At 46.2% G+C, this 487,587-nt stretch overlaps 1 protein-coding gene and 2 long non-coding RNA genes across 6 annotated transcripts; 2 read left to right on the top strand and 1 right to left on the bottom strand.

Moving 5' to 3' along the window:
- Positions 1-2,085: 2,085 nt before the first annotated feature.
- TBXAS1 (thromboxane A synthase 1) lies at positions 2,086-407,930 on the bottom strand. Of its 4 annotated transcripts, XM_085652048.1 has the most exons (14): positions 407,763-407,930; positions 347,732-347,901; positions 186,170-186,263; positions 144,612-144,664; positions 128,877-128,973; positions 111,946-112,062; positions 91,926-92,014; positions 90,411-90,562; positions 86,538-86,668; positions 67,899-68,198; positions 50,622-50,710; positions 46,891-47,028; positions 14,656-14,818; positions 2,086-7,530 (listed from the first exon to the last, which is right to left on the bottom strand). In XM_085652048.1, the coding sequence occupies exons 2-14, from the start codon at positions 347,827-347,829 to the stop codon at positions 7,456-7,458; spliced, it is 1,596 nt and encodes a 531-aa protein (XP_085508174.1). In that variant the 5' UTR covers positions 347,830-347,901; positions 407,763-407,930; the 3' UTR covers positions 2,086-7,455. The 4 variants fall into 4 exon arrangements, with proteins under 4 accessions (XP_085508174.1, XP_085508175.1, XP_085508176.1 ...); XM_085652049.1 differs by lacking the exons at positions 347,732-347,901; positions 407,763-407,930 and adding an exon at positions 286,199-286,261; XM_085652050.1 differs by lacking the exons at positions 186,170-186,263; positions 347,732-347,901; positions 407,763-407,930 and adding an exon at positions 144,769-144,935.
- Positions 137,290-189,117, top strand: LOC146854268 (uncharacterized). Its single transcript, XR_014981187.1, has 3 exons — positions 137,290-137,317; positions 149,286-149,391; positions 188,461-189,117. It is a non-coding gene; the product is annotated as an uncharacterized LOC146854268 (long non-coding RNA).
- A 57,194-nt stretch (positions 407,931-465,124) lies between the features above and the next one.
- On the top strand, positions 465,125-466,427 carry LOC146854266 (uncharacterized). Its single transcript, XR_014981185.1, has 3 exons — positions 465,125-465,392; positions 465,491-465,663; positions 465,756-466,427. It is a non-coding gene; the product is annotated as an uncharacterized LOC146854266 (long non-coding RNA).
- The last annotated feature ends 21,160 nt before the right edge of the window (positions 466,428-487,587 follow it).

The raw sequence follows: 487,587 nt of genomic DNA, 5'->3' as shown, positions 1-487,587 counted from the left end.
TGTAGCCATTGATTATTGGTGGTGTTCTTGCTATGACCTCACCCCACGCTGAGCATACAGGATAAGAATTGTATTAGGGAACATGACTCCTATGGCAAAGGTGAACACTCTTCCTTCAATGGTCACATGGGATTGGAAGCAATAGATCCTCTTCCTCGGTTAATTCATGCGTCTGAATATGGAGGGAATTGACCAGTCTGTGTGTTAAAGAGCGCAGTGGTGACTGTTCTGGGCTTTCATAGACAAAGACTTGGCTTTCCTTGCTAAGTGAACGTAAGAGGTTGTGCAGTGTCAGACTTGATATGTTTACATCTGAATGTATCTTTACCACACGTCATCAACTGAGGGAGGTAGCAGATGTCTGACTATCTACAAACACCTCAGCATTGCTTCTGATGAACAACACTGGTTCAGGAATGATGCTGAGATGAGAGCAGCGGCCTGCCGCTGTTCTATACCTTTGTGTGTTTGTAATTGGCTTACAAAAGCAGACATTTGTATTTGATATAAGGTCCAGATATCTGTAAATGGGCATCCCAAACGTTTCTCCCTTCATTCGTTTCTTGTTGTCTCTGAAGTCCGGAAAGGAAAGGACCCTTCTCTTCTGCATTCATTTCCAGACCTCCTGTCACAGAATATTCTAATGGGTCCTCAGACGCTGCTGTAAGGATGCTGGAGTAGAAGGTAACTTTCTAATGAATAATTGCATAATGGTATATACGTCCTTATTGCACTGACTTGTTGAATTGGAATATTTGTAGTCAGTAGAAAATGCATATACCTTCCACCTAACTCTGAAATGGAAGATGAGGAGGGGATTCACAGGACACTGGGGTGAGGGAAGGATCGAATAGCTATTTTAGAAGAAGGACTCGGGGAGATTTCACATCTTCGTGCTCACGGGAGCCTTCTATAGGAGGGTTGTTAGTTTCGTGGTAAACTGGAGAGCCAAAGAGGTTATGGCTACCAAGGTGCTGAACAGGCTGCTGAAACTCTGATGTGGTCTGTTTAGAGAGAAGGTTCACATTGACCTCATTGTGTTTGTCTCTGTGATTGTGTTTAGCATTGTGCCTCCTTGCATGTAGCGTGTACCACCATTATACAAAACGATGCACTTGTGCACAGGATCCTGACACTCAGAGCCCTGCACGCTTTCCTTCAGTCCCTTCAAAACTCACAAGCCAGAACCCATTATCCAGTCCACCAGTAGCAATTGGAAAGAGTCGTGGCTTCTGTGCTTGTCTTTTGAAAACAATGTAGAATACGGCTCCATCCTGTCCAAGCGTTGCGCTCATTATTGGCCCAATTGCTGTTGTATTTGCTCATCTTTATTTCAACTGACGCTGTCGATGACAGCCCCCCAAATGCTAAAATGTCCCTCTTTCTTTGCATACTTTAGTGAGCACTGAAGGTGACAATCCCCAGCCCCTTCCCCCTCCCCCCCCCCCACACCACCCCTCCTCCCCCCAGGGTAAAACCTACTGCTTTCTTTGCATACTCACAGGCCTCGTATTGTACGATGATTAAATTACAGACGCACTCGGCTGGAGAGCTCTGGGGCAGGTGCTCCACTGTTGCCAGCAATGGTGCATAAGCTGCACAGGGAACCAGGCGAACAGACATCACAGGATCCAGGGAAGTATCTAAAGCTGAAATCAGGACAGATGTAGAACCTGTAGGAGCTCCATTAAAATAAAAGATGTGGGCGCGGATTCTTTCTCTGCGTAGACTCCCTGCATTACACAGTAGAAAGATATCGATACTACTTGGTCGAGAAAGGTTGAGAGTCCTACTCATCCCCAAAAGGAATATCAGCTCAGTAATACATATAAATATTCATTCAGATGCATGGTTACGTTGAATGTTCTTCTTCACAGTACCCCCATATCCCAGAAGCTGGCTTTCAATGTCATAGTCATGTGGCAAAGTTGAGGAACCAGGACATCTGGTGACTGCCTCTCTCTCAGTGCCAACCCAGGAAAAGAGCCACAGGTGTCCAAAGTACTGAAGGGCATTCCAGCCCTTAAAGGAACGCGAGAGGGGCCGTTCGGTTTGACAGCACCGGAAGGGAATGAGTACATCCACTTTGCCAGGTTATTCCAACATTTATTTTTTGATGATATATTGACACTGAAGCTTTCACCTTCAGCCTATGAGCCACTGGCTAGTACTGGGTTTTATTGCTGTAATATGAGTTTAGAGTACTTGACTTTCAGGGTGCAGGAGGTGTAATTATCTTTGTGCAGGTGATTCACTTTTGTCAGAGTTGTTAGATGAATCCGCTGAGGTAAGACACATATATGCAGACAGACCTCACAGGAGAGTGGCCCTGGTTCCGTGGAGGAAATGGCATTGTCTGGTTCTGCGTCATCATATAGGGAGGGGACATGTTTGAGTGTAAGAAGGTTCCTGTGAGCGTCGCCTAGGCCATGTGCAGGCATGCAAGTGCTTGCAGCAGCCCTGAAGCGGTTCCTCTGGCGGAGAGTTGCTCTGCACGTGCTACAGAATGTCGAGATGAGAGTTTGGAAGAAGGCGTACTTTGCTGCACAGGATCAAAGATACGGTTAGATCAAGGGCAGAATTTCAGGACTGTAATCTCTTTCTTGGCCTGCCATACAAGGACGCCGCCATTTTTCTGTGACAGGGCGTGGTTATGGCTATATTAATTCCTAACCAAGATGGTAGTTTTCCCAGTTTGTGCTGCCAGATCTGTCCTGTCCAAGATAGTTTTCAATAATCTTCCAAGTATACAGGTGAGGGTACATGGTTACAGATAGAGGGGTTAGAGGATTAAGGGTACATTATTCATGTGTATACAAGTATGTACCTACATAAACTTGCCTGCTATCCCATGTCTCCTATTGTAATGACACCATACATGTGGTAACTTCAGATAGAGTTCCCTCGATGCATTTATTGATTTAGAAAGTAATTGCGATCAATGTAGTGGCATACCGACGTGGGACATCCTTTCAGAAACAGAGCGAGGGAGGTCCCCGTGCTCCTGTGGCATCTGGATCGTGGGCATTTAATGCCTCAAATATTTTTGCTTGAAAGCCTCGCCCACCTGCCAAAATGTAAGTCCGGTATTCGAGACTACATTTATGTCTCATTCCTGCCAACCCTTTTCCTGCAGCAAGTGCAGTCTTTAAGGACCTGGACATGCTAATGTGTAAGGGTTGCATGCTTGCAATATCAATAGAGGACACATGGTGGCACTAGAATTTCATGCATATGCCGTTTATGACCTTACCGAGCCACATCACTGCTGGCATAACGGCACGTGAATGGCATGTATATTTGTTTTACTGGGCTTTTTTAAAGCACGAACGTGGTGGCATGATGGAAAGTGAATAGCATGGTTTTTGTTTTTTTTTGCATTTTTTTTTAGCACGAAATAGCCCAATGGCTTACAGCGCTTTACAAGGCAATGGACGTTCTTAAGGAATGACGCTCATTAGAAACAGGAAGCATATGATCAGTCAGTACAGTCAGTCGACACAATGGAGATTAGATAATGTAGCTTCAAACGGTCACTAACCAAAATGTCTTTGGAATGGGGATTTCGAGTTCCTTTTGTAAAGGTAACAAGACATGAGTTCAGTCGTAGAGAAGGCGGGTGACACAAGGGCAACGCAATCCTTAAATCTTTTCCAAGCCATTGCGTGCCCCTGCGTTGCTTGGTAAATCTGGAGTAACCCAAGCTAAAGCAAGTCGCTGCCGTGCCTTACTCTGTGCCAGGAGGGTGTTACATGGGTGAAGAGGGGTGTTCCCTCGCATCCACCCATGTGTTTGGCGCATTCCCAGATTTGCCAAGACGGGTAAACTTGGGAACGCGTGATAAAAGCTAAGCCTTCCAGAGAGAGGCATAACAAGGAGAAACATCTTTATCTCTACTTGCTTTTTCCCTTTCTAAGAAAGAGGAAAACCCATCTAAGGATTGTTTTTGTGCAGAAAAGTGTCTCTTCCTGCACAAATACAACCCTGCCTGTAACACAGGCACCCTTGCACCATGGCGCAATAGTGCCTGCGTTGGTGCCAGGCCGCACTGTCTGCGCCAGCGCAGAGGGAGAGCAGGAATGCACCATATGTTAGTAAATATGACGCATTCCCACTCTCTCCATTGGACACAGCTCAGGAAGTTGTCTCGCTGCTTTCCTGTCTGCCAAATAATGTTGAATCTGGCCTGCACTTTTTAATTTTGTTAAAAAGAGATGTTGCCAAGCTGAAAGATGTTGGGAAATCTTTAGGTAAATCTGTGTGTCAGCCGCATATTGGTGATAATATATACCAGAGGTTTTTAAGGCTCTCTCCGCGAGGGGGCAGAGGAGGGGTATGAAGAGTAGAGGGCAGAACGGAGCCCTGAGGAACTGCTTGTGGTAGGCGTACCTTGCTAGAAACTGAGCTTGAGAGTGGTTAGATAGATAACACAACATAACGTGCATTTGACAAGTACACGTTCACCCAATGGTATCTTGCCGCTGAATAACAGATGTTTATTGTTACCCAACTCAATGGTACTCATTTTATCGACCTCAGAAGAATGAAAGGCTGAGTTGACCCACCGGGATTTGGACCTGTGACCATGAGGTTGAACACAGATAGAAAGTGAACCAGAGATTTATGCTTGAGTGTGTCAAACTCTGTCGAAAGGTCTAGAAGAACAAGTAGGTGGGAATTATCCAACTCGTGGAAGTGGGGTGCATCCTTAACTACTTGAAGAAGGGCAGTCCTATATGAATGCTGACTGGACATCTTTGAGAAGGTTCTGCGCCTGGAAATAAAGAGCGAGGGCTGGGATGATGCAACGCTTTCAGTCACCTTGCCTAGAAATGGGAGGGTAGAGACCGGCTGGAAATAATGTAGGTTGCTGGCATCAGCTGGTTATTTTTTCAAGAGGGGGAATCTCTGCCGATATTCAGACAGTCGGGGAAAGTAGCTTGCATACGTGATGAGGTCACCAAAGTGACCTCATAGGGTAGCAGATGTTTGGTAAGCTCCTTGCTGATGATTCAAGATACAGTGCTGTTGAAGTAATTCGATGGTTTAACCATGAATGTAGTTTTAAGGCGTTCTGTTGCCAGAATTACTTCAAAATAAGGCCAGGTCTACCGCGCCTTGCACATTGTCCTGTGGTCATCAGGGTTGATAGACTTTGGGGGGGCGGGGGGAGAAACTCATTGAATTTAACTTTCTGGGCACATTCTGTTCACTTGGCTTCCATAGTATTTATTCTATCAGGTTATCACACTCTTAAATCACTTTGAAAAGTGGTTTTAGGGGATTTTTTGTAGGGATTCAGAGCCATTTCATGCACTTACTTCTGAAGATATGAGCTTTGCAGCTTCTAATGATGGCCCTAAAATGAGTCAGATTAAACAGCAAGTTTGACTGTCTCCAGGGCAGTGCTTAATTTGAGCCGATGGTTTCCGGTGCCCGGCACTGGCACTTTATCGTCAACAGCGGCGCTTATAGCACAAACTCGATCCAAAGGTATTGGCGCACTTTTCATGAGCACCAGTTAAAAACACATTCATTGTTTGTAGGGACGAGGAGATTAAGTGATTTACCCAGAATCCCAGGATGTTGAGCCTACGCTGAGACTCGACCTGGTTCCCCAGCTCCAAAGTCTGCAGCTCTGGCCGTTACGCCACATCCTCTCCCCATTTGTTTGGTTTCACGGTTGGTAGTTCGTTTTGTTATAGGTGGCGTTAATAGGAGCATTGGGCTGGTGCAAGGTGCCTCCTTACGAGCGCCCAGGCACTCATTTTTTCACAAATTAACCACTGCAGCCGAGTCTCTGTTTTTTGGTTGGCCTGAGGTTTTCTGGTGGAGTACGGTAATCCTTAAAGGAATCTGAAGATGATCTGACCCCGCTATCGGAATGAGTTAATCTGCAGGCCGCAGGGTATCCTTTGAGATAATCAGGTCAAGGATGACTTCTTTACAGCGACTGGGGAAGAGACATCGTTTAGGAGATCATTGTTGATTAGGGAAAAAGGAGAACACGTTGACAGCATTGCCAGTGCCATTTCCCTAGTGCAAACTGAAGTCACCAAGGAAGATGCAGGGGTGGGCGTTGACGCCACCTCTGAGAGTAGATGTCCTGTGGGCAGAGATTTCCAGAGGCAGTGGAAGAACTATCATGAACAGTGGGACCATCTACGCCATATGGGACCCTGTATTCTATGGAACGTAGCCTCTGGTAATAGCCAGTGAAGGCAGGCCATAGCCAGATGCTAAAAATAAAACACTTTTCACTGTCACAGATATAAATGTGGCAGTATTGCAGCATCATGAAGGAATTGGCAGAGTGCAAAGAATTGCACAGATGTTTTAGATGTAGAAGCCGCAGCATTGTCATTACTAGATGGGACCTAAGATGGCTCTTGGGAGGGGTGCAGGGGCGTCACGGAGTGAGGCATAGATTTTGGAGTTCCTGTAATATCATACAGGGCAACTGGAAGTTGACATCCTATTGACATTCAGAGGCTAATAACATATTCACCTACTAGCTACACATGTGAATCTATCGAGCAATCAATACAAAAATGCAGCATACCCTTTTAGACCATTCGGAAGGTCAAATGTCCAGTCAGGAATTTAAATTATAATTATTGTGTCCAAATTACAAATGAATTATGAGAAAGCACTATGTGAGTCCTCTTTCAAGCATGAGAAATTCTTATGTCTACAGGAGTAGCTTTAACTAAAATGAAGCAGTTCTTTTGTAATCACCGATCATGTCCAGTCACCCATCAGACCCAGAGCATGGGATCTGCTCAAGGATAGAGAGGCAGTAGCCGGGCTGAAGCATCACGAAGAATGAAAGCGGTTCCCTTTTGGAAAGCAGTCTATGAATGCTCTCTTTAGAAGAACATTTGAAGTGCTCCTAAGAGGAAAGAGACAGCAGTGCACTTTAAAAAGCATTGGTGTGGTCCAGATGGCAGAGTCCTGCGCTCCAGCTCCAAGCAGCTCATGTGTTCACTTGATGGCTGTTGTTGCAGCTCTTAGTCTTTTCTGGCTGGCGACGCAAGTGCGTGGAAGACACTTGCGTGCACTGTAGGCTCTTACCAGGACAGCTCACCTAGGTGCTGATCCAATACTCTACTGAAGAAAACTCAGTTCACCTGCTTCCTGAATGAGGCAGCGGGAGGGATGTCCACAGGGACCGTCCTTAATCCAAGAGACAACCGTCGCCTGTTAGCATTGAAAGTCCTGGAGCAATGATATCATATGGCCACAGGCAATATCCATGGTAGGATGCTGGAGTGTAGCCGGGTTCAATGACCTAAGCAGCAGATTTTACTTGTACCTGGTAAAAGAGAGATTCATAGTGTCTTCAGAGCAATGCAGAGCAAGTGAGACCACCCTGCAATGAGAGGCCGCCAGCGTACATCACGAAGGAAACCCACGACTGGTCCTGGTCAGACATGCAAGCGTGGATGTCCATTACTACCGTGGCACTACTTTCAGGTGGATTCCATCCTTAGGGCCCACAATCGCTGAACTGTTCACCTGGAGAGGAACCTGGTTGGGGAGAAAAATACAATTACTGTGTGCTGAGGTAAAGCAAATGACCTCATTGCATTTGTGTCTGAAATATACAACCAATAAATGAATTCAGGGTAACTGTGGAATTACACGTATTATTTCTGTTGATTAATAAAGGATATTTTATTCCATTCTTTAACTTTTCTACTTGTTCAGCATACATCTACCACATCGCTGCACTCGCGCTGATACTAGCACAGAGTATTTTAATGTTGCCTGGTTTTTGTATTTAGGTTCGTTTTTCTGTTTGATTTTACCCTGCTTTTAGCCTGCTTGCCTGTAGCCTGCGCCCCTCTCTCCCCTTACCTGCATTTAAAAAAACGGCATTTTCTGCCTGCCAAGCACCACCATTTCGGTGGGTCCGGGTCCTGGGGGTCATTTTGGGCGCCATCTTTGTTTGGGACACCTCAGCCAGCGGCGGCCGCCATCTTGGAGCGGACTCGCACGCTCAGGGCTGATTGGAGAGCCTATTTACAGTCGCTCCCTCACGCGCAGCGTGACGCGCAGGTGGGCGCCTTCGCGTAGCCTGAGTCGTGCCGGAGTCCTGCCCGTCAGCGTCCCGGAGGCGACGGGGCGGCGGGGGAAGCTGGTCCGGTGACACACTGGCTGAGATGATCTGTTATACCTCTGTGATGTTGCGGGATTTGCGGGGCCTCTCTAGCTCCTGCCGTTCCGTTTTCCCGGGGCGATTTAAGGGTAAACGCCGTTGTCCGTGTTGTGGCTGGACGCCTTTCTGGACCCATGTTAATGTTCCTCGCCCTGCAACGGCTGGCGCACAGCATCTTTGTTTGCTGCTGAATACAAGGTCGGTAGGCTGCCATGCCCTGCATATCTACGATCTCCTTGTTAGGGAAAATCCCCTTTGCCTGCTACTTACCGAAACCTGGTTGGGAGAGGCTTCCAATCCGGATGTCTTCTCAGCCATTCCTCCGGCGTACAATATCTTCCGGCAGGATAGAGTGAAGGGTAGAGGCGGGGGAGTGGCGGTAGTGGTGAAAAAGAGCGTTTCCTGCTCAGTTCTTCCTCTTAATTCCATCGGGAGCGCTGAGTCGCTCGCCTTCACGCTCAGACTGTCCCCGGGCCAGGCCCTGAAGGGGTTGTTGGTCTACAGGCCACCAGGCCCTTTGGGTTCCTTCCTGGAAGATCTGCAGACAGCTGTCTCTGAGTTGGTGCTGACCTCACAGCACTGCGTCATGACTGGTGATTTCAACCTCCACCTTGACGTAGCGGATGACTCGGATGCGGTCAAACTGTTGGATATTACATCTCCACTGGGATTGTTACCGTTCGTGTCGGGGCCAACCCATGAGAAGGGGCATACCCTGGATCAGGTGTTTTCATCTGTCCCTCTTACGGAGGTTGACACCCTGCCGGTGCTCTGGTCCGATCACAGGCTGATCAGATTTTCGGTGCTGGAGAGTGCGCGGCCGGATAACAGTGCCTCAGTCTTGTCTAGACCGACCTCGAGAGCGCTGCACAGAGTGACACCTGACATGCTGGAACAGGCGCTTCTGGATCACCCATGCCATCTTTCGGGCGATCTGGATAGCGACACTGAGGCTCTGCAGCGGTGGCTCATTGATAGGCTGGACGATCTGGCCCCCAAGGTAGCCCTCCGATCCACGGTGGCACGGCAATCTGCACCATGGTTTACGGAGGCTCTTCGTGTGGCTCGCAGCCAATGTAAGGTGGGCCTGGCGACGTTTGTATGATGGGGAGGCTAAACTCGCCTACAAGGCGGTGGTGAAGGCCTACCATCGGGACATTCTGGGAGCTAAGAGGGACTATTTGGCTAGGAGGATCGAGGCATCCGCGAACTCCTGTAAGGAGATCTTCACCATTGTGAAGGAGTTCACGACCCCTAGTTCCCAATCGCCCCCTCTAGTTTCTTCAGATACGTGGGCAGGTGATCTGGCCGGCTTCTTCACTAATAAGATCAAGGCGATTCAGGCCTCCTTTGTGGAAGGACCGGAGGATGGAAGCGGTGTCTCCGGGGCTGGGTGCGGATTTCCGCACACACCGACGGCGGTGCTGTCTGATTTTCCTGCTGTTTCCAGCGATGTGTCCAGGCAGCTGTTGGCCAATTTGAAATCTGGCTCGCCACTTGACCCCTGCCCCGCCAAATTTTTGGCTGGGATGGCGGAGGTGGTGAATCCGCTGGTTAATCCCATCCTCAACGCCTCGCTGAGGGAGGGGAGGGTCCCCAGCTCTTGGAAGAGAGCGATGGTGATCCCCCTCCTAAAGAAACCGGGTCTCGACGTCGAGGTTCTGGCCAACTATAGGCCAATTTCACTTCTTCCGGCCCTCACGAAGATCACGGAAAAACACGTCCACGGTGTCCTGTCGCGCTTTCTGGAAGCTAACAATCTGCTCCATCCATCTCAATCCGGTTTCCGTCCTAATTTTAGAACGGAAACGGCATTGCTAGAGGTCACTGAGATCATCAGGGAGACTCTTGATGTCGGCGGGAGGGCGATGCTGGTCATGTTAGATCTATCGGCGGCCTTCGACACCGTCCCCCACAGGGCGCTCTTAGAGAGGCTTTATGACATCGGCCTTAGGGGGACGGCGCTCAGGTGGTTTACATCCTTCCTTGAAGGCCGCCGCCAGACGGTCTGGGTTTCCCAGAGCTCTGCCGAGATGCCGCCATTGGGAGTTGGGGTTCCACAGGGATCTGTGTTGAGCCCCACGTTGTTTAACATCTTTATGTCCCCTTTGGCGGCCTTGGTGGAAGCATATGGGGCCCAGATCATCTCTTACGCCGACGACACGCAACTCGTCTTCACATGCGGGAAAGACCAGGAGTTTGATGGAGGGAGAATTCGGGACTGTCTTACATTGGTCTTTGACTGGTTCCAACGGAGCAGTCTAAGGGCCAACTCGAGCAAGTCCGAGGTTCTGTTTTTTGGTTGCGGTGTCGATCCGGAGTGGCAGCATTGGTGGCCGTCCGACATGAGCCCTCCTGCACAGTCTTCCTTGGTGGCTAAAAACCTGGGTGTCAAGCTGGACAACCAGCTATCGCTGCGAACACACATTCTGGGTCTGGCTGGCACCTGTTATGGAATTTTGAAAATGCTCCGTAAATTCCTGCCCCTGCTGTCTGAGGAGCACAGGCGTATTACTGTGCAGGCTCTCGTCGGTTCGAGGCTTGATTATGCTAATGCCCTCTTCCTTGGCCTCCCTGATTACCTAGTTCAGCGCCTACAGGTGGTACAGAACTCTGCCGCCCGGGCTATCTTTGGCCTGCGTAGACGAGCCCGAGCTTCCGGGCTGCTTCAGGCGCTACATTGGCTGCCTGTCCGGAAGCGGATCCAGTTTAAATCCCTGACTCTGATGCACAAAGCCCTGTTTGGATCAGGGGCTGGATACCTGCGGCGGAGACTAGCCTTCTATCGACCAGTCCGCGCCTTGCGCTCGGAATCCCTTTACAAAGCGGTGGTCCCTCGGGTGAGGAAGGCCCGCACGGGAGGGCGCTCTTTCAGCTGCAAAGCCCCACAGCTGTGGAACTCGCTTCCTCTTTCGCTGCGCAGCACTGTCAATTTGTTCCAGTTCAGGAAGAGCCTGAAGACCTGGCTTTTTAATCTTTAGGCTGTTCTTATTGCTTCAGTTTCAGTTCTTTTTCTCATTCTTTTGCTGTGTTGTGTTATTTTTATTCTGAGATGCAGGTGGAAAGCGCCGGGACACTCTTTTCGAGTAGCCGTGCGCTATAAAAGAACGCTGTAACATAACATAACAGTCATCCTGCAATACGACCCCACAGTGGTCTCATCAGCTCACTGACCCTTGAACTGCTAGAGAATAGATGGATGCCCTCTCGTGCCCTGTGCAGTACCTTACACGTGTACCGGCACCTCAGTCCTCCTCATACAAGCCTTCTGAAAAGGTCTAAGCCAAGGACTTCTTTCTACACTGGCCACTGGTGCATTAAGTGACCCTTTCCCCCTTCCACGGGTCTGTCCGGGGGTGGGGGGGGCAAGGTGGAGGGGCGGAGATCTCTGACTACACCACCTCTATACGGTGGAGAGTCGTCAGTGACCTTTTTCATGACCTATTTGCTTGCATCTATATTATGGCACAGAGGCAATGCACATGAGGCCACATGTGATCCGGTACGATCAGTATTGCAGGAAGGGCATGCACGCAACTCCAAACCCCGCTACTAGCTTTAAGCGTGCAGACTCAGGACACCTCCTACGATGATCCTTCTGACAATTTCCATGGTCAAGTCTCACCCAGAGGGACGATCAAACAAGCTCTACTCTTTCAAGCTGCATCTGCCATGATTATGAACTCCGCCCTCTTCACGCTAATCATCCGTATTCAACGATTCCTGCAGGCGTTTCAGTAAGAAAGAGATGGCTGATTAGGATCTGGTGGAAAAGTAGGTGCAAATACAGAGGTCATCCATGTAGTAAATGCTCTGAAGACCATTGGCCACATGTATCAAATAAGCATGCATTTTGTAATTAACAAAAAGCGAGTTTTACCAAATCGCTATTTGGTAATCGCAAAATGCTATGTATGTAAGGAATCGCCAAAGATTTAGCGATTCCTTAATATTACCTAATAGCGATTCGGTAAATCGCTATTAGGTGATATTACTCCATTCGTTCCTGTGGGCTGAAAGGCCCATAGGTGCGAATGATTTTGCGTTAGCTAATTTGCCATTACCTAATTGGTCATTTGCAAATTAGTTCATGCAAAGCCAAGGGTGCCCGGGAGCCTAAGCCCCCCTGAAGCAAACCAAAACACATTCATGTGTACATGTAAAGAGCACACATGCCCTAAAGGCATGTGTGCGTTACATGGCACTTTAAAAAATGCAGTTTTGTGCATTTTTCAAAAGTTTGCTCATTGTTAGCATCGACTTGAAGTAGATGGTAATTGCATTTTCCTAAATGCACAGTTTGCATTTGAAAAATGCTTCATACATGTGCTTACAGAATCGCAAAGTGCGACTCCCTATTTGCATTTGCAATTTTAGGTAATCGCAAAAAATTGCGATTACCTAAATTTGCAACTGCAAATCATTCATACATCATAAAAGGCTATTTTGCATTAGCAAATTGCCGAATTTTGTGATTCGCAACACTTGCATATGCAACATTGTTTCATACATGTGGCCCAATGTCTGCTGTTATCTCCCAGTAGCCTAACAAACGGTGAACAGTAGATGTGTCAGCAAATCAAAATGTATGTGATGGTCAATTAATCTCTTTTACAAATTTTTAGGAAGCAAGTTTAAGATTGAATGTGGGAACACTCCCTTGGAAATCAAGGAGCACAAAAGTTACTTCATTTTCATTGTATTCAGTGCTCTTATGCAAAATGACTTCTTGGGGCTGTAACGTGCATACTACATAAAAATGACTGAAAATCACTAAACCTGTTTATCATCCTACCCATAGTCTTCAGAGACAAGGATTACGTGGGCAATCCCAGATTACAGAGAGAACACTGGATCCAAGGACTACACAGAGTCTGCTAGGACATGTTTGAATGATTTCAATTAGGTGTTTTATAAAACATCTAAATAGGTGCATGATCTGAGATCCAAAAAGTATGGAAGACAGGGTCTGGAACATAGAAAGGTGGGAAATATCAAGCTTGTGGTGTAGAAATGTAGCTGTGCAAGGCTTGAAAACTGAAGGCCAAAGGACACAATGCAAGACATAGAAATTGACCCTCAGACACAATATCCTAAAAAGCTAGCGACAGGTGGCTGGGTACAGGATTTGGTATCTCGGGAGCCAAGATGGCTTCCAGGATATACGTAGGCTATGGAAACGGGACCAAGGTTGTCCTAAGTTAGAATATACAGGTTATAACATAAAAAAATGCAGACAACACTGGGCAACATTTGGCCTCGCACACACAAATGTGGGTGCAAAAATGTGTCAGGAGTGTGCATTAAGAAAGAAGGGCATTTATGATGTTGTTATAGCTAGAAGCAATGTATGCATTCCGTTAGGAAGGAAGGTGGGTACACAGAAATGTAGTAATGCCAGACTCGGGATGGAGAAACCAGAGATGCAGAGCTTGTGATAGATTTATGCTGAGAGGTTATGGCCTGGGGCGCAGAATGGTCAAATGTAGAGTATGATGTATTGAAATGCTTGCAGGGGCTGTGATGGGTAATAAGGTAATGTGTACAGAACATAGAATATAGCAACATGAGGGATGTGTTGTTGGTGCTTAAGAAAAGGAGGCGGGCCTGCAGCATGGAATGTTAGGAGACAGAGAGCTTGGAGCAGTGACAAGAAAGATGCTGTACATGGAAAGACACAGGACAGTGCACTAGAAACAATAGGAAGGGCTTGGGTAAGAGGCAGCCAATGAATACAGAAAAGGGGGAAATGCAAGCCTGTCAATGAAGAGAATACATGAAATGGGATACGGGTAGTGACATATATTCTAGTTGTATTCCACTGCGACAGTACCGCTGGGTCCCCTTAAACGTATGTACAGTCCCAAATTCCGATAAAGACAACCCCCTTGCTGCATCTGGCAGTCATAATGGCCCTGGCAGACTGCAAAACTCATCTGCATGCTGTAGATTTTGGCAACAGAGAGTCTACAGTTTAGCTGAAAAAAATCAGAATGTGTCTTTCAATGATCAGAATCTCCTTCCAGAGAGTCGTAGACGAGAGGCTATGCCCAAGGGGTGCAAAATCCTTTATCCTAGATAAATGCTTCTAGGAAATTGATTATAGTGGAGAAAATGTGATGAAAATCATGGTAGGAATACGATATTTTAGAATGTACAGTAGACTGGAACACTTTGGAGTTTCTTCGAACGTTTCCCTCTACCAAACATTGAAACTAACAGAGAGTGTACATACAGTGCCTTTGGAATGGAAAGGTAGCGAACACAGAACATGGTAATACAGAATCGCCAAATGTACTGTTAAAAAAGTTGCATATCTGAAGGAATGATTCAAATCGTTAGATTAGCTTCTGTCAAGGGTCATTTGTATTAATATCAAGCCTCCCCCGAGACCCTAACTCCTCCGGAGCAGAAACCAATGATGCACTCTGTAAACAAATATCCCTCTAGGAACTCCACGTAGAAGCATGGATAGCAGCCAGCATGGTACTAACCTGGGTCTGAGGGCAGCATTCAAACCTGTACTTCTGCAAGACCCGCACAAGCGTGATCTTTGCTTGTAAAAGTGCCAACCTGACCCCGATGCAGCACCGGGGCCCGGCACCAAATGGAAGATACACAAACGGATGGCGCTCCTTCTTGGCATCTGCAGTAAAGCTGTGGATAGAGAAGAATGGATTATTCATCAGGAAGGCACAGTATGGCATCCACTCTTAAGAGATGCAGCGTTGGTCATGGTTAGGAGCCTGGGGTTTGGTAGGGGAGCACACCCTCTTGGTTAGCGTGTTATGTCAGCATAATGGTGAGAATCCTTGGGGTGGACAAGGAAGCGTAAATGTCACCAGCACAGTGACGTTCATGTTCGAAGCGTAACAGTTGGCGAGGGGAGCAGACCCTTGTGCTTCACTATTTCACTTAGAATTATGAACTTGTGAGGCCGCCACGGGCAAAGACCCTTCATCAGTGCAGTACTGTCCAGTATTGTTCACGGCTGAGGAGCCACATAGATGGCTCACTGAGTAGATCTTTGAGGTGTTCTGCATATTTCAAGATTATGAGTTTAAGCTACTGTAGCAGGTGTTTCCTCTGCCCAACAGATTTGTTGGCCAGAGACCCTTCATCAGTGCAGTACTGTCCAGTATTGTTCACGGCTGAGGAGCCACATAGATGGCTCACTGAGTAGGTCTTTGAGGTGTTCTGCATATTTCAAGATTATGAGTTTAAGATACTGTAGCAGGTGTTTCCTCTGCCCAACAGATTTGTTGGCCAGAGACCCTTCATCAGTGCAGTACTGTCCAGTATTGTTCACGGCTGAGGAGCCACATAGATGACTCACTGAGTAGATCTTTGAGGTGTTCTGCATATTTCAAGATTATGAGTTTAAGCTACTGTAGCGGGTGTTTCCTCTGCCCAACAGATTTGTTGGCCAGAGACCCTTCATCATTGCAGTACTGTCCAGTATTGTTCACGGCTGAGGAGCCACATAGATGACTCACTGAGTAGGTCTTTGAGGTGTTCTGCATATTTCAAGATTATGAGTTTAAGCTACTGTAGCGGGTGTGTCCTCTGCCCAACAGATTTGATGGCCAAAGACCCTTCATCAGTGCAGTACTGTCCAGTATTGTTCACGGCTGAGGAGCCACATAGATGGCTCACAGAGTAGATCTTTGAGGTGTTCTGCATATTTCAAGATTATGAGTTTAAGCTACTGTAGCGGGTGTTTCCTCTGCCCAACAGATTTGTTGGCCAGAGACCCTTCATCAGTGCAGTACTGTCCAGTATTGTTCACGGCTGAGGAGCCACATAGATGGCTCACTGAGTAGATCTTTGAGGTGTTCTGCATATTTCAAGATTATGAGTTTAAGCTACTGTAGCGGGTGTGTCCTCTGCCCAACAGATTTGTTGGCCAGAGACCCTTCATCAGTGCAGTACTGTCCAGTATTGTTCACGGCTGAGGAGCCACATAGATGGCTCACTGAGTAGATCTTTGAGGTGTTCTGCATATTTCAAGATTATGAGTTTAAGCTACTGTAGCGGGTGTTTCCTCTGCCCAACAGATTTGTTGGCCAGAGACCCTTCATCAGTGCAGTACTGTCCAGTATTGTTCACGGCTGAGGAGCCACATAGATGGCTCACTGAGTAGATCTTTGAGGTGTTCTGCATATTTCAAGATTATGAGTTTAAGCTACTGTAGCGGGTGTGTCCTCTGCCCAACAGATTTGTTGGCCAGAGACCCTTCATCAGTGCAGTACTGTCCAGTATTGTTCACGGCTGAGGAGCCACATAGATGGCTCACTGAGTAGATCTTTGAGGTGTTCTGCATATTTCAAGATTATGAGTTTAAGCTACTGTAGCGGGCGTTTCCTCTGCCCAACAGATTTGTTGGCCAGTAACCCGGGGGCTGCCATTTTCATTTGTTTTATAGGATAGTAAAAAGTGGTCCTTTTACATAATTGAACTGTCTGTTTTCATCAATCACAGACTAAATTGTGGGGTAGAAAATTAGTGTTGAAGTACTAGAGTCTTTAGTAAATGAAACATTATATGCAATTCATAATCCATCAAGCTAATACCAAGTGAATATTTCAATGTGTACCTTAGATGCAATGGCTGGAGAATGCTTTAAGAATAACGGATTATGTTAAATACAAGATAAAGGATGGCAAATCCCACCATCTAGGATGACTGATATTGTGCACAATTTGCGGCGTGTATGTCATCTTGAACAAATCTTTGTATTTATTTGTAGGCTAATCAATATGCTAACAAAACAGGCTTTCTTGAGGGCAAGTACAATTGGTTAGTTGTGAAAACACATACGCAGTGGAAGATTCGGTATTTGGTGAGAATGTCCAACTTAAAAATTGACCATGATTGTCTGACTTTATCCATAGATATTGTAAGATTGGGATCACAAAATCTAACCAAATAAGCTCTGGCAAATGGTTGGACATAGTTCCAGATAAAGTGTCAAAATCTGCATTGCAAAGCTGGTTGCATCCGAAATCAGGGTATTGCTTGATCATGCACACATATGTGGCCACCTTTTAAAGTCTTTACTAATATGAGAACAGAGCCCTGGTGATGGATTGTATTCCTTTCTTTATCCTGCTCAGATCTCTGCGAGAGAGGTTATGACCTCTGCCTTTTACAACTCTGATTGCCAGTTGCCTAAGAGGTGGAGGTGTGATTGGGAAGAACAATAGTGACTATAATTAACACTAGGGGGCATATTTACAATAAATGGCGCATCCCTGCATATCAGCAGGGATGCGCCAGTTATTGTGCGCCACAGCTCCGCCACCATGGCTGCGCCGCATTTACAATGCGGCGCACCATGGGGCAAAAACGGCACAGATGCATGACGCATCTGTGCCGTAAAAGTGGTGCATTGCCGGAGTTGCGTCGCAAGTGCGACACAGCTCCAGCAATGCTCTGGGGGGCCCTATCTTGCAAATGCTGCGTCAATCCTTACGCCTGATTCAGGCAGGCGCAGGGTTTTGACGCAGCATTGGCCTAAAAGTGACTGAGTGAAATCTTGTAGATTTCACTCAGCCACTTTTAGGAGGCGTTCCTGCGCCGGAACGCCCCCTCCTGTGCAGGAACGCCTACATGTGGCGCAGGGCTTTACAACGTGCCGCATCTCCCGGATGCGTCACGTTGTAAGTACCCCGCACCATGGCGCAGGATTTGCGCCGCCGCTGCGTCACAACAGTGACGCAACGGCGGCGTAAATAAGGCGCAAGGGGCTTGTAAATCTGCCCCTAGGTTTCTCACATTTGGTACATTGGGTTGTTGGCCTGCTCACCTGCATCAAGGAAGAGTTTTATTCAGAGCCGGTGAGCCACACTTGCTTTAGTTTGAGTGTTTCCTCTCTATAATACTGTGGTTATTGTTGTTATGCAAGTGTCTGGGCTTTCCCCTTCTTATGTGCATAGATCATGTGTGCATTGGATGGGTCCATGTTGTAAATGGTGTGACTAATCTCCAGCTTGTTACCTCGCTGAAAAGGAAAAGGTTAGTACAGAGGACTGGCATGGGCCTGTGAGATGCTGATGGTAATATTGGGTATTACAGGAAACAGTGGTCCCTGAAAACAAAGAGATAAGTACAACAATAAATATAGCCAAAATTGGTTCTATATTTCAGCCAGTGTCCAGCCGGACAGAGGCACCTTTAATAAGTTGAAATGATTAACAATAAATCAGAAAATGTAAGTGTAATCTCAGTGGGATACAAGCCTGTATCCTGAGACTTACATATCGTAAGGACAACATGTGAAAGACGTTCGGGCAATTTCAAGGATGTTTCTATCTGAAAAATATAGAGTAGCAAAACATCTGATACATTTACTGTCACCTTCACATTACGTTATACAAAAAGAATACACTGTGTAAGGTAGACAACTGTGTCGACGGCGTTTCGATCCATATCAGGGGGATTTCGGATCATCATCAGGACTAATCAATTAAATTGCCCATGTTCAAAAGCCTCTGTAAACGAAACTGGATAATTGGGGAGGCGTAACGGACGGGTGATAAGACCAGATAAATCCTAAAGGACGCGAGTCTCATTCCAAGACTAGTAGGGCGATGCCTACGGGTTAGAGGTTCCAGGAGTACAGGTCACGGTACAGATTCTGTGATCGTCTCAAGGTGGTGAGAGGATAGGGTTTCGTGGCCACAGCAATAACGGCTAATGCGTTGCCCGAACGAGCCGTTATTGCTGTGGCCACGGAACCCTATCCTCTCACCACCTTGAGACGAATACGGCACACCCCTGTGCTCTCCCCTGTGCTGGCACACAAACAGCAGTCGTGCGCCAATGCAGGTACCCTTACACCATGGGTAAGGGATGATTGGGTTTATGCAGGGACACCTTCCTGCACAAAAACAATCAATGTAGTTTTGCTCCTTCTGTGTGTGCTGCAACATGCAGCACACGTAGAAAGAGCAACAAACGGGGAGAAATAAAAGTATTTCTCCTCGTTGTGCCACTTTAACGCCTCCCCTGGAAAGGTGTTGTTTTTTGGCGCTGCCTCAGATTTAGAAACCCGTGTGAATCTGGGGCAGTGTCATAAAACCCTAGGGTGTTGCGTGGGAATACACACAGCAACACCTATGGCACGCCCCTTTGCCGCAGAGTACTGCAAACTAGCTTTGCGTGGCCTTGTAAAATAGGGCCAGCACACAGCGCCACCAGAGCGTCAAAGTGACGCTCTGGTGGTGCTATGGGTTTGTAAAGATGCCCCCATATCTTTTGGAATGTGTCAATTTTGTATGCTAGGAAGTGTGTTAGTTTCCCAGTTACTAGTAGAGGCCAGATCCTATGAAGCCAGTTAGTGTCATCTGTGATCCGACCCGTGTCCCAAAGGGAAAGACTTGCCAGGTGTTGCCCACAATGTGCAAGAGCGTTTTGCCGGCCTCTTAACAATTTAAGCAGAAATGTTTGCCTATTAGGCAGTCCTAATACTGCGTAAGCCGGGAAGCGCTGGATGTGTATATCAAAGGTTTTGTCTATACCATCTAAGGCCCTCTCCAAGTACTTTTGTGTGTGAATAGATACATCTTTAGGAGATGCTTGTATATACGTTTTCCCATACGACCTCTATGTTGCTCTCACCTATAGATTAGTGGTTGAGATGGTGCACCAGCATTGTGTCATAGGATACAGGGCGAGTAGGAGGGTGTAACTCCCTTTCTCCACTTACACCAGCTTTGTTCGTAAAAACACCAATGATGAGAAGCCCAAAAGGGGTTCCACAGATGTTCTTGGACCTCTTCTTGTGGTTATTTTTGTGAGATGTTCTACATATGTTTTGCCACTAATTTGGGGATTTCCAGGTTTCTTTTTACAGCATTTCGCAGTTCTAATTGTCACAGAATTGGTAATATAAACGAGAATGTTGCTCTTGACGTCGTTGCACCAAATAATTTAGAAGAGCAAACCCACTTAAAGCCTTCGCTTAGTGCAGATTCTTTTTACAGAATGTGTTTATGGGGTTGAACCTGAGCTCTGCTTCCCTCTGATCTTCTATTTTGTTTCATAAGGGATTCCCAACTATTTACAGATCAAATCTAGCTATTGAAAAATTTTAGGACCATGTACAAAGCCATAACCTGCAAACTGAGGGCCGGTCGGAACAAGAAATCAAAGAAAAGAAAGAGACAAGAAAAAAATAAAGGAAAAGCAACTTCCCCATCCCACCCTCTACCTACCCGCCCTTACTTAGTAGCTTCTGGATACAGTACGTGCCTCGACCAGTACTTCCTTGAGCCATGTCTGGTAATGTCCAGATTTCAACTCAAAGAATATCTTCCCAACTCTCCTGGCAGTTGATTTAGTACAACTATGTCTTCTATACCGGATTGAACACTATGGGCCATATGTAGATAATTTCTATTTACCGATTCATAAATACCGAATTTTACCGATTCGGTATTTATGAATCGGTAAATAGAATGTAGGTAAACATTCGGTAATTATTACCGAATCGGTAATATTCGGTATTACTGATTCGGTATTTACCGAATCGGTAATAATGCATCCCTACCAATTCATTCCTATGGGCCTGGAGGCCCATAGGAATGAATGGGAAGCCATTCACTATTACCGATTCGGTAAATACCGAATCGGTAATAGGGGGAGCATATTCATGGGTGGCAGGGTGTCACATTGACACCCTGTTGCACCCCTGAATCGTGCATGTGTGCACATGTGGCGCACATACATGCCCTAAGGGCATGTATGTCTGCCACATGGCACTTTTCAAAAAGCACAAAATTGCTTTTTAAAAGGTATTCGTTATTTACCATCAACTTGTAGTTGGTGGTAAATAGCGAATCCAGAAACCAAAAATGCACTCACTTGAGTGCCCCCTACATAGGATTACAGGATTCTGTAATTTACCGAATCGGTATTTTACCGATTTCTTAAAATTCCGATTCGGTAAATTACCGAATCCTGAAATACAGCCACCTACATCTCAATTGCCTAAATACTGGCCGGTAACGGGATATTTACCGATGTTCGGCCGTTACCGACCGGTATTTAGGTACCTACATATGGCCCTATATGTAGTAGTTTGTTACATAGGACATGTTAGATCATAAAATTCGGTTGAGAGAAGTGTAATATGCAGAAACCATGGGGCATATTTACAATGAAATGGCGCAATTTTGCTGAGCCGAGCTGCGTCATTTAAAAATCTTGGGGATGTGTTATATTTACATGAATATGGCACACCCCTGTGCTCTCCCCTGTGCTGGCACACAAACAGCAGTCGTGCGCCAATGCAGGCACCCTTACACCATGGGGTAAGGGATGAGTGGGGTTTATGCAGGAAGGGACACCTTCCTGCACAAAAACAATCAATGCAGTTTTGCTCCTTCTGTGTGTGCTGCAAAACGCAGCACACATAGAAAGAGCAAAAAACGGGGAGAAATAAAAGTATTTCTCCTCGTTGTGCCACTTTAACGCCTCCCCTGGAAAGGTGTTGGTTTTTGGCGCTGCCTCAGATTTAGAAACCCTTGTGAATCTGGGGCAGTGTCATAAAACCCTAGGGTGTTGCGTGGGAACACCCATGGCACGCCCGTTTGACGCAGAGTATTGCGTGAAAGAAGTCCATATTTACACGCATCCACGCAAACTGGCTTTGCGTGGCCTTGTAAAATAGGGCCAGCACTCAGCGCCACCAGAGCGTCAAAAAAAGTGACGCTCCGGTGGTGCTATGGGTTTGTAAAGATGCCCCCATATCTTTTGGAATGTGTCAATTTTGTATGCTAGGAAGTGTGTTAGTTTCCCAGTTCCTAGTAGAGGCCAGATCCTATGAAGCCAGTTAGTGTCATCTGTGATCCGACCCGTGCCCCAAAGGGAAAGACTTGCCAGGTATTGCCCACAATGTGCAAGAGCGTTTTGCCGGCCTCTTAACAATTTAAGCAGAAATGTTTGCCTATTAGGCAGTCCTACTACTGCGTAAGCCGGGAAGCGCTGGATGTGTATATCAAAGGTTTTGTCTATACCATCTAAGGCCCTCTCCAAGTATCAGTCAACTTAGGACAATTCCACAAAAGGTAAAGGAGTGTTCCCCGCTGCACTCCTTTTCCACTCTGGGCTCCATTTCGGAGTGTGAGCCAGAGTAAAATACCAATGCTTTGCTATCTTGCTCATGGTTTTTCTGCTAGAGACATACCTTACTGTCTGTCGGATAGGATAAAAAGTATCTTCCTACTCGTTATTTGTAAAAGTGCACCTTAAATACATTTCCCACCGCTTCTGATCCGTAGAATTCTCTTTCGATAGGGATTACGCTAGCAAAGAGTAGAATTCAAATATTAAGCGTTTATCAATTTGCTTCAGGAAAACCCATTACTCAAACGTTTGTGAGGGGTCTGTATACCTGAGGGGTGTGGGGGCCCAGTGCCTCATCTGGATGTATTGCATATGATCTGACTCCAAGAGCCCATATTGATGCCCCGATTTACTATGATTTTGCGGTGGGGTTGCATCACATTTGTGGTGCAGCCCCTGACGCAAAAGTATTTATGCAATTTACTAAGCCACTCTGCATGGTTTAGTAAATACAAAGTAACGAAAGACAGGGCATATGCAAACCAAAATATCCTACTTACCTTACATGTTATTTCATCCTGTTTATTCACTAAACTATTAGATCGATGCCAGTTTAAGAATCATTTTTTTTTTTTAAATAAATCTTTTTATTGAAACACACATCAGCAACACAGTACAGTGCAGAGGGTTGCAAGGCTACACATTACAGTACGTATGGGGGAATGGATACATTTACTTCATCATGGAGAGGAATATCATGGGGATATGGGGTCATCATGATCAACTCTTCGAGGCGGTACACAAATCTCCCCTCTATATACATTCCATGGAGTCCAGATACGGGACCACTTGCCAGGACACCCCCTTGCAAGATATACAGTTTTTTCTCTAAACATACACCAATCAAGGTCCTTCTCCCAGGTGTCTAGAGTGGGCGGGGGTGCTTCCCCCCACAGTTGAGCGATGTTTTGTTTGGCCAACATGAATCCCAGTGTGGCCCATTGCGTCTGGGAAGTGTTCAGGTCTGTGGGCTCCCAAATATTTAGAATACATCGTCATGCCTCCGGACGGAGAGAGACATGTAACACCTCATTAATTGTGTCGTGGATTTGGAGCCAGTAGGAGCTAATATGTGTGCATTCCCAGATGGTGTGCATGAATGCTCCGGTGAGGCCGCAGCCCCTTTTGCATTCGCCTGTGTTCGACCACCCCATGTGCACCAACCGGGGCCCAGTTATATAAATCCTATGAAGGATTTTAAGCTGAACCAGTCTCAAGCGTGCCGGAATAGCCACCTCTTTAGGGGAGGATATTGCAACTTGCCAATCCTCGTCATCCAATTCTAGCCCATCCTGTGTCCACTTATCCCGCAATGTCTGTAGAGGGTCCGCCATGTGGTTGATTAACTTTTTGTTTATTAACAAGATTGTTTTTTCGGGCAGGTGACCATTTAGAATTATTTTTTATTAGAATTTGTTACAGCTTTGAGCATTGGTTCCCGGTTTCTCTTGTAATCCCTTCGCTTGAATAATTTAATTACATTTTTATAAATATTGTTTTGCATTTTGTACAATGCAAACTGTTCATCGCCTCTTTTTAGACAGAATGCCTCAAAAGTTTTCAATTATCGCGTTCAGAGCATAAGAGTGTCAGGTCTTCTTGAGCATTGGACGTAGATCTAATGTCTCAGTGTAATCGATAACACTGGAGGGTGTGGGTTGGAGTGCCAAGAAAGCCCAGAGGCTGACATTTCCTAAGATTACAGCCTATCTTTGTTAGTCACAAACTATGAGAGTAGGGGAATGAGTTCTTAAAACTGCCACCTGCTTTGGCTGGTGGCTAAATCCGTATTTGTATGTGTTTGTTGTATAACCCAGCTTCCGGGGCAGGTCTTAGAATGTTTTGTAGGATGGAATGAATACCACCTGTAAATTCACAAAATAGTGGAAAATGATGCCACCCCCTTTCCTACACTCTCTGCCTCTGCAATCTGGACAACAAATACTGCAGACGCCAGGACCCTGCTGAAGAGGCATTATGATTCAGGCTTCTTAGGTGTGACATTAAACCAGCAGGGTAGCATGACAAGTAGGCCAAGATTGAGATTTTCAAGCAGATTTGTAGGTCTACTGTTTTTATAGCTGAGGATTGATTATGATGCATTGATATTTTGGTTAATGGGCTGGGAGGCGTAATCTTCTCTGGCATTAGAGACAGCCTCCACTGATTATTTGTTTTTTGTTTGGTCAAGATATTTTTGTTTGCTCTTTGTTTTGAGATTTGCGCTTTGAATTTAGGAGTGTTTGGCTTTGAGGCTCGGTGCCTGTGGGTGCTGTTGGGTTATGTTTGTGTGTGGTTTGACTGTTGTTTTTTTAAATTGTATTTCATAGTACCATGTGCACACCATACAATAAGATTCATGTAGATTTTCTCAATGACCAGCATTTCTTCTTACTGCAGACTACTTGCTAGATTCCTAGAACTTTTCTGTTGACCTGAAAACACATTCAGAAAGTCCCTTCCTACTTTAACCTTGTTGCCTAGAAGCCACAGAGGAAGCAGATGAACAAGTTTCTTAACAAGGCCATTGGGCAGAAGTTGTATCCATGCCATGGCAAATAAACACTTAAATATACAAAAGTAAACAGTGCAAGTTTCCTCTTGACTGGTTTGTAGATATCTCCCGCGAAGTAGATCACTGGAGAAAATTTCAATGGTACATAAATAAAGTTCGATATCACGCCTGCATCATTTGACCAAAGCTGAGCTGCTTGTTGGTCATTTCATTCGAAGGATAGGAATGGACTTGTCAGGTGGTAATCTCAGGCACCTGTCAGAGAAGCTAGTCTCAATTTTGTGCTGTTTAATTGGCATCATTGGATCAGTTTATATGTTGCTGGTATAAAGACTTTCTTACCCCTCCCATAGAAATCATTCCAAGTGGAACATGATAGCTCCAGGCCCAGATTCACCCGCTTTCATCTTTTGAGACCATGTATGGTCTACTAAGGGCGTTGCATTCACCTTGCAGTCTAGATTTGTGTGTGTTTGACAACTCTATGCCACACCGCACTGATCAATTTCTAGTAAACATGATCCTGTTAGCGTGTTGTTGAGAATTGCATATAGTTTTAGGTAGATATTGTAAGCGACCTAAGTGATGCTGCATCCTCAAATACAGAGGATAATTAGACCATTGCCAGAGTGTTGCCAGTTAAATATGGACCATGTAACGCCACATATATTACAACATATGAGACCAATGCACCTCCTTCTCTAATAGCAGCAGGAGTATATGGAATGTGACATGCAGGCCAGGCCAAACAAACCTAGTTTTAGGCTTTGCGAAGTGGTTACAAAACAGCACGGTATACAAAATGAAATGTTCTGTAAATATTAGTACCAGTATGCGATATATAAATAATAGCAGTATTTTCCCGCATACACCTAGCTTCTTTTTACATTTGTTAAACTCTGAAAGTTTGCAGTAAACCTCTCTAGCCATGCACCCCTTACCTGGGAGCTTAGATTTCAGAAAACTGTTGTGGACTAGATGAATTAACTACATCCTTGTGCTTCATGGAGGTCAGGATAAACAACAGCAACTTTAAATTATTAGAAGGAGGCCAGATACCATATAGAAATCCTAAAAAGATCAAGGAACAGACTGGGGTGTAGATCAATGGGTCTATGACCTAAAGAAAGATGTCTTATGCGTGTAATGATGGCATGCTCTTCCTCTGTACTATCTTAATTACCATAACTCCGAATTGTTGTTTAATCTTTATAAATAAGGTTTCTATAACTAAAGAGAAAAGTTAAAGGGAGATGGGCATCTCCTGTATGCTACCTTAGTCACCACCAAGGCCTCAAATGTATTCTTATATATTTAGACCCAGGCTGAGAAATTACTATAGAGCATTCACACTCTTCATCTGAAATGCTTACCCTGTTGTGACACTAATTGGACTATGTAAATTCAGAATGGAGGAGCGTCAGGAACAAATGCAAATAGGTTAGTACTCATCAACCGTGCGAGCATATCTAGCCAAAACATTTCAAAGTACTTTCATATCTCTGCCAGCGTGCAAGGGACATGGCAGAGTTGATCTCCTTAAACAACTTCAGCACCCACAGATCCAGCTCCTTGGAAAATGTTGGGTGCCTCAGGATCCTAGTAATAATTTGTTCCCAAATCCGGGTGGTGTGCTGCACTAAGAAGGGCAAGTCTGCACCTACTCTTGACCTCCACATCAACAGTCCCAAAAGACGCGTATCCCCACAGGTACCCCGGAGTAGTCGCTTTTCATTGATGTCTGTACCAGCCACCCATTTTGCCGCATATTGAATGTGTGATGCATAATAATACAGTTCCATATCTGGAAACCATAGCCCTCCCTTCTCTAATTGTAAGGTGTAAAGTGCCACTCGACTTCTCTTCTCTGCCCATACTAAATAAACCAGCAAGCTGTTTAGCCTCTTGAAGGTGGCCGTAACCAGCAGGCACACAGTTCTGTGTAAAGAAGCTTGACACAAGCTGAACATTTTGGACTGAAACCCTTTCTGTTCGAGACTTCAAGTAGCTACTGCCAGTCTAGCATGTTGAAGGCTTTGGCTATATCCACAGATGCCAAAGTCAGCTCCATATCCCAACCCTGCACAGAATACATACCAAAATAGCCTTCATAGATTCATAGTCATGCCTCGGCCAGGTATGAATCCACACTGGTCATCGTGGACCAGGAGACCCACCACCCGGTATCTCGCAAAATTGCCATTAGTTGACTAACTGAACTCTAATTTGAGGGTTTTCAGCCCATTTACTCTACACCTCTTCATGAACTTTCCTTTTGACCACACCACCAAATCGGCATAGGAATCTCTTTTCTACCTAAAACACCTCAGGCCTCCCCTCACTCAATCGGAATTCCGTTACGTGATCCAAGCAATATGTGATCTCAAAAATTGACGACTGAAATGTTCTTCTCACTGCAGTTAAGAAAACAAGCCCTCCTTCTTTCCACTGCATGCCTAAACACAAACACCAGGAAATTTGCACACATTTCCCCCATCTTGAGAGACCTTCCCTGACTCCCACCAGAAGCAAAGATTTAATTCAAACTCATCTTTCTGACCTTCAAAGCCTTGAAACTAGACTACCTGACCTACCTTCACTCCCTGCTCCTGTTCTGTTTGTGAAAGAGAGCTGAGAAACAAAGTGTTTCCTCCATCCTGAATGCAAAAAATGTAAATCCTACCAAGCCTCAAACAAATCCTTCTCAGGAAATGCTACTCCGATGTCCTTAAACTGTACTATTTCTGTTCTCGGCGCTCTCGCTATTACTTTACGTATACCCCCTTCAATCTAGTTACATTCCTCAAATACCTGGATACAAGATGATCCGTTATTGTTTCATAACTCTTATATGTGCACCTGGTCACACTAGGGAAAGTTATTTGTAAAAGGCTCTAGCCCCTTGAAAGTGGAGAAGTACTAAAGAAGAACCTTACATAAATAAATATCTGATATAATCACAGCCATATTTTATAAAGGGAAGATTTTTACTAGCAGTTTTAGATACCTTAGCCATGTGGAGTTGAAGTGTTAGATGGTTTTTTGATGCACGCCTTGCAAATTTCACTTATGAGGAGAAGGTTGGGGAGAGTTTTTCAAGATAAGCAAATATGTCATTCAGGGCCTATGGTTTATTGAAAGCAGGTGTGGTGCAATAGCAGAGCAGCTTGTTTATTTTATCCTGCATCAGAAGACTCAAGACGTAAGGATAGGGACATCAGGCCATGTGCAGTTCCCTTCCACCCTAGCCTGAGGCGAGCCACCCTGGGCATACAAAAAAAGATGGACAGTCATTCAAAGAAATGTGAAAGCCTTGAATTTAACTATCATTTTTCCAGAGGAGCTCAACAATTTGTTCAGGCTGGATCTTGTCTGGTTTGTTCAGTGGTTATGGGTATCTGAGGGAAGATCTTTGTCGAATAAGAAGCACCTTAGTGCTAGACTCCCACTTAGTGCAACAGAGTGCATGAAATTCAGTGTCCTATCGGGTATAGGTTACTTCCACCTCTGGACATTTTCTATTTTGTATTTGGTGGTATTTATAAAGCGCATCAATCATCCCAGGGTACATCACGGCACGAGGACGGATTAGAGTACAGTGCAATTTGATCATTGGTAGGGTCAGTATCTGGGGAACGGGATGGTTTTCAATTTTCTTCTAAACACCAGGTAGTCTGTCAGACGAAGATCTAGGGGTAAGTTGTTCCAAAGGACCGCGGCTGATTTGGAGAAGGACCGGTCCCCCATTCTGACCTTGGATGTGCGCTTCATTGAGACGAGAGCTTGATGGCGTGATCTTAGGTTCCGCAAAGGGACGTGGAATTGTAACTTATCTTGTAGAATGTGTGGTCCTTTTTATGCAAGGTTCTATGCGCGAAACAGAGGAGCTTGAAGTTGGCTCTCTGTAATTCCTTCAAGCAGAGGGATGCTGAACTGTATTTTTTTTTTATTACATATCAGTTTGGCGGCAGCATTCTGGACCACCTGAAGTCTGGAGAAAAGATAATCAGCCATCCCTACATAAAGGGCATTGCCATAATCAGAGCTTGGGTAACCGTTTGTCTGCAATTTTTTGGGATCCAGGGAAAGAGTCGTCTGAACAGTTTCAGTATAGAATAGGCTGTTCCGCACAGCGTGCGTACTTGATCCTGCATATATAGGGTGTCATCAAAGATGATGCCCAGATTTGTTGCCGCTCGCTTGGCTTCTGGGGCGGTGCCTAGTGCCTGGGGCCACCAGCTATTGTCCCAAATGCCCCGGACACCCCGAAAAGCAGGATATCGGATTTCCCGGCGTTTAGCTTTAAACAGTGCTGGGACATCCATCCTGCGAGTTCAGTGAGACAGTTTATTAGGTTGTTTTTAGTCTCAGTATTGGTCAGCCTGTCTATCAAGGAAATCACCAATTGCGTATCATCGGCGTAGGAGCAGATGTCAAATCCCCATTTTCTACTAATATCCGCCAGAGATGAGACGTATGCATTGAAAAGGGTGGAACTTAAGGTAGATCCCTGTGGGACTCCATACTTAATGCTCTTTGCAGTAGAGGTACAGGATCACATTTGAATTTTTTGGGTTCGATCTTTCAGAAAAGAGGTGAACCATGACAGGGCTTTGGAGCAGATCCCTTTTTTGTGCAGGATTTGTAGTAGTTTGGTATGTGAGACACTATCGAAGGCCGCAGTAAGATCTAGTAAGATCAAAGCTACGGCTCTGCCTTGATCTACTAGTGATCTGATATTATCAGACACAGCCAGTAAAGTGGCTTCGGTGCTGTTATTGGCTCTAAAGCCCGTCTGTGAGGGGTCAAGTAGGTTATTAGATTCGAGGAAGTTCGTGAGTTGCTTATTAACTAAACGCTCCAAGACTTTTGGTAAATAAGGTAGTTGAGAAATGGGGAGATAGTTGGTCGGATCATATATTCCACGACCTGCTTTTTTTAGAAGTGGGAATACCACTGTTTTCTGCCAAATGTCTGGGAAGGATGCTTGCTCAAGAGATTGGTTGAATATTTTGGTGACATGTGGGGATAAAATTGACACTAGTATGGCGAAAAGAAAAATGTGGGCAGGAATCAAGTGGGGATCCTGCCTTGACCTCAGTCATGGCTTTGGCGACTTCCTCCTCTGAAAAAGGAGTCAAAGTTTCTAGGTGAACTTGTGCCGAAGGGTGAGGGGCCAAGTTTTCCCAATCAACATCTAGTTCTTCTTCAAGAGGATTTTCGAAGGATGCATACATTTTTGTCACTTTATCGGTGAGAAATTATTTATTAGTTCACAGTTCTCTGCCGTAGGAACCTTAGTTTGGGATAGGCTGGTAGGTTTACAAAGTTTGCGGATGACCTCTTAAAGTTCCTTAGATGAGCTCCCATTATCTTCGTTTTGGCTTTTTTTTATAGCTTGATGGTAAATTTTCAGTTCAGCTAAGTAGTTTTGTCTATCTGTGCTGTCCTTTGACAGTCTCCATTTATGCTCCAGAGTACGACATTTTCGTTTGTTCATTTTTAGTTCAGGAGTGTACCATTTTTCGGATCTAGAATTGGTAGCTGGTTTTCTATTGAGTTTGGGGCCACATTTGTCAAGCGACTTCTCGATTTCTTGTTGTAGATAAGTGGCTGAAGTGCTAGCACAGTGAATTGTGTCCTGATCGTGTAGAATGAAATGCGTGGAGAAGTGTGGCTCACTGGTTAGAGTAGGCAGACCTGGAAGCAGAGGTCAGCCCGGGACCAGGGTTCAATTCCCGGCTCGGCTGGGTCTTGAGACCATAAATTGTCCATGGACTCGATAATTCTCGCTCCAGTTCATACTCGATTCATGGGTTCACACTCTGCGACTCTGGGCAATAGCTTGCTTAATCTCCACAATGGCCCCTCGCGGCGGGATGCCTGGCTTTCACCTTGTGGATGCCCTGCTGGGTTATCACACAGGGGAATACCAGGACGGGTTCCCTAAGCAAGCGCTTAGAGACCGGTTGGTGATTTGCGCTATATAAATATCTGCACATTTACATTTACATTTACATTTACATGCATAGGAAAAGTTTCCTGACTAATTAGGTTCCAGGGTCTTATCCCTGATTGATGTGTAGCTTCAACCTTAGATGGCTTAGTTGGTAGAGTTAGGGAAAAGGAAATTAAGGAATGATCTGTCCATGAGAGTGGTTTAATCTCATGAATGTTAATGGTCATTATGTTCGAGAACATTAGATCCAGTGTGTGCCCAGCCACATGGGTTGGATCCGATATCCTCTGAGTTAATTGCATCATGGCCATATCGTTTTCCAAGTGTTTAACACCTGGATTAGCAGCGTTCTCATAATGAAGGTGAGGAAATATGAATTTTGTGATCAGTTATGTCCCCTATCGTAGACCCCAACGGCTCCATGTACATGCTATACGTACATGTATGTTCCCTCCTGCTCCAGTTTTGAAGACGCAAATATATGTGCGTCCACCGTCAACATGTCCTCTTTCAGATCCACTATGAATGGGTCAGATATTCCTTTTCTAAGTATGAAAGGCCACCGACTTTATGTGGTTCACTTTCCACATTTTTACAGATTCAGGCGAGTAGGCCCGAATTCTGTCATCAAGCCTTTTCCTGTCTTCTGCCTCTGAAAGCTCCAGTCTGAGCCTGCATCTGTGACCATGAACTTTGTCTTACTCCCTGCGCGGCTAACGGTGCCTGATCCAGCCCGTAGCTTGCCAAAAAACTGTATTTCACCTTCAAGATTATCTCCTCCGCCCCTCATCCGATGCATTCCTGTCTAGCAGTTTAGGTAAACATTCCTCCAGCTACCGTGCAAAGGGGCCAGGCCTCGCTGTCCTCATGCAAGTAATTCATAACCCTGTTACCATGGAATATTCCTACCCCCTCGCATCTAGTGTAGACACTTAGACGCTTGTACACGCACTAGTCAGTATAGTCAGTATAGAATAAGATTCTATCCTAAGAGACCTCTCTTTTTGGATAACACAGTTCTTTAAACATAGGATATTAGATATGATTTGGGATTAGGTTGACATAACCCCAGACTTTTGTCTCCACATGTAGAGCTAAATGTCAAGTCCCTTTCTCCCTCTAGTTGCACGTCAATCACACGTCATGCGGCTGCGCACGCATCTCTGCCAAATATTTCTGCTAACATTGCAGGATTCTCTTATGGATCCACCCACTTATGACATCATGTATGATGACGTTGTCTAGTTACGCCTATTCTAGTTACGCATGCATAGTTTATTTTTCTTATCAGTTGATACGCCTACTGCATCTGTTTTACTGTAATGCCTTTTCTATAAAAATGATTACCTGTCAATAATATATGCCCTTCCTTCCTGAACTTTCGTGGTGATGGAATAGAACGCCAACAATTCGAATTGTGTTCCTTTGTATAGGAATAAAGCCTTTTTAAACCTCTAATACCACGGATTCTGCCTCTCATTTTACTGAGTTATTCTTAATAGACTTTACCGCATAAAAAATAGTACCGGTAACGAAATATTTACCACATAAATTGGCGCCCGAACAGGGACACTTTCTCATCTCACGCGCCGGCGGTGCGTTGCAGGCCCGGTCTCCTGCCGCAGCTGAACGGACAAAAACGCGTACCCGCAGGATTTCCTGTATCTCCCTCCGGCCAAGCGGGGACGACTGAGGCTGCGATCAACACCCAGACGAGGCGGTGAGAAGTGCGAAGTATCCCGACCAGAGCCTAGCTGAGAGAGCAAGATCCGAGGTATACAGAGACCCGCCAGGTTCCGAAGTTCCGAGTCCAGTCCGGTCCAGTCCAGTCCAGTTTCAGTTCCGTTCCGAGGCCTTCCGTTTCGAGCTACCCGGTGAGTACCATTACCGGGGAGGCATTTAACGTGCACATAGTCTGTGCCGGTCAAGACGGGTTTGGGTACACAAATCCGGTCTGCACTGTTTTAGCAGTGTATCTGTACTGTTTAGCAGTATATATAGTATGTTTTTCATATAAATAAATATAAATAAGTATTATCTAGTGTCAGTATTATGTCAGTAACTAGTTTTCTATTAGTTATCATTGTTCGTAAAACTGTTAAGTGTTAAATGTTTTAAATACGTTCTATATACTGTGGTGTGAATGACTGTTCATTATTGTGTTTTTATAAAGTGTGTCCCAGTCATAAGGTCTAAAAATGCCGCTCTTCTCGAAACTAAGACAGATCAAAACTAGAAAAGGTGTACTCGAAGAAACTGTTCCCATCCCACCTAGGGACACTCCAGGGTACTTTATGTATCATAAACATGGCCTAGATGCCGTATTATTTCTTGATTTATGGGTGGACTACACCAAAGAATTACCAGAGAGTCAGAGATGGCCCGCAGCGGGGACCTGGGATGCAGATAGCATCATGAGAGTAGAAGAAGAATTATGGAAAAAGAAAGCCAGACAGTCACAGAAAGATGCCATTGAATTATGGCGTAAAGAATCATATAGACGCACGGAAAAAGCACTCAGACAGGAAGAGAAAGGTAGAGAGAATTCAAATAAAACCCGAGAAAATCTATTACTTGAGGAAGGTACCCGAGTAAAATCAGAACAAGTAGACAGACAAAAAAACGCCCTTATGAATGGTATGTATCCACTTCTGGCCGAAGGGTTACCTAAGGCTACTCCGGAAATACCAAAAGACTTGCCACCTCCATTGTTTCCAATAAAAGCACATCCCAAGGGGCATCCTAGAACCGCAGAAGATGTTTTCCTTTCCTCTTATTTAGACGACGCAGCTCCCGAGTATGCTAATACAGCACCACATAGACCGCTTGCCGATGGTGCTCATCGCCAAGATTCTCCGTCTGTACCTCCACAACAACAAGCTTCGACACACATTCCGACAAACACATCTGTTTCTACCGCTTTTCCCGCAACGACGGTTGCTGTCTCGCCTTCAACAAATCCTTTCACGTCCAGCACCCCAGACGGTGCTACAGGAGGTACGACAGACATTTTTTCTACGCCACCCAGAGGAAATAAATTTTCCCTTAGAGAATTAGCACACCAACGTACGCCCAAACTAGCAACCCCCGACATGCTCAAGGAACTTCTAGTAGATTGTAGATATGATCCTGTACCCGGTAAACGGGACGAAATGCTGCTGTCATCATTACGTATTCGACGAGCTGCAATATATTTAACGAAGCTACCAGGAATGGCTACACATTTAGAAAACATATATCACTTTGTCCAGTCAGGACGAGGTCCTGAAAGTATTAGCAGAGCCATGGAGTACCAGAAAGCGGAGGTACAGGGACAACTGTTACGTTTCCTCATAAACTGTGTGATCAGAAATCAAGACCGGCCTGGGGTAAATCCGGAAGAAATGCAAAAACTTGTCACTTGGGGCCAGAATATATCAGACGGAAGACATGATAAACAGTTATGTATAGTAGCTATGTACCGAAAGATCCGCAAAGAAGTAGAAAGAATACACGAAGAAAGATTAGAGGTAGACGCCACTGACCTAAACAGAGAGGAGGGGGAGCAAGAATCAGACCAAGTAGATACAATAGCTTATGTAGGTAGAGGAAGATCCCATAATAATACCAGAGGTTTTAACGACCCAATACGTCCAATACGTCCAGACTGTAATAGACATCTTCCAAACCCTATGCTAAATACAAAATCCCCTGAACACTTATTCCAAGCCGCCGATAAACTACTCCGAGATCGAAGGGGGTACCACGTGCTTGATTCCATGGACGAACAAGAATTAGCCAGGTCAGCAGTACAATGGGCTGACAGTCCCGGCGAATACAATGATGATGTACTTGCACACACGTTTCTGAATCTAGACCCATATGAACAGCGTTTAGCTAGTATATACATGATTCAACACCTCCTTATATTATATAAAGGCCAACACTCCGATCCAGGACCCTTACCTGACATATTGACAGAACTACTCACGAATATATGGAGAGGGTCAGGTACTGATTTGATTAAGGAAATTCTAGAATCCCGAAACCAATATTTAAATTTCGTATGCCCAGAACACGTTCCAGTTCCCATTATGGGAAGAAAGATGTATCACATAGATAGACAGAATCCGTTACGCGAAGTACACCCAATCAGAGGTGCCGGTGATAATTTTACACGCGTGTTTGTATACACGCCTATAACTAAACTGGAATTATTAGAAATGAAGAAAGTAGTACCCAGCCATGACAAGGACCCAGCAGGTTTCCACCGTGAGATAAAAGACATGTTACTCATGGGAGAGTATACCTACCCCGATATTATGAAAATATTAAAGGTCCTATTACCCGCCGGTGTTTATGAGAAACTCAAAGAAAAGGAATGGGAGGTGGGAGACCAAAAGATAGATTGGACAGCATTAGAAAACGAAGAAAAGGCCCGAGCTGCATGAGCAGGGCTTGGGGAAAAGACTACAGCACTAGCAGGATTGCTAATACAGGTACTGCCACGTTTATTAACTACGAAAAAGGAAGACTGGGGTGCAATCTCAGCCTGTAAACAAAAACCAGATGAAGACACTAGTGATTTTTATTCCCGATTTGAAAAATGTTTTAGTATAAATAGTGGTATAAAAGCCAGTAGTGAGTCATATCTACATCTGTTTGTGACAAAATTAGTTGAAAATTCTCTGCTACAAGTCAAGAATAGAGTATTGAAATTCGAAAGTACCTGGCAAGGTAATACCCCATCACAGATGCTACAGATGTTACAATATCACCACAATAGAATTAGAGAAGAACAAGAACACGAACAAAGACGTATGAAAGATACGAAAATGAAAATGCTTGTTGCACAGTCAGTTCCAGCCGATAATCATCAAAAGGGTGATTCCGCAGGTCCTGCGAAAGGGACATGCAACTATTGTAAACAACCAGGTCATTATATACACGATTGTCCAGTCCTGAAACATAATATTGCCACAGGTAGAACACATGAGAGACCACGTCCACCTAGACAGGATCAGAATCAACAACTAATGCCTCAGCAGGCACAACCTAGGTTAGCTCCGCAACAACTAGCTCCGCAACAGGCAGCTCCACAACAGATCGTAGCACCACCACAAGCGCAGCCTGTCGCTGCAACACAAGCAACAACACAACAGATGTATCAGTACGCACAAACAGATTATCCCGATTATCAACGATACTCATGAGATAGCCTAGAGAGGGAAGTTGGCTTACCCCTTATAGAGGTTCCAGTAGACCAAGAGGGACCTTATGTACATAGTGAACTATTAGGGGAAGACAGAAAGTTTTTACTTGATACAGGGGCAAGCAGAACAACTATAAGACGCAGTGAAGTTCCAGGGTCACCCCTCTCAGGCTCACAAAATATTTCCCTTGGATTCTCAGGAAAACCTATAATAAATGACGTAACACAACCTCTTCCACTTACAGTCGGTCCATTAACACGTACTACAGATTTATTGCTTACTAAATCATGTCCAGAAAATTTGTTAGGTATAAAAACATTGAAAGCTCTAGGAGCCATAATATGTTGCTCTCCGGAAGGAGTACGACTATTTTTACGTGACTTTAAAGGTCACTACGTATCCAGAGACATGGATCACCGACTGCAGAATTTACCTACACATTTATGGGCACAAGGCCCCACTGATGTTGGTTGCATGAACATTACACCATATCGAGTCACACTAAAAACAGGAGTGGTACTACCACGAATGCGACAATACAAGTTACCACCAGATGCTGTAACGGCCTTACTGCAAATAATTGACGAGCTCATTGCACAAGGAGTGGTTGTCGAAACGGACTCCAATGTATGTAATTCTCCGATAATTCCGATTCTTAAAAGAACGGATCCAAAAGCTCCGCCAGTATACCGATTAGTTATTGATCTGCGCGAATTAAATAAATGCATTGTACCACAATACCCCGTGGTCCCAGACATCTCTTCATTACTCACAGCTATTGACTCAGAAGCAACGTTTTTTACTGTAATTGATCTCAAGAATGCTTTCTTTAGTGTCCCAATTGATCCAGACAGTCAATATTTATTCGGTTTTAGTTTAAATGGACGAAGTTTTAAATTCACACGCGCACCTCAAGGATTTACAGAAAGCCCCAGCATCTATAGCCAAGCACTAAAGCGAGAACTTGACAGTATCCACATGCCAGTTAACACTGCCTTGCTTCAATATGTCGATGATCTGCTGATCACCGCCCGAAGCGAACATGAATGTGAAAAAGCGTCACTGACGGTTTTAAAATTTCTGGCCGACAAGGGGCACAAGGTGTCCCCTTCCAAGCTGCAATTCTGTGTCCAGCGAGTTGTTTATCTTGGGCACTCGCTGTCCAAGGAGGGAAGGCAGCTTACACCCGATCGCATCCAGTTAATTGCTAACATGCCACCACCCAAGACACAAAAGGAGGTGCGGGCTTTTATAGGCCTCACTTCATACTGTAGGCAGTGGATCCCTCAATATGCATTTCTAGCAAAACCACTCATCCAGTTGACAACACAGGAGGCAGCCACATCGACTGTCCTCCCTTGGACTCCAGAACATACACATGCCTTTGAAAGCTTAAAGAAAGCTTTATGCCAAGCACCTGTCCTAGCAACACCATGTTACAGTAAACAGTTTACACTCTTTGTTACAGAACGCGAAGGTACTGCTTTGTCAGTACTCACTCAGGAACAAGCAGGATCACACAAACCATGTGCTTATTTCTCTAGTACATTAGATCCAGTAGCTCAGGCACTTCCAGCGTGCCTGAAATCAGTGGCAGCAACAGCTTTAGCAATCAGACAAAGCGATGCCATAGTGTTAGGACATCAATTAACAGTACAAGTACCACACGCAGTAGAGGTTCTCTTGAACCGCACACAAACACAACACTTGACTATAGCAAGACTCACCGGTTACGAATTAACATTGTTTCAGCCACACATAGAAATCAGACGTTGTAATACGTTAAATCCTGCCACACTGTTACCAGTAGGCGGAACAGATCCATTGGCACATGATTGTGTCGAAGTCATTACTATCACGACGAAACCCAGACAAGACTTGACAGATATCCCTTTGACAGATCCAGACTTGACATTATATGTAGATGGGTCATGTATGAGAATGAGTACAGGAGAGTTAGTGGCCGCTTACGCAGTCACAACAGACATTGAAGTCATTGAAACAAATTGTATTAACACTTTGTCAGCTCAAGCAGCAGAGCTCATCGCTCTGACACAAGCCTGTATTCAAGCCACAAATAAAAAAGTCAACATATACACAGATTCACGTTATGCATTCGGAGTCGTCCATGACTTCGGCGTACTGTGGCGAGAGAGAGGTTATTTAACTTCTCACGGTGCCCACATCCAACACGGACGCCTCATTCAAGCCCTATTAGACGCGATTCATCTACCTACTGCAATATCGATTATGAAATGCAAAGCCCACACAAAAGTTACCGATATCATTTCCCAGGGTAATGATCTAGCTGACAGAACAGCTAAACAGACTGCTCAGAATCAGACTCACACAACTGACATGACAAAGACAATAGTCCTGACACCAACACATTGCATGACAGTTAAGGATCCCGCCCTTGATGTAATTGACATACAGACACATGCTACACCAGAAGAAATAAAGAAATGGACTGAATTAGGAGGGATCCAAACAGATCAAGGATGGATGATGAAGGAAAAATCTATATGGTTTCTTCCCGACTCAATGGTCCAAGTCATCATTAACACTATACATAGTCCAGCGCACCTAGGAGAAAAAGCTATGCTAGACAGCATTCAACACATTTGGTTCAACAAACACTTGCGAGCCGCAGCGAAACAAAAAGTTCGTACCTGTATGATATGTTGTCAGTTTAATCCAGGTAAAAGCATCCCCGTAGAACAGGGTGGATTCCAAACTCCCGATCATGCTTTTGAAGTCCTCCAGATGGATTATATCCAGATGGAACGATGTCGAGGATTCAAATATGTTCTCGTAGTTGTCTGTGCTCTTTCCCGTTGGACAGAAGCATACCCGGTTTCAGATTACACTGCCCCGACTACTGCCAAACAGTTAGTTCGAGAATTCTTCCCACGGTACGGTTTACCACGTGTTGTCTACTCAGATAACGGCCAGCCGTTCTCATCCGAATTAATGAAACACGTTTCCCTTCTATTAGGATACCAATGGAAATTTCACTGTGTCCGACATCCCGAGGCGGCAGGTCTCGTGGAACGCCATAATCAAACCCTGAAAATTAGATTGTCCAAAATATGTAGAGAGAAAGGAGTCGATTGGATAGTAGCCTTACCAGTTGCGCTCTTTTACATGAGAATGGTAGCACATTCTCGAACAGGGCTATCCCCGTATGAGGTGATCTTCGTTAGACCACCAAATATGTGGGGGACGCCTATACCTCGTAAAATAACTGACGTTGACTGTAATATGCCGACAGATTACCTGGCTTCTTTGATGTCTGCACTACAATCTTGTCGTTCACAGGTATCCGCAGCTTTTCCCGACAATACTGAGGTGAAACCCCATGACGTGGTTCCTGGGAACTTGGTGTTGGTCAGGAATTTTGACCGGAAGACCCAACTGGATCCTAGGTGGAAGTCACCGAAGTTAGTTCTACTTACCACAAGGACAGCTGTGAAAATCGAGGGAAGAAAAGGGTGGTTGCACTCGAGTCATATCAAGAAATTTTATGGACTACCATCCAGAGTAGAGACTCAACCCTGTATTCCCTCACAAACAGACTCAAAGCTCCCTTTGGCTGAATTAACGAAACCAGAACTGTATAAACTAAAATTGAGGTCCAGTAAGTCAGACAATTTGATTGTTTAAGTCCTCTCCAAGGTGAATCGGTTGAATTTGTCTCTGACATGTATCCTCTGGACCGGAATAGAGAAAGAAATAATCAAATGCTGCTCAAGAAGCATGCGTATTGTAAATCATTTCGTAGTCATTGTACAGTAACATTATTAATTTTGTTTTTTCTAAGTCTTTTGATCATCATTGTCAGCATCCTATTGCATATGTATTACCCTATTCCTAAGTATGCTTATAATATAACAGCAGAACATTCTTTTAGTGAATTACCTCCACATGAATTGTCTTATAGATTTGCGCTGCGCAATAACACTTTCGTTAGTATGCTACATCATTCCCATCAAACCAGCAATGCCACAAATTGTTGGATATGTGGCCGACTCCCTCCCTATCAGAACTATAAGGGAGTTTTGCCCCTCTTTCCCTATCCGTTCACACACAATGGCTCCTGTGGAGCATGGTTTAGTTTGATCAATTCCCTAGATTCGAATTCCGCAGTTTATCAAGACAACTGGGTATGGGGAAACCTGAACTTAGTTTTGCTTAAAGTCTGCTACCCTAACAAGGAGGGACTTCCCAAAAGAACAGGAACTGATCTAGAAAATGAAGTATATGGATTAGGTAATTTTACACTTAACCTCATGATCCTGAACGTTGAATCTGAAGCTACACCAATCTTGCCCGCCATGTCCGTATTCCCAGTAAAAGGGGAACTATGTATAAGAAAGAATGGCTCCATACACATGGGCCATAGTAAATGCACCACTGTAATAAAATTCAGTGATCAAGGCAAGTCTACATTTAGAGCTTCTCGTCATTCCTACTTTATATGTGGCCAGACCGCATATATACGCCTACCTTTAGATTGGGATGGTACCTGTTACATAGCATTCCTCCTACCACCTGTTTTCCTAGCTCCTCCTGATTATCATAGAAATACTCATTTAGTACACAATAGACAGCAGAGAGATCTCCCAATTGTCGATTACACTGAAACAGCATGGGAAAAATACACAGATTTCAATAAAGGTTTCTTTCCTTATATAGGTACAGTCACTAATAGTAAGCTGATACGTAGACTAACCAGAACCCTTGAAGCAGTAGTGAACGAAACTATTTCCGCCTTAGGCAATTTAACAGAAGAGCAGTCTGCTATGCGGATTGTTGTGCTTCAAAATCGTCTTGTCCTTGACGTCATCCTAGCTGATAGGGGCGGAGCTTGTAGGGTCATCGGATCAAGTTGTTGCATTTTCATACCAGAAAATTCGCCGTCAGTATATAAAGCCATAACCCGCCTTCATAAGATTGTAAGCCAGATACACCAGAGTCCAGGCACCTGGACTTGGTCCGGTTGGTTCTGGGGCGTGTTGTCAGCCTGGGGATGGAGAATGCTCTCCTTCCTAGGTATTGGCTTTCTCATACTATTCAGTTGCTGCTTATGTCTACAATGTGGGCCAGCGATTTGTGGTCTGTGTCCCCTATCGTAGACCCCAACGGCTCCATGTACATGCTATACGTACATGTATGTTCCCTCCTGCTCCAGTTTTGAAGACGCAAATATATGTGCGTCCACCGTCAACATGTCCTCTTTCAGATCCACTATGAATGGGTCAGATATTCCTTTTCTAAGTATGAAAGGCCACCGACTTTATGTGGTTCACTTTCCACATTTTTACAGATTCAGGCGAGTAGGCCCGAATTCTGTCATCAAGCCTTTTCCTGTCTTCTGCCTCTGAAAGCTCCAGTCTGAGCCTGCATCTGTGACCATGAACTTTGTCTTACTCCCTGCGCGGCTAACGGTGCCTGATCCAGCCCGTAGCTTGCCAAAAAACTGTATTTCACCTTCAAGATTATCTCCTCCGCCCCTCATCCGATGCATTCCTGTCTAGCAGTTTAGGTAAACATTCCTCCAGCTACCGTGCAAAGGGGCCAGGCCTCGCTGTCCTCATGCAAGTAATTCATAACCCTGTTACCATGGAATATTCCTACCCCCTCGCATCTAGTGTAGACACTTAGACGCTTGTACACGCACTAGTCAGTATAGTCAGTATAGAATAAGATTCTATCCTAAGAGACCTCTCTTTTTGGATAACACAGTTCTTTAAACATAGGATATTAGATATGATTTGGGATTAGGTTGACATAACCCCAGACTTTTGTCTCCACATGTAGAGCTAAATGTCAAGTCCCTTTCTCCCTCTAGTTGCACGTCAATCACACGTCATGCGGCTGCGCACGCATCTCTGCCAAATATTTCTGCTGACATTGCAGGATTCTCTTATGGATCCACCCACTTATGACATCATGTATGATGACGTTGTCTAGTTACGCCTATTCTAGTTACGCATGCATAGTTTATTTTTCTTATCAGTTGATACGCCTACTGCATCTGTTTTACTGTAATGCCTTTTCTATAAAAATGATTACCTGTCAATAATATATGCCCTTCCTTCCTGAACTTTCGTGGTGATGGAATAGAACGCCAACAATTCGAATTGTGTTCCTTTGTATAGGAATAAAGCCTTTTTAAACCTCTAATTCCACGGATTCTGCCTCTCATTTTACTGAGTTATTCTTAATAGACTTTACCGCATAAAAAATAGTACCGGTAACGAAATATTTACCACAAAGGTTAAAGTCGCCTATGACTAGGAATTGATTTTGTTTTAAGCAGAGAGGAAAAAGTGGAGCAAGTAAGTTAGTACTTAATCCGGAATGGTGGCCAGTAGGGTTGTATATGACTGCTCCTCCCAGTAATATGTGGGCACCCTTCAAAACTGAGAAGGCTAAGATCTCGTGGGAGCCCACTTGGGTAATTGTGGTGGGAATGCAGGAGAGATGGTCTTTGAAAAGAATGGCTATACCACCGCCTCACTTGCCTTTCCTGTCCTGTTTTAGTATTTTATAACCAGGTGGAAGGGCAGAAACAATGTCAGGGGAATTATTGTCGTCAAGCCAGGTTTCGTTGGCGAAGGCCAGATCTGGGCGTCAGTCATTTAGTGCGTCCCAAATCTCAATGCTATGTTTAGGGAATGATCTGGTGTTGAAATAAACACATTTTAAGGCCAGGTTACTGTGGTAGTGGATTAGGTCTACCGCTATGGGTACGGTGGGGACATCTAGGCTTCCCCATTTGAAATTACTTTTACGGTAAGTTTGGCATGAGGCAAGTGTAAAATGGGTTAAAATGGTGAGTCTGTTTTTTAAAATAACTTGTATACAATTACTGTGAGCCCTTTGCCAGGCGCTCCGTTCACTGACAAACCATTTAGATGCAATGCCTAGTTAACGCTAGTGCGTCTGCTGCTTGTTGAGGCAGGCATCTGTATTTATGCAGATGAACCTCTACGTCATATATACTTGCACTCAGGTGGCATTGGTCATTAACATTGAGACATAGAGTGCAGCGTCTCCTTTCTGTGCCAGCCTTCATAGTCCCATGTGAGCATGCACACACCACTCCCTTCGGATCCCTCTATGAAAACAGAAGTTGAGTGTAGAGTCCAAGTGGGTGAATGAAAGATGGTTTTAACCAAAGATAAGCAAGCTGTGAAAAAGAAAAAAATCCCCAATGGTTTCGGCGCTGATACCTTCAACACAAGTAAATAGCAAAGAAGCCAGGTCTCTCCATTCCAGGTGGTGGACATTGATACTTTTCTAAAGGTGCTTTGTACGCTTAAGCACTGTGAACTCTGTGAGCATGTCTCGAACACAACCCTACCTGAACCTGTAAGTCACCATAAGCCCATCTCCCTCGATAACCCGCAAATACAAAAGCTAAAATGTGAGATCTAGACAGACCAGTAGTTCTGATGAGAACAATGACACACGCAGATGAATTGCACCCAAATATTACATCTTTCTCCGTCCTTTCCAAGTCTCTTTAGTATTCACTGGGACATTGTTCCTGAACCCTAATAACAAACAGATGTTGTTTTTAGGGTAATTAAAGCGTTACCTCCATGTGGAAGTTGAAATGATAATCGAAGGTCAGTATATGTTGCGGTTGCAATGTTTCAGTGACTATTATGACGACTAGAAGTAGGTTCACATAAGGTTGACCATGGCAGGTTTATGATTCCACAGCAGACTATCATTTTTGAATAGCCAAGATTTTTTCCACCTGGACACTCCCATATTTCCGCATTCAGAGAGTCTTCCACCCTCAGTCACCCACTGGGAATTCTTCAAGGATCTGGAAAGCCATTTTTAAAAGGGGCAACAAAGAGCACTTCCTAAAATTCCTTTCTTAAATCTGTACCTACCTATCATTTCCTATTGTTTCTTGTCCCCCTGAACCTGTACGACAAAGATGCTACTATCTTTCTGGACATTTAGGTTTCTTGCTCAATAACTTAGTTCCTTCTTTAGAGTTTTGTGGACGGAATACTCTGTCAGAAACGTGGTGGTTGCCCCTTCCACAGTATTACAAGTGCCAGAATGCACTTGTAATATGGGTCATGTGTCATGTCATACTTCTGATGGAGTATACTATCCGCCAGACTGTAAATAAGGGTCTTACTTCCAATCTGTGCTCAATGACTTGACATGTTAGTTGAAGAACCTACATAAATGAAATCCATTAGCAAACTACACCTCATGGTGTTTAATGTCTTAAGGCACTAGAGCACTGTAATGGGGTCATGCCAAAGAAGCATCCTGGTCAGGGATAGGTCACTGGCAGGTAGTATTCTGCAAACACTGCACAGCATGTTAAAATCAGCATAAAAATGTCATGACAGACAGATGCTCAACCATAGGATCACCCCACAGACCTAAAGGCCCTACTGCACCTTGCGTCCCAGTGGATCGACACACAGACAAAATGGCCAGCATATGACCCCCTATAGGAACAAAAACGGAGCAATTTATTGGCAATCTACACAGGCAATCAGAGTCACATGATGCGGGAAGCAATTCTGAGATTTCTTACCGCCATACACGCCATACTGCCACACCACGCACCCGACCAGTGGTGAAATGTCAACATCAGGATGTCTCCCCTGATGGAGGGACAGTCTCACTGCAGCAGTGGAGGGGCAGTAGGGTGTCTGCGGTGCCCAGTCCCGCTTTTGGTGAGAGTAACCTTCCAAAGGAAGTAAACTGGTGTTCACTTCTGTCAGTAAGACCCTCAGCGCCTACATACCCTCGCTGGTGATTAGCCGCGCTCTATCAATCCTGACTAACTGCGATGCTTGATTGAGGTGAATGATCAAACAGCGACTGGCTCTTTGCTGGGGCACAGGGGGGAAAGTCTCCAAAGCAGTGGCGGTAGTGGAAGGGAGTTTCACGGTGCCTAGAGACCTCTGGCCAGAGTCTGAAATGAAATAAACTGGTGTTCACTTCCGGGAATCTTAATCGATTGAAATAGTCGATAAAGCACCAGGCTTCCTGGCGGGAATCAGACACACAGGGGCATATTTACAAGCCCCTATCGCCACAACAACAGCACTTATAGTGACGGTGTGATGGCGAAAGGGGCCTCGCCTTATTTACAAGGCAGCATTATGCCACTTAACGTGGCTTAACGCGGCTTATCGCTGCCTTGTAAATAAGGCACCCTTTCACGTTGTATTTAGCGTGAAAGTGGAGGACAATGGGTGTTGGAGTAGGTGTTCCACCGCAACACCCATTGATTTTGACGCTGCCTCCTATTCACAAGGGCAGCGTAAATAGGAGGCAGCGCGAAAATTAAGACCAGGATAAAGCTTAACAGGCTAAATGAGGATAAATGCTTTATTTCGCCTTGTTTTTGCTGTTTCCATGTGTGCTGCCTTGTGCAGCACACATAGAAACAGCAAATTGGCTATGATTGTTTATGTGCAGGAAGGTGACCCTTCCTGCACATAAACAATCATAAAAAAAAAATGCTGTTTTGCACCTTCTAAAAGCAGCACACATAGAAGTAAGAAAAACGGCATTTAAAGATTGTTTATGTGCAGGAAGGCCTTCCTGCACATAAACAATCTTTCCCTCAACACAGGCACCCTTGCACTATGGTGCAAGGGTGCCTGCGGTGGCGCTAGGCATCTACAATTAGTGCCAGCGCAGGCGGAAACGCAGCGCTGCACCATATTCTAGTAAATATGGTGCAGCCCTGTTTTTCTAAAGTGACGAAGCATGTCGTTAGCCTTCTTGTCTTAACGACACGCTTCGCCACTTTATTGTAAATATGTCCCACAGTTCCTTCTCCTCATATAAGAAACCTTGAATGCTCGAACTGAAATCCTAATTCTGACGCAATCAGGCGTTTGCGCCTGGATTGGAATGCGCGCTCCAGTGTATGAGGGCTTTACGGATCTGTCTGCAACTTTCACCAAGCAGTGTGTGCGTGTCTCTCTGGCATTCAACCAACTCGTTGAGTCAGCTCTTTTGAGTCTGTTATTTGTCATTTGAGGTGGACACATATCCATTTTAACCAATATGCCCTGAGAATGGTCTCGCACGTCCTGCTGACATTGGCGACCGAAATGTCAACGGCGTTTCCACTTCCTTTGTATAAATCTCTGGATCCTTGTCCTCGAATCACCTGATCTACAGATTGGATTTATTCCAAAAACGAAGAGTGGCCTTAAAAGACACATTGATTTATGGTTTTGAACATCACTTTCACTCTACTTTGTATGCACATGATTAATGTATGAAGGGTATTTCTGTGATGTACCCTATGCTTTTCGTGACTTGCATTATAAAATAATACTTTTCTTCATAAAATGTATATCGCATGCGGCTGCTTTCCTTTCTGTTGTCTCTTTTTGACGATTCACATTTTGGTCTTATTACGGAGTTGTTCTAGATGCTTAACTCAGCTTGTCATCATTTTGGGACATACAATTATGTTTAATTGGATAGTAATAATTTGTGAAAAGGAGTCCCTTGTTGGCCACTTACTTTTGCTCTAATTGATACCCAGGCTGGCAAGGGTTTATCAGGTTGCCCTTTTAGTAATAATCCACATTTGTAAAGCGCGAACAATCACCCGTAAGGGTCTCTAGGCGCTGGGGGCCGTCGGGAAGATTAAGCAAGCTATTGCCCAGAGTCACATGGTGCTGGGTTAATCTGCCGCCGGGGATCGAACCGTGATCCCCAGATTCCGGAGTCAGTCACCCTGGCCGCGGCGCCACACCTCTTCCTTAGTCAGTATACTGTATTTAATGGCCTGCCACTGAACAATCAAGGCAGGCAGATTCCCGTCCAACGACCTAATTGATGCTGAAAAAATGTAAATAAAATGTTTGCCTATTTAACATTAGCTAGATATATTATAAAAACCGCAATGTACCGCTCAGGGTTAAATCTCTCTGGTTCCGGCCAGTACTCTGGGTTGTGGTGGATATATCCTACAGGTATCTCTACTACGGTCCCAGCTGGGATACGCTGCCCCGCCACCGTGCAGTCTTTGGCCGCCTCCCGGGCAAACCTGGAAAAAAGAGAATAATACACATTGGTCAACAGAAATGATTGGTCAACAAAGTTGAATTTGCCAACAAACAAAATAGTAGTTTGTACCTTATGGTAGTTGCACAAAAGAAACAAAATGTAAAATCCACAGGCATTGGTGGAAATGCAGACTTACCACATTCACAAATTTGTTTTGCGGGTAAGCTTGTGGCATTCCAGTTGGAGTGGCTCTCAAAATAAAGTAACACTCACAAACTCAAAGGTTGCTAAATTCATGACCATGTTGGCTTTCCACCCTGGAAATGCATGCACATTTGTTTCTGTCAAATGTAGCAGTAGGTACTTTAATAAAGTGTTAGAGGTAGAGACAACATCCTGGATGCAATGGGCGTGTAGAGGAGAGGGCTTACCACAGGGAAAGCTAATTTCCTCATGGAGGAACAAAATGTTACTTGCGCAAATCTTCATTGGAACTTCATGTAAACATACAGAATTGTCCAGCTGTAAGAAATTCTGCATGGATAAAATGTGAAATTTGAGTTCTCTTGAAATCTGTGATTGTTGCAGATTTCTCAAAGTAACCAACACTTCATGCTTCATGAAATAATGCCTGTTAAATTCCTATTTCACTGTAGCACTGTACATCCAATTGTGTTTCATTATGACTTCACATTTCACTGAGTGATTACTACATTGCAACTCAAGAGAGACCTAGTTTGGCATATTCTTCCAGGCTGAAGAATCTAACAAGGAAAAACAGCTGCAGAAAAGGGGCTAAAATCTGGGGCAAAATTTATATAAGGTGGGCGATGAACATGACAAAAAACAGGCATACAGAATTTATGCAATACCTCTTTCTCAGATTCAAGAAACATGGCTTAACAATCTGAGACAGGGAAGCTCTGCTGCACAAGCTGTGAAGACAACCATCTTGTTTAGGAATGAATATAGCCCTAACAATACCCATTTGAACAGGATAACAGTGTTTTCCTAGTATGGTAGGCACAAGTAAGAAGATCCAATGCCCAACCTATCGCCTTTGATGGAACTGGCACTGCCAACCCTCAATACCATCATCCTTCCTACGAACTCATTTGGACATCATGTACCATGCACAGAGCAGCCCTCCACCAGCTGAACCCTTTCAGGGCTTCTGTGTCTGCGAGCATGCCTATACCGGCCCTTGTTCCTGAGCGAAGCAGACAGGGAATCCTTCCTGCCTGTCAAATCTGCTGCCTCCCCTGTCTTCTGGGGCTGAACCATATGACCACACCGCTGCCTCTATGGAATCAGATCCCACACTCCATTGAGTTCTGTCTGGGGATAAGGCAGTATCTCGTTTTAGGTGATACGCAAAGAGCTAGCTTATCTTTAAATGTGTTGTGTCATCCCAAAGAAAAGCACTGTCCCAATTTGCAGATCAATAAATGGTATTGCTTTTCTTCCTAGTGCAAATATGGGGGTTTAACTATACTTGAAAACTGGATGATTTGTGTCTAAGAATGCTGAAATAGACCCTGGTATCTGGTCAATGGACCTAATCACCCTCTTATCTTTAGCAACCGCCTCGGAATATCAGAACGATGCAGCTTCACTCTTATGTTCTACCTGATTGTACTCCTTAGGTGCATCAAAATAGGCTTCACCATGCCCAGCACATCACAACAATAGTTGCAAATAAAATAACTTCAAGCCCTATCTGAAGCCCAACCAGGCATCCCTGCTGTGTCGATCATGCCCTTGGGCCCTCATCATTTCATTTTCAGACTAATGGAGGTAGGACGGAAGACAGCTCATGGTCACACTTTCACCTAGGGAGCTCTTTCCCAATCAGATTGGAAAAAAGGCCGTCCCTCACCCGTCATTCAATTGAACCTCAACCTTGTTCTCCAAGAAGGACCTGTATTCATGTATCTTCTTGGTTTCAGGCAGCACTAACAGTCACTAACCAAACCAGGTCCCATGCCACCAGATGTATGCATAAACCACTGCAGTTTAATTGCGACTGACATTTCTGCTGCAATTTTACATATTCTCCTGGAAATCTACTACTGGTTCACGGTTTAATTATTGGTAAAGTGCAGAGGCCATATTTCAAAAGGGGACAAGCAGAGCCAATTGGTACCTTTAAGCCCAAACTGGTTTTGTAAATGGTCTTTAGCCATGCTGCTCTGCAGCATGGATACATAAGAAAACAAAAGGGTATGATGTGGCTGGCTGACTTAATTTGCTGGGCCCCATGGGAGGGGCAAACAGAAAATTGACAAGCTGGGACACAAATACGAAGCAGGTACATGAATGATTGGAAATCCAATCAATAGTAAGCAATGGGTGGGCTCCATGCCCCTGTATGTTCTTGGTAAGCCTACAATATGTCTTGCAACAGACAATGTACGCACTGTCTAGTAGGTCTGAACTAAAAATGATATGGTGTATACTCTCTTAATTTTGTTGTCTGAATTTCAGTATATTTCAAATTTGTTGGTAATAGCACAGTCTTGTGAACATTTCGTTGTTATTGAATTACATTTTTTAAAGTTCTAAATACTTGCATAGGGCTAAAGAACTAATGCACCTTTTAGAATTCAGAGAATACGAGTTTCAATCATATTAGTGCTTTTTCAAGGCATGATACAATAATGAAGAGCTTATGAAAACTGTTCTGCTGGATCTTTACATACAAATAATGAGTTGATCTGATATACATTATGCGGTTCTTTCTTTCTTTTGGCACTCACATTGTCTATTTTCCTAGTTTGCGTTATGCACAATGGTTTATTATAGATTATAGCCCTCAATTGTATTGGTGTGTAGAGATTGCAGGAGATACCTGTGTTCACATAGTCAGTACTGTGGTGGTGGTGGCAGGCTTAAGAAATGGGAGAGCAAGTACAGAAACAGCAAAATGGGATCTTTTGGACTCAAATCTGAAATCAGATGGTCACACTCTGATTGTCGACCAATGCATAAAACGACCATTAAGTTTGTAATGTGTGGTTATTACATTTGGTGGCTTGGTCTTTGAGCTCACCTAAGAAACATGCACAGGTAACCTTTGAAACAATTATGGAGGAAAATTGTTATTTGAAACTTTCGAACAAATCAGAATACAGAATCTTGGGAATACACTTTTTAAGTACCAAAAAAGTTTAGTTCAAGCAAAAGAAATGTTGACTACATTTATTCATTAACTCTATACAAAGATTTTTAAAATACAGAATAAAAATAGAACTCCTATACTAAAGTCTTACTGACGAGACAATTGAATTCCACGGTAGTGCGACCAAAAGTATAGAATATTTTCTTCATTGCTTTTAATAAAGACCAGAGTGGGTTTAAATACACCCAAAAATACAACAGCAAAAAAATACCAACAACTACAAATGGCGAGCATGAATAGTCAGCTTGGCCATTCCTAGTAGAGAAATAGCAAGCTTCTGCAGAGCTGGATTTTAGAGATGTTTCTCTTGTTTGCCATCACTCAGGTATAATACAGTGCTTGGCAGCAGTGTTACTGGTGACAGTTCCTACAAAGGGTTGCCCTTTTTCCATTTTATTATACCAGTTGCCCACCGTCTTACACCCTACAAACTACTGAGAAACAGAGAATACCTGAATGCAGGTGGGTACATGCGCAGGGACTCTGAGAGAACCATGTCCAGGTAAGGCAGCCTTTGCACCGTTGTGTAGTCTGGTAGACTCTGTAATTGCAAGAGAGATATTTACCATTCAGCAATGAGCAGCCCAAGGATAAAAATAAAAAACAGTTGTGGGCAGTCTACACCCGTTGATGCAATAAACCTTCCTGACAGAATAGGTGTTCTTTCGTGAATCACAAACTGCACTGTGATGGCTTATTTCATATGGTCTGTAATAATTCTCATTTATGACGGAATCGCAGACATGAAAATGTCTCTTGGTGTGGCGAAAAACATGAATATTGCCGGGAAAAGCCCCCCACTTTTAGCTTCAACCCCTTACTGATTCTAACGAGATTGCTCTACGAAAGGCTTCACCCTCGGGTTCTGGTTAAATTCTAATCAGGCAGCCTTGGTTTTGATGCTGTCAATCTCGCTTGAGTACCTTGGATGGACGCGCAAACTCTATCCTGACTAAGCATTAAGGAGCAATGATTCTCAGCCTGTACCTCTAGAACTCCTTAACACCTTATCGAGGCTTGGCTCAGAGCCTGCCTCCAGTATCCCCAGAGCACTTGGCTTACACGGGCTGTGACAATGGTCCTCTTCCTAGTAGTCTGTCTCCAGTATTCAGTGAACTCAATGTTATTCTATCCAATTCCTTATCTGTATCCAGTGTCTCCATGGACAACAAGTACTCTAGCTAGGCTGTGCATAATGGTACAAGCATTATAGTATGCATTTAATGCCTTCACCTACCCAAAACACTGTATCAAGGCAGTCCACAGCCTATCAGCGTGCCCCCGGCATCTATACTTGACTCTACTTACGCTATCCAAGCTACTTATCATTACCCTGATGCTGACAACCTCCATCTAGTGCCTAAGAAAAGCTTGCATGCTCAGTCCAGGATACACTATGGACCTACCGTTATTACCCCCAGTAACACATCCTATACTTCTAAGTCTTGTAGCCTGCTTTCAGTCTCCTCATTGCTTTTCAAACTGGGGGAATCTATGTCACTACCTCTACTTCTATTACCTTATTTACCACTGGGTTATAATTATTAACTTGCGTATCATAACCTTAATATTATATGTTTAACATAAACATTATTTGTTTGTGTTTTTATGGATTTGGATGTTTTAAACGAAATAATTGAATTCATGATTGATTAGAATGATGTTTGAAAACTCCTTCACCTAATCACATTGTTAACGTATTACTCCAGCACTTAACCGAATCATTACGATTACTCTTTCCCTAACCTACATCTATTCCTTATCCTGACTATTAACCTATACTCTACCCAACACATCAGACTGATAGAGAAAACACACTCTTTTTGCCAACCATGATCTCCATACAAATTAGACATGTTATTTGTCCCATTCATTTGCACTGCCTCACACTATATGCTGAACATTTAGCGAAGACAAATTTTGCCCTAAATTCACTATTACTATTTTTTCACTGGAGAAAACCATAAACGTGCATGCCCAATTGGTGGTTACAACCTGAATTTTGTACAAATGCAGCAATTTGGGTCACAAAACAAAATGCCATACATCATTATATTCAGGCTAACAAAGGCTCTGTTGGAGACACACTCACTGAGTGGGAGGCCTTCAAGGTTTACATAAGAGGGTTCTGTATTACAAAGACATTTGGGATTTGCAATATGCTTCAAGGCATATGGAAAAACCTAAGAGAGAGAGTTGACATTAAGAGGTTGGTGGGTAATTATGATACTGTTACTGATACGATGGAAACTGTAACATTACTAGATAGACTGCACTCACTTAATTACAGCGCTATTGCAGCTGTTATTATAGGGCGCGATGACAGCCAGAAGGCGATAGAGCAGGCCAACTGCAGGCTAGACTTGATCCCTCTGGCACACCCCATGCCACAATAATGGTGTTACAGAGAGCGGACAATCTGCCCAAATAGACATTCATAAATGAATAGGGTCCCTGCTAAAGATTAGTCTTGGTTACACTCTGTTCCCATATGGACAAACATACCATCACTTAGCAGTTATGTAGGAAGAGCTCATTTGTCAAGTCTTATCCATGACCAGCAAGAAACTCTGGATTCCTCCCTCACAACAGATGAAATAAGAGATGCAATAAAATATCTGGCGTCCAGGGAAGAGTTGGCTTACGGGTGAAAATACTACATTCCACGATCTGCTGATACACCGTTTTCATGCTAAGTATGAGATAGTCAGGGAAAATGGTATTTATGGCCAGCTACACAAGAGGCCTTCATTGTTTTGCCCAAACCCTGTTGTGAGTCATTCATCAGTTCATCCCATCGCCCTTTGTTACTGCTGAATTAGAATTCAAGAGGTTTAGGAAGGTTTTGGCACCGAGGCTGTTGCGAGTCCTGCCTGAAATGGCCCACCAGCACAAGTAGGATCGTTCTGGGTTGGAGCATGTCTCTCTGCATGTGAAAACTGTTTTCCCTTCACAAGGGGGATGTCAGAAACTGATCAGAGCTCAGTGGGGTTGTCGATTTATATGGAGAAGGCTTTTGATATGCTTACTTTTGAGGAGTTCTTCTTGTGGGTCAAGCTATTGTATTCAGAACCCACAGCTTGTGTTACGACATGTGGGGTTGTATCTGGTTTGCACGGCTGAGATTAGCACGCAGGGTCTGATCCATACTATTTCTCTATATGAGGATAATTTCTGCTTTAGATCCATGATATTGAGAAATGCCTAAGGCTGATTATTTAAATAACTCTGTACTTTTGTAGATCTGGTCTCTTGGTAAATATGAGTAAGTCCTGCGTATTCTGACTCCTAGGGTTGGTACATTTGAAAATGCATTTTACCAGTGGGCCATTTACAACTGGTAACATGTGTCGTACATCTGGCACTAAACGTTTTGAGGAGCGCAAGGTTCAAGATCCCACAGTGTACTTACAAGCACCAGACGTATTTGATGTCACACGTACATAAAAGGTGCTCAGGGGTTACTCAGACCTGCTCTTGATTCCCAGTTATTACAGATCATTTTTCCCTACAGTTTGGCTTGCTCCAGACTGCACACATTTGGGCAGATGATCTAATTAATAAGCTTTCAGTTAGAAGGAATTCATGCACTCCTGGGATATACCTCTCAGGATTAATGGAGGTTTATTGTAATGACATGGTGTGCACTATATCTTCCAGGGCTGGCAGTTGGAGAGTGGAGTTAACAAAATGGGCAATGGCAGAGAATGATTCACATTATTCATTACAAATTAGGCCTGGGACGGAGCGATTTGTAAAAAAATGTAATACACTGAACTAGGACTAAAGTCTGATGACAGACCTATGTGAATGAATTATTATGCTTGATAATTACCAACGTAATGTACATTTATCCCTGTAAATTTACTCAGTTATAGTAGATCGTGATTGGTGAAAGACACAAGTATTTATCATTCTGCCATCTTTTATGACACTATACGTAATAAGCAATTGTGTTAGCCCAACTATTCATGTGAATACTATAGTGGACAGAATGTTCCCCGCGAGGTATACAGTTTCGGCCCCTGCCATGCGCGCCCAGTTGCATAACCTGGATTTTAAATTGTTGGCCCCCGCCTCATACTAGTGTGTGCGTGAAGGCTTAGGCCTGCCCTTTACTTACGACTAGTCATCAACCTAGAGGAATGCACCTAGCAGGCTATCTGCAAGGACAAGAGGACACTGGCCCGGTCATTGGTTCACGCATGTAGTGCGGTGGTGGCAGCAGTTTTGTAGTGATTATTGTATGAGACAAGGTTTTACCTTTGTCATGAGAATGTGAGCCTACTGGGCATTCACCGAAAGTTCCACTGCTGGCACTAAACCTGGGATCCTAGTGCCGAGATCTTGTGCACCTGGATGTGTGCATGTATACTAGTGGCGTTTGATTTGCATTGCTTGAGTGCCTGAGTGTGTCACAGGCCCGTGAGATCCATTTAGACAGCCCTTGGCATTTGCATCTGTATGAGATGGAGGTCAGGTATATTGCAGACATTCCTTGTCTGATTGGTGGAAGGGAAACCAAACAATAAGGTGGGGAAAAGGAGACCTACTTCCCCGTAGAAATTCAATTAGGTCCTCTTTGATACACAGGGCTGCTGAGTAGTCTTCCTGAGACTGCCATTTGGTGAATGGCAGAGGTAAGGGGTGAGACTGCAGTTCCTGTTGTCAGGGTGTGACGGATTCTTTAGAAGAAGAACAGACCTTTGCTTCTCTTCCTGATCACTATAAAATGTGGCTGTTGATTCTCAGGTGCCTCTGTGTGGATGTTCCCACCTGGAGACGGCCCAGCTGTGAAAGGCATCACTCGAGACAAAGGCCGAGACTGGAGTACAGCCTGTTAAAGACCATGAAAAGGTAACTTAAGAAATTGGATTATTATTTGGGTTAGGTGACTACTCACCTCAAGGAATAATCACAAACCTTGCGAGGGTGAACCCTCATTGTCAGAAAATGAACCTGAGCTCAGACCCCTGGTAGCTGTGGCACAGAGCAGCCAGGCTTAGAGTATAAATAGCATAAAACTGAATCAACAAAATGACACCAAAAATGGCAAAAATCCAATAAAGTGAACCAGACAAGCCTGCCTGAGAAGCTGGGAGCTGCTTAAACACACGTGTTGGTAAAGTTCTCTCTGACCAAGGAAGAGGGGCTCCATAAAGTACCCATAGGACTACTGCGCAACTAAGGCTGGTGTCTGCCTAACCGCCAGGTGATGGGACATCTTTTTGAATTACCATTACCGATATCCATAACATTCGTACTATCCTAAACCAATTTATCTTAATTCAATTCAGTGGAAGAAGTTAGGTCCGGTCAAATCTTTAGTACAGAAACAGGAGATGCAGGTCCTGCCGGTTCACAGCAAAAAGAGCACTAAACCCCAGGACCAACCTCTACTTAAGCCTGCATGTGCAGCTCCCATCTGGAGATGAACTTTTGCATGGGCCAATGGAGCACTTGATTTCATTTGCAACATGGCTCCAAATCCTTCTGACCACGGATACACATGTGGTCTTGTTTCAATTCCACAGATGTCCTACTAAGGAAGTGCCTCACTAATGCCTGTCGGGTTGTGCCCAATAGGAATGTTCTTTCTTGAAACACCCGATGGTACCCAACTTTTAGATCATCCCTTCATCACTTAATGAGTGTAAAGTTATCACTTTATTCCTAATGGCAGCAGACAAGTCAATTACAGCAAGTTTTGAATTTCAGTTAATCGGAAATTGAGATTATGAGATCATGGTAATGGGACTCCCCAAACTTCTTGGCCTACAAAAACTGGACCTTATCAGCCAAGTAGTTCTCATAGTCAGGTTGCAACTGGTAGAAATCTGGTAGTTAATATGGACATCCATCTTTCAATGTCTCTGCAGACAATAAAAGTTATTCAAACAGGCTTTTTCCACATTTTAAATGTAACTAAATACACTGCATAGAGGATATTCCATCAAAAAAATGCCTGCATTATTACAAGTGTCAGAGACTATGATGTACTAGTCATATGGTGGATGGGATATCCACCACGTTTGTGTTGGAGTATCCTGTCCAATAAACTCTAAATAATGCCCCATTCTTTTTAACTACAAATGATCTTAAATGTGGGTTAGATATACCATACCCTGAATAATCAGATCTATCTTTCAGTTCCAAGAAGCATTAAGAAAGGCGAAGGATAGTGGCATAAAATTAACTACGACTTGTTAAGGAAATTATTGAGCCAATTATTTTCAGAATAAGCATCGCTTGTAGCTTTTCTGTAGTTTATGAAATTAGTCAACCATATGAAATGCAAAGCTTTAGAGACAGGTAGAAAAACCAGGACCTGCACAGTTAACTATAGAGGAATCTCTGCATGCTGTTAAGGAGGATGAGCATTTGGTGTGAAAGTTAACAAGCAGCTTCATTTAATCAACAGTAAAGGGTTACACAGGCCGACAATGAAGCAAAACCCTCATCGCTCGAATCAACGCTCTTAAGAACACGTCTATGATAGCACCCTATGTGTTTTGAATGATCTGGAATATTCAAATGAAGATATATAATAGCACTTGTAAAGCACACATATAGCTGAGAAGAAACTGAGCGCTGTACAAAGGATGGAGGCCAACAAATATGATTCAGATCTAGCAAACAACGTGTTTACATTTGATTCATTGTCTTTCAAATATCACCTGCTGAGACGTTGTTTGTTACAACATCACCCGGGTGTCAACTGGGTTAACGGAATTCTGCCTGTTGTATTTTCCTGCCTCAGATCATGTAAAGGCACAGGTATCTTTTAGGCATTACTGTGTGGACGGGTAGTGTTCTTTTTAGATATGCGTCTTCAGTTTTTTCTAATTTGCTGGAAGGTTGAAGCATTTATGATGTTGGTGGGGATGCTGTTTTACATCATGTGTGTGTAGAATGAGAGACTGTTTTCTAGTCTTTTTCTTCAGTATTGCAATAGCCTTGCTCTTGCATTGTCCATCTTGGGTGTTAAGGTTTTTTAGGTTCTTGGCAAAGTATACTGGGTGTTTTTGAGGGCCTTGTTGACCCTCTGAAATGAGCAGCTGGTCTTGAGAAACAACTGGGACTGGAAGTGAAGCCTGTGTAGTTCCTTGAGTGTAGAAATGATGTGGTTGAACAACTTTGTGCTGTAGTGTGATTCTAAGCCTGATTGTTAGTCCAGTACAAGGTTGTTTCTGCCGATTTAGTCATGTAGCTGGGTCAAGACAGAATTTTCAATTATTAGGTGGGGATAGATCAAAAGTTGATGAGGTCAAGGTTGTGCAGGCTTGGCTTCTTCAGTAGAGGAAGGCTCGAGCTAGTCTTGAAGGTGCCTGGAAAGGGTCCTTGGGTAAGGGAGATATTGATGATGTCAAGAAGGGTTGGAAGGGCATCTCATTGAAAACATTTAATGATGCAAGAAGGTAGAAAGTTCTCTTGAGAGGAGATGGTCTTGAGTGAGATAGAATGTTGACAAGTTCCCAATAGAGCAGTGGGGCATGGGAGATGGAGCGGATGTCTGGTTCATGTAGAAATAATGGAATCTGATTCAAAAATAAGTGTCTGTGCTAGCTAAGTGTGTGGGTGTGTTAAAAATAAAATACAACACTTTGGGAAGCCTAAAGTCTAACAAGCATTTAATGTAAAATAGCATTTGGCAAAGCAAAAGATCAAAATACAATTTTCATTTCAACCGACCAGGGCTCTCGTTAGGAAATGGTCAGTTGGAGCTAAGAGGTGAAAAAACATGTTAAATCGACATTGTATATACACAGTGTTTCTCAATGCAAGTCAATTTAACATGACCATGTGACAGAAACTTGTTATTCTCAGCAAAAACGTATCTAATGTGCAAAGGTCAGGATCTCGCCCTCAAGGAAATGTAGGATGTCCTTGAAGGAGAGATATTCATAAAGACAATTATTCTCATAAAATCTAATTTCTCCTGCCAGATATAAAAACGTGAGACGCGACCCAAAAGCCACTGGGCCTGGGTAGATAGTGGCACAATAAGACTGTCCTTTTCCACAATCCTTCCCTTACACCCATCACCCAACTCCTCTGTGCACCTGTTCCTTAAAGTATATATCCATTGAGGATTTGTTTTGTACTTTATTAATGGATGAATTCAGATATTATGATGCAATTAAAGCATATCCATTGTATGGAAAGAATATATGGTGGTGTCTGACTTTGAGTGGATACTATTGGCAAATGCGTTCTATTGATTTATCTGTTTCATTTGATCTCCACTGGGACATAATCTTATTGTACCAGACATGAAAACGTGGGTTTGCTACTGGAAAATGTGTAGTGTGCAACATGGAGCATTATGGCTTCTGGACTGCTCCCTCCATTAAATGTTCGTTATTAACAAAGTGTCTTGGGAAACTTCAAGCAAATAGAAGACAACATTCATATTGATTAATACTAACTATATTTGTGATTACATGTATGATTGTTAGCATTTCTCTTCCTAGGTATACTTGAACATAATACAAACAGATTTAAAGAATGTTTTCACAGGATATTTAACAGTTAAATACAAAAGATTCCTGAAATAGATTTAAAACATCAAGCAGCAGAACAGGGTCCTCTAAATACTGAAGAAAAAAGGTAACCAAATTTCATGTAGCGGTTTGTCCTCCGACAGTCGTGACTGTAATTTGGGTGGTAAAGAGTGTCTAAGGGAGGATATCCAGTGCACATGGGCCAGAAATGGAGGATAATTACTCAATATATGATCCACTTTGATTCAGACCAGTGAGGGGCCCATTACATGAGGGTCGGTAAATGTCCTGGTATCCCCCTTCCTACAAAAGCATAAGTTACTAGAAAAGGACATTTGTGAATACCGAAAGCTAGTAAACCTACTCCAACTTGTAAGTTACCTTTGTGAATCAGGCCTGCAGTGTTCCAAAGGATCTGTTCTACAGCATGTGCCAATGTCTCTAGAAACACTTCTCAAGAGACCTGCTTCAAAAGATGAAAGCTAATTTCTAAACCCAAGACGTTTAATTGGCCATAAGAATTTTCACACTTTTAATTCAGGAGGATATCTGGATTCTCAGCAGCCAGGCACTCTAGGGCTGAAAAGCGTTCTTGTTTAGTTAGTTGACTGTATCAAGTCGCTAGGAGCTATGGGAGCACTGGCAGGGTTTACTTTTATTCTGTTCCGCTGTTGACCGCCGGCTGCACCGTATTAATGGGTCAATTGGTCTCAGTTAAGTAGACTCTGAATGAAGCTTAATTTGGAAGTGATATCTAGGACAACAGCCGTTGCACAAGGGGACCTGCAGATAACATCATAGTCCTGAAGCAACACGCAAAGTGACAATATGATCTCCTCTCTAACACTCAGAAGCCAACCGGTGTGACATGACCATCAACGATTTAGCCCTCAAGACAATGTAAGCTCCAAATTCTCTGCTTGGCACCTCCACCCGTAGTGAAAATGATGGTCAGTCTGTAAGATCCCAGAACTCAAAATGGCAGAAAGTCCCCTGCCTCCAAGTTAATTCATGAGGACCTTGAAAAAATGTGTGTGTCAAGAGAAGAGGATCCACAAAGCAGGTGAATCACAACTGGAACTGACTGCTGAGGAACATAAGCACCTTGAGTCATCCACAACCAGGTGCCTTCAGGACAACATTAGGTAGCAATATGGCTGCAACATACTAATGGCTCCAACACTAGGCTACAGATGGCACTACGCACAATTGGCGGTAACACTTTCCTAGATCACAAGCTGGATTTTATCTGCCCTATACTGTCATAGCGTACTTGCGCAGTAGAAAACTATTCTCTCTTTGCATCCCTTCACAACTGTGCAGGCATTAATACATCTCTTAGTAAACAAGCCAAAAATATGTCTACAGATATACATAATGTTGTATAGTGCATATTCTGTGATGTGGATTCATAGATTGCTCACATACATTTTCTCATCTGCTATCATTTTATCATGGAAGTTATCAATAATCAGTTAAATTTTAGCTAATCTCAGGCACAGTTGTTTGTATGAGGTGGCAGGGAACTGTATGAGGCATAGCATGCAATGGTTTCTGACATTCAGGCCTGCTGTCATCTTTACCTTCTTTACACTTGGCCACCATAAGATATAAAAACCTCCCTTCTCAAAAAAAAAAGTAATATCTGGTTTATGTTGTCTCAGCTGTCGCATGTCATGCTTTGATCGGCTCGTTAGCAACTAAGGCTCTGACAGATGTGCGAAGGGAAGTGGAACAAAGTAATCAACAGGCAGATACACACATACCAGAAAACAGGCAACTAGAAGAGACAAATCCTTCTTTTATTAGTCCCCTGAATGAATCTGACATATGAGCAACACTCACAGACAACAACCAGAATCACAGAGATGTCCAACTCTCCGGTGTGATTCCACAATGTCGACTTTCTCCATATTGACATCCAACAATATTGACTGCAAGACCCAACCTGCACTATATCATGAAGGTAAGTAGTTGTGGTGTTAGAATAGTGAATCCATTCTCCCCGGTGTATCATTATCTTGACAATATTGTGCAGGTTTCTGTCTTGCAGTCAATATCGTTGCAGTTCAATATTTGTCGTGTTGACATACAAACAACCATCCCAACGGTGATGCAATTCATTGTCTCTTGCTTTGCAGTGCCAGACCCCTGGCTAAAAGCCAACATTGCACCTGCTTTAGATCTGCTCAGGTCATGCAGGCTTATAGCCTCTGTTCAAAGGGAAAGGATTTACAGAAAGTCTGCACATTAGTGAAGTCCAGTTGCATCTGCTGGTGCTCTTACAGCGCGACGGCTCTTCTAGTTCGGGGTGGTGTCTCCCATAGAGATCTATACTTCACTGCACCTTGTAGCCTCACGCCATAGTAGCCCAGGGGAGATTTACCCAGGACGGAAGTGAAACCTCCCAGGTGAACTCACATTAAATGTGTTTGTGTGGAGTGAGTGCCCCATGAATGACTGGTCCTAATCCAGGGTCGAATGAGATTGGGTCAATCTGAGAGGGATCCGTAGTCTCCTACAATAGGTGCTGTCTGCATCTGCCTGCTTTGCAATAAACCATTCCTGTGCTCTGAACTCTAAAAGCATTGTGTTAGTTATGTGTTTGTGCATTAGTTTTCCTATACTCATCAAAGACAAGTCAAGGAACCGACTTCATAAATAGCGTCACAGTGTAAATTGAAGGACAGTAGAACAACTGATGCTTCACGGTGCCACCAGTGCAGAGGTGGACCCCAAACCTCTGAAAGAGTTTGAGCCAACAGCCCTAAACAGTATAAATATAAAACAAATACTGGGCACACGTAATAGATAAACAGTTGATACAATAATGAGAAATTATCTGGAAGTCGACACCGGTGGTTCCATTAAAGCAGTTTATGTAAGAGATATCTGTTTGAAAAACAACAATGCCAGCCGACACGTGTTTCGTCAACAGGTCAATGCCTGTGACTCTTCAGGGCTGGAAATAATATAATGCAATACAATCATGATGTGAGAAAATAAATATAAACATCTTGAAAATAGTGTAGTGGCATCACACAACACCCAATTGACAGTGAAAGCCCTTGATAGACCTATTCTACCATAGAAAAAAAAAGGGGGGGGGGGGGGGGGAGGAGTTTCCTAGTAAATTACAGTAAAGTGTACATACAAAACACCGGTGGAGATATAAAAGAAGATACATCTAGAAGAGAGCAGGTCACCAGTGGGTAGATTACACATGTAGCGCCTACAACAATATGTACTAATAACAGAGAGCAAGAAGCGAGTGTGGAAGAATGAAAAGACAAACAAATGATAGTGTGCGCACAATAGAGTGAAGTGGTGTTTAAAGCTACGAATGCAGAGCAAGTGAGTTACTTTTTCCCTTGACTTATTTTGTCCTTGTTCTCTGACCATTATTTTGCCGGCTCCGATCATTTTATTGAGTACGTTTTTCATTCCTCTTCTCCCATTTAGATATACGCATAACGCTTTCCTCAGGTACCTTTTACCCGCGTTTCCTCTCTACACGTCCGTCACTATCGTGCATGCTTTCTCCACCTTGTCCAGCCCCCTGCCTTGCTAGCCCTCCACGCACACCTCTTTTCTTGCCATTGCTTTTTTGTAGCATTTTGCTACACCAGGTTTAAACTTTATTAATATCGCTCACCATTGTAACTGCACGCAGCTTACTTGTGTATGATGTAATACATGGAATTCATTGTACTCCTTTCTATTCCTTTTTGATTCCTTTTCATTTTGATCGCTATTTATGTCGTGCTATTTGTGGAGGTCATTTTCATCAACGGCATAGCTTCTATGACATTTGTGATGGTTGTAACTTCCTTTATGCTGTACACTATAATTGGTTTTGTCTTCTTTCGATACTCATTTGCTCTGCATTCGTAGCTTTAAACGCCACTTCACTCTATTGTGCGCGCACTATCATTTGTTTGTCTTTTCATTCTTCCACACTCGCTTCTTGCTCTCTGTTATTAGTACATATTGTTGTAGGCGCTACATGTGTAATCTACCCACTGGTGACCTTCTCTTCTCTAGATGTATCTTCTTTTAGATCTCCACTGGTGTTTTGTATGTACACTTTACTGTAATTTACTAGGAAACTCTCCCCCCCCCCCTTTTTTGTTCTCTCGTAGAATAGGTCTATCAAGGGCTTTCACCGTCAGTTGGGTGTTGTGTGATGCCACTACACTATTTTCAAGATGTTTATATTATTTCCAGCCCTGAAGAGTCACAGGCATTGACCTGTTGACGAAACACGTGTCGGCTGGCATTGTTGTTTTTCTCACAGATATCTCTTACATAAACTGCTTTAATGAAACCACCGGTGTTGACTTCCAGATAATTTCTCATTATTGTATCAACTGTTTATCTATTACGTGTGCCCAGTATTTGTTTTATAAGCAAATACATTCTTTCACACTATGAGGTCCAGAAACTTCTATCTACAAAGACTTACTCATACCAATGTACCCTCCTATGTTCTCACCTAGAGGCAAGGGAGCAGCACCCTCCTTGATGTTAGCATTGACACCTAGATGAGAGTGGCATGGCATGGGATACAGATAGTTTCTTCGGATGCAGACCCTCTTCTAATAGGGGTTTGCTGGAGATTGGCAGTACAATAAGGATGTGCATGTAATTGGTTAGGGGACACATTATTGGCACGTCTCCCCCATGAGTCAGAAACTCATCAGCACCACCTTGCTTCCGTTGCCCCTTGCTATTTCCCTTCATCTCCCCATTCTACTTTTTTTTTTAAATGCTGCGGAATTGGTGCTGCAGTAACGTATCAGGGACACTTTCGATGAGGCTGAGAGGTGAGGAGAGCACCTTATTTTAAAGACACAAAACTCAACAAGCATTTGCAATGCAATAGGTCTCGCATTTACGAGAGTTTGAGCTATCGACATTGCAAATGACAATGCCTTTTATTTTTGTTTTCGTTTTAAAAACATAAATAAAAGGCATTGTCATTTACAATGCCAATAGCTTACTCACGTAAATGCGAGACCTATTTGCATTGCAAATGCTTGTTTAAAAGGCAAGTAAGGCACCATTTTGTGGATGTGCGTCTGCGAGAGTGCTGCCTGCAGATCCCCTTTCTGGTCTGGTACCGTCATGATACTTGGTGCATTCCTGCTGTCACCGTTTACCAGCCAGGGTACGGCCAGGTTTGTAAACAGACAAGGTCAATCCAACAGGCAGTGACTATGCTTTACATTTATTATTTTCTGTTCTATATAGCGAGAACTCGGTCCAAGGGCTTCTGAGCGCTTTACATGAGCACCAAACTACTCACACGAGGTCAAATGCATATGTGTAGGCTCGGGGAGAATACGCGGTTTGCCCAGAATCACACAATGTGGAGCCGACGCAGGGTCTTGAACCGGTTTACTCCGTTCCAAACTTGAGCGCTTTGCATGAGCACTAGTTACGTTTCACACAGACACATTCATTTTTGGTAGGCACGGGGAGATTCGGTGATTTGCCCAGAATGACAGGATGTTGAGCGTGTCTGCCGAGACCCAAACCCAATTCCCCAGGTTTGAGGTCGACCCGCTCTAGCTGTTAGGCCACATCCTCTCCCCCTCGCAAGCTGTTATGTTTAGCAAAGTTATTGGGAGGTGTTTGCGGGTGTTAAGAGTCCAAACTTTGGATGGTAGAGCGGGCCTCTAAAAATTGATATCTGTGCCTAAGACTGCAGTTTTAACTAGTCACTTCCAACTCAAACCCTGAGAGTTCCATACTTTATTTGCCGCTGTTGCTAGCAGTTGTCAAGATCACACAATGTATGTTTAAATTGCCGATTTCAAACCCTAGCCATGTAATATGTACCAGCACAATAACACAACAAGCTGAAGTATGTTTTCAGAGGTGCTGGAGGGTGCTTGCCGCAGAAGTGCTATGACCCGTGCACTCGTAAAACGGGCACAAAGAGGAAGGCAAGAGAATCAAGGGGCTGTCACCGCGCTGTTTCGCGATAAATTAGGAAAGAATCTCGGTGTTTAACATCTCATAGGCCTGTGGCTTTGAACCGCGCGTTTCCTTCTATCTTCGGCACTGAAATTCAGACGTTAGCAGCACTCGTGGAAAAAGCACAGCGCCTAGACTCCAGACCGGGGTCTTTCGACCAGTTCAGAGACGCACAAATGGAATTATTTCCCGCACCAAGTGCTGCTCTCTGCACCTCGCCAGCTGTGAAAAAATTAGAACGGGGTTTCGTTCCAGTGAAATCATTTACACACACATGCACACTTAATGCTAACACATCAACTAAACACGTTACCACTACACACACACACAATTGCATTTACCTCACACTCCCAAAGACGTAAATACGTACAATATATATACAAACACATCACACACACATGCGCATATATATGAAATGCTATGCTTAGCGCTGCTTTAAGAAAGGCGCCCATCCAGGCACTGCATGCAGAGCCAGGCGTGGCGGGTATTTGTAGGAATCTAGTTTCAGGTAGGTTCAGTCGCACTTATTGCCACGATGGCCGTTTGATACCTGTGCAAACAGGCTGTGTCTGGGCAGAGGCTGGTGGGAGGGAAGGGGTTGGGGCAGCTGGTCGGGAGGGGGATGAAAAGATGGGGGTGGAGGACAGGTGAGTAGAGATATTTGAAATAGTACGCAGTAAGTCAAGGGGAGATGAGAAAGAGCACGGTGTGTAGGGGCATATAGATGCAAGGGGGAGTACAGAAAAAGTCAAACACATGGCAGTGAGGTGGGTGACAGACTTTGGAAAGCCGAGGATGTTCTCTTGTGCAGCGCTACGAAGACACTAGCGGGGTTTAAACGAGGGCAGGAGAGGGGCTGCAGGTCTGAGCCAGACTGCTTGGGTTCTTCCAGACCCATTTTATAAGACTTTGGTAAATCTCTTCAGACTTCCATGCCCTTAACCAAGCACTCATTCGTCAGCATCATGCCTGTATATGGTCATTGAACTACGAGGTGACATGCTTTTTATAATGTGCAATTGGGAACCCATTCTCCTATTATAATAGCATTATATTAACCGCTTGTGTATCTAGCTACACAAACTGCATTTCCGGCCATGCTTAAATAATGGGTAGTACACAACTCAGCATGTTACCAGTTTAGCACCAGCGGAAGTAACACAAGCATCTGAATCCCCAGCGTTAGCATCAAAAACATGAAGCGCAGGAGCTCAGATGGAAATACAACTCGAGAGAGTGTGATTTGAGGGCTGGGAACCGGTCCAAGCTTTCCCGGATTCTGTGCCTCGGACTTGCACACTGGAGAGATGACTTGGCGAATGCTGGAAGGGCTCGAGAGGGGGCAGTAGGTCAAACACTCTGAGCCCCCTCCACAGCCACGGTCTAAACCAGTAGTTCCCCCATGTTCATCGGCAACCCGGAGGACAAGGAGCTGCTGCTTCCGGGTGCCTGGACAGATCCGGAATGAAAAAGGGAGGGGTGAAAGCAGAGCAGCTACACGCAAGCCAGGATTTAAAGGTGCAGGCACTTCTCAGAAGTGCTCAATGTCAATATTAATTAAAAGAACATTGCGTGTGCCACAACAGACTGGCATTCGCGGCAACTGAATAATGGTTTTCCGGACTGGGAGGATGTGAAATCACGGCAGAAGAGAGGCCACAGAGGAGTTGGAATAAACAGAGCGGGTGTGAAAGCACGGCGGGAGAGACGCCAGGGACCTAGGGAGTGGGTGGAACAAACGGAGTGGGAGGTGTATGGGCGAGCGCAGACAGTGCAACACGAGCAGTCTGCACATGCACTCTACAACATAAAAAACAAGAGCGCACTGAAGCTGACGAGGAGGGAGTGGGAGGGGGGAGTGGGGGCGGGCATGCTTTACGACGCGTGGATTCTGCTTTAACAGTGCATTAAAGTAGGAAGGGAAGCGGCCGTACGGCCGCGAATGTGAAAGTGATCGCGATCACGATAAAACATCAAAGCGGCGAAAGTGAAAGACAACGAGTGCTTTCAGGCTGCCAAATGGTGCGCGCGCCCGGCACACATGCACAGTAGTTGGCGGCCTGAAAGCACTCGTTTGCACTTCCAAAAGTGCTTACTATAAGTCTCGCCAGAGCAGCGCTAAAGCGCTGTCTCAGGCGAGACCTAAAAAGTAGAGGAAATTAGATGGTCCATTATATTAATTGAGACTTTATTTTTGAGTGACTCTTCCCCAGAAATGAAGGCAATGACAAGAGGAAGGACAGCGGACTAGAACAGTATATGGGGACAGTAGAGGGGAACAACTCATCGTGAGAAGATTACTAGTCCTCCTTGTATGTTTTTTTACTACTTTTCTGTGGTGAGTTTTCTTAGAATCATGTAATTGTGGTGAGGGAGTTTTCTATGATCACAGCAATGCGGACTACTGCGTAATATACTGATAAATATTTATCATGTTTAGCCATACGTTGAAGCGTTTAACTTTGTACTGCACTCGCTTTCTCTTGCCATCAACCTTGGTATAACGTTAAGTTTCCCGCATTTATGTGTCACCTGGTATTCGGCTGCATCGCACTTGCTCACATAACTAATTCATTATGGTAGAAGGGGCAGAGGTTCTCTACAGAGAGAGAGCACAGGTGACCATGCTGCACAGAGTTATCCCCCTTTTTTAAAAAAAAATTTAACAGCAGAACCTAAGCCTAAGTGTATTGGTCGAAGAATGGCAGAGGGCACAACAGTCCCAACAGTTCTCGTGCCATAAGAGCTCCTGCTAGGAGTTGTAACGCTCTGCACAATGTGATGCCCCGCCCAGTGGGAGGCGACCACATGTCTAGCATCCCTCTTGCTGGTAGTCCTTAAAGTTAAAGTAAGGACTGAATAGTCTAATTTGGAATATCCCCTTCGATAGCAACGTTGAAGCTCCTTATGTGGGCAACATGGGGAAGCTGGGGCTTTCTCAACCCACAGGCTACTTATTCTGTAAAAAAATAAAAAAAAAAAAATGCTCCCTTGATCATGAAATGTACAAAAGTGCCTGAAAGTGGTAGTATCAGCAGGGCATGCCATGCCAGGTCACAGTGTTACTTGAGTTGTTGTTCAATTAGGCATCTTTATGACAGCTGTATACACTTAGCCATTCCCAATTGTTTAGGACATGTGAGAAAATAATTTTTCAACAGCAGAAATAGATGTATAATAATAAAGGCACCTAGTCAGAACTCTGCTCAGCCAAACGTTGTACAGACTAAAAGGATTCCTCACCTGTCTGTCCGCGAAGGCATCCACTTCCTCGATAAGTTTCTCCTGACATTCTGGGTTCGTTGCCAACAAGTAGGTTGTAAAGGAAAGCAAACTGCGAGTATTCTCATAGCCTGCGACTATGAAGACCATAGCTTGGGACAGGATTTCATCGTCGCTCATGGACTTTTGGGATTTGTCTGGTGCAGCCACTGCCACGGGTGCAGAAAATTCTGGTTTGTTAACAATATCGAAATTCTCCACTTGGATATTACTAGAAACTCTGCGCGAGTTGAGCACCAACTGGAGAAAATCATGACGCCTCTGGAAAAAAATTAAATTATTACAATCCATTTAATGTAATGCGAGCTAAGAAACTCCTTCTTTAACTACAGGAAACCCAGTGTCAAGATAACAACAAACAAGGAAGACCATGAAGTTGCCCAATGACAGGATATACGAGACCAAGAATCGGTGAGTTGCTGGAGCAACGACAACAAACACAGCTAGAACTAATTTAAGCATGGTAGATTCAGAGGGCCAGATGTATGATTCTTTCACGCAGCACAATGCAGCAAATACCCTTGCTGCACTGCGTGAAAGGGCAGGAGTGTGCCGCATTTACCATTATACAGCACATTCCTGCCCTTTCCTGGCGCTGGCGCACTTTTGGAAGCCTAGCACCAACGCAGGCACTCTTGCATCATGTTGCAATAATGCAGCACACTTAGAAATAGTTAAAAACGAGGAGAAATATAGATGTTTCTCCTTGTTGTGCCTATGGTGGGGAGGCGTACAATTCTGACACATTCTCAGGTCTGCCAATGTTGGTAAATCTGGGAATGTGTCAGAATCCATGGGTCGATGTGAGGGAACACTCACACTCCTCCCATGGCACACCTCCCTGTTGAAGAGAAATGGAAGGCAGCGATTTGCATGCCGTGCATCACCCTAGATTAATCAAACCACTGCAGGTCACGCATAGTGGGCTTGCGTGTCTTGAAAAACCTCATTTATTCTTTTGCGTCGCCCTTGAGTGGCGCAAGGGAGACGCAAAAGCTTGATAACTATACCCCAGAGTATTTAGACAGCAGCAGAGACCAGAGGTTACAACTACAGCCTGAAGCTCTCCATTGTAACCCCTCTGGCAGTGTTGTAAGTGAACTTTCAGGTGACTCATGCCCAGTGCTTTTAAAAGCCGTAAGAGAAGAAAAACAGGCAATTTTGTCCACCTGTTGTACATATTATATGGGGCTATTGTGGTGATGAACACTTCAGATTACGATCTTGAAATACATAGACTCCTAGGTGAGCGGAAGAACTACCATCCCCTCACCAGAGATCCCACCCCTGAACTAAGGAACATAATTACTACAATGGTGGCGGATGCTAGAAGTAAGAAGTGGATCACGAGTAAGGAGGCAGAATTTCTTGTAAACACTAAACCTAGAACACCGGCGTTTTATGTACTTCCCAAAGTACACAAAGCCCAACGGCCTCCTCCGGGCCGCCCGATAGTTTCGGGCATATCTTCCATCCTTGAGCCCCTTTCCCAGTTTGCAGACTTCTTTTTACGCGAGTCAGTTCTCAAACAGCAATCGTATGTGCAGGACACTACAGATATATTGAATATTCTGATTAGTCTTGAGTTTGATGCCACGCAGCAATTTTTACTTACCATCGACATTGAATCCCTGTACACCAACATTCCCCAGGAAGCCACGCTGGTGGCAGCAGCGAGGGCCCTGGGGAAACAGGATTGGTTCTATGATATGCCCCAAACGTTTGTGCTACAATGCATTGAACTTGCACTCACCCGCAATTACTTCTGCTACAAGGATGAGTTATTTCTTCAGGTGTCCGGTACATCTATGGGCGCTACCTTTGCGCCGAGCCTGGCCTGCATTTATGTGGGCCAGTTCGAGGAGCTTTTTCTGTACCAGGCGTCTAATCCTTTCCATAGACATATATGTCTCTGGAAGAGATATATTGACGATGTTATTTGCATCTGGGAGGGCACTGAAGAGGCCCTCCTACAATTTTTGCATTGGCTTAACAATCTTGACCCCTGTCTTAAATTCACCTGGACAGTGAGTAATGAGCATGCAGTGTATTTAGACCTTGACATTAAGGTACAGGGAAATAAGCTGTCCACGAGGGTCCACCAAAAAGGGTCTGATAGGAACTCTCTGCTTCATTACCATTCATATCATCCCAGAGCTTTACGGGATAACCTTCCGGTGGGCCAATTTTTCCGGTATCGCCGTAACTGCTCTACTGTAGAGAGTTTCTCCAATCAAGCAGAGGAGCTCACGGGCAGGTTAATCCAGAGAGCCTATCCTAAGAAGATCATCAGTAGGGCATGTAAAAGAGCCTTGAATACACCACGGGAGGCTCTTTTAGAAAGGAGTCAAAAGGAGTCAGATGATTGTCTGACGGTGGTTATGACGTATGATCCCTTGGCCACTAAAATACGACAACTGATCAGGAGACACTGGCCATTGCTTTCCACCGCTGATTTCAAAATGCCCCAACCCAGATTTGCATTTAAACGTGCCACCAACTTAAAAGATAAGTTGGTACATTCACGTTCACAAGTGACACAAGGGAGCTCCTCGATTCCGGCCGGACACTATCCGTGTCGTAGTTGTTCGGTCTGTAGTCTGACGGAGAGAACTAAATCTGTAACACTCAAAAGTGGAAAAATTTGGTACTTGAATACATTTTCGAACTGTAACACCACCAACGTCATTTACAGACTCACGTGTCAATGTGGGCTACAGTATGTGGGCCTTACGACAAGGAAAATCAAAATTCGGGTGCAGGAGCATCTAAGTACGATTAAAGCTGGGAAACTTACTACCCGCCTGGTACAACATTTTTTGTGACACTAAACACGATATACAAGCCTTAAAATGGGTAGTCCTGGAAAAGGTAGTGGCCAGTAATGATTGCATTGAACAAGTTCTAGCAATTAAAGAAGCACGCTGGATTTTTTTCAGAGAAAGTTGACCAAATGGGGCTTAATGATCGTATAGAATGGAACAAGATCAGCAGGTAAAAGAAGCTTTCAAATACTTGCGAATAGCGATGTGGGCTGCAGTACAGGAACTCCAGGGTGCACCTATACATTCTTTGTCCTCTACAGTTTAGGTACATACTTTAAGATGGCTGGGTTGGTGGGTCACCTTTGGGCTGTGACCTCATTGAGGTAACTTTTTTGAGGTAGCCTGGGGGACTTATTGCATGTGTGGAATGTCCGCACATGACTCCGGTGAACCGGAGTTATTAGGGTTTTTAGATGCAAAGATCTGCCTTGTGGTGTACTAAAGACTCCCTGCAGATCAGACTGCCTCTAAAATGCTTAGCGTTATGGGCTGTAGTACAGGAACTCCATGGTGCACACACACATTCTGTGTCCTCTAGTGTGTAGGTACATACTTTTAGAGGGTTGGGTTGTTGGGGCACCTTTTGGCTGTGACCTCATTGAGGTAACTTTATTGAGGGAGCCCTTGGGGTTTTTCCCGCACAAGATTCCGGTGAACCGGAGTTACTATGGTTACCAGATGTAAATGTCTGCCTTGCGGTGTACTAAAGGCGCCCCACAGACCGGAACGCCTTTAAAATGTTTCTGCCAGAATGCTGTCAGCTTGCACTTGCTGGTTAATTTTTAATTTTTGAGCTCCCGTGGCACTCTTTTTTCTATTGTTTATGCCGCTTTTGAGTTATTCCAATACCCCTGCATACATTCCAATATGGCCGCCAGTGTAGTATTACAGCGTGTAGGCGTGGGCCGGCAAAGGGGCGTGTCACAGTTTGGTCAATATTAGTTGCCGCTGTACACGAGAAGAGCGAAGCAGGGACGAGACACGGCTCTTCCAGTAGGCGTTTGCGGTGAGAAGTGTGCCAGGGGGCTTAAGCTTATATCAACACTATGTGCCTATACTCTCCTTGCACAAACAGGGTGGCTAGGTTTGAACAGGGCGGTTTGCTGGCAGGCACAGTTTCCCGGGGGTTCCACTTTAAATGCGGAACACCTTGGTCTTTAAAGCCACGCAGTGCGATTGTGCAGAGACACGGTCGCCTTGACTGAATACGATAGACTGCTATGGGGCAGTGCGATCCGTTTTTTAGGAATGAGTCCTTACAAATGAGTGTGGAATGCTCTGTTTTTGAGAGCAAGGACCCTGTAGTGAACGGAGTGTGGCGCAGATACACTATATATAGTGTATCAGTGGGTGATGCGCATCCTGATATACGTCTCTTTTTCCACAGGTGTTTAACAAGCTGACAAGATTGCTGTCTTAAAAACCGGGGGTAAAGTATTCAATTGAACCCCGAGTGGCATAGTGGAGGCAGGTACGAATGCCCTCCGCCTCCTCATGGTAAACACTCCATCTTTTTGAAAGCAATAGTAATCGCTGTGTATTAATCTGCGATTACAATCATAGTTGGTTGATGTGTGCCAATTGATAATGAAACGGGCACTTTTGATTCTGTTTCTGGTTTTTATTTCTCAACAGCCCTCCCGCAACATACAAACACACATCCAGTGAGGTGATCGAAACCCTTGCCCTGACGAATTTGCCAGAACAAAGTTAAGTGGCAATGGAAGATGTTGGCCTCCTTTACAAAGGTTTACAACATTAAGGGGCACATGCATCAACAATGCCATTTGCGATTCCTTATTAGCGAAAAATAAGGAATCGCTAATAAGGAATAGCAAAAGGCTGTGCATGTAGGAATCGCTATTCAAATAGCGATTCCTTAACTTTCCTTAATTGCTACTAGCAAATTGCGAGTAGCAATTAAGGAATGCCATCCCAATCATTCCTATGGGCCTCCAGGCCCATATGAATGAATTGGAGATTGCATGAGCAAATAGCGAGTACCAGTAGGTTCTCGCAAATTGCTCATGCAATTTCAAGGGTGCAAGGGTGTCAAAATGACACCCTATTGCACCCCTGAAATTGATATGTGCACATATGTTGCACACACACATGCTCTAAGGGCATGTGTGTGCGCAACATGAAACTTTGAAAAATGCACAAAAGTGCATTTTTCAAACTTTTAGCAAATTACCATGCAGTTCATCTTCATGGTAATTTGCTCCCCCTATTAGCGAATTCGCTAATTTTTTAACTTTCATGCATTGCATTTAAGGAATCCCAAATTGAGATTCCTTAAATTAAGGAATCTCTATTTGGGATTCCTTAAATGCTATCGCTATTTAAGGAATCGCTATTTAAGGATTCCTTAAATAGCGATTTTTGCTTTTGGGTTGATGCATTGGGATTGGGTATTTTTAACTCAATACCGGGAGCTATTAGGGAATCGGTATTTTACCGACTGGATTTTGGCTTGATGCATGAGGCTGTAAGTGTTTTTAATTTGAGTAGGCTCACCAGTTTGAATAAAGAGGGTGACTATAACGGGAGTCTTTAACTCAATTTTAAATATTGCTTCGAACATCTGTTCCTTGCAATACACGGGTTTCTTCTTTTTTATTTCTTCTTTTTCCTTTGATGGGAACAGTAAAACAGTAGCCTTTTGGGATCTGTTCCCTCTCTCTCCTCACTGGTCTTTAACTCTTGTTTCTCGTGAGTGGGCATCCGATGATGAGAAAACGTGGGCATACTAGCGAGAACCGGCTGGCAGCCTCCCTGGTGGTGCGTACGTGAGGGGCCCACTCACTTCTCACTTTTCACTTTCACTCCTCTGTAAGTACTTGTGACTTATCTTTGTGAAGGTGTCGGTTAACGGAGGGTGCTGTTGTTTTGACATTTGAGGGTAGTAGGACCACAACTTTCTGGATATAATACCAGTAGAAGAAGACATACAAGTAGTCTCTCGAAGCTGTGTGGGTCCGAAGTACTAGTAAAAATCAGTTGCCTCTTTAGTGCCTAACCTTGTTTGATTGATTGACTATTGAGTGGAGGGCGGTTTGGCACATACCCTCTTGAGCTCCTGATTGTATCGGTACATATTACAGTAGCCTTAGCACATGCAATTACACCACTGCCAAATTGACCATCTTCCTGGTCACACCCTTGTCAACACTGTAGAACATTGAGCAGCCCCCTGCCATATTTAGAATCAACCTGGCATATTGAGCATTACGATTACATCCTGCACACTGCATAACACCCAGGCACACAAAGAAATACCCATGGCAAAGTAAGTAGCACATTGACCTATTATTAAACAATCTGGCATACTGAGCATCAACCATACACATTGAAAAGCAGCATGGCATACTGCACTAGCCTGGCACACACTGAACAGCAAAAACAACAATTGATAGACAGAATGCAGAACAATGTCATACATTCACCCCAGTACAGAGATCTGGGCCTAAATCCATCGTTTTTTTGCTCAACATGCCTTTCCAGTTTGAACCCAGCCATATGCAAATCAGTCTTGACCCTGTGCCTCATGGGATCAGTCAAGCCCGAACTGCCAAGCCAGGTCCTCCCTGGACTGGAAACATGCATTCTAGGACGGGTTTCGGGGTTTCGCCCCTCTTCAGCCAGGATAGCTTGGTCCAGGGAAGGCATGGCTTGGCAGTTCGGGCTGGACTGTTCCCATGAGGCACAGGGTCAGACTGATTTGCATATGGCCATGTCTGAACTGGGGTGGCAGAGTGGGCTAAAGAACGGTGATGGATCAAACCCAGATCTGTTGACTGGGTGTGAGTGTTTGATTGGTTCTGATGCTCCGTCCATCACCACCCCCTTTTGTACCGCTTTGTTTGCCATAAGTTGGCAGGGTATGCTCAGACGTGCGTCCCTTGCTCACTTTGCCGCTGGATTCAAGCAAGCCTGGCTGAAGACGGCTGAAATGCCAGAAACTGGTCCTAGGAAGCTTGTTTCCGGTCCAGGGAAGGCATGGCTTGGCAGTTCGGGCTGGACTGTTCCCATGAGGCACAGGGTCAGACTGATTTGCATATGGCCATGTCTGAACTGGGGTGGCAGAGTGGGCTAAAGAACGGTGATGGATCAAACCCAGATCTGTTGACTGGGTGTGAGTGTTTGATTGGTTCTGATGCTCCGTCCATCACCACCCCCTTTTGTAACACACTGAACAGCAGCCTGCTACTTTAATTATGCCCCCCGGCATGCTGAACATCATGCCTGACACATTGAAAACACGGCCTTTTCATGAGCGTGCTGGCATATTGTGATACTATTGTCTACACACTCTAATGCAGGGGAGGTGCCCCGGTTATGTGTTGGCACCCCTATTAAATGTGAATTGACTGATTATGTACCGTGGCCGGCCCGGACCGGTTACAGTATCCCTGAGGGCGGATCCTGACTCCTGGGAAGCTGGTGCGAGCCTGAGGGGGTGGGCTTACAATATCAGGGACATCGTCAGAGTTGGGAAACAAGTGCGCATGTTGGGTTGTAAGGCTGCCACTCTCCGGCCAGCCCAACATGCGCACAAGAGACGGATCTCAGTCTGTCCACCTGTACAAAACTGGAGCCCGGGGTGACTCATAGCTGCAGTCCCTAGGCTCAGTATGAGCGGTGAGGTTGTCTGCCCCAGCCAATCCAGGCTCTGTGTAACAGGAGGAGCTGCATCTGGATTGGTTTAAAGATGCAGTACAGTACGGGGTGGGAGGAGGCTGTCTCTCCTTTTCCTGCGGCTCGAAGAGAGACAGACAGCATCGATCTGAAGAAAAAGAGCTGCTTTGGTGCTTTGTTGTGCTTAGCTAAGTGGTTTAACTTTGGAAATCGGGTGAATTAACAGTGAATCACCTCCCCTCGTGCTTATACAACAAACGCTTAAATATATAATGATGTCACTCACTTGTGTCCTGGCCTGGGCGTATTTCTCTCGAGGTCAGACGTTACACAAAATAGAATAAAATGCAACATTATTTTTTGATCCTAGTTGTTTCAACTTAAAACAACAATGATAAAGAAAACGATGTTGTTTTCAACCCAAGATGAGCGTGTGCTGAGCAAGGCTTTTCATTAAAAGTAATGGGACAGGAGGGTAAGTGCAGAATGATGGGCACCACCCACACCTTGGGGCCTGGTGCCTTTCATTACCGCGGAAGCCCAGGCGAACACCTCAGGTGAGGCGATGGTAACGGGTCAGCCTCTCGCAATCATAGACAATTCTCAGTCTTCTGGCGCAGCTGCACAGAAGAGTTAAGTGTATGTGGAGCCACCTCCAGGGGGGGTGGTACCTCAGGCCACAGCGCTACCCACACAAACAAATGTTCCTCAAATCACTGTTCCTCAAATCACGGGGGTAGCAATACTGTTCCTCAAATCACGGGGGTAGCAATGCCACCCATCTCGCAGGCCACTGCTCCAGTGGGGGCGCAACAAGGCAGCGGAATAGCGCAGGTATGGGTCCAGTCAGGAGGGGTGGCACAATCTCCCATGGTGGTTGTGGCAAATTCGCAGGGGCCAGCCAGTAGCACGACTATGCCAGGGCCAGGGACTCCCCTGGCAGCGCCACCGGTGCCCCTGGGGGTAGCGGTACAGCCCCTTTTGAAACGGTGTCCAGTGTTCTATGGATCCGCGTCACCAGCGGTAGCCCTATCTGCAGGTATCACATGGCATGTGCCAGCAGAAATCAGAGAAAAGATATTCAGGGGTGAGTTTATTGATGTTTTTTACCTCCTCAATGCAGGAGTAGTTCCAGGGAAGAACAGAATAGGCAAAGAGGGTGAATTCAAGCAGAAAAAAGTTTGGGTGGAATGGTCAATTAAGAATTAGGTCACAAGGCTTGCTATATACGCAGCAATCATGGTAGAGAGGTACCCAACACTGGCGGCCCAGCTGATAAGCTACACGTCCATGATTCACGGGGCGGCTGCAGAATTCCTGGGCACACCATGGTTGCAGTATGATAACAAGTTCAAGCAAATGAAGGCAGTGAGGCCAAAGGTGGCATGGGATCAGAGAGAGATCAATATATGGCATGCAGAATTCTATTCAACAGCACCAGTTAATAAGACCATTCAGTCCTTTCGTGGGGAAAGAGGGACAGGGGATAAGAAGCAAGCCTGCTGGCAATTCAACAAGAACTAATGCAATAGGGGTGCAACATGCAAGTTCAAGCATATGTGTTCCTTCTGTGGAATACAAGGTCACCCAGAGAATAAGTGCTACAATAAAGTGGGAAAACACAAAGAGCAGCATGCCCCTACTCACCCTCAGAACAGGGGCCGCAGCGCCCAGGCACCCTAGGAACCTACCTACGCCCATTCGTCTGCACGTCCTGGCTCACCTACTCAGTAAATACGATAAGACTCGAGAGGCACAGTTTCTGTATCAGGGGTTTAAATTTGGCTTCCACATCCCTTCTAGTGTCCCGCCATCCAAGATTCCGCCACGCAACCAGCGCTCAGTCTTGTAAAACCCGGAGGTGGCTAGGGAAAAGATCATGAAAGAAGTAGCCCTGGGGAGAGTGGCGGGGCCTTTTCAACAGTTACCGAGGCAAGACTTGGGTTTGGTACCAAAAAAAGAAAGGGGTAAATATCGCCTGATTCATAACTTGTCAAGTCCACCAGGGATGTCAGTCAATGACAAACTGGATCCAGAACTATGCGCTGTGCGTTACACCACATTTGACACTGCAATACAAAAATTACAGAAGTTAGGCGAGGGATTCCCTGATGGAAAATCCGACATAGAAGCTGCTTTCTGCCTCCTACCGGTGCACCGAGAAGACACCAGGTTGCTGGGCTTTACTTTTGAGGGGAGTTTTTTCATGGACCTTTGTATGCCAATGGGATGTTCTATTGCATGTGCGGTGTTTGAAACATTCAGCCGTTTCTTAGAATGGGCGGTTCAGGAACTCCTGACATCAACAGATGTGGTACATTATTTAGTTGATTTTCTATTTCTAGGTCCACCGGGCTCGCCAGCTTGCGGGAAGGCCCTGCCGGGCTTCCAGCGGTTGGCAGAGGCACTGGGGGTAACTCTGGCAGAAGAGAGAACAGAGGGACCATCAACTCAGCTAACTTTTTGAGGCATCGAAATAGACACCATAACCGGGGTTTGCAGACTACCGCAAGAGAAAGTAAGAGCTTTTGAGGCTGCCATAGATAACTGTTTAGCGGCGCACAAGGTTATCCTGCACCAGCTGCAGGTCCTAGTGGGACAGCTGAATTTCGCGCTCAGGGGGACACCCATGGACAGAGTATTTTCTAGGAGCATAGCCAGGGCAATGTCCGGCTTGCGGGCAAAGCACCACCACACCAGTCTCTCCACAGAGGTTAAAAACGATCTGGGCACATAGAAGAAATTCTTGAGGGGATTCAATGGTTCGGGACTGTGGCAACAACCAACACAAGCGAATGCAGAGTTAGAACTTTACACAGATGCAGCGGGCAGCATAGGTTTTGGGGCAGTGTTGGGCACCAAGTGGTGCATGCAGCACTGGCCGGCGGAGTGAGTCTTGTCTGGGTTGCCCCGCAACATCACCTTCTTGGAGCCATTTCCAATCATTGTGGCATTGCATCTTTGGGGTACCCTCTTGGAAAATAAGCGCATCGTGTTCTGGTCTGACAGCATGTCGGCAGTGATTGCGGTGAACAACCAGAGGGCCAAATGCCCATGGGTACTTCGCTTACTTAAGGAACCAGTGCTAGGATGCCTGCAGCGCAATGTATTCTTTATTGCAAAAAATTTGCTGGGGGTAGACAACGCAGTAGCTGATGCCCTCTCCCGGTTTAAGTTAACAGAATTCAGAGCCCGATGGCCGCAAGCAGACAATCGGATGACGAACTTCCCGGAGGAGTTATGGAAGCTTGGTGCCCCACTGCCTCCGATCTGATAACCGCGTCCCTGGCGCCCAAGGCAAAGATTATGTATGAGAGGGCGTGGCAGTCATACTTAGCTGTCATACAGAGGGCAGGGAGAATAGAGAGATTTACACCACAAAGTGTCCTGCTATTGACCCTTGACCCAGTCACTCCACTCCGCACGGCCCCCGTGTGCCCAGATTCTGCTGCTGCTGCCTTCTTGGCCTCTCTTGCTGCCGCCTCTCTTTAAGGCCCCTGCTCTCCAGGCTTGCCCTCGCTCTCCCGCTCCGTCTTCCTGCTCTTTCCGCCCCCCCTTCCGCTCCCCGCCGCTGCTCTCCTGCGGCCCCGCCCCCTTCTCTTGGCACCCGCTCCCCATTCGCCGCCCCGCTCCCGCCTCCCAGCTGCTCCTCCCTCCCACTTTGCCATATATGGCGGGGACCGCGCGTACGCGCAGCGGTCACGCGCAGCGGGCGCACCGATTGCGCGCCGAAGGCACGCCAAAGGCAAACCCGTCTATGCCCGTCCACACCTGGACCGCGCCCAGCGCCAGAACCCCTGGACCCCGCCAGAGCCAGCCAACCCGACAGAGATACGACGCCGCCACCCTCCACGTACTCAACACCGGCCGACAGCCAGCCTGCTACCAAGCCAACCCGAAACGCACCCACGGAGCATTCACCTGCCACGCCTGCAACTTCACCTGCACCCGATCCTGCACCGCACCCACCAAGCCAGGCTCCAGCAATGACCACCTCAAGTGCATCTTGCTCAACACCCGCTCCATCCACAGGCACGCCGTCGAACTCTGGAACCTTCTAGACACAACATCACAAGACGTCGCCTTCCTCACAGAAACATGGATGAACGCCTCCTCAGCTCCCGACATCGCCATAGCCATCCCGGATGGCTACAAGATCGCCCGGAAGGACCGCGTCAACCAAGCCGGAGGAGGCATTGCCATCGTCCACAGAAACACCATCTGAATCACGACCAACTCCGACACCCTCACCGCCGCCGAACACCTTCACTTCCAGATACACACCCACCCCAAGACCACCCTCAGAGGCACCCTCGTCTACAGACCCCCGGGACCACGCACACAATTCAGCGAAGCCATCGCAGACTTCGTCAGCCCGCACGCCCTTACCTCCTCAGACTACATCCTCCTAGGAGACCTCAACTTCCACCTGGAGAACAACAATGACAGCAACACCACCACCCTGCTGGACAACCTTACCAGCCTCGGACTCAAGCAACTGGTGAACACCCACATCGCCGGCCATACGCTTGACCCCATCTTCTCCTCCAGCAAGCACATCTCCTTCAGCCACTCCACCGGACTGCACTGGACAGACCACAGCTGCGTCCACTTCAACTTCAGGAGAACCACGACCCACAACCACCCTCAACAGGTTCCCCGCAGAAGCTGGAGCAAGATCACCGCCGACCAGCTCACCACCTCCCTCAGCCAGAACCCCCCGCCAACACGACTGACCCCAACGAAGCAGCCCGCAACCTCACACAGTGGCTCACCAACTGCGCCGATGACCTCGCTCCACTGAAGAACCCCCCCAGCAGACACAGCAGCAAGAAAGCCTCCTGGTTCACCAACGACCTCAAAAACTCCAAGAAAGCCTGCCGTACCCTCGAGACAGCCTGGCGCCACGACCAGACTACAGAAAACATGACAGCCCTCAAGAACGCCGCCCGCAAACACCACCAACGGATCCGCACCACCAAAAGGACCACATTCAAAGAACGACTGGACAACATCTCCCACAACAGCAAGGAACTCTTCAGCATCGTCAAAGTGCTCTCCAGCCCCAGCGCCTGCAACAACGACATCACACCCTCGCAGGACCTCTGCGACTCACTCGCCTCGTTCTTTCACCACAAGATTGCCGACATACACAACAGTTTTGGCGCACAGACCGCGCACCCTACCACCGATCCGGTGCCCCCCACCACCACCCTCCGCACCTGAACGATGGTCAGCACCGAAGATACCACCCACACGATGAACACCATCCACTCCGGCTCCCCAACCGACCCCTGCCCACACCACATCTTCAACAAAGCCGACTCCATCATCGCACCCCAACTCCGGAACATCATCAACAGCTCCTTCGCATCCGCCACCTTCCCCGAGAGCTGGAAACACGCCGAGCTCAGCGCCCTCCTGAAGAAACTCACCGCGGACCCCACGGACCTCAAGAACTTCCGCCCCATCTCGCTCCTCCCCTTTCCGGCCAAAGTAATCGAGAAGATCGTCAACAAACAACTCTCCGCCTTCCTCGAGACCAACGGATCCCTCGACCCCTCGCAGTCCGGCTTCCGAGCAAACCACAGCACCGAGACCGCCCTCATCGCAGCCCCCGACGACATCAGGTCCCTGCTCGACAACGGGGAAACAGCTGCCCTCATCCTCCTGGACCTCTCGGCAGCCTTCGACACCGTATGCCACCGCACCCTGATACAGCGCCTCAGCAACATCGGAATCCAAGGAAAGGCCTTGGAATGGATCATCTCGTTCCTCGCTGGCAGAACCCAGAGAGTCCGCCTTCCCCTGTTCCGGTCCGTGGCCACCGAAGTCATCTGCGGCGTCCCGCAAGGATCCTCGCTCAGCCCCACCCTCTTCAACGTCTACATGAGCCCCCTCGCAGCCATCGCACGCCAACACAACCTCAACATCATCTCCTACGCCGACGACACCCAGCTGATCCTCTCCCTCACCAACGACCCCGCCACAGCCAGAGCCAACCTCCAGGAAGGAATGAAAGACGTCGCGGAATGGATGAAGCTCAGCCGGCTGAAACTGAACTCAGATAAGACGGAAGTCCTCATCCTGGGAACATCCCCCTCCACCTGGGATGACTCCTGGTGGCCTCCTGCCCTGGGCTCCGCTCCAAAGCCAACGGACCATGCTCGCAACCTGGGCTTCATCCTGGACTCCTCCCTCACGATGACCAAGCAAGTCAACGCCGTCTCGTCATCCTGCTTCAACACCCTGCGCATGCTCCGAAAGATCTTCCGGTGGATCCCCACCGACACCAGGAAGACTGTCACCCAGGCCCTCGTCACCAGCTGACTGGACTACGGAAACACCCTCTACGCTGGAACCACAGCCAAACTACAGAAAAGACTCCAGCGCATACAGAACGTCCCTGGACACCCCCCGCTTCAGCCACATCTCTCCCCAGCTAAGAGACCTGCACTGGCTCCCCATCAGCAAGAGGATCACGTTCAGACTCCTCACCCACGCACACAAGGCTCTCCACGACATGGGACCCACATACCTCAACAACCGCCTCACATTCTACACACCCACCCGCCACCTCCGCTCCGCCAGCCTAGCCCTCGCCACCGTCCCGCGCATCCGCAAGACCACCGCCGGAGGAAGATCCTTCTCCTACCTGGCGGCCAAGACATGGAACTCCCTCCCCACCCACCTACGACTGACCCAGAACCATCTCTCCTTCAGGAAACAGCTCAAGGCCTGGCTCTTCGAGCATTAGCGGATCCCCCTCCCCCCAGCACCTTGAGACCCTACGGGTGAGTAGCTCGCTTTACAAATTCATTGATTGATTGATTGATTGACTGCTATTCATAGTGCAACAGAAGGAGAATGGCAAATCACTATCCCTGGTTAGAAGACAGCTGTCTGCAATTGCCTTCTTTGCGGGGTTGGGAGGAGTGGCAGACCCTACAAAAGACCCTAGAGTCAGGTGGGCGGTGAAAGGGTGGGAAAGATTGGTCCCAGAGGTAAGAGACAACAGAAGACCCATAGATGCTAGTAGACTATCCAGTATCTTGGAGGTACTACCGCAAGTATGTTATCCCCTTATGAGGCACAGCTGCTGAGATTAGCATATTCCTTGGCATTTTTTGGGGCGTTTAGAATATCTGAGCTCATACCGGCCTCAAAAACAGATAGAAAAGGGGGAATCAACTTGGATGATGTTATAATTGCAGTGGACATGCTACAGATTAGAGTGAGAAGGTCCAAGACAGACCCGTGGGGGATGGGAGCATGGGCCCAGGTAAGAGCAGTGCAGGGCACCATTTATTGTCCTGTGGCTTTGGCTCTGAACTTTTAGCAAATGAGGCCAGGGGGAGGAGACAACAGACTATTAGTACATGCAGACGGAACCCCCCTCACGAGACTCCAGTTCACACGAATATGCAAGAGATCCCTGGCGCTGCTGGGGGTGGAAACGGCCCATTTTACGTCTCACTCTTTCAGCATCGGGTGGCCACGACAGCAGCCACGCTAGGCCTCCCATCTGAAACTATCAAGAAAGTAGGTAGATGGAAGTCATCATGTTTTGAATGTTACGTGAGACCCCAACTGGCCTAGACAGCCTGGGGGAGCCACGAAAGCGAGCATAGTATCCCTCGCCTAACTATTCCCCCTCCCCCTTTTTTCTTTCTATTTTGCAAAATCAATGCAGGGGTCCCGAGGCAGCAGACGCAGGTATGCTTGTGTGGCCACTCCTTTATACTTTATACGCAGAGCAGGGCAATTTTTCAGCAATTCACAGGAAGAAAGATCACAGAGGTTAAAAGGAATCGATCACCATTGGAATTGGGATTGGGATTGGTGGGCAACAGTTGAAAGATATAACGGCCCATTTGCAGAGCGCACTGGCTAAGGGCATGCCCGTCCCGGATGTGCTGGTGATCCACTCCGGGGTCAATGACATGATCCCGGTGGGCCAGGGGGGGGGGGGGGGGGGGGGGGGGGCGAAGGAGGCACTGTTCTCTACACTTTTGTGGGTAAGGAAGACATTTCCATACACTGCTATATTTTGGTCGGAGGGGATTCCACGTCAAGTTTGGGCACACGGTGCGCCAGCAAAGGTGGTAAACAAGTTGGTGAAGAAAATGAACCAGGCAGTGGCAAAACTCTTGGCAAAATCACCCATCATGCATTATCTGCCATTAGATAACATCCCTCTGAGCGCTATGAAGTGTGAATCACATGGGCGAAATTCGATTGCTTGAAAAGTTCAATCAAAAAGGTGAGTCAAACCGTGTGATGAAAGTAGAGATTATTCTTTACAAACGTTTGTTTTACTGTTTAGATTCCCCTGATGAAGGGCACCCAGTGAGCCCGAAATGCACTGGGATCATTCATAAAAGATAACCAATCGCATCAGGATGTTGTTCCTTACCTTTAAATGGAATTGAATTCATCCTTATGAAAGGAATAAAGAATAATCTCTACTTTCATCACACGGTTTGACTCACCTTTTTGATTGAACTTTTCAAGTAATCGAATTTCGCCCAATGCGATTCACACTTTGTAGCACCCAGAGGGACGTTATCTAATGGCAGATAACGCATGAAAGTATTCAGTTGGCAACACTCCTAGGTTCAGAGAGTGATACCTCCGAGGCACACAACAACTTTTCAACCCCATATCAAAAGGCTTGTGCACATTCAAACCTTATTACGAAAATCACCCATCAGGCATAACCTTATACAGGCCACAAGGGCAGATTTGTATTTGACAGATGGAGTTCATCTGTCCAACGCAGGGCTAGAATTGTTTATCCATACTATTCTAGGAGCCATGGCAGTGGAACAAGAGGGTCAAGCCGGGGGAGGTCGAGAGCGCCAGTGAGCTCCTCGTCCTGTGGCGGGGTCCTGGGCAAGAGAAATGGCAGGGACTCCGTTTTGGCGGTGTCTGTTTGGTCCTGGAACAGGGCAGGCAGTCAATTGGGGGCTCCGAGCTGGCGGGAGAGGGGGCGGACCTGCTGGTGGTCCTGGACTCTCTGGCCCTTCCCGAGATGCCGGCACTTGTAGCAAGCAGTTTGGGAATCTACCTGTTGCTCTGGTAGCCGACTGACGGTTACCACATATGAGAGCAGGGTCATTGGTTGTGGCCTGCTGGCACAACACGCGGTAAAGGTGCCTCTGGAGATCCAGGAATGTAAATACAAATATGCAACCCATGGCTCAAAATGTACATTTCATAAGCCTACTGTTTTTACAATGTGTGTTGGTTTGGTTTATAATAAAATGATAAAGTTGGTCAAGAGTTGACAGTGAATCAACAAAATAAAATTGCGATATCTGAAGATTAATAAAGACTACGCAGTGAAGACCAACTACAGGCTTGGTGTGTTTCCTGGGGGTTCGCACCTGGTATGCCCACTATGGAGGTGCGCACCGGCAGGGGGCCCATTTTGTTTAGACTCTTCAATAAATCTGTCATTGGCTGTAGTTTTCCATGATTTGAGCCAGGCCAGCACAAGAAATTGAGTATATTATTATTTTGCAAATTTCACATGAATCCTAATGCTTGATGCATTAGGCCCTGCATTAAGGGCAGGCTGGCTGTACCACGCACTAGTTAGTTCCAGGGGGGCTAGATGGGTTGTGTGGGGGGGGGGGGTCGATTATGTAGCAGTGCGTTTTAAAAGCACAGCTTTCCTTGTATCCAACAATTTTCAGCCCACGTAAAAGCATGTAAACATGAAACTATAAAAGACAAAACAAGGGTCGGCGTGGCTGCCACGGACCCTCTGGGTGGCCCTACTTTCTGCAGACAGTAAGAGAAAGCACACACTTTCCAATGTTTCTGGTGAGGAGTTATTCCGACATCAGCACGTGACATCTGCATTCCTAAAGGTACTCTGCCACTGCGTGTACATAGTTTCTAGGTGCCATGTGATGTACAAGGGTAGCGCCTCTGCAGGTATCAGATGGGGACAGGGTTCAGTCAAACAGTTCCAAACGTGTCTTTTAGATGCTTGTTTGTAACATTGCTTTCCATAATTCGTCATTATTCTTATTATTGAAAGATAATATTTGGACCCCCCCCCCCCCCCCCCCCCCCCCTGCATGTCTTGTCGGCTTCCTTAAAACCTTAGCTTACAGTTTACCGTCAGGTTGTCACCAAAAACAACTAATGCTCTCTGCCACATAAAAAATAATAACTTACGCTACATGGGAGAAAACCATGTAGTACAATAAAAAAAAACACACGACAGGCAACAATAAAGGCGCCAAGATAAATCTGGTGATTAATTTACCTGCTGAAGAGAGATCGGAGTGTTGTCGAGTGGCAGTGTGGACTCATCTAAGGTAGCGCAGAGGGCTAATATGCCAGCTGCAAAGAACGCGCACTGTGCAGTGTTGCTCTCCTGTTGAGCCGCACTCTGACAGTTCATTTTACAGCACAGGAACTTCAATGGGCTTTGACTGGTATTTAATCAATGAAGTTCCATTGTGTAGCATCCCTGGCGTAATATTTAAAACCAGCATTATTTTTCATGGCACAAGTTGATGAAGGACAGCAGCTGCACGCTATGGTACACCTTCGAGGAGTGCAGTATTTCATTCTCTCTCCTTCCAGTTTCTCTCTAAAACCTATGCCATTTTCACTCATACGATTAAGCCTCAAATTTACAATTGTTGCTGGCTGCTACACATTTATTTTATTTTTATTTATGTCATTTGTAAGAGTGCATGAATCACCCCAACCGGGGTATCTCCGCGCTATGACGCCATGAAGAAAATAATTTGTTTATTGGTTTGTAAAACAATTCCCAGGCTTTTCCTTTCGCCCCTTGGGTTGTTGTTGATGCCTCAGAAGGCCTAGTGTGACAAAGGAGATTTTCTGCTGTAGTATACAGAGAGCAATTCTGTGCTGCAGACACACACACAAACACATGCACAGCTTGCAAACAAAATGTCAGTACTGGATACCATGTCATGAGCTTACACCTAACTTATTCTGCTGGTAGAAAGGGAAGATGCCAGATAAACATCCGATTGTTAGGAGTGGTACACAGTTCTGTTCTACACAATTTACAAATGTAAATTAAAGAGAAAAGGCATCACAATTACAGAGGCTGTCAACTTGGACAGTCGAAAGGGGATCTTACCTTTGTCTCCGCTTGTTGTTCTCGCAAGGAGATGAGGTCCCTCATGAGCTTGCTAAAGAACCCGTTGACCTGTTCCTGCTTCTTGCTGGGTAGAAGGTGCAGAAGGAAGCTTATGACTTGTGGAAATGCCACTTTAAAGAGGAAAAGACCAGCAAGGTTAGCACTAGTTGATATCCAGGTGATTATCCTATTGCCCTGAACATCATTCATTTTTGCAGTTAAACATTCGTACTGCTAATCACACTTTCTTTCCAACACTCCTCTCGATACTTTACGATTAGTAGAAGTGGCAGATAGACTTGCATCAAAATCGTGGTCGGCACCGAGATGAAATCCAATCAAACTCTTTGAGACTTTCCTGAGTATCTGCATACTGAAGATGATCCTTATTTGCGGTGGCGTGGAGGGCCAGACTGCTGTGCGTGTGCCCTGGACGCCTCACACATCTGGCAATGAGCGATATACTCAACGCCCGGAGATAAAACAGCTGATGTTCGCAACCAAAATCAGCTTGGTCGGAAGGGAACACATCTAAGTGCCCTGCAAGGGCTCACAGGACATTGTGGGCAGTTGGAATGTATGTGGAAACTCTCTAGGATTGTTAAGGGCTGATTATATGTGTTTAACCCCTTCGCTGCGGCGCGAATTCCGCCGCAGCGCTGGGGAGGGTTTGGGGGCAGCGCGGTGGGGCTGTGCTCATGACGGAGCCACTCCGTCATGAGTCACGGGCGAGCTGTGCTCATGACGGCGTGGTTCCGTCATGACTCCACCCACTGCGCTAATCGCCCGCACAGGCGGGGAATTAGCGCCGCGTGGGAGGAGCGGCCACCAACGGCCGCAGCATGACGGAACCACTCCGTCATGAGCACACGCCGCCCGTGGCTCATGACGGAGTGGTTCCGTCAAGGGCATGCAAGGGGTTAAAGAAGATTTAAAGACCCCCTGTCGAGATTGGAGCTGGCAGAGTAGTGCTCTGGCCAATGATGATTCCCACCACGGAGTCGAACCACCATACATTGGGTCCTACTCTAGTTCTACCTTCCTGAGGATAATTAATCTCCATTCATCACATGCTTCTGGTGAGGATTAGTATTTGACCTCTGCTGTTGCTGCCACAAATGCCCCTGTTCTACATTCTGTCCATCAACAGTTCTTTTTGCCTTTGTCACCCCAAGTGGGACAGGTATGCTCAGACGTGAGTCCCGTGCTCTCCATGCCACTGGAATCAACCTATCCTGGCTGAAGAGGGGTGAAACCCCGAAACCGGTCCTAGGATGCTTGTTTCTAGTCCAGGGAGGACCTGGGCTGGCAGTTCGGGCTGGACTGTTCCCATGGGGCACAGGGTCAAGACTGATTTGCATATGGCTGGGTCCAAACTGGAATGGCATGGTGAGCAAAAAAACGATGGATTTAGGCCCAGATCTCTGTACTGGGGTGAATGTATGACATTGTTCTACATTCTGTCCATCAACAGTTCTTTTTGCATTTGTCACCCCGAGTGGGACGGGTATGCTCAGACGTGAGTCTCATGCTCTCCATGCCACTGGAATCAACCTATCCTGGCTGAAGAGGGGTGAAACCCCGAAACCGGTCCTAGGATGCTTGTTTCTAGTCCAGGGAGGACCTGGCCTGGCAGTTCGGGCTGGACTGTTCCCATGGGGCACAGGGTCAAGACTGATTTGCATATGGCTGGGTCCAAACTGGAATGGCATGGTAAGCAAAAAAACGATGGATTTAGGCCCAGATTTCTGTACTGGGGTGAATGTATGACATTGTTCTACATTCTGTCCATCAACAGTTCTTTTTGCATTTGTCACCTCGAGTGGGACGGGTATGCTCAGACGTGAGTCCCATGCTCTCCATGCCACTGGAATCAAGCTATCCTGGCTGAAGAGGGGTGAAACCCCGAAACCGGTCCTAGGGTGTTTGTTTCTAGTCCAGGGAGGACCTGGCCTGGCAGTTCGGGCTGTAGTGTTCCCATGGGGCACAGGGTCAAGACTGATTTGCATATGGCTGGGTCCAAACTGGAATGGCATGGTGAGCAAAAAAACGATGGATTTAGGCCCAGATCTCTGTACTGGGGTGAATGTATGACATTGTTCTACATTCTGTCCATCAACAGTTCTTTTTACAAATGCCCCTCAGCCAGAGAGGCCGATTAGTTTGGCGGCACTGCCTGCAGCGTGTCGGGCAATGGGATCTAAACCTGCAGGCCATCAACAAAACAAGAGTGATGGGTGGACTGCTTGCATTATTTTCACCCCTGCTATTACTCTGCCAGGATTTCAGTCCTTTGTTTTTCAACACTATTTCCTTCTAGACAGAGATCTGCACTAGGTAGATTTGGCTTGGTCCAGCTTCAATAGGAACATTCCAGCCCTGACTCCCGGGCTACACCCTCTCTAGCCCGGAGCACAAGCAATGGCAGGCTAGTTATGGCCTATATTGGCCATATCAGGGAATTGCGACTTCATTCTGATGGCATGGCGAACATGGAACCCATTTCTCAGCCTGCCTCTCATACACTGAGAAAAACAAACAAGTGATTGGTTGAATGCTTAAAATGATCTCATCTACTGGTAATTACTCAGACCCCTATCCAGTCCATCATTTGTACCCAACATTCAACAGGTATGCCCAGAAGAGAGTCCCATCCTCATTGTGTGATTGGCCTAGATGTTTGGGCTGGACTGGAGCATGTCCAAGTCTGATTTGCATATGGTTGGTTTCTATCCGGGGTAGCACACAGGGCATAATATGATGGACTTGGCTCCAGCACAAGTAATTACTAATGGCTGAGATTCATTCAAACATTCCACGTATAAATGTTTTTCTTAGTGGCACTTCCGTTAATATCTCCAGGTGATATTCCCCAGCAGCCTCAAAGGTAGGTTAAAAAGGAATTAACTTGGTCTCAAACTAGCGGTTTAAGTATATCAAACCTAGGATTTCCATGTTTTGGAATAAAAAAGTGTGGGTTTTATCAGTTAATCTTGTCAACAAGCCTATTCCTTTGAAAGCCAAATGTGTATTATCACACCCAATTCCTTTCCTTGGTAGGGAGATTATGTCTTGGAGTTCATACAGTCCTATTAATTCATGACAAGTGCTATATTAAATGGAGCCTACACGTGTAGGGAACCCACTACCATTAGAGGGCGAAGATCCTTCCTTTCTCCATGAGAATTTATGCTGTAATGTTGCCAAAGAATGTGGGCCACGCTTAAGGAGTTTAGAAAGAAATTCTACCATTAGCCTCCGCAAAGTACTTCCAGGGGAGTGCCCACCAAACTACCAATAGTTATCAGGGGAGTGTGACCCATGCAGCTTCACAATAGGCCTCTACCTTCTTGATCATTGGTAGCAGATATCCTTCAGTGGGAGTGTGTACAATAACCTATGGATGGTAATTTGGTGAGCTCGGCCTGTCTGCTTGGGCATACAGAGGTAATGGCTGTGACAGTAGTTGCGTTTCTAGTAGGCACTGCTGCCACATTTAGAGGATGCCCAGTGATGGGGACTGTGGCAGTGACATTGTTTCCACCACTTATTTCCACATCCTCACTCAGGCAAACAAAGACAACCAGAAAGATTTGTGAATATTACTGGGATCTGTGCAATATTACTATGAAACAGTAATTTCCACTACTGTTGCAATCCATGAACCAGGAAGAATGTCTTGTAACTGAATTACTGCACGGATTTACCGCACCGCCCGGCATTTTCATGAGCCCGTAAAAATTTAGATAATCATTTTTTGGGACATACATAATTCATTATTTGCTGAAATCCTACAGTAATTCAATTATTGCTTCAGTAGTCATCGGATAACACGGTTTAGTGCCGTGGAAATAAAGGATACACAATACTTACTGGCTAGGATCAGGAACAGCTTGGCAGGAGCAAATAGGTCCATGAACATTTTGACATGCTTGATGAGGGAGTGATCCGGGTTCTTTTCAGAGTCGACAACCGTACCAAACACCAAGCTAGCAACGAAGTCCATGGTCAAACCACTATAGTACCTGGAATGACAAAGAGGTTTGCCTAAGTTTCTCCTTCCCAAGTCCTGTGGTCATCCTGTTACATGAATTGTTAAAATTAAATGTGCTCGTGTGCAGCAGAGAAAACAGGTGCAATCATAAAACACAGCAACAGATTTAATATCGGTGATGCATATTATAAAACAGCTGAAACATGAGTGATATTGAAGGCTTCCCTTAATTATTTGGCATTAGGTGCTATTTTAATAACCATTTACTGAGAATTTCTGGAGGACAAAGCCAGCTGTATCACTTGTAACAATCAAAGTTCTAAGAGCAGTAACTGCAGGATAGTGAAATCAAAAGCTTTCCATACCGAATCAACCTATCCCCTGCTGAACATGTTGAAAGAGCAGACGGTGTTCCTGTGATGAAGAGGACAGTGAAGAGGTCAACCAGTTGAGCCATCACAAGGCAGTTGTCCCTGCTTCTTCATCATAGGCTCCAGAATCACAGTCTAGCCCAGCATTGAGAAGAGACCCCCAAATACATGTATGACATTTTGTGTGAGATGGTTCTTGGACAGAAAGACCAACCTCTCCTGGCCTTCCTCTTCACCCAAGGTTTCTCTGCTTGCTCTTCATGGCCCAAGAGCATGAGTGGGATCCCTTTAACTTTGAAACTCTCAACACCATGGAATTCTAAGATTTCACCCGCACAACCAAATGACTAACGTTGAAGCAAAAATTCTTCAAGCCCCTTAAAACACTTACTTTAGAACAAAAATATTTACTGTGACCCCAACGCCACTGTACACTTAAAGAATGCTCTGAGTTTTCTTCCATTTTACACCAACCCTTTCCACACGTGTTTCCAGAGTTGTAATAACTAAAGTAAGTCAAGTCAAACATCGTTTGATAAGTAAAATAATAAGTGTAAAAATAATACAAAGGAAACAGTTTTTGAAAAAATAAAATTTGCTTGCTTCTTACTTCAATATTTTACATTTTGCTGGATTTCTTTTTCTGCTGCCTTACTGTGGCTACATTTGTAATAGTAAATTGCCTTTTTTAGGGTGGGAAACTATGCACAAGAGGTATGTGAACACACCCACAAATCTACATGTTCCTGGGAAATCACCTATTTTTGCAGGTTAGCTAAACTCAAAAATGCCCATAGAACCACCACTAGCTCTAAATATGTTCATATAAAATTTGGCAAATCTCTAAGCCAGTCCGAGTAGGAAATGTTCATGAGATGACGATTTGGCACATCTTTGTTCAACTCAAGTGTTAATGAATGCTTTGTATATCACGCCTTTATAGGAAGGTTGACACCTCTAAACAATTCTTATAAACATTATGGCTCAGCAGTCCTTTTGGTACTCCAAATTTTCTAAACTTACCTGTGGATATCACATGTCTCCCCTGAGTCAGCGTAGGTTTTGAACTTGCTTTCCAAGACATCACAGGCTTGGTTTATTAAAGGACATAGCTAAAAAAACAAAACAGAAAGTGAGCAAATAAGTTATTTTAACTCTTGATGAAACAGATATCTAATTCATTTTGTGTGTTTAATTGTTCATATGGTATGGACCAACGTGTCTCAACCATGTTGTACTTAACTCCAAGTGCACATTCACTGTTTGATTCATTTTGTAGGGAGTTACTCAATTAAGTGAACATCCATTTCACTTCTTTTGCCTCTTTTCAGAAGGATTAGTAAATGAGGAAACCTTATAAAAGGTTTGGGGGCTGGGTGCTAAGCCTTTGTGTGCCCGATGCAACTCCTCCACTGGCCCAGCTCCGACTGGACCGCCATATTTCAAGTTTCCTGCTGTGTTTTGGGGCTTTTTCTGTCAAAAACATCCCAGGTGCATGAGTTTTTCAAATGGTGACAATAGTGCCTGTGCGTGTGCAAGGCGAAAAAAAGTGACTAAGAACAAAGTAAAACAGCAGCTCATATTATGGAATCCCTGGTCATAAAGAGCAGTCAACTGAAGCCTGTTCATGTGCATAAAGGTTTCCGCACGAGAGTCCCACGGGACCAACATTTCAGTAAGATAGCAACTCTGATCATTGGGGAAATAGTGGGTTGGTCTTTGTTATATGTTATACTGCCACGCTAGGGTGTCATGACTTTTCAGTTTAATTTATTTTCAGAGATAAAGTGGGGGACTGTCTTCGGAAAAAGATCTGCCCCTGATGCACTGGAGGTTTTCTCCCACATTAGGGATATTTTTCATTTTATTCTTCTATGGAGGTGCTGAGACAGAATATCGAGGGTAAAAAAATTCAACCTACCATAATATCGTGGATCCATTATTGTGGAATGGAAATATCTAGAGCAAGAATATCGCTTTCAAGAATATTGATTTAAAGGTAAGTAATATCGATTGTAAAAATATAGAAGTGTAACGCCCTGAACGTCTCAGGATCGTTTAACAGACACGACAATGAGGACGCAACCACTTGTGAAGGGTTAGTTCTTTTAATGAAGGCAAATAAAATACAAAGAACAAACAAAAGTTATAGTCACTGGAATCCTCCAGGCTAAGTACGTTACCAGCCCACAGCACGGATGGTCCTAACCGTCCTCTGCATATACGCCGATCCCGGCGTATGCCAACAGAGGGCAGAAATGAAATGGCCGACAATGCCAATCGGTAGGCTGTGAGGGGCACGAAGAGTGTTGGGGAGAATCGAGGAGTCAGGGAAACACCCAGCCGGGGTCTCTACCTGAAGGGAGCAGCCGCTCAACCTCTTCCTCAGACTGCACCGGGATGCGGGGTCACCTCCTGGTGATGCGTCACCGATACCCCAATCACAAGCAAGAAGACTGAACCGAGAGCAGCCGCTCGATCGATCCTGTGGACTTCCGAGTCTGTAACGCGGCAAACACCTCCTGGTGTGCGTTACAGCTGGCAGTCCCTGTGTCTCTGGTCGGGCTGGGAGTTACGACTCCAACCAGCAAAAGCGCCACTGCGCTTGGACTCAGCCGAGTCAAAAAGCGAAGCTCAATGGTTGACCGGTAGAGCTTCCGGGTCCTTCACAGGTGACGATGGGGCAAGACACGGCCCAGGGAGTAACGACTCGACCTACCTCCGTTCTTGCCTTACTGGAGCACCACTCCGGAACACTGCTCTTCACAAAGCAGGTACGTCGGTGTAAACACAATATCCGACAGCCTTGTACCTCCCGGTTCCTCCCTTTATAGGGCGTGTTTTCCTTGAGTTATGTAACAGCTCTCCTGTTTACATAAGGGCGTGTTTCCCTTGAGTTATGTAACAGCTCTCCTGTTTACATAAGGGCGTGTTTCCCTTGAGTTATGTAACAGCTCTCCTGTTTACATAAGGGCGTGTTTCCCTTGAGTTATGTAACAGCTCTCCTGTTTACATAAGGGCGTGTTTCCCTTGTATGACAGGAATTCTTGACAGTACATCCTCCCTCTCAGCGGCTCCCCACGGGTCCAGCGCTGGCAGGAAAACGCCGATGGAACAAGGAGACCAAGCGCGGAGCATGAACCCCTTCAGCCGGTTCCCAGGAATGCTCCTCCGGGCCATAGCCTTTCCACGCAACCAGGTACCACAGCTTCCCCCTGCGCCATTTGGACGCCCGTATGCCCGACACTTCATACTCCACCTCCGACTCCACGCATACCGGCCTAGGTGTCCCAGACGGCTTGGAGGGTGCTGGTTTGAGCAATGATACATGAAAGACAGGGTGTATCCGCAATGACTGGGGCAAGCACACCTTCACGTTCACGGGACCCATACACTTGGTAATTCGATAGGGGCCCATGTACTTGGGATGGAACACACTGTTCTTTCGAAACCTCATGTTTCTTGTGGATATCCAGACGTAGTCTCCAGTGCGGTACAGTGGCCCGGGCCTTCTCTTCCTATCTGCCGCAGCCTTGTATCTTCTCTTGGCCTCTATTAGGACAGCCCTTGAGCGCATCAACGTGTCTTTTATGTGTGCCACCCTGTCCGCTGTGGCGGGAATCCTGTCCTCTCTGAACGGATGTAGAAATGGCAAGAACCTGGGATGTTGGCCATAGTTGCTATAGAACGGAGATGACTGTGTGGAGCTGTGAGTGGCGTTGTTATAGGCTATCTCTGCAACCCATAGCAAGTCGACCCATTCTTCCCTGCCCTGGTCCACAAAACATCGCAGATACTGTTTGAGCGTTTGGTTCAGGCGCTCGGTTTGGCCGTCCGTTTGAGGGTGGTAGCTGGTGGACAGGGCGGTCTTAACATGCAGCGCAGTGCACCAAGTCTTCCAGAATTGCGCAGTAAACTGCGACCCCCGGTCCGACACGATCACCCCAGGTAATCCATGCAGTCGTACCACATTCTTTAGGAGTAGTGACGCCAATTCCCCGGCCGTAGGGACTCTCTTGCAGGGGATGAAGTGCCCCATTTTCATCAAGTAATCCACCACCACCAGTATTGCCGTCATCCCCTGGTCTACCGGTAGGCCCACCACGAAGTCCAGTGATATGCTATCCCATGGTCTATCCGGGGTCGGAAGTGGATGTAAGAGCCCTTGGGTTCGGCCATGGTCGGCCTTCATGGTAGCACACGTAGGACACTCCTGTCCCCACCTCCTGACATCCACTCTCATGGTTGGCCACCAGAAATGCCGTCCCATGCTAGCCACCGTTTTTTCAAAGCCCAAATGACCTGCGCATGGAGAGTCATGGCACCAGATGAATGCTTGTTTCCTTAGCCTAGGCGTGGGTATCAATAGGCACCTGCCCTTCAGGGGTATCCCGTCCTTCAGCTGCCATTCTCTGTGACTGAGGAGCCACCTCCGCCATGCGAATGACCTGATCCCTCTCTTTATTCCCCTCAGGAAAGTATCCGGTTGGATAACCCCCAATACCATCCTCGGGGAAATGATGGAACGCTCGGTTGCAGGCAATGGTTCCTTAACTGCAGATTGACGGGACAGGGCGTCCGCCTTCCGGTTTTCCGTCCCCGGCCGATATGTGATGCGGAAGTTGAACCCCGCAAAGAAGATCATCCACCGCAGCTGCCTGGGAGAAAGGTGTCTAGTGGCCGTCATGAACTGTAGGTTCCGATGGTCCGTGTACACCGATACCACATGTCTTGCCCCCATCAACCAATGCCTCCATTCGGTGAAGGCGTCCTTGATTGCGAGAAGCTCCTTCTCCGCAATATGGTAGTTGCGTTCGGCGTCGTTGAGTTTGCGGGACATGTACGCAACGGGATGAAGCACCCCTGTGTCGTGGTTGCGTTGGGACAAGATAGCCCCCAGCGCCACATCCGACGCGTCCGCTTCCACCACGTAGGGGAGATCCGGATCGGGGTGAGCCAACACCGGCGCCTTACCAAAGGCGCTTTTCAGGGCCTCAAAGGCTTTGTTCGCTTCAGGGGACCAGACAAACTCCTTGGACTTCCTCAGTAGCTGTGTGATTGGGGCCACCACTCCTGAAAATCCATCTATAAACCGCCTGTAAAAGTTGGCGAAGCCAATGAAACTTTGGACGTCCTTCACACTTTGGGGCACCGGCCATTCTTTCACCGCCTTGATCTTTCGTTCTGCCATCTCCTGTCCCTCTGGACTCAGCATCACTCCGAGGAATTCCACGGATGTGACGTGGAAGTCACACTTGCTGAGTTTACAAAACAGCATGTTTTCCCTCAGCTTTTGGAGCACAGCTTTGACGTGGTGTACGTGCTCCTCCACACTGGACGAATAGATGAGGATGTCGTCGATATATACGACCACGTAGATATCCAACTCCTCTCTGAATACCTCATTCAAAAAGTACTGAAAGGCTGCCGGGGCGTTGCACAGACCGAACGGCATGACGAGGTACTCAAAAAGGCCGAACCTGGTCTTAAAGGCGGTCTTCCACTCGTCTCCGTCCCTCATGCGCACCAGATGGTATGCCCCTTTCAAATCCAACTTGGTGTAGATACGAGCTTTCTTGACCTGTTCCAGAAGTACACTGATGAGAGGCAAGGGGTACCGATTTTTTATGGTTATCGCATTCAATGCCCTAAAGTCCACACAGGCTCTCAGCTCCCCATTAGCCTTCGGGATGAAGAAGAGTGGCGAGGCGGCCGGAGACTTGGACGGGCGGATGAATCCTAGCTTGAGGAGTTTATCCAGGTACCCCCGGAGATGCACGTTTTCAGGCTCCGTCAGGGCATACAGCCTGCCGCTGGGAACGCTGGCCCCTGGCACCAGGTCGATCTGGCAGTCAAACTGTCTATGTGGTGGTAGCCCTTCCGCCTTCACCTCATCAAATACATCCTCAAAACTGTGATAAGCCTGGGGGAGAGCCACATCTTTTTCTGCCGCTGTAGCCACCGTCTGACTCCCGCTCTCATCTGCGTCAAGGGATTCCGTTCTTATTCCACAATGCAGGATGCAATACGGTGACGTCATTTCGATGCGATGTGTTGGCCAATCCACAAAGGGGTTGTGTTTCTGTAGCCACGGCAATCCCAATATGACGCCATATTGGGGCGCTCGGATGATGTTAAAATCGATTTGTTCCAAATGGTTCCTCCCATATCTCATCGGAAGGACCCCCGTGTGCTGTCCGATGGGCCCCGTCACCAATCGCCTTCCGTCTACCGCATAGACGTCTTCGGGTACTGCTTTGGGAAGAAGCACTAGCCCTAGCCTGCATGCCTCGTTGTGGTCCATAAACATGCCAGTGGCCCCTGAATCCACCATGGCCACAACGGGTATCCACTGGTCATGCACTCCCACGTGCACCGTGATAAACAGGTGTCGTTGTCCCTTAGTGACCGAGTTGGAAAGTGAAGGGATGGATGAGTGACTCCGAGATGCCCCTTCTCTGGTCTTGGAGTCCTCTAGTTTTCCGCCGGTATGTCCACCCCGGCTGTTACCGACCGGTTGGCCCGATAACGTGACGTCTTCGGTTTGGCAGGGCATTCACGTACGTAGTGGCCTTTTTTGCCACAATATAGGCACAATCCTTGTTTACGGCGTGACTCTTTCTCCGTGGCTGTGAGGCTCGCTCGTATTGCGCTGATGTCCATGGGTTCTCCCTTGGATGCGGTGGAAGTTTCAGGACTTCCCACCGTCACATAGGATGGAAGGGATTTTCCTTTTCTCCCATGATCCCCCTTTCTTTCACTTAGCCTATGTTCCAGCCGTAATACCAGGTTGATAAGGCCCTCACATGTCTTGGGTTGAGGGTCAATATGAGCCACGGCGTCCTTGAGCTCATCGCACAGCCCTTGATGGAAGAGCGCCGTCTGTTTAGCAACAGGCCACTTGGTTTCCGCAACCAGCCTTCGGAACGCGTTGAGATACTGCACCAGGTCGTTGGATCCCTGTCTCAACTCAAGCATTTCACGGTCCGCCGTGTACGAGTCAGCCCTTCTGTCGAATACCTTCAGGAATTCCTCGCGAAAAGCACCCCAATCACATAAGAGGGGGTCGTCCCTGCTCACCAGAGGTACGGCCCATTGTGCCGCGTTTCCAGCCAAATAGGATATAAGGAAAGCCACACGAGCCTGACTCGTGGGGAACGCCTTTGGTTTGCACGATATATGTAGCGCCACTTGTGTGAGGAATACCTGCACTGTGTTAGGATCCCCACTGTACCTCTCTGGTGTTGCCAAGGGGATGGCTACCGGCATTTCCACTACTACCGCAGGGGTCTGGTTCGTGAGGGAGGTGCTGGGCGTGAGCGGGTCCAATTGGATAGCATCCAGTCTGGCTTTTACATCGGCTGTTTCTTGCCTAGAGGCAGCCACTTCAACTTGCATGGCCGCTAAAGCAGCCAGCACATCATCAAGTGTTGCCATGTCTGTTATCGACCGGGAGACAGTTAGTGTTATTAAGGTCGGATATTTTGTAACGCCCTGAACGTCTCAGGATCGTTTAACAGACACGACAATGAGGACGCAACCACTTGTGAAGGGTTAGTTCTTTTAATGAAGGCAAATAAAATACAAAGAACAAACAAAAGTTATAGTCACTGGAATCCTCCAGGCTAAGTACGTTACCAGCCCACAGCACGGATGGTCCTAACCGTCCTCTGCATATACGCCGATCCCGGCGTATGCCAACAGAGGGCAGAAATGAAATGGCCGACAATGCCAATCGGTAGGCTGTGAGGGGCACGAAGAGTGTTGGGGAGAATCGAGGAGTCAGGGAAACACCCAGCCGGGGTCTCTACCTGAAGGGAGCAGCCGCTCAACCTCTTCCTCAGACTGCACCGGGACGCGGGGTCACCTCCTGGTGATGCGTCACCGATACCCCAATCACAAGCAAGAAGACTGAACCGAGAGCAGCCGCTCGATCGATCCTGTGGACTTCCGAGTCTGTAACGCGGCAAACACCTCCTGGTGTGCGTTACAGCTGGCAGTCCCTGTGTCTCTGGTCGGGCTGGGAGTTACGACTCCAACCAGCAAAAGCGCCACTGCGCTTGGACTCAGCCGAGTCAAAAAGCGAAGCTCAATGGTTGACCGGTAGAGCTTCCGGGTCCTTCACAGGTGACGATGGGGCAAGACACGGCCCAGGGAGTAACGACTCGACCTACCTCCGTTCTTGCCTTACTGGAGCACCACTCCGGAACACTGCTCTTCACAAAGCAGGTACGTCGGTGTAAACACAATATCCGACAGCCTTGTACCTCCCGGTTCCTCCCTTTATAGGGCGTGTTTTCCTTGAGTTATGTAACAGCTCTCCTGTTTACATAAGGGCGTGTTTCCCTTGAGTTATGTAACAGCTCTCCTGTTTACATAAGGGCGTGTTTCCCTTGAGTTATGTAACAGCTCTCCTGTTTACATAAGGGCGTGTTTCCCTTGAGTTATGTAACAGCTCTCCTGTTTACATAAGGGCGTGTTTCCCTTGTATGACAGGAATTCTTGACAAGAAGATATTAATATCGTTTGCAAAAATATAGCTTAAAATATCGATTTTTTAATTAGTGTTATGTATTTAGTATATATTTTTAATGTATGTGATGTATTTTTGTATAAGTATTCTATATGTTTTTTAATATATGTGTCACATTTTTAGCAGATATTAATTTTATCTTAATTAAGTTTTGGTTTCTTTAGGTCCGTAGCGGGTTGCAGGTTTATAGGGAAATAGGGTGGAAAGTAATTTAGTTATAATACATTAATGAATATTTGTAATGTATTAATATATATTTAATTGAGATTTTATAATATTAATTGTGTTTTTTTTTTTTTTTTTTTTTAAGTTTTGAAAAACCTTTATTGAGACATTACAATACACAGCAAAGAGCCAACAACCCATCGGGCCGGCCGCGAAAAACACATTTGGATGAATATCTGATCACACAGCCCTATGCCGTCAACCCGGAGGTACGGCGGCGTTACGGAGTGCACAGGTATCGTGAGGTAAGGAAGAACGTTGTTTGTCTCAGACTTAGCAAACAATCACGGCATAAGGCAGATTGCCAGGAGGTATACAGTGCAGGAACTTACCAACCCCCCCCCCCCCCCCCTCCCGAACCGTCGATCAGCACTGCGTTTTCATGTGTGCCCTTGGCTAGCCAGCGCTCTCTATCCCCTCTCCAGCTCCCTAAGTTGCGATGAGACGGGTCTAAACGTCTCCAGGGTCATCCTGCACAATGGAGGGAGGCTCGCAGATTCCTCCCCTAAAATCATTCCACTTGGACCACACCTCGACCCACTTGCGCGGGCACCCCCTAGCCACATACACTGTCTTTTCCTGCAGCATGCACCAGTCCATGTCGCTGGCCCAATCGGAAAGTTTCGGTGGAACAGCACTACCCCAGAGCCTGGCAATGTTCCGTTTTGCTATCATTTGCCCAAGTGTAACCCAGATCCTCCCTTTTGGCGACAGGTCAGTTGGTTCCCATATGTTGAGGAGGCACCTCTTGGCCTCCGGGCGTATCCCCACCTCCCACACCTCTTCCATCTCCCGCACCACCCTCCTCCAGTACCTCTGAATCTTGGGGCAGTCCCACAGCACGTGGAAAAAGGTTCCAACACCCCCGCACCCCCTCCTACATAGCGTTGTGTCAGCCCTGCCCATCATATGTAATCTAGTGCAAGATATATAAACTCTGTGCAGGACCTTCAATTGGATGAGCCGCAATCTGGCCGATATCGCGACCTCACGCGGAGAGGCCAGAGCGTGCGTCCACTCCTCGTCATCTATTTCCAGCCCTTCGGCGATCCACTTGTCTCTGAGGGGGAGGAGCAGGTCTGGGGGGTTGTTAATAAGCTTTTTATAGGTGAGGGATATGGCATGTTCCGCGAGGAGCCCGTCAAGTAATCTATCCTCGAGCGGGGAGGCTGGCGGCAGCTTGACCTCCGGTGGGATATTTGCCTGCAAGGAGTGGCGCACCTGCAAGTATCTATAATGTTCGGCATCTGCCAATTCGTAGGCTTCCTGCATTTGGGCGAATGAGCGGACCCCGGCGGGTCCCCACATATCTTTGATTTGAGAGATGCCGATAAGGTCCCACTCACGGAATCCTTTGGTGCGCCGCAGGTTACCCAACGCTTCCGAGGCCCATAGTGGCGTGGCCATCGTGAGGACTCCGGACCATCCGAGCTTTTTCTGTGCGATGTGCCACAGCTGTACCGAGTGCAGCGTCGGGCCGGTGAGTGTGCGCGCCCCCCGCCTAGAGTAGAGCGCTATTTCGTAATTGCCTCCGGGCAGCAGCCATCTATCCATCCCGTAAGCCGGGTCATTCCCGTCCCCGTAGGTCCCTTGGTTGATTGCGGATAGGTGGGCCGCCCAGTAGTACTTGCGAATATCGGGGAGAGCGATGCCGCCATCGTACCACCCCAGCGTTAGTTTGGCCAATGAGATTCGTGGCTGCCCAGCCCAGAGGAGTTCGCGGAGCGCCGCTTCGATTGCCAGAAAGTAGCTGTTTGGGACCAGGTGCGGGTAATTTTGAAGGGCATATAGAAACCGCGGGAGCGAGAGCAAATAGGGCTGCCCTGCCCAGCAATGACAAGGGCAGATGCTGCCAGGATTTCGCCTCCCGTTGAAGCCGAAGGAGCGGCGGCTTGAGATTGTGTTCATAGAGCAGAGCTTTATCAAGGGTAATATACACTCCGAGATATTTGAACCCGTCCTCTGCCACCCGAATAGGGCAAGAGGCAGGGAGCCTGGGAGGGTCCCCACGGAGGACGTATAAATGCGATTTGGCCCAGTTGACTCGGAAGCCAGAATTGCGGCCGAAACTGTCCAATATATTCAGCGCCGCGATCAATGACCCGCGCGGCTTCGAGAGGTAAAGAAGTATGTCGTCGGCATATAAAGATATCTTATCCTCCCATCCCTCCGTCCATGTTATGCCCTGCACGGTGGCCACCTGTCTTATCCAGGCCGCGAGCGGTTCAAGGGAGAGGGCGAATAGGAGGGGGGACAGGGGACAGCCCTGTCGAGTTCCTCTGGCCAGCTTGAATACTTCAGACACCTTGTTATTTACAAGCACCTGCGCCAGGGGTTCCGCGTAGAGTAGACGCACCCAAGCGATAAACTGAGGTCCAAAGCCCAACTTGCGGAGGACTGCGAACATGTAGGGCCACTCTAGGGTGTCGAAGGCCATGGTGGCATCCAACGAGACCACCACCGCGTCCTCTTGCAGACTGTGGCACTGCCCCAGCACCCCATGCAATCTTCTGATATTGAGGGCCGTGTTGCGGTGGGGCATGAATCCCGATTGGTCAGGGTGTATTAGCGACGAGAGCACCGGCTTGAGCCGGTTGGCCAGCGTTTTGGCAAGTATTTTAGGTTCCGCGTTTAGAAGCGAGATGGGTCTGTATGATGCGCAAGCGTCTTTAGGTTTACCTTCTTTCGGAATCGCGACTATGGTCGCCAACCGCTGGTCCCGGGGCAGCCGCCCTTGTGTTTTACAGCTATCGAACATGAGTTTGAGGTACCTACTGGTGACGTCTGGCTGGAGTTTGTAGAGCTCTATGGGTATGCCGTTCGGTCCGAGCGCTTTACCAGGACGGAGGTCACCGATCGCCTGCTGGAGCTCAGTCTCGGTGAGCGGGCTGTCAAGAGCCTCCCGATCCGTATCCGAGAGAGTAGGCAGTCGTATGTCCGCAAGGAGGTCCATGGAGTCCTCCTCCGGCCTGTCCGACTCTCGCCTGTACACCTGCCGGTAATAGTCGGCGAACTGTTGTACTATTTCCCGGGGTTCCGTGAGCACTCTCCCCGAGTCAGTGCGGAGCTCCGGCACCACCCTGCTGGCCTGCTGTTTCCGCTCAAGCCAGGCAATAAGTTTCCCGGCTTTATCGCCCTGGTCATATATCCTGCCGATCCTATGACGAGCCACCGTCTGGGCCTCCTGAGAGACCAGCTCTCTGTACTCCGCCGCCTTTAGCTGCATCGCGTGCCTGAGTTCCCGGTCGCCGCTGGTCGGTGCCTCCCTTTCAAGTTCCCCGAGTTGCTCCTCTAGCGCTACGGTCTGCTGGCTACGTTCCCGTCGCCGAGCCGCGATAGCCGACAGAGCCTCGCCTCGCACCACAGTCTTAAACGCCTCCCACAGGGTGGCAGGGGAGGCGACCGACCCATCATTCTCCATAAAGTAGCGCGAGATTGAGGTGGATATGTGTTTACTAGTGACCTCGTGTTTTAGGTGCCAGGGATTAATGGGCGCAGTGCAGCCCTCCCGTCTGTTCCCGAATATAAGCTGTGCAAGGAGCGGTGAATGATCGGAGATACCCCGGGGTAGGAGTTCGGCCTCTGATATCGCCATGTCGTGTTGGAGCAGGGCGAGGATGTAGTCCAGCCGCGAGAAGGAGTGGTGTGCGCCGGAGAAGAAACTGAAGCTACTGTCAGTGGGGTGGAGTAGGCGCCAGACGTCCGTCAGCCCGAAGGACTCGAGGAAGTCCGGCAGCCACCGTTGCCCCTGGGGCAGGTCTCTAGGTGGCGATCTGTCTTGTGTTCCCGATGCCACAGCATTCAAGTCCCCTCCCAGAACGAGCCGACCATCGGGTAGCGACAGTAGGAGTGAGCCGAGGTCTTCGAAGGCCCGGGCCTGTAGGCCTGGGGGGATATAGACTGAGAGGAGATTGAGCGCCTGGCCCTCCCATCGCCCCGACACAGCCGCGAAGCGGCCCTGCGGGTCGGTCTTGATGGTGTCTACATGGAGGGGCAGGGAGCGGCGCAGGAGTATACCTACTCCTCTCGATCCAGTGGTGAAACCGGAGTGCACTACTAGAGTGTACCCATATCTATTTAGAGCGTGACAGACATTCCCCAACAGGTGGGTTTCCTGCAGAAGCACCACGTCTGGCTGGTGCCGTTTGAGGAACTGCAATACTATAGTACGCTTGAGTCTGTCCCCTAGACCGTTGACGTTCCAGCTGAGAATCTTGAGGCTTGTTTCCCACCGTCTAGCCATGGCCGTGTCGTAAGAGGGTGTCTTGTCCCACCACCCGGGCTACAGTCGTGTGATAGCAATGTGCGTGACCGTAAAGGATCCCCAACTCCCACCCCTCCCTGAGTTCCACCCCCCCATAATAAATCAGACATATAACAACAACCCCAACAAGTCTGACGTTGAACCCCCTCCCTCCCGGGGCTGGCCTTGACCTCCCAGCCCCCCCACTCGAGAACAACTCCCCCCACCCTGCCCCCTGCTCCGTGGGTCTAGAACTGCCCACCACCCCAATTAGCAGAGCGCCTGTCGCCCCACCCCCCCCCGGTGAACCCACCGAGAAACTCAACTTGGGAAGTTCGTGGGCTAGTCCCCTGTGGTCGCCCTTCCGCAGTGTCCCAGTTCGTGCAGCCCCCTTGTTACGGAGTCACCCATAGAGGGAAGTCGCCCATGCAGGCAGTGAGGCGGCCCGGGCACCCAGAGTTATTAACAAGTCTCAAAATAAAGGCACGTGAGGTATACATACTGTCTGGTATCTTCAGCGCTATTACTCAAGGCCTCAGCGCGGCGTCCCTTCTCTGGACGAGCCCCAGCGGGGACTGTTGGACCTGGAACGCCAGGACCGCTGACTCGGCGCACCACCCTCGGGCCGGCCTGACGCCGACTCCGTGACGGGCTGGCCCGCCTCTTGCCGCTGTAATTCGCCCCTACGGGAGTCCTGCGTCGCCTCTCCCCCATCCAGCCACTCCTGCACTGCTTCCGGCGTGGTGAAAAAGAGGGATCTCCCACCGGTGATGACCTTCAGTTTGGCGGGGAAAAACATCATATATTTGATCCCACGCTCGCGGAGCGCCACCTTAACCCCTTGGAAGGAGCGTCTTTCCCGCTGGACCTGGAGCGTGAAGTCGGGAAAGAATCGGACTGTGGCCCCCTCATATCGCAGGTCACCGTGCTGTCTTGCCGCCTGAAGTATTGCGTCTCGGTCCCGGAAATTCAGGATTTTTGCAATGATCGTCCGTGGCATGGCTCCCGGCTTGGGTCGTGGGATAGGGGCCCTGTGCGCCCGCTCAATGGTGAAGAGTTTCGAGAGACGCTTGGGTTTAAGGTGCCGTAGGATCAGATCCTCCAGGAATAGCTCCACACTGTCTCCTTCAAGGCCTTCCGCAACACCCACGACGCGGATATTACTTCTCCGAGCCCTCCCCTCTTGATCATCGAGCCGCAGGGCCATAAGGCGGTGCTGGTGTATTAGTTCATTCACCCGTCCCTCAAGTCGCTTCTCCGAGTCCTGTAGGGCCTTAATATCGACTTCATTAGCCTTGGAGCGGTCAGTAGTTTTCCCGAGGTCAGCTCGGAGCAGGGCCACCTCAATAGTGATCTTATCCATCTTGGTTTCCAAGTTCGTGCCCAAGGTCTGAATAGCCGCCATGATGGACTTCAGGGAAGGGTCCGCGGGGTCCGCGTCTTCCTTCGGGGCCCTCTCCGCCGGAGGTGGCGCCTTGGCTACTGTGTATTGGTCTAGCTTGTTGGCCTGAGTTGCGGCTCCGCTCTTGGGTCGCATGGCGGTCCGGGCACCCTGCGGGCCGCAGGCGGCACCGCCCTCCGCAGCACCGAGGTGTCCCGCGGTCCGATCAGCGCTCACAGTCACAGCCCCTAGGCCCCGCTTTCGCCCCGGGACCAAGAGAGGAAGGAGACCTCCGCCGCCACCAGAGAGGCCCAGGATCCGCCACAGTACCCCGTCTCGCCCCGGGTCAGCCAGGCGGTGTGCAGTTCCAGTCGCGGCTGCGGCCTTACCGGGTGTGTGGGCCGGGCGCTCCCAGGCAGCAGACAACCTACTGCTCGGCAAATTAGCGTCTCCTCCTCTGCCCGGGGATCACTCCTCCGCAGCCCCAGTCACGGGCGTTCTCCTCCTCCAGGTCATCCAGGGGTACCCTCCACAGCGCCCAGGCGTCCCCGGCTCCGGGTTGAGGTCGACGGACGGAGGCTGGAGCTCAAAGTAGCCTGCCAGGGAGCGACAGGGGGAAGAGGGTCCCCGTCGCCACCAGTCGGGTCCGGGGAAGGGTATAGCGTTCCGTCCCTTCTCCCAGCCAGGTGGTGCGCAATCCAAGGCGCGCTCCGAAGTCTCACCGGAGGGCAGGGCAGGGCGTCCCTCGGCTATAGGCCTTCCTCCGCTCCCTTGCGGTCGATAAATGGCGCCCTCCTCACGGCCCGGGATGTAGTCCGTCGCGGCCCCAGTCGCGATCCACACCTGCTCCGGTGCATCCGATGTTTCCCGGCTCTGATCCGCGACGTCAGCCGCTTGTCCCCAAACCGCGTTGCTTTGTGCGCGTCAGCGCGTAGGCCCTCGCCGGGGCCTCACGTATCTTCAGGAGCCGCAGCAGAGTTCCGGAGCCAGGGCGTCCGGCCGCCGTCGACCTCCGCAGCCACCCTCCTTGGTCGTGTGGGCGTCGCCTGGGGCCACCGAGCCGCCCCTCCGGGCACTTGGTCAGGGGGAGCCGGGGGGGTTCCACTGGCGCTCCCCACGGCGCGGATTAGGTCCGGATTTCAATGGGACATCTACGGTCCCGGCGGAGCTCCGGGATCAGGCGGCCATTCACATCGGCGCCTAGCCACGCCCCATTAATTGTGTTTTTAATTGTTTTTGGTAAATTTGAGATGCGGTTGTGGGGTTTATAGGGGTAAAGGGTGGGAAGTAATTTATTTTTAATTCATTAATAATTAGTTGTTAAATACATTAATTAATTGACGATTATGGTAATTGTGTAATTAATTTTAGATGTGGATTGTGGGGTTGTTAGAGGTATGGGTGGGAATTAATTTAATTTTAATTAATCAATAATTAGTTGTTAATTAACATTAATTGATTAATTGACAATTAATTATGGTAAGTGTGTAATAATTTTTGGTGCGGGCTGTGGGTTTTATAGGGGTAAAGGTTGGGAAGTAATGTATGTTTAAATAATTAATAATTAGTTGGTCATTAATCTTAATTAATTGATATTTAATTAGGGTAATTGTTTTAATTGTGTATTTTTTTTTTACAGTTTAATTTTAGCTGTGGGTTGTGGGGATTGTAGGGGTAATGTGGGAAGTTAATTAATTTTTATGAGTTTTAATTTGATTTTTAATTAATATTATTTCTTTAACTGGTAATTAATTATGTCAATTATGGAAGTAATTTTTTTAATTCAGATGTGGGTTGTTAATTGTGTGGTGTTATGGGGTAGGAAATAAAAAGATGAAAATTATGTAATAATGTTTTAGTTTCTATATTGTTTGAAAATAATGTTTTAGATTATTTAATATAATATTTGTAGGTATTTTTCATATGTATTTAACATAATTTGATTTTATTATTAAAAAGTTTAATATTAAATATATTTGTATTAAATATGTTTAACATATGTATATATTTATTTATTTCATTTTAAATGTTGTTAATATTTTATTTGTTTTTAATTTTGGACTGACTAGAGTGGGAATATTAATTGTTACCCCTTCGCTATCCCAACACTTTCCCTACTGTTGCACTTACTGGAGCGGGAAGAGCAAATTTTATCCCTCTGTTATCCAACACTTTCCCTACTGTTGCACTGACTAGAGTGGGAATAGTAATTTTTTCCCTCAGCTATCCAACACTTTCCCTACTGTTGCACTCACTGGAGTGGGAATAGTAATGTTTACCCCTTCGGTATCCAACACTTTCCCTACCCTTGCACTTATTGGAGTGGGAATACATTTTTACCCCTCCACTATCCAAACCTTTCCCTACTGTTGCACTCATTGGAGTGGGAATAGTCATTTTTACCCCTCCGCTATCCAACACTTTCCCTACTGTTGCAGTGACTGGGGTGGGAATAGTACATTTTCACCCTCCGCTATCCAACACTTTCCCTACTGTTGCACTCGCTGGAGTGGGAATAGTAATTTTTATCCCTCCCCTATCCAACACTTTCCCTATTGTTGCACTCACTGGAGTGGGAATAGTAATTTCTATCACTCCGCTATCCAACACTTTCTCTACTGTTGCACTCAAATCAAATCAATCTTTATTCGGAAGCCAAAGAGGCAACCATAAAAGTACATGAAAATACAATTGACAATGACATCTTCAAAATTTTCAGCATGGAGAAAGCAAAAATACTAAAACAAGAGAATATATATAAAAGGTACCTCGCTAATGCAATGACATACAAATGTTATTATACAATTTAATAAGAGGAAAATAATTAAATTGACATGTCACAGATTCTGCCTATGTCTCACTACCAATTTCAAGTAAGTAACTATCTGTTTAGCAAACAGCTCAGTGTCCAATAGTTGCATAACAAGGAAAGCAGGACGGCATCTACGTAAACCCCAAATTTTCAGAATCGGGATTAGCCACTGTTTTCTCAAGTCGTGGTAAAATTTACAGAACAATACTGTATGCAGTGTAGATTGAGAGGAACTCATATCGCAAGGACAGGATTGAAGATGTCTTTCCCAAGATTTAGATATAGGAAAGGTAACCCAATGATGAAAAACATTCAGTCTAAGCCTTGTTAAAAGAGATCTCTCATAATCAGTAATGTTAAATGTCAAGTAAGGCTGGATTGAAAGAGTCGTTTGGGTCAATAAGGAATGTTGAACTGTGGGTTTGTGGGCTTCGCTAGTTAACCTCAGAGATTCTAGCTGAGCGAGGCACAGCTTTTTGAAGTGTTTCCTTGGGATTTCAGCGATTTTCAAAGGGGAAAGATAGTACTGTATCATGCCCAAGTCGTCTAAGAATCTCTTTACATAAGAAATCCATCTGACCTTATGTGCTCTATCCAAGGCAATACAGTCTTTTATAAACCCTTGGGTAAAGGTGGTATCTTTGGAGGTCCAAATGCGGTGCCATAATAGCAAGGGTTGAATCCTTATTAGATCTGCTACAAAAGGCAATCCTACTTCTAAATGACATACATAGGTTGAAGTAGTCCGCGGGACTGCCAGGAGGAATCGTAGGAATCTGTTTTCTACCCTTTGGACCTCTTCAATCTTAGCGTAACCCCACACACCGGCCCCATAAATTACGCTACCGATGCATTTTGCCTTGTAAATTTCCAGGAGTTCAACAGTAGGTCGTCTTCCTAATTTGCTTGCAAAATTAACCAAAGCGGCTGTTGTTCTAGCAAAGGTGAGTTTTCTAGACTCGATGGCACTTTTCCAGGAGCATGTTTGATTGAAAACAATACCCAAATATGGGTACATATTAATGCTCTCTATTTTTTGATGGTCTACAGAAATAGTCATTTTGTTCTTTTTCAATGACCCGAGAGACATTCCAAATGTTTTTTTAATATTAATCCTCAGGTCCAAGTTCTCCATAAATGAGTGGCATTTCGTGAGGGAACGCTGCAGTTCGAGCGGAGTTCGCGCCAGAACTACAGCGTCATCCGCGTAGAGTAGAGCCGGTATAGAGCGATGGTTTATGGTGGGGAGGTCCTTTGCCCCAAGTAACATGGCTTTCTCCAAGCCATTTGTATATAAATTAAACAAAAATGGGGCCAGGACGCATCCCTGTCTAACACCGCGCTCCACTCTGAACGGTTTTGTCACCTCACCCCCCAAGCCATATCTCACGCGGGCTGTAGCATCTGAGTACAGTCCGCGCAGAAAAAGTATTAGGGGCTCCTCTATTCCCATATTCTTAAGGATGATCCACAGTTTAGTGTGATTGACGCAGTCTAATGCTGCGGAGAGATCCACGTATGCCAAGTAGAGGGCCCCTCCTTTGGCACTAACATATTTGTCTATCATCAAGGAGAGGTTAAGGGCTTGCTCTGTAGTTCCCAAGCCCTCACGGAAACCATACTGAAGATCCGAAAGAACTTTGTTATCCAGTGCCCATTGCTGCAGACGCTCTAGGATAACTCGACCAGCCACTTTCCCAAGTGCTTCTAACAAAGAGATCGGTCGGTAACAAGATGGCAAGTGGCGGTCCCCTTTTTTAAAGATGGGGACAAGAATTGATTTAGTCCAAGAATCAATAGGGCCCAATGCACAGGAAGCTTGTAGAACCCTCGTTAAAATTGGAAGCCATAAGTCCATCATCAATTGGAATCGGGGCCTGGAGCTTTACCATTTTTACTAGCTTTTAAGGCTTGTTCCACCTCCTCATATCGAATGTTAATTGGGAGAGGGAGATTTGGGGTGTATGATCTAGAAAATGTTAAAGGGTCAGCAGTTAAGGGGAGGCTGAATATCCGCTCAAAATATCCAAGCCAAGTTTGTTCGTCTATTGCAACCTCGACAGTTGGCTTTGGCGCAGAATCAGTTAAAAAAGGGGACTTCACAACCTTCCAAAAGGCAGCGGTGTCCCCAAGGATAGATGTTTTATGTAATTGATCCCAAAGCTCTTTTTTTAGGTCATTTTTCCTACGCCTTAGAGCTTGTTTATATTTGATTATGGAGGCTGCAATTTCCTTGCTGTTCCTTACCTTATTTTGAAGGACAGTTTTTAAATTCTTGTACGCTTTGGTACAGGAAGAGTCAAACCATCCCTTAGGTTTTCCATTTTTTAGATTTACTGATAAAGAATCCTTTATTGCAATCAATAATGTTGCAAAGTTATCCATGATTCCCTCGTTAGAAGTGCCTGGATCGAGACATTTATTGATCACTGGGCCCATTTTTTTTACCAATGATATTGTAATAACCATGGGATCAACCTTTTCCCATCTTAGTGAATATCCATTCAGTCTATCTAAAATTAAATTGTTTTGGGCTAAAGTTGCCTCAATATTAAGCCTCTCTCGAATCTTGGGAGTTTTTAGAACGAGACTGATAGGGTTGCACTCATTGGAGTGGGAATAGTAATTTTTTTCCCCTACGCTATCCATCACTTTCCCTATTGTTACACTGCCTATAGTGGGAAATTTAAGTTTAAAGATTTTTAAATAGTTTAATGTTTTAATTTACATTAGGATTTTTTTTAAATTAGATTTTATGTTATTGGTATATATATATTTATTTGTACATTTTTATATAATTTTAAAATTATACAATAAATTAAAATAGTTTAATAATTGTTTTAAAGTATATATATATATATATATATATGCATATATATATATATATATATAAATTATGTGTAACTTTTTTGAATTACGTTTGTTATATTTCTTAAAATGTATATTAAATCGAATTGTTTTAATTAATTTTATTCTTTAATATATTTAATATTTATTATTATATATATATATATATATATATAAATCGATATTTTGTACAACTATAATTTTGACATCAATATTTTTTTTCTTGATATTTTTGTACTTGCCTGTTTAAGTACAGGGAGTCGATATTTTTGCATTTGATATTTATACCTCAATATTTCTTTCATCTATGTTTTTGAGATCTATATTCGGTCAGTGAACCTCTATGGCATAGGACATGAAAGAAATAAAATGGACAATGCATCTGGAGGCCCGCTGCAAGTAGGCTGGGCCGGATTACACCATTTACACCGGCCAGGTGGGTGGGGGGACGGGGGGGTCCCAATGGAGGAGCAGGAGCTAGCTGTGACATCACAACAATGCAATCACCAACATCTAAATGAGCCATGAGAGAAGTTAGCAGACTAGTCAATCACCAATTAGTGGCAGCTGCTGCGTGACCACCAGCCTCGAGATGACCCCCTTGCCTTTCCAGTCTTTGGCCTCAACCATGATGGATAATCTCTGCCAGTCATATTGATAATTTCACTACATTTTGAATAACTAAACAATCCTTTCACACAAAATCTCTTAGAATTTATCTATCAGATTTTTACAGCAATTAATTCCTTAATCACTATTCCATATTTCAAAATAATGTAGGCACTTTGTAGATTCTCTTCTTGGTATGGTGTGATGTATGGAACACCATTTTAATAAGAAGAATTAATAATATAGCTTCCATAGCAGACCGGGATGACTTTGTTCCATTATTATAAGAGTATACATTGAATGGATAGCTTGAGCAAGGCTAGACCGGTCTTGAGCATCAATGCCACCAGTACGTCTATGAGTAACTTCCAGCCCACGCAAACCATGTCTTACCTCGCTCAGCTTGACTGAGTTGAAGGCGGGGATGAGGGAGCTCCGTACTTGCTTCCACCGCTCATCTCGCAGGAAGAGGAGGCTGTTGCACATCATCTTTGGGAGCAAACTGGATTGCTGGTGGAAAGAGGAATGGGACACATCACTCGGGTCTATACCACAAGGTATAGCAGCTGCAATGACCTTACGAGCAACGGTGCTCAAAGTTATTGCATCAAGTAGATCTCAATTATTGGGCGATCCGTGGATCACAGAGTTTTCAGCTTTCTAAAGTTTACGCCCTCATGTGGTTTTTCTCTGCAGACTGGCACTATTCCCTTACAAAGGCTAGCTGGCTCTGACAGCAGTAGTTTGGTTTTCTCACAGGAGAACTTTATAACCATTGATCTTTGAACCTTTAAACTAGTTGTATGCCGATTATCTTTTTTTTTTGTTTTATCAACTTAAAAGGGGAATAACAGTTATAATGTTCACATGATTATATGCATGAACGTTGTGACCTATGGATAGTGGTATTAGTATTTGTGTGAATGACAGTAAGTTTGCAAATGAAAAACTTCACACAGTCCTATTTCCAAGCAATAGTCTATTAGCCACATCAGAGGAATCTGCAAGTCTATACTACAAAGATCCTTTGGCAGGACTGGGCGAGTAAATTAATGGATATTTGGAAACTGCACCTGAAATTTCATGCACCTGAACTATGCAGTAAGCGAGATAGAGTATTAATGCAGTTAATTAGTGAATACTCAAGGCAGAAAATACCTAGGAGTGTAGTCAAGCATACCTGTAGCTATAGTGAAATTATTATCAGTATACACAAGGCTGTGTTGGCACACGGCATATCTTAATTTGGACTACTATGACTGTTATCAATTATTTGTAAGGTACCTATTCATAGCTATCAATCCCCAGGTAGTTGTTCGTCAAATGTTGGCCAAACTAGAAATGTATCCAATATACAGATATGACAAATACAACGTTTTCAAAGTATTTTATGAACAAGCATTCGTCGGAAGGAATAACATCTTCCCTCACCAGGACATTACTTTTGTAAACAACAACTCTGGTTTTACTCTCCTTCAGTAAGGATCCCTCAATCTTTGCCTTTTCTTTGGTCATGTAGAAGGTATAAAATAAACTACTCGATTGCTGACTTTACGCACATTTCAGCCAACTTTATAGATAATTAAATGTATAAACTCCAAAACATTCACCATTTTGCAGGCACAAATTATTCTCAGATGCCTTCAATTGGATGATAAGATATTCGGTATCTTCCTGAATGGTTTGGAGTATAGGTTTCACTTACAGATAAATAGCAAAACTGGAAACCGGGTCAAATTGCTATCCAGGTCTGTCTTCAAGGTGGGTCTGCCAGGGGGTTCCTACTGCTTTTATTAAAAAACTACAGTACTTTCATACAGTTCATTATCTTTTGTGTGTTATCTAGACTATTTCTATAGCACAATCTAGCAACAAGGTTAACAACAGAGCAATCTTTAAGCTGTTTAATGGAATTACATGATCACTGTTTAGGGGAGCTTCGCATTCTGTGGCTGTGGCGATTCAATGCCCATGAGAAGTTTCAATTAGGTTAAACTTTAGATTGAGCAAACTGAAAATACTGCACAGGGCCTACTACCACAGGAGTCGACTTCACAAAATTGGCCTGTCCATCTGGTACTTCTGCCTTAAATGCAGAGCAGCAGATCTTCACCTGTATTGGCATATTAAGGAGAACTGGGAATGCATCACAACTGAGATGACCGGAAGTCCTGGGATGCACTCCAACTAACACGTTAAACTGTAATAGTGTGACCTACTCTCGAGATACAAAACAATGTGGGAGACAGCGTTTACAACGCAGTCATCAAATCGCAGTTGTAAAGGAATTGCGTTCTAAGAACGCGGTCGTTGTAACGACCTCGTTGTAAAGGAACGCGATGTGATAGCATGCGTAGTAACATGCTATATTCAAACAATGTTATATGGAATGGGTTCCATGGTAGAAAACAAGACTGGGAAGCGCGAACAACACCAACTGTGGAGCAATGGTCTGAGGTATGAACATATGCATGGAAGCAGAAAAAGTATTATGCAATGGGATGGGATGCCCGGAGAAGTTCCAAAAATGATGAGGATCATGGAGAGCACGCATGGGATTACAGAATGAAGACTAAAGAATGGGCTAAACAAACTGTTAGGGCCACATGCATCAAAGTAAGGAATTGCAATTCCTAAATTGCGATTTTTAAGGAATCGCAATTTAGGAATCGCAATTCCTTATGCATGTAGGAATCGCAAAATAAATTGTGATTCCTGCACATTCCTTAATTGAGACTCGCAAATTGCGATTCGCAATTAAGGAATGGCTTCCCATTCATTCCTATGGGCCTAGCGGCTCATAGGAATGAATGGGAATTGCATGCACAATTTATGAGTACCAAATCGGTATTTGCAAATTGTGCATGCAATTTCAAGGGTGCCAAAAAGACACCCTGATGCACCCCTGAAATTGGCATGTGACCACATATTGCACACACACATGCCCCAAGGGCATGTGTGTGTGTAACATGGAACTTTGAAAAATGCACTTTAGTGCATTTTTCAAAGTTTTCGCAAATTACCATCAACTTTAAATTGATGGCAATTTGTGATCCTTAATTGCGAAATCGCAATTTAAACTTGCTTCTTGCATTGAAATTAGGGAATCGCAATTTGCAATTCCCTAAATGCATTCGCAATTTAAGTAATTGCAAATTTTACGATTACTTAAATTGCAAATTTGCATTTAAGCTATTGGCATTGTAAATGACAATGCGTTTCATTTATTTTTCGAAAACGAAAATATAAATATAAGGCATTGTCATTTACAATGCCAAGAGCGCAAACTCACGTAAATGCTTGTTTTAAATGCCCACCAAATGAATTTGTTTGTCATAAACTGTATGTTTATTAATTTTATTTTATTCATGTTCCAAAATGAGCTTTTTAATGTGTATAAAGTGATGGAATTACTAGGCGCCGGGAAACCCTTTTTGGGTAGCTGTTGCGCCCTATAAATTGATAAAATAAATAAATGATAAAATAAATAAATATTTGTTGATCTCGTAAGAGATCTAAAACAATTAAATTAAAATTGACTGACAATTGACTAAAACTATTCCAACACTTTTTTCCCCAAACCACTTCAACATTCACATAAATGTTTTCAATGAAAGTATTTCGGCACAGTTGTCATTTTAAATATTTCATAGCAGAGATGCGGAGAGGGATACAAACAGCTGTTTGGTTTATTTTGGAGGCACAGCCAGTATCCCACGACTCAGGTCAGTCCCCTACCAGGTTCGAGTCTCAGCATCCGACTCAACATTCTGTGATTCTGGGCTAATCACTTAATCTCCCTGTGCCTACTTAAAAATAAATGTAACCAGTGCTCATGTTGGCGCTCCAACTTCGGGTCGAGTTCACACTATATAAAATTGCACCAACAAAAAAATAGGATAAAAAGGTTTGCACATGGCTCTCTAAAAACTGAAATGCCAGCGGTAGACGGAATGAATGGAAAATCATATACAATTTTGCCAACATCACTCACCAGATTTATTGTTAGTGGTCCCGTAATGCCGACTAGGCCTCGGTCTGCTGATAGACCCAACAGCAATGAAGGAGTAGGAGCTTTGCCGATGGTACAGCCTGTGCCAGTTGAGAAACAGACGGGCTAGGTCATAAGTTTTAACGCAAATAGTGGCAGCAAGACAGGCCCTAAAAAAATCCATGGCGCAGTGGTCCTTCCTGTAGCCCTGGTAGTCCTCTCTTTGCGCCGAGTGACAAAGAGTGCTCCTGTTTTACCGCAGTTGTCGGGGCTGTGCATAGAGTGGTTCTCTTTTCACGCACCCTTGTTAGTTGTTTGTGCGTAGAAAGGTGATGCGTGTTTGGTGGGAGTTTGGGGGGGAGATATTGCTCATGGCACCGAGAGGTCAGACCTTACCACAGATGTTTCTGAGACGGAGAGGGCAGAGTGAGTGAGTGGGCGAGGAGAGAGGCGCGCGCATGTGTTCGCTAGCCCAGGAGTGGTGCGTGTGTGCATGCGCGCGCAGTCTGCTCTTTTTCAAAGCACATACTCGTGCTTGTTGCGTGCCCCTGCACGCTCCCACATGGTGTATGCCGCCACAAGCACGAGTATGTGCTTCAAAAAAGAGCTGAACGACGGCTAAAGGTCTCCTATGCAGCGCATGCGTGCTGCGTATGCGCTGCATAGGCGAGACCTAAAATACCAGTCGCAAAGGGGCAGATTCTGTGAATCTGCACCTTTGCGACCGGTATTTAGAATGATGCATGTGCCCCTTATTCTGCAAAAGGGGAAATAAGTTGCACATACTGTACACCTGATCTGTAACAATGTCAGGGAATTACTATGGAGTATATAGTGCTGATAATACATGTACCTTGTTGTTAAGAAGGACAATTAGTCTGTTAAACATGAACATTAATTTTTTTTAAAGTTATTCAAAAAGGAATGTATGTAAATTCGGACAAGCAATTTCACAGATCAAGTTTGTTTTTATCTTGCAGATTTAATCCTCATACCACAAATGTATACAACCATTTTTTTTTTTAACTTATTTTTATTGCCATTTTCATATTTCACACATTATCCATCATACATAACCGTCAAATAGTCATAGCAGATCATACATCCAGTAGTGGGACATAGCAACTGTACATATTGCTGGTACGTAAACAGGGAGCATAAACAGTGTATAGAGATAGCGATATGTTTATATCCTGTTGTCTCGGGTTCCAGATATGGCATAGGAACTGGGGCGTAACACGGGCATAAACTAAGGAACGGGTATGGAAGAACAAATCCAGTTACACTAGTGAGGGTACACAGCGTCGTATCGGCAAGGCACCTCTACGACTCATATCTGCCTATCCTAGTTGGTTCGACCGAGGATTGCGTTAGTTTACCATACGCTAGGGCTGGTGAGGAGCTCGTGTGGGCGGGATTCCGAGAAATCAGTTGGGGAGGGCCTGTGACTGTGTGCGCGGGACTGACGATGTAGAGGAGCTGTCATTTGGGTCTGCTCCCGGGGAAAGCTGCCTAAACTGATACAATAACATGGCCCATTCCATCGATATAGGGTGCCTGCGGGTCGCCTTCACCTCCTCCTCCCGCAATGTCTCCTCCTCTGCCGCCGCCCATTTGTGTGTAGCTCCCACCCACGCCGCCAACGGTGGACCGGTGGGGGAACGCCAATGCATGGCGATGCTGCGCTTGGCCAAGAGCACCGCCAGGGAGAGGAAGCGAGTCTGCACCCTATGCTGCTTACCTGCGCGAAAGATGCCTATGGCACTGGCCTCCCAAGTGTTCATACAAGTTAGCCCAGTGAGGGTACCCAGGGCAGTGTGAACGTGGTGCCAGAAAATTTTAATGACGGAGCAACTCCAAAACATATGGTGGAAGTCTGCATTCCGCACATGACATCTGGGGCATAGGAACTGAGTGTCAGGATAGAATCGTTGGAGGCGCGCAGGAGTGAGATAGGCCCTGTGTAGGATGTAATATTGAATGTTTTTAAAGCGTGCGTTTCTAGAGACCTTCTTAGGGTACTTCAGAGCTCTCCCCCATTCCCCGTCATGAAGCACCCGTCCGATTTCAGCTTCCCAGGTGGCTCGCAGGGTCTCCAGTGGCTTGTTAGTCATTTCCCGTATGGCTTTATAAAGCCATGTAGTTAGATGGCGTCCTGCTCCCATGTGTAGAATCGTGTGGATAACCGGATGTGTGTGTGGTTCCCCTTTGCTTAGGTCCTGATATGGCCGGTAGCTATCTAGGAGTTGGCGGTGAAGCAGGAATTGTACCGGGGGAAGATCGTATTCCTCTACCAGGCTATGGAATGGTCTTAGTTGCCCGTCCTCGAAAAGGGACTCCACCTCCGTCAAGCCACACGACGTCCATATGCGAAGCGCGCTATTTGTGTAATAGAGTTCCTGTTTGGGCCACCCCACCAGAGAGAGTAGAGGAGAGTACAACGGAGTCCCCGGGGACATGCGGTGTATCTGCAGCATGCACCTACGTGCCACTGACACCTGTAGAGGGTATGTGCGCTTTGGTTGAGTGCCAGGGAGGAGCAGGCGACGGATCTCCGGAACCGATATCCGTCCTGCGACAGTATGAGTTTCCACATTATACCTGTCTGCCGTCCAGTGAGACAGCCATTGTAGCTGTGCTGCCAAGAAGTAGGCTTCGAATGAGGGGGCTCCTAAGCCACCCTGTGTAGTGGGCAGCTGCAGTTTTGTCAGGGCTATTCTGTGCCTGGCGGACCCCCAAATGAGCGCACTGAGGAGGGAGTCTAGGTCCCGAAAAAAAGCTCTGGGCGGGATTACTGGCAGATTGGTAAAGAAATACAGCAATCAAGGAGGAGCCAAGATGGCGACCGGGACGGCAGCGTAGGCTCCCGGCTCCGTGAACCTCCACATCCCGCACAGATATCCTGCATGTGATCCTCAGCCGGCGCTACATGCCCGTGTTGGTGATCGAGAGCGGCAACCGGTCGTGTGATCCTGAAGCTTCCAGCGGCAGTACCGCCCGAGAAATGCTCATTTGATGTTTGCGGCCTGTGCAGCCCTGGAACCGGGACCTCGGGTGGACAACATGGCCGGGCGGCAGTTTAACAACAGCGGCCATTGGTGACCGGGTGGAGTCGGACTACCGAAGCGGCGCGAATATTGGCCTGAATCTCGCAGTGGTCGCTCCTATCACCGAGAGCAGCGTGACGGGTGCATACCCGGGGTGACGATTCCAGGGGTTTATCGGCGATCGCCTGGACCCTCGCCAGTGAACTGATCGGACGCGGCCTGTGGCTCGTCCCGATTTGCGCGGGCTGCTCCCGGTTTTCGCGGACACTGACCCAGAGGGAGAACGACTGTTACCTGTGGCCGCACACTGTATACACATTTTGCCTGCCTCCGGACCTTTGTTTGCAGGGATATGGAACTTGCAGCGCCCGTGCCTGAGACCCGGTCCTCATCTGGGATGGCCCTGCCCTGCGGCCATCTTGATGGGATGGACTCTGTCATCCTGTACGCTGGGTCACAGCAAGATTGGGAGTGTGTGGCGCAAAGGAGCGTGGTGGAGCGAGCGCGGGGGACCGTGCTGGGGTACGGTGACCTTCTAGATGCTCTCGGAGCCCTTCACTCCACCCTGGTCCACGGCGCCCGGGTATTGGGGAGGAAGCTGGATGGTATTGCGTCAGCATCGGAAAAGTTGCGGTCTGTCTGTCCCCAGGTACATAAGGCTCTGTCTCACCTTCCACAGGAGGAAAGTACCGTGACCGCCTCTGTGAATAAGGGACGGATGGAAACTTTGGACACTGTGGCAGCGTGTGGTCGGCTGGCTGTGGGGTCGGTCTGTTCCGGAGGTTTTGGACTTGAGCAGACGGTGGTGACTTTGTCCCATGCGCGGCCTCCGGCGACCCAGGCAATCTTCACGCAACGATCGCCTGCTCTGGCCGATTTCTCCTTCCTGGACCTTGTGTGCGGCGCGGGCCCTGGGGCAGTACTGGGAAAGGTGATCTTCCATGACGATGACTATGCTGATGTTTCGAAACGTCCTCCCCACATATGTGTGTCCCTTCCTAGTCTTCTCTGGACCCTCCTCTTCCTTGTAACTTCGGACATGATGGTGGGTCGATGGGTATGCACTGGTGGATTCGCGAAGAGTGGCCAAGGATAAGGTTAACCCTTCAGAGGTGGTCAATTAATAGGCGGGCGGGCTGGGGGGTTGTGTGCTTTCACGACGCAACTAATAGTGTAGCCAGTGCATAATGCTCCCCATTTCTCTTAGATATGGCCGAATTTTTGCTGTTTACTGTTTGCGCTGGGGAGGAATATATTGTGCGGGAGGGAGAAGCCGGGGGCATGGTTGAAGGCCCTCCTCCAGTTTATTATTACTCTCTCCCCTTTTCTGTTAGGGGGGGTTTCCTCTCTTTCCCCTTTTTCTCTGTTTCTTCTATATTTCGGGTCTGGTTCTGGGGCGACAGGCACGCTGCGGGGGGGGGGGGGCGTAGTCATCTGCAGAGGTGCAGGGTGGGGGGGTGGGGGAGGGGCTTCTTTAGTCCTTTACTTTGTTTCTATGGCCTCCTTTTTCTTTTCTTATTCTTCTTTGTCTTTTTCTGGGGTCAGTGCGGTAGGTGTCCTTCGTGGCCAATCATTGTTTTTCATTCGTGCCTCATTTCAGTGGGGTTTTCTGGGTCCTAGGGCAGGAGACTGTAGGCGCAAACGGCTCGTGATATTCCTCCACATCCTGAACCTTCTGTTTCTGCGCCATTGACTTGATAGATTGCCATTTATTGTTGACGTTCATTATTCTGGCTGCCTTTTTTCGCTGCTGAGAACTTGATTGGCACCTGATCCTTCTATCCCTTATTGTAAAATGAAAACCTTTTATATCCTGGTTCCCCTCTTGGGCTATTCGGTGGACAAGAGAATACTAGCATAGAAAATCTGCTTCCCGAGGTGCTACATGTGATTAAAATCTGTTTGCTGTTATTTTCACTGCTTAGCGGCCGGCCCCGAGGGTTGTAGGCCCATACTTGTCTTTATTTGCAATGTCAATAAAGGTTTTCCAAAAAAAAAAAAAAAAAAAAAAAAAAGAAATACAGCAATCTTGGAACCATGATCATTTTGGCCAATGCCACTCTCCCAATGGGAGCCAATGGAAGGCTCTTCCAAAATCCGACCGTGGCCCTAATACTCGCCAATGCCCTGCTGTGGTTGCCCTCGAACATATCTGTGGAGGAATGGTAAAGACGGATCCCGAGATAGCGGGGAGCCTCCGCGCTCCAGGGCACCCGCTGAGTCCCCAGGCGAACCTCCTGTGGGGGCAGTTCCGGATGCAGCGGATATATCGTGGATTTATCCCAATTCACCCGTAGTCCCGAGGCCGCGGCACATTCCGTCGAAGTTTCCCAGAGGGGAGTCAGATCGTCCGTAATGTCTCGTACATAGATCGGCAGGTCATCAGCGTATAAGGATACACTATGCACCGTGCCCGCTATCGGGATGCCCCAGCTCTCTCCCTCCCGCCGGAGCACAAATGTATACAACCATTATTGATCTGTCTTAGATGGCAGAGTAATCTGTCAGTCTAATTAGATTTTCCTGTCAATTTGACCCACCTGCCTTGTTTAAATCCCCAAACGTGTTTCTTTCCTGAACACCCGCTTAGGACCTCTACTGAGAACTGAGGCCTGTCTTTTGTTACTCAGCCTCTTTCTTTGTGGGTGTGCCCGTCTGTACATGGAGATACTGGGTTTTTTTTAATTAAAATTACACATTAGACTGTTACCCCAGTGCATGTGGAGAGCAGCCTCGGGATGTGACACCCCCAAATAAATACATCCTTGGCTTGGTAGTTGTGTCTGGGTGCCCTGAGTCGGGTCTGCTATGTCTGTGTCAGTTTTTCCTGCCATCTTGATTTTATTAAGAGGGTTTCACTTTTTCATTTTTGGATCAGGCACTCAAATATATATGTAGGCACAGGCTAACAAAGATTTTGCATGACGGTTGCTTCACTTGTTTGATTCAGCCACAACGTGAAAGCCTTTTTTGGTATTAACAAAGCCACGGAAATATCTGATGTGTGGCTTTGCAAGAAAAATTAACGCAAGGCAGCGAAGGTAGCTTTGTTCAACTGGGCAAACCCATGCCCAATATGACCCCCGCCCCACATAGCTTCCCCTGCCCCCTGATACCCACCTTGAGATCATCAAACCATTTGACAATACCCTATTCACCTGGTCATGGCTCAAAGTTAACCTGACCACACCCTATCCCGTGATCATGGAATTCAGCCGGAGCACCAAAAAGCTAGGGGTCATGGTTTAACACGACTCACTTGGAAACTATGGCAAGTACAGTCCTCTATCGGCTGGATTTTGCCCAGTCATCCCAAGGAAGATCAGGATCTAGTGGCAGCCACGTCACCTGATCCACAGATCTCAGTGTCTATCATGAGCCAATCATTGCCCAGGTTGTCCAGGTCCATGGGTGTACATGTAATGTACAAAGCTTTGTTAACCAATATCCCAAAATACCAAGTACACTAAGTGCACAGATCTGTCCCTCGAGAGAAATTCACACTGTTGTTAAGACTGCAAAGCTGCATCATGCGTGGAGGAGGTTCCTCACAGTAGGACCCCACCCTCACGTTAACATATTTTTATTGATTTTCAGAACCATACTCTCAACACAGTAGACATCGGTACATAGTTTGCTTTTGTAAAACAGTAAATTACAAAATATGAGGTCCACCTCCTTATCCCTGCAAGTAAAGGAAGGCATTTACTTGTTTGTTTAACTGGGCATGACCGCGCTCATGTTGTGCTTATTGGCTTTAAAACCACAGTTGAAAAACCTGCGAGGGGGGAAGAGGGGTGTGTGGGGAAGAGGGAAGGAGAAAGAGGGAAGGAGAAAGAGGTATCGGACGTGCCAGACAAAGATGCCACATCTCTCACCCCTGCAAGGCGGACTCCTGAATTGGGGATACGGGGTTTGCCGTAGTAGTCGATCCGAAGAGTCCTTTGCCTATCCACTTTTGTTATCCTTTCCACCAGTTCAGGTTCTCACCCTCACTTGAAATGCAGTGGTTCGCACTCCGAAATGAATCTCATCTCTAAAATCAAATATCTCCCAACACTTATTGCAATGTTTAACCTGAATCATAACTTATAATATAGAGCTATGTCAGTACAGCAGACAAATACAGTGCTGCCAACCTATGTGTGGTAAGGCGTCGGGGGTAGGGGGTAGAATAAGCTACGACCCGTTACTGTACAGAGTATGTCTTTTATTGGTTATTTGGTACTTCACAGCCATCAGGGATATTCTTGAGTCTTCCTGCTTGGTGAGCCCGGCGAGGGGATCTTCCTTCCGTTGATGTTCTCCTCCACTGCTCCGTAGATAGGGGAAAAGAAGGAACAAACACAGGAACACATGGGTGAGAAGGTTTGTTGGCGGGCGTAGCATAAGTGAGAGGAACGGGAGTGAGGGGTCACCGGGGCTGCCACCGTAGCTTTTGTGCTTCAAACAAAACTGAGTAGGCGCTACGGTCAGAGGCGTGAGTGGAAGGAGGAAGAAAAAAAGTAGACAACCAGAAATCGCCCTCGCACAGCCCCGTGACCTCCCCAACTTAAATCACTCAATCCCTCCCCGTGAGAAAGAAAAACGCAGGACTCGATCCCGTACCTTTCCCAGCCACGCTCCTCCGGGACCGTGGCGGGGCGAGTCGCGTCTCTGTTGGCCTCCTGGCTCCTCCGTCTGCTCGGCTCCGCTTTCTCCGGCCCCTCCGCTCGATCTCTCGCCTTTTTCTCCGTTTCCTTGCTTCTGCTCGACCTCCGTCTGTCCAACCCCGACTCCTCCACCGGCTTTCGCGCCGTCGTCCTCTTCCGGGTTCCCTTTACGAGTCAGCCTCTCTGTTGATTGGCTTGTCGATGCTGACGTCGGATCAGCGGACTCCGCCTCCAGGAAATTTCAGTCCGGGTTAAAGGGGCCGCTCGAGTCCTGTGGCCGGGGTGGAAACGAACAATCGTTACCGTCTCCACCCCGTCCTTCCTCCGTGGTGACCCCGTGACATTTCCCTCCCCCTGGAGTACCACGGTCAGGGGAACAAGGGAATCGGGACAGAAAGTCAGCGTTCCCCTGGTTTACCCCTTTTCGGTGACGAACGTCTATTTGATAGGGCTGTAGGGCCAGAAACTAACGGAGGATGCGTTCATTATGGCCGCGGTTCCTTTGTAGCCAGGTAAGGGGGGCGTGGTCCGTATAGAGAATGAAGGGCCTGCCTTCTAAATAATAACAGAGCTTGTCAACCCCCCACTTCACTGCCAGACATTCCTTTTCCACTGTTGAATATGCCTGTTCCCTTGGAAATAGTTTTCGGCTAAGATAAATAAGAGGGCGCTCGTGTCCATCCTCGTACGGTTGTGAGAGGACCTCCCCTATCCCAATACCTGAGGCATCTGTCTGTAGTAAAAAGGATTTACTGAAGTCCGGGGTCATCAATACAGGGGAGGTGGTTAGTGCGTCCTTCAAGGTTTGAAAGGCATGTGCTTCACTATCGGAAGGGGCTTGTAACCGGGGAGAGGTGTGTGTTTTGTGTAAGAGGTCAGTAAGGGGTCCCGCTATGGTAGCGAACTGGGCTATGAATCTGCGGTAGTAACCCACCAACCCCAAAAAAGCCCGCAAGTCCCTTTTGGTTTTTGGAAAGGGGACTGCTTCTATGGCGGCCACTTTCTCGGTCTGTGGTGCGATGTGTCCCTCCCCCAAGAGATAACCCAAATACCGGACCTTCTGAAAGGCTACCCTCGATTTTTTTGCGTTGATGTGTAGCCCTGACTGGAGCAGGTGTTCCTCTCAGGTCTTACTGAACACCACAATGTCATCAAGATAAGCCGCCGAGTACTGCAGGTGAGGGGTCAGGAGGGTGTCCATGGCTCTTTGAAAAGTGGCCGGTGCCCCATGCAACCCAAAGGGGAGGACCGTGAAGTGGTAGTGGCCGGTAGGGGTGGAAAATGCGTTTTTTTCCCGGTCCACGGGGGCCAACGGGATCTGCCAATAGCCCTTGGTGAGGTCGATGGTGGTTATATATATATGGCCTCACCAAGGCGTTCTATCAGTTCGTCTACCCTAGGAAGGGGATAGGCGTCTTGTTTAGAAACTCGGTTTACGGCCCTGAAGTCAATGCAAAACCGGATGCTGCCATCCGGCTTTGGTACAAGGACGACTGGGGAACACCAATTGCTGTGTGATGGGACTATAACTCCTGACACCAACATCCGGGAGACCTCCTCCTGAAACACGACTCGTCGGGCTTCGGGTATCCGGTATGGTTTTTGTTTTACCACGACCCCATGTGGGGTGGGGATGGAGTGTTCCGCCAGGTGGATCTTCCCCGGCTGATCGGAGAAAACATCGGAGAATTTCAGAAGTAGAGAGCGGATTTCCTCGCTTTGTGGAGGTGAGAGATCCAGACTAGTGGGAGTCTCGTTGACTGTGTGAGGTATGGAGGAGGCCATAGATAAAGTATGGGCCACGGAGGGAGGGGGTCCTAACCACTTTTTCAGCAGATTAATATGGTACATTTGTGTCTTGTTCCCTGCTAGCTGTAGGATGTAGGTGGTTTTTCCTATCTTTTGGATTACCTTAAAAGGGCCTTGCCATTCTTTTTTTAATTTGTGGGTGGACGTGGGTAATAGTACCAGCGTCCAGTCACCTACGTTCAGCTCTCTCCACTTCGTGCCACGGTCGTAAAAAGTTTTTTGTCTGGTCTGTGATACAGCCAACTGGGTATTGGCCAGGGTTCTGAGTTTATGTAACCTGGTTTGTAGCTGTTGGGTATAGTCGAGGAGTGCTTCGTCTTCCTGCAGTCCCTCCCGCTCCCAACTATCCTTCGTGATTTCGAGTAAAGTTCGAGGTTTGCGGCCAAAGAGCAGCTCAAAAGAAGAGGTCCCCAAACTGGATTGTTTTTGGCTACGGAGAACAAACAGGGCTAGAGGGAGTAGTTGGTCGCAGTTTTTTCCATCCCCAGACAGAAGTTTCTTTAAGGTAAGCTTTAGGCTACCATTATACCGCTCCACCAACCCATCTGTCTGGGGGTGATAAACAGATGTGGTTATATGTTTAATCCGCAATTGGTCGCAAACCTGTCTCATTAGTCGCGACACGAAGGGTGTACCTTGATCTGTAACGATCTCTCGGGGGAACCCCATGCGTGAAAACACCTCTACGAGTCTTTGAGCGATGGCGGCGGAGGTCGCTGCTCGGAGGGGGAAGGCCTCTGGATATCTGGTGGCATAATCAATCACTACCAAGGCATACTGGTGACCGCGTGTTGATTTGGGTAATGGCCCTATAAGGTCCATACCCAGTCGATCAAAGGGAGTACCGATGATGGGCAAGGGGTGTAAAGGTACTGGAGGGGGAACATAGGGATTACGTCGTTGACAGATCTGACACTCCTGACAGTATTTCTGGATTTGGGCATATACCCCAGGCCAAAAGAAATGTTGCAAGATGGCCTGTCCCGTCTTTTCTGCTCAGGAATGTCCTGCCAATAGGTGAGCGTGTGCAAAAAAAAGGATTTAGTCCCTGAACCCCAAAGGGACCAATAGTTGGGGGACCGCGTCAGGTTTAGCGAGTCGGTACAGTAGACCCTTCTGTTCTATGAAGGTAGGATATGTCCTATTCAAAAGGTTCTGGTGGTCTCGGGCTTTTTGCCATGCGTGGGTGAGGCTGGCGTCATTCAATTGGGCCATCCGGAAGTGGTTATCCCTAGCCCAGGGCTCAGGAGTAAGAAGAACGTTGTGTTTTGTTGGGCATCATGCAATAGGGGACCAAAGCACGGGTTGTCAATCCCTATGATTAGCGGTTCAGGGAGACTCTCTAACACCCCCACCACCACCTCTGAGTGTATACCAACATCAGTACCTAAGGTAAGCCTAGCTAAAAGTATTCCTTCACATCCCCATGTATACACCTGATATGTACGGTTTTCCCAGGTAAAAGACAAGAAGGGTTTATCAGTTCCCGCTTTACGACCGAATGTCTGCATCCTGAGTCAAGGAGAGCCCTTACCACCCTCCCATTGAGAGACACACTTACGTAAAACACCGGCCCTGTTTCTTGGGCGAAAAAGACAGAGCGGGGTGCATAGCTCACGTCCATTGGTTCTTCCTCTTTGTCTCTTTTCTTGCGGCAGTACCGCGCTATGTGTCCCCATTCTCCACAGTCGTAACATTGGGGACCCGAGTATGTCGGGTTTTCTGGTCGAAACACACGGGGACGTGTGGATTCTGGTAGGGGTCTCGGGGTCCTCTTTTCTGGTTTCCCGGGGCCGGCTATTCGTGTGCTTCTCTCTGGTTCTCTTACAGAGGGTCGGCCTTGTGCCCTGGCGTAAGAAGTCGCCATTTCAATTGCTTGTTCCAAAGTTAATCCTGCGTGTTGTTTCAGCCAACGTTGGGTTGCATACGGGAGTGTGCCTCCAGAAATTGTCCGAGATAGATCTTGTTCATGACCTCCTCCATGTTGGCTTCATGGGGTTTGAGCCAGAGGTCGGCGGCTCCTTTTAGTTTGAAAAGTAGGGTTTTTGGTAAGTCTCCCGCGGTTCCTCGTTCTTGTCGGAACCGTAACCTGTGTGTTTCGTCATCCACACCCAACCGGTCCAAAACGTATTGTTTTACCACAGTGTAGGTGGCGGTCCTGTCTTTGTTCACCATCTGGTATGCCGCATGTGCTTCTCCGGTCAGGAGAGGCGCGAGATAGAAAGGCCAACGTTCTCCAGGCCAGGCACTGGCCCTCGCGGCCCTTTCAAAGTTAAAAGAAAATGCCTAGGGGTCGTCTCCCGGTACGAACTTCTGCAGTGGGACTACTGTTCCAGGCGGGTTGCTTGCCCTGCCTTGTCCCAGCGTGACTAGAAGTTGGGCATGTCCCTCGGCTAGTTTCAACAAACTGTCGGCCTGATTCTGAATCGCCGAAGTAAACACGGCGCGATCCACCTCTGCCTGGCTGGAGGACTTTTCTACAGCCCACTCAAGTTTGGCCTGGCCCTCCTTCATCTGATGTATAAGGGCCTCCATCCTTTATGGGACGGTGGTTCCAACACCTCCTATCTGGCTCGCCAATTGTGGTAAGGCATCAGGGGAAGGGGGTAGAATAAGCTACGACCCGTTACTGTACAGAGTATGTCTTTTATTGGTTATTTGGTACTTCACAGCCATCAGGGATATTCTGGAGTCTTCCTGCTTTGTGGGCCCGGCGAGGGGATCTTCCTTCCGTTGATGTTCTCGTCCACCGCTCCGTAGATAGGGGAAAAGAAGGAACAAACACAGGAACACACGGGTGAGAAGGTTTGTTGGCGGGTGTAGGATAAGTGAGAGGAACGGGAGTGAGGGGTCACCGGGGCTGCCACCGTATCTTTTGTGCTTCAAACAAAACTGAGGAGGCACTACGGTCAGAGGCGTGAGTGGAAGGGGGAAGAAAAAAAGTAGACAACCAGAAATCGCCCTCGCACAGCCCCGTGACCTCCCCAACTTAAATCACTCAATCCCTCCCCGTGAGAAAGAAAAACGCAGGACTCGATCCCGTACCTTTCCCAGCCACGCTCCTCCGGGAACGTGGCGGGGCGAGTCGCGTCTCTGTTGGCCTCCTGGCTCCTTCGCCTGCTCGGCTCCGCTTTCTCTGGCCCCTCCGCTCGATCTCTCGCCTTTTTCTCCGTTTCCTTGCTTCTGCTCGACCTCCGTCTGTCCAATCCCGACCCCTCCACCGGCTTTCGCGCCGTCGTCCTCTTCCGGGTTCCCTTTATGCGTCAGCCTCTCTGTTGATTGGCTTGTCGATGCTGACGTCGGATCAGCGGACTCCGCCTCCAGGAAATTCCAGTCCGGTTTAAAGGGGCCGCTCGAGTCCTGTGGCCGGGGTGGAAACGAACAATCGTTACCGTCTCCACCCCGTCCTTCCTCCGTGGTGACCTCGTGACACTATGTTACACTACTTAGCGCATGAGGGTAGGCCACAGCAGTTCATCTGGACTTTTCTGGTGAGCTGGACTGTACTCTGTTAGACCACTGCCATGCTTTTAGGTTGACCAAGGGACCCATGCCAGGTTGCACACTGTCTCTCATGATGTGCAGTAACCCATGAGAAGCATACAGAAGAGAATTTGTCTCTACAACCGATACCAAAAGGAAGTATCACCATTCTAGTGTGCGTTACCCAGTAGATCTAATTTTGAGCGTGATAACAAATAGAGCAGAGGGGCCCTGACAATAATATTGATGCAGGTATTCCAGGTACACACTCCTTTTAATCAGAGGCACAGGGACCACTCAAACATTAACCACAACACTCTTCCCCCATTAACGTATGCGTACCATTCTATTCTGGAAGTTGTGAAAATCATCCTGTAAGATCTGCTTGATGGCATCGGGTTCTGCGACGACGATCATCATTCGACGGCCCATGTAGTATCTGTGGAAAGAAGACAGAGTGGATTTTCAGCTCAGGCAAGTCACTTTCCAAGATGGTGACCAATAGTGTAAACTGAGCTTTCAGCAAAAGAAAATCATGGTTGATGAACAAGCTCATTATATCCTAAAGGACATTTTTAAAACATCTCCTGGTAATGTGTTCCTGCTGGCCCCTTTTTATGTGGGGTAGACCTTCACCAATCTTACCTCTTTCTCTGGAGTACCCATATTCTCCACATCTCAAAATAACTAGAACATGGGCCTTTTCCAAGTATCATAGATTAATCAGTTGACATGTGTTACCCTTCTGAGGTACTGGATTCCACTTTGGCTCTTAGAACTCCTCCTAGATTACTGAAATTCCCTAAGCTAACACTTGAACCTCTCTGGAGGAGGTGGAGACTCCATCATATCTGAAAATATTACCACTCGCCAGCTGTTAGAGGAATTAAGCTATACTTCATGTGAATACCTACTATAGGGAGGTGGCTTCAGCCCAACCTCCTCCTTCATCAGTATCTGCTTCACCATCCTATAAGAAACACCCGTCTTCCTACTGATCTATGCTCAAAGACTTTGTAGGACACTTAGTGGCCCTCTCGAACAAAGATCTCCACAGAGGCAATTCGAAAATATTGAAATGTGCCTGCACAAGAAATAATGGACACTCATCACACAATTAGTTGGGGAGCTCACTCATACTGGAACCCACACACTTGCCTGGCTGTTCTTTCATACCTCCAGTCATAATCTATGATGTCGATTATTAGCTTTTTCATAGACCTAATATGTCCACATCATGTTTTAACTGCAGAGAGAACAGGGTGAGAGGCCCAGAGTGACTACAGGGGTTCATTATTCAAATTTTACGAGACAATCTCTAACACCCTAAACTGTGTAAAAGAACTGAACTGAAATGTTTGGTAAGCTGGGGCGGTGAACAAATATAGAAAGATGTTGTACAACCCTCTAAGTGAAGTCATCCTCCATTATCGGGGAATTGATTAGTTCCTCCAGTCTACCGGAATTTGGGGTAGGCGATTTTTGTCTGGATAGTCTCTCTGCATTGATGAAGACAGTGCGTTGGGAGTGTACAATGTACCCCAGAAATACTGGAAAACCCTGAGTTTGTTTTGCCCTCTTCGTTGAGATCATGCCCATGCTGCTCAACATTTCTTGTCTATACCAGCATTCCTATTGTTGTCTAATTTGCTTAGCTACATGGAACCGAATGTATTATCCTGCGGATAATAGGCATTCTCAATCTCAGAAGGGTCATCTCTGTTCTGTGTGCATCACAAGCCCGTAATTGTCATCTAATAGCCATCACCATTCGTAACAGACATGGGGCAGGATCTTCTCTGTAGTTTGCCAAGTCTGTCTTGAGTTCTTTTTCTAGTGTGCTCCTACGAAGTTGTTGTACTCATCTTACATTAGCCATGAGTTCGATATAACTAGCCCCAAGTACTGCTTGAAGGCTTCCCACAAGGTTGCACTTGTAACCTTTTCCCTGTCATTGTCTTGGAAATATTGCTTTATGCATGGCTGCAGGTCATCTTTTAGAACTGGGTCTCTCAGATGCATGGGTTGTAGAATCCATCTCCCAGTACTATTCGTCCAGCAGCGCCACTCAAGTGGATCATGACCGGGACGTGGTCAGACCCTCCCATCTGACCTATATTAAAGTTTAGTATTATGGGCACTAGGGCATTATTTGCTAAGATATAATCAATCCTTGAGTAGGTTCTATAGATATGGGAAAAGGATGTGCACTAAAGATCATTTATATGTTGTTCTCGACAAATGTTGTGAAGCCCCAGCTCTTTCACTGTGTTTTTTTCCGAAAAAGCACCTATGTGTGATATGGATGGTCCAATTCTATCTAAGGCTGGGTCTCAGATATTGTTTAGGTACTCCATTACTAGTAGGTCGACTTTGACAAAGTTTGCTACCGACTCCAAGGTGGTACAGAGGAAGGCTTCTTGGCCTGAGGTAGGGGCGCATACGTGACCATGGTCAACATTTTACCCTCAAGCGTCCCTTAATCATTTGCGATGTACCCTCTTTCCCGCTTGACCACTTTTATATGTGATGAAATAGTGACTCCATTGTGCTTTGTCATGCCCCAGGAATAACAGGCATTGGAGCGTCTTTTGTTATGAAACAATGTATTTTCCATTATTTTTAAATGGCTTTTCTGTACTGCCAGGTTGTCTACCTTTTCCTCTTCTACAGTATTCCACGCCCTAGTTCTTTTGTTAGGGAGGTTACTGCTTTAATGTAAGTATTTTAACCATGGGAAATGGTAGGTAGGATCTCTATGGAAGTTAGCTCTCCCATTGAGGTTTTCAGGTAGTGCCGAACTATCAGGAGTATGGTTATAAAATTACAGGGTGTGTGTGGCATATAATGTGTTTAACTGGTATAGTGAGAATCAACTTCCCATTTCAACAAACCCCAAGAGGTGTAGAACATTACCAACATCAACAAAACTCTTTGACAGCCAAACAATAATAGGTAAAATGGTGCATTAGTGGGTCTCCCCCAAAGGATACCATGTGACCTGAAAAAAGTCCTCCCGTCGCATCATTAGAGTGAGAAGATCCAGAAAATGGAATCCCTTCCTGGCCGATCCATGGTTCCCACCCCTATCATGAAATCGGTGCTTCGCTTCCTGTTCATGGATTGTTAGTGCATTGTGGTACATGCTTGGGAAGGATCATTGAACACAATGCGCTGCAACCATCCCTTCCCTCCCCTCCTGAGGCCAGCAGGTTTTAAAGTATCAGGCATTGGGGATGAGTGTCCTCCATTTATTCCCCTCTCACCCGTGGGGTATTACTACTATCCCAAAGCCTGCCCCTTCGTCATCACAAGGTTGATCCTCAAGTTGCAGATCCAAAATCTTTCCTGCTTTTGATACTCTAGACATCCGATGGTGCTTAATCCGGAACTGAAAAGCGGTCCTGAAAGGGTGCTGCCACCTGTATCGTATATTATCTTGGCAGAGTTTGTCCGTAATAGGTCAAAATTGTAGCCGACAAGCCAGTGTTGTGGCTTATGTCGTGAAAAAGTGTGCATTCAAAATCATTATATTTTATCATCTCTTGCTTTCGCGCTGCCATCAGAACCGTCTCTTTCAATTGAAAAAATGACATTTTACTTAAACATCCCTGGGCCGATGAGAATCCCAGGCTCACGTCGACCAACTCTGTGGGCCTGTCCAAGGGTATCTCCCTATGTTTACCTGGCACCGGAGAATCAGAGACCCTTCACAAAATCCCTAGTCTAGTATATTCCCTTGATAGAAGGGTGGGAAGGGAGAGAGACCCTTTTCTGGCGTAAGGTGTATCTCTTCTGGGAACACCCCCTCCTTTATGTTGTCTCCCCCTTCCTGTTGTAAGGGACCATCCTGGTTCCAGGAGGGATACCTAATCGTCAATACAAATTAATTATAGGGAGGATGTATCCCTTCCTACCTCCACAGTGAGGACCTCTCTACCCATTCGAGACCCCACCAGAGGCCTCAAATTTTGTGAAACAGACCCTTCACAAAATGCCACAAGTCTGTGCCCTCTGTGCCTTCTCATAGACTTCAGATTAGAATATTTTCACGTCGCGAGCTTTCTTACAAATCCTCAATTTTGAGTGTTGCAGCATCCCTGAGCATTTGAAGGCCATATACAGCTAGTCACGACCTTGTTTGTGTCTTTCAGTCCGTGGATTTTAGATTCTTACTCCAGAACCCTTGATCCAGTTGAGTCAACATCATTCCAAAATAGTCACAATGTTATCAGTAAGGTCTGGTCAGAGGATTTACAGCTCCCTACTATGTCTAATTTTATCTCCTCATTTATTTCAGTTTTAACCCCTTCCATGCTGCGCAGATTCCGCCGCTGTGCTGACGGAATCTTGCGCGGGCGTGGTCATGACGGAACGGTTCCGTCATGAGCACAGCTCAACCGTGGCTCATGACGGAACCGTTCCGTCATGAGCACCGAAGGGGTTAAACACTTGAAGGGTGTTGACTAGGTCCCTCAATAGGCTCTTCCTTGACTCGGGTTATTGTAGAAGGTGCGGTCCATCATGTATAGGCTTTGAACAAGATTTTAACCAACTTTTGGTGGGTTTTCTTTGGCGGCATTCGTGGGCTGGCTTGTGGAAACCTTTATAGCACAATATCACTATGCAAAATCAGCAGAGCATGGGGGAGCAAGAGGATAATCTCTGTATCAGTTGAAATGTGGTTACATATGGGCCCCCAACCAGAAATCAGGATACTCCCTGCCCCTCAAGGCTTTCCACCAGCTGCAGGCTCCCATCCTTCAATGTGGTGATGCTTGAGGGCGAGCATTAATGTTTTAACTCCATTCCCTCCAGATGTTCCAGATGTCTCAGATGGTGATAATCAGGATCACCTCACCCCCATGTCCACTTTAATCTCAGCACTTTTTAACACATGCCATCCGATGCAGAGCATGCGTGGCCTCCTGCGGAGACGAGCGGCGCGTAACACTCCACTATGTAAGTGGTGCTGACCCCATCAGAGTACTAGTGCAATGTCAGTCGGTTGCTGGCCTGTGAACAGAGTGCCACCAGGTGTATTGCCTCGGATCAAGGGCATCCTTCTATGAGCGCTCAGGGTTTGTGTGTACCTCCAATCTAGGCTGTGGATGTAGCCATTATGATGACCTTCAAACCCCTTCACTCCTCTTGGCATACATCAGGGGAGTCGGGCAGCCCTTTGTGAAGCCCCTACACTCCTGATCTCTTCTTTGTTAGTGTCGGGGGTCCCAGTGCTTGTAGGGTTCCAGACATTGCTGTGCTTGCTATAACAGGCTTCTCAGATTCCCTAAGTTTGTGTGACATTTCCCCCTGCAGCTGGTGATTGGAATTCAAGACCACGGAATCCACTTCATGGACTCAAAAGGACACACCAGTACCTCAAGTAGTGACCCTGGGCATTAGCAATTTCAGTGAACTTTCTATTATCACATTTTGCACACCATGCCACCCAGATTTTGAATGAGGGGTAGGAACTCCATAATAGTTCCCCGCCCTGGCCATGCTCAAATCTAAAACTAAGCACCTTCCACGAATTTCCCCTGTGCATTGCCTAATTGCCAACATAATTCCTGGCAGGTCAACCCAATCACGTTGATCAGCTGGCCTCTTAAAACTCCTGAAGATAAAATTCAGAAAGCACCCCTGGCCCTGACCATCAAACTGCCCATGAGTTATCAATGGCTTCTACTGGATCAAACTGAGATGCCTTGATTAAAAATACAGAAGACGAAACCCACTAACACAAATCTGAATGCTAGGTACACCGACGTCTTAAGACAGCTGAAATGGGGGAGAAGGAAATCACAAAGGGGATGGTTCAAAGGACAAATCCCTAAGGGCTGGACAGCATACATTATAACCTACTGACAATGCAAACAAATCCTGCATCCCCTATTGACCACTACTGAGCGCGAACAGCTGTGTTGATAAAATCCTCAAAGGAATTTTGCTGTGTCTACTTGGAATTGGGAACACCACCCCAATGTATTCCTTCATGGATTCCTTCTGGAAGCAATGCAATAACTTATTGTCCTACCTCACAAACACAATAGTCATCTTATAACCAAACATACTAAACGCGGAGTCTCATCAACTAACATCTTCACTAAAACCATCCTCAGCCCTGAACCTCAGAGCCAAGCATGGAAGAAAGTTTCACATAGTCAATGTTCACTGCCGGAGTTCAGCCCTGATTCAGATAGAAGGCGGAAAGTATCTTATGTGCTCTCAAATTAATTTTACCTCCTACTAACATTTGCAAACCATGCAATCGAGAAATGCAGAGGGTAGGTAGGATATCACTATCAAACACCCACGTAGATCACCCACACAATAAGCACTGATACTAGCATTAGAGCAAGAAGTGGCAGTCGTCCATCTTGGGAACAGGAGCTGTCATAATGTTGTGATGAAATGCTGGGGAGGATATACAAATACGCCTTTACTGAGAAGCACTTACAGCTGTTCTTGCAGTAGCTGTACAAGAAAGAAATCTTTATGCAGTGTGATGTGACACCTTTCATTAGAGCAACAAAGAAAGTACTAAGATGGCACAAGCTTCTGAGAATATATGTCTCTTCTTTGAATATTGCTAAATAGACTGTTCCATCATTGTACAAGACAGTTTTTAGTATTTTTTTTAATGTAGCATTCATAGTTTTAGAAAGCGGCACTGGGAGACTCCCTCGCGAGATGAGGGGATCACCTGATGAGGACTTTAAACTAATCTTGGAGGGAGATATGGGATTGTCCGCAGTTACTCGTGAGACAATTTGAGTATACTAATTTCCCTAGCTAAGCTTTATGACTGTAATCATCAAACCTCATGAGGCAGCTGCATTGCCTAAATCACAATGTGAGATTTGGATGAAGAAGAGAATTCAAGACTGTCTGAATCACTTATTCACCTTCAGCCATTCCAAATGAGGTTCAGAAAGCCCTATTTCTTCTTAGTTCCTTTTTGGCTCGGCATACATGCATCACTTGAAAGAGAGAGGAGAAGGGTTTAGGACAAGGGCAGGCTGCACAGCATTTGTTTTATTGCTTTCCTTTTAGCAGCTAAGTTAATTTATTTATCTGGTCGGTTTTTAGTTTTCTTGGGTTTGGTCCGCTTATTTCCTTTCTTAAGATTTTGCATCCAGTTCTATTTTGTTTTCTGTGCATTTTCTACTTTTCTTTAAAATGGAGCAAGATAAGGGAGTATTGATCTCTTGCAACATCTAGTGTGATATGGTGCATGACACAGGACAAGGAGATGCTGTGAAGTGGGATTCATGCATATTTTAGGAAGCACGAGATCTTGATCCAATGGTCAGCTTCTACTCTTGATCAAATGGACAGAATCAGCTGATCCCTTAATCTCGCTGTGACTCAAGTTCATTTATCTACCAGAAATCAAGAGAAGCTCAAGGTGATTCAGATCCTAGTCTCTGCGAAACAAGAAGGTCCATTCATTCTCCGGATTGGATAATTAGAGGAGAAAAGATCCTGAACACTGTCGTAAAGCAGAGCGTAAGACTCTGCTTACTGCTTGGTATCGGTCGAACATGGGGGAGCGATACTCTACTGTCGGAGGGATGGTTGGAAACAAATGGCCGGACTATGGGCTCAATTGTGACTGTTTGACTATTTATGTACAAAGTAAATTAGAGCAGTTCTTCGTCAATCTACAGTCCTTCTTTCCCTTTTTCCTTATTCTTCCTCCTCCTGTGTTCCTTGCTGATGTTTAGAGCGGTTTTCTGTCCCAGTTTAGAGTCCTGTTGTTGTATACTTTTGCCGTGTCTTGCTGTTCACTGTGCCTCTTCTCCTCTCCTTCTTCTACAGGTTTCGCGACTGATGATGGCCTCGCCCCAGGTCGCGCAGAGGAAAACAGAAGAGAAGGCGGTAAGTATATGGTTTGTTTTTATCCTTTCTTATAGAACAGACTACCACCACACAAAAGTCAGGGGGTTGCAGAGAGGAATGGTTGTAGTGAAGGGAAGAGGGGTGAAAAAGCACGAAAAAACTAGTGCATATTCCTATGTTGAAGTCCTGTTTTTATTGGCTATCTCGCTTGTACATTTGTTTTTGAAGTGGAGAAAACAGGGAAAAAGAAAAAAAATTAAACAATATCCCGCTTACGATTGTGGCTCATGTGCAATCAATGCCGGAGTGTAGGGAAGGAGCACAACATATATAAAAAAAATAAAAATGAAGAATGCCTTGCCCTTCATACGGGTGTCTCTATCATTTAACCCAGTCAAAATCTTATGCTGGGAGAATACGAACCCCCAAGTCAGGAGAGCAAAAGGAGAAGGGAACAAAAAAGAAACAGACATCAGCTGGTGTTTTTCTCTCTCTTCCCCCTCTCTTAATTCCCTTGCACAAACACTCACCGCAGAGGCCTCAACTCTCCAGAGTTGCGGCTATGCGTGATCGGCTCTCATGGGGGGGGTGGGAGGGTCCACCCCTCCTCGGACCAATTCTCCAGGAATTCGTTCTCGTGGTCCTCTCGGTCTCCCAGGGCCTGAAGGTGGAGCGTAGGTCCTCCTTCTCCCATCTCTGGAACCCAGCTTCATGTTGTTCTTCAGCATCTTCTGTCTTCTGTTCCGCTTCCGGCTTGCCCTCGTCGATCTGGCTCTCCTCCTCTTCCAGGCCGCCTCTCTCTCCTGATTGGTTTTCTCGGGAGATGGTCTTCTCGTCGACCTGCATGGGGAGGGTTAAATATTTAACCCTTTGAGTGCCTCCCCTCGACGCTGCAAGCCCTTGTTCCGTGTCGGCTCCCGGGGATACGGCGTCAGGTAAGGATTGGGGCTCCGGGCATGCCTCTCTCTCACATCCCCCTTCCCTAGCTTTCTTGCTTGCAAGACAGGGTTCTATAGGGCATCGAGACAAATAGTCGGCATTAAACTGGTCTTTGCCTTTCCTGTGCTGCGTGGAAAACCTGAAGGTCTGGAGGGCAAGGAACCATCGTAACACTCTGTCATTACGTCGATTTTTGGCTAACCATTCCAGGGGGGCATGGTCTGTATATAAGGTGAACTCCCTACCTTCCAGATAATACCATAATGATTCAACAGCCCATTTTATCACTAAGGCCTCTTTTTCTATGATTTATACTTTCTTTATGTAGGGAATAATTTTCGGCTAATAAACAAAATAGGTCTTTCCTGTCCTTGCGCCTCATGCTGAGACAATACAGCGCCCAGACCGTTATCAGAGGCTTCTGTCTGTAGTATAAAAGGTTTGTCATAGTTAGGACTCAAAAGGAGGGGCTGAGTGGTGAGGGCTCGTTTTAGCTGATGGAATGCTCGTAGGACCTCGGGGGAAGTGTGTCTAAGATCTTTTTCGGTTCTCGCATTTTTCTTAAGGAGATCGGTTTGTGGGGTCGCGACCTCTGAAAAAGAAGGGACGAACCGCCGATAGTACCCAAGGAGACCCAGGAAAGCACGGAGGCCTTTCTTATTCTGGAGAAATGGTATTTTGGCTATGGTGGCCACTTTTTCTTCTTGCGGTTTAATGAGGTCTTCCCCTAGCAAATACCCTAGGTACTTCACGGATCGAACAGCTAAACGGCTTTTCGCTGGGTTTATAGTACCGCCACTTTCCCTTAGGGCATTAACTACGGCTTTCACATGTACTAGGTGTTGTTTCCACGAGTCACTATAGATGACTATGTCATCGATATAGGCAGCTGCATAGGCTCGATGTGGTTTAAGAATGAGGTTCATAAGTCTTTGGAAGGTGGCTTGGACACCATGTAAACTGAATGGGAGGACCTTAAAGTGGTATAGCCCACTAGGGGTAGAAAAATCAGTTTTCTCTCTGTCATACTCGGGGAGAGTTTTAGCCCCTTCTGGCTCTTCTTCCCATTCCTCTCGCATCATGTTGAGTAGGGTACGTGGCTGCCTCCCATATAATAATTCGAATGGGGAGTACCCTGTGCTTTTCTGCTGCTTACATCGGAGAGCAAACAAGGCCAAGGGCAACATGTCCTCCCACTTCCTAGCCTCTAAATCAAGCAGCTTTTTTAATTTTATCTTCAGGGTCGCATTGTAGCGCTCCACAAGTCCATCTGTTTGTGGGTGGTAAGCCACCGTACGTATCTGTTTTATATTTAATTGCTGACATACCTGCTTCAACAACCGAGACACAAAGGGGGTCCCTTGATCTGTTAGGATCTCTTTTGGGAACCCAACTCTGGAAAAGTTGTTGATCATGGCCCTTGCGATCTGTGTGGCGTTAGGCTGTCACAGGGCCACAGCCTCTGGAAATCGTGTTGCATAATCAACTAGGACTAAAACAAAGCAACACCCACTAGGGGAAGGAAGAAAAGGCCCTATAATGTCCATCCCCACTCTGGAAAAGGGTTAGTCTATTAATGGCAAGGGTTTCAAGGGAACCTTAGCAGGTTGTATTTGGCTATATTTCTGGCAAATTGGACATTCCCTACAATACCTCCGGACTTGATGGAAAGCACCAGGCCAATAAAAGTTCTCTAGGATGGCTTTTTCTGTTCCCCCCCCGCCCCCCAAATAAATAACTATGGGCAAGGAATAAAACATGTTCTCTATATGGTTGAGGAACAACGAGTTGTGGGGATTGGCCTCGTCCCCCTATACGGTATAATAGGCCCTTCCTTTCTAGGAACTGGGGTCCTACTTGATTAGGGTCTTCTTGAGTGGTTTACTTCCCCCACGCTTCTCGTAAGCTAGGGTCTTCTCTCTGAGCTACCCTGAATCCACGGTCATGCTTCCAGAGCTCAGAAGCCTCAGAAGTTCTAGTTAAGGCTATTTTTGTCCATTCTCGTTTTTCTCTTTTCTTTTGTTTCTTGCTTTTCTTTGGCTTACAGGGAGGCGGCCCAGTTGGGAGAAGGGGGCGGTTTCTCTCCACTCCTCCTCATTCTTATTCCCTTGGATGAGTTGGCTTAGATGTGGATAATCATTCCCCAATACTAAGGTTTCTGGTACAGTAGGTATGAGCCCTACTTGAAGGGTTACAGGTTCCTCAGATGGTTTGTGCTGCACATAAACTTCAGTTGTTGGATATCGCTTATGGTCCCCATGTACACTATGGATATTCACATGTCCTGTAAAGGGTTGTATGCCTCCGTGTACAACACCGGGTTGCATTACGCTTTGGTGACATCCTGTGTCTAGTAGGGCAGTCCTGTTTTCTCCATTTACCCTCACATCCCGATGGAACAACAGGGGGTCTTCGATTTTTGTAGGGGAACACAAGAAGGATCTGGTAAGACTAATGTCCATCGGCTCCGTTTTGTGAAAGATAAATATTATGAAATAGGATTGGGGCATTTTTATGATAGTCCTAAAAGCATCCCACTGAACGCCAAAGTCATCATCAAAGACGTGTTACTTTCAAGGGGAAATATGCATAATCCTTACCAAGATGAGATCGGTCCCATGCACTTCTCCCCTGCCCCATTGCAATATTATTTAACATTCACCACTAATCTGCAGATTAGATTTTATTTAACTCGATTTTGGTTAGGTACTGTGCATTTTTTGCTAGTGTTTCCACGCCAGAGTGGTTGGGTGAATGATCTCTCACCTTGTCCATGTGATGATCTTACAAGCCAAAGCACTTTGCACTTTATCTTATTCTACACTGTTAGACTTGGCATCTTTTGGCGTGTTTCCCCTGAGTTTTTGCTTTCTGACCTCCCGTTTTTGACTGTTTTTGCTGGCGTAGTGTTTCTGCGTACTTATCTCACTGCTGATCAGTGGTAAAGTGCAAGTGCTCCTGTGGTAAATTGTGTTACGGAATAATGTTTCCATGATTGGATATTTGATTTACTCGTTAGTCCCTAGTAAAGTGCTCTGAGTGTGCCAGGGCCTGTGAATCAAATGCTACTAGTGGGCCTGCAACACTGATTGTGCCACCCACGTGAGTAGCCCTGAAAGGGTAACTCAGACCCGCCATTGCAGAGTCTGCACGCAGTTTGTATCTGCCATGTCGACTTGGCCAGTGCACACACTTGCCAGTCCCTCACCTTCCCTTTTCTTACATGTCAGCCACCCCTAAGGTACCCCTGTGGGCCGGGTGCAGTGTATGTGAAAGGTAGGACATGCCCTGGTGTGTGTGGCATGTCCTGATAGAGAATTACGGGCAATTTCCTTTTTCGCTACCTGTTTCCCATAGGACCGAATGGGGAGTTTGTTTATAACATCTTATTAACATAACTGGCCCGGGGAATTAGGAGGGAAAATAAAGTTTAGTATGCCTGAACTCAGAATCTAAAGATGCATCTTTTAGTGAAGGCGATTTTTACATTCTGTGTTTAAAAATACCACTTTTAGAAAGTAGATATTTTCTTGCTCAGTCATCCCGTGTGCCTCTGATGGAATGTGGATTGCCTGTCTGGGTTTTAGATGACAAAAGGCTGGGGAGCAGGAGTGGCTCCAGATAGTCTAGGCGGGTCAGGAAAGGGCTGAATAGGCCTGGCTGCAGTTCGGGAAAGGGGAGGAGATTTCCTTGCACCTCAAAGGGCCTGGTCTGCCTCTGACCATGCTGTCTCCACCTCCTGCCAGGAAGTCACACCAGAGAAGGCGGAACTGGTTCTGGCTGAGCACAGACACTCTCTGCCTAAGAGATCAAAGGATTTTGGGATATAAATATTGGGGCCCAGACCCCTGAACTTTAGAACTCTTTTGGATCAAGAAGACTGCCAAGAAGAAGAGCTGGAGAAGCTGTGAGGAGGAAATACCACTTTGCTGTGTGCTTTGCTGTGTTGGCCTGCAGTGGCTGCTTCTGTCTTGGGCAGTGAAAGGACTGGACTGAACTTTCTGCAATCTACTTTTGTGAGTTTTTCCAAGGGCTTGAGGTAGAGCTTGCCCCCTGTTCAAGAAGTCTCAGGAACAGCAAAGACTTCAAGCTCTTCTGCCCTCAGCGCTGGGAACTGTGTGTTTTGTGCTGCAACAGAAGAAAAGCAACCCGACGACGTCTACGCCGCCGACTCCGTGTCCTGAAGGCACTGCAGAGGGCAACACCGCACCACGACCCTAGCTACCAAGGGGGTGAGCAGGGGTTATTTTAGGAGTGTAACTCCCTTATCCTGACTAGAGGGGTGGTTTCTGCCTGGCTTTGGCACATGCCCTAGCCTACCAAAAAAAACACATTTTTAACAGGCACTTTATATGAAATGTCAAGGAGTAAATTTGTAATCCCACTGTTAAAGAAAATTCGCTCTTGTACATATGTTGATGGTTTTGAATTCTTGCACTCACTGGCTACCCTTGATATTTGTATTGCAGTAGATAATTATATAAAAATATCTTTGGCCAGAAGGAAACGTTACGAGTAAGAATTCCTTGAATTGTCTCACCGTAACCACTGTATTCAAAGAGTCGCATGTCCCTGGTATTTTATGAATTGTTTTCAACATAGTGTTCAGAACTGTTTATATGCTGTGATAATGTTTTTGTAAATCCTAATGGTGTTATGAATTGATACTAGATTGTTTTGATTGAATTTTAAGTAATATGCACTTTTGAAGGTTATGGATTTTAATCAACTTGGAAATTTTGGAGGTCTATTCACCTGCCATAAAGGCCACTAGAAAAGCACCTTAACTTAGAAATTGACATGGCTCACGGTTTCCCTTCGTGATGTTTTCAAGTGTCTGTTTAATTATTGTATGTTGACATTTGAAGCCATCACGTTTGCCCCAGTGAATGAATTTTAGTGAAGTATGTAACGTTATTGTATGGTAAATTGTCCTAGGCTGGAAATCGATGCTGCTGTTGTTGATGCACTGAATGACCTTTTTTGTACTCTTTTATGGCTGGTTAAGCCGAATAAAGATTTATTGATGATGATACAATATGGCTGTAGTCAGGACTTTGCTCCTGGCCAAGAACTACTTCTTTCTATGGATTTGTGTTAATGGATATTGGGAACACAGAAAATTATTTAGAAAGTGGTGCTATTGATGAAAATAAACTTTGAACTATTTCCTTTTCATTTATATAAACTCTTCTTAGACTGGGAATAGAACATGAAGGATTCTTAGACTGGACTATGTTAGGCATGCTCCATTTTGTGGACCCTTCAAACACAATAAATCCCAAAAAGATTCCTGTCTCCATACAGTCAAGCATAGTCCACGTTCACTCTGTCAAGTGCGTAGAGATAATGTCCCTCATGAATGGAGCGAATTACTGGTTGAGAAAAATGTACAGTCCTTATAAACAAGGTAGGCTAGCACGAACACAACCACAGAATGCAAGTGGTAAAAAGACCCGCTCCTTCAACTATAACCATCAGGTGCCACTTCTGCTAGTTCTCCTCAAACCGACTGACATGACCGTAGCCACACTCATGAAAGGCTTGGTGTGCCACTCAGGACCACAGAACTCATTTCAGGGTCTCAATCTACTTCCTACAGGCCCTCAGAGTACACACCGGATCTCATGTTTGCATAGTTGAAAATCAAAGGCACATAGACTCGCTATTAGCAGGCTGAAGGGGTGGGGCATATTCTCCCGAACTAAACAGGGACATAACTGGCCCAAATCTTTCCTCGCTTCATCTTCTCAACATCTCTGATCTTCCCATGCAATCATCACTTAATACCCATCTGATTGATAATGTGGACCAACTCATCATGTTGTACAGTGAGACAGCACTTCTGGAATCAACACAGCCAAGGAGGATCTCACAGAGAGAAATGTGAGAAGTGCTGGAGTGAGCAGCCCCCCACAGGGCCCTTTAAATCTTCGCTGCAACTTCAATGGATCACTGGAAAGATCCAACCCAAGATGCAATCTGCCTGGTGACCCGCAGGACTGGTTGAGCCACCACAGGAGGGGGCATTCTTTTCCCTACTTCACCCCCACAGTCTAAGGCAAGAGCAAAGATTGTTTTGCCATTTCTTGCAATGAATAAGACTAAATGTTACAGAGTGCGCAGGGAGCTCATGATTAAGTGAGTAGAGATTGTGAGAGTGGACCAGAGGCAGTGGAAATTCACATTCCACTGATTGTTGACAACTGTTACCGGCCACAGACTCCATTGACCCTGAATCAAAGTTTAAACACTGGCTGGACATTGATTTACTAAATATTATTTGGGCACTGATGGGTTCTGAGTTTCCTAACCCTACGTCACCGCCACCATCAAAAGCAAATATGGGGCTGCTCTGCTTCGCTACCCTAAGGGCACAGATGCCACCTGGTGATCAATTGTTGCTCCACTGACAGGTCATGCCCGCCGCAAGTAACTGCAGTTGACACAACGGGAGCGAAGTAGCCCCAGTCTATCCTTTGGTACCCAAAAGAGTGGATGTAAGGTAATATTTAGGGCCGCCATGCCACCACCCTGCTCCTGGACCGCCAAACTCGAATGCCGCCCGCCCACCAGATTACGAGTATTTTTGTTGTCTGGTGGCGGGCCGCGTAGCGGTCCTGCGGCTTTGCAGTGTAAAGGCTCATAGTCAACCTTAAACTGCACCACTGAGGGACCGTTAGAAGGAATGCACCATGTCACGCATTCCTCCCTGTGCAGGTACAAGGGGTGCAAAAATAGAGAGGGTCACAACATGTCCCCCTGCATGCACCCACTTGCCACAGGGCACCACCCAGCATATTGTGGCCCTCAGACCGCCGGTCTGCCAGCGGTCTTCTGTAGGTCCGACCGCCGTAGTTGTAATACATTGGTCGGACCACTGGTGCGGCAGTCACCAACCGCCACTGCACCTCCACCTCCTATGGACCGCCAAACTCGTAATTAGGCAATATAATATCCTTAATATAAATTGCATACATAAAATCCCATATTGCAAACATAAAACCCCAACACCCAAAAAATCAGAATGATGCAAAAATATTTACAATTTCTGGCATGCATCATGAAAGGGGTTCAAATGTTAATGGGTGGCACAGGAGGTATATTTGTTTTAGTTAGTCTTTTGGGGAGCTCTCTCACTCAAAGTCTCTAACACTCAGCAAGGGAAGTGCCTACAATCACAGCACGCGGATACCAAATTACCCTGCTGGCACCATCTGAAGACATGAGACCTGAAGTTACACAGCTGCCCCATTGACAACGCCAGAGCATGAGGGAGGTGCTGCTTACCCGCAGATCGGTCCGTAGGCCTTCATCAACGCGCGGTCGCCCTCCCAAAAGCCCTAAATGTAAGAAAAGGAACATATTTTGAGGTTTCTTTTAGCTTTAATATCTTCTTTTCATTAACAGAGGTCGAAAAATACTACCCAAACCACAGGATACGAACCAAAAGCACACACTGAAAAGCTCAGTAGCAGCCGGTGGCCTCTCTAAACAGACGCAGTGCCATAAATCTATGCAGAAGACCCACAACCACCCGCGACAGGCACGGGAATCAGAACCAGGCCCCCGCCTCTGCCGCTCCTCAGCACAGCTGCGCAGGAGGCTCACGACAAGGGCAGCAGCTTGTGAAAGGCCAACAAAGGCGCCTCTGAAGGTCTTCCCAGTCATAAGGGAAGCCACGTGATGCTCAGGAACTAATCCTCATTTACAAGGGGTAATTAGACACTAGGCTCGCTAATGCGCATGAGATAATGCGTAAAAGGATGCACATCTAATAACTAGAAGAGGAAGTATAGACTCGACTCGAACATGTACGTTCTGAGGAAGGTTGACAGGTTCTCACAACAGGGGGTGGGGGCACAACAAATAATCAAGCACTGACGGTAGGTTTTACTTCTGTGTAGTGCCTGCACACAGAGACAGACAGCATACGGGCACACATACGTAGGCAATCAGGAACTCATGCACACAAAGGCAGCACACTTAGAAGCACCCATGAACACCACAGAAAGAGGGCTGAATGAGAACAGGAGGATACATTGATGGATGGAACGAATGGGTGTAGATGGATGAATGCTTGGGTCAGACTCAGAGAAGATTATTTAATGCATGGGGTGAGGGTGGATGGAGGGGAATAAGTAAATGTATTGAGGGGACTGGATGATTGGAGGGGGTTACATGTTTGATTCTAAATGAACAATACCCCCCCTTAGGTGTTCCAATGAGATGTCTACTAAATTGTATTCATTGGAGTCAGTTGACGACTTCATTTTCTATCGAAGTTTGTCTCGTGGCTACTCACACCCCAGGGAGTTGCGTCATTAGAACTTTGTCGTTGTGTTTGTCATTCCCTATTGCTTCGGTGTAGGCTTTTCTTTATCTCCCTTTCCCCCAGTGTGTTTTGGCATGCAGAGCTGGACCAGTTAACTGAGGGGTGTGAAACTTTCAGATTTGATATAGAATTTGTACATAGCTCAGTATTAATGATACGGACATTATCTTAAGATAAGAAGATCATTCCACCTGGTGAAATCACGAGCAGCCAGGCCTCTTTCCTTGTTTGTTTCTACCGTGGGAGAGCAAACAATGCTCCCCGCTGCCAGAACTCAGCTTCCGCTTCCCTCTGCTACTCCCTCCCCCCACCCCCAACAGCACTTCCAGGGAGCAGGTGGTAAATGTATGTGTTAAACCCCATGGAACTGTGACTACTGTGTGGTCTTACGGACATTAAATCTGATCCCACATGCGTATTCCCCATTTTATGGGGTTCAACTCATAACTTCGCTCTACTAACTTGGTGTTACTGAGTGGTTAGGTTAGTTCGGCAAGCAGACTTTGCAGCCCACCAGTACCGTGCAGCTTGTATTCAGTACAAGAGAGCAGTCTGGCGCTGCAATAACCTGTCAGGGCTGTGCCAGACCCACAAGCAGAGTTCCTTTTTTGTTCTTTACACATACAATTGCTAGCCAATGCACCCACTTCTCATTTCTGAATTTCTGTCAACTTTTGCAATTTTTGACCTCTTCAGAGATCATGGTTTTTCATTCAAATACCATTTAAAAATACGTCCTGGTCTCTCTGTAGTCACTTTACAATAATTCTTACCCTTTTTATAGCGCACCTAACAAACTAGAACGCCTCAAAGCACTACAGGCAAGCATTAATGATGTCCTAATAGAGGAGATACCGATCTGAGCGACCTCAGAAGGATGAGACGGAGCTTTCCACGTCTCTCTCTCTAGCCAAAGAAGGCCTCTGCATGATCTGGAATCCTCTTTATGACTAGTTTATGATTGCAGAACAGGTGATGCTCGGGTCTGACCCAAGAATGATGGAGGCGTCAGTATCCCTGCCAGATGCCAGGCAGCAGTGTGGTCCTTATTTATTTTATTCTTGTATGTGTTTATACAGCGCTGCTCCACGCTGAAGGATATCAGAGGGGTTCTATTATGTAGAACGGGATCCTTATAATTCATGTAGCTGGGAAGAAATCATGGTTATGTTAGCAAGGCGAGATGGTGACCAAAGGAGAAAGGTGTAGGGCTGGGGCTTGGATTGCCCCGCTAGCTCAGCCAGAAGAGCAACACATATTCCTACTACTATATTTGGAGGGCTGGAAATGTCCCTGGTTGGAGATTAAAAGGGGCTAAAGAAGGAAAGGCTATTAAGTTCCTGCAGAGTGGCATCAGAGGTGGATTCATTCACAGCTCAGAAGGGACCGTGTTCCAGAATAAGGGACCTGTCTCCGTGGGAGTTTGCTTCCGTGTGTGCTTGGTTCTAAGGTTCGGTGTTTTCAGCAGCAGGAACTTGTACTTCTGTTTGTCTTCGAAGATGGGTTGAAGGGGGGAGACAAGGGCCGATCTGTATGGATGAAGAGCTTTGAACGTGGAGTAGGTGACTCAATATCACCCGAGGGTGAGAGAGCAGCCATTGCAGTGTCAGCAGTCTCGCCCCTTGACTGCTGCTGTCATTGATTGGGTTCATCTCAATGTCAATTTAACTTCCAGGTCGTGGGCATCCAGCTATGGAATTGTAGTGTGTGGTGTAGGTAAAACCGGTTTCACAGCCTCTCAGATAGGGACATCCTTCCCTCAGAAACACAGGCAGAAACCTAAGTAAAGTGCCAGATAATAAGTTATCAATGAAAGGCCAGGTTACGTCCACCCGAGGCCCGTGTTTCGTTACAATGCGCCTTCTCAGGAGGATGTTTCAGGGGCTTCCGCTGAGCTCTCAAAAAACCTTATCCAAGCAACGATAGTCAGCCACCTTGATCATGGAAGTGCTCTTGTTGTAGCTTCCAACAAGTCCCTTCTATCCAAAATGCAGGTGGTCCAAAACACTGCCGCTGGCCTGGTTAATGAACTGCCACCAGGCACGCCTGCAGGCCCACTGCTCAGAGCCCTCCAATGGCTGTCTATAAGGGAAAGAGCACTGTTCAAACTACTCTAACTCATAAAGCCTGGTCAGGCAACAGACCCAAATATTTACAGGAAAAACTCAGCCTTTATCTCCCCAGAAGAAATCTTAGATCAAAAAATCAATTTCATCTATGCCCCCGGCATATTTTAATGTCCAGGGACGGTGGCCAAGAAGTCCCTTTATCATCCGGCATGCGCTGCCTTCCCTGGTTTTAAAAAACATCTCAAGAGCTGGCTGTTCTAATGGTTGCTTCTCCATCTGTCTGTCGCCACACCACCAAGATACCAAGATGCCCCTCCGGGTGCAAGTCATTACACTATATAAGAGCCCATTATCATAACATAATACAACATGAGTTATTTTAATGCACGAGTCCCAAGGGTACTCAAGCCATCATCATCATCACTTTATGCCCATGGCAGGAACTAAAACACACACCGGTTAACCAGGTGGCTTTCGGGTGAAGGCGCGGCCAGGTGTTTAATAGGGTGCTACCATAAAGGTGAGTGGAGGAAAATGTTTAGGCGGGTGATGGTGATGCAGGTTTGAAACGAGGGTGACCTAATGGAAGTGGATAGAGGCCCTAGCAACCGCCTCAGGGGTCCCAGCGGTGTGGGTGGTGGTGGCACTAGGATGTGTTCATCACAGGACCCCTTCATCTCACCTCTCTCAGGCCTGCGTGGAACCCCCGCCTTATTTATTCATTGGCCGTTTTAGGTACTGCAAACTGGACCTATCAAGGTGACGGAGCGCTTTACAATGGGTAGCAATTGGTTGAGCAGTGTTGCAACATAATATTATGCAACTGAACAAAAATCCGAAACAGGCAAACTTCTCCTTTGCTGTCATTTGGTGTCATTTAGAGAGACGTATAGTCATGGTTACTGGAATTATGTGATTTTGTGGATGTAGAGTTTTCTGTATAATTGTGGGCTTGCTGCATTTGCCACATAATCATCACCTGCTGCATAATCTGCAGATTTTAATAAAAAACAATTGTTTCTAGCTCAAACTGATCAAAAGTTGCTAAAGAAAGTGGCAATATTGTTGCCGCAACACGGAAGACCCTTTACAAAGGCTGACTGGTCACCTTCCTGTTGCTTATTGCTGTATTTGGGAATTAAACTGACACTATTGAGGTGAAACCTTTGCGCAGTGTTTGAAAATGTAAGAAAATAAAGTAATACTATCACTAAACGTGTTGTATTATGCAGTATATTTTGCCTTTGTTTTCATGCCGCATAATTTGTTCATCCCCTGCTGCTTAATTTGGGCGTCCCCTGCCATATAATCCCAGTGGCTCAGTGTATAGTTAGGAGTGCCGCAATAATCAACCAATGTATTCATCCACACTTGACTCAGCGAGCCCCGTGAGTCTCCTCTCTAATGGCTTTACCTTGTGTTATCATAAGTCATTCCGTTCAAACATTATTATCCCTAGTTTCTTCTTGAAGAATGTGTAGGTGGGGAGTGTTCTGCGATCCTACGTGCATTTTCTGACTGAGAAATATTGTTTGTTTTAAAGTGTTTTCTTTCTTGAAGGTCGGGATTTCAGGCAAGAGCCTCTCTGGGAGCGTTTTAGGTCAGGTGTGCTCAATTTGCAGGCCCGGAAGTGATGGATTCCTGCGTGGACAGCTTTGTATGTAAGGTAGGCTAGCGAATTATCCACTTGCCTCAACTCACTGGAGATTAAGCAGAATCCACAGAGAAGATATATAATCACATTGTCTCCACCCTGTCATGAGCCTGCCAACTGCATGCATGCGGTGTTGGATATGTGATCTCACAGTTTCGTCCCTGTTACGAGCCTGGCCACTGCATGCATGCGGTGTTGGATATGTGATCATATTGTCTTGTCCCGGTAATTAAATTGGCCACAGCATGTGGTGTCTCGTCTCTAGGAGCTGCATGCATGCGGTGTTGGATGTGTGATCCTGTTGTCTCGTCTCTAGGAGCTGCATGCATGCGGTGCTGGATGTGTGATCCCGTTGTCTCGTCTCTAGGAGCTGCAGGCATGCGGTGATGGATGTGTGATCCCGTTGTCTCGTCTCTAGGAGCTGCATGCATGTGGTGTTGGATGTGTGATCCTGTTGTCTCGTCTCTAGGAGCTGCATGCATGCGGTGCTGGATGTGTGATCCCGTTGTCTCGTATCTAGGAGCTGCATGCATGCGGTGCTGGATGTGTCATCCCGTTGTCTCATCTCTAGGAGCTGCATGCATGCAGTGCTGTATGTGTCATCCCGTTGTCTCCTCTATAGGAGCTGCATGCATGCGATGCTGGATGTATGATCCCGTTGTCTCGTCTCTAGGAGCTGCATGCATGCAGTGCTGGATGTGTTGTCCCGTTGTCTCGTCTCTAGGAGCTGCATGCATGCGGTGCTGGATGCGTCATCCCGTTGTCTCCTCTCCAGTAGCTGCATGAATGCGGTGCTGGATGTGTCATCCCGTTGTCTCCTCTCTAGGAGCTGCATGCAGGCGGTGCTGGATATGTGATCCCATTGTCTCTTCTCTAGGAGCTGCATGCATGCGGTATTGGATGTGTCATCCTGTTGTCTCGTCTCTAGGAGCTGCATGCATGCGGTGCTGGATGTGTCATACCGTTGTCTCCTCTCTAGGAGCTGCATGCATGCGGTGCTGGATGTGTCATCCCGTTGTCTCCTCTCTAGGAGCTGCATGCATGCGGTGCTGGATGTGTCATCCCGTTGTCTCCTCTCTAGTAGCTACATGAATGCGGTGCTTGATGTGTCATCCCGTTGTCTCCTCTCTAAGAGATGCATACAAGCGGTGCTGGATGTGTGATCCCATTGTCTCATCTCTAGGAGCTGCATGCAAGTGGTGTTGGATGTGTGATCCCGTTGTCTCGTCTCTAGGAGCTGCTTGCATGCGGTGTTGGAAGTGTGATCCCGTTGTCTCGTCTCTAGGAGCTGCATGCAAGTGGTGTTGGATGTGTGATCCTGTTGTCTCGTCTCTAGGAGCTGCTTGCATGTGGTGTTGGAAGTGTGATCCCGTTGTCTCGTCTCTAGGAGCTGCATGCATGCGGTGTTGGATGTGTGATCCCATTGTCTCGTCTCTAGGAGCTGCATGCATGCGGTGTCAGATGTGTGATCACGTTGTCTCATCCCTGTTATGAGCCTGGCCAAGGCATGCATGCAGGGTTGGATATGTGATCACGTTGTCGTGTCCCTGTTATGAGCCTGGTCATGCAGTGCTGAATATGTGATCCCATTGTCTTGTCTCTGTTATGAAAGTGGCCATTGCATGCATGCGGTGTTGGATGTGTGATCCCATTGGCTCGTGTCTGGACGCTGCATGCATGCTGTGTTAGATGTGTGATCACGTTGTCTCGTCTCTGGCCGCTGCATGCATGCGGTGTTTCTTTGAGAGCCAGGTTTCCTTCTGATGTATCCATAACTGACCCAAAGAAGGTGGTGCGTCATTGCTAGCTGGACTCCAGCTGGTGTATTTCCTATCTGAGCCTTCACAATCACTGAGGCAACAGCCCTTGCCCTCACCCACTCCCAGGAGGGGCTCTCAAGTGGGAACACTATGCTTTGTTCTAAAGAACCTCCAATTATCTGTAGTTCCAAAATGGCCGCGCTTCAGCCACACAGACAGACCCAAAACTGCTCTTGTAAATTTCCACAGCATCTTTTGCAACCACTCAACAGACTTCCGATTGCAAGCCAGGACCCCACCTGCAGACCGGGACAAGGCCCTTTAGTCTGACAGAACTTGCTGTCACAGCACCCTGGGTGGGTCAGTCCATGGGGTAGCTGTCAATGATGCAGCTAGTGCAAGGGCCCTGGTGCACCGAGCATTGAGGGACGAACTGCACCAACTTCTGAGCTGTGGTTACGCCTTTTCTGTGTGTCCGATTAATAGACACATTTAGTATTGGGCAAGGTCATTACCTTGATTCACCAAAATGGTGGGCGTAGTGGAAGTTACATTACAAAACATTTGAGACCCCAATGACACCATATTCTAAGCTGATCTACATCCTTCTTCTTACTACTGAGAAGTTTGAGGGGAGGTCAAGGAGTCTAAACAACAGAAAACACATATTGATATCGGCTTCCTTTTCCTGCATCCATATTTCTTATTTAATTTAAATTATATGAAAACAACACAGAAATACAAAGAAAAATACTGCTAACGGAAAAAGGATAAAAAGAGTCAAATCGAGGTATTTAAACAGCAAAAGCTACCCAAAAACATAAAATCCATAAGCAAAGTATTAATTACTACATAGCAGGAAGAAAGAGAGGGACAAAGGAAATTAACATACCACATCTGGGCTCATTAATTAATGCATGGACACTTTCAGTCGTAGTCTTGCTTGAGGAAGGCCGGGAGGCAGCTAAAGATATCTGGACCTCAGATCCCTAACAAGTTATCAGAACATCTCCAAGTCCTCGTCTGACAGGACTATTGATGCTCTGTTCTCCTTGTTGGCCTGGGTTCTGAGTCTACTACCAATATGCCATCCACGTGCCACCTACATATGGCGCAGATAGGACAGTTCATCAGTAAGTCCAACACTCTTTCCATCTGATCTGGGTAACAGACGCACAGTGTGTCCACAGAATGGTCACTTGGGGTACGCGCATTGAATTTAATTGGGAAAATGTTCAAACTTACCAGCGTAAAAAGGCTTCTTTCTTCCATGTTATTTAAGTTGCTGAATATGGTTGGGGCTTACTGCTCACCCCGACTATACCATGCGAGTCTGCTGGCGCAGCGGAATGCGGATTAATGCATCCACCCTAGGGATCTGTGTTTGAGCACCCAGACTCAAAGTGTGGGCTGTACTAACACTAAGAGTGGAAGAGGAGCAATTTTCAGAATCAGTGTGAAAATGACTTGTGAGGGCCCCCTTCACTGCATAACAAGGTGTGCCAATTTTCTGAACAGCTTGTTGCCAGTGGTGCATTTTAAAACACACTTGGCCACTGACATTGGTGCAAGCTCAACATCCTTGGACAGTGGTAAAGATTCACCTCAAGCAGTATCAAGAGAATGAATGGGAAATGTTGCATGGTAACACACATTGGGCCTGTACACCTCTTTGTATTTGACATTTTGGGTTCTAGTTTCAGTGAGAATCAGTAAGAAAGGGTGCATCCCAAAACACACTGTGCATTGGGCTCAACCTAGTAGGACTGTGAGAAAAACCTTTACACGTTATCTGTGAACCCCCGCTCAAATGAGGTTTAGGGAAATTAGTAGCAAATGGCCCAGTATAACCACATTTCTTTAGTTATTGTCTTGTTCAAGCTGCATTCCCCAGCACATATTACCTATAACTTGAAGGAATGATCCTTCATATCTACACTCTAAAGCACACATGAAGCAGTACTGTATGCTAATCATTAGTTCCAGCTCCCTTCAACTATTTGACGTTGATATATTTTGGAAACTCCATATATTCCAAAATTTAGCCTACGCTTGTAAAGATGCTGGCACTAATAATGCATGAATCACATAAAATGTGATTATCTATGGTTCCTTCACAATGAGACTACATTCTAACAAATGAATACAGATTCACTCTAATCAATGTAAATTTCAACCAACAAAATACATTTGAACCAAACAATGTATAATTGTACCAGAAAACATACATTTAGATCAGTGAATATACATTCACATAAATAAAAGGGCATTTATACAGTACCCACACAACATCACAGTTAAAGGAGACAACAACATGTTTATGAAGGTAGAGACCATAAAAAAGGCACATTCAGTCAGAAAACACAATATAAAAACACAGGATTACAGGCAGTGCACTTTACTGGACAAACATTAAAAGGATACAGACTCAGACTGCACTACATAAGTCTACTTAGTCACTGACAAACACATACACCAGTGTTTTCAACAAGTTGGGAACACAATGAAAGGATACTAAAACATCTAAAAATATATTGTAAATGTATTAAACTATGTCTGTTAAAGTGTTTTGAATTAAACTCATAATACTACTACACAAAACCATTATCAAATCCTGCCTGACCACCAGTACTACAGTCATGATTGTGCATTATTTGGGAAATTAAGATATTTGTATAATTCTGGCTTTTTTTCCTTGTTAATAAAAACACTTTACCTACTATGTTTTAAATCTCTTGAGACTGTTTTCAAGTGTTGTAGTCTGTATCTGTTGAAACCTTTCTCCTTTCATTTAACAACTATTTGGCTAAGTGACGAACATAAGTGTAAAATTATGAGCAAAGATTTACTCCTCTGCCTGAATGTTTTAATATGTTTATTTCCTACTCACCAATATTCCAGGCAGTATGCCTGGAAAGCTGTGCCAGTTGCAGGTTTCCAGGAATATTACTGGAAATGTCATGTGTCATCCCGCAGAGTATTACTCCAGCTGTGTGGAGTTCTTCATAATGGACAGGTCTGCTCTGAGGGATTGGATTATCTTGTGCAAATGGAAACCTTTATATCCCACCGGAAAAACATTTCTCCCATGGAGAAAATCCTTCCCCTAGAACCCCACCTAATGTGGAAGTGATCCATCTCCTTTCCATCCTGGAAGGGAATTTACTTCTATCCTTGCCTGGAGTCAATCTCCAACCGCTGCCAAAGTGGAAAGGGGTTAGATCACAGTCTGTGAACGCCCACAAGCATACGACTGTGGGCATACTCAAACTTCAAGGCAAACCGTGGCCTGTAGCTCCCATTTATCACCCTAAGCTGGATTTACTACAGCAGATTTTAGTGCTCTTGTGAAATCTGCAGTACAAGAACCATTTAGATCCGCCAGGATTCCCTTTTTGAATTCCTGGTGTGAAAAGGGTAGGTTTGGTTGTAAATGTACATTTACAACCAAATTTACCTTTGTAAACTGTGCCATATGTACATTTGCAACCATGTGTTGTACATAGCTCTAGTCACACAATTTTCAGCACTGTAGATTGCAAGTGTTCTGGCATCAACTCATTGATATCCATTTTACCAATTTCAGAAGGATGAAAAGCTGTGATAACTCTCCTAAAATCCCAAACCGCTAGGTATATGAAATAATGCACCATCAAGAGTTAAATAGAAGTAAAATGTATTGAGAGAAAGAGCGGAGCATACATCAACTGTCCCCAACCATCCGCTCACATCTTTATATAGCAGTGGCCTCACAAATGTTAACATTCGAATGCGCGAGGCACAACATTCCAGGATTCTGAGTTACATCATTACACTTCCCCATATCTGTAAAATAAGAATAAAACAATGCAACTTAAACTTAGCTTTTACACAGGTAAATAAAATGTGTGTTACAGGGTGCAAAAACTCAATATGACAATTACAAAGAGAATATTGTGTTGCAAGGAGTGCTTAAATACAGAAAAACATAAATAAACTAGGCAATCAGTACAAGACAAATTCAGAAGCCTTCCTGGTACTTCATCACTTTCTTCTCCTTCCTACATGTTAAAACTTACGAGTCCTCACTTGCTCTCTTCACTCATTCACAACATCCATGAAATAACTCCCTGACTCCAACAGGGTTTCCCCGTTACATGGAAACTTATGTGAAATCTTAGAAATCTTGTTAACATTCCATCACTTTCCATCAACCAAGCATACAAAATTCCTCCCAATTTACCATCTTTGAAAGGTTTGGAAAACGTTGAAGAGCCTTTCACCTGGAACTTAGGTATTTTAATTCTGACTAAATTGAATGAATTGATATCAGCTTTAACAATACCTGGTTTGTTTTGTAATATTTGTTTATGTTTTTCCTGACTTAATTTGATTCTGTTTTGGAGATCTGTACTTATATGGCCACTATCCACATGAATATTTTAAAACATTTGCATCCAAGATTAACATAATGACGACTGGGAACGCCTGACTCACATTAGAGAAAGGTTTCTCATTGATTACAGAATGAGGAATGTTCCTGTAAGTTCAAGTTGTCTTACTGTGAGCTCAAGTCATGTATATGAACGCTTTTAAAAATTACAATTAACTCTTTCTGCCATTTGCCTGTGGATGGTATAAAGCAGTTTGTTTGTGTTGAATAACACAATCCATAAGAAGAGAATTCATGGTGGATGAAGTAAATGGAACACCATTAACCTTAATGATAATGGAAGGGCAACCAGTTCTCACAAAAATACCTTGCACGAATTCAATTACGGAAGACATATTAGCATCTTCGACAAACTTCCATTCAAACCATTTTGTGTACTAATGACAGATTGAAATTAAATATCTAGTTACTGGCTTAACTTTGATGAAAGGACCTAACAAAATCAATACCCGAAGTATGCTATGGCTTCATAGGACACAGTAACTCATCTTCCACAGAAAAGTATCCCTGATTTTCCAGAGGGATTGCATAGACAAAAAAAATACTTTTTTTCTTTGGGCCAACCTTGTTCAATCAAACGTGAAACCTCTTTTACTTTCTGATCATTGTGCAAACACTCAATTCACTTATCCTCATTAATACTTCATTCTATGCATTCACCACTTCTGCAGTTGCGATTATATAATTTTTTAGATCATCTTCAATACACTCACCATCATCTTTTATTAGTACATGAGATAAACAATTGGCACACACACACTTTTTTATGACTATGGTGTATATCAAATTGATATTAATTTATAGATGATAAACTTCTTAAATGTGCTGAATAGTCTTTTCACCTGATAAATTTAGACCGAAAGGTTTGTGATCGGTTAAAATAATTAATCTTTTACTCAAAATAAACTGCTTAACCTTTTTCACTGCCCACATACATGCTAAAGGTGCTTTTTCTATTATGGAATATTTATGTTTCGTTAGCTTAAAGGCTTTTGATGAATATACCATGGCATTATCTGTCCCCAGCAAATGCTGACTGAGTGCTGCACCAATACCATAATATCGAACACATAATCTCTGGATAGAAGAGTTTTAACGCTTTATTGCAGCTAAAGTAGCTTTTAATTTCCTCAAATTGTTTTTTTCTTCATTGCATTCATAAGGAGATATTTTTAATAACTGTCCCAGGAGCTTAACACTAGCATCAACAAGATTTTTCTTGGAAATGTTCCCTCACCAGATATTAAATGGTCTAAATATTCAGTTTCCATTTTTGCAATGCACATTTCTACCTTTGCAAAGTTATTATTCTTTCTTTAAGAAAGATAAAGCCTTTTCAGTAACATTGTGTTCAGTTTTATTCTCACCAAACACAGGAATGTCATCCTGGAAAGCAATCATGCCAATGATATCATGAAACAGGTTATGCATCAACCTCTGAAAAATGTGGGTGGCAGATGCCAGAGTAAATGGCATTCTTTTAAATCTGTAGGCACCATCAGGGATAACAAATGTAGGAAGGCCACATGAACTTCTTTTTAACACAATTTGGAGGTATGCACTTTTTAAATCTAAAGTACCACTTGGCACCATGTAGGGAGTAACAAGATCATTAATTTTAGATAATGGGTGACAATCTGCAATAATGTTATGATTTAGTAACCTAAAATCAATGTATAACCTGATTTCACAGCTATTCTTTAAAGCTACTACAACAGGGGAAAGCCATGTAGAGGATTCAATTGATTCTATTATGTCATTTTCACAGGTCTTGTTTAGCATATTAGTTACCGCAAGTTGTACAGATAATGGCATATCACAAACTTTATTTTTTACAGGAAGACTGGTCTTTTTCAGTTAAATGGCATGTTAAAATCCTTCCAATGTGCCTACTTTGTCACTGAAAACTTCTTTATATTTCTGCTCTGCACATTAGACTATGTGGAATTCAATACTCCCACTGCGTATGCTTGTGGGTCAGTACACGGATCATATTTAATTTTTAGATTTCCCAAATGATGCCTACCGATGATGTTCATACATCGTCCAAAAAACAACAAACTTGATGCTCAGACTTAATATCAGATTCCCTCAACATGGTGCATGAGACATGGGTATTGCAAGCAATGTTTTGACTGTATGTGATTATTTCACATACAGTCCTGACATTGAGATTTGTGCATTATAAAAAGCGTGCAGCTGACTTGTCAAAATGACTATAAAGTGTAGGGAAGAAATAAGGCTGGGCAAAGTGGTAAAGTGAGGAAACGATTTGCGAGACAGAAAGAAGAGCAAGAGAGAGAAAAAGAGAGAATGTCTAGTGAAAGAAAAGACTAGACAGTTGGCACTGGAGATGATGGAAGCTGAAGTTAAATCTACTGAATGTAGGGGAGCTCTGATCTAAGAGTTCAGGTTCTTTAGGTTGTGTGGTGGTCTAGGGATCCTCTGCCATAGATGAAAGAGCCATAAACATCATCAGTGCGTATTTTGTAAAAGAATAAGTGGTGGGGTCCAAAGTTTTGCTCAGAAGCCCGTGGATTGTGCTATCAAAGGTCACAGGGTGTAGTCTTGATTCAATCTCATGCCTCTTTAATCCACCACCAGACACTCCCTGGCTCATTAGATCACTCTTGCAAGTTGCTTTTCACCCCTGTTTTCTCCCTTTGTCACAGTTTTTCCATCTTTTGCTTTCTCCTTCTTTCCTCCTTTTGTGTTTTTGACTCTCTTGCGCTGGATCAAAGTTTGATGAGGAAAAATAAATGCTGGTCCCCAAAAATGAACGCTGGTGGGCCCCACCTTCAACCAACAGCTCAAATTAAGCACTGGACATCACACCTCTACATCCGCTGTGACCACCTTACCCCGCCTTCTTCTCCTCTCAGGTAGACTATGATACAAGAATCTCAGAAGTTAAGCTGGGAAGGTTTGGGCCTGTTTAGTCCATAGGTGAGAAGGCAGCTGTAGGACCGTGAGTTGTTGAGAATTGTGGTGTTGTGTCCATGTTGAAGTTGAGAATTGAATTGCCTTATTACGTATATTGCAGTGGTTTGAGTGTAAGAAATTAGATTATTGGTTGGGGGGGGTGGATGCCCCACTCAGGCAACAACCACAGTCCTTCTCAGGGGGGACCACATAAGTCACTAAATTAACCTGTGCGCAAATCTCTAGTAGCTTGGCACAAAAGCAGTCAGGCTTAATTTCGAGACATTGTGTAAAGTATTTATGCAGCACACAAACAGTAATACTATGAAAACACAACGAAAATCACACACCAATTTAGAAGAGCAAAGTACAATTTAATAAATAAAATGTCACCAAAACAACAAAAATCTAATTAAAGAAAAATAGTGCCAAAAGGTGCAAAGCACCAACTGAAGGTACCTGGTCGCATTGGACCAGGACAAAGTCACAAGTTCAGGTCGAGCACAAAGAAGCACAGGCCGGGCACAGGACCAAGTTTGGCCCACTGAGAATTGTTCCTTATGTCCTTGGTACACTGACTGTATTGTGTTGCTTTGCGTCACTTTGAGCCGGATTTGGTGGAATCTTCAGTTAGATTGGTACAGCAGCTTTAACCCCACTTCCAAGGGTCCAAGACTGGAGGGCACCACTTGTAGGGTAAGGAATCACTCACGCTTGATATAGGTACAGGGTCAAGATGTTTGGAGACTTTTCTGTCCATAAGGCTCTGATCAGGAGGCCAGCCCACTAGGCCCTTGGAGTCACTCTGATGGTCCTGGCTGCAAGTAGAATATCAGGTCTCAAGCAGCAGCGCAGCCCTTTGAGGGCACAAGTCAGGCAGGCTTCAGGCAGCAGGGCAGTCCTCTGAAGTACACAGAAGGTCACAGACAGCATGGCAGTTATCTGAGACTCCTTCAGCTGGTCCAGAAGTAAACTGAAGAGTTGTTTTGAGGATCCTATTTTTATACCTGGTGTCCCCTGTGAAGTGGGAGAATCTTCTGGAGGTCCCCCCCCCCCGACAGAAGTGTCTGGAATTTCCTGCCTCCCTGCCATGGTCCCAGGTTATCTGGGGGCACAATGAGCTAGTGTTAAACCCTTTGTGAGAGTGCTGAGACAGCCCCTTTGAGGTGCATGTGTGGTAGGTGACATCTCGCCCCCATCCTGCCTAAATGGCCCATTCGGTCTTTCTATTGCGTGGCTGTCTCGGTGGAATGCACAAAGGCCTTCTGCCACTCACACCTAGTTATGTGAACCAGGAGCAGGCTTCAGGCACCAAAAGGCTAGGACAAGAAAAATGCAACTTTCTAAAAGTTGCATTTTCAGAATTGTGACTTAAAATCTGACTGTACAATTAAAGAAGGTTTCAAATTACAATTCTTTAGAGACCAAACTCAACCTTCCTACCTACTCCTAATCAAAAGTTATCCCTTATTAAATGTAATAAGGTAACCCAATGTTATCCTATGATAGAGTCAGGCCTTGTAGTAGTGAAAAAGTAATGTAAGAGTTTCTCACTACCATGACACTTAAAATTTAAACGTAAGTGTCCAACTTTTTAAATACACTGCACTCTGCCCTAAGAGCTGTTTAAGGCCTACCTTTGGAGAGGGGGTGGGGGGTGTATATGTATTAAAAGGAAAGGTATAGGTATGGCAAAAGGTTTATTTTTACCATGTTGGAATGGCAGTTTAAAACTGACCACAGGGAGCAATGGATGGCCAGAGACAATGTTTTTAAAGGCTGCTTAAGTAGGTGGCACAATCAGCGCTACAGGCCTACTTGTTATATAGACAAGACAATAAGACAATGGTTCCTGTGGAATAATATACTATGAGGTTATGATACATAAGCACAATCACGATATAGAGGGTTTAGATAATGGCAGAGCACGAAGGAACCACTAACACACCGATTACAGGGTAGTATATCTTATGGATTTTGTAAACAATAAAGTTAGGAGTAAACCTTATACATCAAAACAACATTTGTGCATAGTGTCCCAAGTGACAAAGGGAGCCTAAACCTAAGTGACAATGTGAATATTAAATACAAGGTTTCCACAGTTTGTACAAGTCGACCATTATCATAATAATTCAATGTGAACAGCAGCTATATACAGTGATATGTGCCGGGGAAATGGTTCGCTTCTGTATGTCGACGGCGTTTCGACCCTCAAAACAATGTGGAGTTTCTTCCGAACTATTGATGAAGGGACATCTAAATGGGATTGAAATAAAAAGAGAGCATAAGGCCCATATACCGGCACAAATGCGAAAAATAGGAAAAATAAATGGAATAAGGCCGTTGGATAAAAGGCACCTGAATATATGGTTGCGCAGCCTTGTGAAAATGATGTGCCACACGTGAAGAAAAGAGGAAAAAGGTTTACTCACATGAGGACCCGTCCGGGTACTGTGATTTGAGAAAAGAAGTAAAGAAGAATGATGCAATTACTGATAGTTGGACAATGCGCTATGTATAATCAATTACAAGTTTCACCGAGGTTCTTACCTCAATGTGAGGACAGGCTGTCAATCCAATGGGGTATGTAGTTGGGCCAGAGGGGCTTAATTAATTATACGCCACAGCCGTAGCGTTGTATAATCCCTTTGTGGATTAACAGTGACAATGCACTAAGAGTATTTCTGAAAATTAAAAATAATGAAGGGGTCAGATTACTGAATAGGGCTGAGCACAAGGACTAAGCGGCCTGGATGTGCCAATTCTTACCTCGGTAGAAGAATGGAAAAGCGGGACAGCGCTCCCCGTGTAGATTCAGAAAAAGCCGCGTCAGTCAGTACAATGACAGAGATCCTCATCCAGAGAGGATTGTTATATACAGGGTTTCCCGCTCTTTTTGCCAAGGGATCGGTAAAGGGTGAAAAAAGACCTCAGTGGGAGGTGAAGAGATAGAATGTGTGGCACAAAGATGGGGCTGTTGCGCTAATGACAGTGGTGAATTCTCTGCTAAGGCACTAAATAGGGAAGATCAGATAAAATTACATATACATTTTATATATTTACAAAATTCGAATTTTGCTGATGTTTATAATATGCAAACTCGTATGCTGGGCACTTCATGGAGTGTGGACATTGTATAAGGGCAGACATTTCACAATTGTAATTCTTAGTTAGTGAACACATATTGCATAAGAGTGATTCTAATATATACAGTTCAAGTGTTACAGCAAATATGAAGTAAATACAGCTGTTGGAGCAAGCATAGTCGGATGTCAGGTGACATACAGGTGTATTCAGGCCACAATTGTTATATCACATGCAGTTGTTTAGCGAAGGATAGTGACATATCCTCTCCATTCCTCAGCAGAGTTAAGCCCTTAATTTATTGAATTCACCTTATCTATCCAGCGGCATTCATTCCGTTGGAGTATCTGAAGGATGTTACCTTCTCTTTCTGGAAGAGTGGCGATCTCAATTACTTGCCACTTTATTTCATCAGCATTATGACCTTTTACACTTTAATGAGACACAAGTGGTGCGTTTTCAACTGATCTGCGTATACGGCTGCGATGTTGGCCAATGCGAGCCTTGACCGGTTGTTGCGTTTGTCCAATATTGGGGAGGCCACACCGACACCATATGCAATAAACAACATTCTTTGTATTGCAGTTAGAGAATGATTGTAAAACGTGTTTTACACTACCATGTTCAAATGTGTTGGTATTGAATGTGAAATTGCAGGAAACACAATTGCCACATTTGTGGTGTCCTTTCATTTTGGGGAGGCCCCATGCAGTAATCAATGTGTTTGTCCTGTTGGTGATTAAGTCTGTAGATGACCTGACCAGATGACCTTTTATATTTTTAGGTCTCGGGACCATCCGGTCGGCAGACCGGAAGTCCGGAGATTTAATGACTTGGGAGAAAAGGGGCTTGAACCCGCCCCTCTTCTGCCCTGTTCTCCATTGGCTGGCCTCGTAAATGCTGGCCAGCCATTGGAGAAGAGGTCCCGTCACTCCACTCATGCCCCGTCCTTTTCGGATCGGGGGGCGTGTTTTTTGCGAAAAGTCTCAGGGAGGAGACAACAGCAAAACACGCCCCCAAATCCGAAAATGAGGCTCCCTTTCTCCGAGGCATTTTTGCTGTGCCTCGGAGAAAGGCGGTCCATACCCAAGGGTTGGCATCGTATTGCACTGCCCAGCATCACACGGCTTCTTTCCCCCTCTCGCTGAGCTGTGAACCCTCACCACGGAGGGAGAGGGCGAAGGCGAATCCCCTTCCCAGCGACACCAGCTGGCGGTCATGAAGCTCGCGGCGCTGATGGAGAGGGTGCGCCTGGCTCTCGAGTGTGCCCAGGCAGGGGTGGTAGACCCCGAAGAGGTTTTCAGGGTACGCATGCTCCAACTGTTGCTGCTGCTGGGGCGCTACGAGGAGGCCCTTCTCCTAGACACCGCAGACACCGTCTACGACCTCCGCAGGGACGTCCGGAGACGCCGCAAGCCCGCAGACAGACAGCACCTGGCCCACCAGCTCTACCTGGCCATCGAGGCCATTGCCAACGAGGAGGGCAAGCAGTGCTTGCCAGGAAGAGAGGGCGCCAGTCGGCTCCAGTCAGAGAAACCAGGGGCGGGGTCAGATACCCCCGAGGCGATGGAGTGCTGACCAGGGCCCAACGGGCCGCGAGGGACACGGGGGCAGGCGGCTGTGGGGGATCAGGTGAGACCCGGTGGCACTAGAGCACTCCTTCCCACGATACAGGATGAAAGATGAGTGCTATTCTGGACTGAGCGACGGGGTGCGCGTGGAATAGGATGCGAGCTCTTCACTGTGTATCGTAAACTGTTTTATTTTCTTTATCAGCAGCTTTTAACGTGCCCACTGCGAGTTGCACTATAATTAATTTGTATTCCATTGGTGTTTATGTAGCGCCTTCAATAACCTCTGTGAGACCTGAAGCACTTTCTGGGTGGTCAGAGTACGTTATTTATAGAGTGCTTGAGACGCCTGACCAGGTCGTAAAGCGCACTGATTTGTATTGGCTCCCTTCTTGCTGCAATATACACATTTGTAAACCTTTGTGGGCCGGATTCACAAGGATTTTACTACGTGTATGATCTGAATTTTCACACACAATCTATCCTGAATACGTTTTTGTACCATTCCTAGGAATCCTCCCCGTTATGTGCAACACAAGTTAGTTATTTAACTCACACAAGAACAGTCATTTCGTGCGTGCAGTTTGAGTAGTTTGCCTTTTGCTTTCTTCCAAGTAATATTTGTGAAAGTCAGATGTTTGTATTTCCCAGAAAGCGTGTGACTGACTGACAACATCTGCGAATTTTCTAGTTAAAGTCTTGTCTTTACTGACCAGTAGAAGAGGAGTTTTATAATGTATAGTTCTAATCTTTGCTGCGCGTTTCCCTCGTGCCATGGTCATTGTCTGATACCTGCACCACCTTCTCTAGGGAGGACGAGAAGGAGATTACATTTGACTCTGTGGGGCTGAAGAAAGGACAAAGCTTTAGAAGGCCTCCTCAAACTGCTGGGTTAGTCTGTAGCAGGCCTTTGTATGCTTCCTTCCAGCTACGAAGGTGCTTTTCACCTGACCCCAGCCTCACCATCACTCGTCCCTTTTAAATTCAAAGGTCAACATGGTGACTACTGCTTGCGTGTCTAGCAGGAGCTGACTGCAATTGGGAGCGTGCACACATTGAAATAGTAACACCTTCCGCAATCTTGTCTTTTTAGCCGTAAGCACCTTATCATTTTCTAATTGAGATTATGGTTAGGTAGGATGACTCAAAGACAATGCGAAATACACCACTATTCCAATATTCAGTTTTATATAACAAATCATTGCTACAGTAGTGTGGGTTAATTAAAACAAACACTACAAATCCCACAATACACGGATTTGTTAAAGAGAAGTCCGGGGTCGACAGTGGGGTTTCTCCATTGACAAAGAGCCGTCTTTAGGCTCCAGCAAAAAGAAGAGTCTTATGGACTGACATGTCAGGACTGGGCTCAAGGAACTGGGACAGTAATGGCAACGTCAGCTGTTTTTAGGTCTCGGGACCATCCGGTCGGCAGACCGGAAGTCCGGAGATTTAATGTCTTTGAGAAGAGGGGCTTGCACCCGCCCCTCTTCTCTCCTGTTCTCCATTGGCTGGCCTCTTAAATGCTGGCCAGCCACTGGAGAAGAGGTCAGTCACTCCGTTGAAGCCCCGTCTTTTTCGGATCGGGGGCGTGTTTTTTGCGAGAAGTCTCAGGGAGGAGACAACAGCAAAACACGCCCCAAATCCGAAAATGAGGCTCCCTTTCTCCGAGGCATTTTTGCTGTGCCTCGGAGAAAGGCGGTGGTGTCTTCCGGTGCCCTCGGCTTGTTTTAAACCCAGACGTGTGTACAGTAGGGAGAGTGTATTCAGCCGAGAGTGGGGGGAGGGGCAGTCATGGTGACTTCGTGGGCTTGTTTTCTGCTCTAAAAGAGTCCTCTCTCCGATTAGGACCTAGTTTCTTTCTGTTTCTACAATCGCTCCCCTTTGTTTCCTGTCTCGTTTTCTTGTTTCTGAGCCAGTTCCTTCTATTTCTGCCCTTAGCTCCTTCTTTTGTGCGCCTGTCCCTTGCGCTTCTCATTTCTAGGTACCTTGCAGCACCATTCTCTTGTTACAGATGCCACTCTCCTTGTCTTAACCTCACTTGTTTTGTAGCCATCTTTATCCTGACTAACATTGTTATTCAATGTTGAATAGCGCTAGCTAGACCCGAGGGTATCGGAGCGCTTTACATGTTAAGTGAGGAGGTTCACTCGAAGTACGTGCGAGGATTCATGTGGGTCAAAACTGTCAACAAAAGAGTACAGAACAATACAGCAGTGAGGTATTCAAAACAACCACGGAGGGATAGAACAGCCCGCACTAAGGTAACAGCGCTAGAGGCCGCGCGAGCCAGATGACGCGTTGAGGGTGCTGTCCTTGCGGGTTGCATAGTCGGGTTAGGGGGCATGTTGAAGTAGTCGTTGAGCAGTAGGGAGAGTGTATTCAGCCGAGAGTGGGGGGAGGGGCAGTCATGGTGACTTCGTGGGCTTGTTTTCTGCTCTAAAAGAGTCCTTGGTGTTATGAGGCTTGTGTCAGTGGGCGCTTGGGCTGACATAAAGCAGTAAATTAATGTGCGATGCCTGGCAGGGCGCACTTACATTCCAGTGCTCGCTCCTGGTCTGTAAGTTATGTACTGCGCTATTGGTACGTCTCTATATAGATCTATAAAAGCGCGCAGTCTGAAGCAGCCTTAAATCAGACATGTGGGCGCTATATAAGACACAAAGGCATGTGTAATTGTGTACTCTTCGAATTCCGCAGTTTTAGTTTGTGTGCTGTGTCTCCCTGGCGCTCGTGGTTTGTTTTGCATTTTCTACACATGTACAGTGCCTAGAAGCGGCCCGGATGCAGGGCAATTGCCCGAGTTCAAAAACAAAATTCTGACGTTAGCTCAGTCAATAGATCATAGTGGGCCTTCCTTCAAATTACTAAATCTATATATATTGTTTGCATTGTTGCTTCTTTGTAGTGCCTAAAACTCTCCAATACACCGTGTGGGTGCTACACACACATGTAGTGTATACATACATAAATCCGGTGTCCATCGGCTATTAGAATCGGGCTGCAAAAAGTTTCGGGTGACGGAAGAAAGATTTAACGGCCTTGGATTCACAAATTACTTTGGTTTGTTTTTTTGTTACATTACTTTATTGAAGTTTGGGTGACAATCAGTTTGACTGATAAGGATTTTTATGTATTCGGAGGAAACGATATTGAAAATGTACTAGAGGTCTGTTACTTTGCAATTCAACGAAAGCACCCCGGATTAGTACGGCAGCGATTTCATTTCTTTGGAAGGAAATGTCGTGGGAGGGGGCGCTTGCTTGGCCACAGCTATGCCCATTGTTAGAGAGTAGAAAAAGCATTTACAATGCAACGGTCTCGGCATTGTTAAAGTTAGAGCTATTGGCATTGCTCATGACAATGCCGTTTCTTTAAATGTTTTAAAAACAAAAACATAAACAAAAATAATGTCAAGAGCAATGCCAATAGCTCTAACTTTAACAATGCCGAGACCGTTGCATTGTAAATGCTTGTTTCCTCATTTGTAGGCAAACAGAGGTGTGTCTATTGTGGGATCAATACTCTGGATAATATTCCAATTTTTCGTGATCAGGTTGCAGACTTGATTGGTGTGTGTGTCAAAGGTGGTGACACATACAATCTTGTTAAGATTCGGTTTCTCTTTTGTCTTGAGAAGTTCTTCCCTGTGCCAGGCGCGTTTGAGAGACTTTTTTTTACAAGTCTGTTGGGGTACCCTCTCGTCACTAGTTTGGCCCTTAGTATCTCCGCTTCTCGCATGTAGTCTGTTTTAAGGGTGCAATTACGGCGTATCCTAAGGAATTGGCCGAAGGGCAGTCCATCCCTTAGTGCAAGTGGATGTTGGCTTTGGTATAAAAGTCGGGTGTTCTTTTCAGTGGGTTTCCTATGGAGGGAAATGTATAGTCTCCCTTTATCATGATTGATGTTTAAATCAAGGAATGCGATGGTGGTTTTATGTACTGTGGATGTAAATGTGAGATGGGTCTGGATGGTGTTAAGGTACGTAACGAATTTGCCAAAGTCTGTCTCACTTCCTGTCCAAATCAGAAAGATGTCCTCTATGTACCGCTTCCAACATTTAATTTTGGAGCGGCACACATTGTCAATGTTGATAGCAAATGTTTGCTCCACATAGTTCATATAGATATTTGCCAGATTTGGCGCAAAAACTGCTCCCATGCTGGTGCCAGAGCACTGCTGGTAGTAGTTGCCACCTGATAGAAAGTAATTACTCTGTAGGGCAATCCGTAATAGTGTGGTGATGAATGTGGTCGGTACCTGGATGGGTCTGGGTCTGCTTTCTAACAGTTGGTCAATGATTGCTATGCTTTCAGTCTGGGGTATGTTGGTGTATAGTGAGCTGATGTCTAAAGTGGCCAACATGTCAGTTTCCAAATTGTATGGCATCCCATCTACCAGGTTAATCATATACATGGTATCTTTGACAAATGTTTCTTGTTGGGGAACATATTCCTTAATAAAGTAATCTATATAAACCCCAATGGGTTCTAGAATGGATTCACTGTATGATAGTATAGGGTGAGCAGGAGGACTCGTTGTGCTTTTATGAACCTTGGGTAGGGTGTAAAGCACTGGGGTTTTCAGCATTGAGGAATTCAAACTCTTTTTTGGAGATATACCCTGCATCTTTGGCCATAGTAGGTATTTGTAAAATCTCATTGCGGATGTCTGTAAGGGGGTTAGTGCGTAGCACTTTGTAGTGTTTTTTCTCACTGATTTGTTTGTTGATCTCTGTTTCATAGTCATTGCGGTCTTGCACCACAGTTCCGCCACCTTTGTCAGCTGGTTTCAGTATAATAGAATCATCATTTTTCAATGCTGTAAGAGCTTGTCTTTCTGACAGTGTGATATTGTAAGGGATAAAGGTCTTGGTTGTTTTCAATCTATCAATGCCTTGTATGACCAACTTCTCAAAAGTCAATAGTTCAGGTGGCATCATGCCATTTGAGGGATAGAAGGTGGAGGGTGGTCTTAGTCCTGTGAATGAGTCTTGTGTGTTGTGTTCTTTATCTTTGAAAAATAGTTTCAATCTTATTTTTCTAAAGAACTGAAAGATTTCTGCTTTGATATTTTTAAAAAATTGGTTCTTTCTGTGATAACAAAGGACAACCCCTTACTTAAGAGCGATATCTCCGGTGATGACAGGACATGATAAGACAGGTTAAAATGGGGATAGTTTCCATTTGGTTTACTTCGCAGTTTAGTAGGGTTGAGGTCCCCACTGGTAGTGTTTCCTGCGTGTTTGTCTTTCTCCTGGGTATTGATGCCAGGTTTTGGCCTTCGCCTTGCCTCCATGATTTAAAAAAGGCTGGCCTGGGTGGTTGTCAGATTGGCTCGGGCCCGGTTGTGCGTCTGAGTCGTCTGACCCTCCTGAAGATTCTGAGAATGTGATTGGTGGATTCCTTCTGAACCTGCCCCAGGTGTTCTGTCTATTTTGGTTGCCAACAGTGGTGTAGTAATCTTCTCTCAGATATGCAGGCCTACTTGCAGCATTTCATTTACAGGCCCTGGGTACCTGTAGTACCAACTAGAGATATACGAGTGAATTAAATGTCCCAATTGGGTTGAACCAATTTCAACATGTTTAAAGGAGAGAGCAGAAGCACTTTAGCACTGGTTAGTGCACAGTTCTACCAACAAAAACTGGTTCAGAAAACAGGCGGGGTGAAGGCAAAATGTTTGGGGTAGACCCGGCAGAAAGGGCTAAATCCAACAATTATCTTTGTCATAAATCAGCATTTTACTCTCATTGTGTTAACTTGTGTGCTTGAACAACATCAAAAGGGGGTGTGAAGATGGATTATACTCAGGCTGTATTCAAACAATGTGTTTTCTTCCTAAACCTTGTCCAACACAGTGGGAAGAGTGGATGGAGATTTTCCATAATTATTTGGTTGCCCTTGATCGTTGTGGGGAAATTTATTTGCTAGTGCCCATTGTTCGGCCAATAGTAATGAGTGGTTAACGCTCTCGCTCACAGCAGATTCGTCACTTGTTCCAAGCCGGTGATATTAAACGTGGCTGTAACGAGGTGAAACTGACTCTCCTCACGACCATCAGGTCTCTCAAGCCTTATTTTTTAAATCTTTGCGTCACTTGTTTTTAATTTTGCACTGCACAACTGAATTTAATGTAACTGAATTTGAAGGTAATTGGAAAGTGAACTGTTACTGTGTTTACGGAGTTGGTGGGGAAATTACTTTACCAGCGGCTACTGTTCATCTGATAGTAGTGAGCGGTTTGTGCTCTATCTCATAGCAGCCTCGTTAGCTGTTCGAGACCGGTATTATTAAATGCAGCCGTGGCACAGATGCTTCTCAGCGTGCCAAAGGCAAACCCGTCTATGCCAATCCATGCCCGAATAGGGCCAGGAAAATGATTTAAGCAATGAATATGCACAATCGCAATAGGTGTGTAAAGGACCTGGTAATGTCAGAGGGCAAAATGAAATTTCTACACAGTTTACTCAATATAGTATTTTATAAAAAACAGCGAATAGTATATACACTTCTTTAAGTCAAAAGCGCAAAACTTTGTGCATAGTGTGCCCAAGTGAAAGTTGGAACCAAAAAGTGACTGTACACGATGAAATATTTTGTAAAAGGTTTCCATAAGTTATAAAGAACGACCATTTAAATACACTTGTCCCTCATGTGTCCCCTATGTCGGTGTCATCGTACCAGGAGCCCATTCGCACGCTTAGATTGCAGCAGATCCAGGCAGCAGCAGCGCTACACGCAGAGATTCATCCGCTCGTTTCTTTCCAAGTAACTACCTGCGCGCACTGCTCGTTAGTGCCACTTCACCACCCCTCCCCTCCACCAACAATACCTGATATAAACTCCTTTCTTTTTGCAGCAATCCACTCACGGTACTACTACACAGAGTACCCCTGAAAATATTGCTATCTTGAAACTAGCTCCATAATGGGAAGCATTTCGCTACGGCTGTAGCAAGACAATTGAAGAGCCTACCGGCCTATCCATATCCTTAAGAGCCGGCCTTCCTCACCGTGAGGTAACCTTCAAGTTTTAAACATCCGTTACCACTATGAATCTAATATGTGAGTGATTTGCCACCAAACATTCACGCAGCGCTAATAATCTACCATTGCTTTTCCTCTTTTCGGACCCACCATTGAAGAACCCGGATGGGTCCTCACGCGAGTTCTTTCCTTTCACTTTCTACTGAGGCACTTCACGTTCACAAAGGTTGCGCCCTTTTAACTATCCAGGTAACTAACTTCAATTGAAGTCCTTCGCCATAGTTTCTCGCATCTGTGCTGGTATATGGGCCTTATGCTAACCCTAAATTATTTATTTTAGATGTCCCTACATCGTTAGTCCTGAAGAGACCCTACATTCACAGAAGGGTCGAAACGCAGTTGACAAGCACACAGAACGGACCATCACCCAGCTTGTATCACTGTATACTTAGACTGTTGAAAAATGTGTATTTAAATGGTCGTTCTTTATAACTTATGGAAACCTTTTACAAAATATTTCATCGTGTACAGTCACTTTTTGGTTCCAACTTTCACTTGGGGACACTATGCACAAAGTTTTGCGCTTTTGACTTAAAGAAGTGTATAGTTTTTTTATAAAATACTATATTGAGTAAACTGTGTAGAAATGTAATTTTGCCCTCTGACATTACCAGGTCCTTCACACACCTATTGCGATTGTGCATATTCATTGCTTAAATCATTTTCCAATTATCCACTGGAACCACTGTTTTCTCATATATAACTAGTACCCTGGTTCCGTTGTGAGTAGGGTTCCCCTGTTTTTTGTGGCGAACAGGGTCAGGGGCAGGAATGCTGCCCCTGCGTCCTTAGGTAAGCTTATTCTTCCTGCTTCCCAACTGTTCGCCTCATAGCTACAGGAGCTTGACCCCCTCTTCTTGATTTAGATTTAGCCAAAGCAGTCAGAAAGGGCCCACACTGTAACTTTACAACCACTCCCAAGCACCCAAAGCTTCCGTACTCTCCAGTAGGCTTATCGGTGCATTGTAAGTTTACCTTTGCCCAGCATTTTAGTGGTTTTATGTTTTTTAATCTAAATTGCCATTTGCTAGTAAAACATCACTGGGATATTTTTAATTTCCTTATGGATCATGACCCAGATGCGGTCTTTCTAACAGAAACCTAGCTCAATGATGTTTCAGGGCCAGATGTTATTTCAGCTCTGCCCCCATTCTATCGGATTTTGAGAATTGACCGCAAAAATGAAAAAGAAGGCTGTATAACTATTTTTTAAAAAAGAATATTTTAAGTGCAAAATAGATAAACTGATAATCTCAGACTGTAAAGCTCTTCTTTTTTCATTGCTACTAACGAAGAACTTTACCTTGTCCAGAGCTTTAATTTATCGCCTACCGGGCAACGCAGACAATTGAAGCTCTAGTATTTCTGAAGCTCTTGCATCGCCTATCCTTAAATTTTCTAATTTCACTATTTTGGGTTACCTTAACATTCATTTTGACAATGTGGATTGCAGTACGGTTTCCTCTGTTCTAGAGGACCTTGCGGTTCTTAATGTTCAACTCATTACGAACTCCTCCACTCATGTTGCTGGTCATATGTTTGATCCCATATTTACCAACCTTAGTAGTTTACTGACCGACCAACCTAGCCCTCTGTCATAGTCTGATCACTTCGCAGTACCATTCTTTCTTTCCATTCAAACAGGGGCCCGAATGAGAGAAAATCAGATGACATCTTTTGGTAGGAGCTGGTCAAAGCTCAATGTCCCTGCCCTTAACTCTGTACTTGAAGCCAATTGAATCACGCGGAGTGCTTCAATAGAACCTGCCGCTCACATTTTAGTCCCCGGGATCAGATCCTCACTCAATGTGTTAGATCCCACTACTAGTAAAAAACATCATTGAATTCTTCACATTGCTCCATGATGCAACGACTCATTGCACCAACTTAACAAATTGTGTACAGGTTTGGAAAGGGGATGGTGGAAAACGTACAGCCATGAAGATAATTTAAGATACTGATTGGCTCTAAAAGATTATTTAAAAAAATGTAGCACTGCTAGACCCACATTTTATTGAGATAAAATCACTGCGGCTACAAATTGCCCTAAACCTACTCTTTTCAAGGTAGTTAAGAATCTCTCTGACCAGGCTAGTACTGTCCAAACTTCCCCTCTCACACAAGTTCAGTGCGATGAAATTGCACACTTTTTCCAAAAAAAAATAGCAGACATCCAGTCCACCTTTCCAGGCAATTCTTTGGTTAGTCCTTCTGAAGTTCCTCCTAGCACAACCTTTGCCTTGAATACTTTCCATCCTCTAGATGTGAAGTCATTCATCTCTTTGCTAGCAGCTACTAGATCAAGTTCTTTGCTTGACCCCGGTCTCCCTTCGATATTGGGCAAGCTTACATTGCTAGTCATGGAGCATTTTACTCAACTTCTGAATGCTTCCTTGACAGAAGGCATTGTTCTCTTAGCATGGAAGCTAGCCTTAGTCACACCTTTACAAACCAAAATAAAGCTCAAAACTCTTATTTAGTAAAATTGTAGGCCTATATCTCTCTTGCCTACCTTGGCCAAGGTGTTTGAGAAACATGTCAACCTGCAGCTCTCATCCTAACTAAATGGTTTATTGCCCTCTTCGCAATCTGGCTGCAGGGAACAGTACTGAATCAGCCCTCCTCAGTGTCACCGAATTTCTACATTGTCAGCTAGACATGGGTGGTGCTGTGGAACAGATCCTTCTGGATCTCAGTGTCGCATTTGACACAGTGAACCACTCCACTCTGCTTTCCAGATATGGGTGTGCAGGGCACAGCCCTGGCTTGGCTGAGCTCTTTTCTATACGATTGCACCTTTCAGGTGCACTCACACCTCACCATTTAGCTTCCAGGGTGCTGCAGTGCTCCACCCTAAGCCCTCTTCTCTTCCATCTCTATGTGAGACCTTTAGCTGAGAGTGTAGAATCTCATAGGCTTACATTGTTTTTGTACACAGATGATACACAAATTGAGGTATCGCTATCATCTAAGTATAACCACAAGGTAGAATCCCTTAACACAAATCTTGCCCAAGTTTCATCATGGAGGAAGGTGAACTCACTAAAACGTAATGGGGACAAGACAGAGGTTCTGCTGGTGGGCAACCACCCCCACTGGTGGGCTCCTCATCTGTGCCATCAATTATGGGTATCACTCCTTCTCCAGTTCATGTGATAAAAAAATCTGGGGGTATTGCTCGATGACAAGATGTCTTTGAGCCACCAGATCAATAAAATAGTTGTCACTTGTTTTGGCATCCTTAAGTGGTTATGGAAAATCTTGGTCTGCCTCAAGAACTGTAGTCCAGGCCCTGGTCATTTTCAGACTGGACAACGGTAATATCTGGGCACTGCAAAATCTCTGCTTAAACAGCTCCAGACCATACAAAATGCAGCAGCATGTATTCTCCTTCACCCACCAGGATTCACCTCATCAGCCAGTAGGTTACATACTCTTCACTGGCTGCCAACTAAACGTATGGTTCAATTCAAAGTCTCATGCTATATGCATAAGTGCCTTTCCAACACAGGACCCATGCATCTTTGGTGTCTCGGTATACACCCAAATGCTCACTCCATTCTAGCCACCAGGAGCTGGCACTGGTTGCTAGAATCAAGAGAATCTGTCAAGGCAGTCCGGAATTTGCATATCTGGTACCAAAGTTGTGGAACACCTTGCCACAAACTCTGAGGGTCTGCAAATCGCTCACAGCTTTCTGCAAATTGCTCAAAACATGCATGTTCCTACTTCTTCATTAACAGTTAACCTTTAGCTCTTGGAAATGCTGGTTGGTTGGTTTTAGTGAGGAGGCTAGTGTTGGGAAACATTTTTTTGTTAGCCATGCGCCTTACAAATCATGTAAATAAATAAATAATAGCCTGAATTCCAATCCTGCAGGGAAAAAAGTCTTGCTGATGAGTGCACTGGGCAAGGAGGGTTAGCATATCCACAAGTGTCCACAAACCGTACTACAACAGCAAAAGCATCTGATTCCTGACATCTCCAAAGAGGCTAAATTGAGGTTTGAAAATGTTTGCAAAGTCAGTAAACATAACCACTACAAGAATACACACCACAGATAACACATGAATCAGTTCAGGAGTTTGTGGCACTGTTGAGAGAATTAGCTATATAGAGTCAATTTGGGGATATAACAGATAAGCTCATCAAAGACTAACTCATAGTGCAATACTCAAACAAAAAAGATGCAAGGGAAATGGTGAGTGGTGAGAAATCCTATACTGAAATAAGCAATGGAGATTGCCAAGATTGTGGAAGAGTTGAACTCCTGTATGAAGGAAATGGAGCAATTGGACAATAGGAGTGCTGGAGAAGTTGATATTATGAGAGAAGTAATTGCAGATATCAATGCTATATAGAAGAACACTAGGGTAGAGGCTAAAGGGTTGAACGGTAGAAGTATGAGTACCGGAGGAAAGGGAAACTAAGTGGTGCAGAAGGTGTGAGAGCACTTACTGTAAACTTACATTTTAATTATATAGTGTTTACTACCTTTTTAGAAAAGGCATTGAATCTCTTTGTGGCGAGTAACATGCTTCTCCGGAACATAGGATTAGAGTTGAATAGTTAGTAGATTAGTAATATGTGTTTTTTTCCTTGTGGATGATTTGTGTTATGTTTGTGCTCATGAGTTCTTGTGTGTTTAGTAATGTTTTCAGTAGGTATAGAATGATGAGAATGGATTAGAAAAGGGGAAGTAGCAAGTTGTTATTGGAAGTAGTGGGCATGTGCTCCTGTTAGTTAGGATAATTGCCTACAAAAGAGGGGAATGTTTGAAAAGGATGGTCAGGAGTAGTGGACATGTGCAAGTGATAGTCGGGTTAATTGGCTAAAAAGGAGGGGAACATTTGGGAAGGATGTTTGGGAGTTCATAGTAGTCAGAAAGGTTTGGGGTGAGTCAGAAAGAAGAAGGATGGGAAAAAGGCTGAAGGGAGTAGATTTTCTTAACAAAACTGAAATTAAATTACACATATATATGGACACATGAGACTTAGTTAAGTTATAGTGACTAGAGTTAACCTTTCTATTTATATACCCATATGTACATAGAAGGAGCAATATTTACATGGTCCGATATGCACATGTGACTTGTCATGAAGCATGCAAAGATTTGTTTTATCAAATAATTGAAATTGACTTATACATACATATGTACACATGCCACCTAGTAAAGTTTTAGTAGACATAAACCCTTCTATATATACACCAATATGTACATAGATACCACAGTATTTATATGGTCTGATATACACATGTATCCTGTTGTGTAATATAGAGATTTTATCTCATATAAATATATAACAGGGAGCAAAGTTCAATGTACAATGACACATGTATAACAACAACCTCATCTCCATACTGTGAGAAGCATAGTTTGGCATGTCGGAGTATACATACACTGTCCATATATACATGCATACATACATACATACAAATGTCACATTTTACTAAAAACCACTGAAATTCACCATAGCTCGCGCCCTCGCCATGCACAGTGAAGTCATGAATGATGTCATTTCAGATGTCATGAGTAATGTTATCAATGAGGTCATAGAACATGTCATGAGTGATGTAATATGTGAGGTCATATGTAATGCATGGCACAGGGGAACTGGTAGCAGCATTCAGAGGAGAATCCTATTACAATATCCCAGTCTACTGAATACTAAATTATTTTGTTTTGCTGTTTTCAGTACAATATATGGATGATTCTTATGCATATATTCAGTAGTCGGAAAAGTGCAGATGTTGGTGTGCTTGCAATGAAGTTCTCAATTGTCGCCCCTTGACTCACAAGAGTCCCCCATTGTTTTGCCGAGTAGGGGGATTTCAAAAGATCTGGGTGAAGTAGGTAGCATCAGTAAAAGAGGGGGTGCCGTTGACGCGGGAAGGAATAGGAAGTCCATTTTAGATGAGTCAGCATGACAAACTTAATGGTGCTGCCTAGTGTCTGATGGTAGTGGGGTAGTTCGACATGTGTGACAGGATATAAGGAACATAACTGTGAAAAGAGACAAACAGACTTGGGTGGTATCTGCACAAGGGCGATAGAAGAATTCAGATGAAGACATAACTTCACAGAAAGACTCACAGACAGAAGAGTTATAGAATGAGAAAATGAGAAGGTCTTGGACTAAGCCCTGAGGGATGCCCACTGACAGAGGGGTGGGGGTTGAGGATGGGTACGTGTGAGAGTGCTGGTTCCATAGTTAAAGAGATGCCCAACTGAAAAACATCTACCCTGAATAAGAGTTGAGTTGCCATTAAAAAAAGACCACCCCACAAATGTGCTCCTCGACAAGAAAGCTCACGAGAAAGACAATGTTATGCCTTTTGCTCAAATCCAAGCTTGCAGTGAGGAAAGATACATTCATCACACAGGCACACGTGATCTGAAAATGAGTGTGTAATCTTGTTACATTGTAGTATCTAAACAGCTTAGGGCATGAAGTGGCTTTTTGAGGAGCGGTTCCCTGAAAAAATGTTTTTATCTTATAAGGCGTCTAGAAGGTAGTGACGCTTGTTTCACATTTGTAGGGCTAAGTCACAGAAATGTTTACTAACACGGTGATACTTGGGGCGAGGCACTGGATGCTCTCAGAGACCACACAAAAGCACAATGAGCACTTCGCTGACAGCCGGGGTGGAGGGAGGCCCATAAAGGACAGTATCTGCGGCTGCCCGTGGCCCCCGCAGGGGGCCTCCCTAAACAGACGGCCCATTTAGTCCCATTTGGGCACTTCCCCACCCCCACGATCAATGGGGGACTCGAGGAGGAGTCCCCTTACCAGACGCGAGAGGCGCGTCACTTCCGGTGCTCCGAGGAGGTGGGGAGGTATTTATGCCTCCCCCGGCCATCTTGGCGTCCTCTTTGCGCCGGACACGCCGTCTGTGTCCATTGTCCTGCGTCAGTTCTTCCGCTGTCGAGTCCTCGCATTAGCATTGTTCCGGTGAGTGCAGGGGTATTGTTAACCCCCTCCCACACAAGTCTTTCCCCTTCAGTATAGGACTGTGTAGCGGGGGACAGTCGAACGGCGTGGTTGGTGACCCGAGGCCCAGTGTGCAGTAGGGGTCGGGTTTTTGGGATGTGAGGACTTCCTTGGTCTACCCATGTGGGTTCCTTGTCAACGAGGGCACAGCAGAGCCTGCCTTATTGTATTTATAAAGTTGATTAGGAGGATCTTGCTGAGGGCACACAGCATGCATGCTGATTTGATGTTGCATTTATTTACCTACGAAACTTGACGCCCCTCCACTTGGGGGGAGGGGGGGGGCGGGGCATTTCTGCTGGCATGCAGCAGGGCCGGGGGCCTTTGTGGTGGCATCTGCTGGCGAGGGGTTACGGTGACCGCCGGGAGGTCCGGTGGCTGCCGTATTCGTTCTCGTTGAGAGGTAGCGCGATCAGGGCCGCGATGATGCGCTGCCTCTTCATGCCAGACCGGTCGAGCGCATGCCGGGTTCCAGGGTCAGGAGTTCGAACCCCACGCCAGGCGCACTCCAATTCTTCTGGGTGATCGGCTGACCGCGTTGGCATACAGTCGGATAAAGCTGCCGGTGTGGCTCTAGCTTGTGCCAGAGCGTGGAGTGATTAACTGCTTAAGGGGACTCTTTCACATGGCAGAGGAGGGGCCAGGCTCACCCTCCCGGTCCGGACTGTGCTCTTACCCTGCAGCGGCAGCCTAATGTTGGTACACACACTGGGCCAATACAGGCTTCTTAAGTGATGGCGCCCAGTGGTGTCAGGGTGTTTGTGCACTGGAGTGGGGTAGGTGTCCACCGCCGTAGCAGACCACGTCTTGGGCCTGAGTCGGACAATCACACAGGGTGATGGGTCCGTTTTGGTTGTGTCTGTCGTCAATGTCTCTTTGGCCAGGGAGGCAGGTGTGAGTTCTCTGGTCTTGGCGCGGGTCCAGGTCAAGCTGACCTTTGTGTATTTTCCCTGTTTTGCCAGGGGGCGCAACTTGGCGGCCTGCCTGGTCCCCAGCCGGGCCCAGGGTAGCGGTGAATTGAAGTTGATTTGTCTGCTGGGCAGGCAGCGCTCTCAGCCCCGGAGGTGGGGCGTGCGTCCTGCATGCTAATAACCTGGGCTGGTCAGGGGCGAAATAGTGAGACGGGCGGGGTCGGAGTGGGCTCTCCATCCCATGTTGAGGGCCGATTGTTTGGCCCATGTTGCCTTCGGGTGTGTTTTGGGGCTCGGGCCGGTGTCTGTCAGCATTTCTTATACTCCCCGTGTATTTACGTGTCAGACACGTGCCATTTGTTTTCCTTGCGGGCGAGAGTTCCCCCCTGTGCCCCCAGCGGAGCGGCTGACTGGTGCCTTCTCTTGCCCCCAACACTTAGCACGTCATTTCGACCTGGGAGTGACTAGGACATTTGTAGCGGCAGCCCGGTGCGTGGACTGACCGGCTTTGTTCAAGTTGCCTTGGCAGGGGAGGGCTTTCCCATTGCGTTTTCTCCTCAAGATTGCCTATGATTATTGTGGCCTTCCAGTGCTGTTGTTCAGCCGACGACCTCCCGCACAGGGAAAGATTTCCTCGTGGTCGGGCGCGGCAGGGTGCAGCGCCAGCGTTCACCTTGCCCCCATTAAAACCGGCTCTGGGGCAATCTTGCCCCCAGTGCAGCAGGACGGTGGTGCGGGTAACCAACGAGCTTGCTTTGCAGGGCGCAAGGGTTAGCCACTTGCCTCACGGTCAGGCGCTCGCTGGGCGCTGCACTTCTGGTTGTTTTGAGCTATGTTACACACAAGGTAATATGCTCTTTTGGATAGGCAGGCAGACACTGTCGCATCTGTGGCTCGCCCCGCTCTAAGAGCTTTACGCAGAGGTTGACGGTCGGACTATGAGGGGAAGGACACCAGGTGTCCAGGGCATTGGTTGGCTCTTCAATCCGTCGCAGGGTGGCTATCCCCATGTCACGTTGAGTGGATGGTGTGCCCCACGGAGAGACATGGGGGTGATCAATGTTGGCTTGGATTCTGACTTGTCTGCAGTCCACCAGAGGGTGTTGGTGGGGCAAGTGTGCCTTTGTGAGGCCGGGCGCCAGAGTACCGCCTGCTTGCGGGGCCCCACCATACTGGGGAAAGTAGCAACTGAAGGCGTGTGGCTGTTAGCTATGTGTGTCGATGGTGGCTCATGTTGGGGTGCGCACTGGAGTAACGCAGCGATAAAGTTGTAGTTGTAGACATTTGTGACGGGGATGTAACCACAGCATGTTCAACATCCTTTTAACGGAGCCATAGTTATCTATCGATGCAACTATCACCCAATAGCCTGGCTTGGGGCTGTAGCGTCACCTTTATAGTATGTTGCTCGAGGCAATGACAGAGATTTCAGCTGGATTTATGCTCATTAGGAGCACAAAGCCCGATCATATCCCCCGTCTGGCTAGCATGTCTATTTAACAACAGTCCCACAGGGTCGATGTCAGCTCAGTTTACTGCACGTGTTTGAGCAGCCACGACATGAACCATGCATCGCAGACGCCTTCACACATGCACACAATTTGTTAAAATTCATTATAAGACCACTCAATGCCAATACAGTTAAGGGTACAGACCGAGTGGGAGTTCTTTCCCATTATGGGGTTGACTGTTGGAGCCATCAAGAGAATTCGAACTATACCGGCAGATTGCATCACAGGTCCCGCTGCCCTAACCTTTTTCTGAAATGTGCATGGGTAGGTTGGATATGTGCCGTATCATTGATTGATTTTGCGCCCAAGAAAGTGTCAGTCATAGTCTTTTGAATGTCACTCACAGATGCGCTGAAATTATGAAAATGTCACACATAGCAATCTGAAACCTTGGCAGCTATGGATGGAGGTGGCTAGCTCTCGGTTGGCTATGCAACTGAGCTATAATTGTGGCCTATTTATCTTATACTATTAGAAGCATTAACTATGCCAATGGATGGGCTTGTTGTATGTGTAGTGCTCCTTTTGTAGTAAATATAGGGATGCAATGACATAGCGGCAAAATACCAGACAAGGGCACGGCCTTCTTCAGCACGCGTGGGGGGCTCTGAGGCGTTTAAAACACGGCATCCTGAAGGTTGAGGTCAGGAGTGCATTTACTTGTAATCAATAGCACATGCGGTAGTACTACCAGCCGCCCTCAGCCAAAATTATTGGGGGCACCTGTTGGAACGGCTTTTAATTGATACAGTTCAGTTCTTTCATGCCCACTTTGAGGAAGGTTACTGACAGTGCACAGACACACTTGTCCAAATTCCGAATGATTCCATCCAATATGCGGGGTCGGTGACGTGCTTTCAATACTGTAACACAGCAGCAGCTAGTGCAGCTGCCAATTGCCCCTACAGGAACACGGAGTATGCCCACACCTCAACGCTGGGGGCTGTGCGGAGCATGTGGCGTGTGTGCATCAGGAAGGCGCGATGGGCACGGTTTGTGATGGATATGTAGAGACAGGTTTTCCCAGGGATGCCGTGTTGCTCCCACCAAGACTAGGGATGCACGCCCACCCGGGGCATCAGTTGGTCATTGTTTTTCTGCCCTCAACCCCCCTAGCACTCATGCATGTCTGGGGGCCAAGGTGGGGCACTCCAGAGAGGTCTACCTCCTCTTTAGTGTTGTGGTTTCAAAGTACGCGGGAACTGTACTTCTCCCCTCAGTGGGCTTTAAACTGTAGATGGTTCTTCTTGGATGTGGCACAGCTGTGTTCGGTTGTCCTTTTGTTTGCCTATATTTATCTGCGGTTCTAACTTAGTATTATGCCTGGGTTGCAGGGATGTAATTTGCATGTTATTTCACCTTTACCAGAGTCGCGTGTTTGCTCCCCGGGTGTACGTCTGGGTTGCAGTATTATGGGGGGTACTGGATTGTGGCCGGTTTTCAGGGAAGTGGCCCCATTGGCATGATGTCGATGTTTCCTGGCGGTTTCTTAATTGGCACTAATGCTTCAGACCGTTATTCCGTCCTACGAGTCCTCGTAGTGCCCTCAGTATGTCAGACGATATTGATAAGTTGGAAATATGGCGACTAGCATTGGGACGATCGTCAAATCTCATGTGTGCCTTACAAATCCAGGTTCAGCATCATAGGTACTAGTGGAGAAATCCCGGCATATGGAATTTTGTTGACCACAAAGGCAAGAACTGGTAGATATGTCGCCTATGTCATTGAATTGGATGACATCTGCATAGCAACAGATGATAGGGCATGGATGCATGTGGCACATTTGATACTGGTGCAAGATAATTATTGTTTTACTGTAGGAAACCGGGAGGTTATGCCCAGGTTCTGTCTTTCTTTGCCACCGGTTACCAGTCCATTGGTGGGAAAGTATAATTTTACACTTACTCTGGGCAATTACAACGCAAAGAGAGGTGCTGCGATATGTTGTTGAGACTGCATAGTGCAATTGGCTACAAGGGCCTTTAGGAGCAACATCTGCTGGCACCATAAAGAAACAGGTACCATGTACACTTGGGGGGCGTTTCTAGCTCTGAAAGAAAGTTGAGACAACCCAGTAAAGTGTCAGGGCAAGGCCTCATTTGGTTGGGCAATTTAATTTGTAAAGCATTAAACCAGTCAGCCCTGGGAATTAGGCAGGCGTACGATTAGCTAAGATGTTTGTTCAAACTGGGGAGAGCATATCGACCATAATTAATAGTGGAACCAGGAAAAGCTTTACAAAGCAATGCTGTAGATTTCCTGTAGAATTCTGTATGGAAAAGCTTTAAGGGTAAGACCCTGACCTTTCACCCCTCGAGGGACCATCACTAATTCCGAACAAGCAGGCGAGGCGCATACTAATCCCCCAGGAAGTGTAGCACAAGAAGAACGGGACCACATGAATGTGTGACCTCATTTCGCCCTGTCTGAGCAATCCAGGTCACACCACAGAGGGCAAAGGCAAGGCCTCGGCCCCTGATGGACTATGTTTTAATATTAGTTGTGTGGGAGTTGGGCTCGCAATATTGTAGTGTCTTGCTATGTATGGTAGATGCAGCTAAAATGTGCCCTCTGCAAACAAGGGCAGGTTACAGGTAGCCTCTGTTAAGACCTATTCACCCGCACTTTAGCCAGGGCAGCAGGCGGGTTGTGGTAGGTGTCATCTAACAAGTAGACTGCAATGCAAAAAGTTTGGTAAACACGGCGTTAGAGCACAAATAATGACAAGGTGTTATAGACCATTTGGCATTTCCAATATCCAGGCAAGGGCGGGGACTTGCACATATTGTTCACCTCCGGTTCCCACAGACTTGTCTGCCCCATGGGTTATCCTTCCATGGGCTAGAACCAGAGACTGGAAGGGGCATCTTCTTCGACCTGTGTCCCAAATAAGTTGATACCTCTTGCAACGGCAAAATGCCTACGGGAACACTTGTACTGCAAAAATACACAAGCGTCATGCTACAACAAGCACTATACACAGATAACTGGGAAAGGAAGTAAGGCGGGCCTGATGACTCTTACTTCTACCTGCATTGGCACATCTTGTCAGGAGTGATTGTCAAAGGTATTGCACTTCAGCCAGTCTATGTTAACACCCATCCACTCCAAGCCAATTGTTTAAGGTCATCTTGGGCCGCATATACACAGCCCAGTATTAGGCCCCTGTGGTTGTCAGTGTCGTGAATTACTAAATTCTACTGAACAGGAGGTGTGACCGGGGTTTACACTAGCAGAAGTTTGGGAGTGCAATTCTCCACCAAGGGGGGTGGCTGGCTGAATTTGATGGACTAGTTCAAAACCTTTCTCTGCAACTGCACGTGGGAGAGTGCCAATTACTTGTGCATAGTTCAACCAGACACTCAGTATCATAATAATTTAAATAATCACTGTAGTTGCAGGCGTGAGATTCCCTCAATGTCAGCAACTGCTCACATTGTTTGCAGTAAAGCTGCATGGTAAGTCTGGGTGCAGTCACCACAGATAAAACTGAACAGGCATCAGTCTGGAAGGAAAGGAGGGATGTTGAACTGATTGCCCACTTAGCAGTATGACTCTTGCGGGGAGGAAATGGGGGTGATTCAAGGGACACAGGTGGTATGACGGCAACCCAAGACCGTCAGCTTATGCTGGGTAGGAGGCTCCGTATCACCAACCAGAAGGGCGCCAAGTGGCAAACCCAGCGAAATATGTTTAAGAAATGTGTGTCTCTGGCCTTACAGCGGTGCAGAGCCATTCTCAGTTAGGGGTATGCCCAGGTGAAAATTGTGTGCTGCTCAAGGTTCTAATGACCAGTGCGGTTCGTGGTATCTCTTCAAGGGGAAGAGAGATGTTATCACTTGATCGCTTACAACATAGCACATTCCAGCGGGCGTTGTTTCATTGCAAGTTGCAATGGGAGATCCCCTTATTACTCCAGCAGCTGCACACATGGCCAGCAGTATGCAGCCTGGGAAGTCTGGGGGCGAATGCCACAGATTAAACTGTAAAGGCAGAATCACTGTACGACAGGAGGGATAATGGCAAGTACACGAAGGCTCCCTTGCTTATGTCACATATTCCATGGCGGGATAGTCATCAATTGACACTGGGAACCTTAGATTCTATTAGTATCATTGGTAATATACGCATGACTCTGTGGTCTCGTGGGGTATGTAGTCCCACCCTGAAGTGTAGAATGCAAAAGAACTGCACATACAACCGTTCACTCCTGCCTCACTGAAGGTAGTCTGTTAGCAGAGGTATAGAACGGGACGTCTTGCGCCAGGGTGCGGACAATGCACGGGCGACACAGCAGAAAGTCTGCTGTCAGACAAGGGTGCTTGCGGGCTAGGAGGCCAGGCAATGTAGCAGAACCAATTCTAAGGACCCCTCTCCCCCCACCGGACTGCCTGAGAATGTGAGTGCAGTGGGATTTGCAATGTTGCAGGTATTTTCCCACCCATACAGGGGCAGAAGGGTACATTGCAGGAAACTGCATAAATGTAGTGGGGGCAAGACCTAAAGAGCATCAAGGGTCACAGCTGGTTAGCAGGTACGTGGGCATCTGTGATACAGCGTTAGTGAAGCAAGTCTGGTAGTAGGCGTAAGTTCTCTCCAAATTGTTGTTGTGACTACAATAGTGTGCGCTAGGCGAAAAACAGTTTTGTTCGCCACGGTTTATTAATAGAGAAGGTCTGTGCACATGTCTGGTCAACCACAACAAAGTAGGTGCACTCTGCCCCCAGGTCAGGTTACGGGTCGCTTCAGTGAGGCACAAAATGCCCCGTCCACATAGCCAAGTATATAGGCTGGTTGTGGAAGCGGTCCTATAAACAACTGTGCTGCTGTTCCAGGAATTGGGGAAGCAGGCGTTAGAGTGCACGAAAGGCTAGAAGAACTGCAACTACAGGTTGCAGGAGATGGGAGCCACTTCGCTATCTTCCTTCAAGCTGATATTTAAGATTAGAGCTCCCTCCTGGGAGGCCATCATACTCTTGCAGGTCATGCTAGGTTTTGGTACTTTCCCAGAGAAAAGTAAACCGCTCCATGCGCAAGTTCGCAGAGCAAGGGGCTTTGGCTTCATCAGGCATGGGCTATGCCGGGCGAACACCAAAGGTTATTTTGACAAAGTTTGTGTGCACTTGGCACAGGTGGGCCTGGATCTGTTCCGACTGGACATGAATGAGGCCCAGGAAATTACAGCTTGCAGCAAGAAAGGAACTGTTTTGGTGGGGGGGGTCTTTAGGCGACGGTGGCCGCCTCCAGAGCTGTGGCGGAGGTACAGGGCGATCTGGAAGCATATGGGTACAGAACGGTACCTCTGCAAGAGCACAATTGGGGTGCCAGAGCCAAATCCCAGGAACCTCAGCAGAGAGGCCTGGAATAATTACGTTGGCGCCCCGTTAGTCCTTCGGGCGGTGGGCGGCCTGAACAACCGGGGCTTGCCTTGCTAAGCTCTGCCCTGAAAGAGGCGTGAGTAATAAGTGACCAATGTGTCACATGATCCAGTAAGGGGTTCACCCCCAAAAGGGTAGCGCTGATTGGATTCTCCACAGTGCTTGGCTCATCAGGCGAGCAGGGCAGCATAGGTTAGTACAGCTGCCTGCCCTTGGATCTCCCGTAAGATAACCCACCATATTGCATACTTTTGTATGGAATAAACCTGCAGCAATATTTTTCCAAACAAAAGTTGTGTTGTGTATTTATTTATGCATGCATATTCTGTTGTGGTGTGGGTGGGGTGGGTTGCCAATAATGGGACTATTCAAATGTAATATTGTTGGTTAGCTATGCAGTGGAACCGTGAGTCTGCCATTGTTCCATACTTGTGCTCCAGACTTGATCTTAGAAGAGTCTGAGTTAGCTGCTGATGATGGTGTGATGGCCTCTGGGCGCTTCACGGCTTCTGCTGAATAAAACTATGTCTTCAGTGCAGACGTCAGCGCCTCTTCCATTCATTCACAACAGTGTGGCGCCGGTGGGGAAGCCGAGGGCGTGGCAGTTGTCCAGTGTCATGTACTGTACCACAATGTGCTGCTGCGAACAGCTTCAGTTACCGGTGCACTAGATGTGTGAAAGAAAATGCTCTTTTGCCGATTTCACTCGAACATTCTCTGTGCCCTATTTACATAGGCCACAGCCCTTGTTAAGGGATCCAGACCTGGCACCTCTGAGCCTTGCTAATATAGATTTGTGAACTCTGGTGACCCTCCCACCCCCATTCCTTCATCCCACATACATGACCGGGTACAGTGACTATTATAAGTGACACTAGAACATTGAGCTTGTAGTGTGCGTTATGTTAATGGGAGCAACACTTTGGCCAGCGCCTACATATTTAACCAATGTGAAGGGACTATTTAGAGAAAATCTTCAGATAAACTTGCTGCTGTTTAGGCCGCAATAGGGCTGCCCCGATTCGCCTGGCCTTTATCCCTCGGGTGTCTCTAAAGATATCGAAACATTTTTATTAAGTTAGAATGTTCTCCTGTGCTGTTCCTCCTTAAAGCAGCAGGGGGCGCGGCAGTTTTCCAAACCATACCGTGCTGCAGAAAGCATGTCTTGTGAGCGTTACCCGTTCAAAGAATAGCAGGTTTCCCAGGAAAGGCGTGGGCTTGGGGTGGCGGATGCCAAGTCTCTCCAGCTGTGAGAAGGGCGCGATGGAGTACCTGAAAGGAGAAAAAGCGGAATGAAATCGATAGCAAGGCAGCAAATGGAGCTCAGAAGCAAGCAGAGATTTCTAAGTGCATTCTATAGCGCGGTGTGGAAGGGGCTGAACGTCATGCGTGGCACATTAAGTCTGGCTTGCAGCTTTCTTAGACACCAGTGATTTGCACTGTGTCCCTTGAAGACAGGGTTGGATTGGGATTACAAATCGGCTCGGGCACGCTAAAAAGGGTGGCCAACATTTGCATTTTGCCTTTCTGCACAACACTGTTTCTGCGAAATTGTATTTAAAAAAAGGGGTGGGGGCTGGGGGGTTACAAAAAATGCACGGATTAGTTTACACTGGTGAAACACACCTGAAAACATGTGAGGCTACTTTTGCTCAGGCCCCCTGCCCCCGCTCAACATGCATACATTAATGGGCCGGTCCAGCGAGAGAAAGGGAGTCACACCTCGGCCGTTGAAAAGAGAGAGGTAATGGACGCCCATCTGCCTCGAGAAAGGCCAACACTGGGCCACTGGCGACATAGAACAACTCAGAAACCGCCCAAATCGGCCCACCAGGCTGCGCAAAAAAGCAACCCACAGCTGCAACTGGACACCGGCTCCTCGGGCATTGCCCTACTTACCGCTGCTTGAAGATGTGTGTCCTCCTATTGTAACTGCGCACTGCTTTCACTGAATCGAAAGATCGACATGTCAACGTGACGAACACCACGGCTGCTCGGTGTTGGATTCACCTCAGGACCAGAATTTTATTTCAATTCTGATCTGAATGAGGCCCCTGTGCTCGTGTTCCCCCCTCCCCCCCCCCCAACTGTCCAGCATGCCCATGCGTCAAGACGGCACCGATCTGCTGCACTCGCTCAGTTGATGTCTGAGGCAGAAGGTGTACTTAGCATGACCCTTCTCTCCTGGAGGCCCATACGTTTGTCCCCAGGGCTACACAAAGGAACACATATCTGAATCCTTTGGTTACTAAATTAGGCCTTAAATTTTGCTCTTGGCTTCCAGAGTGAAAAGTGTCTGGAAAATAAACAATGCCATTTATAAAGATTGAAAACATTGTTCAGTGTAGTTTTGAGTTGCCTTAAGATATGTTTGCCTTTCCTATAGCATTTTGAAATGTTTGTTTCTTTAGCTTTTTTAACAATACCTTACAGACAACCATTGGCAAAGTCAACAGGTCAGCACTCACAATATAAAAGCACGATCTATTGGCTTTGCAAATGCTTGGTTTTAAATAGCACTTCATAGAGCACTTCTAGATGCGGTAGATGATTGTTACCCAAAGTAATTGTACTCAATTTACAGACCTCAGAAGGATGGAAAAGTGTCAGATTTACCCGGGTTTAACTTATAGGCTAGACCAGACAGGAAATGGAACTCTAGGAACACACAATCAGGGGCGGGGGTGGCCAGTGACATTAATAGTAGTAAAATCAATGAAAGTTCCCCTATGGTTAGCCAAAGTATGTGAACAATATTTTTTATCTTTTCAAACTCTGCTCTAACAGAAAATGAAAACAAGGAAGAAAAGTTAAGAAAGCTGTTCTAGCTAATTTAGTATTTTTTTACAAACAGGTTAATTTTAGGATTGCCTAGAGTAGCGATAACATCTTCCTGTATGCCATTCAAAAACACATTGATCCCTTTCACAGAAGATTCCTTACTCAAAACCTTCATGTTCAAGTGATCCCTGTTTGGAGGATCCAATGATCCCCTTTAGAAATGTTTCAGGGTGTGCCCTTCCAAAATAATCACCCAGTCCAGCACATCTCATTGAGCATTTCAAGTTGTTTCAGCATTTAATTGTCAGAAAACTCCTGCTAGAGCAGAGTTTTCAGTTTGAAAATCAACTGGGTTTTGAAGCTCTGGCATGTCTATTTGTTATATTAATTTATTAATTATTAATTATTTGTCTTGTGTAAGTGTTTATACTTACTAATCAACTCGTTTGTTTTAACAAGAGAGAATTACACGTGGGAATGCATAAGTGTGCTGTTTAACAATAATGTGCATGTTTTAATGTTTAAACGTTGCTGAGTGCTGTTTATTTTTAAGCACGAAACGCTTTTCGAATTAATGCTTTTCTATGTTGCAAGAGCTAGATAATTGCATACACATAAGGGTATTAGTGGGGTTAACACTGTTCAATCATTATGCTGTGGTAACGTTGTTTTTGTCTCTTTAATTAAGATGGTCTATTGTGGCCTATTGTGGCCTAAACAAAGATGGCCGATACGTAAAGCCTGGCTTCGAGTAGAATCTGTGACGAGAGAGAGCCTTGCTGAATATGGTCCTGAAGTCAGCTGACCACAGTCCTTGCTTTGCCTGGTTGAAATTTTCCGTGAGGACAGCAGCAGTTTTGGGCGATCTCCAAATGAATGAAGCGTCCTTGGCAGCTTTGGGAAACAAAGGAGCTTTAAAGAAAGACTCTGAACTGTGATCTCATTGCAGAGGAGACGTGGAAGTTACAAGATACAAATGTATTTTTTGGTTCCTGTTCCGTTATGTTTATTTTGTGATTTTTCCTGAGCGGAGATTTTCAAATGTAGCGATGCTACATCCTTTCCTTCTCGCTTTGCTCAGAGGTTTGACGGAAGAAGTTAATACAAATTATATTTTCTTTTGTTCGATTTGTTATAAGAATTGTTAGCCTAGAGAGGGCTTTGCCACTTGCCATTTGCCTTTTGCCGCGTTCCGAATCTGCGTTGGTGAGGATCGTTGCTGAGAGGACTTCGTCTTGAGAGACTTTACCGAGAGACTTGTCCTGACCTGTTCTGACATTTAGCTAGAATAGGTAACTATGAGAAAAATGATTTATTCTGATTGATTTTCTTTGACTAATTTTAGATAAAGCAATATAATTTTGAATATGGTGTTGGTTATTATTTCTTGTCAATTATTGAGTATCCTATTTTGATTATTATTGTATAAATTGTTTAGATTATGTTTAAGGGCAGTCTCAATATCCAGATCTTATCGACCCCGATATAGATGCAGGGTGTTTAGGAGTTTTTCTTTCCACAGGTTATTGCTGGTAGAGTATTTGAGCGTATGTTAGTGAAATGGGCCCTAGTGTATGAAGAATGTATGTGCGTGTAACTGTGAGATTACTCTATCCGTGGAAGTAGGGATATTATATACACCCTGATCTCTATCACTCCCACATCACAATTTTAACAGGTCAATATCTGTGCTCATGTCTGGTGTGAGCCTCAATCCCTGGACTGGGTCACAGTTTGGCTCTGCTCATTAATGTGATAGGACGCAGTGAAACTGCTGGAAATGAAAAGTGGAGGGAGGGATTCCCTTGCATGACTAGTTTCTTACATGTAGAACCTGCATTAACCAGCTCTTCCCGCATACTACGGACGAGGAGGCTCTGCACACCTCTCTGCATATGTTTGTTTAATTTAAACTCAATAATAATGCTATTGATAAGCAAATACCATCTTCAAGAACACAAGGCACAGAGAGCATTTGGCCATCTTGGAGTGTGTCAACTTCCCACTCAATACAAAGTAGGGACTGACCAAAACAATATAGGAAAATCAACTTTTTCCAAACAACGTAAAGGTTATTTAACTTTTAAAGGTTCCTGGTTATTGTTAAAGCTGTGTGTTATTGAGATATGTCGAGACAAAACAGACTGGCTCATGGTTAATAGCTGCAAACAAAACAAAGTGAAACTCTGGCTGGTTGTTTTGATCATTTGAAAGCTGTTTTTGGTGGCTCTTCTGGCATTGCTGATGCTACTCTGAAGATGCTGATGAAGCGGTTGGTACGGTTTTTGTTCAGTTGCACACTCGCTGAATGAAATGGCACACTAAGGGTCTTTCTGGATTGATTTCTGGTGCAAATGATTGTGTTGCTGTGCAGGAAAGAAAGACGGAATCGAATGAATCCAAATCCTTCCATAAAGTGGTCAGTGGAAGGGGAGGCGTGAATTTAGGACACATAATATAATTATAATTTAGTCATCGGATACATCAGTGAGCCGAAACACTAATTATACACTCTAGAATATATATATATATATATATATATATATATATATATATATATATATATATATATATATATATATATATATATATAATATGGGTTCTAAAGGAAACCATGAAATGTAGAACATATTTTACAGTTCCCTGTCAGCTACAGTTTTCATCATCATAATGACAGCCCCCACACCATACTGCTGAGCTTTACCATTGTTAATGTTAATAGGAAAGTACACCATGGAGTGCCAAATTATGTGGCAAGGTACACTATATAATATGACAAATAACACAAATTATGCAGGGCATTCTCGGGTAGTATAATTAGTATCCATTTGAGCTAGAAATAACAGTATATTTGATATCTACAAATTGATGCAAATCGATAATTGTGCAGTAAATGCTGCAGTCACAGAACCACATAAATCTACTGGCCCTCACTACTTCCTATTGTTTTATCAAGATTATATTCGTGAAAGCTAAAAAAAAGTCTTAAACATTCTAAATCCAATCAGTGCCCGTTGACAGCTGCACTTTGAAAAAAACACTTTTCAAGCAAACTACCTAAGTCAAAATAAATATATAATATAGAAAATACATAATGGACAAAATGTGTAATATGGTCTTAGCTTTCCATTTTGGGGTTCGGGTGACGTTTACAAACTACTTGTTCATCAGAGCTATTGTTTACGATGCCGTAAGAAGCCCTCAATGGGACTATTGGACCATAACACTTGGGTACCCGTTATGTAGAATCTCTAAATATATATATTTTTCATAAAATATAACCCTCCCTTTTCACTGGTAGGCATTCTATACAATTGTCAGAAGACTTAGGAGGCTGATCGAGTAAATACCCCTTGTCCAGAATATGCCATATGATAGCTAATTTACATATTTAAATAGGAATTGCCCCGGCTTCCATTCCAGAGGTCCAACAGAACAGTTTCAAGTCATAAAAATTTAGGCGGTGTTGGGTCGAATTGGTGTATATGTGCACAGCCCTGTTTGAAGGAGATGCTGTTTGACTAGATGTGGTTGTACAATATTGGTGTCATAAAGAGAGAGTTGAGGACTTTACCAACTGCTTGTATAACTCTTGTGTTCCAATATGCCTGCTGCCCAGCAACAAAAGGTATTCTTAGCTTAGAACTGCTTTCTAAGTGACACATGAGACGTTTTATCCAATGTGTTATTTGTGTTCCTGAAATCACTCCAGCCCTTCCCCAAAATGGAAGGTTGAAGACTGATCTCATAGCCACGCCCCTCTAAATGATGGAAGAGGGCTAACGCAACGATTTTGCCATTTCGTGCGAAGAGCGAGCCATCAAGCGATAATATTGCATTTGTTGCTTGCAGATGCAAAATCAGCCAGGTAGCAACCAGACTTGTATTGCGCCCTTCATGGAGAAGGACCCATAAGTAGCCTCCATTTCGCCAGTGGTTACAATAACGTTCGTGCAAGAGGAGCGTATGCAACATTTTGTATTTTTCAGCGTCACTGACGATCACTGGGGTTACCATTTTCTTAGCTTCAACTTTTTCAGATGCCAAGTTGGCAAGGCAAGCCCACACATCTGGGAGCTTGTTTTCACCAACCCAAAGAATCCAAAATGTGCTTTACAACCCACTTTGCTATACACCACTATATTCTACGTATATACGTGGTATCTATATAGTGCAGTCTAGTTGAGAGACATTAGAGCGCTGTATAGGGTGGAAGGCAAATACACAATCAGAGAGTGAATCTAGACAAGAGTTCTCGGTTCCACGTGGGATGGACTATTGTGATTTTCACAATTCCGCTTCATATACCAGAATTTCCTGTGCTTTATTTATTGCCATTTTCTGTGGTGACACTGGAACTCCCATAATCATTTGCTCTGAATGTTGCCTTTTGGTTTCACTTTTTCATGAATAACGTCTTCTGAGTAAACACTTATTGGCTGTTTATCCAGCAGCGGCTGCTACATTTTAGCAGCAGTGGGGTGAGGTGGGGTTAGGGGCGGTGGTTGAATAGGTTGAAACAAATCACATACCTACTGGCCGGCCGGCTGGCCGGCCGCCTGCCGCATCTACGTCCTCTTCCTGGCTTCTTGGGGAGGGAGACAGGAAGCACCAGGGCTCCCAGGCTCCCTGCAGCCAATCACAACTCTGGAATGCAGCGTTGTGATTGGTCTGAGCGCCATGACACGGCGCTCAGCCAGGGGCTGGAAGGGTGGGCATGTTATCCACGCAGGCTGTAATGCAGCCTGAACGGAGAACACAATATGCGTGCATGACTGTTTTTGGCGACCAAAGAGGACCGACCAAGCACTCATGCTCACATAGGGAGTGCAAATCACTCCTCCCCCTGCTCTGAGAGCAGCCCCACCCCACAAGGAGCCGCAACGGGGGAAACTAAAATGGGAATAACCTCGATTATTATCGTTTTATTTTTCCTTTTTTTACACTGCAAAAAGACGCTTTTAAAGGCGACCCGAGAGGGCTGGCCAAGCACTCATGCTCACATAGGGAGTGCACACTACTCCTCCCCTGCTCTGAGAGCAGCCACGCCCCACAAAGAGCGGCAACGGGGAAAAATAAAGTGAGAATAACCTTGGCTATTATCATTTTATTTTTCCTTTTTTTACACTACAAAAAGCAGTGGGGCAACACTCCTCTGCTTCAGCAGAGGAGCCACCACTGTATTTATGAGGTAAAATCCCTCTAAATAATTCATAAACTAGTGCATGTGAGTGTGTGGGTGACCACTAGGGTGGAATGGGTTTGCCGTTTCCGGCATGGAGGTCCCTGGCGATGATGGTTTTACCCTGGGCCAGTCTGATGCAGCTCTTTTAAGACTTTCTCTGGTGGCACTGGGTATACTGCTTCTGCTTATGATGAGAAAATACCTGAAGCAGTCTAGCTGGTAAATGTTGCAGCTTTGTCTCTGCCAATCAAACAGATGTAAGTAATTTATGCACAGGGTTCTTTTTAACAGCATACATACAGGAATAAATTGGCCAATCAGACCAGGGATTTTGGAATGTAAATATGTGCAACGCTCTATCTCAAGGGTGCTAATTATTGATGGTGATTAGAACGAGGAGATTATGATTGACTAGTGCATTCCCACTTGCTGCAGAGCAAGGGAAACATCCCTTGCAGGCCGCTCTACCACAAGAGTGGAATCTACCCTTGTTTGCTGAAAGGGAGAAGACAGCCAGATAGAAACGCTTTATTTATTTTATTTAGAAAGCTTTATATAGCGCGAACGTGACCCAGGAGGGTATCAGAGCACCTTGCAATTGGAATAGGTATTACAAGAATATGCATAAAACAACAAGGTAGGAGTGCATCACAATTAAGGTAGGGCGGATACAGACCATGGAGAAGAATATTCGATACATAAATGAGCATAGCAGGCGAATGCTCGGATTCAAAGGTGTCCAGCAATCTAGTAGTCAATCAGGGGGCATTCAATAAACAGTGGGGCCAGGTCCATTTATGGCAAAAACATAGTCATTAGGATTTCTTTTACTTCCTTTTTGAAGGAAGGAGTGGAAGAAATTTGTCAGACTTCGGTGGAAGACAGTTCCAAATCTTCGGGGCAGCGCCTGAGAAGGCTCTGTGACTCGTTCTCATTTTGTGGCAGAACTGTGGCTTCAAGAACAATGAGCTTGCGTTTCTTGACTGTCTGCAACCTCTAGATAGTTCCAATTTTTGAACCAGATACGTGGGAGTCTTGAGATGTAGGGCTTGTGGATCATGCAGGCTATCCTTAGCTGTATTCCAGCTTCATGTGGCAGCCAGATTATGGATTTGAGGGCTGGCGAGATGTGCTTGTTTCTTTTTGTACCCATGATCAGTCTAGCTGCAGCATTAATGGAGGCTCTTAGTGGGGCCAAGTTATATTTGGGAAGTCCACAGAGCGTGGAGTTACCATAGTCAAGCCTAGGCTGTACCAGAGCTTGAACCACCATCTTGAAGTCCTACTGTGGAAGGAATGGTTTTAGGTTCCTTAGTATGTTCATCTAGTGTTTGGCCCCCTTGCTTAAATTGCTAATATGATTCTGTGCTCATCAAGAGTGATTCTGAGAGAATTGGCAGAATCGATAATGTGGAGAGTGCAGTTGAAGGACGTAAGATATTTCGGCCAGTGGTCAATCTTGGGGGGGGTGTGATTAGGCAGAGAAATGAGAAGGAATTGCGTTTTGGAGGTGTTGAGCATGAGGTGGTTGTCAGTTAGCCAGTTTTGAGTATTCATAAGGGTAGAGTTGAGTGAGATGAAGTCCTTAGGGGAGGTGATGTTCAGATAAAGTGGAGTGTCATTCGCATACATATGGAAGAAAGCTTTGTTGAAACTTTGTTGTTTCTCAAGACTCCTGCAATGTCAAGAGATCTGGGTTTAATCCATCGTTCTTTTGCTCAATATGCCACCACAGTTTGGACCCAGCCATATGCAAATCAGCCTTGACCCTGTTTCTCATGGGAACAGTCCAGCCCGAACTGCCAGGCCAGGTCCTCCCTGGACCAGAAACAAACATCCAGGGACCGGTTTCGGGGTATCACCCCTCCATCAGCCAGGCTAGCTTGCATCCAGTGGCACAGCAAGTAAGGGACCCACGTCTTCGCATACACTTGGCCTCTTAGGACAAACATAGAAAACACAACAGGATAATGGACGGAGTGCTGAAACTTTTCAACCACTCACACCCCAGTCAAGAGATCTGGGTTTAATCCATTGTTCTTTTTCTCACTATGCTACCCCAATTTAGACCCAGCCATAGGCAAATCAGTCTGGACTCTGGTCCTCATGGGAACAGTCCACCCTGAACTACCAGGCCACATTCTAACCCAAAAGCTCTCTAAGAATGACTGAGGACAGTGGATCGATCACCGGCTTTGACGGCAGATGATATGCTGGTTGCGATAGCTTGTGGCTTCCATTGGCATATTGGTTGGTCTTGGTTATCGTGGGGGAGCTTCAAGTCGTGGTAGCGTTCGCTTGAAGCTACAGCATGAGTTTGGCTCGCTGGGGACAACTGCCATTAGAATGTATTTTGCTACAATACAAGGACTGGTTGTACGTCAGTGTAAAGTGTACCACAATAAGTGTGGTTGGTGAGAACCATAAAATGTGAGACAAGTCTGTCATGTTTAGTGTGTCTGCCCCTCAGTGTTGTATATAGCAGGGGTGAAGCTTAAAGGGACATCTCATCATTTTTATTTGATTTGTTTTGGTTATTTGTCGATTGTATTACAATGTGTTTGTAGCATGAGCTGAATTTTATCTTGGCCTTTACTGGTTGCCCTGTATGGGATGCGGCAAGCAGCTGTTGTCCTGGTTGCTAGCTTTTTGTGCGCGTCCTTGAAGAGGGGTGAGCTGTTGAGCTGGGTGAGAGTTATGTTTGTGCTAGGGTAGCAAACCTGTATTAGAATACTTTTTTATGAATATTTTTTGCTCAATGATTGTGTGCACCTGCTACAGCAATTGTCCTTTATTTAGGAGGTTTAAATCATACTACATGTTGTCTTGCAGCTACTCCGAGGCACTAATCAGTACAAAGCTCCTATATTGACTGCGTGTTAAATTATTTCCCTTTTCCAAATATCCCATGGTATGTTTCCCATAGAAACTTTGGGTGAAAATTTTCTGTGTGTAATGATCCCGAGGATCTGTACTTAAAAACATATATATAGGAAAACCTCCTTAGATGAATTCAATGCATATAGTGATCATCAAGACATACCAGACCGAAATATGTCTTCACTTCTTTTTGATATTATAAACTGTGATTACTTTGAGAATACCTGTGGGATTATTATTATTATTATTAATATTTATAAAGCGCGCAGCTACTTCTCTACTTTCTATATGTGCATGGCTAAATTAAGAATGACTTCATGTTTAGGTTTTGACTAGGAGTTTGTGATTAGTAAACTACTACTTCAACCATCCAACAAGGGGTTGCTCTATCCCTATGAGAAAGTGTTCGCTTGTTCTATATATACTTCCCCGTTTCTCAATGATTATAGGTGGCAACTCACAATGTCATTAAGTGTTAACTTCAGCACGGTAAAGCTACCGCCACCCATATTGACCATCCGATGATGAGGTCTAAGTGTGAATCTTGTCAGAACAGACAACGAAGGAAGCATTATCGCTCAGGATGGTAGAGGTTGTAATGTCACTGGGAGCTACCCAATGTGTTGATGAATATGAGCCTGTTTATATGGATTCTATTCTGGAGCATGAGTTTGAGGTGATAGCCTGTGCAGCTGAGCAATTGAAGGAAGGGGCTACCTCAAGTGGGAGCCAGGGGTTTGCTGGTCGGGATGTTGAAGACCCATCTTCTGCTGTCGGAATTCCACCAAGGGAACAGTGTGGAGAATGAATCCATCTCAATCCGAATCAAGACCTCTTTCAGAACAAGGACTTCATTTTGGAGACTGCCTCAAAATTAAACTCTTATATGTTTCTGACTTTCCTGTGCCTTCCCTTCCTTCATGTTCCTTGCAGTTTATAACAAGCATTTGCAATGCATTAGGTCTCGCATTTATGCGAGTTTAAGCTATTGGCGTTGTAAATGACAATGCCTTTTATTTAAAACAAAAATAAAAAGCATTGTTATTTGCAATGTCAATAGCTCAAACTTACATAAATGCAAGAGCTATTGCATTGTAAATGTTGTTTATCATTGTAATGCCCTTTCCTTCATGAGCGGTCACATTGGTACTTCCAGTAAGACGTAATGGTGCTTCTCAGCTCAGCTGCTGCGCTTTTAAATTGAACAATGTCAGAACTGATGAAGGTGAGTGCTTTCGGGTAATGCAACAGCACCAGCACCAGCACTTAGGAGGCATTTATATCAGACTGCATCAGTACCCCTGAGTAAGGGTTTTAATTGGATAGTACTGGCGCTTCAGAGCAGGGTGCCTGTATTTTTAATAGGACAACACCAGCACTTGAGCCTATGCGCATATTTTAATTGTATTCACCAGCACTTGAGTCTGTGTATACCTTTAACATGGCACTGCAAGCACTTCAGTCATTGTGTAGATTTTAATATGACGCTGCAAGCTCATTAGTCTGTAATGTATGCGCTTTTATTAGAACACTGCCGGTACTTCAGTCTATAGTGTGTATACCTTTGATAGGCCAGTGCCTACACTTCCTTATAATAGGACAGCACCTTTATTTTGAGCAGAGGTGTGGAACGTACGGTACCAGCATTTTCCAGCACGGGTGTTTACCTGATAGTCTTTACTTTCAATAAGAAAGTAAGTGCCTGCACTTCTGAGCGTGATGGTGAATCGGAAAATGCCAGCATTTTTTTGCCGGGAGGAAAACCAATAACGGGACAGCAGCTGCAGTCCTAACCATGTATTATTTTAAGAAAACGCACCAGCAGTTTTTGGCAGCCACTTCTTCACTTTCTACGACTCTATCAGAAAACTACTCAAGAGTTGGCTCTTCCCCACATAAACAGCATACGCAAACAGAAATATAGAGAATATCCCTCTGTATAAAAGCATTTATTTGTACAATAGATATGTACGTATATATGTGTATTGCTTTGTATAAACGTGTAGAATAAATGTTGTAAAAATATATAGATATTTATTAGCTCTGCTTAACAAATGTACTGATAGTTACATTGTTCTATGTTTTCAACATGTATATAAGTGACAACACAAATAAGGAAATCTTTAATTATAACTAGTTATCTACAATTGCTTCACTTCTGAATTACAAAAATAAATAAAATTAATTTAAAGTACAACAACACTTGAAAGCCGGAGTTTATTTAATGCATCTTTAATCTACATATACTACCTCCCTTTATGCATCCATATATACCTTCCATGTACTTATGGATGTATATATGTATTACTTTTGTTCTAATTCAGCATAACCAATATTTCAACTATCTCAACTCTCTGACTCATCTTAAACCTCTTTCCACTACTCTTTCCAATGCACTACCTTATTTCTCACCCTATACCTCTATCTATATATCCTATACCCCCACTCTCTCACTCATCCCAAACCCCATACCACGATCCCCAATTTTAAACACATGGCCCCATAAAGATAAACCTTTTGCGACGCAAGGAAGGCAGGCGAGCCCGTCCAAATGAGACGGCTCAGAAAGCCGAGCAAAAACATCACAAACACCTCTTTTCCAATGGCTGGCCACGTTTAGCATAAACGGTGACGCCGGCCAATGGGAAATAGGGGCGGGGCTTAACGCCCCTTACAGAAAATAACCAACATCATTAAATCTCGCCAGCGAGACTGCGCATGCACGCAGCCTACGCTAGCGAGACCTAAAAGGGAGATGCATTATGTTAGTTCCTTCTTTACCTTTTCCCTTTTCTTCCATGGTATGTTCCCCATAGAACCTTCAGGTGACAACATTCCATGTGGAAGGGTATTGGCAGTTGTAACTGTCGGACAAGGCTCTGTGACATGTTATACGGACGCTCTTTACTTAAGTGTTAATTCTTCAGCTTCACTTTACCTGGCGTCCTTTACTTTGTCTACAACAGGTTGGTATACGTGCAAAAGATGTGAGGAAGAAAACCTGTTATTTTTGAAACGTGACTGTCGGTAGGAGTTCAGTCAAATCGGTCCCTCAATAATTACATTTTGAGGTTTGTTTTTGAAGTGCAGATGACTTGGGTATGCCCTTACAGCTGGATTCAGAGAGTACCATAGTTTGGGTCTTTGTACCCCCAAGTGAGGAGTAACAATCCTTAGCCATTGAGCAATCGTTGCTTGATCACATGTGTGGTGGAAACACACACAAGGCTGAACACCTTGTCACGGGCGCCGTGGAGTTCCAGCTGTTGATACAGTTACTATCAAGCGCCTTTATGGTTGGTTGTGTGTTATTGTTCCGTTCTGACGAGATGATGTCACAGTGGTGCACAAGTGCCAATATATCGTCTTGTCAGGCTGGGCATTTGCTTCAGTAGTGTCTTCTGAAGGGTGTGTTTGTGTGTGTGCCGTGCATCTATATTCACGATGTCTTATTTGGTATTTGTGCGCTTCACCTGTTATTCTAACACGCCATCCTCTTGATGTCGGATGATCTCAGACACAAAGTGTGAGTTTCAGTGACAGATCGGATCCTAGGGGCCAACATTCATGTTCACATTAAACACCATGGATTTACTTCTATTGCATTGACGGGAATGCAGTGTTTTCACGATTAAAAACATTTAGTCGCAGAGTTTCTTATATATACTGTCGACATTACAATGTTTAATGACATAAATTCCAATCCGGATCATCGTTTATACAATGGTGTAATGAGGACACTTCTCCTTTAGTCGTATAAACAAAGATTATCAAGGGAGTGTAATCGTGAAACAGAGCAATTGTGGTCGAACAGGAAAAATGTGCACAAAGTAAGGACTGCTGCCAAAGTCATTGCAACTAAGCTTTTGTCACGTAACTTCCGGCTCTTTTGCTCACTGTATCTTTTTGTTGCATAGATTTTTATTGCCATCTGTCATAATCTTGAACACAGATTTACAACATTTGACTCACCCTGAAAGAAACAAAATCCTGCTCACTGTATCTTATCACCAGCCCCTAAAATACTAGTGCATTAATTGGAGATTGTGTTCAAATTTGAATGGCGTGGACCAGTCATCGACAAACACGAGCATCTTTCAGAAAAAGTAAAATAAAGACGTGAGAGTCTTCTACTTTCATGGTGTACACTCACAATGACAGCAGGAAGACTCTCTCTGTCCACATCTTTGATGTTGTCAAAGAAGTTTGCCCTCATCCTTACCATTCCTGGAGAGACACCACACACTAAGTTGGACAGAATTGCCATTTCATTTCTCTGCTCCTGAAACACACCAGAGAGTCCTAACTATGGTTCAAGAACAACCACTCACCATATTGTTGGTGCTTTCAACCCCTGCCAGCAGGATCTCTTCTGCAAACACACTGACAACTTGAGTTAAATGAGGGATTTCTTAACCTGCTTGTAGCTCAGAGGACTGAAACTTCACCCCTACGTCATGCTAAAGAGACATGGGGCGGCTCCCAATCGGGATCGGAGGAGCACCGCCCAGCCGGCTGAGAGTGCAGCAGGAAAACACAAATAAATAAAATGGCATGCTGTGTACTGCACGAGGGTAGGGGACAGAGCTGAATCCTGCAAATGCAGGATGACAGCACTGGTCTACAGTGCGCATGTCCAACTGGCCAACCGTTTTGCGGTGGGCATACCAACTTGCGCACTGTAGACCGAGCAATCCAAAGGCTGTGAAACAGCCTGGGGATTACAGGCACTAGACTCAAAATAAGGGCTCGGTGAACCAGCTCCTACCAATCCTGGAGCTACTTTCGCCGCATGAGAGCAACTCCAAGATTGGTTAGAGTTGCGATCCGCAAGCAGGAGGGAAGTACTTCCTTTTCCTGCTCGTGGAAAGCTAAGAGAAATGCTGCACCGGTCATGCTCCTGAATTTATGGTGAGACGAGCACCTTTGCTCCTGACCATTTTTTATTTACGGTAGCCGCCACTGAAAGAGACGCCTACCAGAAGCCCACCAGAGCACTCGTCACAGAGTTTCTGAAGGTCTTTGCTTCTCAAAATCTTATCTCAATGTGATTTACTAGTATTGCGACTCCCTCTAATCCTCTCTCATCATCATACAGCCACTGACTAACTGAGCCCTCTCTGACCAAGTGGTATTGTGTGCCTTGCAAATGTCACTTTGCCCCTTGTTACGAGAAAGTTGGTATAGCTAGTTGGGCCAGAAGGCAGAATAGGGTAGACATATTTGATCCTCGTGGTAGTAATGTGCAATGTGTATAAAGTAACTACATAAAATTGGACTTAAACATTTCATCCTATCTGCAGTCATCCTTTTAAGTGGACGACGTTGAAGGTAACACCAACTGTTAAATGTACAATCATTAAAAGACCATACAGGGATACATTCACAATCTTAACATATTTTTTTAAATCAAAATTACAATCAGTCCGTCTCTCTGCCACAGGTTTTTTTATACCTCGAGTCAGTGCACAACAAAAGAGTCTTACTTCACCTAATAGCAGCTCTTCAGATATTGTCAGAAATGTTCGATGTTGGTTGCGTTAAAAATCCTGATTTTGTTCGGGCTCAAACACAACCATTGCAGGTAAATGGCGGCAGGTTCTTCTTCAGGTATTTGGAAGTTTGAAGGTGACTCCTCCTGTGCCGTATTCAGAGCTGACATTCCTGCAGGCCGTGGCGTCTTTTAAGCAATATTAGATGTGTTTGCTACAGTATAACATGACTTCAAATGGCAAAAGGGAAGTTATAGGGCGTAGGCTCATGTTAAAGGCGAAACTACCCATCCTCCCTTGGCCTCCAATTATGGCCTACAGTGAAATGAAAACAACATAAAGATACTTTCACACTACACCATTCACAGTTTACAGGGCTCTGCAGAAAGAGCAAAGAGAAGTATAAGCAGAGGCCTGATACAGCGGTTGACGAAACAGTAGAAAAACAAGCATTTGCAAAAGCAATACTTCTGGGATGTAGCATTACAGAGAAAAACATAGGAGGGAGCCAGTTGGAGTGTCTAGAAAGAATTATAGGCTAGATATACAAACATTAGGAATACTGATTTCCTAACTGCGTTTATATCCGAATCGCAATTAGGAAATCAGTGTTCCTTATGTGAGGATTTTTGTATTCCCAAATAGTGATTCCTAGTGGGTCGCTAATCTACCTACCTCATAAATATTATTGAGGTAGGTCGTAATTTGCGACCTATATGCAATCACCACCATCACAGAGATGATGACCAGCTAGGTTCAGCAGACCACCATGTCTGTGATTGCTTTTGAATAAAGTTTTTATTTTTTTTAAATGCAGCCCGTTTTAATAAAAGGGAAAATGGCATGTGTTTAAAAAAAGAAAATTAAACTTTTAAGTTAAATTTTTTTAAGAGACCACTGCCCGCTCTTAAAAAATACTTTTTTAACATTGGGACCCTTTCCCATTTACGAATGGGTTACCACCGCTTTTAAACTAGTAGTAAAGTACCACTGTTTTGCGACTGGAATTCGGTCGCAAAACAGTGATGCATACTGTTAGACCTGGTACCATTGGTGTGAGTCTCCATTCCATTTTTTCTGATTGCCTCCTCTGTTTTTTATATGTTTTGCTAGTTTAGATGCTTTGAGCACTGTGCCACTGCCATTCAGTGACACAGTGCAAGTGCTCCCTATGTTAAATTGATGTATTGATTAGTGAATCCATGATTGGGTTATTTGATTTACTTGTCAGACCCTAGTACAGTGCACCATGTGTGCCCAGGGTGTGTAAATCAAATGCTGCTGGTGGGCTTGCAGCACTGGTTGTGCCACCCACAGAAGCAGCTTGTAAAGTGTGTCTCAGGTCTGCCATTGCAGAGCCTATGTGCAGTCTGGTACTGCCATGCTGACTGACCAAGTGCACCCACTTGCCAGTCCCGAAACCTTCCCTTTTCTTCATATCAGACACCCCTATGGTAGGCCCAAGGGCAGGGTGCATTGTAAGTATAAGGTAAGACAAGCCCTGGTGTGTGTGGCATGTCCTATTAGTGAATTACAGCTATTTTCGTTTTTCACTATTGCAAGGCTACCTGTACCCCATAGGCCAGAATGGGCAGTTTGATTATTACATATTATAATCCTAACTGACTCAGGGAACATGGTAGAAATTCGAGTTTAGTATGCCTGAACTCAGAATGATAAAATACATCTTTAAGTGAAGTTGGTTTTAACATTCTGTGTTTGAAAATACCACTTTTAGAAAGTAGGTATTTTCTTGCTTAACTGTCCAAGCCTGCCTCTGCTAGGTTGTGTATTGTGTGTCTGGTTCTGTGAGACACAGGGGCTGGGAATTCCAGGGGAGAGGGTGAGTCAGCACAGGGCTGAATAGGAAGATCTGCATGTAGATGGGTGGGAGGAGTTGCACCTGGGACCTGAACAGGGCTGTGCCTTCCCTCCACAATGCTGGCTCCACATCCTGTGGTGTGTTTGATGTCTCTGCCCTGCACTCTGAAAGGAAAGGAGTCTTGTCAACAAAGTGCTCCAGGACTGACCAGAACTGGTTTGGACTAGGCAAAGGCCTCTATGCCTTCAGAGAACAAAGAGAAAAGTAGTATAAATATGGGGACCCAGACCCCAAGACTTTAGATCACTTCTGGAACAACAAGAAGAAACCTCTGCCAAGGAGAAGAACCAAAGGAAGCTGTAGGAGTGGCCTGCCCCCCCTGCCAGTGTGCTGTGTCGCTTGGTTGGCCTACAGTGGTGCCTTCAGTGCCAAGGAGAGGAGAAGGAACTTGTGCGTGTACTTCATCATCTTGCAGAATATTTCTCCAAGGGATTGAACTTGTGCTTGCCTCCTGCTGAAGTCTCAGGGACAACAGACTTCACCACCAGCTCCCTTCTGAATTTCATAGCTGGGAATTCTATCTGCAGAATCCTGCGTGTCGCTGGAAGTGCGACGCAACAAGAAGAAGCGTGTCGCCGCCGCAGCTGTAGTCATCGCGCCGGAGAAGTGTGCCGCCGCCGCATCTCCCAGATGCGTGTCTTCGTCACAGCTGTCTGCTGTTCCATCACCGGAGAAGCGCATCGCAACCGTGAGGGTTGCTGTCGCATCATCGGAGAAGCATGCCGCAGGGCCTGTCGCGGCTCCAAAGTACAGAGTCGCCACAAGGCTGCCAGGGCGTGCCCGCATCATCTCAAAATCGTCGCATCAAGGGCGCCATCTTATCGCACCGGACTGTCGCATCACACCGAGGCGCCATCTTGCCGCATCACAACCGGGCTGCAGCACGAGAACCTACGCATCACCTCCTCTCTGGTAAGGATCAAGACGCATCGCCTACTCTGCGCAAGCATTGAGGGGCGACGCATCGTCTCCCCTGAAGCAAGGAACCAACGCATCTCCAACGCTGCGAGCCTTTTGTTTATTTTGCATTACACATCCAGGTACTTTTGTGAGAACTGTGTCGTATTTATCACCAAGTTCAACTAAGCTAATTCTACCATCTTTAAGTCAATTTTGAGTACAGTAGTGTGGATTTTTGTCGTTTGTGATCTTGGGTTAAGTCTATATAAAGAATACTTATTTTTATAAAACCTGTGTGGTGTCTATCTGTAGTGTTTTCACTGTATTACTGTATGTGTTCACACATGCTTAACACACTGCCTCTGAGATAAGCCTGTCTGCTCATGCCAAGCTACCAAGGCGGTGAGCAGGGGTTATCCTGTAGTGTAATCCCCTTTCCCTGACTTAGAAGCAAGGGTCCCTATTTGGTCAAAGGTACCTACCTCTGCCAACTAGAGACCCCCAGTTCTAACACATATCATACCAGTTCAGTATTTGGAAGGGACGCCCTAAACGCGCTTCTTCCAAGTACCAAATGGCAAATGCAATTCAGTGAATCACATTTTACCTTTTGTACATTTGAAAATGCATTTTTACAGTCGCATACGGCCTGCTTCAGCAAATCTGGCTATTTTGTGTCTGCAAGTTTTTACATCTGGCCCTATGATTGGAAAGTAGACCTTCATGCAAAGCAATACTAGCACTCAAGTTGAAGCAAAGGATACATTAGCATTAGGTAAGAGTCAATTACTACACAGGCTGAGCCAAGAAGTGATTGACAAAGTCTCATACCAATGGCTGAAATAAGATAGTCAACGAAAGTAGGGGTGGACATAAAGCCCACTCCTATGCTGTAATCAATATATCTGTTGGAGAGCTAAACCGTCAACACCCAGATGTAGATAAGAGTAGAAATGCCCTACTCACGTAGAGCTTCTACTAAGCAAAATGCGTGTCAATTCCCATTTTCAAGCATTAAAAAAGTGACGTGTGCTCTACGTTTGTACGACAGGAGAATAGAGTTCTTGCAACGTAAAGGCACACAGTGTGGAAAAACAGAGGAAGAACGCACACTGCATAGACTTGGTGTGTTAATGACTGCCAATTCAATTTACAGTGTGTCAACCGGCCACCATTTGCAGTCACTAATGGTCATGACCGACCTGAGCACGCCAATCACAGATGACCAACTTTCAAGTCGTCTCCAATATCATGCCACACTTCTAGTTTCATTTCAAATATACTTAAAATTTTTCTTACACGTGAGTAATGCGGTCTGTGACATCAAATGTACAGAAATAAGATTTAAGTCATGCACTATAAAAAGCTCGCCCTATTGTCTTACTGTCTAGGAGCGCAACCAGTCCCAAAGCTTTCCTCCTCATGGCGTGCTGATAATTGCAAATGTCACCTATCAAGTATTTTCACAAATAGCATTGATTTGTTGTGATAGCATTGCATTCTTGAGTACATTGATTTGATCCTTAAATTAGCTCACTAATTAGCAGGGCAACAGATTTTTAATATACTTTTTCACAGCCTTTCATTATTTAGGTCACATAAAGAATATGGAAGCCTCATTTCTGCACGACTGTGCTACTGAGCAGTGAATGCACTGTATACCTTGGTCTAAATTCAAGATTGTTGACTGGAACCCATTCTGAGACGCGAATCCCACATTCGAGAAGGATCCATGAAGTTGGAGAGAAGGTACGCAGAGGTCTTTGTTAGGTCACATAAAGAATGCGGAAGCTTCATTTCTGCACAACTGCGCTACTGAGCAGTAAATGCACTATATCCCATGGTCTAAATTCAAGATTGTTGACTGGAACCCATTCTGAGACGTGCATCCCACATTCGAGAAGGATCCATGAAGTTGAAGAGAAGGTACGCAGAGGTCTTTGTCCCTACACCTCCTGCTAGAGAAGGCATTTCTGCGGCACTTACGAGCAAGCACCAGTAATCGACAAGTCCTTCACGTAGATTATAATTTCAATCTTTCCAATGTATAAATGACATAGATAGCCTGCAAACTTTGAAAGGTGACAGCAGAAGAAGCACACAAGATGCTTTAGGAAAAGAAATCAGAGACCACACGTTGACCCTGAGCAGCATGATTTCCAGAACATGCAATTCATATCTAAATCGAATAGCTCACACAAGATTTGCTGCAAAGAAAAGGTTACTCACTGCAGTAATTATGCACTCGGATTACATAGAATCCTTCCCAATAACCAAGTGTCAAAATCAACCAGTTGTGTAAAATCATCGCTATGTATGAATAGCGGAGACTACAGGGCATGGTAAGTAACCTCATGACCAAGATTTTGAATGTTAGAAGAGTTATTGGGTAAGGGGTAAGTGATGACCTAGACAGAAGGCATGTGCCAGGCAACGTATTGGTCAGTGGTGGGTGTGGTCCTGATGAAGGAGCAAGGAGATGACGGATCAGGTGCAGCGTTCAGGAAAGCAGGTCAATTAAGTCACTCTTAAATATGGCACGGCCAGATGCTGATCTGACATTCATGAGCCTAGTAAGAAGTGAAGTGCCAAAGGAGTTCTTTTCTTTTGGTTGAACAGGGGTTTGGTTAGTGTAGGAGAGGCTGTAGATTTTAGTTAGTGGGGAACGTGGTGATGGTCACATGGCTGGCGCGCAGGCACGGTATTATGGGAGATGTTGAAAGATTAAGTAATACTGGAGGCACATAGTGGTGTAGCCAAGTTTAACAGCGTGTGGACCGTTTTGGGAGAGTGCGAGTCAGCAGTTCTAGAATTGTTGGTTCGGGTAGTTGTTTGTAGGGAATGGTCCCAAGAACCCTTGTGCTTGGCAGTAGCCTAAAATCAGTCTATGAATAATGCCATGTTATTAATTATAAGAAACAGAAAGGTGTTTGCATATGCTCTGTTCTCATGCAGCAGCATTGTGTTGAAGTACTGAGTATGGAGCTGGTTAAGGATTAGTTTTACTTTCTAGTAATACTAAATGGTGTGCATTGTAATATGCTAAAATGCAGGAATTAATCTAGATAACCTAAAAAGGCATGTTTGTGTTACCTGGGAAATAGCTTGTGACCTTAGCTCAACATATTTTATGCTTTGTCAAAGTTGGGAAGCTCCATGGAATTCAATGTGAATCCTGGGTGTAAGAGTTAGTTATGGGGTGAGCCATCTGCCATTAGGGAAAAAAGAACACCCATAATTTAAAGACACAGTTTTTATTTACCTGGCTGTCTTAATTTTTGGTTACATGCCACTACATCTCTAGGCCCAAAAGAATATGTCTTGTCTATGATGAAATGACATTTTTTTGCTATTCTGTTTATGCTTTGTTCTCGTGTTAAGTTAGCATTTGCGGCACCAATTTATGTTTAGCCGCCATTTTGAATCATGTCGTGAGCTATGTATTCCTTGTCTCGAGAAGCAGGCTGTGGAAATTTTCCGTTCTCCAAGGTTAGGCCTCGTTCTGCTAATGAATACCCTGTTCTTATTAACACATTCCTTTCCCACAGACAGAGGCTCTCTCCCACTAGTCTAACGGTAGGCACAAACAGAATGACCTTGACACAGAGATAATGTGTGCCCAGCCTCAGAGTCGAATCTCATCTTTCTGTACTTCTTTGTTTTAGCTCCACCTGCTAGTAGATTTCCATTATGGACGGAACTTTTCTTGGTTTAGACATGTACATAATGTAGCTCTATGTTGGCTGAAGTCAGTCCCTCTGCAGCAATCTTAGGACGCTGGTCAGACTAGACTCCGCTCGAGTGTACCTGAATAAAATATACTTGGTTTGTATTCTCTACTGTCTGACCGACTCTTCATTTGTATGGAAAGCTGAGAGGTGGTGGCGAGTGACCCAGGTGACCCTAATCGGGTGACTTCCTTCAGTTGGTGCCCGAACAGGGACTCCATCGGGTGGCCCATCCTCGCCCGCGGACGGTTGAGGAGGTCGGGGCCATCGTCGGGTCGGACAGGCGGACCAGGGATCCCTGCATGAGAGAGTCTTGCACTCACAGCTGCCCAGTCTGTCTGGCCGGTCGGTGAATCGCCCAGTGGTCATCCAGACTGGGGTCCTGAATGGCGAAACCCTAGGATCTGGCCGTTTGGTCCGAAGAGTCGGCAGTTGAGAATACATTTGTTTGACCTGCGTGCACCAGGTGAGTTTGTTCTGGTTCTTTGTGGATATGGTACCGATTTGGTTTGTGTTTGGTATAGTCTGAGGACCAATTTTGGTTTGCATTTGATGCGGCCTGAGGACCAATTTGGATACAAAGTGTTTGTGAACACTTTACCAGGCAACATAACGAATTTGGCTTACTTTTGAAAGACATATTTGTCTCTGGAAAAGATATATTGACAATGTGATATGCATCTGGGAGGGCACTGAAGAGATCCTTCTGCAATTCTTGAATTGGCTTAATAATCTTGACCCCTGTCTTAAATTCACCTGGACAGTGAGTAATGATCAGGCGGTGTACTTAGATCTTGACATCAAGGTGCAGGGTGACAAGCTGTTCACGACGGTCCACCAAAAAGGGTCTGATAGGAACTCTCTGCTCCATTATCAGTCATATCACCCTAGAGCTCTACGGGATAACTTACCGGTGGGCCAATTTTTTAGGTACCGCCGTAATTGTTCCACGGTAGAGAGTTTTTCCCAACAGGCAGAGGAGCTCTCGGGCAGGTTAATTCAGAGAGCTTACCCTAAGAAAATCGTCAGTAGGGCACGAAAAGGGCCTTGAATACACCTCGGGAGGCTCTTTTAGAAAGGAATCAAAGAGAATCAGATGACTGCCTGACAGTGGTGATGACGTATGACCCTTTGGCTACTAAAATACGACAATTGATCAGGAGGCATTGGCCATTGTTGTCCACCGCTGATTTTAAAATGCCCCAACCCAGATTTGCGTTTAAGCGTGCTACCAACTTAAAAGATAAATTGGTACATTCACGCTTACAGGTAACACAAAAGAGTTCCTCGATTCTGGCCGGACACTACCCTTGTGGTAGTTGCTCGGTCTGTAATCTGACGGCCAAAACCAAATCTGTAATACTCAACAGTGGCAAAATGTGGTATTTGAATAAAATTTCAAACTGTAACACCACAAACGTCATTTACAGACTCACGTGTCAGTGTGGGCTACAGTACGTGGGCCTAACAACAAGGAAAATAAAAATACGGGTCCAGGAACATCTAAGTACGATCAAAGCTGGGAAACTCACCACACACCTGGTACAACATTTTTGTGAATTTAAACATGACACACAGGCCTTAAAATGGGTGGTCCTGGAAAAGGTAGTGGCCAGTAATGACTGTATTGAAGAAGTCTTAGCAACCAAAGAAGCGCGCAGGATTTTTTCAGAGAAAGTGGACCAAGTGGGGCTAAACGACCGTATAGAGTGGAATAAGATCAGTAGGTAATAGAACCCTTGAAAGCAATGTAAATATCTTGGTGGGTTGTATTACAGGAATTCCAGGGTGCACGCACCCGGTCAAAAAGAATGCTCTGAGACATCCATTTTTCACTATATTATTTTTTACATTGCAGGTATATACACTTTAAGATGGCCGCTGTGGTGGGTCACCTATTGGCTGCAACTTTGTTGGGGTGACCGAGGAGTCAAATAGCGTTGGTGAAGAGCTAGCACATTATCCCCTCTGAACCTGAGTTACTGTGGATAATAGACGTTGTCATCAATGTCTTGCTCTAAATGGGTCTTTTTAGATCAGGCTCCAGATATACTGTCGGTCCGTTACCTTGAAGGCGCTTCGGATTAAAATTGTTGTTAGCTTGTACTTGCTATACCCTAAGCCCCCGCGGTCCATATTCGTCAATATTTCCGCCGCCTTTTATCACTTATAGGGGTAGCTGTAGACTAGGTGTACATGATATCCCCGTAGACACTCCAAGATGGCCGCCAGGGAAGGACTACAGTTTCTAATGTGGCTCGAGCTTTGTTCCAGGAGATGTGGGCTGGTAACAGAGGGGCGTGGCACTGGCTTGACAATATTAGCGTCCGCTGAACACCGGAAGAGTGAAGCGGGGATGAGATACGGCCCTTCCAGATAGCGGTTGCGGTGAGAAGTGTGTCAGCGTGCAAGTGCTTTTTAATGATATGTGCATATATCGATCGTGCACAAGCGTGGGGGCTGTGTTTGGACATGGCGGATTGCTGTTGGAAATTAGAAATACCTTGGTATCTTTTAATGAGCACATGTCGACCTTGTATATGTGTGGGTGCTATGGTTGGACATGTCAGACTGCTATTAGGCATAGCTACCCGGGGTATAATTTGAAATTAGAAATACCCTGGTACTTTTTAAATGAGTGGTGGGTGCTCTTAGTTTGAGAGTAAGGAATTATTTGTGGCGCACATTGGCTGTAACACAATATATACAGTGCAATAATGTTTGATGCGTAGCCTGATTGACGCCTTCTTTTCCACAGGTGTTTAACGAGCTAGCAATAGTGCTGCCATAAAAATCGGGGGTAAAGTTATTCAATACAACCCCGAGCGGTATAGTGGAGGCAGGTACGAATGCCCTCCGCCTCTACATGGTAAATACCCCATCTTTTTGAAAAAACATTAACTTTTGTGTAAAATTCTGTGACTATAAACACAGTTGGTTGGTGTGTGTCAATTGACAATGGAACAGAGATTGGCTATTCTGTTTCTGTCTTTTTATTCTTAACAGCCCTCCCGCAACACAAAAGCATATTTCCAGTGAGGTGATCGAAACCCTTGCCCTGATGAATTTGCAAGAACAAAGTTAAGTGGCAATGAAACATGTTGGCCTTCTTCATAAAGGTTAGCAACATTGAGTGCTTTTAGTTTGAGTAGGCTCACCGATTTGAATAAAGAGGGTGATTATAAGGGAGTCTGTAACTCAATTTTAAATATTGCTTTGAACATCTGTTTCTTTGCAATTCACGGGTTTCTTTTCTTTTCTCTGTTGGGAACAGGAAAAAGTTTCCTCTCCTGGTCTGTTCCCTCTTTCTCTTCACTGGACTCTAACTTTTGCTTTCCGTGAGTGGGCAACCGATGATGAGAAAACGTGGGCATACTAGCGAGAACCGGCTGGTAGCCTCCCTGGTGTTGCGTACGTGAGGGGCCCACTCACTTTTCACCTTCATTTTTCTTTAAGTACTTTTGACTTTTCTTTGTGAAGGTGTTGGTTAACGGTGGGCTGTTGTTGTTTTTGATATTTGAGGGTAATAGGACTACAACTATCTGGATACAATACCAGTAGCGGAAGAGATATAATTATTCTCTTGAAGCTGTGTAGGTCCTAAAGCAATTATAAAAGTTACACCCCTCCTTAGTGCCTAGCCTTGTTTGGTTTATTGATCATTGAGTGGAGGGCGGCTTGGCACATACCCTCTGTAGCTCCTGATTGTAATGAGGTTACTTTTGAAAATGCCTGTGTTTAGTAGACTTTTGGTTTCCTGTTGTCGCTGTTGTTCTGCTGATGTTCGACTAGAAGAAAGTCAGCCAGCGCCTCCGGAAGGCACTCCGAATTTTGATATGTATATGAAGCATGGCCTTGGCCCTATTATGTTTTGTACACTATGGTACAAATATATGAGGGACAATGCCGAGTTACAGTGGCCTTTGACGGGCACCTTTGATTACCAAAAAATTTAATTTTTACAGGAGAAGTTGTTTGCAAGAAGAAGTAGGCAGTCTATGTTTGATTCCCTCAGAAAATGGCAGAAGGAGGCTGAACAGAGGTAAATGAAAGCAGAGAAGGAGGCCCGGAAAGGTAGAATGCAAACGTTGACTCCGAAAACTGCGGCGCATGATAGAGAGAAACAGGAGATAGGAATTGAACGTGAAGATAGGAGATTCCGGTTACAGATTGATAAATCATATGTGGTCCAAGAAGAAAATGATACGTTTGTGGAGCAGTTGTTAGATACTTGACCACCGCCTACGTATGCCCCGCAGAGGGTATATCCCCCTCTTCCCTCACCAGCCTACCTACCCGGTTCTTCTGTCTCTCCTGTTTCTGCTTCTGTTACTGTCGATCAGACTGCCTTGGCCACGGCACCTCCTGTCCTTTTTTTTGCCCTCGCCGTCTGTGGCAACTGTGACTGTTAGTACATCTGCAACACCTATTGCTTTGGCGCATTTCTCTCCAGCTCTTATTCCCAAGACGCAACCAACAATGACGTTAGTGCCCGCTCCCTCTGTTGTCACCCCCACTGTGTTCCTCCATTCCCCGACATTACTGAGTAGTGAGACACCGGTGCGCGGCCCTGAAAATAGAGATTGGGCGAAATTTAAGGAGCACATGGGGCAGACATTGGTCCGATCTGATGTGGGAGATGCAGAGAAAAAGATGGTGGCTAATCAGGCAGCACAGTGGGCTCGTAGCCCCATTTACAGTGTGGAAGACGTGTGGAGTGTGTTGTAAGATTATGAGCCCTTTTGTACAGCAGCATGCCCTTAGGCACATGTCGGCTACTCTGATCGGTCTTTGGGAGCAGTATTTCAAGGGTGCAGCACCGCAGACAATATATGATATTAGGGACCATGTGAATGTTACTGATATGGAGCCTGCTCATGTCTTTGGTAATGTTGCGACATTGGTTGCTTATCGGGGAAGGCTGCTGAAGAAGAGCCCCACACTGGTATCTCAGTTTCCGATGAGGGAGGTACAACCTATATACCATCCTGAGATACCAGAGCTGCGGTATCAGCATGATAATGGGACTAGGCCAAAGGTAGAGGCCCATTTTCAAGAACAATGGGTTTATACTCCATGGAGGAGGGAGGTTTTGTCCCTTAAGACTCAGTTACCTGACCCTAGGAAAAATCCTACTGCCTATTAGAGAGTTGACTGAGGCAGCCTCTTCAACAGTAATAACATTTGCGGAAAATCAAAATGCTTTTTGGTTTGTGGGTTCTGGCTGACATTTGGAGACAAGTGCAGATACAGGATCACTTTGCTGAATTGGGTGGTACCTGGGATCAGATTAACTTATGGAATCAAGAACGGAAGCCAGGTAATAAGCAAAGAGCAGAAATACTTGCTTTGCTAGGTCATAATATTACGTACATGCATTCTCTTATTCCTCCGAGGAAGGTTGATTGGGACAAATTATCGGCTTGTCAGAAAAAAGATGCGTGTGCCTGATTTTTTCACTCGATTTGAAGGCGTGTTTCTAGATTACAGTGGACAGGACTTGTCGACTGAGGGTGGTGTGCGACTGTTTGTTAATAGGTTTGTTTCTAATTTGCTCCCTGAGATTGCAGCCCACCTACAGGCTTCCGAAAGCACTTGGTCTACAACTTCTCCTTCTGTTATTTTGAATATGGCGCAGTATTATGAGCACAGGGAAAATGAGGATAAGGAGAAGGTGGAAAAGAAGTGTAAGGATTTGAAGATGAAGGTGTTGTTACAGCAAGCTTCCAAGGTAAATGGTAGAGGACGTGGTGATATGGCCAGGCAGCTCCTGCGCACTAGCAGGAATACTACACCTGTAGAACCGAATCAGTGTGCGTACTGTAAAGAGGAGAGACACTATTGCAGCGAGTGTCCGGTGTTGTTGCAGAAGGTTGCGGCCCCTAGAGGACGAGGTTCTCATGGACGGGGTCATGGGGCTGGTGGACAGGACAGGACACAGGATGCGGAGGCCTCTCAGGGGAGTTCAGATCAGAACTATTTTGATGACGCTCCGGACGGATAGTATTATCATGACGATTATGATACGGATGAGGTGACAGGAATGTCTTACAGCTAGGTAAGCCAGGGACCAGTGAGGGACCAGTTCCGATACCTGTAGATCAACGCCGTCCGTATGTTAGTGAGGATGTCCATGGCTTGGCTCAGGAGTTTTTGATGGATACAGGTGCAACTAACAGCTCTATTTCTCGTTCCTTGGTCCCTGGGGCGGCTCTATCTGGCCATAATAATGTCTTGGTACGCTTTTCTGGTGTACCGGTGGTGAGCCCCATTTCGAAACCCCTTACCTTGACTATTGGTCCTTTCACTGTGGATTGTGTCATTCTTGTTGACGTCCAATTGCGGAGAGAATTTGATGGGTTTGGACTTGTTAAAAAATGTCATGCTACGATGTATTGCTCCCCAGCTGGCGTTTATATAGCAATGGGTCCTGATGTGGTGAGCGTTAAGCAGTGTCTATCCAAAGATGCACCCCTCCCTGCTGAATTTAAAGATGTGCCACCCACACTGTGGGCAACGGGCAACACAGATGTGGGATTGTTGCAGATATCGCCTGTTTCGATACATGTGAAGGAGGGTTCTATTTTACCTCGTATCCCTCAGTATAAAATTCCGCAGGCAGGTGAGCGAGCTTCGATACAAATTGTGCAAGACTTGATTGAGAAAGCAGTGGTTGAGGAGATGACTGCAAATGTTTGTAACAGCCCTATTCTTCTCATCCTCAGACGGACGCCTTTGGGTCCCTCTGAGTATTGAGAAGATGTTTATCGCTTTGTGATTGATTTGCGTGAGATTAATAAAATAGTGATTCCCCAGTTCCCGGTGGTCCTTGACATTACTACTCTCTTGACAGTGATTTCTTCTTCTGCTAAATTCTTCTCGGTTATTGACCTGAAAAATGCATTCTTCAGTATTCCAATTCATTCTGATAGCAGATTTCTGTTCGGTTTCACCCTAGCTGGTAGAAGTTTCAGATTTTGTTGTGCTCCTCAAGGCTATACAGAGAGCCCGAGTATTTATAGTCAGGCATTGAAAAGTCAGCTGGATTCCTTGTCGCTGCCTACAGGTAATGTATTGCTCCAATATGTCGATGACTTGCTCATCGCCTCGGATACGCAACAAACTTGCAGAGACAGTACTGTTAGGTTGTTGCTACATTTAGCTCAACATGGCCATAAAATATCCCTTTCCAAACTTCAGTATTGTCGACAGGAGGTCACCTACTTAGATCACCTACTGTCGAAGGAGGGTAGGAGATTGACCCCTGAATGCATCAGTACCATTGTTAAAATGTCTGTCCCGCAAACTCAGAAAGATGTGCGTCCTTTCATAGGTATCACTTCCCATTGCAGTCAGTGGCTACCTGGCTGCTCACTGCTTATTAAGCTCCTGCTTGCGTTAACATTAAAAGATGTGCCTGAACCCCTGCCTTGGATGCTGGAGTGTCGGCAGTCTTTTGGGCAATTAAAAACTGCACTTTGCTCAGCTCCGGTGTATGGTACCCCTACTTACACAAAATGCTTTGTATTGTACGTCCATGAGATGGGTGGTTGTGTGCTTTCTGTTTTAACAGAAAAGTTCCGGGATAAGTTACAACCGTGTGCTTATTTCTCTGCTGTGCTTGACCCTGTCGCGCGAGCCCTCCCGAGCTGTCTAAGTGCGGTCGTGGCTGTGTCCATCTCAATAAGACAATCGGTTGAACTCGTACTCAATACTGACCTCACAGTTATGGTACCCCATGCTGTGGATCCACTTTTGAATAAGACAAGGAAACAGCACCTCACCAGCGCACGTCTGACAGGTTACGAGCTAACGCTCTTTCAAAAGCACATTACGATCAAACGCTGTGCCACTCTGAATCCAGCCACGTTACTACCCCTTCCTTCTGAGAATGCGGAGATTGTCATACATGATTGTATCTTCCGGACAGAAAAAGAGACGAAAGGACGGGTAAACTTGACTTATGTTCCCTTATCTGGCCCCCAAGGGGAAAGATGAGTTGGCCTAATGGCTAAGGCAGTCAACCTTGAATCTGGGGAACCGAGTTTGAGTCTCGGCAATGACGCTGAACATCCTGTGATTCTGGGCAAATTACTTAATCTCCCCGTGCCTAACAAAAAAATGAATGTGTCCTCATGTAACGCAACTGGTGCTATGTAAAGCTCTCTGATACCAGATACCTTTGGATCAAGTTCGCGCTATATAAAACTCCGTAAGATTAAAAAAATTACAAATATGTCAATGGCTCTTGCTTTAAGTTACCAGATGGCACTACAACTGCTGCGTATACGCAATTACTACACTGCGCACGGTAGTTGAGACATCAAGAGTTCCCTATCAGTCGGCCCAAGCTGTAGAGCTAGTCGCCCTTTTTCGAGCCTGTGTATTGAGCGAGGGACTGCTTGTTAATATTTTATACTGAGAGCCAGTACGCCTTCGGAGTCGCCCATAATTTTGAGCAGCTCTGGGCAGAGAGAGGGTTCCTTCCTTCCCATTGGATGAGAATACAACAAGGCCCTCTCTTATATAGGCTTTAGTCTGCTTAAGAAATTGGCAATAGTAAAGTGCAGCGCCCATAAGAAAGTTACTGATGATGTGGGTAAGGGGAACGCCTTTGCAGACCAGATAGCTAAGGAGACAGCCCAAACTAAGATGAAAAGAATGTTTGTAACAGGTCCCGTGAGGTGGGTGCCTGAGGTCACCATGTTTGAGGATACACTAGAGAACATTAAGGAAATACAGAGTGAGGCCTCAGTGGAAGAGTTAGCAGTGTGGCAAGAAAGTACCGCAAATTTGAATGATGAGGGATGTTGGATTGACAAGTCAGGAAAGCAGAGATGGATGCTGCCAGTTGCCAGATGCATATGTTCTTCCTGTAGTCACTATGGCTCACGCGCCAGCTCACATCAGTGCTAAGGGTATTTGTAAGTTGTTAGACCCCGTATGGCAAAATCACAACATCCCAAAGACAGCTGCGCATTTTGTGAAATACTGCATGGTGTTCATGATGCACAATCCTGGCAAGGGTACCGCTACACCACCTGGTAATTTTGCACCTCCCACTTTCCTTTTCGAGGTCCTTCAAATGGACTATATCGAAATGGACAGAGTCAATAATTTGAAATACATGGTGGTGGTTGTTTGTGTGTTCAGTAAATGGGCTGAGGCCTACCCCACTAAACAAAATACAACCATTGCGACTGCAAAGATACTCATGAAGGAGTTCTTAGCTCGCTTCGACTTGCCCCGTTTGACCTGGCGTGATAAGGGAAAGATCTAACAGAGCTTTTGCTGTCAACTTTTGGTCATCTGCCTCTAGATGTGGAGGAAGCTTCTTCCACATATACGGCCTGGGTAGAGGGGGTCTGTTACACATTAGCCCCCAAGAAAGTAGTAATTCCTAAAAGGTCACAACCCACTGCCCTGTGGTATTCTCAGGAACTTAAGGCACAACAACTGAAATGTAAACAGTTGGAATGGTCCTGGAGGAAGGAGTACCGGCCAGCTGAGAGAATAAATACAAACAAGGCCTTTATAAACACTTATTGTTTAAGACTAAGCGAGAGTTCTTTGTTGGACAAATTAATTCAGCCCTTAATTCACCAAAGGAGCCTTTCAAAGTAGTAACTAGGTTGGCACATCCACAACCAGCAAATATTCAAACGAGCCAGGAACTATGCGAAGACATCACAAAGCTCATCCTGGCAAAGGTGGAAACTATTTTTAGCACCTTTAAGGGTCCAATTAGCAGTAGGATAGGAGTCCTAACACAGGGCCACACAATGGGGCCAGACTCACTGCCCACTATGGATAAATTTGCACCAATATCCCCAACAGAAACACTCAGGCTTCTTTTGTCAGCCAAATCAGGCTCACCTTATGATCCCTGTCCAGTGGCGGTGGCAAAATTGGCTTCAGAACCTATTGCCATGGCACTCACTCCCTTATTCAATGCTATGTTTGCTGAAGGGCATTTCCCTAAAGTGTGGAAAATAGCATCAGTTATGCCACTTCTGAAAAAGCCGAGTTTGGACACGAAAGATCCAAACAGCTTTCGCCCCATTTCAAGCCTCCCACTTCCCTCTAAAATGATTGAGAAACAAATGAATATTCAACTGAGCACTTATCTACGCAAGGCCAAGATTTTGGACCCCATTCAATTTGGATTCAGGGAAGGGCACAGTATGGAAACTGCCCTTCTGAAATCCACAGAAGAGATCAGGATAGCACTGGATCAGGGAGGAAAGGCCGCACTGATCATTCTTAACCTCTCCGCAGCATTCAATACGGTCCATCATGGAGTACTGATGGACCGTTTGTTGGCTTGTGAAGTGCAGGATAAAGCATGGACTCTCCTCAAATCCTTCCTCTTGGATAGATTACAGATAGTCTCATTAGGGGAGTTTTTCTTTAAACCGTTCTCACTCCCTCGTGGAGTTCCACAGGGGCCATCATTAAGCCCTACGCTTTTTAATATTTATGTGTCCTCTCTGGCCCCTCTGATTGAGTCATTCGGCTTTTGTCTTACCTCATACGCCAACGATACTCAAATTGTGGTGTCCCTTCGACCAGGGCAGGAGAAGACAACTGGAGAGAGGCTCCAGGATTGTATGGAGGCTGTAGGAAGTTGGATGACCCAAAATTGTTTAAAGCTAAATTCTAGCAAAACAGATGTGATCCTGTTCGGGAAAGATGCTAATTTCTGGACCCCCAGTTGGTGGCCAAATTCGATGGGGACTTTACCGATACCCTCCAGAAAAGTGAAAAATCTGGGAGTGGTTATAGATAACCGCCTTGACATGGGCTGCCAGGTCAATGCAGTAGTCTCAGCCACAACATATATTCTCAGGACAACAAGGAAAATGTTGCCTCTTCTGACGGAAGACAGCCAGCGCACAGTATTCACAGCATTGATTATGTCGAGACTAGACTATTGTAAGAGTCTATACTTGAATATGCAGGAGCGCTTTATGCAAAAGCTACAGATGTTGCAAAATGCGCAGCCAGATTGCTTACTGGAACCCCGAAATTTGCACCGATTTCTAGTGCAATCAAAAAACTTCATTGGCTGCCCGTTAGAAAACGGGTACACGTTAAAACCCTTTGTTTAGTTTTCCGAGCTCTTCAAGGTACAGGCCCAGCTCGTTTGAATCAACAATTCCAGTGGTATGTGCCCAAAAGATCCCTAGGTTCCTCAGGTGCGAAATTAGTAATAGTACCACCTATAAAGAAAAAATTAGATGGGGAGGCAGAAGTTTTGCCACTGGCGCATCAATGGCTTGGAATGGGCTCCCCTTCCATCTAAGAAATTCTAATGACTTATTGGCCTTTAGGAAGGTGTTGAAAACAGGGTTGTTCTGAACGACATTCTGGTAGCAATCTGTGAAAGTTGGGAGGACTGCAGCTAGCGCCGGGACACCTCATGGTAACCGTTGCGCTGTATAAGTGTTCCTAACATAACATAACGGAAGTCATTTCAATGCCAAGGTTATTCAGTTAGTTTGTGAGGGACTACACATCAGACAGAAGTTCCATGCTGCGAATGACCCCCAGTCAGCAGGTTTGGTTGAGAAGTACAACGGTACTCTCCAACTGAAATCGGCAAAGATTCAAGAGACCACCGGGTTGCAATGGCCAGATGCTTTACCGCTAGCTCTTTTGTCCACAAGAACAACAGCACATTCTAGGTCAGGATTGTCACCCTACGCGGACGTGTTCGGACGCCCGGTGAATGTCTGGGGCATCTCGCGTCCACGTAGGTTTTCAGAAATTGAGTATTACCTGTGTGAGTTAACTAAAGGTCTGCATTCTATTCACCAACAGATTCACAAACCCCTTCCACCCATTCCAGGCCTGGTCATAACATCCAGCTGGAGGACTGGGTGTTGCTGCGACATTTTCAACAGAAGAAGAGCTTGGAGCCCCGATGGAAGGGCCCGAGTTGGTCCTCCTCGCTACCAGGACAGCTGTGAAAGTCGCTGGCTGAAAGAATTTGATCCATTCCAGTCACTGCCGCAGAGTACCCTTGCCCTTACCCTATGACGAATGTGTGAGGGATGGAAGGTGAGAAGATACCTCAGTTTGTCCCATTCAGTGACGTGCAGCTTATATGGACCCAAACGGATGCTGAGAACGGCGATGTACTAAATGCAGCGGTCCCCTTGAAATCAATGCCATTAAAGAGCCCCTCTTTCGTTGACCCCTCTGTGCCTGGAGTCACCAGGTACAATTTGCGTCCTCAGCGGAAGGACGGTGCATTAAATGAGAAGTCAGATTAGTTAGGGATGGACTGTGCAAGGCAGGGTGTACTTTGCTATAGTACCAACGGTGTTAGTTTAGGGTGAGGCGAGATTGGTGCACTGTTCTGACATTGGACAGGATATATCGAACGTGCTCCCTTGGAGGGGGGGTACATTATCCTGTGCGTCATGGGATTCCTCGAGAGCTAGGACTGAGCAGCTCCACCGCCGGTGCTCAAGAGCGCCAACGTTGATGAACAATAGGAGCCTGTACCAGTGAGGCTCAGATGGACACTGGGAACAATTGCCTTTGTTAGTACTTCCTACTGAACCCCCCTTTTCGCTTCATAATGTATCCATTTGGTCGGCCTATTAATGAGGAGAAACAGCCATTTGCACCACCGCGTCCAGAGCGGGGTTGGTCTACAAAGAGTAAAATAGTTTTTGCATCAATAGTTGTGATTACCCTAATAGTAATACTTGGAAAATCTTGGTTTCTAGAGGAGAAGTATCCTAAACATTCCTTGGTTGGTACAACACCCATTTCCCCTGAACACATGTTTGGTACTTTGGCCCCTCACAAAAGGGAACACCGAAAGACTTACACAGATAATGTTTTTATACAAATGTTGCATCAGGCTCATGAGGTGTCTAATACAACTAATTGCTCGATTTGTGGCTTGCTTCCCTCAGCAACTCATAAAAGTGATAATTTGTTGTCCATGCCGCTGTCATACATCAGTAGTTGCAAGGGTTGGTTTGAATTGCTCACCATTGCGTCACCATTGCATCACCATCCCCAATTCACCATCCCCAATTCTCTATTCTGGATAGGACACCTGCTGATTCTCGCACCATAGTACAGAATGTACATTTCCATCACAGGGTTACTCCCGTAAGACCGACAGGACAAGAGATGTTCAGTAAATTGTTTTTAAAGTCCTGCATGAACGCATACAAAAGAGTACAGAACGAGACTTGTCTTTGAATGGAAATGGCTGATTTCCAAGGGTTTAACACGTCTGAGTATTTTCAATCTTCCCAGGCTCGTAATGTTACCAAGGACGAGCCAATACCAGTGTCAGTGGTCAACACAACAGCTAGTTTCTGTGTCCAGGGGACAGTGAAGATAAAGGTGGCGGAGAGCAGATGCAATTCCACATATAGATTGAAAACGACCGATAGTCCACCCTTAATTCCACCCCCTAATGTCTATTTTGTCTGCGGATCCCAAGCTTATGTCTGTCTCCCGAGGGGATGGTTGGACAGGTGTTACCTCTCTTTTCTCCTCCCCCCGGTATATGTTGCTCTGCCCAATTACCATAAAGATCACCAGCTGAAGCGTAGGAGTGTATACTTGTCCCGAGTCAGAAGGGTCATTGACACATAGGATATAGATCAGACAGATACTACATTACCACAGTTTAAGGATACCATGAAGGGTATAGTACCCTTTTAGGGCCCCATGTCTAATAGCCGTAACATTCGTTGGTTAACAAGGGTTGTTGTAAGGGTTATTAATACAACAGCTGGTATACTGTCAAACATCACTGCTGAGCTTCAGGCTATGAGGTTAGTTACCTTGCAGAACTGGATGGTGTTAGACGTCATACTTGCAGGTTGGGGTGGGGCCTGTCACATCACTGGTAGTAGCTGTTGTGTGTACATACCTGACCACGCCCCCAGTGTGTATGCTGCCATACAGAAATTGCATAGACTCTCATCTGACATACACCAAGAAAATGGTACTTGGACTTTATCTGAGTTGTTCTGCAGTATGTTCACGTCCTGGGGTTGGCAGATCCTCATGTTTCTAGCGGCGATTGCTGGTATTTTCTTCACATGTTGCCTTTGCATACACTGTCGCCTGACTTGCTGCACTTATTGTATAAGTGTTCCCACCCCTAATCCGAAAAAGCCAGCTCATGACACTAGTGCTGCTATCATGTTGCAAAAGGACATTCATGACATGAAGCAGATAGATGAGGGCATTTTTGGTTCTACATCATCCCTTGCTACTTCTGTTCTTGATACTGAGTATATGGATTGTTCCAAGTATTGATGTCCTTTTGCTTCTTAGAATATTACGCCTTTTTCCTTCACAATATCAAATGGTTTAGCGGATGCTAAAAGGAGGGTCTGATGGAATGAAAATGTTTTGCTATTCTGTTTTTGCTTTGTTCTTGTGTTAAGTTAGCATTCATTTTTTTTTTAAACATATTTTTATTATATTTCCAATAAAACCAACAATTGCAGCTTCTACAACTCAGCATCTTATTTCACATAATATAGTGCACACTGCTCTTTCCCAAACTTGCCTCCCTCCCCCCACCCTCCCCTCCCACCGGTGCGCCTTAAAGGTTATACAGTATAATCAATTACAGAGTTCCCAGAGTAGCTTAACAATTTTGTTTAGCAGGGTCAATGCTGTACTCGAGTTTGCTATATCACCCCCAAGAACTGTCGCAATTAGCCCGCGGCAAGTTAATCAATCTATGCAATCATTTGGTCTGGGGTTCCCCTCCCCTCTTCAAGCAAGCCTCCCTCCGAATCTGTGTCCGGTGTCTGAAGTGTTGACACCAAAGCCTCCCATGCCCGTGCTGTCTCATATGCTTTGTCGTTATTCGTACGCGAGGCTTGTTGCAATCTAAGTATGCCCTCGCTCCGCGCCCATTTGAGCAATTCTGCCCTCCATCTCCCCACCTTGGGACCCTGGCGTGACTTCCAATGCATAGTGAGCTCCCGTTTAGCCAATACCAGCCCCAAGTCTAGGAATCTGCTAGTTACTTTTGTTCTGGTAGTGTGCGGAAACCAATGGAGTAGGCAAGTACCCGGCTCAAGTTCTACCGTCCTATCAGTAACAGTGTTCATGATGTCCAACACCTCCTCCCAAAAGGTACCTAACTTCGTGCAACCCCACATCATATGCAGGAAGTCTGCTCCCTCTATGTCACGGCTCCCCGATTCTCCACACAATCTGGGCGATGCTGAATAGGGTCCACCTCCTGACATCCCCAAACTCTGATTGATAGTGCTCCAGAGTATTGAGGCGATCAGGCGAGGGAAAGGATAGGGTAGGATCTGCGTGGGAAGGGACACCTGTAAGACAAGAGTATACAATTACAACCAACTCGCAGATAGTCTACTCTCATGAAGTCTCACTAGTCATCGCTCATACCTGCCACGGGGCTTCTCTGAGCACCAGTCTTCCCGTTGGGCTGGCAGGGTACTTCTATATACTGAAGAAACAAAAAGGCCAACACGTTAACACCAAAGTCCCTGTCGATTCATTCCTCCACCCCGTTCATACACCTTCGTCCTCGTACGTACCAAACAACGCCTCCCCACACTCCTTGTACTAGGACTCGAAGAAATGATAATCGGGCAGTGGCCTCAAGAACCCTTTACTTCAGGGCTTCTCTTCCCCACCAACAGGTCTCGGAGTCTTGGAGATTGAAACCCAGCTCCCTCTCCTTGGTGGTGCTGTAGGCACTGTACCTCCGTCAAAGAAATGAAGAACTATTGGCCGGCTCCACCCACATGGCTGCCGGATGGCCACTAATAAAGAATACAGCTATAACAAAGACGGTTCCACAAGACGGCCGTCTTGGGTCCAAACAATGTTTTTTGTCCGCCGTGCACACATACACGGCTTACCTGACCAGGTCTGTTAGCGTCCGGACTTGCCGCTCCGGAAATCCAGAAAACGAGAGTTCCAACGGCGTCCTTCAACGAATCCCACCGTTTCCTCGACTACTTCGTTGAAGAGGCCTAGGTCCGTCGGCCGAGATCCCTCGGCGGGTTTCTACGAGGTTTCACTAGACTGATTGGTTGAGCCGCAGCAGCGTGAAACGTCCTCCGCTGCGTTCAGGTTCCAGAATCACGAACAACGCCACGACGCGTTGTTCGTGTCTATAAAGTCTTTTAGCCCCTCCCCTCACCTGGGGTTGCTGGGACTTGTAGTGTTCGCCTACCAGGAGCTCGTAATTCCGTAGGCGCCCTGATTCTCAAATCCTGACACTCTAGAGCACAAAGCGGGCACTGAGCCGCCACCGCCTCGAAATACTGATTAAGCTTCGCGGGTGTTAAATACGCTCTATGCAGGACATAAAACTGTATCAATTGAAACCGGGCGTTTCTCGTGCATTTCAATGCTCTCTCAACCAGATGAGCCCATGTCTTCTCAGGGATTTCCCTGCCGAGATCCGCTTCCCATTTCCCCTGCAGTGCCCGCAATGGTTCTAAATTTTCCGTTCGCATTCGACGGTATAAACACGTAATAGCCTTAAATGTCGCCGCGGCCATTACTACATATTGGCACGCCATTGAGGTTCAGACAAACCCTCCCTCCAATGATGCTGGATTGCGGCAACAAGCGCCGAATGCAACAATTAGTCTCCTTGTGGAAGGTCATGCCTAGGCTGTAAGTCTTGAAAGGACAACAAGGCCTCATTCTCATATAAATCCCCTATACCTGTATCCCCAGGACCTCCCAGTTTGCCAGCGCTGTCCAGTCCCCACCAGGAGGGAGTGCAGTACACATCCCCAGCAGTATCTCCAGTGAAACCGGCCCTACGCTGACTCCGGTTCCAGCACAGCCTCATCGTCCGTTCCTCAGTCGTTAGCAGCTCAAGACGCACCTTCTGCTGCAATACTACAAAGGATAAGATATACCGCGGGACCCAACGACCCTCAGGGCCCTCCGGGCCCGGAACTCCCTTGCCACCGCCTGTGTGAGCCACTGCAGTTGCGCTGCTAAGTAATACCCCTCAAGGTCTGGGACTGCCATGCCTCTGTCTGCTCTCGGTCTTATCATCGTAGCCATTGCTACTCGTCTCCTGCCTGCCCCCCACAAAAACCCGCAAGTCAGGGAACGGAGCTGTAGGAACACAGTGCCCGGGACCCAGATCGGCAAAGACCGAAAGTAGTGTAGTAAACGTGGTAACGCTACCATCTTCAAAAGTGCCACTCGCCCCGCTACTGATATTGGCAGTGCACTCCAGAATGCCATACTGCTCCTAAGGCCGCGTATGGCCCGGCCTAGATTGCCCTCCAGCAAATCATCAGAGGCATGATAAATATTGGTGCCGAGATAGGGCAGACATCTAGGCTCCCAACGAACCCCCAGCAGCTGGGGAGGATCCTTCGTTGTCGGGGCCACTGGAAATAAGCAAGTCTTTGCCCAATTCACCTTCAATCCCGAATACCTTCCAAATACACCAAGCAAGTGTCTCGCGCCATCTAAGTCCGCCGTCATGTTCCTCAGGAACATCAATAAATCATCTGCGTACAATGAGATAAATTGTACATCTCCCCGCAAATGCAACCCTGCATAATCAATCAATCAATCATGACATTTGTATAGCGCACTACTCACCCGGGGGGGTCTCAAGGCGCTGGGGGAGGGGGGGGCCGTCACTGCTCGAAAAGCCAGGTCTTGAGTTGCTTCCTGAAGGAGAGATGGTCCTGGGTTAGCCGGAGGTGGATGGGGAGGGAGTTCCATGTCTTGGCTGCTAGGTAGGAGAAGGATCTTCCACCGGCGGTGGCTCGGCGGATGCGTGGAACGGCGGCGAGGGCGTGGCTAGTCGACCTTAGCTGGCGGGTGGGCGTGTAGAAGGTCAGGCGGTCGTTGAGGTACTTGGAGCCCAGGTCGTGGAGAGCCTTATGTGCGTGGGTGAGGAGTCTGAACGTGATCCTCTTGCTGACGGGGAGCCAGTGCAGGTCTCTCAGGTGGCCGGAGATGTGGCTGTGTCGGGGGATGTTCAGGACGAGTCGTGCGGAGGCGTTCTGGATGCGTTGGAGTCTTTTCTGAAGTTTGGCCGTGGTTCCGGCGTAGAGGGCGTTCCCGTAGTCCAGTCGGCTGGTGACGAGTGCCTGGGTGACCATCTTCCTGGGTTCAGTGGGGATCCAACGGAAGACCTTTCGGAGCATGTGCAGGGTGTTGAAGCATGATGACGATACGGCGTTGACTTGTCTGGTCATCGAGAGGGAGGAGTCCAGGGTGAAGCTCAGGTTACGTGCGTGGTCCGTTGGCTTGGGAGTGGAGCCCAGGGCAGCGGGCCACCAGGAGTCATCCCAGGCGGAGAGAGATGATCCCAGGATGAGGACTTCCGTCTTGTCTGAGTTCAGTTTCAGGCGGCTGTTCTTCATCCATTCGGCGACGTCTTTCATTCCCTCGTGTAGGCTGGTTCTGGCGGAGGCTGGGTCGTTGGTGAGGGAGAGGATCAGCTGGGTGTCGTCTGCGTAGGAGATGATGTTGAGGTTGTGTTGGCGTGCGATGGCTGCGAGGGGGCTCATGTATACATTGAAGAGGGTGGGGCTGAGTGAAGATCCTTGTGGTACGCCGCAGATGACTTCGGTGGCTTCGGATCTGAACGGGGGGAGGCGGACTCTCTGGGTTCTTCCGGCGAGAAACGAGATGATCCACTCCAGCGCCTTCTCTTGGATACCGGTGTTGCTGAGGCGCTGCACTAGGGTGCGGTGGCAGACGGTGTCGAACACTGCGGAGAGGTCCAGGAGGATGAGGGCCGCTGTTTCCCCGTTGTCAAGCAGGGAGCTGATGTCGTCCGTGGTTGCAATGAGGGCGGTCTCGGTGCTGTGGTTGGCTCGGAAGCCGGACTGCGAGTGGTCGAGAGATCCGTTCGTCTCAAGGAAGGCGGCAAGCTGTCTGTTGACGGTCTTCTCGATGACTTTGGCAGGAAAAGGGAGGAGCGAGATGGGTCGGAAGTTCTTGAGGTCGGTGGGGTCCGCTGTTGGTTTCTTCAGGAGGGCGCTGAGCTCGGCGTGCTTCCAGCTTTCCGAGAAGGTGGCGGTGTTGAAGGAGGCGTTGATGAGGTCTCTGAGTTGGGGTGCGACGATGGAGTCGGCCTTGTTGAAAACGTGGTGGGGCAGGGGTCGGTTGGGGATCCGGAGTGGATGGTGTTCATCGTGCGGATGGTGTCTTCGGTGCTTACCGGGGTCCAGGTTCTGAGGGTGGTGGTGGGGGGCGATGGTTTGGTGGTAGGGTGCGTGGTCGGAGCGCCGAAGCTGTTGTGGATTTCGGCGATCTTGCGGTGGAAGAAAGAGGCGAGTGAGTCACAGAGGTCTTGCGAGGGAGTGAGTTCGTTGTTACCGGCGTTGGGGTTGGAGAGCTCTTTGACGATGCTGAAGAGTTCCTTGCTGTTGTGGGCGTTGTTGTCCAGTCGTTCTTTGAATGCTGTCTTCTTGGTGGTGCGGATCAGCTGGTGGTGTTTGCGGGTGGCGTGCTTGAGGGCAGTCCAGTTGACTGTGGTCTGGTCGTTGCGCCAGGCTTTCTCGAGGGTGCGGCAGTTCTTCTTGCAGTTCATGAGTTTGTCGGTGAACCAAGAGGCTTTCTTGCTGCTGTGCCAGCTGGGAGGGGTCTTCAGTGGTGCGAGGACGTCTGCGCAGTTGGTGATCCATTGCGTGAGGTTGTTGGCTGCTTCAGTGGCGTCCGTTGTGCTGGCAGGTGGGTTCTGGCTGAGGGAGGTGGTGAGCTGGTCGGCGGTGATCTTGTTCTAGTTCCTGCGGGGAACCTGTCACGGGTGGTGGTGGGTCGTGGTTCTTCTGAAGGTGAAGTGGACGCAGCTGTGGTCAGTCCAATGAAGTCCGGTGGAGTGGCTGAAGGAGATGTGCTTGCTGGAGGAGAAGACTGGGTCGAGCGTTTGGCCAGCGTAGTGGGTGGGGGTGTTCACCAGTTGTTTGAGGCCGAGGTTGGCGAGGTTGTCCAGCAGGGTGGTGGTGTTGCTGTCTTTGTTGTTCTCCAGGTGGAAGTTGAGGTCCCCTAGGAGGATGTAGTCTGAGGAGGAGAGGGCGTGCGGGCTGATGAAGTCTGTGATGTCTTCGCTGAAACGTGTGCGTGGTCCTGGGGGTCTGTAGATGAGGGTGCCTCTGAGTGTGGTCTTGGGGTCGGTGTGTATCTGGAAGTGGAGGTGTTCGGAGGCGGTGAAGGTGTCGTCGGAGCTGGTCGTGATGCGGATGGTGTTCTTGTGCACGATGGCGATGCCTCCTCCAGTCTGGTTGATGCGGTCCCTCCGGGTGATCTTGTATCCATCCGGGATGGCGATGTCGGGCGCTGAGGAGGCGTTCATCCAGGTTTCCGTGAGGAAGGTGACGTCTGGTGATGTAGTGTCAAGCAGGTTCCAGAGTTCGATGGCGTGTCTGTGGACGGAGCGGGTGTTGAGCAGGATGCACTTGAGGTGGTTTATTTTATTTATTTATTGAGTTTATTAAGCGCGACAGATGCCCAAAAAGGGCTTCCCGGCGCTAGAGCAGAATACTGAATCCAAGAGGCAGGAAAAGGCAGATCACTGATTAAAAAGCCAGGTCTTAATGGCTTTACGGAAGTGAGTGTACCTTGTTTCTAGGCGGAGAGGTAACGGAAGGGAGTTCCAAAGCTTCGGGCCTAGGAGGGAGAAAGATCTACCTCCCATCCTTGCACGGAAGGGTTTGGGGACACAAAACACACCTTGTGTAGTAGATCTCAGGCATCGGGCAGGAGTGTAGGTGTATACAAGGGTTTGGAGATATCTGGGAGCATTGCCCCATTTTATCCTGTGCATGAGGCTCAGAGTTTTGAATTTGACCCTGTTGTCAATTTTTAGCCAGTGGAGTGCCTTTAAGTGACTGGACATACGCTCTCTCCTGTTGCACTTGCAAAGCAATCTAGCTGCTGCGTTCTGTACCAGTTGAAGGCGCCTTATGATTGCCTGAGATGCCCCTAAATAAAGGACATTCCCGTAGTCCAAACGGGAGGTGATTAATGCATTAATCACTGTCTTTTGAGTGTCTGCAGGGAGCATCCATATGATTTTCCTGAGCCATCTCAAGATAATGAAGCAGGTGGCTGTGAGATTGTTCACCTGGGGCTCCATGGTAAGGCCACTATCAATGATAAAGCCCAGATTGCGTACTTGGTGCAATGGAGTAGGCAGGGTGCCTATTTCGGATGGCCAATGTCTGGAATTCCAGAGATTATGATTGGGACCTACTATCAGAACTTCGGTTTTACTTCCATTGAGTTTAAGCATATTTTCATTCATCCAGAAGAAAATATTCCTAAGGCCAGTCTGAAGGCGTGAAGGAAGATCTTGGTTTTCGTTTGATAGTGAGAAAACGATTTGGGAATCGTCCGCGTATGTGAACATGTTGAGACCAGCTGATTCAGCAATCTGGGCCAGCGGGGCTGCATAAAGGTTAAATAGCAGGGGGCTTAATACTGATCCTTGTGGAACTCCATATGGAGAAAAGTGGACCTTAGATGCCGCATTACTGGAAGAGATTTGGAATGTCCTACGAGTCAGAAAAGATGCAATCCAATCTAGTGCAATTTCTCTTATGCCTATGTTGAAAAGGGAAGCGAGCAGTGTGTCATGGGAGATGGTGTCAAACGCCGCGCTGAGATCCAGTAGAATCAGCGCGGCAGAATTACCCTTATCGACCATTTGTCGGAGGTTTTCCACGACTCCAAGTAATGTGGTCTCCGTCGAGAATCCGGTGCGGAAACCCGATTGGGAGGGGTGAAGAATACTGTTTGCCTCCGTGAAGTTGGTGAGATGTTCATGGACATTCTTCTCCAGGATTTTGGAGAAAGCAGGCAGAAGAGATATTGGTCGAAAATTTGCCAAATTTTTAGGGTCGGCCGATGGTTTCTTAAGAAGGGGTGAAACCAAGGCATGTTTCCAAGATGGCGGGACCGTGGCGGAGGAAAGAGATAAATTTAAGAATTGACATAACACGGCAAGAAGACGGGTGTCCAGGAGTCTAAGAGTAGAAATCGGAAGGGGGTCAGCAGGGGATCCAGATTTGACCTTCCCTAAGATGTCCCACAGACCCCGGACATCCATCTCGGGCCAAGAAACAAGCGGCGCGTAGGATAGATGGGGTTGGACATAGATGTCATCTGTGTTGGATCCAAGGTTTTGGGTACTGTTGGATTGGGCCTGCTGTTGTGTTGCTATATTCTGGTAGATATTCTCGATCTTAGATGTAAAATATTTCGCCAGTTCCTCGCATTGAAGACTATTAAGGGGAGGAGGTTTAGGAGGAGTGTTTGCACCTGCTAACTCTTTTACAAGGTTAAAAAGAATTTTCGATTTGTTGGTAGCTTCAGATATGGATTTTGCTACATAGTCAGCTCTTGCCTTGTTACATGCTTTATGGTAAAGCTTGAGCTCGCTTTTGTAGTGTGTACTGGCAGCCGAAGAATAATCCTTCCTCCATAGGCGTTCTAGTCGTTTGCATTTTGATTTGGTGGCTTTCAGGTGTTCGTTGTACCATGGGGCAGGCGGATTGTGGGAAGTGTTTTTTTTGTAAGCTAGGGGCAGACAGATGTCTAACGCCCCTAGGAGCCATTTATTGATATTAGTGTCTGCAATTTCAATATCTCTGGTGTTTAAAAATTCCTCCGGTATGGTCGCATTAAGGATGGACATAAGGCGGTTGATGTCCAAATTTTTCCAATTTCTTTTAAGGGACTTACTAGTCCCGCTGGGGGGGCCGACGGCTGTATGGTCCCCCAGATGAAATTTTATTAAGAAATGGTCTGACCAGTCTAAGGGCAGAGCCTGCTGGCACTGAGGCTGGGGAAGACTGGAGAAAAAAGGATCCAGAAGGTGTCCCCTTATGTGGGTGGGACCTGAGTTCCATAGGGTAAGATTCATAGCAGCCAGGTCATGTATTAGATTTATGCCTGGTTTGTTTGTAGGGTCATCGAAATGAATGTTTAGATCGCCTAGTATGGATAGATTGCTGTAATTCACCCATACGGAAGCAATCCAGTCCACTAATTGGGTAGCCCAAGGGAGAGTGGGGCCGGGCGGACGGTAAATCAAAAGGCCTGTAAAAGTGAAGGTCGGGTGGAGTTGAAGTTTGAACAGACCAGCCTCACATGCGAGTAAAGGAGTGGGCTCCAAAATACACTGCAACGATTTTTTAAAGATGACTGCTATCCCACCTCCAATTCCGGAAGTTCGGTCTTGTCGAATAATGGCATAATTGGACGGCAGGGCTTCGGCGATGTCTGGGCCAGAACTGGCATGTAGCCACGTCTCAGTAAGAAAGAGGGCATCTAGGGAGTTGTCAGACAGAAGATCGAAAATGTCCCTTTTGTGTTTGCAGAGCGACCTACAGTTAAGACTACCAAGTAACCATGAACGCGTTGGCTGAGGCCGTTAGGTCTGGGCCGCTGGGCACATAGTTTCGGGGTGTCAAGATAGAAGTTACATGCACAACATGCAATACTATTATTCCTGTAGTTAGATAGTATTTTACAGGTGTGTTTGACAGGGGGACGTAAGGACCGCAATAGGTCGGACGTGTAAGTAATCACTTCTGCAGCGTATATGGGCCCTGGGCCCGGCCAGGCGCAGACGGGCGCAGACGGGCTTCCCTTTGGCGCCCCTTCGGCGCGCATACGGCGCTCCCGCTGCGCTCGTCCGCTGCGCTTCCGAAAGATGCACATCTATATCCTGAAAGGGAAAGCCGGAAGGGGCGTGACCTCAGGTAGGAGGCGTGGCCTGTGTGCTCGCCAGTTATGGCGGCAAGGACTTTGGGGTTTTTCGTCCCGCGGCAGATCTAGGCTCCGCTGAGCGGGTAAGACAAAAAAAAGAATGGCAGAGCAACACGAACAGCATACAGGTAAAGCCAAGCAAATAAAATGTGACACTCAAAGTATTTAAAAAGCGCTGCTGTAGTCTGTCTCCCGGCTTTCCGCCTCAGGAGATTCAGAACAGGAGGTTGCTGTTGTTGTTCGGCTTGGCGGGTGCGGTGCAGGTCCGGAGGCAGGTGAATTTGCAGGCTTGGCAGGTGAAGGATCCGTGGGTGCGTTTCGGGGTGGCTCGGTAGCATGCTGGCGTTCGGCCGGTGTTGAGTGCGTTGAGGGTGGCGGCGTTGTAGGTCCGTCGAGTGGTCTGGCGCTGGCAGGGGTCAGTGGTCCTGGCGCTGGGCGCGGACGGGCGCAGGCGGGCTAGCCTTTGGCACGCCTTCGGCGCGCCAGCGGCACGGCCGCTGCGCGCGGCCTCCATATAAGTGGGAGTGGGAGGGAGGGGCAGCTGGGAGGCGGGAGCTGGGTGGCGAATGGGGCAGCAGGGGGCGTGGCCTCAGGGTACAGCGGCGGGAAGGTGGACGCGGGTGGGGGCGCGGGCTGGAGTGGGGTCCTGAACGAAGAGCGGGTCACAGTTAAGGGCACAACAGAGCGGGGTACAGAAAAGAAACGGGTCAATGGGGCACAGAATACAGAGGGCACAGAGTACAGAATACAAACGGGTCAATGAGGCGCAGTTAAGGGCACAACAGAGCGGGGGAAGCCAAAGAGCGGGGTACAGAACAAAAACAGGTCAGTGAGGCACAGTTAAGGGCACAACAGAGCGGGGGGAGCCAAGAGCGGGGTACAGAACAAAAACAGGTCAGTGGGGCACAGTTAAGGGCACAACAGAGCGGGGGGAGCCAAGAGCGGGGTACAGAACAAAAACAGGTCAGTGGGGCACAGTTAAGGGCACAACAGAGCGGGGGGAGCAAGAACGGGGTACAGACGCGAAACAAGGTCACTGGGGCACCGAGCAGAGCCCAACGAGCGGGGACTCACTTAGCAGTGGCGGCGGTGAGAGCAGGCAGCGGCAGCAGCAAGGCACAGGAAGACCGTGTGGTGGCTGAGGGGGCGACCTACCTGCAGGCAGGGTCAAATATCGCATAATAGTTCCCCAAACGGGCATGGGATGCCAGAGGTTCAATGGCCAGGGCAAACAACAATGGGGAGAGCGGGCATCCCTGTCGCGAGCCCCGCCCAATCGGGCAAACCGAGGATATCGTCGCACCTGTACGCACGCGCGCCGTCACCGACCTATATAGCAGCTCTGTCCATTCTACAAAGGATTTCCCGAGACCAATTGAATGGAGGACTCGGGACAAATACGGCCATTCTAAACTGTCAAACGCCTTTTCAATATCTACCGAGAGAATCGCCGTGTCTGGTGTTTCATCGTGACGTTCTCCCAGGATTCGCAACAGTCGCCGCACGTTGGTCGCAGTAGTTCTCTTTGGTATAAAGCCCGCCTGGTCGCCATGAACCAAGTATGTCATATGGGGGAGTAACCGGGACGCCAGAATCCTACTTAAGATCTTATAGTCCGTTGTCAACATTGACAACGGGCGATATGCCGACAGTGACTTCGAGTCTTTCCCCGGCTTTAACAGCGGAATGATAATAGCCTCTCGGGCAGAGCTCGGCAATCTCCCTATTTCCTTGGCTGCATGATAAACCGCCGAAGCTTAGGGGTCAACACGTCCACGTACGCCGAGTAAAATTCAATTGGCAACCCGTCTAACCCTGTTTTTTTTTTGCGCGCCATATGCTTAATTGCACTGCGTATTTCTCCCTCCATAATTTCCTGTCTCAACAGCTCCCCCTGGTCCTCCTCGAGCCGTGGCAGTCGTATCTCAGCTAAAAACTCAGTCACCCCCTCAGTCACGCCCTGCAGCTTACTCTCATAGAGTGTCATGTAATATAATAGGAACATTTCATTAATACCTCTCTGGGTATAATCCGGCTCCCCTGACGGGGTAGTTAAAGCTAATATAGGTGTACCCCGCGGAGCCGGGTTCGCTAACCATGCCAGGAGGGAGCCCGTCTTATCTCTCTCCGCATGCGCATGGATTAAATATTCCTTATGGTCAAAGCATCGTAAGCGCTCTTCTTGCGCTGCTACCTCCTCCCTTGCTACCAAAACCTCATCTCGCAATCCAGGAGTCTCCGGGCAAGCTATCTCTGCCCGTAGCAACCGCTGTTCCCCTTTTTCAATATCTTGCATCAGCGTTTTCCGCATACCTGTCCCTTTAGCGATGCACAGGCCCCGTAGCACTAATTTAAATGCATCCCATTCCAGGCCTCGGGTCAAAGCTGTTCCCCCATTCTCATGAAAGTAACTCTCTAGTCCTTGGCCTATTTCGACTCGGAACACCGGGTCCTCCAAGGCTTCTGGGCACAACCGCCAGGTGGGGATAAGAGGTCGCTCACGGGACCATCGTACCGTCAGTAGCTGCGGGTTATAGTCCGATATCGTCTTTCCCAGATATTCACTACACCGCACCAATGCATGAACATCTGGGTCGTGTAAGGGAGAATAATAGGAGTAATCACGCTCTTCTAAATGCTGGGCTCACCATGTATCAATTAATCCCCACTACCCTGCCAATCTCTCCTAATTTTCGAAAGCTGGAGGGCAGGCGCCTGAGGCAATGGCGGGTGAGACCTGTCCAGCTCAGCATCCAAAACGGCGTTAAAATCCCCCCTAATAACACTGATCCTGTCAAAAAAGATGCCAGTTTCCCTGTTAACGTAGCGAAGAAGGATTTCTGGTTCCCCAGAACGGCCCCCCCCCCGACAATCGAGGACCCACTTGTCTTGAGCCAACCGTCAGGCCCCTCAACCCAGTCAACGCCCTACCCATTGTGACCCTTAAACAACCACCGCCCACGCCACCCAGCCCCTCTTACTATTGATAACCTCAGATCAAGTGTCCACAATCACATCCGCCGTTCCCGGAGTAATGTGTGGTAGTGTGACACTCCCCATACCAGTTCCATCTGAGTCGGATCCCTCCGAGCCCTTTTCCGAGTCTGTCAGTCTCAGCATCGCCGCGCCGCTCGCCTGAGATACCTCCGATACTGCCTGCAGCACCGCCAGTCTCTCTTGCTCCGTTTGAGTAGTGGTAGGCCTCCGTGCATCGGTGCGTCGTCTCCTGGAGCGCTGCTCGTGGCGCGGTTGAGGCGCATCTGCCCTCTGTCCGCCAGTGCGTCCTGCTGCACCCCTTCCCGCCCGGTAAGATTCCAGCCACCTCCATGCTTCGTCGGGGTCATTATGAAATATTGTGGTGCCATCCAACGATATTCGTAGCCTTGCCGGGAACATCAGAGAGTATTGGATGCCGTCGTCCCGGAGAGCCTTCTTGACCGCCAGGAACGAAGCTCGATGGCGCTGCACCTCAAAAGTGTAATCCGGAAATAGTGACACCTTGCTATTATCCACCTTATATGGGCCAGATATATGTGCCTTGTGCAGCAAGAGGTCTCTATCTTTATAATGGAGCAGTCGGGCCACCACCGGCCGGGGTGGCCTCCCAGGCGCCAGCGGGCGGGCAGGAACCCTGTGTGTGCGCTCCAAGGTGTAAAACGGAGTCAGACCCTCCGTGGCTACCTCAGCACGCAACCACTGCTCCAGGTAGTCAGACTGTCCCCTTCAATCCCCTCCGGCAGTCCCACCACTCGTACATTATTCAGTCTATTGCGTCCTTCGGCATCCTCGGCTCTCTTCTCCAGCACTTGGACCCGACGCAGCACATCACTCATTTGAACATCTAGCACTTTTTGCGACGGTTCCAGGATCTCCATTGTCGTCTCCGCTTGTTTCACCCGGTCCACCAGCTTTGCATTGTCAGCTCGCAGGAGACCCAACCCCAAGGACACCTGAGCAATGTCCTACTGAAGTGCTTCCTTCGTGTCAGTGATCGCTCGGAGAATCTGATCCACCTGTTGCTGCATCATCCCCTCAGGAGGCGAATCGGCTAGCCCCCGTATTCTCTGCTCCGCCAGGTCGCCGTCCGGCTCCGGGTCCGCCCCTCCCTGTCTCCCTCGCGGCTTTCCCATGGCAGTATAACCGACAAGTCCTTCGGCCCCCTAGCCCGCTCCACTTACGATGCCGAGATATTGTTCCCCTCTGGTGGTCAGGCCGTGAGTCCCGCGATGTGTCAGTCCCTTCCAATCACCGCTCTCCTGCAGCGAGCACGCACATCAACAGCGGACTTGTGCGCTGTGCCAGACTAGAGCTTGTCACAAGTAGCTCGCCAAGCTTGATTCACCCAACGGACAGCCTGGCCCCTGAACGGGGCACCATCGCAGCTGGATATTGTAAAATGTCCCGGTTGTGCCGCCCGCCAACCAACAGTGTTCGATCTCCCCTTTTGCTAATATCGTGGGTAGGGCAATCGCTGTGCGTGAACTATTGTGGGAGCAGCAATGGAGGAACCCCCAAGACCCAGCAGCAGGGCACGCAGAGGGAAGACCCCGCTCCGCCTTCCCGAACACTGGGGTTATCGCAGCAAACCTTCAGGTCGCCGCCACCATGCGTCCATTCCGCTGCACAACTTCACTGATAGCCAGGCAGCATCGGCGACACAGATCCAACCCCTGCCACGCAACCAGTAACCGGTCCGGCCAGGTCCCACCACAGCTGGCACGGCCGAATTCAGAGTTATTGGCGCGGTTGCCAAAATATGCAGCAACACTGCTCGGTCCGTCATCCTCAGAGGCACTTTATGCCCCCCGAAACTCTCACTTGGGGCTTCAGAGAATATATGGACTTGGTCATGAACATCCGCAGCAGCATTAAGGGTGGATGGGCGCAGTGCAAGGCGCCGTCGTCCCAAACAAGTCCGATACCCTTGTTGGGACACACCATTTAAACAGCACCTCCTCCAGTATAACGGCGACCCCCCTGCCGTTACCGGAATCCTCTCACGGCGCCGCTAAACATCCAGCGCCAGTATTAGCTCAGAAGTGCACCCTGCGCAGATCTCTGCATCCGCCCCCAGTTCTCAGCTGCATACAGTCCTCGCCGCACCCGCTGTGAAGTCCGCCGGTCGATGAAGCTTCTCCATCCGATACCGCACCAGGGACGGACGGTTCCAGGCTCCGACCGCTACGGCCCTTCGCGCCACCACCACGTATTGTAAAAAGCGACAAGGGCAGACACCAAGCCGCCTCGCATCAACCAGGGCCGCGGCTGATCGCCTCCGTCTGCTTTACCCAGCAGGTTGGCCGCCATCTTGCTCACACGCAGTTCCAGCTTCCTGCTCTCCGGCATACGCCAGCTTCAGTAGGGGGCAACAGGATACCTGTTTACACCACCGCAGGCCCCCAACGTCAGGGGGACCCCTCCTCCAGGGTCGCCGGTATCTCGATCGGTGCACGAGCAGGATAATTAGCAGGGACGGTGCGGAGCTCTCAGCTCATGCGACCGTCCTCATCGGCGTCCAAGCCATGCCCCTTCGTGTTAAGTTAGCATTCATGGCACCATTTTATGTTTAACTGCCATTTTGAATCATGTCTTGAGCGATGTATTCCCTGACTGCAGGCTGTGGAAATTTTCCTTTCTCCAAGGTTAGACCTCGCTCTGCTAATGACTACACTGTTCTTATTAATGCATTCCTTTCCCGTAGACAGAGGCTCTCTCCCACTAGTCTAACGGTAGGCACGAACAGCATGACCTTGACACAGAGATAATGTGTGCCCGGCCTCAGAGTCGAAACTCATCTTTCTGTACTTCTTTGTTTTAGCTGCACCTGCTAGTAGATTTCCATTATGGGCGAGACTTTTCTTGGTTTAGACATGTACATAATGTATCTCTATGTTTAGGTTGGCTGAAGTCCCTCTGCAGAAATCTTAGGAGGCTGGTCAGACTGGCCTCCGCTGGAGTGTGCCTGAATAAAATATACTTGGTTTGTATTCTCTACTGTCTGACCGACTCTTCATTTGTATGGAAGGCTGATAGGTGGTCGCGAGTGACCCGGGTGACCCTAATTGGGTCACTTCCTTCATCTAGTGTGAAGATTGTCTGACAACTTTGCCTTTTTCATCATTTAACCAGTGGTGGCTCCTCCGCAATGGGAGAGGAGCGTCTCTCCACTGCCTGGCTCAGGGCCAGCAAATGTAAAATAAAACGATGTTCTTGAATCCTCATGGACTCATAGACTAGGACCTGTAGGTGTGGGTACAAGCGACAGGTTAGAAACTTGCTAAGGATCTTGTATCCTAAATTTAACATATACATCGGCCTATACGATGCCACCTCTGAAAGGTCTTGTTTGTGGATTGAAATCAATAGGGCTTCTATTGACATTTCTGGAAGCGAACTCTATCCAATGCCTCTATGTACGTGGCAGCCAGGCGTAGCACCAGCAGAGAAGCATATGTTTGGCAAAACTCCTCTGGGAAACGATCCATTCCCAGTGTCTTGTCGCTTACCGGTTCAAACCCTATATTGGAACATGCTGGCAGTTCACAAGTGTCACCTAACCCTGCTCTGTTGTGGTCTGATCCTACATTATACTGTCTCACCCTGGGCTGGGACATTGCAGACCTGCCATTGGATGTTTAATTCTAACACTGAATCAAGGCATATTATTAACCAATTACAAAGGGCTATTCTGAGCCTGCATCAGAACACTTTTGTAACTCTAATAAATGCATGGCTTTCAGGGCCTTAGAAAGGCAAAACTGTGAGTAAAAAGAAACAGAAATCAAGTAAACCTTACAGAAGAGGCTAAAGTGAAACCTAAGGTATTCACAAAGGCAATCACTCCAATAGAGCAATCAGTTCAACCGAATACAAAGTTAAATAAAGGGAAACTCGTCACAAAGAGACATGTATACAAAGCGAAACTAGTTCTATTCAGGAGATGGCACTACCCGGTAAAGTACCAACGCTGTGGAGCAGGCTAAGCTGCCTCCCATACTTAAGAAAGAAGCTCCCCTTGCAAAAGGCTAGGAATCAAAAAGATCCCAACTTACTAGAGGTTATAATCTTGGAAGCTAATATTCATTTGAGCATGATTTTCACTTTGGTAAAAAGCCCCAGGTTATGTAGAATCGAATGCCCTTTTGCAGAATAAGGAGCTGTTGGTCCCCAGGGACAACAGTCAAACCCGCAACCATTTTAGTCACAACGAAAATCTCAGAAAATCACAAAATGGGAGTCTGAAAAATGTGACTTACTCCAAGTAGTAACTGCAAATGACAATCATTCACTGGTACCTGTGCAATAGAGTGGCTGGAGCGGTGGTTGTACCTTATTCCTAGATGGGATCAGGGGCTACTAATTGCCAGGTAAATTCATGGGTTTACGTAATAGAGTAAAAGCTGCGACTTTGATGAATCCTTGTATCTTACACAGTGTTTTACCTTCAAGGGCCCTGGTTAGTAGTACTCCCCCACCTGGATGGTTATCTAGGATTTAGTACTAATACTAGGAAAAGATTGAAAGCTGCCTTGGTGGCATGGGCCTAGTGGGACTACTTGAAAAGCCAGGTCTTGAGCTTCTTACAGAATTAAAAAATGATGAGTATGTATAGCGGAGGGTCGTTCCATGCTTCAGGAGCGATATAGGAGAACACTTGACCGCCAGATCTGGTTTTCGTAGGCATGGGATGTGTGAAAGAAGGAGACCGGACTAGCAGAGGTGTCTGGAACGTTTGTTAAAGCAGATGTGATTGTTGAGGTAAGCTTGGCTAGTTTTATTTAGTACCTTGAAAGTGTCGGTGAGGAGTTTGAATTGTGACAGGGTTTAAGAATGAGGACGTCTTGGGGCTATATTAGTAAGGAAAACAAAAAGGAATAAATGTGAAATAATATTATAACTGCATACTTGAGACTTTCACACTCTCATTGTTCAAGCTCTGACAGTAGAGCTGGGTTGATAATCATTTAGCATAACCGCAGAGGTTCAAACCATAAAATGTCTCATAAGAATGACAAAGAAAGGTCTGACAGTGTTGGAGGAGCAGACTTTTATGAATGTGGCACAGGCGATTAGGATGGCCTAGCACTTAATCAGAAACCGATATTAGACATAATAGCCCAGTACTCAAGTAGACAAGGAAGTTCTGTGATTTACCACCTTTGTTAAATTTAATCTTGATGACCTGGATTATACATTCACACAAAGTTCACCTGCTCTTTGATTTAATTCCATGATTGAATTGGGAACTCGCCTTATCTACTGTTTGTACTTAACCTTTCATTCAGACAAGTTCTTATGGAGATGTGTTTGGGTTGCTATACCCCAAATCCTACTAATGCTGCAAGTGAACGGCGTTAGAGCATCACCATATTCAAACTGTTCTTAGGTAGGTGTTTCAACCATGCATTACCTTGTTCTGACTTTACGTACATGGGTCTTCAAATAAATAAATAATAGCCTGCAATGTAGAGTTCCATCGCTACACTGTGGTCTTCTAGCTCTTCATCATGGCGCTCTACCCCTCTATGATGCTCTTTCGGCCCTACAACATGATGTTCTTGCTCTTCATCTTGGTATTCCAGCCTATCATTGTTGCGTTCCATGCCTGCATTGGTGCAATTTTACTCTGAACCGTGTATCATGGTGTTCTACCCCTGCACCATACTGGTATAGCCCTCAATATGGTATTCTAGCACCGAATCATGGTGTTATAGCCTGATATAGTGGTGGTTTAAGCTGTCATTCTGGTGCTCTATTCCCTATATTGGCGCACAGCTACTTGATACTGTGGTGTTGTATGTATGATGACTTTCTACCCCTGCACCACGCTATTCTAGTCTCCCAACATGCTCTGCATCATGGTGTTCTTGCATGCTACTGTAGTAGTTTCAGAAACAGCCATTGAGATGTTCTTGATCTGCGCTGGTGCACTGCTGCTCTATATTGTGGTATTCTATATCTGCGCTTGTGCACTGCTGCTCTATATTGTGGTGTAATAGACCTGTGCTTGTGTATTGTTGCTTTATATTGTGGTGGTCTGGACCTGCGCTTGTGCACTGCTGCTCTGTATTGTGGTGTTCTAGATCTGCGCTGGTGCATTGCTGCTCTATATTGTGGTATTCTATATCTGCGCTGGTGCACTGCTGCTCTATATTGTAGTATTCTATATCTGCGCTTGTGCACTGCTGCTCTATATTGTGGTGTAATAGACCTGTGCTTGTGCATTGTTGCTTTATATTGTGGTGGTCTGGACCTGTGCTGGTGCACTGCTGCTTTGTATTGTGGTGTTCTGGATCTGCACTGGTGCACTGCTGCTCTATATTGTGGTGTTCTGCATCTGCGCTGGTGCACTGCTGCTCTGTATTGTGGTGTTCTGGATCTGCGCTGCTGCACTGCTGCTCTGTATTGTGGTGTTCTCGATCTGCGCTGGTGCATTGCTGCTCTGTATTGTGGTGTTCTAGATCTGCGCTGGTGCATTGCTGCTCTGTATTGTGTTGTCCTAGTCTGCGCTGGTGCATTACTGCTCTGTATTGTGGTGTTCTAGATCTGCGCTGGTGCATTGCTGCTCTGTATTGTGTTGTCCTAGTCTGCGCTGGTGCATTACTGCTCTGTATTGTGGTGTTCTAGATCTGCGCTGGTGCATTGCTGCTCTGTATTGTGTTGTCCTAGTCTGCGCTGGTGCATTACTGCTCTGTATTGTGGTGTTGTAGATCTGCGCTGGTGCACTGTTGCTGTGTATTGTGGTGTTCTAGATCTGCGCTGGTGCATTGCTGCTCTACACTGTGGTGTTCTAGATCTGCGCTGGTGCATTGCTGCTCTGTATTGTGGTGTTATAGTCTGCACTGGTGCATTGCTGCTCTACACTGTGGTGTTCTAGATCTGCGCTGGTGCATTGCTGGTCTGGTATGGTGTTGTTCTAGATCTGCACTGGTGCATTGCTGGTCTGTAGTGTGGTTTTCTAGATCTGCGCTGGTGCTTTGCTGGTCTGTATTGTGGTGTTCTAGATCTGCACTGGTGCATTGCTGGTCTGTAGTGTTGTTTTCTAGATCTGCGCTGGTGCATTACTGCTCTGCACTGTGGTGTTCTAGATCTGCGCTGGTGCATTGCTGCTCTGTATTGTGGTGCTCTAGATCCGCGCTGGTGCATTGCTGCTCTGTATTGTGGTGTTCTAGATCTGCGCTGGTGCATTGCTGCTCTGTATTGTGTTGTCCTAGTCTGCGCTGGTGCATTACTGCTCTGTATTGTGGTGTTCTAGATCTGCGCTGGTGCATTGCTGCTCTGTATTGTGTTGTCCTAGTCTGCGCTGGTGCATTACTGCTCTGTATTGTGGTGTTGTAGATCTGCGCTGGTGCACTGTTGCTGTGTATTGTGGTGTTCTAGATCTGCGCTGGTGCATTGCTGCTCTACACTGTGGTGTTCTAGATCTGCGCTGGTGCATTGCTGCTCTGTATTGTGGTGTTATAGTCTGCACTGGTGCATTGCTGCTCTACACTGTGGTGTTCTAGATCTGTGCTGGTGCATTGCTGCTCTGTATTGTGTTGTCCTAGTCTGCACTGGTGCATTACTGCTCTGTATTGTGGTGTTCTAGATCTGCGCTGGTGCATTGCTGCTCTGTATTGTGTTGTCCTAGTCTGCGCTGGTGCATTACTGCTCTGTATTGTGGTGTTGTAGATCTGCGCTGGTGCATTGCTGCTGTGTATTGTGGTGTTCTAGATCTGCGCTGGTGCATTGCTGCTCTTTATTGTGGTGTTCTACATCTGCGTTGGTGCATTGCTGCTCTGTATTGTGGTTTTCTAGATCTGCGCTGGTGCATTGCTGCTCTACACTGTGGTGTTCTAGATCTGCGCTGGTGCACGTGGCCGGACTGGGAACCAACACCGGCCCTGGCAAAGAGCTCGGCAGCCCTCCCCCTCCCCCCCCTTCCGGAAGCAGGGGGGGGGGGGGTTTGGAGGTGCCGCCGAGCTCTTTGCCAAGGCCGGTTTTCGGCCGATTTTGTTACAGGGCCGATTTTGCAGGATAGCTGGCCCTGTAACAAAATCGGCCCCCAGGGGCCCAAAACCGGCCCCCAGCCGTGCGGCGCACCGGGGGATTGCCCGGTGCCCGCTACGGCCAGTCCGGCCCTGCTGGTGCTTTGCTGCTCTGTATTGTGGTGTTCTAGATCTGCGCTGGTGCATTGCTGGTCTGGTATTGTGGTGTTCTAGGTCTGCACTGGTTCATTGCTGGTCTGTAGTGTGGTGTTCTAGATCTGCGCTGGTGCATTGCTGGGCTGGTATTGTGGTGTTCTAGATCTGCACTGGTGCATTGCTGGTCTGAAGTGTGGTTTTCTAGATCTGCGCTGGTGTATTGCTGGTCTGTAGTGTGGTTTTCTAGATCTGCGCTGGTGTATTGCTGGTCTGTAGTGTGGTTTTCTAGATCTGCGCTGGTGTATTGCTGGTCTGTAGTGTGGTTGTCTAGATCTGCGCTGGTGTATTGCTGGTCTGTAGTGTGGTTTTCTAGATCTGCGCTGGTGCATTGCTGCTCTGTATTGTGGTGTTCTAGATCTGCGCTGGTGGATTGCTGGTCTGGTATTGTGGTGTTCTAGGTCTGCACTGGTGCATTGCTGGTCTGTATTGTGGTGTTCTAGATCTGCGCTGGTGCAATGCTGGGCTGGTATTGTGGTGTTCTAGGTCTGCACTGGTGCATTGCTGGTCTGTAGTGTGGTTTTCTAGATCTGCACTGGTGCATTGCTGGTCTATATTGTGGTATTCTATATCTGCGCTGGTGCACTGCTGCTCTATATTGTAGTATTCTATATCTGCGCTTGTGCACTGCTGCTCTATATTGTGGTGTAATAGACCTGTGCTTGTGCATTGTTGCTTTATATTGTGGTGGTCTGGACCTGTGCTGGTGCACTGCTGCTTTGTATTGTGGTGTTCTGGATCTGCACTGGTGCACTGCTGCTCTATATTGTGGTGTTCTGCATCTGCGCTGGTGCACTGCTGCTCTGTATTGTGGTGTTCTGGATCTGCGCTGCTGCACTGCTGCTCTGTATTGTGGTGTTCTCGATCTGCGCTGGTGCATTGCTGCTCTGTATTGTGGTGTTCTAGATCTGCGCTGGTGCATTGCTGCTCTGTATTGTGTTGTCCTAGTCTGCGCTGGTGCATTACTGCTCTGTATTGTGGTGTTCTAGATCTGCGCTGGTGCATTGCTGCTCTGTATTGTGTTGTCCTAGTCTGCGCTGGTGCATTACTGCTCTGTATTGTGGTGTTCTAGATCTGCGCTGGTGCATTGCTGCTCTGTATTGTGTTGTCCTAGTCTGCGCTGGTGCATTACTGCTCTGTATTGTGGTGTTGTAGATCTGCGCTGGTGCACTGTTGCTGTGTATTGTGGTGTTCTAGATCTGCGCTGGTGCATTGCTGCTCTACACTGTGGTGTTCTAGATCTGCGCTGGTGCATTGCTGCTCTGTATTGTGGTGTTATAGTCTGCACTGGTGCATTGCTGCTCTACACTGTGGTGTTCTAGATCTGCGCTGGTGCATTGCTGGTCTGGTATGGTGTTGTTCTAGATCTGCACTGGTGCATTGCTGGTCTGTAGTGTGGTTTTCTAGATCTGCGCTGGTGCTTTGCTGGTCTGTATTGTGGTGTTCTAGATCTGCACTGGTGCATTGCTGGTCTGTAGTGTTGTTTTCTAGATCTGCGCTGGTGCATTACTGCTCTGCACTGTGGTGTTCTAGATCTGCGCTGGTGCATTGCTGCTCTGTATTGTGGTGCTCTAGATCCGCGCTGGTGCATTGCTGCTCTGTATTGTGGTGTTCTAGATCTGCGCTGGTGCATTGCTGCTCTGTATTGTGTTGTCCTAGTCTGCGCTGGTGCATTACTGCTCTGTATTGTGGTGTTCTAGATCTGCGCTGGTGCATTGCTGCTCTGTATTGTGTTGTCCTAGTCTGCGCTGGTGCATTACTGCTCTGTATTGTGGTGTTGTAGATCTGCGCTGGTGCACTGTTGCTGTGTATTGTGGTGTTCTAGATCTGCGCTGGTGCATTGCTGCTCTACACTGTGGTGTTCTAGATCTGCGCTGGTGCATTGCTGCTCTGTATTGTGGTGTTATAGTCTGCACTGGTGCATTGCTGCTCTACACTGTGGTGTTCTAGATCTGTGCTGGTGCATTGCTGCTCTGTATTGTGTTGTCCTAGTCTGCACTGGTGCATTACTGCTCTGTATTGTGGTGTTCTAGATCTGCGCTGGTGCATTGCTGCTCTGTATTGTGTTGTCCTAGTCTGCGCTGGTGCATTACTGCTCTGTATTGTGGTGTTGTAGATCTGCGCTGGTGCATTGCTGCTGTGTATTGTGGTGTTCTAGATCTGCGCTGGTGCATTGCTGCTCTTTATTGTGGTGTTCTACATCTGCGTTGGTGCATTGCTGCTCTGTATTGTGGTTTTCTAGATCTGCGCTGGTGCATTGCTGCTCTACACTGTGGTGTTCTAGATCTGCGCTGGTGCACGTGGCCGGACTGGGAACCAACACCGGCCCTGGCAAAGAGCTCGGCAGCCCTCCCCCTCCCCCCCCTTCCGGAAGCAGGGGGGGGGGGGTTTGGAGGTGCCGCCGAGCTCTTTGCCAAGGCCGGTTTTCGGCCGATTTTGTTACAGGGCCGATTTTGCAGGATAGCTGGCCCTGTAACAAAATCGGCCCCCAGGGGCCCAAAACCGGCCCCCAGCCGTGCGGCGCACCGGGGGATTGCCCGGTGCCCGCTACGGCCAGTCCGGCCCTGCTGGTGCTTTGCTGCTCTGTATTGTGGTGTTCTAGATCTGCGCTGGTGCATTGCTGGTCTGGTATTGTGGTGTTCTAGGTCTGCACTGGTTCATTGCTGGTCTGTAGTGTGGTGTTCTAGATCTGCGCTGGTGCATTGCTGGGCTGGTATTGTGGTGTTCTAGATCTGCACTGGTGCATTGCTGGTCTGAAGTGTGGTTTTCTAGATCTGCGCTGGTGTATTGCTGGTCTGTAGTGTGGTTTTCTAGATCTGCGCTGGTGTATTGCTGGTCTGTAGTGTGGTTTTCTAGATCTGCGCTGGTGTATTGCTGGTCTGTAGTGTGGTTGTCTAGATCTGCGCTGGTGTATTGCTGGTCTGTAGTGTGGTTTTCTAGATCTGCGCTGGTGCATTGCTGCTCTGTATTGTGGTGTTCTAGATCTGCGCTGGTGGATTGCTGGTCTGGTATTGTGGTGTTCTAGGTCTGCACTGGTGCATTGCTGGTCTGTATTGTGGTGTTCTAGATCTGCGCTGGTGCAATGCTGGGCTGGTATTGTGGTGTTCTAGGTCTGCACTGGTGCATTGCTGGTCTGTAGTGTGGTTTTCTAGATCTGCACTGGTGCATTGCTGGTCTGTAGTGTGGTTTTCTAGATCTGCGCTGGTGTATTGCTGGTCTGTAGTGTGGTTTTCTAGATCTGCGCTGGTGCATTGCTGCTCTGTATTGTGGTGTTCTAGTCTGCATAGGTGCATTGCTGCTCTGTATTGTGGTGTTCTAGTCTGCGCTGGTGCATTGCTGCTCTGTATTGTGGTGTTCTAGTCTGCGCTGGTGCATTGCTGGTCTGTAGTGTGGTTTTCTAGATCTGCGCTGGTGCATTGCTGGTCTGTAGTGTGGTTTTCTAGATCTGCGCTGGTGCATTGCTGCTCTGTATTGTGGTGTTCTAGTCTGCGTAGGTGCATTGCTGCTCTGTATTGTGGTGTTCTAGTCTGCGCTGGTGCATTGCTGCTCTGTATTGTGGTGTTCTAGTCTGCGCTGGTGCATTGCTGCTCTGTATTGTGGTGTTCTAGTCTGCGCTGGTGCATTGCTGCTCTGTATTGTGGTGTTCTAGTCTGCGCTGGTGCATTGCTGCTCTACACTGTGGTGTTCCAGATCTGCGCTGGTGCATTGCTGCTCTGTATTGTGGTGTTCTAGTCTGCGTAGGTGCATTGCTGCTCTGTATTGTGGTGTTCTAGTCTGCGCTGGTGCATTGCTGCTCTGTATTGTGGTGTTCTAGTCTGCGCTGGTGCATTGCTGCTCTGTATTGTGGTGTTCTAGTCTGCGCTGGTGCATTGCTGCTCTGTATTGTGGTGTTCTAGTCTGCGCTGGTGCATTGCTGCTCTACACTGTGGTGTTCCAGATCTGCGCTGGTGCATTGCTAGTCTGGTATTGTGGTGTTCTAAATCTGCACTGGTGCATTGCTGGTCTGTAGTGTGGTTTTCTAGATCTGCTCCGGTGCTTTGCTGCTCTGTATTGTGGTGTTCTAGTCCGGTATCCTGGAGCTGTGAGCAAAATAGATTTCTTCTAATCTAAAAATGAACTCATTTTCTCTGTGGTAAAACAGCTGCACCGAGGCGCCTGAGACAGTCTCATGCAGAGGCTCCCCAGCAGGGGTCCCCTCCTCGCGGTGGCTCCTGGGAGGAGAGAGCCGGCAGGTCAGTCACTCACAGCAGCGCCCTTTCCAAGAAATCACACTGCGCAGCACAGCCTGACGGGGGAGGCACTGAGGCCGCGGAAGCGAAGACGCCGCTCTCTGGGAGGATGCGCGACTTGTCGGTAAACAGAGATGATTAAAAGGCGGGGAAATGTTCTGAGTGTGCTGCAGAGATGGCGGCCAGGACGCACCACAGAGACAGGCTACAGGCAGCCTTATAAGAGAGTGCAGGGGGAGTAGGGAGACTCCGGGGACGAGAGCGTTATAACGGAGTGACTGCAAAGCGCGCTGTAACAGAGAGAGCTGCAGTAGTGAGTGAGATCGGAGGGATCTTTAAAGCGGAAGTGCAGCAGCGCAGAGTCTGCAAAGGGTGTCACTGTGGATACTGCCAGGGGAGAAGGCCTCCTCCCGAAGGGAGGCTCCCGTTGTGAAATAACCGTGCCTCGACATGAAGAGAATAAACAGTGTATAAGATAAACGGTGTCTTAATCGCTTTTCAGAGATCTGCTGTTTCCATGACAGTTCAAACATCAACAGAGAAAGCGCGGCCCATTCATCCGTCCTTCAGGTTTTCTTCTTTTGTCCTCGTGCTCATCACCAAAGCCCCCCACACCTCCCCACCAAGCACACTGGTGTAATTCCACTATTCCCATGGAAGCAGTGCAAGTGAAATAAGATGGCCTAGGAACCTTGGTGACACTGACGGACGTGACATCACTTGACCTTTGCCTCCAGATGCACCGCCAGCCTGACATCACACCGCTTCTGACCCTCAAGAAATTCTAGGAAGTGGATACAAATGTACGTACAAGAAGTGCTGTTACACCTTCTATTGGCCTCGGTGTGCTAATGGCAGGTCGCACTTCCCTCACCACCTTCTTGAGAGAGCTGTAGTGTCCTGCGAGACACGTTCTAGTGTCCCGCAGGAGGCTGTACCTTCAGCCACTCCCCTGAGGGCTGGACACACTGCACCCCACACCCATCCATCACGGGTGTCACGAGTGACGTGGCCCCGCTAATAAAAAGGCCCGGGTGCACGTGCTCGTGGCCAGTTACCGGTATACCTTCACTGGGTGTCTGCGTCTATTCATTCTCCAATGTGGGCCTGAGGCCCAACTTTACAAGAGCGATGATAACTGCACCTCCCTCAGAAGTCTCACAACTTTCCTCCAGACTTATTGAGAGGAAGGTGAAGAGATACCAAGCAAGGCAACGCAGAGGTACGCAAGATAGAAAGCAAACTAGTTGCAAAACACTCTAACAGCACTAGCAAATATACAAAAACTTCTGAGGTCCTACCTAACAAGAATTTAGAAGAAAAGACTAGCAAATATCCTAACTCAAGAATTCTAACCAGAATACAAATAGCAGAAACAAGGGAATGAGATACAGTGAAGAACGCAACAAAGACAGACCCTTGAACACTGAGATGCGTGAAGGAACAGACTTTGAGCCCTAATATACCAAGCCATTGCTGACACATGTTCCAATGACCCAGGAAACCGAATGCACCGCCATCTTGTATTTACCAGACACACAGAATAATAGTATACCTTCCTGTTACTGAGAACCATGTTGTTTAGTCCTCTGACTGCTAGATGTCCCAGACTTTATAACTGGTAGGAACTGAAGCAAAATAAGGTTCGTATGAGTTCTGTTTACAATTTGTTGCTGGTCCAAATCTGGAAAGGTTTAATTCATAATTCGGTGGCACACAAGATAAATGTCGTAGGAACACCTATAATGTGCAACCATGAGGACTGTGCTCACATGTGTAAAATATATAAATATTTCGATTAATAAACAAATACAAACTGTTGCAAGATACAAATTATTTTTGCTTTTTGGATCATATATGTGTGGTCAAAAAAAGATTAGAAACCGTTTGCATTCTTTTATTTATCTTGCACTTATTGTTTAATCTTTATTTTAGTGTTGCTTTTTGGAGTTCAGCTGTGTCATTACCTTGATGCCAAAATGTCAAAGGTCTTGTGGCAACACCTCTAACATCATCATGGTCAAAAGGTAATGTGATGTCACTTCCTATGAGGTCATCAGTGGCTGACTGTTTGCATGATGTCACTTCTACTACCCCGGACATTTTGGTAAATCTACGCCTATGCTTTTGAACACAGTTAAAAACCTGCCTTTGAAATCAATAAATTCTTATGTGCACTACTCTACTCAGTTTTGACACAGCTCTTATTTTAGTTTTGTAGTTATTATTAGGGGTGTTAATGTTAACACCAGGAAGTCCTGTAACCATGTGCTCTACAAATATAAAATCACACAGAAGTTAGGATTTTCAAAAATGTTTTTTTTACATGGGCAGCAGTGTGCCGTATGGCAAAGCTGTAATCAATCAATCAATGAAACTTTATTCGGATCGTTGAGAATCCATAAAAGTACAAAAAGACAATTATAAAATCGTACAATAAAATAAAATACTATTTGCACATGAGAAATAGTCCATCTAAACTTTAAGACATACTAGACCGGGCACGAACCGCAGTTTTTAAAAAAGAGCTCACACGAAAAACAAGTTCATCATCGTCCAAGGCCAAAATCATTGAAAATGCAAGTTCCAGGCTAATAGGTTTTGTTTTTTTAAAATACGGAGTTAAAAACCATTTAATATACTTCATATAAAATTTACAGAAGAATAAAAAATGTAGAGTTGTTTGCCTGCTCTGGGAATCACAAGGGCATGGCACAACACATTGGTCATTAAAATTCCATAGAGGGAAGCTAAGTGCATGCTTAATGGTGCCTGCCCTAAGGCGAAATATAAGGCCTCGCTCCCAATGACTCAACGGCAGGGTTAAATATCTGGGTGTGGGATGTATTATAAAATTGCAGGCTAAATAACCAGAAACACTAGATTTCAAGGACTCCCTTGCTACCCTTTCGACATCGAATAACTTATAAAGTACTTTTTTAAATTCACATTTAGTGGGGTGCTTAGTGGTAGAGGGTTTAAGAAAAATGTCTTCAGAGTTCACGCTGCGAAAAATGCTATGCACTCCTGATAGCCAGGGAATAGTCATACCCCTGTCGCAGCGGAGGCAATCCTCAATGATGTCCCTAGTCAGTTTGGCAGCGGGGTTTTTCCAAAGCTGTATTATAAGTAACAAGAGCAACCCATATGTCCCTGTGAACCGGGTAAGTACAAAGTACAAAACAATATTCACAAGGAACTCATTTATAAGCAATGATCTATCGTTTGCGACTTCAATCGTCGCTCTGAATTAATCACAATCATATATTTAAAATATGACCTTGTAAGGAACGCAGTATCAATCATATAATAGCATTCATAATAAGCCCACACAGAACCTTTTTCCTTCCGGAATATAATCTACAATGTCTATATCACAGACTTCTTATCCAAATTACATGTACAAAAGGATTCATTTATTCTTAACATTTATAGTGATTTGTGACCCCAAGTGAAAAAACCATAACCTCTTATAATAATATTATGTGACAAAGTGAAAAAGACTTAAAAGGTTATTGGAAAATTATATAAGGACAGACTTAATACAATTTACAATGACTTAGTCAAAGCGGTCTCTTTTATATGTTGTCGACGGCGTTTCAACCCGCTCTAGATACAGGGTCTCTTCAGGACTGTATTTCTGGGGACTAAACAGAATAAGGAAGTATAACTATACAATAATGAACCTTAATAATGTAGTATTAATGAAGGAATCGGGCTTAAAGGGCAAGGATAGTAGCTTACCAGTATAACGCATACATATGTCCATGTAGGATCCAGTATGTGGTTGGTAGGCTGGATGAAGGAATCTATCCAGTCCTGAAATCAGGGAGTATATTATTCCAGTTCTTAAACTAAATTCAATTGTTAGAGGTGATCACCCAGGTGAATTAAAGGGTCACACTTACTATAATTTTCTTTATCAGAGTCTATCTGATTGATATATGTATCTTCTTATTATGATAGGAATCTTCTGCAATATAGATTCCCTGAGAAATAAATCACTCAAGCGCTGGAACTCTGTAATAAATTAAATGGTGATTAGCCCATGTCCTCTGTATTTCATTGTTATTAAACACATCATTAAAGATTATTCCTTAAGAGCTAGACTTACTTAATCTCACTCGCCTGTCCTCTTGTTAAAAGGAAGGGGATCTTCTTACATTAAGTTTCCGTTGGTGATTAATCACTCTAAGGCGCTGACCCACTGAAATTGATTAAAAGGGAGGTTAGCGCGAGATCTCCAACATCTTGTATTTTATAATATTAGATCTCCGTAAACATATTATGCGCCAAACTTACTTAATTGCAGTCGCCCGTCTCACAATCAAGATGCTTCTGTGATGAATCCGGCTGACAGAATACCGCTATATTACCCGGAAGTAAAAGATCACTATATATACGAGACCATGTATTTCTCGCGAACTAAAAGACGGCGGAATTGGCGGCCATCTTATCGTGGTAATATGAATCGTCTAAGTGACTAATGCATTTGTTATTTGCAAGGCACCAAGTAGTGTGTTACACGCTGGGTCTTATTGGTTAACAGTTACCTGTTTCACACTAGCGCTAATCTCATTCTGACATATCAGTTTATTATTACCAGTGTATTATCGGACCATGTATAGTACATATTACTAGTTAGCCGAGTGTGTAACGATAATGGCGGCCATCTTAGAATGATTACGGGATTCCTCTCTATCATGGTGTGCAATATACACAATTGTTGGCAAGGAAAGGGGTTTTTATCAGTTATATAATTTCTTCCTTTCTAATATATGGTGTATTCATTCATTAAAAAAGCACCAATTTACACATCTTCTTATTCAACTTGGGATGATATATACTTCATAACACACCAATAATAATAATATATACAGTGACATATTCAATTAACACCATAAAACAATAATGCCATATATAAACAAATATTAAGGACAAAATGTCTCAATCAGAAGACCAGTATGCTATATTAGCTAATCAATCTGGGTTAATTTTCTATATTTAGTCTGCTGTAAATAATGCAGCGTGCCAAAGTATATACAGTGAAATTTAAAATTATTTTTTATCCACTATTCTTACATTGTTATCTTCCAGTCCACAATCATTTAGGAATGAGTCTACAACCGGTTGTTGTTATGCATATTCCTTAGGATTACAAAGCACTATTGAGAGGCGATACTGTATACATTATTTCTCATAACATTACCATTGTGTATATAGTTCTTAATATACTATGACAGAGCCCTGTCTATTCATGTGGTAAGTGAGATATGGCCCAAAGGGGAATTATCAGTGTAAGCTTATAAATCTCCGCCACTCTTCAAGACTATTCAATCCATCACGAATGGATCCACACTTGTCGATCCATTTACATTCCAATGCTTGTAAAATGAGCGAGATGTCACCACCTTTAGGTGGCATTTGAGCTTTCTCTACCACCTGCCATCGCACATCATTAGCAGAATGGCCTTTCTCCATATAATGATCCACCAGGGGTGCATTTGTCACTTGACAGCGAATACGGCTCCTGTGTTGGCCGATCCGCGCTCTCACCGGTTGAGTAGTCTGCCCAATGTAAATCAATTCACAAAGGCACCAAATACAGTAGATAAAGTTTGTTGTGGCACAATTAGTCATATTAAACAGTTTCACATTAACATTTCCTTGTGAAAAATGTAGTTTCCATAGCAAAACTACAGGCCACACAATTGCCACATTTATAATGACCTGTGGGAGCTGGTAATGACCATAAATCTTGTATGGTCCTTTTATTCTGGTGTATACTGGTATCCGAATGGACCAGATGATCTCTAATGTTTTTACCTTTTTTAAAGGAAAACATAGGCATTTCCCAGCAGGAGTCAAGAGTATTTAATGTAGACCAATGTCTTTTGATGGTCTTCTGTATTTGTGTGCTCAACGGACAAAACGTGGTAACACACACACTTTTTTTCATACTTCCTCTAGTCGTTTTATCTAGCATCACCTCCCAGGGGCTGAACCAGGCTCTTTTCATCAGGGTTTTCACTAATCTTTTCGGATAACCTCTCTCACGTAATCTGGAGCTCAATATGTTGGCTTCCATGAAAAAATCTTCCTTTTCTGTACAATTTCGCCTTAGCCTCAAAAATTGGCCATAGGGTAGGCCATCTTTAAGGGACCTTGGATGAAAGCTGGTATACTGCAGTAAGGTGTTCCTGTCTGTGGGTTTCCGATACAATGTTACATTCAAACAATTCTCCCGACATCTTATTTTCAGGTCCAAAAATGGTACAATTTCTTTGTTTTTATAGTATGTAAAGGTCAGTGCTGTTTGACATGTATGTAAATACGTGACAAATGAGTCTAGATCTTCCTCAATTCCAACCCAGATAAAGAAAATATCATCAATATAACGCTTCCAACACCTTATGTTTGTGTGGAAGGGGTTGTTGACATTATTGATGTATTTATCTTCTAGGTCCCCCACATAGAGATTTGCCAGATTTGGGGCAAAAATTGCTCCCATAGATGTTCCTGAACATTGTTGGTAGTAATCTGAATTAAACTTAAAATAGTTTTTTGTCAGTGCGATGATAAATTCAGTAGGAACCTCAACCGGTGCCGGTCGATTGTCTAGAATGTGTTTTATGACCTCAATACTCTGCTGTTGGGGAATATTCGTATATAACGAATTTATATCCATAGTGACCAAAGTCTCTTTCGTGGGGTCATATTCCATACCCTCAACCAAGTTGATCATGTAGGTACTGTCCCTAACATAGGTGGATAGAATAGGAACATATTCTTTGATGAAACTATTAATATAGTAACCCAATGGTTCCATAACTGACCCACATCCTGAAAAGGATCGGTCTTCCTGGAGGATTTTCAATGTCCTTATGTACTTTCGGTAAAGTGTATAGGACAGGAGTCCTTGGGCAACTTTTATTTAGAAAATCAAATTCCAATTTTGTTAGAAAACCCTCATCTAGTCCTTTTTTGGTGACTAACTGTATCGACTTCTGAACATCTTTGAGGGGATCACGAGGCAGTTGTTTATAATGGTCTGTGTTACTGATTTGTCTCATTATTTCTGCCTCATATTTGGTTCTTTCTTGAATTACAATCCCACCCCCTTTATCTGCTGGTTTCAAAATGATCTTTTTATTGTTCTTCAATGAAATCAAAGCATCACGTTCAAGTTTGGTACTGTTAAAGGGAGTGAATTTTTTATGTTCTTTCAATTTCAAGACGTCTTCTAGTATGGCAAAGCTGATCAGATTTTTTTTAGAACACATAGAACATTAAGAGAGCCACAGTCATTTAAAGGAAAGCCAGAAATTACCTTAGAAGAAAAATAGCACATATGTCTCTCTATTTCCCAGTGCGTTTTCTCACTTGCTAGCCATCATCTCTACCAGGGATCATCTCTATAGGCTTTATACAACACCCCAACTCATGTCGTCTTTCCCTATTTTCTTTACATCATATGAGCCATAGCTTTAGTTTCTTTACAACATATGTTTTTGACAAAGGACAGGTCTCCTGCAATACAGTAGCTTGCCAAGAGCTGGGATAATACCAATAAGTTTCAAAGTAATTTAAAAAAATATATATTTTTATCAACAAAAGCTCGAGAGACCACATCCTACAGAAACAATATCATGGGGACATTAGTTGCCATGTACAGGAAATCATAATCAACACATTCTCGGGTTGAGCAGGCCCCCTTGTTATCCCTCATCGTGTTACTATTCTGCCCCCCACAGCCCTCTGTACCTCCTCCATGGCATCCACACCCTTTCCCATTTCTTGACACACCCCCTACTCTTATACACCATTTCCTCTGCCCTCTGGCACCAATCGAGGTCACGTTTCCATAACTCAATCAGGGGGGGTGCCGGCGCCCCCCAGTTTCTGGCAATGTTACGCTTCGCCACGCCCGCTGACAATGCCAGCCATATACCCACATATCTGGACCAGTCTGCCTCGCCTCTAATCATTAGAAGAAGCCATTTTGGGTCTAATGGGACAGGCTCGCCCACCACTTCTGACATGACTTCCGTAACCTTCCGCCAGAATACGGAAACCTCAGGACATTCCCATTCAACGTAATTCTTGAGCAAGTGAATATTCCCAAAAGTTGTAACAAAACTAGAAAAATATATTTAATCAAGGGGCAATGATATAGAATTATATACAAGCTCGAAAAATAATAAAGGTATTCATGAGTCATACTCACACTCACCATACATTCCTCATCATACTCAATATCAATATGAAAATACAAAAAAAGCTTGAATCATTGATAATACAGAATCGAGCACAATATTAACATTTGTTGATAGTGCCAGTGAATGTACATATGATAACCATGAGACATAGTTCTGAAGGGCTGTGATGTTCCTACGCGCGTTTCGGCATAATGCCTTCGCCAGGAAGCCATCAGGGTAATGTCTGAATCTATCTGGAAAGATTCCGTAGTTCAGACTCTCTTGCTTTCAGGATATTTGGAAGAATAATTCCGGCAAGGTCCAAAATATGGAAGAGACCTAGAGGTAGATAACGGTCGGGAGATCACGGTCTTGATTATGTTATCCAATTATCAGAATCTCCAAAAAAGACTTTTGGATCACAGAGTGTAGAGAATGCATCGGCTTGTCTTAGGTTTAAAAGACACGTAGTGACTAAGGGATATTGAAATAAGCCTAATGCGGCAACGCAGGCAATTTGCGTCCTGGGATAGCGCTCGACATAATGGACTTGCTCACCAGCTAACCATCATCTCTACCAGGGATCATCTCTATAGGTTTTATACAACACCCCAACTCATGTCGTCTTTCCCTATTTTCTTTACAACCTATGAGCCATGGGTTTATTTTCTTTACAACATATAAGCCAGTATCGTGTATGGGAGGGGCTCTCACTCAGTTTCCCAAGGATAGACTGACCAGAGTCCTTGTACATACCTGCTTGAGAGATTCACATAATACCACAATGCAACCAGGCATATGGATTTATGTAGTTGGTTGTTTCCATCTCAGAAACACTGTAATCAGAGCATAAGTGCCTCCATTCAGGCAGATAACTAAGTGATAAACAGGTTACAAACACAAGTGTTACTTGTAAACAGTAAATTAGCACGATCATAGTTAACTAAAGAAACACTGTCCACACCATTAACCTTGGGTGAAAAGCATTACATTAGTATGTCAACTAAACTATATACACATACACTGTAGTTGTACAGAGACACGTCTGAATAGTAAGTGTCATTAAAATCTATCAGAATTGATCACTTATCCATGCAACAATAAATGCACCTGTTTAGCCCTCTGTCAAAAATGAGTAGAGGTAAAAAAAAGTTGTGGCTAACATGCATGTCTATAGAAAATTCAAAATATACAGATAAACAGCAGGATGCCAGAAAGCACTAACCTTGTACTCTGAATCCAGTAAATCGATGCACTCATCTGCCCTTCACCACATTCACCATTAACCATGCACATAAGAATATGTTGCTTAATAATACAAACACAAAAAAGAGAATGGAGCAGCGTGGCGTAGAGCGGAGTGGCATAAAGAGGAGCAGAGTGTCATAGAGTGAAGTGGTGTAGAGTGGCATAATGTTATGTGGAGTAGAGTGCCGTAGAATGGAATGGCATAGAGTGGCATACGTTAGAGTAGATTGTTGCAGAGTGGAGTGGTGTAGAGTGAAGGGGCGCCGAGTAGTGTAGAGTGTCTCAAAATTTTGGGGCATAGAGTGGAGTAGAATGTCGTAGAGTGCAGTGGTATGAAGTGGAGTAGAGTAGAGTGGAGTTTCCTAGAGCATAGTGGCGTGGAGTGGTTTGGCATAGAGTGGAGTGGAGTAGAGTAGAGTAGTGTAGATTAGATTAGAGTGTCATAAAGTGGAGTAGATTATAACAGAGTTGGGTAGCATGGAGTGGCATGGAGTTTCAGAGTGGAGTGGCGTACAGTGGAGCTGAGTGTCATAGAGTGGAGTTGCAAAGAGGTGAAGACACATAGTGTGGTAGCGCACTGCCATTACAGCGAACACATTTGCAATTGAAATGACCATTACATTTGCACAGACATACAAGTATACTGATAAAACTATATGATGCACCAATGAAAATGTGTGGAAATCGGCATCACATAGTGAACTGGTTTGTTTTGATCCCAATAAAATATTTGTTTCTACCACACTTCAGACTTACAAAAGATTTGCTTAATCTGTGCTTTCCTAATTCTGAAATATTTGTACAGTTCATTTACAGGAATTTACATTTTGTTGTGTGCTAGAAAATAACATCCGACAGTCTTTGTAATACCTAGCAAGATTGTCACATAAATCCCCTCACTTTGCAGCCAGAGAAAGAAAAGTAAACACCAAGCACTCTGGAAGACAGAGCCTAACATTTGACCTCTGATTTTGAATGCACTGCAAATTTGACACAATAAACGCAAACGTTAAAGGCCTATTTATTGCTCATACACTTCTGAACTCCAACATGGTTATTTTGGGGATGTTTCAGCAATCCCCAACACCCCTACTTCCAGTGCCTCTGGCATGGGCATGAAATTGAGGAAGAGTGTTAAGTTATGCTAGTAGTAAAGAACAGGTACCAAAATAAACAAGCTGGTAGACAGAACATTGTTTCTCACAGGCATGCAAGAGTGATAAACTAGCGATTCAAAGATAAGTAGAATCAGTCAAGCAGAATGATTGGAGACAGAAAACCTTTCCAAAGAAATACTGCATGTTTACTGCTTACTGAACTAGCATATACGAGAGATAACTAAAAGCACATCTACTCTTGTGGAGTGCCTCGCAAAAAATAAAACAAGTGTTCCCAGAAAGTGAGCACACATGGAAGAATGCAAAGAGCCAGACAGAAGTGGTAAACAGGCTATGTTCCACAGGAAGGACAAAAATATGCTGGACAGCCTAAAACAAAAAAAGGCAGCAAATAAAAAGCGAGCAAACGTGAGCTCCAAGCCACAAAGCCAATGGTAAGCAATGGGCAGAATGCATTCCCAAATCCTCTCACCTATCTATCAATCTGTCTTAATTTAGTTTTGCAAATATGAACACGTCTGTTGTCAGAAGACCCATTTGTCAGGAAATAGAATCGCTTCAATACTAACTGTACCCTTTTTTATCCGATTTGGAATATTGATTTATTAATAACATTTGCAACATTAACAACTACTGATGCAAAGCAAAATACAATTCCTGTGTAAGGGAATTTCAAAATCCCTAACAAGGTATTCTAATTTCAAATTAATAAGTGCTAATCCAAGGTATTGTACTTATTATGTCAGAATTGAAATGCCTAATCCAAATGTAACAGCTTTAGAATTTCAGGAATGAAATCTGAAGGAACCAGAAACCAACGGAGTCTAACGATTTGTGAAAAGTTTATTTTTCCCTCTAAGGAAAAGTTGGTAACTTGACCAAGCTTGGTACAGTTTTTCGCTTGCCACATCTGTGTGAAAAAGTGTGACGTTGCAACAATTATTTTGCTGTTTTTCTCTTGTGCAGCTCCACTGAGCATAGAAAAGTTTAGAAATGGTGACTTCGCATAGAAAAGGCTCCTGTATACTTTCCAGTTTGACTCAATTGGAGTGAAAATCTTCTTGAAAGGTGGTGAGTTTATCCCACAAACCACTCAAAAACCTCTCACGAGAACCCATGAAGAGAAAAAATGAGGAACTTCACAAACGTTTGCGCACCCGGCTCCTAACATTCAGCCATTCTAGAAGAGAGAGCGCCTTTGTAGGTGCAACTTCCACTGGGGAGTGAAGCTATTATGTAAGAGGGTCATTCAGTATGTATAAAGTGTGAATCATGACCAGATGACCAAGCTGTACCTAATTTGTAAAACAATAAATAATAAGTACCAGAGCCCAAAGTTATTCTTGTGCCCGTGACGACTACCAATAATGCCTAGTTTTGACTCCTCCGCATGCCGCTCTCTTCCTCCCCGCTACACTTTAGGTCTCTATTTCATTATTGTAGATTCTTTTACCAGATTTCTCTTTGTCTCTACTGTGCAATGTTTCTTGCTCTCTTTTGCTCTGAGTTAAAGTCTTGTGATGATGAAAACTTTGCCCATGTTCCCAAAAATGAGTGTTGGTGCCCACCAATGGCAGCCACCGGCACAAACGAAGCACTGGGACTAAGATTACATTTATTTCCTTGTTTCATATCACAACAACATACCATCTTTAAGAATTTTGAGCACCAGGCATTCAGTTGAATACAATGATAGTGGAAATAGTTGGCTGACTAACTAGGTTAGTGTAACAAGAGTATTTATCTGTAACCAGTAGCCAGGGAACTGAAGAAATAGTTTACCATCCATTGAGCCAGTGTTCACAGTAGAGTTTTTATGGAAAGGAGGTGGGGGAACCTCAATATTAAAGGAGTACATTTCAGATCTAACTTAGCTGCACAGCTATATATGAGAATTTCTAAGTAGGTATCCGCGGTAGACCATTCCTAACCACACACAGATAAAGTATATACCTTAAGGAATTGGGTGTTTCATAGTTTGTGAATACAATACATGGGTATCTTATGTCACAAGTACATTATGTGGCTCTATGCATGGAAATGTACATTCATTCATTAGCAAAAGGTGTAAGCCACACATCTGATCATAATATACGCTTTGCATGAATTACTCTTTTCACCAAATTTGAGAAACACCCAGTAATTATAAAAAATCTGAAGGTTTCCATTTCAATTTCATGGGCCGCATTATTGAAAATTAAAACGTGTACATAATAACTTTTTTTTTTGTCTTTTCTATCCTCCTATTGTGTTAATGTTGAATACTGAACGCTGCCTTGCCAAAAAGGTTTTTGTCTACAATTGAAGCGTGGTAAAGTTATTTACCTTCTTTTTGAGTTTAATCATTCCCATTGAGAAAGTTGACATTTTTCTGTCGACATTTTCACACAAACTACTTTTCTTTAAATTGTTAGATTCCACCAACAGTGTATAGTAATGTAGCACTATCATGGTGATGGTAAATGACATAGTTGACCCCTTTTTAGGGCGAAGCCTACAAGACAACACAGCTGTCTGGTTTGCTAAAGACCTTGGGGACATTTTGAAAGCTTCCCTGGGAATGCAGTCTGCCCGTTTTTTAGGTCTCGCCTGACCCAGCGCATGCGCTGGTCTGGCGAGACTTATTGAGAGGGCTCCAAAAAGTGCTACCAGGCCAGCCTAAAGCTACAGTGCATTTGCGCGGGCGTGCGTGCCACGCTTGACCGCAATTACTTTCACTTTCGCGGCCGCTTTGATGTTTGATCGCGATCGCTTTCACTTTCGGGGCCGCACGGCCGCTTGGCATAGCCAATAGGTCTCGCTTTTGGGACCTTATAAGTATTTAGTTATGGAACTGTTGCATGGCTAAACACTTATAAGGTCCCAAAGGCGAGACCTATTGGCTATGCCAATGCTTGTTACCATTGGCCATGTGGTTTGTAACTCACATTTTCTGGCTTTCTCTTTGCTGGCTTTGTTTTAGACTGTCCAGCAAGAGTTCATCCCTCCCAAGTAGCAAACACTTTTCACACTACCTTTCCTTGTATTCTTCCGCGAGTGCTCCTTTCTGTAAACAAGCCTGTAAATCTTGTTCTTATCATGAATGGCCATACATGTTTGCTGTCTTGGAGCGCATGGGTCTAGGTGGGAAATGTATTGCCTGGATTCAGTTGCCTGTATACTGAACCCCTGGCTGGCATATGGGTCTTATGATCGCAAAGAGTAATATTGCTCGGAAATGAGGGGTGGTGGACACTCCATCCACACTTGAGTGGGAAAAGGATATGGACTGGTGCATGATCGCAGAGGTGGAGGTCTATAAAAACAGAGAATGCCCCCGGAAATAGGACCGGGTTTGGGGGGAAGTGGAACGCACACAGAGGTAATCTATGTAAAACCCCCCCATGCCCGTGGGGATCGTGCAGGAGAGGCGAGATTCACTGGGGTTGTCCACGACGAGGACATGTGATTGGATCTTGATGTCTGAGCCGATATGGGGTATTAAGGTATGTAATCAAGTGCTATGTCTTAAATGTGTCGGTCTAGCTCTGCTGCTGTGGTTGTGTGTTTGTTTATTTAATAAAAAAAATTACTGGGAAAAAAAATGTTGTTAATATCTTGTCACATTTGCTTTGCATTCAAAGGCTTTGTCTTCTGAGGGAGATTGGTGTTTACCCTTCTTTCTGACTTCAAAATGAAAGGGTTTATGTGGCAATCTTGCTGGTTACTGGGGGTTGTGAAGGTTTTTTTTCTAGCACTTAACTTTTAAATGACCTGTGCAAGTATTTCAGAAAATATCAGTAGTGGGAAAGCACAAATAACATTTTGGTTAATTCTCAAATGTGTTGGAACCAAATTCGATCAAAACAAATCAATGCACTAGTCGATGCCATTTCCACACATTATCGTTTGTGCACAGTATAGTTTTATTAGTAAAACTGTATGTCTGTGCAAGTGTAATGGTCATTTAAATTGAAAATGTGTTGGCTGGAATGGCAGTATGCTACCACAACATGCATACTCTACTCTAAGCCACTCCACTCTACACTGCATCACTCCACACCAGTGCACTCTACTTAACAACACTCCACTTTACACCAAGCCACTGCACCCTGTACTCTACACCACTACACTTTTAACCACTGCATTCTACACCAATCCACTTTACTTTGCACAACTCCACTCTACACCACAGTGCAACACCGCACTCGACACCTCTGCATTCTCTGCCAATACACTCTGCACCACTTTACTCTACAGCATTGCACTCTACACCACTATACTCTACGCCACTGAACTCTACCTGCACCACTCCACTCTACACCAATTCACTCTAATCTGAAACAATCTAGTCTATGCCATTACTCTCAATGCCAGTTTACTCCACTCTGCGCCACTCCACTGTACGCCACTCTATATTCTAAACAACTGCACTCTAAGCCACTGCACTCTACACTATTGCACCACTGTACTGTATGCCACTGCTCTCTATGCCACTCTATTCAATGCCAATGCACTTTACATCACTGCACTATATGACACTCTACTCTGCAACACAGCACTCTCAGCCACTGAACTCTCTACCACTCTACTCTGCATCACTGCACTCTATACCACTACACTCTGCATCACTCCACTGCACTGTATGCCACTGCACCAATCTATGCCACTACACTCTCTGACACTCTGTTGTACGCCACCCTACTCTGCACTACTGCACTCTACACCACCTTATTGTATGCCACTGCACTCTTCACTACACTAAATGGCACTCTACTCTGCAACACTGCACTCTCGGCCACTGAACTCTCTGCCACTCTACTCTGCATCACTGCACTCTATACCACTACACTCTGCATCACTCCACTGCACTCTATGCCACTGCACTCTGCACCAATCTATGCCACTGCACTCTGACACTCTGTTCTACGCCACTCTACTGTACTCTGCACCACTGCACTCAACACCACTGTACTCTATGCTACTGCACTCTGCACAACTCCACACCACTGTACTTTACTATGTACCACTCAAATCTACAACACTGCATTGTATGCCGCTGAATTATATTTCACTGCAATTTGCGCCATTGCACTCTGCAACACTGCATGCTAATTCACTCAACATCAGTCCACTTTACTCTATGCCACTCTACGCCACTCCCCTCTACTCTGCACCTCTCTACTTTATGCCACTGCACTCTACGCCACTGCACTTTACTCTGCATCACTGTACTCAGCGCCACTGCACTATACTTTGCACCACTGTACTTAACGCAACTGCACTCTACACCACTCTACTCAACACCATTCTGCGCCACTGCACTCTACACCACTCCACTCTGCAACACTGCAATCTATGCTACTGAACTCTACACCACTATTCTCTGTACTACTGCATTCTATGCCACTGCACTCTATGCCACTCTACTCTGCACCACTCCACTCTACTGTATGCCACTCTATATTCTAAAACACTGCACTCTACACCACTTCATCTACACCAATGCATTCTACATTATTGCACCACTGTACTGTATGCCACTCTATTCAATGCTAATGCACTCTACTTCACTGCACTAAATGGCACTCTACTCCGCAACACTGCACTCTCGGCCACTGAACTCTCTGCCACTCTACTCTGCATCACTGCACTCTATACCACTACACTCTGCATCACTCCACTGCACTCTATGCCACTGCACTCTGCACCAATCTATGCAACTGCACTCTGACACTCTGTTCTACGCCACTCTACTGTACTCTGCACCACTGCACTCTACACCACTGTACTCTATGCTACTGCACTCTGCACCACTCCATTCCACACCACTGTACTTTACTATGTACTACTCAAACCTACAACACTGCATTGTATGCCGCTGAATTATATTTCACTGCAATTTGCGCCATTGCACTCTGCAACACTGCATGCTAAATCACTCAACATCAGTCCACTTTACTCTATGCCACTCTACGCCACTCCCCTCTACTCTGCACCTCTCTACTTTATGCCACCGCACTCTACGCCACTGCACTTTACTCTGCATCACTGTACTCAGCGCCACTGCACTATACTTTGCACCACTGTACTTAACGCAACTGCACTCTACACCACTCTACTCAACACCATTCTGCGCCACTGCACTCTACACCACTCCACTCTGCAACACTTCAATCTATGCTACTGAACTCTACACCACTATTCTCTGTACTACTGCATTCTATGCCAATGCACTCTATGCTACTGCACTCTACTCTGCATCACTCCATTCTACGCTGCTGCACTCTGCAGCACTATACTCTACACGACTCTACCCTACCCTACTGCAGTCTATGCCAGTCCACTCTACACCACTGCACTCAACGCCACTGTATTCTATGCCTCTCCACCCTACACCACTCCACTCTGCACCACTGCACCCTACTATGCAACACTCTGATCTATGTCACTGCATTCTACAACGCTTCATTGTATGCTGCTGAATCCTATGCCGCTGCACTCTACGCCATTGCACTCTATGTCACTATATTCTGCAACACTACACCAATGCACTCTACACCAGTCCAGTCTACCTTAAGCCACTCCACTGTACACAACTCCATTCTATACCACGCCACTCTTCAACACTCTACTCCACTCTTCACCATTCCACTCTAAGCCATTTAACACCACTCTCCTCTATGCTACTAACTTTTAGCCATGCTGAACAGCAGCCGCACTGGTATACATCATGTGGAGAGGTATCTCAGCGCAGCATGGCTAATACACATTGGCAAAGCCAACAGCTCTTGCATAGGTGAGACCTATTGGCTTTGCCAGCGCTTGCTTTTTTGTTTTACTAATTCAGGTCCTACAATCTCTTGCCCCTTCATAGCATGTGACTAGGGTCACTTTGTGCATGAGAAAGAATGGATGGAAGTTAAATTCAGGAAAGGCTTAGCGAAAGGCTGATGCATCCAAGAAGAGGAGTGAAATAACTCAAGATTCCCCTCCCTCGCTGAATACAAAGTAGGACTCTGTCACTGCTTGCAGCTGAAGGATCACTTCATTACAGTCTAGACATGCTGATGCAGGCGGCAGCTTAAGTAACAGGTAGGTCTATTACATTTGGATGCCCCAGGGGTTGCATTTACTTTTATACTCCCTGGGTTTGGAATCATTGCTCCACCACGCCTTTATCATAAACCTTTATCCTTGATTGAGCGTGACTGTGGAAACCTTTTGTGTAGTAGATTCTGTAGCATGTCTCTGAAAGTGGAGCCGCGTCAAGCAGATCGTCTTTGGCCACCCGCAGGTGATGGTGCCCATTACGAGTTGCTCAGTGTGGTATGTGTTGTACGGAGTGGTATCCCCGATAGATACAGCTCCAGGCACCTATGAGTGTCCCTGTGTTTCCGATCCCAGAGCTGTCAAGTCAACAAACAGCCCCGAATATGTCGGGTACAGAGACATCAGTGGAGGGGAGGAGCCGGTGGCCACCGCCCACATCCTTAAACATGGAGGGGGGGTGGGGGCAGAAGAGGTTTCCTCCAGCTGAAGGAAAAAGGAACCTCTCCTGCTACTGCCCAGCCCCCTTCTTCCCATCTAGACATAATAAATCCCCAACAATTTACCACCTGCTCCAAACAGGTGGTAAGTGGCTGTGGATTTCAGTGGTGGCTGGTGACTTCAAAGTGGTGAGGCGTAAATGTTGCTGGCGAGTTTAACCGAGCAAGCCAGCGAAGCGGGCAAGCCCAAGTGTTATAAACGGGGGATTGGGGTGCCTCCCTCGAGAAAAGTATGAAAAAAAGAGGGGCCAATGCTACATTTTAAAGCTAATTTTGGTAAAGAATTTGGCTTTAAAAAAAGTGAAAAGGCATATAAAGCAATTCTGAAGGTGAAGATTTGAAATGGATTAAAACAATTAAAAAGAACTACATATCTTGTAGAATTAAATATTTTCCAGCAATACAAAGTCATTACAATGACAAGATGAACACTCTTGCAGATCAGGAGGATTTTATGAACATAACCAAAACAAAGAAAATATATGCACAGAAGCCTCAGGTGGCAGTAGGGGGAGGCAGAAGAGGGGCTGTGACTGGCTAAGGGCAGACTGCCGCCTGCACACACCCGTCCTGTCAGAAACTTGCTCTGGGATCACAGCTATAATCCTTATGTTGGTTTTAGTATTTATATAGGACTTACTGTCCAGTGACTCATCAGCTGAGCACACAAATGATAGAAGACAATGCAGCGGGAGCACCTGCAGCCGTTACTCACACACTAACTTAAGTACACTGGGATTGGCACCGGTCCAATCACACCCATTGGCAGACTCCCTCATACCTGTCTCTTCCATGCATCTGCTGTCTGAGGGAGTGCAGACCAGGGTCCACTATAAATTCACCAACAGAAACAGATTGCCATAATGAGACTGCCCTAGTGACCGTGTTAGACGATCTCCGACTGCGGGCAGACAGGGGACAATCGGGCATTTTAGTTTTACTCGACCTGTCTGCCGCATTCGACACGGTGGATCACTGTATCTTGCTGACCAGGTTGGAAGAAGCTGAGGTGTTAGGGATAGTTCTGGAGTGGTTTCGATCTTATCTCTCTAACAGAAGTCAGGCAGTTTCTCTTCCTCCGTACCAGTCTAAATTTTCTAACATCCACCATGGTGTTCCTCAGTGATCGGCTATAAGCCATCTACATGAGACCCTTGATAGGAGTTATGAAGGCGCATGGTGTGAGAGTGGTGAACTATGCCGATGACACCCAGCTCTTCTTTTCCTCGGAGGGAGACCAGTCGATCTCCTTAGCATCCTTTCATGACTGCATGCAGGATACTGCCCAATGGTTAAGAAATAACTCACTCCAATTCAACTCAGATAAGATGGAAGTCCTATATTGTGGTGTGGGGAAGGTCCCCCCCTCCTTTTCCGTACAACTTTTGGCCTCCCCCAGCTACATCTGTTCAAACTCCAGTTGGAACAGTACGTAATTTGGGAGTGATGTTGGATGCGCATCTGACCATGGAAATGCAGGTAAATAAGGTGGTGGGAAACTGTTTTTCCCTGATTAAAGCACTAACGAAAATTCTTCCGTTACTGCCAAAGACGACCAGGGCGCTGGTCGTTGGTAGTATCATTCTTAGTAGGCTTGATTATTGTAACGCCCTACTATTGGAGGCCCTGAAATTTTTGATTGAGCGCCTCCAAAGAGTCCAAACTACGGCAGCTAAGCTGGCATTGATGAAACCTCGCCGTTCGTCTGGGTCATTAGCACTGGCAGAACTTCATGGCTACCCATACTGCAGCGGGTTCAGTTTAAGTCCCTGTGTTTGGTCTTTAAGGCCCTTCATGGCCTGGGACCTAGAAGACCTCTTCAGGGGCTCTTCACATGGTACACACCATCAAGGTGCCTTCGATCAGCCACTGCCTGTTTGGTGAAAGTCCCGAAAACTCAAAGAGTTAGATCAGGAGGAAGAGTGTTTAGCTCGGCTGCGGCCAAACTCTGGAACAGCATTCCTTTGGAATATAGACAGATGTCTGATCTGCTACAGTTTAGGAAAAAGATCAAAACATGGCTGTTTCCCAGAGTCCAATGTACTCGGGAGTCGCTCTGCCAGTCCATGTTGTCTTCCCCCCCCCCCGCCTGTTGAGGATTTACGTACTAGCGCCAAGATACCCATTGGGTGATAGCTGCGCTCTACAAGTTCCGCATACAATACAATATGAACTTTTGATCCTGATAAGTAACGGTATGCCTGTCCTCTGCATGCTCTCACATATAAAATACGTCTCCTTTAAACAGAATTAAAAAACACACTTGTGCAGCAGGCCTTACCATACACATTCGGCCACGCGGTCCACCATGCTTGACTGTAGTATTGTGGGCCTCAATATGATGACTTCACAAATCTGCTTGTACAGACTCACCCAAGAATCCTGCTTTTCTCACACTATAGACCATTGTCCAACTTTTCTCGAATACAGGTTAAAAAAACCTATAGAATTATTCTTGCTTTTAGAAAACTCAGCCCTAAAGTCTAAGAGATTCCCTCTCCATGTGTTTCACTTTTAGAGCCCAGGTGGTGACTCCTGTAGACTCATCCCTTGATAGGCAATACCTGGAGGAACAGTCTGTTCCCCCTATGGTCCACTTGCCCCAAAGGTGACATTTAAAAATAATTGCATCCCTCTACACTCACGCAGATCACCGATGGACAGTGGTTTCTCAACCCCCTGCAAACCGCTTAAAATGTGGCTTACCTAGGGTCACCCAGCGCTCCAGGACCTCGAGCCCGAGTCCCATTCTCGAGCTGCAGCTACCTCAAGGTGGGCCACTGATTGTACTTGTAGTTCATATCAATTTCCACAGATTCAAAATCCATGCCCATGGATGCGTGCACACACACATATATATCATACACACATCACATGCGGACACACAAGAAATACACATAATCAGTGCGCAGGCACAAATCGCATACCCTCTAAATCTCATACACAGCCCTGCCAAGTACCACGCCTCGGGCGTTAGACTAACACATTTCAATGTGGTGGTCCGCATCCACACACTAAAATGCAAAGTCATGCCTTATAGCGCCTCCTCAGCCACGTCAAGCTGGAGCGCTGGCTACTAACGCTGTACCATATATGGACTCCTAGATGGAGTGGCAGAGCGCAATGCGTGCTGCTCTCTGCAGGCTTCGAGGATGGCTCAGCTACTCTGCTTAGTGCTACAATGTGCTACATTGGGCATTACACTTGCCCACTGGCAACTACTGAGACAGTGAGGTCAGGGCAATGAGTTTGTCAGACTCGATTTATTCGATATCGACTCCATTACATTCACTTTGCCATTACTCTGCAGATTCCACTAGGAAGAAACTGATTACTTTTAGCCATTAAAGGACTAGCCAAACAAATAGATAGAGATAGATAGATAGATAGATAGATAGATAGATAGATAGATAGATAGATAGATAGATAGATAGATAGATAGATAGATAGATAGATAGATAGATAGATAGATAGATAGATAGATAGATAGATAGATAGATAGATAGATAGATAGATAGATAGTGTGTGCAAAACCTGATGAAGTCTTTTATAGGACGAAACGTATTGGCTGGGCTGGCCGGAAGTGTAAAATGTTGATGAATTGCAAATAAAAACGCTCTCTTTTGAAAGCTCCCTCCTCTTATATGGATCAGGAGAGGAGAATTGTGCTATGAACTTTTGAATTGCTCTGAATTGTTGGAACAAAATTGATACGAAATACGTGAAGTGCGTCCTCTTTTCAGGTTCTTTGTTGTAGGTATGGTTGGTCCCGAGCAGTGGGACTGCAAGAGGTTAAGCGCTATTATTGAATATTGTCTACACTAGCACTAGTGCGGTCATTATAGGCCAGCACTGCTCTGTTTTATTGTATCTAACTCACCTTTCAGTCAAGATGGCGGACTCACCAACTCCATCCATTGGTGGGTGCCCTCACTGCACCTGCCCAGCAAGGGGTATTTTGCTAAATTTTGGGGCAGGAGGGACAGGCCTTGACAAGTGTGACCTACAGGATCTGAAAATCTGTGCTGCTGGAGTTTGTAAAACAACAGCCACAACAAGTGTTTTGTCACAACCCAGCTTTCATTTACGCTTTTTTTTAAAGTTCATTCGGTGGAAGACGTTACTTTGAATGTTTTTCTCTCTATTGTTTATACTAAACCAAGAGTGCCACCTAATCAATGAAAAAAAAGGGTAGGATGATGGTCGAGGTTTCTCTGTACTTTTGTGGGGGTAAAAGGTGAGATGCTTGTCCAAGAAACAGTGTTGTCTTAACTTCGACGGCAAAAAACATTTATGGGGCCACTACTTGGAACAGCCTTGTTTTTATTGCCTGTTTTCTTCTAATTCAAGCCGCATGTTGACATAAAAATTGAATCATATTTTAAAGGTTGAGAAAGATGAATAGACAAAAAGTAAAATAGAGAAAAATGTCACTTTCCCAAGGGCACCTTGGAAGGTGGGCGCCCTGGACAATTGCCCACTTTGACCATGCCTTAAAACATCTCTGCCGTGGAAGACTCCCAGCTGTGGAGGAAACCACAGCAAAGGGCTGGGAAATGTCAAGTACCACTTTAAAAGGGCTTAACACAAGCTCTCTTTTCCCCACGCGGTTACACTCTGATTGACAGTATTCCTCTCTGACAAACTATACATAGTCGGAAATCACATATTGCCGATTCATCTCCTGCTGCAAAGATGACCACACATAAACATGACTTTGGTGGCCAAGAAACCAATTGCCTGATCTCATACTTGATCAGACCACGCACACTTACACACACGTTGTACCATCTGTGCCTCTTGGCACAAAAGAACTGCTACAGAAAGGAAATTAAATTTGAGGCTGCTACTTTGGACTTTTTCTGAGCACCAGATTTAACACAGAAAGCGGTCTGCTGTGACCATGGAGTGCAAGGATTTTATGTTGTCGCAGAGAAAATGAAATGTTGTATGCCTTGGGAAGGGGTTGCCTTACCAACCTGAGAACCCAATGCCCATACAAGTTTACAGCAGGTATCAATCAATCAATCAACCAGGGGGTTTAAAGCGCACTATTTACCTGAGAGGGTCTCAAGGCGCTGGAGGGGGAAGCTCCGGTTAGTCAAAGAGCCGGTCAGTTGAAGAGTGAAGTTTTGAGGGTCTTCCTGAAGATGTGCAGGGTGGGGGTGCGTCTGATATTTATCGGGAGCTCGTTCCAGGTCTTGGCCGCGATGTAGGAGAAGGATCTCCCACCCGTTCTTACTCTGCGGATATGTGGGGTTTCGGCGAGGGCAAGGTTGGCGGATTGTAGGTTCCTCTTGGGTACATGGATGGAGATTCTGTGGTTCAGATATTGGGGTCTGGTGTTGTGTAGGGATTTGTAGGCGTGGGTGAGTATCTTGAAAGTTACTCTCTTTCAGAGGGGAAGCCAGTGGAGGCTGCGCAGGTGTTGGGAGATGTGTTCGTGTCAAGGGATGCCGAGGATGAGTCGGGCTGCGGGGTTCTGTATGGCCTGGAGTTTGTGGAGCAGAGACTTGTTGATCCCTAAGTAGAGGGCATTGCCGTAGTCCAGTCTGCTGGTTATGAGTGGGTTGGTGATGGTCTTTCTTGATTCCGGGGGATCCGTTTGAAGATCTTGCGGAGGGTGTTGAAGCAGGTGTAGGCGACCGGGTTGACCTGTCTGGTCATGGAGAGGGAGGAGTCGAGTACGATGCCAAGGTTCCGGGTGTGGTCTGTGGGGGAGGGGCTGCCGAGGACGGAGGGCCAACAGGTGTTGTCCCATGCAGAGGCGGAGGATCCGAGGACAAGGACCTCTGTCTTCTCTGAGTTTAGCTTCAGGCAGCTGCTACTCATCCAAGATGTGACGTCCTTCATTCCTTCCTGGAAGTTGAGTCTGGTGGTGAGTGGGTCCTTGGTGAGGGAGAGGATGAGCTGGGTGTCGTCAGCGTAGGATACAATGCTAGTCCGTGCTGTCTGACAATGGCGGCGAGTGGGGCCATGTAGACGTTGAAGAGCGTAGGGCTGAGCGACGATCCTTGGGGTACTCCGCAGTTGATCTCTGTGGGTTCAAAGAGGAAGAGTGAGAGTCTGATTGTTTGGTTTCTGCCACTGAGGAAGGAGCGGAGCCCTGTAGGGCGGTTCCCTGTATGCCGGCTTCGTGTAGTCTGGCAGGGCTGTGGTGTGTCCTTGGTCAAGGAGGGTGCGAATGTCCTCTGTGGCTGCGAGTAGAGCGGTCTCAGTGCTGTGGTTGCTGCAGAATCCGGATTGGGAGGGGTCGAGGATGGAGTGATCTTCGATGAATTTCGTTAGTTAGACGTTGATGGTCTACTTGGTGACTTTTGCCGTGAAGGGGAGGAGGGAGATGGGTCAGTAGTTCTTGAGGTCGGTGGAATTTGCTGAGGGCTTCTTGAGTAGGGGTCTGACTTCCACACATTTCCAGTCGTCGGGAAAGATGCCGGTTTTGAAGGTGGCATTGATGGTGTGTCATAGTTCCGGTGCGATGGCGGCAGTGGCTCTGTGGAAGATGTGAAAGGGGCAGGGGGTCGGTGGGGGCTCCTGAGTGGATGCTTTTCATGGTCGATGTGGTGTCTTTGGAGGTGACTGGAGTCCAGGAGGATATGGTGGGCTGGCTGGCGTTGCTGGAGGCGGGAGTGGTGTCGGTGTCCAGTGTCTGGTCGTTGAAGTTGTTGTACAGGCCCTTGATTTTCAGATGGAAGTAGGAGCCAAGCTTGTTGCAGTGATCCTGGGAGGGGGTGATGTCTGTGTTTTTGCTGGAGGGTTTGATGCATTCCAGATGACGCTGAAGAGTTCATTAGAGTTGCTGGAGTTGGCGAGGATCTTGTTCTGGATGAATGTCCTTTTGGTGGATCTGATGCGTTGGTGGTATTCTGTCATGGCGTTCTTGTAGGCGGAACGGTCTTCCGGGGATTTGCTATTTCTCCAGTTCTTCTCGAGACGTCTACAGGTGCATCTGGATTCTTGGAGGTCGGCGGTGAACCAGGTGGCTATTCTGGGATGCTGTCTGTCGGTGTTACGTAGGGGTGTGAGGTCGTCTGCGCAGTTGGTGATCCATCTGTGAATTATTTGAGTGCGAGGTTGGCGTCAGCAGAGGTGGTGGGCGCACCGCGGTTGAGGGTGGAGATGAGCTGTTCCTCAGTGACCTTGCTCCAGTTCCTTCGTGGAGGGCCGGGTGTAGGTTTGGCTGTGGTGGGTTTGTCGATGTGGAAGTGTACGCAGTAGTGGTCTGTCCAGGGGGGTTGCGAGGTGTGGCTGAAGTGGGTGTTGTTGCCTCCTGCGAAGATGGGGTCGACGGTGTGTCCTGCCGAGTGGGTGGAGATGGTGACAAGTTGTTTCAGTCAGAGGTTGGCGAGATTGTCCAAGAGGGTGGCGGAGATGGAGTCGCTGAGGTTGGTGAGGTGGAAATTGAGGTCTCCGATGAGCTTGTAGTCCATGGAGGCGATGGCGTGGGGTGCGAAGAGGGCGGCGATGGTAGTGGGGAATGTGGTTCGAGGTCCGGGAGGTCTGTAGACGAGGGTGCCTTGTAGGGTCACTTTGGGGCTGGTCTGGATTTGGAAGTGGAGGTGTTCGGTGGCGGGCGGGCGGGCTGTAGCTCAATCTGGAGGTCGTGAGTAAGAGGGAGCTCCTGTGGGAGATGGCGAGTCCTCCTCCTGGGCAGTTGAGGCGATCCTTCCTCTGGATCTTGTATACGTCAGGGATGGCGGTGGAGATGTTCGGGCCGGATGTGGAGTTGAAGTTGGTCCAAGTTTCTGAGAAGAAGGCGACGTCTGACGAGAGGGTGTCGAGGAGGTCTCAGATTTCTACAGTGTGCCTGTGCAGGAAGCACATGTTGAGGAGGATGCACCTCAGGGCTTCGGTGGTGTTGGCGTCCGGTGTGGGGGCGGAGGGTGGTGAAGTTTCGGCGGCAGTGGCGGCAGGTGAACTGGCCATGGGTGGCGTTTGGCGTGGACAGCTGGCAGCTGTTGCTTCTTCCAGGGTTGAGTGCGAGGAGGGCAGCTGAGCCGTAGTGGTGGGTGGATGGAGATCTAGGGTTCCTGGCGCTGGTCGAGTCGAGGACGGGCGCAGACAGTCTTGTCTTTGGCGCGCCCGATGTTCGCGGCTGCCATTAAATAGGGAAGGGCGGAGGGAAGCGCAGCTGGGAGGCAGTTGCCTGAAGCAGCAGGAGGGAGAGGCCGCAGTGGCAGCAGCAGCGGGAAAAGGAAAACTGACAGAAAACGGGGAAAAAACAGAGAGAGACAAGGCAAAACGGACTAAAATGACAGGAAAAACAGGCACAATAATAAAGACAGAAAATGAGCAAAAAGACAGAAAACAGCAAAAAGACAGAAAATTGGCATAAAAACGGGCACAATACAACATGGACAGAAGTGGGACCACCAGGGCAGAGGTGCAGGCAGGAGCCTGCGGGTGGAGTAGGGCCTCAAACACCTACCTGACCAAGCAGTGCACGGAGCAGCGGCACTTAACAGCGGGGCTGCGGGGGGAGAGGGTGGGTCCCTGACCAGGAGGTTAGAGGTATCTGCCTATTCTTGCCTTATTCTATACTCTGAGAGGAATAAGGTGCTGGTGCATTGATTTTTTTGTGTTTATTGATTTACAGCCTCATGCATCAACCCAAAATCCAGTCGGTAAAATACCGAATCGCTAATAGCTCCCGGTATTAAGTTAAAAATACCCAATCCCAATGCATCAACCCAAAAGCAAAAATCGCTATTTAAGGAATCCTTAAATAGCGATTCTTTAAATAGGGATTCCTTAAATACCGATTCCTTAAATAGGGATTCCTTAAATACCGATTCCTTAAATAGCGATTGCATTTAAGGAATCCCAAAGTGAGATTCCTTAAATGCAATGCATCAAAGTAAAAAAATTAGCGATTTCGCTAATAGGGGGAGCAAATTACCATGAAGATGAACTGCATGGTAATTTGCAAAAACTTTGCAAAATGCACTTTTGTGCATTTTTCAAAGTTTCATGTTGCGCACACACATGCCCTTAGAGCATGTGTGTGTGCAACATATGTGCACATATCATTTTCAGGGGTGCTATAGGGTGTCATTTTGACACCCTTGCACCCTTGAAATTGCATGAGCAATTTGCGAGAACCTACTGGTACTCGCTATTTGCTCATGCAATCTCCGATTCATTCCTATGGGCCTGGAGGCCCATAGGAATGATTGGGACGGCATTCCTTAATTGCTACTCGCTATTTGCTAGTAGCAATTAAGGAAAGTTAAGGAATCGCTATTTGAATAGCGATTCCTACATGCATAGCCTTTTGCTATTCCTTATTAGCGAATCCTTATTTTTCGCTAATAAGGAATCGCAAATGCTAATGTTGATGCATATGCCCCTTAGAGTGTGATTAACTTTAAATTCTTAATATTAAAAAGACATGGAATATTTGCTGTGTTTAATGAAGAGTGATAATTTTTAGGTTGAACATACTACACAGCATATGTGCTGCCTGTTAGGAGACATATTATGGCTTAACAAGAAGATAGGTGGGTTTGGAGCCCAACCATTGCTTACCATTGGTTGGTGTTCCTGTCACCTTCATTTGCCTGCTTCTTATTTGTGTACCACCTTGTCAATCTAATGTTTGTCCCCCCCATGGAGCATTGCCTTTTTACCATCTCTTTGATTGGCTGGCGTCTCTGCTTCTACAGCTTGCACAACTTTCTTTCGTGTTAAGCATTCCCTGACTGTGCATTTGTTTACAAACGGCTGCCTTAGTGTACTTCTATCCCCCTGCACTACATGTTACTCAGTCGCCAAAGTGCTTCTTCCCGTTCCCTCTCACCCCTGCCAAGGGCCACGCATCGAGGGTCACTCCTTTTGGCAATTCACCGCATCAACGCAAGCACCCAAGATTGTCACGTGATTAAGCTGAGCAGCGTCCTCTCAAGAGTGTCATGTGATTACCCTGAGCAGAGTGTTAGGTCTCAGCGCACTCACATTGGTGGTCCCAACGTCTGCTCTGGCTGCTTTGTTTTATCTGCTGCTGCAATACTGATTGTGTGGGTGACAGATGGATGCTGCTGCCGCGAGCATTGTGGAGGCAGAGTGTAAAGGGTGTTCAGGCTAGGTGAGCATGTGCTCTGGGACTGTTCGCCTGTATATGCCCTCCATGGGGCTAGGTGAGCGATGTGCGCTAGGCCTGATCGCCTGCAGTCTGTATGTGCCCTCCCAGGAGAACGGGTTGGGACAGCCTCACATGCACAGCGCATCCCGCGTGGGACCAGTGGCACAATGAAACTTGAGTGGGCCCCTGCAAAGTACATGGAGGCCCCCCCAACGCTCCCACTCCGGAGTTCTCAGGCTAGGGGCCCATTGGCTGTACACAGAGCTGGGGGGGCGAGGGGGGAACCTGGAGCTCAGGTGCCCCACTGCCCTGCGGAGGTTAATGTTACGCCGCTGCTTGGGACTTCAGAGTGGACAGTGGTGTAGCATCCAGGGAAGTGCCTCTCAGCAGGACACAGTGCGATGGAGCTGAGCTCTACTGAGCCCAGCAGCCTAGCTGCTAAACAGTGAGAGGTTAGGCTTGGACACCAACAGCAGCTGCTCCAGGCACATTATACATGCAAACAAAATGTTCTCCGGTGCCCCAGCCTGGTCACCAGCGCTGGAAAAGGTGGGATGGGGCAGGCTGCAGACAGTGGGTACTACTCGTGGTCGTGCTTCATCTAACTCCCTTTCATCTTAGAACTCTCTTTTTCGTTCTCTCATTTTTGCCATCCCACTTCTGCCTTTTCGAGACATCTCTCAGTGCTTAATTTATAAAAGAATGAGTAACGGTGCCGAAATTGGGCTCAGACTCTTGCGGCCAGTGCGATTACATTTCAGCAAGCTAAATAAAAGGATGCATATTGTGGAATCCACCTCATGCCTCTTTAATCCACCACCAGACACTCCCTGCCCCTTTAACTCACTCTTACAGGATCATGCTTTCTCCCTTTGTGACGGTTTTCTCTTTCTTTTCCTGTGTTTGTTTTTTCCTCTCTTGCCCTCGGGAAATATCAGATTAGTAAAAATAAGTGCTGGTCCCCAAAAATGAGTGCATAATTTATAAAAAAATGAAGTGCCAGCGACTCTTGTCAGGAGGCCACCGCAGCTTTCACCACCCATATAATGTATATTGAATTTATAAACAACTGCTGTTCTGCTCATCTTAAAATTACAAAAAAAAGCGCCACCATACGGCAGCTGTCAAGTGCTCGTGTATGCAATTAAGTGCCGGTATTTAGTTATGCAGCACAATATCCTTGGTGCAACAACAACTGTTGCATGGCAAAACACTTATAAGGTCCCAAAGGCGAGACCTATTGGCTATGCCAATGCTTGTTGCTGTTTTTGTGGTACTGCAATATATAGGGATGTTATTTGTCACAGTTTACAGTTTGGATTAGATCATTGATGACACTATTGTTCATAGGATCACGATGTCTCCAGTGACAACTTCTTGCTGCCCTGGTGGTGCCGAGGGGTTCCTTTTCCGGTGGTTCTGCTGTCCTGATCGAGCCGAAGGTCCTGCTGCAGTTGTCTCTTCCTATTGTGTGTGTGGTTGTGTGTGTGGTTGTGGGTGTGGTTGTGGGTGTGGTTGTGGGTGTGGTTGGGTGTGTGGTTGAGGGTGTGTGGTTGTGGTTGTGTGTGTGTGTTGTGTGTGTGGTTTGTAGTGGTTGGTTTTGTGTGTGTGTAGTTGTGTGTGTATGTGTTGTGTGTGTGTTAGTGTGTGTGGTTGTGTGTGTGGTTGTGGTTGTGTGTGTGTGTCTGTGTGTGTGTGTGGTTGTGTGTGGGTGTGGGGGGGGTTGTGGGTGTGTGTGTGGTTGTGTGTGTGTGGTTGGTTGTGTGTGTGGTTGTGTGTGTGTGTCGTGTGTGTGTGGTTGTGTGTGTGGTGGTGTGTGTGTGGGGTTGTGTGTGTGTGTGGGGTTGTGTGTGTGGGGTTGTCTGTGTGGTTATGTGTGTGTGTGGTTGTGTGTGTATGTGTGGTTGTGTGTGTGGTTGTGGTTGTGTGGTTGGTTGGGTGTGTGTGGTTGTGTGTGTGTGGTGTTGTGTGTGGGGTTGTGTGTGTATGTGTTGTGTGTGAGTGTGTGGTTGTGTGTGTGGTTTGTAGTGGTTGGTTTTGTGTGTGTGTGTGGTTGTGTGTGTGTGTGGTGTGTGTGGGGTTGTGTGTGTATGTGTTGTGTGTGTGAGTGTGTGTGGTTGTGTGTGTGTGTGTGTGTGGTTGTGTGTGTGGTTGTGTGTGTGTGTGGGTGGGGGGTTGTGGGGGTGTTTGTGTGGTTGGTTGTGTGTGTGGTTGTGTGTGTGGTGGTGTGTGTGTGGTTGTGCGTGGGGTTGTGTGTGTGGGGTTGTGTGTGTGGGGTTGTGTGTGTGGTTGTGTGTGTGGTTGTGTGTGTGTGGTTGTGTGTGTGGTTGTGTGTGTGGTTGGTTGGTTGTTTGTGGTTGTGTGTGTGTTGTGTTTGTGTGTGGTTGTGTGTGTGGGGGGTTGGGTGTGGTTGTGTGTGTGTGTGTGTGTGTGTGTGAGATTGTGTTTGGGTGGTTGAGTGTGGATGTGGTTGTGTGTGTGTGGTTGTATGTGTGGTTGTGTGTGTATGTGTGTGTGACAGGCAAGCATGGAAGACACAGAATGGGCGTCAATGGAAGGGTTAAAGGTCGTCTCCTGCAGACAACAGAGCCCTTCCTTCAGTATGTTTCTATTTCGAGAGGCGGTCATCTTTCTGTTATTGTCTTTGTAGCAATACTCCTGCAAATACGTGTGTCCAAACATGCATTAGATTTGATGACTTCAGCACTCCCCTATGCGTCTGTTGCATTTCCCCCTGAAAGGACCATTTATTAGGTAATGGCGAATCAAATGTAAATATTGGATGCACGCATTATAATCTTACTTATCTCCAGACATGCTGTTGGTGTGTTATGTCCCGATTAATTATTCTGGCAAGCCTGTTTGCTACATTATGCCTGTTTATTCAATTTTGCTGTTTGCTACATGAAGCTCTTGTAACATTATGAAAGCTCGTGACAGCATTCTCGTGTGTGGCCTGATTCCGGTGTTTACATGCTGTTTGCTACCTGAACCTCTTTTTTTGTACAATGCTTGTGTTATATCGCGCTGTTTGCTACAATAAAATATTCGTTAACATTTAAGGTGGGCGTGACATTGCCTGACGGAGATGCACCCACTGGGAGAATCCCGAACGCTTGTAAGCACGAAGGCAGGGGGAGGGGCGGAGGCAGGGAGCAAGCAAGAGGAACGACAGATGGCGCTGAAGGCTGGCAGTTTGTGCGTGAGCCCAAGCTTGTCGTCAGCCAGCAGCACTTTGAAAACTCACCTACTAAAGTCTCTCCGAGCAACGCATGCACGCTAACTCAGCGAGACCTAAAAAGCAACCACTCCCAGTGGGTCCCATTTCTGTGGCTCACTCACTAAATGAAGGATACAAACGACCAGCCTCTATCAAGCACTCCAATAACTGAATACTTTAGTGCTTTGGTTTCAAGAAGCAAGCCCCCAAATCAAAAGTAGTCATTTGCCCTCCAGATGAAATCCCGGCCTCAATGGGACTGGATAGAGTGGCCGGCAATATTATGAAGTATCTCACATTTTTATATGTGCATAACACATACACACAATTGCCACACTGTTAAAACATTCAAAGTGACAACACAGAACTGAACACTTTAGAAAGTAAATAGGCAGCCCAACCCAGCCCCCCTGTATACATTGTGAGCAAATTAAATGACTAGTAACATAACTTATGACTTTGAAAATGACATAATTCTTTTCTCCACATCGCCACTAATGAGAGTCCAAAACCCACAAATCTGCTGTGCTCAATTACATCACGCATAAAGCTACCCTATAAGAGGAGTATTATTTGAATTTAAGCAATTGTGTGCTGGTGGTATCAGCTGTCACATTCAATTACTTATATAGAAATTGTGATTTAGAGAAAATGAAAAAAAGAAGGGAAAGAAACATGGAATCGACATTCGAATTCCCAAAGATCCTGCAGTGAGTAGCATAGTTTGTGAGGTTCGAAGCAATGTTTTAGCGAGTGTGCAAGGGGTAAGTCGAATCTGTGCAACACCTGAACTGACAAAAAAGTACAAATGTGGTTTTCAAAATGGCGGTACTCTCGAAGTAACGTGAACATTCGCTTTGTTATTTCACCCCTTGACTTGCCACCGTAGTCTGAAAATATGCCCATAGAGGTCAACGGTTAATTAGCACAAACATGAAGAACACACCTTGAGGTAAAATTCATATTTAAGGTACTGTCGGCATTTAAAACAAGAAACGCGAGTGGTGCGCGCGCGCGAAAAGTGAAAGTAGGCTGCACGCGTGAAAGTGATCACGGCTGTACATATTGCAAAGCTGCCGGCTGCGCGTGTGCGCGCTCGTGTGAACGCAAGCTTGTCGCCAGCCAGGAGCACTTTGACAACTCACCTACTAAATGTCTCTCCGAGCAGCGCATGCGCGCTGACTCAGCCAGACCTAAAAATGGTGAAGTAAAAATACCAACTACCACGAATCAATAGCTGCAAATTGCAATGAAATATTCTCCATAGCGGGCTAGCAGACGTCTAAAACCACGTCAGTACCAAAATGAAATCTGAGAAAACCATCTTTCACTGGTCAACTGGAATTACTCACAGTGCGAAGTATATAAAAACCTGGTGAGTACATCTATTCATTTTATATTCACGGCAAGCTATCACTTGTATAGATTTATCGGTTTTCATAATTTGCAAAATCCCTAGAAGTAGGTCTGGAAATGTTCATGTTTATAGATTTCAAAGTGTACTTCAATACCATTAGTCAGGTTCCTACGGATGCCCGCAAATAAACAACCCACTGGTTTAGGGTTAGGGTAAATGTGCAACCTTCCCTTTTCAGCACCCAATGAAGACATTTTCCACATTGAAAATATTTGCCTACTTGCCCTTAAAAATGGGTGTGCTTCGGAACTCACACACATAAAAATGTACACTTACTTCATACTTTTTGAGTAAATTGAAAAGGAGAGCATTATACGTGGGTCCGAAAATGTCAATGAAAGTGTGTGTGTGCATGTTACAGTTTTGAATATTCACCCTCCGTAGATGTGCGAGTTTACATTTGAAAATTAAGAATGAAGTAGCTGTAATTGTAAATCCCTGTTCTCACTTTATTGGGGCAGCCTAGATGCAAAGAAGCATTGATACTGGCAACAGCAGTTGTCCAGAGGCGGTGTAAGCATTTCACCCCTACTGAACCCCAAGCACAACTCAAAGTGCCTTTAAATGTTCAAAGCAAAAGCCCAGCACAGTGTCGTTTTATATTCACTTTGAAAATGGTTATGACTAAGGTGGACGTCTCTCATAGATATTCAATCGTCACATTATTTCTTTAAAAACTCAAGGGCATTTATAAGTTCAAAGCTAGCCTGGGGCCCTGGGGGGATGAGAATGCTTTACACAGAGCAAGGAAAACGTTCTGATTCATTACCTGCCAACCTACCATGAGCCACATAAACACACATTACGCACTCATGCAATGAGGAATACCAAAACACACACAATACCACACCAACACACATCGCATGGATAGATAGACCCCAACACAGCGGTTTTTAACCTTTTGAGTTCTGGGGACCCCAATGAATGACTACTGGACACCGGGGACCCACACCTTAGCAATTTCTACGATTTGAACCTCAAAATAATACACAAAACTACAGAAATTAGTATACATTAAACAAATACATACATTGTTAAATATTGTGTTTAATATCCAGGCAAAAGATAAATAAAACGTTTAATGTTAATGGGAGGGTTGGAACATTTTCAGAATTTGGATTTATTTCCAAAAGCCAGCAGGTTATGACAGGCTCTCTACCTTGCGGCTTTGTCTTTCTGGCTCCTGATAGATGCTCTTTTTATGTCGCTCCATACTAGTGTTTGAAATTAGATCATACGTTTTGTACTTGAGCGCTCCTTTGAATCAAGCTAATGATACAAACTGAATTGTTAGTTTTCAAATTCCTTCACGTTTGCCGAACATTTTATAATTTTCTAAGATAGATTTATGTTTTTATATAGGTACCCCCTGGGGTCCACGGACCTCTGCCATAACATAGACCACCACACACCTGAACCACTGCATGCACGCACGCACACACACTCTCGATGTGAAGAATGTTTACAATGCTATTGATATACTGTGTGTGGTACTGTGATGATTGCTCCACTTTTTTTTAGGTCTCGCGAGCCAAAGGCTCGAAGAGACATTTTATATCTGGGCTTTTCAAAGTGCTGCCGTGGCCTAAAGCTACAGTGCACGTGAACGTGCACGCGCGCAGCGCCATGTGTCTTAACTCCGTAGCGATCGTAATCCGATCACTTTCACTTTCGCGGGCTCCTCTGTTGCTGGCATTCCCCCCTCCCTTCTCGCCCAGCCCTTCTTGTTTATTTTGGTGTCCTAGCAACGGAAGCTTTGAAGTCACTACGCTGTTCTTATATTAAAATGCCGCTTTCAGTACGCAGCTTGCAGTTAGAGCAACGGAAGCTTTGAAGGTGTCACTACGCTGTTCTTCTATTAAAATGCAGCTTTCAGTGCGCAGCTTGCTGTTTTGGCAACGGAAACTTTGAAGGTGTCACTACGCTGTTCTTATATTAAAATGCCGCTTTCAGTACGCAGCTTGCTGTTAATTGCCGTTCCTTCTTCCTTTAAAATTCTTTCTTTTTAAAAATGCCGCTTTCAGTACGCAGCTTGCCGTTATTAATTGCCGTTCCTTCTTATTTTACAATCCGCTTTCAGCCCTATCAGAGTGCAGTCAGATGTGCAGCAGGTGCAGTGACACCGAGTCTTGCTTGAGCGATGGCCTAGCAGCAGCACAGCGGCCACAGACTGCTCTAAAGTCAGCCGTACCAAAGTGCAGTCAGACGTGCAGCAGGTGCAGTGTCACCGCGTCTTGCTTGAGCGATGGCCTAGCAGCAGCACAGCGGCCACAGACTGCTCTAAAGTCAGCCGTACCAAAGTGCAGTCACACGTACAGCAGGTGCAGTGGCACCACGTCTTGCTTAAGGGATCCAGATGAGTGTTTGAGCTTTTATTAATTGCCGTTCCTTCTTATTAGAATACCGCTTTCAGTGCGCAGCTAAAGGTAATGCTTGCAACGGAAGCTTTGAAGGTGTCACTACGCTGTTCTTCTATTAAAATGCAGCTTTCAGTGCGCAGCTTGCTGTTTTGGCAACGGAAACTTTGAAGGTGTCACTACGCTGTTCTTATATTAAAATGCCGCTTTCAGTACGCAGCTTGCTGTTAATTGCCGTTCCTTCTTCCTTTAAAACTCTTTCTTATTTAAAAATGCCGCTTTCAGTACGCAGCTTGCCGTTATTAATTGCCGTTCCTTCTTATTTTACAATCCGCTTTCAGCCCTATCAGAGTGCAGTCAGATGTGCAGCAGGTGCAGTGGCACCGCGTCTTGCTTGAGCGATGGCCTAGCAGCAGCACAGCGGCCACAGACTGCTCTAAAGTCAGCCGTACCAAAGTGCAGTCAGACGTGCAGCAGGTGCAGTGTCACCGCGTCTTGCTTGAGCGATGGCCTAGCAGCAGCACAGCGGCCACAGACTGCTCTAAAGTCAGCCGTACCAAAGTGCAGTCACACGTACAGCAGGTGCAGTGGCACCACGTCTTGCTTAAGGGATCCAGATGAGTGTTTGAGCTTTTATTAATTGCCGTTCCTTCTTATTATAATACCGCTTTCAGTGCGCAGCTAAAGGTAATGCTTGCAACGGAAGCTTTGAAGGTGTCACTACGCTGTTATTATATTAAAATGCCGCTTTCAGTACGCAGCTTGCAGTTAGAGCAACGGAAGCTTTGAAGGTGTCACTACGCTGTTCTTATATTAAAATGCCGCTTTCAGTACGCAGCTTGCTGTTATTAATTGCTACTCATTCAATACTACTCGCTCTCTACTACTCTCTACTACACACACTACTCTCTAAAACTCATTCTCTACTACTCACTCTCTAATACTCTATACTACTCACTCTTTACTCCCTACTAGTCACTCTCTACTACTCACTCTCTACTACTCACTCTCTACTACTCACTCTCTACTACTCTCTATTCTCTACTCTCTACTCTTTACTCTACTACTCACTCTACTACAGACTCTCTACTACTCACCTCTACTACTCTCTACCCTCTACTCACTCTTTACTCATCTATACTACTCATTCTATGCAACTCACTCTACTACTCTCTACTACTCAATCACTACTAATCACTCTCTAATACTCACTCTATACTACTCTCTACTACTCACTCTACTTCTCTACTACTCTCTAATCACTCTCAACCACCCTCTACTGCTATCTACTCACTCTCTACTACTCACTCTCTACTACTCATTCTCTACTACTCACTCTACTACTAACTACTACTCACTTTCTACTACTCAATCACTATTACTCTATGCTATCCACTGTACTACTCACTCTCTATTACTCACTCTCTCCTACTCTCTACTAACTCTCTAATACTCTCTGCAATTCAATTTCTACTATCCACTCTCTATTACTCTAATACTCACTTTCTGCTACTCTAATACTCAATCTCTACTACTCACTCTCAAATACTCACTCTATACTACTACTCTCTACCTCTCCACCTCTCTCACTACCACTCTCTACACTTGCTTTAACATAAACGAAGGCGAGACCTATTGCATTTTCAATGCTTGTGTTTATTTCCCCCCCGCCCCCCCCCCCCCGAACAATGGGCCTCATTTACGAGGAATTGGCGTAGGGCAGCACATCAAGTTTTCTTGCTGCGCTGTCCTACGCCAATGTGAAACGGGTGGAATGCACCGTATTTATGAAACAAGGTGCATTCCTGGTCTTTACCCCTGCGCTGATTAATTTGTTGCCTAGTTCCAACCTAAGCACCCTTGCACCAGGGTGCCTCCATTGCAGGCAGGATTGTTTTTGTGCAGGGAGGGGCACCTTCCTGCACAAAAACCATTGGGAGAGATGTATTCCTCTTGCTATGTGTGCTGCAGAGATTGTATGATAGAGGCACGCATGGCTTAATCACATGTGCCTCTACAACGCAGCTCGAACCCCAAATGCGTCCTAAAGACACATTCCTTTACCATGCATGCCTTTATCACACAATTTCATGGTAAAGCCATGAATGGTAAAGGGGTATGTGTGGCTAAAGTCGCCACTTCTCTGAACCCCTCCCCCGCCCTACAAACTCCCTACCTGCCCCCCTGTCCTGAGGCCCAAAACCTTCCTCCGATCCCCTCCTACTCACCGCGCTGTCCCTAAAACTACACCAACCCCTTCCACTGCCCTCAGGCCTAAAACCTTAACCCCTAATTTAAAAACCTATGCCGACCTCCCATAGCCCTAAAAACTACCCCGCCCACCCCTAAGCCCTAAAAACGACTCCGCTAGCCCCTAAGCCCTAAAAACAACCTCAACTACCCATTCCCCTGCCCTGAGGCCTAAAACTCTGCTCCTTTAAATACACTACCCAACCCCCTCACGCTGTCCCTATAACTACCCCGAACCCCCCATTGCCCTTAGGCCTAACACCCTAACCCCTAACTAAAACAAGCATTTGCAATGCAATAGGTCTCGCATTTACGTGAGTTTGAGCTATTGACATTGTAAATGACAATGCCTTTTATTTTTGTTTCTGTTTTTAAAACATAAATAAAAGGCATTGTTATTTACAATGCCAATAGCTCAAACTCGCGTAAATGCGAGACCTATTGCATTGCAAATGCTTGTTTGTACTTGTATTGAGCAGGGTTTGTGTGTGGTTTTGTGTATGGCGGAGGCGGAATGTTGCACTGTTACTGCTGCTACCTGTTGTTTGGTTTGGGAAACTTGTATTGCTGCTGGTCATGTTGTAACAGTGCTATGTTCAATAATGTCTAAAACAAACTCAACAAAACGTTATTTTGAGGTTCTCCAAAAAGTATTATTTCAGGTGGATTCCTAGTATTGCACTTTGGAGTACCAAAATATCCATAGTGGAGTGGTCAGTACACTGATAAATTCCATTGACAGATTGTTTTCACTGTGATATTTTTTTTTTAAGACTACAAAGTAATGTGTACATATTTAATGGCGGCACATACAATCTTTAGCTAACATGTTTTCGTATCTAATTATGTAATTTGACATTCAGCACAGAGTGAATCCTGGATTTCTATGGAGCTGGAACTTCCAGTTTGTATTTGATGTTCCATTAAGCAGATTTTTGTATATAAATATGACCACAAATAAAACAACTTGTCAGCTGGATGCCTTCCAACCTATCACTCAACAACATAGGGGCATTACAACAAAAAGCATGCACTCCTAAAATAAGGCCCATCTATTTGCTTTGCCAGTGTTTGTTTTTAATTTACTGCTGCAAGATGGGTATCCACCATCTTTGAATGATAAATGTATAGAAAAAAAAGGCATCCACATCATGACGTATGATGTACATGCACGGATGCACACTTATGCATCTTACTACAGCAGTCCAGCGTAAGGGTACCATGCAGGCGCACAAAGGCATCATAAAACTGTCCCGACATACCATCATGATGTAAAAGGACGCATGGACATTATCGTGTTTTGTTTTTCTGCCTATGCTGACCAGCATTTTTTTTTCTTTTTCTGAACAACGTCGGCAAAAAATACACTGGCAGAGCTAGTAGGTCTGAACTAGCAAAGCAAGATTTATTGACTTGGCAAATGCTTGTTTCGGTAATCCTTTACTCTACTAACAACTGTGGAAATTCCAAACCCCCTGCAGATTTTCCATAGTTCTAAGTGCAATGTGTGAAGTAGCTACAGACCTCGATTCCGTGAATCAGGAACTCGCTTTTTGGATATTTTAGTATTAAATTAAGTATGAAAAACATACTTTACTAGGAGGCGGGCGCTAGGCTCTTACAAGACTCCAAGACAGTGTTCCAAGGAGTCAGACCGGTACCTGAAGAACCTTGGACACGCGCCACATATTTCATAACGGAAGTCAAGATCCTGAAATACTCCTTACAGGTCGGTATATCTGTCACTACAACACCCCAGTGAACAGGGTCCACCCTTCCTTACTCACCTGCCGTCACAAAATCCCTTCTTATCTGGAGTCCTGGGTGTGTGTCCCTTTAACATCACCATGGACGTCATTTAGAGGTAGCATATGGTACTCTTTTGACTGCCTTCAGGCACTGCAGTGATACCCTGGTCTATAGGGTCATTTGGCCAGAAGAAGAACCGGAAGTGAAACCTAGGTCGCCCTTCTTATTGAGGAGCAAAAGGGCGGCTGCCGAGGGGCTAATGATGCAAGCGTTCGATCATGTGACGTCCTCAGGGTTAAAAAGACAGGTGATCTCACTTCCGTTACTCCAGTGAGCCCTCCACACCAAGGGGCCCCGGCCTACTATGAGGCGCCTCGAAACGCACCCTTTTCACAGCATAATCACAAGGCTGGGTACCACGCTTAATAACTTCTACATGGCGCTATATAAACGGTCAGAAGGCAGCATTTAGTCCTCGGGGCAGAACGCTCTGATAAACAAAAACTCTGTTCTAATGGACCCCTCTGCTGACCCCCGGACGGCGGCCGCGCGGCGCGGCAGTGCACATTCCTTCCTCGAGTGCGCGGCGGCAGACTGACAGATATGAGCAATAAGCAATGCACAGTTTAGGCCGCGCCTGTCACCGAGAAAAATGTTTATTAGCTCAGCGGCGCTGCGGAGGTTTGCTGTGCATGCTGAGGAGCCGCCTTGAAAAGCGATGGGGGCAGGGTGGCACGAGCGCCGGAGACGAGGGGGGAAAGGGGGAGGGCGGGAGAACGGGGAGGAGTCAGAGGGCAGGATGTAAAAGAACAGGGAGAGAGGGGAGACAACAAATGGATACGAAGGACTGACTATGCGACAGCCTTCGGGCGTTATAACGGGCGTAGCTATCAATGGTGCAGCAGGTGCGGTGCACCGGGGCCAAACAGAGCGAGGAACAGCAGCCATGAAAACCCCTTTCCCTGCTTGCACTAGGACAGAGGACAGCCTTGCTAAGCTTCTGCCTTCTAAGTACACATACAAACATATTACAGGAGGGTGGGGCGCAGGAAGAGGAAACAGAAAATCAAGAGCAGACAAAATGGCGTAGAGAACGGGGTAAAGAGACTTATGGGGGTACCGGGGGTAAAGTCAAACGGAGAATCACTTGGTAGAGGAACGCTCTGAGAGAAACATGGGGGAAGACAGCAGTTGAGAATTTACTTATGTATTTTTGATACAACAGGAGTATAGGCGGAACTTGACCGCCTTGGAGTCGATTGGTGTTGTTGGTAGACAATGGTCCTTTATTGTTACCCAACTGAATCAGTGCTTAATTTAAAAAAAAATAATAATAATAATAGAAGTGCTGGGGCCCTCCTCAGGAGGCCACTGCCGCTTGTACCACCCATTGCCCCTACCAACGTCACCAATTACAGTACCAACAACCATGGGCGTCCGCGGGGGGATGGGAAGGGGGGCACGGAGGGGCACTTGCACCCCCCCGCCCCTCCTTGCCCCCCCCCCCCCTGCGGCCGCCCATGCTTTTACGGACGCCTTTTGTCTGTAATTCCGGGCCCTGCAGGGAGCAGAGCTGTTCCCTGCCAGAGGCCTCAATTCCCTGATGGGGCGCCTCAACTCCCTGGTGGGGCGCCTCAACTCCCTGGTGGGGCGCCTCAACTCCCTGGTGGGGCGCCTCAACTCCCTGGTGGGGCGCCTCGCACGCCTCCTCGCAGCCCCTCCCGCCCATTGTCATTCTGTCTGTGGCTGATGATCACAAACAGAATGACAATGGCCACTTTGAGCCGTGCGCCACAAGCACAAGTGGTTAGGTCTGGACACCAAGACCTCCTTTTAACACTGTGTAGCCTGAGAGCAAGGGGTCTTCTGAATGAAGTTCTGGGAGGAGTCGATGCATTATCCTCCCAAGTCAAGAATTGAGGTTGTAGCATAGCCCGGATTTCATATCCCACTAACACGTACACAGGCTCGTGTCAATAACATATCTATGTGCCAGTATGCACCCTATCATGTCTGGCAGGACTTCACGACCCTGTGTTACACTGCCTCATATCCCCCTGTACCCCACTGCCCGCGCTCACTGCCTTATTTCCCTCTGTACCCCACACCTCGCGCTCACTGCCACAACATATCCCTCTGTACCCCACACCTCATTCTCACTGTCACAACATATCCTTCTGTACCCCGCACCTCACGCTCAATGCCACAACATATCCTTCTGTACCCCGCACCTCAAGCTCAATGCCACAACATATCCCTCTGTACCCCACACCTCATGCTCAATGCCACAACATATCCTTCTGTACCCCGCACCTCGCGCTTAATGCCACATATCCCTCTGTATCCCACTCCCCGCGCTCACTGCCTTATTTCTCTCTGTACCCCACACCTCGCGCTCACTGCCACCATATATCCCTCTGTACCCCACACCTCGTGCTCAATGCCACCACATATCCCTCTGTACCCCACACCTCGTGCTCAATGCCACAACATATCCCTCTGTACCCCACACCTCGTGCTCAATGCCACAACATATCCCTCTGTACCCCACACCTCGTGCTCACTGCCACCACATAATCCTCTGTACCCCACACCTCGTGCTCAATGCCACAATATAGCCCTCTGTACCCCGCACCTTGCGCTCACTGCCGCAACATATCCCTCTGTACCCCACACCTCTCGCTCACTGCCTTATATTCCTCTGTACCCCACACCTCGTGCTCAATGCCACAACATATTCCTCTGTACCCCGCACCTCGCGCTCACTGCCACATATTCCTCTGTATCCCACTCCTCACACTCACTGCCTGATCGCTCACTTTACCCTGCCATTCACCTTCTACGTGTTCTCTCCCCTTCCACTCGTTTTACCTCTGTTCACCCCCTTACTTCTTTTAGTACCTTACTCCTTTCTCAATACCTCTGCTTTTTTTCCTCTTCAGTAACATCTCTCTGACACATCTCTGCACTTCCTTTATATCAACGCACCCCTCTACCTCACCTGTCTACCTCAGTCTTTATTATTCCCCCTTCCTCAGCTGTCTTTACCTGTCTCTGACACACCTCTCCCTCTCTCTACCTGGCCCTCTCACGTTCTACGACTGCGTTATTCTCCCCTCTCCAGCTTTGATTTACCCGTCTCCGTTCCTGAATCTTTTTCTTCTACACCTCACTTCTTTGTCTACCCTTCACCCCTCGCTACCCTTCTGTTTGCCTCACTACGGCCTTTACCCGACCCACCTTTCAATGCCTCTTCCCATTTCGCCTCCCTCCCTCACAGCACTCTCCTAGCATGCATCTGTTTCTCCCCTCACCACCATGCCTGCCTCTACCCCGCCTTACCTTTCTAACCAGCCTAACTTTCTACCTTCCTGTTATTCCTGGTAGTGAACCTTTCATTTCACCCCTCCGGTTGTATTACCTACGCATTCAAATTGAGTAGGTCATTGCTGTGCTCCCAACCCGACATCGAGGCCCAGTCCCCTAGCCTCTCAACATGCCCAGATATAACAACAAGCATTGGCATAGCCAATAGGTCTCACCTTTGGGACCTGCTGCAGAACTAAATACTTATAAGGTCCCAAAGGCGAGACCTATTGGCTATGCCAATGCTTGTTTTTCTTAGCTTGGCCTGAGCATTGCCCGATTCTGATTGTCTGCCATTTTAGACCATCCCCTATAGATTAACATTAGCCACGCCCCTTCATTTGCCAGGTTAGCCCCCCTGGAAAAATTTCTGCGGACGCCCATGCCAACAACACTACTAACCATCACACACCTGCAAGAGTGCCAATTCAGACTATTCCAGACACCAAACGCTATAGGAATATCTTGGGTAGCCGGTACTATTCATTTTTCATGTATATCGAATTAATAAACAGCTATTGTGTTACTGATCTCTAAATTAGACAAACACTGCCACCATGTTTCAGCCTGTAATAAGTACCGCTATGGACAATTAAAGACCGGGCAACGGAAACAACTGGCTCAAATTAAGCACCGTCAATGGTACTCATTTTTATCAACCTCAGAAGGATGAACGTGAACCCGAGCCTGTAACCATGAAGTTGAACACAGACTCCTAGCGTGGACGCCTTAAGCCTCCGAGCCACCAGACACAGGATGGCAGAGAGCTTTTCCTGGAAACAGGAAATCACATTACCATATACCAGTACAGCAAGAACAGATGAGAGAAATACTCTGCTTTAGCAAAGGCATTCTCCATTGCTCGGATTCAGGCAATGGTTATATAAGTTCTCTGAGAAAGTGCTGTTTGAGGCATCCCTTGAAGGCGGAGCCCAATAAGGCCTGACTGATATGAACCGGCAGAGTATCCAAATTGTAGCAACTTTGGCTAGAGATGAAGGGAAAGGGAATTTGAAAGAAAAGGATTAAAAAGCATGGTGAAAAGAGTGTAACAAAGATAACTTTTAGGGCAAGGCAGAGGGGAATACAGAATGGCGAGGAAAGCAGAAAGAGAAGGTAAAATAAGGAATTGTGGAGAAATGTAGATGGGTGGGAGTAACCAACAGTGGTGTGTAAGTCAAATCTGAGTCACAAGGCACTGATTACATCTTTAAAGGATGGATTGTAGGAACTAAATCAAAGGTAGAAAATCAGAAAACAGCTGAGTTAGAGATGGCAGAGGAGTTCAAAGGAAACCTGAGAGGAGGATGATAAGAAGTGGGAAAACAAGATAAGGAACAAGAGATAAGGGTAATGGAAATGGAGAAAGATTGAAGGAGGGACTTTACAAAGCAACTTAAATGGGATATTGTAAATGAGATTGTGAATGACTGGACATATAACGGACTACAAAATGGATAGTTAACAAGAGAAACTGTAGACAGAAAGAAAGACAGAGGGTACAAAGTGATAGATGCTCAGTAACAGATATTTTCCAGTATCGGCTGGCATTTACAGGGAGGGGTGGGGGAGCGGGCTGCGCGCAAAAAAAAAAAAGACATTTAAAAAACTTATCGGGCAAACAAGACGTCCTCTGCTCCGGACCTCCACAGGAACTGGAAGCTGGAGCTTGGAGCTCCCTTTACCAATCAAGGCACTGCTCTCTTGCTGTGAGAGCAGCAGCGGCCTCACTCAGCGCTCCACAGCACCCTGGAGGCCTGCACTCTAACCCGGCTGTCTTAAGACAGCTGGGTTAGTGATGTTTAAAGTGCGCATGTGTAGCAGGCTGTCTCAAGACGGCCGGCCAAAAAGACATGTTATGTTATGTTATGTTAAATGAAGCTTGTAAAGCGCACTGACACCAATGGTTTCCTGGCGCTAATGACAGAAGGGTGAGAGCAGCGACAGAGGGACAGATGGCAAAAGGTAGGTTAGCAAGGAGGGGGGAAGAGGGAAGTCTTTAACAGTTTCCTGAAGTCAAGGAGGGAGGGACTAGATTTGATGGGGAGAGATAAAGAATTCCAGAGGGAGGGGGCCAGAAGGGCGAAAGAGCGGGCACCGAACTTTTTAGTTTTGACTTTGGGAACAGTCAATAAGTGGAGGTGGGCAGAACGTAGATTACGTGATGGCTGGTATGCCGTGATTGAGGATTGCAAGAAGGCAGGGCTAGTGCAGTGAAGTGCTTTGTAGGTGATGCACGCCATCTTGAAGGCTGCCCTTTGGCCGATTGGCAGCCAGTGGAGTCGCTGTAGTAGTGGTTTAGCCGACTGCCACCTAGGGATTTTATAGATAAGACGGGCCGCCTGGTTCTGGACAACCTGAAGGCGATGCAGAAGACACTGAGGAAGACCGTGATAAATGGAGTTGGAGAAATCCAGGCGGGACAGGACCAAGGAAATGACGACCTGGATTAATGCAGGTGATGAGAGTAGGTGGCTGATCTTACGGATCTTCCTGAGCTGGTACATAGAGGAGGAAATGACAGCCCCCACTTGGGTTTTTAGAGAAAGTTCAGCATCGATTATCACGCCGAGACTTTTCACTGATTTCAGCGGGACCGGAAGAGGGCCCAATTCAGTGGGCCAGAACTGAGGGCCCCAGTGAGCAGAACTGGAACCAGGGAGAAGCAGTTCAGTCTTCCCCGGGTTCAGCTTTAATTGATTAATATTCATCCATTCCAAAATGTGGATCATGACAGACTGGAAGGTAGTAGCAGCATTAGGGGAGTTCAGTGGGAAGATGATTTGCAGGTCGTCGGCGTAATTGTACACCGTGATATCCCAGTTCCTGAGTGACTGAATGAGTGGACGAAGGTAAAGGTTGAACAACAACGGCGAAATGGAGGAGCCTTGGGGGACTCCACAAGTAGTTGCAGTTCTCCCGGCTAAACATAAGTGCATAGACAGCCCACCCTCCTCCCTGCTGCGGTCACTCAGCAGCGACCCTGCCCCCATCCTGATGCTTGACTCGGGATGAAGATGAAAAATAAAATAGTAATAAATTAACTATTTTATTTTTCATGGGGTCTTGGGGGGTATTTTAAGTTGGACGATGCTCCTCTGCTCCAACGGGGGTCCTGCCCCTGCACTGTTTAGTTCTGTGCAACTAATGGGACATGTAGGTCAGATAAGGACAAGTGGAGACAGTGGCTTGGTTAAAAGGCTTGCACAAGCCTCGCAAAGTCATCCAGACAAAGCCAATTCTTAGACAGCTAACTTTTGAATGTTGGTTATGAAACCAACTAATACACAGTGGCGTCTCCTCGGCTAAGGCGGAGGAGCGTCCCCTACTGCTCTCTGAGCAGTGAAAAAAGGAGGAAAAAAAATGATAACGTAATGTTATTATCATTTTCTTTTTAGTTCGAGCCTGTAGCAGCGCGAATGCGCTGCGCTGGTGAGACTTTTAGTTAGGGGCTTTCAAAAGCTCACCATGCACACGCTCGTGCATGTGTGGCCTATTGCTTGCGGTTACCCGCACGGGCGCCATATGTTTTGAATTAACGTGCCCAGACACGGGCACGATAATTCAAAACATATTTCCTGGTGCTCGTTCGCACGCACCACTCCCGGGACGCCCCGTCGTCATGGCTCATTAAGCGCATGGCTCGTGGGCACCCTTACAGCGCACGCACATGGGCCACGCGCCACTGCTTCCGCTAGTTTTTATTTTTATCTATCTTTGCTTGTTTTTTGTTCTCAGCCTCTGGAAAAGGAGTCGAAGGTTGTGGAAAGCGGAAGACGGCGGAGCAGTGCAAACCCCTCCCCCTCACTTGTAGCATTCGCAGCATGCTGAAAGCAAAACGTAAAGGATTCTTACACACAGACTTGCTCCCGGTATAGTTCATGTCAAAATACACGCCTTGCCACTTTCTCTATGAGTCCCTGTAGTTTACATGAACAAAAAAACTATACCCCAAAACAGATTGCACATCACCGTGCGCTGCTCGTCCCTTAAGACAGACCCCTAGTTTCCATCCATTGCGATGTATACAAAATATCTGTTGAAACTTAGTAGAAAACAGAGTTTCCCTCAGCACATTGGCAAAGCCTCCCTGACTGCACACGCACACGGGCTAGGAAGGAGGGGCAGACACTTACACTGCTGCACTGTTGTAGGTCCAGCCTCACAAGCCACCCTAAGGGTACATTTTCGCTTTATCCACGCTCTAATGTTCTCGCGGCGGTGACTTTCAGCCACATGGTCAAGTTGCATTCAGCTCCCCTCTCCGTTCGGCTCGAGAACGGCGCTGGTTTGCCTCATCTCTGTCCGGCAGATTAGCAGCAATGTTTCTGCTCACATAGCCTTCCCTCCCCTCAGCTCTTATAGCTGCATTATCTTTGACATGGCGGTCCGAACTGCACAGCCAGCAAACGAAGCGCGGGCTTTCCTGCATGCCCTCCTCCCTGCACAAGCCCCTTACTACAGACAAGCGTGGTAGCAGCAGTGACTGTCCGGTGCTTCCTCTGTGGTAATGAGAGCTGCAGAGAGCAACTGCAGGTCACGCGGTCCCGACTGACAGCAGTGGAGCATTCCCAAGGTGTCTTCACAGTGAGGGGTTTGATGGTTGTCTGCACTGGGGCAAGCTATCAATAGTACAGCAGGAGCAATGGCACCGGGGTCCAAGGGGCCAATTTGCACCCAAATAGGACTGCATGCCCTATTCTAATATGAGCAAATAAATGAATGTGAGTGAACTGCATGCAGCGTACAGGAAAAAAAAACACAATGTGGTTAGGATCGAATCTTATTTTAAGTAATTTAAATAATGAACATTTCTATGGTACTTGACTCTCCTCTCTGAATGTCTCAGCCATAAAGCGTTACCAATTCAGCATGCCGACAAAGAGCAAAGTCTACATATCAAGGAATTGTCCACTTCTATGTATTTGTAGTTGCTACAAATTAACATTAACTTCAGTCAAGTTTATTAAAACAAAAACATAAATAAGTAGCGAATTACAGGCGTAAAGAACCGCTGAAGGCCGACCAGTCAGCTGGCTCAGTTGCTTGCTGAAAGACACCACAGAAGGCTTTTAGGATCCCTCCCCGTCTTTGCCTCCATTTATGCACGCCCCACCCAGGATTCCTGATGTAGAAGATGAAGACCTCCCTTCTCCCCCTTCCATTTCTCCTAGCCCTCTAAGGGTTTCTGCACTCCTCTCGCAGGGACCTTACTGTAGTTTATACCGCCACCATTCGCACCTCTGCCACGTCACAGATGAGGTGTTAAATCTGCCACAACACTTCAGAGGGCGTGCCTTTGTTCAGTGCTGCCCATTTCACCTCTGTTTTTCACCACTCGGTGCCGCTTGCACCTCGTTTCACCAGTTGCGGGACAGCAAATAATGGCAGGATGACTGCTACTTAAACTCTCGCCGCTGAGACGTGCTGTAATCTGAGAAGCAGGTGTAAACCACCAGCAAGGTCAAACAAGCATTGGCATAGCCAATAGGTCTCGCCTTTGGGATCTTATAAGTGTTTAGCCATGCAACACTTGATGTTGTTGCACCAAGGATATTGTACTGGATAACTAAACACTTATAAGGTCCCAAAGGTGAGACCTATTGGCTATGCCAATGCTTGTTCCTACTGCAGTGGCTCCGTTGTTTCCTGGGGCGGGGCTGGGCCCCGTGACGCCAGAGCACTGCAGGGGGAGGAGTGGTGACACTCAAAGTCAGCATGACATTTTGACCGGCCCTCTCTGGTCACCCAAAACAGTCATTCACACTTGCCATGTTCTCCATCCAGGCTGCATTCCCAAGCTTGGTCTGAGCACCAAAGTACGGCGCTCAGACCAATCACAACGCTGCATTGCAGCGAGCTCCATCAAATACAAACTCTCTGAAGTACTGTTTTAGTTCAAACACAATCCCAATCCACAGGCAATCCAAGCTATTGACAGTTTTTTTTAATAACAAAATGTTACTGATTTTCAAAGATAAAAAGACATAAAAACACACAGTGAAAAAATCCACACTTCCATATCGTGAGCAGAAAAGACAGATGGAGTACATCGGATCACAGATCCGACCCATGGTACTCCCACCACCCACCCCAAATCTTGTCATGTTTCTGAGGGAATCCCCTTGTCTCATAAATTGGAAGTTCTTGGCGGGTGCACCAATCCACTCCCCTCCGCCGCTCTACTAGTGAGGGGGTTGCCAGAGATTTCCACTTGCGGGCAATGTCTCGCTTGGCCACCATCGCGGTCAACACAACAAAGTAACTCTCCATCCTCTAACCACCCCCCCCCCCACCTCCTCCAATAGGCCCAAGAGCGCAGCTCGGGGTAAGGTGGACTCAGGGGCGCAACACAGGCCCCAGCACCCAACGCGGTGCGGGGGGCCCCCAAGCTGCAGGGGGCCCCCTCATCAAAGAACTCAGGCCTGAGAGCTTTGGATTAAATCATGAGCGGGGGCCCCTCTGTGTACCTGGCAGGGGGGCCCCCCTCAACTTTCGTTACGCCACTGGGTGGACTGGGCGACCCACAAGCTGGGAAAGCTCCCTTCCCATCCCCTCCCAGGAAGGGATTATGGCTGGACAGGCCCAGACCATGTGAAAGAAGTCGGCCTGTGCTAAAGAGCATCGTACACACCTGGCCTGGGGGGCTCTGCCAGCTCGTAGTAGTCACTGGGGAGTCATGTAGGAGAGGTGCAGGGAATTGAGCTGGACGAAGCAAAGGCGAGTTGGGATGGCCAATTCGCTGGGAGCCAGACTGGCCTCTCACCAGTCATCATCATCAAGCTCCCCCACCCGCACCTCCCACCTCCGGTGGTCCAGAGCATTAAGGATTAGAGATTGATAAATCCTTGGGATCGCACCTTTTTCCGGTTTCCCCATCAAAATCGTGGTCTCAAAGGGGTTAAATTCCAGAATGTGCATACCTATGGATATGTGTTCTGACAAAAAATGGCCAGCAGCTGCAGTTAACAACAGAATTGTGATAGCATAGAGATTACATCAAAAAGATTTATGACAAAAGAAATTATTTAAGACACCTTCTCGAGAGAAATTAGCAAAAGTGTGAAATTACACTTTGAGAGAAATGACACAAAATACAAGTAAATTAGTTACTGCATCGTAAAAGCATGCATAAGGGAGGTAGGTTATACCTGTATTATTCATTCAAATAATATAGTTGTGATTCTATGAATGAAATATATCATTTTATTGGAAATGTGTAAAAAGGTAAATTCTCTAATTATGAAGTTTATCGATAATCAACTTGATATTCATATACGAGTGTGAACATTAACAAGACTAAAATGAAACAATATGAATTAACTGGATATTTATGCGAAAAATGAATGTGAGTGACATTGCATGTAATAACGTGTACACCGAAAATGACAAAAGAAGAGTAGGTGTTGCACAATCTTAATTAACCGTGCTTTCATGAAACTTCTCTAGAATGTATATCATATATATATATATATATTAATATTAAGATTGTAAATGAAAATGTTTAGAACAAAATATTAATTATATGTACATATTGGTGTTTTAAAAAAATGTGTGAGTACCCTATACTTCCACATATTGATTTTAACCTTACTGAAATGATTATTAGTGCATTAATGGTATATTTGAACGTATATGCTTCAATTTTCTTTAAATGCATAATACACTGTTAATATGACTTTGCCGTATTTTTGCTCAAATGCATGTATGCCTCATTCTTGAAATGAAAACGGTAGACTAGAATTACCAAAGCCTATGGGAACATTCCACACTATTGCCAGGAGTATTGAATTCATAATTGTTTCTTTGACTTTTCCTGTACTGCATAGAGCACTTGTTCCAATTATTGCAACAGTTTAGAAAGAGCTGCATGGGAAAGTGGCCTTATGAACTTGCTATATCTTGTCCTCAATGTGACGTTGTTGAATGTGTCACATGTTGATGTTGAATAACCTAAGAAACAGCGTAAGCGATCCACCTATTTTTCCTTATTTGTGTCTTCTTTACTGTCGCATCCCACTCGGCCTATAGGAAATGACCAATGGACTGAGTGGTCTGACTAATTGAAGTGATGCCAGGAGGTGTCAACCCAGAACGGACCGAGAATAATTGCCTATCCTAAAGGATCTTAGGTATGGAGAGCTTGGTTTGTGCTGCTGTGACCTCTGTTGTTACTGTGGCAGACAAAGACAGATCTCTGTTTTATTGTACTGGACTGGCTACTTAGAACTTTGCTGAACTTTACTGTAGAAGTCTTTTGCTGAAGGCTTACCTGGCTATTTATCCTGCCTGATGCATACGCTGTTTGGCCTGGAGGTCTCCTTCGGTTGAGAGAGACTGACCCCTCTGATTTCTTTATCATTTCCTGAATCCTGAGCTTTGGAATCCATTAAATTCTTCTAATCTGAATTCAAATCTGAATGCTAAATTTCTTGATGATATTGCTTCCATTTACCCGATAAACTAAATTAACAAACTTGATTTGACTATGCTATTCTGATTCCTTGTCCTCTGTAAATGTGCATTATTTCCTGGGTTACCCTACGACTAAGAGGGAGGTTTCTGAACATCAAATCTTAATGCTCATTTTCTTTATTGCTATAAAGGAAATCCTGATTTGTATGATCCTTGCTCGCCTACGTTTCTTTAGGAGATTTGGGTTTGCAGTAGTCATATTTTATGCTTATAGTATTATCCTGAGAATTATCTAAATGAGCTTGATTTCGAGTTTGTAAATACAGTTATCCAACTCCTGGTTCTCTCATTGGGTAACTGTCAGTTCCCCTAAATATCCAGCCCCTCTCAGCACAGAGCAAGATCCATCAGAGGACCAATTGTGTGAGTAAATAAGAAAAGAAAAAGGGCCCAGTGAACGCGACAGCAATTGGTTATGGGAAAGCTGGTAATGGTCAGCACGACAGCAAGGTATCAGCAGTGGTTGAAGTGGGGGAAAAAAGTAGGGGAACTGTGGGCGGAGAATCAGAGGGCGGGAATAACCGGAGGATTGGATCAGTGGGCGGAGTAGGAGGTGTGGCCAGGATGCACAATACATCCCAATCTTTAGTATTTGTTTGGCATTTCACTGACCAATTACAGCCTATTATGTTATTTAATTCAACCAATGGATACACATGATTATTTAACAATTAATATGAGTTATTGACATTAAAATATATTCACAAAGTGGGACATGTTGCTAAACACAGAATGTCCCAAATATGCTTAAAAGTGGAAGCACAAGCCATTTGTTTCTGAGCCATGGAGTTTCTGTTGTCAGCAATATACACAGAGACAATCAATTTTACGTGTGTAAATCACTGTATAGGAAATGTTACCTAAGACAAAAGACTACAAGGTGTAGGAGTCACATGACAACCATACTAGTAGGCAGTATAGTTTAATAGTGATTGATCTGGAAAAATACAAACTCAGAATTTAAAACTTAATACCATGATGGGGGGTTCTCTTTAATAATCATAATCGATTTCTATCCAAATGAACACTTAGTGCAACATTAGGATAAACAAAGGCTTAGGGAAAAAACCATAAAGCTCTAGTTTATACCTTGCAGTTTGTATGCAGCTCTTAGATGACAGTCAATAGCTCACTGTTCTTTGTTAGGATTTTAACTTATAAACTGCAACTAACAAAAGAATCTCACTGACAAAAGCAGTAACCCACTGACCTATTTACATTATGTGCACTTTGTGATGGGTATGGTACATTTTCTTTGCAGCAGGCACATTAACCCTCTGCGCTATCTTTCCATGAGTCAAAACTTCCACTAGACAAAACTCCAATCTCTCTCTAAGAAGAAATTTATTCACCGGAGTTGTCATGACATTTTTATTATTGCCGAAAATTGCTGGAGGCCAGGAAGTAGGCAGCAAGTGCTTTTAAAACCATAATATACGACCCCCACACTCAAAGTCAGTGCCCGTTGCGGTCACACCGGTCGCACCGCCCTGGAGCCAGCTCTTCTCAGGGCTCCTGTGACCTCAGTGACAGTCACTGTTGCTCTAGGGTCTGCTACTTCGTAGGCCTGCCCACAAGACTAGAGGTGAACTTCAGTATTTATTGTGGTGGGCAAGCCTTCAAGGTGAACCCACGTTTTCCACTGCTAGGGTCCACCTGCTAGGGCTAAGACACCAGGGCATCTCCGGTTTTGCGGGGCCTTCTAAGGTCTAGCATGGGAATGTGCTCCCTCAGGAGAATGGTCTGGGGGACTGGTCATGAAGGCTGAACCTGGTTCCCCCAGTTCTAAATTTGGAAGATCTGACCACAGTGCTACATCCGCTCCCTCACTGAACACCATACTGCCCCACTGAGAGAAATTCATACTGCCTTCAACTACAATCCAATTTGACCTGCTATAAACAATTGGATGAAACTCAATTCAAATTACGCGCTAGGCAAGAGCTATATGCTGCCTAAAAGAAAAAGTAACATTATCCTGGAAAAAGCAAACACTCATAGGGTATGAAAGATTAAATAAAGCATGTGAAATGTAAGCAGGAACAACATGGTGAACTTAACGCTTTTTTACAGTCATTATTCAGAAATCAACGAGTATTTTTGCCTGAAAAGTTAAGGACACAACTACAGGGCCCAGAAAGGACCCATTTCAATGTCCACTGCTCATATGCTTACAAAACGTTAGCAGTATGGTTTAAAAAGACCAAATTAGTGAACACAAACCCACCGTACACATTTTGTTTTCCAATCCTCCCATCAACCAGGTATTGGAGTACCTCCAGGAATGGTGCACTTCCCCACCGGGGGAAAACAATGCTGTTCAAAGAAAGACAAGAAAACAAAAGTAGCGCTTCACTGGCATACTTTGTAAAGTGATGCTAATGTGCTTGGGTGTGAATAAAACCAATCTGACCACTTTAAGAACACTCTATCGTGCTTTTAGGTATTTATTTTCATATTTTGAACCGTTTATTTTCGAGGCTGCACGTTGGAATAGAAACATTTCAAAAACGGCATTTCCAGCAAAAGTGGTTTTCCTTTTTGCATCCATTTTTACAGGGGAACAAATGAACGACAGGAAGAAAGAGAGGGTGAGAACCATTTCTTGACTCACGGTTTACGGTAAGTGAGGAGGAGCTAGAAGAAAGAGAGGGAATAAGAGTAAGAAAGAGAGGGGGAGCAGCTGCCAGTGGCAGAGCAGAAGTGGACACCTTCCTTGTCTCGTCTGGGCAGCAAGAGATGGAGATTTTTTCCTTCTTTGCTCCCCGTCCGTCCACGAACAGCCACTAATGCGGAGCCTTCTCTGCAGGCCTTGGATATTATTTCTGTGGTCCAGGGACGCATGTTCAAAATAAAAAAGTAGGGGAACGGAATGTATAGAATTAAAGAAGTAGGGGCACGCCGTGCCCTGCCGATCCCGCCCACTCCGACCATTGAGTATCAGCACGCCAGATGTCTCCCAGATGGGAAATTTCTATTTTGTCCCATTACGAAAAGCCATGGAGGCCCACCGTATGAGTCAACCACATTCCCTGTGAAAGTAAGCTCATTCCCGTGAGTTTGCAATCCCACTTGTTGAAGTATTACTGCCCTCAAACACAGTAAGGTCACTCGAGTGCAATCAGGGAGAAGCTGGAGGAGTGTGCACCCACAGAACTGGCCATAGAGACCCCTGTGGTCCAGTAAACTCAATTCTGCTCAATAGGACGGGTAATCTCAGCCCCCATTGAACCAGTAGTTTATTGTCACAATTGGGGTGGCTAGGTTGTAGCCGTATAGGTCAGTCATCCCCAACTCCCTGTCGTAGGGAGATTGCCTGCGATTGACAGAGGCCACTCGGTGGCGACCTCCCGCCCAAATGAAGGCTGATATTTTCAATGCCAATGTCTGAACCCATCGCATGGGAATTGGATGGGGATAGTTCGCAAGGACATAGAGGAAATGTGGGAGACACATCATTTTAAACAATGCTACATGCCCCAGAGGGTTTAAGGGCAGTTGGCCCCACCGCAGGTTAAGACTCCATGCAAGCTCTGGTAAGCAAGGGATGTAAATGCCTAGGTACTTAAAGGACAGCCAGTGCAACGTGATCCTGAGACACCAAAAGTGTCCACCCACATCGTCCTTAACCGGTACCAATAGGGACTTAGTTTCTTTGATCCGCAGGATCCCTCATAAAGACGGATGATCTCCAAGCAACGAGGGCCAGAGGATAGTGGGTCTGCAAAGAATAACAGAAGATCGTCCGCATATAAAGCCACGCGGTCCCCCTCCCAGGACCAGCCTCAAACCCGGTTGGCGCACCTAAGAAGACATGTAAGAGTCTTGATTGCCAAGTCAAATAGAGAAGGGGAGAGGGGACAGCCCTGGCGGCTACCTCCCCCAAATAAAAAAATAGGCGGTGAGAGGGTATCATTGATCCTAACCTGGGTGGAGGGCCAGTGTAGAGAAGACCCAAAAGTTTACGGGAGAGGGACCCGAATCCTGCCCTCTGCAGCACTGCCCCCAAGAAGTATCAACGACTGTATCAAAGGCCTTTTCAAAATCAATTAGGAGCAGGGCCCCGGGAACGTTGATACGATGTGCTTGGACAGACCTAATTGGAGCTGGACTTGATAGACTGCTGATGTTGCCCTTTCTGTTACAGCCATGTCAGGTGTGGAAGAGCTGAAGCTTAGCTGGATAGACTCCTAATATCCCATTTTTATGTTACAGCCAAGTCAGGACTTGGGGTAACAGAAAGTTATAGAAGGTCTGGGGAAGAGCTACAGCAGGATTGAATAGACTCCTGACGTCCCCTCTTTCTGTTACAGTACAGTGTGAACACTAAATAGAAAATGAATGGGCTCTAAGATGGAAAAGGGGCTTCATCTTACTATGCTAACCCCCAAGAGCCTTAAAGCCCTGAAAATTCAGTTGAAGAAATAAGTCCAAGAACATTTGATTACTCAATTAGAACATTGGAATGTTGAGCTCTCCATTGAAGACAATGGTGTGCTCCAGGCTTCTAATGGCTGGTGGAAGCCCGGAGCATCGACATTCCAATGTTTGTTCACAGCAACAACTGTGAAGAAAGGCCTCACGGAGCCCAAAGGAAGTTCACTCCCCTCGGGCTCTGTGAGGCTTTTGTTTTATTAATTAGAACATTCTGCTCCCTAGGGGCGGAATCTTCTAATAGCTTTGGAGCCCCCTGTAGCGGGCTCTACCGGCCATTAAAGGCCCGCCAAACGCTGGAGCAGGCCTTTAATGGCCAGTAGAACCCGCAAGTATATTAGAACTGTGGAATGTTGAGTGCTACATTTAAGACAATGGAATAGCTTCAGGCTTAATATGGTTGGTATAAGCCTGGAGCTCCAGCATTCCAATGTGTGGCTTTGTGTTTCTTCCTTTTTAATACAGAGCTTTCTACCCTTAGTGGGCGGAATGTTCTAATAGCCTTACAGTCCTTCTGCCGAGGACTATACTGATTGTTAAAGGCCCTCTCCCTGGTTATAGGCCCTTGCCTGCGTTTCAGGCCTATAACTTGGGTTCAAGGCCTTTAACAACCGGTACGAACCTCGGCAGCGGGCTATAAGGTGTTGTGTCTATCGTTATCTTTGCCTGCCCCTATCCTTCCCCCTCCCCTTCCCCGCGCGCTATCCTTCCTATGTGCGTGACTGCTCACGTCAGCTGGATGTTGTCAGCTGGACGTTCCATTATGACAGTTGTTTGACAGTTGGCTTATGACAGTTTAGAGTGTGTCGTTCACACAGGGCACTCCTCTGGGGGTGTCGTCCTTCTGAGTTAATAAATAACTTATCGCTTGAAGTTGTTTCCTGGCTTCATCTTTACATTTATGGCGACGAGAAATTTTGGACGGCACACAGAAGAACCCACGACTAGATGAATATGATTGATGATTGAGGAGTTTCATCGGAATTCGAAAGACTCCACCTTCACTTCGTATGCTTATGATGTCTATGGCAGCTTAGACAATGGAGGATGCCCGATGATTTGAGTGAAAATAATATGCGGATTTAAATGCAGCGTGATAGTTGGTGAGGAAATCTACGAGAGTCGGAAAAAGAGACTGAAGTTTGAGGTTGTAAAGGAAGTACCTTTATGACGGCACGGCTGGAAATGTGAGCAAAGTTTTGGTTTGAAATCACCGGCGAAGGTTATATTCACTGTCCGGTGAGGAAAGTTGGAAGTGACTCTGAATTTCGTGACCCTGCCAGAAGCTACATAGCCGGGCAGTCTTCCGGAACGATCAAAGGTACTCATTGCAAGAAAGCAGCGAATTTGAAGAAGTTAGCTGTTGGTGTTGTGAAAAATCTAAGCGTCGGATCCTCCTCATGAGCTGTGGTGCGCAGTTGCATGTGAGCAACGGTGACGTATGTAGGTAGCAACGCCATCAACGAAGAAGAAGTTTACGCACCAGTTGTTTTGCTCTTCACACGCAACAGGAAGCGTGCGTGCGGCCATTTTGTGGAATGGTAAACAGTGAGTGTAAATTACCGATTTACAACGGAACATTATTAAGTGCCTACTTTCAAGCAAAGTTTGAAGGAATATATGGGGCATTAAGGATTTAATTCTGGTGATAATTGAAGCCTGGCTAAAAAAACACAGCTGAGATTTTGTTGGATTAATTGCAACATTGAAGTGCGACTATTCAGGTTCTTGAGAAAACTTGTGATTTATCTACTGACCTCACGTAGCAGATCTACTAAATAGAGTTTTAAAATAAAAAGACTAAATAGCAATGGCTTCAGGGAACATTTACAACTTACAGCCCCCAGAAGCGTTCTTGAAAGGTAAAGGGGCACCACCTGTGCAATGGAAGGAATGGAAGGAATATTTTAGTAATTACATTTCTACTTTTGATAAGGATGATGAACCACTTAAACAGGAAGAAAGGAAAAAAATGTGTTACACTGTCTGGGTGCTGGTGGACTCACGGTGTATAACAGTATCAGTAAAAAAGTGAGAGCTGGGGAAGAAAGAAATGTGTACGATGAGGCCATGGAGGACCTGGATAGTTATTATAAGCCGACGGTTTGCGTTGCGGTACACAGGTACAAGTTCTACAGAAGAAAACAAGGTAAAGTGGAAAGCATCGAGGACTATGTTTCTGCTTTAAAGGATTTGGCACTTTCGTGCAAATTTGAAAACATGCACGATGACTTGATCAGGGACCAAATAGTTATGTGCGCCGCTAATTCAAACATACAGGACGCATTATGGGCGAAGGGAGAGAAACCTCTTCAACAGGTCATTGAGATTGTGAAAAAAGCTGAATTGACTGGTCGTTGTGCGAAGGAAGTTTTAAATGAGAATAAGTGTAAAGCAGAAGAGACAAGTGTAGTGGCAAAAATAAGTGGAAGCAGAAATGCAAACAAATACAAAGGAAAGGAGGGACAAATGTTTAAAGGGAATGTTAAGACGTATGAACAATTAAAATGTTACAGATGTGGTAGCAGTAAACATTTGGCTAATGACTGGAAGTGCCCAGCCAGGAATAATAAATGTACACAATGCGGCCTCATGGGTCATTTTCAGAAAGCTTGCAAAAGGAAGATTAAAGAAAAAGTGAAATTTGTCGAGGATGAGGAGGATGAGGAACAAAATTCCTCGGATGACTCGGAATACAATTTATGTGTATTAAATGTGACGGATGTTACAGAGAGTGAGGTAAACGAAAATTGCAAAAAGAAAAAACCTGTTTGCTTAGTTGAAATTGGAGGTGTTAATATTGAGATTGTTGCTGACTCTGGTTCACCATGCGCGAGAATAAACAGGGATGTATGGAGAGAAAAGTTTAAAGTAAAGTTAGGGAATCACTTAGAAAAGCCAGACATCACACTTAAAACGTTCACGGGGGAACCTATTGAACTCATGCGTTACAAGGAACTTTCTTTTACATTCAAGGACAGAAAAACTTCAAGCAAGTTGTATGTCGCTGCTGCTGGCCCTTCAGTACTCGGTTGGAAGGACCAGGGTAAACTTGGTATAACACTTAACCCGAACAGTGCTGAACCTGTGCTAGTCACGCAACAAGAAGTTTTACATTGTAGTGATTTAGTTAACAGATTTCCCAAGGTCTTCAATGGGAAGATTGGTAAACTGAAAGGATTCCAACATAGGATAAAGCTTAAAGAGGATGCTGTGCCGTGTGTGCACAAGGTTAGACACATTCCGATGACACTAAGGGAGGAGGTGAGGAGCGAAATTAATAAACTACTAGAGGCAGACATAATCGAAACTACGGAGTCTTCTGAATGGGTCGCACCTTTGGTGGTCGCAAGGAGATCCAACGGAAAATTGAGGTTGTGTATTGATTTGCGGGACTTAAATAAAAACATTCTCATAGACCAATATCCCCTGCCAAGAATAAATGAAATGTTGTCTCTCACTAAGAACATGACGGTATTTTCGACTATAGACTTAGCTGCTGCCTACCACCAGGTACCTTTGCATCCGGAAAGTAGGCAGCTCACCACCTTTGTTTCGCCTTTCGGTTGTTTCAGGTTCAAAAGAGTACCTTTTGGATTAGCGTCAGCAGCGGCGTTGTTCCAAAGGCTCATGCATGAAATATTCAAAGGGGTCAAAAAGTTACTCATTTTCCAAGATGACATTCTCATTATGGGTAAAGACCAGTACGACCATGACAACAGTTTGATGATGGTACTCAAAATCTTGGGAAAAAATGGCATGACGGCAGAATATAAGAAATGCAAGTTCAGCAACAAAGCTGTCACCTACTTAGGTCATGAAATTACTCAAGAGGGTATTAAACCTAAGAAAGAACTACTCAAGGCAATCAAGGATGCTCCTGTTCCACAAAATAAGGAAGAGCTAAGAGCATTTTTGGGACTGGGGGAGTACTACTCCAAATTTGTAAGGAATTTCTCTACAAAAACGTATAGCATAAGGACACTTTTGAAAAACAGGAATAAATTTGAATGGTCTAAAGACTGTGAAGACAGTTTAAAATTACTCAAAAAGGAAATTTGTAACGCGCCACCCCTTAAGGGATTTGACACTAATCTTGACTGTGTAGTCACTACAGATGCCAGTGGAAAGGGAATTGGTGCAGTCCTCACACAAATTGAAGGCGATGGCAAGGAAGTCACCATCGCTTTCGCATCCCGCTCTTTAACTTCCACAGAGGAGAGATACTCAGTTATCGAGCGGGAGGCTTTGGCTTGTGTGTGGGGGCTGTAACATTTCAGGCAGTACATATGGGGCAAAAGGATTGTTTTGCGGTGTGACCACAAACCGCTTGTGAAAGTGCTGACTGTGAAGGGTTTGTATAATGCCTCACCAAGGTTAGCACGATTATCCATAAGGTTGTTGGATTACAATTATGAGGTACAGTATTTGCCTGGAGCCAAGAACGTGGTCGCGGATTTCCTGAGCAGGTTGCCTTTGCAGAATGAGGAGAAAGGTGTGGAAGAAGAGGAGCTCTGCGTAGCTAGCATAAACGAAGAATTCCCTAGTATACCAGAAGAGGATTGGAAAGAAGAATGTCAAAAGGATGAGACTCTAAAGGAAGTTAATAAACTCATTGTGGTTGGTTGGCCTAAGAAAAGATATATAATAAGCAAGTTAAGACCTTTCTGGGAATTGAGGAGTGAGCTATCGGTGGAGAACAACCTTGTTTTCATGCAGGGGAAAGTGATACCTCCTGTCACCTTAAGGGAAAGAATTGTTAACATTTGCCATGAGGGTCACTTAGGCATAAACAAAACCAAACAGAGAATTAAAAATTGGTATTGGTGGCCTGGGTGTGACATACAAATAGAGAGGGCAGTAAGAGGCTGCATACAATGTGTGAACTCAGATAAGACTCAGATGACTCTCAGACCACCCTTGCAACCTTTGAGGTGCCCGAACATGCCTTGGGAGCGTGTAGGAATCGATATAATGGGTCCTGTCCAATGGCAAGAAGAACAAGTGAACATTCTGGTCTTGGTAGATCATTTTTCAAAGTGGCCTGAAATAAAAGTTTGCAGGAGGGTGGAGGCTGTAGACATCGTCACGTTCATGGACGGTATTTTCACAAGAGAGGGGATACCTAAAACTATTGTAAGCGATAACGGGAGTCAGTTCATGTCAGAGGTTTTTAAGAATTTCGTTGTCAGGAATGGTATTACCCACAAAACTACTTCTGTTTACCACCCTGCCGGCAATGGGGCCGTGGAAAGGTTTAATAGGGTGATAAAAGGCATTATCAAATTAGCAAAAGACAATGGCAAATGTTGGACAAAGGAAGTTAACAAAATGGTTTGGGCATACAGGATCACACCTGGAGATAAAACCTTGGTAAGCCCATTTGAAATTATGAGAGGCAGAACACCCATCTCTAAAGACAACATTGGATGGCTCAAGGAGGCAAGGAAATCCGAGTGGTCAGTAGAAACCGTCAGAAAAAGAATCCAAGAGGCGAAGGACATGAGTAAAGTGAAGTATGACAGCAAGCATAATTGCAAGCAAATCAAGCTCAAGGAAGGTGATAGCGTGAGAGTAAGAAGAAGTGGACACACGGTTAAAGGGCAGAACAGGTTTTCAGCACCATTAAAGGTTGAGAAGGTGTTCTGTAATTCTGCGCTTCTCAGCGATGGCAAGGTTTGGCATGCCTCTGCTTTGGCTGTTTGTTCTAGAAAGGAGAGTTTCAAAGAAGGAAAAAATGCAAGGGAAATCAAGGATGCAGAGGACGGTTCGAATACAATAGACAAGTATAGTTGGTTGCACCAAGCATCATCCGATTCGGATGATGAAGAGGATAGCACAGTGTCGCCGTCTTTTGAACATACCACCAGGGATGATCAGGAACATGATCTCATTGAATCCATTGGGGAATGCAGAGACCTCAGCACTAGTGCCTCAGAGGTATCGCCTGAAGACAGTAGCATTACCACACCCGAGGAAGATCAGGATGCCTTGGAGTTTGACGACAAGGTGTCTGATATCGCCGCCGGCGAGATGGGTAGCTCTTGTGAGCCAAGAGGAAGCTCTGCTTTTGGACAGGAACCTGTGTTGGAAAAAGACACTTTGGTGGAAGTGGCCAGCACAAGTAGATTTGGCCGTAACTTGGTAAAGCCCAGCAAATACAAAGACTTTGTGTGCGAATAGACACATCCTTTGTTGTATTCCATCTTATCCCTTAATTACCCCTTTCCATGTTATCTTCAAATTTCGTTAAGGAAAGAGATGTGTTGTGTCTATCGTTATCTTTGCCTGCCCCTATCCTTCCTCCTCCGCTTCCCCGCGCGCTATCCTTCCTATGCGCGAGACTGCTCACGTCAGCTGGAATGTTGTCAGCTGGACGTTCCATTATGACAGTTGTTTGACAGTTGGCTTATGACAGTTTAGAGTGTGTCGTTCACACAGGGCACTCCTCTGGGTGTGTCGTCCTTCTGAGTTAATAAATAACTTACCGCTTGAAGTCGTTTCCTGGCTTCATCTTTACATAAGGCTATATTATATTACTATATAAAGACTCCAGGAAGGAGGAGACCTCCTCAGAACCTAGAGAATCTGTACATGATGTCACAACAGTTGTATCTGCTCCTGGGAGAAGGAGAACTAAAGAGACACGGCAGAGGATTGAATGTTACTGGACACATATAAAGCAATATGGACAGTCAATGTTTTCTGTCATTTGTAGACAAGAATTAAAATCCATTGAACAAAGACCAAGATGGAGGAGTGTTAGCCCAGTATTACAAACAGTTGAAGGAGAAATCTGAGCTCCAGGGAAAGCTGCTGGAGAGAGGAGGGTACAGGGGTGATACACCGAAGCCTGCTTCACTTAAAATCATGCGGGCTGCTGCAGGGGAAAGCCACTCCGAGGAGCGAGGTGTGAACAAGGGATGCATTACCGTAATCAGTCTGCAAAATCTTTACTATTTGCACAGGTAGCTTAGAGTCCTTTTAGGGACAAAGGGCTTGAGAATGGAAAGCAGTTTTAATTAAAATCTTGCTTATCTGGTCATTTATTTGACAAGCAGATTGACATGTAAATGTTTGTCAAGTTTGACATTGAGCTGCCTAAAGATGGCCAAATTCCGGAATCATCTCCGCTTGAAGATAGATTGCTGTTAGACCCAATGCCTAAGAAAGCCATTTCAAGAACATATAAAAAAACGAATTAATAACCGTCAGGACCCTTTGATAAGTCTGAGGCAACAGTGGACGGTAGACGTGGGGGAGCTAGAAGAGGACGAATGGCTGAGGCCTTGGCCTCCCCTAGGGAAATTGCTATCCCTATGAGTCTGAGACTGGTCCAACTTAAAATCCCAAACCGAATTTATGGAGCCGCAAATGTCCTGGAAAAGATGGGAAAACGACCAGAACCCCAATGCCTACGCCGTTGTGACTTAGTGGCAGAGGTGCAACTAGAACCAAATTTCGGGGGGGGGGCTCAGAAAAAAATTCGGGGGGGCTGAATCTTTAAGCAAGAGGCAGAGTGGAGCTGCAGGGGCTCTTAGAAGGGTTGAAACAACAGCGAGGCCTCATTAACATGCAAATGGTCTTTTAAAGACCTGTGAAGTGCTCGGGTGCGGCTGTGTGTGCGCCGGGAACCTCTCTCATCCCGGGCTGCCACACACGACAGTGGGGGGCCTGAAGCCCTGCGAGTCCAATGGGTGTTGCGCGCCTGCTTAGTGGGGACCTTCTTCCACACAATAAGGGTTTGCCCAGTCATTCAAATATACTGGAACACGGTCACAAGGCATATGGAAGACGTAAGTGGGGGACAATTGTACTTCTCTCAGAAACTTTGCCTACTAAACATATGGGAGACAACAGACTTAACCCAAACAGAACAATCATGGGTCTCACCTGTGTGGGCCCTGGCGAAACGCAGCATCGCACAAAAATAGGGGGTTGGGGAACCACCATGGGTTAAGGAATGGGTGGGGGACATGGACAGGGCCATGATTGAAGAGAGAGATGTATTTAAAAACAGAGGATGCCCCAAAAATTGGGTCCGAAAATGGACTAAATGGAATACGTACAGAGGTGGAATATGCCTGTCCCCTACAACTGAGCTTGGTCAGCGGGTAGATGGGATTCATGACTTACCAAATGAAGAGCGTTAGAGAAATAAGATTGTATACACAACACCCATTTAGTCGATCCACTGTAACTATAGGGTGCTTAATCATGGTCAAGTGATGACTTTTTGTACTGTGCCAATGTTGTTTTGTTCAATAAAAAGAGTATTAAAAAAAGAAAGTTTGGCATTGAGGGATTTAACAGATGTGACAATATTTGGTGAAATGCCCATATCTTATAGTTTCCTTAGCCAATCATTTGGCACACAAAAGGTTTGCTGGTGAACAAGAGTTCTGCCTTGTGAGAGTCTGGTCTCCGCCTCATTGCAGTCTTTTAGGATTGGAATTCTTTCAGAGAGGAGGCTCAGATCTCAAGGCAACTAGTACAGTTGATTTCAATATATAACAGTTGTCATCGACATACTGGTGGAAGGATATTCCCTGTTTGGTCATTGGGTGGCCTGGTGGTTTAACATAATTATTAAAGATACAAAGGGCATCACAAGCATAAAGGTAGCAGTGTGGATAGTGAAGAAATTCTTTTGTACACAAAGTGTAAAGCCTGGTCAGATCACTCCGTGATCTAATGCAGCTGCTCCAGACATCTGTGTTGGACCTCATGGTCACAGATTTGAATCTCTGAATGCCTGTGGAGCCACTCAGCCTTTTATCATTCCGAGGTCGATAAAACGAGTAGCACTGAGCTGGGCAACAATAAACATCTGTTATCTCGATGCTACGATACCCTTCAGGGTGAATGTGCATCATACAAATGCACCTTATGTTAGTGAAGAGTCACCACGGCAGGGTGACTGTGGACCATTTGCACAGTGAGCAAATCAGTGACGTGTTATGTATAGTGGCTGGTTCACTGATTCTAATAGGTCCAAACAGGATAGCACACTTAACTATCACCCTTTACTGGACGTCTGGCCAATGGGCACGCTTGTCTTTGGTTTATATATGGAGTAGGAGCTTTGACCGTCAGGAAGGAGCTAGAGTAAAAGGACCCCTTGCCAAGAAGGTAGGTGCAGAGTAAAATGACCCCTTGTCAAGATGGTAGCTGCAGAGTAAAATGACCCCTTGCCAAGATGGTAGGTGCAGAGTAAAATGCCCCTTGCCAAGATGGTAGGTGCAGAGTAAAATGACCACATCCCAAGATGGCAGTCCAAAAATACCCCTCCCCCACCCCCTTATTTTAATTTGGGCTCAGCCCTAAGGGAGATGGGCTCTGCCCATTGAGTATCCCAGGGTCAGTGAGGGGGCATGCATGCTCAGGCTCGGGAATCAACTGCTCCTCCCAGTGGCGTAGCTAGGGGGGGGCGGTGGGGGCGGACCGCCCCAGGCGGCACTATTTAGTGGGCGGCGGCCGCATGGCACTGGTGGCCCGTTGCAACTGCCTTTATAATTTATTTGGGGTTACTCACTAAGTCAGTGTCCCCAAATAAATAATAAAGGCCGCCGCAACGGGCCACTAGTGCGGCGCACGCGCGGCACCGGTTTTTGAAGTGCAAGAAGCGCACGGGAGGAACTGCTGCGGACGTCACATCCTGCTGCGCTGGAGAGGGCCGGGAGTTTTGAGGAAGGTGCGCGCCTCCGTGCTGGCCGTTTTGCCGCAAATTGAATGATGGCGCTGGCGTTCACAACGCTGCTGCAGGCACCCCTGGAATCTATCGAGGTCTTCAAAAAGGCAAGTAATTAAAACACATTTAATAAAATGTTTTGTATTCTATGCTGGGTACGACATTTTGCACATCTTTCACTCCACATTTGACATTGTCATAGCAGCGTCTTCCTTATATACAGTACAGAGGAATCCTTTTTTCACCATATTATTCCATGTGCCAAAAAGCAAGAACCCAAACCCAGGTATTTGTTTTAGCTCTTGCACAGTGCTGGGATTCGTTTTGTTTTGTGCAGTCCGGAGATGTAGAAAGCTGTCATGTATCGTCTGGTCTGATGCTGCCTGGGCACGTGTCACAGGTGTCACATGTGTACGTTGTTGTTCTATGAATATAGGGGCATTTTAGAGGTATGCTCCCTTTGCTAGCTGATCAGTCAGCACAATCATTACCTATTGTAAAGGGGCCTGTTTTCTTGTGTGCACTGATTTTTACAATGTTTTCTTGTATAAGCAAACAAGTTAAGGAATCACTTGTCTGCCATATATCTGAAAATTTCACAGTAGAACCATCTGTTCCTCTAAAGTAGTTTTGTTTCCACCGATTCAGGTATAACACACACCCTCGGAAAACAAAGTCAGAAGCAACAATGACATCAATCATAGCACACACTGGTAATGCTGGGCTTCATGTTCTAGGGGTAGTAGCATAGCTACCACTTCTGCAAGTTGCCCTGATCTGTTACCAGTTTGTCTCTGAATTGTGTGTGCAGTCCCATTTGGTGCACTAGGATATTGAACAAACACTCCAGCACCTCCTTGACAATATGAACTTTATCTTGAGGGAGGTTTCTAAACACTGGGTATAGTGTCTCCTTTTGCTTCAATGACACACTCATGTGTCTGGCCCACAATGGGTATTATTATCAATTGGGGTCACTGGGTAGAACATGTTCTGTATGTATGGAGTTATTGCTAAGGCCTGCTATCCATTTAGCTGCTCGCACCATTAAGCAACACCTTCAGCAGTGAGTGTATGGTGTGTTTTGATGATGTCTGATCCTGTAATCATGCACTGGAATGTCTAAATCGCCCAGTACATATGCAAGACTGTTTTTTCACAAAGAGTATTTCACTTCAACCATTTCAATCAACGGAGAGGCAAAAGCTACAGGGATGTGTTTGTTTCAATACATCTGGACAGAATGCATGCAATTGAATTATCTGTGACCATCGGCCAAATATAGAATGGCAATGTGATGTCTATGCTTTCCTATGAAGGGGCTTCAACAAGTGCTTCCGGCAATGTTCTCACTGTCCAGTTCCAGTCTCTGCATCTTAGCAAATCGTACAAGGGGGCTGCAACCTCAGCAAAAATTGAGGTGCAGGATCTTGAGAATCCCATAACTCCTAAAAGGCTCTGTAATGAGTGCATGGTATGTGGAAGGGACTTAGGTTGTATCATCCCTAGTCTGCTTTGACCTATGTGCTTTCACTCAGGGAATATTTCTAACCCTAAGAATGTTACCTGTGTCTGCACAATCTGTGCCTTTTTGGGGTTCACCTTCAAACATCCCTTCTGAATAGCCTGTAGAACTTGGTGCAGACGTTCTGCATGTGACTGCATATTTTCGCTAGAAAGTTGAATGTCATCCATATATTGTATGATCTGCTTTTGGGACACCAGGTGGGGAGCGGCCAGGTGGCGCCCCTTCAGCCCAAAATTGATACCATACTGGCTTGGGAACCCCCCCAAGACAGAGACAGAGGTGAGAGCCTTTTTAGGACTCACAGGGTATTACAGGAGGTTTGTCAAGGGGTATGGCAGCATTGTTGCACCCTCGACAGAGCTGACTTCCAGCAAGCAGCCCAAGAAAGTGAACTGGACTGACGCCTGCCAGAAAGCTTTTGATGCCCTGAAATCTGCCATGTGCACGACGCCCGCACTTCAGGCTCCCAACTTCTCAAAAGAATTCATTGTGCAGACAGATGCTTCAGAGCATGGTGTGGGGGCTGTGCTTTCACAGATGAATGAGGAGGGCCTAGACCAACCTGTAGCCTTCATTAGTAGGAGGTTGCTTCCACGGGAACAGAGGTGGAGTGCGATTGAGCGTGAGGCATTTGCTGTGGTCAGGGCACTGAAGAAGTTGAGACAATGCTTGTTTGAGACTCACTTCTGGGTTCAGACAGACCACAGGCCCCTCAGATGGTTGATACAGATGAGGGGTGAGAATCCAAAGCTGTTGAGGTGGTCCATTTCCCTACAAGGGATGGACTTCATCGTGGAACACCGCCCTGGTACAGAACATGCCAATGCTGATGGTCTGTCCAGATTTTTCCGCCTTAGTGAAGAGAACTCCCAAGAGGGTGGGTAGTTCTCCCCACATTTCAGCTGGAGGGGACGCATGTTAGACTTGGCACCATTGCCGTGCGGTTTTTCTGAGTCACCAGATAGATCATGCAGTCTGTGTTTTCTCCTTTGTACTGCCGGTCACCGGTGTATTCAACTGTGTAGCCTAGGACCGTATCATGTATGTGCATGTAACTTGCATGATCGAGGTAACTATTCGCAGCGATACTACGTGTCTCTCTGACCTCTCAAGTGCTCGCCGTCCTTTTTCCCAGCGCCCCCCATCCCCCCCAGGGGCGGCAATCTGAGGGATAGCCCCGGGCGCCACAAGCTCTAGCTACGCCCCTGGCTCCTCCCACCAGCACCGGATACCAGAAATCACCTGCTGTTCAGTGTAATGTGGACAACATGTGAGTCTACTTGAGGTGCTCAGTGTTTTTAGCAAGATCCGTTTTGTCTCATAGCTAATGGTCTTCCTGGACATGGACTATATTGGTTATAATTACATTTATCAAGTGTATCTGAGTTACAAACCCTCTACCACCTCCTGCAGTAAGCCCTGGCTGCTCGCCAGTCTTAGAGAGTCAAACGCAGACAGGCAGTAACTTGATTACACAGTTGGAATATCACACACAAACTACCGGTGGCGGTGTGGGGAGGCGTGAAGAACAGCACAGTGACAATGCAGGGTGGTGATGGGTGGAAAGAGCTCAAATACGGAGAGAAACGTATTTTATTTATATACTTATGTGCCAGAGCATCTTCTGGGCTGGAGAGGTGCTCACAGGAGTAGCCAGAAAAATAAATACCTTCCACTTTGAACTTTATCCCACGGAGCGATGGGGGGAGGCTTGCGAATCCAGCTGTGATTCAGAAGATTGGTCCCCTGAGGCAAGTCTGACATTTCCTTCCTTCTCGCCATCCGTTTGTCAGTCTTTTGTCCTTCCTGTGCTTTTTTCTGTCTCGCTTTTCGACCCTTCCAGTACTTTTTTCTATCCATTCACCCATCCGTCTTTGTCTTTTCCATCCACCCACCCTTCCTTCTCTACATCTTCGTTTTTTTTATATATCATGCCCTTTCTCAACCCTCTTGTCTTTTTCTTTACTTTTTCATCTATCACCCATCCATCTCACCTTCCCTTTTAGTATGTCACTCTATCTTTTCTTTCAATCCATTCATCCCTCTCTCCTTTCATCCTTTCTTCATCTATCCAGCACCCATCCTTTCTCCAGCTATCCCTCCATCCAGCTCCCCATTCTTCTCTTCACCCATCTCTGCTTCCACCCTATCCTCCTCTCCATTCATCTCTGCATCAATGTATTCATCCAGACAACCTCTTTCCATCCTTCTCTTCATCTCTCTCCTTCTCTCTACCACTCCCTGACATACTTCCTTCCTTTGACTGTTTCGTTTGGTGACCTTCTTGGCAACCAGAGTCTCCCATGAAAGTTAGAGCCATTAATAAATGCTTAAATGAATGCTTCATATTACACTGATTTGACCAGTGACACCATTTCCGCTCAAGCTACTAAAAGGGGGTGGGGGTGGTGGTTAATGGTGCTCCTGGCTGGTGCTGATGTCAATGGGTTCAATGACCATTGGATGGTTATTGTTGGACCTGGCCCTTTCTGCAGGGTCACCCCAAACCATTTGCCTTCCTCGTCTCAGTTTCTTGCTGAATTCGTTTTTGTTGGCTTTATGACTCTGGGTACTTTACCACTGTTAACCAGTGCTAACGTGCACATGATCTGTACTTAAAACAACGTAACATTGGCTTATCCACAGCTGACATATTTAATTTAATTGTACGTTCCTAGTTAAGTGCAATAAATGTGCCCAGGGCCTGTAAATTAAATGCTACTAGTGGGCCTGCAGCACTGATTGCGCCACCGACCTAAGTAGCCCTTTAAACATGTCTCAGGCCTTTCACTGCAAAGCCTGTGTGTGCAGTTTTAAACTGCCACATCGACCTGACAAGTTAACACCCTTACCAGGCCCAAACCTTCCTTTTTAATGTATAAATGTCACCCCTAAGGTTAGTCCAAGGGAAGGGTGCAGTTTATTTAAAACATTAGACATGTACTTTTAAGTTTAGCATGTCAAGGTGGTGAAAAACTCTTACATTTGTTTTTCACTACTACAAGGCCTATCTCTCTCATAGGTTAACATTGGGATTACCTTATTACACCATTTAGGTGTAATTTCCAATTGGAAAGAGATGGGACCTCCAAGTTTGGTGGTTCTGGAATCACAATTTAAAATCCTAATTCGTGGGGAAGTTAGATTTTAAATTGTAATTCTGAAAATGCCACTTTTAGACAGTTGCATTTAGTTACTTTAGCCATTTGGTGCATTCTGTCTGTCTCTGAATACAAGTCTGGAGTGGGTGACAGCTGGGCTTTGTGCCTTCCCTCTAGACAAAGGGAAAAAACAGGGGTATGCCTAAATGACCCTCCTATACCTGGGCAAAGAACATCGAATAGATGAATAACAAGGAAATATGGCGGGATGAATCTCAAATGTATTCTCGGTTAGGGCACTATTAATTACCCTAACGTTACTATTTAGTTTACACAAAAGTTACAAATGATTTAGTTTCACACACATGTCGTTGGACCAGTCTCTGACCCACAAATCACTTCAAAAATAAATTGATCAAAAGACATACAACAATATATACAATGATCAACATAAAACATACAGATATGTATATATATACAAAACACAGTTTCTCCAATACCCTAACAAGAAATTAGAAACACCAGTGTTCACCCATAATATCTGGGTGATACACTTAGAGGTAGTCCTTCTAGCACACAAGGTACCACACCTCTCTATCCTTTCAGAAATGTGCTTCTAAATAATTCAACACGTTTGCATTAATGGTGACTCCTCTATCGAAAAGCTGTCGACGCGGACGCGTTTCAGCTGTCAATTTCTTCAGGCCTCCTCAGGACAAGGGTAAAGCAATATCTATGTGCTTGCGTCACATCAATGGATCTGTTCTTTATCTCAGAGTCGGTACCGATCCGTGAGTTTGGGCACCCTCCGCGTTCTGGTGCTTGCACTCTTGATGGTGCTACCTTAGATGGTGCACGCCATCTGGTCCACCCGGGCCTCCATTTCCCGTTTGCCAAAAGAAATAAAACGTTGTCTGTCCACCTCCGGTTAAACAGTATGCAGCTTCAATTTTCTCTGTGTGCTCCCTGCCTCGGAATCCACATTCCCTCTAGACAGCCACACACAAAGGGAGCTTAGGTGTGACTGAAGGGCCATCCACATCCTGATGGGCCATTCTTAGCAGGATAGGAGGGAGGAGCTTACACTTACACCTGAAAGAGCTGCTTCCTGTCCCAACACAAAGGAGAGTGTAACCCCATGTAGTGAGTCTGAAGCCAAGGCAGAAAGGGCAAGTACTCTATGCACTTCAAAGGCTTTATTGGGTATGAGTAGTGGAACCCTGACACCACCAACTCAGCACACTTCTGGACATGTGGATACTCTGCCAGGAAGAAGGACTGCTGTGCTGCTGAAAGGACTGTCACTGTGCTGGACTGCTGTCTGCTGTGCTGACCTGTTGCATGCTGCCCTGGGAGTGAGAAGGACTGGACCTGCATCTCTCCATGCTCAAAGGGCTTGTCTGACTCCTGTTGGAAGTCTCAGGGACATCAAAGCCTTCCACATTTCAGCCAGCACCTGGACTCTGCAATATGAGAGTTTTGCTCTGCCATGTGGTGACAATCCAGTCCTCGAGTCTTGGAAGTGGGCTTCAGAGACATTGCATCACCAGCTGCGCAGCTTGACAATGACGTATCGCCTACATCAGAGGGGTTCAACGACAACGCATATTCAATTTGCGCATCTCGGAACTGACGCATCCCCTACATCTCCAGGATCAATTCCGACGCATCGCTTCCTATGCTCCTTACATCTCACGTTTGACATCGGCGCAACCCTGAACTAAGGTCCTGTTTTAGCGGGCCAAGACTGGTCCCTGAATCCGACCCACACTCTATTGCAGACAACCTGAACTTTCAGGTTTGACCCAGTCCAGCTCGACCAGGTAGCCCCGGTTGGCGCTTTAGTCTTTTAAGCACTATATTTCAGGATATTCTTTAATAATTAATAACTCTGGTTCTACTAATTAGAAGTTTGTCGTTTTGGTCAATAAATTAGGCTCTATTTTCCTAACCAGGTGTAGTATATTTTTGTGTGGTGTTTTCACTGTTTATTGTTTTTAGTGTTGCACAAATTCTTTATACATTGTCCCAAGTTAACTCGGACGGCTCTGTGTCAAGCTACCAGACGGTGAGCACGCGTTAATTTAAGCTGTGTATCTGACTTACCCTGACTCGGGTTGTGTTTCCTGCTTGGACAGGGTGCAGATCTTTGCCAACCAGAAACCCAATTTCTAACAGTTATTAAAAAAATAAACTTGCCTTATGTTGCAAATGTTAGGAGTGCGTTAGATAGACACCTTTTTTACAGTGCACACACAATTTAGAGGGAGGATTATCTTTTACTAAAATGATGTTCTACTATGTAACAATAGTACGCAAGAATAGGATTAACGTCTTCTGAAGGTGCTGGCCAACTTCCAAGACAACGAACGGAGTACAAGTGGAGGAAGATGCAGGTTTATGAGATGTGCCAGAAGAGAGATTGAATACTCGAGCGGCCTTAGCATTGAGGGTTTTAGACCAGTAGCGGCTGGTCTCGTGGCAGAGTGGTGAGGTGGGAGAGGTGCGAGAGGTGCATGGGGTAGGGAGGGGCGGATGGATATTAAAAAAAGAAACAACAAAAAATAACACCTGCTCCTCGCCGATTGCTGTTCTGCCGCTCTTCTCCCTCCTGCTGTGTACATACTGAGCTTCCCAGACTCCCCACAGCCAATGCTGAGGTTTCCAGACTCCCCACGGCCAATCCCAGCACTTGTCTCATGCTGGCCAGCATGAGAGAAGCACTGGGATTGGTCTGAACGCCCTTGTTTTCAGCTCTAAAGGGGACTGGGAGTCCACGCCTGCTGTTCTATCCTCCCGGCAATGCAGCTCGGGTTGAGGAGATGTCAATGTGCATGACGGTTTTGCCGTCCTAAGATGGCCAGCCAAACCGTCATGTGCGCTGCCAGCAGTGCTGACCACCACTCCCCTTCCGTGACTGTCGTGGCATGGCCCCGCCTCACCCCAATGGCTCGGCTCCGTCCAGAGGAAAGATAAAATGATATTAATACTGTTTGATTACCATTTTAATTTTCCTTTCCCTCAGCTGACCAGCAGGGGGGTGATGCTCTTCTGCCATAGCGGAGGAGCCGCAGCTGTTTTACACCCCAGTAAATCTTGTTGAGAAACATCACCCAGCGAGCACAAACGCAAACAACTTTGACTCTTTTTGCATGGTAGAGGTTTCTGCACATTTTATCGAGTTTGCCAGCATAGTGGAAATTACTCATGAAGGGTGCTGCCTTTCAGTGGGTTTAGTGATCTAACAGTGACTTTAAATGATGCTGTAGTATATTAATAGGAAATCCTGTTTTAATCCACAAGTTTCAGCATGTTTAGCAATAGATGGCAGTTCCTATGGACTGGGGCATTCCTCATGCAGGTTAGTGGGGTCAGGAAAAGCAAATTCAATATGGTTTAAGGCTTGTACCCTCTACTAATGTTTTTTACATTGTAAAAAACATAAAATTACTTTTCATTTTGCATATCAAAATGAAGTTACATTACATGAATACAAAAATTCAACGTTCATATTACCAAATAATTATAACCATTTGTGTAAGACTTTCACAATCCAAATATAAAAAAAGAATAATAGAATGGATCAAATACTGCACTTTCTCATACAAGTTTTCATATACCTCACATTTCCACATGATATGCTCTAGTCGTAGGTTCTAGAGACCTTCATTCTACAAGCAGAGGTCAAACCTATTACATAATGTGCACTTCATTTACGGTTTGATTTAGAAACTTGTGGAAATGTTTTCTTGTTTGTTCCAGGAGCAATTAACATGTTTAAGAAAATTATTACTCGTGAATTCATGGTGGTAGATAAGGTCTTAAGCAACTAAAAACCATCACCTCATTAGAATTGTATTGGGTTTTAGTCAGCAAACACCACAACAGTAATCAGATGTGTATATATACAAATGTGCATATTTGTAGGTGTACCTAAAATAAAAAAACGATGTGAGGTGAGGATACAGGAGGGGAGGGGTGGGTGGAGGGGTACGTGTGAAATGCGGCTGCCCACGGCCCCCCTTAGTCCCATTTGGGCATTTCCCCACCCCCACTAATAATGGGGGACTCTAGGAGGAGTCCTCTTATCAGACGCGTCACTTCCGGCACGTAGAGGAGGGGGAGGTATTTATGCCTCCCCCAGCCATCTTGGCGTCCTCTTTGCGCCAGGCACGCCGTCTCCCACCCTACCGCTTACCCGGCGTGGGGTTGGCAGGCGAAGTACATAGGATGTTGTAATGTTTTCTTTGTCGTTGCAGGTGGAGTTACAGGGCGATCTGGAAGCATATGGGTACAGAAAGGTTACCTCTGCAAGAGCACAATAGGAGTGCCAGAGCCAAATCACAGGAACCTCGTGTGGAGGGTCCTGGAACAACTACGTTGGCGCCCCGTTAGTCCTTCGTGCGGTAGTGGGCCTGAACAACCGGGGGTTTGCCTTGCTACGCTCCGCCCTGAAAGGGGTGTGAGTAATAAGGGACCAATGTGTCACGTGATCCAGTAAGGGGATCACCCCCCATAAGGGTAGCGCTGATTGGTTTCTCCACAGTGCTTGGCTCATCAGGCGGGCAGGGTAGCATAGGTTGGTACAGCTGCCTGCCCTTGGATCGCCCGTAACATAACCCACCATATTGCATACTTTTGTATGGAATAAACCTGCAGCAATATTTTCCCAAACAAAAGTTGTGTTGTGTATTTATTTATGCATGCATACCCTGTTGTGGTAAGGGTGGGGTGTGATGCCATAATGGGGCTAAGGATCCACAGCTTTACTAGGAACAGTGTTAAGTGCTTATAGGGACTACTTGAATTGTGTAGTGTGGGGCTGGGCTTGGCTAGCCAATTGTGGAGAGTGTCATATTATTAGTACGCCCAGTTGAGGGGGGGAAGAGAATGCTTAGGTCCGGGTTTAAAGTGGACCCTAAACACAGGCGGAGGCGGAACGAAGTGTGGAGGAAAGACATGTGAGAATCGCCTAAGACAGTGTATGGGAGTAGCACCCCCTAAAGGCGGGAGATGGAACAACCTTTTTATTAAAAGTATTTTTAAGCAAACATAGCTGATAGCATCATCAAGAAATTGAGTAAATGAACCTTCTTACCAAGAAGTTACTGTTTGCAGTACACACTATCTCAGTGGATAGAGCCTCTTTTACGATGTAAAACCTTGCAGGAGAAGCATATCTTTACAGCATCATTCTTCAAGCCTGTATATTACCCTAATGAGCAGCAGACGTCCCTCTAAAATGTAGGGTCAGCAGATATATCATGCTTTGTTTGGACATCCAGTGTTACTAAACAAACCCCTTTGACCCCAAGTGGTAAATATGATCGATCCCTGAGAATCTGCCAGGGTGGCTCTTATCCGGCCTCTTCTTGGCATATTTCTACTATTATGCAGTATTATAATGCAACCATTTTGAGTGAGAAAGATGTTATTTCTGCAATAAAATACCCAACCACAACGCATGGCATACCAAATTATATGAAAAGCTAATTGGTTCCATCATTAACATGAAAACGTTGTGATTCCTATACGGATACCAAATTAACATTATATATTTATTACCAGAACAACTAACTCTCCTCGACGTCATTAGAGCACATATAATGCTGTTCGACATCGCTTCTAAACAAAATGACCTCGAAATGAATGGCTCCTTAATTAAAGTAGTTACTTCACCTGATGCCCGGCCCTTTGACTTAGATTCAGTTCCCTTTATCGAATGTTAGTCACTGGGGGATTGACTCCACCCGGTGTAAATAAAGCCTCAATCACATAATCATCTTCCTGGCACTATACAGCCTGCCAATGTTCGTGCCACTGGCTGGAGCCCCATAGTAAATCTATTTACTGAAAGGACAGCAACAATAATTCATCTAACGCAAAATCCACCGACTGATATAAATGGCTCATCAAAGCCTCACAATATCATTTACTAGTGTCTCTGTCCTATGCTTAACCAGTAAAGGGGCAATTTTGCTGTTAACCGTTTAATTCGCGTTTTTCGGTGTTCTTATAAATAACAAATAGCAGAGGTGATGGTGGGCATCCCTGTTGGTTCCTCAACCGATGGGGAAGATTCAGAGGTGTAGCTAGAGCTTGTGGCGCCCGGGGCTCTCACTCAGATTGCCGCCCCTGGGGAGAGGGGGTTGCTGAGGAAAAAGGACGGAGAGCACTTGAAAGAGGTCCGTGAGACGCATGATCGAGGTAACTATTAGCGGCGATACTACGTAAGTTACATGCACATACATGACACGGTCCAAGGCTACACAGTTGAATACACCGGTGACTGGCAGTACAAAAGAGAACACACAGACTGCATGATCTATCTGGGGACTCAGAAAAACCGCATGTGACATCCATCAGCGAGCTGCGTGAATAATTACCTGGTAATCCCCTCAGCACAATGCAAACATGCACATACATGACACTGTTCAGGGATCCATCATCTACAGCTGACATTAAATGACCATTCATCATGGTCTCCCCATTAAAGCAGTGCACTTTGTGAACTGCATGGTACATGTTCTTTGCAGCAGGCACATGAACCCTCTGTGCTACCTTTCCAGGAGTCAACCCTTCCACTAGACAAAACTCGGATCTCTCTCTAGGAAGAACATTTTTTTTTTTTTTTTTTTTTTTTTTGAAAGACCTTTATTTAGCAAAGTAATGATTACACTGCGTCACGCCAACAACCCGGAGGCAGGCCGCGATATCGACAAGTGTGTCCAATTAAGGCGCAGCATGGCAGAAGTCATAAGTAATGTCAACATCGTAACATACAGGGAGATACACACCAATGCCATTGATGAGCGGTACAATGGCGTAGTCAGTGAAGAGTGGAAGGTCTTACATTTGTGGGCTTCGTGGACTAAAAACAAATCCTAGGCACCCGGTCCCGTCCAATCGCTCCAGCGAGGACTGGGACCGCAGCTCATGTAAAAGGCAATGTATAGATAGATCACCCACAGCAACCTTTTCTCCCAACCCCCCCGCAACAATCGGAGGGAAACAGAAAACTTTCGGTGCAGAACTAGTGCAATAAACCAACAGACATCACAGCTTGCTCACGCAGGGGCTCACGTACTAGGACCCGTCCGTCCTGGAGGGACGACCACAAGTATCATCGGTGGCTGTAGGAGGAGCACAGGGCAGCAGCCATAGGGCAGGGGGGGGGGGGGGGGGAGGGGACGCAGCAGGACAAGGCAGCAGATCTCCCGGATGGGGAGGGGAGGCAACACGACAAATCCAACAGGCATGCGGCAGGCACGGGATCCGGCAAAAGCAACACACTCCGCTACCCCCAGGCGCACCCACCAAGCAGGCATCCATCCACTCATCACGGTGTGGGTAGGGCTCAAAGGCCTACCCCATGTCATCCGAAACGCCCGTCCCGGGGGAGTCCACAGATGCAGCCGAACCCGCCCGCTCTCTTGTCCACTGCAGGAAGGGTTCCCAGATGTCATTGGGCCTAGATGCGGTGGGCATCGACTCCCAGTAGGTCGTGAGCTGCGTCTGACCATACGCAACGTCACGAACCCATGCGGCGAACGTAGGCAGGGCTCCACGGCCCCAGTGTATCGCCACCTGACGTTTAGCGTAAAGTAGCAGCATCGCGTGCAGTTTCCTGTCAGCGGGTACGGTGTCTTTAACGTATCCCAGGAGCCCCAAAAGCGGAGAGGGCTCATCAGTCCTGTTTAAAATGCGGTTGATGGCCTCAAAGATGCTCGACCAGTACTCAACTAGCTTAGGGCAGCTCCACGCCACATGAATGAAGGACGCGTCAGCTCCGCCACACTTCCAACAGGAAGCGTCAGTGCGGATCCCCATGCGATGCAGCAGCACTGGCGTGCGGTAGTACCGGTGCAAGAATTTAAAATGGACCAGTCGGAGTCTATAGTTCGGTGACAGCTCTGTGAGTTGCTTACAGCAATATTCCCACATGGCATCTGACAGGGCGTCGTCCAGATCTGTGGCCCAAGCCTGTTTGGCCCTAGGCACGGTGAGCGGTGCCTGCTCCTGCATGCAGTTGTACAGCCTGGACACCAGCTTCGCGGGGGAGGGTCGTGACAGCAAGTTTTGAAGGGCATCCAGTTGCGGGGGTTCCTCGGGGAATTGAGGCCACATCTTTTTGCAGGACTCCCGGAGAGAGTGATACAGGAGCTCGTCCGAGAACGAGGTAGGCTGGCCGTCCGAGCGGACACCCAACTCACCAAACGTCCCATCAGGGTAAAGGTCAGCGAAAGTGGCCACCCGTCTACCCTGGAGCGTAAGAGTATCTCCCCTAGCGCTAAGGCAAGGCAGCATCGGATTGCTTCGCAGCGGTATGGCCGGCGCATAGAGCAAGGGAAGGCCCGCCCTCCGGCGTAGCTCCTTCCATGACCAGCGGATCATCTCAACGGTGTCCACCTCCTTCGAGGGGCGGGAAACCCTGCCATACAACGCCACCCGGAGCGGCAGCGGGGCAACCGCGGCCAATTCCACCGCCACGTGCGGCTGGTAGGGGGTGGGGAACGCCCAGAAGTGTAGAAATTGAGCCTGAGCGCACAGCGAGTAAAGCTTAAGGTCAGGCGCTCCAAGGCCCCCCTGCCGCAGCGGGAGCGTGAGCAAAGCCCAAGAGGTCCGCGCCTGCCGCCCAGCCCACACCAGAGACACAAGTAGGGAGCGGACTCGTGCGTGGAAGCATGCAGTCATGGGCAACGGGAGATTAACGAACAGATAAAGGAATTTCGGGAGAACTACCATCTTCGCCAGCGCCACCCTCGCCACCAGGGACAGGGGAAGCTTGTTCCAAACCTCCACCCTCCGCTCCAGCCAGTCGACCGTTCTGCCGAAGTTTAGAGACCATAGTTCCTGCGTGTCCCGACTAATCCAAATACCCAAGTATTTGACCGCATCGGTCTCCCAACGGAGGGGGTAGTCCGAAGGAGGTGGAGCTGTCTCGTCAGTGAGAGGGAATGCAACGGACTTGGACCAGTTTATAGACACGCCCGCCAGTCCCTCGAAACGTACAAATTCTCGGAGCAGGGGATTCAAATTCTCTGCGGGGTTGGAGACATACAGAGTAACGTCGTCTGCATAAAGCGAGATCAGCAGGCTGCGAGAGCTGAAGCCTATCCCCCTCGCCGTGTGGTGTTGGCGTATTCTGGCCGCCAGTGGTTCCATCGCAATAGCGAAGAGGAGGGGCGACAGAGGGCACCCCTGTCTAGTCCCCCTGGAGATGGGAAAGGGTTCGGACACCAGGCCATTCACTCGCACCCGCGCACGGGGTCTGTCATATAGCAATTGGATGAGATTAATAAAGTTACGACTGAATCCCATCCTGCTCAAGATACGAAAGAGGTACGACCATTCTAACGAATCAAAGGCCTTAGTCGCGTCTAAGAACACGACCGCGGCCTGGACGGAGGGGTGAAGATAATGTAGGATGGAGAATAGCGTTCTGAGGTTGTGCGAGGTGGCACGGCCAGGGATAAACCCCGACTGGTCTGGGAGAGCAATGATCGGCAGCAGCGGCTGTAGTTTGTCCGCTATGACCTTGGCAAAGATTTTGGCATCTACATTTATGAGAGAGAGGGGACGATAGGAGTCCAGATATAGTTCGTCTTTGTCGGGCTTTAAGAGAGTGACAATGAGTGCCTCGCGCATGGAGTCTGGGAGGGCATTCAGCTCTAGCGCCTCCACGAATACAGAGTGCAATTTCGGAGCTAGTTCTTCAGCGTATGTCTTGTAAAACATTGTGGTAAGGCCATCGGGGCCGGGAGCCTTATTAGCCGGCATGCTTTTAATGACCTGAGCTATGTCCTGAGCCGAGACAGGCAGGTCCATGTATTGCCTATGGTTGTCATTGAACCAGACAAGGGCTATAGAGTCAAGAAAATCGTCCAGGGAAGTCGAGGCAGCCGAGTGTTTGGACGTGTATAGAGAGGCATAAAAGTCAGCAAAGGCCTTCAGCACCGCCTCCTGGCCCGTGACCTGCGTCCCCTCGCTGGACATGATGGTGTGTATATAGTGCGCCTGAGTCTGGGGAGCAATCAGCCTAGCCAGTGTTCTGCTCGGTCTATCACCCTCCCCGTATCTACGAGCTTCCGCCTGTTTCCCCAAGAACTTCACCTCTCTCTGCGCCTCCTCATTGTATTCCAATAGTTTTGTTTTGAGACTACCTGCATTAGCCAACGTCGGGTCCCGGCAGAAGGCCGAGTCCAGCTCTTTGAGTTCTTGCTCTAACTTAGCCAGTGTCCGGCGTATGGAGTGTAGCACCCCCGCCCGCCGAGCTATGCACTGGCCCCGTATTACCGCCTTAAAGGCGTCCCACACCACGGCCTCAGAGGAGGCTGAACCCTCATTGTCCTCGAAGTACTTAACAATGTCCTCCCTAATTTCTTCCGTGAACACCTGATCCGTAAGAGCGTGGGGCGGCAGTCGCCACGAAAACGCCCTAGGGGCCACGTTGGGTATACGCAGTTCTAGCATGCAGGGGGCGTGGTCCGAAAGCGACCTAGCCTGAATCTCCACCTCCCCCACCCAGGTAGCCACCTCAGGGGACAGCAGCCAAAAGTCCAGACGGGACCAAGCGTCGTGGTGGCACGTAATACAGGTCCCCATTCTCTCTCCGGGGTGTCGGAGTCTCCACACATCAGTCAGTCTCCCCTCCTCAAGCACATCCAGCAACGCCTGTCTCGCCTTCGTATGTGTAGGCCTACTAGTGCCCCTTCTGTCCAATTCATCATCCAACACCACATTGAAATCACCCCCCACCACTATCAGGTCACAATCAAGCAACACAATTTGCGCCCAGACATTTCGGAAAAATTCAGGGTCATCCACATTGGGGCCATATACAGCGGCTAAAACCAGTGGCCTACCCTGCAATGAGCCATGAACCAGTACATAACGACCCTCCTTATCCAGTACACAATGATGCTCTCTCCAGTCCAGCCCCCTCCGTACGAGGACAGCCACCCCCCGGGCATAGTTAGAGTATATAGCGGAATATACATGCGACCACCTGTGGTGTGTTAGCCTGGGCGATGGGGCAGAGTTAATGTGAGTTTCCTGTAACAAGCAAATGTCTACATTGTGTCTAGTCAACATAGTATGCATCAACCTGGCTTTTTTATAGTCCCCAAGGCCACGAATGTTCCAAGTCCACAGTTTAACTCCCCCCATGTTGACGGCACAGCCAAGGCGACCAGGCCGCCTCCCCGCCCCCCCACACCACACCAACAGGCCCAGACCACCGCTCGCCCCCGCGCAGCACGGACATGTAATGATAAATTGCAATGCACTGCACCAGCACCGGTAAACAAACAAACAAAAGTCCCTCCCAACCCCCACCCACGCCAACCCCCCAAATAGGTTGCGCTAAAATCCCATACGTGCTCTGAAACGCACTTGAGTCAATCGAGAACAAAAACAACAGGAGATTCCCCATGGGGCGAGGTGCTCCTAGCTGACACCCCTGAATGCACAGGGTGGCCGCACACTGAAGATCCCACGCGACACCCGAGGGGCGCCCAGCGGTATGGAACACACAGCACCGGAGTAGTATGCCGTCCAGTGCGCCCCAGACCTGCGACACAATCAGCAACCAAGACCCACCCGACACGAGCGGGCCAGCTCCAACAGGTCTAGTAGCGGCCCCAGTGCACATCTAGAGGGGACCAAACAGTCCAGCAAATGTCAACTGTAGTGGAAGGGACAAACCCAGATGACTGCACCCCCTGTACCTCAATCGTTGTCGCTTATGCGGGCCACGTCCTCCTCCAACCTCGGCGATTTGCGTCTGGCACCAGGGCCTCCGATGTGTTTAGCGAACTTTAGGGCCTCCTTGGCGTCAGTGAAGAAGTGAGCAGTTCGTTCATGAAAGATTTTCAGTTTTGCTGGGTAGAGCAAGGAGTATTGGACTCCGGCCTGCATCAGGAGCTTCTTCGCAGGTATGAACTCCTTTCTGGCTGCCTGGACGAGGGGGGTGAAATCAGGGTAAAACGAGATGTGATTCCCCTTATGGATGATCTTGCCTTTTTCCCGGGCCAGCTGCAGGATGCGGTCCCTATCCTGGAAGTTGAGTAGCTTGACCAATATAGGGCGTGGGGTGGCGCCTGGTGGCGGTCTCTTGCCCAGTGTCCTGTGCGCCCTCTCCACCGTGAATACCTGGGACAGGTCCGGATCAAACAGCTCGTGTAACAAATCAGACACAAAGACCTCCATCTTTCCGGTGTTGTCCGTCTCTGGAATGCCCGTAATTCGGACATTGGACCTCCGGGAACGCGCTTCCAGATCGTCCGCCTTAGCTCGCATGGCCTCCAGTTCGCGCTCAATATTTGTGATGTGGTTTTTCGCCTGCTGCTGAAACTCGGCACATTCGGTATGTTTGCTTTCTAGGCAGTCTAGCCGCGTTTCGTGCACTTCCACTTTGGATTTTACCGCCTCCAGTTGTACAGCCATGGCATCCAGTTTTGCGTCTATGCTCTTTAGGCTAGATCTGACCTCCATCATCAAAGCGCCAAAATCGACTTCGGCTGCGGGGCTCTTTGGGGGTGACGACGTGGCCCCCGTGTCCACCGCCTGCTGCTTGGCCCTCTGTTTGTGGTCGAAAGCCAATTTGGTCTGTTTTGCGTCCTTTGTGCCCCCCATCTTCGACCCGTGCTGGGCGCGAAGCGCAGTCCGCGGCAGGAAGCGCTCACCGGCGCGTTGCGTAGGCCCCTAGGACTGGCCGGCACAGCTCGAGGCGTTGCAAAAGGGAGCAAGGGGACAGAAGCCCCAAAACCAGTGGGCTGCCCAGTGTCCGACGGCGACCCCTCCAAGTGTGGTCTACGGTCTCCAAGGCGAGGACACAGAGCGTGGGAGGCTCCGGCGGGAGCAGGCCGAGGCCGTCAGCACGTCGTTCTATGCCCGGGAGCGGAGCCCTGGCGCCAGGGTGCGATCAACACCCGTACATCCAGCGGTGAACAGCCGGGGCCTCAGGGTGCAGCAATCAAGGGGCATGTACAGCATGGGCTATGCAGCGCAGCGGGAGCACATTTTCTGCTCAGTCGCCCCAGTCACAGTACAAAATGGCGGCGTCGCTCCTCGGCTGCAGCCCCGATCCTCCCCCGATCTGCTATCTCCGGTGGATGGCCGCTCCGCTCCCCCACTCCGCGCACAGGCAGCACCACACAGTGTTCGCCGGTGGCCCCCAGCTCCGCAGCAAGGGCGTCAGGGCGACCTCCTCACCTCCGATCTCCGCGGGCCTGGGAATCCCCGGGGTCAGGTCAGGTTTCACAGCCGCCTCGGGCTCCGCAGTGTCAGGCGGGCTCCAGCCGGCGGGCCGGCTTCAATCGCGGTCGCCAAGTCACCGCGCGCAGCCGTTCGCGAGCGGCCAGGATTTACTCGGTCGTGCCTCCGGGTTGCCGCATCAGTTTCCAACGGAATCCGGGCCCCTCAGCAGCGTCGCGCAGGATTGTGAAGGATTAATTTGTGTGCAGCCGGCGGAGCTCGCTCAGAGAGCGGCCATCTCGCTGCTCGGTTAGCCACGCCCCCCTCTAGGAAGAACATTAATCACCAAAGTTATCATGACATTTTTATTGCTTCTGAAAATTGCTGGAGGCTAGGAAGGAGGCAGCAAGTTTTTTTCATACCATAATATACTTGCAAACACTACGCACCCACCCGAAATAGGTACCCAGTGCGGTCACACCGTTCGCATCGCCCTAACCTGCTCAAGGTTCATGTGACCTCAGTGACAGAGTCACAGCGACTGGATCACTGTTGCTCTAGGGTGTGCTGCTTCGTAGGCCTGCTCGCAAGACTGGAGCTGAACTTCAGTATGGATTGTGATGGACAGGCCTTCAAGGTTAACCAACAATTGACACCACTAGGGTACACCTGCTTGTGCTAAGACATCAAGCCTACTAAGGTCTAGTGGGGCCTTCTAAGGTCCAACATGGGAATGTGCTCCCTCAGTAGAGTGGTCTGGTGGACTGGTCATGAAGGCTGAACCCGGATCCCCAGTTCCAAATTCGACAGCTCTGGCCATAGTGCCACATCCTCTCCCCCACTGAACACCATACTTCCCCACTGAGAAAAACTCGCACTGCTTTCAGCTATAACCTAATTGTGCCCGCTATAAACACTTGGATGTGGCTCAATTCAAATTATGCACTTGATAAGAGTATTATGCTGCCTAAAAAAAAAAGTAAAAGCAACCACTCATAGGGAATGCAAGATTAAGTATAGCATGTGAAATGTAAGCAGAAACAACATGGTTACCTTAATGACCTCTCACTCACTATTCAGAAATCAGCAAGTGGTTTTACCTGAAAAGTTAAGGACATGACTAGAGGGCCCTGAAGGGAACCGTTTCAATGTCCATTGCTTATATCCTTACAAAACGTAAGCAGTATGGTTTAATAAAACCACATCCATAAACACAGAGCCATGGTACACATTGTGTTTTCCAATCCACCCATCAACCAGGTATTGCAGTACCTCCAGGAATGGTACACTTTCCCACCTGGGATCAACAATGCTGTTCAAAGAAAGACGAGAAAACAAAAGAAGCGCTTCACTGGCAAGCTCTGTAAAGTGATGCTGATGTATTTGGATGTAAATAAAACCAATCTGGCCACTTTGCAACCCCTCTGTCTTGCTTTATTTAGTTATGTATTTATTTTTCATATTTAAAACCTTCTATTTATCTCCATTCCACTGCACTTTGGAATAGAAAAATGTCAGAAAAAGGGCTTTTCTCGCAAGAGTGTTTTTCTTTTTTGGATCCATTTCACAGGGAAGCAACTAAATGAAAGAAGAAAGAGGTTGTGAACCGTTTCTTCAAGTCACGGTTTTCAGTAAGTGAGGAGCAAGACAGAAAGAGAGGGAATAATAGGAAGAGGGGAGGGGACAGCTGCCAGCACAAAAAAGAAGAGGACATTGCCCGAGTCCTATTCCTTCTCTGCCCGTCCCCGAGCGTCCACGAAAGCAAGCCGAGCCTTATCTGAATTCCTTTGTCCGCCCCCAAAATAGTGCCGCCTGGGGCGGACCGCCCCCACCCTAGCTACGCCACTGGGAAGATTACCAACCAGGTGTCCCCAACTCACTCCAGCGTCCACCCAATGTATAATAAATGAGCATATGAAATAAAGCTAGGGCTGAATCCCCTATGATCCAGGACTAGTAAAACAGCTAGTCCCCAGAAAGATTATCAAAAGCCTTTTCAAAGTCCATTAATAGAAGGACTAGTAGAACACTGGAATGTTGGGAGCTCAATTGAAAATGGCCGGTAGAAGCCCGTATCTCCAACATTCCAATATTTGTCCATAGCTGTTGCTGTTAACAAAGGCCTCACTGAGCCTGAGGGCATTTCAATCCCCTCGGGCTGCAGGAGGCCTTTTTTTTTTTTTTTTTAATTAGAACATTTTGCCTTCCAGGGGCGGAATGTTCTAATAGTCTTGGAGACCTCCATAGTGGGCTCTACCGGCTATTAAAGTCCCTCTCCCTTGTTCGCTGGAGCGGGCCCTTAATGGGCGATAGAGAAGGCTATAGGGGTTCACTCAGCTGGTACAACAGTGCAAGCGTGTTGAACTTGTCGTATGTTATGGCAATCTGGTCCAGGTAGACATGTTTCGGATTATTTTTACCTAGTGATTTGGGAATCTGCAGCTAAAATCATGGCTTTGGTATTTGGTGTTGATGACTTTGATTGCCCTGTATGAGGCTCATCTATCTGCTGGGTGGTCTGGTTTCAGAGTAATGGTAGCCATGGGCCCTGGAAGTAGGGGTGCAGCACCCTTAAATAACCATATTGGAGTTCAGAATTTGAATAAGCAAGAAAAATGCCTTTAGATTTTGTGTTTATCTTGTCACATTTTCTGAGCATTCAAAGACAGTGGTCAAATGCCATGCTAGGTCTTCTGACAAATTACTGCTTACTCAGAAACTGGTGTTTACATTTATTTCTCTGACTGCAAAGTGAAAGGACTTTGCAAAAGTGACCTAGGTGACAAACTTGCTGGGGTACATGAAGTAAAAATAAAAGCTGTAGGATGTCTGTTCTTTTCCTAACACACAACATTTAAATATCAGTAAATGAACTATACATATATTTCAAAATGCATCAGCAAATAGGAAAGAACAAATTAAGCACACTTTCTGTAATTCTGAAGTGTGATGGAAGCAAAGGTTTTAATAGGATCAAAACAAACTGTGACACTTTACTTGGTGACGCGCACATGATAAATATTCTCTGAAACACGAAATATAGGACACAATATCATTTGTGTGATATAGTTTTACTAGTAAACTACATGTATATGCAAATTTAGTGGCCATTTCAATGGAAAATGTGTTGGCTAATGACATTAGTTCTCGAAAACGCACCGCCCACCACATAGCACACCCTTACCACTCTCGTGCTGAATGGACATGGCACATTTGCTACACTTGTTTTCAGGTTGAGCCTAGCGCAGCGTGCAGCTCTGCTCTAGGAGATAACCTTTAGAAATCGGTCTACACTTTTCAAGCACTCGTGCTTGTGGTGGCATCCACCTTGCGGGAGCGAGCAGTGGCGTGCAGGGGCCAACTGTTTCCAATTAGCATGGCCGCGCACGCTTTTTGACATTGCTCTACTCTCTCTCCCTTGCCTGTCTCACCCTCGCTCTCCCTCTCAGGCGCCCTGTTGCCAGCTCTGGGCCCCCGCCCTTTGCCAGGAAAGCAAAACGTGTCTCACATTACTGCGGACTTTCCCCTCATCCTTGAAAGCACTGCGCATGTAAGAGGAAGAACACAGAGCACCCATGGCGTTATCAAAGAAGTACACACAGAAACAGACATCTATAGAAATGTGACTATCCTTAAACCAAGCTTTCTCCCTTATACGCACGATGAAGGTAACTAACCCAGTCAGAGTCAATGTATTTTTTTTTGTATAGTACCCAGTATGATACAGTTGGTCTATGTAGGCGCTTTTCGCATAAATACCCAAAGCACGAAAGAGACTCTCCCCCTCTCAGAGCCCTACCTGGCGCCACGCCTGGCCCTCTGCCCGCCAGACCGGGCCGGGCTCCAGCAGGTCACACCTCTGCTCCACTTGGCACCGGTGCCCGGTGGCACCAAGGAGCGGCCCTTGGTCCGGTGGGACTGGTTCCCTCCTGGTGTCTAACGCGGGACAGACGTGTGTTGCACCAGTGCAAAGGACAGCAGACCTACTTTGCACCAGTTTGCTCCTGGCACAATAAGGAAGGGAGTGAACAGTTCTGCCCCAGTGTAAGGTTTGCAGCCGGGGACAGACGGCAAATGGATCCCGCCCCCGGGGCTGCGCGCACACAATATGAAAGGAAACAAACACATTGACTTTACTCTTCCAACGCGGCATCTGTGCTTCCTCCCCTTCAATCGTGTAAGGAGAAAAGTAGTGCAAAGTCATCGTTTGTCTTTTTTTTTGCAACAAAGCGTTTTTATGAACCTCGAATTCTTAAAAGCTGCACTGCACCTAACATGGCCCCTCAGCGATCAATCAATACGCAATATTCTCACAAGCTTTGGATCCATGTGTGTCCTGCTGCAGATAATCTTATGTAACCGGCCCGTGGGCAGGGTCTGTGCACCGAGGCAGAGGCAGCACCAACGCAAGCTTGGGATGTGCAGCTCTGCATGCTTTAAATGTACAGATCCACCAGCTTGGGATGCATGCACAGCTCTGCATACTTTAAATGTACAGCTCCACTAGCTTGGGATGCATGTACAGCTCTGCATGCTTTAAATGTACAACTCCACTAGCTTGGTATGTACAGCTCTGCATGCTTTAAATGTACAGCTCCACTATCTTGGGATGCACAGCTCTGCATGCTTTAATTGTACAGCTCTGCATGCATTAGCTTGGGATGTACAGCTCTGCATGCTTTAAATGTACAGCTCCACTAACTTGGGGTGCACTGCTCTACATGGTTTAAATGTACAGCTCTGCATGCACTAGCTTGGGATGTACAGCACTGCATGCTTTAAATGTACAGCTCCACTAGCTCGGGATGTACAACTCTGCATGCTTTAAATGTACAGCTCCACTAGCTTGGGATGCACAGCTCTGCATGCTTTAAATGTACAGCTCCACTAGCATGGGATGCATGCACAGCTCCTCGTGCTTTAAATGTACAGCTCCACTCACTTGGGATGCATGGAAAGCTCTGCATGCTTTAAATGTACAGCTCCACTAGCTTGGGATGTACAGCTCTGCATGCGTAGTCCACTAAAATGTATAAAAAGCTGCATTTTAGACTTTTAGACGTACACAGCAACATGTCTCTGCTCACAGATAAAACAGGCAGAGAGGCGTGGACCACTTGGACAACTCAACTATCTTGGGATGTACAGCTCTGCATGCTTTAATTGCACAGCTCTGCATGCATTATCTTGGGATGTACAGCTCTGCATGCTTTAAATGTGCAGCTCCACTAGCTTGGGGGTGCACAGCTCTACATGCTTTAAATGTACAGCTCTGCATGCACTAGCTTGGGATGTACAGCACTGCATGCTTTAAATGTACAGCTCCACTAGCTTGGGGTGTACAGCTCTGCATGCTTTAAATGTATAGCTACACTAGCTTGGGATGCACAGATCTTCATACCTTAATTGTACAGCTCCACTAGCTTGGGATGCACAGCTCTACATACTTTACATGTACAGCTCCAATAGCTTGGAATGCATGCACAGCTCCACATGCTTTAAATGTACAGCTCCACTAGCTTGGGATGTACAGCTCTTCATGCTTTAAATGTACAGCTCCACTAGCTTGGAATGCATATATAGCTCTGCATGTTTTAAATGTACAGCTCCACTAGCTTGGGATGTACAGCGCTGCATGCTTTGAATGTACAGCTCTACTAGCTTGGGATGCACAGCTCTGCATGCTTTAAATGTACAGCTCCACTAGCTTGGGATGCACAGCTCTGCATGCTTTAAATGTACAGCTCCACTAGCTTGGGATGTACAGCTCTGCATGCTTAGTCCACTAAAATGTATTAAAAAAACTGCATTTTCTTTTAGACTTTTAGACGTACACAGCAACACGTCTCTGCTCACAGATAAAACAGGCAGAGAGACGTGGACCACTTGGACAGCTCCACTAGCTTGGGATGTACAGCTCTGCATGCATTAGCTTGGGAGGTACAGCTCTGCATGCATTAGCTTGGGATGTACAGCTCTGCATGCTTTAAATGTACAGCTCCACTAGCTTAGGGTGCACAGCTCTACATGCTTTAAATGTGCAGCTCTGCATGCACTAGCTTGGGATGTACAGCACTGCATGCTTTAAATGTACAGCTCCACTAGCTTGGGATGCACAGCTCTACATGCTTTAAATGTACAGCTCCACTACCTTGGGATGCACAGCTCTACATGATTTAAATGTACAGCTCCACTAGCTTGGGGTGCACAGCTCTACATGCTTTAAATGTACAGCTCTGCATGCACTAGCTTGGGATGTACAGCACTGCCTGCTTTAAATGTGCAGCTCCACTAGCTTGGGGTGCACTGCTCTACATGCTTTAAATGTACAGCTCTGCATGCACTAGCTTGGGATGTACAGCACTGCCTGCTTTAAATGTACAGCTCCACTAGCTTGGGATGTACAGCTCTGCATGCTTTAAATGTACAGCTCCACTAGCTTGGGATGCACAGATCTACATACTTTACATGTACAGCTCCACTAGCTTGGGATGCACAGATCGACATGCTTTAAATGTACAGCTCCACTAGCTTGGGATGCACAGCTCTACATGCTTTAAATGTACAGCTCCACTAGCTTGGAATGCATGCACAGCTCCACATGCTTTAAATGCACAGATCCACTAGCTTGGGATGTACAGCTCTGCATGCTTTAAATGTACAGCTACACTAGCTTGGGATGCATGCACAGCTCCTCATGCTTTAAATGTACAGCTCCACTCGCTTGGGATGCATGTATAGCTCTGCATGTTTTAAATGTACAGCTCCACTAGCTTGGGATGTACAGCGCTGCATGCTTTAAATGTACAGCTCCACTAGCTTGGGATGCACAGCTCTGCATGCTTTGAATGTACAGCTCCACTAGCTTGGGATGTACAGCGCTGCATGCTTTAAATGTACAGCTCCACTAGCTTGGGGTGCACAGCTCTACATGCTTTAAATGTACAGCTCTGCATGCACTAGCTTGGGATGTACAGCAGTGCATGCTTTAAATGTACAGCTCCACTAGTTTGGGATGTACAGCTGTGCATGCTTTAAATGTACAGCTCCACTAGCTTGGGATGCACAGCTCTACATGCTTTAAATGTACAGCTCTGTATGCACTAGCTTGGGATGTACAGCACTGCATGCTTTAAATGTACAGCTTCACTAGCTTGGGATGCACAGCTCTAATTGCTTTAAATGTACAGCTCCACCATCTTGGGATGCATGCACAGCTCCACATGCTTTAAATGTACAGCTCCACTAGCTTGGGATGCACAGCACTGCAATCTTTAAATGTACAGCTCCACTAGCTTGAGATGTGCAGCTCTGCATGCTTTAAATGTACAGCTCCACTAGCTTGAGATGTGCAGCTCTGCATGCTTTAAATGTACAGCTCCACTAGCTTGGGATGTACAGTTCTGCATGCTTTAAATGTACAGCTCCACTAGCTTGGGATGCATGCACAGCTCCTCATGCTTTAAATGTACAGCTCCACTCGCTTGGGATGCATGTATAGCTCTGCATGTTTTAAATTTACAGCTCCACTAGCTTGGGATATACAGCGCTGCATACTTTAAATGTACAGCTCCACTACTTTGGGATGTACTGCTCTGCATGCTTTGAATGTACAGCTCCACTAGCTTGGGATGTACAGCTCTGCATGCTTTAAATGTACAGTTCCTCTAGCTTGGGATGTACAGCTCTGCATGCTTTAAATGTACAGCTCTGCATGCTTGAAATGTACAGCTCCACTAGCTTGGGATGTACAGCTCTGCATGCTTAGTCCACTAAAATGTATAAAAAACTGCATTGTTTTAGACATACACAGATAAAACAGGCAGAGATGCGTGGACCACTTGGACAGCTCCACTAGCTTGGGATGTACAGCTCTGCATGCATTAGCTTGGGATGTACAGCTCTGCATGCTTTAAATGTACAGCTCCACTAGCTTGGGGTGCACAGCTCTACATGCTTTAAATGTACAGCTCTGCATGCACTAGCTTGGGATGTACAGCAGAGCATGCTTTAAATGTACAGCTCCACTAGTTTGGGATGTACAGCTGTGCATGCTTTAAATGTACAGCTCCACTAGCTTGGGATGCACAGCTCCACATGCTTTAAATGTACAGCTCCACTAGCTTGGGGTGCACAGCTCTACATGCTTTAAATGTACAGCTCTCTATGCACTAGCTTGGGATGTACAGCACTGCATGCTTTAAATGTACAGCTTCACTAGCTTGGGATGCACAGCTCTAATTGCTTTAAATGTACAGCTCCACCATCTTGGGATGCATGCACAGCTCCACATGCTTTAAATGTACAGCTCCACTAGCTTGGGATGCATAGCACTGCAATCTTTAAATGTACAGCTCCACTAGCTTGAGATGTGCAGCTCCGCATGCTTTAAATGTACAGCTCCACTAGCTTGGGATGTACAGTTCTGCATGCTTTAAATGTACAGCTCCACTAGCTTGGGATGCATGCACAGCTCCTCATGCTTTAAATGTACAGCTCCACTCGCTTGGGATGCATGTATAGCTCTGCATGTTTTAAATGTACAGCTCCACTAGCTTGGGATATACAGCGCTGCATGCTTTAAATGTACAGCTCCACTACTTTGGGATGTACTGCTCTGCATGCTTTGAATGTACAGCTCCACTAGCTTGGGATGTACAGCTCTGCATGCTTTAAATGTACAGCTCCACTAGCTTGGGATGTACAGCTCTGCATGCTTGAAATGTACATCTCCACTAGCTTGGGATGTACAGCTCTGCATGCTTAGTCCACTAAAATGTATTTTAAAAAACCTGCATCCTGGGACCGGTTTCTGGCTAATCAGCCATCTTCAGCCAGGCTAGCTTGAATCCCGTGGCAAAATGAGCAAGGGACCCAGGTCTGGGCATACCCTGCCAATTTAGGGCGAACAAAGCAAAACCAAAGGGGATTTGTTCTCCCTAAGTTGGCATCAGCCAGAAACTGGTCCCAGGACCAGGGAAGACATGGCTTGGCAGTTCGGGCTGGACTGTTCCCATGAGGCACAGGGTCAGACTGATTTGCATATGGCCATGTCTGAACTGGGGTTGGGAGTCAGCTAAAGAATGATGATGGATTAAACCCAGATCAGTTGACTGGGGGTGAGGGTTTGCAATGTTCAACACTCTGTCCATCATCCCCTTTAGTTTTGCTTTCTACCTAAGTGATCTTCAGCATCTTCGGCACTCAATGCCTTCCACTGGATTGCTTTAAAAAAAATGCAGTTTAAAGCACTTTATCTAGTTTTCAAAGCCACACACAATTCAGACCCTCTCTATCTCGACAGGAAACTCAACTGGTACAGGCCATCTTGGACCTTGAGGTCTGCATCCGCCAGACCCCTTGTTGTTCCTCTACACCATCTTTACAAATTGGGAGTCCGCGCTTTTTCAATCTTTGTGGCTCACCTGTGGAATTCTCTTCCTTTCCATCTTTGCTCACAAACACAGTTACTTTCTTTCTGCAAAGTGTTTAAAACCTTGCTATGCACAAGCAAAACTAGGCTGCTTCTCCGTGCCCCTCTTATGTCGATCATAGGGCCATGGCACCAAGTGCCTTGCCTCAACTGGATCTCTGCGCTCTGTGTCCAGCCCCTTTCCTCGTCGGTCTCTCAGGACAATGTCTCCATTGCCTTTCTGCCCCTGTGTCTCTTAACACTATGTCCCTAGTGCCTTTCATCGCCCGTCTGTTAACACTATAACCCCACCCATCAGAGGCGCAACTAGAGCCACATTTCGGGGGTGGGGGGGGCGGAGGGGGTGGGGGGTAAGGAAAGAATCGGGGGGGGGGGGGGCTGAATCTTTAAGCAATAGGCAGAGTGGAGCTGCAGGGGCTCTTAGAAGGGGTGAAACAACAGCGAGGCCTCATTGACATGCAAATGGTCTTTTAAAGACCTATGAAGTGCTCGGGTGCGGCTGTGTGTGCGCCGGGAAGCTGTCTCATCCCGGGCTGCCACACGCGACGGGGGGCTGAAGCCCTTTGAGCCCAATGGGTGTTACGCGCCTGCCAGCCTTTCCTCCCACGTCTCCTACCACACTGTCCCCAGTGCCGTTTCACCAGTGGGTGTCCTGGCACTCTCACCCCAGTGCCTTTGTTTCCCTGTGTCTTTCGGCACTATGTTCCCTGTGCTAAGCGATGACTTGCCAGCGGAGTGTGCTACAAACATGTATGTCCTGAGCGTCCTACCTCTTCACATGACTTACATACTAAACATATAAGAAAGACTAAACTCCTGTGTACAGAGGGCCTGTGTGCCATTGTGCAACTCCACCCTTGCCTCATAATGGCGGTCACAAGGTACAACTATTCACAGTCGACGTTGGATTCTCGGGCTTCACGCATCCTTTTCAGTTTACAATAAAACAGTGAAAAGATGGTGTATGTGGTACTTTATTTCAGAGACTTCATAGCCCATGGCACGTGCAGCATCGTCTTATTTCGCAAGAAACACTGGTATGTTTGGTTTCCTGTTCAAGATAAAAATAAGCTGTGGCAGTTGGACAATTTGTTTCCCTTGGTTTCATTTCCTTAAATGTTTCTTATATCTATTTCCACCCAGGGTTGCTGGCATCATTCCAGAGAGCTGGCTCTTTCAGGGGCTGTTACAGTGGGTTGTCAACTGGTGGCACCTGGTACTAAGCGGCGTCGCCCATTGGGTTTGTATGCGGCACCTTTTATGTGACTTGGTATCCTTGCGTGTACCAAGGGCCAAAACACTTGTGTGGCTTGAATCAGCTCCTACCACACTGCAGGCATGTAGTCGGTGAATTATGTGGTGTTCTTCCTCTGCTAAGGGCCTGTATGGTTCTCTCTCTGGTGCTTGGCTTTTCAAGTGAGGCACATCAATCCCTCGCAGTGATATCCCACACTCCTAGAGATGAGATTTGGAGACGGTGCCCAGGTGGTGAAGAATAGCTTCCCAGAACCTTGGGGCTACCTGCCCATCATGCTTAGAGACACAAAGGAGGGAAGGCACTTGAGACGTACTGCTGAGAGACACAGGGGGAAAGGCACCGGGCACTTGCCCTTACAGACACGGGTGCAGGATTAGAAGATTACAGTTTTACCTAAAGAGGTTTTGGGAGAAAAGTATGTTTATTGGCTTTATATTTTACTCTTTTGCAGCTACTCACGAAATACAATAGGACTTGAATTCTAGCTAGAAGACTACAAGTTATTAAAAGTTCCCTCAGACTCACAACCATATATGAAGTCATTAAATTCAACGTCAGGAGGAAAATAGAAAGATCTAAGCCTCAATGTTGCATCTTGACAATACAACAATCAAGTTTTTGTACATAAAAGGCACTGTGAAAGCCAGGAAGGAGGCCTTAAAGTTGGTGTGGTCCCTTATTAGGTAGCCTCTGGCATCCAAGATATATAGGCACATGCATCAATGTAGGCTTTTGCGATTCCTTAATTGCGATTATTAAGGAATCGCAATTAAAGAATTGCAAAAGCCTATGCATGTAGGAATCGCTATAAAATTAGCGATTCCCAAACATTCCTTAATTGCGACTCGCAAATTGTGGGTCGCAATTAAGGAATGCCTTCCCATTCATTCCTATGGGCCTACAGGCCCATAGGAATGAAGGGAAGATTGCATGCACAATTTGCGAGTACCAATAGGTACTCGCAAATTGCGCATGCAATTTCAAGGGTTCACGGGTGTCAAAATGACACCCTGTTGCACCCCTGAAATAGTGATGTGCACCTATGTTGCGCACACTCATGCCCCAAGGGCATGTGTGTGCGCAACATGAAACTTTGAAAAATGCACTAAAGTGCATTTTTCAAAGTTTTTGCAAATTACCATCAAGTTCAACTTTATGGTAATTTGCACCCCCCATTAGTGAAATCGCTATTTTAAAAGGCATCTTGCATTGCATTTAAGGAATCGCAATCTGCGATTCCTTAAATGCAAACGCAATTTAGGAAATCGCAAATAATTGCGATTTGTTTAAATTGCGAGTGGCAAGTTGTTTCGTGGAACACAAAAGCTAATTTGGCAATCGCAAACGGACGATTTTTGCGATTCGCACCGTTTGCGATCGCAAATTGCTTTGATGCATGTGCCTGATAGTCCTTTATTCGAAGGCTACAGATCACACAGGCATTTCGAAGGATCTTCGAGTTAGGAAAATTATGGCACTTAAGCCAACCTCATTTAGTGCATGCCAGGTATGGGAGCGAGATTGGATGCAAGGATTGTAAAAGCGTCATTGACATGGACTGTGCCGACAGATGTGACTGCTGTTGCTAATATACTTATGCCTTAATCAAAGCTCCACTTGATGTCTTCTAGTATCAAGCCTCCAAACACTTCATGACATTCTATTGGCCTCCATCACTACTCCATATTCTGTTTTGGGGGAGATATTTAGATGATGAGATTTTGATCTGGACTGGGTCATGTCAACAAATGAATGCATTTCTGGAATGGATTTGTGGATTATCTAAATGACAACCCCTTCAACAGGAGGTTTAATATGTTCATGAGTTATGTTGAATTGTACCAGAAGAATAATCGGATTGAGAGAAGACTGTTTAGGAACATGACGGCTACTATCAGTATACTTGAGCTTAGATACTGTGAAATGACCGACATCAGAGAAAATTGTAGAGAGAATTACAATTTTGAAAAATAAATAAAATATCTGGAGGAATGATTTGTGAGAAGGGGATACAATAGATCATACTTGAATGTGGCAAAGAAGCATATGAAAAAGATCAAGAGATCGAATACTTTCGCCGCCAAGACTAAACTGGATACATCACATGGAGAGCCATCCTTTATCACCACGTACAATCAAGACTGAAATAACATATTTGAAATACTTAGAAGGCATTGCAACATACTTAAATGGGTGTCCGGGCTGGCACCATTTTTGGGTGATAAACTAAGAATAACATATAGAAGGGGTACTACTATAAGAAATTTGATTAGTCCCAGTTATCTTCCACCATCGAGTATTGCCTTCTGAATCCCCCTGTGGGTTTTCTTTTTTTACCTGTAACAATCGCAATGTTTGTAAATAAATTGGTTACAATAAAAGCAATGAGTTTTCCGAAAGACACTTTATAAACTGTAACAGTGTGTGCAATATATGTCCTCATTTGCAGTTGTGAGAAAGTACATGTGGGGAGTACCACGCGGTAGTTAAAATGAAGGATTCAGGAGCAATTAAGAGCAGTTCAGCATAATGGCCCACGGAGTGCTTAGTTCGTTGTGCTCATTCTGTATATGTACTGTCAGAGAGCTCAGATTTCATGGTCTGGATATACAACTGAGCCTATTAAGGGAGAGAGCCCTGATATTACGATGGTGTGAAGCTAAATGGATCTGCCATATCAGAGCAGTCAGTAAGGGTCTGAATACTGATCATGAACTCCATTCTTTTTATAGTGCCAGAACCATTCGTCCATGAACTAGAGGTTGCACAGGGACAATGCTCACGATTGGTGCTGTTCGGATACGTATTCCCACATATAGTAGAAGTTGGACAGGGGCAGTGTTCCTCACTGGTGTTACCTGGATGTTTAATAATTATTTGACTGAATCCCCTAGAATCAGGCATCCAAATTGATTGGTTTGGTGGATAGGAGCAAGATTCTGTAATTTAATGATATAAAATATTTTTTTATTTCAATATAGATAGACATAACTGAAAGAACTTTCACATTAAATCTCTCACAAATCAAATTATAAATTACATTTTTGGGATTGGAGTTGGTCTAAATGTGAGAACTGTGATGCTAAACAACGTAGACTGTAATAAATATAATTGAACATTAGTTAATTTTGTATATATAACAATGGAATATCAGAGTTGCCCATAATACCGAGGCTATTGAGATATTGAAATTAGATGCATTTAGTTGATATTAAGTCTTGTTGCAACAAGCAGGTTATACTTTGATCCGCTTACAAATGCAGCAATAGGGAATTTGTACGGCGGTAGGATGGCGAACGTAGTAGCTATGTGCATGTTTAATTTTAGGTCAGTTGACATATGATGTATTATCGTTGATATTAAACTCTGCCTGCTACATGCACACTCCCTTAGTTTACATATGCAGTAATAGGTAATCATACCGCCGTAAAATTGCGTAAGCATCTAAAAGGCGGGGTCCCTATGTCTATTTTATATATACAGTTGTTGGACTTGGCCCTTTTTCCCTCATTTTTTTCGTTTTTGTAGTGTTAAGGGGCAGGTGCTCCCTTCACCCAAGATGGCTGCCACAGGCCCCTGCTACTGCGGAGTGGCCTGTCATAGTAGCACCCTAGCTGCCAGGAGCTGGCTGGGACCCACAACAATGTTGCGACACCAGCCCGCCTTTTTTGTCCTATACCTAGAGTGGGGAAGCTCCTGGAATGTGCTGGAACCTTCTGGAAGAAGGGTGGGGTTTTACTTTTGCCGCCTTGGGAGGTGGTCACCTGACCTAGGGCTACTTAACAGAGGGAGGGAACTTTTTGTAGTTAGTTGGTAGTTGGGGTAAAGCAGACCTGGGGAACCCACGCAGGAGTTTTAGGCGGTAGGGCCTAGACAGGGACTTATGCCTCTGAAGGTGACAGGGTTTAGGCACTGCCCTTTAAGTGAGTGAGGGATCCTGTACTACCCACTGATCTGGCCCAGCGATAGGGAGACCCCGGAATGACCTGCCAAGCCTGACTAGGAGGGAACTAGTCACCAGCTCACCCCCCCCCCCCCCCAAGGAACAGAACTTTTAAGGGCGCGAGAACCAACTGCGCCACCAAGACTGCAAAGACCTACTTCTGAAACTACTGCTGAAACTACTGCTAGAAGTTACTGCTGAGACTTCCTGCTGAAATTCCTGCTGAAACTTAATCTTGGAACTTTCTCTTCAAAATTCCCTGCTGGACTGCTGGGGGATCAACCAGGTACTAGCGCTGTGACCCCTGCGCTCCCCGACCTTGCCTGGGATCCCCCTAGTCAGTCCTGTGCCAGGCGCTGGTCGCCGAAGTCGCCGCTTAATTTCAGCCCCCCCTGCCTGGGGAATTCGAGGCGCACTCACCGCTGCGGCCCGGGGCCGGGAAACTGCCTCCCTGTCATCACCGGGGCCCGCGGAGAAGCCCGGGGCCCCGCCGCTGCCGTCGCAGCCAAAGAATCGCGATCCCCGGCACCGGGAAGGCCTCGTTGGGCCCAGGCGTCTCGCCGCGGCCGCGTAGGCCTGAGGCCAAGCACTCGCATCACCTGACGGGGGCGGACTGCCAAACGCCGCCCCCGCCGCAGCGCCATTGGTGGATAGGGCCGCGCCCCCGCAGACCGCCCTGCCATTGGCGGCTGCGAGCGCGGACCCCTGCAGCCGCAAGAAGATCCCCAGAACCCCCAGTGAGGCCAGCGGAGCTCCCCGGTCACGTCTGACCCGACCGGGAGCCCCGCGCTTTGTACCCCGTGCCACTCCAGAAGTCCGTGAGGGAGGCCCTCGGCCCGGACATCGCCGGGCGGCCTGGAATCCCGCCGCGAGGTCCCCGCCGGGCAGAAGCACTGAGTAGCGCGAGGCACGTAAGGAGGAGGGAACCCCCCTCCCACCAGAGAACCCGTCGCCAGGGCCGCGTAAGGGCCGAAGACTAAGGTAATCGCCGGGGAGGAGGGCGGGAGGCCCCACGAGGCCCGGAGCACGCCCCTCCCCCGGGGAGATCCCCAGAGAAGTCTCCACCGCCCCACTAAGCTTGCCCGAGACTGTCGGACCCCGGACTGCCTCCCAGGGACAGCGCTGGGTGGGACTGCCTCCCAGGGACAGCGCTGGGTGAGACTGCCCCCCTGTAAAGCACCAGAGGTACCGAGCCACACGAACTGCCTGAGCCAAAGCACCGGTCCATAGCTAGGTGCAGCACTACGTTCTAAGAGCCTGGGTCCTGGGGCTATCACCCTGCTAAGTGCAGTGCCATGTGCAGCCCGCCTGATTCCTAGCGCTATTCATGGGATCTGTGCAGGGCTGGGTCAAATGACATATTTGGAGCGCTTGGGAATTGCTAGTTGCGGCGCTGTGTTTAACCTTGCCCTTTTTCACTGCGTTCAGGTATTGCCAGTTTAAAGTATAATGCCATGATTTTGAACCTGCCCTTTTTATTGTAGTCAGGTGTTGCCAATTTAAAGTATAATGCCATGCTTTTGAATCTGCCGTTTTATTGTAGTCAGATGTTGCCAATTTGAAGGGTAATGAAATGCCTTTGAATGTATAATGGTACTGCCAGTGAGAATCTAATGAATTGCATTTGAACTAGATAAACTTGATTGATTTTTAAGTGAACCTACTGTGTGAGGTCAATTATTGTGTGCGCTTTCTGCTTCAGGGGATGTGTGTGCTGTATGGTTGCTTCACACGTAAGCCTTCGGGTGCCCAACCGCTCGAGTCACGCTACGCCCTTAGGGCCCGGTGACCCCAGGTCCTACAACAGTAATGGAGTGTTAGAATGGTTTTAAAATGTCAAACAATAGTGAGATTGGATGCATTTTGTAGATATCAGGTCTGGGTACTACAAGCATGCTGTACTTTTTTCAGTTAACATAAACAGTAACAGGGAAGTGTCCCGACGTAAGATGGAGGAAGTAGCTATTCAGTCATGCATTCATTCATCCCTACAGACTTTACTTGGAAGCTGCAATGAGGTATTCAGTGCTCTGGCCCTTCATTCAAGAGCGAAGAGGCAGGAGTCTTGGACGCAGCAACATAGCTGGTAAAGAATTTCAAATCTGATGGTCTTGACTACTTGGAGTCAGTGAAGGAAGGTACACGCTCCGGATGATTCTTAATCAGACATGTTACGGGCACAGACAAGTCACACAGCAAGGTTTTGAAGCCGCTGAAATTTGTCGCTAAGAGTGGCAATTGAGAACCAGACAGATGGTATCAAAATAGTTTGTAGAGTGTAGATGACACAAAGGCTCTTGCTATGGTTCGATTGTGGTTGAGGGAAATAAAAAGGAAGAAAGAAGACATTGAGAGAGACCGCCAAGTTGAGTTGGGTCGATAGAATAGATGTGTGATGGGGTCCATTCCCCTCATCATCCCTCACGAGCTGAATCTTGGTCTCATCCAAAGTTAGGTTTAAATAAATTGCTTAAGGAAATTTTTCTGCATCAGGAATTAATAAAAAAAATAAGACACTTACCGAAGAGAACCAAAGTCAAATTAGTACTGCAATCCAGGCGTACCAATTGTTTATCAATCGACTGTGCAAAGTGGTATGAAAAGCTTCAGTGAAGTCTAAATACATCACATGCACAGTCCATAGCTGTCAAGTTTCGCAGGTCCACGTGTGACTAGTTAGTCCAGTCCTGTTTTTTTACTCTTAGAATTGTGGGACTTGTAGTCTTGCATGTATATGGGGATTAATAAGACTACAATACCTAGAATTCTTATGAAAAAACAGGACTGGACGAGGTAGTCACACAAAGACCTGGAAAACTTGGCAGGTTTGACAGTCAGTTTGTCTGGTCGCCTTGTAAAATAACAAAGTTGGTTCAAACATGCACAAGGCACTATGGCTGCCGGTAGACATCCCTTAAAGCACTCTGTTAATCCTGGGAGAGGGGAAGGGTTGGGAGTAGGGGCCAAATCTCATTTACTCTCTGCTGTAGGTGCCTAGACGTCCACTACCTTAGAGCAGGCCCTGCCTGGAGAGATGCAAGCGCATGGCAAAGTCCAGCCGAGCAAACAGGTTGTGCACACAATACATTCCAGGGTTCGATAAAACTCCACTTGTGAATAATAAATGTTTGCCTGCTCCACTCACCAGTACAGGAGCACCAGGGCGATGGCCAGCAGGGTCACGGTGATGACGGCTCCGCCCACTTCCAGAGGGGGGCTCTGCAGGGGGCTCCCGGGCTCCATGTTGCTGTGCTGGGTGGCAGGGTCCTTCCCTTGCACGACCTCGGGCCCGCGTCCAGTGACAGGAACCGAGACCTGCGAGGAGAAGAGAGGAAGGCACGGCTGAGCCCAGGCATTGCCAGCAAGCTTATCTCACAGAGCGTTTGTAACCACCTCCAGCCAGTCACGTCTCTTTCTGCAGGGGGGGGGGGGGGGGCTCTCGGTCCTCCACGTCTGAGGTATGAAACAGCAGCTTTTGTGACTACGAGGGCTATAAATATTTACAGGGAAGCAAAAGCCTGAGGGCTCTGTCACGGAGAGGACCCCCCCAGACGGAGTACACAAGTCAAGGCTGTAAATAAAGGATGTTATTTAAACAATAAAGTGCTCTTTACAATACAAGAGCCCTTATGCACGTTACAGGGACTTTCTAGATCAAACTCAAGAATGAGGCCGAAGCTACGATAACTGAAGAATAAAATGCAAAATAAAATGGCAGAGACATATTGGAAAAGCTGAAGGCAACTTGACTATCAATGCGATGAGGTAGAGGCGCACTTGAGGCCACACATGATAGCACGTGCACATGCCACGCAGGGGTCCTCCACCCCAAACGGCACTGCCGCCAGCACGCGACCACCTGCGTCACCTCGAAGGCATCGCAGCCGGCGCAGGCGCGGAGGCAGGGAGCTCACCTGGACCGGTCTATAGCAGGGGGACCTGTGGCTAACGGGCCGGAAGTAGGCAGCACTGTGAGGCAAAGGCAGGCAGGACAAGAGGGTGGGAATGCGGGTATTCAGCAGTATGTCTCTTGGGAAAGTTCTAGAAGGCTCTGGCCTGCACTGAGCGAGGCATATGTGTCTAATCACTCCGCAGGGGTGGCTCCTCCGTGTGGGCGGAGGAGCATTGCCACTGCTTTCTCGCAGTGCGAGAAGCAAAAACATAAAATGGTAATATGAATACCATTTTATGCTTCTGCTTCTCCTTCTCGCACTGCGAGAAAGAAGAAGGCAGGTTTTGGTTGGGGGCGGGCGGTAGGGCGTTCCTGCTCCAGGCAGGGGCAGGACTGGCTTGCCCACTGTTGTGGGCGCTGACTGTTTGAGGGCTGACCAAACCAGTCAGGCACACTCTGCATTTTCTCTTTGTAGGCATGCAGCCTACATCGAGAAAATGGCCTCCCCATAGACGCCTGTGGGGTCAGCGTCCCAGCCAATCACAACGCTGCCATTGTCAGCGTTGGGATTGGCTTAGGGGAGGAGAGGGAGGCTGCCTGCTTCCTGTAAGGTGCAGAGAGAGGAGATGCGACGCAAGACCGTCTGTCCTTGTGCTAGGCCTAGAGAATATAAATATCTATCGTAAAAAAATTGTAAAACTAAAAAAATTCCAGTCCAGTATCTCATGGCCAAAATTCAAATCATGGACCCAGACTTCACTGGTTCACCGACTATGGCAGAAGGGTGCAGAGGAGGAAACTTCATGGGCATCTGTGGAACTGAGGAGCTGGGGGTAACATGCCCATTACAAGCCGTATTAATGTGATGCACTACAAGCCATGGTAATATGTTGGGCGTGGACAGAATCACTAAAGCTACAGAATGTGAGACTATCCCTGGACCTAGTGCCTTGTTCCCTCCTTAGCTTGCTTCCACAGTAAGGAACTCACAAGTATGGTGCTTGTCACTGCACTCTAACTTTTACATTGCCTATATATACGCCAGCCCTCCGCCACCCACATCACACCAGAGGAAATAAGCACAATGCATTAAATCCTTATCTGCGCACATAAATGGTGGTTACGTTATGTTATGTTAGTCGCACTTGTAGAGCGCACGGTTAACCTGGGGTGTCCTGGCGCGAAGTACTGGTTACCGGGGAAACTAGAGTGTATGCTACTGGGAGAAGAGCCATGTTTTCAAACCCTATCTGAAGGAAAGGAGATCCTAAGATGAAAAGGAAGCTCGTTCCATGCTCTAGAGGGACAGGTATTAAAACTCCTGCCTCCCCAATTGACTTTTTTAAATGCGGGGACTTGCAGTTGTTTGGCACCAGTGGAGCGTAGCATTCTTCCAGGGACATACCATTGGAATTTGCGCCTAAGAAACTCAGGATCAGCTCCATTAATGGCCTTAAAAACGGTACATAGTGCCTTAAAGCGTGTTCTTTGTTTGACCGGGAGCCAATGCAATTTATTAAGTTACTCTTTTATGGAAGCAGATTTCGGCGTTCCTGACAGCAGTCTGGCAGCTGCGTTTTGGGCTAGTTGGAGCCGATTGATATGTTGCTTTTGGGCATTACGATATAGGCCATTACAGTAGTCCAGACGCGACATTATGAGGGCCGTTACCACTGTCTTAAGACTGCTTTCGGTAAAAAAAAACGTAATTTTTCTTATGATCCTTAGGACCAGAACGCAGGCTGAGATCACCATACTTATTTGGTCGCCCATGGTGAGTTTATTCTCCACCAATACCCCAAGGTTTTTGGCTTTCCTTGTGGGTATAGGACAAGAACCAAGGTCGTCCATTCAGGTGTCCACACACAAGGATTATTCCCAAACTTGATTACCTCGGTCTTGCTGGAGTTCAGTTTTAAACAATTAGAAGACATCCAGCCCGAGATAGTACTCATACAGTCATGGAAACGCTCCCCTGGTTCCTTTTCCCCTCCCTCAGTCAATGACAACACTATTTGCATGTCGTCAGCGTAGGAGGTGAGTTGGAAGCCAAAGGACCTAATGACTCCTGCCAGGGGTGCCACATATATATTAAAGAGCGTTGGGCTGTGTGTTGAGCCCTGTGGCACCCCACATGGAAGTGAAAAAGGTTTGGACGTATTACCATCCAGGTCCACGGTTTGCGACCTATCAGACAGAAATGATTGTAGGAGCTTCCATGCTTGACCTTCAACTCCAATGTCAGACAGCCGGTCCATCAACACTTTGTGATGAACCATGTCAATGGCCGCCGACAGATCCAGCATAATCAGTATGGCATTGCCTCCCTTGTCTACGGCCTCACTAATCTCCTCCGTGGATTTCAACAAGGCCAGCTCAGTGCTGTAGTGTGTTTTGAACCCATATTGAGATGGGTCCAGAGAGTTGTTAGACTGAGGAAATGCACTGAGTTGGATGTTCATTGCGTTCTCCAAACTTTTGGCAGGGAATGGGAGCCGTGAGATCGGCCTGTAGTTATTGGGATCTTGGGGGTCCAGAGTCTGTTTCTTCAGCAGGGGAAGAACAGAGGCTTTCTTACAAATTTTGGGAAATATGCCTGAAACAAAAACGGCATTCAGCAGGGGCGTCAGTGCCGGTCCAATCACCTCTGGAATTTGTTTAATACCCCCGCACAGGGCACGGATCATTGGGGGCTCCGGAGCGGATCGAATTCAGAACATTAATAGTTTCTGATATCTCCAGGTGTGTGAATTGGTCAAGTATCAGAGGAGGGCCAGGACTGTCCAGTCCCTTCAAATGAGAGCATATCTGTGCCTTATTGTTGGCTTGGGTGAAAGAAGAAAAGATGATTTCTACTTTCTGTTTAAAGAAATCGGCAATTTTATTGCAGAATTCTGGGTTGCCCTGTCTTTTAAGAGCATTAGAAGTAGACAGCTTTTTAATGGTTTTAAAAAGTTCCTTTGCGTTAGATTTGGCTGACGTTATTTGTATTGTAAAAAACTTTTTCTTGCTTCTAGTAGAGACTGCTTATAAGTGGTGATGCAGTGTTTATATCTTTCCTTGTCCGCATGTGCTTACCTTTTACGCCATACCCACACTAATTGCTTACAGGCCAGTTTTATGGCTCTAAGCTCATCCGAGTACCAGGGAGCGGACAGTAGAGCTTGTTTAGGAGTACACTTTTTTTCAGGGGCTAGGTGGTTACAGGTTGTGCCTAACCATTGATTATAGGCTGCAGTGGCCTCTTCCACTCCCAGCGGAGGAGGGCACATTGAGCTCCTCAGGGAATTTTCAAATTTCTTAATGTCCAGTCTTCCCCAAGCCCTAGCTACAATCTCCTGGGTAGGTTTCATACTGGCTGAGTGTCCCCCATAGCTGTTCAATTCAAATTGAATGGCACAGTGGTCAGACCACGAAAGTGGGAGAACTGAGGTGCAAGCTAAGTCACAGTTATTGGAGTACATCCCATCCAGAGTGTGTCCTTTTTCGTGAGTCGGGGTCATCACCAACTGCTTGAGATTTCCAGCCCCCATAATTTGCTCCAGCCGATTTGTATCTGCATCCAAGGGGTTTTCCAGATAAAAGTTAAAATCACCTAATACCGTATAAGACTCTAGGCATAACCCTTCCTCCAGCAAGGTACCTATTGTATCCAAAAACCCACTTTTTGGTCCAGGTGGGCGATAGAGTAATATACCTTTGAAGGTTTTGTAGTATGCTGAGTGAATATTAAAAGCTAATGCCTCACAAGACATGTTGGAGGCAGTGAAAAAGTTGGGTTCTACTGAATCATGGTAGATGACTGCCAGCCCTCCCCCTTTTTTTAGGCCTATCCACTGTGTAGCAATGAAAACCTGGGGGAGTTGCCTTCACTAGGTCCGGTCCAGATGCATGATCTGTCCATGATTCCGTAATGAAGGCCAGCTTTACAAGTATAATGCGATCTGGGGCGGCTCCTGCTCAGTTCACTACATTCACACCATGACACCACTAGGTGAAATAGTTGAGGCTGGCAGGACACCGAGGCCATGATACTCCACTGTAATGATATCGACACTCAGTGGAATGCGACTATAATGCTGAAAGGACACAGAACAATACTGCCTCTGGGGAGGATGCTAGATCTGTAGACTACAGGGGTCCTAAAGGCACTCATCTTCACACATTAACCCTAGTGTTCACTATGGGAGGGAACAAGAGGCTGTGGGGTGTTCAGGGTGAGCTGGCCTCCAAGTAATACAGATATACACACACCAAGAAGCTACCCTGAATAAGTGTCTGATTCTAAGAAGAAGAACTAAGGCGCACTACGCCTTCTTCTGTGTGGTGTTGGGCATATCAAAAAAATGGAAGGACTGTCCTCACACACCACCAGGTGTCATGCTTCATCATCGGCAGTCCTCGCTCTCTAAAAACCGCATTTGATAGAGAGCGGGCCTTCATCTGGAGACAGGGGGGCACTTCTACAACTAAGTTGGGGCCTGCTGCAAACTCCACATGTAATTTTATTTAAATGGGGTTTGCTTAATATTACAAGTTAGGGTGCAGGCACATGGGTTTAGTACCCCATCCCCATCAGTATAGTATCGTCAACATGTTTCTGCCGTCGTGGCCAGGAGGGTCCATGGCATTCATCAGGACGTGAAAACTGGCTCCTATCTAGTCTCTATCAGACTAAGATAAATCCACTTTAGTAGGTTGACCTTTGTCACACTCTACTATGAGACGTGGTAACCCCAGGTTAGGGGTTAGGGGTTGGGATGTCCCATGGGAAGGGAGGAAATGAGTAACCCCTGTAACACTTGCCTCAAGGTGCGTCCCTCGTGGTACTCCTACAATCTGTCCTTGCCTCTTCTCCATGTCCCCACCCTAACTTTTAATATTAAGCAAACCCCATTTAAATAAAATTACATGTGGAGTTTGCATTACATTTTTAAATCACTCACTCACCTTCTTGCAAGGGCCCCCACTTAGTTGCAGAAGTGCCTCTCTGTCTCCAGGTGAAGGCCCACTCTCTATCAAACGCAGTTTTTAGAGAGCGAGGACTGCCGATGATGAAGCATGACACCTGGTGGTGTGTGAGGACACTCCTGCCATTTTTTTTATATGTCCAACACCACACAGAAGGAGACGTAGTACGCCTTAGTTCTTCTTGTTAGAATCAGACACTTATTCAGGGTAGCTTCTTGGTGTGTATGCCTTAAAGGCACTGACTGAAGATGGAAGTACTGATCTTTGGCAACAGCAGCAGCATATGGAACAACTCCTTGTGACCATCAGACCTAGGACCCTCACTCACTCACTCCAACCACACCAGAAACCCCGGAATCATCATTGGCAACAAGCTCACCGTGAAATCACAGATCAACGCCATTTCTTCACTTTGTGCATGCTATGTAAGATCTTCAAGAGGCTACCCATACACACGAGATGTACCGTGACACAAGCCCTCATCACCAGCCGACTGGACTATGACAATGCCCTCTATGTAGGAATAGACGCACACCTCTACAGAGACTTCAGACCATACAGAACGCTGCGGCCAGACTCCTCCTCGGCCTTCCCCTCCGGATCATCACATCGCTTCCGGAATTCTGAATGGCCCTCAAGACCAGTCTGAAAGATCAACTGAAAGATGGCCAGTTAACCTTTGTGAAGGGCCTTCCACTACGTGTTAATACATGTTGCCATGTTTTTTGTAACTTTTGATCCATTTGAGCTAGAAATACTATTCTGTTAAAACCTGCAGATTATGCAGGAGATGACGAATTATGTGGCAAATGTGGCATATTCATAATTATCTGAAAAAGCAGAGGCCTCAGAATCATAGAATTCCAGTGGCCCTGGGTAACGAGCGGGTTCTCATGACGCCCACTCTGCTGGGTGTCAAGACAGTAGCTGTGCTGGAACAGAGTGGATGACTGCCACAAAAGCCCGAGAGAAGTAGCACAGGGTGAGGCGAAATGGTAAAGTCAGCTAGCAAAATATGAAACCAGCAAGAATGTGAAAGGTAATTCAGATTAGAGAATCTCAGCTACAAACGATGGAGTTGCACCTATAAATAATACCCAACTGAAGATATTACATAGCTTACTGAATAATGGGATGGGGTAGTGGCAGTTTGCCCCACAGCCAACCATCGATAGGATCATTTACTTCAATTGAACCCTAATGAAAATATATGAATGTTGTTCTTCATTTGCTGGGTAGATCAACATTGGCCTGATGCTGGCTCACACTTGATTGCAGGGGGTGCTGAAGTAGCAGTACAAGCCAAATGCCTTCCAGCAGTGCTTGATTCGTAATATAATATATGCCAAGGCGTCGTCAGGTTGCCACTGCAGCTTTAACCACGCATTGCCCCTGCCAGCTCTGCCATTGACAATACCTACACAACTATTAACCCTAACACTCATATAAGTGTGCTAATTTAGACTAGATCAGGCCCTCAAAACTATAATAATGGCTTGGGCAGCAGGAATTAATCATTTTAATGTATGTTGAATTAATAAACAGCTGTTCTGCTCGTCTCTAAATTACATATACAGCGCCACCATGTGGCAGACTGTCATGTTCACAATTAAGTGCCGGGGGCGAGCACCGCAAATCACTGGCTCAAATTAAGCACTGCCTTCCAGCAAAGTCTATTAAAAGTGTGTAGGGGAGCACTGCTGTAGGGGTGTGACAGTACAGGTGATATCACTTATGCCAACCCCCAGAGCGGGCACCGATAACGCAGTGCATGTCGAACTGTTACCTCAAACAATTTAACAGCCAGCATTGGGTAGCATTCTCCGTGGCAGTGCTGTGGATGGAAGAGCTATGGTTCTGATGTGCGTGAGGACCAGAGTAGTGCTCTAACATGTTCTGTCACTGTGCCTGTGCATGGATTTGATGTGAAACCGATTGAGATATAGCACGTGCAAAGATCAGATCCCAGGGTATGAAGGGATGGTAAATGAGGGAGTGCAGCGTGGTCTACGAGGGAAGTGTTATGGTGCTGTGAGGGCGTGGCAGAGAAAGTGCTGACTGTCTCAGCAAGCACGTAGCTTCACATATGCATGGGTGCAATAGAAAGGGCGACAAATGACAGGGTTGTACATGCACACAGATTCCTACCAGTTTTGGGATGGTCCGAATCATACAGCTTAAGTACCCTGCATGGGCATCAGAAGTGCCGAGAGGTGAAGGGTGCTCTCCTCCTATCTTGCATCAAGTGTAGTATATGCCCTGGAGTCAGCGAAGGAGCTGCAATTAAGCAACCTATAGGAAGAGGTATTATAGAACCAGCCAGAGTATATGCTCTGATGGGCACACAGTGGACCTCTATGTAATTCCAGGAGTATCTTCTGGGTGCATGAATGGCTGCCAATCAATAGCTATAGTAAAATAATTCAATTAAAAAAAATGGAGGACCCTCCGTGAACAGACCAAAACCAGGCTCATCAATTTGTTTTCTAGAACAATCAAAGTCCTGAATTTTGTGTTCCCGTCTTCACACTTATTCTCCAGTGGCAACTTGTTGTGGTGACTCACGCCACCACTGACAGTGGCCAGTCTTGCAACTTACCAGTTCTAAATGTTGTCTGCCTTTCTGTCCATCCCTAGAGCCAAATGTCCAAAGCGTTCAGTGAGAAAGAGGGGTGATGGTTACAGCTAGTGAATTCGGATGAATTTTCTTCCAAAATGTTGATGTTTTCAATCAAATCTTGGAAAATACAGAGACTGGCTTGCAATTTCTGCAGGCATTTGTCTCACTAGAGGCTGCTCTCTTCGAGCCTACCTCCTAGCCCTAGAGTATTTTGAGCACGTAAGTTCACCTTCGATCTACAAAATTCCCAGGACTCACACACGGAATCAGCGCTGACAGATTTGTGAATGAGGAAATTCTACTAGTGTGGTAGAATTTTTACATTTTCAAATTCCGTTGTAGGGGTAGGTCTGTGAGCCGTTTTTGGATGGGCCCACCTATACAAGTTGGTGGACACCCACAAACTCAATGAGCATTCATCACCAGTTTGTAAGTATGGCAGGCGTAAAAACACATGCACGTTCACTCCTGTGGAGGGAAGAAGTTTGTGTGTTTGTTTCCACAGTGGGAATGGGAGGCGAAACCCATACACTGAAGGGAGGAGGGGGCAGTGGAAGGGGTTCCCCCACAGATAAATATACTTTCCCCAAGGACCAACAAAAAACAAGCATTTGAAATGCCAATCCTTTTGACATTCCTATATTGAAAAGGTGCTGGCCTGCTTCAGTGAGACGCAGAAGGGGTACCACGTGGGTAATTACAGCGAGTGCTTATTCTCCCTAGACAAAGAATGTTGCACAGCATCTGGACATGTTGTCCCACTTCGGCCTCTGTAAAGAGGCTGAGGCTACCACCAGTTGTCCGGCAGTAGTTTTTCGTATTAGAGAGGCTTCTGCTCCACATGCTTTTCCCTTCCTGTATGTTGGTTGAACTAATTGAATGCATTGAATCGTCAAAACCACAAAGACTGCGCCTACACAGGGGAGGTGCAGCGTGCAGTGGAGCCATGCAAGGCGCAAGGGTTGAAGTGCAAGGCGGTGGGGTAAAGCATGCACAGGGAGCGGGGCACCAAAGTTTCTCTTGCACATAGAACAGGCACAACAAACATCAAAGTGTGTGCCCCACACACTTAGAACAAGTCAGCAGCACAAGGTGCAAGGGTTGAAGTGCCAGGAGGTGGGGTAAAGAGTGCACAGGGAGTGGGGCACCAAAGTTTCTCTTGCACATAGAACAGGTACAACAAACATCAAAGTGTGTGCCCCACACACTTAGAAGAAGTCAGCAGCACAAGGTGCAAGGGTTGAAGTGCCAGGAGGTGGGGTTAAGAGTGCACAGGGAGTGGGGCACCAAAGTTTCTCTTGCACATAGAACAGGTACAACAAACATCAAAGTGTGTGCCCCACACACTTAGAAGAAGTCAGCAGCACAAGGTGCAAGGGTTGAAGTGCCAGGAGGTGGGGTAAAGAGTGCACAGGGAGTGGGGCACCAAAGTTTCTCTTGCACATAGAACAGGTACAACAAACATCAAAGTGTGTGCCCCACACACTTAGAACAAGTCAGCAGCACAAGGTGCAAGGGTTGAAGTGCCAGGAGGTGGGGTAAAGAGTGCACAGGGAGTGGGGCACCAAAGTTTCTCTTGCACATAGAACAGGTACAACAAACATCAAAGTGTGTGCCCCACACACTTAGAACAAGTCAGCAGCACAAGGTGCAAGGGTTGAAGTGCCAGGAGGTGGGGTTAAGAGTGCACAGGGAGTGGGGCACCAAAGTTTCTCTTGCACATAGAACAGGCACAACAAACATCAAAGTGTGTGCCCCACACACTTAGAACAAGTCAGCAGCACAAGGTGCAAGGGTTGAAGTGCCAGGGGGCGGGGCACCAACGTTTCTCTTTCCGGGTATAACAAGCAGGAAAGTCTGTTCCCCACACATATAGAATACGTCAGCAGCACAAGGCTCTCCAGTCAGACTGGTGAGAGCTCAGAAAGCAACAGTGCAGGTTTCACACACAGAGAAGGGGTGCCGTGGTGGCAAGCATTGTCACACACTTCAAATGTGTAGCGCCTGAGACTCAATGAGTAAACAAAGAGAACAGCTACCACAAAGGCATCAGAAGTGTACGTCTGCAGCACACAAACAAAACATGTACCACATGGTCAGGGCCGGCTTTAGCGCTGGTGGCGCCCAGTGCGACAATCATTTTTGGCATCCACCCATGACCTCCTCCTCGGATTCTCTCATGACCACTGGCTAAATGTGCCCCTCATCTCTCCAATCATGTTAGTTCTAAACACAGCTCAGCCCTCCCCCTCCCACCCTGCCTTAGGTCAGCGCCCCCTCCACAGGTCAGCACCCAGTGCAGCAGCACCGGTCGCATTGCCCTAAAGCCGGCCCTGCACATGGTATCAGTAAGGCAAGCTTCATACAGAAACAAGTACCACATGGCACCAGCAGTGCAAGCTTCAGCCTCACACAAACAACAAGTATAGTGCAAGTATCAGCAGCACAAGCTTCCCATTAACAAGCATTTACAATGCAATGGTCTCGGCATTGTTAAAGTTAGAGCTATTGGCATTGCTCATGACATTATTTTTGTTTATGTTTTTGTTTTTAAAACATTTAAAGAAACTGCATTGTTATTTACAATGTCAATAGCTTAATCTCTCTCAAATGCGAGACCTATTGCATTTGCACCCACACAGAGCCACACACACAAAGCCACCCACACACACAGAGCCACCCACACACACAGAGCCACCTACACAGAGCTATTCACATAGAGCAACCCACACACAAATAGAGCCACCCACACAGAGCCACCTACACACACACTGTTACCCACACACAGACAGAGCCACCCACGCATAGAGCCACCCACACAGAGGCACACACATTCACACACACACACATAGAGCCTCCCACACACACACACAGAGCCACCCACACTTACAGAGCCACACACACAAAGCCACACACACAAAGCCACACACACAAAGCCACACACACACACACAGAGCCACATACAGAACCACAGAGCCACATACAGAACCACACACACATACAGAACCACACACACATACAGAACCACACACACACACAGAACTACACCCACACACACACATCTAGACACATACACATTGATCTTGGGAGCCAAAGCAGAAGTGGCACCGTTGTTTCTAGATCTTTGCATTTATCACTAAAAATTAAGCATTTAAAAGTCTGTGTTCAGGAGGTGATGAAGCTATGTAGTCATAATGATTATAGACTTTTTAAAAGTTCACCCTCCAGAAAATTCGTGCACCGGTCTCTGCGGGCATTCGTCGGGGAACTCACCATGGTTGTTGTTTGTACTGGCCCTGCTCCTGCATGGTTATTTCAGAGGAGACTGAATCGCATACGTCTTGAAAAGTGCTCTCGCTGCAACATCACTTCATTCCAAAGGCATGGCATAGTCACACGATCTCGTGTACTCCCAAACGCAGTGAAGTGGTCACCATATGCACACACCGTGGTAACCATGGCGACCGCGTCCATTCGCGCAGGGTGTGTGGGGGGAGACAGGGGGAGCCCCACAGATGTGATTGTAAAGCCCTGAAAACCCTTGTGTGTGGGGAGGGGTCAGGGGGGGTTGCATGAAACTGAAGGGAGCAGGGTCACTTTGATCTTGCTTGTTTCCGTATTAATAGAGAAGTTTTACATTGGCGGGAACAAAGGCGCAGTGTTAACTCTATGATTACACATTAGTCGGCATTAAGTCTATGTCATTGATTGTGGTGGGGAAGGGGCTAGCTCTATTCTGAGTGGTCTGGCAGTCCGCTAGCCTTGCTGTGCATCCCCGTGGCAGAGAGTGACGTCAGTAAAGATTTCCATCACAAGGAGTCGTCATTCATGTTAAACTTGAGCGACGGGTTCCATAGGAGCAGATACAACCTCACTGCATCAAGTGCCCCGTGGGCTTGTAAAACTAGGTGCAGCTGTAGGACACAGGCATAGGGTTGCATGGGGTGTAGAGCGTCTGTGTCCCATTCAGGGGTGTCTGGTTGCACTTAGGAGGCAGCGAAGAGCTGTAGGAAAACTTTAAACCCACGGGGTGACCGGTTTTGAGGGGCCATGCCTATTGTTGCTTTGACAGCCCTCGCCTCGCCTCCCCTCTGGCGGATACTGGTATGCTGTGGTTAGCTGGGGCGGGTCTTTGGAGGGGGGTGGTTCCTGGATTTCCTTCAGCCATGGTAACCCCCGGGAATGCGGCAGTGACGGCCCGCCCGTGCTCTGGGCGGAGGGGGCTGAGGTCATCCAATGTGCGCTCTGCACGGGTGGGCGTGGGCCCCCTGTGTCCACATTCAACGGAATAAAGGTTTTATGACTGAAAGGAGAGGATTGTGTTCCTGTAGTAAAGGGAGGGGCGCCTGGCCGTGTTCCAGGCCTCTCCAGACACAACTTTCCTCGTGAACGGCCGCAGCCGAGCGGTGACTTCGCGCGGAGCGAGCCCGGTCCCTGGGGACGGAGAGGAGGAAGTAAAGGGGGAGTGTAGGGGCCGCCACAAGTGTCACCAGACAGCTAGACCTTAACGTTGTGCGCAGGCAGCCTGGGGAAGCTCGAAGCAGGGAAATCCACAGCAATAAGTTTCCTTGCTTTGGCCGAGGCCGCAGGGCACTTCAGGCCAGAGACGGGGTGGCAAGGGCGAGTGAGGTCCTGGCGAAGGCGCAGAGACCCGGAGGAAGTGCGGAAGCGAACGAGGGGTTGGAAGCGGGCGAGGTGAGGGCCAGGAACACCACCGCCTTTCTCCGAGGCAGAGCAGAAATGCCTCGGAGAAAGGCAGCGGCATTTTCGGATTCGGGGGCGTGTTTGTCTTTTCTCTCCTCCAGCCCTTGGCTGGAGGAGAGAATGAGACTTCTTGCAAAAAACACGCCCCCGATCCGAAAAGGACGGGGCCTAATCGGAATGACTGACCTCTTCTCCAATGGCTGGCCAGCATTCAAGAGGCCAGCCAATGGAGAACAGGGGAGAAGAGGGGCGGGTTCAGGCCCCTCTTCTCCAAGTCATTAAATCTCGGAGCTAGACTGCGCAAGCGCAGCCTTCGCAGCCGAGACCTAAAAACACAGAAAGCAAGTACCACCTGAGACGGAGAATAAACGCTTTCCCTGTCCATTTAGAAGAAGCACAAACTGGGCTGTCAGTCTAATATTCCATTGCACACAAATGAATATACAGCCACACACACAGAACAAATACACCATGTCCACCATCAGGGCAAGTTTCACTTACACACACACACACACAGAGGCTAGTTACACTACGAGCATCAGCAATTCAATCTTCCATCATGGTTATAGAAGTGGTTCTCGATATCAGCAACTGTGCATGCCCCCCACACGCACAGCAACCAGCTAAGATTGACACATGCACAAAATATGTACCACAGGGCATCAGAAGCAAAAGGTTGCCTGGGACATGCAGACTGGTTGTTAACATGGCTTTAGAAGCGCAAGGCTCCCTCGCCCACTCAGAGCTGGTACCTATGGTAATCTGCATTGTAAGCTTTACCTACACTTGCAGGGAATGGGTATAGCATGTACAACAGCAATGCAACTGTACCCACCCACACACAAAAAGAGGCAGAGCAGGCAGCAGTAGGTAAGCATCCCTATCAGACCTTGATCGACTTGCTAGAGAGGCAGACATGGGCTACTGGACCCCAGCATTGTTGATAAGGGTCTGCCCTACTACGCAAACTGGTCCAAGGGCATACGTTTCACGCTTAACTTGCACGGTAGCGAAGGTGATTACGGGGCAGTCAAAGGCTTCTTCGGGAGGTAGTATGGAGAAGAAGAGCTCAGAACTCAACAGTCAACCAACAGACACAGTGAATTATACAGCCAACTGCTCATCGAATGAATAAAAGTACTTTAATCAGAGAGCGCAATGTAATACTACCCCGCACAATTAGAGTAATGAGACAACGGGTTGAAATCCTGTTGGCTACACTCCTCCATACCCTCGCGCCTGCACACAGAGTTACCCTGTAATAGCTGTCTTCTAAACTGGGATATAGTGCAGATTAGACATAGGTGCTGGTCAGTCAAACACTCCCAAAGCATATCTGCGCCCGTCATTCCAGTTGGCTTTTCATTTTTTGGTAGTTAGCAGTTAAAAGTCTTACTGTGTTTTGTACACCTCAGTCTGCTACTCAGTCTCTCGTTCTCTCACAGTTCGCACGCTCCACGGTACCATGCGTCTTGGCGTTGCACGCTGGGCAGCTGCAGGATGAATGCGTACAGGGCTGCTTCGGCAGCTTCTGAGCTGTTGGGGCCGAGGTGGCGGCCTCTTTTGGAACTTGATGGGTTTGATGATTTCAGCATTGAAGCCCTTGCAGCAGCTTGTGTTTTCTAGAGTGGAGGCCTCCCCAAGGTAAACTGAAGATTGGACCAGGCTGGTGTTACCGCTGGTGGCACCTGGTGCCCCAATCTTTTTTGGCGCCCCTCCCCATATGACCTCCTCGTCTGATTCCCTCCCGACCACCCAGGCAGAAGTGCCCCTCATCGCTCCATAGCCCCCTCTCTCAAATACATTTCATTCATTTTAAAGCGCTGGTAAAGGCTGGCTTTACTATTCCACTCAGCTGTCCACATAAAATGCAGATCTGTTCTTTGCAGCAGGAATATTAATTCTCTGCGCTACTTTATGGCGAGTCAAAACTGCCACTAGACAAAACTCCCATCTCTCTAGCAGGAACATTAATCACAAGACTTATCTTGACATGCTTATTGCTGCCTGAAAGCTGTACCACAAGGAACTCAGCAGCAGGTGCTTTTAATTCCTATATTATTGCTAAACATTGCACCCCTCCTGAGGTCAGTGTCCCCCCTCCCCTTCCAGGTCAGCACCCAGTGCAGCCGCACCACCCTAAAGCCAGCCCTGGATGGGATGCTAGTACAGGAGATGCAGCCCCCGGTCCAATCTTGTAGATGACTTTGGCAGTTGAAGACTCTGAGCCAATCAGGGTACCCACCTTTGGCGTTAATAGAGCATTCGGACTTCGACATCGGCAGCGCCAGTCTCTCAGTCACAAATGACTGCCAATCGCACTGGATACTTGATTCTTGAAGAAGTCTTGATACGGTTCAAGAGCAGAACCCTTCAAGGAATCCAGGAGCCCACTTCCACACAAAGGTCAATGCCAGCTTCACTCCTCTGCAGTCTCCTCTTCTAAATGGCTTATTCCCCACACCAAGAACCTGGGGTTCTCCTCCTAGATAGTCTCTCCTCCTGCAGAACCAGGCACAATCCTTCCCTCTTTCAGCAGACAGAACACACTGCTAGGCTCTAGGCAGGCCATTAGCTCCTCCAGCAGAAAGTGCAAATTTCAAGTGATGTCCCCTCCCCTCTAGGAGCATTTTGTCATGCAGACATCGGCCCGGTCACACATCAGTCCTTTGAGGATTTTGCGGAGCACTCCCATCCTTGATCACGAAGAGCACAGAACCTGAAAAAAGTGGGGTTATCTAGATTTTAATTTTATAGACATTTTCCATGGCAGGGGATGTGAATCCTCTGTTAAGGTTTCAGAACTGGTTTGGGCTGGTTATCTTTCAAATGTCATTTTCAGTCTGTTTCTCAGACACACACTTTGTGCTAAGTGGTGACTCTCACAGCAGGCAGCAATGATGCTGGCTCCAAGGAGTATAAAAAACAAGTGCACAATAAAGTGTGAGCTCACAGTCTCTGCCTGAAGAAATAATCAAACCTACAAAAGGACTTCACTACCAGTTCCCAAATGGCAGAGCTCAATAAGAAGTACTTACCAGCTCCTTGCTAACAAGTTCCTCACTGACTTTCTAAAGGAAACCCTGTCTTCATCGACCCTCACTTCTGTGTGTTTGTCTCTACACTCCAGCCACAAGAAAGCAGTCAATACACTTCAACTGTCTCAGGAAGTCATAGCCACACTCCATCTTGTGTGATGCTAAACCAGGGGCTGAGCAACATGGATCGCACTGGTCTCAGTACTCACACTGCCACCACACTCAGAGTTCTACTACCATATGTGTGTCATGCTCTCTCTATGGATACACGCACCGGACACATACACAGAATGTCAGCATAAGGATTTGGGGTTTATATAACATTAGAACTTTAAATGAAAGGATGTTTGTAGACTATCCTCTCTCTGACACACAGGAAAAATGTCTGGTCACACTACTTGTGAGACATTGGGTTGTTATTTGACTGGAGTGTGAGCCCTGGTAAAGCAACAGCCACAATCCCTTGTAAGGTGAACAATAACAACAACAAAATCACAATCTTATTCTTTGCTTATCCCTGTGCTCAATTGCAAATAGCAGTCAGGCTTAACTTAGGCAATGTGTAAAGTATTTTTGCAGCACACAAACAGTAATAAAGTGAAAACACAACAAAAAAAAAATGTCATGCGAATTAACTAAAATACAGTTAGTTTAAAAAAATTACTTGACACCGAAACAACAAAAATCCAATCAGTAGAACCGGAGTTATGAATTTTGAATGTTTTTTTGTAACAAATAGCATCTAAAAGATCAAAGCACTAACCACGGACATCTAGTCACACAAGACGAGTCAAACTCGAAAAATATGGCCATCGGCGATGGAGCGCAGTTTGGATACAAGAAGTGGATTGGGCCCGTCAGCGCTTACGGTTGGACTTTGAAAATATTTTGAGAAAAATTTTCTGAGAACGTAAAGTTCAGCAGGGCAAGACCGATTAGGCGATGTCCGGGGAGGGAGCGTCGCTATCGGGAAGCCTCGGGTCAAAGCCGAGGTGAAGATTTCTACGTTCGAACTTAGTCGTTTTTATGGAAGGTGAAAATCTCCAGCGGGACGAGGCAGAAGGCTATTGTCAAAGATAGTTCTAAGGGCTCAGATACCCCTATGGCGAAGGCCCGCAGAACAGGATTTGCTGCTGAGAAGTACATAACAGGAAAAGCCACAAAGTCAATCCGACCGGCGATGTATTTCGGGGAGATAGGCAAGCAGGTTCTCCTGCTGGTTCTCAGAGCAGTTTTTCCCTAGAAATGTAGCCAGAAGTCATCAGTTTTGGGTTTTGGTCATCTGGGCACCTTTAGCACCACAACTAAGGGTCCAGGATGGTGGGACACCACTTGGCGGTTCAGGATTCACCCTGGCTGGGTCCAGTTGTGGAGTCAAGATGGTTGAAGCCTTTTGTGTCCCGGTGGCTCTGAACAGGAGGCCAGCAAACTATCCCTTGGAGTCACGCCGGTAGTCCTGGGTAACAGGTGAAGATGCAGGGCTCAACAGCAGGACTGGCCTCTGAGGGTGCAAGGCAGGCTCCAGGCAACAAAGCCGTCCTTCCAGGCACAGCAAAGTGCACAGCAGGTCACAGCAGCAGGAAGTCCTCAGAGTCCTTCCACAGGTCCAGGAGTGAAGTGAAGTGTGGGTCTGAGGGTCCTATTTTATATCTGGTGCCGTTCCCTCTGGAAGGTAGGAGAAGATTCTAGAAAGTTTCTTTGAAGTCCACGGAATTACCTGACTCCCCTGCCCTGGTTGTGGTTACTATGTGGAGGAGATGAGCCCCTTGTGTAAAGGCAGAGCTCAGCCTATTCAGTTGCAAGTGGGGATGTGCTCAGCAACTACCCCCATCTTGCCAGCAGATGGCCCATTCAAGCACACCTAATCCCTCTATTGTGTATGGGAGGAATTCACAAAGTCTAACTGTCAGTTACACCCAGTCATGTGACCCAAGACAGGCTGCATACACAAAGGGCTAAGGGCACGAACATGCCAACTTTCTAAGTGGCGGAGTGATCTTTCTGGTTTATTCCGATAACGAGCGAGACTCCTCCATGCTAACTAGTTACACGACCCCAAGAGGGACAGTTTATTCATCAAAATAATCCTTTTGATTACCATATTTCAAAATGGGTAAGGTTTGACAAAGACTTTTGTGTATGGACAAGACATGAAGATTCACTGAACCAGTTTTTTTGCGGTTGAATCACAGATCTTCCGACATTAAGTTTTGCTTGAAGAGTAATTCTATGAATACATTTCTGGATAGTGAGGTTGTTGAAAATAATGGGCATTTGAAGACCACATCACATTCAAAGGCAACGGATCGTAATAAGGCATTGCACTATTCAAGCCATCATCCTCGCAGCCTCCGCGATAATTTGCCTTTTGGACAGTTTTTAAGGATCAGGTGCAATTGTTCAGAAAAATGTGATTATTTTCATCACTCAAACAATTTTATTGAAAACTTTAAAGAACAAGAATGTCCCAAAACACTGTTGAAACAATCAATGAAGAGAGCCTGGTGGATTCTATGTGAATCGCTCCTGGTTAAAAAGGATAAAATAAGATCAGAATGTTTGGTTTGTGTATCGACATATTGCCCAAAAACCAAACATCTTAAAGCAATTATCACACAAAATACACATTTGATTGCAAAACTGGACAAATCATTTGAGAGGCCAGTGTTTGCTCTTAAGAATGAACATAGAATAAGGAGTCAAGTGGTCCGTGCCTACATACAGCCACTTTCAGTCAAAAGTAATTTGCAACAGCTTTGGAATTTATCACTGGTAGAAAGGCACCACAGATGTGGTACTTGCACTTGCTGTGACCAGACTGTGAAAGGATCAGAGTTTTTACATAGAAATGTTATATGGAAACATAAAACCTTTTCTAATTGTAAAACCAAAAATGTGGTCTACAGGATAATTTGCACTTGTGAGAAACTATATATTGGCAAAACGAACCAAGAGGTTCGCCAAAGGATAATTTAACATAAATCCAGAATATGGCGGAAAGTGTCCGTAGACTCATTGTTTAAACCATTGGGTGGAAAAGCAACATTCTAAAAGTGATTTGCGTTGGACTGTACTTGGAGTTGTTCTACAAGACCCCCGAGAAGTGGAACCTAGAAAGACAGCCGATTCAAAGGGAAGCACGTCTCATTTTACGTTTTAATACGTGTGAGAAAGTGCCTATTTTTGCATGGTTGGTCCCCACTTCTTGCCTGGTCTTGATGTGGTTCAATTGTAGTGCACAGGGTCCCTGCCAACCAAGTCCCCTGTGCCAGTGCTTCTTCCCCAAAACATATCCACAGTTGGTGTTTCTGCCTCTGTAAGTCCCTAGTAAATGGTACCCTGGGTACCTAGGGCCTGGGAGCTGAAGAGGGTCCCCTGGGATCCCCCTCACTGGGACCATGTCACTGCCCTTGCGGCTTGCATGCCCCTGTGAGGTAGAAAATGATAACGTCGACATGGCATCCTGCCTGGGTGTCATGCCAGCCTGAGCTGTCTGAAGGGGTTAGGCAAGTCATCCCTCTAGCAGGCCTCACAGCCCTATGGCAGGGTGCACTATATGACAGGTGAGGGCAGATCTGCATGAGCAGATATGCCCCTGCAATATTAGGGTCCATTCCTTAATATTGCAAGTGCCAGGGAAGCCATAGAGAGTACATCGTCTGGAAACTCGAAAACTGGAGTTCCACAGCACCATAATGGCGTCACTGAACAAAGGAGTGTTTGGTACCAAACTACTCCTCTCATAAATCCACACTGATGCCAGTGTGAGATTTATTGTCCCATGTACTCAAAGGGCACCTCTGAGGTGCCCCCTGAAAACCTACCAACCCTGGTGTGGTCTCTGACCGGCTGTAGGCAGCCAGCCACCACTTGACATGTTTATGGACAGCTGGGTGGAGAGCCCCTGCTCTCTGGAAACAGAAACAATGGACATACTTGGTAGAGGTGTCACACTTCCTCCACGGGATGAGCCAGTGCTCTTTGTAATCCCAGCCTCTGCTGCTAGCATCAGATGACAGACCCAGTTTATGCACCCACTTTGGGTGGGAAAACCATCGGGAAAACTTAGTAGAATAGGAGGTGTGCTCACTTCTTCCATCTCTACCCCTCAGGTGGGGAAGCCGAGGTGAAGCACATCTTTTAGTCCCCGCTGTCTTGAAGATGGGGTGACCCCTCTAATCAGGGCTAGGTCTATGCCCTCTCCCACAGAAGGGTAGCATAATAGAGGATGTAGTCACCCCAGGTAAAGTGCCCACTGGCCCTGTCCGCTACTCCCCTATAACACCCATAAATGTAGTATTTAGGTGGCTTCCCCAGACCTAAAAACTAGATTTGCGATTACCTAAGAAGAAAGAAGACATCCCTGCAGAGAAGACAGAAGACGACGACTACCATGGCTCCAGCACTACTGGCCTGTGTCCAGCTTCTACAAACCTGCAACCTGTCTTGCAGCCAGTGACCTCTGAAACCATAGGTGTACTGCTGCCTTCACAAAAGATTACAATCTTCCGTGGACAGCGGACCTGTCTCAAAGAAACTGACTCCAAGGGCTATGGATCCAGATGGACCCGCGATCCCTGCCCACTCTGCACCTAACGCTCACAGCCAGAGTCTGAGTGGCTCATCTGGGCAGTGAAGTCTCCCCAGTGATCCTGACATCATATCCACAGTTGGCTGACCTCTTTTGATCTCCACAGCGGCGCTTGCAGTGTGAATCCAGAGGCTCCCCTTGATCGCGACTGGCTCAAGTAAGAAGACCCCGAAAAGCACCCCTGCACCCGAAGCCCCTGGGTCTTGGTGAGCTGAGCATACGGTGCCCCTATGACCCCCTACATCTCTACTTACCTCTGCTGTTGTTGGTCTCCCTCCTGCAACCTCCGGTGCAACGCCTGCAGCCTGTTTGCCAGTTTTGTTGCGCACCTGACCCTTGGCCCTTGCTGACGTTTGGTCTTGAAGACCTGAATTGTAAGTGCCTTACTTACCTGTTTAACCGCGATGTTTTCCTATAGGATAGCATTGAACTGTTCTGAAAAGTTTTTAAGTGTCTATTTTTCAAAGTGAAAAGTATTTTTATGTAAAAATGTACTTAACGAATATTGATGATCTTGGTCTTAAAATAAAATACAAAGTTTATTTTTATAAAATTGGTCTTGATCTCCTTTTTGAGTCGTGTGTCCATTATTGGTCAATGCTGTGAAATAAATGCCTTACATTCCTCTGTGTTAGGCCTAAGTTTGTTCGCCCGCACTACCACTAATTGAGCACTTTGGGTTTTACATTGAGCCCTGTACACTTCTAGGGAACCCCTGAACTCTGTGCACGGTATAACCATCTAGTGGGCATAACATATACAGAGCCAGCTTCCGGCAATATGGCATTTGACGGATTAAATGAAATGAGGGAGCTTCAAAACGTGTAACTGTGATTCCCCTTGCGCACTCTATTTTATATCATTTTTTACAGCTACATATAATACATAAAAATTATTCTGTGTAGACTACCATTCCCACAGTGCTGCAAGTGGGTATTTTTTATCCAGAAAGGGATGCCGATACTTGGTAAAAGCCCCATCAGACCACTAACCAATTCGATTACAGCCCTGAAAAAGGCCCAAGTTTACCTGAATTGGAAAACGGCTTTCGGCGGGAAAAACCACAGAACTCTCTGACGTTGTGTAGCCAACGGACATTTCAAATGAGGAATTGTTCCACGCAATTAAGTAGGTCTTAAGAACAGGCGGCTATGAGCAGGTGTTACAATGTTGCAAGTTCGCGTACCATGCGTTAGTGGTTTGAAGCACAGCCGAGGTTTTGCATCGAGGTGCAGTCACATAGAATGTTTCTGTTTTTTACAGTGTGCATATGGGAGGTCAGTTGCGAATATAGTGATGACCATCTAACTAGCTTCGGAATAAAGGTGTGGACTCCCCTTGAATTTAGTGAGTACTTACTCTGTATGAAGAGTTGGGTTTTTCATAGATGGATTTTGGGCACAGTCTTTCTACTCATCTGCACAAAATATGTGTAAAAGAATTTTTGAATTGTCATGATGTTTCATGTATTATTTGTAGGGTATATGTAGTGTATGTTTTATGTATGCCATGTATGTTCTGTGTATGATTATTCAGTCAAGAGTATGAGTATTTGATTAATGAAAACAAATGTCAAAATATAAGTATTGGATTAATTAAGAACCTGTCAAAATAAATGGTGATCATACTAATTCAGTTGTGTGATCACAGATTGAAGGTCGATTTTGTTAATGTGTGTCAGAAAATGGTAATTGTGTTGTTGATTGAACTTTCTAAAGTGTTGTCAAAATTGTACTTAATAATCTGACTTTACTGCTAACTTGGATTTTTCATCACAAACATGAACTGGTTTGGGGGTCTTTAGTTGGCAGAGGTAGGTACCTTTGACAAATAGGGACCCTTGCGTCTTGTCAGGGTAAAGGGGTACACTCCTAAAATAACCCCTGCTCACCCCCTTGGTAACTTGGCACGAGCAGACAGGCTTATCTCAGAGGCAGTGTGTAAAGCATTTGTGAACACATACAGTAATCGAGTAACAACACTACAGATGGACACCACACAAGTTTTATATAAAAAATAAGTATTCTTTATATAGATTTAACACAAGTCCACAAACGACAAAAATCCACAACACTGTACTTAAAATGGTAGAATTAGCTTAGTTCTCTTTAGATGTTAAAATGCGACATTTGAGTCAATGTACCTTTGGATGCGTAACGCTATACAACTAAAGTGTTGCAGGGAAGGTGAGGAGTCGGTTCCTTACACGCAGGAACGGTGATGCATCGGTTTCTTACTGCGCTTCCGTGGCGATGCAGCCCGCAACGCCGTGATGCAATGAAGATCCGGTGCAATGAAACAAAGATGGCGTCTTCTTCTTGTTGCGACACGATGCGTGCATGCCCGACGGCCATGCGGCGACTCAACGATTCTTCTGAGCCGCGACAGGCCGTGCGACACGCTTCTCCGATGATGCGATACACTTCGGCTCGATGCAACAGCTGCAGCGGCGACACCCTTGTTCAGTGATGCGATGGCAGCGGCTGCGGCTGCGACACACTTCTTCGATGTTTGCGAGACGTTTCTTACGATGCGATGCTATGCGACAGCGGCAACACCCTTGTTCAGTGATGCGGCGGCTGCGCCAGCGACACGCTTCCTTTTCGTGAGTCGCGCTTCCAGCTCTTTGCGACACGCAGTCCCTCAGAAGGCCCCAATACAGCTGCAGGCACTTCCAAATAACTCTTGGGGAGCTGGTGGTTGAAGTTTGTTGTCCCTGAGACTTCAGCAGGAGGCAAGCTCTTTTCTCAAGCCCTTGGAGATCCTTCACAAGTTGAATAAAGTACATACAAAGTTCCTTTCTTTGGCAGTCAGGCAACCACTGCAGGCCAATCCCCCAAGCAGCACTTCAGCTTAGGGATTGTCTCTCCTCAGTGTCTCTGGTTCCTCTCCTCAGCAAAGGTTTCTTCTTGTTTCCCAAAGTGACCTAAAGTTCTTGTGGTTGGGTCCCAATATGTATACCCAGTTTCTCTTTGTTCTCTGAAGGCAGAGAGGCCTTTGCCTAGTCCAAACCAGTTCTTGTCAGTCCTGGAGCACTTTGTTGACAAGACTCCTTCTTTCCTTTCAGAGTGCATAGCAGAGACATCAGATGCACCACAGGAGGTGGAGCCAGCATTGTGGAGAGAAGGCACAGCCCTATTCAGGTCCCAGGTGCAACTCCTCCCACCCATCTAAATGCAGATCTCTCTATTCAGCACTGTGCTAACTCACCTTGTCTCCTGAAATCCCCCATCCCCTTTCACTCAAACTCCATACAAGGAATACACAACCTAGCACAGGCAGGTTTGGATGGTTAGACAAGAAAATACCTATTTTCTAAAAGTGGTGTTTTCAAACACAGAATGTTAAAACCAACTTCACTAAAAGATGTATTTTACCATTCTGAGTTCAGGCATACTAAACTCAAATTTCAACCATGTTCCCTGAGTCAGTTAAGATTATAAGATGTAATAATCAAACGGCCCATTCTGGCCTATGGGGAACAGCTAGCCTTGCAATAGTGAAAAACGAAAATGGTTGTAATTCACAATCAGGACATGCCACACACACCAGGGCTTGTCCTACCTTATACTTACAAAGCACCCTGCCCTTGGGCCTACAATAGGGGTGTCTGATATGAAGAAAAGGGAAGGTTTAGGGACTGGCAAGTGGGTGCACTTGCCCAGTCAGCATGGCAGTACCAGACTGCACACAGGCTCTGCAATGGCAGGCCTTCGACACACTTTTACAGGCTGCTTCTGTGGGTGGCACAACCAGTGCTGCAAGTTCACCAGCAACATTTGGATTACTAGTCCTGGGCACTCCTGGTGCACTGTACTAGGGTCTGACAGGTAAACCAAACCAGCCAATCGTGGAATCACTAATCCAAACATCAATTTACAATAGGGAGCACTTGCACTGTGGCACTGGACAGCAGTGGCACAGTGCCCAAAGCATCTAACACCAGCAAAAACACATGAGGCAACAGCAAAAAATGGAAGGGAGACTCACGCCAAGATGCCAGGTCAAACAACTGGTCGCAATCAAAAATTATCACTTATTAAATATTAAGGCAACCCAATGTTATCCTATGGGACAGGTAGGCCTCACAGTAGTGAAGAAAGAATGTAATCGTTTTTCACTTCCAGGATACTTAAAATTTTAAAGTACATGTTTAGCATGTTTATTATAATGCACACTGCTCTATGGGCTACTTAGGTTCTACCTTGAGGGTGACTTGTATGAAATAAAAGAGGGATGTAAGACTTAGCAAGGGGGTTATATTATCCAGTCAAATTAGTAGTTTAAAACTGCATTCAGGCTGTAATGGCAGGCCTGGGCATTGTTTTAAGGTACTCCTTATGTGGTTGAAACAATAAATGCTGCAGGCCCACTAGTAGCATTTAATTTACAGGTCCTGTGTATATGGTATACCACCCTATAAGGGACTTAAAAGTAAATTAAATATGCCAATCAGGTGTAAGCCAATGAAACCATGTTCAGGGGAGCGAGCACAAGCACTTTAGTACTGGTTGGCAGTGGTCCTAAGGACAAAAAAACGAATTTCAGCACCAAAATGGAGTTAAGTATTGAGGGTGACCCTGCAGAGAGGGCCAGGTCCAACACTACTGATTCAGAAAACTTGGTATGCTGCCACCAATGCTTTAAGCCTTTTGCTGCTAGGCCTTTTCCCTCCCTGTGCTAAGCCTTTTTTTGGCTATTTGGGGTAGTTCGCGCTTAGGCCCCTGTACCTTTTTGACCACATAAGGTATCCAGGCCAACTTTGTGCCCTTTTCTTCCAACATCATAGGGATTTTAAAGGTACCCAGATTTTGTGGATTTCCCTGGAGGCGACCCAGAAATTAGACAAAATACAGCTAAATTTTGTTTAAGGGGGGAAATATTGGGAAAAAGTAGAAGAAAGCGTCTAGTTTTTCCCCTGCGAATGGTATCAAAAAAGGGTTTGTGGTGCTGAAATCATCATCTTCCCAGCTTTCAGGGATAAACAGACTTTTGTCAGAAAACCAAAAATGTGTACACAGTTTTGGCATTTTACTGGGAAACAGCCTTTTTTTGCTACTTTTTGTGCTTTTAACCTCCTTCCAGTTAGTGATAAAAATGGGTGTGAAAGCAATAATGAATCCCAGAAGGCTATACATTTCTGAAAAGTAGATACAATTCTGATTTCAGCAAGCGGTCATTTTTGTAGATCCTTCAAGGTTTTTTTTTATAGAAATTAACAGATGAAAATAAGAAAGATTGAAAATGAGTTGAAAAAACAGCCATTTGTGCCAACATTTTCACCTGTAACTTCTTCTAAGTATGACAGATGTTTGAAAGCAATATACCGTTACATTCGCTGGATCCTTTTGGTTGTGGGGATATTGAGGACTTATAGGTTCACCAAGAACCTGAGGGACCCAGAGCCAATAACTGAGCAGCGTCTTGCAGTGTTTTATCATTGTGAACCTGGTATATAGCAATTAATGTGGTACAATATGAAGAGTGAAAAATGGGTATCAAAGACACCTATGTATTTCCGAAATGGGAACAAAATATAGAGTTTAGAAACAGTAACTATTTGCACATCTCTGAAATTGTGGTTACCCATACTAGCCTGTGAATTGTAAGACATTTTTCAAAGTGATTTCTTTTTTTACACATTGTCTTACATTAGGAAGGCAGATATGCATAGAAGGTCAATAGGTAATAACAGTTGCTCTACAAATCTGAGTTTCCCTAAGTTTCCCGATAAAAATGGTATCTCACTTATGTGGATAGGCCAAGTGCCCGTGACAGGAAGGCCCAAAACGCAACGTGGACACACCACATTTTTACAGTGAAAACGGACCCTTTTTTTGCGCAGTGTCTAGCTGTGGATTTTGAACCCTAGCTCAGCCGGCACCTAGGGAAACCTAGCAAACCTATACATTTTTGAAAACTAGACACCCAGAGGAATCCAGGATGGGGGTGACTTGAGTGGCTCTCACTTGGTTCTGTTGCCCAGAATACCTTGCAAACCTCAGACTTTGTTTTTACAAACACTTTCCTCACATTTCTGTGATGGAAAGTTCTGGAATAAGCGTGGATCCCCAAAATCCCACCCACCTCGCATTCCCCGAAGTCTTCCAATAAAAATGGTACCTCACTTGTGTGAGTAGGCCTAGTGCCCGTGACAGGAAATGGCCCAAAACGCAACGTAGACACACCACATTTTTACAGTGAAAACGGACCCTTTCTTCGCAAAGTGCCTAGCTGTGGATTTTGAACTCTAGCTCTGCTGGCACCAGTGAAACCTAGCAAACCTGTACATTTTTTTAAACTAGACAGCCAGAGGAATCCAGGAAGGGGTGACTTGTGTGGCTCTCACCAGGTTCTGTTACCCAGAATTCCTTGCAAACCTCAAACTTTGTAAAAAAAGAAAAACACATTTTACTTTTATGGAAAGTTCTTGAATCTGCATGGGTCCACACAATTCCACCCACCCCGTATTACCCACTTGTGTGGGTAGGCCTAGGACCCGCGACAGGAAACGGACTAAAACGTAACGTGGACACACCACATTTTTACAGTGAAAACGGACCCTCTTTTGACAAAGTGCCTAGCTGTAGATTTTGAACCCTAGCTCTGCCGGCACCTAGGGGAACCTAGGTTTCTGAAAACTAGACACCCCTAGGAATCCAGGAGGGGGGTGACTTGTATTGCTCTCATCAGGTCCTGTTACCCAGAATCCCCTGCAAACCTCAAACTTTGTAAAAAAAATTTAAAAAAAGAAGAATAAAACCTTTTCCTCACAGTCCTGTGTTGGAATGTTCTGGAATCTGTGTGGATCCACAAAATTCCACCATCCCCGCATTCCCTCAGGTCTTCTGATAAAAATGGTGTAGCACTCGTGTGGGTGGGTCAAGTACTGGCAAGGGCCCAAAACGTATTGAGGAGACATCAAAATTACCTATCACAAAACACACAGCTTTTGCAAGGGGGTGACCTGGGTTTTTGGCCCCGGGCTCGGTGGCCATCTAGAGAAACCTACTAAACCCATATATTTCTGAAAACTAGACACCCGGGGAAGTCCATGGAGGTATGGCTTGCGTGGACCCCCCAACATTTTCTTACCCAGAATGCCCTGCAAACCTCAAATTTAGCTGGAAAAAAAATCACTTTGTTCTCAAAATTCCGTGTGGGAAAGTTGTGGAATCACCGGGCTCACACAAATTTCCTACCACCCAGTGTTCTCCCAGGACTCCCGATAAAAATGGTACCTCACTCTTATGGGTGGCTAAAGTACCCGCGACAGGCAAGGGCCCAAAACTTATTGAGGAGACATCAAAATTACCTATCACAAAACAACCTGGTTTTGCAAGGGGGTCAGGCACCAGGTTTGTCCCTTTACACTTCTTCATGAATCATCTGTGAGAGGGGTCTTCCTGATAATTGTAGTCTCTGTCATGGACAACATGGGGTGACATTAAACTAATTACGAGAGCTTGGGCATGAAAAACGTCCATTATCTGACTAATTGCCCAAAAGTCCATTGGTTGATTTCCAGAAACTGGCATTGCCTTAATGATTTTGTATTACAAATAGTTACAAGCAGACTTCATAGTGCTCTACAAGTAAATATATTATTGCATCCATTACTTTACCCAGAAGTATGACTTTAACTAACAAAGAGATTACTTTAGGATGTTGAGTACTTTTAAAAAACAATAAAAGAAGCTTAAGAAAGAAAGAAGAAAAGGGAAAGGACAAAAGAATAAGAAAAGAAGAAAGTAAAAGAGAATAAAGACCAAAGAAATGAAGAAGGAAAAAAGAAAAAGAATGAAGAAGGATAGAAAGAAAGGAAAGCAAAAAGGAACACCAGACTGACAAAAAGGAAAGTAGGGAGAGAGGAAGAAACAGAGTGGGGATGAAAAAGGGATTGAGGAAAGGAAGGTGATGGAGAAAAGGAGGATAATTAAGAGGGAATCTAGAAAGGTGAGGAAGGAAAGATGGAGAAAGAAAAGAGAGAAGAAAGTGGAGAAAGAAAGAGCCAAATAATTAAGGCAAGGAAAGTATGAAAACAACAAGAAGAGAAGGAAGGGAAAAAGAAGATAAAAAAGGGGAAACAGCAAAGAAGAAAAGGACAGAAAAAATTAGTAAACTATAGTAGAAAAGGAAACAAGCATTGTCAAATAAAATAGATCGCAACCTATGCAAGAGCCATTGGCTTTGTCAATGTGTTTTAGCCATGGTGTTTACCACTGTGGCTTCGTTCAGCATGGCTAAAGGTTAGTGGGGTGGAGTGGGGTAGATTGAGGTATAGTGAAGTGAAGTAGATTGGGGTAGATTGGAGTACATTGGATTTGAGTATATTGGGGAAGAGTGGGGTTAACTGAGGAAGAGTGGAGTAGACTGGAGTAGAGTAGATTGTAGTGGTGTAGAGTGGAGTAGATTGGAGTGGCAAAGAGTAGGGTAGATTCGAGTAGATTGGAGTTGAGTGGGGTAGATTGGGGTGTAGTGAGGTGGAGTGGGGTAGATTGGAGTGGGGTAGAATAGAGTGGATTGGGACAGACTGGAGTGGGGTACATCGGGTAGATTGGGGGAAATTGGAGTGGGGTGGATTGGGATAGAGTTGAGTAGGGTGGATTGGGATAGATTGGAGCTGGGTAGAGTGGAGTGGGGGCAAAGAGGGATAGATTGTGGTATACTGGAGTGGGGTAGATTGAAGCTAGACCACTGACCTGGTCAGTGTGACTGCTCTCCACCGCGCAGCTCCACCATTAAGTGCTGAGCTCACCATTTGCTGGGTGTTCGAGGCCCTCCTCCACCCGAAGGCTCCTGCCTGCACCTCATCCCTGGTGGTCCAGTGGGAGAGCATTCTGCTTTTCTGCTGTTCTGCTTCTCTCGGCTTGTCTGTGCCCGCTTTTCTCTTTTATCTCTCTGCTCTCTTTTTCTCTTTATTCTCCCCTCTCTCCATTCCCTTCTTGCTCCCCGCTTTGTCCATGCTGCAGCTGCCCCTGTGGCCCCTCCACTGTGTTCTTCCCGCTCTGGCTCCCAGCTGACCACACTCCCCACGACTCCTACTTAATGGCAGCCGATGTGCAGCCGTGCCGCTGTCATGCTGAAGGTGCACCAAAGGCAAGCCCATCTCTGCCCGTCCCCGACCCGATCGCGACCAGCGCCAGGGACCCTAGTCCTCTGACCCACCTCCGCTACGACTCTAGCACCCTCCACGCTCTCAACCCCAGATGCAGCAACAACTGCCAGCTTTCAACGCCAAGCAACACAGAAGTCCCGATCTCCTGTTGACACTGTCGCTGCACCTTCACCCTCCTCCGGACCCCAGCAGCAGCCCCCAGCCTACCAGACATCACCACTCAATAACCATTCAACTGCATCCTCCTCAGCATGCGCTCCCAACACAAGCAATCCATATAAATCTGGGACCTCAACACCAACGCGCCTGCCGTCGCCTTCCTCACAGAAACCTGGACCAACGCCACATCTGTGCCTGACATTGCCACCGTCATTCCCAACAGATGCAAGATCCTGCTGAAAGACCGCCCCACCCGCCCAGGAGGAGGATCGCCATCATCCACAAACACACCCTCCGCATGGCAACCACCGGCCCGGACGACACTACAACCCTCATGGAATATCTCCACTTCCAGATCCAGACCAACCCCACAACGACTCTCTACGGAACCCTCATCTACAGGCCTCCCGGCCCCCGCACTTCTTTCACCGACACCATTGCCAACCTCATTGCACCCCATGCCCTTGTCTCCACGGACTACATCCTAATCAAAGACCTAAACTTCCACCTGGACACCCATCTTGACCCCAACACCCCCACCCTCCTAGAGAACCTCACCAACATAGGACTGAAGGAACTGGTCACTGCCCACACGCACACTGCGGGAAACTGCGTCTCCTAGAGCCACACCACAGAACTCCTCTGGACAGACCTCCACTGCATCCACTTCTCCTTCAGAAAACCCACTGTACACAAGCACGCCCGCCACCTCCCCCGTAGAAGCTGAAATAAAGTCACCGAAGGCCAGCTCACCTCCGCCCCATCAGCACCCCACCACCAACAACGCTAACACAATGGCACGCAACCTCCACCTCACAAACTGCACCAACACACTCACCCCTCTCATGAAAGCCACAGGACGACACATCAAGAAAGCAAGCTAGTTCACCCCTGCACTCCAAGAATACAAGCGCTCCTGCTGACGACTCGAAAAGACGCAGAGGAACAACAGAACCCCAGAAACACGCACCGCCTACAGCAGCCACCACAGCACACCACCAACTCATCAAATCCACAAAGAAGAAATTCCTCCACGACAGAATCCTCACCAACACCCACAACACCAAAGAATTCTTCTCCATCATCAAGGAATTTTCCAAACCCAACAGCGATCCCACCCTCCCTCTGCAACAGACTCAGCACCTTCTTTCACCTCAAGGTTAAGATGATCTACGACAACTTCGACAACTAAGACCTCAGCACTGCTCCAGCTCCCACCCCCAGCGAAGCCACCCAACAGACCCTGCTCACTTGGACTCCGCTCATGACAGAAGAATCCCTAAAGACCATGAAGAGCATCCACTCCGGAGCACCCTCAGACACTTACCTACCCCACATCTTCCACAGAGCCGCCACGGCCATCGCACCCGAACTACGCGGATGATCAACTGCATCCTCAAAACCGCCATATGCTCTGACGACTGGAAACACGCCAAAGTCAACCCCCTCCTTAAGAAACCCTCCGCAGACCCGACGGACCTCAAGAACTTCAAACCCATCTCCCTGCTTCCATTTGCAGCCAAGGTCATCAAAAAGGTCATCAACACCCAGCTAGCAAACTTCACCGAAGCCAACAACGTCCTGGACATCCCCCAATCCGGATTCCGCAGCAACCACAGCACCAAGACCGCCCTACTCGCCACCACCAACGACATCCGCTCCCTCCTTGACCATGGCCAAACGGCAGCCCTCATCTTCCTGGACCTCTCAGCTGCCTTCGACACCATCTCCCACTGCACACTAGCAACCAGACTCCATGATGCCGCCATCCGTAGAAAGGCCCATGACTGGATATGCTCATTTCTCACAAGCAGAACTCAGCGAGTCAGACTCCCACTCTACCTCTTGGAACCAATAGAGACCAGATGTGAAGTGCCCCAGGTATCCTCCCTCTGCCCCACCCTCTTAAACATCTACATGGCCTCCCCTCTCAATCATCATCAGAAACTACGGGCTCAATATCGTCTCCTACGACGACGACACCCAGCTCATCCTCTCCCTCACCAAAGAACCCAACATCACCAGGCACAACTTCCAAGAAGGGATGAAAGCCGTTGCCACCAGGATGAAGAAGAGCTGCCTGAAACTCATCTCCGAGAAACCAGAAGCCTCATCCTTAGCTCCACACCCTCCGCGTGGGACGACACCTGGTGGCTCCCCCGTCCTCTGAAAAACCCCCACCCCGACGGACCACGCACGAAATCTCGACATCATACTGGACTCATCGATCACGATGAACCACCAGATCAACACCGTATCCTCGGCCTGCTTCAACACCCTCCGCATACTCTGAAAAACGTTCAGATGGATCCCATCCGAATCCAGAAAAACGGTCATGCATGCCCTCATCAGTAGCAGACTGGACTACGGCAACACTCTCTACGCCGGAATCAACAAGAAACTACTTCACAAACTCCAGACCGTCCAGAACACCGCAGTCAGACTGATTCTAGACATCCCCTGTCACCCAACACCCCCACGATCTCCACTGACTCCCCATTGAAAGGAGAATAACCTTGAAGCTCCTTAGTCGCACATACAAGGCCCTCCACAACATCGGACCAGCATACCTAAACAACCACCTCTCCTTCCACGCACCTAAGAGACACCTCCGATCAGCTGGTCTCTCTCTGGCCACCATCCCACAAATCTACAAGACCAGAATGGGAGGATAGTCCTTATCCTACCTCACAGCCAAGGCCTGGAACGACCTCCACCTTCGGCAAACCCCAACACTGCTCAAGTTGAAAAAGGACCTCAAGACCTGGTTCTTTGGATGTCCCCAGCACTCAGCGGAGCCATCCCCGCTTCCCTTAGGGCCTTGAGACCCTCGTGGATGAGTAGCTGTGCTTTACAAACCCGGATATATTTATTGATTGATTGATTGAAGTGGGATAGATTGGAGTGGGGTAGATTTCAGTGGAGTGGGGTAGATTTCAGTGGGGTAGATTAGAGTGGAGTGGGGTAGACTGTGGTAGAATTGAGGTGGAGTTAGGTAGATTGGAGGGGAGTCGGACAGATTGGAATGGAGTGGGATAAATTGGAGTTGGTGGGGCAGATTGGAGCGGAATGGAGTGAGGTTGATTAGGGTAGAGTGCAGTGGAATCTGGTAGAATGTGGTAGAGTAGAGTGGATTGGGGTAGATTGTAGTGAAGTGGGTTGTAGTGGAGCAGAGTAGATTGGAGTGGAGATTGGAATGGAGTAGGGTAAATTGAAGTGGAGTGCAATAGATTGTAGTGGAATAGATTGGGGTTTGGTGCAGTAGATTGGAGTGGAGTAGGGTAGATTGGAGCGGAGTTGGGTAGATTTGAGTGGCTATGATAGATTGGGGACGTGTGGAATGGGATGGAGGGGGTTGTGGTAGACTGGGTTATATTGCATGGAGTGGGGTAGACTGGAGTGGGGTAGACTGGCTTAAATTGGAATGGGGAAGATTGGGGTAGAGCGGAGTGGTGTAGATTGGGGTAAACTGGAGTGGACTGGGGCAGACTGGGGTAGATTGATGTTAGATAGATTGGGGTGGGGTAGACTGGAGTAGATTGGGGTGGAGTTGGTAGATTGGGATGCAGTGGGGTAGACTTGAGTGAAGTGGGGTAGATTGTGATAGATTAGAATGGGGATATTATGGTAGATTGGTGTGGTGTAGATTTGTGTGGAATGGAATAGCATGGGGTAAATTATGGTAGATTGGGGTGGTGTAGATTGGAGTGGAGATTGTAGTGGAGTGGGGGAATTTAGAGTGGAGTAGATTGGTGTAGAGTGGAGAGTGGTAGGAGTGGGGTAGAGTCAAGTGGAGTGGGCTAGATCGGAGTGGATTGGGATAGATTAGGGTAGATTGTAGTGAAGTGGAGAGGGTTGGATTGGGGTGGAGTGGAGTGGGTTGGGGTAGATTTGAGTGGAGTGGGGTAGAGTGGAGTGGGGTAAGTGGTGTGGCGGTGCTCTGAGTGGAAGGGAGTAGAGTGGAGGAGCATAGAGTGGCTTGTCGTGGAATGGAGTGGAATAAATTGGAGTGACCCAGCATGGAGTGGTGTAGAGTGGAGTGGAGGGGAGTGGCGTGGCGTGCCGTAGAGTGACTTAGGGTGGAGGGGCATAGAGTGGAGTGACATGTTACAGAGTGGAGTGGCTTGTCATGGAGTGTTGTAGAATGGAGTGGCATGTTGTAGATCGGAGTGTCGTAGAATGGAGGGGAGTGGCATTGAGTGAACTAAAGCGGAGTGGTGTAGAATGAAGTGGTGTAGTGTGGAATATGCATGGTGTAGTAGTGCTCTGCCATTACAGACAACACATTTTCAATTGAAATGACCATTGCATTTGCACAGACATACAGCTGTACTGCGCACAAACTATAATGTGTGGAAATGTAATTACCTGTTGTATTGATGCGGTTTGATAGTATTCAAATATTTGTTTCTATCACACTTCAGAATTACAAAAAAATATGCTTCATTTGTACTTTCCTAATTCTGAGCAATTTTGAAATATCAGCAAAGTTTGTGTTGTGTGCTAGGAAAAAAATCATCCTACCCCTCTCATCTCACATGGGTACCCAGCAGGACGGTCACATAAATTCTCTCCGTTTTAAGTCAGAGAAAGAAAAGTAAACATCAAGCACCCTCATAAGAGGGAGTCTGACACTTGAGTTCTGTCTTTGAATGCACAGCAAATGTGACAAGATAAGAAACAAGGTTTGAAGGCCTGTTTACAGAAAGTGAGTATTGGGGAGGATTCAGTAAAAGGGTGATGCTGGATGGCCTAAACCAAATAAAGCCAGCAAATGGAAAGCAAGCAACTGTGAGTTACAAACCACAAAGCCAATAGTAAGCAGTGGGCGGAATGCATTCCCAATGAAGCTTTCAGAATGCCCACAAAAGTCGGAATGAACGTCCAAAGACGAAGAAGAGATAGAAAGAAAAGAAGGAAATAAGGTGAGATGGTGACAAGGAAAGGAGAGAGATAGAAGAAAAATAATGAAAGAAGCAAAAAAGGTAAAAGACTAAGTGTGTCAGGAAGAGAGAACGGAAAGCCCGTAAGAAAGAAACTAAAAAGAAAAAAAGAGTAAGTGAATAAAAGAAGCAAATAGAAAAAGAAGGAATGGTGGGAAAGAAAGAATGATTAGAAAAAGAAAGAATGAATGATGAGAAAGAAAGAATAAATTATGAGAAAGAAAAAGAATGATGAGAGAAAGAAAGAATCATGAGAAGAAAAGAATATTGCAAAAGGAAGAAAAATACAAAAGAGAGAAAGAATGTTGGGAAAGAAAGAAAGAAAGAAAGAATGATGCGAAATAAAGAAAAAATTATGCGAAAGAAATAATGATGCGAAAGAAAGATTAATTTAAGTGTAGTGTAATTGTGCTGCAAATATTGTACTGCCACCTGTGACTGAGACTCATGATTTTGGATGCTATCTTTTTATCAGGGTGAAGATTTTTAAGCAATGTGTTCTGCGGTGAGGAATGTATTAATTGTTTATTTAAGGATTCTTATCAGCTGCATATTTTATTTAAGGAGAGGGCGTGCTGCATATTTCCTGCACAGTCACCTTTCCTGGCCTCACAGCTGCATTTTCACAAACTGGAGTGACAGGCAGAGAACTATTCTAAGACGGGCTTCGAGCTACTGGTAGCTGTCATCGACATGCTGGAGACTGATTATATAAACTTTGAAAACCTAGAATTTCATATTCACTTAGATGTTAGACTCTATGCTTTCAAGGCAGGTTCTGCTTTATTTATAACATGCTCACAGCTGCTGATGCAGTGCTTGAGAAAAGGCACCTTTTCAAGATGGCTGTTTCATTCACAAAATCAACTAGCCGGCATTCCCCAAATGACACTCCATGTACCTTTAAAAGTTCCATTTCATTTTGCACTATTGTCATTGAAGCACCCTTAGGCCAACACGTAAAAAGTTAACTGTGCAAATGCCTATTTGCATTTTATTTATGCCCGCAAAATTATACACCTGGCTACACTTACACGGGCAGACATGTTACGCTTGAGTACTGGATAGTATGAGGTTTGGATTTCCCAGAATACTTATGGAATTATTTGAGATGTCCAAAAGATCAGAAATGTTCTTGAGACATAGGAGGAACCCTACAAGGGCCAATTTTTGACCTGCTTCCCTTTGTTAGGTCTGGCATTAGCCAAGACCTTTTGCTTTTATTAAAATCACCAATGTATGATATACCCATGGAGTATCAGCCAGCCCTCCTCATCCATTGGTCTGTTATTAGGTCAATTGTGTCTTTCGCCCACCGCAGAATACACCAATGAGGCAATCGGCCAGCCCACGTCAGCCATTGGCTCCCTTCACTGTGAGTGACAACATTCTGCCCTTTCCCCACACAAGGCTGTGCCTTTCAGTGTCAGGGAGTTCCAAGGCAATGTGTGCTTTTTGGGACCAAAAAAATAGTTTCACTTTTAGTCAATGAATATTGTACTTTTTTTCTTTTTTTTAGATTGACAATTTCAGCTTCCCCAACAACAAAGTTAGCAAGAACCTTTACTAAACAAGCAATGACAAAGTCAAAAGGCTGGCAGCCAACTACAGATCAATTGGCTTTGCCAATAATTGTTTCTTTGTGTGTTGATCCCTTTTAATTAAAGCCTTACAACGGGTTTTGTTAAAATGCACAGCGGCCATCGGGGGAGCAAGGGTGGCATTGAATCCCACACAAGCAAAGGAAATGGGCCAACAGATGTCATTGGTATGCAGAGGCCCCCCTCACCGCCCCGGTGCCACTGCACCTTCCGCACTTATGATAGGCAAGCGTACAATCACAGGAAGAAACCACTTTTATTTGTGACCTGAAGCATGTCCTTAAATTCCCTGGAGGGCTTTTTGTTTTTTGAGATTCCCAATTGTTTCAGCAAAAATTGATAAGGCCGGGGGTCGCTATAGTAGAAAATGCTGGGATCTGGAGAGTGTGTGGGGGGGGGGGGGGGGGGCGATTGGCTAATTACAGTGTAGACAACCGACGCGGCACAAACGCCCTGGAGTGCAGGAGGTGCGGGGAGGGGAGCCGACGGCAGCGCGTAATACTACTGACGTAAGAAACACAGCGTCTGAAACTGTTACACACCCAGCATGCCTGTTTCAACTGGAAGAGCCGCATTTTTAGAGGAAACTGGTTCCCTAAACAGTCTGTGCAGTCATTAAAGAGGGACCTCCAGGCACAGAGAACAGAATATCACGTGTCAATCAAACTCCTTCACTCTCCTGCTGGCTCTTTCAGTGCGGGGCCCGCTCTGGGAGCGAGGGGGCGGGCTCTGCTGGTTAATGGTTGCCTACGTCAGATCTGGGCCTCCTGCTGCGGCCGCAGGAAGTGAAGGCAAGGCATGGGGTCACGATGGAGACAAGGTGGCATCTCGCCTGCTCCAAGTGTCCGTCTTCAGGGAATTCACAACTTAGCTGGAAGCATGTTTCATCTGCTTCAAGCACCTGGGTTAAGAAGGCACCACACAGCGGGTGGTTAGTTTCACACCCATGCTCTCATGTGTAGGGTTGTTCCATCAGAAGGGTTGGAATTAACTACAATCCCCATATGCCTCCTAGTAGAGTATCCTCGGGGTCCCTAAAATCAAGTAAAGTACACAAGGGGACAAACTGCTTCCCGAGGGGGGGGGGGGGGGTACTGCACCAAGTTCCTTGAAGCAAAGTGATGGAATCTCTGCCTAGTGAGTAGAGCCATATCTCAACTAGCCTAGCTCAAAAGTAGGATGACAACCAGGCATTTGAGTCTCTGCTTGTGGGGTACAGTTGTGCTAGCACCCAGATACCCAGGTGTAAGGCGCCTTATACATTATTTGACTTGACTTCACCCGACTTGGCTCTGCAGGGGGTTGCCAGATGGTGTCATGGCAACCCTGGTCACTGGGTTAGCACTGCAGCACTCTGGAGGCATGTTGCTGCTGAATCATAGCTCAGGGCTGGAATATGTGCTCCCCTCTGATAAGCTTTACAATTCATATAGGATTTAGCACTCCTGAGTTAATGGATCAGAGTTTTCCAAACCTATATTTTCCCATATGAAAACACGTAACTGAGACAGTGCGATGTAGTCTGTGCCCCATAACAAACGGAATAAATCCACACCTCTGACCAATCGACACCCATTTTTGATGATCCAGTTCAAGTGGACAGATTTTACTTTTCAACACTTCATGTGGATTCATCAAACAAGGCCAACGGTGTGTGGCTCTTCTGTGGCTGTACGCAGTAGGAGTAGGCACCATCACCAACTGGTACTGGAACAGTGCTGGCTTTCAGCCAAGACATAAGCGCAGTACTTATTAGTAACAGTGCAGAGATATGGCTAAGGTCTCATTTGTGGGTATTTAGAAAATTGATGTAGATTATTACACCTGACTCAGTGTGGCAAGGAAAGAAAGATATGTGTAAAGTCTCATGAGCCCAATTTAGGATTTGTGAGTCCTGCAGCCATGTTAAGCTGCTTTGCTTAAATGGGTATTTAACAACTCTCTGGCGTTCACCCGAGATGTGTGTGAGGGTGGAGTGTGGTCCCTCACAGCGACCCCTACTTCTGCTTCCCTAAGGTTTCCACACACAGTGATATGGTCATAATCCAGGCTGTGTTGACCATCTAATCCAATCACTTTGCTGGAATTGTTTTTTAAACACGTACTTGTCAATGAAACGATCACGAATCTATAAATCTTTCTCAGTTCAACAATTGCATGTTTTTCCAAAAACCACTGGATGAATTTACACAAGATATAAAAAAAACTAGTATCCCCCAACCACCCCCCTTCCTGGTTTGGCAGTGATCAATCCCCTATCATATGGGCTGTCATTCACCAAACCTACCATGTATGATTTTAAATGGAAGCAGAAGTTGGGTAACCACCCGATATCTCCTTCTCTAACCCCCCTTCCCCTCGAACAATCTCCATGATACCTTTCTGGATCAACACTTTTTTTTAAAGGTTTTATAACGAGTCATCAGATTTAATTTCAATTTTTTCTATGTAGATGAGGGTTATTTATAATTTGGCTGAGTGGACCCAATCGATATATCACCCTGTGTCTGACAGTCTTCCTTTAGTGTCAAAGCGCAAATAGCAGGGGAATTTCACACCCTCAATGTATGTATGTCTTGGGGACATGGAGGCACTAAATAGAAAGTGATTAAACAAACTTTATAAAATGATTGCTCGCTTTAAGGTCTGAAGTGGGACACGCTGGCACTTATTAGAACAACTAATCCTCACACCAGGGTGAGGAGTCGGGTACCTTTTCCTTCTCATCTTACAGTGTGGTGGCTCTATAAAGATGAAGTGAAAGGCTGACTGCAATGTAGGGTGCAGGCTGTACCCTGAGGGGATGTGCATCGTCTTTTAAAATCAAGTAGGCAGTGATGCATTAGAACCAAGCTATCATCACTTTAAAAATCATTCAGTGCATTTTGCTTACTCAGTGATAATAGCAACTGGTAGACATGACAACGAAGATGACCTATTCTTAATTTTTTTAAATATTGGCACTTTAATTCATTTATAAGCGAAATTGCCCATTTACCCGTAGAAAGGCTATACATGATTTATAAAAATTTTTTAAAAAATCTAAATTTAAGTGCATGTTTTTCTTTAGCGGTCATTCAGGCAGTAATAAACTTCAAAGTGCTAAACAGATCTTGATCAGAAACCTGGAAGTAAAATAACTTTCATCCTCTGTCATACTCATATACTACAAGGAATACATACTTTTTTAATGTAAATTAACGTAGTATTGCTACCCACATTTACAAGAATGTTCACGTTATTAATGTATTTAAACATGAAACTGATGCATAACAATGTATCAGTCCCAGGATGCAACCACCATCTGCTTAGATAAGAAAATCATTGTACACCAAAAGTTTGTCCATTTTAAATTGTTTTAATAATGTAATCTTCTTTTACAAGTGTAGCGTATAAAAATGGTGATTTCGATTTTCAAATGCTTGTATTATGCCAGTCTAGCCTTTATTACAGCATGTCAAAATTCCCACTTCAATAGTGTGATGTTTTTTAACCGAATGCATTTCGGTCTTGTCGCCCTTCTTCAGGAGTGACTGTTTTGGAAAAGAAATGACAGCACATCAGAAACTTATTATAAACACGTTATTAATGTGACTCACAGCCCGTGGTCTGGGAAGCGACTTCAACAACTGTTAATAATGCCCAATGTTGACTACATGATCGTGACAAGAGGGCGACAGTGGCGCCCCCAACTGCTGCACTGCTGAAATGAGGAAACTTTCCTCGTAAAGTGAACCAAGTTATTCATTATTAAACCACAGTAGTCCATAGTAGTCCTCGAATTTGATGACTTGCGTTTACTCAATGTAATCTTTGTTATAAAATGTTGACTACATGCATAACGTAAGAGCTCAGATCATTAGAGGCAACTTACCACGCTTAAAATTGTGAGAGGCGAATGCTAAATTTTCTACTGTGTGAAATTAACATTTTATGTAGTTAAGGAGATGGCTTCCATAAAAAAGTAGAAGCAATAATGGCTGAGATGATACAGACTTCCAGAAAAAAGGGGACAATATATTACAAAGAAGGAATAGGGCTAGTAGGGTCATGAAAACTACCATTATACAGATATTAAGACATTGAATTTTTTTTATTGTACATATATTAAGACAACATATGACGAATTGAATCAAGTTTGAAAAAGAGTTACCTTGCAATCAATGGGAGAAATGAAAATCAGTGGGTAGAATAAGTTAGCAAATTCTAGCTGTGATTCACCGAGGGTAGCAGGCAGAATCACTGGTTAGAAGATTGATAGTTCATCTTGGAGAAATCACATCAGCTTGCTATAGAGAGGCGAAAACCATACGAATCTACTTCCCTCAACTGTTCCTCAAGGTACATTTGATTATGCACCTGCGAGTGTAACATAATGTGTATATGTACAGCGTATGTTTACCCTAAAGGGTATTTTGATGCAGAAATAACAGATTATAAGCATACTCAAATGATCCTGTCCACCAATCTTCCAAGGCGAAACGCTCTGATGGTTCAGATGTTTGTTCTAACCAGCATTTCCTAAGACGGCAGCCTCGGGTAGAGTCTGAAGGCAGTGATGGTGGTTTTGCACCTAGTCCAGGTTTTGACACTATGGAAAGGCTCAATTTGATACTAATTTTTAAAGAAGGCAATAAGGAGCCCTCATTGAATAAACAATTGTTGGCTGCAGTGAGCAAAATACTTGCAAAGGGAATACAATCGGCTTTACAAGACTGAAGACAGAGCAATCACAGCCTTCCTATGTCTCAGACAGGATTTCTTAGGAGTCAATCTACCTTTACCCACCTTCTTTTCACTTTTCACTAAGATGGATTTAGGACTGAAAACATCCTTTGCTTTATTTCTCATGCATTGATTTAAAGACTGATTTCAATTCCATCCAAAAACACCTTTATTTTATAAAATGCAGAAACCGGGAGCGGCTAGTGGAATAACTTGAAGATACACCTTGTTATAAAGTAAGCCCTGGCCGTTGATTGATTGGAGAAACAACTAGGGCTTAGCAGAGAGATTTCAACTAGAGGAAGTAACAAAGGGCAGCTTTTTAACTCTGCAAGTATTTAACCTATTCCATTACCAGCTTGTATGGATTTTTGCTGAAGATGAACATCCCTTCTCCCACAATAGGCAACACTCGCCCTACCCACATTTTTCTATATGGATGATATGAGCCATCTCAGCAGTAAGATTACAACACCGTCTTCAGAGGCGAAAGACATACTGCAGTTCCAGCGTCTTACTATTAATCAGCTAAAGAGTAGGGTATGACGTTTGGGAAACACACAAACAAGCACTTGTGGGGTTTAAAGGAGGGTGTTTTCAGGCAATACAATTACTTAGGTTTGTTATTTAACAACACGCTCAATTAGAGATACTCACAGATTGCCAAAATGCCTATGATTAAATCAATTATGGTCAGGCTAAGTAAGTTTAGTTATATTATGAAACATAGATAATTACAACCTTTCATGGTTGCTACAAAGCTAACGTTATCCATTATTTAATATATAGTTTGAGCAGTTGGGCTAACAGAGTGGAGTATTGGCTGGATGAAATTGGAGGCTAGGTTTTAAAATTGACCTTTGGGCTTCGAAAGGCCATTCCCGTACAGGTGATTTGCTTGGAATTGGCTATCTGCTTCAGTAAGGGCCATTCAGTCTATGATGATTTTTTTGTTCAATAAAAAAGCCTTCAGTTTGCCCACGCTATTTGGAAACGATTATTCAGAATAGCACATTCTAATATGCTATACAATGAGTGGATTACCTTTGAATGGTGAGCATTTCCACCACCCACCAACTACTAAGTTGTACTTTAAAGACCATAAAGTGTATTCATCAATGGTCTGTTAATAAAAACAAGGCATATCTGTCCTGAATAAAAGTTCACACTTACACTTTCTACATAGATTACCCGCTTACTGCTTTTCTGTTTGAACCAACTTCCATTGTTGGACCTGATAGGGGTTGTTTGGAGTTAGTAGAGGTTATCACTGGTTCTGTTGATGCTGTAGTAACCAAGAGTCTGTTAGGTATATCTTAACTTTACAGGACAAGATTGCAAACGTGGACGTGATTTGTTATATTTTATGTCCAAGCCAACCAAAATAAACTATTTATATAGAGAAATTATAATTATTGTCTCGAAGAGTGAATGACATGCAGCAAGATAGAGCATAGACACAAATGGTGATGGATTTAGAAATACATATCTACTGCCAGGGTCAACCCTAACAAGACTGAACTTGGGGCCGTGCACCAGCATCCTATTTGTGAATTAGGAGAAACAGGGTTGAAAGTTATTCGATTTTTGTGAATCGTCATCCGGCGGAAAAACAAGAAGCCCTGGAGACTTTTCATGGTTGGACAAAGGGAGAGAAGTCTTATCATGAACTCCTTCCCACATCCACATGTGCAGGAGCACAAAGCACGACTGACCAGCAATGGACAAGAACTCGATCTTCCCAGGGTTTAGTTTCAAGAAATGTGTGCACGTCAAATCCTGGATGACTCTTAGGCTAGGCTGGTAGTGTCAGATGTCTATTAAATGGCAACCTGAGAGGAACATATGACAGTCTTACAGAAGCTAAAGAATGAGCTTCTTTAAAGAAGACTCGCAACCAAGCGGCGAGATCCACCCTCGTCCCCAGCAGCAGAGGTTCACAGTGATGAAGCAGTCAGATGTGGAATGACCTTGATGACAGGATGTCCTGCATGACTCAAAACCTCAAGGTCTGCTTCAGTCAAAACCTGTTTATTCAAGCTGCATAAGTCAGAAAAGGCGTTCACGTGTAACCATCTCCATGTGGTCAAAAGCAAACCCCACCCATTTTCTGGACATTTAGCCCTTCTTCCAGCTAATGGATGCACACCCACTGAGATGCATTGCACAGACTTGACTATCTGAAACAGCAGCAGGAATAAATGAGGCCCATGCCTGTAAGTCAGTCTTTGGGTACTCCAAAGCAATCACTCTGTACCTGAGCTCCTACTTGACTCTCAGAGTGTCATGGAATAAAATCTCACAAACTGCTGGCTTGTGCGTGTATTTACCCCACCCTGATACAGGCCAGCTTGCTAACTGCAGACAGAATTATTACCACGTCTACAAAACCACCACAGCCATCTGCCAAGCGGGGGCATATAAACTGGCATCATTTGCCAAGTAAAATAGGTATTCAGCATCTCACTTGGGGGCTCAAGCAGCCCTCTATGTTATGTTATGTTATTTTACTTTTGTATAGCTCTAAATCCCCAACCGGTCTCTAAGCGCTTCAAAAGAGGGAGCAGCCAGGCCCGTAGGCTGACGCGTCAATGGTAGCGGAGGGAAGGGATAGTTAAACAAACAGTATTCAAGGCCTCCTTAAAAATGACCGTCTGGAGTTTTTTCCTGAATGGGAGAAGTGCCGGTTCCATACGATGGTGGTCCGGTAGCTGATTCCAAAGTTGTGGGAGAAGGACAGAGAAGGCTCTGCCACCTTTGGATACAGTTTTACAACGTGGAATAGCCAGGAGGCAAGCCTGTGATGATCTCAGTGTACGGCCTGGGACGTAGTTCTTGAGGCGGTCTTTAATGTATGTAGGGGCATTCCCATAGATTGCTTTATGGGCAACACAGAGGCCTTTAAACTTTGTTTGATAGAGAGCCAGTGTAGCTTACACAGGAGGGGGGTGGCGTGGGCACTTCTGGGGAGCTTGAATATCATTCTGGCTGCGTCGTTCAGCACCACTTGTAGCTTGTGGATGAGGTTTTGGGGAAGGCCAATGTAGAAGGCATTCCCGTAGTCCAGTCGGGAGACAATTGTGGCTGATACGATCATCTAACTGGATGATGTTGAAAGGAAAGGGACGAGCTTCCGCAGCAGTCTCATAAGCCCTATACAGGTTCCGACCACTGTGGTGACTTGGTTGGCCATGGATAGTTGGGAGTCTATTTTTTTTTTTCACAACTGGCGCTGGTGTGGGGGTGTTACCTAAGTCTTGGGGCCAGAAGAGATCGTTCCAAGGGCTGGTTTTTGTTGGAGTCACCATGATTTCAGTTTTATCTGGATTGATTTTTAGTGAGTTTGTCATCATCCAATTCACTATAAATCTTAGGATGTTTTGTGCCCGCTCCTGAGAGTGGGTAGAGTTGTCAATCCTAAGGATGAGTTGAGTGTCATCCGCGTAGTTAAAGATGTGGTATTCCATGCGGGCTAGGGCTGCTACCAGGGGCTGTAGGTATACGTTAAAGAGGAGCGGGGACACTGCAGAGCCCTGAGGTACTTTGCAGGTGAGAAAGACCCTATCCGAAACCTGCTCCCCCAGCTGCATCCTCTGGGACCTACCTGACAAAAATGATTCAAGCCATTTGTATGCTTCCCCAACTATGCCCAAGTTCGAGAGACGGGTCAGTAGTTGTTTATGGCTGATCGTGTCGAATGCCGCTGATAGGTCCAATAAAATCAGGGCACTCGGAATTTTGTTGTCGGCCATAATTCTAAGGTCATCGAGAACAGATAGCATCACCAGTTCCGTGCTGTGGTGGGCTCGAATGCCCACCTGTTGTGTTTGGAGTAGCTGGTTGTCCTCCAGGAAGGCTGAAAGTGTTTTCAGAACGTGCTGCTCTATGACCTTTGCTAAAAATGGCAGTTGGGAGATAGGCCTATAGTTCTTTAGATTGGTGTCATCGGCTCCTGGTTTTTTTTAGCAGGGGGGTTACTCTGGCCTCTTTCAGGTTGGATGGTAAGTAGCCCGTTTCCAGGGAGTGGTTTAATACCTTGAGGATCTGGCTTTCCATCCCTGGGAGGGCCATTCAAAAGATCCTCGGGGGCAGGGATCTGCGGGTGAGCCCGATTTGGTGCGGTCTTTAGTGAGGTTAGGGTGGCTGAGTCCAGGTAGGGGAAGTTTGTGAGTTGCTTCCGGGGCTGGGAAGGGGCCTGATGCTGCACTGGGGGGCTCTGGAGGATAGGGGTATTATCGATCTCTGAGAGGATGTCCCTAATTGTTTTAGAAAAGAAGGACTGGAAAGCATTGCAGTCTATGGCCGCGCTTGCTGATTAAGATTCTGTTTTGTGGCTAAGTTCTTTCAGTATTCGGAACGTTTCTTTTTGTTTGTCCCCTCCATAATTCTTGCCTCATAATATTCAGCTTTCCTAGTTAGGATGGCTTTTTTTTAATAAGAGGGGAGCAGGCTTTTATATATTGCTAGTTTAGTTGTGTCATAGATTTTGCGCCCATGCCTCTCAGCGAGGCGGAGGCTTTGTTTCATTTCTCTCAGAGTCTCATTAAACCAGGGGTCTCCCTTTCCCTTGGCTCTGATTGTTTCCCTTCGCTCTGGTGCAACTCGATCTAGGGCTTTACACAGAGTGTCCGCGAGTGCTTCGCACTCTTGGTCAGGGTTACCTTGTTTATGTTTGGGTTTTGGGGTTGAGAGCCTAATTAGAGTGTGCACTAATTTCTCTGGCTCGATTTTGTTCCAGCACCTCAATTTCCTCCATTCTGGGGGAGGTTGTGGCAGTGGGTTACCAGTCGGGACCCAACAGCTAACTAGCGAGTGGTCGGACCAGGCGCAGGGGCTGATGTCCACTATGCTTGCCCGTGGTTGCGAGGTCCAAATAAGGTCTAGAGTATGACCTTTGAGATGGGTAGGGCCGTTAACAGATTGACGAAGCTCCATCGAGCTCATCATTGACTCGAATTGGCTAGCGGGAGGGTCTTTTGGTATTTTATCCCAGTGGTAGTTAAAATCGCCCACCACTACGAGTCGTTTGTACCTTGAGCGGAGGTCCGTGATAACCTCTAAGAAGAGATCATTAACGCTAGGGGGGGGGGGATACCTCCAACTTGGTACCTGTGCACTTCCAAGTGGATTCTAAGGGTTGTTCTTTGATTCTTCTATTCAGCTAGGCAGGGACACTTTCAAAGTGAGCCGGGGAGGCACCAGAACTCCCATGTGTGTACATGGAATGGGTCTGTGTACATATGTTCTATGGTTGTCAACTATAGCTCGTTGCTGGTGTTTACAGGTATATTAGAAAATTTTGTGGGGCCAGGAGTCAAAAATGCAGCGGGCTCCTCTTTGGCATCTGATACATGGAATTAGGAAATGCTTGATAAAATGAAAGCACAGTATTTGGTGCCTCCTAGTGGCATAGCGGCATGAATTGCATTACCGAGGAACATGTCTGGCCTGCTTCTTACCTAAATACATGTTATAACAAAAGAATGGAAGCCCCAACAAGTGCAGAGCCCCGGGAAAAAACCCTGTTTTCCTGCGTGTTATACACCAAGTGTGACAGATATGCTAACATGTAGTTTCCATGCTCACAGTGACATAAGACTCAAGCTACACCCTTCTGATGAGGCCCGAATAGGCTAAAACCAGTTGGTTGCTTGGCCAAGCAGTTTGGGCTGGCCTGTCCCTAGTGGAGTGGAATTACGCCTGTTTTGCATAGGGCTAGTTCTTTTTTGAGGGGGCATGGCGGGACAAAAAATGATGGACTGGATTGCGGCCCAGCGTAATTATCAGTGGTTGAGATTAATTCAAGCAATTCACCCATCACTTTTTTGTTTTCCAGTTCGCCTAAGGTGTCAAAAATCCGTGCACTGGCCTAGTCAAACCCGATGTGCAACTCCCACTAGAATGCCTAACAAAGGCCCCCAAGGCATCGAAAGCTAAAGTTGTGAACACACCAAAGCTGTGTTTGTGACTAAACTTTCAAATTAGCACTCATTTCTCCTGACGCTGGATGAAAATAAAATAAGCATTGCCAAAGCCAGTAGGTCTGTGTATTAGTGGATTATTAGTGAAGATGATTATGAGACCTCATCAAGTAATAATGTCTCAATTCTGTGTCATGTCCAGTTGGAGAGCTTTAAATCAAACCTTAGCTCAGTATTGGGTAGCTGTGGCACAGAGCAGTCAGACTTAATTCAAAGGGAAAAAATGTAAAGAATTCATTAGAACCAAAAGTGTCAATAAGTAAGAAACATGACAGAATAAAAAATCCTACCACAATTTACAAAAAATAGATATATTTTTATCTTTAAATAGATACTTAAATGGCAAATATCAGATAAAGTGAACCGGAGTTACGATTTTTACAAGATTTTCATAAATCACTGATTTTCACTCTAAAAAAAATGTTAACATTCCAAAACATCACTGCTTTTCACTTTTAGCGGTAGTCTACGAGCCTCAGACGAGAGGGTACAGTGCAAAGTCAAAGTTTCAGGCCGAACACGATGAAAGCCAGGATGGGGGTTTGAATGCAGGTGCCAGTTTGGTCCACTCAAGATTTTACCTTTGCACTTTGAAACTTTTCACGTACTTTTTCTTGTCAACAATGAGGTTGGAGGGTCCTCTGCAGTTTGAGGCCGACATTGGGCTTAATGTCAACAGAGAGGTGAGCTCCAGCAGTTTGGTGTAGGCTTGGTTCAAGGCTACCCACAAACCAGCAAGTAGCTGTAATCTATGAGCCTCAGACTACCCAAAAACTGGTATCTTTTGTCATTGGCTTGCAAATTACAGTTCTGTGGGGAGAGAGAGCACACTCTAGCACCAGCCAAGAGCCAGGACCTCGGAGGCACATCTTGGGGATCTAGGAATCGATCTCAGAGTCTACACCAGATGAGTCCATGGGAAGTCCAATGGCTACTAGGAGGCTGAAGCTTAAGAGGAAGCTAGCCAACTAGCCCTTGGAGTACACGCACTGGACCTTGGCACAAGTGGGAGCACGTCCAGCCCTTGGGGTTTCTTGCCACGAAGTCAACAGTGGGAGCAGCCCTTCTCTTTCTGAATTCCTGTCTTGATTCTGCAGGTGCAGTCACCCTTGGTGCAGACTTTCTTTCTGAGATCCAGAGGTTCAGCAAGTGCAGTCCTCCTCCTGTCCTTTCCATGTCTGCAGTGTCCTGAGGCTGGGGGCCATTTTCATGCCAATTTTCAGTTTGTGGATGAGGAGTAGTCTCTTGCTAATGGGGGCTACAATGCCCACGGGGCAACCCTACCCACTCTTACTAATTTCCTGTGGAGTTGGTACTAAACAAACTGACAGTGCCTCTCTCTGCCGAAATCCAAGATGTCAAGACCATTCCGGACTTCGCCCTCATCCTCTTCCATCGCCAATTACTGGCACATTTTTCCTGCCAATGCTAAGTTCCGAATGAGAACTAGGATTTCCTCAACCCGCCGTGAACCATTCTTCGGATCCGGCCGGCAGCCCAACCCACCAACGACCCCATTGACAAGAATTTTTCTCCAAAATATTTCTAAGTGCAAAGATAAACTTACCACCAGGACGAACCTGTTGCCTGTATCCGCCCCATGCTGTCGCGGTCACCTTAATTTTTGACTTTGACCTTGTGAAGTGTTACCAGATAACAGCGGTTGGCATTTTGTGCTTTATGGTGTTATTTTTAATTCAAACTTTAAAAATTCACATCTCCAAATCAACCTATTGAATTTGTCATTTTGGTGTCATTTTATTCATTATAGTATTCTCTATCTTTCTTAATTGATTGGGGATTTTTCTTCCATTGTGTTTTCACTTATGTTTTAATGTTGCATAAATATTCTACGCATGACCTGTAAGTTAAGCCTGATGCTTTGTGTCAAGCTACCAGAGGGTTTCGCACAGGTTTATTTATAGACATTTGTGGTTCACCCAGGCAAGGACAGAGATCATTACTTTAGTTGGGCTTCCACCCTCTCAAGTAATAGCCCACTTTCTTAAAGTAGCAATAAAGGGTGCTAAGCTTTTTAGGGTTCAGGGAAGAGCCGAGTTAAGTGGTAGTAAGGGTTTTATAGGGTTTAGGGAATGGTAGCGTTAAGGGGTAGTAAGTAAGTAAGTAAATATTTATTTGTACATGATTAATTAAAATCTTTACAAGTCGAATAAAAAACATTAAAAGGACAATTAAAAGTTGCAAAGAGAATTAACCAAAGGGTATTTAAAAGTTCTCTCTGTCCTGTGAGTTTGACAAGTTGATTCAGATTAAAGTGTTGCATTGTTAAAATCAACAGTCCTCAAGCTCTCATGTATCTGTCTCCGGCCAGTTCAAAGAATTTTACGGCCTGACAGTTTAGTTTTGTTTTGCTGGGATTGAAGCAAAGTTTGACTGCCTGTCTGCATGTCCGTATACCATAAGATATGAATGAGTCTCGCAGGAATTTGCATCTCAGATCTTTCAGTTTGGGGCAGATGCACACTGCGTGGACAAGGTCTTCCTTTCCTGCTTTACACAGACGGCATTGTGGGTCAAGATTTTTCCTTATCCAGGGCGGTAAGTGAGAATATACCGGGATTACACCCTGACGCATTTTTAAAAATTTCTCTTTCATTCTTAAGTTCATGCCCACGTTGAGGTAAGCCTGTGGTTGCATTGGACCATAATCATTAAGGATTACCCAACCGTGTGCTTTTTTTGTCAGGGCCTCCTTGTCTTCAGTTGATGAGATAAGTCTAACTACTTTTTTGGCTGTTTTTTTAAACGTCACGTGGTCTGTTGGAATGTCCCATAAGTTGGATAAGCCCAGCACTTCAAGAGAGTCAATTAAATACTTCCTCGCTGATGATTTTTGATGCTGAAGAGTCTCATCCCAGATGTTGGAATTTAGGGAATCATTGCTGGCGTTACGTATCTTGTGCCAGGCAGTGACGTATGCGCACCGTCTTTCTAAAGTTTGTTTCGCGATGCCAAATTCCAGTCGTATTTGTGCTGAGGAGACTTGTTTTGGCAAGTTAAAGATGAGCCTGTAAGAGTTTGATATGATTGTGTCCAGAAGAGTAGCGTCTTTTCCTTGAAGGGGTTCGCTCCCATAGGTGAGTGTTGGTTGCAGTTTTGCGCGAAGTACTTGGAGAAGTGGGTAGAAGGTCAGATCTGGGAGTTTAGTTTTTAAGGATTTTAGGGCAAGGGAGGTTGCCATTCCCTTGCCTCGCAGGGAGTCCAGCTGGGGTTTGAAAGTAATCTTCGAGTCCAGTATTATGCCCAAGTATTTGTAAGTTGTTACGTTTTCCAATCGTTCTCCGTTTATGTGCCAATTATATTCCCTTTTCTTTTTGTAGTTTACTGCCATAACCTTAGATTTATTGAAATTTATCTGTAGTGCATTTTTATTTGGAAAATCGTAGGTGGTGTTTAGTAGGTGCTGGAGACCAATGGGTGTCTGGCTGATGAGCACCAGGTAGTAAGGGTTTTTAGAGTTTGTGGATGGAAACAGTAAAAGGGTAGTAGGATTTTTAGGGGTTTTTTGGGTTGAAAGAAGGGTCATGTTATGGGATAGAGTTTTCAGGAATCAGGGGTGGGTAGCATTAAGGGATAGTAAACGGCTGTAGGATTCAGGGAAGGGTAGTGTTAAGGGGTTTGTGGGGTTCTGGAAAAGTAGCGTTACGCAGTAATAAGCGGTTTTGAGGGTTCAGGGAATCATAGCGTTAAGGAGTAGTAAGGAATTTTTAGTGTTTAGGGAAGAGCGGCATTATGGGCTAGTATGTGTTTTTAGAGTTCAGAGAATAGTAGCATTAAGGGTAGTAATTGGATTTTACAGATCAGGGAAGGGTTGCTTCAAGGAACAGTAATAGATTGTTTAAGGTTTATTGAATGGTAGTGTTAGGTTGTAGTAAGAAGTTTTTAGGGTTCAGGGAAGGGTAGTGTTGAGCAGCAGTAAGGGTTTTTCGAGTTCATTGAAGAGTAGCGTTAATGGATAGTAAGATGATTCTAGGGTTCAGAGATGGGTAGCATTAAGGAGTAGTAAGGAGTTTGTCAGGGAAGGCTAGAGTTAAAGGGTAGTAAGGGTTTTTAGGTTTCAGGGAAGGGTCGTGTTAAGGGGTAGCAAAGAGTTTGTAAGGTTCAGGGAATAATAGCCGTAAACAGCAGTAATGGGGTTTTAGGCTTCAGAAAGGGTAAACTAAATTGACAGTATGTTAAATAAGTACATTAATTTAATATATGGAAAATGTAATTTGAAGTAAACAATGATATTATCGGTAAGGTCATTTAAAAAAATTAAGTAAAGAGCACGAACAATTAAATTACCTGTTGTGAGCAAATGAGTTTTAAAAAAGTCTCCCCAGCCAATAAATCTTAAAACTATGAATTAGAAATTAAAAAAACACCACTCTCTCAAAGAGCGCCATGTTAAGGTATTTTTGAAGTTGATGGAAAGGGAAATGGGAGGCTAGGACTGCAATACTGCAACACATTCCTCCTGCCAGCCCTCCCCCAATCTGTGCTGCTGCAAGAGAAGAGCAAACACCATCATTGAATAGGAGACATTGGTATGTGTTTGAACTAAAGGTCAAGCTCTGTTATAACACAATAGCTAGACTTGATAAAGAGCTCTGGCTCAAGCAACTCCATAAACAAATCATAACAGCCAGTGTTGGACTGGAATGTCGGGCAATCTGGCTCTGCCACATAGGCCAGCTTGAAACAGCAAGTGTGCAGGCTTCTTTTTTCAATCATGAAAAGGCCCACAGGACCAAAATAAAAGCCCACATATGAGTCATGTCAGACTGCCCGAAATTCCAGTTCAACACGGATACAGGTCTGGGGAAAGGGCCGGCCTTCAGCATGGGCGAGCTGGGCCCAGATGCCAATTTTCTTAGGGCGCAGTAAGGTTATGCCAACAGCAGTGCTGTTCTCATCTTGCTCCAGTCTTGTTCTTTTCCCACCCGTTCGTTTTTGTCTGATTTGCCAGTTTAAAGTGGTTTTAGTCCCTCATTATCATACATCTACCTTTAGGTCCCTTCCTTGCCCTCCTTTCACCGTCTGAACCCTTGCTGGCACACATCAACAGAACCATCATCTGTGTGCAGGGTCGGATTGAGCTCACAATTCAGCCCACCTTCCCGGATCTATAAAATAGCATTTGGCTAGTCTAATTGGACTCATTTTTAGAGTAATGTTTGATAAATGATGTATTTTAAAGCCCATAGATCCAGTAACATTGGGGAAAACTAGAAGCACTACATTTTGGCTGGGCGGGCGAGGTGAAATAAAGTGGGCCAAAGGCCAAAACTCCTGATGTGGGTATGCTTGCCACCTGCCTGGTGTTTTAAACAGCATTACTGGTATTTTTATGTACTTGCCAGTACGAAAATGAAGAAAAATCACTTAAAGCTAGTATTTTTTCCTCTGATCACTATGGATTCAAGCTAGCCTGACTGATGAGGAGAGTTACCTAGAAACCAGTTCCAGGATGCTTGTTTCCGGTCCAGGGAAGACCAGGCTTGGCAGTTCGGGCTGGACTGTTCCTATGTTGTATATGGCTGGGTCTGAACTGGGGTCGCGAAGTGAGCTAAAGAACGATGATGGATTCAACCCAGATCTGTGACTGGGGGTGAGTGTCTGAAAAGTTTCAGCGCTCCGTCCATCATCTTCTTGTGTTTGCTTTGTTCGCCCTGAGTTGGACGGGTATGCCCGGACGTGGGTCCCTTGCTCACTTTGCCACTCGATTCAAGCTAGCCTGGCTAATGAGGGATGTTACCCTGAAACTAGTCCCAGGAGGCTTTTTTCCAGTCCAGGCAAGAGCTGGCTTGGCAGTTCGGGCTGGACTGTTCCCATGAGGCACAGGGTCAAGACTGATTTTCACATGGCTGGGTCTGAACTGGGGTGGCGAAGTGAGCTAAAGAACGATCATGGGTTCAACTCAGATCTGTGACTGAGGGGGGGGGGGGGGGGGAGTGTCTGAAAAGTTGCAGTGCTCCGTCCATCATCTCCTTTTGTTTGCTATGTTTGCCACCTGCATGTTTTCTAACTGGCGTTACCAGTATTTTAATGTAGTGGCCAGTACGAAAATGAAGAAAATCACCTAAAGCTGGTATTTTTTCCTCCTTTCAACATGTACTTTAAATAGTTACCATAAGTGAGCGCTGTTTAAAATGTGGTCTAAAGCTGCTTAAATGATCCATGACAGATAGTTAAAACTAAAAAAAGGCAGAAAAGCCAAGTTAAGAAGGAATACGAATATGTTTATTATTGTATAAAGAATTCTCTTTCATTACTATGTTCTAGCCTTTGCAGACTCTTAAAACATGAGCAAACAGGTTATTTTGTTGTTGCAGTTTTGTATAGCGTGAACCCGGCCCAAGGGCAGCGATTATATAAGCACCAGTCACATTCCAGAAGATCAAATTCATTTTTAGGTCTCGCGCCTAGCGGTGCACTGCGAAGCAGTGCTCGCGCAGTGCCAGTCATTTTGTATGTGAAAAACGGGGAATGTGAGCAACCCTAGGAATCGCACACGCTTGTGTGTTTCCTTTTGAGCTCCCCCATTGGCCTTTGCGTGCGTCTTACTCTAAAAGACTGCACGCAATTGGCCCGAGGCTCGCGCTTAGCTCCTCCCATGGCCTATTGGTGTCTATTACGTGCACCAAGCGCGTAATAGACACCAATAGGCCGTGGGAGGAGCAATGATCGTGCCCAGACAGAAGGCGTGACGCGTGTGCCACTTGTTTAATATCGTGGCCAAGGGATGAACTAAAGTCAATGTGCATAAAGCGCTCTATGTAGGCTGCGAAGCATCAGTGGAAGCTTGCACACAGCTCCAGGGCCGCATCTCACACCAGAGTACCGCTTGGGGGCTGCAGAAGAGACACATCATGCAGAATTGCACGCCAGCGGTAACTTGTCGGGGTTATTTGTGTATAAATGCGCTCTATCACGCGAGGTTTGTTTTCTTTCCTGTGCCGTCAAGAAGGGCAAAACAAGCTGTTTCCCACACCAAGGAACCTGTGCACGAAAACACAACATTTAGTTGTGCTGAGGTTCTGTGCGTGGGAGCCGCAGCCCCAGCTCATTTGTGTGCGGCCTCTACTTGGACACTAAAAAGTAACTGCGGGGGCTTTGGCGTCGCCCCAGAGCAGGACACAGCATCACCAAGTGTTAGATGGTGTGTGTATATCAGTAGTGCACCGCGCTGGGGCTGACAGCCAACACGCAGGGCATCCAGACACACAAAAAAGCAAAAGGAGAGACCCGCGCGCACGGGGCCTTCTTAGTGACTGACACAGCTGCACCGGCCGCCCCCGGGTGCAATGTTTAGGGAAGACGCTTCACGACCAACAAATACATATTGCTGTTATCAGAGGGTGAAAGGAGCGTCATTTGCAGAAATGTGACTGGGGGCTGGGCTGCTTGCAGGGGGGCGGCCAAGGCACAACGACTTTATGGGCTCTGGTAGAGCTGCAGGCTCTGGGTTGTGATGCTGCTCCGCTCTCAGCAGATGGGCATACTGCGAGTTGTACCAACAGAGTTCAGAGTTGTGTTTCCCCAGAGATGCCTACTGCGCCCCGCCTAATCCACCCGGTGCCATAATTATATCGCTACCCCCACCCCCCGCCCACACGATTTGAGGCCATAATCCTTTTAACCCTTGCCTCGTTTGCCAGTGAAACCCCCAGTCTTCCATGTGTTATATTCCAAATACTCTGAAAACTTTTACTGCTTTTCAAGCGGGTCTGTTCCCTACCAATAAACAAAATGCTATACTTTTCACACTTGCTTTAACAGCACTCGCACCCCCCAAAACGTCAAAAAATGTACTCGTAGAGCTTACAAATATCGTTCATTATTTTTGGCGTCACAAACAAGTGTTAATTCATTCTACAGTATTGAAAAATTAACTTTTGCTCACAAGTCTTGCCCACATCCCTCCAAAGGCACAAAGATGTTTCGGGTAAGACTCGCCTCTGCTTTAAAGTGCGCCCCCCTCCAGAGTGCATTATTGCCCCTCTATCCAAGGAACAGGTGGCTACGGGCTACCTACCCCCATCGACCCACCACTGCTTTCCATTAAACTAACCTGTGGAGTCCATGTCAGGTTCCTCTAGCAGTCCACAATGCATGTCCTTCTACTGTTGCAGTCTTTTAATTGTTTTCCTTCTCTTTCTCTGAAAGTATTGTTTCTGCATCTTATGATTTCTAAAGCCTCAACCAAGGGTTCTTAGGTGGCAGGGAGTTTACATGTCGGCTTAGTAATAATTTAATTTTAAAAAATTTAAAAGACCAATCGGGTGTAAAAGTGAAAAGATATTTAGTCAGATGATGACATTCAGAACCAGTTTATGTTCTTTGTTGTGGATAAATAGAATCATAATTTGCCACTCAAAGGATAGTGACTGTTATTTTTTCACTAATATAGAGTGAGGTATATGAATGTACAGACTTCTCTCCCGAGACAGCGACTGTATATAAGAAAAAGCTAGTTAAATGTAACTCCAGTTGACCACTGTTGGTATCCTCACAGATTGACGTGCTTTTTAATTAACTCCAGTAACTGAAAATCGCCCACAAAATAAATGATAGCCCTTCCACCACTTTGAACGTCAACCCATATTTCAACCAATAAGGTGAGTGGATTGTGTGTAAGCTGTTCACCAGATTTCACCTTTAGATTCTTGAGCACATGTAGGCAATGTTGTCAAACATGTCGTACATCAGCGGGGACTAGAGTGGCTTGCATGTGGATCAATGAAAAATACTAGTGCAGGAGAACTGTACGTTAAGAAAGCTTATATTTTCCCTTCCATTTTGTATTCAATATTTTACATTTTACTCTTATGTCATATGAGGTGGATTCAACCAAATAATCTTTCTCAATAGGGGATTTATGAACTAGAAGTTCACTAAAAGAAAAGGGCTATGCAGAGAACCACATTCCCGCTCTTCTGCACATCCTGGGCATGACAAGCACTCCAGCACATCTCTCATGTGCAACAGGCACACGGCTTGAAGCTAGCTTGGGAAAAAGTAGCAGGCAGCACACGACTAGGAGGGGTTTGCCTTCTGAATGTATAAACATGTCCAGATTCAAAGTAGTACTTCACACTAACCGATTAGGCTGCTTCTAAGCACTCCAACTTTAAGCAGATAAAGGAAAAGGGGCATAGCCTATATCCAGCTGACCAGACAATAAACCATCACACCTACTGCTCTTGAAGGACTGTAAACCACCAACTAAAGCACACTAAGCCTCCTGAGAAGTCACACCTGCGGCTCATCAGTCCCCTGATAGACTAGCACACTGAAGTGGCCAGAAAGCAATATCGATCGAGGCGCTCTACAACTACTAGGCATTGTTATTTACAATGGCAATAGCTTTTTTTTGGTAGGCACAGGAGAAGGAGATTAAGATGTGCTCTCCCTTGTGTGCTTCCTCCCCACTTCCCTCCGTGATGTGCTCACCCATGTGTACTTCCTCCCCACTTCCCTCAGTGATGTGCTCACCCATGTGTGCTTCCTCCCCACTTCCCTCCGTGATGTGCTCACCCATGTGTGCTTCCTCCCCACTTCTCTGCGTGATGTGCTCACCCATGTGTGCTTCCTCCGCACTTCTCTCCGTGATGTGCTCACCCATGTGTGCTTCCTCCCCACTTCTCTCCGTGATGTGCTCACCCATGTGTGCTTCCTCCCCACTTCCCTCTATGATGTGCTCACCCTTGTGTGCTTACTCCCCACTGTCCCTCCTCGTCCTTCATCCTGCACCTCCAAGTCCAACCTCCTATCTAGCATCTCCTCTCCTGTACCAGGGCACGGTTTTACACCTCACATCCTCTCCTCTCTTCCCATTAGCTTCATTTCCCACAAAAAAGGATTTGCTTCAAGTAAATAAAAGGCATTGTCATTTAGAATGCCAATTCCTCAAACTTTTGTAAATGCGAGACCTATTGCATTGCAAATGCTCATTATTTTAGGCCTTGGGCAATTAAGTCATTTGCCCAGAATCGCAGGATGTTGAGCTGATGCTGGGACTCAAAACTATTTCCATAGTTCCAAATCCAGCAGATCTGACCGTAACAACATCTCTCAATTTTCCTCTCGGGGAAAGGTGCCTCCCATGCAAGGCCTTTGCAAACATTAACCACCCCCTATCAAGGTCTGAAAGACTCTGGAGCTGAGGGCCAACAAGAAGCCCTCGGCGAGGCATCTTCACTTACCCTCCCCAGCCAACTATAGCCTCAGGGCGATGACCTGGTAGGGGAGGCATGAAGAACAAGCATTGGCATAGCCAATAGGTCTCGCCTTTGGGACCTTATAAGTGTTTAGCCATGCAACAGTTGCATAACTAAAGACTTATAAGGTCCCAAAAACGAGACCTATTGGCTATGCCAATGCTTGTTTTAACTGTTGCAATCTATTGAAGCCTCACGGAGAACATCAAAGCGGCCATGCGGCCTGGAAAGTGATCGCGATCAAACATAGAAGCGGCCGCGAAAGTGAAAGTAATCGCTGTAAAGCGCGACGCGCGCGCCCGCGCACATGCACTGTAGCTCTAGGCTGGCCTGGTAGCACTTTTTTGGAGCCCTCACAAAATGTCTTGCCAGACCAGCGCATGCGATGGGTCAGGCGAGACCTAAAAACACAGAGCTGCTGCTGCTCCAGGGAAGCTGAGGTGATGATGGCCCAGCGGCGACATAACCTGCCCCCAGGCAGGCGCCTCCGTTGAACAGCACGGCAGGAGAGTGGGACACTGCTTCTGCGCCGGACCCACTGGGGGGTGGGGGGGGGGGGATAGGGGAAACAAGGTAAAGTCTGCAGCGGCCAGAACAATACTGGCGTAGCGGCGTTCCCAAACCGATGCGGTCTGTGTGAAGCAGCTAAACTATCGGTGGTTTAGGTGAGCTGGGGTAGGTCAGTGGATGTTTTTGTTCTGGGGCCAGTGAGTGCTCATACAGGTACTGATCAGCGAACACAAAAGGGACTCCCTGCTGCCTCATTTAATTCACTACCATCAGCAGGGGGCGCCAAATATCTCTCCGCCAGGCCAAGGGCCTATCTTAGCAACGTCTGGCTCTGTCTGGGAGGCTACTTTTTCTTTGGACGCACACAGCTTCTGTCCAATAAAAGCATTTCATCCTGCCCACCAACATCTGGGCGGAGCCAAAACCCTTATCTGTAGTACTACTGAAAGCTCTTTTTTAGGTAGATAACAAAAGGTCGGGAGAGAGCTGCGTTGTGAAACAAGACCTAAAAAGGCCTTACAGACTCATTTGTACAGAATCACAGAATGCTGAGCCAACGCCGAGGCTCGAACCTGGTTTCCCATCGCTCCCCGTTACGCCACATCCTCTCCCTTGCTCTTATAATTTCTGAGAGTGATTTTGTTGCGGGGAGTTGGTGAACGGCCCGTCGCTTCAGGTTCTACGAAACAACCCCTTGACACCCACGAATACGATAGTGTGGCTAGGCTTCGGGAGAGGAACGAAAAAAACGAGAAGGTGAAAGGAGGCAGCAAGCTGTGGGGGCTGGCTGGGAGTTCGCTGCTAATAATTGTTGGTGAAAAAAAAAAAACGAAGTGTACCGCCTAGAATCATGTCATGGTATTCCCTTCCCTGGTCATGTATTGCTTTCATCTCCTGCTCGGAACCCCAGCCAAGTCAACCGCACTTGGCGAACATTCCATCACTCCAGGCACAGGGGTGACCGCACCCAACCGGCAAACGCAGGTGAATTTACAGATACAAAACTTGTTCACCCAAAGTGCCACCTTTTTTTATACACCATTCACTACCCCGAGAAAGCCGTTAACATGCACCACGGTTTCAGCGTGTACCGATGGGGAAATTAATTTGCACAAGATCACACAGCGGGGGCATAGGGTAATCCGTAATTATAACTCGGGTATACCGGGTCCATTCAGTGTCTCCCGAAAACCTTATACACAGAAACGCTTTAGAATTTAAAGTGATTATCAAAACCCGCAGCAGAAACAAGAAACTGGAAAGAGAGTATTTTCTTCGAGCGCCTAGCTAATTGTATTATTAATAAGGACACCCTACACAAAGCAGCCGTAGAATGTCTCCTGGTGGCCCATACAGCGCACAAAGCGAACAGGCTGAGTGATGGGGCGCAACAAGGGTTTCTCGGCCCTTGAATACTTAACAGCAACTTTCCCAGCTCATTTGTGACCTCACAAATGAGCTTTTAAAATATTGTTTTTAAATATGCGATTAAAAGCATAAATGCCACGTTGCCCTATACCACTAACTGTCATGTGTGACGCCTTCATTCAGTCCGATCGTTTTAGCCAAAGGTTGGTAGGATGCTGGGACCTGTAGTTTCGCTTTAAACATTGTAAGAAAGCACAAAAACAGGTCCAGATTCCAGAGGGCTTGTGATAAAATACACAAATATAACATAGGAACCTTTAGGAACTAATTCAAAGCAAGTTTGTTTCATAAATCTTGCACCTATTACTTAAGTGAAAATGTACTCCTCCTTCACTTGGTTTTCTCCTGCACTTCTAAAGACAAGTTATTAAAAATACACTTTATCACGTGCAAAAAAAATGTAATTGCTAAAAAAAAACACAGCTGGGTGATAAGCGAAAATTAATAGCCCAGGCAAGAGCACCAGGCGCCGCGTGCTCTGGCTCCCAGCACTGGTTAGTTTTAAATAAACACACCTGTACTCTACACTAAAACACGATGCAGTTTGTGAAACGGACTAAGGGGTGGATCGCTTCCTTGCACAGCACAAGCATAGGGCGTGCACTGTGCAGGGATGGAAATAAAACCCCTCGCCTATATGACCACTCTCTTCTCACATTACCCCCTTACCTGTGAACGTTTCCCCTGTCCTCAATCAGATCCTCTTTGACGTCAAACAGAGTGGAGCTCAGATAGCAGCGTTTACACTGAGGTCTGTCTGGGAAACTGTAATCCAATGCCACTGTTCTGAAAATTGCTTGAGGGAAAGGCATCTCGTTTCTGAACATCATCTCCCAGAAGGCCTGTACTACCGATCATGCTATGAGGCGATTAGGCGGGCATGCCGGGAGTTGTAGTGCGGTAGTTCTAGCGTCTACCTGTTAAAGGTGGAGCTGGGCTATCTCTTGTCCAATCAGGTGAGCCTGCTGTGTTTAACGCGGAAAGGGAGGGAAGGGACTAGAGAATCAGATGGGAGGGAGACGTGAGACGGGTTGTAACTGGTAAATGGAGACGAGGGGAACTGGGAATAGAACTTCGTAAGAGAGAACAACCCCGGGACACATGTGCTTGGAAGAGAGGGAGCTGAGGCCTGGGATAGAAAGCCCAAGGCGGGGCTGAGAGCGTAAAGGAAGAGGGAACGAGGCACAGCAAGGCTTGGAACATAGCTCTAACAGGAACAGCAGTCAAAAGAAAGAAAGAACGATAGACAGACAGGTTAAGGCAAGAGGGAAATATACATTTCTTGGGTGGGAGAGAGGGGCGAGAAACAAGAGTAGGAAAGATTTCGATCCACGAAGTCATTTAGGGGTTGTAGCTTTGATCCCTGGCTTGCCCCTTGCGACCTCTGACCTCAAAGGTGGCAACATCGTGTCAGGGACACAGAGGTAGAACCGCATTCATTATTGTCTGCCAGTTTTTTTTATTACACTAATAGTGAATAATAGAATATTGTAATATAATATTATTCACTATTAGTGTAATAAAAAATTAAGTACACTTAGGACATTTGGTGGTAGCTGTGGTAAGAAACCTATGTTTACATGTATGCGTGTTTGCAGGTGAGAGTGTGTTTAAGTGAGCAAAAGTATGAGCGAGCAAGTGCATCTGTATGTGTAAGCAAGTGTGTGTGTGTGAGTGACACTCATGTGACAGGTAGTGAGTGAGATTAGGGCCCAGATTTTCTATTCTTTGTTGCTAAGTTGCTGCACTGCCTTGCGACAAATGGAGAGAAAAAATGCACCATATCTAATAAGATATGGCACATTTTTTCCTTTTCCAATGCGGCAGCCATGTGCCAATGCACACACCCTTTGCCCACAGTGCTAGGGTGTGTGTGTCCTCTGAAGCCTAGGTTTTATATTGGAAGAGGTCCCTCCCAGTAAAAAGCACCCATGGGAAGTTGAAAAAATAAGGAAAATAAAAAAAAATTCTCCTTGTTACACCTGCCTCAAGATTTTGGCACAAATTCCCATCTAGCCATGTTTTTAGATGGGCATTTGTGTCAAAACTCATGGGTGGTTGCATGGGAATGCCCTTGCACCGCCCATGGAACGCCCCTTGATACAGTTGATGCACTTAATGCAACTTTGCGTTATGTTGGGTTGTCAGGGTCTGGAGTCACATTATGTCACTTCCTGTGAAGCCATGAAGGTCAAAATGTATGTGATGTCACTCCTCTACCCCTGGCATTTTGGTGAATGAACGTTCATGAGTCTATCGAGAGCGCAAACCTCGGCTGTCCTGAGTCAGGCGGGAGGCTCCCGATTTTGTTTTTTAAAATAAATGTTTGGTCTTTCCTAAGCTTGGAAATGCCTGAATTCTAATGCAAGTTAAGAGGAAAACTAAAGACCTCTGATTTATGTTTCTTCATTGACTCTCCATGGTTGTCCCCAAATGTTGCCACGTATAAGAGAGAAGGGCACAAAACAGAGTTCCGTACGGGAGGGAGACAGAAGGAGGGCACAAGAAAAGACTGGGAAGAGAAAGGAGGAAGGTGGTAACAAAGGAGGAAGGAAGGTGAAAAAAGGAGGAAAACAAATGTAGAACACTAGAAGTCTGCTTAAGGAAAGTCCCAACACTCACACCGGCAAACAACAACAATTCGGTGCTGAGAGCAGACACATAAAGGGAGATTTCGCGCTGCAATTCTGCAGGGTGTGTAGTTGTGTAGTTGTGAGCTGCAGTTCTTACAACCTTCTGCCTAACTAATTGTCTATAATGGTGAGGGGGCCGGCCTTAGCACTGGTGGTGTCCAGTGCAACAGAGTTTTTTGGCAGTCCCCAATGACCTGCTTCTCCATGGATTCCCTCACCACCACCCTCCAACAGTTTCCCTCCTCTCTCAGTAGCCTTTCTCTCACATGTGTTTCATTTGTTATATAGCGTTACCTATACCATTGTAGAGCGTTAGAGCACTTTACATCACACTGGCCCTGCCTACCTAAGCTGCCACATGCATTTCTACCAACCTTCCAGACACTTCCACTGTACTGGACTTGCACTAGCACCAGTGTCATAACATAGGCCCCTGCAGCCCCCGTAGTGCAGGAGGGGCCCGAGCTCCAGGAGGCTCCCTCAGAACAGTACCATGGCCTAAGAGCTCCTGACTGACTCCAGAGGGGGGCTCCCTGTACTTTGCAGGGGGACCCCCTCAAGTTTTGTTGCGCCACTGAGTAGCACAGACCCCACCCATACACAAAAGTAGTGTTGGGGGTCTCACCTTCTCATATCTGACTCCTAAAGCCTAGAACAACCTCCCTCAACACATCAGAGCTTCCACCTCCCTTCTTGAATTCCGCAAAAAGCTGAAGATCTGGCTCTTCGAGTCAGCCTGCTGGGGCAGGCCTCACGCACCTACCACAAGTGCCTGGATACACTTACGGGTGATTAGCATGCTACAAGTACACAGATAACATAACCAGTAATAAAAGGAGCTTTGTAACCAAAGCAGTAACTCGCTGAGCTATCTACATAAAATACAATTCTTTCAACGGCCTGGTACACATTCTATAAAGCAGGCATTTTAACCCTCTGTGCTATTTTATTATCAGTTAAAAAATGACACTAGATAAAACTATGATCTCTCTCCAGGTACATTTATCACCAGTTACAGTGCCCATTGGACTCAGCGCCCAGTGCGGTGGGACCGGTCACACCACCTTAATGCTGGCCCTGGGTGGTGTAGTCTATTGTTTGGGATCATGTCAGACTTCATTCTACACTGATCAGTTGTTGCCCTTTCGTAGGAGCTGGTTTTGTGATTGTGTGGGTGGTCTTTTTTGTGGTGTGGTGGCCAACTCTGTTGCTTTACTAGGGCACTTGGCCCAGAATCCCCGTTCCCATGCCTTTTGTCCCTGCATCTCCAGAGCTCTCAAGGTACTCGGTCCCATGCACAAGTAGCTCATCCATTTGTGTATTTTTAATTGCATGCTGGGATTTATTGTCCTTTTTGATCCTTCATAAATCCAGAACTGGATGTCTCAGAATAAAAAAAAAAGTAATGGAATGGATAAGCTGTTACACATGGAACAGAGGAACTTGAGAGCTCTATGTTTCCTTTTCAGCTAATTGGAATGATGGCTTTCTGGGTCCATGGTCGCTGTTACTATGGGCTCTCCAGTCGTAAGCTTCCCTGGTCGTTAGTATGGGCAGTCTTCCAAAATGGTCTGGGTCATAACCGCAAGGTGGAGAGTACAGGTTTCAGAGTTGATCACTCAGTTGCTGACAGCTACTGAGGTGTAAGCAAGCAGTTGTAGCCATGAATACCCATTTTGGTCGACACTCCGGATCTCATGTCATCACGGATGATAAGAAATTGGATTTATGTAGCGCTTACTACCCCTGATGAGGAGTCAAAGCGCTTACGACATGTATTACGCTACTCCGGAACCCAAGGTTAGTGGTTATTGTTGGTTATTGTGATTAGTAATGTGCTCTCAAGATAAATTGAATCCATTTTATCCAGTTACTGTGTTATGTATTAATACCAGTCAAGTGTGGTCTTTAGGAGGGGAGGAGCCAAGATGGCGACCGGGATGGCAGCGTAGGCTCCCGGCTCCGTGAATCTCCGCATCCCGCACAGATATCCTGCATGAGATCCTCAGCCTGCGCTACGTGCCCGTGTTGGTGATTGAGAGCGGCAACCGATCGTGTGATCCTGAAGCTTCTAGCGGCGGTACTGCCCGAGAAATGTTCATTTGAAGTTTGCGGCCTGTGCGGCCCTGGAGCCGGGACCTTGGGTGGACAACATGGCCGGGTGGCAGTTCAACAACAGCGGCCATTGGTGACCGGGTGGAGTCGGAATACCGAAGCGGCGCGAATATTGGCCTGAATCTCGCTGTGGTCGCTCCTATCACCGAGAATAGCGTGACGGGTGCATACCCGGGGTGACGATTCCAGGGGTTATCGGCGATCGCCTGGACCCTCGCCAGTGAACTGATCGGACGCGGCCTGTCCCGATTTGCGCGGGCTGCTCCCGGTTTTCGCAGACACTGGCCCAGGGGGAGAACGACTGTCACCTGTGACCACACACTGGATACACTTTTTGCCTGCCTCCGGACCCTTGTTTGCAGTGACATGGAACTTGATGCGCTCGTGCCTGAGACCCGGTCCCCATCTGGGGTGGCCCTGCCCTGCGGCCATCTTGATAGGATGGACTCTATCATCCTGTACACTGGGTCGCAGCAAGATTGGGACTGTGTGGCGCAGAGGAGCGTAGCGGAGCGAGCGCGGGGGGCCGTGCTGGGGTACGGTGACCTTCTCGATGCTCTCGGAGCCCTTCATTCCACCCTGGTTCACGGCGCCCGGGTTTTGGGGAGGAAGCTTGATGGTATTGCGTCAGCATCGGAACAATTGCGGTCGGCCTGTCCCCAGGTACATAAGGCTCTGTCTCACCTTCCACAGGAGGAAAGTACCGTGACCGCCTCTGTGAATAAGGGACAGATGGAAACTTTGGACACTGTGGCAGCGTGTGGTCGGCTGGCTGTGGGGTCGGTCTGTTCCGGAGGTTTAGGACTTGAGCGGAAGGTGGTGACTTTGTCCCACGCGCGGCCTCCGGCGATCCAGGCAATCTTCACGCAACGGTCGCCTGCTCTGGCTGATTCCTCCTTCCTGGACCTCGTGTGCGGCGCAGGCCCTGGGGCAGTACTGGGAAAGGTGATCTTCCATGACGATGACTGTGTTGGTGTTCCGAAACGTCCTCCCCACATGTGTGTGTCCCTTCCTGGTCTTCTTTGGACGCTCCTCTTCCTTGTAACCTTGGACATTATAATGGGTCGATGGGTATGCATTGGTGGATTCGCAAAGAGTGGCCAAGGATAAGGCTGATCCTTCAGAGGTTGTCATTTAATAGGCGGGCGGGCTTGGGGGTTGTGTGCTTTCACGATGTAACTAATAGTGTAGTCGGTGAATAATGCTCCCCATTTCTCTTGGATATGTCCGAACTTTTGCTGTTTACTGTTTGCGTTGGGGAGGAAGATATTGTGCGGGAGGGAGAAGCCGGGGGCATGGTTGAAGGCCCTCCTCCAGTTTATTATTACTCTCTCCCCTTTTCTGTTAGGGGGGGTTTCCTCTCTCTCCCCTTTTTCTCTGTTTCTTCTATATTTCGGGTCTGGTTCTGGGGCGACAGGCACGCTGCGGGGGGGGGGGGCCGTAGTCATCTGCAGAGGTGCAGGGTGGGGGGTTGGGGGAGGGGCTTCTATAGTCCTTTACTTTGTTTCTATGGCCTTCTTTTTCTTCTCTTATTCTTCTTTGTCTTTCTTTTCTGGGGTCAGTGCGGTAGGTTTCCTTCGTGGCCAATCATTGTTTTTCATTTGTGCCCCATTTCCGTGGGGTTTTATGGGTCCTAGGGCAGGAGACTGCAGGCGCAAACGGCTCGTGATATCCCTCCACATCCTGAACCTCCTGTTTCAGCGCCATTGACTTGATAGATTGCTATTTATTGTTGACGTTCACTATTCTGCCTGCCATTTTTCGCTGCTGAGAACTTGATTGGCACCTGATCCTTCTATCCTTTATTGTAAAATGAAAACCTTTTATATCCTGGTTTCCCTCTTGGGCTGTTCAGTGGATAAGAGAATACTAGCATGGAGAATCTGCTTCCCGAGGTGCTGCATGTGATTAGAATCTGCTTGCTGTTACTTTCACTGCTTAGCGGCCGGCCCCGAGGGTTGTAGGCCCATACTTGTCTTTATTTGCAATGTCAATAAAGGTTTTTCAAAAAAAAAAAAAAAAAAAAGTGTGGTCTTTAGTGGGGGCTATGTGGTTACAGGTGAATGGTTGGTGGGATAGATAGCCTGGCAGAAATTAGATAATGTTAGATTACACTGATAGGGATTTAAAGAGGAGAGGCAGCCAATTGCAGAATTACAATAAGAAGGATTGAGGAAGACAAGCACGAGACTGAGAGGAGACTATTGCTTAATTAAACTACTATTCCCAGAAATAGAAGGTATGCAGAGGATGGAAGCCAAGAAGAGGGTTTTCCTGAAGAAAGAAAGGAGAGGAATCAAGCGAGAGTAAATCTACGCAATTTCTTCATGCAGTATTGGGAGTATAGTGTGAGAAGGCTTTCTGAGCTAGCAAGTAGTCGGAGACTGTAAGTTGTAACGTATAAAATTATACATAGTGATCTATATCCAGGGTAGACAGCTTAAACATGCGATTGCAAGCGTATATATCATTCAAACATTAAGAGCCCTATATATTACAAAAAATGGGATGCTCATTTAAAGTGTTCCAGTGCATCCAAGCCGAATTTGTGCTGTATAAAATTGTAAAATAAAATCAGTTCGCTGGGTAATGCCCTCTTTCATTCACACTTTGAGAGGGAGTGAGGTAATGGTCGATGCCGCCAAATTTCAAGCCGGTGAACACGGTTCAAGGTCCGGTGACACCCCAACATCCTGTGACTCCAGGCAAACCACTGTATCTCCTCATGCCTACAAAACCGATGTGTTCCTGTGCAATGCAACCGGTGACCATACAAAGTGCTTCAACATCCTTGGATCGAGCTCGCGCTATACAATATGAAATACAAAGGGAGGCTGAACCCACTGCTCGGCAGATGTGGGGCCGGAGACTTGCTGATTAAGAGGTTGATAAGGAGGCCATTTGTTGGGGGCTGCTGCAGGGGGTGTGCTGGAGGGTGGGTGGAGGTGTGAGATGGCCTCTGAGTTGATTAGCCCTTTCCACCTTCTGGTCTGATCCCAGCTCAACTCTCCTTCCCAGGTGTGGAGGAGGCCTGACACCCATTGTAAAGAAACAGGGAGCTAAGTGGGGACAGGAAGAGCGTGCGACCCCCGTGAATGCTGCATATTATAGCTGCTGGAGGCATGATGGGCCTTTTATCCTTGCCAAATGGAAATGAAAGTGGCCCACAGAAATTGGAGGCAGACAATTGAATTGAGGGGGAGAAACGGGACACAGGGATGGAACTGAGACAGAAAAGATCAAGAGGTGCAGGAACCAGACGCAAAGAGAAAGAGTCCATAGAGATGGAAGCAAGTGGGAGGGAGGGGGTAGGCAGAAGTGGGGCCAGTGTGCAATGAGGAAGTAATCAGACGGCATGATGGAAGAGAACAGGGATGGGGTGTGTAATGAAGACCACTTCAAGATAAGTTTCATTGTGCAACCAAACACAACACACATTTGCTCGACCGACAAAGTATGTGTAACCTGTAACACATGTGCACACGCACAGATCTCCTTCTTAAACTGGAACATAATGAGTACGGCTGTTACAATATTATCTGTCCAGAGCTGAATCCAGGGCACCTGCTCTTCATTAGACAATAGGATTGTATGCCTCATAGGCGCACAGAGCAGAATTGCCTTGCAAAGCTGCAAATACATAAAAATGTACCACTCCACTGGCATGAAAACCCCTGCATATACTACACCAAACGGTAACTAGAATAATGTGTTGAAATCATAGAGCAGCGTCAACACACTGAAAACCCTTTTATAAAGAGATATTGTGCCACTAATTCAAAAAATAAAAAAGGGTGCTTTTACGCCACTGTCTGCTGCATACATTACATGGGTCTAGCGTGCCCCAGTATACTGTTACGTGTTTGGCAGGCTCTGTATCACAAAACAAAGCCTCGATGCGCCTCTGGGTATATAAAATCATCTTTCCAAATTAGGACATAAATCCGATATTACAACAGCTAATGATGCATGTATTACACATGTCTATATCGAGTACTAACATGTTGTGTACGTTTCTGTAAGCTGTATATTACACAACAGAGCATCAAAATGCTCTACAACACACACACCATTCAAAAACAAAGTATAATAATGTGATGCTACGCAATCTATATGCATATTCCTCTCCAGCTAGCCTTGCATGTTGCACAACGCTGTATTGCTATCAATATGGCCTTGCATCGCTGTTCAGGATCTGCAACACAGCAGATACCTTGTGTACACACAGCCTTGAAATTAACGTGATACAAAAGACGTCTTGTGCATATAACAAACATGCGCATATCGCGATATATTAGGACACTTCACGTGTAAAATAGAAAATACATTGCTCAGGCCCCAGCCAACCCTTTATAAATCAAAGCATTGCAAATTAAAAAATATAAAATTATTGCAGATACAAGAAGGGGCACTTACCACCAAGGATGGTGCTGAGATGTCCACTGAGAAGACTGTCTGGTAAACAAAAAAAAAATCTCTCGCTCTCGCTCTATCTGTATGTGTATATATATCTCAAACACAAGGTTGCCCCACTGAAGCCATCGCACACAAAGGGGTTAACACACATATGCCTCAGGTGGCAGCAGGCACCTCCCCCGCTTCAAATTTGAAAGCCAAACGCGTTTCAGGTATCCCAGTACCCTTGTTCACTGACGAAATACTTGCAGAAATGTGCGCGGACAAGGCAAAACTGATTTGGGACGTTGATTTATTACACAAGCCCCGCCCCAGTAGTAGTTCAGTCTGTTTTTCCAGTTAATTTCTGTCCTATTTTTGTCAGGAGCAGCTGTATCCGGTCTACGTCCTCTTTCTGATGTCTAGGTTGATAGTGAGACTAGGTACTAGGTTTGGGAGTGGAATCAATTGCGAGGAGTTTTCTGAATAATCCACCCAAGGTTTCACACAGCACAGAGTGGTTTAGCAAGTCAGATTGATTTATTAAGGCTGCAGATACGTTTTGATAGGGTAGAACTAATAGCTCCCATTGCGTCACCTCTTGGCGTACTGTATGGCTTGCCAGATCAGCTTTGTTTAATGTTTGAGAACCGTAGAATGAATCGGATTCAGAAGCAGAGCTTAAGGTGGGCAGAACCATAGTCTCCTGTGCAATAGGGGTTATCATGGGTTTGTGCCCCTATCTGAAAGAAAGCCTGTAAAACATACAGGTCTAGAGAACGTTTGACTGATACTTTTAGGTTTTTTCTCCTTGTGACCCAGAGGCGTATTAGAAAGGTTGCTATGATTCTCAATTGATTTATGGAGTTGGTACAATTAGTGAATCATAACTGTTTGCACAATTCACTTAATTTGTAGGTTGATTTTTTGGTTTAGTTCATACATCACAACAGGATTACTATTTGAGACCTGCGTGCTCCTCATTCTCCTAAACAACAGCCTACAAATGTTTCCCATTTCACAGGATAGTAAGCATGCATGGTGGGCTTGCATGTCTCCACCACAACTAGTATACACTTGAAGAATGTTATGGATTCACATGCTGTACAATATTTTGCCATCTAGTGGCTGGGTCCAGAATTCTCACATTGGACAGTACTCTCGCCTCTTCTTTTGTTGTTGAGCATCGAAGTATCTCACAGTTTGGTGCTTAGTCCAGCCTCTCCTGACATCAGACCCTTTCCCCGGAAGTCTCCTTTCGTGGTTGCCATCTTCAGATTTATGTATTTTACAGTTGTGTTTCCTCTGTCTGTACTCTATGTCCCTGTTTACTTGTTTCGCCTCATTTCCTGGGGAGGTGGGTGGGCCGCATTTGAATCCAGAAAATTCCTCAAGCTGCAAAACTACTATAGGTAAGTAACCATTTTATTTAGCAATGCAAATCTTTTCTGGATTCACATTCTGTGCATTGACTTTGTGGTGGTTTTTTCATCGTGGTGGCTGACCTGGAAAGAAGGTAGAGCTTGTAGGGATCATTTTATTTACTCTGTAGGCATCTGTTCTTGCATTGTAGTGCCATCTTGTGTTGGGTCCAGATGTGTGCAAGTTGTTTTTCTACGAAGAAGTCTTTCCAGTCACGAGGTAGCGTCTACTCCTCGTGGTTATGTTGCTCATGGCCATCAATTCCATTGTCAGATTGTTTTCCAACAGGTGGGTGAGAGTGGAGTGTAAAGTAGGTGTAAGTAAAGAGATGTCCATGCATTTGAAAAGGTAAAGGAACTGAAACGGCCACAGGTGTCCAGGGAGGAGGGTGGGCGCAAGTGAATCTACAGAACTACAATGCAAGAACAGATGCTTACAGGGTAAGTAGCATAATCCGTTAAAGGCATGTGTGGCTGTAGATATACATACTTTGCATAGACGGTGCCCTCCACCAAAGCAGTGGCTAAGCTGTGTGTGTTGCAGTTGTTTGAAAGAGTGTATGTTGCACTGGCAGACCAACATTAGCTTGTTGGCATGCTAGAACACCCACACAATAATGTTTAGTGAAATTGTGTGGCGTAGGCCATGTAGCTGCTTTGCATACATCAGCTAATGGGATGCTGCCCAGGAAAACCATAGAAGCCCCCATTGTGCGAGTAGAGTGTGCTTTAGGGGGTGTAGATAAGGTCCTTTTGGCTTTAACGTAGCATGTCTGAATGCATTCAACCATCCATCTGGGAATGCCCCATTTGGATATGGGCAGGTTTGGTAGTGGAATCAATTGAGAGGAGTTTTTTTTAAATAATTCACCCAATGTATCACAGCAGAGGGTGGTTTAGCAAGTCAGAGGGATTTATTAATGTGACTTTATGAGGGGGCGAAAAAGCAACAAAGTTGTTTAGTTTTGGCGAAAGTCTTTAGTTCTGTCAATGTAATACATAAGGGCTCTCTTAACATCTAGGGCCATATGTAGGTAGCATCACATTTACCGATTCATAAATACCGAATTTTACCGATTCGGTATTTATGAATCGGTAAATAAGATGTAGGTAATAATTCGGTAAATTTTACCGAATCGGAAAAATTCGGTAATTATGAATCTGTATTTACCGATTCGGTAATGAGGCATACCTTCCCATTGATTCCTATGGGCTTGGAGGCCCATAGGAATCAATGGGAAGCCATTCACCATTACCGAATCGGTAAATACCGATTCGGTAATGGGGGGATCATATTCAAGGGTGGCAGGGTGTCACATTGACACCCTGTTGCACCCCTGAATCTTGCATGTGTGCACACGTGGCGCACATACATGCCCTAAGGGCATGTATGTCTGCCACATGGCACTCTTAAATCTGCAAAATATTACTTTTTGCAAGGTATTCGTTATTTATCACCAACCTGTATTTGGTGGTAAATAACGAATTCTTAATACTAATTTTCACTCTTTAGAGTGCTCCCTACATATGATTTCAGGATTCGGTATTTACCGAATCGGTATTTTACCGATTTCTTAATTTCCGATTCGGTAAATACCGAATCCAGAAAATCAGCTCCCTACATCGCAAATGCCTAAATACCGGTCGGTAACGGGATATTTACCGAATTTCGGCCGTTACCGACCGGTATTTGGCTTCCTACATGAGGCCCCTAATGTGTGGAAAGCCCTTTCCACAGCAGAGTCTGGGTGAGGAAAGAACACAGGTAACTTAACTGATGAATGTTCTCACCGAAAGAGTTTTTGCTGGCCTCCCCATCAAACAAACACCAACTGGCTTGAGTTCAAGAAGTCTGCCGCAAAAGAGATCCATGGGCTAGAGAGACGAGGGCGGGGTGCAAAGATCCAACCAGGGTTAGAACACTGTGTGGTTTACAGCCCCAGAAATGTGTCATGAACCCGGCACAATGAACCTCTACACATCTACATAAAGTCTGCAGAGTGTGAGGGCCACAAAAGAGAGAAAACGGATGAGCCTTCAAGGCACTTGGTGGTCACTGAATAAAACTAAAGTCACACACCCTAAAGCGCCCAAGACTAGTTGGTCGGGCGAAGGGGAGCAGAGGAGCATTGATGCTTTATGGAGATACAAATTATATTAAAATAGCTCCAACCAAGCTGAGGGTCCTTAAGACCAATGGAAGAAAGTCTTCAATTAAACAGCTGCTGAAGTCACCAGGAAGAGCCCGACATCTAAACGCAGCTCTTGCAGAGTCACTCTCAGAGCGAGAGAAGCGAAGGTACCAAACGTCTACAAAACTGTTGGTCTGACCGCCTTTTTTAGCATTGGTGAGAGAGATTGCTCAAGATTTTAGAACATCTCCAGTTCCCGATTGCAACTACGGGGGTCTGAAGGAGCCAAGCTAACATGCCTAGTTGGGCTGTTGGAAGACCCACACCCCTGTGCAACTCACACTAAAAGACTGACACTTATGTCCAATCACATCCAGCTGGGAGGAAGAGTTCCAGGAGGAAGGGACTTAAAACCTTTTTTTGACTGCACCAAAGAGGATCACAGGTTTGAGATCGAACAGTAAATACTTGCCGGCGTCGTTTGTTTTTTATAAGAATCTGTTTTAAGCTTAAGTGGATATCGGTGGCAGAGTGCAAGCAAAATATTCATCATAGTTCTAATGTTTCTCAGATACAAAAATCATTTTTACTTGAAGCTTTGGTAGCCTGTGGCTGAATATTGGGCCATGTTAGACTGCACGCAGAACTGGGGTGCACTCCCAGCGCCCTGTCCTTTCAATTCATTTGTTTCCCTTGACAAATTGCTTGTCAATAATTTGTCCACTCATCCTTTGTGAGTGATCAATGTTGGTTGTAATGGGACTGAGTTGAAGCCCTTCCTATCCTAGGTAAGTGTGGAGTGAGCATTCAAGGACAGAGTGGCTGTCACTCAGATAAAGACGCACCTGTTACTAAAAACGTAAGGCCGGGGGTTGAGGAGGCGGTGCTAAGGGTAGAAGTGGAGGTGGCCAAGATGGCTGCACCTTTCAGAGCTCCTCCCAGAGGTTCGCCATAAAGCCCCTGGCACATCAAGGCGCACTAAAAAGAATGGAGCTGTAGCTACCGCCATGTAAAACCAGGGACCTGGGGTGACTGCACGTGGAGCGGGAGGCAGGGCAAGATGGTGGCTGCGACTGTGTGCTGCATGATGGAAGTCGTCCATGTTAGGCCCGGGCCACATTTCAATTTGTCTCGATATTTGTATATATATATATATATATACGACATTTAATTTACCCTTGCCTAATTGCGGAGTTTCACTTTCACTTTACGCTTGTTAGTCGAAATTCCCCAAATTATGCAATTACACCACACTGCATCAGAGCCTGCTATTTGCGGCAAATCAATAGCACAGGAACAACCACAGAGTGCTGTTTGCTGCAGTTCTGTTTTTCACATTATTTTTGGCCCAAAATGTATCCTTGCATCAAACATTGACGTCAGCATACAATTTATGCTAAAATACAGAACTAAATGACTGATTTACATTTTGTGTAATTGCGCGTAATCTCACATCATTTTCCTGAAATTATGCATAGTTATGCAAAAGTAAATTAAGCACAATTTGTACGCCCCTGATTCTTGTCTATGAAAGGGGTGGCCTGTGAATCCCCGGAGTGGCTGCCGTGGCACTGCTTTCACTCGCTCCCTCAATTCCCTGATGCATGTGGGGCTGCTTTTCATATCACGTCAATCGGGCCTTCTCTCAGGGGGAGAACAACGTGTTGGGAGACATGTGCTAAGAATGAGACCAGTGCTTAATTTGAACCGGTGCTCGTTACCGGCACTTAATTGTCAACACCTGTTATGACACACCTCACGACAGCTGCCGCATGGGGGCTCTGTTTGTGTTATTTAGAGGTGAGCAGAACAACAGTTATTTATTAATTCAGTATACAATAAAAACAACTAATACCTGCTGCCCAAGCCATCCATATAGTTTGGTGGCCTCAAATAGTCTGAATTGTCACACCAACACACAAGTACTGTTATTAGCAATGCTGGCACGGGCAGTGGGTGGTGCAAGCTGCAGTGGCCTCCTGGTGAGTTTAGGCACTGAATGAGGCAGAGCCTTAGGGGACCGGAGAAGGGGGGCGTTTCAACCCTGTTGCAGTGTGACAACCGGGGATATTCTGTGCCCCCACAGATATATCAGGAAAAGGGCACAGAAGAATAAAGAGGGACTTTTTATACCTCAAACGAAATTAGAACATTTGAAAGGTGAGGACAAGGAGGGTGGGGCCATGGCAGACAGTAAAATGAGCAGTCAGGAAAGTGGGATGGTGTCTTTAGACAAGATATTCTGCATGATGGGCACAGCAGGGAGATGGGCGGTGGAAACTCACTTGCATCGCATGGAAAGTACATTGACTGAGGTGGAGGCTTGGGTGAAGGAATCAGGTGACCTGTGCAGAGGTAGAGATGGGGATGCAGGTGGACTTTAGGAATGGAGCGACCAAAGCGATGTTGGCACTTGACAGCAGAGCTGAAACTTTGGTGAATGTGAGGTGCATGCCCCATATACAGGCGTTGGGCTTCCCTGCCGCCTTTGCTGAAGTACTAGTCATGCAAATGATGAAGTCTGGTTTCTCCCATCAGATCCAATCAAGCAGGATTTATAAAGCACGGCTAGTCACCGGGAGGTGTCCAGGCACTAAGTATCTTGCTGCTTCAGGTGGATTCAGTTGAACAGCCAGGTCCCGAGTGCCTTGCGGAATTCTAGGCGAGAGGTGGAGGTCCGGAGGTGCAGGGGGAGGTCGTTCCAGGATGTAGCCACAAGGTAGGAGAAGGAGCGTCCTCCTATGTTGCTTCGGGGATGCCGGGGGTGTGCGCGAGGAAGGTGGAGTGCAGGTGGAAGTTCAGGCAGTGGCTGACGTAATCTGGTCCTTGGTTAAGCAGGGCTTTGTAGGTTTGGATCAGAATCTTGAATTGACATTTCTTCTGCATGGGGAGCCAGTTTCCTGAGGGAAGAGCCCTGGTGAAAGACGCATACACCCTCAAAGACTTCTTTTTTTTTCTTTTCTCTGAGCTTTATATAGTGCGAGCTTGACCCGAAGGTATCAGAGCGCTTTACATGAGCACCAGTTGCATTACAGACGGACACAATCTTTTTTTTTGTTAGGCACAGGGAGATTAAGTGATTTACCCAGAATCCCAGGACGTTGAGCGTCATTGCAGGGACTCGAACACGGTTCCCCAGATTCGAGGTCGACTGCCCTAGCCATTAGGCCACACAAAACTGAGGCACGATTGTTGGGGGTCTTCTAAATCCAGTCCTGAAGAGGGATGCTCTCCTGAAGCGTGACATGCAAATGGGAGGACAACGGATCCCCTTTTTCCTGCTCTGAGATGCAGACTAGGAGGACGGAGCTGCTGCTGATCCGTAAGGAACTGGAGGACAGAGGAGTTTCAGCTTCTGGGTGGTTTTCCACCTGACTGAAAGTGGTGAGGAATGGGATGCCCTATGTTTTTGTCCAAGATGAAGTGGCACAATCACTCTTGTATTCTTTGAAGGAATCCTCTGGCAGGAATACTAATGACTGATGGTCCTGGACTGCAAAGTGGTGGTATGTGAGTGCCCCGATGTGTGAACTTCCAAGGCTGTTTGGGCCCTTTGAGACGGGGAGGGGAAGTGATGTTTTTAGTTGTCCCTGAATAGGTTTTCCTGGTATCATGGTCTTCTACTTTGAGTTGTGTCCTGCGTACCCCGGCCCAATCCCTTCTTGTTCACCCCACTCCTTTGTTTTCCCTTCTTTATTCATCTATGGAGCAGAGTACCTTTTGTACCACGGTGCAATGTATTGTAAAATGTTTTGAGTGGTGCTTTCTGTTAGGGTCACTCAGTGACAACACAGCATCTGTTTGTGCCTTTGACTTTATTGCATGTGGAGATGGTTCTGTATACTTTATGCTTTAATAAACATGATTGAAACCTAAAAAGCTAAATGCCTCAATATGAGTTCCCTGGATATAGGTGGGGGCTACCGGAGGGCAGGAAGCATTGCTACCAGCTCATATCCCCCACCTATATCTGTGGATTGAACTATTCCCCCCAAAATAGGGAATAACATGCAGCTCAGAAATATCTTATCCAACCCTGTGTGCGTTTCACTCTTTTCAGGGGAATAACAGGCCAAAATCTGAACCCATTTACCATACGGGTGGGGGGCTTTTTTCTCGGCGGTGGTGCAAGAGACAGTGTGTGGCAAGAAGGTAGAGAGCGGCTATAGCTTCAGATGAGCAGGGGTTTCTGCAGGCAGGCAGGAGCCAGGTGCGTCAGCTGCCTGTAGCATATACTGCTTCAAACAAGGCTTCAATTCTGGTGTCTCTGGGCCTAGAGTTATTTGGCCCAAGTTTGCGGACCAGATAATTCTGGGCATAGCAACACCGGGAAACTGGTAGCTACACAAAGTGGTATCCCCTTGCATATATATCGACACGGGTAACTCGTAATGAGGGAATAAAGCAGTTGAGTGCGGTGGAGAAATGCTTTGCTATGGAGCTGTCCAAGCAGACCATCAATTGTGCATGACGTACAAGACCAGTACTCTTGACATCACAGTCAACTCAAAGGAGGCCGCTGGTTCTCCAAGCATGACCTCAGCAGTTTCACAACCAAAGGGGCTCACGATACCACTTTTCCATGCATGTACATTCTTGGTGTCGTCAGCTGTGGAGATAGGTTTCCAATGCAAATAAGTTTATCAGAGCCTTTGATGACATCCTGGTAAACACAATATAATAGAGACGATATGATGAATTCTTGAGGATGTGCGAAAGAAGTTGTTAGGAAAGCACTCACATGCTGCAGTGTGATAGGTAAACTTAGAAAGCTCAGTCTTGAGTTTTTTGGCTATATATTTATCTCGGTGCCTCTGCAAACCCAAAGGAAGCAAGCAGCATAAAAGCAGCGTCTATACCTATGATGTAGGGAGCATTTTAGAAAAGCCCAGCTGGGGCAGGAGTTGCCTTGGCTGCCATAATTTACCAGGATATTGCTGCAGGGGGAGCCGCCATTGTAGGTGGCAGCCGCTCAGGTTAATTGGAGGTAGCAAGCGCACCCTCTTATTTGTAATCCTTAAATTACTTACTGGTAATTCCATTACTCTGAGTCCAAACTTTTTATTCTGATTGTTACGAAATGAGGTGTATATGCATCCACAGACAGGTTTAACAAGCCCAATTTCTTATAAATATTATTTCAACACATTCTTTCCTGCCCCCCACAAAAAGGAGCATATGTGCTCTCCACTTGTATTATTCTTTCTGTAATATACCAAGCTCACACAAAAATACACCTATACCTAATCCCACATTATCATTTAAATTCATTGAAGAGGTGTATGGATGTAATGATCGGGACAAGGACACTTGGACTCAAATGAATGGAATTACCGCTAAGTAATTTAAGCATTACCTCTTCATCTCCTTCTTTGTTCCTCTCATTACAAACTGAGGCCTGCCCAAGCTATACATCAAAAATGGTTAGAGTGGAATATAAATCCCATACAGCTGCAAGGTCTATTGATGCAACAATACAAGTTTATTTCGCCACTATTTACTTCATAGCATATAAACCCTCTACACCAAATGCATCTTCCTGATTTCTAACTCATGCGGAAGCGTTTGTCCATTTAGCAGCTCTACAAATCTCCTTCAAGGAAGCTCCTTGATATTCTTCCCACGAAACAGCCATGCTCCCGATAGATTCCCCCTGAACACACGCCAACGGACAAACGCTTAGATTTTGGTAAGCCAAGATAATTAAAGACTTCAACTAGCTGCTTAAAGCATGAAGAGAAGGACAACCACCCTTGTTTGCTAAACAATCTTTGCCAGCAATGCTTCTGACTCTCTGAATTGATCTATACTCTCTGTGAAAACAGAGACGGTTCTCTTAATATCCTGTTTGGGTTACTCCACTTCCTCCAGGGATGAAGGATTTGGAGACAATTCTGGAAGGATAACGTTTTGTTCAAAACTGGATCTGGATGAAACCGTAGGAATAAAAGAAGCACCCAATCTCAAAACAATCGCATCAGAGAAAATTCTTGTATAAGGCTGTTTAGAAGAGAACGATCAAAGTTCTACTCTCATAATCATTGTTATTGTCACTGGAAAATATGTTTTCATTGTTAAAAAGTTTAGATTTAAAGATTCTAAAAGTTCAAAGGGAGGGTTTTTAATGCTTCCAGAACCAATAATAAATCCCAAAATGGTAACAGATTACTCGCATCAGATTTTATATTTAAAAACCTCCTAAAATTCTGGAAGCCAGGGGTTCACATTGTGAAACATCTGTCCAGTTCTCTGTAAAGACCTTAATAGCTGCCCACTGGAGCATCAATGTAGTCAACTTGAGACCTATCCCTAAACCATCCTGAAGAAACTGTAGAATACAAACATTCATATAATACAAAGGATCCAACTGTCTATCCTCACACCATCTCCTGAAAGATGACCAATGATGAGCATTTGATCTCTGTGTAGACTCTCTTCTAGAAGCTTGAACTGTCACTGCCAACTCATCTGGAAAACATAAACTTGTCAACTCTATCCTTTCAACCTCCAGACCACTAGCTGGAAGTAGAGAAGGGACAATCGAGGGAAGATCAGGAAAGAAAGAAGAATTGGCAGAGTCCGCTCCAAGCCCATACCTACCTTCACTACAAGAGGATGCCAGGTAGAACAGGCCCAAGCAGGAGCAGTTAGAATCACAGATGCTCTCTCTGTCCTCATCCGAACCAGGAAAAACAAGATCAGAGGGAATGAGGGAAAAGCATACAAAATTCGCTGAGGCCAAGGGCAAGAAAGTGCATCCACATTTCATGAATTCTTCTCCCTTATCCTTGAACAAAACCGGGGTAGAAGATAATTCTAATGGTCTGCAAAAAGATCCAATACTGAATATGCCCATCTCTGGGAAATCTCTGCAAAGACTAGTGGATTTCATTGGTACTTCGGAGACAAAGCAAACACTGTGCTTAGCTGATCTGCCTTCTGAATAAATAATTCCTGAATGTATATGGTTTAAAGTCTCTACAAGTTTACCTCTGCCCACTGAAATATGTGGTTTGCAGATGTCTTCAGAGATTTTGACTTTGAGCCCCCCTGTTTCTTGAGATATGCCTATACTAACATATTGTCAGTTGTTATTTGGACATGTTTATTCTCAATTCACGGAGCAAAATGTAGGAGAGATTGGTGAATTGCCTCTTCTCACTTCAGACGGATGATCTCATCTTCTACAGGAATAACTATTTCCCTTAAACGGACTGAGTGTCCATCCAAACTCCCAATCCCACTTCACTGGCATCAGTACTTATGATCAACCAGTTTGGGGGAGGGGCTAAGTGGATCTCCTTTTAATTATGAACTGGGTCCAACCACAGTATCAAACCTTTTTTTTTATATAAGTCCTGTGAGAATCAACTTTGTTTCTAAGCTATTAAGAGCTGGAGACCACAACTGAAGTAATTGATTGACAAATAAATGAAGATGATACCTTGCCCAGTGAATCAGGAAATGGAGGCTGCCATCTCCTCCTGAATTTTCAACCGCTCTCTGACAGTAGGTTCCCTCGTCTCCAGAAAGTTGGATTGATTGCTGATTATCTTCTGATGTCTTCTGAGATAGCAGATCCACATCTGTTTGGGATCGTGCTGCAATGTATCCTAGATCTTGCAATGGGGTAAGTTGAGATTTCTCTCAATTTATAAGGAATCCATGGAGCTGCAAACCTCTACAAGTCTGTCTCTTCCTCTGATGATTTGAATCCTTGATCTTCCGTAAATCAGCCAGTTATTCAAATGTTAATGCAAAAGCACCCCTTCCCTGTGCAGATTCCCTTACCAAGGGTTCAGGACTCTTGTGAAAACCCTTGGAGCTGATTTGATACTAAACATAAGAACTGAAAAAGGAAAGTGTTGATCTTATTTTGCTGATTTTGAATATTTCTGATGACGATGAAAAATTGGAATGTGAAGATAGATGTCCTGTAAATCTATAACTACTAAGTAATCTTCTGTCAGGACCACTGGAATTATCTTCTGTAGGCTATCCATCTTGAAGTGGACCATTTTTATCCAACAGTTGACCCTTTTCGGATCCAGCACCGGCCTGAAAATGCCCGCTGACATTTTTGCTAGAAAGAGATACTGGAACATAGGTACTTGAACAGTCGCCTTCTTCCGTAAAAGTGCCAAAATACCTTCCATTAAGGCCACAGCTTTTACCTTTCCTTGGTACAGAAGTAAGGTTGCTTCGTGAACTTAAGGAGCTGCTCTTACCTTTGTAGGGTAAGGCATGCTTCCGGCCTTTGGAAGCCTTTGTCACCATTTGCTCTACCTGTTCTTCAAATCGGTTCTTGCCTTGAACCTAAATCTTTAGCAGATCTGTCATCTCATCTCTGCCATTTCCGCCTTCCAGTCTCTCAGCCACATGTCTCCTGGCCAGACCAGAAGAACCTGTTGCCAAAGAAGAGATATCACAGAAGGTGTGTGTGAGGGACAGAGTGCTCTGGCACTGAAAGATAGAGCAGAGACTGAGTACACATCTGTCAACCCATTCACTGTTGCAGGGATAACGCTGGTTTGAATTATTTATTTTAGGCAGTGTCTCAGAACTTACAGTCTCAGAAACTTTCATAACAGTTGATACAGGTAGCTTTAGCTGTTTCATGATCTTATGTGTTCAATTCTTCAAAAAAGTACAATAAGTACAGAGACAGTGAGAGAGCTGCTTTTGGATGAATCCCCTTAAAACATTGGTTCTCATGTGCTATTCGTGGTTGCCATTGCCTGGAGGGGCTGTCCATTACGGCTGTGGCACATGGTCAGTGACTGGCTGCCGCCCCCCTCCCTATGACCTCACCCACCCCCAGACACAGGAACATAGAACGTGGTATCTTTGGAAAGCGGGAGGTCGCAAGACCCCCCGGCCGTATTTATTAAGTTATAAAACAATAAAATTTATGATTGCACGATAAACAGTTATACAAAAATCAGCAGGACATTAGATACATTATTGTCAACAGGTGTGAGTGACTATCCTTAACAAAAACTCTAATACAGATTGTTTCCTAACCGAGTCTAACATCCTCCTCTGCATTTTTGTATACTAACATTTCAGGGCCATATGGCAAGGTCGCTAACCGGTGTCAGGTCCTACTAGCTGCGCCTCCCCTAAAGATGTGCGCATGCGCAGCCGGGCCCGGTAATTACCCGGTCCACGCCGTGAACTTCATTTACCCACTTAAGGAGGGCCCTTACTCTGCGCCATCCGGTGACGTCATGAGTATGCGCGCGCGGGGTGGCTACCAGCCTAAGGAAAGCAAGACTCCCCAACCCGCGCCCCTTTGAAGCACCAATTACCTTGCCCCTGAAGTTCTAGGAGGGGCCAATGTCCCCTCCCCCTGGGCGGGAACCTCCATAGGATGATGCCCGCCCCCTCAGACCTTAAAATAGTTGCTCACCGGTCATGACCTTACCGCACGCCCCATTCCTAATAAATACGACAACCTATGGGAAAAAATTCTAAAGGACAACTACACTGACTAAATCATACATCATGTATAACACTGTAGAGCTACAAAGGGAAAAAGAGGCCTAAACACATTTGCAGCAGCAACACATAATACAGTACCAATACTACAATGGGAGAGAAAGGCCTACGAGAAATCATCATCATCAACATAACATTCCAGATACAGTATTGGTCACTACACTGGGAGAGAAAGTCCTACAGAAAACCTCATCAGAAAATAAACCTTTCAGTTATACTTTACAACGCCTGAAAAATTAAGCTAACAACATCCTAGCAATGCACACACTAAATTGGACTAGCAACGCATCAACCGCGTACTCCAGGGATGGTGGGTGGGAAAATAAGAAGCCCCGAGCCCAGGGCACGTCCTGTGTGGGGGAGCGACCAAGGACCAAGAGGGTCACCTGGGCGCTCCCCGCTTCTTTAATCCTCAGTAACCCGCCCCCCCCCCCGACCCGGATGTCGATTAGCGACATCCGGGTCAAGGGAGGGTGGCGACCAATCGGTGGCAGGGCGCGCCCCAAAGGACACGCCCCACCCCCGAGAGGACCCGGAGGTAAGGACGGTCGCCGCACCGCCATGCGGGCGGGGGGGCCAAGAGCCCCCCCTTTTCACATGGTCAGTGACTGGCTGCCGCCCCCCTCCCTATGACCTCACCCACCCCCAGACACAGGAACATAGAACGTGGTATCTTTGGAAGGCGGGAGGTCGCAAGACCCCCCGGCCGTATTTATTAAGTTATAAAACAATAAAATTTATGATTGCACGATTAACAGTTATACAAAAATCAGCAGGACATTAGATACATTATTGTCAACAGGTGTGAGTGACTATCCTTAACAAAAACTCTAATACAGATTGTTTCCTAACCGAGTCTAACATCCTCCTCTGCATTTTTGTATACTAACATTTCAGGGCCATTTGGCAAGGTCGCTATCCGGTGTCAGGTCCTACTAGCTGCGCCTCCCCTAAAGATGTGCGCATGCGCAGCCGGGCCCGGTAATTACCCGGTCCACGCCGTGAACTTCATTTACCCACTTAAGGAGGGCCCTTACTCTGCGCCATCCGGTGACGTCATGAGTATGCGCGCGCGGGGTGGCTACCAGCCTAAGGAAAGCGTGACTCCCCAACCCGCGCCCCTTTGAAGCACCAATTACCTTGCCCCTGAAGTTCTAGGAGGGGCCAATGTCCCCTCCCCCTGGGCGGGAACCTCCATAGGATGATGCCCGCCCCCTCAGACCTTAAAATAGTTGCTCACCGGTCATGACCTTACCGCACGCCCCATTCCTAATAAATACGACGACCTATGGGAAAAAATTCTAAAGGACAACTACACTGACTAAATCATACATCATGTATAACACTGTAGAGCTACAAAGGGAAAAAGAGGCCTAAACACATTTGCAGCAGCAACACATAATACAGTACCATTACTACAATGGGAGAGAAAGGCCTACGAGAAATCATCATCATCAACATAACATTCCAGATACAGTATTGGTCACTACACTGGGAGAGAAAGTCCTACAGAAAACCTCATCAGAAAATAAACCTTTCAGTTATACTTTACAACGCCTGAAAAATTAAGCTAACAACATCCTAGCAATGCACACACTAAATTGGACTAGCAACGCATCAACCGCGTACTCCAGGGATGGTGGGTGGGAAAATAAGAAGCCCCGAGCCCAGGGCACGTCCTGTGTGGGGGAGCGACCAAGGACCAAGAGGGTCACCTGGGCGCTCCCCGCTTCTTTAATCCTCAGTAACCCGCCCCCCCCCCCCGACCCGGATGTCGATTAGCGACATCCGGGTCAAGGGAGGGTGGCGACCAATCGGTGGCAGGGCGCGCCCCAAAGGACACGCCCCACCCCCGAGAGGACCCGGAGGTAAGGACGGTCGCCGCACCGCCATGCGGGCGGGGGGGCCAAGAGCCCCCCCTTTTCACATGGTCAGTGACTGGCTGCCGCCCCCCTCCCTATGACCTCACCCACCCCCAGACACAGGAACATAGAACGTGGTATCTTTGGAAGGCGGGAGGTCGCAAGACCCCCCGGCCGTATTTATTAAGTTATAAAACAATAAAATTTATGATTGCACGATTAACAGTTATACAAAAATCAGCAGGACATTAGATACATTATTGTCAACAGGTGTGAGTGACTATCCTTAACAAAAACTCTAATACAGATTGTTTCCTAACCGAGTCTAACATCCTCCTCTGCATTTTTGTATACTAACATTTCAGGGCCATTTGGCAAGGTCGCTATCCGGTGTCAGGTCCTACTAGCTGCGCCTCCCCTAAAGATGTGCGCATGCGCAGCCGGGCCCGGTAATTACCCGGTCCACGCCGTGAACTTCATTTACTCACTTAAGGAGGGCCCTTACTCTGCGCCATCCGGTGACGTCATGAGTATGCGCGCGCGGGGTGGCTACCAGCCTAAGGAAAGCGTGACTCCCCAACCCGCGCCCCTTTGAAGCACCAATTACCTTGCCCCTGAAGTTCTAGGAGGGGCCAATGTCCCCTCCCCCTGGGCGGGAACCTCCATAGGACGATGCCCGCCCCCTCAGACCTTAAAATAGTTGCTCACCGGTCATGACCTTACCGCCACAGGCCAGCATTGTTAACCGACGATATGGCCTCCCCCTTACCTAGACCTAAGCCAGGAGCGCGCTTACTTAGCAAATCCCTCCAACCAGGCCCAGACATTATTAGACCACAAGACGTTCGCTGCCTCAGTCAAGTGTACCCCGTCCCTCAGGTAGAACAGCTCGCCCCAGATACACCCATGTGGAATAGTCTGCAACTGGGGGGCTCAAAATAATTTGTCCAACTGTGTGTTGATCCTCCGGACTGAGTGATTCAACGCCCTGACCGAGTCCCCCCCCCCCCGCCACTGCCACCGGGGGATAAGTTGCGACCAAACTACTGTAGAACCCGGGCAAGTCTTGGCCACCCACCCCGCAGTGGAGATGATCTCCTCAATAAGGATGCGCCTCCCCAGTTTTGCCAAATCATTCTCCCCCAGGTGAAGTATCACCACTGACGGGGGGGCGGGCTGCTGAGCTAAGAGTCCCTGGAAAAAATTCCTAAACTGGCTGAGGCATAAACCCCCCCTCCCGAAGAATGCGATATCAAACCCCTTTTGCGCCGCCTTCGTCCTACGGTCCCTAGAAAGAAAAACATGTTCTGCACGCCTGACATAAGAGTGGCCCACAATCCAAATCACCAATTTCCTGTGTCCCTCGCGCTGTGCTTGCGTCGATCGTTGACGCCCGGTGGCGAGTTCCTCCCCTGCGTCACAGGTTTGAGAAACTGCAAGAAACAGAAACATACCAGGTGTGAGCACCATCCTGTCACAACATGTCAATTCGTACATAACGTTTGTAACGTTCGGACGACCATTTTCCCAGCCTCTTCACATTCTCAACTGGGAGACCCCTCGCCACTGCCTCCGTTGCTGCCCCAATCCTAAGTGAGTGGGTGCCGAATTCTTTTGGATCAAAACCTGCCAATCTAACAGTTAGCTCTAAGACTCGCCTAAACTGGTACCTAGTCAATGGTGTACCGTCGGCGTGACACAACAGTGCGCCCCCCGCCGTGCTCTCCTGCTGCCTGCAGAAGGCCTCCATGTGAGAAACCGGGCAGCAAGGGTTGGCCCGGGCCCGGTGGAGCACTATGGTGTGACCCCGAGAGTCCTGATCAGTTTTTGATCTCTGAATTGTTATCCACATAGCGTCCTTACTGATCTTCGCATCGGCCCACTGTAAGCCGCCCACCTTATCAGCTTTCGATCCAGCAACTAACTCCCCAATCCTCAGAGCCCCATAGAAGGCCAGGGAAAATGCAGCCTTGAACAGAAGTACCTCCCACTCAGAGCTATAGACACTGTGAAGTGCCCCCAATAAGGCTGTGAGCCGTGCCAGTCCAATGGGCCTTCTCTTATCCGCCCGGTAACCCTGTAAACGGCACCAACCCCTCAAGGCCTTGCGTACCAGAAAGGTGTTAGTGGGATCTCGCATGCCCTTAGCCTGTGCGAAGAAGGAGACCGCCGCTCTATGTCTGCTCACAGCCGCCACTCAGCGCCCTTCCCTATGCATCGCTTCTAGGTAAGCTGCAAAGCTGTCCTCCTCGGCCCACCTAACCTCCCATTCCTGCCCCAAGAAGGCCCGGTAAGACAAAAACGCCCCTTCGTAAGCTGTCTTGGTCCTGGGGGCTAGGCTAGCAACCACGAGGTCCTGTAATCTGGGGCACCAATCTGCCAAAGTCCTGCCGGGAACTGCGCTGGCGAGGGGTCTGCTGCAGGAAGATGTTCCCTGAAAGCCTGCATTTGAAAGCGAGAAAGGGAGTCAGCTGCATTGTTGAGGATGCCAGGGACATGCTTGGCTCTGAAAACCACATTCAATTTTAAGCACCGCAGCACAATCTCCTTTATCAAGCGGAGTATAAATGGACAGCGTGCCCCCTGCTGGTTTATACATTCCACAACTGTCATGTTATCAGACCAGAATACCACGGATTGATTGCATAAGTGTTCCGGCCAGACCATCAATGCTACCCATATTGGGAAGAGTTCCAGGAATCCGATATTGGCGGTCAGACCCCGTGCTTTCCAGTCTGCCGGCCACCGCTGGGCGACCCACTTGGTCCCCAGGATGGCACCAAAGCCCGCATTCCCTGCAGCGTCCGTCCATAAACCCAATTCTGCTGATGTGGCGGGTGGACCCGACCACACTACTCTGCCATTAAAATCCTCCAGGAATGCCATCCATATACGCATATCCTGGTGAACCTCAGATGACAACCTCGTGTGGTGATGTTTCTCCTGTAGCCCTTTCATAGCCTGGGCAATGGAGCGTGAGAAAGGGCGTGCCATTGGGATGACCGGCAGTGCAAAATTCAGTTACCCCACCACTTCCTGTAGCTGTTGCAAGGTAACCTTGTCTGTGCGTAAGCATCGCCGCAGGGCTGCTCTAAACCTAGACACTTTGTCCCTGGGCAACCTGAAGCATCCTTCCACTGAGTCAATTTCGATACCAAGGAATTCCAAACAGGTGGACGGCCCAACCGTCTTCCCCGGCGCTAGCGGAACCCCAAAAGACCGCATGAGCACGCAAAATTCCTGCAATGCCCAAGCACACTCCCGAGATCCCGCTGCACCCAGGAAAGGAAATCGTCCAGATAATGCATAACCCGCTGGTGGCCCGTCGCCTCTCTCATGACCCATTCCAAAAATGAGCTAAACGTCTCAAAGTAAGCACATGATATGGAACAGCCCATGGGCATGCATTTATCCATGTAAAACTTGCCCTCAAAAGTGAAACCTAAGAGATGGTGGTCCAGAGGGTGGACTGGGAGGAGACGGAAAGCAGATTCTATGTCTGATTTTGCCATCATTGCCCCTGGCCCCAGCGCCCGCAATAAGTCAACTGCCTGGTCAAATGAGGCATACTTTACACTACAAATCCCCTCATCAATAGCATCATTCAATGACGCTCCTCTGGGTGCCGACAGGTTGTGGATCAGTCTGAACTCCCCTTTCTCTTTTTTGGGTACTACCCCTAGTGGTGAACACACAAAATTGGGTACAGGCACCCTCAGGAAAGGGCCAGCTATCCTGCCCAGAGACAGTTCTTTGCTAATCTTCGCAGCCACCACTGCGGAGTTCTGTTTTACTGACAATTGATTCCTGCAATGTGTGCTACCCGTGTACCCCCCTGCCGGGATCCTAAAACCTTGGGAGAAACCTTCCTGAAGCCGAGTGGCCGCTGTGTGGTTCGGGTACCTATTCATCCAAGGAATCATTGCCAAAACATCTATAGGGGAGGGGATATTCAAATCATCTGTCCTACTCTGGCTTCCCCCTCCCCCTCTGACTGTGGTTGCCCTGCTTGGATCTGCACGATGACTCGGGGTGGGAAGGGTGACCACAGACCGAACATGCATGCCTAAATCTACAGGTGCCAGGGGCCCTTGTGCAGGAGCGCTTATTGAAATCCCAGCACACCCCTTTTCTCTCCGACCCCCCCCCCCCTACCCCTACCCGGGACCTCACTCCCCTGGGCCGACCGAAGATATTGGGGTCTGGTGGAGTACCCCCTGCCCGCCCCGATGGGCTGGGGTGGGGCTGCGTTCCCTGAGAACTGCTTATGCCAAGACACAGAGTCAACCCTGTCCCATGCCAGCGATGCGTCGAATTCTTTAGCCTTTCTGAAATTAACATCATACTCCTTCCAGGCATCCCCTGGGTACTGTTCACTCCACCCCACAATCCTACTCTGGTAGCAAGCTAATGGCGCCTGCACATTGGGAGGCCGTTCGGCCATGATGGTCGTGAATACTGCGAAAGCCCTAACCCAGTTGAGCAAAGTTTCCTCCACCCTGAATCTAGAACACTCTGCCCTCCATTCATTCGGAAGCATCCACTCCTTCCGTATCTTTGCACGTTCCATTTCCCTGTTATCAAGTAGTAATGAAAATATGTAAATATATTTTCCCGCCCAGATCATTTCTTTCGTTGCTTGGGACACATGTTGTGCCAAATTCTCACTCCTGGAGGGTATTGACCCGTCCCCCAAAAGAGGCAGCGCCAATTCCTTACCATTGTCGGCCACCCGGGCCGGTTGACCACCATCTGCGTTCGGTTGGGCGGGGCTGGAACCTGTAAGTAAAGAAGATGAGGGAACCGCAGTACTGCCGGCCGCCGCTGCCGCTTTAATCCTGTCTACCAGCTGTGCTGCATCCGCAGCATGATCCGATGAAGCAGGTAACACGCCCCCTTTTTGCAGCCAAGGCAGTAAAGCCGCTATTTGGGATACCAATTTGGCAGGGACCGCGTCTGGGTTACCCGCTGGGACCGGGGGCGCCCCAGGGGGGATGGCCGGTGGCACTGGTGTGGCAGGCAATGGAGTGACCGGTGGCACGGACGGGGAAGGAGGCCCCGCAGGAAGGGGCGCCGGCGGTATGGCAGGAGCCGGTGCAGCAGGCGCCGGAACTACCGGCACAGGTATCAGAGGTACCTGAACCGTGGGTGGAATCGAAACCGGAACTACCGGGGCTGGGGCACTGTGCCTGGGCTTCTTGGCCTTAGACTTGCGAGGTGGGCTAACGAAATCCCCCCTTGACAAGGGTGCCTTTTGCTGCCGCGTGGGCCTGCCTGAAGGACCTGGGAGATCAGCAAACCTTTCATTCATGCGGGCCTCCAGTTCGTCCACTTTCCCCAACCTCCTATTAATACAGGTCATCTCCCGCATCATGGCCTGCATCATAACCTCCATCCTGGACCCTCCTGTGCTACCCTTCGACCCCGACATGACTGCGTACCCCTATACTCCTAATATTCGAACACAGGCTCAAGTGCGCTTCTTACCTTCACCAGATGGAGGATGTACAGGGGGCTGTAAGCACCACGCAACCGCAACGCCCCGGCTTATCCGGTTTGTCAGGGGTGAGTAAACTCTAACGTAGACCCACCCGGCGGCTACAAGAAGCAATGCAATGCGAGCCCCCCGTTCTCCTCTTACCGTTCCAATCCTGCGCACTCCCAGCCGGAATTGGACTTGTGACCACCACTGACGTTCACCCCTCAGCGTCTCCTACTCGAAATTGCAGGGAAGCAGTTGAAAACTCAAAAATTCAAACAGTGGTAGTATCACCGCCTTCCTAGTATGAAACAACAAAAGGTGATTAATAAATGCGCAAAGCTCATACAAATGGGCGACCCGGGACACCCTTCGCGCATCAGCAGCTGGAAAAATCCAAACGAACCAGCAACAGCGCCGCTAAATTATCCTCCTGCTGGTATTTAGACAAAATGCAAGGGTATGTACAACGCTCAATGCCTAAATCTGGCCACGGAGCTGGCTCACCGCATACAGAGACACTCCCCCACCCGCGATGGCACCCGGTTACTGCTGAGTCACGCTACGGCCCCCAATATGCGTGCGTTAGAGAGAAACTTATGGGTAATGCCAATCTTTGCTTTGTTAGGCACGGGGAGATTAAGTGATTTGCTCAGAATCACAGGATGTTCGGTTTTCTTGCCCAGTTAACTATAGCATCCGAGCATTCAGAAAGGCGCCCGGTGCGCAGGGACAAAGCCGCTCGCTCTCTCACCCCCACGCGTCGAAGACTTGAAATTGCCGAAAGCCTAGGCGTCCGACCGCCACAAAAAGGCCGCACACACCCCGCACCAGCCCCCGACACCTCACCTCGATGCAATGGGGCTACACCTCAGAATCACAGGATCAAAAACCAGCCGCCCGCCGTAGTCCACAAAAAGGCGGCAAGCTCCGCAGCCCCGGTCCCGCAGTCTCCTGCTTGCTCCCAACGCACAGAAACAGCCTCCAGCCGCGTCACCGCCGATACGTCCGAGTTCACCACGCCTGGATGCGGACCTGGAAAACAAAAGAAAAATAAGAAGCCCCGAGCCCAGGGCAAGTCCTGTGTGGGGGAGCGACCAAGGACCAAGAGGGTCACCTGGGCGCTCCCCGCTTCTTTAATCCTCAGTAACCCGCCCCCCCCCCCCCGACCCGGATGTCGATTAGCGACATCCGGGTCAAGGGAGGGTGGCGACCAATCGGTGGCAGGGCGCGCCCCAAAGGACACGCCCCACCCCCGAGAGGTCCCGGAGGTAAGGACGGTCGCCGCACCGCCATGCGGGCGGGGGGGCCAAGAGCTCCCCCTTTTCATTTTGTGAATGGTTACGTTGTTCCACTTGTGGTCCAATTAGGATTGGTGACAGGGCATCAAGTGTACTTTGAAGAATGGAGACAAGAGGCAACATGGCCTCTATCTAGCTTGTAATTGTGCACCTGTGTATGTTTGCTGTTATTTATACTGTGCTGACTTAATAGTTTAATTGCTGATTTATGATTTGTTTAGGAAATAAATGCTGTTTGAATCCTTTGGCCAGTTATAAAGATACAGTTCTATTCACCAAACAACCTTGCACATTTGTTTGTTTTACTTTGCTGTCAAGATAATGTTATTGTTACCACTTTTTGTTCTTGTAAGTAAAGACGTGTGCCCTTACAGCGCCCTTAAAAATCCAACAGAAATACTGGGCTTTAGTCAGTAGTACACACTATGCAATTTTTTGCTGTAGCCTTTTAAGATATCTGTTTTTCTTTTATAGGGCAGCTGGGGAAGCATACACTCAAAGTTGTCCAACTATTAATCCACCAATCTATCTTACTCACCTGTGCATAATGTTAGCAACTCAAAATATTTTGTAAGAGGTAAACAAGCATTGAATATAAAGGTAAACAACAATGCAGTGTTTGTTCTTAATGCAATCAAAAAAGATAACGAGCAAAAATAGGAATCTGGATTTCATTTTTAAAGGGTACTTCTGCGGTCTTAGACGTGGACCCTGAATATTAAACCACGGCTGGAAAATATATAAAACACAGGCTTCAACTGGGTCGGAACCACCCAACAAATGAATTCACCATTCACACCTGACAAACAACCTCAGGAAATAAATTTATAAATGATGATAAATACAACGGAAAGGGCTTTTATCCTTGGACATGCTGAAACAAGGCCAATAGTGTTGAATGTGCAGGAGTAAAATTGTCTCCCAGGTTTGGCACATAGACGTGTGGGACACGGCAAGCGAATGATTTGCCTAGGATCACACAATGTGTCAAGTTGCGAAGGTGGGATCAGAACCCTCGTCTGCTGGCTCCGTAAGCAGCAATTTAGGTACAAAGCCACACCTCATTATTTGACCTGAGTAGTGTTTTGTGTACATTGTGATACAGTTTGTGAGGGCTTGTTCTGTTTTTTTGTAATGAGGACTCATTGAAAACTCTTGTCTTTACATATTTTTAGTTCCTGTAATTCTGGATCGGTTGCAACCAATCTGACCTGCTGTTGTATTTTGCACTGTTTTATTGGTCATCGCCTTCAAAGCTGCACAATGAGGTATCTGTACAGACAAACACACACACACCTTCACAAGGAAGAGGCGTGTGCATGGGGCTGGCAGGTGCAGGGTGTTTGTGGGAAGTGTTGGAGAGGGGTACGGAGCATGGTCTCTGCTTGCAGTAGGGTGCTTGGGATCTGGCTGTGTGCTGACATTCCTGGCTGACAGCAAGATGACATATTGAACCCACAAAGATAAAAACACAGAACACATGGGCGATGTTGATCCACCTTGGCTTGCAGCTAGGCTTTTGCAAGACGACGGACAATAAATCAGGGGCGGATCCTTCGTTAAGGTGGAGAAGAGTCGCCCCACTAAAAAAATGCCCCCAAAGATAAAAAAATAAAATAGTAATAAAGTCCAATTATTACCATTTTATTTTTCAAAACCCCGTCTCGAGCGTCAGAGCGTAGGGCGGAGCTTTTTGATTTCTGCTACTGCCAGTCAGGCAGCAGCAGAAAGCAGTGGTAGGCAGGACACTTAGGTTTAAAGTGCAAATGTCTTTTTGTCCGGCCGTCTTGCGACAGCCAGCCAGACACGCGCAGTTCAAACCTCTCTAACCCGGCTGTCTTATGACAGTATAGGACTCCAGTGCCCTCGGGAGTGGTGAGAGCAATCCTGGGACTGCTCTCATGCAGCATGAGAGCATGAGAGCAGTGCCATGATTGGTTACTGAAGTTTCCTGGAGCCTGCCCGGAGAGAAGACCCAAGCGAGGAGGAGGGCGTCGCGCCAGGAAGAAGCAAAGTAGAATGATTTTTTTTTGTCCGCCTCACCACCCTCCTTACATGCCAGTCCCACCCTCCTTACATGCCAGTCGCCACTGTAAACAAGGAGGAACTGCATGCATTTTATGTGCCAGTAAGGCTCTAATTCCCATCTGACATAAGTACACACACATTGAAACAATCAATGTAAATACCAATAGGTCTGGCTTTAATGTGCTGATGCATGCAAAGACAGGTATGCGCAAACACAAAAACTATTTGTTAAATCACTGTGCAATCTGCCACTTTCAGTGCCTAACATGCCTTTGCCCTATTTTTAATTCCACATCCTTATGCTGCTTGGCACCAGCACTGTAAACCTGAGAAATAAGAGAAGCATCCCCCTGCTCAAGGAGTAAAATAACTGGGCACAAACTTAAGGGGCACAGAAGGAGGAAAGTTGCACAAAGACAGAGCAGGAAAAATAGTCTTTGTGCATTTGTGCATACGTCTTTACATCTGTTAGCACATGATTCTTGCAGATATTTTTCCAGCAACCAAAAAGTATGTTCTGTGTCATAATTGAGGGCCACATTGATGACAGCAAGGGGTGGGCTGCAATTTAGTGCCAGTAGCAAGAGCAGTTTTGAAAAATCAGAATGAACGGTGCTATGTGGGGCACAATAGCATGCGTCCATTCGAGTAGATTTGCTGGCTCTTGAGTAGAAAATCTACTCGAGCTACAGCAAATCTACTCGAGAAGCAGCTCTCTGACCATGACCACCCACGTTAGAAAATGGCACTCAGGGACGTAAAATTTAACTCGCATTTCTGGCACTTCTTGCGAAGAAAATTAGGCCACGCGACGATTGGCGGAATTTGGCTAGAACGCTGCCTTACAAGTGTTACGCGGAGTCACCAAATTCTGCCAATTCCGCTGGAGGATTCAAACATTCGGCCCACCCCTAATGCTAGCATGGTGAGGGTGGTGTACGGTGTGCATAGGGAAAGCATAGCTTCTAAATAAAGTGAGCAGTAAGTCATGAAGTTAGTTTGCGGGTCAAGTCATATCCTTCCTATACCTTTGGCCCCTTAATTGCCATTATGTTAATGTGATAGAGGTGGGTGAGCCACAGAAGGCTTGAGCCAGATGCCTGGCTCTGGCTCAGCTCGTGGTCCGTGCCTTCCGTCTCCCACCCAGGCTCTATCCTCATGCACCAAGAGTTAACAGCAAAGCATTCACTTTTGATGTAAAATGTGAGAGGGAAAGCGATACCCATATAGTGGCTGAATTGCAAAATGTGAAACTAAAAACCCGGCTTCCCCACTTGAACAAATCGTGTATTCCGAGGCAAATGTTTTATTTCACTTTGCCTCCTTTTTCTTCATGACCACATGTGAGTTAAACCTGAAATACAGGAGTTCAGGATGCGTGAGGTACAAAACCTTGTCTTGTGTTTAATTTAATAAAGAATAGTGTTGTTTTAAGCATAACAACAATCGAGGCCACCTAGAGGGTGCGCATGACAAATGACTTGCCTTTTGGTTTTTCTATTGGCATTGTTGGCAGGTTGGGGGGAGGGGGAATGAATAATTCTAAGTTCATGTTTGAAAACCATCACTGCTAATAAATGCCTTCAATGCCGTGATATAATCTGATGTACTCGGGTGAAATGGTTTCGCATGTTAATAAAATGCACTTTTTTTATTTTGTAGAGAGTTTATCATATTTTTACATGTTAATAAAAGACACTTTTTATTTTGAAGAGTTTATCATATTTTTACATGTTAATAAAATACACTTTTTTATTTTGAAGAGTTCATCATATTCTTACATGTTTGTTGCATGATGCCTTTAAAAATGAACGGGTTCCGAAAGGTAAGTGTTGCAGACAGTTTCTTTGCTTCTTCTTGTTTACTTTAGTTACATGTAAATAAATGCCCATTTAACAGCTTTCTGAATGTGGATTATCTGTTAAGTAGGCAGCAGCTCAGTGCTGCAGTTCACCAGGGGGCCACATGTAAAGGTCAGGGGGGCTGCAAGCGGCCCCCACTCCGTACTTTGAGTATCCCTGCGTTAGCACATTGAGCCAGACATATTCACTTGTTGAGATGATGATGGTTGAGATGTCCAGACTTTATCATTGCTTAGAGTGACCAGGAGTCCCGGATTTGCCCGGACAGTCCCAGTTTTTCACCAGCTGTCCCAGCAGATTTCTGAAAAGTAAGCTCATGTCCCAGTTTTTTGAGAGGGTCTGCTGAGAACGTGGGAGGTATATTTTTTATGTTTCGCAAAGCAGGGATAGTTAGCAGTTGTTATAAGACAGCAATTTAATTAACAGGCATGCTACTGGTTTAAAAATGGCTGTTTATGAATGTTCTTACTGCCTCTTCTGCAATTCTCTTCTAAGGAGCGCTGTCATTCTGTTCGCTGGGTTGAAGTAAAATTGTAGTCCGTCTTCTATTTTTTGCAAAATGTCCCAGTTTTTGGCTTTAAAAATCTGGTCACCCTATCATTGCTATCTCCAGTTCAAAATGGGCACGGTGCGTTAGGGTCAGGATATTGAAAAGAGACGTGATCTGATCCATCCAATTGGTAAGGGCTAGACATAAGTATGTGGTATTTCTATAGATAAGGTAGAGCTCTATTTGTATTGTGGATTGTTGTCCAGTATTATAGTTTTAAAGAGCAAGCTATGAGCGTCTTTGTCTTTCAAAGTGGAGATTGGAATTGCCCTGGAAAGTCTGACCAGAAAAGAAGGTGCGTTGATCAGTGCAATTGTAATTATAATTGTAAATGTATTTGTATAGCGCTTACGACCCCTCATGAGGCACTGGAGTGCTTTTTCGGCGACTAGCACTCTGCTCCGGAACCCAAGATTAGCAGTTAGTAGGTAAGCACAATTATTTTTGTTTTTTCTTCTGCATTCGTTGTGTCGGGGTTGTGCTCCTGATTTCTGAGTGTTTAGTAGAGTTTGAGGTAGGGATAGAGTGATAGGAGTGGATGTGAAAAGGGGAAGGAGTGAGTTGTTTTGTAAGTAATGGTCATGCGTGCTTGTTAGTTGGGTGGCATGGCTAAAAGAATGAGAAGTACGTTTGAGAGTTCATAGTAGTCAGAAGGTTTGAGAAGGAGTGAGGATGGGAAGGATGGAAGGGTTTTACTTTTTTTTTTATATCCAGACTTACTGTGATGCAGCAATGTGTAAACTTGACACATTGAATGTTACCTCTGAAGCCTCCCTCTTGGATGTTTTAAACATCTGTCTGCCTCCAGGCTCTCCCCTGGATCTTGCACCGGCGTCCTGGTCACATTCCATTTGCGGATCCTTCATACAAGAACAATCCGCTATTTCAAAAGCCTTTCTAAATCTGGCATGTTTCCAGACCTATGGATAATTGCAGCTATTAAACCTTTATTGAAAATGACTTGCTTAGACTTTGCTGATCTGAATACTTACAGACCTATTCCACCCTACTGGTCAAGGAAACCATTAATAAAAAAAGACGTTTGCTGCCAGGTGAGCGGTATGAAATGTTCAAACCCGTGGTTTAGGTGACGTGTTTGTAATCTCCAAGGTGAATGGTAATTACTTAAATGTATGTAGCACAACAAAACCTGGACCTCAACTAGAGGTATCCGGGCACTTTTGACCCTGTGCCAGTAGGAGCCCGCAAGGAAAAACCTGTCAAAATAAGGAAAGAAACCACACAGAGGTATGCTAATAGCCACAGCTTCCACAGACAGGTCTTCAGCTGTTTTTCAACCTGCAAATGTTTGTTTGAGTTCTGACCTGCTAGTAGGGGAAAGATGGAGAGTGTGGGCTGCAGAGTTTGTACCTTCTTAGGCAGGTGACCAGCTTCGGTTTCATGGTAAGCATTTTATTTTGGTGAGTGGATTCGCGATTTGTGCCCTGGTCAGTACTAAGCGGCTGTCGCGATCTTTGAGGTAAATTATCACACCTTACATGTAAATCCTGCTTGTGGGTGGTCACGTCCTCTGCGGAGAATCAGTTTGGTGCGGTTGTTTTGGTGTAGTTGGACTGCCCCGGGAGTTTTGTTGACCTAGCAATGTTGTACTGAGGGCCTATGGTGGATACCAAGAGGACGGTGGGATTGTTCCCTGACAGTATTTCAGTCACTGGTATTAAGCCACCTGGTATCAGTCCCCAGAATCACTCCTAGTGTAGGCCCTTAAAGCTCCTAGGGCGGGGAGATATTTTAAAAGTAGGACATATGTGTTTAAGTGTTACATGTCCTGGCAGTGGAAACACTCCTAAAGTCATTTTCAGTGTATATCTCCCATTGACTAACACTGGTTTACTTATTATAATTTATATGTGCTAACTTCAAATGGAGAGCAGATAAGAGATATGCTGTTTACACTCAAATGTGTTGTCATTTATAATCCTCTTTAATGGTTAAGTCTGATTTTTAGTCACAATTTTGAAAATGCCACTTTTAGAGAGTTGGTATTTTGTGTGTCCAAAACCACTGTGCCTTTCTGCCAGTAAACATGGTCACATGACTAATGCTGTCTCTCCTGCAATGAGTTGTTGATTCCTTTCAGCCTCGAGGGCAAAGGAGATTTAGGTGTGGACAAGATGGACCATGCTGCCTGCATGGCTGGGGAGGGGCTGTACCCAGCCCAACTAGCACTTCTAAGGGCTTTGCTTACAGCACACACAAAGGAACCACAAATCAGGCTTACCATTGCTCTTGTCACCCTAGACAGTTCTAAGCCATACCCAAGAATGACAGGAGAACTAGTCAGAACTAGTCTAGGAGTAGGCTAGGGGTTGCTACCTCAAACACCCAAAGCCTGGCACTGAGGATAAAACGCGGCACTCAGACCCCACATCAGCCACTCAGACCCCATCTCCTGCTTCGTCGCACTGCACCTGCAAATTCTGCCTGCATGTTTGACATTGTTCAGCATTCCGTCCATCAGCTGTTCTTTTTGCATTTGCTTTTGTTGCTTTAAGTGGGACGGGTATGCCCAGATGTGGGCTTCGTGCTCGCCATGCAACTGGAGTCAAGCTATCCTGGCTGATGAGAGGCGATACCCCGAAACCAGTCCCAGGATGTTTGTTTCCTGTCCAGGGAGGACTTGGCCTGACAGTTCGGGCTAGAATGGTCCCATGGGGAGTAGGGTGGAGAATGATTTGCATATGGCTGGGCACAAATCAGAATGGCGCGGTGAGCAAAAAAACTATGGATTTAGGCCCAGACCTCTGTACTGGGGGTGAATGTTTGACATTGTTCAGCATTCTGTCCATCAATTGTTCTTTTTGCATTTGGCGCCCTCTGCCACCGGCATCCTTGGACCCAGCACTCATCTTTGGTCAGTCTCCCTTGATGTTACGGGATCCCTCAGTACAGCGTTCGCAATGACGGCCTCCTTCCAGGTCTTGTCCCAAAAGACTATTGATAGCCCCTCTTCCCTTTCTGTCATCTCTTTTCTTAGTCCTTTCTCCCAAATACTTCTTACCTCTCCAGTCTAGCATTCCTTCTACCTAGTCTCTCTTACCCTTCTGTACTTACTCTTCTTAGGCTGTCTTCTCTTTCTACATCTTCCTGATTTAATCTGTTTTCTATAGCTCTACAGATGGTGCTTGGGAGTTAGAAGGCCAGAGATGCTGTTCATGAGCAGGTGACTCTGCCCCCCCCCCCGACAGTGTAAAATCAACAGGAGTGTGGAGGCATTTATAGGTGCAAAAACACATTTGAGAGCAAAACTCACATTTATGTGCATAAACATATTAAGGTGGAACATCAGCATGACTGTTAAAAACTTATAGAAGTACAAAGTACACTTGCACGTCAAATCATGTTAAGATGCAAAATCACACTAAGGTCCACAATCACCCCAGTTAAGAGCACAAATGCACCTCTGTGAACTGCCACTGGAAGTTCATTTGAGGCAGGTGGACCAACTGTAAGAGAAAAATACTCCTCTGGGCTGATCAAACGTGAGAATTACACAAACAATGGCAGGATGGAACCGTGGGAGAGCGTCCCTTTGTCTGTCGCCTGCTGCGAGGTATTAGTTTGTCGCTTCCACCAGAGCCCAGGTACTCAGAACGCTGGGACATCAATTTGGTGCTTAACCTGTATCTGTCATGGCAACCGAACAGGTTCTTGTCAAGGAAGAAATTGTCAGCGAAGCTGGCCATGTTGTTGTGTCTAGTGGCTTACAGAAGGGTCTCTGATGTGAGAGCCTTGGACATTTCTGGGTGCGTTTACCATTTCCATATTAACTAAGCCTAATACAAGGGTTATCGAGTACTCTTCTCTTCCAGAGGTGCTAAAGCTGTGTGTGGTTCAGAGCCTCAAGGCGTATGAGGAGATGTCATAAGAATTCCACCCTCTTGGTGAGAGACAGCTTTTGATTGCGCTTTGGAAACCGCATAAGGCGGTATCTTCGCCAACCATTGCCCGATGGGTTTGCTGGGTTATGCAGTAAGCGGGAGTGGACCTTTGAATATTTGGGACACATTCGGCGCCAGGAGCACTGGCGTCAAAGGCGTTCAGACTAGGTGTTCATATGGAGGACATTATGAATGCAGCAGACTGGCCCACTTTCAAAAGGTTCTATTTCAAACCTGTGGTGGATGTAGCTGGGCTTGTGATGAGCACGTTTTAAACTGCCATAATCCTCACCTCCAGTCCTGCCATAGAATGAAAAATGTCCTAGCTATCGTAACGGAAAGTTTCGATTCTATTAAGGACTAGTAGGCGAGGATTATCTTTCCCGTGGAAAATGTATTTAGTTCACCCTCCCCGTGACTAGTAACAATTGACTTTTTTGTTCCATATTTGAACGGGGATGTTGTTGTCATGTTGACATTGATCCCTTGTGGTTTATGGTTTTAGAATGATTGTTAACCTGTGGATTACAGCTTTAATTCTATGATTGTCCATCTTGCATGCATAGTAGTGTTGTGCTGGTTTTTACAAATGAAAACATTAGCGTGAAGGATTTCTACAATGGTTCTCCCTTTTTTCCCAGGATTGGATTTGGGGAAGCAGGAGACTTGGAGGCAGAGCTACGGCATGAATTGCGCTTCGAAAGAGGATGTGAGCTTGCAGGAACACAGATTTCATGGGAGTACCGCGTTGTGACTGGACAATAATGGGCCGTTGATGCAAAGTTGCCTGTTGTTGATTTCAACTAAAATACCCTTTGGTTCATGGGAATTGTAGTCTTGTGTGTTTATTAATGTAATGGCTGCTATTAAATAAAGAAACAAGTGAAGGCATAATCCTCGCCTCCTAGTCCTTAATGGAATTTAAACTTTCTGTTACAATAGCTAGGACATTTTTCATTCCTGGCATTCAGCACTTCCAAATCATGTCCCATGATTTATGTGCAATCTAAGAAAAGTCTTTAAATCAGGCAAAGGTAAGGCTGGGGTCACACAACCTCTCAGCGCTTTAAGTTAACAACATCAGGCACAAGCACTGCAGGTTTATTTCAAGGCTGGGTGTCAGCAGCAGTTAGGGGGGGGCAAAGTCTGACAGTCAGGTGGGTCTCAGCCCAGGGACACAACCCACCTGGTGCCAACATTTAAAAGGGATCCCTACCTGGTAGTGTGTCCCTAGAAAAACGGGCTCTCGCTGTCTAATTTTAATACAGACCCCGCAGGCGGTATAAGACACACACACTCGACGGGCCCGTGTCGGGCATTGGGAAACAAAGCAGGCCGCAGCCTGTACAGACCACGATGCTCGGGGTGTCTCTCCCCAGGAGGGCAGGGCTCGCCGTCTGCAACAGCGGGAGGAACCGCGCGCAATGCAGAGTCGGACACTGAGGTGATTCTGGAATCGCGCGCCGAACGGTAGAACCGCGCTGCTGCCAGGCCCCCTAGCGAGGGGAATACCACACCGCAGCGAGCCGCGCCAGGATAAATGCCGCGGTGCAGCGCATGGCGTTCCCGCAGTGGACGGAACACACACACACACAAGCATGCAGTAAGCACCAATGTAATGAGACACGTCTAGCCAACGAGCAACCACGCTTAAACTACATTGGAAAAGAGAGCAAAGGCTGATGGCTGCAAGCAGTGAGGAAAGAGGATGTGAGCTCGTAGGAGCATGGGTTCGTTTCATGGGAGTGCCGTGTCATGATCAGACAATAATGCACTGTTGATGCAAAGTTGCCCGTTATTGATTTCTGCTAAAATTCCCTTTGGTTTATTGGAATTGTAGTCTTCTGTGTTTCTTGATGAAATGGCTGCAATTGAATAAAGAAGAAAGTGAAGGCACAATCCTCGCCTCCAAGTCCTTAATAGAACTGGAACTTTACCATAGCTAGGATTTTTTCATTCCCTGGCATTCAGCACTTCCAAATCATGTCTCATGATTCATGTGTAATCTAAGAAAGATTTTCAATTTACACATGAGCAAATTATGAAAATTGAATGGGCTTTAATATTCTTGAAACAAGACTGCAACTCCCATACTCATGAATGGATGTGTGCCATCTCTGCCTTTTCTGACGCTGCTATATAATTCAGAAATTGTAGTTAGTAAAGAAAGGGAAAGTATGGCATGGTAATGGCATGGAAAAGAATCTGAAAGCGCTACATTCACCAGGCAATATCTAGGCACTGACCCTCCCTAAGCCTTCTGTAACTCAGCCAGCCAGCATCTGAACTAGATGAGGCCACATCTTTTCCTTTTTGAAAATGCCATATGATTGAGAAACCTGCGATAGAGCTGGAACAGTCTCCATAAATTGAGCTAAGTACAACAATCATTGGCATATCCAATATGTCTGCCTTTTAATACTGTTAATGCATACAAATAGAAGTATGCACCAATTATACAGCCTGTTTGTGCAGTGTGTGTCTCTTGCGTGTTGCAACTTGCGTGTTCCTAGGCTTCCTATATTTGTGCCATATTGTTATTTACCTAGTTTGCGGTGCAGCATGGCACCAGCACCGAGAACTTAAGAAATAACAAAACAGCAGCAAAAGCTTGGAGAATGAAAAGCTTGGAGCGGATCTAGGAATCACATGAGCAGACAGGCAGGTTGTACAGAGACATGGCACAGATCTTTGTGCACATTTTTGTATGTCTGCGTTTGCACAATAAAATATTGTGTGGTATGACTCACGTGTGTAGTAAAACCCTTTGAGCATTATAGCAAACATTTGTGTACAGTAACAACATAATGTGTGTAGTAACTAACAACTGTATGTAAAACAAGGGTGCCCACCGGATGAAAAAATACCTCAGTGTGTTGTGTTAACATTGTATGTACCGTAACGCAAGTTTGTGGTTGTGTGTACAGTCACATAGAGGCTCCTGAGCCCGAACCTCACAACGAAGCACAGAGTCACTCCCCCTACCCCCCTCATTCACTGGGACACAAGGGCCCCGCGCCTGGGCCTTCCCACAGCAGGATCAGGGAAACTGACCTCGTGCCCACAAAGTGTGCTAGAACTGATGTCAAACACCAAGGCAGAATGGAAGAAACAGAAGCCCTGGGCGTACAAACCACAATACAGATTTAGTACTTGGTGTCAACGGGAGAACCCCCCACCCCAAGCACCTCCAACACAGCGCCTCTACCACTGTTGCAGAGAACAGGCGACAGAGGTTACGTGACTCGGAGACACAATAATTGGAGGGGAGGGACAGAGGACACTGCCTCCGGGGGACATTTTAGAGGTCGTCCAACCTGAAACATAAAAAAGAGAATAAAGGTAGGTTCAGTGGGCGGCGGCCAGAGGCTCGACATTGGACAGCAGGACTCCGATGCTTCCAGCTGGTACCAGCACTTCTCAGCAGGACTGCAATGCTACCAGCTAGTACTAGCAGTTCTCAGCAGCAATGCAATGCTACTAGCCAGAACTAGCAATTCTCAGCAGCACTTCGATGCTACCAGCCCTTCTAAATTGGACTGCGACGCTACCCGCTAATTCCAGCACTGCTCAGCAGGACTGCAATGCTACCAGCTAGTATCAGCAACGCTGTAATCCTACCAGTTAGTACCAGCAATTCTCAGCAGCACTGTGATGCTCCCAGCTAGTAAAAGCGCTTCTCAGTAGGACTGAGATGCTACCAGCTAGTTCCAGCATTTCTCAGCAGGACTGCAAGGCTACCAGCTAGTTAGTACCAGCAGTTCTCAGCAGAACTGCAAGCTACTAGCTAGTACCAGCACTTCTCAGCAGCACTGCGCTGCTACCAGCTAGTGGCAGCACTTTTCAGCAGGACTGCAAGGCTACCAGCTAGTATCAGCAACACTGTAATCCTACCAGTTAGTACCAGCACTTCTCAGCAGCACTGTGATGCTCCCAGCTAGTAAAAGCGCTTCTCAGTAGGACTGAGATGCTACCAGCTAGTTCCAGCATTTCTCAGCAGAGCTGCAATGCGACTAGCTAGTACCAGCACTTCTCAGCAGCACTGTGATGCTACCAGCTAGTACCACCACTTTTCAGCAGGACTGCAAGGCTTCCAGCATTTTCAGCAGGACTGCAAGTTTGATTTTTCGATCTTTTGATTTCCTGACCAGAAAGAGTTTAACAGTTCTTCTAAATTAATCTCACCATGGGGGAGGAATCAATCTGGTCCTTTAAATAGATCTTTGGCTATTTATTCTCTCAGTATTACACAAGGTGTCCAATTACTTTGAAGAACTTATCTGACTAACGTTTTATTAAATAATCTTAATGGATGAGGGTTTATCAACACAAAACAGATAATTTTTTTAAAATACACCTTTTGCACCAAATTCCGGGTGTATATTTGACAAGTTACCATCCAGTGACGATAGCTACTTTGGGCAGTTTTTTTAAAAATAATATTGCTTCCTCAGAGGGGTCTTGGATCTTCACATTAATCTAGTGTCCTGAAGATGGTCTCACAGATGTTATAACAGAGATCGAAACATCAACGTCTAACTCAATTTTCCCTTTAGACACTGTTAAATTCAGTCTGGGAGAGTTCAGGATCCTATGTATAGGACAGACTCCAGTTATGGCATCAAGGAAATGGGTATTTATACTTTGATGACTAGTTGGTTTTCACCTAAAAAAAATCTAATATCTGTTATCAATGTATGTGAGATTTTCTGCTATGAACCCCTGACTCTTTATATTTTGAAATAAATTGAAAAAGAAAAGATACATCCAGCTAATGGAATTTATTTATTATACAAATAGATGCGTGTATTGGTTTAATTAATTTGCGATGGCCTCTTTAGGCATCTTGAATTAGAGATAGATTGAAACAAACTCTTTAATACAGAACGAATCCATTGTTGACACTCTCACCTGTGTAACTGTATATATATAAAGCACCACTTGGGGCTGCAAATGTGGTACTGGACATAGGCCAGTGAATATGGTCGCATTAAATAATGCGTAACAAGTTGAACCCTGGGGCCTGCACACCCTATGAAATCTGAAAGGGTTAATTTAACTGCCTGGGCCCTGCCGCTAGCAGCAATGCACAGAGCGTGGTCGCACGGGAATGTCAGATAGCCTGTGTGAGTTAGGGGCGCAACTAGACCATAAGTTCATGGGGGGGCTAATACTCCCAGCCAGGGCAAGCCCTAGCACTGGTTGCCCATAGTGCAACACTCCTTTTTGGCACCACCTACCCCATTTCCTCATTCTCCATGAATTCCCTCACTACCACTCACCAACAATGCACCTCATCTCTCTATAGCAACTTTCTGATGAACATTTCATTGTTTTTATAGCGCTACTCAAAGTTTACTCACACTCGGTTCTTTGATCTGCTTGGTCCACGTTCTTTGTAGGCACATTAACCCTCTGCACTGTGTGGGTTACAGGAGTGCCTATATGAGTGTTTGAGTGAGATTGCAGATTGAGCAGTGAGGGGGGCAGGTGAGTGAAGTGTCACATGAGCGCAGGGTGAGTAGTGTGACTGCAGGGTGAGGTACAGTGTGAACAGCACAAGTGCATTGTGAGTGCAGAGTGATCACTGTGAGTGCAGGGTGAGCGGGTGAATGGTGTGAGTGCATGATAATCAGTGTGAGTGCATTGTGATCGCTGTGAGTGCAGGGTGAGCATGAAAGTGAAGGGCGGGAATGAGGAGTGTGTTGTCTGAAAGCAGGGTGCATTCCCAAACACTTGAAGTAACTCAGCATGTTATTGACAGCTGCGTAGGGTTTCAGATACAAGTTTAACTATTGCTATTATGGCGTTAATCAGGGATCGAGGGTGGAGCAAATAAATAATGTGCTGATCCTGCAACAAACTTCCAGTTTTATGATTAGGATTGCCAGATCATTATTTTGATGTCACAGACGGTACAAAAATAATTAGTCTCCTAAAGCCGTATTTCCAGCACTTATCTGTGCATACTTCGAACAGCAAATATAAATAAAAAGCACTTTTAATTGTGTTCTAGGACTGCCTGAATGATCCATGACTGATAATTAAAGGGATCAAAGACAGAAAAGTCACATTACAAATGAAAACATACATTTTTATTTATAACCCTATTTAGTGTCAAGACGAGGTCTTTGCAGACTATTTAAACACACGGCTGGCATTTTTCTTTTGTCTTTTGGCAACCCTACTTTATTTTCCTTTTCATGAAATGCATTCTCACGGTACAGCAGTAAATGTAAAATACAAATGTAAGGAAGAGGGAGAGTGGGGGCCCACGGGGTACTGGAACCAGAAAAAAAACTAAACCTCTGTAACCAGTTTACAAAGGTATGTAAATATGCAAATTGCCTTTCAAGACCTGTGAACAACTCGGGCGCGCCGGAGATAAGACTCCAGACATTGCCCAGCCAAGCCCACAGCAGCTCGAGATGCTGCAACCCGGGCTGAGACAGAGGGGGGCCTGAACCCCTTATAGCCCCAGCGCCTAGTGTGAGATAGGGACCCTAATGTAGTCGGGAGTTGTGCAGCTACTTTTTTTTATTCTGTAGATAGACCCTGCAGGGCGTTTTGGCTTCCATGCGTCCCAGGGAGAGAACAAACAAAGCACAGGCTCTGCGGGTGCGTCAGGCTCGTCAAAATACTTCTGATAATGAGCGCACCCTACGGGAGCAACTAGATGCGCGTCTGTCTCATTGAGTATGCCACCTACTTGGCTGCCCAGTGTACCGCACTCGTGTGGCCCCCGGATTGAACAATAAAAAAGCCATCCTCGAAAAGAACGCTTAACATGTGCTCCTGCGGCGGTGAATCGCTGTGGAGAAAACCATCAGTAACATACAGAAACACTTTTAAATGGAGAGAAAAAAGAAAGGCACTCATCTACCTGCTGGAGCAGGAAAGAAAAAGGAAGTCATACAGGGGGATGCTCACCGGGCCGGACTGGGTGTACGGGAAATCAGGCATTTCCCTGGGGGGCTGGGGCTCAGTTTTTCAGCAGTGGGGGCCGGTTTTGTTACCAGGGGACGGTTTTGCAACAATGCTGCAATTTCGGCCCTCAGTTCCAAGTCCATGCGTTGTAGCTCCTTATGAGGGACAAGAGAGACTGTTGATTGGTTAAAAGTTTTGTTGTTTCCTTTCCTGATGCTTGCTGGGAAAAGTAATTTAGTCTGCTGGACTATAAACACAGGGAAAAGTAGAACATAATCATCGCTTCCGGTCCTGATATTGAATTTCCGCTCACTCAGTCACTCTGCTGGTATGTCGTGTGATTTCAGCTACTTGTTCTTGTGGCGATTCCACAAAATCTTCTGAGGACTTGACTCATTTTCAGGAAGGGAAGAATCGCAGTGCCGCTGAATCCTTTTTTGTATTCTGGGTCATCCGTAAATATAACAGGAATATTCCGAACTTGTAGGCCCCAGGGGATGGTACCTGATTTAAGATATTTGAGGAGGAAATGGCCATGAAGTTCTGTCCTTATTTGTTTTTTGCGTAAGCGTATTAATTTTTCAGATTCATTCTGCTGCTTCGCAGAGGTGCTAAGGAGAACTGCTGTGAATGGTGATGGGCTGAATCATAGACACGTGGACATTAAATTTACAAAGACAGCACATACTGAGAACCTGACATTTTTAGACGTCGAAGTTAGACACCATGAGGGCAAACTCATTACCACCCTTCACAAAAAAACCTACGGACCGCAACACAATTCTGCATTACAAGAGCTTCCATCCACACAATGAGAGACAACCTGCCATACGGACAGCTATTGCGAATATGGCAAAATTGCACACGAGTAAAAGACTGTGCTACATGCTGAAACATTTCAATCAAAAAAATTAAAGAACGGAGGCTATCCCAGGAAATTGCTAAAACACGCCAGCAAACGTTCACGCTTCACACCAAGAGAATGTTTTCTCATAAACCAGGACAAAAAAAAAGGACGATAGGCTAGTCTGCGTTTCAACGTTTGGCTCCCACACCAATAAGTTCAAAGAAATTATTTTGAAAAACTGGCTCATACTACAGAATATAGAACATTCACTTGAACCACCCCTGTTCACGATGCGAAAAAACACGAGTATTGGCCAGCGAATTGTTCGTGCAGACATTATGCCCTCTAAAAAAGCAGACCTATTATCTCACTGGAATTTAAAACCTTCTCCCACCGTGCTGCCAAGACCTGGAACACCCTCCCCCTCAACCTACGACAAACGGAAGAGACAGGAGACGACTCAAGACCTGGCTCTTCGACCAGTAGCAGCAGCACCACCCCTCCCCCCCCCCAGCACCAAGGAACCGAATTCACACACCACAACATCAAATGGATTCAGAAAGATTTCTCAAACTGTAAAACTAAAAACGCTGTGTATGCAATCCTCTGCCCTTGCCAGAAATTGTATGTGGGCAAAACTAATCAGGATGTACGCCACAGGTTGGCACAACACAGATCCCGGATAAAGAACAAAGTAGTTATGGCCCCAATGGTGAACCATTTCTTGGAAATGAATCACAGAGAACGTGTGTTAGAAACGGGGGTCTCTAGTTGGCAATGGCTGGCCACTGTCCAAGTAGGGACCCTTCTTCCTAAGTCAGAGTAAGCGGGCTACACCCTTTGATAACCCCTGCTCAACCCCATGGTAACGTAGCACGAGCAGCTAGGCTTATCTCAGAGGCAGTGTGTGAAGCATTTATGACCATACACAGTAACACAGTGAGGAAAATTACAAAGGGACACCACACAAGGAGTTTTAAAAATAAGTATCTTTATACATAGACTTAACACAAGACCAATAACAGTAAAATCCACAATACTAGGAAAATAGGGTTACTCTTAAAAAGCTGCAAAAATAGTTCAAAGTGTGCAAAGAGGAGTTCAGTTCAAGGCAGTGGTCTCTGCGACCCTTTTACTCACAAACTACCTGGATTCTGTAGCAAAGCAACCAAAATGTCGCTAAGGAGTTGTAGCGATGATTTTCCTGACGCGTGACCAGCGATGCGTTGAATCCTTGCCACAAGGGAGAATGATGCGCTGATCTGTGTGCAGGACAAAGCGACAAGCTTCTCCACGCTAAGCCGGCGATGCGTTGAAATCCTTGCCGCGAAGGGAGGATGATGCGCCGAGCCTGTTGCGTGTGCGATCTTGTTGCGATGAAAAGAAATGGCGCCCGCGAGGGAGCGATGATCCTGATGCGATGCGATAAAAAGGGCGAACGCTCGGCGTCCGCGCTGCGATGTTGTGTAGCGATGAACTCGATGCGATGATCTTTGGTTAGCGAGCACTTGGAGACCCGCAAACATGCGATGCGATAATCTTCGAGTTAGCGAGCATTTGGCAGCCCGCAAACATGTGATGCGATGATCTCCGGTAGCGAGCACTCAGCGGCAGCAGCGCGATGGTTTTCCTTATGATCTTCAGCTGCGGCGGCTCGTTAACGGGCGTTAGAGACGATTTTCAGCACTCTCTTCTCCACAGTAGAATTAGAGGCCCTGGAACTCACAGGAGCCTCACCTGCAGATAGAAATCCTTGCTGGGAGGAAACAGGAGGCTGGTGGTGGAGTCTGATTTGCCTGAGACTCCAGTAGGAGGCTAGTTCTCTTCTAGCCCTTGGGTGATTACTGTAGCAAAAATAAAAGTTCCTTCAAAGTCCTTTTCCTCTTCTTCCAAGTCCAGTAGTAACCACTGCAGGCCAGTCCAAGAAACAGCACACAAGCACAAGGACAGTCACCTCCTGCGGATTCCTTCAGTTACACGGACAGAGGTTCTTCTTGTTGTCCAGGAGCAATACAAATTGTAGGGGTTTCAGCACAGATATTTATACCCCAAAAGTCTTTGTTCGCGGAAGCTACAAGTCACTGAAACCAGCCAGAATCAGTTCTGCCCAGCCCTGGAGCACTTTGTTTACCAGGCTGCATCCTTCCTTTCAGAAAGAGGGGCTCTGCCATCAGATGCACAGTGGGAGGTGGAGCCAGCATTCACCTTGCCAGGCACAGCCCTATTCAGGTCCAGGAGCTACCCCTCCCCATACTCCAATGCAGATCTCTCTATTCAACCCAGGTCTGACTCAGCCTGCCCTGTCCCTCCAAAACCAGACAGCCAATACACATAACAGCAGAGCACACTGGAAGGTTTAGGCAAGAAAATAACTACTTTCTAAAAGTGGTATTTTCAAACACAGAATATAAAAATAAACTTCACTAAAAGATGTATTTTAATATTCTGAGCTCAGGCATACTAAATTTGTTTTTCTACCATGTTCTGTGGGTCAGTTAGGACCAGTGCTTAATTTGTAAAAAAATGAAGTGCAGGTGCTCACATTTTTGTGGGGAGGCCACACCCACTTCCCTGGCTCCGCCCACTTCATTTATTGGCTTCACCCACTTCCTTTATTGGCTCCACTCACATCCACAAGTCTAACACATCTGACCCACCACCTCACTTCTTGAGTTCCACAAGAAGCTGAAGACCTGGCTCTTCACATAAGCACCTCAGGGACGAAGTGAAGAAACAGAAAGCAAGACAGAAAGATCAGATCAGGATAGGGTCACCGGCGTAGCTAGGGGGGGGCGGTGGGGGCGGTCCGCCCCAGGCGGCACTATTTTCGGGGCGGCAGCCAGACGGCACTAATGGCCCATGGCGGCGGCCCTTTATAATTTATTTGCGGACAGTGACACGGTGTTCCCAAATAAGTTATAAAGGCCGCCGTCATAGGCCATCAGTACTGCGCGGCCGGCGGCCGCCACGTATGTGGGTCCCAGAGCCATCAATCTAGTAGCGCGCGAAAGCGCTACCAATGATGGCTCTGGGAATCATTTTTGGCCAGCCCCACCCCTGCGCTGAAAGCGTAGCAGTGACGTGCGCCACCACCACACGCTCTCGAGTCTGGAGAGTACAGGAAGATTTGCCACAGAGATACCTAAATAAAGTCATTAAAAGTGTGTTTTAAGCACATTGGAACCAGTGCGTTTTTTGTTCGTGCAGTGCAGAGCACCTGTCATTAGTCGTCGATGGGTGGTCACTGGTCTGTGGTGTATGATTATCGAGGCCGGCTTGATGATGTCAAGGATGTGACGGCGGCAGACGACGGGGCGTGTATTCAAGCGACGAGGCATGGTTGACACAGAGTGAGTTTATTTACAATAAAATAAACGCTTTGTGCTGGTAATGAACATGTCCCAAATGACGTTCCGCTGGTTTGATCCGGCTTTATTGAAAAACATTTGCATTTGTTGGTGTTGTGGGGGCCGTTTGTTACACCAGTGGCTCGGCCAGATTTTATTAATGACTTACATTTTGCCTTTTCTCAATTTGCTTAATGGCAGGTATTGTCTTGAAATTGAAGCATGCCTCATTTATCAGGACCTGCCCACAGAGAGGGCTTCAGAGCAGTGTCGGGGGATTGGGGAGGGGGATTATTGGGCGCTGTGTTTAGAAATAACTCATGGGTGTTAAAGCACCTGCTGCAGAGCTTCGTGTGTGTGTGTGAGCGTTCTCAGGCAACAAACATGTATAGATAATTCAGGTGGTTAATGTACCTGCTGCGGCAGGTTTGACTCATCATAGCGCAGAGAGTTATTATGCCTGTTGCAAAGAACATGTAGCATACGGATCACAGAGCTATGTTTCATGTAGATAGCTCAGTGGAACCGGATCCGAAATACCCAGCACCCTAGGGTTTGGGGACCCCGTGATGGTTGCAGGGCCCTTCCCTTTAGGTGGCTACCCCGTCCTTAGAAACGTGGGTTACTGTGTTGAGTCTCAGCCTGGAAACAGTGTCGGGTCATGAGACACACCTGGGATGTGTTGATCTGATCTGGAGTCCATAACTGTTCCTGAAGTCCCAGGTAGCAGGCGTCCTGCCTACTTGTAGAAGTGAGCTCCAGATAATGTGTGAGCCTATGCAGAAGGGTTGTGTCTGGAGGCCTCGTGTGGGACACTGTCTGTCTGCTGAGGAGCCCCCCACCACCCTCACCATCGTCCTTACCTGTAGATTCTCCACTTCTAGTGGCGACCAGACAATCATATTTTCCCAACGTCTCCTTGTTTCGAGTCACCGCCTGTGTTTTTACTGCATTATTGGGTTTGCCTTTAATAAGAGCACATGGGTCATGGCTGGACCGATGCTCTCCTTTCTGAGACCAGGGTGCGATGGCTTAGAAGAGCACTGCAGGCTACTCGTAGAGCTTTTGATCAGAATTCACGAGAATTTGGCCAGTTGTTTAATTGTCATGATGTGTTGATTTAGTGGTCACAATCTTCCATTTCTTCAAGTCAATTAAGAATCGGTGAGTGACACGGTGGATCAGTTATGGGTTGGATGGTTATGTAGATTCGAGGTGGAAACTAATGCGGAATATTTATATTTACTCAGGTGATAACGGTGGATATTTACATGCTCCGTTTTGGGACTATAACCGTCAGTGCAGGTGGGCAGTAGTCACTGGTTGTCATATTAGAGATGTGATAGACTTGTTAAAATCATATGGTGACCTTTCACATTCTCCGTACAGGAGTGACCTAGGACGTACCGCTTTTCTGGACTGTTATTTTATGGATTTTGGTCGGGACCCTATGGGAGTGGGATATTACACGTTGGATGACAGGGAGTGCACTTCACTGCTGCTTAGTTTTAAGGTCACACTTCACAGGGTTTAAATGATGGGGCAATTTGACAAATATATTATCTTGCCCCACAAGTGTGATGGACAATTCAACTGCGCAGTATGTCGTATGCTAACGTTAACTTTGCATGTATATTATTGGAAACATTACGTTTGGATAATGATGTGATGTGTTGGACTACTGTGGGATACTGAAGCATCGTCTCAAACAAGTCAATCAAACGGGTTTTGTGAGAAAATGCGCATGGGTTTCCACTGACATGTCACAAATGGTATTGGAATATGTTAACAATACACCTATGTCACCAGAAAATGGGTGTGGGACTGATTTGGAATGACATGTAGCATTACAATTGGAATTGTTTTCTGTTTTTTAGCCCTGACAAAGTCGTAGGGTTACACCCTTTGACGACCAAACACGTGTTGGCTAAGGCTTAAAAGAAGAGGCCAGTGGGCCGAAAACAATAAAACCACAGAAATAATACTGTTGTTGATTACATACTGTACTATCATTTAAATTGTTTGCGTGTGCTTAAGGTTGTAAGATCATAGTTTTCTTGAGAGTACTCATGAAAACGTTCTAAAAGCCCATTGGCCTGTGGCCAAAGAGGTGTTCTCTTCTGATGCTTCACATTAAAATGCTGAGAAAATCCATCCTAACAGTACTTTGTATACACGGTGGCATTATGCGGCCCTTGCAGGCCACTCATTTACAGCACACTGATCCCTCGAACTGGAACATGACCTGAACAGCTGGAAACACATGCCTCTCTTGCCTGAAATGACCCATGTGCCTGCATAAAGACAATGCTAGCACATATAGTCCTCTCAGTGGGGACTCCCTCTGCTTGCACCGAGTATGAATTTTAAGCTCCCATACCATAAGTGGCATGGTATAGTAAAAAAGTGCTTTTGTAAAGAATTCCATATCCAATAACAAGTTGTGATCAGAAGTGCTAATAAAACCCCTCTAGGGCAGTGGTATCATCCAAATGAGATTGCGCTTCTCAGTGGGTTGGGCGCTGGGTCGCCCTCCTCGAACATACCTAATGTCAAGACGACATCCCCACCCTTGTTGTGAGCATACAAACAGAGTACAAGCACACAGGCCAGACGCCCACGCCTCCCTCCTACAAAAAATAATGTAGATCACCTAACACCCCTACAGGAGGGCAAGAAAACCAGAAAACATTCAGAGGTCACGATAACCCCATAACATGTACCCAGCGTACTTCTTCCCTGGCAGTGGTTGACTAGAAGCACTTCCAAATGAAAGCATACTGTTACCCCTCCTGGTCTGAGAAAAGCGAATAAGAACAAGGACATCTTAAGGATTTTGGGGGCCTGGGGCCGAACGTATTTTGGAGCCCCTGTTGAGAACATCTTTGAATTTATGACCCAGTCTCAGCTATTTCATGCCCTCTTTGCACAGGCACACTTGTCAATATTCTAAAGCTCTTACATTGTATATTCAGGTATAGTGAGGTTAGTGTTGGGCACGCAGCACCTCCGCTCCGACCTTTGCTTTCACCTGCAGAGGAGCAGAGAGTGGTGTCGTAACTTAAACACTGCCAATTCGACCCCCCTGTTCGCCGTCCTTTTTCCCCAGCACCCCCCTCCCCCCGCTACCTGCCATGGGCGGCAATCTGAGGGTTAGCCCCGGGCGGCAGAAGCTCTAGCTACGCCACTGGATAGGGTACAACAGGTAACAGCACTGAGATATGTAAGTATGTACTTTTGTGCATAACACCAGATATCCTTGCTCTCAATGCAGTCCCTTAATGGAGCAATAGAGCAATAAGTATCCTTCATCTACATCTTGTTAGTAGTGACATGGAACATAGCCATCTATTACCAGGTTTATTGAACACAATGCTGAGCAAACCTCTAATCCTTTAGTTCTTAACCTGTAATCTAGGGCCCACTGAGGGTCCAGAAAGCAAATTTTAGGGGTCCATGACTGCTTATAAAAATTATTAATATTTACAGATCAGTAAAGAGAACATAAATAAAGAAGCAAAATGATGTAAATTTTTTTTTTTAATGTTCTGTAAATATGTATACATTTGAAATTGGAGGATAAAATATAAATTGGTATCCTCATATTTATTCATGGGAGCAGTCTGTACAAGTACATCAAACAATATATAATATGGATGAAGTGTGGCTTCAGTGGAATTTAGAAGGTTCAAAAATTCCCATTAAAATTGTATTTATATATTTGTTTGTAAATTAAACAAAATATTTAATCATGTGTACTTGTTCAATGAATGCTTTTGTCTGTTTTGTGTATTGTTTTGCGGTTCATCGTCGAAATTGCTTACAACGGGGTGCCCAATTCCAGTCATGATTCATTGGCAGTCTCTAGACTCTGATTAAGTGGGAGTCCACAGAAGTCAAAGGGTTAAGAACCACTTCTCTACAACTTCTTCTGATCAACATACAAGCAAAGTGTAGAGTGTGAGAGAATCAGGGACAAGTCACGTGACTTCCAGTTCATTTAATTCTGAACCCATAATGAAAACGTAACTCTTCCTGTTTCTTTTAGTACAGGTACCTTAGCTGCTTTCTTCCCAACCGTAAGTTGGCACACTTGAGCAATTGGTTCAGATTGGCTAAATCACACAATGGGAGACTGCAAACCGTAGGAGCTACGATCTCATTCACTTCCATTTCATTCAGTGTCATTTGTGTTTACTCTTAAAACTAACAAGTTTACAAACTTAGCATGAGCATTATACCTCTCACAGTTGCAACAGGTGAATGTATGACAGTGACCTTAGTTGAGACAATTGCAAGCAATTGATTGGTTTAACTCAATGGCCCCGGGTGGTTCCAAAATATATTTCTTTAAACTGAAAAAAGACCACCAGGGGCCTGTTATCAGTAATATTTCACAATTCAGAAATTGTGTTAAGAAGTCCACTACATATCCATTAACCCTCTGTTTACAGCAATTTGCATTCTCACTTACATTTAGAGATTTCGATTTCAAGAGAAAACATTGTTTAACTTCTTCCCAACTCATATAAAGACTAAGGGCTTGTTTAGAGTTTGTTGAATGGCCGCCTGGTCTACAGAGGCAGGTCCTTCGCTTCACTGGAGGATGTCCACCCACCATATTTATAGATTTCTCTGACAGGCAGTAAGGGATCGCTGTGAAGCTACCATTGTGGTGACTGTGCAGAAAACACTAGCGCTTTACTTAGCAGGCCCCATGCTGAATGCACCAGCTCAAAGTTTTGTTTTTCAAAAACAAACTGCAAAAGCTCAAGTTAGTTACTGAAAAAATGGCCTAGGCATGCAGGGAGTTTTCTACCAGTGCAAGAGGGTCATTTCTTTGGCTTCCCGTTCGGAACAAACAGGCCTGCCCTGGTTTGGTTTTCTAGAACAGGAAAAATCTACAGCAGGACTTTTGTCCTAAATAGGATGGACAGTTTGACGTAGATTGAGTGATGGACTAATGGGAGATGAGCTACCCATCAAAAGAGTTCTTACATTGGAGCGAGCATAGGCTCTTCCAGTAGAAACATGGTGCTCCTTTAGGCTCTAAATAAAGGAGGCAAAGCGAGAATTTAGTGAACAGGACACCAAAACTCTAAATGAGGCCCAAAGTTTTGTACATAAAGAAGGGAAGATAGAATTGCTAAAGTTTTTTTTTTAAAACCAATTCAAGCAAACTTGTTCTTTGGTAGCATCCCTGACGTACACATTTCATCCTGGCTACCATTTCACAGGAGACTATTCAGTTTGCTGAGCATTTGCATTTTGCTCGCTGACCGATGGAGCACACTGGAACAAATAACACTAAGATGGGTCAATGGCCCTTATCGTATGTGGCATGCGGTGTAGGTGGGGCCACTAGAATTCTATGTTTCTGCAGCTGTAGTGGTTTCCACATTATTATGGCTTTACTGCGTCTGTCAGATGATCCACCATCTACTACATCATCTATCTATAAACAAAAATGTGTTTCTAACTTTGACAACTCAAGTGTTACTTAAAAAAAACATCAAACATGAAGCCATATGGTGGCAGACCCTCAAACCATTTACAAATGTGAACTGGTCAACCTTACAGTTGCCAACTGTTATCCAAGTATTGAACTGGTACTAAAGAGGTGAATCCTTTCCCGAGATAATATTTATTTGCTAAACTGTGAAAATAGCAAAGTAATAGGACTAAAGAATGTGCCTTGTTATTTGCTCTCTATTACTGCCAGGTCTGCCCAATAATTTGGGGCTCCATTGTTCCATAATTCCATTGGCCCGACTTATGCCACTGCAATCAACGGTGCTAGATCATGAGCGAACAAGTTTTTTTACAGATTCCTGATATGTCAGGTGGAGCACGCAATTATACGGAAAATAAATCTTTTTAATCTTACTCTTCACTGGCAAAAGAATCTTTTGGAGATCAGCGTGAACAATGTAGTAGTCAGTAAATGCCTCCTTGAACACTTACATTTTAAACTAACTGGTTTGTTATAATTTTATGCCATAACCCTATACTATGTGACTATAAAATAATGTCAATGTGAAGTTTGGTTTTCATACTCGAAGAAAAACAGCACGCGTATGCACATTTTTGCTCTGCAGAGATTTGTGCTAACAAGAAATACTTTATTTCCGTTAAGGTCATATGGCACCAGCCTGCCTTTCCGAGAGTTCAATGCATTTTGCTCCACTCCCAACACAAATTAACTAACTCTTAGAACCCCTATGTCACCCCTTTCAAAATCACGCACGCAGGCTGCACAAACCTCGAAGACATTTTTTTGGGACATTGTCAGTTAAAGTGACCTGACAGCTATTTTTCAAGAAAGGTTACAAACTACTGGCATGAGAGGCTTTATAAATAATCACTGTACCAGAAGCGAAAGAGAAAGTGCTACAAATAGTCTGATTCACGTAACTATAAAACAACATATACAAGGAATTGTATTACTGACCCGTTTAAAAACAGCATGTAGTGCACATTTAATGCTACTCACACTCTGATGCTCTCCAACCTGGAAAAAAGGACACTTCTCCCACTGAACAGCACTGAGTGCTCAGAGCGCTCGTGAAGAAAAAAACAAGCCTACAGCTTTGTGTTTCTGGTTATATCCACTGAATGATGAATAGCGTCTCCCGTCCTGAGCGCAATGAGCGCACCACTTCCGCATCAAGGTCAAAGTGGTTCCCTTGTGCGTGTACGTGTGTACGTGTGCCTCATGATAGGTCAGGAGGCCCGGACGTCCACATTTAAAATATTTTACGGACAAAGTCAGCAGGCAATTAACCCAGGCAGGCCTGGATTTACCGCACTACATCAGCTCTTCACCTGGGGGAACACAGGGAACATATTGAGTTAATATTGCGTGTAGACCCGGCCCTAAGAAATAAGTGCCGGTGCTAAGCACCGGCAAGCACCGGCACAAATTAAGCACTGGTTAGGACTATAGAATGTAATAGCCAAACCTCTCATTCTGGCCTATGGAGAACAGGTAGCCTTACAGTATTGAAAAACGAAATTGGGTGTAATTCACTACCAGGACATGCTACACACATCAGAGCATGTCCTACCTTACACATACAATGCACCCTACCATAGGGGTGGCTTACATGATGCCAAGGGAAGGTTCAGGGGCTGGGAAGTGGTCGCACTTCACAGCCAAGATGGCAGTTCTAGACTGCACACAAACACTGCAGTGGCAGGTCTGAGACACACTTTACAAGCTGCTTCTGTGGGTGGCGCAAACCAGCACTGCAGGCCCACCAGCAGCATTTGGTTTACCAGCCCTGGGCATACACTGGCCACGCTACTAGGGACTAACAGGCAAACCAAATAAGCCACACACAGGGAGCATTCGCGCTGTGGCACTGAATGGCAGTGGCACAGCGCCCAGAGCATCTATTACCAGCAAAAACAGAGGAGACAACAGCGAAAAATGGAAGGGAGACCCACGCCAATGGTGCCAGGTCTAAAAACGTGATTTCAAATGGACAGTACTAAGTGTAATCAAGTCTGGCCCCAGAGGTGGCGATGTGGAAAGACTTACTTCTTCAAAAAGAGGCATATTTAATTCTCAAGTTTAATTGCACGACATATGGTCTTAACAAACTATCAGAGATTGGAAGAACTTTAAAAAAGCAACTACATAAATCACAATCGTCTAAACATGGACTACTTTAACCACAATGCCATGCACCAGTTGATCTAGAGACCTGTGAACAAAAAACGGAAATCCGGCCAGCCTCTTGAAACAGCGAGATGATGTTAGGTGGAATCGAGCCCCGAGAAAGGTCAAATACTTTTGGAATCAGACGCCATCACGAGCTGTAACAATATTGTCATTCGGACTAACAGCGCGTTTCCCTTCTGCCCGATAGAGCGTCGGAGCATTCGGCAACAATGTATCATGGAAACACGCCGGAGTAAAGCCTCCTACAATGCATTTAATCCAGACAGCAACCTAAGGGAACAACGCCCCCGCCAGAAGCGCACGAGCATATGTAAGTGTCTCTGATGCTGGCAGCATACCTAAAGACATTGCCCATGTGGTTTTCGAATACAAAACTTGAACTTAGCCCTATTTTTTCTTCTCCCACAGACCTCTCTTAACCACCACAAATCCTTCCCTAAACCACCGTAAGAATCGAGTGTAACTTTCCCTTTCTACTCTTGGGTTATGTGCCTACTAAATATTCCGAGATTACAAAGTAAACAAATTCGTTTAATTCCAGATTCATCAGAGTTACTCCTTAAACCACGTTCAAAACGAAGGTAATCTTTTAAATGTAACTTTCCCTGTTCACATTGCTGCTAAGGAAGTATTTTTTGAAGATTTTAATTTAAATCATTTCTGGTTTTTCCAGAACACGCCCTGTGCAGTCCAAAGCCCTGATGAGAATCCCATAAAAGAAATTGGGGATTCGAAACGCGTCGGCGTTCACCTTCCTGCTGGGTTATTAAAATAATAACAGTCCAGGAGTAGCACGATGGTTGAAATGAAATGCACATTGGAATAGTAAATGTTGACCCAGGAGTGCGACAACCTCTGTAATGTGCACACAGTGAGATGTACCATGAAAGGACAAAGTGCTTGTTGCAATTGGTTATAATATTGGACTGGCTCTTTGTTTGCACTGTAATGTCTTAATACATGTGGTTTATTTTGATACATTATATGTTTTACATATTTTTGAACACGAAATGTTGTATTGTGTGTCGTTTTGACAGGCATGTTGAAAAATTGTAACAATTTGTCAAATATATGTTTCAAAACCTTGGTAATTAAATTACCTAGACCATTCGAAAAGGATAAAGGTCTAAGTCTGTTTATTAACTGAAACCGCTTTGCCAAAACAGCAGGTCGGGCCCATTTTTTCACGAAAAAAAGTTAACTTGGTCCTGCCTGACCCCAGTAGGACTGAACCCCGCTTCCCTAAAAGCTTATCAGAGGCAGCACAGTGTGGAGAGGAAACTGAGACGCAGTCTCTTTCGTTTTCCTGAAGAAGTGACCGCGGCGACTTCTGTACTTGTAGATAATGACGACAAACCCTAAACAAAAGACAAAAATAAAATAATGATGATTGACCGCTGCATGTAGTTTATGTGATAAGCTTTATATATGTGAAGGGGGTTCATAACACCGCCCCCAACAACTGAATTTGCAGGAAGGCAGAATGAAATTAATAACTTCACCATGACTTGAAGATATAGAAGGAAAAAATATGACTCTTCAAATAAAGAGTTTTGGGCACAGGCGCCAAGCCACATCCGTTCAGAACTGAGAGACTCCATAGGACCAATGCTCGAAAAGCGAATAACTGTGCTATGCTAACGCTCCCCATCTAATTTCACTGACCAAGTTGCAAAGGAGAACTAAGTTGCTTTCCATGAAGTGCCTCAGCGCTGCAAATGTCCATCCTAGAAAATAAAAGAGGAGCCGGTAACAGAGTGTCCACACCGCAGTAGGGTGTTATAGGACCAGAGTTGCGCAGCAATGCGTTGATGGCCACGCAGCAGCTCCACTAACCATGTGAATGGGATTCAGATACTTCCGGTCTTCACGTGCCTGCTGGAAATTACACGATTTGTGACCATTAAAGATCCTGGGAATGGCGTTCCTTGAGGCACACAAGTAACTTTCCTGCCTGAGGCCACCATCCACAACTACCTTTCCTCCTCAAAGTGTGTGGCGGTGAATGCCACACGACTTACTGCCGCAATGTCTTACATGTGCATCATCAAATGTCACATCATGTTTCTCAAACTGCACGTGCACTTGATGATGCACATGGAACAGTAGGCGTAGCGAAAGAGGCGAATACCACACAATAGTTACACTTGACGACAGTCCACTGCTTTGCTTGCCCTGGAAACTGAGAGCAGGGGCCACGCTCTTGCCTGCATCCAGCAGAGCCCCCCCTCTAGTGTGCCCCCCAGGCGAATGCAGCATTTGCAACACTCCATTTAGGTGGGAGTCTCACAATTTTTTAAGAGGAAAGAAAGGGTAAATTTACCCTTCCCCCGCTTAAGACGTCTTCCACGGACATGTTAATGGAGAAAAAAACTGTTCCCTGATTTCTTTTTTCCTAAATGTCCCTCCTTTCTATTCCCTGATCTACGGATGCGTGGTGTTGGCTCCCTCCCACCAGGTACGCAGAATCCAGAATCTATGGCTAGTGTGGGAGCGTCACAAAATAACACATACATTTCCTGTACGACAGGCTAAAGGGAGAAAGAACCACAAAAGTCTGAGAATTTCTTCAATTGAATTTTACTTTACAAATCCATACATCTTTTATATTGAAGGCATTCAGTGTTTCCCGGCTTTGCCCACTTCCTCAATCCTTGCATATAGTTAGGGTGTGTGAACCTTTTAAGGAGTCCAAGGGCAGACACGGGTTACTGGGATCGTTTTGAGACAGTCGAAGCTTTGTACGACTGGTGTCCTAGGGTTTAACCTTACTGTTGAGCCTAAAACCAAGCGCCAAGTCCACCGCTTTCCTTGATCCTCTGTATAAAGTGAATCCGTACAAGGCATCCTCAGGGTGGGGGCGTGGGGCTAGAAAGTCAGACTTAAATAAACCATCTAACGGTGATAAATAAATCAAGCTCCTGTCAGTGCTTTTAATTAAAAGGAGAAGTAATGCACCAGTCAGGTTTTATTGGTGTGTTTTACCGGTGCACTTTGGAACAGCCCCTGCTGCTGCCTCTCAGACAGGGTTCATGCGGTGACTGCACATGTTCAAGTCCACCTTTCAAGGGGGGTGATCTGGTCTTTGACTGGTTCTACCTCTTCCTTCTCATGGGATCAGGTCAAAACCTCACTCCCTTCAGAAGCTTAATTAAGTTAAAGGCTGGTGAGTCGAATAATGAAAGGCCCCCCTTTTTTCTGCAATACACCCTGAGTTGTACAATTCCTCTGGTCTCTGTCTCTGATGCAGTTCAGGCCTGCCCCAACCTTCCTCAATGTTAGGTGCGCCTACCGGTCATGGTGGCTTGGCCCAGCTGTGTCAACTCAGGTCCAGTGCACGCCAGGTCAAGTGAGTGCCAATAACACTAGCGATGGCCCAGCTCTATCAAAGTTGCATATGGTTTGGCGGTCCTGGGCTTCGCAGTTTCATCTTAGGTCTTGACAAAAGCTCCCAGCCTGAAACAAAGCTTGGAGCCCACCCCAGCTGCAGAGCTGGTCTTTGGAATAGGTTGTTATCTTTAAGGGATGCCGGTTCCTGAACATAGGTGACCTTGGGGTGCGGTCAAAAGTTCTTCATCACTCTGCGTTTCCAGGTGCTTTTTCAATCAATGGATTCACCACAGGGCACTTTGAGTAATCCTGTCAGAAACCCTGCTGAGACCAGGACTTAAATAACTAGAGGGAAAGATGGTTCTCCACAGGAAGTAGGGATGTGGAGGGAGGGGGTTAGCATATACAGACAGCGCCTAAAGCCTGGAAGAAAGACAAGATAGGCTGAAGACTCGAGCAGGTTAGTGTGGACTACAATGTGAGCACTAGACAGAAGCTGGGTGCTGCCTGTAGGAGATTCAAATATACAGAAAACAGATATACCATATCAAACACATGAAGAAGCAACAGAGAAGAACAATGAACTATTATGAATGATAGTATGTGGGCACCATAGGAAATGGTCTGTCTGTAACTTTAACAGATCACAGTAAAGGAAAAGAGCAGAGTCATGAAGGACACCCAGCATCTCTCATGGGAGAAGAGCGCTAAGTGAATCTCTGTGCATGAGGCACTAAGACTCAGAACTCACTGTCACCATCTGGTAATAGCAACTAAGCATTGAACACAAACACAAGAGAGGACAGATGGAATGGGGCAAGAAAGCTGATTTCAGAAACGAGGCACAGGCAGACCAAACTAGCTAAACAGGGAAACTAAACAAACACATGACATTAGGAAAGGCCAATATGAGGAGCGAGGATGAATAACATGAAAATAGAACAAGGGACCCTAGAGTACTGGTAAAGGGTCTAAGGCATAAGAGAATAGGGAAAGAGGCTTTATAGCATCAATACAAAATATGCAACACCAAGAAACAAAAAAAGCAATAACACAGTAGTCAGGAGCAGACCTACAAGTAGAGCACTCAGCAGTAAGATGGAGACGTGGACACTGAACTCAAAGGGAAGATATAACTGGGAACTCAAGGGCGGAGCGCTGGCACAAGGAGAGAGCCCTGTGAAAGCAACCAGCCTGGTGCTAAATTCAGAGCTCACCAATAGAGTGAAGGCAGCTCTGGGACATGGAGAGGAAAGATTAGAGAAGGCACAAGAAGGGAAACGGGAAAGCGAGAAACACAGTACAGATTGAGGGAGAGATAGAGGAAACTCCAGAAAATATGTATATAAGCAGCATTGAAGCTGATGGAACAGCAATCATGATACCACACTGAACCCTTATATACAACGTGATCTTGGCATGGTATGCGAAATTGAGGAACCGCGTACATCATACTGTATCACTATGATAGTAGTGATAGTTTGTAGTGTGTCAAATATGGTTTGCAGTCTGTCAAGTAGTGTTCTCTTATAAACTGGGGTGAAGAGATGTTCTCCCAAGGCCCTCAAGAGTGCCACATGGTGACAGGATGGTAGAACACTGACAAATCTTCAGGAAGGCCTACAGACACGGGCACTTCCAAAGCAAAGCAGCTGCCGCGGGATACTTGTGGCTCATGGATCTCACCTGTGGTGCATGCCTTCCCGAGTTGTAGAAGCGGTTTCATTTGGTCCAGCTTGGGCTCCATAGGGGTCCTTCCCTTCTGTCAGAACCTTCCTGTCACACAGAGGTAGGTAGGATGTACCTTGTAGCCGGGTACAGCGGGAACGATGAGATGCGAGTTAACCCTATCCCCTCAGGGGCGATACCCAAGCGTGCTCACAAAACACGGCTCGGTCACCACCCCTCCCGGGGAAGGGGAAAAAAGGGACAAAGAAACCAAAAGGAAATAATCAGCTGCTGCTAGTCACTGGCACGGGATGTCTTCACTAGGGAGAACCTCTCTCGCCTGCGCTTCACCCCAGAAACCCTGTGAGTGAGACATAAGACAAACACTCCATCACGCAAGCTCGAAGGCTACACCACCCTCCTCCCCGCAATCCTTGTGTGAGTACACTTACAGAAACAGCACTCGTTATCTTCCACACAGCAGCAATGTGTCAGAGAACAGAAATTCCAGGTATATACAGTCTGGTAATCGAAAATTAGAATGTACTTATCTCAGGTTGCCGAGAAGTCAATATCGCCTCACAACTGAATACTGGCGCCGTATTCGCTATGGTTACATCACCAGGTAACCTGTGAACAGAAACCGGTACTCCTCGTTGGCTTCCTCGTACCGTTATTTGTATCCTCAGGTCTGCGTCAGTCCGCTCCAGGCGGAGAGGACCGCGGGCTTTACCCTTGCAATTGCGGGCCAAGTCAGGGGTTACTTGTCACGGAACGTGCATTCAGGTTTAGCTCACAGAGAGCCGATAACTGCTCCGCTTCCGTGTTGCGGGTTCTGTGGGCGCATGCGCACCAAGCTGTCCTCGTAACACGTTCGCGCTACGGCAAGAGATTCGCAATGTAGTATGTCATCAAACCCTGTGGGGAAAGGTGCAGGAACGGATACCGGCAATGGTATCTCCAAAGAGAGCAGAACGCTCAAGTAGGCTTACTTCTATAGTCCTCTAGGAATCCAGGAAGTCTTCGAAGTGGCAAGCCCCGCATTCTAGGTGGGCGGAGCTTAAGTAGGCCAATCCCGTTGCTCCCCCAGCATCATGGGAGCAGTAGTTCTTTCCCCCCAGACTCATGGGAAAGATAGTTCTGGTCTCCTCACATTCATACCTTACGTCGTGTGCCTCCTCTAGAGCGCCCCCTCACTCTATCCATGACACTTCCTCTTCTATGAACCCTTCCAGTGTTCCTCCTGACCTTGGAGAGATCTCTCTCCTTCAAGCGGGGTTCAGGCCGACCTCCCTGACAGGATTTTAGAACTTCTACAGGTTTCTAGTCACAAACCTGGCAAGGAGAATTGGCAGTAGATAACGCATATCTACACCAAGAGTACCCAATGGGCGAATAAGCTACCAGAGTAGTAGTGATACAGACTACCAATCTGTGGAGGGGTCCTCTCTTTTAAGGATGGTTACCCTCACCCACTGTGTGGTGGCGTGCTTCATCATAGGATGCCTCCTCATGCTGGTGACGGGTGCAACCAGCGTGGGCTACAACCTTGAAAAACAGGAGAGCTCTTCTGGAAGTTTTTTGGGGTAGTCTGTCTACTATGAAGGGGTGTCCTGAGGGAATCCAGCAGGCTAGGGGTGGAGGTAGATCACACCACCTTTGATGCAGAGATACTAAACTGTTAAAAATAGCTAATGTAGGACAAAAGGTCCACAAGTGAATACTACTGAATTGACGAGTTGCAACGGTTGAAGTATAACCAATTGGGATTTAACTATACCACATAAGGACATAAATAAAAAAATATTGTCCCATGCAAGGGTTGTAGCCCAAAATTTCTCAGTCGCAACTTGTGTGTTCCGGGTAGATAAATCTTGACATCCTGGCTGGATGTTTCTGCTCCATCTTTATACTAATGTGGCAGAAGTTCATTTTGTATCACAACTGTCAGTTCCGAGATCAGTTCTGGACAGTTCTACCCTCTTGCTTATTCTACTCAAACTGGTTGAGCCAAGGTCTATGTCATGAAGTTTGAGTAGGAAGTTGGGGTGGAGCTATGACTCTCCATAGCGTGATTTAAAAAAAAAAATGTGAGTGTGTAGTGGGCTTTCTGCTCTGCTGCGGGAGTGGAAGATTGGGGATGAACACCCTCTAGCTACCCCTGGGGGTCAGAAAGACTGTTGTGCCTGTTCTGTGGTGGTGGCACAGCCCAATGCTGGGCGGGCACCCAATTGCGTCTTTTTTAAAAACGTTTAAACTCCTCCTATCCATTCCCCAGGGTAGACAGAAAGACTGTTGTGCCCTGGGAGGGGGTAGACCGCTACCCGCACTATTTCCCCCTTGTCTCTAGTGGGGTGGAGTCATGCTTGGGGATCCTCCTCTGATGACGGTTCCCAAGCAGGGATCCACTAAGAAGCGACATTGTCCCCTTTCCAGTGATTTCTCTCCCGCAGAGATCGGTGCTCAAGGGGCAGAATTATTCCCCCTGGCACTGATGAAACGTGAAAGCAGATCCACTTTCATTTTGCTTTATGTGAAGTCAGTGCGCTGTGCAACGCATCTACCAAAAAATAGGTAACTCGAAACGTGAGGGAAGTTCTTCCTTTGCATCTCGGCTTTCTTTTATTTTAACAAAAACAGCTTCTGGTGCTCTCACTGAGGATTTTCTCTTCTAATGTGGTGGACCGATCGCTGGCATCCTCCATACTGCGGAGGTAGCATGGATTTACGTCAACGGATCATTCACTTCACTAGAAGGGATAAAGTGGCATGTCTTTAGAACTTTCCTGAATTGGAGAAGGCTTAGGGTGTTCCGGCTAGATACAGGGATTTCTATCCAGATCATGGGAGCATAACTTGAGACGCCCTGTTTCCTTGTATATCTTTTTGGGATATACTTTCCAGTCTGTGGTATTCGGGCTGCGGGTATGTCAAGAGCCAGCAGAGGTGGTGAGGTTGTCAGCTAAATAGGCATGGGCGGGGTGTCGAACTAGATGGCCTTGTAGATGGTGTCGCTGGTTTTAAAGAAGCTAGGGCTGGCAAGGGTAGCCAGCAAAGTTCCATCAGGGTGGGGGTAATGTGATCATGTTTCTTCAGGCCCTTGATAAGGTGTGCTGTGGCATGTAGGATGCCTTAGAAAGGTCAATGTGGAGTCTGGGCAGGACCGGACTGGGAACCCAAAGCAGCCCTGGCAAAGTTTGTCAGTACAGTCCCCGTACACTGCAAAGAGACTACAGTGAATGAGTCTGACCACTACAAGAAGGGTCGGGGAAGGTCTCCCACCAAGAAATTTTGGGCAAAAGTGGCGTATTCTGCAACACATATTTAATTATATAATCAATTGTATTAGCTGTATATGACAATCTTTGCTGGGGCCCTTCGATGATTCCCTCACTATCACTCTCCAACAGTGCCTCTTATCTCTCCATAGCCCCTCTCTCACATATATTTCACCAGCCAATGAATCATACATATGTAAATCAGTGTATAGAAAATATTACATATGACAAAGGGGACTACAGGGTGTAGGATTTATGTCAACCATACCGGTAGACATTTTTTAAGAGTGGTTAGGGTTTACTTTACTAATAAGAATTTATTTCTACCCAAGCAAACCTTTTTTATCAACATTAGGATAATGAAAGACTTGCAACAAAGCATAACTTTCTAACCTGTACCATGTGGTTTGCATGCAGATCTTTGATGACACTTCATAGCTCACTGTGCTAGATTATGATGTAACTTATGAACTGCACAGTAACAAATGGGTCTCTGTGACAAAAGCAGCAACCCACTAAGCTATGCATATAACATTCTGTTCTGAGATCTGCATGGTATACCTCCTTTGCAGCAGGTATATTAACCCTCTGCGCTACATTATATGAGTCAAAACTGCCACTACACAAAACTCCAATCTCTCTCCAGCAGGTGCATTAATCACCAGAGTTATCTTTACACTTTTATTGTTGCCTGAAAACTACTGGATATACAAGGAACTCTGCAGTGGGTGCTTTCCAAACTTCTGCACTGCTACAAAAACGGCCCCCAGTAACAAAACTGCCCCCCACCCTTCCAGCCTCCTGGGGAAACATCCGATTCCCAGTCTGGCCAGACCGGCCATGGGTCTGGATGTTATCACTATTGAGATGTAAGAGTATAAGGGCTTAGGCAGCAGTTTTGCATGAGCTCTGCCAGAGTTGCACTGCCACCAGTAGAGACATCTGGTACCATGCTGTCTTAGTTTTCTTGCCGATGTCTTTTTTTGAGGGTGAGGTAGATGGTGAGGTGGGTGTTAAGGCTGAGTCAAAATAACTTGACATTCGTTGAAAATTGGTGTTTGAATACATGCAGCTTATTGCTGTTCAGCCAGGTTTGGACCAGTGGTGGTTCCCCCTCTGAGGCGAAGGAGCATAGCCCCCCTTAACCCCGAAGTCCCCTTCCAGTCAGAAGTGAGGCACCATTGAATAATAAAAAAAAAATACCAAGGCTGCGAGTGTTCAGCATTGTCAATGTCGTTTCCTACCTAGTGTGGCCGGTGGGGGCGGTGTTAACTTTTAAGGCAGGGTGGGAATACAGCTCGGCCTCTCTGGTGTCCTTCGGAGCGCTGGGTTTACCTGACCCAACCAATCCTTCCTATGCTCTCATGCAGTTTTTATGATAAAATTCATGAGAGGAAAGCCTGGATTGGTGCTGGGTAGGGGTGCGTCCAAGGCGGCGCACTGCTATGGGGTAATCTTTAATGTTTCTAAATATTTCAAGATTTCATGTTCAAAATTGCTTTCTATGCCTTCTTTCTTTTCATCAAAATTCTTTATTAAAATTGGTTATAAAATGCACCACTTGCAGCAATTGTTTTCAAACTTTTCTCAGGGGTCAAACCACTTCTAACTGCCCTTATGTTAGTCGGGCTCGCTCCCTTGCTATGTAAAAGTCATCCTCAACTTTTAAGCCCACCACTTTGAAATGTCACCAGCCGCCACTGGTTTAGACAACTTCTTATTTGTTATTCTTGGCAAATAGTAAGTGGGTGCTGTTGAGCTTCACGTACATGCTGGACATTCAGATCGCGGTATCTGGAACAGAGGAGACTTTCAAGTAGAGGTGTGTGTCAGCAAGCAGAGTCCACAGCGCCTCTATGTTCCCAAGCATAGAGGATGAAGATGATGGGGTACCAGATGGAACCCTGGGGACACCGGCAGGTATAGGAATCATTAGGGACCTGGAGGTGCCCAAGGAACCAAACTGATTTTGGTTGAACAGGTAAGAGGAGAATCAATGAAAGATGTTTCCAGAAAATATAATTTGAGACTTTAAGTTGTGGATGAGGGCTGAATGTTAAATGGCGGCAAAGGCAGCTTAGGGTTCCATCAAAATCAGGAGGCAGGGTTCATTTTTACTTGTTGTCATGAGGGTATCAGCTGTGATTTGTAACATATCTCCCTCTGTGCTGCAGAGTGATCTGAAGCGGGATTGGTAGCCATTCAGGAGAATTTTTGAAATTGTTGTGAACTTGGAGTTGTGAACAGACAGCTTTTTCAATGATCTGGTCAATGAATGGTGGAGGTATGATGGGCCAATAGTTATGGAGGTCACCAGGGTCTAGTGAGGGTTCGGGGAGGGATGATCTAGCGTGTCTTGAGAGCTTTTGGGAAGATACCCTGAATGAGGGAGGATTTGACGATGGTGAGTAAGGGTAAGAAGGCTACTCTAGAGAGGGCTTTGTTGAAGACAAGTGTAAGACATCATCTAAATCACAGGTCTTCAAACTGTGGGGCGCGCCCCCCTGGGGGGCGTGGATGGGTTCCCAGGGGGGCGCAAAGGCCTCTGCAAGCACATGTAAATGAAGACGCCTGGAAGTGCAGTGATGTTTATTTGCTGCATTTCCAGGCTGTCTTCATTTACTCTGAAGCCCTTAGAGTGCCTTGGGGCCAGAGGTCAGTGGGTGTGCTGCTTGCTAAGACTCCAGCATGCCCTGTTTTTCACAGGTCTTTAAAGACCATTTGCATACCTTTGGAAACTGGTTAGGGAGGCTGTTATTTTTTCTCTTTTTCCAGTACCCCCTGGGCCCCGACTCTGCCTATTCCTCATTACATTTGTATTTTAAATATACTGCTGTAGTGTGAAAATGCATTTCATGAAAAGGAATATAAAAAAGGGTCGCCAATAGAAAAAATGCCAGCCATGTATGTTTAAAGAGCCTGCAAAGACCTTCCATTGACACTAAATAGGGTCTTAAATAAAAAAAAGTACGTATACATTTGTAATTTGACTTTCTGTCTGTTCCTTTTATTGATACATTCAGGCAGCCCTAGAACACATTTAAAGTGCTTTATATTTGCTTTTCGAAGTATGCACAGATAAGTGCTGAAAATAGGGTTTTAGGTGACTGTTTATTTTTGTACCATCTGCAACATCAAAATAATGAGCTAGCAACCCTAATCATAAGACTGGAAGTTTGTTGCAGGATCAGCACATTATTTATTTCCTTCACCCTCGATTCCCTGATTTGATTCCATAGTAGCAATAGTTTTACTTATATCTGAAACCCTATGCCTGTCAATAACATGCTGATTAACTTCAAGTGTCTGGGAATTCGCCCTGCATTCAGACAACTCACTCCTCATTCTCACCCTTCACTTTCACACTCACCCTGCACTCACAGCGCATAGTTATGGTTTTCCCGCATTTGCCCAGCAATCCATCGTCTGCTGTATAATTTGCAGATTGAAAAATGCAGCAACACATGTTACCTCACAGTGGAAGGCCCTTTCTAAAGGTTGACTGGTCAGCTTCCTGTTGCTTATTGCTATATGTGGGTGTTAATGTGGTACTTATGAGGGGCAATAAAGGCCAGGACAATGTTAACAAGTGTAAAAATGGCAAAATAGCGCAGTAATGCTATCACAAAATATGCAGCATAATTTGCCTTTGCTTGCTGCAGAATTTAGTCAACCATGCTGCATAATTTGGTCTTCTTCTGCCGCATAATTCCAATGGCCCTGTTTATAGTGCTATGAGGTCCCAGCCTGTGGCAGAAAGCACTGAGAATATGTAAGTCATTATTTTAAAACATTATTAACTTACTCTAAACTAGGCTGCTGCAACATGATGCAGTGATTGAGATAAAACAAGTTCTTACAAAACATACTTTTTAGTAATAAGTAATCAAACTGTATCAAATGCAGACATTTTTGTAAGTGTCTCCACTAGTCCAGATCCCAGCTTAAAAAGATTAGATCTTTGCCACCATAAAGCTTTAAGCAGATCCACTGGAATTATTCAGCAGAAGAGGACAACATTATGCGGAAAGTTTGACTAAATTATGCAGCCAGAAAAGGTAAATTATGCGGCACAATGCGCCACATTTTTTAGTTAGCATTACTTCATTATTTTGTCATTTTAACTCACGGTAACAATGTCAGGGGAAATATTTCACCTCATTAGTACCAGTGTAGCACCCAAATACAGCAGTAAGCAACTACAAGATTACCAGTCAATCTTTGCAAAGGGCCTTCCACTGCTCCGGAACACTTTGTCACGCTTTAAGTAACTTTTGTTCCGTTTGAGCTAGAATCAAGTTTTTGTTGTTGAAATCTTCAGATTATTTAGCAAATGCAGTACACTGATAATTATGTGGAAAACGCTGCTGTAGAAACTCATAATTCCATGGTTTCTTTTTTAACTATCTGCACTACCACCCACACTTCAATTTCAGGCAGAGGCATCTCAAAGTCAGTATTAACTATTCATGGGCAGTTTTTTTGTAAAAGCTGAGTCCATGGGGTAGCAGGTAGAAGGCCAGCAGGGTTGCATTCAGATGCAGAGCCCTAATCCTCTCAATCCCTGGGGGGCCTCACAGTAATGGTCTAGGAGACAGAGGAAAGGAGCGAGATTCATAGATATTGTCAAAGAGAAGGCCCAGAATAGGGAGCACTGTATGCAGACTCATTTTAATGTTTACAAATGGCCTGAGACCGCTTCTTCAGCGAGATACCCCAAAGAAGGGGACAATATAAGTGTTTTTGTTTTTTTAAAAGGTACATTCATTAGTGATGCTGGTACTGCTGCCAAGTGTGTAAGTGGCCACTGCTAGTTATCATAAAGGAGCAGATGCAGCAGGACTGGGGCCCAGGGATTTGGGGGCCCCACTGCATCACAATTATGACTGTCTACCTTTAAAAAAGGGGCATCAGAGCTTATTGTCCTTTCAAGCATTAGGACAGAGGTGACGATCCATCCTGGAGGGGAGGAGGTAAAAAAGGCAAAGGAGATAGCCTGCTACTCAGGACTGCAGTTATCATTAGTGCAGCAGGTATAGTTACATTGGGGTCAAAGAGTGTGAGGGGTTCACAACACCCCAATTATGGAAAGCAGTTTGGGATATCTGTTTTTGTTTGATGCATTTGCTGTTTTATAAGTCTCATATTTGGTGCAGTTCATAAGCTATAGAAAAAGTATTCCTGAAATCATCTCATAAGCCCCGCTCCCTGCATGCAACCATGTCCCTCCCGCTCCCCCAATCCTTGTCATAAAGTTTTGGAGGGGGGGCCTGACCTCAAAACATTTTGCTTAGGGGGGGCACAGAGTAAAAAAGTTTGAAGACCTCTGATCTAAATCATAGATGGTATAAGGGATTTGAGGATGTTTTTTGATGTCTACAAGAGACAGTCGTAAGAAGGATATTCATCTGAAAAATGATTACTGTGGGATGCGACATGGATGGGAAGCAAGCTTGGTGGTGTCGATGTTCTGCTGGATCTTCTGAATTGCTCACTAACAAAGAGAATGATGGCATTGAACTTGGTTGTGGAGTCTGAGATTGGAGGGTCAGGCATGTAGTGCTTGACTGCATGAGCATTTTGCCTATTGTTTGCAGCTTCATTGACGGAGTTGACGTAGTACTTGACTAGGACTGATGTGATGGGTTGTCTGTGCATTCTGCAGAGGGGACTTCAGTGCGTTCATCGAAGGTTCTGCATTTCTTCCATTTTCTTTTCTGTCTGCAGATGGTGTGTTGTTGTTTGTGAGGTCTTCAGAGTACCAAAGTGCTGAAAGATATGACTTGAACTTTTGTGTTTTGAATAGAGCCGGGTGTTCACATGGTTTTCCAGAAGGTACCTACGTTTATTAGAAGGGAATTGACATCCAATATTGATGTGGCAGAGTTCAAGCTTTAGGTCATCAATGAAGAAATCTTTGTTGGATCAGAAGGTTCATTGTTGCATTTTGGATTGATGTAAGTGTGTTGGCTGCACGCTGAGGAGAGTGATGCAGATGGCAAGGTAGTCAGTCCGGTCAAAGGATATAAGAGGCCTGCATTTGAAGGTAAGTAATATCGAGAAGAGGAGGTTGATGATTTGGCTTTTAGAGTGTCTTGGTTGGGTAACATCCTGTACCAGGTTGAGGTCGTGGTGAGGGTGTCTGATTGCTTTTCATGCTTGAGTTGTGCTTCAAGTTTGTGGTAGGTAATGTGGTATGTGATGTCTTGAGCATGGACTACTGTAGAGCATGTGAGGAGTTGAGTTGTGTGTTCAGTAGTTGGAGACTATGTGGTGCAGAGTGGCATGTAAATGAGGTTCAATCTATATTTTCTGAGAATGATGTGTGTTTTTATGTGGTTCTGATCTAGGTTAATAGGTAGGATGGATTGAATAGTGAGTGGTGCTGGTCTAGGTACATAAACAGAGTTTACCTGGTAGGTGCTTATTGAGTTGCAGTGGAGCAGGTGTAGTATCCTATGTCTCCATTCCTGGTGTGTCTGAGCCGGTGTCTGGAATACTGAGAGGGAATGATGCAATAGAATGGTGGCGCGTGGTCTGCAGTGGAAACTAAGAGATAGATAGTTGGAGGGAGAATGGAGCCCTGACAGGACTTACTTGCTTGTTTCTGTAACCTAAGGGCCTAACGTGAACAAAAAGAACTTACCTTTATGCTCCAGACTCTTGTATGAAGCCCCTGCGCTCCAACCACAACATTTTAACAGACCTGCGTGAAAACGCTGCAAGAATCAGATGGAAGTTGGGAGCCATTTCTGGCAGAGGAGAAGGTCTGTTGTGAGAAGGAATATGGTCCAGTGGTGCAAGCTCCAGCTGCTTGACAGGAGGAGGGTAGACGAGGCCTGGCAAGGACAATGAGCCAGCTAAGGAGCCAAAGTAAAATGTAGTATAAAAACACATAATGGATCTCATGTGTAATGAGGTCCTATATTGCCATCTTGTGGTTGCGGTCACATTTGCAAACTATTCAGCCATCAGCCTTGTGGTTTATGATGTCACCAGAACCCATTCGACTGCAGTACTGGAATATATTGTACATTTACCTGTTATGTGTCATATATAGACTAGATTTTAGGTGATTTGGTGAACGAACTGCAGTGCTATAAAACCATATTTCACAAAAATCTGTGAAATATGGGAAATATGTCACGGTTCTGTATGAAATACAGGTTTCATCATCTTATTCACAGGCACCAACCCATTCTTCAGAGCTTTTTGATTATCAGTGACAAAAGGACAGTGCAACGAGGTTAAATTATGAAGCAAAAAGGTAAATTATGCAGCACATTCTCTGGCAGTATTATTTTCATCTATTTCAGCTTGAAACAATTTTGTTTTTAAAATATGCAAAGTATGAGGCAAATATACATGCATAATTATTGTACATTGTTTTATCAGCAAATTATTCATGAAAGGTAAACCAAAACATTTTAATTCCAATCAGTGGCCATTTTAAGCTGCACTCTGAAGAAAAATGATTTGTTATGCTAACATATAATATAAAAAATGTATAACAGGTAACTTGCACAGTGGTCTAATATTGCCATTTAGAGGTTCTGGTGACATCTACAAACCATTTGGCTTTTGTCCCCAGGGTTTATGGTGTCCCCAGAACCCCTCAATGACAATGTTGGGCCGCATTACAAGGTTTCCCATTGTACAACCATGTATCCCCTCTCTCGCTGAATAAATATATATTGCCATTCTTTGATGGGGGACCACTCAAATCATTGAGTGCTCGTGTCTCCTTCATGGTGGAGCTATAAATATATATGTATATACAGTGGCAGCTGCCCCCGTGTAGTTATGGTCTAGACAGAAGAACTTTTCGGGAAGGCATTTTTTGATTTGCCTATAACATTACACCCATAGACAGATGTGTGCGAAATACCGCAAATTACCAGCTTTTTTCACCTAAGTTCCAGTATGCCATTTGACAAGAGGGCCAAAAAGAAGTGATTTCCCATTTTCTCTCTCCATGGAAATTGTGCAAACGCCTGAAGCCTAAATAGCTGGAAGTATTTACATCAAACTTGGAATAACATAACATTAGTATCTGTAAAGCACACGTTCACCACAGCAACAGGGGCATCTTGGCGCTGAATAACAGATGTATATTGTTACCCAACTCAATGGTACTCATTTTATCGACCTCAAATGGATGAAAGGCTGAGTGGACCCGTTGGGATTTGAACCTGTGACTCTGAGGTCGAACACGGGCCCCTGCAGTAGATGCATTAGTCCACTGAGCCACCAGACCCGGAATGACAGTAGAACTTTACTGAGAAAGCATGGTTTTGTTTGGTGTAAATCCATTCAGTAGTTGCTGAGATGTTAGTGTATAAAAAATTGATGAGCATGAATTAAAGGATTACACTTTTGTATATCTCGGCCATTTTAACTTGCAAGTCATGACTCGTGAATCCACATTATGAATTTTTTTTAAGAAATGCAAATGTCTGTATAAATGCTCTGAAGAAAAATCCACCTCCTTGAAACTTGCAAGTCGATAAAAACTCAAATTTTTGTGCTGTAGAAACAAAAATTCATAGGCATGGGAGTTACCACTAGAGGTGATCGACCCCAGGGATGTGATCTGAGGTACCCTGAGGAGTGGAAAACTTTACGTCCAAAACAGAAAAAAAATAATCAAAACTGCATATGGCTCCCAAGCCAAAAGGAAATCACCAACATTTAGTGACTGACTTGCGAGTCAATTCTGGTTCACGAATTTCAGGCACTTTAAAAAAATATATAGCACAAGCAAAGCCAGACAATATATTGAGTCTCTGAGGGGGTTGGCTGACAGCAGGAGTTTGGCACAGGGTCCTGCCAAAGTCTCCTTGTGCCCAACCTATGCTGAGTATGTCCGATGGGGGCGAGGGTTGCTGATAGGAGGCGCATGGCGCGCAGGGTCTGCATCCAATCCCCTCTGAGCACGGCTGAAGTGGGGACTGAAAATTAAGTACATCATTAAAATAAATCACAGAAAAAAATGACGTTAAAACTGAGTTATGGTTCTGGCTGAAAGGATTACAACCAAGGCCGGACTAGCCATAGCGGGCACCGGGCGTTTCTCCGGTCGGCCGTAGGGGTGGGGGCCGATTTTGTACCCGTGGGTGCCGGATTTGTTACTTGGGGCTCCTGTAACAAAAACAGGAGGCATTGCTTCTCACTAGCCCCCCTGTCTCTGGTCCCGGGGCCGGTCGAGCAGCAATCTGCCAGGGCTGGTTGCTGTTCCCAGTCCGGCCGTGATTACAATCACAGAAAAAAGCCCTGCGTCCAGCTCTTGTGGGAGTTGGCTGGCAGCAGAGGGTTGGGTATAGGGCTTGGACCCAGGTTAGGCTCTGTGCCCGAGTCCGTTTGCTGTAGGGTTTGGCTGCCAGCAAGGCGGTGACTGCAGGCTCTGGGGGTATACCATAACCTGAATTTATTCGTTTTTCACTATTAAGAAATTCACAATGTTGCATTCATCCTGCTATACCAAATCGACCATAACTCCCATTCTTGTTAGTATTTGAAATTGTTTAAAATAAGATGTGTTTTAGAGAGTCATTCATTATGGTTGGAAGTGTTTTTAAGATCACAAGTTGTTGGACTGATAGAGTAAAACACTGGTAAATGTTGGTTCTGTTTAGTGATGGGCAAAAAAACAATTTTTCCCATCTGCCTCCTGTGTATTAGACAAAGGTAGGAATGCAGGAGGAACGCCCTAAAAAACAGAAGGCCAAGCCAGACAGCAAACAGCACAGGGGCAGTATTCCTCCTCAGTTTCTCCAGCTCTTCTCCTTGGCACAGGTTCCGCTTGATTTCCCAGAAGTGATCTAAAAGTCTCGGGTCTGGGCCCCTCTTTTTATACAGTAAACCTTGTTGTTCTCTCCTGGCCCAGGGCTCTGAGCTCCGTCCACACCAGTTCTGGGGGGAACTTTGCAAGTGCACAATAACCTAAAATGTCCGTGTGAGCCCTGGCTCCAGACACACCACAGGTGGGTGGAGCCATCATTGTGGAAGGCAGGCACAGCCCTATTCAGGTGCAGGTGCTACTCCTCCCACCACTCCAAATGCAGACCAGGCCTATTCAACCTAGCACTTACTCATCCAGACTCTGTGGAGCCACTGCACATCCCCAGCCCCTGTCACTCCATAGCCAGACAGTCATTACACATCCTAGCAGAGGCACACTGGATGGTTAGGCAAGAAAATACCTACTTTCTAAAAGTAAACACAGAATGTAAAAATCACCCCCACTAAAAGATGCATCTTAACATTCGGAGATCAGACATATCAAACTTTATTTTCCTATCTAGGTCCCATGGGCAGGAATGCAGGAAAGATAGCCTTACAATAGTGAAAAACTAAATTGGCAGTATTTCACTATCAGGACATGTCACACACATCAGTGCATATCCTACCTTTCACATACACTGCACCCTGCCCATAGGGGTACCTTGGGCCTACCTTAGGGGTGACTAACGTAAGAAAAGGGGAGGTTAGGGCCTGGCAAGTGGGTGCACTTGTCAAGTCGACAAGGCAGTACTAGACTGCACACAGATACTGCAGTGGCAGGCCTGAGTTACATTTACAGGGTGCTCATGTGGGTGGCACAACCAGTGCTCCAGGTCCACTAGCAGCATTTTATTTACAAGCCCTGGGCAGACACAGTGTACTGTACTAGGGACTGACTAGTAAATCAAATAAGCCAATTATGGAAACCCCAATCCATAACAACAATTTACGAAGGGAGCACTTGCACTTTGGCACTGAACAGCAGTTGCAAAGTGCCCAAAGCATCAAGACCAGCAAAATGAAGTCAAACACACAGCAAAAACACAGGAGGCAAAGGTGAAAATACAGGGGAGACCCGCACCAATGATGCCAGGTCTAACAGTGTGGGTGTAGTAAATGATGGTAGTTATGTTGGTAGTGGACATTTCAAGGTGTGTGCATAACTGTCGCCTTCAATTTAATTATCACCGGGATCACACCTGGTAGATACCATTAGCCCCAAATGTAAATTTTGTCTTTTTGAAGAAAAGTAGTACTGGCAGGTGTTTCTCATTTGCTCTTCAGCAGGTTAAGCTCTATGGAACAGGGAGTGTTAGGAGTCAGACAAACCTGCCAGAGAATATCTTAGCTACAGGTGATAATAGATGGAATCCTCACTGATACGCCAACATTGGTTTGGGCACAGTGGTTGGAAATTTACAATTATATGATTATTTATTCCGTAATATAAGTCTACAAATCATGTGTATCAGAATTATCACAATTATTATAAACAAATCTGCAAATAGTATGCATATCAGACTGAATGTTATATATATCCGATCAAATGTCATCACTCATCCCTAACCTGTTAACTTATTCTCTACCCAAAGTGTCTGTATATGGTCAAACTGCATTAATAATGCCAAAAGGTTTGCCCACATACCTTTTACTGTCGTCGGGTCATCAGTCATAATTGATCCCTTCAGCATCTCCCCTCATTAACAAGCCCACTTGTCTAACCGCATCCATGTCATGGTACACTGTATACCTGTAAAACAATTTATGTCTTATGGAGTGAGGAAGGGTTCACTCGTGCTTTGCTACAAAAATGTGCTAACAATGCCCCTTTGCAGATGCAATGGAATGCTACTTTTCTCCTCTTCCTTCCACAATAGACCTCGAAAAGATCATCTTAGCTTGCAAACACAAGCACTAAAGAAGTGGAAAGTTTTCCTTCTCTTTGGTAATTTGAATGGTGCCTGAAAACATGAGTTTGTTAAACTAAAAATGTGGTGAACGAGCACAGGTTTGTTGTTTTCTAGCCCTATGCCTGTTAAACACATTCTCTAATATTAAATGCACATGTAATCGGGCCTTGTATATAGCGCAGATTATTTATTCAGAAATGTTCTGCGACATACGCCATGATCTTATTAACATGACCTTGTATTAATGGGCGTGGTTGTATCATCATGGCTGTGTGGTTGTCTCACTGGGGAATGTGGGTGTGTCGTGTAGTGGTGGTTGTGTGGACATATATTGGTAGATGTGTGGCTATATATGATGCCTAGGTGCAGAATGTTAATATAGTGTCAAAATATTGTCTGAAACGAATATTGTGAAAAAAATATTGTAAAGACAAGAGTGTCGTAAGACACAATATTGTAGTTAAGATTATCATGTTTAATATATTTTTTTATTTATAAAATAGTTTCACAATTATTTTGTAACGTTTTATGCTCTTGTGAATTATAAGTTATTAGTATGTAGTTTGTAATTTATTTAGGATTTTTAAATGTTTTTCTAATAGTTTTTATAGTTATAGAGTGTAGTAGTTCTTGAGTTTTTTGATTATTGGTGTGTTGGGTGGTAAGTGTGTGTGTGTATATTACCTACTGGCAGTCGCCAGTAGGTAGTTCTAGTTAGGACCTATTTTCCATAGGAAATCCGCAACATTCTATTTGGAATAACGTTGGCGCCGATTGACGAATCTTCGCGAAATTTTCCAAACTTTTGGTCAGCTCCGGTCCGCTCCTATCCTTAAAATTTCATGGTGATTCGTCAAGCAGGGGCCGATAAAAAATGGGGGGTCCCAAAACGTGTTTTCCCCATGCATTTTCCCATAGGACCTGTTGACGGAGCTACAGCCCGAACTGCTGAACGGAATTACACCAAATTTGGCAAAGAGGTAGTCCTCCGTTCAGACTCGTGCCTTTTGCTTAAATGGTGTAAATCCGTTCAGTAGTTCCTGAGACAATTAGAGTTAAAAAGATAGATATATCTGGGCGGAGCCTAACCACACATCTCATCGTGAGATCTGATTGGCTGTCAGTACTTCATCCAAGAAGTGTTGGCAGCCATCTTGGGACCAATATACATGATAGCACCTCATTAAAAAGCATTGCAGTTAATAGGTTTTAAGACTTTAGTTACATTATAAATCATTTGTTGATGGTACCATACTCATTTTAGGAATTGTGGTGTGTTCTAAGGTGATTTTTCCATGTGAAAAAGCCTTCTGCTGTGATATCATGAATCATGTTTGAGAGAGAACTATTTTCTCATGCTTTTCCCACAGAGGTTTGGAAGGTGATCTATCAGCTAAACTGAGAGCATATTTTCTGTAAATTCTCATCATCTTTCTCAGTCATTTGAGAATGAAGTCTGACATTCTCAGTAAAACATGTACTTCCAACAAGGGCAGAGACTGTCAGTTGATTCCTTTGTGTTCTAGTGCAGCTTCCCAGAGTGTTCTAAAGAACAACTAGAGCGCTAACAGTCCTACTTATGACAAAGGTATTGCACACCAGAAGCCATCTTGATTGGAATAAAGTGGTAACTCTTAAAACATTTAATTTACAAAGGAACAAAATGAGGAGGTTCATTTTGCCATAGAAATTATGATTAGTGCTGCAGAAAGAAAAATTAGGGCACATTTTGACTTCTCAAATCCTCTGCTATTTCATAAATAAATTCTAACATGCAGACTGAAACATGCACTTTGAATACCAGCAGCAGACTTCCCTGGTGAGCAGTAGCTTTACTACAGTGATCTAATGAGCAACTAGAGTGCTAACATTCAGAATGTATGGCAAATGTGTGACACATCTGAATGCCTTCTTTTTTTTTTTTTTTGTTTTTTTTTTGAAAATTTTTATTGTGCAGAAAGAAGGGTACAAGCACGGGCCTACAACCACCTGGGCCGGCCGCTAGTAGGTAAAAAGTTCAAACAGTGCAAACACAATGACTGGCCCACCGGGGCTCCGCACCCTACAGAAGATCAGACTGCACATAAAGGAAATCAGGATACACCCTTTTAACATAAATAACAACTTAAAACAAAAAGCGAGGCAAGAAAACATGAGATGGGCGTCAGATCACAGCAGGGGCACTTCCATACCCGACCACCCGATGGCAGTCAAGAAGAAGGGGAACTAAGAGGTAGGGGGGGGGGGGAGAAACGGGAATACCAAATCTATACTCAGATGTGCCAAACAAGTAAGGAACCATCAAGGATCAGGGGGACAAGGCTACCTCAGACGTTTCCACCAGGGGGGGAGCACAAATACTTCCACGATACACATTCCACTGCCCCCAAATTCTACTCCAAGCCCCGGGTTTACCACGAGCCACATACACAGTCTTTTCCCTGAACATGCACCAGTCCATGTTCTCCTTCCAGACAGACACGGTGGGGGGCCGCTGCGAACCCCAAAGCTGCGCTATGTCCCTCTTTGCTATCAT

The sequence above is a fragment of the Triturus cristatus genome, chromosome 4_1, assembly GCF_964204655.1.
Source record: "Triturus cristatus chromosome 4_1, aTriCri1.1, whole genome shotgun sequence".
Lineage (NCBI taxonomy): Eukaryota > Metazoa > Chordata > Amphibia > Caudata > Salamandridae > Triturus > Triturus cristatus.
Note: the sequence above shows the minus strand (reverse complement) of the source record. Positions and strands in the feature narration are given on the sequence as shown.

Bases quoted from the DNA above. Each gene is read 5' to 3' on its own strand.
- TBXAS1 (XM_085652048.1), bottom strand. From the start codon at position 347,829: ATGGAGCCCGGGAGCCCCCTGCAGAGCCCCCCTCTGGAAGTGGGCGGA. The intron at 86,669-90,410 runs GTAAGTATTGTG...TCCTCTTTAAAG, and splicing joins GCTGTTCCTGATCCTAGCCA to TGGCATTTCCACAAGTCATA. The intron at 50,711-67,898 runs GTGAGGAATCCT...TTGCAATTACAG, and splicing joins ATGCCTTCGCGGACAGACAG to AGTCTACCAGACTACACAAC.